The sequence below is a fragment of the Gorilla gorilla genome, chromosome 8 (genome assembly GCF_029281585.2).
Source record: "Gorilla gorilla gorilla isolate KB3781 chromosome 8, NHGRI_mGorGor1-v2.1_pri, whole genome shotgun sequence".
In the NCBI taxonomy this organism is placed as follows: Eukaryota; Metazoa; Chordata; class Mammalia; order Primates; family Hominidae; genus Gorilla; species Gorilla gorilla.
Window position 1 is genome coordinate 56879491 of NC_073232.2, and position 576716 is coordinate 57456206.

At 38.3% G+C, this 576716-nt stretch overlaps 3 protein-coding genes and 1 pseudogene across 11 annotated transcripts; all 4 read right to left on the reverse strand.

Annotated features, from left to right (window-relative positions):
* Positions 1-42563: 42563 nt before the first annotated feature.
* BICC1 (BicC family RNA binding protein 1) lies at positions 42564-360925 on the reverse strand. 8 transcript variants are annotated; one of them, XM_004049442.5, is made up of 21 exons: positions 360463-360925; positions 253097-253143; positions 171885-171954; positions 88898-88977; positions 86894-87052; positions 85553-85606; positions 84520-84714; positions 84043-84294; positions 80358-80489; positions 77460-77646; positions 75429-75590; positions 74737-74933; positions 73665-73797; positions 72945-73101; positions 70748-70913; positions 67376-67415; positions 66841-66995; positions 60008-60164; positions 56260-56420; positions 53512-53611; positions 42564-45225 (listed from the first exon to the last, which is right to left on the reverse strand). In XM_004049442.5, exons 1-21 carry the CDS (start codon positions 360650-360652, stop codon positions 45095-45097), a joined length of 2925 nt encoding a protein of 974 aa, XP_004049490.2. In that variant the 5' UTR covers positions 360653-360925; the 3' UTR covers positions 42564-45094. The 8 variants fall into 8 exon arrangements, with proteins under 8 accessions (XP_004049490.2, XP_055210079.2, XP_063566147.1 ...); XM_055354104.2 differs by having other exon boundaries at positions 70748-70910; positions 360463-360919; XM_063710076.1 differs by lacking the exon at positions 42564-45225 and adding an exon at positions 50683-50760 and having other exon boundaries at positions 70748-70910; positions 360463-360919.
* On the reverse strand, positions 157069-158735 carry LOC129525188 (protein FAM133B-like; annotated as a pseudogene).
* Positions 360926-474313: 113388 nt separating the features above from the next.
* Positions 474314-488483, reverse strand: TFAM (transcription factor A, mitochondrial). 2 transcript variants are annotated; one of them, XM_004049438.5, is made up of 7 exons: positions 487904-488483; positions 487213-487331; positions 485283-485353; positions 484724-484873; positions 482682-482777; positions 479117-479173; positions 477391-478603 (listed from the first exon to the last, which is right to left on the reverse strand). In XM_004049438.5, exons 1-7 carry the CDS (start codon positions 488002-488004, stop codon positions 478457-478459), a joined length of 741 nt encoding a protein of 246 aa, XP_004049486.1. In that variant the 5' UTR covers positions 488005-488483; the 3' UTR covers positions 477391-478456. The 2 variants fall into 2 exon arrangements, with proteins under 2 accessions (XP_055210083.1, XP_004049486.1); XM_055354108.2 differs by lacking the exon at positions 482682-482777 and having other exon boundaries at positions 474314-478603; positions 487904-488146.
* Positions 488484-502897: 14414 nt separating this feature from the next.
* Positions 502898-538701, reverse strand: UBE2D1 (ubiquitin conjugating enzyme E2 D1). The gene is made up of 7 exons (XM_019035324.4): positions 538414-538701; positions 512222-512285; positions 512097-512128; positions 509938-510015; positions 508770-508875; positions 505626-505719; positions 502898-504923 (listed from the first exon to the last, which is right to left on the reverse strand). The coding sequence occupies exons 1-7, from the start codon at positions 538435-538437 to the stop codon at positions 504878-504880; spliced, it is 444 nt and encodes a 147-aa protein (XP_018890869.1). The 5' UTR covers positions 538438-538701; the 3' UTR covers positions 502898-504877.
* Positions 538702-576716: the final 38015 nt, after the last annotated feature.

Genomic DNA, 576716 nt, shown 5'->3' on the forward strand with positions numbered 1-576716 from the left:
TTTTTCTATTACTCTCTTTTTCCATTCAAAGATGCAGTCCGGAGTACCACACTGCATTTAGATGTCTCTCAGTCTCCGCTTGTCTGTAACATGTTATCAGTCTTTCCTTGCTTTCCTTGACAGCTTTAAGGAGTACAGTTAAGTATTTTACAGAATGTTCTTCAACTCGGATTTGTCTGTTTTTCTCATAATTAGAATGGGATTGTGGGTTTACGGGAATAGTACCACGAAGGTGAAGTGCCTTTTTCATCACATAACACCAGGGGATCCATGACGACCACATGGCATCACAGGTAATGTTAACCTTCAACCTTCATCACTTTGTTAAAGTCATGTTTTCCAGATTTCTCCACCATAAGTTACTATTACATTTTTCCCTTTTCCTACTTTTTTCTTTGGAATGAAGTTAAAAAGTCTAGCCTACCCTAAGGAAGATGAGGGAAGAATTAAGCTCCATCTCCTGGAAAGGGAAATATGTACATAAATTGAGATTATTCTGTAAGAAATGTTTGTCTCTTTATCCCTATTAATTCAGTTATTTATAACAGTATGGACTTAAGTGTATTCATATTATACTTTGAGTTGTAATACAGTACCATATTTTTTAATTTTATTGCTCAAATCTTTCCAGCTTTGGCCATTAGGAGTTCTTTCGGGTTGGTTCCTGTGTCCCTTTGACATATACCATCCTTTTATTTTTTTCTACACTGCCTTAGTTTCTGGTAGCACAAGATGCTTCCAGTTCATCTTGTATTTTTCATGCCCTGGAAGTAGAATCAGCCATTTCTCCAAATAAACCTGGTTCTTTTTATTGGAAAATGATAAGTAGTCACCAAGATCTGGGAACTGGGAATGCTAATTGCTGTTGAAGTGTCATTGCTCTTAGCACAGAGCTAGGTAATACATATTTGTATATTAGCCTGTATACACACACATATCTGTAATTGTTTCTGTATGTATTTGGGTTTGTGTGTGTATAGTTAAACATGAGTTCTTACTGATGTCTCAAACTCTAATCCAGCCTACACGGTTCATTCTAGCCTTCCCTTCTTGCTAATCTGTAACTTCCCCTTCCCCAACAATGAGAAACCTGACTCCCACCATTCATTGCCCATTTACTGATCTTTTTACTCCAGTATACAGAAAATGTCATTTCAGAATTGTTAGTCCATATCCCACCTGGGGAAATTTTAAAATGCTCATAGTCCAAGATGTGCCTGAGAGCAATTAAATCAATTTCTGGGGATGCAGCCCAGGTCTTAGAAATCTTCAAGTTGCCCAGGTGATTTCAATGTATAAGCAGGCTGAGAACCTTTGGGTCAAAAGGTCAGTACATGTGGATAGCATTTTTCTTGCTCATCTCTCCCTGTTTACTTCCATGTGACTAAAACGGGGAGAGCTCAGGGCTGCTTCAACATGGAAGGAACAGGTAGTTCAGTGTCCCTGGATTATATTCCCTTCTCTGCATCAATTTGGCAGGAGAAAAAAATTCTCTCTTGGGCTCTGTCTCTGAGGCCTCAAATTCTCTGACTGGACTTCTTTTCCCTTAGGGTGCATGATCTGATTCTGGCATAAATGGGGAAAACAGACCGAGCCTGCTTCACGGCCTGCTTGACTGGCTCCCAGGTTAAGGAATAAAGTCCCTGTCAGTTGTGTCACAGCCCAGATAACTAGTTCACAGTGTTGAGCACTGGGTTGTCAAATACGACACAGCTAGGACTAAAGTGTTCCTTTACCTTCTGTTTATCTTGCTTTTCCTCCTGTGTACACACTTCATGTTGTGGACCCTTGGGGGAGAGCCGTTGGTCAAGAATGAGATTTGGAGGGTCCTAAATACCCCAGCCTAAAGGATATAGTTTCTTATTTAAAAATTAAACATAAGCAAGTGTTAACTAATAATATGCATCATTTGTATAATACAAATTATTTTGTATTTAAAGTAGGATTAATTTTAATCAAAGTAATACCCAGATGAAGTTTAAAAACCTCAAACCATGCAGAAGAATCTAAAATTCAAAATCTCTCTCTTTTTTAATTTTCAAATCCTGAAGTAGTTGCTTTAAGTGCATCCTAATTTTTCTCTTTCTTTCTTTTTCTTCTTTCTTCCTTTCTTCTTTTTCTTCTTTCTTTCTTCTTTTTTTTGATGTTGACTATTACAAGTTTGAATAATATGTTTGCACCACTCTGGCTTGAATTATTAAGGAGTTTGTTGACTTCTCACTGTGAAAGATGAGAAATTGAACACATTCATTCTACTGTTTTCATCTCTCTACCCTCAGTTTTATAAATTAGATATATTTTTTCTTGGTCAAGGTTTATAATCTTTATTTAGGTTTCATAATCATAACTTTGTCCTTTATGCTTCTGTTAACTCAGAGGTCAGTTTTTCTATTTGTTCATCTTGGTTATTATCTTTTCTGCTGGTTTCTCCAAATATTATGTGATCTTTGGTTGTCAGTTCCTTTTATGATTGAAGAGCTAGGTTGATTACTGTGGGTGCCTGCACTGGTTTTCTGTCAAGTTAGCATAATTTGGTTGTGAAGAACAGAAATCAACACTGTATAACCTGAGCTGATAAGGGGAAGGAATTCACTGGAACGATTTTGAGTGACATACAGAATTGAAAACAGAGAATTGCCTCTGAAAGAAAAGTACCAGGCAGCTGGGGGCAGGTGAGTGGAGAAGACAGAGAACAGAAAGCAATGTGCAGTCTGTTTAGGGAGCTTCCTTCAAAATGACACAACTCCCAACACTTTTCTCATTAAGTCACTCCACTTAAGATTCAAAGTCCTAGAGAAAGCATTCATTTGGGCCTTATATTCACTTCTTCACAGGGGCAGAAGACATTGTGGTCAACAATTCTACCATGAACCAATGAGCGGGAGAGTGAGAGTTCCCCAAAGGGAAAAGCAAAAGGGGGCAGAAAGAAAAGCTGGCAAACAAACAGAAGTCCACTAGAAACCTTTTCCCTTCCACTCATCTAGGTCTGTTTCTTTTTCTTTTCGTTTTTGTAATTTTGTGGCAAAAACATGCACATACACAAAACTACATAAATGCTTACTTATATATCAGTGCAAAGTTCTGCAATCAATTATCAGCAACCCTAAAAACAGGAGTGCTGGTTAGCTGTGTTCTCTCCCACTGTGCAGGATGCTCTGTCACCCTGCTTTTCTCATAAGTGATTTCTTTTCCTGCTGCAGATCTTAGTTCAGAAAGGCCTGTTCTGATGTGCAATTTGAAGTAGCCCCCTACTACCTCACACATTTTCCTGATTATTTTCGTCTTAGCAGTTCTCAGAATTTGAATTTCTATGTTATATACTGGCTTGGTTGATTATTGTGTGTCTTTCACCTCTGAAGTATTAGCACAATGGGGGCAGGGACATGTTCATCTCATTTCCTGCTCTGTCCCTGACAATTACTCAAGTCATGTTTGTTGAATGAATGGTTGGATCATTGTGAACTGTGAGTGGCAGGGCATATCAACAAGCATGGAGAAAACAGACAGACTGGATCCCAAAACTGCCAATGCAAGGAGCATTTTACTCTGTAGTAGAAAAATTTAAAGTGAAACTTTTGAAAAAAAAATTGGCTTTTAAAAAAATTTAATTTCTGATACGTAGCTCTTAAATTTCCTCAAGTGTTTTTTGTTTGTTTGTTTTTCTCTCAGGCCATAATATCCACTCTAGAAATACTCCTCAGGCTGACTAACCAGTTTTTTAGAGAATAAGCCTGGAGCTTAACTTTTTGCCTAGTTAAGGTAATAATAAGGCCTTGTCCTAGAGGCCTCTGCTAGGAGGTAGGAGGTAGAGGGTAGGTGAAAGGCCTTACTGGTCTGGCCCTTCACACTGTGGGTCTCTAAATAATTACCAGCACTTTTCTGACTTCAAGTTTGGAGCTTTATTTATGGGTGCTTCTCAGGGAAGGAGTGTCTAAGCCTCTGTTTAAGGGAAAGTAGGCATCGTCTGATCTTTTTTAATCCCATTAATCTGATTACAACTATTTCATATATTTCCATGATTTTCTCAAAATTTTCTGGCTGCTAGTTGTCCTTTTGTATTCCAGACTCTCATTATCAAATAGTTAATTCTTCTTTTTTTTTTTTTTTTGAGACAAGGTCTTACTCTGTCACCTGCCAAGTTGAAGTACAGTGGCACAATCATGGCTCACTGCAGCCTCCACCTCCTGGGCTTGAGCAATCCTCCCACCCCAGCCTCCCAAGTAGCTGGCACCACAGGTGTTCACCACCATGCCCAGCTAATTTTTGTATTTTTTTGTAGAAACAGGGTTTCGCCATGTTGCCCAGGCTGGTCTTGTACTGATGAACTCAAGCAATCCTCCTCCCTTGGCCTCCCAAAGTGCTGGGCTTACAGGCACGAGCCACCACACTCAACCCATATTTTCAATTAATTAATTTCTCTTGTTTCAGAAGAAATTTGGGGATATTTGAGGTAGATATATGTACTCAGGCCACCTTTTGAACAAGATTTCAAAAATATTATCTTAATATTACTTTCCATCTCTTAAAAGCACCCTCTTGCCATTACTTCTAACAGAAATAACAGGTTGGTTATTAGCCAAATGGCTAAACTTGAACATGTTTTAAATTAATGTTCTTACAAGAATACATGGTAATAGTGTTACACTAAGAAATATTTTTTCATTATTAATACTAATTAGACTAGTGTTTTTACTTTCTTTGCCCTTTGTGCAATACTCTATTTTAATCAAAGATTGCCAAAGCTGAAATCTCCTTTCTTTCAAAATTCTCTGTATTGGCACTTTCAAATATCTACTGTCTAACAATTCATTCATGTTGGCCCTAAGAAAAATGTAATTTATTTAAATGAATTTTAAATCCAAGATATACTAACTTATACACAGTGTAATTTAGTATAATTTTATAGGCATTTTGTATATTGTTATGCTTGGAGGAAAAAATTCAAATTCCAAATATATTAAGTATAAAAAATAAAACTACAAAATTGCTAGAAGTAAAGAACATATATTAATGAACTTTTGATAGAAAAAGTCAGAAACAATACAAAGCACAAATTAATAAAAAAATTAAAATTTTTACTACATAAAAATTTTCAAATCTCATATGGCAAAAAAACAACATACACAGGGTGAAAAAAATAAGCCACAGACTAGGAAAAGGTATTTGCAGCATATATTAGACATAAGATTGTATCCAGAATATATAAAGAATTCTGGCCAATTAATAAGAAAAAGAAAAACAATACAATAGAAAATGGGTAAAGATCACTAAAAATTTAAAAAGGGATATTGAAATGACAAATATATGAAAATATATTCATCTTCTTGGAAATGAGATAAATATCACTAATAATACAACGAAAAATATTTCATGTTTTACTAATTAAGTTAGCAAATTTTGAAAAGTTTAACAATATCAAGTATTTGGTGAGATTGAGGAGGACATTATTTTTTTTCTATACATATGTTTTTCTATACAGCAGGTTGTAGATTAAATTGACATGGTCACAACGCAAAATAATTTAGCTTTAAAATCAATAACTCACACACACTATGATCAAGCAATTTCACTTCTAGCCATTTACCCTTGAACAGTGTTTCTCAAGCTTGGTAAACATCATTTGGTTTACCGTTAAAAGTACAAACTCCTAGGTTCCATCCCAGCCATTCCTGTCTCAGAATCTCCAATGGATGCCTCTTAGATACCTTCTGTTCATTCCTCCAAGCCTACTCTCCGCCTTGCCCCCCTACTCTGTTCCCACCAGCCAAAGTGTAAAACAATATAATTCAGAGGAAATTTGGTAGTCAGAAGGCACATACCTCAGCAATGAATTTAATTATCCCTACAATAAATGTAGTTATGGCCGACCTGAATACAATAAAAGTATTGCCCCAAGCAATCAAACTATTTCCAACAAGAATACAAAAGTATTCAATGCCTAACAAGGTAAAATTTGCAATGTCTGCCATTCCTATCAAAGCTTATCAGGAAAATATAGTAGTCCTCAACAAGAATAAAAATTAACAATTGAAACTGACTCAGATGTATAAATGTTTCAATTATCAGACAAGCACTTAAAAATTATTATAACTATATTCCATATGTTCAAAAAGCTAGAGGAAAGATCGAACATTATAAATACGGAAGATATAAAAATATCCTTATTGAAATTCTAGAGGTGAAAATTACAATACATGAGATGAAAAATATACTTGTTTTGCAAATATTTTCCCTAGGTTTATGGCTGCTTTTACTTTGTCCCCAGTGTCTTTTTATGCATAGATTTTAATTATATTTTAATGTAGTCATATTTATCAGTTTTCTTGCATAGTTTGTGCTTTTCATCTTGTGTAAGAAATGTTTCTTCATCATTACCAAGGTCATAATTTTTTTTTACATTTTCTTCTAAAAGTATGCCCACTACCCTTATAATAATCCTCATTTTCTGCTTAAATTTGCCAGTAATAGTTTAACTGGTACAAAGGTTCTTGCAGGGGAGTTCTGTGACAGCTTACTTTTGATTGAAGAACAGTTCTTCTCTACTAGGGAACATCATTCTCTGACCAGGCATGGAATTTCAGGAGGATTCCTCACTATGTGATGAGTGAGGAAGAGGACATCAAGCCAGCCATATTAGTCACATGGACTCTGGCAACCGGTGAGTTGACAGATACCCCAGCTCCATCATCCTCAAGTCCTCATAATTGCCTGAGGTCACCAGCCAAGAAGGAAAGTAGTTTATGCCCAAGAGAATTCTGGATCCATAACAAGGAAAGAAATAACTTCCGCTAAGAGTTCTGCTCTCCCAGATCCATCAAACTGTATTTGAGAAACCGTGGCACCAACCGTAAAAGATAAGGGCTTGGTGTTTTCAATGTCTGAGCAAGAGCAGCTTAAATTTCCCTAGTCAACATATTTCTGCCATGATTCATGGTGCTCCCCAGTTTATTTCCTGACTCATCTTTTTAGGAGGTCACAGTCAGCTTTTAATGCTCGGCTAGCCTCCTGACTCCTCTTTAAATAAATGAATAGATAATTAGAGGAGGAGATGAAATCTTAATTCAATCTCAATGACAGACTCTGTTTTGACAGAAGCAAAAACAAAGCAGAATAGGTTCTGGAGGCATGACATGTCGGTTATCACTACCCTCTTACATTGAAGATTATAATTCTGCCTTTGAAACATCCTTTGAAAATTTCTTACAGAAAGATGCAACTTCTTTAACTGTCTTATTTTTTTCTTGCATAATCATACCACATTACATTTACAGCATTTTGCATTTATTATTCCAAGTGATTTCAGTGTTATCAATGCAACATTCTTTTGATTGGACTGTTCTTCAAAAGGGAAAATTTTAAATCCACTATTTCTTCCCTATATTGCTTGAAAGAATGAGAATGCTATCAGTTACATAGATCAAAGTACATATAGGGAAAAAAGGTGACTTTGACCAGAAGAAAACATTTTCTTTAAATTATCTTGTCCCCTACAAAATTCTGATAAAATTACAACATGCTTTACCTTATTTCTCAGTGTATGGAATAAATTGCATTTTGTTTTGCCTTGGAGTAGACCATGTACCAAAACAATATTAAATAATCACAGTCTATGGTTTTCCTTTTGGACTTTATTGAAGCATGAACTGTGAGGGGCAATGCAACATTTTTTCTAATTGGCCCTTGTATTAAATTCTAATGCTAGACTCAAAATTCTATCCCAGTTATGAATTACTAGCAAGGTTATGTGAGGTTCTCAAAGCCAGAAAATAGTTGGTTATAATCACAGACAGCCAGTAAAGCCTTGGCCAGAAACTGGTGTTAAAGGGCTTTGAGCAAAATTAAATCCCACGGGATAGGGGTGTCCCACACCTCAGGTTCTAGGCACGGCCCATAGCATCATGACCTGCAGCACTGAAACTGCAGACCCAATCAGGACCAGGCCTAGAAGATATATCTGGAGAATAAGGTGCTTCCCTAGGAAAGAGGAAGTGATTGAGATGGGTGTCCATATGCAAATGCAGATGTTTTGCTAATGCCTTCTTATCTCTCAGAAGACACTATACCCTCATTCTTTGTTGGCCAGAACAACTTAGAAAGCAACATAATCAGAACTCCATGAAAATACCCTGAGGAAGGCCAAGTTTATGTTTGTGCCTGTCTTATTTGCTTTATAATCTCCCCTTCTTTTCCTCTTTATTCTCCTGGCATGCAGAAGCTTCAATACCATTCCCTGACTGCCCAACCATTCCCCTGGGCACTTATACAGGCCTGAGCTCTCTAAGCAGAAAACTCTTCCCTCCTGAAATTCATTTGCCCTTTTCCCATGATTACAGACTCCTTGAGAAGGGCCAAAGGTGAGGACGTGGGGCAGTGTAAAAATTGTATGTCTTCTAACTCAGAGATCCAGGGTAACCTACTCAGTCTGCAAGCTGGTATTATGAGGGGCTAGTGGGGAACAAACCAAAAGCTAAAATTATAGGTCATGCCTGAATATAGGGTAGAGAAACTTACCCCAAACAGCAAGTCACTACTTTCTAAATGGGGAGTGTCAGGCCTCTGAGCCCAAGCCAAGCCATCGCATCCCCTGTGACTTGCACGAATATGCCCAGATGGCCTGAAGTAACTGAAGAATCACAAAAGAAGTGAATATGCCCTGTCCCACCTTAACTGATGATATTCCACCACAAAAGAAGTGAAAATGGCCAGTCTTTGCCTTAAGTGATGACATTACCTTGTGAAAGTCCTTTTCCTGGCTTATCCTGGCTCAAAAAGCACCCCCACTGAGCACCTTGCGACCCCCCACTCCTGCCCGCCAGAGAATAAACCACCTTTGACTGTAATTTTCCTTTACCTACCCAAATCCTATAAAATGGCCCCACCCTTATCTCCCTTTGCTGACTCTCTTTTCGGACTCAGCCCGCCTGCCCCCAGGTGAAATAAACAGCCATGTTGCTCACACAAAGCTCCCAATTATTCCTCAGCCTCGGCTCCTCCACCCTATAATCTTTTTATCGCCTCGCCTCCTCACACCTGGTCGGGCTTACAGTTTCGTTCCGTGACTAGCCCTCCCCCACCTGCCCAGCAATTTACTCTTAAAAAGGTGGCTGGAGCCAAAGGCATAGTCAAGGTTAATGCTCCTTTTTCTTTATCCCAAATCAGATAGCGTTTGGGCTCTTTTTCATCAAATATAAAAATCCAGCCCAGTTCATGACTTGTTTGGCAGCAACCCTGAGACACTTTACAGCCCTAGACCCTAAAAAGTCAAAAGGCCGTCTTATTCTCAAAATACATTTTATTACCCAATCTGCTCCCGACATTAAATAAAACTCCAAAAATTAAATTCCAGCCCTCAAACCCCACAACAGGATTTAATTAACCTCGCCTTCAAAGTGTACAATAATAGAAAAAAGTTGCAATACCTTGCCTCCACTGTGAGACAAACCCCAGCCACATCTCCAGCACACAAGAACTTCCAAACGCCTGAACCGCAGTAGCCAGCCATTCCTCCAGAACCTCCTCCCCCAGGAGCTTGCTACACGTGCCAGAAATCTGGCCACTGGGCCAAGGAAGGCCTGCAGCCTGGGATTCCTCCTAAGCCGCGTCCCATCTGTGTGGGACTCCACTGAAAATCGGACTGTTCAACTCACCTGGCAGCCACTCTCAGAGCCCATGGAACTCTGGCCCAAGGCTCTCTGACTGACTCCTTCCCAGATCTTCTCGGCTTAGCGGCTGAAGACTGACACTGCCCGATCGCCTCGGAAGCCCCCTAGACCATCACGGACGCCGAGCTTCCAGTAACTCTCACAGTGGAAGGTAAGCCTGTCCCCTTCTTAATCAATACGGAGGCTACCCACTCCACATTACCTTCTTTTCAGGGACCTGTTTCCCTTGCCTCCATAACTGTTGTAGGTATTGACGGCCAGGCTTCTAAACCTCTTAAAACTCCCCAACTCTGGTGCCAAATTAGACGATACTCTTTTAAGCACTCTTTTTTAGTTATCCCCACCTGCCCAGTTCCCTTATTAGGCTGAGACACTTTAACTAAATTATCTGCTTCCCTGACTATTCCTGGACTACAGCTATATCTCATTGCCGCCCTTCTTCCCAATCCAAAGCCTCCTTTGCGTCCTCCTCTTGTATCCCCCAACCTTAACCCACAAGTATAAGATACCTCTACTCCCTCCTTGGCGACCGATCACGCACCCCTTACCATCTCATTAAAACCTAATCACCCTTACCCCACTCAACGCCAATATCCCATCCCGCAGCAAGCTTTAAACAGATTAAAGCCTGTTATCACTCGCCTGCTACAGCATGGCCTTTTAAAGCCTATAAACTCTCCTTACAATTCCCCCATTTTACCTGTCCTAAAACCAGACAAGCCTTACAAGTTAGTTCAGGATCTGCGCCTTACCAACCAAATTGTTTTGCCTATCCACCCCATGGTGCCAAACCCATATACTCTCCTATCCTCAATACCTGCCTCTATAACCCATTATTCTGTTCTAGATCTCAAACATGCTTTCTTTACTATTCCTTTGCACCCTTAATCCCAGCCTCTCTTCACTTTCACTTGGACTGACCCTGACACCCATCAAGCTCAGCAAATTACCTAGGCTTTACTGCTGCAAAGCTTCACAGACAGCCCCCATTAATTCAATCAAGCCCAAATTTCTTCCTCATCTGTTACCTATCTCGGCATAATTCTCATAAAAACACACGTGCTCTCCCTGCCAATCGTGTCTGACTGATCTCTCAAACCCCAGCACCTTCTACAAAACAACAACTCCTTTCCTTCCTAGGCATGATTAGCATGGTCAGAATTCTTACACAAGAGCCAGGACCACGCCCTGTAGCCTTTCTGTCCAAACAACTTGACCTTACTGTTTTAGCCTAGCCCTCATGTCTGCGTGCAGTGGCTGCCGCTGCATTAATAATTTAGAGGCCCTCAAAATCACAAACGATGCTCAACTCACTCTCTACAGTTCTCATAACTTCCAAAATCTATTTTCTTCCTCATACCTGATGCATATACTTTCTGCTCCCCGGCTCCTTCAGCTATACTCACTCTTTGTTGAGTCTCCCACAATTACCGTTGTTCCTGGCCCAGACTTCAATCCGGCCTCCCACATTATTCCTGATACCACACCTGACCCCCATGACTGTATCTCTCTGATCCACCTGACATTCACCCCATTTCCCCAAATTTCCTTCTTTCCTGTTCCTCACCCTGATCACGCTTGATTTATTGATGGCGGTTCCACCAGGCCTAATCACCACACACCAGCAAAGGCAGGTTATGCTATAGTACAAGCCACTAGCCCGCCTCTTAGAACCTCTCATTTCCTTTCCATCGTGGAAATCTATCCTCAAGGAAATAACTTCTCGGTGTTCCATCTGCTATTCTACTACTCCTCAGGGATTACTCAGGCCCCCTCCCTTCCCTACACATCAAGCTTGAGGATTTGCCCCACCCAGGACCGGCAAATTAGCTTTACTCAACATGCCCTGAGTCAGATAACTAAAATACCTCTTAGTCTAGGTAGATACTTTCACTGCATAGGTAGAGGCCTTTCCTACAGGGTCTGAGAAGGCCACCACAGCCATTTCTTCCCTTCTGTCAGACATAATTCCTCAGTTTAGCCTTCCCACCTCAATACAGTCTGATAACAGACGAGCCTTTATTAGTCAAATCAGCCAAGCAGTTTTTCAGGCTCTTAGTATTCAGTGAAACCTTTATATCCCTTACCGTCCTCTGTCTTCAAGAAAAGTGGAATGGACTAAAGGTCTTTTAAAAACACACCTCACCAAGTTCAGCCACCAACTAAAAAAGGACTGGACAATACTTTTACCACTTTCCCTTCTCAGAATTCAGGCCTGTCCTCGGAATGCTACAGGGTACAGCCCATTTGAGCTCCTGTATAGACGCTCCTTTTTATTAGGCCCCAGTCTCATTCCAGACACCAGACCAACTTACACTATGCCCCAAAAAACTTGTCATCCCTACTATCTTCTGTCTAGTCATACTCCTATTCACCATTCTCAACTACTCATACATGCCCTGCTCTTGTTTACATGCCGGTTTACACTGTTTTTCCAAGCCATCACAGCTGATATCTCCTGGTGCTATCCCCAAACTGCCACTCTTAACTCTTGAAGTAAATAAATAATCTATGCTGGCAGGACTATGCTGAATCTCCTTAGGCACTCTCTAATCAGATATCCTGAGTCGTCCCAATTCTTAGACCTTTTATACCTGTTTTTCTCCTTCTGTTATTCCATTTAGTTTCTCAATTCATCCAAAACCGTATCCAGGCCATCACCAATCATTCTATACGACAAATGTTTCTTCTAACATCCCCACAATATCACCCCTTACCACAAGACCTCCCTTCAGCTTAATCTCGCCCACTCTAGGTTCCCACACCGCCCCTAATCCCGCTTGAAGCAGCCCTGAGAAACATCACCCATTCTCTCTCCATACCACCCCCCAAACATTTTCGCTGCCCTAACACTTCAACACTATTTTGTTTTATTTTTCTTATTAATATAAGAAGGCAGGAATGTCAGGTCTCTGAGCCCAAGCCAAGCCATCACATCCCCTGTGACTTGCACGAATACACCCAGATGGCCTGAAGTAACTGAAGAATCACAAAAGAAGTGAATATGCCCTGCCCCACCTTAACTGATGACATTCCACCACAAAAGAAGTGAAAATGGCCGATGCTTGCCTTAAGTGATGACATTACCTTGTGAAAGTCCTTTTCCTGGCTCATCCTGGCTCAAAAAACACCCCCACTGAGCACCTTGCGACCCCCACTCCTGCCCGCCAGAGAACAAACCACCTTTGACTGTAATGTTCCTTTACCTACCCAAATCCTATAAAACGGCCCCACCCTTATCTCCCTTTGCTGACTCTCTTTTCGGACTCAGCCCGCCTGCACCCAGGTGAAATAAACAGCCATGCTGCTCACACAAAGCCTGTTTGGTGGTCTCTTCACACGGACGCGCATGAAAGGGAGATTATATATTTTTAATTGCACTATAAAAAACTGAGGGATTTCTGTTCCTTATATGAAAGTTCCAGAGTCCCTAATGCAGAGAGAGAGAGAGAGCAGGGGTAAAGTACTGTCTACAGTGACAAAATCAGCAGGCACTGAGGGCTGAAGGAGACACAGGTCTCCCTCCAATCTGACTTCATTTATCTGGTTTCTACCCATTGTTCCAGCAGTGAGCTTAGTGTGATTGTCTTCCAAACGCTCCTCCGTGTTCTATCCCTACCCCACCATCCCAGTAGGATTTGATGCTTTCCTTACCCATGCTTGTGTCATAGTTTTCTTAGGTTGGTGCAAAAGTAATCGTGGTTTTTGCCATTGAAAGTAATGGTAAAAACTGCGACTACTTTTGCACCAGTCTAATACTATGCAGTCCTGTCATCACTGATGTATTTCTCTGTCGCTCATCATAATGTAAGTGTCATGCAAATATGTTGTGTCTTATTTGACCTGTTATCATGGGGCTTGGCACAGGCGTGGCATATTGTAGGTATTCCAACAGTGAGGTTAGGAATGAATAACCTCATATTCACAAAGCAACCACATTGTTCATTCAGCTTTATGTTCATATCAAATATCAGATAACCAGAAGTATGAACAGTTAAAGGTAACAAAAAGATGCAGATGGCACCACCTATACATTATCTACCCTATTAAATATTCAAGAATGGCTTAGAACAATTATCTAGAATGTATTATCAGTCTGCCTGGATTCTGGTAAAAATGGAAGGTAGTGAAAAGAATGTGAGTGTATATGTCAGGTAAAGATATTTTGCTGTTGGCCTTTCCCATGCAGCGGCTGGCATGGGGCTCACTCATCTTTCAGGGTTGCCATGGATAACACTGGCTTTTCCTTGGAGCCATGAACTTTGCTTGTGAGTCAGGAAGAATCTCATTGTTTGGCCACTCAGGGAGTGAGATATCGAGCCCAAAGGCTAGGTGCTTCCAAGGATTCTGGCAAGAAGAGCAAATAGACAATGTAATGTTGTATGGAAGCATGCCTTGTGTGGGAAAGAGAGGGAGGGAAGACTGTAGAAAGGCCTTTGCAAGCCAGAGAAGGTATCAGATGAAAAAAGAAGGATAGTGAATGCTATCCAAGCAGGGGATAGAAGGGACAAAAGACAGAGGACAAATCTTTTGGGACCAGGCAAGCAGTGATGAGCAGCATCTGAAGAAAGAATTCCATGACCTGTTGGCTCTTCTCCAGATACTTCATGGTGCTGAGCTGGCTCCAGACAGGCAAAAGCCTTCATTTACAGCTGGTAAGCAATATTGTGAGTGTAACCAAATCCTCTGGGAGTTGGTAAACCATTTCCATGAGTCTCATGAAAAATATGCTTTGTTATAAAGTGAGACAGTATCTGCTCAGCTACCGGGTTCATAGAAATTTGCTACAGCATCCCTTGCCGTTGAAATACCAAAGAACCCAAATGTCTATTTTAAAGTTAACATCTGCTGCACCTTAACCAAGAACAATGACAGTCCAAGGATCAAGTTCAATAATCACCAGTAGTGCCTCATATATGATTATTTGGTGAACATGACTAAATTGTTTTGGCACCAAATCTATGTTAACTTATCGTGTATAGGAAAGTATAAATATGTATTGAGCAAGCAGGGTGCCAGGCAATATGCTGGAAATTTTACCTAGTCATCTCATTTAATTCTCATAAGTAATCTATGAGATAAGACTTTACAGATGAGGGAATTGAGGCTCGAAGAGGTGAATTAAATTGCCCATGACTACACAGCTAGGAAGTAATAGAGGTATATTTTGTAGCTGTGTCTATTAAACTCTTTCCATTTGCACTATTCTGTCCTCAAAACACTTAATATATGTTAACTTAAATATAAGACCTCAAACCATGAAACTACACCAAGAAAACATTGGGGAAAATCTCTAGGACATTAATCTGGGCAAAAATTTTTCGAGCAATACCCAACAAGCACAGGTAACCAAAGCAAAAGTGGACAAATGAGATCACATCAAGTTAAAAAGCTTCTGCACAACAAAGGATACAATTCACAGTGAAGACACAACTCACAGAATGGGAAAAAATATTTGCAAACTACCCATCTGACAAGGGATTAGTAACCAGAATACATAAAGAACTCAAACAACTCCATAGGAGAATATCTAATAATCCAGTCAAAAGATGGCCAAAAGATTTGAATAGACATCTCTCAAAAGAAGACATAGAAATGGCAAGCAGGTATATGACAAGGTGCTAAACAGCATTGATCATCAGAGAAATGCAAATCAAAATCACAATGAGACATCATCTCACTCCAATTAAAATGGCTTGTATCCAAAAGACAGGCAATGAAAAATTCTGGCAAGGACGTGGAGAAAAGGGAACAAACACTTGTACGCTGTCGGTGGGAATGTAAATTAGCACAACCACTATGGAAAATTGTTTGGAGATTCCTCAAAACACTAAAAATTGAGCTACTATTTGATCCAGCAATCCCACTGCTGGGTATATACCGAAAAGAAAGGCAATCAGTATATCGACAAGATATCTGCACTTTCATGTTTGTTGCAGCACTGTTTACAATAGCTAACATTTGGAAGCAACATTAGTGTCCATCAACAGGTGGATGGATTAAAAAAAAATGTGGCATATATACACAATGGAGTACTACTCAGCCAGTAAAAAGAAGGAGATCCAGTCATTTGCTACAACATGGATGGAACTGGAGATCATTATGTTAGGTGAAATAAACCAGGAAGAAAAAGACAAACATCACATGTTCTCACTTTTTTGTGGGATCTAAAAATCAAAACAATTGAACTCATGGACATAGAGAGTAGAAGGATGGTTACCAGAGGCTGGGAAGGGTAATAGGGGGTTGAGGGAGGTGAGGATAGTTAATGGAAACAAAAAAAGTAGAAAGAATGAATAAGACCTACTATTTGATAGCACAACAGGGTGACTATAGTTGATAATAACAGTACATCTTTTAAAAACTTAGAGTGTAATTGGACTGTTTGCAACTTGGAATAAGCGCTTGAGGGGATGGATACCCATTCTTCAAAGTGTGTGTGTGTGTATATATATGTGTGTGTGTGTGTGTATATATATATGTGTGTATACATATGTGTGTGTGTATATATATATGTGTGTATATATATATGTGTGTGTATATATATATATACACATACAGGTAACGAAACTGAGGTTAGAGAATTGAAGTAACATGCCCAGGGTCATAGATATTAAAGGGAAGATCTGGGATTAAATACAGGAAGTCTGATTCCAGAAATCACACTCTCAACACACTCTTTTGCCTCTGTTTTCAAATATTTGAGAACTAAGTGCTTTTCAGAACTTTAAACATTCTAGACATTCTAGGGAATGCCACAAAATCCAAAATGGCATCAATAAGCGTCTAAAGGGAAATGTGCCTGGCCAGTCTTAGGGATGAGGGATGTGACAAACTGACTAACTGAATGGGAAAGCCCCTGAAACCTCTGTAATATTATGCTTCTGCAACGTACTCCCACTGACCTTAGCCCAACACCTCCTGCTGGAACTTTGGAAGTTCAGGACAGAAGCCTCAAAGGATTCTGCAGAAGCCTGGCCTCAGTGCTGAGGCAGGATCTACCTCCAACATCAGCAGCTGCCCCACTTTAGGACTCCCATACCACCTGCTTGCCAGCTCTAGATCTGAAAGATGGGAAAACATATAAAATCTATAAAAACCGAACATGCACTTCATAGGCAGAAAATAGTTCAGATCTGAAAGGTTAATGGGGCGCCCTTATTTTCCAGGGCTGCTTGCAATGTGTCTCATGAAGAACTCAGCCACCTCTGAAGGACAGGCTGCCGTGGGAACAGAGTGAGCTGAAACATCTGAAAGCCACACAGGGTGAGTGAGCAACCATCTTGGTTCGCCAAGGACTGAGGGGGCTTCCCAGGACAGGCGCCTGTAATCCCAGCTACTCAGGAGGCTGAGGCAGGAGAATGACATGAAGCCGGGAGGCAGAGGTTGTAGTGAGCCAAGACAGTGCCATTGCACTCCAGCCTGGGCGACAGAGTGAGACTCTGTCTCAAAAAATAAAAATAAAAATAATGAAATGCATCATCATTCATATCTGACCCCTCTATCCCAGAAAGTTCTATTTAGAACTTTCAGTGCTAAAAACCAGTTGGTCACCCTCCACCCATGTAATGGTCAACAAGAACCCCAGGGAGTCCTCTGCATTCCAGCACATTCCATTCATGCCATGCTATACCATTCACAGCTAACAGAGCTGCCCAGTCATGCACACATGTTCTGACTGTCAGCATTTGGACACCCACTTCAGCGCTTACTGTTATAACTGCAGCACCCACTTCCTTAGGACAGCTGCTTTATTTGCAGCCCTGGTCTGCTTAAATCAGATGAAATTATTTTCACAAGTTGCTGTCTCACAGCCAGAGAAGAGGCAGAGTTTGATGGCTTGTTTAGAATTTAACTCTATCACCTTGAGTTGCTGAACCTCTGAACTGGTCACAGAATAAACTGCTATCAATCTGGGATAGAGGGATCAGATATGAATGATGATGCATTTCATCATTTTTATTTTTATTTATTGAGACGGAGTCTCACTCTGTCACCCAGGCTGGAGTGCAATGGCACTGTCTCGGCTCACTGCAACCTCTGCCTCCCAGGTTCACGCCATTCTCCTGCCTCAGCCTCCCAAGTAGCTGGGATTACAGGCACCTGCCACCAAGCCCAGCTAATTTTTTGTATTTTTAGTAGAGACAGGGTTTCGCCATGTTGGCCAGTCTGGTCTCAAACTCCTGACCTCGTGATCCGCCCGCCTCAGCTTCCGAAAGCGCTGGGATTACAGGCATGAGCCACTGCGCCCAGCCACATTTCACCAGTTTTAAAATTCTCAGTTACAAAGCAGTACCTGGAACTGGTTCCAAAGAAGAGTTTTGACTAATTGTTTCACATTAAGTTTTTCAACCCCTGTATATAATTAGCTTCTTGGGAGTATGTATCTGTCTGTGGGCAGGGCCTGGTGTTCCTTGGGAATCCTGAAGATTAAGCAATTTAGCGTATGAGCATTTAAAGTGCAGTCAGCCCCATTTAAAAATGACCATTATAAGCCAAGCTGAGCCCCTGCCTTTAAGAGAGGCCTCAGTCGAGGGTCAGGTGTGGTGGCTCCTGCCCATGTTTCCAGCACTTTGGGAGGCTGAGGCTGGCGAGAAGATTGCTTGAACTCACTAGTTCAAGAACACCCTGGGCAACATGGCAAAATCCTGTCTCTACAAAAAATACAAAAATTAGCCGGGTATGATGTAGTCCCAGCTACTTAGGAGGCTGAGATGGGAGGATGGCTTGAGCCCACGGAGGAGGCTGAGATGGGAGGTTGCAGTGAGCCATGATTACACCACCGCACTCCAGCCTGGGTGACAGAGTGAGACCACTCTGTCTCAACAACAACAACAAAAAGGTCTCAGTCTAATTAGAGAACTGCAAACACAGAATCCTGTAAGCCCCAGGGATTACAGATATCAGGAGCTGTTATTATGGATTCATTTCTGACCTACAGGGGATGAGGGGAACCAGGTGTGAGTTCAAGCACAAAAGTCCCTGCTGACTGCAGTGTGGCATCCTTCCAAAGTAATCCCCTGACTTTGTGTCTCTTCTCCTTTGGGAAGGCCGATGGGTGCCCTGAGACTGTCACATCTAGAAGAAAGGCTCTTGGAAGTTGTGTGCCCTCCCACCTCCTCCTCTATCCAGCACATGACCAACCCTGTGGTTCAGCCCCAGAGACTGCGCTGCTGTCTCTGGTGGAAGTGCCTACTGGAGCCACGTAGTCTCTGATTATACCAAAAGGATCCAGCCCTGAACAGATGGCCACCTTGCTCACATTGGACTTCATATCTGGCCAAGATAACCCCATTATCTATCTAATGAGCAATCTAGCAAATGAGGTTGAACATGCAAGTATCATTCCGCATTTAAACGTCCCAGCTGTTGGCTCCCAGGCTGTGGGCCATGGAGCAGGCTGAGATGGGCCTGAGCATAAAGTATAGGCATGAGATGGGCCTCTCAAACCAACCAGGGCACCAGATGGAGTTAGAAAGCATTACTTGCATTTAGGTTGAGTCTCATAACCTCTTATGAACCAAGGGCAGGCTGGCCAACTCCCACCAGGGAAATGACATTAGAGTGTTTAGGGAACAGCTATTTTCCTGCTGATAAAAGCAGCATGTGTTGATTTACTTTATTATCTATTGTAGTGGTTCTTAAACTTTAGCTTTTAGAAGATCACCTGGAGGACTTTTAAAACACAGGGTAGGTCCTTGTGGGGCTTGAGAATTGGCATTTCTAGCACATTTCCAAGTGATGCAGATGCTACTAGTTCCGGGATCATGCTTGAGAAGCACTTATTTACAGGGAATAATCCCATATCACAAACATCTTCTCCAGACTCAGCCCTTATAAAAATTATTGTGAAGTGCCATATACCAACATGCCCACATATTTAGTAGAAAAAAAAGGGGAGGGATACTCACAGCTAACATTCAATCACCTAAATAGCAATATTTATTGAGCACCTACCATGTGCAAAACCAGACTGAACTCTGTAAAGATGAAAAGGAAGTGTCAAATTTGGTAGGAATCAGAATTAAATACTTTTTTGGAGGCCACTGGTCAATATATATAAAAAACCTTGAAGTGTGCCACTCTTTCACCAAGCAACTCCGTGTCTAGGAATCTAAACCAAGAAAATAAAGATGTGACAAAATTAAGCTAGAAAAAGTTCACTGAAGCTTTTTAAAAGTGAAAAGGTAGAAATCTAAATGGCTGGTATATGTATCCTTATACACACACACCTCCCACGATTCTCTAGATCAGTGGTTCTCAAATGTCTCGAGACAGTTTTGATTGTTACAGGTCGGGAGTAGTTTGCTCCTAGCATCTAGTGGGTAGAAGCCAAGGATGCTGCTAAATATTCATCCTATCATGCACAGGACAGTCCTCACAACAAAGAGTCATCTGGCCCAAAGTGTCAGTCAAGAGTGCCAAGATTGAGAAATCTTGACCCAGACTCATGTGCCAGGGATTCCAACAGAGTCACACTCACTAAAATAGCTGCCATTTCCTAGAATCAGGCTGCCACCTGAATAATGAAAGGCTTTGTTCCCCTCAAAATTTCATACTGTTGAGGTAGGGAATAGAATGGTGGTTACCAGAGGCTGGGAGGGTAGTGTGGTGGAGAGATATAAACAGGAATTGGCTAATGAGTAAAAAAAAAAAAAAAAATACAGTTAGAAGGAATAAAATATAATGCTTGGTAGCACAATAGGGTGACTATAGTTAACAATAATTTATTGTATCTTTCAAAATAATTAGAAGAGTAGATTTGGAATGTTCCTAACACAAAGGAATGATAAATGCTTGAGGTGATGAATATCCCAATTACCCAGATTTGATCATTGCACATTGTGTGCTTGTTTCAAAACATTACATGTACCCCATCAGTGTGTACATTATGTATTCATAAAATTTTTTTAGGTCTCATGCTGTTATTTCTGTGTCCTGGAGCTGTCTCAAGTGAATTCACACCGTTCATGTAGTCTTTCTCTCTCCGCTCCTGCCCTTGTGGTGGCACGTGCAAGAGAAGCCCCTTAGGAGCAGCAACTCACCCTGCATAGATGCCTGCACCCTCCACGGAAACACTGATGGGGCCAAGTGTGCTGTCCCTGGTGTGCCCAGAGCTAGCTAACACAGTTCTCAGGGCATCCCACCATGGCTCTGCAGGCTTAGAGAGAACCCCCTGCCCACCTCTGTCTCATTTAGTTACCTGGAAACCAAAGAGGTACTATTGGGCAGTCTCATGGAGTACGCTGTGAGAGCAGTTATTCCAGCTTCTGCCTACAGCTGCTATCTATAATGCTCCAATACAAGCGTGAGGGGCCCAGCCAGGAGACCACAGAGCTAGGAAAAGACTGTTCTGTCCTTTGGTATCTAAAGCACTTGAGCCAACCACTTTTCTCCTCCTATAGAAAACAATCTGCATGCAAATAAATATTTTAAAATGTATACACAAATACAGGTGGACTAAGTACTATAAGTTCAGAGAAAGGCCCAATTATTCCAGTTGACATTTTCCACAGCAGGCTGGAGGTCCCTCACCAGCAGCCACATTAGCCAGGCTCACTCCCATTCCTTTGCCTTCACTTATTTTCCAATAGAAGGTCTACTGCCTCCTTTCTGCCTACCCAAATCCTATTATCTTTCGAGGCCTAGTTCTCATCTCCTCCGGGAAGGTTTTGAAATCAGCTAGAATGCTTTTAGCTATTAGTGAGGGAATTTTTTAAAATTTAGTTTTATTATTTAGTGTAAAAAAAAAGTCTGAAGGTAGAGAGTTCCAAAATTAAGCGATTCAGTAGCTCAGGGACTTTTCCTTAATTCTCTTGATTTTTGTCTCAGAGTCACAAGATGGTTGCCACAGCACCTCATCATCATGAAAACACCCAAAGGCCCAGGGAGTAAGGAGGAGATGTTCTGCCTCTCTCTTGCTGGAGGCACAAGAAGAAATTTAATTACAAGCCTCTATATTTTTCTTTGTTAAATACATTATTTATCAGGCAGTTTTAGGTTTACAACAAAATGAAGAGAAAGGTACAGAGATTTCCAATATACTCCCTGACCCTACACATGCGTAGCCTCCCCCATGATCAATATCCCTCACCAGAGTGGTACATTTCTTACAACTGATGAACCTACATTGACACTTCATTATCACCCAAAGTTCATAGTTCACAATAGCGTTAACTCTATGTTTTATAAATTCTATGGGTTTAGACAAATGCATAATAAAATGTGTTCATCATTATAGTATCATACACAATAGTTTCACTGCCCTGAAAACCTTCTGTGCTCTGCCTATTTTTCGTTTGTTTGTTTTGAGACAGAGTCTCACTCTCTTGCCCTAGCTGGAGTGCAGTGGCACGATCTCGGTTCACTGCAACCTCCGCCTCCTGGGTTCAAGTGATTCTCCTGCCTCACCAGTCTGAGTAGCTGGAATTGCAGGCACATGCCATCACGCCTGGCTAAATTTTGTATTTTTCATAGAGAGGGGATTTCACTATGTTGGACAGGCTGGTCTTGAACTCCTGACCTCAGGTGACTCATTGTGCTCTGCCTATTCATCCTTCCCCTCACCCCCTCTAATCCCTGGCAACCAGTGATTTTTATAGTGTCTCCATAGTTTCGCCTTTTCCAGAATGTTATAGAGTTGGATTCATACAATGTCCAGCCTTTTCAGATTGGCTTCTTTCATTTCGTAATATGCATTTTAGTTTCCTTTTTTTCTTGTCATGGCTTGACAGCTCATTTATTTTTAGTTCTGAATAATATTCCATCATCTGGATATACCACAGTTTATCCATTCACCAACTGAAGGACATCTTAGTTGCTTCCAAGTTTTGGCAATTATTATAAAGCTGCTGTAAGCATCCATGTGCAGGTTTTCATGTGGACATACGTTTTTAATTATTTTGGGTAAATACCAAGGAGCGTGATTGCTGGATTGTATGGTAAGATAATGTTTAGTTTTTTAAAAGCCACTAAACTGTCTTCCAGTCACTGTACCATTTTGCACTCCCCAAGGAGTGAACAAGAGTTCCTTTTGCTCCACAGCCTTACCTGCATTTGGTGTTGTCAATTATCTTACTCTGTTTGTACCGCTATCACAGAATGCCACAGATTGAGTAGTTGTGGTAATTTATAAAGAACAGAAATTCATTTTCTTGCAGTTTTGGGTGCTGAAGTCCAAGATCAAGCCACCAGAAGGTTGAGCTGTCTGATGGGGGCTTCTCTCTGCTTCCAAGATAGTGCCTTGTTGCTCCCTCCCTCTGGGAGGGAGGAATGCTGCAAGCTCACATGGTGGAAGGCAGAAGGGCAAACAAGCTGAATGCTGTGTGAAGCTTCTTTTATAGAGATCTTAATCCCATTCATGAAAGAGGAGGCCTCCTTCATGGCATAATTACCTCTTAGGCACCACCTCTTCATACCATCACACTGGCCATTAAGTTTCAACACCTGAATTTTGGAGGAGACACATTTAAACCGTAACATCAATGTTCCAGATTTTGGCCATTCTAACAAGTGTGTAGTAGTATCTCATTGTTGTTTTAATCTGCGTTTCTCTGATGACATATCATGTGGAACATTTTTCATATACTTATTTGCCACCTGTATAAAATGGGAAAAGACCTTGATAGATATCTTAGCGACATTTTGGTGAGGTATCTATCAAGGTCTTTGCCCATTTTAAAATCAGATTGTTTTTCTTATTATTGAGTTTTAAGAGTTCTTTGTCTATTTTGGGTAACAGTCCTTTATCATAGCATTCTCCAGCCTTTTTGGTACCAGGGACCTGTGTCATGGAAGGTAATTTTTTCATGGACTGGGGTGGAGTGGGGGGATGTTTTGGGGATGATTCAAGCACGTTACATTTACTAGATTCTCATAAGAAGCGTGCAACCTAGACCTCTTGCATGCACAGTTCACAATAGGGTTCACACTCCTATGAGAATCTAATGCCTCTGCTGAGCTGACAGGAGGAAGAGCTCAGCTTTGCTGGCTTGCCCGCAGCTCACCTCCAGCTGTTATGGCCCAGTTCCTAACAGGCCATGGGTAGGTACTGAGGGTTGGAGACCCCTGCTTTATCAGATGTGTTTTTTCAAATATTTTATACAATCTGTGGCTTATCTTCTCACACTCTTGGCATTGTCTTTTGCAGAGCAGAAATTTTAAATTTTAATGAAATCCATTTGATCCGATTTTTTCTTTCATGGGTCATGCCTTTAGTATTGTACCTTAAAATTTATCACTTGGGCTTAATACCTGGATGATGGATTGATCTGGGCAGCAAACCGCCATGGCACATGTTTACCCTTGTAACAAACCTGCACATCCAGCACATGTATCCCGGAACTTAAAATAAAAGTTGATTAAAGAAGTAAGAAATAAGCATTGAAAAGTTATCACCATACACAATGTCTTCTAGGTTTTCCTTTTATGTCATCTTCTAGGAGCTTTATAGTTTTTCATTTTACATTTAGGTCTATAATCCATTTTGGATTAATTTTATGAAAAATGTATGGTAAGTTCTATGTCTAGATCTTTTTGTTTTTGTTTTTGTTTTTGTTTTTTGCATGTGGATATCCAGTTGCTCTAGCACCATTTATTGAAAAGACGATCTTTGCTCTATTGTATCGACTCTGTTCCTTTGTCAAAGATCAGTTGGCTATATTTATGTGGGTCCAAATCTGGCACTGTATTCAGTTCCATTATTTATTTGTCTATTCTTTTGCCTGTACCACACTGTCTTGATTACTGTAGCTTTATAGTATTGTAAAGCCCCTCTCCTTGTCAGAGAGGAAATTACTTCCCAAGGAGAATACATCCTTCCCTAATAGATGTATCTTTATTAATTCATTTATTTTTGAGACAGATTCTCATTCTGTCACCCAGGCTGGAGTGCAGTGGCTCACCGCAACCTCTGCCTCCTGGCTTCAAGAGATTTTCCTGCCTCAGCCTCCCAAGTAGCTGGGATTACAAGTGTGCACCACCACACCCAGCTGATTTTTGTATTTTTAGTAGAGTTGGGGTTTCACCATGTTGGCCAGATTGGTCTTGAACTCCTGACCTCAGTGATCCATCCGCCTCGGCCTCCCAACGTGCTGGGATTACAGGCATGAGCCACCGCATCTGGCCATAATAGATATATCTTTATGTGTTATTGGTCAGAATTAGCCAATCTTCGGGATTATTGGGATTGGCTTTAGATGTATCATGGGTCATTCCTTGGGCCTGGAGGAGGATCTCACTTTATCTTAGCACATTGCTGCCCCATAAAAAGAAAAGCACAGGTGCTTTGGGAGTACAGAGAAGGAGGCTGGGGCTGATCCTCTAGCATACAGAGCAGAAAAAGATAATCTTGGATGCTATGCAAAGTTCACCTCAGAAGTTGTTTGAACTCATTGATGAAAAGAACATATCAAGAAGGATATGGATTCAAGGCCACCAAACTCTCCTTGCTCTTTTCCCATCATTCAGTATGCAAAGCTCAGTGAAAAATGCCACAATGGAGAGAGCATTGTAGTGAGAGTTGGCAAGCTAGGGCTGGAGTTCCAATCCTAACACCAAGGAAGGGCCTTGGCCAAGTGACTTACTCTCTCAGAACCTCAGTTTTTGTCACTCCTGGGAATCTACTCTTCTCCAATACAGAAAATGGCACTTTGGGGAAGCTGGAAACCAAAAACAAATGTATTTCTCATGCGCTGGCCTAGGCCTCCTCTTCACCCTTCCCATGATATGGGAAGGTGCCATGAGTCATAGCCACATCTATTCAGAACTCCTGAGTCCCAAAAGCAGAAGCTGGAGGCTCAGCACTAAAGCACTGAGGCCTGAACTCAGGAATACTGAACAGAGAATCTGCAAGGGACAGAACAGAAATGTTTGGAACTTCTAAGCTACCAAACCCAAGAAAATGATTCTACTCAAGACACTGGGTATTTTTAATTGTATTAGCTGTCATGTGATTGGCTCCCACTCCCAACTGGTCTACTACTCTGAGGCAGTCAAATCATTATCATTATCATGGTCATCACTGCTCACATTTGTTGAAAGTCTCCCATTTGCCAGACATTCTGCTAAGAGCTTTGCACATTTTTACCTTATATGATCTTCACGACAATCCTTTGAGTTGGATTCTATTGTCATCTCATTTTTAGAGATGAAGAAACAGGCTTAGAGATGGAAAGACAGCTGCACAAGGTCACACACCTAACATGGACTTGGCTAGAACCATGCTGAATGCTATTTCACCACAGAAGGTATATTAGTCCATTTTGCATTGCTGTACAAAATACCTGAGACTGGGTAATTTATAAAGAAATGAGGTTTATTTGCCTCATGCTTCTGCAAGCTGCAAAGCATGGTACCAGCATCTGCTCAGCTTCTGGTGAGGCCTCAGGAAGTTTTTACTCATAGAGGGAGGTGCAAGAAGAGCAGGCATGTCACATAAGTTAGAAAGGGAAGAAGGAGGAGAGAAGGTCCCAGACTTTTGCAAAAATCAGATCTCATGTGAACTCATTACTGTAGGCAGAGCACCAAGCCATTCATGAGGGATCTGCCTCATGAACCAAACACTTCCCATCAAACCCCATCTCCAACACTGGGAATCACATTTCAACATGACATTTGAAGGGGACAAATATCTAAACTACATTATAAGTTATCTTTAATGTTCATTTTTCCATTCCCAGAACATATTATAGAGCCTGGCACACAGGAGATGCCTATTAAATGATCTGGGGATGGATGGACACAAATTGTGTCATCTGGGATGAGCTAATCCTCTTATAGAATTAAAGGCCACGAGTTATCAGCACATGAATTGGAAGAGAAGTATCTTTCTTTCTTATGCTCCATACTTTCTAGGACATGGCTGGTGAGGTATCTCAGAACCATTTCATACATGCAAAATTTGTGGCCATTTGGAGCTAATTGTTAGAAGAGATAGAACTATGAAAACAACTTAGATTTCCTGGTTTCCAGTTCTAATCTCTTCTCAGGCCAATGAGAATGAACAATGAACATTGTTAAGTGTGTTATTTAGCAATCTGACTTCCAAGATAATCTAGAATGATCTTTAACTGCTAGCTAGTCTCTCAGTTGCTCCCACTTACATTTCATTTCTGTTCTCAGTGCCATTTTCCCCTTTCAGTTGGAGGCTATTTTCACTAATTCTCATTGGCTTCATCACTCAGTCTTTGACACACAAATCAGACCAGATATCAGAACAAATGTGCACAGAGCAATTATAGCAGATGGGTCACGCTGTGAAATGACACTGTGCTGCAGCATAGCATGCTTTTTGCCCATTTCAAGAACAACATATTTCGCATTTGGAAAAAAAATTGGATTCATGTCTCCCATCCTTCCACTTCCTGACTCTCAGTTCAGTCACCTCCAGGATATCCACCATCACTGGGTATGAAATGACAGTTATTAAGCTGCAAGCAGAGAAGAAAGAAATGTTGGTCACCTCCACTTCTGGAGCTGTCTCCTTATTTTCCATCAAGAACCCTTAAACTCAATTCAGGCTGGCAAATATTTGCTGAACTCACTGTTTCCTAGTCATTATCTTGGACACCATCCTAGGCCTAGGCACCAATGAGAGGATAGAAAGAAGGATGGATGAAAGCTAGTTTCTGTCCTCAATATCTCTGTTACAAGGTAGCATTTGATCAATCACATGAGAGAGCTACGCAGGGATACAGGAGTTCAGAGGAGGAATAAGATGCTTCCACCCAGGTAATCAAGAAAAGTCCATGGTAGAGCTGCTACTTGAATTGAGCTGGGAAAGATGGAAAGGATTTCTGCAACCAGTGAGTTTCAGGACGAGCATTCCAGGCTGAGGGAGCAGCACAAGCAAATGCATGGAGACAGGGACACACGGAACATGCTCAAGGAAGGCCCCACGGTTTGATTAGGCTGGACAGGGTGTGTGTGTCATGAATCTTGCAAGGTGAGGCTAGAAATGGAGTGTGGAAGGTCTTGAAAGCTGTAGTAAGGGACTTGGACCTTGATCTGAGAGGGCCAGGAATATTGAGGTGGGGACAACTTTCCTCACCTCATATTTCTAGGCAGGTTCATATCTAGGGGAGAAGTGTTATTAGATGCTCCTTCCTGTATGTCCGTCCATCTCTAAACCTTCTCCTGACGAAAAGAAAAGTTGCAAATCTAATTGGCAGAGCCCACAACATTCATTAGGTCTGTTTTTTTTTCTAGTGGGCAGGTGCTGAGCTTCACAGACAGAATCCAGGCCTCAGCCTGCACCCTGTCATTTCTGGTCCCTGCCCAGTGGGCCCTCTTTCTGCTTCTTGTTTCCATGTGATCAGTACCCAGGGTCTGGGCTCCAGGAATGAAATCAGACTTTGCTCCATCATCTCAGCCCTCCAGTGTTAAGAAGAAGGGAATAAGATGCAACTGCATATTTTTAATACCTACTCTGACTTCTGTGAAAGTGGCAAAAACCAGGCTATGAGATGTACCGAGGAACCCTATTGATGGCACAGGCTCCAATTCCCGGGCTCGAATTCCTAGGCTGAAGCCATTCTCTCGCCATGCAGAAGTCATATTCCTCCCCTTAACCTCATTCTTCGTATCTAGGGCATAAACAGTTCTCAGGTCTGTTACTAGATATCCCCACCTATGGTGACACCTCTAATGATTACTTATTCTTACTCATTTGGACGTGGGTATTTTTCTCATGAGAATGTCCACACTGTGCAGAGGAGCCCTGCTGTAAGATGCGTAGGAGGTGTTCTTGGACCTTAATTTGTGATAAAAGGATTTGAACATTTGCAGATCCCTCTCCTTATTTTGTTTCTCCACAAGGTCTTTCATAATCCATACACAGTACTCTGAATCCACTGACTTCACCTATTGCATTTCTTCTTGCTAACCCTGATACATTTCCCCCTCCAAGTCAGGGAGTAACCTGTCTAATCAATACTGCCATCTTAATTGTCCCCACCTGTCTTCCCAAACATCTTGGCTTCTAAAAAGGTGCCTATGATAATCTTTCCTATCAATTCTTTTTGTCTTTCTTGTCTGATATTACATTGTAAAATTATACTGTAAAAAGAATATAATACTAATTACATTGTAAAAAGAATATATAACTAATAGGAGAATTATAAAGATCCCGTTATAATTCCCCCCATAAACGATTTACAATATTAACTTTCCCAATCCCTTCTTCCAAATGGTGACATCTTTTGTGGACCCTTTTGTTGCATTGAAAGTGATGTCTTTTGGCTTCCACAGTGTTATTCTATTTCTTTATTACATTGTTCTAAACAGTGAAAATACTGCCACCACCCAGAATATTTTTAGTTGTTGGGCCACTTCTTCTGAACTGAAGCTGTCTTGACCCTTGGCTTCCCCAGGTGCTGAAAGCAAACTTTCTTGTTTTCCTTTTGTTTTATTGCCCTACTGAGTGTCATGAGATAACAGGAAATTTACTGCCCTAAATCCATGCCCTTGCCTTGCTCTCTGACTTGAGCAGCCCTTCCAGTAGCCTGCATTGTCCCATTGTCAAGCAGCCAGGTGTCTGCTGCTACCACCTCTTCTGCTAGACTGCTCATCTTGCAGGGCCAGCTGGTCTGTCGGTCTCTCTTGAGTATGTCATGACAGTGTCTTGCCTCATGCCCATGCTGTACACCATCTGCCTGAGGGCTGCTTATTGCCCTTGAGGAGTGAGACACCAAGGGACCCACCTAGCATCCACATGTGTGCAACCCAGAAGTATGTGGAAGTTGATGCACAGGAGTGTATAAATTTGGCCAGCTGGACACAGATGGGGATGCACTCTTCTGTTTCTCAGCCCGTTATCTTCAAAGGATAGCTCAGGCAAGAGATATATATGGCCTTTCAGAAGACTTCCTGCAAGACCCCATGGTCATCTTGCCACAAAGCAGTGGTCAGCTTGAGAATTCACCACCTGTTCTTTGCTGTTCTGCCTTCTCTGACTTACCTTCCCCCACCCCACCTTATTTTTTGAAACAGGATCTTGCTCCAAGCTGGAATGCACTGGTGCCATCATAGCTCACAACAGCCTTGAATTCCTGGGTTCAACCAACCTCTCAACCAATTCTCTCACCTCATCCTCCCAAGTAGCTGGGACTACAGGTGTGCACCACTATGCCTAGCTAATTTTTTTTTTAATTTTTGGTAGAGACAAGGTCTTAATGTATTGCACAGGCTGACTTCAAACTCAGGCTCAAGTGATCCTCACACCTTAGCCTCCCAAAGTACTGGGAATACAGACTTGAACCACTGTGCCCAGCCTTACTTCTCTTTTATCTTCACTCCTCTTTGCCTGTGAATGCACTCCTGATAAAATGTTAATTCGAAAGGTTTGCATCTAATTGGTTTCCAGGGAACCCAAGCTAAGAAAGGAGCCACAACAACCGGTTTAAACACTGGGGATTTAGCGCCTCTGCTGCTTGTAATGTTATATCGCTCTTACTGTGGTCACCAATATATTGTGTAAATGCTTTATTGCCATATCCCTAAACATCTTTCCTCTAGGACCACTCAAATTTGTCCTCAAATGCGAACTTATGTAAGGAGCATAATCACCCCCAAAGGAGCCTGTTCCATACATCATCAGGTTTAACTCAGGGGCTTCCACGTTGCAATCTGCAGTTAAATCCACCTTGTCCTTCTAGAGTGACCTGAGGGTCTTGCTCAGGGTCACTGTTACAACACCCAGGAGAGCTGTAAGTGGGGCTTCACTTCCCCCAAAGCCATCTACTGACAACCTCACATCTGTGAAAACGGTGTCCAGAATTGGGTCATGACTTGGTCCAAATCCACAGAGCTCTGTATAAAATGTCTGGTTCTGGACATCTTTGGTATATGTCCAGTGTGAGTTCCCTGAGGCTCTGCTCAACTTCTGTCCTAGATGGTGTTCACAAAACATTTTAGCCCAGATTGTCAAAGTGGAAGTTGCCAGGGTCACATATTAATAAAAAGCAAATTGGATTTCCACGGTTGGTTACAGAAGGCATAGCAAAACCCAAACATATACCCCATTGTCCTGTGAGGACCGAATACTCCAAAATGGGGGAGAGATAAATGGCACTTCTGGGTACTAAACCCAGCCTGAATCTTTTCCGGTGCAAAATCGTGATCTCAAGTTGTATATTCAACTGGCTGAGATCACCCTACCCACATTAGTAATAGCCAAAGTATGTAAAAAACAATTCAGTAGATTATAATAATTACAACTACCTGTCAGTAAGCATTATGATGTGACAAATTGAAAAGTCCCATATATTTCATTATTTAACTTAAAGAGGATCATCAATCATCTACAGAGAATGCCCCTTAAGGGGACAGAACAGGCACCTGATTACCTGGTATCATACAAAGGCTTTTAAAAATCAGACTTAAAAACTTTTCTAGAAAGGAGAACAGTTGATGCCTGATATTCCACCATTTGTTCTTCATTCCTTTGGATTAAATCATTATTTCTGGATAAGATACCAATAGCCACTTTGAGAATTAAAAGCATTTCTTGCTGTTCAAACCTAAGCAGGATTTTTTTCCTTTCCCAAGTAACCTTATTTGACTTGAAAGAAAAACTAATTTGTTGAGAAAGAGGACACGGGTTGGGGAGCCTATGGAAGTAGATCTAGGAGGGGAAACTTGAGGCTCCGAGAAGGCCGAGGAGATCTGGGTGCAGAGCCTGTCAGGAATTCGGTATTTATTCCACAACTTTTCCTACAGATAGCCTTGCTCCTCTCCAATAACTCAGCATGCATAGAGAAGGTTGATTAGCTATAGCATGGGAGACTTAAGGATAAAAGAATTCTCTGCTAGTAGTTGCTACTAGATGGGCTTCTGGAGGGAGAGTAAGCTTTCTGTTCACTGATATTTGACCCCTGGAAGCAGTCATCACAAGTCTCTACCAGCCTTGAGCTTATCTTCTCCATTTTCACATGCATTTCTTATTTTCTTTTGGGTACTTGCCTGCATTTTTGTTTTAGAGAAATGCTAGAAACAACAGAGATTATTGGTGGTCTTAGACCATAACTTCAGGAGGAGTCTCAATTATAACTCCTTCGGAGGATGCACTGCCAAGAGAAATCGCAAACAAATGCCACTGCTTCCATAAACTAGCCATGCAGGAAGCCTTTTCTGACTCTTTCCACTATCTTGGATGCCAACATCAAGACAGTAGTGAGAGTTCATCAGCCATGCCCAATTTGATCAGTCTATCTTCCACTTTACTGCTCTGATTGAGCAACCTCTGGAGTTGGAACAGAGCTCTCTGAGATGTGATCACCTCATCTCATTTGTTCCAGTGTTGGCAATGCAGGCATCCAAGCCACTGTAAAACCTGTCTGCTTAATCTCTCCCCCAAAACACCAGCCTGAATCCTACAGGTCCTTTCTGACACCCCACTTACTGAGACATTCCACTATCTCCCATGGTGTATGTTCTACCTGCAATGGGTATCCCCAAGGTGTCCACTCAAGGTGTGTTCTTGGTGAACTCTGACTGGAGGGCATCACCAACCACTTTATGTGGAAAATTCCTTTCGGGAGAGGCAAGGAATTCTGTATATAAGATTATGAAATATAACAGTCATATGCAAATAACTTTAGTAATTGTTTTTCTCAACAGTTTTTGAAGTGTTGTCCTAGAGACAGCACTGATCTGAGACATGAGAGAAGAAGAAATGAGTATTTATTGAGCATGTCCTAATTAAAAGGCACTGGGTGAGATTCTTAATCCAAATTATTTTACTTAATCATCAGGATAACCCTGGGAGGTAGAAATTTGTTAACTGCATTTTGCAAATGAGAAGACAGAATGTCAGAAAAGCCAAATAACTTGCCCAAAGTAATGAAGAGCTGGTAAGTGGGCTAAATACAATAGTCAATATTTAGTCAGCAGCAAATACCATTAGACCACTAGGAGAAGCACAGCAGAATATTTGCAATCAAACACTTTTATAGCAATGTCACTGGAGAAATTCAAACATTAATCAAGCATGTTCTTTACCCTGGAAAGGAGGTGGGAATGGTGGGTGGGAGTAGAAATGAAACAGGGAAGACCTGGCTCATTCCCTGCCATCAGCTCCCTTCCTGTGATAATGACAATATTTTCATGACAGGTTGAAAACAGTTCATGTAGGAGTCACAGCCCTTACATTGTTTTTCGCAGCAAGGTTTAAGTTCCATGGAAATTGGAAAAATCAGAGCATGTGAATCCCCCAAGAGAGATGAAGTGCCAGGAGAGTACATTGCCAGATTTACACCCCATGTGACTCTTCCAGGTCAAGTGTTTCCTACACACAGCCCAGAGGAGGTGCTGCCACTTATAAACTGTGTACTCTCAGCTCTGAACCTTGCCTGCCTGAGATGCTCTCAACCTGTCTCTGCATTGCTTGAGGTGGGCAGCCTGCATGGAATTCCACCTTCCTGCTTGCTAGCATATGCAGAAAGGTACTCTCTTTTCAAGTCAATTTCCCATTTCTGATCACAGTCCTCCTCAAAACACAAATAGGCAATGTATGACCAGCCAATCTGCCCATGTTGCCCCAGATTCTTTGCAGCTCAGCATAGTGGTGAAGAAAGTTACCTTTCTAAAGTCAAAGAGCTTATGTCTAAACCTCAGCTGACCTCCTATGGGCTATATGATGTTTAGCAAATTAGATATCATGTGTTTGTATTTGTTTTATCATCTGTAAGAGGGGATGGCAATAGTGCCTCCCTGTAATGAGTATTTTTTTTTTTGTTTTCCCTGCTAGCATCTATTCCAGCTTCTTCCACTAACAGCCCCTATTTTTCCTTTGGGAAGGTACTCCTCTTCCATTCAGTCTGTGTGGCTCTTTGAGCTGCACCCACACCAGGCTTCATGGGTGGGCATGTAATCCAAGCCTGGCTAATCAAAGATTAAGTCAGCGATGAGCATGTGATTCAGTTTAAGCCAGTGAGAGTCTTCTTCAGGATTTTTGTTAGAATATTGTGAAAGATGCACTCTTTCCATCAGTGTAAGCTTGGAGCTACTAGTAGCCATCTTACAGAGAGCCAAATGGCGAATAGAGGCAACAGAGAAAGCAAAACAGGGTTGGAGAAAAATAGATTCCTAAGAATACTGAATACAAGGATCTATCATGCCTGAAGTATCCCGTTTTTCTTTTCAGGTACATGAGCCAATGCATTCCCCATTTTGTTTAAATACATTTGAAGTGAGTTTCTGTTGCTTGCAACCTAAGGTGTGCTGACTAATGCAGTTATCTGTTAAAGCTATTGTGAGAAGTAAATGAGAAAATCTATGTGAAGCTCTTAGTACAGTGCATGGTACAAGGCAAGGGCTCAATACTTATTTGAAAGCCAGCCAGCCCATTTCCACATCCTGGTGAATGCAGAGCCCTTTGTAAGAGACTGGCTCCCATCTGTAGGCCATTTGTGCCATAAAACCCTCTGCCCTTGGTAAGTACCAAAACACCTATGCCATCCTTTTCTCTTTTGAATCTTTGCAACTTTCAGAATTTAGCTGGGTATTATTTCTCCAGGTGCCCTGCCTACATGTCATGTTGATGATTTCATCTGACCTCTTTCCTCCCTGTCACAAGTCATGCCAAATCCAGGATATCTTGGAACATAAATTGTGGGCCAGTTATCTAGTTACAGGGTTCAGGAAGCATTGAGGATTTTTTTTTTTTTTTTTTTTGAGACAGGGTCTCACTCTGTTGCCCAGGCTAGAGTGCAGTGGCACATACAGTGCTCACTGCAGCCTCAACCTCCTGGGCTCAAGTGATCCTCCCACCTCAGCTTCTTGAGTAGCTGAGACTACGGGCATGTGCCACTACACCTGGCTACTTAAAAAAGAAGAGAAAAGAAAAAAAATGTTGTAGAGACAGAATCTTGCTATTTTGCCCGGGCTGGTCCAAACTCCTGGGCTCAAGTGATCCTCCCACCTCAGCCTCCCAAAGTGTTGAGATTATAGGTGTGAGCCACTACCACCCGGCAACGCTGAAGGTTTTAATCTTCATCTTGCTTAGCAAAGCACTACCTCCTTCCTCTTCAACGCCCTGGAGAAACAACTTGCCTTCTCCCTGACCTGCTCTGTCCTAGTCCATCAGGTCTTTTCCCCTTGTCCACCCACCTCTAATTTTATTGCTGAGGTCCCATTTGATGGGAGTATGAGGCTGGTTAGGGAAAAAAAGAAAAGCCCTAAGTAATAAATTAAATACCACAAGTGAGGCAGAGGATCCAAGGAGGAAGAAGAGTAGACCTCCAGGTTCCTTAGCAAACAGCACTGCGCTTATAGAGAGGGAAGTTGAATGGCAGCTGCTGGCCAGACCACACATCCGTTAAGTCAGCCATTTACTTCACACATATATACAAGGCCCAGCCCTAGCAGAAGGCAAGGGAGAAAGGATTCTTTTGAGTCTGGCTTCCCTATGATGCTCCACAAAAGTAACAGTGATAGTAATATGCTGAATTCCCTGTTCATTGAATGAAGCCCAGTCTGTCTTGCTAGGAAGGGGCAATGGGCCAAACACAGGCAGTATTTTTCCCATCACTGTTCCAGGGAGAAGATCTATGTCCAATCTCCCAAAACAAGCCACCTCTCCCCATTCATCTTGATACACAGTTTAATATGACAGCCATAAACATGGAAAGGAAGTTGGATTGGCTGAGGGTTTCTGATTATTAGTAGGGAGTTGGAATCACCTTCCAGGCAGGACAAGCTACAGAATTTGTGGGCCCTTGTGCAAAATGAAAATGTAAGCTCTCTTTTTAGAAGATCAAGAGTTTCAAGGTGAAAAACAAAACAAAACAAAACAAAACAAAACCCAGTGCATTAAACCAAGTACGAGGCCCGTCTAAGCATGGAGCCCTGGGCGACTGCATTGGTCACATGCCCACGAAGCCAGCCCTGCCCCAAAGCAAGAGATTCAGTAAGGTAGGAAGCATAAAGGAGGCAGAGTAGTATGGATTTCCATCTCCGAAAGGCAGAATTCTAGCAATGTAATTTTATTCCTTCTACGTACAAGGTCCAACATGCTAATCTATTCTTTAAACCACTGCATTATACAAATCTTTAGGAAATTTGTGACTAATTTCGAATTAGCATGCAACTGATCTACAGGTAGCAGATATTCTCAAAGCCTGGCAGAGGTTAAAGTGTGTTTTACTCAGGATTGCCTTATTAAGAGCTCTTTATGTCCTTTTAAATTTATACTTTGAAGAATGGATTTGCCAGACAAAAGCAAATTACAACTCATCTCCTGCCTAAGTCTTTAAATAGTATCTAAAAGATGGGGTTAGACTCAAACTTAGAATCACGGAAAAATATTAAATTGGAAATGAACATTGAACAATGGTCCTGCTCAGGTGTTCCAGCCATGATGTGGCAGAACCATCTGGAAAGATTTTAGAAAAAGAAAGATTCTCTGAAACTTTCCCAAGAAACTTGTTTTCATTTAGAGTGGAGATGGGGAGACTCTTTCTATGAAATTTATTGGTTGTAATTTAAAAAGCATTAAAAATAATGTGAACTACAGCATCACAAAAGACCAAGCAGAAAACAGTAATTAATCTTTGTAACTCTTATACGGCCCTGGGCTAAGAGCAGGGAGTGAGAATGTCGTTGTTCAAGTCCTTCCAAGCTGGCACAGGCTTCTTATGCACAGTGGCCCATGCACTCAGGCAGGGCTGCAGGCATGCAGCTGTGGGCTGCATATTCATTTATAAAGCAAGATTCTGTGTTCAGCTCTGGTCACAGCTCACCTTCACACTTGCTGTGGAGTCCCCTCCATTCCTTCCATCGTGGGGAGGGTGGTCCTGCTCTCTGCCCCTCCCCCTGCCCCGCACCTCCCAATTAACTAGTAGAAATCCTAGAAGCCCTGAGCAGGTTTTGGAAAGGAAGCCACTTTATGGAGCCTTGCGGTTTCAGGAGTCCCTTTTTGGCTGAAGCAGTTCCCACTACATGGCTGGAGGGACTGAATCCAGAACACGTTCAAGTTCTGCAGACATAAACCCAGGGATGTCAGTCTTCTGTGCCGTGGCCTGCAGGCCTTGCTGCAGTGTGTTCCACCAACCTCTCCCTTTCCCTTCCTGCTGTTTTATGTTGTTTCCATCCCTTATGTGTGGACAGCTGGTCTTCATAATCCTCAACCAGCGGATAGTTGGTCTGTTACTGTCACTCCACGTGGGTGCTTCGTTCAATTCTAGCAGGCACACTGGTTTGGACATCCTCTTCACAGAGCTGTCAACTCATTTCTCTAGGCTGTGGGCTGGAGTGACAGTTGTCTGGAATTTGGTTTTCCTTTTTGCGGTTAAAAATGTATCTTTACCACTGCCTGCTGTGGATGGTAAGAGGATTCCTCTACTTTAGCAGAATGCTAAAATCAATTTTTTTTTTTTCTTTTTGAGACGGAGTCTCATTCTGTTACCCAGGCTGGAGTGCAGTGGCGTGATCTCCGCTCACTGCAAGCTCCGCCTCCCGGGTTCACACCATTCTCCTGCCTCAGCCTCCCGAGTAGCTGGGACTACAGGGGGCCACCACCACGCCTGGCTTTTTTTTTTTGTATTTTTAGTAGAGAGGGGTTTCACCGTGTTAGCCAGGATGGTCTCGATCTCCTGACCTTGTGATCCACCCACCTCAGCCTCCCAAAGTGCTGGGATTACGGAGGTGAGCCACTGTGCCCGCATTAAAATAAATTTCTAAGAGCATCTTAAGGAGGTAATGTTTTAACATCTACTAATAAAGAGTGGCTTCAAAGTGGCCTGTATTAGCCTTCCAAGGGTGAAAATGGCAATGGGCCTGCCTCCAAAATGCTGTACTGTTACATGTGTGCCCTGCTGGCCTCTCCTTGGAACTCAGCAAACTACCATCTTGAGAACATCAAAGAAAATTTTTTCCACTTCCAAAGCATGCCAGAATCTAGAGGTCCTGCCACACAAAATCAATCCTCCTCCAAGTGACTGAAAATGTTATTTTCCCTCAATTGTGGGAAAGCATAAATAAATGGGACAAAGTGAGATGGAGAAACCAGCCCAGGGGGAATCTGATACATTAAACAACACACGGGGAGCTGCAGTAGCAGCCACAGGGCTGGCCCAAAAACAAAAATCAAAAGAAAAGCACGTTTAGATTGAGCACACATGGGAGGCACATTTTGATTTGTCTCCAAGAGATTTATACAACTCACTGTGTCTTAAAGATACTTGAAAGCACAACTAAGTTCTCTCTACGCTGGCACAGCTGATAAAACATGCAATGGCACTTGATAATTCCATATATTGTTGAATACATTCTTAAAGTTTCTCTTATGAAAAATTAATAATTCAGTACTGCTCAAGGAGTGGTCTGTGGACATGTATGTGTATATATATATATATGTCTACAAGAAGCATTTATTCCTGGTTCACGGTAACTACAGAAAGTCAGAGTAAGCATTTAAAAACTTCATAGCAATTTTATATGATCACAACATTTTTACTATATTTTACAAATATATTAGTCTGCAATAAGTTGAAAAACAAACAAACTGGCTTTTCAGCGCATATGGTTTGAGAAATGCTTGTATAACGAACACCTGTATTTGCACCACCTAAATTTAATTGTTAACAAACTGGCAGAAATACAGAATCCTTCATACAGAAATACTGTATGTAGAGGACGTAAAGTTAGGCAATTAAAGATGTGAACGTTTTAATTAAAATTTAAAAAATTAAAAGGCTCAAAATCAAAACGTTTTCATTTTGAATTATTTTTTTAACTGGCTTCTCCTTAACTGGTTGAAAAATATTGTGACTAGAAAGTAATGAGTCCACTTTTCATATTTACATTTCCTATCACATGGATATTCCAAAAAGTTTGCATTTATACTATGCTTATGATGACACATGGGAGGCAAATATTATCATCATCATTCCCAAGATACTCTTTTCTAACTCAATTTTATGTTCTTTGCTATTTTTTATGCAAGTCAGTTCTTTAAAGACATCCTCATTATACTAGGAGTGCCTGGTATAAAATTTATTATATGACAGGCAAAGCTGTAACTTTCCTTAAAGCCTTCCCATCTTCACATTTTCACCATGACAATATTTAAGGTAGTTTTATGTGTTTTTTAAAAGCTTTTAAATGTATAAAGAAAGGAACAAGATGGAATTTCCCCTCCTCGTTTAGGAATTTAACTCAGATTCATGAAACAGAAGGTAGCAAAACTTTTCTTTGTGGACATTTTTCAATCCATAGGAAAAATTTACCTACAGCAACTTCATTTGGCTGTTTTCTGAGATAGGGTCTTGCTCTGTCACCCAAGTAGGAGTGCAGTGGCATAAACACAGCTCACTGCAGCCTTGGCCTTCTGGGCATCAGTGATCCTCCCACCTCAGCCTCCACAGTAGCTGGGCCTATAGGCATGCGCCACAAACCTGGCTAATTTTTCTTTTTCTTTTTTTTTTTTTTTAATAGCGATGAGGTCTCCCTACATTGCCCAGGCTGGCCTTGAACTCCTGGGCTCAAGCGATCCTCCTGCCTTAGCCTCCCAAAGTGCCAAGATTAGAGGCATGAGCCACCACTCCAAGCCTGGCTGTTATTAGTATCAGTCTATGATTCTGTTAAAGAGGGGAAAAAATAAGGAAATGTCACCCACCCACATCCCCAAACTTAGAAAACTGGAAAATTTTATCCATAGCCACTTTGAATCAAATTGTATCAGCAATTTGGACAAAGAGTCAATTCTGCCTGGGTGAAAATTTTGTTTGAACATAAATCGTTTTCTGGATGTTTTGCTGATGTCTTTTAATGTCTAATTCCCACAGCCTCTCTATGCGGGATTAAGCAGCACTGAAGACAGTGAGTTCAGAGTCGTTTGTTTTCTCTGGCCTGGAAAAAAAAGGCCACACACACCCAGTTATTGAGCTACTCTTTTTTCCCTCCTGTAACTCATCCAAACATTCTATTATGAAGTTGAAACATTTTGGTTACTGTAATTTTTTCCTAAAGGTTCTGGTTCCCACACTGAAATTCTGCCTCCTAAATCAGATTCAGACTCCAGTTCCCAAAATCTGTTCCAAACACATTCATGGCCTAACCCTTGAGAAAGAGAACTTCAAGCTCCACTTGCCTCCTTTCAGAGTGAGTCAAAGTATTTTAAAAAGCAACAAAAATGTGAAATCCCTTGATGAAGTGTTTTTGAAGTGTCTTGGCCATGTCTGTAGGAATGGTCAAATATTATCTAACTCTGTTCACTTTTTAAAGTGGAAAACAACTAAACAGCACAAATACAGGCAAATGGCTCCTTTCAAAAGAAAAGCTAAGCTCATTATACACACACAAAGGGAGTTTGTATTGGATCCTGTGGTAGTGGTGGGCAGAGAGAAATAAAAGTGGGAGAAACTGAGCAACCAGGGCTAGGATGGAGGTGACCTTGTGGGTGACAGGGAGTGAATACCATTTAGAGTAATGAGAACTCTCGGGGAATAGGGCCATTAGGCACAAAATATATGACTATTAGAATTGGCTACTAACCTTCTCCACCCATATGGAGAGCCCAGTTTTCAATACTCTGGTGAATCAGAGACTTAAAAGAATAAAATAAAAAGCAACCAAATAAGGTATGGAAATCTGACCCTGACTTTCAGGACCGTGTTCTGACTTCAACCTTATTAACCAGGAGGTAGGTCCCTGAGACTGGAGTTTACAGTTCTGACATTCACGCACAGGAAATGGGCTTCCTCCTTCTGACATAGAAGAATGATGAACACAGTGAAGATCCCTGATGGGCAAAGATACGCCCATGCAGTGAAAGGAAAATCCTGTTATTCATAATAGTAGCTGCTATTAATTCACTGTTCACTCTGTGCCCTGTACTGTGCAGAAAAATTTACACACAGCTTCTCTTTATCCTTTCAACTATTCTCAGAGGTAAGTATTATTTCCATTTCACAGATGAGGACTCCTAGACACAGAGAAATTTTCCCGAGGTCTACGGACAAGATCTAAATGCATGTTTGTAAAATGACAAAGTCCAACCTCTACTTCTCAGCCAGATGACCTGTAAGTTATCCAAAAGGCTGTTTGAGGAGAAGAAAGGAAGCTGACTTACCTGGAGTGGGACTGTAGGAGAATCATGGCCTCTGGTGATGACCGGAATATTTAATACATTCACTAAACATCAGATTATCAAAATTAGGTTAAATGCACTTCAATTCATTTGAATTCACAAAATTACTAAGTATCTAAGCCAGGATAAATTCTGAGCTAATTTAACAGTATATACCAGGATTTATATAGCCAAGGGAGTGAAGTTCCCTTGGAAACAGTCATCTAAGGAGACTCTATTTATTGCACTATTGTCTTGTGGGAGGTCTACATTTGAAATTAACTTCCAAGTATTAATACATTCTTTGGAGTATTCTTGGTAACAAAAATCACGTTAAGGCAAACTTGATTTCTAAAAACTGTGAAGTCACCTGGAGTCAAGTCTAAGAAGTGATGAGTCCTCAGCCATTATCATCCTAGGGTATAGCTATAAAACAGTGGAACATAGCACTTTGGGGCACACACTCCTTTTCAGAATGTGATTAAACCTGTGGAACCTACAGATAGGGAGGGAGGGGGAATGAAAGGAAGGAATATTTTGCATTTGAAAGCACAGGCTTGTTTCAACATGGTGGGTACTCTTTACAGGATTTTTTTTTTTTTTTTTTTTCAGATGGAATCTCACTCTTTGCCCAGGCTAGAGTGCAATTATTGTGATCTCAGTTCACTGCAACCTCTGCCTTCTGGGTTCAAGCAATTCTCCTACCTCAGCCTCCCGAGTAGCTGGGACTACAGGTGTGCACCATCACGCCAGGCTAATTTTTATATTTTTAGTAAAGGTGGGATTTCACCATGTTGGCCAGGCTGGTCTCGAACCCCTGACCTCATGTGATCCGCCTGCCTCAGCCTCCCAGAGTGCTGAATTACAGGCATGAGCCACTATGCCCAGCCACTTTTAACAGTTTTGTTAAAAACAGGTTTCTAGAGAGCTCTCTCGAGTTCCCTTGGAGTGTGGTAAACATATGGAGGCCCACATGAAGGGTGGGGATATTCCATCCTCCAACCTCTCCCTCTTTAGCGCCACCTTTCTCTGTTTAGAATTCAAGTTCAAGGAGGGCAAGGGGTTTTGTTTTATTCACTACTGTTCCTAGACCAGAGCCTGACACTATTTATGTGTCATTAATATGTATATAATGAACCAAATAAATAATAAATGAATAATTTAATATTGGGTCACAGGTAAGATTCCAATTATCAAAAGAATTTTTGTTTTAGAAACAATGTTTAAGAACCACTGGCATGGATAATTCAAGTGGAAATATTCCTGGGGGGCATAGTATGTGGAGGGCTAGGTTTTCTTTAAGATTTAGCAAAATCTCAGAATAAGTAAGAGAGCGTCAATTCTGTTTAGCATGAGTCCAGTGAGCATCTCAGTGCATGGCATGGTAAACACACAGTGTGAGAGATAACACAATGGCAGTCTCTGAAAGGGGAACCTGGATCAAAAAGCCCAGCATCACGTCAGCCTTTGCTGATAAATGAGGTTGTCAAAGCGGCCATACACTTGAGTCTTTATAAAAGAAAGAAATAACAAGAATAAAACCTGTTCTATAATGGTACTCTTTTGTATGTACCTATGGGTGGCCAAAGAAACAATGATTGATGACTGGTCCTGCATTCACTGACTAAAATAAAGTGCTTTAGTTTCTGGTCGAAAATGAGGAATGTCAATGCAAAACAAGAGAACACAGAATGCATATTCAATTCTACTGAAGAAACATCTTTCAACTTTGCCAAAAACGGCAAAAAAAAAAAAAAAAAAAAAATTTCTTAGAAAACAGACAGGCATAGAGTTTATGCATAAAGATTTTCTTTTAAAAAAAGACACACTTCATATAGCAAGAGCAATACAAAGGGGTTATATAAATTTATTTTTCATGTAACAATTGATTCAGTTAGAAAAAATTCCCATTTTCAATGTTAATTCCATCTCTCGTTTTTGGAAAAAAATCACTAAAAGGACAAAAACCCACAGAAAAATACAATCTGTATCTGTTCTATATTTACAGATAACCAGTCATTATTAAGGCGCAGATTAAAAGTTAACATTTATTCAAATCATCAAAATATTTTGTGCATCATATAACAACAACTCTGTATACTGTAGTGTCATATTCCCTTCATTGCATCAAGAGAAAGTGAGAGAAAGAATTTCCAGTGTTTTTATTTATTTTTAGCCACCCTACTTAATCTAATTTAAGTGGGACAGTTTTCCCTTTGGCATATCAAAGCACTGTTCATAAATCAACTTAATACTGCATATTCATTACATCTTCCTCCTGTTGCAAATGCATGGTAGACAGCTGGGAAAAGAGCTCCAAGATTATTATCTGGGAAGGTCTTATTAAAAACATAACAACATTTAGAGTACTGAGTTGTTGAACAGGACATAAATCTGGTATTGTTAACCTGTACTACATGTTTAGCATGATGCATTAATACAATCAAATAAGATGGATGATCATCACATGATCCACATGACCATTTGTACACATATGCACAGGATGAGTAAAGGGAGTGATTCAGTTCAACATCCTTAAGCAGATAAGGCTTAGTTTAGCTTAAAAAGGGCAGTCCCTCGGTGCCAGTTATAATTGATAATTTTATGACAGGCCCATTATCTATGCCTTCAAGGTAACCAATACCATTTTTTAAAGTGAGAATGTTTCTGTATGCAAAATGCCTCTTCAATTCTTGTTCTTACTGTAATGGTCAGACTCAGCCATGGAAAAGTGTCAGGCAAGTATTTCTTATCCCATATTTGTATAAAAGTACCCAACTCTTGTATATGCTTATCTAATGCCTTCTGCTGAGAGCACGTGAGAGTGGTTTATGTCCATGTAGAAAATCTTGACTACTGAACATAAATAACTCTTTACAGTACAGGTAACTGACAACATTTCCTATGGGAAAGTTTTCTAACAAATTAATATACTTGGAAATAATATTGCTTTGACGAAAGAAAGGCACTTTAGTGTTTCTTCATGGATTAAAAACACTTCATGAATCTATAAGATCTCTGAAAAGACCCAGGAAACAATGTTGCCTGATTTCTTGGACTTTCACAGTATAAGATTGTAATAATGACTCTAGCCACTTAAAAAGATATCTTTTTTTTTTTCCCTTCAGAACTTAGCTGTCTTTATGAACTGCCACCCTGGAGGCTCAAATAAGCCTGTTCATTCTCAACAAACATAAGTCTACTTCAAGCAGACAGATACGGTTTCAGGAAAGTCATGTGGCCATACGGAACATAGCTAACGTGTACATGATAAGGATTGTAATCTATTTCTCCTTATAATGGCAACAGTGCTGTCTTGTCAGATGATTATTTGTCTTTTTAAATAAAGTGACAATCTCGGGCTCCAGTTATTGAATGTCGTCCATTCTCTACCATAAATCTCTAGTAAATATCAATTTCATCAATTATGTACTGTATGCTTATAATATCTAAAAATAAAAGTTTGATATAAATAAATGTCCTTTAGTGGCAATATACTAAAAAACAGCCCTTTGCCTCCAGACAACCATTAAAATCATTTTAGCATTACAGGCAGCAGCTAAGTATGACGACTGCAAAGGGTTAATACTGCAAAATCCATTTGGTCTTTCTTTGCACCTATTACTGTGAACTAGGTCCATTGCTAGGTGTTTCTAGGATGCTAACATACATGAAACAGAATTGGTCCAGAAGCAAGTGGACTCACTTACATTTCCCAAAATCACAGAATATTCTGCACAGAAACTAAGATCCAGTACCATTTCAAATAAAAGTTTGATGCAGTCAGAAAAATGTGACTAACTCTGATCTGTACGAACATATTAGATGACACAAAAATGAGAGAGATGGAGACAGTGAGAACTTCCACAGGACAAGAAATTAGAACGTGTAAAGTGCTGAAAGACCGCAATAATTATTTTAAAGCAGTACCAGAAAATTCCACTTTGATTATTTTTTAAAAATCCCCAAATACCCAAACAAAACAAGCAAACAAAATAACTTCTAAGTCTTCTGGCATCCCAGATGTCAATTCATCCTTCATTTTAAGTAAAAAAAAAAAAAAAAATCATCAGTGCATATGTTATATAGGTAAATAAAAACAGGAAATAAAGCCCTATCCTCATATTGCAAATTCTGTCCAACTGCCATTTTTAAAAAGTAATCCATATTTGGTGTTCTGTATGACATCATAAGAACATCTTCTCTCTCTTCTTCCTTTTTGCCATAAAGTACAGGTGCGAATAAAATGCTTTGGTCCTGATACCAGACACCCAGAGTGCTAAGGATGGTGTGCTGTGAAGGCTGTTCATACATCTCCTGTGTCCACTTTACAGTTAGTCAGCGGGCATGTGCCAAGAGGGTGCTGCTACCAGCGGCCACTGACACTAGCAATGTCTGAGTGATACTGACGGGGTAGCCTTCCACTCGCTCCACCTTCCAGGAAAGAGGTGCGTGCATTTGGCGATTCAAAAAGCTTTCTTCGGTTTTTATTTAGTTCTAGAGAGAGAAAGAGAGAATTGTTAGGAGCTCAAGAGAAGTTCTGTGTATACTACAGGACATGGCACTAGAGCTCAGAAAATGGTGACGTGGTAGGTTTTTTGAGGAAAGTCAAGTCTGGTATCAAAAGGAAAACTTTTAGTTGATGGTCAAGGCATTTCTGAAATACTAGAAAGTATGGTATTAAAGATAGCATATTGATAGTCCAGAGAACAAAGGACAGCAAATAGTTTTTGTTGCAATTCATAAACTCCTGACAGCAAACAGTTTCTATTATAGTTTGTAAACTGTACTGGAGGATATACCATTCTCAGAACGCTCTAACCAAATTAAATAGTTTGACCTACTCCCAAGGTCATTTCAGAGGCAAGGAGAACAAGCTAAGCTCGTGAAAGGACGTATGACTGATGGCACAGAAAATTATTACAGCTACTGAACTCATTCATGTCAAACATGGCAATCATTAAGTTTTATTAAAGTCAGATATGAAAAAGAAGACCCCATACCTAAGCACAGGGATATTGGAGGAGCACCCCTGAAGAACAGCTGACCCTTGAATAATGCAGAGGTTGAGGTACCAAACCCCTCCTGCTCCCATGTAGTCAAAAATCCATGTATAACTTTTGACTCCCCCAAAACTTTACTAATGGCCTACTGTTGCCCAGCAGCCTTACCAGTAAGTTGATTAACACATGTTCTGTATGTTATATGTATTTTATATTACATGTTTACAATAAACTCAGCCAGAGAAAATACTAAGATAATCATTAGGAAGAGAAAATATATTTACTTATTCATTAAGTGCAAGTGAATCATCAGAAAGTCTTCATCCCTGTTGTCTTCACGTTGAGTAGGTTGAGAAGGAGGAGGAGAAGGGGTTGCTCTTGCTGTTTCAGGCATAGTAGAGGCTCAAGAGGTAGTGGTGGTGCAAGGAGAGGCAGGCACACTTGGTGTAACTTTACAAAAATACATCATAATTTCTGTCTGCCATTTTTGCTTTTTTCATTTCTTTAAAAATGTTTCTATATGGTACTAGTCGTTCTTCCACTGTTTTATCATAGAAGAATCCATGTCATTAAAAAAATCAGAAGTAGTCTTGAATAATCCGAACTCTTCTGCCAGACTGTCTAACGTCAGTTGCTTTCTGGCACTGCTTCTTCTATGTCTTCCTCATCGTCTGGTGCTGGTTCAGAAACATGCATCGCCATCAAGTCATCTCTATTAATTCCTCTGGTGTGGTATCTGTTAGCTCCTGAATTTCTCCAAGATCTGATATTGAAATCCCTTACTCACCCTTTACCTTTATTTATTATTTTTTTTGCCATATCCACAATTTCTTTCATGATTTTCTTGACTGGCTCTATGGTAAATTCTGTGAAGTCATGCACAACATCTGGACACAGTTTTTTCCAGCAGGAATTCATTGTTTCGGGCCTGATGGCTTCACAGCTTTTTCTGTATCAACAATGACATCCCCAATGGTGTAAACCTTCCAGCTTTTCATGTTTTCTCTATCTGGGTTCTCTTCTATAACCTTGACAATCCTTTCCATAAAGTACCATGTGTAACAATCCTTAAAGGTCCTTATGACCACCTGATCTAGAAGCTGAATTAGAGACTTTGTGTTTGGAGACAAGTTAACTAGTTTGACGACTCTGATGTTAAACACATGGGGTTTTCAGTGGCCAGGGGCATTATCCAACCTCAAAAGAACTTTCAAAGTCAGTCTTTTACTGGCAAGTTACTTCCTGACTTCAGGGAAAAAGTATCAATGGAAACAGTCTAGAGAAAACATTCTTGTTATCCATGCCTTCTTGTGCTACAACCAAAAGACTGGCGGCTGGTGTTAATCTTTTCCCTCCAAGGCTCAAGGGTGGGCAGCTTTATAGATAAGGGCAGTCCTGATCATAAACGTGACTGCATTCACACAAAACAGCAGTCAGCCTATCCCTTCCTGTCTGAAATTCGGGTGTTTGTTTCTCTTTCTTCTTTTTTCTTTTTGAGACAGAGTCTCGCTCTATAGCCCAGGCTGGAGTGCAGTGGTGCGATCTCCACTCACTGCAAGCTCCGCTTCCCGGGTTCACATCATTCTCCTGCCTCAGCCTCCCGAGTAGCTGGGACTACAGGTGCCCACCACCACACCTGGCTAATTTTTTTTTGTTTTGTATTTTTAGTAGAGAGAAGGTTTCACCGTGTTAGCCAGGATGGTCTCGATCTCCTGATCTTGTGATCCACCTGCCTTGGCCTCCCAAAGTGCTGGGATTACAGGCATGAGCCACCGCGCCTGGCCTCCTATCTTTCTTCCTAATAAAAATCCTTTGTGGCATTTTTTTTCCAGAATAGGACACTTTCATCTGCATTAAAAACCTGTTCAGGTGTATAGTCTTTCTCCTCAATGATTTTCTTAACCGTGTCTGGGAACTCATGTGGTATCTAGTGGTTGACAAAAGCTCCTTCTCCTGTTATCTTCACATTTGTTAAGCCAAGCCTCTTTCTACAATTAACATACCATCTTTTGTTGTCATTAATTTCTCCAACTTTAGATCCTTCACCTTCATTTTGCTTTAAGTTGTCATATAATGACTTTGCTTTTTCTTGAATCATGGAGTCAATAAGTATGCTTTTTTATAACAATCCTGCACCCACTCTAAAAGCTGCATTTTCAATGCAAGATAAAAAAGGTATTTTGCAAAAAGTGCAAGGCTTTTGCATCTGCAGGTCTAGCTGCAGCAATGGCTTCTCAAATTTCCTTTTCTTTTCCTTTGTTTTTTTTTAAACAATAGTCGTTATGCTGGATTCACTTATCTTGACGTGGTGGGCAAATGCAGCTACACACCTCAATCTGTGGTACATATCAAGCAATTCAACTTTTTCCCATGATGTCATGACTTTGCTTTTGAGAGCATTAGTGGCACTTTATGTGGGTCCTATGGCGTTATTCAAGGTCTATGGTATTGTACTAAACACAAGGAAAAATAAGAACTGTGAGAGATCACTTGTAACTGTTATATGCAACTTACTGGAGAGGTTAATTGCTCAGGTGGAAATTAGTGTCATATAGTGCTTTAAGTGGATACTTGTAACATCGAGCTCACTGCAATAGCAACAGAAGGTGGCTATGAAATTATTACAGCAGTACTGTATATAACACAGTTAATTTTATACAGTTATGATTTAAAATGTCTTTGTTTGTTTACATTTCTCTCTGCTGCCAGTGGTGCCATATATGGTCTGTGAGGTTTTGATAAATTTTAACATGTTATAATAGATGTGTATATTGTATGGTAGTAAATGATAAAATAGACTAGTATCTGTATATATTTCATACATATGCGTTCTTGACATATCTAACTTTTTCTTAAATTTTTTCAATATTCCCAGGCTATGCAGTTTGGAAGTTTCTTCAAGTTGTCACAAATCTCCAAAAATATTTTCAATATATTTATTGAAAAACCTCTGTGTATAAGTGAACCTGTGCAGTTCAAATCCATGTTGTTCAAGGGTCAACTGTATTAAGCCACAGCCCCCATGGCTCTGCCAACTCATGAACCCTATACTTCTTGAGTCAGAAATAGTTTTAGAAAGAGGCATATGAGTAGGTTTCTTTGAATAAAAAATTAATCTAGTAAAAAAATCATATCAGCTTAGAAAATTAATACTCACAAACAACAAATACTTGAATCTAAAATTTCAGGGAAAACCTGAGGTGCCCTATTTGAATGGTAAAGAAATTAGAGTACTCTGAAAACACTGTTTAGTTTGTCTTTTGCCAACTAAAATTATTAACGGGAAAGGTAAAAAGTTAATTGAAACAGATTACGTTGTTTTATGAGTATGCATCAACCTCCGCCCCCACCTCAAAATCACTGATGTAACTCATTCTGACAAACTCATGCAAGTACACAGAATCATCAGACTATGGAAATTAGGGTTTGATACCAAACAAATGCAAATACCCTCAAATTTATTCAGTTTAAAATAGATTAGAGGGATTATGTAACTGATTTGCTTAAAGTTGTCTCTTTGAGGGGCTAGAGCAGGTGATTCACCTTATATTTGCATGGTACTCAGTACTTTTTAAACCACACACACACAATCAATCCCCTTTTGAATTGTGAAGTTACAATGTAAGATATGGCCATCTACAGTAATGCTGACGACACAGACTCAGGTTGTAACAGACTGCATGGTGTTAAGGATGACCATATGACCAGACACACTACTATGGCCAAGTTCTGGAAGATGACCAATACCCTTCACATTTTACCCCACTGCCTTCCAAAATGTAAACGCCTGCCCCTATATGGTCAAAGCAACACTGGAGACATCTCTCTTTTGTTCATATATAGGTCTTAGGAGAGAAGAAAAATAACAATGATTCATTAGCCTTATTGTATGACAAGCACTTTACATTTATTTTGCCCTATTCAAGTCTTCTTTAAGGGATAGATAATATTACCATTCTCCATTTTATAGGTGAAAAAACTGATTTAAAAAATAGACTAAGTCACTTGCCCACACAGGTACTAAGTGACAGAGGTGAAACCTCACATGCTTGATGGAAAGGTCAGTGCCCTGAGCACTGGCCTTCAGTGACCCACTGGACAGAGAAGACCAACCAAGGCATCAGGAATACAAATCTGAGAAATCGATAGTTCCAAGTATGCCAGATAACAGAGCTTTATTTGCTATTTTAACATGCCAAATTTAATTTTTAAATAGAAAAACCCAGCTTCACTCTGAAGAAGCAAGGAAGGTATCTTTACAAGCAAAAGACACATGCAGGCATGCATACAGATGGCTGTTGTTTCAAGTTCCTCCAGAAACACAGTTATTAAAAGCTGAATACATGTATCTTGTTAAAAACAAACACAGCACTTCAAAATTCAGAAATCAAGACAGAATTGAATATATTTAAAGGCAAACTTATAGAAGCGTTAAGAATAAATGAATCCCCTTAAGTACACAGCCTGGAAAAGTTTTATCATCTTCAAGCTAGGGACTATCTTCGGCCTCCATTTTCTCACGGGGGAATAACATACAATTCAGGAAGACATTCCCACTTTACAGCAAAGAAAAAAAAGGAATGAGGCCAAACAACATTCTCCTTTAGCATATATAACATGTATAACTGAGCACATCACAACAACTGGGCCATGAAGACAAAGTTTTTCAAAATAAATATTAAAAACTTTATTCTGAAAAGACACATCAGCTAGATCTTTGAAACAGTAAAATGATCACAAGGGAATCCAACTCTAACCGATACAGTTTCTAAGAGAGTACATACATATGTTTTTAAATGTGATGCACAGAGATAAATCTTCCAGAGAGGTTATCAAGGTCAAGTCCTACTGAAGAGACTTTAGAATTGCTGTTGTTGTTGTTTAAATGATAAGGCAAACTCCTCTAATATTTTTCAGTAAGCCTACGGGATGGTTTGGGAAAATACCAACCTTTTTCTTTGAAATTCCAAGGTTCACACAATCCTGGCAGCTCTCAGGATCTTGTTGCGGATCTGAACAGAGTCACAAACTAAAAGAATAGGTCGGGAAATGTTAGATCTACCTGAGGCCGTGGTGGGAAGCCTGTCAACAGGATGCTAAGCGTCCTTTCACTGAGTCCCTGTACATTTAACCAATCATGAAAATCTTCTGAGAAAAATCTGTGAATTTTCCAAAAAAAAAGTGGATTTGGGGAAAAAGAGATCAAATTTATACTTTGATCCATCTCCATTGGAGATAAATTTCATCTACTGCTATAACATTAAATGTATTTTGGCCTGAGATTAAAAATAAAACAAAACCTTATACTGAAAGAATCACTCAGATTATAAGTTTAAAATCTACAAAATTTAAAAAGGAATTTTAAGCAAACTCTGGACCTAACCAATCTATAACCATAAGACAAATGTGAGTTCAGACTGCCCAGCTATACTGCATCTGTAGGGAGACAGAATGTTCTGGGACTATAAATGGATGTCTTTGTTATGAGATAAGTTGAACTGGAGAAAGAAGCTTTTTGATGAAGAATTTTCTCAATAAAAATGTATTGCTTTCAGAGAAAATAATTTACCAGGTTCAAACAAATGCACTCAACAAAGTAAGACAAAATTATTCTTAAAATAATCAAGTCCTTTATGCTGCGCAGAGCAGCCATAAAGTATTTTAGTCAGTCTCAAACTCCCTTTAAAAGCAAGAGGACCTGGTGAACCCCACTGAGAGAGGAAGTCTGCAAAAGTACTATATAACCTCAACAGAATGACAAAGAAGATGATTAGAAAAAATATTATTTTTTTAAAATAGAGAACTTGAAACCTTTCTGATTCCCATCTTACCTCCCCCAAAAGATACTGATATATTCCAGAGGAAAGGTATTGATGATCTATCTACAACCTGCGAATGTATTTACAGCTATCTGCTTGTTGCTAAAATCTTTACAGAATTCAGAACTGGGTTGGGACACCAAAAAATGAACTTAAGTTTTCACTATATCCTCACTGCCATTCCATGAATCTCTAGTGAAAGATTATGGAGCTCTGGACTACGCACTTCACTGATAGAAAATTGCTGGCCTGCAGGCATATTTCAACAGTACAGGTATGGTGAATGCATAAGTTAATCACATTTCAAACGGTAAATAAATTTCATTTGCAAATTAATAAAATAATATGAAAACTTTTAAAGTTAGCTTGAGTCTAGGGATAGCCCCCTGAGGATGAGCTTTACAGAAAACAAATTTTTAAAATTACTCTATTATCATAGATGGTAAAAAAGAACAAGTAATAAAACTATAGTTTTGTCCATTTTCACTAAGCCTGATGATATCACATGAAAGGACAGATCTTAGAAATGGAAGGTGACCTTTGTACAATCACAAATTCCAATCTACCTTCATGATTAATAAACCAAAGCCAAAAGAGGTTTGGAAACTCACTCAAGGACTCATGACTTAGTATAAGTAAAGCCCAGATCTCCTAATTGAATTCAGTGTTCTTTCCACTATACCAAGATGATCTTATGAGCAGGAATTATGCATTTTCCCTGTGGAGTTCCATTAATAGAGCCTCTTGGGTACACACAGTATATCCGAGAAGAAATTTTAGAAGAAGTTCTGGGAAAACTGATGAGTGTAGAACTCTATCCACAGAAGAACCTAATAGGCTGCCACCAGAAAGCTCAATGGCTGGATTTCCACTCCTATTTCAAAGCTGCTTTGCCTGTATCTGCTTCAGATAAAGATTTCCTATGGGAAGATGGGTGGGGCATTCAACATGCCGCTAAAATAAAATGGAAAACCACTGAGGTTTTAAATTTTATCTGCTGATCTGATTAGTGAATGTTGTCTGGAATGGACTTTCACCAGTTGGATGTAACTGCTGGCTTCACTGAGGCATAGCCTGCAAATTCAGTGTTCTGAAAAAGCATTCATTTTTCCGCAGCACATGACACTTGGCTTCTGCCCCTGGTGTGTCTGTCTTTCTGAGACTGGGACACATATGAACTTGACATTCAAGAACTTTATTGGCAAGTCTTCAAAAACTAATCCCATTCCCTCCTTCAAATTTCCGCATATTTTTCTAAACGCTTTTTTGAGGTTCATTACTATGTATTTGCCAACTCCTGACTCATCATCTGGCTCAATTCCTTTCAAATGAGTGGCACCCAATAAATACGTATAGAGCATTTTCTAAAATATATATGCAACAGATGCACAAAGAAAGTGGCCTAGGGAGACAGACATTATTTTCCTTCATTCTGTGATAATCTTCAGGATACTATGTCCTGTGACTCATAAATTCTATTAAAACAGTGGGAAGACTAAGAAGAATTAAGACAAGTAACACTGCCAGATTCAACCAGCATTCTTTTCTTAGTGCAATGAACTCAGTCGGTGTGCAAGGACACACACATTTGAAACATAACTGCCAATCAAGAATAATTATTCACTAATGTAATGATTACTGTTTAACACAACTGCAAAGAGGAGAATTAAACTTTCTCCCCAACTTCTCATGTTCTGCATAGGGCGATTTTGGTTAGATCTTTCTGAAGAGATCTATTTTCATATATGACCCTTGTTAAGGCAGGTTTTCAGGCAATGCCTTGATGAAAAAGTAATACAGTCTCAGGATCTGTCACACTGTTGACAGGAAAACCCTCTGAAACCACAACCAAGGTGTTAGGTTAGTAAGCCAGCAGTTAATGGGTAGAAACAACCCAATGGCTGAGACCACTGGCAGAGGTTATTCAGATTTTAACGTATGAGTTGAATATTTATATTCACCTGAAATTGCAAGCAGCATTTTCCTCCTGGCACCAAAAGTAGTTATTCCCAGCTCCTTCAGATCCTGATCTGTGAGAGTGAGGAATGTCTGAAGATCAATCTGTGGGTAGAAAGGTCAATCTATAACCAATATATTAATTACTTATTTTCTTTCCCACTGTAGGATCAACTTGTTGTCACACTTATTTATTAATTATGCTCTGCCTACTTCCAGAAAAGAAAGGTGGTAGCACAAACCTAAGAAACAAGAATTAAGAAAGGTGGTGAAATGGAAATGATGATTCTAGCAGAAGACTTAGCTCTGAGCAACCTGGCAACTATAGCAAAAAAGGAAACACAAAGATTGTACCATTTTTGTGAACTGATAAAAGGAAGAGCATTATCTATTCAGAGAAGAGAAAAATATCTCTTAGGTTGGGATTTTGAATTGGTTAAGTGTACCTTTATCTTTATAAGAAGAAACTAAATAATAAAACAGATGGCATCTTCCTTTGTGTTCAACACAGGATTGAAAGGATTGAAAGAAGAATTCCCAGACACAATCAGATCTACCGTTCACTTGGCTCAACCCAGCAAACTATTACTGAAAGGGACACAAAAGAAGTATTTGCAGGAACTATAAAACTGCACTGTCTGGCATCAGGAACAAAGTATGAAGGGAAACTGCCCAAGGATCCCCCACCTTCCTTTAAAGATAGTGTGTAAGAAGAGAAAGACAACAGATTCTGAAGCCAAAGAGACTTGGGTTCGATCCTGACTCTGCCATTACTAGCTGTGGGCACAGAGGGTTGACAATACTGTATCTTGCAGAACTGTTGTAAGCATTCACTATAACTATAGATATAAAGTACTGGGCTTACCAAAGAAGACAATTGGCAGGTATGGTTAGTAATAATGCATGTTGATATATCACCTGTGAAAGTTGCTAAATGAATCTTCAACATGCTTACAATAAATTAAATCTCATGAAGTTACTTACGGGGGATTCTTGTTAAATCACATCTGAGTATTAGAAAATATCCTACACTGAAAAAAGCAGGTGACCAAATTTCAACATGCCATAAACAGGTAAAACTTTTCATTAAATGATATTGAAGATAATTTAAATTGTCCTGTTTTGATTTGGAAGGTACATCCAGGTCTTAGAAAACCTTAGGCCATCATTTATCACAGTTCTAAAGATATGTTTTCAGAAATTCTATAATAGAGATTCTTCAGCTCAAGTGTTCCCCAACTTTCTCTTAAAGGATCAGATGGTAAATATTTTAGGCTTTGTGGGCCACAATGTCAGTGTTGCAGTTACTTAACTATGCTGTTATAGCTGGAAGGAACCCATAGACAATATGTAAACAAATGAATGTGGCTGTGTTCCAATAAAACTTTACAAAATCAGGCAGTTGGCCTACAGACCACAGTTTGCTGACCCCTGCTGTAGTTAAATAAATATTAAATTAAGTCCCTCTGGCTTTATACTTTCATGTTTTTTTCCTTCTTGGAGTAATTGGAATAAGAAATACCTACAATTTCTATGCTTCTTCAAATAGGAAACATAGATGAAAACAAACCCAGAATATCATTGAATTAACATTCAATCTCTTGCTTTTTGACCTTCTGTGCCTCGACACATTAAAATACTTCTGCTTCCAGCTACCATCATCTAACCAGCAAGACAAAATAAAGAGATATATTCTTTAATGCACTGATTATGAAAGGTTTATTCAGCTGAGAAAATTCTTGGTCAAATGAACACTAACTCAAGATGTAGGGGAAACAGAAAAAAAAAAATCAATACCCTGAAATTTAATACACACAACAATTGCCCTTTCAGCGTAAAAAACAAAAATGCTCAGCATTTAAACTTAATAATTTATTGGACCATGGGCAGTACATTGAATTTATGATACAAAGTGCCTAGTAAAAACCACAGATTCTTTATTAACTGACACGTGCCTAGAAATTACTGACTAAATCAGATGTTCTCTAACATAAAATTAAGCCAACTAGCATCAAACATGGACCATGTCTTGATTTGAAAAAGACACAAATGTATAGAAACATTTTAATTTTCTGACACTTTGAGTTAGCTGTGCCCCAGTAATATGAGAGCACTGTTAGGAAGAATCATGCCTGGGGCCTCTTTTCTTTATGCCAGTACATAATAGGATATGGCTAATCAGTTTGACCAAAATCCATGGTCATGATTGTTCAGTAGACATCTCAGTTCTGTCTCAGTTCAGGTAAAACCCAAACAATAAGTTAATGAATAAATTAACATGTTGAAAAAAACATATATTCTGTAAGAACAGACTTCAGCATGACCAGGATGAGTCAAAAACAGCCAGAGATATTTCAGATGCTGTTATTTACTTTTAAGTGCCACAAATAAAGATAACAACAGATTCAAAATGAAATCATGTTAAATACAGACTTGTTGCTGACCTTAAGGGAGCTGTGACTACAAAAATTCCTAAGAATCTATATATCGATTGGGTTTTATTGCTAAAACTGTTAGACAGCTATTGTACATTTTTCTGCAAGTATGATTTTCTCTATTTCTGCTATCCCGTGTTTACTAGCTGCACTAAATAAGAAATGAGATGACATTTTTCTTAGTAGCAAGGACAAGCTATGAGACTTGAATAAATGCTCAGTGAAAGCATACTCATAGGTCAATAAGTGATTTCATTCTAGAAGTCATCATACACACAATCAAAACAAAGATACTTGGGAAAATAAATAATGACTGACCTCTTGTTGCTGGAAAACATCTGTGTATTTGCCCAGGCCCAGTTTGCTGAAGAGCTCAGGGAGGTCAGAACCTTTGAAAGAGCTATTTAGGTTACAGCCATTGCTTCCTGTCAGCGAGGAAATGCAGTCCATGTAATTGCTACTGCTGAGATAGTGTTCCGCTGAAAGGCAAAGGAGAGACAGGCTTGAAGTGTAAATGCCCAGAGAGAACATGGTTTAATTAAAAGTTTTAATCACCTAAATATTTCAACTTTCATTGTTCAGCTGAATAGGGCAGTAGCTGTAGAAATACAGCAATCCTTTACTGAAATATTGGCTTTCCATTAAGGAAATGCTGGTTATTGCTTTCAGGGAGGCTCTTGCCATTTAAAAGGTTACACTTGGGAGGCAGAAATTCAGCAACAGTGCCTCTGTAGTTAATAATCATTCATCATATACTCCCTGAGTAGTCAGAAGCATTTGTTGTTTAAAATTGATTGGATGTGAATTAAATGAGGAGCTGTAAAAAGGATCCCTGGGACAAAATAAAGGTATGGAAAGTTATTACAAGTCCAGGCTCCGTTGGATGGCAGGGTGGCTCTCTGTATCTACACCTGTGCTTTCCTTTGGTCAAAGGAATTGTATGGTATTGCAACACATAAATCCTGCTCCCTAAAAAATATAATTGGGTAGCAAGGTCACAAAACAGCACACTTCCAAGATTAATAGTAATGTATAAAGTGATAAGAATGATGCTGGGGTTCCTGGATTTAATTTAGGACAAAAATAAATTTGTCTCTGGGGAAAACTTTTAAGACAGCAATGCCGAACTTTTCCTTGGTTCTGCAACTGATTTGGTGGGCAAAGGTTTCAACAAACTGTCTGTGGCTCTCAGACCCAGTGACAAGCAAGCACTGGTGATGGACTATTGAACCAAGCCAAGTAAGTCTCACACACACACACACACACACACACACACACACACACACACACACACACACACAAACAGCCTTGGAGATTTCAGCAGAGTGCAGGCATTCCACCTCCCAGACCAATAATCAGCTCTTGCCTGTGTGGGAAATCTGTCTTCTTACACCAAGGATGTGGCTTCAGGAGAGATCCTCAAAGAGGTGAGGGAGGACAACACTGACCAAAGCCAAACAGATCCATCTAGTCTACTCTGGGGATCCATGTCTGCCAAATCTAGGAATCTGGTTCTGCACTGTTTTGGGTGTCATTGATCACTTTCTCCAGTTGCTTTCATCTCCCAATTGAGATGTCCTCTATGATTCTCAAACGGAAGGCATTTCCTGAAAAGGTTTTTCTCTTAAGGATAGCTGCTGTTTATCTCTTGGGGTGAATGTGTAGAGAAAGGACCCAAAACCAAACCCCAAGATTCTGAGTCCTGGGACACTCCACCATTTAAAGGTGAAGCAGAGGCCCCAAAGTCATAAAAACAGTTTGAGGAGGAGTGACTATTGAGGTACCGGGTCAAAGGTGACACAAAGCCACAAAGTGGACTGCGATAAGCAAACTGGGGTGAGTGACCACCAGATGTGGGATGTGACTACATCAAAGTGGCTGAAAGGCTGCCCATATAATTTATGGTCCAAATGATAGATTTACTTTTTTTTTCGAGAGTAAAAGAGTTACTGAGAATTATGCTGCAGCAACTGGTATAAATAGGGATGCCCAGGAAAATGGAAACGTTGGTGACCTTGACAAGGGTGTTAAGAGAAATTATCTAAAACTGTGCTGTTCAATACAGTAGCCATTGGCCACACATGGCTATTGAGCACCTGAAATGAGCCTAGTGGGAATGAAAATGCTCTGTCAGTACACAATACACTGCAGATTTTAAAGCCTTTGTACAACCTAAGAAAGAATGTAAGCTATCTCAAATAATTTTTATATTGATTACATATTTAAAAGGAATCTTACATATGTTAAATTATTAACAATTTTAAAAACAAATGTTTGAAAATAAAATGTTCATAGTGATAAATGTTCAAAGTAGCCTATAACGTACTTTTACTTAATTTTTTTTTTTTTGGTCTTAACTACTTGTAGTTTCTATAGTCTCTCTTAAACTCCCTATACCCTAAAAAAAGTGACAAAACCCAAATAACTGTGCTTCGTTAATCATTCCTTTTTATTAATGTATCCTCCATCTTAATCCTGAACTTCTATTCAACTGAGTAGTACAGTCAATTTAATTATCCAATGTTAAATGAAGGGAAAGGAGATAAAGATAGAAAAAGAGAAGCACCAAATGAATGTATCTTGGGCTAGAGACTGGACATAATTTACACCCCTCCATCTGTGCCTGGCATCAGCCTGACTCTCATCTTGATCATACTGTCAGTGGTGGAGCGTCCAGCCAGTAACTAATGGGAAGTCTCCAGGCTACTATTGACAGTGTACTTAGGAATGAAATAGTTGACCGTGCTTTCTTATTTAGACTTGGCCAACAACCTGATTACTCCTTTCAAATCTGAGACTCCTGACAATACAGCTGACATGACTGATAGTAACGTAACAACTGACTGTTACTGAGTGTCTACCATGCTCATCTAGATTGCCTAGCTTCAAGGAGTCTTCAAATATTCTACATGTTTCAGGATTCCAAATTTGTCAAAAACCCTGAAAAAAGGCATTGGGGCGTATCTTGTGATGACAATGTCAGCTCTCATCTGTTTATACAGCCCAGGAGTATGGGTGCTGTTGTAGATAAAACAATGGGCTTACGCTGAGTCTCAGCCAGATTTGCTAAAAGCCAGGACCCCCATGCTGTAATAAGTTAATTTTTTCCTGTTTATGCGAATTCAGCAACGTCTTGTCTATTTACAAAATCAAACCCTGCTATTCACCTTTAGTAGCCACCCGCTGGACAGTCTTTCTTCAACGGTCTAAGATGCTAATTCAATCACATTTTTCTCAACCACTTTTTTTTTTTTGAGACAGGGTCTCGCTCTGTCACCCAGGCTGTAGTGCAGTGGTTCAATTACAGCTCACTGCAGCCTCAAACTCCTGGGCTCAAGCGATCCTCCCACCTCAGTTTCCCACGTAGGCTAAGACTATTGGCGCATGCATACCACCACACCCAGCCTCTTTTTTTTTTTTTTTTTTTTTTTTTAGTAGAGATGAAATCTCACTATGTTGCCCAGACTGGTCTCAAACCCCTGGGCTCAAGCTATCATCTCACCTTCACCTCCCAAATTGCTGGGATTACAGGTGAGAGCTGCCATGCCTGGCCTCAACCACTTTCTTATGTCCTTGTCTTTTTGTCACCAGCTGGATGCATGTGTGTACATTACCCATTCATGCATTCATTTCACAAACTTTTACTGAGCACCTACCTACTAGGTGTCAGACAGTCCACTAGGCGTTTGGGAAGAAATATCCAATAAGGCAGAGCATAACAGAATACTTGACACGTGGACACTTCATAAATGTTTATAAAATGAACAAATACAGTCTTTGGTTTGTGGAGCACAAATTTCACAAGGAGATACAGATAGGTAGATAAATAATTGCCCTTTGGTATGGCAAGTGCTAGAGTGAAAGCATGCACAAAATGGAGTGAGAGGAAAGAGAACCAGGTGGCCTGCTTCACTGGGAGAAACAAGGACAGCTTCACAGAGGAGATGGCATGTGAATTACACCAAGCGCTTGAAGTCAGAGAGGCCACAGTCAGTGATACTCCAACCCAAATAAACACATTCTAATCTGGGGATACCTAAAAGTGTGCATAAAACACAAAGCTCACTTGATTTGTTTTGTTTACGCTTAGGGCTGCCAATAGAAGCTGCAAATTCACTATGACTTCCAGGTCCAATTCCATTTCGGTCTCTCCAGTTATCAGATTCGCTTCCACTTCCCAAGTGCTCGCGACTGTTGGACCGTGAAAGGGACATAGATGAGCCCTGTAAACAGACAAAGCCAGATAAGGAAATATTTAATCAGGTGGGTTTTTCAGGGTGGGAGGAGAAAAGAATCCACATTACACCACTGCCGTTTACTTCTCTTGCCAACCACCGCAGTTACTCATGAGTGTTGACTCTCGAGAAGGCTGTGGAACCTGCCTACAGCCTTTGCCCTGCAGCACCAAGGACACTTGGTAATTTGCACAGTGAAGTCTTTTTCTTCCATTATGGGGAGTAGATTCTGAGGGAGAGTTCTGAGAGCCTCCGGGATAAATAATCCCTTCTATAAAATTTGGAAGAGTGGATGCTGAGACTTCTTCCAATTTTGGAGACCACAAAGCAAATCTTCCACCTGGTAGAGCAAAGATTCTCTGCCTTGTATTACACAAGTAAGAGAAATGGTGATGTGGCAAAGCTGGCTTCTCAAAATGCTAATAGAGCCTGAGGTTGGAAGGGGAGCTGTTATTTCCCCTGTGTTACCCTCCCCTAAACAAACGAGGATACAATCTCTCTAACAAATTACATACCTGGAGTAATTTATCTTTTTAAATTCTCCACAATAAAAACAAAAATAATTTAAAATTTGCACTGAACTTGCATTTATCCATCTTTGTATTTATTTAACCACTATATTATAGACACCCTACTTAGTATTACCTAGAGTATTAAAGTCAAGATTCTCTGACTTTCAAAATATTATGTTCATTAGGTAATTCCAAGAGAATCCTTTACTGTTCACTTCAATAAACTTACTTAATTCAATCTTGCAATGGCATAAAGACAGCTCACTATGCCCTCCTTTAAAAATTTCTTTCTTTAGGGCATCCTGACACCCCAGGCCCCAGGTTTTCCACCTACCTCACTGTGTCCTTTGGAGGATCTTCCTATTTTGCATTCTAAAATGTCAGATTACCCTGTACCTGGTCCTAGGATCTCTTCCCTTCCCTCTGTCTACTTTCTTAAGTAATCTCAAGTCCTTTCAAAAAGTAACGACAGTAGTGATTCCTAAACTTCTAACTCCAGATTTGATTTCTCTGTTGAAATTTAAGAATCATAGGCCGGGTGCAGTGGCTCACACCTGTAATTCCAGCACTTTGGGAGGCCGAGGTGGGTGAATCACCTGAGGTCAGGAGTTTAAGAACAGCCTGGCCAACATGGTGAAACCCCATATCTACTAAAAATACAAAAATTAGCTGGGTGTGGTGGTGCGTACCTGTAATCCCAACTACTTAGGAGGCTGAGGCAGGAGAATTGCTTGAACCCAGGAGGCGGAGGTTGCAATGAGCAAGATCATGCCACTGCACTTCAGCCTGGGCAACAGAGTGAGACTCTGTCTCAAAAAAAAAGAAAAGAAAAGAAAAGAAATTTAGAATCACAGAGGTGCCAGTCTGACACTGCCATTTTCCTGTCTGATAGGCATCTTAAACTCAGTGTGCTTGAAACCAAGTTGTTGTTACCCATCCCCATCAGCTATCCTCAAACTTATTCTTTCAGAATTCCTATATCCCAGCTAGTGACTCTACTACTCACCCAGCTGCTCCAGCCAAAAGTCCAAGGGTCATCCTTGGTTCCTCCTTCCAGCAACACAGCCAATCCCTCAGCAAGTTCATCAGTGTCATCTCTAAACACACCCCAAGTCTGCTCACTTCTATGCACCTCCACAATGTCCCAACTGCCTCCCTAAGGGCCATTTTAATTCTACTCTTGTTGTTTATCTCCCTACAATCCATTTTCCATGAAGCAACAAGACTGACTTCTTAAAATGCAAATTAAAACAAATATGCCTCTGTGTAAAGTCCTGTGATGTATTTCCACTGTGCCTTACCATAAACTGACAGGCTCCATAATCCAGCCTCTGCCTCTCTCCAGTCTCTTCTCTGATGCTGATCGTCCCCCACCCTACCCACCTCGGCCTCAGGAACTCACCGACTGGTTCTGACTCTGGGATGATCGTGCCAGTTGTTCCCTTGGCCTACTACTCTTTCCCCAGATCTTCATGGCCTTTTCTTGGCATCTAGGTTTTAGCTTGAATGTCATTTGCTCATAGGGTCTGCTTTATGACTACCCAATCTAAAGTGGTTCTGTTTCATATATAACAGAGACTCTTGTTACTAATGACTTCTTGTTTGTTTTATGTTTCCTTCTACCCACAAGAAAGCTCCATCTGAGAAAGTAAGAACCTTGTATTCAAACACTGTATTACCAGTGTATAAAATTGTGTCTGGAACACATAAGGTGCTTAGTATTTGTGGAATTATTGAATTAATCTCAAGGACTCCTTTCCCTACAACTATGGGACGCCTTCAGTAACTTCTGGCAATGGGTATAGGGAAATGAAGTTTTCTGAGACCAAAAACTGGCATTTCCAATCAAAGTATCTTTATTATTTGTATATCTTTGATAAAATATCTTTAATATTTCTACTCCTAGATTTGTAAGATTTAAAATAATCAGACAACCTCGTTACTATCAGTGCTAGGGAAGTTGAAAACCACCTTTGATTCTCAGTGCAGATTTTTATTTGCTCCGAGAATATGTGACCATTACTCATGCTTTTAAGAGATGGGTGGCAAAAAGGAAAAGAAAATCCCAAACCTCTTTGTAGCTTTATTGATGTGACACAGTTACTGCAGGTCAAAGCAGCCTTTTGTTTGACTTTTGGTATCCCAATATAATATAAGGGGACAGGGTCATAATTTAGAATCTTGGAGAAAACAAAAAAAGCTTCAAAGTGCCTGCTTCTTATCTAAGGGATCTCTTTGAAGTAGATTAATTTCTCAAAGCTGCCCTGAAACTGGAAAAAACTGCTCAAGCTGAGCTTCTCAATAATATTGAATACAGAGTTTGAAGTATCAGATTCTTGCCTCAAGCAAAGTTGCTACAGCAGGAAACATTTGGTCCCTGGCACACCGAGTGAGCAGCCCTCACCTGTCAGGACCTATTGGTCAAACATGCTTGCTCTTTTTACAGATCGGCATTCTCCTTGTTCATTTGGCTTTATTTTTCTTTTGAAAAAGGAAAAAGTAAGAAAAAGGAAGGTGTTTTTAGCTACTCTCCAACTTAAAAATATTAGTGCCATAAGCATAGATGTGGTCTCTATTTTAATAAAAATCTCCCTCTCTACTTTTCCCCAGGCCCTTCCCCTCTTCCTAATCTATAGAGGCAATACTCACTGGATGCCCTATTTCTGATCCTTCTGAGCTATAGAAAAATAAAGGAAAAGACATACACAGCCACTGCTGCAGAAAATCAGACCATGCTATGTGAGGGGCCCTTTCTTACATTTCAAAGAATTTGGGATACATGAGGAAAAGCTCAAGTCTAACTCATATACCAGGGAGAATCTAGAACACCATTCACAAAAAAGAAAAAAAAAAGATCATATCTTTCCATTAGTAGCACTTAAAGAGGCAGTGAAGAAAAGCAGATTACATGGTTAATGTCCATGCTGGAATCTAGCAGGTCTCACCCACCCTTCCTCCCAAATTTCAATGTGAATGGGCTGCTAAACACCAGCCAGGATGATGGGGCAGGCTAGCCCAAGATAGCCAAAGCAAGAAAAGCCATAGGAAGAAGTTCAACCATGGTGTCAGGGGCCCTGCACATTTCTGCCCACAGAAAGTGATCTGTGATCTACCTGTCCTTGGGCAAGTGCTGGAGCAGAAGAGCCTTTTGGGCTCCTATGCCTATTCCTGCCCTTATCCCCATAGGGTTACATCCCTTTACAGCAGAGTTTCCTGTGGGACACATGCATCACAATTATACTAGGTTCTTGCTGAAAACAAATAGATACCTGGTTCTCACTCCCTACCTTTTGAGTGAGATCCTAGGAGAAGAGTCTGGATTATTAAGCTTTCCGAGTGATTCTTATGTTCATAAAACCATGGCAACATGACTCTAGATCAGTTACATACCACCCTTTGCTATGGACTCTCTTGGGTTAAATCATTAGGAAGAGGAGTATAAGTAACCTTGAGTAAGACACTTAGCCATTCTGGGCCCCTCTTTCCTTACTAGGAGTTTGTGGGGATTGAATAAAATTGTGGGTGAACTAAATGAATATGATTTAAGATAATTACTACCATTACCTTAAATTCTTATGTGTTCACATAATACCCTAAGATATTCCTTTGAATATAAAAAAGCATAACTAGCTTGAGTGTGCAGAAATATTTCCACCAATGAGCATTCATAAACATAATCTCATCTTTCAGCAAGCCCTTGGTTTTCTTCAGGATAAAGTAAGTCCTCCACTGGAAATAATAATAGCCATTCAATATCAGTAAGAACTGGCCAGGCGTGGTAGCTCACTCCTGTAATCCCAGCACTTTGGGAGGCTGAGGCAGGTGGATTGCTTGAGCCCAGCAGTTTGAGACCAGCCTTGGCGACATGGTGAAACCGCGACTCTACCAAAAATACAAAGACTAGCCAGTCTCATAACCTGGTCTCAAAATAAATAAGTATATAGATTAAAATTTAAAAATGAAAAAAATGTAAAAAACTTAAAAGAACCTCACACCTGTAATCCCAGGACTTTGGGACACCGAGGCGGGCAGATCACTTGAGGTCAGGAGTTTGAGACCAGCCTGGCCAACATGGTGAAACCCTGTGTCTACTAAAAAAGAAAAAAAAAATACAAAACTTAGCTGAGCGTTGTGGTGCATGCCTGTAATCCCATCTACTTGGGAGGCTGAGGCAAGAGAAATGCTTGAACCTGGGAGGCACAGGTTGCAGTGAGGCGAGATCCTGCCATTGCACTCCAGCCTGTGTGACAGAGTGAGACTCTTAATAATAATAAAGTAAAATTTTTTAAAATATCACTAGGCCAGGCACGGTGGCTCACACCTGTAATCCTAGCACTTTGGGAGGTCGAGGTGGGCGGATCACCTGAGGTCAGGAGTTCAAGACCAGCCTGGTCAACATGGTGAAACTCTGTCTCTACTCAAATACAAAAATTAGCTGGGCATGATGGTGGGTGTCTGTAATCCCAGCTACTCGGGAGGCTGAGATGGGAGAATTGCCTGAACCCGGGAGATGGTGGTTGCCGTGAGCCGAGATCGTGCCACTGCACTGCAGCTTAGGGTGGCTGAGTGAGACTCCACGTCAAAAAAAAAAAAAAAGTTTTTTTAAATATCACTAAGAACTGACAACACATCATGCTAATCACTGGATGCCCTCTCCAATGCCCTTCTCAGCACAACCTGAATGAGACACAGCTCAGATGACTGAAGTCCCTCACCAAAGCTATACATCTGGTCAGAGGTGGTTATCAGAACCCTGCACTTGACCACTCCATTACCGAAATGAACATCATTTTCAACTTGTCCTACTGTTGGTCTTAGAAAGCAGAACTGAATGAGCATTTCTAAAGCAAATACTTCATCTTTGAAACTATAGGAACACAGTCAACAATGTGGCACATTTCACTCCGTCAAAAGCAAGGATGGGCTGAAAGGAATAGCCATACTGTGTACATCAGGTGAAACTCTAAGAATGAGCACAGCAGTTTTATGGTCTCTGTTAACAAAAGGAGATGTTTATTTTCTCTCTGTGTTATAATGGAAGAAAGAAGAGTGTACCTCCTAGAGCCTCAACATTTTTCATAATGGTTCCTACATTCTGCTGCTGAAGGTAACTTCAATCTTTAAAACACAGCCTGCCAGGTTGCTACTATAACTCTGACAATGAAATTCACAGGAGACTCTTTCTTTTAGTATTTCAATAGTATTTTCTTTTTCACTTACTCAAAAGAGACAAAAAAAAAGCAGCATGTTTGCTTTTGTGTTTCATTAATAGCCTAATTTATTACAAAGAAAATGGGTGGAGAAAAGGTCAACCTACAAATGCTAGTTATTAGACTAACAATTATGAAACCCTTAACCAGTGTTTGTTTTTTGGCCTACAGTGCTCTCTCTGGTTGAACACTGTGACTCCTGGATTATCATTTTCATCCATGTTTGGGTTTGTACAGTCTCCCAGCATTGTGTACGTGTGCACGCTCTCTCTAGACCCACCCCCACTCCCAAAGGCTTAGAGCCAAAATCTGATACTTTGAAATGGAAAAGGCCTGCTTGGTGAATCGCGTGTAGCCTGGCTGTGGAGTATGGAACTCTCCATCCCTTCCATATGGTAGGAATGCCAGCTTCCCAGTCTCCGAGCAGGGCAGCCAACATCTGGGAAACATAAAAATTTTGGAGCACTTGTTTCAGATACTTCTTGCTGTGTTCTTGGCATATCTGAGCACACTGAATTTTTAACTCATATCTGAAAACCTATTTTTGTTGAATATTTGCCTTTTCCCCCATCGTGACCTTGCTAGTGAAACCCTTGGATAATAGGACTCTTTATACATTTTTATGAAATATTACATCTCCCTTTTGCTTAATCTCAGCCCTACGCTTATCATTTATGACACATCCCACCCTCAACAAAAACTCACATCCAAATTTACATCTCTTTAAGAGCTGACCAACAACTTTGAGAGAATACAGATAAAAGATCATAATACACAAGAGTGCATCAGTTTTATAACAGTGTGTTTACAAGAATAGAAATAAAAACAAGTCACCACTAATCATTTTCCCTTAGGTACATAAAGAATGAGGGTGGGGGAAAGACTGTCCTCTTTTGCTGAGAGAACAGACAGGAAGAATGAGTAGGACATGACTCTACAAACCTCATAAGTGGTTGTCATTGTGGGCTTATAGGACACATGATTGGCCCTTCTCAACTCCTTGATAGTTTCAGCTGGCATGGATTTAGAAAAACCCAGGCCACTCCAGGTATTTGTGGGCATTCTGACCTCCGTCACCACTGGTTTCTTTAACATAGCTTTGGAAACAAAATAAAACCAATGCTTGGTATGTTTAATGCATTTCTTAAATAAAATACTGATGATAAGTGTCGTTTCTTTGATATATGTGAAGAAATTATCACTGAATGTTATTTCTTAACACAAAATGTCTAAAAATATCTTAATGAAATATTTTATCCAAGTAATGATAAATGAAAAAATGCTAAATGATTTCTTAATTGGTCTAATGCTAAACCATTCAACAAAATATATTCAACAGAATTTATGCAACTTGAACCCAAATATTCTAGGTTTCTTTTTCTGAGTTTTCAAGTTTTCGATTCACCATGAGTACTCAAAAAACATTTATGAGTGTACTAAAATATAGTCAAGTGTAAGTTATTAGTGTATTACATACCTTTGGTGGCTAATAGCTTCTTCTGTTCATAGTCAAATGCCTGAAAATGAAACAGAAAATACCTTTATTGACAGTCTCTCCAAATGTCATGCCAATACTCCATGGTTAGAGAACAAAGGTTTTGACTGTGTTCCATGACTCTGCCTGAGACATACACCAAGCTTTGCACAATAATGCCACAGAAATCCAAGGTATGTCTGTAAGTTTAAACATGCTTCCAACACTAATTAATTAGTAATAATAAATTACCACTTCTGACTTTAAGGTTGACTTTAAGAGTTAGAATTTTTCCTTAAAAAAAGAAAAAAAAATCTTATTTACCAAAAATACCTAGCACACCAGAGCCAATGTCTGCTAGAATATAGTGAACAGCCTAATAATAATAATGTGGGTTTTGAAAGTATACATTTCCAAAATGCTGTCATGTATCTATTGGCCCCCTTAGGGTCTCAAAAATCCCCTCTTCATTTAGGTAAGCATGGCCTGAAGTGGTATGATGTCAAGATACCTTAAGAAATTATTTAACCTAACTGGCATAGTCTTTGCTTTTGAAGTGAGATGTGAGATAAATGGCAGATGTCTAACTTTAATTTATAATGACATTAAGCAATGCCATAAAATTAAACCTAGTTACTGTTTATTGCACAGGGCTAGGATAGCACCATTGATTCATTCCATTAAAACTGAATGAGTAACTACGATGTAGTCAAGTCTATGTGAGGACCAAGATAGATCATTTTGAAGAAAGTTGTGCAGATACAGCTACATTTCAAATCTTTTCTGAGTGTTATCAACTCCCCAATTTAGGAAATAGCTAAGACTTGATCTAAGCATGTCTCAAAGGCCTACCACAAGGACCAATGGCCAATTGGATTGGCAAGAGCTCTTTAACCAGAAAGACTATACCATCATATATAAGGTACCTATATAATCTGTGGTCTGAAACAGGACATTTCTGAAGGTGAAATGTGCTGTGAATAACAATTAGGCCAGGATAATAAAAGTAAATAGAGGCTTTCCCAGACAAACAAGGGCATGTGATAACTAAAAACATAGCCATGTATCAGGAAAGCCAGATTTTTAGATAATATTTTTGATGAAGATTTTAAATCCTAGGACTAAAATGGCATTGGGAGTTAAAATCAATTTTTAATTATTAATGCCTAAAGGCAAGGTATATGGAGAACCTAAATTTACTTGTTCAACAAATATTCATTGAGGGCCTACTGGTTAAAGAGACTATGCTCAGCTTTGTGGAAGAATACAACAACTAATCAAAAATAAGCTACAGCCTCGATGACTTGCAGTTTTTTTTTTTTTTTTTTAGACAGAGTCTCGCTCTGTTGCCCAGGCTGGAGTGCAGTGGTGCAATCTCAGGTCACTGCAACCTCCACCTCTTGGGTTCAAGTTATTCTTCTATCTCGGCCTCCCAAGTAGCTGAGACTACAGGCGCCCACCACCACGCCGGGCTAATTTTTGTATTTTTAGTAGTGACAGGGTTTCGCCATGTTGGCCAGGCTGGTCTCGAACTCCTGACCTCACGTGATCTGCCCACCCTGGCTTCCCAAAGTTCTGGGATTACAGGTGTGAGCCACCATGCCTGGCTGACTTGCAGTCTTACGAGGGTTGGGAAAAAGAAATAACTACAAAATAAATTAGAAACTGAGATAAGCATAAAAAGAGAGCTGGGGATATAGCACTCCAAGAGCAATCAGGAGATACAGATCATTTTCAGCCAAGGAAATCAGGCCAAGTTTTCAACCTTTCTCCCTGTCAATGCTCAGTGAATATTATCATTGATTTCTTAGTGATTTTAAGAGTCAACTGTTCACTAACAACATAAATACATCTAGTTAGGCTGAAACTCAAACATTAAGAACATGCTCATCCATCCTAAAAGAAAGAAACAAGAAACTGGTTCACTGCAGGTATAAATCTGACGGAAAAGGTGACAAGAACCATAAGACAAAAACCATCAAAAGATTATAAAGGGGATTTGATATTTGTTAAATAAATTGTAATTCATATTAACTGAAAATACATCCACCAGAGAAAATGTAATAAATGTCTTTTTTATTTTATTTATTTTTAATTTTTGAGATAGGGTCTTGCTCTGTCTCCCAGGCTAGAGTGCAGTGGTGCAATCTTGGCTCACAGCAGCCTCTGCCTCCCAGGCTCAGGTGATTCTCCCACCTCAGCCTCCAAGTAGCTGGGACTACAGGTGCATGCCACCACACCCTGCTAATTTTTTAGAATTATTCTGTAGAGATGGGGTTTTGCCACGTTGTCCAGGCTGGTCTCAAACTCCAGGACTCAAGCAATCCACCTGCCTCGGCCTCTGAAAGTGCTGAGAATGTAGGTGTGAGCCACCGTGCCCGGCCTTAAATGTCTTTTTTAAACACTGACACATTATAAAGGCCATGGCTTTTATTTAAAAAAAAATTCATCAAAAAACTTAGGAAAATGTTCCAATGCAAAGGATTAAAAAAATAGAGAAGGAGGACTAAACTGCAGATTGCACTGGAATTAAAGTAATATAGTTTAGCTCCATGAATTAACTTCTTTGACACATCTATGACAGCTTTTCTGTTTCTAGGATTTTGTGGAACGTTCTTCCTCTTTTTTGGTGGTGAAAGATAAAACAGGTAAGTCTACTCAGCAATTCTGGTCTGACATCAAATGCTTGCAGGCATCTCTAAAAGCACAAAGCACAAATCCTTATCTTTCATATTGTCATCTATAATTTCTGCATTTTCAAGGTTAATAGTCTATTCTGAGTAATTAGACTAATAGTTTGAAAATGGATACACAGAAAGTTCCTATTGAGGATGTTGTTTAATCATAAAAATTATTTAAAGGAAGTTGTTTTTATAATCATAAAAAATCTGTGAACCAACACAATCATCAATAATATTCATCATCTACTTTCAAAGAACACTCCACATTCGTTATTCTCATAACTATCTTTAAATGGTACCAAACACATTCATCATCTTCATTACATAGAAAATAGTATATCTATTTATCCAAGACTATGTCATGAAGCAATAATACTTAGAAATGCAGTCCCGCAAACTCATCTAAAAATTTTTTAAGTAACACATGAATAATGTTATTTGCATAAGACAGTGACACAGACCATTCTGCACCATTTTTAATATATTTTAAAGAATTCTCACTTAAGCTAAATACTGCTTTTCATTTTTAATGTTTATAGCAAACTAACTGCTACATATATATTTAAATTTCATTTTGAATGTAGCACAGAAGGAAAACCTAATTTCTGCACTACTGCTGAACACTCACTGAATTCTCCATACCAGAACCCAAACATATGACATTTGAGTGGCTTTCCTATTTTATTACCATTACCTGCATGTTGACATATGATGACCGTGGAGCAAGGTGGGCCCTTTCGGAGTTTTGCTGGGCAGCTGCTGCCCTCTCTGCAGCGCGCTCACTCCCTGGAGCCTTCTTGTCAGCCAAAGGGCTTTCGGTAGCACTCAGTTCAGGGTCTGAGAGCAACCTGTCAGTGCTGCTGTGAAATAAGAGTGTGGAATTTAACATTCCACTATATATACAAATGTACTGAATGTTTCCTACATGCCACATTTACTATGCATGTTTATCATCATCAGCTATTTACACGTAGTCTCTCATTTAATCCTCACAACAATGCTATGACACAGGTACTACTGTTATCCCCACTTTGTGGATGAGGGAAATACACTGTCCAAGGTCATACCTCTAATGTGAATGGTAGAGATGGAATTTGAAATTGGGCACTCTGACTGTAGGGCTAAAGCTTGACACTATTTCATGATGCACATTCAAACACAGTATATATAGTATATATGGTATACTGCATATGATATAGGTGGAATAGATGTACAGATGAGATTTCTAATTTTTATACATCAAGGAGATATCAATGATTCATCCATGCAAAGTCTAAACAGAGATCCAGTCGATTTGAAGGCATGTAGATGATCCAATTCGTGTGTATGAAATATGTATATGATGGTAACAAATAAATGTAGCAGATAAATAAGAAATATTCTTCAAAGTCTGTTGAGGGGGACAGGCAGAGCGTAAAAGTGCTTCTTACAATGAGCAGCAAATATGTGAATTACAACACATGATATGTACAGAATGCACGCACCACAAGTTCAAATCTAACTGCACCTTAGGCTCAAAATAGGGATTGCAATATCAATCAAGAACTGGTTTGTTTATTCATTCATGATTTTATTTGTTCAACTACTCAGCTGCTGTGCCAAGGGAATTTAGAGGAATTTAGAAAAGTACTTTGGGAATACAAAAAGAGGGACAATGAACTTTGCTTGACAAAAGTTGACAGAGGCTACACAAAGGACATTTGACCTGGGAACTTAAGAGCATCTGCAAGTCGTCTGGTGCCAAAGGTCAGGAGAACAGCAACTAAGAGGGAAGAGCATAAGTAAAGGAAAGGAACCAGGCAACACAGACCATTGGTGATTTGAAGCCAGAGTGTGACAAGATTAGACCTGTTTTCGAAAGTAAATTGCTGAAGCAAAATAAAGGATAGATCAAGCTAATAAAAGACTGGAGGCAGGGAGATCTTTCTGGAGGCTGCAGCTTAAGCCAGAAGATGATGATAAGAAGGTTTGGGACATACTCAGTGATGACAAGAATAGGTATCTATTTTAAATGCTTCAATAGTTTCAAGAAAGTAAAACTGTTTCTCTAGCCTATAATGAGAACATTAATTTTGGGTATTAGCGCCATGTAAAGAAAAACACAGATAAAGGAGAACTGGACAACGGTGGGTAATAATGATTGACCAAAGAGTTTATAAAGGAAAATGGATTTTAGTAAGAATGGGAGGAAATAAAACCATGTACGCTAATCTTTGCATAAAGACACTCTAGAAGGGTATACCAGGAACTAATAAGACAGCAGAGGAAATCAGGTGGACGGAATAGGTGGGAAAAAACCTTACATTGTAGAGACTGTCCAAAATACATGGAGGAAAAAAAAAAGAGTAAGGATGACACACTTTAACTGTGCTATGGTAAGGAAGAGTTATATTTAATATTTAATACAACTTATGTATTTATAACCAAAGTGATTTGGAATAAACAAAGTCATGATAATGTCAAGCATTTATTTAAAAGTTTGCAATTAACTACCTTGGGAAAAAAGAGAGCCACAGTAAGAAAGAAATTCAAAGCCAAATGAAGGAGAATTCACAGTGGGACGATTTCTAACAGCAAAAATCAGAGAATAAAAATGGCCCTGCTGATTACTGAAGAGCAGAGAGAATGCTACAGTTTCAGAGTAATACAGACGGTTTAGAGGACACAGATATAAATCAATTCATTAAATGGGGAAGGGACTATAGAGAAGACAGAGAAGGGTGAAAATTAACAGATATTATTCCTTAATATTTTTTTTAAAAAAGTTAAAATGAAAACACCCATGGATGAGATCAAACATGACTTGAATCAAAGAGTACTAACTATAGAGTTGAGAACAAATATATATCATTTCAAAATATCAAGGGCTCTTTAAAGATTAAAATACATACTGTAAGTGTGAGTTTTTCGTGCCTTGCAATAGTTCCACTGTCTGCCTTTTGGCACAGGAAACCTTGGAGGGACACATCATCTGTTTCAAGTCACCAGCATTCCCAGAATGGGAAGGACTTCGAGGCATGCCTACTTCAACAAAAGCATCATTACAACCTGCAGAGGAAAAGGAAAAAAAAGTGAAACACCTAAACAACATCACCTTCCAGTTGACAATTATCTGCAATGGAAACAAATCAGAACCCTACTCTATGGAGACATGATTAACCTGACAGAGACCTCTTCCATCTGCAAAGAAACACCTTAACAAGTTCAGGTTGTCACAAAAACTCAATTTGAAGAGAAGACCTGCATATATTTTAAAGATTTGGTGGGGCAGGGGGTGGGTAAAAAGGTTATAAAAAGATACTCTACTTGGGGGAACTATATATATAACATTTAGTAAGTTGATGCTTTTCTGCTACACAATTACCTTCACTTCAATTCAGGAACTTACAATGTAATGGGGAAATGATTCTTTCTGTGGAAAGTGCTTTTCAGTTAATCTTTCACCATGCTCTTTGAAATTTTATTCAGGATGTTGTCTTTCCACATAATTGAGGTAGGATGAATCATAGCTGTTTAGCAAAACCAACTCAAAAATCACTGCATAGACTCTCTACAACCTCCTTTTTCCAAATAACAACCAAAATGAATTTCAGAAGGGTACAGTTCCCGACCTTCAGTGGGGCTTGATTTGGGAGATGTCTGCTCAGACCCACTTGTCTGGATGGATGGATCCCCGTGATTTGCACTCAGCACTTTTTCTCCAAGTGATGAAGTGGATATTGCACCATATTTTATATTTGGAGACTAAAATAATAATAGAAAATAATGTATAAATATGGTCACAATTTTACAGAGTCAAATGAAGAACACAATCCCATTTATAACAGCCACGAAAAAGAAAACCACCCTGGAATACTTTTAACTAAGGAGATGAAATATATCTACAAGGAGAACTACAAAACACTGCTGAAAGAAATTGTAGGTGATACAAACAAATGGAAAAACATCCCATTCTCAGGGATCAGGAGAATCAATATCATTAAACTGGCCATATTGCCCAAAGTAATATACAGATTCAATGCTATTCCTATCACACTACAAACATAATTTTTCCCAGAAATAGAAAAAACTATTCTAAAACTCATGTGGAACCAAACAAGAGCCCAAATAGCCAAAGCAATCTTAAGCAAAAAGAATAAAGCTAGAGGCATCATACTACCTGACTTCAAACTATACTACGAGGCTACAGAAACCAAACAGCATGGTATTGGCATAAAAAAAAAATAGAAATATAGACCAAGGGAACGGAATAGAGAATCCAGAAATAAAGCTGCACACCTACAACCATCTGATCTTCAATAGAGTCGACAATAACAAGCAATACGGAAAGGAATCCATGTTCAATAACTGGCGCTGGGAAAACTGGCTAGTCATATACAGAAGAATGAAACCAGACCCCTACCTTTCATCATATATAAAAATTAACTCAAGATCGGTTAAATATGCAATTTCCCCATGTAACAAACCTGCATATGTGCCCCCTAAACCTAAAATAAAAGTTGAAAAAAATAAATAAAATTCATTTTAGGTGAAAGTTTAAACATGTTTTAACTTTACCAGGGGTTTATCTCTTACAAACAGCAGAGATCACACACACACATTCTAGCATGTTTTAACTTTACCAGGGGTTTGTCTCTTACAAACAGTAGAGATCACAGACACATTCTGGCAGAAAGCCATTACCTGTGCATGTCCATTTAGAGCAGCAGAGATTTTTTTGCCTTCGGTCTGCATACTGTTGATATGGACATCAACAGGAGTCAAGCCAGGAGGGGGAGATGGAGCTGTGTGCCCATAGGTGGGTACTCCAGACAACAAAATATTAGTTAATGTGGCTTGGGCAGTAGATGGAATCATAAGGTGTGGTATAGCAGAAAAACCTACAACAACATTTTATGATGACAGATATTAGGAAGAAACTCAGATTCAACTATTATTTTTACTAACAATAAAAATATCATTTTTGTTGCTGCAAGTTCAGAAAAGAATTCAATTTTGACACCTCTGTAAACAGAGGTACTATTTACTATAAAAACACAAAAGAGTGTTAAAATCGGACAATATCATAGAGAATATTTAATCCAACCCTCTCATTGTACAGATGTAAATGACTACCAGCAAGTTACTCCAACTAGAACCTAACTACCAGGTCTGTTTATCACATTTGAAGATGGTATTTCACTTGTATGAAAAACTCAAACTGCTTTGCTGTGCTTCATTTTAACTAATTTACATATCAGGGAATTTCTGTTTCGATGGAGTATGCTTTGAACCCTAATTTTGCCCTAAGAAAACTGAGCCATTCATAAATTTTATTTAAAAAACTGGTAACACCTAAGAATACACATCTTGGAATATACTTAAATGATACTGACCTGTGGCACTTGAAGTATTAGCAAGTGGGGGTGCCCATAATGTGGGGCTGGGTGTACCAGAACTTGGACTTTGCAAAGGACTGACTGAGCTATTAAGAGCATTCAAGAGTGAGTTTGGGGTTGTTGAAGTGTTCAGAGATAAGGTGGTGGGTCCCAAAAGACCTGTAATAAATGAATATATAAAGTCAATTCACATAAATTTAAGATTTTAAAATAGAGATGGCACCAATATTGCCATTGGGAATGCACAATGATATAATCTGATATTTTCTAAATATAAAATATGGATGACAGATTTTCTTTCAAATACTCACATGAGTTTTGCATCATACAGCTCCAACAGAGGAAGCAGCTTATCCACAAAGAGCTGCTATCAGAAAATGGAAGATAGGTGTGCCCAGACCAGGATGGCAGTTAGGGTCACTGAACATCACCAGGTGCTTGCATTCATGTCAGCTACCCAGGATGAACAAAATTCTGCTCAAGTGGAAACTCATTTTTATTCTTCTGCATAACTCATTTGTCATCTGCTTACAAACAAACCCTTTTCAAACTACTCACTTGTAGCAGCGACTAGGGAATGCTTTCCTGTGGTAGGATAGATCTATTTGTCCCTGCTGCAGATAGGGCAGGCTACCAGAACAGTTCCTAAATGTATCTCAAAACATATACATGACTTCCCTGGGCTCCATCTCAATGATGAAAATTTCCTCAGAAAAAAATACTGTTTTTTTTTTGTTGTTGTTGTTGTTCTAAGGAGTCAATGCTTGATTTAAATAATGAAATTTTCCTTTGGGCATTTAAAATATGTTCTAGAATGAAATGTGGATTTGTATACAAGTTTCCAGGAATACATATAAAGCATAAAGTATATAACAGGATAGGTATAGCAACGAAAACATTTTAAAAATTCAGTTAGTGAATCTTTGCTCACTTGTTTTCTCTCTAGTGCAGGATGAACTCGGTTCCTGCTAAGTTACCTAATTGGCATTTCCTGACTCACAGTCATTGCTATGTTGTTATGACTCTGTTCAGGTCCCAGTGGAAGGAACAACTTTGATAGATTAGGGGCCAAGATACAAAAAAAATCTTTCTTTAATGATGTCTAGGCAGGGCTACTTGGAAAATCAATCATATAAGAGCATTAAATTTCTTAAAAGTTAAAAGCAAGAATAGCTATTGGAAAAAAAATTTTAAAGACTGCAAGAATAGCTATTGGAAAAAAAATTTTAAAGACTGCTGAGAGTATTCTTTTTTGTCTCAAATCAACACTGAATGACCCAGGATGATTTTCTAGGAGTACCGATTAAGGAAAATAAATGCAACTGAGAAATGTGCAGGAAAGAAATAAATCTAGCAAAACTGTAATACAGCAATTAACTTCAGCCTATAAAATAGCAATCCATAGATGAGGACATAAATATCACCATGACTATTAAACAGCCCATTCTACTTTCTTGACTAAAGCTCTGAGATTATGACGTTTGTTCATTCTTCTATTTTCTATTCCTCACGTTAGATAGAAATACAGGTCTGGCCTCTGACTAGATTTCCTTTGTGTCTGGGTAAGGCAGGCCTAACCACTGGAGATGCGGGTTCTGCTTATTTTCACCCCCCTCCCCACCCCTCATACAGATTTGCAATTACTTTTCAAAAAGCAAACTGGATAATCTTTATCTCTAGGGACTGATGACAATATTGCAAATGCAGGAGAGAACAAACATAAATTACAGTCAGCATGCTTACTTCAATCTCAATGGCATTCTTAATTTAGAACAAACACAGCCACTGAAAATAAAATAGTCAGACCTTGATTATTTATGCAAACATGGGAAGAATCTGGGTAACAAATCCACAGAGACTAAGAAACCCCAAAATGGATTGATTCAGGTTGTATGGCTTTTCATCTGATCTTAGAGCCCAAAGGAAAAAAAAATAGCCTTTAAATGTAGGCCCGAATGGTAGAAAGAAAGGGAACCAGACAAGCATTTCCCCAGTGACTGAGACGCGCTGTAATAATAAATTGTATACCTAGTCCAGTGAGTCCAAGGCCTGCTGAAGCTAAGATATCCAGGCTGGGACATGCCAGGCCGGCAGGGCAGGATGCTGGGGATGGACTGGTTGCTATGGTAACCCCACTGCTTTCAAGTCCGAGGAGACATTTCCTTGCTTCATACATATTTAAGGCATTTCGCTCAACACTTTTCACAATCACAGACTATGAAAACACATAATGGGGGAAAAAAGTGACATGCAAATAGTCTACAATGAATGGGGGAGGGGAGGGAGGTGGAAAATGAATACGCTAATAAGAATTCCACTCAGGGGACATATCAATGCTGCTTTTAAATCATCTGCAAATTCTAACCACTTAGTGCTTAAGATTACTCCTTCTGGTAAAACCCTAAATTATTGGTTACCATTTATTGGGCATGTTCTGGGTTCCAGGAGCTGTGATAGTAGCTGCATATATGTTCCTATTCTCAGCAAAACCTTATAGGGTGGGAATCATTACTCATATTCAGTGAAGTTAAGGGACTTAGCCCAGGTCATGGCACAGCTGTGAAGAGACAGCAAGAGGATGGGAACTTGGGTTCCCTTTTTACAGCCCCTCATCTTTACACTAAAGCTTCCCCCTTGCATCTTGTCACTACATACCAAATCAAACTTGTGACCACATATAAACTGCATCATCATCATCACTTACGTTTGACATTTATGGTTTACTAGTTAGCTAATAGACCTTGAGGTATGACTATCCCTCATTGGTGACATATCTATGGCAAAGCTTATGGTAAAAAAAATTCTAAATAATAAATCATTTTTCTTCCTCAATGGACTCATCAAGAAAATTTGAAATGTGAACTCAAAGGGGAAAGCCCTCAATGGACCAAAAAAAAAAAAAAATTGTGGCTGAGAAAGCAGTTAAAGCAGTAGTTAGAATGTGGGCCAGCTGGGCATAATTAAATGGCCCTGGGATGCTGCAAGGCTCTGGAGTTCTCATTTACAATCTATTTTTCCCTGACTTCTGCTCATTTCTTACTGAACTCCTGGAATTCTTCTGACTGTCCATCTTAATATGCACAAGCCCTCTAATGTCTCTCCTGTCTTTATCTTTTAGTCCTGGTATCTACAGTGACTCTGGTCAACTCAAATTAGTCACACATGAAGCTTCACGATACATAAAATTAATATCCTGTTCCCTAACTTTAAACTAATTATATCAAGGGTCACTTAGAATCAATGTTATCTTTTCCTTTAAAGTTTTCTTTCGGAGAAGGCAAGATCATTTTTCTTCAGTTGGACAGCGATTACCACATTATTTACATATACCAAATTATATAAAATACATATTATATATACACCATTCTATGCATATAAGATTTATAGTTTCAAAATTTTAAAATGGTGTTATTTTCTTATTTCTGATTTTTGCTAAATAAATAGAACATCTCCCTTGTTTACTTTGTTCCATTTTCCTTTCTATTGCCCCAAAGGCAACTCATCATGATTTTTGTGTGCATCCTTCTAAACAATGCTTTATACTTAAAAATGTACAGACATATATATACACAAAAATGCTGCCATTGAATACATACTATGATGCAATATACTTTTTTTACTCAACACCATTCTCGTGTTGACTCTTGGTGCAAAGGTGTTTTCAGAGTGTATAATCAGAAGTAGAACTACTGCAGGTAGGGTAATCAATATCTTAGAATAATGCGATCATCAGAAATCGCTCTTCAAAGTGGCTGTGCTAGTTTAAACAACAATACTAATGTAGAAACATTCCTCTTTCCTCATTCTTACTAGCACTTAATAAAAGATTTATTCTGAGCCAGAGACAGTGACTCACACCTGTAATCCCAGCACTTTGGGAGGCTGTGGTGGGTGGATTGCTTGAGCGCAGGAGTTCAAGACCAGCCTGGGCAACATGGCCAAACCCCATTTCTACAAAAAGTACAAAACATTAGCCAGGTGTGGTGGCACATGCCTGTGGTCCCAGCTACTTGGGAGGCTGAGGTGAGAGAACCACCTGAGCTCAGGAAGTCGAGGCTGCAGTAAGCCACGATCACACCACTGTACTCCAGCCTTGGTGATAAAGTGAGACCCTGTCTCAAAAAAAAAAAAAAAACAAACATTTATTCCATTAAATTTTTATTCTACATGTAGTTACTGAAATTTTACAACACTCTGAGGAGAGGTTCCAAGAACGCTGAACTTGAGACAGTTCAGTCCTTAAAGTATTTACAAAAAAGCACAGGCACCTCTTCTTTAACTCTCCAGCTTGCGCAGGAGATGGCATATAGTAAGTAGTCTAAACAATTTCTGAATTACACTGGGCATGTGCGCGCACACACACACACACACACACACAACATGTAAGTAGCCTTACCAACTCTTGGGTAACTTAGAAAAGCTTCAAGTTACCAGATTCTAAATTAAGAACAAATGTTCTTTCCTTCTCATTTAACTATGGAAAAATAATGGTTACTCTAAATGGACTGCAAAAACCAACACATATATAAAGAAAATGATGATCTATAATGAATACTGTTACAAATTTATATTAGATAACTAAATACTTAATGACATATATATTATACAAGTTGAGTTTCCCTTATCTGAAATGCTTGGGACCAGAAGTGTTTTAGATTTGGGGTTTTGGGGGATTTGGGAATATCTGCACTGGTTGGGCATCCCTAATATGAAAATCCAAAATCTAAAATGCTCCAATGAGCATTTCCTTTGACTGTCATGTCAGTGCTAAAAAAGATTCAGCTTTTGGAGCATTCCGGATTGGGGATATTCAACCTGTATAGAGTAACAGTTTCATGTATATGCAAATACATACTTCTATGCAAAATAAAACTATACAGTATATGATATGATATATAATTCTCTGGATTCAGACTCTGAACCAACCTTGCTTGGCTGTTTGGGCTTTGGTTTAATACTGATGAAGACATCAAGCTGTTCCATCAACTGCGCAATGAATTGTGGATCTACTTCAATTTCTTCCTTCATATCAAACATCAACACAAGAGGAAGACAACCCTAGAAAATGTCACAATAGAATGTGTAGGAGGTAAAAATTTAATCATTTAAACACCTGATAATTTAACGTGCCTGCAAATAATGCACTATTTTACAGATTTAAAGAATAAACTGAAGTATTAAAGCTGAATTATATAAGTTCACATAGCTTAGAGGACAGGTGTGGCATTAACGTTAAGGGGGAGAAAACCATTTTTGGATGATGAAATTATATGTCTTAAGTTTCTGTTTTTGGCCCTGGACTTTTTTTATCCACTGTGCACCTTGGAAAATTCCTTTATTCTCTAACTTCAGTTTTGTTAAGTTATGCTAGAAACTAGATTCTCGACTATATCAAGGGTACTAATCTTTGCCTTTGCTCAATGACTTCCAGTGGCAGCTTTTGATTGTATTTTGAATGAAAACTAAACATGATCGAGCATTTAAAGAGTTCCACATTTTAGCCCAGACTTGCTTGTTCAACCACAGATTTATATCTGTATGTGTTCCCCTTCCTCCAGGTTAGGCCAGCCTCCCAATGATCCTTTAAGAGGATCTTGTACTTTGGTATCTTAACTCAGGGGTCCCCAACCTTTTTGGTACCACAGACCAGTTTCACAGAAGACAATTTTTTCATGGACCAGGGGAGGGGGAGGGAAGGGGGATGGTTTCAGATGATTCAAGCACATTACATTTATTCGGCACTTTATTTCTATTATTATTACATTGTAATATATAATTAAATAATTATACAACTCACCATAATGTAAAATCAGTGGGAGCCCTGAGCTTGTTTTCCTGCAACTAGACGGTCCCATCCGGAGGTGATGGGAGACAGTGACAGATCATCAGGCATTAGATTCTCCTAAGGAGCATGCAACGTAAATCTCTTGCATGCACGGTTCACAATAGGGTTCATGCCCCTATGAGAATCTTATGCCACTGCTAATCTCACAGGAGGTGGAGCTCAGGCAGTCATGTGAGTGATGGGAAGCCTCTGTTAATACAGATGAAGCTTCCCTTGCTTCCTCCTGCTGTGTGGCCTAGTTCCTAACAGACCACTGACCAGTATTGGTCCGGTCCTTGTCCCGGGGATTGAGGACCCCTGTCTTAACTCATCAAAAGCTTCTTCACCAATATAAATCCTACTTAACCTAATGCAGCTTAAACCTTTCCTCCTTCCTGGAGTAAATTGTTACTATTGTCCCTTCTTTTAACTACCTCATTTTTTAGATTTTTTTTTTTTCTCTAATGCTCTATTCACAGCCTCTGATCTACTAAGTCTAGGAACAATGTAATATACTTTCTCTGATGCACAGAATTTCCAGTGTTAGCCCACTGGGTGCTGGAATTTGTAAATGGATATCAGGAGAGGTTACCATTAAGCACACTAGGATTAAAATGAATTACTAAGCCGGGAACCATGGCTCATGCCTGTAATCCCAGCACTTTGGGAGGCTTAGGTGGGTGGATCACTTGAGGCCAGGAGTGCAAGATCAGCCTGGCCAACATAGTGAAACCCCATCTCTACTAAAACTAAAAAAATTAGCCAGGCATGGTGGCATATGACTGTAATCTCAGCTACTCAGGAGGCTGAGGCATGAGAATCACTTCAACCCAGGAGGCAGAGATTGCAGTGAGCTGAGAACACACTACTACACTCCAGCCTGAGCAACAGAGTGAGACCTCACCTAAACTAAACAAAGAAAAAGAAATAAAATACTATGCTCCATTTCTCCTGTGGAATAAATTGATTTTTTTTTTTTTAAACGGAGTCTTGCTCTGTCACCCAGGCTGGAGTGCAGTGGCGCGATCTCGGCTCACCGCAACCTCCACCTCCGCAGTTTGAGCAATTCTCCTGTCTCAGCCTCTTGAGTAGCTGGGATTACAGACCTTCACCACTATGCCCGGCTAACTTTTCTGTGTATCTTTAGTAGAGATGGGGTTTCACCATATTGGCCAGGCTGGTCTTGAACTCCTGACCTTGTGATATGCCTGCCTCGGCCTCCCAAAGTGTTGGGATTACAGGTGTAAGCCACCGCGCCCAGCCAGAAAGTGATTTTTATAAGAATAGTGCTATACAAAATGGTGATGGTATTTAAAATACGGGTTAAAGCCTTTTAATTTCTCCTTCAGTTATTTCAATGTTGTGCAATAATATGAGCCATTATTTTTGGCAGGTATGGTCAAAGTATAAATGTGCATTAATAACTGTAGAGAATATTTGAAAAATTTCACTAAACTAAAAAATAACATCTAAAGAACTTGTAAAGCAGAAAAAAAATGAAGATTACAACAATTCTTGGATATAAATATAAATCTGACTTGTAGTACAGTATATTAAAAATAACCTGATAAAATAAGCTTGGCTAAAAAAATCATTCACGACAAATTTCTTAAAATCATGGATTACAATCTTATTGATTCCAACAAGTTCTTGTCTGTCAGAGGAATGGAATCAACAATAAAAACTTAGATTTTCTGAAAGTTTCTCAAAAATAAACTCTGCAAGTTAATAATAGTAAATGTCACACCTGAGGCTTACTGATTCAAATGCCACTAAAGGTCAAGCACTGAATGAGAGAATACAATGGTGTTTTTAATACAAATATTTGTAAGCCCAGCATCATGTCCATCCATTTTGTTACTACATTATCAACCCATACACTGGGATATTTTATTTCATTTCATTTCATTTATTTCATTTTGAAATGCAGTGCAGTGGTGCCATCTGGGCTTACTGCAACCTCTGCTTTCTGGGTTCAAGCAATTCTCCTCCCTCAGCCTCCTGAGTAATTGGGATTACAGGCACCTGCCACCACATCGGCTAATTTTTATATTTTTAGTAGAAACGGGGTTTCACTATGTTGGCCAGGCTGGTCTTGATTTTGACCTCAAGTGATCTGCCCACCTTGGCCTCCCAAAGTGCTGGGATTACAGGCATGAGGTACCGCGCCTGGCCGAGGGGTTTTAAACAAATATGGGAAGGATAGAAATATTGCAATTATAAATTAGAAGTAGTAAAGTAGTATTGAATTATAACATATAACTTTGCTTTTCTTCCTTCAATAAGTGACGCTCAAATTTGTGACTTAAATAGTATTTTTTAATTGGATCAAAGAGTTATGAAATGTACAAATGTTTTGGGCTGACAAAATTTGTCTTTGATGGTGAAATTTAAATAGTATTTTCACTTTTCTGTTTAAACAGAGGACTTTTTTTTTTTTTGCCAAATACAAACTGCACACTAATATTACAGGTCAGATGAAAACAGTCACCTTCCATCCTTGCCACAAAATGCAGTCAATTATTTCACTATAATTCTCTTCTGTGTTTAGTCTAAGTTAAAAAGAAAACACTGAAATAAAATTACATATGCAATGAAATTAAACCTGTTGAGGCACTATGAACCTTATTACTCTTCTAGTTTATTTCCTTTTAGCAAGAAACTTCCTTATTTGACGAGGCTTCCGAAGTGCTTTCCTAAATATCACATTAGTACAGTGGATGGAAAAACATGCACTGCATCCAAAGAGGTTTAAAAAAATTGTAACACTTATTTCAGTAACCTTACCATGAGATATTGCCTTGCAAGACAGACAGACTCAATGGTGCCCTGGAGGTAGACGGTGGATTTCTTTTGTGGATTACTGGGATCAGGAAAGTGGATCTGAGCACCTGTTCTCTGCATGATATGTTTGATGTTGCTCCCATTTCGACCCATCATAAAGAGATGATGTTGAGCTGCAATATCTAGTTGTGTGCTCACAGGAATAGCTGATGCTAAGCTCCCAGCAAGATGTTCTAACAGCATGGCAGTTCCTTCCTAAGAGAAAAGGGTGGGAAAGAAATAATCCTATACATTAACTGTTCATATACGGGGAAAGATTCTATTGCATTTCTAACAGCTATGGAAAAATACAGCATATTCTGCAAACCAAAATGTAGAACGAAGGAAAATTCTAGAAATCAAATTAGTCTAATATTCTTTAAAAATGAAACTCATGTAACTTGTACATATAGGATGTGCGGAATTATCTGAATAATTTACCTTCACAGCACTAGTGTTATTCTGAGACCCTCGTACTATGACAGTAGCACCATACATTCGGGAACGCTGTTTAAATGATACTGAAATATTGTACGTTTGTGATATATGCTGAATAGAGGGGGAATTAGGATCAGGAACCGGTTGAAGAATTCCAGCAATTGGTAGCTCAAACATCAGCACCAAAGGAAGCAGCTCCTAAAATGAAATGATGAGAATCCAAAGCAGAGAGTTAAAGCATTAGACATTCAGACATGTGTATCAATCATTGGTTCCTTTCTGAAGATAGATTTTAAAACATAAACTGCCCTTATAGATATTAAGTTTAGCTACATTATATAAAGTGTTTTTTTTTCCTTTCTGTTTTTTGAGTCAGAGTCTTACTCTGTCACCCAGGCTGGCATGCAGTGGTATCATCCCAGCTCACTACAGCCTCCACCTCCTGGGCTCAAGGATCCTCTCACCTTGGCTTCCTGAATTAGTGACACTACAGGCATGTGCCACCATACCTGGCTAATTTTTAAAAATGTTTTGTAGAGACAGATGGGGTCTTGCTATGTTGTCCAGGCTGGTCACGAACTCCTGGCCTCAAGTGATCCTCCTGCCCTGGCCTCCCAAAGTGCTGGGATTACAGGTGTGAGCCACCACAACTGGCCTACAAGTGTTTTTAAATGATGGGAGCCTTTTGTGAAACCTGAGAGTTTCTAACTCACATTGCCTGTGGCATTTTTCCTTAGGCCTCTTTATGATCACTGAATAAAAACTAGAAAAACTGAGTCAGATAAAATCCAGAACATCTCTGAGAAACATTTTCAGTGAAAAAATTTTATAAATAACATAGAAACTCACTTTTTGAACATATACAATAAATATTTAGATAATGAATGCTAAGATAGACACTAAAATAACTTTTGCCACTATTTCCTACTGATTGAACATGATTTGGTTATAAAATGATAAATTATTATATTTTTAGTGCCTTATAATGCAAATGTTGCTGACATCAATTTACAACATTAAAGTAATAAATAGTTACCCGAATTCTAACTCGGGCAGATTCTACTCCTGCTGGTTGTCCCGCTATAGATACCTATAAGAGGAGGAAAATCAAAGTTAGATTTATTTTAATCAAACTCACATCTCTTTTCCAGTTCATCTATATGCTTGCTACTAAAAGTGTCATCCAGGGACAAATACAGAGTTATTAACCAGAAGCTTGTTAAAAATAAAGGATCTCAGGCCCCCATCCAGACCTGCTTAATCAGAATTTGCATTTTAACGAGATCCTCAGGTAATTTGTGTCAACTGATCTGTTTCACCCACTGGACTTACTGAAAGCCCCACAGCCCCCAGGAGATCATCCTGCCCTCTTTATAATTACTCTTGTTCACTGCATTTTCTCCGTTTTGTTTCAGCTCTTCGCATACCAGATACTTATCAATATTCAATGACAGAGCTACACTAGGTTCTGAAAATAGTGAACATTTTCCATACCAGATGGTACACAATCATTGCTCCAACATCTACCTAGAGCTTACTTCTGAAATCTCCTGGGCATTCCCATGACCCACTGACTCAAGGTGTTAGTCTTGGCATTGTGGTGGGGGGTACAGGGGCTCCAGGACACTGTTCTTAGGGCCAATGGTCATGCCATACCAGTTTTTAAATATTCTGAATATTGTCTTTGCTTTTTACTATAGCTTTCTGTCTAGTCCCTTATGTGCACATCCCACTGTCACCATTAGTCCCTGTAGAGAAAAGACTATTTATCTTTGTGGCTGACAGTTTCTAGTATTGTAACTAGTTTAGAAGAGAGAATACTTTCAAATATCACAAATAATACTATCTGTTCTTCAAGTACTGAAACCGCTTGCATGAGGACAGGTGAGTTCCATTTGCTGCCAAACAGAAGAACAAGCACAAATGTGTATAAACTAGAGAGAGACATAATTAAGGCAATGTAAGAAGTCAGGCACTAACGCACTGCTCCTCAGAAGGTGATCTGGTGTGCCACAGAGGTATTTACTTCCAGGTCTCTACCAGGCAATGGATAGGTTCCTGGACTAGGCAAGCTTCCAGGTCCTAAACGATATGCTCTCTCAGCCTTTCTTTAAGGTTTTGTTTTGTGGCCATTACATCTTCTGCTATTTTTTATCAATGATTTCAAGATCAAGAGTTTAGGGCCCATCTACAACTCATCTCCTCAAAAAAGCAAAGCACCTTCAATTTCCTTGCAGAAAGTTGTACAATCTACACTGTATGTCATCTATGTGATTTTTTTTTTGTCTCACCTCTCAGAAAAAAAAGATAGGCAAACTGAAAATTAAATTAAGGCTGTAATTCATTCCATAAAAGTTCATGTGAAAAGACAAACCACCTGGTTGCTTTTTTCTGCTTGGTTATTCCTGTTGGAATCTGGAAAGTGGATATGGCATCCGGTTTCTTCCATCACTTTTTTAATATTGTTGCCACCTTTGCCGATTACATGTGAATGTTCTGTATGTGAAACATCCATCTTCAATGTGACTCGATTGCTCTACGTGAAAATAATGTATTATTACTTGACGTATGCAAAAGGAAAGAATGACATCCTAAATGCCTTTCCCTCAAGGGAATGGTATTAACAAAAAGCAAGTCAGTGGGAAATCTTATTTCTTAATAAGATCATCTTAATCTATAAGTGTTCTCCTGCTATTAATTTCTCTGATTATAAAAAAAGAAATTCTCATTTTAAGACAGATTTGTCAGAAGAAATAGAAAAATTTATTCTTTACCAAGATAATTTTTTTGGAAAGAAGTCTTTAAACAAAGTCAGCTACAGTTAAATAAATTACTCAGTTTGTCTTTAAAGACATTATTCACGAAACATTTAATTCAAATAACTAAAAACAGATGAAAACACAATTACAAGATTGAAGATATGCATGCTAGTGGGACTGCATAACTAAGATGATACAAAATTAGAAATAATAAAGCTCAAAACTGTGAATAAGGAAGTTTTTACAATCACTGCTTTCCAACTCCTATATTACTATATATTGAACTTTACAAAGTAGATCTATTACTCTGGCTGGTAGAAAGAAGGGAGAAAGAGATCACAAAGTGCAGATAACTGGTCACAAAATGGCTTAAATAAAGAAATTCAAAGTACATTGGTTATATTAAAGCAAAATGTAAAATTCTAAGACATAATAAATAAAAATGCTGTGGTCATATTGGACTATATTTGAGGAATTTAGTGCTGTACAATCATAAAGACTGACATAAAATCCCTTCTCATTTAGAAGACTGTTACTGAAATTATTCAGTCTTTAAAAAGTAAAATCAAAACATCAAAATATGTTAAAAATATTTTTATACCTTGTGAATTCTTGTTTTAAATTTATGCCCATTAAATATATTTTGATTTTTAAGTTTAGTTCTTTCAGTTTAACCTTTAAAACACAAAAAAATCCCCCTTTCCTGAAGAAAATTCTAAACTATTTAATAATTATCAGAGGAGTAATTTTTTTAAAAACGAAGAAAACCAACAAAGAACAGAAAGGAAGAATGAAAACAAGAAAGCGATCAGAGGGAGATCATTCTAATGAAATGCCAGATGGCAAGACAAAGTGGTTAAGAATGAGACAGCCTGGATTTGAATCCCATCTCTCCACTTAACCGGCTCTAGGATCCTGAACAAATTACTTAATACCTTTGTGCTGAGTCAGTTACGAGGATCAAACAAATTAATAAGTGTAAAATGTAGAGTACTTAGCGAAGTGCCTGGTATACAATAAGTGATTTAGATGTGTTTGTTAAAGAAAATAAATTCTCACAAATGAGTATAAATTTTTACATATTGAAATTTCCCTGTTATCTCTCTATACATATACTTACAGAGAGAGAGAGAGAGAGAGAGAGACATCACGTGATCACACAAAAGCAAGCATCAAATTTCATGCCATTACACACACCCAACACAGAGCTATATAGAAGATCATTCTGGTATTCTACTGACATCATAAAAGCAAATAATCTAATTCCTACAATTCTTATTACTTACTCTATATTAATCAGGGCCAATTTCTATTTCTGAAGATGGTATATATGTACATGTATACATATATACACATACATACACGAAACATATATATGTATGTAGATGTAGGTATATATAGTTGTGTGTGTGTGTATGTATAGTTCAATTACTCAGCATGAAAGAACCTATTCAAATATTAAACAGAACTTTACATCCACTGTAGAATCACAAGTGCTTATTTTAAAACCCACCATTACTTTCTCCTGGTTTTTCTTCTCCAAATGGTTCTTTCATAACGGCATGAAGTAGCCCTTGCAGAGACAAGGTTCTGACATCTGAGTGTCCTTAACATTCACTTACTTTTGTGTCTAAGACAGACATGATCATTTCCTTGGCTTCTTTAACATCTTCTTTCTTTCCAGAAACCTTAATATGGGGATCTATAAGAAAGAAATAAAAGGCTTGTGTGAAACTCCCAAACTCTGTTTAAAATTGTTTTAAAAACTCTGTTTTAAAATTGACTCTAGAACACAAGAGGTTCCATAATAAACTCAACATTTGGAGTTTATTATTATAATAAAATTCTAGGTGTGTTATTGTAACAACAACAGGAATATGGAAAATGCCCACGTTTTCATTTATCTGTGACTTTCTTCCTTAAAATTGGCTAAACCATTTAAATTTACATTTCTTTTTACAAAATAAGTATATCACGTAACTGCAAAATAAAAATATCATATAATTTTTTTTATAAATCGGATTTATTGAGCTCCTGCTACAAGTCTCCGCCCTGTTCTAAGGGTTGAAGTGCATCAATTCACTTAATCCACAGCACAGATTCATGACGTTGTTTACAGAGGAAACTAAAGCACAGAGTGGTTTCGTAACTTCTCCCAGAAAACCACTCAGAAGCTTGGACATTATAATCCAATGTCTTCCAACTCTGGATCCACACTTTATGCAATAACTTCATTTAAAAGACATCACCACAGTGAAGGCTAATAGAAAAAAAAACTTAACTTTCATTCAGGAATATTTAATTCAATATTTATCCAGAATTAGTATTGAGTGACTAATATTGTTTATTACTGCCATTAAACTTTCTACAGGAAAGCATTCATTCATTCACCAAATCTTTTCTGTACTTCTACTATGTACCAGGCAATGTTCCAGGGACTAGAGAGAAGAGATAAGTGAAGAAGCAAGAGTCCTGTCCACAAAGAACTTGGCTCTTCTGCAGAGACAAAATATAATTTAATCAAATAAATTATCTAATTAATAATTAATCAGAACATACATGTTATGAAAAAAGAAAAAGAAGAGTAAGACAAAAAGATGAGGAAGTACCAGCTATGAGAGAGTCTTGAGGAGTATCAGACTTCATAGAGAAAAGGAGATATGAGTAAAGGCTTAAAGGAGGTAAGACACTGGAACCTTCCAGGTAGAGGGAGATATCAGAGCCAAAGCCTCAGGGTGGGGACTAGCCTCCTTAATTCTCTCTTCAATCAGGTTTTCAAGTTGCCCAGCAATCCAGGTATTCTCTTATTTTACAGGTCAGCCTTTGACACAGACCAAGATCATTCTAGGATAAGTCAAAAGTTCTATACCCATCAGCTTTATGATAAAACTGAATAACATAGAGATAATTCATTATGATTATCACAACCATTGATCATGTCTCAACCTTACTGAGTGCCTACAACTTACTGACTTCTTGGCTAAGTCTTTTATATCCTGTACTTTGCATCCCAGCAGTAAAGAGTCAGTAAATGTTTACTGAGCACCTTTCACAACTTTCACAATTTACCACCAGTTCCGCCTGAATCCTTTAACTCCTAAAGCATCTATTCTCTAGGATAAGGAATGAGAATCACTGGGTGGGGATTTTATCTAAACCACACATACTCCCCTGACACTGTGATCTCCCACCCCCATCCCACAGCCTAGGTGAAAACGCCACAGAGAGCATATCATATTCTTATGTTGCAATTGGGCAGTTGCCACCCCCCTCACCAAAAAAGAGGGAGGAAGGAAGGAAAGAAGGGAGGAAACCATTTTTCTTAAAGCTACCCACTGCTAGGACCAGGATGGTGAAATCACAGTTAATAACAGTGCACCAAGCTTCAGAGTTCAGGAATGCCTCTGGCCTCCTGGGGAGATGTCCAGCAGCTGTGCCTAATTTGAGTGTCTGTCACCACCTCCAGCCCCCACCCTCTCCTGGTGGCTGCTCTTGGTCTCAAGCACTCTTCCTTATCCTATTTTGTAATCCCTCCCCTGACACTTAACCTGTCACAGGGACACTGTGAAGGTCAAAGGTCTTAAGAGTGGTTAAAACTTTCCAAAATGTTAAGCATCAGTTATTATGAAATGAGGGGCCTAACAGCAAGGCACAAGGGGCATCTGACCAACCCAAGTTGGGAGAGAGCCCAACAGCATCTCATTCCCATTGCTTGCTCTCTAATGCATCCTAACAAGAACCAGGACTGCCCTTTCTCTGTTATACTCTAGCCAACTTTTACCACACTTATGTAAACAGACAGATCATTTTATTCAATAATTCTTATTTCATCCATAATAGCTCGGCTAGGCAACAGGCTTAAAGGAGGTAGGATACTTGGCTGAGCTGGAACCTTCCAGGTAGAGGGAGATACCAGAGCCAAAGCCTCAGGGTGGGGACTAGCCTCCTTAATTCCCTCTTCAATCAGGTTTTCAAGTTGCTGTCTACCTTCAATCAGGTTTTAAAGAGCTGTCTACCTTCAAAATTTCACTCTCAACTATCCTTAACTTTGGTTTTAGTTACTGTTGGTTGACAATGAAGTTAACCTCTACTGAAAATGTTCGCTACTACTGTGGGTGATTAGAAGCCAATGTGTCTCGAAACATGCCTGTTAAAATACAGGTTTCTGGGCCTTCAGGACTCAGTAACTGGCATTTCATTGGCTTTCCAAGTGATGGTTAACTCAAGTACAGAAACAGCAGATTGAACCACATAGATATTTCAATTGTAGCCATTTATGTATTGGTCCTATATATATACAAAATGCTTCTATAGGATAAATTTGTATTTTTCCCACAAAACAAATTAACAGTAAGTTTTGAGTGGTATGATAATCTACAAATGTGTGACTTTACAGGTTGGATAATCACATTAAAATTCCTATGCATACATAGAGGGACAGGGAGCCTCGTATCCGATTTAAGAGAGAATGTGATTTTCTTAAATCAAGAAATAAGATGATTTTCCACCATCTTTGCATCAACAGAACAAAAAGCAAAATAAAAAGCAAACGCCTCAATAGAAAATACACTTTCATTCAAAGTGAAAGGGCACCATCTAGTGACCAAAAATATAAATTATCAGTGGGCACAAAGACACATGAGCATGCATGCAGAGACAGTCACCAACATGTAACACGTTTACCTCCAGGGTCTGAATCAGTGCTTTTTTGGAAAGTGGTTCTTCAAATAGTCAAGCTTAATAAGGACAGAGAAAAACAAACATGACAAAATTCTGGTTTAGATTGCTAAAGTGGCTTAGCAGCATTGTGTTTTTCATTCCCTTTTTGGCTCTCGCTTAAAAGATGCATACAAGATGTGTTCTTTTTTCCAGGTTGATCTTAATTTATTCATTTCAATTCCTGAAATACAGGTCTCTGTTTTTCAATGACTGTTAACAGTCTACAATTCAAACATTTCTGTGTAATACCACAAGGGATTAAGATTTCCTTTAGACTCACTCTGCAAATACTTGACAGAGAAAAGTCAAAGTATTAACCACATTAATAAACATAAATTGAGGAAAAAGTCAGCTATAAAGAGGGTTAGAAGATGGCATAACAGAAAAATAGGAAATAAGCGTAGAGCTTCTCCCTCCCAAAATTAATTGCTTTGAAGAACTCAATTTAGGCATAAAGGTTTTGAGACATTTACTCTTAAAAAAAAAATTACTACTTTAAAACCAATCCTCAAGTTCCCTGAACACAGGGGTCATGTTTAACTTGGTTTTGTAACTACCACAGTGCCAAACAAGTGGTAGATACTCAATAAGCTGTTGCTGAATGAACAGATGGCACCTATAATTTAGGAAATGGCTAAATACAGAGAGAGGAGATGGAAGTCTATAGAAAGAGTCTAAAGCTCATATACTAGGTGACTGTGTGTGTGGTACTTTCCAAAAAAGTTCTGAGTTCAAATATTCTGATCTTAGCACCTCTTTAAAAATACAAAAAAACTGTCAGATATTCATCTCAATTTTTGGTTTTTAGATTCCTGTCCTACCCGTCTGCTCACATCTCTCTGGTGTCATCCTAATGAAGAGAAAGTGACCAGATGGTAATCCAACCTTCTCTAAGTAATAGGAAGCTGTAATGGAAATGCATATGAAATGGGTATTTTATATGTGAATAATGCCAAAGAGAAAAAAATGCCCCTTTTTAAAAATGTTAAACCTTTGAACATAAAGGTTCTTGTGACTTTCATATGGATATCTGTAAGGACTTAACAAGGCAACAACTGTCATAAGGACACCCGCTAAAAACCATATTTTCAATAAAAATAAAGTATTTCAATATTTAAAATTAAAATTTTATTTTCTCTACCTTACTCTATTGTAAGAATACTGAATGTTTTTATGACTTAATGTGAAGTTTAGTTATGCTTTTAAAAGATTATCTCTTGGTACTCTGGTTTCTACTCTGTGGTTTTCCATCCTTGGAAACATTCCCACCCCTGGAAACATTAGTGAATATTTTACTGCCTCTTCCTTCTTTCTTCAGGCCCCTAAACCTCCTTCCCACTTCATTCCTATTCCACAGCAAAATCTGCAGAAAATACTCATGTCAGCCATTTGCATTTATTATGCTACAGAGAGTAATGTGCTATAGACACATGGTGAATTTAGGCCAATCTTTCATCAACAATCTGTAGCCACTTTCCTGTCTCCATGATTAAGTGCTGCTGAGAAAAGGATTCAACCCCCCAAATTCACAGTATGTCTTCCACCCTCAGCATGTACATTTAGACACAGAAAACAACAGAAAAATCCCTCGTTTGACTACCTCCCCGCCTCCCACTCACAATAAAAACAAAACAAAAGTTATTGTATCAGAGTTGTACTTCTGTTTACGGGGAAAAGTTCCATATATTATAAATGGCTTCAAATCTGGATGGCTGTGGTACATTTTATGTACATAAACAAAACTGTCAAACAGATGAGTGGACAGAATTTACTTTCCCCTGGCGTGGAGCTCTTTCACGTTTGTTTCAAGTTAATTTCTTCCAAAAGCGCTTTACTTCTGAAACAATATAATCAAGACGGGCATTACCTGGGGCCCGGATCTGTCAAGAGTGGCCAGTGTTGACAAACACTGAGGCGCAGCTCCAACTTCTTCTGAGATTCTTTGCAACCATTGGGAATATGTCAACAGTCGGCAAGTAGTTCCAAAGTAATAATAGCCAAAATTTTTATGTAAGAAAGAATGTAGCCCTAGGCTTACAATTTTGTGAAAAAAATCTCAGAAAGAAAAAAAAGTGTCAGAAAAAGCCCCAGGCTTCTCAAGGGCGTTAGTTCACTTGGAATCATATAGGGAAAAGCTAGGAAAAGCCAGAATGTATTACACAGAATGTATTACTTTTTAATGCCTTTGACGTGGCAATCGACTACAGATTTCCTTTATGATGTGGTAAAAATATGTGGTGTCTACAGTTAATCGCAATTTAGCCATAAACAAACTCTGTCACCTTGGAAAAGTCACTGAATCACTCAAGTATAGTTTCCTCAAAAAATAAATGAGGAAATTCAGTTAGATCACTGCTGTATTTCCATATAAATGCAAATTTCTTTGGTATAAAATAGTACTATAAGGTTCTTAAACTAATAAGCAACTTTATTTTACAATTTTTGATAATTCATGGTAGGTAGCTCACTTAAAATCTAAAATGTTTCCAAGAAGCTTAAACTAGCCTAAATCTGGTGACACATCTACAACTGGCTTTCCTCTTATTTTGCACATTTTAAGAATCTGTGATTTTTGTATCAAAGTGGATGAAAGGCAGTGTTCACCCCAGTGGCATTTCCTGAATAATGTGCTTTTAGGCACAAAACAAATGCATTGACAACCCCATACAAAGACGAGAGTCTACTTCAAACCCTATCTGAGCCATCTAATATGGCTTCTATTTTGATGACTATTAGGTTAGCAAGTCACTTTAGTAATCAGCAAAAGTGAATTCTACTCATAGTCAACTGGCCACTGCCCATATTTTATGGTGAAACATGTTTCCCCCTGGCTTCTTAAGAAATTGACTTTCTTTTTTAAACAAAAACTGTACATGGGCCAAATAACATACCGATATCACATTTTTTTTTACGGTGAAAATACATTACCAAGAGATGGAGAACACCTGAACTGACTTATTAAGCCTGACTAGAAATGATTTTGAAAGAGCAAACAGGACGACTAGAAGCCTGTGCACTTTACATTTATTTTGTGGCCAGTGAGATGGATTCCAGATTATTTCAAGGAATGTTCTTTGACAGTAAGAATTCTAATAAAAGAGCAAAGTGTATTTCAAGAGGGGAGTAAAAGAGCCCAAGCCACACATAGTTAAAGCAAAACATTAGTGGGCAGCCATAACATGTCAGGTGATATAACCAGGATAAAGAACAAACCCATCTGCTCTAGGCCTTCCCTATACTAAATACAGTTGACCCTTGAACAACACGGATTTGAACTGTGTAGGTCCACTTATAGTCAGAATTTATCTGCTGCCCCTAAGGCAGCAAGATGAACTCCCCCTCATTCTTCTTCCTCAGGCTACTCAATGTGAAGACGATGTGGATGAAGACTTTTGATGACCCACTTCCACTTAATAGCAAATCTATTTTCTCCCCCTTATAATTTTCTTAATAAAACTTCTTTTCTCTAGCTTACTTTATTGTTAAGACTACTGTATATAATACATATAACACACAAAATATATGCTAATCAACCTTTTATGTTACTGGTAGGCATCTGGTCAATAGCAGGCTATTAATAAAGTTTTGGGGGAGTCAAAAATTATGTGTGTATTTTTGTGTGGTGGGTCAACATCCCTGACCCCACTTGTTCAAGGCTTACCTGAACATTGCTTTAGGATAAAGCATAAAATCATCTTTATGTATCTTATTTAATTAAATTAATTAATTAATTACTTTTTTGAGACAGAGGCTTGTTCTGTCACCCAGGCTGGTGTGCAGTGGTGTGATCTCGGCTCACTGCAACTGCCGCCTCCCAAGCTCAAGCGATCCTCCCACCTCAGCCTCCTGAGTAGCTGGGACTACAGGCACGGGCCACCATGCCTGGCTAATTTTTTGTAGAGATGGGGTGCCTCACCACATTGTCCAGGCTGGTTTCAAACTCCTGGACTCAAGAAATCCATTGACTCGGCCTCCCAAAGTGCTAAGATTATAGGCATGAGCTACCACACCCAGCCAATATCTTATTTTAAAACTGAAAAAATAATCTCCTTACTAGTCAACTAAAAGAGAAGAGGAACAGACAGCAAGCAGTGCAAAAACATATGTATTTTAAATTCAAAAACCTAATTTTCATGAGATTAATGTTACCATTAGTATCCATATCAACCTATACACAGTGAGGTCCCATGGCAACTTCCTATCAACATTCTTTTTTTTTTCCAAATGAAACTTAATATTTAACAGAGAAAGAGTATTTTTGACATGATAATGGCAGGAGTGACGTGAGCGAATTGTAAGAAAGCAAGTATGGCAAATTCCTTAGGCATTTTCAGCTCTCTTTGGCAATGATTGGGGAGCAGGTGCCCTCATCGCTACAGTAATGAATACTTCAGGCAGGTTCTTGCTGAATGCAAGGAAAGGGTGGGAGGTCCATTCACATACCAAGGTGGAGCCTGTGAATGGTTTACCAATTGGATAAAAGAGAGCTACCAACCTGAGAAAATTCAAAACTAGCTGGAAGATAAGTAAGAGCTTTTGGTGATGGAATACCAGTATTTCCAATATAATCAGCAATGGAAGAGTTTAAAATACAAGGATGCTGGGCTATTAGAACTATTCTCCACCGACTTTTCAACTTCAGGAGGAAATGCAGCTTAATGGAGAGAAGAGGTAAATTGTGCATATGCCAGTTTGTGTTAAGATTCCACTGTGACTTATCAAAGCTGTTTACTTAATCAGAAACAGAGTTATGGGGGCTCAGCAAAAAAGTCTAGAAATAATCTCAGAGAAGAACAATGAAATGCAAACAAAGTAGAAAGCAAAAATCAAGGCATACCAGATGAAATAATCAACAACAGATGTATTTAAGGAGTGTGAGAATTGGAAAAGGATAAACTACCTTATCTTATAAACCACTTTCTCTTATATAGTGTAAACTACACCCAAGACATAATCTGAAAGTTGCTGTTCAGATAGGAGGAGGGCAGGGAAAAATCCAAAGCATAAGAGAAATCCAGCTTTGGAACACGGAGGGTGGAAAAAGAAAGAAACACAAAGCCTAACTCAATTAGTTTCCCGCAGCCTCTTGGCATCTGAGCTCTATATTCCAGAGATAAGGAAGAGGATTCTGGGAAGGGGAGGAAAGAAAATGAAGTGCCAGGACGAAATCTGGAATCATTAGAATGGTTTGTATATAACAGTTCTACAGAAAGCATGGGTAGTGCTAGGTTACTGCAACGGAGGTCGTTGACATAAGTATGAGAGGGAGATGGGCAACTCTTGTGATGGTAGAGATGAAGCCAAGATACCCCACATGGCAAAAACAATAATGCGAGGATCCAGGATGAAGAGGAGGAAACAACACCAGCCCTCTGCAATGGCAATGGCATCCCAGTCCAATACTCAATGGTCCTTTTGATAAAGGAGGGGGCACATGCCAGGATAAAGCATCCCCAGGAAATTATACTGAGATAACAGCAAGTTATGCAAGAACTTCTAAGAGCCAGAAGTGACTAATCTGCCTTCTCTCTCCCAGGAATACTGATGTTCACAGTGTGCATGACAGGTCCCAGAGGCATTGCCTGCAGTCTAAACCCAAAGCACTGTAATCTGTGGCCAGGGCAGATTGTTCCTTTTTACAACAGCTGGGACTCTTTGTGAAAAATCTTAACACACAACTGCTGGTTGCTGTTACAGAGTAAGACACTATGCATTTAAGAGTTCACACACATTAGACTAAGAAAGTCCCGTAAATAAAAAGGTGACCACATCATACCATATACATGATCTCTTTATGTCTGACCTACTCAGACTAGAATTTAGAAACTGGAAAATCTGTCTCTTGAAGAGATTCAAGGAACAATTACAGGTACATGCAGGAAACAGCAAAACTTTTAGGAATTCGATTCTAAAAATAACTTAGCAACTTGAGACTGGCATTAAAATTCTTTACATTTCTCATCTTTGTTTTGTATGTTACACTTGTTACATATAACTTTTATATGTTACACTAAAGAGCAGCTAATTATAGGTTCAACTGACTCTGTGTGCTAAAGACTGTGTTTCAAGCTTGTTCGTGATCTCAAACTTGGTAATATTCACAAAAATTAAAAAGGCCTAATATTAGGTAAGTGGTCCTTAAAGAAAATTATCACTTGGAAAATGCCTATCTGCCTTCTTCTCACTCCCACTTTCTACAGACTAGCTTAACAACAGCTGTTGATAGTTTTTTCATGAAGCCACATATACTGGCACAATATGCCTATTCTTCTCCCCAACTGTGCATTATTCCTCACCCCAACTGTGTATTATTTGTTTTTCTCATAAAGTAGAAATGAAGGATCCTAATCTCTCAGTCCTAAGAGATTTATATCTTTGGGCGAGGAGATGGGAATAAAGTTTTAATTGTCAAATAACTTCAAAACAATCCTTTATTTTTCTTAAGAATAATATCTTAAAAGTTACCTAAGAGCTAACAATTTCTAAGTCAGAATTCATCAAGCACTTATTCAAAGGCAAAGTTCCTGCTTAAATGTTTTTTTTGTTTGGTTTTTTTGTTTGTTTTTTTTTTGTTTTGTTTTGTTTTTTTTTGAGACAGAGTCTCGCTCTGTCACCCAGGCTGGAGTGCAGTGGCACGATCTCAGCTCACTGCAACTTCCACCTCCCAGATTCAAGTGAATCTCCTGCCTCAGCCTCCCATGTTGCTGGGTCTACAGGTGCACGCTGCCATGCCCAGCTAATATTTGTATTTTTTAGTAGAGATGCAGTTTCTCCATGTTGGCCAGGCTGGTCTCGAACTCCTGGCCTTAAGTGATCCTCCCACCTTGGCTTCCCAAAGTGCTCGGATTACAGGCATGAGCCAACGCACCCAGCCCTTAAGTATCTTAAATAACAAAAATTTTGAGCTTAGTCCTTTAAAACTGGTTTTTCTAAAAGCAAGAAGGCATCAAAAATTGCATCAAATAATCACCTGATAAGGGTGACCAATTAGTCCTATCGTTTCTAACAAGAAAGATGATCTGAAATTTCTTCCCATACAAAGAGCTCCCAAAAATAATTTAAAAAAATACTAATTGTCCCTTAAGGAAATGGGCAAAAGACATGGATAAATAATTCAATACAAAATGATAAATAAATATATAACTATGAATAAAGTTCAACCTTACTAATCACTTTTTAAAATAAAATCGGCAAAGGTCTTTAAAATTTCAAGCCCAAGAAGGATACAGTTAAATTCCCATACTTTTGGTAGAAATAAAAACCAGTGGAAAAAAATCTGGAAAGTAATTTGGAAATATCAATGAAGGATCACAATATCATAATTTTAAGAATACACATAAGAAGAGAAGAAAACCAAATTAACAGTGATTACTTCTAAGCAAGAGAGTCACAGGTAATTTCTATTTTATTTTATGCTCTAAGCGCTTCTGTATTTTCCATTATGAACAACTATACTTTTATAATGCACAAAAAATACTCATATCTTAAAAGATCATCTGTAAAGTCTGAGATCAATTCACTCAAATTACATCCTTTACTTTAAAAAATGTATTCAAGTCAGAACTTCCTGTTTTCCCCAGTACAATGTTTCAAGAATTCCCTTAAAAATTGAGACCTTTAAATGTTAGCAATAATGACAACAATGCTTTCTCAATTAGCTAAAAAAAAGTTCCTTCTTTCTTCTCCACAACTCTGTGACAGGCTTTTTGCCATGCAGTTTCTCAACTTTATCTCTTTTTATTTGTTGTGCTGTTACTTTTAATATTTTACTGACATACTTTGGCTCTGAATACAGAATTCCCCAGTGAAACTGGAGAAGGAATACATAATGATGGGGTTAACTGTCATGGAAAGACAAGGTTGGAACAGAGGGCAAATAGTTAGTGAAGGCCATATGTTTATGGCCACCACTAACTACACAAGGAATTCTTTCAAACATTTATGGCAACATCTCTCTTTTCCTGCAGTAATGGTTTCTGGAATAAATGGAAAAAAAGGACAATCCGGGTAGTGGGGGTATACTGCTCTTTCTTTAAAGAATTTTCCAATGTCTCCCAAACAAGGACATTTAGAAAAGCAATATTTGGGTATTATTCTCAGGGTGTGATTAATCCGCCTATTAACGTTAAGCAATAAAAACCTCACAGAACAGTACCCTCGTAACAAATAGTTTCACCAGCATGGCAACTTAAAAGATGTTTTGTCTTCTCAGCAGAGAAGTCAAAGAGTTGAGAACGGTACCTGGTTATGCGCCATTTGCCCTTGCCCTGGGGCTATTCTGTCTTTGGCTCTGCCCTGCTTCGTGCCCAGCAAGCTGGACCAGCACCCCTGGCAGTGGCTGCATGGCTCCATGACTACAATTCCACTGAGTAGTCTCTTGGCAGTTTCCTTTTTCACTGGGCTCCCACAATACCTTGTCCTCCCCTTGCCCCATCAGCCCTCGGGTGATGATAATGGCTTCCAGCTGTTGCCAGTTTTTGTGCCTCATCATCTATTAATATCCATTGCTTGCTCACTTAACCCTGTCTACGGTAAACAGCCCCCTTGTTAGAGTTTCTTAAACCATTTGGAGTTAACTCTGTTTTCTGCCAGAGTGAGACTGACACAACACCCATTCCACCAATTCCTTTCTTCTTTTAACGAGAAAGTGTGTGGGCAGGGGTTGGGGTGGTGAAGATTTGTGTTGGTCTCCTTTCTCCACAGAAGCACTAACTTTTAGGGGGTCAACTCTATACTTTAGATAGGTTAAAAATAATATTCCTTAGGTCTTAGCATACACTTTTTTAGAAAAATTGGTGTTTTTCTACAAGTCAACTTCACAACAACGGCAGAGAATCACTAATGCAGTTTCCTCTTTATTTTCTCTCTCCTTGTCTCCCTCCTCCATTTCCCCAAAGGCTATGCAAATGCATTTTAATCATATAATCACGCTTATTACTGGAAGTATCTTGGCACCTTCAAATGTTCTTTGATAAATGTGTTGTAATGTTTATAGGACCTTTGAGAAATATGTGTGGATCAGCAGCATTTTTGAATTTCTTTAATATTTTCTTGGCTTCCATACAACTTTTACCTCTAAAGGCATTTATTTGTATGTTCCATCTCAAAAAACATTGTTTTAAAGATATATGCAGTACACATCTTTTTTTGCGACAACCTCAAATATATTGAAGTGAGATTTCTGTAACCACTGAATTTGCTTCCAACTGAGGGGTGGGGATGTCTATTGATTATCTTCATGGGGCCTGTAAACAAACCGGCCTATAACTGCATCCAAAGACTATGTACACGTGCATTGGTAAACTTTTCTGAGTGCATCTACTGATTTTCAGAAAGGCTAAGAAAGCTAAGTCCTGCTGTAAGTAGTGTGGAATTTTGCAGACATTCAGGGAACAGATTTTGAAACCTTCAAAGGATTCAATTTTGGTTTGGCATTACTACAAGCTGGTATTTATCTTTGGTTCAGAAATTTTCAACAATTATATTTTTTAATATAATGTCAGCAATTATATTTAAAACGTGAATGCTAATCAATAGGACAACACCAAATTTGAGATAATCATTACTTCCTTTCAGTTACTATTATAAGAGACACAGGAGAAAACAGTAACAATAGAGGCATGTGAGAGAAGCCACAACTGAATCTAATTGTTGTTTAACTCTTGCTCTTTTTTAAAAAAAAAATCTTGTGTATTTTAGTGGAGTTTAAATCCTACAACTGTTATGCTTTGGCTACAGAATTAGATCTTTGTATGAAATCTTGTTTTAGAAGCTATGTTAACTTCTGGAATTATATCAAAGAACTTCAGACCTGGAATGGAACTTGAAGTTCTATCTGTCTTTTACATCCTTCCCCAAGGCTCACTGAATGCCTACCATGGGCCAGACACTGCTAGAAACTGGAGTCACAGTGAAGATGACACCATGATCCAAGCCAGTAAATGAGCACAGATGTAAAAACTTCCCACTCCTGGCATGCTTTCTTCTATGTAACATTCCTCCTAAACTGTCATCTAAACTGACACATTTTTAGTGACAGAGAGAAAACTATTTTATCAAAAAGCAAAGGTGAGCTGTTAAAAAATCATTTCCTTAAAACCATCTTTCTCCCCAAAAGCCTTCAATGATTTCCCAATTACACAGAATTAAGATTGCAAACTGTCTGCTGTGGTTTTCAAAGACCTCATGATCAGGACTGTGCCCAGCTGTTTAGCTTTCTCTTCCATTATTTCCCTTCATAAAATTCACACTACAACCAAACCAAAATACTCACCATTGCACCAAAATGTCCTATAATTTCCTATCTTGATGCTTCTGTTCCTGAAACCACTGGATACTGTACTATTATTTTGGCTCCATCAGTCCAATCCTCACCACATTAAGGTTAACACAAATGTCATGTTTTGTCAGGTCCCTCCAGTGCAAAGTAAATCTCTACCTCCGCTGGTTTCCCGTGACACTGCTTGTTCCCTTAAAAGGCCTATTACATGCTACCCCATTATCCATATACCTGCTTTCATCAGTCTGTAGGCCCTGTGATCTAATGGGAGACACTGTGCCCAGTTTTTATACCCCTCACAAAACAGACTATGTACCAAGTTTTAGAACACAAGCATTAGATAACTATCTGGATTTCACTAGAGTGACTGATATCTGTTTCCTCATAATTTTTGTGCCTTTATTCCCCCTTCCTCTACATTAAAAATGTCATCCCCTTAGCATATCCATGACAGCCCTTCAGACTCTGGCACAGCCACCAACTGTTACATTCTCAATCACTTTTTCTTTGGGCAATCACCCTACTTCTCTCAGTGGGTCCTTCTGTGAACTGACTCTAAGTCAGGCAACTTTAATTTTTTGAATCCTCAATCTCTAGCATGGGCTATGGAATAAAGTAAGTGTCCATAGAAATAGATTGTTGTAAGGATTAAATTATAGTAAGTAAGATAACATAATGGGCTTAGCAGTGTCTTTGACACAGTAAATACCCCATAAATGTTAGTTATTAGTAACTAAATGAAGGATTACGACAATAGTTACCATTTCAGCTCTTATTTCTTCTTATATCTTTTTAGAGATGTTTTCTGATTAGCAGAGCCCAACAGGTCTACATAACCTCCGAATCCCTCTGTCAAATCTGCCTAAGATGGAATTTATAACAGCATTGCAGACACATCACATGCTGGTGCAGAGTGACTTTTAACAACCAAAATCTCAGAGCCTTCTCATATCAACTGGTGTTCAGCCCTGTATTCCTCCCCTCCCTGGATTGTCCCATTAAGTATAAACAACCTTTTTATTATGGTTTTAGTATAAATTATAATAAAATGTCTTATATTAGTTGTATTACATCAGTGTTTGTGTTTTTTTTATGGTAAAATCCTATTGGGTTGTTGGTACCATCCTCATAAAGAGATATATGATCAAGGGAATCCAAACATATAATTCTTATTCTCAGATTAGTAGAGAAATTTTTTTATACTATTTGACATTTGATATGTTTATTTTCCCTCACTTTTAAGGAGTATTAAGAATGTACAACATATCAGCATAATTGCTTGGTGGAGAAAGGTTCACTCTGCAGTTTATGAGAAAGTAACATTTGATGAAAAGCAATAAAAAATGGGACATATTCGCTTTGCCATCATCTCATTGTTTCTCAAAAAAAGAAAAAATGTCAGACTAGAATATTATGACTGCAATAGAAATTCTAAAACCTGAAAAATCAATGAAGACTAATTTACCACAAATTCCTAACATTTCCACAATATATATTTTTTCACAGCAGAGCCTCTCAATGATACCTACATATTAGAAAATATAGCAAAGGAGTTTTATGCAACACTTCTAAATAAATTAAATGAACTTATATCTGCTAAAGATTATAAAAGATTACTCTGAAATTTATAAAATTTTTATTTTGCAATTATAATTAAAACTGTAAGAACCGATTTTGATAGCTTTGACTGAACATATAATAAAGATACGTAAACCTGAAATATTTTGTAGCACTACTTTTACGCTTTTCAAACGTTCATGCTAATCAGTACAAAAGTCCACAACCCACACTCCTTTAATACTTCCTATTTTAATGACCATTTTTAGAAATTTAGGCCCAAAGTCTTGGATATTTTGAGTTCCCCTCAGCTCCCTAGCTGGTAAAATATAAATAAGGTACAGGTAGTAAAGTACACTATATGAATACAGTAGAATCTCAAAAGAAAAAGCCATCAATATTCATAAAAATATTTTCTAAACAAAAATAACAATAATTGATCCCTAGGTTTAGAACTGTTTATGTAAATATAGTTGTGCCAATAGTAGTTCAGACTGCACAATGAAAACATGGGAGAAACAGAAATCTTTAAATCAAACAATATATGGGAAATGGTACTTATATTAATAATGGGACAAAATCATTCCCTGATGAAATGTGGACATGAAAGGAGTGACTGCTTTGAAAATGGTAAGTTTTCAAGCTTAGGAGTGATTGACAAATAAAAAGTATATCTATTAAAGATATATACTGTGATTTGATATACATATATATACACACACACACACACACACACACATTATAAAACCATTACCACAATCAAGTTAACATATCTATCACTTCACATACTGACCTCTGTGCGTGTGTGTGTGTGTTGAGAACATTTAAAATCTACCCTGTTAGGAAATTTCAAGGGTATATTATGAACTATAGTCACCACACTGTACACTAGGTCTCCAAAATTTATTCATCTTATAAATGAAAGTTTGTATCCTTTGACCAACATCTCCCCATTGTCCTCACACTCAATCCCTGTTAGTACAATTCTACTCTCTGTTTCTATGAGTTCAACTTTCTTAGATTTGACATATAAGTTATATTATGCAGTATTTGTCTGTGTCTGGTTTATTTCGCTTAACATAATGTCCTCCAGGTTCATCCATGTTGTCACAAATAGCAGTATGTCCTTTTTTCTAAGGCTGAATAACATTCCATTGTGGACTTACTATTGCCATTTTGTTGTTTTCTGATTGTTTTGTAGTTGTTTTGTTTCTTTATACCTCTCTTGGTATCTTCCTTTGTAATTTCATGATTTTCAATAGTGGTATGGTTTGATTCTTTATCTTTTGTGTATCTACTATAGATTTCTGTTTTGATGTTACAATGGAGTTACACAAAACATCTTATAGTTATGAGTCTATTTGAAGCTGGTAACTCTACACTTTTACTCCCCATTTTTTTTGATGTTATGATTTACTTTTTTTATATTGTGTCTCCATTAACATTGGTGTAGCTATAGTTATTTTTAATACTTTTGTCTTTTAACATTTATACTAGAGTTAAAATGAATTTAAACACCATCATTAGGATATTGGAGTATTCTGAATTTGCCTACATATTTATTTTTACCAGGGAGTAAAAATACTATATTTTCATGCTACTAATTGGTGTCTTTTCATTTCAGCTTGAACAATTTCGTTTAGCATTTCTTGTAAGGCAGTCTTAGTGGTGATGAACTCTCTTAGCCTTTGTTTGTCTGGGATAATCTTTATCTCTCCTTCCTTTACAAAGGACAGCTTTGCTGAGTAAAGTACCATTGAAAGACAGTTTTTTCCTTTCAGCACTTTGAGTATATCATCCCACTCCTTCGTGACCCGTGGGATTTCTGCTGAGAAGTCAACTGATAGTCTTATTGACAGTCTAACTGACAGTCTTCTTTTATGTGTGACGAGTCTCTTTTCTCTTGCTGTTTTCAAAATTCTCTGTCATTGATTACTGACAATAAGATTATGTGTCTTGGTGAAGTTTTATTTTGGTTGAACCTGCCTGAGGACCTTTGAGCCTCATAACCTGGATGTCCATATCTTTCCCATGATATGGGAAGTTTTCAGCCATTATTTATTTAAGTAAGATTTCTACCCTTTTCTTTCTTTTCTCCTTTGAAGACTCATATTGCATATATTATTTCTCCTGATGGTATCGCATAAATCCCATAGGCTTTCTTTTTTCTTCTCTGACTAGATAATTTCAAATGCTTTGTATTTGAGTTCACAGATCCTTTCTTCTGCTTGATCGAATCTGCTGTTGACTCTCTCTGATGCATTTTTCATTTCATTCATTGCAGTCTTCAGCTTCAGAAGTTGTTTGTTTCTATTTTACGATGTATATCTATTTGTTGAGCTTTTAGTTTTGTTCATGTATTGTTTTCCTGATTACACCGAGTTTTATTTAGATTTACACTGATTTTATTTTATTTAGATTTATACTAAGTTTTATTGTAGCCTGCTAAGTGTCCTTAAAAAGCAATTGTTTTTAAATTCCTTGTCGGGCAATTTGTAGACCTCTACTTCTTTGGGGATGGTTACTGAGAAATTATTGTGTGCTTTCGCTGGTGTCGGGTTTCTGCGTGTGTGTGTTCTGTGAAGTCCTGTGTTGCTGTTTTCACATCTGAAGTAGTAGTCATCTCCTCCAGTCTTTACTGACTAGCTTTGGGGAGAGGAACTCCTTCACCAGTCAGCCTGGCTAGAATTCTGAGGCTCTCTCAGATATTTTCTATGAATGCACTCCCTCCACTCTTTTTACTTTCTTTTGGGAGGTAATTCTTAAGATTGTGTACCTTCTCTCAATCTCACAAAGCCAGGCTTTGTGCTGAGAGCCTTTCATTTGTTTTCCCTAGGGCAGTGCCCTGAAATGCTCAGTTTATGTACCTTCTTCCAATCCCAGAGTCAAGCCAACTGACTACAAACCACCTGTAAAGGCTTGTACTCATGACCTAAGGAATGTGCATCAGAATTGGCCACAGGAGGGGTAGGGGAGGAAGCATGTGGGGCATGGGGGCACCCATGGAATTCGTTGGGTTTATAGGTCAGGCATCCCAACTAGCTCATGGGCAGGCCTCCTAATGGAGTCTGAGATGCAATCAGTCAGATACAAACAGCTGTTGAATTCTAAGACCTATCTGCTGTGATTTCCGCCACCCCCAACCCCACCTTTCCCTACTTTCAGCCACTCAGACATGCTAATCTCCTCCAGTGTTCTCGGTGGGTCAAAAAAGAGGTGAGCTTCTGGGACAGCATTTTACACAGCTGGTAAAGCTGGGTATTCACAACACTAACTTTCCCCCTGTGAGAAGAATCATGGGCAAAGAGGGTCTCTCCTGGCACTGAACTGCTGCTTTACAGGAGAGGTGACGTGGGTAAAATGAAACTATTCTTCTTAACCTCTTCAATGCATCTCTCCTTAAATTTTTTGCTCCAGCAGTGAGCTGGAACTTCTCTGCTAGACTCTCAGACTCCCACAAAGGTACTCTTGTCCATGAGTGATTGTCAAAATTGGTGCTTCTACAAGGAGACAATGATAGAAAACTTCTATTCTGCTATCTTGCTGAAATCATTCCTCATAAGCATTTGTTTTTGAAGAGAACTAGATCCTTCAGTTCAGGAGATTATCCAAATTTTACTATTATTTATATCACTAAATAAAAAAGTGTATGCTTTTCTCTCGTGCCCACCCCCTAATTACTCTCCCTTCCCACATACTTCTAGGGAAATAACAAAATAAAAATACACACATGGGGGTCATTCTTCCAATATGTTATTCCATCAAGTTCCAGTTTTTTTGCCAGTCAGTATCCCTGCCATCCCCTTTTCATCCCCACCCCATGGCACTATATCCAAGACTAGATTTGGCCTTAATGTGGTTCACAGATTGGGTTTTTTTTGGAACATAATGCAGTATAAACCTCCTCTGCAACTACCAGATGCTAAGCAGCAATATAATTGGAGAGTGATACCACTGTCCTGCCAGAAACTATCAAGACCTTCGAATCAGCAGGAGGCAGCTTCAGGGGGTGACGAAGAACTGAAGTGAGCCAAAAGGGAATATTTCTGTGCTGCTTCCAGTAACACAATGCATATTCTAATATGATTGTGGGCTGGAAAGATTTCATGTGCCCTTGTGGACTAACTTTATTCTGTGCCTGGAAAAGAGAGAGTATCTGGATTCACTGGCAGCTTTCAACGAATCTACCCCTCCCTGTAACACCTGCTTTTGTTGATTAAATTTTAACAGAACCTTTTTTCCTTTAATAGAGTGACTTTAAGAGGAAAAATGAAATTGGCATCAGCTTTTTTGACATGATTATTAGTAAGTGCAGAGCACTAGAGGTATCTGTTCAGAACAAGAGAAAAGGCCTTTTTGCCCTGTGAGTCCTCATCTTAGAATACAAAATTTTAGTTGGTAAAATGTTAGACTACTTCATTTATGATTTGGCCTGTCCAAAATTGTTGCTAAGTTTTGAAATCTTAGATATTAATGGGATTCTCCCGTCTTGACAGGGCACATGTTTCAGGATTCACAGTGGAGTTTATCATGTACAACCTTATTAATGTGAACTTCACTAATTTATAATAATATAAAAATTTTGTGTGAGTCTGGAGTTCACTGTTACTTTAAAGAACATGTTTGATAGATGAATGAATGTAAATAAAAATGTTTAGGCAAGAGAGGTCCTATTCAAACAACATAGGTCCTGTGGAAGCCCACTTTGCACACGTTTAAAAATACATACTACCAGGCCAGGCATGGTGGCTCACACCTGTAATGCCAGCACTTTGGGAGGCTGAGGTGGGTGGATGGCCTGAGGTCAGGAGTTCGAGACCAGCCTGGCCAACATGTTGAAACCCCATCTCTACCAAAAATACAAAAAAAAATTAGCCAGGCATGGTGGCGCACGTCTGTAATCTCAGCTACTCGTGAGGCCGAAGCACAAAAATTGCTTGAACGGAGAGGCAGAGGTTGCAGTGAGCAGAGATCGCACCACTGCACTCCAGCCTGGGCAACAGAGCAAGACTGTCTCAAAAACAAAACAAAACAAAACAAAAAAACAAACAAAAAACCCATACTACCTACAAAACTGCAGCAACTAATTATTACACTAGTTTCCCTAGGAATATTAGACCATAATTTGGTTATGTAACCCAAAAGAGGAAAAGAAAACTTTCTTTTAATACAAGCTCTTAGATTCAAACTTTCTCCTAATTTACAGTTATCACCTTGATTATTCCAGATTAGTGACTTAACTAAAACCTCTGTTTCTCATATAACCTGTTGATTATTCCCAGACACGCTGATGAACTTACCCAGGTTTAGTTTTCTATTTTCATTCCCTCAGTGTCCCTGAATTTCAGCCCACTGGTCTTATGTTTTTATCACTGTTAGGCAAGAATTAAAGAAAATTAAAGACATAAAATCTACAACCTGTCCCCTTTCTTGTTTTAGGAGAAAGAAAGTGGAAAATGTCAAGCCTAGAACAAAAAAAAAAAAAAAAGAAGGAAATTAGTGATCAATTTCCAGGCTCTATGTTTCTCTTCCTGACTCTGGCATCAGTTTTATGCTTACTCAGGTCATTTTCTTTCTGTTATGTCAGCACATACATGAGTATCACCTTCACTTTCTATATACTTTTACTGCCTTACACATTTATTTCTTTTGCTTTTTCATCCACAAGTGAATTTCAGGTCCTTTCCTTGATACGTATCTTTCTGCCAATAATGTGTCGAGAACAGGGTACAGCATTCCAAGTACAGGATTTTCTCCACAGTCATATAAATCAGATTTTTTTCCACTTCTATGGCTCAGTCTAGGGTCTCTAGGTATGTAAGCTGATTATGGGCCTCTGAAGAAACAGTGTTTCTGCCAATTCACTGTCATGTCTAGTTCTCTGTTTCATCATTTGTCTAATTAAGCTTTCAAAAGCCTAATGTAGGCAACTGGCTATTCTCAGAGTAATACAGGTATGAGTCCTGGGTCTACTGAAGTGAACTCAGTTTCCTCACTCATTAAATGGTTTTGACAATAGTGCCTATTTCATTTTAAGTGTAAGTAAACATCAGTATGTGTTACTGTACCTGTACCTGTACCTTCTGAGGGCCCCCAAACACCACTAAATGTATAGCAATTCCATGCCTGTGAGTATTCATTTGATATTCCTTCTTAGTTTCCTGTCTTCTCTGCCTCTGCTCTTAGAAGTGATCCCTTTGGCATTACTCTCTTCCAGGCCTTTTGCCTAGGGCGTCTACTCGTGTAACTTTACTATCTAGTATTGTGATTCTTTCCAATTCCAGTTTCCTAGTTTAGGCCTCTCTTCCAAGCCTCCCAGCTAGTCTCAAACGCCTAGTAAACAACTTCTCACTTTCTTCATGCTCTTTAATTTCAACGTGCCAGGTCCAAAATTCATTACTCTTCTCTCTTTTCTGGGTGGAGCAATGGGGATCTCCACAGTTTAAGAAAGAACACTGTAGAAAAAGCAATCCAAAGGTTAACAGATCACCAGTATGTGATCTTGTCCTTTAATATAAACACTAGTCTGTACTCAGAACTTAACTCCTCAAGGATCTCTCCTCCTGTGTATGTAATTCTAATGGTCAGTGAGGCACAATCCATTAGTAGGAACCACTATGCTTTCTTTTTTCCTTCAAATATAGTAATTCCTAAACTTATTGAGTCCACTTGTACCTCAAAATATTTTCTTCTTCCATTTAAATCACATTTAACTTGTTCTTTGGGATGCTGTCTTGGGAAAAGCTCAGGGCTATGGCTATACTCTCACAGTTTTAAAATCACTTGTGAAGGTTGACTAACCCATGCTATCAGCTACAGTGACTAGTGTCTTAACAGCATTTAAAAGAAAAAATATATATTAATAATTTTTCCCAATATCTCCAATATTTTTAAAGTAACTACCATATATTTTTAGAGGGTATTCATTATTGGAAGCATATTATTTTTCTTCCTGGAAGGGATGGTCAATCTTGTGCACATTTTGAGGATCTGACAGAACTACATCTGAGAATTATGAGGCAAATCATAGTATGTTAATAATTCAAAACTCAGTGGTTTTTTTCCAATATTTCCCCCATTCACAAAAACAATATATCACAGGGCCTTAAAACAACAAACATAATAGGGCTGGCTCCATTTTACATTTAGAACCTATAAACTTTCTATTTCATTGAGTCTAACCAACACAGGTGGATTGGCTCTGGCACTGAAGAATGTACTGGGCCTCCTTTGTGTTAAGATGAAATTGCTTAAATCCTGTGATGTACTTGTAAGGTTGATCTGGAGAGAGAGAACTCTTTGTTTTTTAAAGTTTTTAAGTACATTTTCAAGTTTTGTCAATGCCTATTAACTTCCATCTCATAATAAAAACTGATGTTAATTTTCATGTAAAGAAAATTTTGAAAAGAGTGTGTACAGAAGCTTAATGTCATGTACACCATCTGGCACTGAAATGGTCCATCATGAAAACCAGTCCACATGTGTAAGCATACAGGCTGGATATTCCCTGCAGCAGGACTGACCACAGACACCACAGATTATAAAGATGAATGCTGGCCACTTAATAACCTGTTCTTCTTCCTTTTACCACATAGTGTGGAAACAAACAAACTAACAAACAAAAAAACAACGCTGACCACATTTTTGGCCAGATACTACATCATGTAAAACCTTATGAATCTTGATTTTGGTACTACCACTATATGCTTTAGATATTTTTTGTTGCTGTACTCAGCAAATCTGACACCTACACTCTCCAATATTTCACAGACATTCCCATAAAGCTTATCTGCAAATCAGTTCTCAATGTTTGACCATATTTTCTCATTTTAGTGGCATTTCTTACATTCTCGTTTTGTCTCTTCAAGTTTCCATGGCTTTCGATTTTCTGTTTGTACATTCTCCAGCTTTCACTTACTTGGCCTTAAAATTGATCAGATTTGTGAGTCTCCTGGACACACAAACTTGCATTAAGGCCCATACCAGCCTGGGTGGGGAGTCTGTGCAGACTCTCTCAAACAGGAATTAGCAACAAAGATGAGTGGAGGAGCTAGCACTGAGAGCAAGGACGGTGCAAAGTTAAAAACATGTGCAAAGGGGTTTGACTTCAAACTGATCCTGGACTCATACCTACAAAGCTGATTTCTACAGTCTGACGTTCTTTCATCTGACTTTAGACTCCTGGTTCTTTCCTGATGAAAATGTTTTATAAGAATTTTTTTCTAGAAAAGCCACATGCAAGTGGTTGCTTTTATTCATGATGGATAGGAACTTCTCAGCTCCTGAAATGTGTTCATAGAAAGGATGACGTAGGCACTTTTTCTAGACCTCTAAAGATAATGATATACTGCCAAAAATCAAAGATTTCCATGCCAGTCCTTACTTTTCAGTCTCCAGGAGAGGAGCCCAATTACATCCTTCATTTATTTATTTTTATTTTTTCCTCACACTTACTCAAGGTTGACCTGAACTGTTTGTTTGTCATCCATTCTCAACAACACATCTTCACGGACGCAACTCCTTGTCACATTGAACTATATCATTTAACACATATAACTACGTCTACATTTTTCTAAGTGATTTTATCAAAAGAAACGAAAGGGGACAGATAAAGCTAATTAACATAAATGGGAAATCACAATAAACCATCTCTAAAAATCTACATTGATGGGCATCTCTGCCATTTCCTTTAAAAAGAAACTGAGTTGGGTGTGATGGAGTTTAAAATCTTTCACTGACTCATTCCTTAGTGTTTCTCTCACATCGATTTTAAACCTTGTCACTGCCCCCTGCTCTAGGATTTGTATACCTCCTCTTTGAATTGGAAAGGAAGCAACTTTCTTTCCAGCGGCACTTGGCTCCTTTTGTAGACAGCTAGCACAGAGGTGGGGTAGCCTTCATCTGTATCTTAGCATCATGTACTTTCACACAAACTCGTCATTCTGTTCATAAATTCTTGGTCTCTTAGGCTGGGTGCAGTGGCTCACGCCTGTAATCCCAGCACTTTGGGAGGCTGAGGCAGGCAGATCACTTGAGTCCAGGAGTTCAAGACCAGCCTGGCCAACATGGTGAAACCCTGTCTCTATTAAAATAAAAATACAAAAATTTTGCCGGGCAGGGTGATAAACAAAAAGGATTACTAGGTGTTTCCAATGGAAAATAATGCATTGTCTAGAGAACACCCTTTGGGGTCCTCTGATTCTGGCATTTTACTGCCTCTGAAATGTTTCATAGCTCTGTTTTAGATAAATGACACCAAAGCAAAGTAAGTCTTTTCTATAGACAATACAAATAAATTCTGTCCCTTGGAGGTTCAATTTACATTCCTCCTCCCATTAGAAAAACCCAGCTTCAGATCCATTTGTAAATTCATCTCACATTTCTTTATTCCATATAAATCTATCATTCTCTTTTGAATGGTTATGACATCTTCCTAGTTCTCCATTAATAAGATTCATAAAATCTTTAACACGTGTTCAATTTATGTCTGTATGAGTCTCATCATTTTTTATTTTCCCAGAAAATTATTCTTTAATGGTAAAAAAAATAATTCTTAAAGCCATTAACAAGGACAATTTAAGTCTGCTTACAGTAGATTACAAAAAACATTTTTTGGCAAACAGAAATTTCTCTGTATTAAATACCAACTAAATAAATGATTTAGAAAACCTACTCTATGGTGTTTGGTTGTGATGTATATATTACGGTGGGATTCCACCTGGAATGTACATGTGAGCTTCTCTGTGGAAGAGGCGTAATATATGAATGCTGCGGTTTAACAAGATGCAAAACTGTTAGGTATAGATAGATACACTAAGGAGCTGCAAATAGTGGAAAACGTCATTTGGGGACCACCAATCTCCTGCATGATTGTAATTTATAGTAATTTAACACTCTTGATGGAATAACAGTTGCCTGAGAAAATCATTCCCATTCTTAGATCTGGCAACAACCAGGCACCTTTTAACACTATTCTCTCATTCCACAACATACAAATTCACAGTGGAATTACTATTAAAACCAAAAACAGAGCTAAGAACACATTTGCTTAAAACGTGCTTATGAAAAGCAGCTAACATCGTGTCACGTTGCAAATGATCACAACTCCTTCCAAAACTCCTTTCTCACTTCTTTGCTGTCTTCTTTTTTTTTTTTTTTTTTTTTTCTTTTGAGACGAGTCTCACTCTGCTGCCCAGGCTGGAGTGTGGTAGCGCGATCTTGGCTCACTGCAAGCTCCGCCTCCCAGGTCCACGCCATTCCCCTGCCTCAGCCTCCTGAGTAGCTGGGACTACAGGCGCCCACCACCAAGCCCGGCTAATTTTTTGTGTTTTTAGTAGAGACGGGGTTTCACCGTGTTAGCCAGGATGGTCTCGATCTCCTGACCTCGTGATCCACCCGCCTCGGCCTCCCAAAGTGCTGGGATTACAGGTGTGAGCCACCGCACCGGGCCTGCTCTCTTCTTCTTAATTATATTTTTAGGTTTTACAAAACAGAAAGTCAACATTCAGTTTCTTTTACACCATAGAAAAAGAGTAAACAGGAAATATTGTATTAACAAATGAACAATTTAGTCATTTTCATTCCTTTACTGTTTTGACTTGTAACTTAGTAAAGAATGTTTTATGCCACTATACAAATACATACAATAAATACCCAGAGCTGTTTGTATCAAGGAATTAACCCATTTCATATGCCAGCACAAGGACTTAAATGCCTGCTTCCTAGATATTTAGACTAGTGTTCTCTCTCTAGAAAAGTTTCAAATATTTTAGGTTTTATAAATCTTTTTGTTTATATTGAAATTTGTATTTGTTTATATTGAATCATTTTTGCTTATATTGCTACTCTCTTAAATATTTTAATGATCAGGCCAGGTGTGGTTGCTTACTCCTGTAATTGCAGCACTTTGGGAGGCCAAGGTGGTCAGATCATCTGAGGTCAGGAGTTCGAGACCAGCCTGGCCAACATGACAAAACCCCGTCCCCACTAAAAATACAAAAATTAGCTGGGTGTGGTGGCACACACCTGTAATCCCAGCTACTCAGGAGGCTGAGGCAGAAGAATCACTTGAACCCAGGAGACAGACATTGCAATGAGCCGAGATTGTGCCACTGCACTCCAGCCTGAGTGACAAAGCAAGACTCCATCTCAAAATAAATAAATAAATAAATAAATAAATAAATAAATAAATAAATATTTTAATGATCAAAGATACTGTCCTTGGGAAGCTAAATTGGACTTAAGCAAGTGGCCAGCTTAAAAAAAATCTTATTAGAACAAAAGCTCAGTTTTTATTAATTTTAATTCCATTTTCTGATCAGACTTTACAGAACTTAACAGAGCTTTAAAAATCTCTTGCTCTTTTATTCCCCAAAACAGAAATGTTTCACAAGTAAAAAATAAAAAAAGTTAGTGCTATTTGTTTCATTATCTTAGACTTACCGATGATGAGAAGAAATGGCTGATAAAACATTTCTTAAGCTTGGCAGCTTTGGGTAATTATTTACAGGGTTGAAATAGAATTACTATCTAGACCCACAGTTTGGTTATTAGAACTAACCTTGTAACCAGGCAGGGACAAGAAGAACAGTGAACTGACTTTTTGTCACAGACCTTATAGGGAAGAGGAGAAAAACTAGATGAACTATGTGCCAGGAATTCCTTTCTTAGTGAATGTCATACTCATGGCAGTGATTTAATAGCCTGTTCTAGGATACACCACAAGTTCCATTTTTTATTCAGTAGCAGAGAATTGTCAATTTGGTAGGGGAAGAATACATTAGTAATCATCTAGCAACCTTTAGGCACTTATAGTGAGGGGCTGATATATAATGTCAAATCTATAAGTATATATGGCACATGCTAAACACACACTTGGGAACCGCAAACTTATGAATGGATTATATTCGGTAAGTGTTTATATGAACTGGTTATGTGAAATATACAACATATTTTTCCAACCAAAAAAAATTTTTAATGACGGCTACTGACCTGGGTTTGGCTCACAGAAGCCTAATCATTCATAGGATGACTTTAAAACTACATATATATTTTTTTAAGATAGTAGAAGGAAAAATACTGCAAATGCTTTAAGTGTCAGTATGTTATGTCTTATGCAGAATGGCTTAGGAAACCAAGCACCACTGCTAAGGTTGCTTCCTATGGGTTGTTTCTGAGACAGGGAATGCATCTTCCCCTTGTGTTCTTCACAGTGTTGCTGACTGCCAAGAACTTCAAACCTTTTGCTGTGGCAGCAAAAAGAGAAGCCTTTGATGTAAAGGTCAGCTGTACACAGCTGATCTGAGTTGGCAGCCACAGGCTTAAGGACACACTGCATTGATATTTATGGCATCTCTGGTTCTAACACAGTTTACCCAAGAACAACCTAAACATACAAATAATCACTGAAGGAAGTTATGTCTTGAATATCTTGAGAGTGGCTGACCTGGATGGGGGGTCCTGGCTCTTGTGAAATTGCATAGGTGTACAGCATTAAAAGACCTGTGCCCTTCCTGTCCCTTTTTACGGACTCAATCTCTTAAAGGAACTGAAACCTTAGTCAGAGACTCTGAATATATACTCTCCATAACATCACTTACTGATAAGCTCCACTCTGGCATGGACTCACTGATATTTACTTTCGCATTCTTAAATGCTGGTCTCACAGAGGCTTTAGTTCTCACCTCTGACATCTCAATTAGGAGTGCATTTTCCAGTAGAAACATAGAAACATGATAACAGTTAGGTAGATAAATTGGTACTATATTTAACCATAACGTCAAATACTCGTCCTATAGAAAATGTGTTACGATTTCATAGAACTCACTGATAGCTTTATTTCATAGAGGAGAAATGTTCACATACTCATGAACAAATACAAATCCACAGAACATTATATAAAAGTAGTTTAACATTCAACAAGGTGGCTGATTTCATGCCTGAGCCACAGAGTTGGTCTCATTATTTTATATACAGTCCTTGTATATTCTAAAGTCTTGTAGCGGGTTATACAATAAGTCCTGTTCAGCATCCCGTATTATAAATTACATATGGTTACTTCTCTGCACAATAAAAGGGCTTCCTTATTAGAGTAATTAAGAAATTAAAGCAGTGAGACAATAATTGAATTTTTAAAAATGTTAGCACCAATGAAAATTATTTGAAAATAGCATACAAGCATGCTTCACTATCAAAGTCTATGATATTGCTGAAATCCAACTACCAAGGAAATCATGTTATCTAAATCTACGAAGTCCCTGAGTTTTGGACAGCATAAGAGACTAGAAAGTTATCGCTTTTCTTTGTAAGACAGATCCATTATAAAAGGCATCTTAATGTTGCTAAAGTGTTCAATCATCAATATTTGCTCAAACATGCCTTTGTTCGATATTAAACTGCTGCTCTTCCTCACAAAGGAATTAACTGGTAACTTAATATGCCATTACAGTTGCTAAGGAGAAGACTCTGACAAAAAACAAAACAAAACAAAAAAAAACAAAAAAAAACAAGGCTAGTAGTTGCTAAAGGGTCCTGGATCCCAAGAACTCCTTGAGAAGTGCGAACCCATGGAAAACCTTTAGGGTGGGACCAGGACAAGAGGAAATGAGCAAACAGGACTCTCGGGTGTCCTGCTAGAAAGGGAATGGGAGGTAAACTCAGTAAACTGGTCCTAAATATAGGAACAAGCTTAAAAATCAACAAAATGTTAATGACAAACCTTTGGGAGGCAAAGGCCAGGGACTCTAAATATTATCATGCCCCCCTCCACCCCCACACACAAAATCACAAAACAGCGAGTTTCATTTCACACAGGAATGCTTGTGGTTTCTCTAGTAAGGAGCAATGCAGTCTACGTGGAAATGCAAAAAACGGAAAAGCAAAAAAAAGCCTTTCCAGCTGGTTGGCTGGAAAAGAAGATCTACTGCCTTCTAAGATATGAAAGGGAGTATTTTTTAAAAGTCTCTATTTTGATGATGCTGGGACAGGTCATGTTACAAAAGAACAACGTTTTTCAAAGGAAAAGATACAACACATCCAGAAACAAGTGAAAATGGAACAAGCAGAGGTGTGAGGTTCCCAGGGTAAGAAGAGGCAAATGTATAAAGAAATGTAAGGGACAGAATAAATAAATCCAGAGGAAAATGGGAAAAGCAAAGATGGGTGAAAACAGACATAGAACACGCAGGAGCAGAAGGAGAAAGTGAAATTATCTCACGGCAAAAACAGCAGAACTGTGAGGTGACTAATGACTAAGTAGTGGAAAATGTCCACAGGCAGTGTCTCTCAGGTTGCTCAAGAAAGCAGGTGTGGCCAATGCAGAGAAGCCTCGGCTGTAACTCTGTGGAATCAAATCCAGACTCAACCGCTGCTGGAAATAGTTTCCCAAAACCCAACTGAAATTCACCTTCCAGAATGTCATTGAAACTTAGGCCAAAAAGAAAAAAAAAATAAAAAGGAGAAAAAAAAAATACAAGACATGAATGTAATTTTAAAACACCCTTTCAAACCTAAGGTGTTTCTTCATGTGTCCATTTAGAACTGAGGGTTTTCATGAACTCTACTGCAACTTTTCCTGAAGATTTCAGACAGAAAATCCCTAAAGCAGAGGAAGCAGTACAGAGTTGCCAGAGCCCAGTGATTTCTCAGTCTCATTCAGGAAATAATTCACCAAATGTACTGTAATGTGAAATCCAACTAAATGTAAACTAAAATCAAATGAAGAACTCTGGTTGTCCACCAAGGAACCAGCTCTTCTCAGTTTATAATCTGACAGCGCCACTGACTTTGGGACCATGGAAGCTGTAGCCTTTCCCCTAAGGTGACCAAAAGCAAAACAATAGCGCAGGAAATAGAAAGCAGGCTAGACACTAAACAGTGGGCCCTGGCAGTTAAAATTCCAAATCAAACCAAGTTCTTAAGACTAAATAGGAGTGTCTGTTTACCTCTGTGCATTTATACTTGATTTAAATGAAACAGTCACCAAGCCCAAAACAACTCTATGAAAACAAAAAACAAAGAAAAATCCTGTGATCTGACAGTTGCTTTTCAAAATTTTCAGCATCAGGCTTCCACTCACCAACAGTTTTGGTTTACTAAGGAACTTTAAGAGAAACCAGATGTAACTTAAAATACAAGGACTGCAATACATACTGTAACTCATCTGGTATTAGCAACAATAAACCCCAGACCTATAAGGGGCTCACTCGCAATCTTGATCTATAAAGCTAAGGACCAATGGCATTAAGGATGCTACAAGAATAGCATTTTCACATTCAAAGTCCTTTCTCAGCCTTCCTCTGTCTTCTCAAACCATTTCTTCTTGCAGTCAGAGCTCAAGAAGAGTGTTTTACACACACACACACATACACACCCCCCCTCACAAGTTTGTCCCTAAAGCCCATACAGTACAGAGGGCCACAGAAAGAAAATTTCTCAGCCATGCATAAGGCATCCTTGGGCTCCCCCAAGGAGACCACCCACCCCAGAAATGATGAGACACTCCTGCTCCCTGCCGTGTGAGGCATGTACTGAGCAGAGGTTGCCAACCTTTGGCAAGCTACGAAGGAATCAAAATGTAACTGCAAGAGACTTTAGACTTTTCTCCATGAGGAAACGCCCACTTTAAAACAGCTGTGGATTTTCTTAACAATGTGCTACCAAAGGTACTTTAATCTTCTGTAACTGATTTTTGCAGACCCCCACATTTTCAACTTTTGGATTATCCAGTTTGCTGACAGAATTTGCTACATTCGTTCAGTCTTTCAAGTACTATTCAACTGAATCAAAAAACATCTTTTACTTGCAATAAAAGAAAATAAGTGCTTCCTCTCAAAGTTATTCACTCTAAATTTCCAACACACTAATTACTTTTAGTCAGATAATGACTGTAAGGAGACAAGAGTAAAAAAAGGCAACATTATACAGAGCTATGTTTGAGCTGTACATGAACACTTTGCTCCATCTGGCAGTAAAAACCAAAGCAAAACAAAACAAACCCAAAATTTCTATAGTGGCCAAAAACATACAGTTTTTAGAAACACACAGTATGCTGTTTTTAGGCTGTTATTGCTGAATGTAGACTTTTTATACACCTAATACCTCAAAATTTGCTTTACAGTTGGTGGTCAATGAAAGAGAAACACAAAAATTAAGTCCTATCATATGGTGAGTATGCAGAGATATCATCTACTGTCAATTTTAAGAAGAAAAAGAGAAGAAAAGTAAAGAGGGGGAAGAAAAATGAAACAGGACAAATGATATAGTGCGGAATAAGGAAAAATGGCAAGGCAAGGCAAAAAGGGCCTTTGTCTAGCATATATCAAGGTATATTACAAAGTGTAAGAGAAAAATGGAAAAGAATAGAAATTCCAGAAAAATATAAAGGAGGGATGAAGAAAAAGAGAGAAAGACAGAGAAAAGAGACTGTGTGTGTGTGTGTGTGTGTGTGTGTGTGTGTTTGTGTGTGTTTCCCAACTTAGCTAACAAGTGGCATCATAAAGAAGGCAGGTGTGGCCGATGCAGAGAAGTGGCATCATAAGCCTGTGAGAAAGGACAGATTATCTAGAAACTGATGCTGGGAAAACTGACTCATCTTGTGGAAAAAAATTGGATCCCTCTCATCATATACAAAAACATATTCCAGATGGATCAAAGATCTACATAAGAAAGGTAAACTGACCAGGCATGGTGGCTTATACCTGTAATCCCAGCACTTTGGGAGACCAAGGCAGGAGGATCACTTGAGCCCTGGAGGTTTGAGACAAGCCTGGACAACATAGCGAGACTCTGTCTCTAACAAAAATAAAAAATCAGCCAGGCCTGATGGTGTGTGCCTGGGGTCCCAATTACTCAGGAGGCTGAGGTGGGGGAACCGCTTAAGCCAGGTAAATTGGGTCTGCAGAAAGCTATGATCATGATCATGCCACTGCACTCCAGCCTGGGTGACAAAGGGATGCCCTATCTCAACAACAACAACAACAACAACAACAACAACAACAACAACAACAACGTAAAATCAAATAGAAAAAAATTAAGTTGACTTTGAGACACTAGGCTTTGGGGAGCCCAGCAGAGGCAGTGTAAATACCCATTTGCAGAGGAAGGAAGAGTGGAACACCCTGCAGCCCTTCAATCGCCCCACTTTTTCCTGATTACTCAGACGCAGCTACAAACTTGTGACCACATTTTCTTTATGGGAAGCATAAAGAAAGCCAGCACAGCTCTCTAGAGAGCAGGCACCTGGGTCCCTGGTCACCTGCATCATTAGTCAATGGAACCAGCCTGCACTGCTGACCTCCAGACCTTTTGTGCTAAGTGGGAAAATTCACCTTTGCTTTTGGAAGCTACTACTGGTTGGGTTTTCTGTTCTTTGCAGCCACGAATGAAAGTACATGGTAAAGTAAATGCTGTATACCCAAAGTAACAAAACATTGCCCACCACTATGGTTTTGAAATGTCCTTTAGCATTCAGAGCAGATGTGCTCTTGAAAATAATCAAAACTATTTCTAGAATCAACGGTGCCTCTAAGATACTCAACTAAGGAGATGGGATCAGAAGAAGATTCAGGAAGAAGAGAAATGAGAAGAAAGACAGCAGCCTAGCAGCCAAGTAGGATAATGATGGTAAGAGAAAATTGTTCTTCCTCTCTTCACCCATTATTGAGCCCTGGTTCAACTGCTGCTAACCCAGGTTCTGATGGCATTCAGAAGAATCAGCCCCAGACAGACAGTAGGATTGTTCAGGAAGGCCCAAATCTTGCAATTGTGCCAGAGAATTAGATCCTTCTACTGAGACGTTTTGCAAGCAGATACTCAAACTCTATCCCTGGGCATGCCTAATATCAGAGAACTGCATGCCAATATATTTAAAATGCCATCAATACGCGCTGATGACAAAAACCTAGATTTATATACTTAGGTCAACTCCACAACAGCACAAATGTCACACTGTGAGGCTCTTTTACACTTTGCGGTGCCAGTGAAAAATCCTTTAGATTCAGCAATATAATTATAGCAAAGTGGGTTTGCTCTTTGTTTTTTCCACATTCTCTCCTTAGCTGAAGAGATATTTTAAAAATGCATACAACATCCAATTCTATGTCTAAAAATAAGAAAAACTGTAGAAGTTCAATAGCTCATGTGAAATTATAGTGAGGTATACTGTAGAGAAGGTTATAACAGAAAGGGAGGCTTGTTTTCATCTTAACACATTATTAAACTTGGTTTTCTGGAAAAAAATAAATGCACCCTATAGGTATGTTATATGTACAGTCTCAATTTCCAAATGCATTAGATTCCCTAAAAATATTGAGCCTGTGGTTTTTGGTTCCAAACCTACATGTGAATGGATATATGCTTCAGGCACTTTAAAAATACAAAGAAGTTAAATTAAAGTTGTCTCTCCTAAACAAAATTTGAAGTTTTTAATGGTTCAATAAAGAAAAAATTAAAATATAAAAGCAGAATATGTATTTTGACTAGCAGTAAGAAACAGTTATATTTTGGGCTATAAAATTTCCTGGATGTTAAATTATTCTTCTCCAGTAATATTATCTGCTTGCTTAAACAGTGAAATATTTTGCATCTCAACAGATAAAGTTAGACATCCCTAACACACAGAGAGAAACAGATGAAATAGTTCCCACTGGGCACGTTACTTCCTAAATACAAAACATATCCCAGGTATTATTAATAAAGGACTTCATTAGGTTTTAAGGAAATTAACAGCTGATAGTTTTTAACATTTATATTTTATTACAAATATTTATTAGTAACATCTCAAAAAGGATAGCATGGTAGGCTGACACCAGTCAGAAACACCACATCAAAACCTTAAGAAATGGCAGTGATCAGTGTTTCAACAACTGTACCATTTATATTAGAATCACTTTAGTAGTATAGAAATAAAAAAGAACGTTTCAGTTAAGTTACAGGCATGGGTGATTTAAAAACAAAACACTAAAGGAGCAAGAAAAACAACCTTATTTATTTGGAGCCTGTGACCTTTCCTGGCTTTTCTGAATTAAGAATAGTTCCTGGAGACTTGCAGAACTGCTATCCTTCTATGGCTATTGATTTGGGTGTGTGCATCTTCTGTTTCAAACCCATTCAATCAGCTCTGTGATTAAGAGTTTATTCCCTAGGGCTGTTCTTCCGTTTCATAAAATCTTAACATTTTTTTAACAGAGAAAGAGAAAAAGAAAAACAAAGCTTGGGATGCAAAAGACTTTCCCAAGGAAGAACACAAAAGCGAAATAGGAATCAGCTGTCTTCAATGAGCACCCTTCATGTAAGAAAATATTCGTGGCTTCAAGAGAGTAAAGACTGATTCCAATTAAAAAGCAGGTTTCCGATTTCTGGAACATTAAGTCATAATTAACAAGCTTTTCACTTGAAAATGGTAATAGCTGGATTATAATGGTAATTATGACCTAGATGGGAGGCATTTTGTTTAAAAAATCTTCCACTCAATCCATTATGTATAATATCCAACATGTAGACTTTTTCACCTATCACATTTTATTGACTGTAGGATGCACCTTTCAACTTCTATGAAGTGGTGATGCATCTTCAAACTGATAGCTGCAATAGCTAGTGGTCTGGTAGCGGTCATAACATAGATCTATACGCAAGCACAAACTGGGACACAAAGGTTCGTTATTTCTTGTGTCAAAACAAATCTTAGAGTTCTTATGAACTTAAAATAATTCCAAATGACAACACAGCATTGTGTCATAGTTTAACAGTGGCATTTTTTTTCTTCCTTAGTGGTTATATGTTTCTAACAATCAATGGCATTTTAGATTTGATGAAATAGGGTATAAATATAATCCAGATTAATAATGCTTGTCTATGGCTGGTGATTCAAGTTGCCTAACACACTGAGTATAAAACTTTCAACTGGCCATCATGGGCCCACACAGTAGAATCCCAACTACACTTAACAGTCTTCTCTCTCACTCACTACCATTTTTGTACTCCTGCTGTTAGCAATAAACTATTCACAATGCCCTGAACATTGACTCCATCTACTTGCCTTAGAAGTTTCTCATGGTCTGTTTCTGCTAGGACTCATTATCCTCACATTGCTCTAGATTTTGCTCTAGAGTCTTTATTTATCCTTCAAAGTCCATGTCAAACACCAGATCCTCTAAGCAACTGTTTCTAATCTCTGCACTTAGATTTGTTCTCACTCCAGATCATATGAAACATCCCCAAATATTATGTCTGTGCATCCATGTTTCAAAACTTATAAACGAACGGCTTGATGTTAGAATTCAGCAGGTAACTAACTCTAGGTTTTGTTGATCCACACTGTTTTCATTCTTTATTATTTTTAACTTGAGCCAACATTTTAAAAAGTCATAAAAATCCCAACTTTGAAGCACTGGGTGCCTGGCTCCTTGGACATTTCTTCAATCCTTGATTTATTCAACTAAGGGTCTGGAGGGCACTTAATGGCAGAAATTTTATCTTATGCATCTTTGTAGATCCACAGTGGGCATTTGAGAAACAGGTTGAAATGAGTGTCTACTTTTTAAACCTATTTTAATAACATTACAGTTTTAAGAGATGCTCTGTAAAAGTCACATTTGAACAAAAACATCTGAATTACACTAAATTAAGTGGATACATTATATGTAACAGAAAATGTGGATAGCTTTTATTTATTATACTGTTTGTCTTGTTTCTGCTTATTTTGCTGTATATTCAGACTCAAAGGAGGAGACAGACTGAATATCAATATGAAGTTCTTACTGGAATTTCTATAGAAATAATACCAATACACATTGCAAAAATACAATAATGCGCATAGTTTTGACAGCCAGTAGAGTTCCTGATTCTTAATTCTAAATAGAGCATAACAGAAACCCGACAGGAACTCAGGAAGATGACCTTCAGAAGTATTCTGTGCTTCTCTAAGTTTAGATCAATTAAACAGATCAGTATTGAGCATCTAATGCATACCATGGACTCAGGATACAAAGAAGAAATCATGAACAACAGTTTCTGCCCTTAGAATTAGCACACATTAATTTTCCCAAAGAAACCACATAATATCAATTAAATGAATATCAATCCATGTGACCATAAGCAAGTGTTTAAAAACTCTTATTTCTTTGAGATCTCTTCCTCAGCAAATAGCCCTGAGTATTAAGTAGACAACTTAACCAAACCATTATTTAGTGGGATCTTCCTAGGCAAGCTCAAAGAGCTGTAAAGCTTCTCCAGGGAGTTTAAAAATAATGGAGAAACTGGAAGGACCTCCACAATGATGGAGTGCAATCCTTCTCTAAGCAGGTTCCCAAAACAGCAGCAGCAGCTGCCTCACCTGGGAACTCACTGGAAATGAAATTTCTCAGGCTCCACTTAGAGTCTCAGGGGGTAGGGCTCAAAAATGTGAAACTCTCCAAGTGATTCTGACGAACATTCGAGTTTGAGAAATACTGACAGAGTACAATACCCTACATGCTCCAGAGAAGTTAAGAATCTTTACAAGCCCACTCAGCCCAAAGAGACTAAACTAGGGCTAAGATACAGGTTTCCTGTTTCCCAATCAAATATTCTTCTACTATACCAGAACAGGTTTATAATATTTTCCACCCTACATCAAGATAAAAATCGAATTCTGAACCATGTGTACAAACTTAGAGAAAAAATGACTGGTTTGAGGTATTTTCATTCTCCCCACCCCCCACCACTTTGTCATATGAATCTTACTGGAGAAAAAGATATTTAGGAAAAGTAACCAATTTATTGCTAAAGGCAGACAAGACCATTAATGTGACCTGGGCTAAATCTCAATGTATCAAGAATGTATAGTACAGCATTATACTATATATTCTTTCTTTATTATCTGCCTGATCCACTAGGTTATAAGCTCCATGAAGGCAAAAATTCTGTGTTCTTTACATCTACATCCCAGTCCCTAGAACACTGCTTGGCACATAGGACACTCTCAAAAGTCACTCGATTTGAGACAATGAAAACATAAATTTAAAACTGACTTGTATTATCACTTAAACTTTGGTATGTCTTTTATCCAGCTACATTATAAACTATTAAAGACTAAGTCTTAAATAATTTTTGAACCCACATCACCTAGTATGATATAATGTAACTTACCTGTCTAGCAGCTGTCAAAGTTTTTTCTGCAAGGGCCAGATAGTAAATATGTTAGGCTTTGTAGGCCATTTTGACTCGGCTTTAGCTAGTCAACTCTGCCTCCATAACACGAAAGCATAAGAAGACCATATGTAAATGATGGATGAGGCTGTATTCCAATAAAACTTTTTATTTACAAAGACAGGCAGCTGGCCAGATTTGGCCTGTGAAATGTGGTTTGCCAATCCCTGATGAAAGCAAGAGAGCTAACAACTATTATTGGTTTTATATTTAAAAACTAAGTTGACAGATACAGACAAAAGGCTATACACAGGGTTTCAAATAGCCGTTTTTAGAAAGAGCATATAAAGGTTTATGTTATCTAAGGTATATACTCCATAATGTATATTTTAAAATAACTAAAAGAGTAAATTTCAAAAGTCTCACCATAAAAAATGATAGGTAAATGAAGTGATAGACATGTTAGTTTGATTTAATCATTCCACATCATATACATATATCAAAACATCATCACATTGTACCCCATAAATGTATATGATAATTTTTCAATCAAAAATAACATTAATAGGTATAAATAAAATATATAAACCCCTAAGAAATGAATAACTATTTCTGCATACTTACCTCTTACATCATTTATTTGCTTATTTATTTAAGTTGGTCTTAAAGTTCATTTCTGTATTTTTTTAAATACAAAGATATAATCAAAATGGACAATTAAGGAAAGGCTGTCTTCTTCACATCTTTTACCTTGTAAGATTTGGGTGCAATAAAGACAGCAGTAGAAATGACCATGGCTTTATCAAATGCAAGTTTACTCTGGCACCCTGGAGCTGAAGCTAATCTTCTCTAAGGCATCCAAAAAGGCTTTAATAACAAACAAATATATCACTTTATATTTCTCTTTTTATAAAAGAATACTTCCTTTGTAATAACAGCCATGGAAAGACAGACCTGGCTGACCAACCACTCTGTGTGGTCCCGTGAACCTCAGCAGCTGACATGAGCCATGATAAATCACTTGGTTTCTGTTGCTGGGGAGAATGTCCTTTGGAAATGGAGGGAAAGGAGAAAGCCAAGAGCTGAAAGTGACCCTCTGAAGTACTACTCTGTTGCCAGAATCATGGCTATTGTTATTGGCATTCGCTTTTCTAAGAGACAATGAATTATTTCCCTGCTGTTGACATATCAGCTGACTTTACATTTTTTCTTCAGTGAGTTTTGTGAACTCAGAACAGATTTTTCTCTCCATTCCCTTTTTGTTATATGCAATCATTGACAGTGCCAGTAGATGCACACCCAGCTAGGAAACAATGGCTTAATGAATACCTATATTCATGCTCTGCTTTAGGAAAAGGAAAGAACGCCTCTCCCAGCCTACTCCTGCAAACTGATTCACACCAAGGACAAAGGTAACCAGTCTGGGATAGAAACTCAGCCATAACAGTGAGCAGCCTTAGTGTTTCTCACCTTAGTTTGCTCAGCTATGAAACTGAGAACTCACCTCCTCATTCATTTTCCCCCTTCTTACCAATCATACCACTGCCAAATTTTAATTAAGGAAGAAGGTAGGTGTTTTTCTTACCCCTGTCCTCTTTGGCAGAAGCAATAAGGGAGCAAATATTCAGAGACACCTTGTTGTCTGAAAGAGCTGAGCTGCTTTAGTTCTCCTAATGCTGACAGGCTCCATAAAATAATTTTTATGAAAACATTTGTAAATGCTGAGGCACTTCACAAATATTAATACATTGTTTTAAGTCTTTGCTCACCCTAAATTGTAATATTTGATGTAGTTAGGCCATACTTTATAGATGTAAGCAAAATAAAGTTTCAGTAGGAAAAAGATGTCTCAAAGCTAAGTAGATTAAATTCTGTCCACATCGTTATAACTGCTTTTAGCAAACTTCAGAGGCACTAACCAAATGGGAAGGCCAATTTGGATTGCTATAAAAATATGACAAATAAATTACTCCTTTGTGGCTGCAAAAAATAATACCAGGACATAATTCTTCCTACTTCTCCCTTCCTTCAACCTCTCTCATCTGCCTGTGGTAATATATATGCTCCAAAATAGATAGAATATTAGAATTGCAGAAATATACAAATATCTACCCTATAATAGGATAGCATGAGGTAAAAACACAAATCAGACAGAACAATGATACCCCAAAGATCTCCACATCCTAACCCTTAAATCCTGTGTTAGGCTACATGGCAAAAGGTAATTAAGGTTGCTAATCAGCTGATCTCAAAATAAAAAGTTAGCTGATCTCAAAATAAAAAGTTATCTAATTGTTATCTGTGGCCCTAACGTAATCATAAGGCTCCTTAAAGGTGGAAGAGGGAGGCAGAAGAAGCAGAGAGAGATGTGACTACAGAAGAAAAGGCTTTGAAAACAGAGGAATGGAGCCATCAGCAAAAAATGTGTGTGTTGGGGGGGGCGGCGGTGGGGGGCTCTTAGAGCTGGAAAGGCAAGGAAACAAATTCTCAGTCTCCAGAAGGGAACATGGTTCTGCTTTCACCTTGACTTTAGCCCAGTGATACGACTGCTGGAATTCTGACCTACAAAAATATAAGATAATAAATTTGTGTCTGTATTAAGCCAGCTAAGTTTGTGGTCAGTTGTTAGAGCAATAGAAAACTAACACTAGATATTTCTGATATATTAATTCCTGCATAATCCTGTGAGGGATTATTATTATCATTCCCATCTCACAGTTGAAGATACTGTGACAAGTTATTAACTTGCCCAATGTCACAGAGCCAATAAGTGGCAGAACCAGCATTCAACCCAGTTAGTCAAGTTCCAGAGCCCAATCCCCTAAGCCAGGACTTTATGATGTGAAAGACTGAAAATTACTGAAAAATACTTTATGGACAGCCATAACCTGTGGTTAAAAGTTGAAGTTTTGTGATGGAAAGTCTTTAGAAGATAAGAGTCATCATGTGGTTAAAGGAAATAAAGTTATTTACTATAACATTTAATCAAGAATATGAATGTAGCAGAACAGGGTCATGACAGGAAATAGAAAATCTAATTTAAGGCCTGACTGAATCTGCAGAAGTAGCCCAAATAAAAACACCCTTATAAGAACTCTCAACATGGGTCAATCTTTCTCATTTCTTCTGGACCATCAATTTCATCCATTTGCTGTAATGAACTTCCTTTCTATGGTTCAGTTCCTATAAGGCTATCTCTGATCACCTCCAGATGTTCTCTATTACTCAGTATCTTCACAATGACCTCCTGTATCCATCCTATCCATCCTTTTCCTTGAACCCTGGTCCAGAGGCAGATATTGTACTGAATATCAGAGAGAGACATCTGAATTTGATAAAGGGGGTCTCATCAGCAAATCTCAAGATAAGGATAAAGATGTCAAATCATAAAAGTTTCATCATGGAATGTAAGATTTTATGCTTCCTCTTCAATGGCTAATAAAATAAAATATTAAACAACAAATAAAGAATAATTGTCACTTTTGAAAAAATTATTCTTTTTAAAATTAAAAAATATTAATGAATTTATATTAATGAATTAGAAGCTTATTCTTTAAATGGCACCTCATTCTAATTTTTTAACAAAGTTTTAAAATGCATGCATGAAAGCTATTTTTTTAAAAAAAATCATATCTTTTAACAAATGAATGGCTTTATCAAGTATTAGCTTAACAATAAAATTTTTCTTTGGAAGAAAAATTGAGTGGGGAAAGATATATGCCAAAACACTGAGAGAGCTTTTTAACTACACTACAAAATAGGCATTATTAAAAGAGCAATCTTCTGCTACAACTAAGAAATTCAAATTTTTCTATCATAAAACAATACTATTTTTTCCAGGTAGCAATTGAAATAATACTTGTTTCAAGGGAACAAAACATCAATTTAAGAATATAATAAAGTATGATATCATCATTCAATTTTTTAAAAGCTCACTTAGAATTGCAATTTTATTAAGCTCAACAATGATTTTGAAATATTTGTCCATTTGTCCTTGAATAAGCTAAAGTCTTCTGCCTTAGTTCATTAGCGTGGAATTAAAAATGAAAGGAATTTTTGTGGCATGAATATTTCACAGCAAAGATGATACTCGATACCTGCTTAAGTTTTGTTGTCACGGGAACCATCTAGGAGAAACCATTTGAAAACTAGAATTTCCAAACCATTAAAACACTGCCTTAAAGTCTGGCTTCACTTACAGTTTGGAAATCAAACCTGCAGTAACCATTCTTATTTTTAAAACATGTATAACCCATCTGCTTTAAAAAAAAAAAAAAAGAAAAGAAAACTATTAACTTCACTCTTTGAAAAGACTTGAATTTCCTTTCCATGAAAAATCCTGACTCTATAGCATACCAACCTGGGGGATTCTGCTGCCTAGCAGGTAACCATGGAAACAGAAGCACACACTGTGAGCCTGCACTGAAGCTAGCATGATAAGACCATAACTGAGATGTTTGGCGTATGTTTTCACAGCTGCTGTCTCCTTGCTTTATTTCTGCTGGTATTTTAAGGGAAATTCAACTAACTTCATCTTTTCCTTTAAACTTACCTAAAGCTCACTATCAAAATATCCAAAAAAAAAAAAAAAAATTCCCAGCAAATGGTGGTAGAGAAATAAAAATTTAGAGAGAGGGGAAGAGGCCCTGGTCCCATTTTGTTGGATGCATGTGTGTGCCATTCTATAGCTCAAGTTTCATTGGCCTACAAGATAAACTAGTCCACAGAAAAGTGACAGCCAGACTGGTATTGATGAGAGACCTGGAGATAGTATTTTCTTAAGAAATCAGATATCACAAAGTCCTCCACAATTTGGCCCCAAGCCACTTAATTTTAAGCCAACGTCCAAATATACAATTCCATGAATTCTGCATTCTAGCCAAATATGTCTGCTTGTCATTCTGTAAATAAGCTAAATATCTGACTTTCCCGAACAACCACCACCACCGAATGCCTTTTGAGCCATTATCCTACAAGGAGTAAATAATCTATAAAACCAGGTTCAATTGCCACCTGGCAAAAATGACTTATGAATTTACATTAACTATTTTATTCACATTGCTTGACATTTACTTTATGCCTACCAAAGTATTCAGGTGTCTGCATCACTTCTCCAGGATACTATTGATCATTTAAGGTGTGGGCAATGGCTCTTAATCTAATAGCTAGTTCTCTAGTAACCTGAATGACAACGACGATAATGGAATGGTAGGAAATTAAGGAATATCAGCTTCAATCAATCAATATTTAAGAATATTAAAGCAGAAACCTTTAAGCACATCAAGCCAAAGCTGTTGACACACAGTTAGACCAGAGAATTTTGGCCGGGAACGGTGGCTCACTCCTGTAATCCCAGCACTTTGGGAGGCTAAGGTGGGCAGATCACTTGAGGTCAGGAGTTCAAGACCAGAGTGGCCAACATGGTGAAACGCCATCTCTACTAAAAATACAAAAATTACCCAGGCATGGTGATGGGCACCTGTAATCCCAGCTACTTGGGAGGCTGGGGCAGGAGAATTGCTTGACCCCAAGAGGCAGAGGTTACAGTGAGCTGAGATTGTGCCACTGCACTCCAGCCTGGGCAACAGAGTGAGATTCCATCTCAAAAAAAAAAAAAAAAATTAAAGCATACGCACGACCTCATGGCAGAAGTGACTAACTCTTGAGAATACCACTGAGATATAAATATTCATTCACATGGACAGTTGTTAATGTCAAGAAATCCTTAAAATATGCCGTAAGAGCTAGACAGTATGCTTCTCTGAAAAGAAAATGAGTAGAAATATTTTCCCTTTAAAGGCTTCTTCAGACAGCTTTCTGACAAAACATACACAAGTAAAATGAAACATGACACTTGGGTGTGAAGTAATACTTGCACTTAGGAAAAAAACAAAAGTTTTCAAACTGACTACTTTGGCAGTTTTAGACATCAACTTATAAATGAAGTCATAATAAAATTGAACATCCAAACTTTAATGGCCAATTTTATAACAGAAAAAGTTATAGTTGTGTCAAGTCCAAAAGTATACCTTTCATTTTTTGATATTCCAACTGCCTACAAGGCATCTCCACTAAGTACCTTAAATCCAACAAGTCCAAGGCTTAAATGATTATCCATTCCATTCCTACATGTACAAAACAAAACCAAAACTGCTTCGGTATTCAAGTTTCCTATTGCTGGTTCAAAGTGCCAGCAGCCATGGTCACTCAAACTAAAGCCTCTAAGTCAGTCTTGACTCATCTCATCTCCTAGGCTCAAACCCTAAATCCAACAATTTCAACAGAACTACAATATCATGAAAAATAAAAGGCATGGGTTTAAATATAAAGGGATTCTTACTAGGTACACAATCCTTGGACAAGATACTCAATCTTATTCTCAGTTTCCCGTTTGTAATGCAAAGATATAAGACCTCTCTCAACATGAGTCTTATAAGAAATTTTTTAAAATAAAAAAGTAAGCTTCAACTAACAAATAGTTTTTGAGATGTATTTCTGTCATTCTATATTGCTCTCTTGGGAATTCGCCAAACATATTGCCAAATTAAAGGTTATGAGAAATAATATAAATAGAGCAAAAATGATCTCACTCTGTTTAATCTACTGTTTCCCAAACTTCTTTGACTACAGTATCCCTATTTGAGAAACGTATTAATATTTCTTCCCCCGAAAAAATCAGTCACAAAATACTAACTTCTTTCATGGGGCTGTTACAAGGTTAAAGCTCACATTGATCATATATAATCCATAAAAATTAATTCAAATCCCTTCTCCTTCTGCAAATCAATTCTATTGCCTAAATATCTCGCTCCTAATCTCCTTGGGTTGCCATTTCCATTACAACAGTTCATCTCTCATCTGTATTATGGTCAACACCTTCCAACAACTCATCTGCCCTCTTCAGGTGATTCTCCACCCAGAAATCTAAAATACAAATGTGAGCACTGCCTTCTATGTAAAGAACAAATTCCTTAGGACACAAGCCCGTCTCAATTTGGCCCCAAATCCATTTCCAGTCTCTTGACCATGCTCCTCACCATTTGAAACCACTCTTTCCCGGTTCCAGGGACAGCATTCACATTGTAATCTCTCACAGTCCGGGCACCTAATTTCCCACGGTTAATGAAATATGTGGGCTTTCAGAGCTCTGCCTTTTCACGTGTCACCCCTTTGGTCTGCCAAAGCCACACCATTCACGTGTCACGCCTTTGGTCTGCCAAAGCCACCCCACACTCATCCCTTTCTCCATCTGGCGAACAATTCATCCTTCAAGGCCAACTCAAATGTCACTTCTTCTAGGAGGTCTTCCAGAATGAGTTAGTCACTCCTCATGTGGACTCCCATGACACTTTGTTTTAAACTCTGTCCTAAGGAGCTGTTAAAACTTGGGAATAAGAGTTAAAAGATTTAAACAGTGATGTAGAAATTATTAATTTCCAAAGAGGTTTTTTTTCTTTTCATCCAAATCCAAGTCACTCCATAATGACTCTTGACTAAACACACACACATATATACACCCATCAAATAAGATCCAGGGAAATATGGAAACAAAAGCCCCAACACAATCAAATAAACTTTATTAATCATTTGATTTATCCAAATGAATCAGAGCTGATCTCATTTTGAAATACCTGATGGTGTCTTGACAACTTTTAAATGTCAAAGGAGTTTCAGGGAACAGCACAAAACCTTAAGACTCTCATAAGTTTCCAAAATATAATTTCTAAATTATAATCGTCTTTTCTTTATACATGTGCAAATCTTTTAGAATTCAACAGGGAAATAAACCTTCATTTCAAAAATTAACTTTGAATTTGGGAAATAAAAACACACGTTATTTCCATGCACTGGTCATAGTAATAGCTACCATTCCCTGGGAGCCTAGTGCCAGGACTACTCCAGGCACTTCCTGCAGGTTCCTGCATTTAAATCCCACAGCCATCCTATGAAGTAGGAACCATTATTCTTGTTTTACATATAAGGAAACTGATCAAAAAGATTAAGTAAACCCAGCTAGACATCATCAAGCAAGGACTCAAATACAGACAATCTGACCCACAAGGTCATGTATATATTCTATAAGCTAAAGTCTACTACCAAAAAGCTAAACAGAATAGATGACTTCTCTATAGAGTAAATAAAGACTTGTTCCAACGGTCAAATTCAAAGGGGCAACCTTCTTTGATCAGTGGAGATATAAGCCATTCATCTAAGATTTATATACTAATTTCCCAAAGTGATAAGTGACATTATTACAATATTTTTTATTTCCTAACAAAGGGAAAAACTACCAATTTTCTAGAGGAAGGGATATGTGTACATATATATATATCTATATATAGATTTTGATTTTTAATTTGACAAAACAGTAAACCCAAGTTAGATCGGTTCTAACAACAAAAGTGTTCAGTTAAAATTTATCTATAATAGCTCAAGAACAAATGAGGAGAAAAATCTTATACTTCCATGTAAGAATTGTTGGAGAGAAATTAGATCTGGAAGGAAAGTAAAAAAAAAATTAAACCAAAGTTTTATAAAATCAGTTCTATCGATGCAAAAATCCTCAATAAAATACTGGCAAACCGAATCCAGCAGCACATCAAAAAGCTTATCCACCATGATCAAGTTGGCTTCATCCCTGGGATGCAAGGCTGGTTCAACATACACAAATCAATAAACGTAATCCAGCATATAAACAGAACCAAAGACAAAAACCATATGATTATCTCAATAGACGCAGAAAAGGCCTTTGACAAAATTCAACAGCCCTTCATGATTAAAAACTCTCAATAAATTAGGTATTGATGGGACGTATCTCAAAATAATAAGAGCTATCTATGACAAACCCACAGCCAATATCATATTGAATGGAAAACTGGAAGCATTCCCTTTGAAATCTGGCACAAGACAAGGATGCCCTCTCTCACCACTCCTATTCAACATAGTGTTGGAAGTTCTGGCCAGGGCAATTAGGCAAGAGAAGGAAATAAAGGGTATTCAATTAGGAAAAGAGGAAGTCAAATTGTCCCTGTTTGCAGATGACATGATTGTATATCTAGAAAACCCCATCGTCTCAGCCCAAAATCTCCTTAAGCTGATAGACAACTTCAGCAAAGTCTCGGGATACAAAATCAATGTGCAAAAATCACAAGCATTCTTATACACCAATAACAGACAGAGAGCCAAATCATGAGTGAACTCCCATTCACAACTGCTTCAAAGAGAATAAAATACCTAGGAATCCAACTTACAAGAGATGTGAAGGACCTCTTCAAGGAGAACTACAAACCACTGCTCAAGGAAATAAAAGAGGATACAAACAAATGGAAGAACATTCCATGCTCATGGGTAGGAAGAATCAATATCGTGAAAATGGCCATACTGCCCAAGGTAATTTATAGATTCAATGCCATCCCCATCAAGCTACCAATGACTTTCTTCACAGAATTTGAAAAAACTACTTTAAAGTTCATATGGAACCAAAAAAGAGCCTGCATTGCCAAGTCAATCCTAAGCCAAAAGAACAAAGCTGGAGGCATCATGCTACCTGGCTTCAAACTATACTACAAGGCTACAGTAACCAAAACAGCATGGTACTGGTACCAAAACAGAGATATAGACCAATGGAACAGAACAGAGCCCTCAGAAACAATGCCGCATATCTACAACTATCTGATCTTTGACAAATCTGACAAAAACAAGAAATGGGGAAAGGTTCCCTATTTAATAAATAGTGCTGGGAAAACTGGCTAGCCTTATGGAGAAAGCTGAAACTGGATCCCTTCCTTACACCTTATACAAAAATTAATTCAAGATGGATTAAAGACTTAAATGTTAGACCTAAAACCATAAAAACCCTAGAAGAAAACCTAGCCAATACCATTCAGGACATAGGCATGGTCAAGGACTTCATGTCTAAAACACCAAAAGCAATGGCAACGAAAGCCAAAATTGACAAATGGGATCTAATTAAACTAAAGAGCTTCTGCACAGCAAAAGAAACTACCATCAGAGTGAACAGGCAACCTACTGAATGGGAGAACATTTTCGCAACCTACTCATTTGACAAAGGGCTAATGTCCAGAATCTACAATGAACTCAAACAAATTTACAAGAAAAAATCAAACAACCCCATCAACAAGTGGGCGAAGGATATGAACAGACACTTCTCAAAAGAAGACATTTATGCAGCCAAAAGACACGTGAAAAAATGCTCATCATCACTGGCCATCAGAGAAATGCAAATCAAAACCACAATGAGATACCATCTCACACCAGTTAGAATGGTGATCATTAAAAAGTCAGGAAACAACAGGTGCTGGGGAGGATGTGGAGAAATAGCACCGTTGGTGGGACTGTAAACTAGTTCGACCATTGTGGAAGACAGTGTGGCGATTCCTCAGGGATCTAGAACTAGAAATACCATTTGACCCAGCCATCCCATTACTGGGTATATACCCAAAGGAATATAAATCATGCTGCTATAAAGACACATGCACACATATGTTTATTGTGGCACTATTCACAATAGCAAAGACTTGGAACCAACCCAAATGTCCATCAATGATAGACTGAATTAAGAAAATGTGGCACATATACACCATGGAATACTATGCAGCCATAAAGAAGGATGAGTTCATGTGCTTTGCAGGGACATGGATGAAGCTGGAAACCATCATTCTCAGCAAACTATTGCAAGGACAAAAAACCAAACACCGCATGTTCTCACTCATAGGTGGGGACTGAACAATGAGAACACATGGACACAGGAAGGGGAATATCACACACCAGGGACTGTTGTGCGGTGGGGGGACGGGAGAGGGATAGCACTGGGAGATATACCTAATGTTAAATGACGAGTTAATGGGTGCAGCACACCAACATGGCACATGTGTATATATATGTAACAAACCTGCATGTTGTACACATGTACCCTAAAACTTAAAGTATAATTTAAAAAAATCACAGAAACTACAAAATAAAGGTGATATTAAATGACTGTCTCAAAAAATAATAATTTTTTTAAATGTTGACATATATAGTATTTCATTTTTAAATATTCTAGTGTAATAAAGCATACTTTTGTGAAAATAAAATTTCTATGCCCCAGACAAAAAAAAATAAAATAAAATAAAATAAAATTAGTTCTATTTTCTTTATTTGTTCAATCAAATCAACGTTTCTCATCCTGGCTGAATACGACAAATAATTTAGATTTAGATTCCCCTAGCACTACTCAGCTCACCTCTCCATCCAGTATTAGGTAATCACAAAGAGTACTGTTCTTTAGTAAGTCTTCTGGTAATACAAGAATTTGATAACACACAATGACTTTAACTACTTTTAAATACATATGTATTTTTATACACAGACTTTCTTCAATAAGAGTGGGGATAACTTTACAATTTGTTTACTTGTTTACATTTTCTAAAAACATATCAATAAATCATGGAGATATCCAATGGAAAGATGGCATTACAGTGTTTCTTAAATCTCATGAAATGAGTCAGTCACAAGTACTCCAGAAGGACCAATCTTTTTACCTCTGATGACTCACCTTAGATATTTGGTACTTGATTTTTCACAAAAAGACGAAGTGCAAGAAAAAACAGCACACTATATTAAATGTGGTAGTAATTAAAACAAGCATCAAATTTAATCACAAAATTCTACATATTATGTTGTTTTTTCTGAGAGAAGAAACATTTGATAAACAAAATAAAATTTCTACTGCTCATTTTAGTGAGTCATCAGCTATTTGTTGGGTGTCCCTTATTATCATTACATAAGGTGGTGTATCCCACTGCATCTCCAGTGGCTAGTGTATTATAATATAATGGTAATATGCAGATTTACTTATTGACCACATAGAACTGATCTGCATCACAGTCTGAAGCTCTACTGTCCCCATCTTGCTCCATTTCATCCCCTGCCCCAATACACACATCTCCTTCCACAGGTGTCAGGTCTGAATTGTGGGGCTCCACTGGGCTCTGTCCTGCTGCTCTCTCAGGCACCCCTGCAATTGGCAGTGATGCTTCGTAGGTAATCGTGATACTTTTGTGCCTGATAAAACATGGAAAGAGAAAGGAAAATGGGGCTCAAGGGAAACTCCCGGAATTCTGGCTGGAGCATGTGAGATGGGAACACTGAAGTGGGGACAATTTTAGGAGGAGATCCCAAGTTTATTTGGGGTCAAGCTAAGAATGAGGTACCTATGGAAAGTCCATTTTAATCCAGTTACCTTGTAGTATAAAGAACATAGTTTGGGAAACTGATTACAATTTAGTAAATATCTTTCACATTCAACAATATTCACTGAGGATCTTAAATATTTCACATTTCACTGTGAAACGCAGGGAGGCAGCTGATGTTGCACATGGGCCTCAGTTTCACACGATCGAATAATCAGTTGAAGAGTTTCCCAAAAGTGCCTCAAGTTTCAGTTCCCAATCATAAATGGGGATGGTAACTTCTGCCTGGCAAGGTGGCTGTGAACTTAGCCCAGTGACTACGATAGGGAAGGCACTTAAAAATGTTTATTTTGTATTCTTTTTCCTTTCTCAATTAACACATTTGTTAAGCACAAGTAATATTAATCCCCTCATCAGATGGTTATAAATGCATATATAAGGGTTTAATTAAAGATATCCTGGAAGGCACGGTGTAACATTTGGCTGGCATCGAAGGGCTTTAACAGCATGCAGCATGTTGCAGTGGAAGGTGTCCTTTACTTATGATGGCTATGAGACAGGGGGAATATTTCCAGCAGCACAGACTGCAAGAAGAAAAACAGCCCGAGTATGGTGTCCAAACAGAAGACTACATGTTCCAAATAATACCCTGTTGCAGTCACCAAAACAGAAAAGGGCTATGAAAAGAACAGTCTATCACATCATAGATAACACATGTGTGGAAGAAACTGTTTTTGTAAATTGTTTTCTCTTTTTGTAGTATAAAAAGGGAAAACACAATTTGCTTCTGGTTAAGGGTGGATGTACTATATCCTTGTACTATTTTTCACTGTCTACCTCTGTCAGAAGGGTCACTGTGATTTATTTCTTGGAGAACTATTAATAGAATTTGCATGGCAACTAGTGAGGGGATGAAAATTCATTCTGTAAGATCTGCTTGATGGACAGTACAGAAACCAAATCTGCTTGCAGATGTGGAAATGCACAAGGCTGACTTTCTGCTGCTCTTGCACTATATACCATAGAGTACCCAGCCTTCCTAAAATAGGTATTTAATATTTAGACCAAAAAACCACAATTTCTTGATATGCCAAAAGGTCAAGTAATGTCTGAAGCCACTGCAAACAGCTTGGCAGCAAATTCCCTTGAAAAAAGCAGCTTCTTCTATGAAAAATAAATCATTTGCTTCTTCACTGAGAATTTTAAAATTCACTTTTTTTCAGCTAATACAAGATTACCACCAATTTCCTGAAAACCCAAACACAATTTCAAAACCCCAAAATTATGTTGACAAAGAAGTATTTCCAATTCACTTCCGCATCAAGCTAAACGAAGAAAAATGTTCAAGATTCCCCACATCATGATGGTTCCTCTTCACTCGGTTCACATATGCGGTAAGCAGAGGCAAAGTATTTATCGAGCCCATATGGACACTTGGAAATGTTAACAATTTTGTTTAAAGCAAAAATAAATTCAACTATGTCAGCATTTCAGGAATTTATAGCCAAAGACCACAATTAAAACATGCCAAAAATCTCATTCTAACCAGAAAGCATTTTCAAACTTTTCCAGAATGAACATTTTTATCATAATGATCACAGACTCTCAAGAGTTTAATTGGATACTGGCATCTGGGTAGAAACAGTGACCTAAAATCCTTGCCAAGTCGGCAAGTCACAGAGAGGGGGTGCTCACCCTCCACTAGGTGAAGATAATCAGAGGCAGGGTGGCAGATGAATACTTAAACACAGTCCCAGCTTTGTGTTAAAGTCTTCCTCATTTTTGCCCAGATCCCTGTGCAGGTTAGTGACAACAGTCACAGACTTTTCCCACAGATGGAAGTGTATGTTACACTACCTAGGGCAGAGATCAATACAAATCCCTTAAGAGGTGGCTACTACTTGTCTTTCCATTTAACAGATTAGAAATCTGAGATGTTTACAGTGAGGTATAATAACTTGCCCATAATTTCAAATTACAACTAGTAACTGGCTGACCCAGGACAACATTCATAGTTCTGCATCAAGACACCATGCTCCTAACTACTATCCTATACTAGAGTGAAAGAGACTTATATCAGAAAGAAAACCACTTCCAAGATTATCAATGCCAACTAGCAATGCATTTATGATGCTAGGCCAACTGGCCCTGATCAACAGCAGCAGCCAATTAGCCATGTGATTGATTTTTAGAGGAATCTCAGAAGCCGGGTAAGCAAGTGACCAAGAGAGTAGCTCCAACAGCTGCATCAACAGCAAACCATAGAAACAGGCTTGAGCAGATGGCACTGGTGAAGGAGAGTATCTGAGGTGCTGTAGCTACCCTAGATGAGACTTGGTTACTACCAACGCAACCCAGATTACAAAAATTTCCACAGAAATGTATTGGGGACATTGTACCTGTGATTATTCCTCTAGTTTTAAGCAAGTGTGTTCTCTGAGCATAAAGCTAAGTATACCCAAGTAAGTCAACAGGGAATAGTAAGAGAGGAATACTTTTTTTACAGATTAGAATCACAAGAAATTGCACTGGCAGTGAAAGGACATGTTAAAGCTCACATAATCACAAACACTTCCATTTATTATTCATTCACTCACTCACAAAAAGTTTTGAACACCTACTATGCACTAGGTATTGCCTCAAGGGCTAGTGATTGTTTCACAAAGTTCTATTTTTAGAGATTCATGGAAATTAGAGTTACAGGTGTTTACAAAATCATGTTTTATTAGCTACAATCATGCTTAATCTCCCTACACAGTAACAGTGTTAAATATTACAAGCATACCTCATTTTATTGTGCTTTGCTTTATTATGCTTTATAGATACCGTATTTTTTGTCTGGGGGCTTTTTTTTTTTTAAACAAATTTAAGGTTTGTGGAAATCGTGCATCAAGCAAGTCTGTCAGTGCCATTTTTCCAAAAGCAATGTGCTCACTTTGTGTTTCTGTGTCATGTTTTGGTAATTCCTGCAATATTTCAAACTTTTCCATTATTATTATATTTGTTATGGTGATCTGTGATCAGGAGATGTTACTATTGTAAATTGTTTCGGAGCATCACAAACCAAACCACATAAGACAGCAATTGTGTGTGTGTGTGTGAGGCAAGGTCTCACTCTGTTGCACAGGCTGGAATGCAGTGGTGCAAAATACAGCTCACTGCAGCCTCGACCTCCTGGGCTCAAGCAATCCTCCCACCTCAGGCTCCCAAGTAGTTGCGACTACAGATGTGCATCACTACACACGGCTCATTTTCGTATTTTTTGTAGAGACAGGGTTTCACCATGTTGCCCAGGCTGGTCTCAAACTCCTGGGCTCAAAGAATCCTCCTGCCTCAGCCTCCCAGAGTTCTGGGATTACAGGTGTGAGCCAATGTGCCTGGCTGAGAAGGCAAATTTAACTGACAAATGATGTGTGTGTTCTGACTGCTCCACTGACCAGTATATACATATACATATATATACACACACACACTCCTCTTCCTCTTCTTTCTCTCTCTCTCTCCTCTTCTCCTCTCTCTCTTTCCTCTCTTCTCCTTCTTTCTGCCTTTCTTTCTTTCTTTCTCTCTCTCTCTCTCTCCCCATCCCCACTCGCCGCCTTGGGCCTCCTTATTCCCTAAGAAAGAACAATACTAAAATTAGGACAATTAATAACCTTACAATGGCTTCTAAATGTTCAAGCAGAAGGAAGATTCACACACCTCTCACATTAAATGAAAAGCTAGAAATGATTAAGCTTAGTAAACAAGGCATGTTGAAAGCCAAAACAGGCCAAAAGCTAAGCCTCTTAAACCAAACAGTTGGCCAAGTTATGAATGCAAATGAAAAGTTCTTGAAGGAAATGAAAAGTGCCACTCCAGTGAACACACAAATGATAAGAAAGAGAAATAGCCTTGATATGATTTGGATCTGTGTTCCCACAAAATCTCATTTTGAATTGTAATCTCCAATGTTGGAGGTAAGGCCTGGTGGGAGGTGATTGGATCATTCAGGTGGATCCTTCATGAATGGTTTAACACCATCCCTCTTGGTACTGTCATGACAACGATGAGTGAGTTTTTGAGAGATCTGGTTGTTTAAAAGTGTGTAGCATCTCTCCCCCCCTCCCTCCCTCCCTCTCTCTCTCTCTCTCCCCTTGTCCTGCTCCTCCCATGTAAGACACCTGCTCCCACTTTGCCTTCCGCCATGAGTACAAGCTTCCTGAGGCCTCCCCAGAGGCAGATGCTGCCAAGCTTCCTACACAGCCTGTCAACCACAAGACAATTAAGCCTCTTTTCTTTAATAATTACTCAGTTTCATGTATTTTTTTATTATAACAGTGCAAGAACAGACTAATACAGAAAACTGCTACCAGGAGTGGGGTATTAATACAAAGATACCTGAAAATGTGGAAGCAACGTTGGAACTGGATAATAGGAAGAGGTTCAAAGAGTATGGGGGGCTCAGACGAAGACAGGAAGATGAGGGGGAAGATGAAGGGAAGTTTGGAACTTCCTAGAGACTTATTGAGTGGTTGTAACTAAAACGCTGGTAGTGACATAGACAGTGAAGTCCGGGCTGAGGAGGTCTCAGACGGAGATGAGGAACTTTTTGGGAACTCCAGTAGTCACTTTTGTTATGCTTTAGCAAAAAGCTTGCCTGGTTGTTCTCCTGCTCTAGGGATCTGTGGAACTTTGAACTTGTGAGAGATGATTTAGAGTATCTGGTAAAAAAAACTTCTAAGCAGCAAAACATTCAAGTATATAGCCTGACTGCTTCTAATAACATATGCTCATATGCGTGAGCAAAGAGGTTATCTGAAACTGGTACTCTTATTTAAAAGGGAAGCACAACATAAAAGTTTGGAAAAATTTGCAGCCTGCTTATGTGTTAGAAAAGAAAAGCCCATTTTCAAAGGAGGAATTCAAGCAGGCTGCAGGAATTTGCATAATTTCCCATCATAGGCAGGGAGGCCTAGGAGGGCTGAATGGTTTCCTGGGCCAGGCCAAGGGCCCTGCAACCCTGCACAGCCTTAGAACACTGCTCCCAGTATCCCTGTTGCCCCAGCTGCAGCCCTGACTCAAAAGAGCAAAGGTACCACTCAGGACTCTGCTTCAGAAGGTGCAGGCTAGAAGCATTGGTGGTTTCCACACTGTGTTAAGATCACAGGGACACAGAAAGAAAGACTGAGGCTTGGGAGCCTCTGCCTAGATTTTAGAGGATATATGAAAAAGCCTAGATGTCCAAGCAGAAGCCTGCTACAGGGGCAGAGCCCTCACTGAGAACCTCTAATAGGGTAGTGTGGAGGAGAAATGTGGGGTTGGGGCTCCCACACAGAGTCCCAACTGGGGCACTGCCTAGTGGAGCTGTGAGTAGGAGGCCACTGTCCTCCAAACCTTGGAAGGGTAAACCACTGGCAACTTGCACCCTGCACTGGAAAAGCCACAGGCACTCAATGCCAGCCCATGACAGTAGCCACAGGGGCTAAACCCCACAAGGCCACAGGAGTAGAGCTCCCCAAGACCTTGGGAGCCCACCTCTCATGCCAGTGTGCCCTGGATGTGGGACATGAAGTCAAAGGAGATTATTTTGTTTGGAGCTTTAAGATTTAATGACTGTCTTGCTGGGTTTCTGACTTGCATAGTGCCTGTAACCCCCCTTTTTGCTGTTTTCTACCTTTTGGAACTGGAGTATTTTACCTGATGCCTATACCTTCATTGTATCTTGGAAGTAACTAACTTGTTTTTGATTTTACAGGCTCATGGGCAGAAGGGACTTGCCTTGTCTCAAATGAGACCTGAGACTTTGGACATCTGAGTTAACGCTGAATGAGTTAAGACTTGGGGGACTGTTGGGAAGGCATGATTGTATTTTGCAATGTGAGAAGGATATGAGATCTGTGGGGTCGGGGAGAAAGATATGGTTTAAATCTGTGTCCTCACAAAACCTCATGTTGAATTGTAATCTCCAATGTTGGAGGTGGGGCCTGGTGGGAGGCAACTGGACCATTGGGTGGATTCTTCATGGATGATTTAACAGTGTCCCCCTTGGTACTGTCGTCACAATAGTGAGTGAGTTCTTGTGAGATGTGGTTGTTTAAAAGTGTGTAGCACCTCTGTCTCTTTCACTCTCTTCATCCTGCTTCTGTCATGTAAGATGGCTGCTACCACTTGGCCTTCACCATGAGTAAAAGCTCCCTGAGGCCTCCCCAGAAGGAGCTGCCACCATACTTTCTGTAAAACCTGTGGAATCATGAGCCAATTAAACCTCTTTTCTTTATAAATTACCCAGTCTCAGGTATTTCTTTAAAGCTGTGTGAGAACAAACACAAGCCTTATTGCTGATATGAAGAAAGTTTTAGTGATCTGAATAGAAAATGTAAGAAGCCACAACAAAGCCTAATCTAGAGCAAAGCCCTAACTCTCTTCAATTTTCTAAAGGCTGAGAGAGGTAAGGAAGCTAAAGAAGAAAAGTTGGAGGCTAAGACTGACAGGTTCATAAAGTTTAAGAAAAGATGCCATCTCCATAATTTTAAAATGCAAGGTGAAGCAGCAAGTGCTGATGTAGAAGCTGTAGCAAGTTATCCAGAAGATCTAGCTATGAAAATTGATGAAGGTGACTACACTGAACAACAAATTTTTCAATGTTGACAAAACAGCCTTCTGTTGGAAAAAAAGGTGTCATCTAGAACTTTCCTAGCTAGAAAGGAGAAGTCAGTGTCTGCCTTCAAAGCTTTCAAAGACAGACTGATGCTCTTGACAGGGGATAATGCAGCTGGTGACTACAAGTCGAAGCCAATGATCATTTACCATTCCCAAAATCTCAGAATCCTCAAGAATTATGCTAAATCTACGCTGCCTGTTCTCTATAAATGTAACAAAGTCTGGATGACAGCACATGTGTTTGCAGTATGATTTGCTGAATATTTTAAGCCCACCGTTGAGACTTACTGCTCAGAAAAAAAAGATTCCTTTTTTTAATATTAAAATAAAAAACAAAATATTACTGCTCATTGACAATGCACCTGGTCACAAAAGAGGTCTGATGAAGATGTACAAAAAGATTAATGTTTTTATGCCTGCTAACACAATATTCATTCTGTACCCCATGGATAGAGGAGTAATTATGACTTTCAAGTATTATTATTATTATTATTATTTAAGAAATACATTTTGTAAGGCTATAGCTGACACAGTTATTCCTCTGATGGATTGTGGCAAAGTAAATTGAAAACCTCTGGAAAGGATGTATTATTCTACGTATCATTCATGATTCATAGGAGGTCGTCAAAATAGCAATTATAACGGGAGTTAGGAAGAAGTTGATTTCAACTCTCATGGATGACTTTGAGGGGGTTCAAGACTTCAGTAAAGAGAGTAGCTGCAGTGGTGGTGAAAACAGCAAGAGAACTGTAATTAGAAGTTAAGCCTAAAGATATAAATGAATTTCTGCAATCTCAGGATAAAACTTGAGTGGATGAGACATTGCTTCTAATGGATAAGCAAAGAACATGGGTTCTTTGTCTTCTGATAAAGATGCTACGAAGATTGTTGAAATGAAAACCAAAAATGTATAATACTATATAAACTTAGTTGATAAAGCAGTGGCAGAGTTTCAGAGGATTGATGACAATTGTAAAAGAAATTCTACTCTGAATAAAATGCTATTAGACAGCATCACATGCTACAGAGAAATCTTTCATGGAAGGAAGAGTCCATTGATGGGGCAAACTTCATTGTTGACTTTCGTAAGAAATTGCCACAGCCATCCTAACCTTCAGCAACCATCATTCTGATCAATCAGTAGCCATCAACACTGAGGTAAGACCCTCCACCAGCAAAAAGATTAAGACTCACTGAAAGCTCAGACGATCACTAGCATTTTTTAGCAAAAAAGTTTTTTTAAATTAAAGTATGTACATTTTTAAAGACACAATGCTATTGCACACTTAATCAACTACCATGTAATGTAAACACATCTTTTATATGCACTGGTAAACTAAAAATGTGTGTGACTCACTTTAATGAGGTATTTGCTTTATTGAGGTAGTCTGGAACCAAACCTGCAGCGTCTCCAAGGTATGTCTGTACTTGATTAAGAAGAAGCTATTAACTGACATTAATCAGGTTTGCTGCTAAAGGAATATAAATCCAGTTTCTAAATATTATATTTTCAATACAAAAAGAAATCTACTTTTTAGTACAACTTTGCCAGGAATCCTTTTGTAATTCTTAAGTATGAACCACCCCCACCCCACCCCACCTTTTTTTTGTTGTTGAGACAGCATCTTGCTCTGTTACCCAGGCTGGAGAACAGTGGCATGATCTTGGCTCACTGTAGCCTCAGCCTCCCGAGCTTAAGTGATTCCCCTGCCTCAGCCTCCCAAGTAGCTGGGACTGCAGGCACACACTACCACACTCTGCTAATTTCTATATTTTTAGTAGAAATGGGGTTGCACCATGGTACACAGGCTGGTCTCGAACTCCTGGGCTCAAGTGATCTGCCCACCTCAGCTCCCAAAGTACTGGGACTATAGGCATGAGCCATTGTGCGCAGCCTGAAAACCATTTTTTAACTTAACAATCTGGTTAGAGACTTTGGATACATATGCACTAAGTTTTCTCAAAGAGAATTAAATGAATAAAATAAAGAATTTAAATCATATATATATTATTTTCTTACTGTCCCCTAGAAAATTCCATTTTCTATGGTATAGTTTTCTTTGTAAAGAAAAGAGCAACACTAAATTCTATTATTTTTTAAAGGCCAATGTTAACATTAGTGAGACAAAGTCATAAAGCTCTGTAAAATAAGCATCTATGCTTACTTTTTAATCAACTCCTTACATTTCTAAAGCAACTTCATGTTTCCTCAATCTTCCATCCACCTATATACCCCTCCTCCTCCTGGACTCAAAAGTCTACCAAATTCTAGGAGGAAAAAGTTCCATTTTGCATAACAACACTCTATACGTCTGAATTTCACTGTGGTAAACTTCCTCCTTTGTACGTAGATTAAAAGATATTTCCCATCAACTGTGTATTCAACCTTAAGAAGCGACTGCAGAACATTCCATAGTAACAGATATATTTTTAAGATGATCACACACAAAAATGGGCAGAGATCAATTCCAGTCACTCCCAAATAAAACACAACCAGCTGATTTCTTTTCAGTATGTAAGTAACAGACACAGGATGGATGCAGGCCTAACAGCTGTCTCCTATTTGTGCATGACATATAATAGCAACATTACCTGTTGAAATCAGAAAGACTTAACAATTAAAGGGCTCAAAAATATACATGTGATACTTGAGTATACAACGGCAGTGCCAGGGTCCTATTCTAGAAGCTCTAAGCACTGTGAAGATGATGGGTTGCCCAGATGGATGAACTGTAGGTGCAAATCCCAGCCAAAGAACCTACAAGTTAATGGAAACATACGAAGTTCCTTTAACTTCTCTAAGCCTGTTCTCGACTTTGAGATGCGATGCTCATCTCATTGAATTGCTATTCAGAAGAATGAGATAAATTATAAGACATGTAAAATCCAACAGCTGACTAGGTGAGTGTTCAATAAATTATGTAATTTTCACTATTATTATTATTATTAAAACTGGTTAAATGATTAAATCCATTGTGGGTAGTCTTATCTGAATGAAAATGCACATGCTTATCTGGTCTCATTTTTAACTTTTCCCATTCAAGCTTGCAAACAATTTTAAATGACAAGGGAAGAGTTAGTCAGATGATTGAATTTGCAGTCTAATTAAAATTACATTGCAAAAGCAATAGATTCTAATCCCTTGTGGATATAAGAAATACAGCAGAGAAATTTTTTAATAGCTAGCTAAATTTTATAAGTGAAATAGCCTTAACAATCAACATTAAAGTTGGTCTCCAAGTTCCCCAATTGTAAAGGAAACTTTATAAAGCGTGCAACCATTCCCCACAAAGCTGTTAAGAAACATTAACCAAAAGAATAAGGCAATTTTTTAAGAACTTACTTCATCATAAAAAAATTATTCCCTTTTCCCTGAAAACATGATTCTAGAAAACCATCAGCCTATGGGATGTCTCCCTCAGACACTGCTGGTAGTAATACTAGCATTCCAGGTTGTTTAACATGGCCTGAGGTGGCCAGGAAGTCATCTTGGATGAGATGAGGATCCACAGGCTCACCATCTGAAAAATTCAAGAAGACTAGCAAGTAAACCATGTGGATTTGTTTGCAAAATAAGCAAACCCACAGACAAAAACACATGCTGTGTAATTACAAAAATACACATTTCTGCCTTCTGATATGGTATGTTCACTCTAGCGGTGAAAAACAGTTCCGCGTTGCTCCTCTCCCCTCTTAAAAATATGTGAAGGAGAGGACAACTTCACAAACAAGGATGGAGACTAGATGATCCATACTTGAAAGAAGCACAATGAGGACCACAGTCAAGACAGAGGTAGAGAGAAAATTTGATATTTTAAAATGTTTGCTGAATTACATCTGGGCAGAGTCTGCAGTTGGGGATTGTAGTAGGGCAGGGACGGCAAGGAAGTGGAAGTCACAGATGGAACGATCAGGCTAAGCAAAACCTCACTGCATCCTTACACATTTAAGAGTCTGCCACAAATGTACATGTCTTGCATGATCGATATTTGCGACAACGTGCTCCAAAAGGAAATAACATGCATTCTGCCCATGTTATTATGCCAGTAATACATAATAACATGCACAGAACAGGAAAGTAAGCCACACGTTAAACAAGGCAGAAATGTCTAGATAAAAGTCTCCCAAAATCAACCCCCACAAAATTGCCATAGGAGACTCCAGATTCCTGCTGCAAATGGGGAGGTAGGTATATCAGTTTACATCTGCACCAGACAGGTGTCTAACCTCAAATGAGACACTGGGCTGCCAACGGAGGGAATAGACAGCCACGACTGGCAATGAGATCCTCAGGAACTCTATCTGCTTTCATCTCTTCAACTTCCTTCTTACCCAGACTCCACCATGATGAGTAATCAGAGGTGCAAGGAAAATAGAGACCTGAAGGTGCAGCGCCTGTTTCAACAGGACCGGGGCAACCAGGGCTCTGGACAGATGTGTTCTGGTGACTGCCAGTCTGTAAGCCAGTGTCCCATCTTGAAGTCACCAACTGAACCTGCAACTGGTTCAGGGGCTGCTGACAGGGCAAGTAGGGCTAAGCATAACTACTGGGGCAGAGCCAAAAGCCAGGAACACAGTGAAATGGCTGGAAGAATGAAGAACATTCCTTATGACTCCAAGGAATCCTGTACATAGTCCTGGGATGGCACAGGTCACAACTTTTAATGTTCTGGAGCTGAAAGATGACCCAGTTGTTCATTGGAGTGGGCTGGGAAAAGCAGTCAGGGAGAGGGTCAGATCAATTCTAACCAGCACTTAAGTATTTGTATATGTGCAAAATTACACACACACACACATACACATATACACACACACACAGACACAGAGTTCTTTCATCCAATCATCCAACTGAATTTCTCTGAGAATAGCTTGATTTCCCCCTTTGTAAAGAGCCATGAGATTATATAATAACTACAGATTATGTAACTAGGAAGTTATTAAGTGCTTAGATTATGTAACATCTAAGAATCATGGATGCATTTATTTTCTTTCAACCTATGATGTAATTCTCACTGGAGAACATGCATAAGTTATGAGGTGTTTGGACATGTAACATTTCAAAACTGGCTAGCAAAAGCACTGATCGGCTGTTTCATAAGGCATTCTTCCATACATGAAATTCAATTACTTTGAACTGAACATTAGCTTGGCTGCTCAAAGTCTTAAAGTCACACAGAATCTCACAAACTCGTCATGTTGACACTAACTGTTTCCATCTTACTTGGCTGTAATTCATTAACAAGTTTCTTTTTGCTTGTTTAAAGAATCTAATTTAATTTTGCTAGACAACACTCCTAAAGATGCTGAGAATTGCCAAATTGTGAGAGTAATTACACATTAGCAACCCATAAGCCCAGCTGTAAATTGCACTTTATCACAATCCAGACCACTCAACCTCTTAAGATTTTTAAGCTATCATTCCTTCTGTGGCTACAACCTCCTACCAACACAATCTTGAATGTCCTCAACCCCACAGGCAACAAGCTAGAGAACACATAATAAGTTTTCTAGCTTATTATGACTCCAGCCCCTGCCCTCTCTAGCTTTCCTGCTGGCTTGAAATTCTCTCTGTGCCATCACAACCTTCAGCTGAACATTTCATCTTTTTATCAAACACTCCAAAATCCCCAGTCCTCAGGCTTTCTGCCATACCCGTCTCACCAAAGATAACCCCTCTCTGCTTTCTCCACTTTTGAGTGACCAAAGAACTAGAAAGAGGCATAGAACTATCCTAGGAAACTCAACAAGTTCATACCATGCAGCCTCAGCTGGATATTCAGTTCATCTTGGCAAGTTTTTAATTTTTTTCTATGCATTTTCCATAAGCAGCTGTTCTGAACACTCCCCAGTGTCTTCGAGTCTCTAATCCATCCCCTTATTCTCCCAGGAGATGACTTTATCTCCAAACAGACTGAGGGAAGTAGAGGGAATTTACACTGAATTTTCTCCAGTTTACATCAAATATATTATAATTTTTATTTGTCTCACCCCCTTCTTCCCAAACTCAGGAAAATATGTTCAAATTAGTTTTAATAAATATTTATTGAGGACCTGCTAAAAGCTAAGCATTTTATTGGGCATGTGTCTGGCAGAATCAACAGTTTTCATCATTAAGTCTGAGACCATACCTAGCAGAACTGAATGAAGACTAGAAACCAGAAATTGAAATCAGTTATTTCAATAAAATGAGCAAAGTGTCAGTGGAAGAATTCACAAAGTGAGATGAACAAGCCCAAAACTAGTTAACCACAGCCTTAACACCTGTTACCTTAAATCCACCCCTGCAAGGGGTCGCTCCAGGTTAAACACCACCCTCTAATTTCCTCTATTGTCAATCTACACTTCCTCAGTCTAGAAGCTCACTCAAATAAGCTTCCTTTATTCTTAAAGGAAACAAAAACAAAACTATAAAATAAACTTATTTCACCTCAACCCACTGATGCACCAAGAAACTACCCTATCTATTACCATCTTCTTTCATAGGTAGGTACCCTTAAGTATTAGTTGCTACTTCTTCCTTTTCTGATCATTGTCCTCTAGATTATTATTTCTAAAACTGCTCTCTCAGAGATAACTAACGTGATCATGGCCTAATTTTATTTTCCTGTATATGAGGTTTTCTAACCACGGAGGTGAATATTTTCTGATTAAAAAATACATGTTCCTAAGAATTCAAATGTTTTATTATTTTATTACTTAATTCATGTGATTGATGAGAATACTGTAAAGTGATTATATGGATTCTCCAAAATTTATTAAATAGTAAACAAACAATATGTGTTCTCCCAACTTATTTTAGTAGAATTAAGAATCTCTAAATAATAGACAACAGGAGAAAAAAAAATCAGTAAACACTATTCCTTCTCCGCTAGAATAAGGTTCAAAATAGATCACAGGGCTAAGGAAAGCCAGGGCTTCATTTCCTAAGAGAATGTAATGGATAGGACCACCCCAGTGCAGGCATCTTTTCAGTGACGCATCTGTTCCAATTGCTGAAGAACTCAGGTATGACTGCTCATGGAAACCGGATGGATTCACTGCTTCCTTTACTTATGAGCAATTTTCTTGCCATTAGTCTATTAAACTCCATCAAGTGCTGAGTGTTCAAAGATCTGGATGCAAATGTGATCATGAAGAATCATAGGAAAAGAATGAAATTCTAAAGCTAATTACTGTCAAGTAAATATTTCAGAATCCCCATGGAGCATACTTAACAACTATATTGTTAGTAACGGAAATATTTTTCCTAACTTGGCTCAAGTCATTAACCATGACTTTCAGGAGAGTACAAGCTGACAGAAACAATCATATGGCTGGGTCCTTTCCCTTGTGATCAATCATCAATGCTCCTTAACCTGGCAGGAGCCACATCATAGTTGCCAATAGCCTGAGAATCTTAAACCACCTGGATGACTTCCAGGTGAAGGAGCTCAGGGATCCTGCCCTGCTTACGTGCTGAAAATTATTTTTCCTGACTTGCTAAAATCATGGATTTCTAGACCCTCTCTTTCTTCTTGCTCCTCCCCATGGCGTATATTTTTCTTCTTGTTGACAACAATCTAATGTGCCTGGAAACTGCTTCAAGTGCCTATGTTCCACTTGGGATCACTGTAATACTTTTGCAGATGGTTTGGAGCATATTTTTTTTCCTCAAAACAAGCCACGAATTCTAAAGCATTTTGCCATATTCCTGCACTGATATATAAAATACATTTGAGATGACTGTAGTCATTTTTTCACTAGACAGCAGTCATTAATTAACCTGGGAAAGAATCCCAATTCCATTTTTCCACAGCATAATAATTAACCCAATTATCCAAGATACCCATCTTAGTTTGGGTTCCCCCAAAAGTCACCTTGAGATAAGAACTTGGGTTAGTCTGGCATAGTGAATTGGGGAGGTGATCCCAGGGAGCATAAGTTAGGAAGTGAGGAAAGCCTGACTGGGGAGAGAGAAAAACCATGGAAGGGGGTGGTATGCCACATTCCTGCTGGGGGTCAATGTCCCTAGGATGTTCTGAAAAGACAAGTAATGTGCTTCAGAATTGTCCCACAAAGAGAAGGGGAAAATGGGCATTTGTTTTCTGACTCCAGCCCTTCACTGAGTAAAGGTTATACTTCGAGGCTGCTCTGCAGCAAATTTCCACAGGGCTGACAAAGTGCTCCAGTAGAGAAGCACAGATCAGGCCCTTGAGATGGAAAGCTGTTGGCATGCATGGGAGATGTCCACTGTGGGTGAACTCACAGGTGGGCCAAGACCATATCAAAAGTATCTGCTACAGCAGCCCACCACCCAATTCCTTGCTCTTACCAAGTTACCATGTCCTGCTGACTCATCTTTCAAAAAAGACTCTCTGATCCTCCTGTCATCAAATACGACCTACTATACTCATCTTTCAGTATTTTAACCCCTTCCTACTAATTATCTTCTGTGTCCACCCCAAACCCCGGGATTTTCACTGTCTGTAGATGAGTTCTCACAAGGTCACCGGCTGTCACTGATCTCCTCTACCTGTCCAACCTTATTGGCCACCAAGTCTTCAAATACTTTCCCTTTCAAAAAATAGTCTCCTCTCTTCCTGTAACACATAATGATTCTCCCCAGCTCTCAGCCTTTCCCACACAGAATGCCCCAGCCCTTTGAGATCCACACTAGAAATTATCAATACTTAAGGAATATTTTCCTTAGCTGTGACTTGCACTCTTCTCCTCTACTCTAGTCTTGACAGCAAACAATGCCACTTTAAAGGTTTATTTAAAGCAAGTAGGGCCAGAATCCCCAGGCAAACTCTAAGTATCCAAAGGGCAGAGACTGAGATAAACGTTTCTTTCTTAAATTACTCCAACACTCACCACTAATCAAAGACCACCAGGAACACTCTTGTAGTAAATAAATTGAGCTTTCATTCACTTACCACAGCAAGAAAGAGTACACCAAAGTAACTGGAGAATTTTAAGAAACTGGTGGATACTTAGGATACTATTTCAGTTTGTTTTGGGTGATTCCAAGAAAGGTTTAAGAAACTAGAGGCCAGGTTTGGACTGGGAGCTGTCAGGAGGTAGGGACAATTCACTGATTATCTTGGCAAATTTAATCTAGAAAGCAGAGGATTAAAGCTGAGTTGGAGTCATCATCGGTAAAGCAGCAGCAATCATTCATGTCAGTCATAAGAGAGGGATGTTTAATTACTTTTGTAGTTGGAGAGGGTCCTTTCTGAGTCTTGTTTCAGACATACTCAAGAAGTAGGCTTGTCTGATTATTTATATTCTGCAAGAGGTATTTATGTTCAGTTGGGAACATTGTGGCCTGTCAGCTGCCAGGGCCATTTTTTACTTTCTCAAAAGTTATTCAAAAGATAACAGAATAACTTAAATAACTGTTGAATTAACTTCAAATTTATCCTAAATCTAATGATAATGTAAACTTTAACTCATAATTTATCACTCCAACTTTCTGGCAGGCACTGCGCACATGGAAGGGAATAAGACATACTGGTCTTTGACATAGGTCCATGAGCTCAAAGTCCAAAGAAAAGGCAAATGTCTAGGCTGATGCAATACAAGCATGAAAAGTGCCCAAATGTAAGCATGAATAAGGTGCTGAGCTGGTGCAAGAAAGAGAGTGTTAGGCTCCATCTGGAGGCGTGTGTGAAGCTTTCCAGGAAGACATGCCACCTGGGATGGATGTGTGAGGATGAGTAGGAGTTGACCAGTTGGAAAAAGGAGGATGGAGGATGCCCTTCCATAGCAGGCACAACCCAGGTGTAAAGTAGCATAATGAGTTGAGGAACAAAATATAAATCAATGTTGCTGGAGAAACTTTATTCAAAGCACTCAAAAATATTTCCAAGATATTTTTTAATATAAGGTGCTATTTTGGCACCTCTGAAGTTGCACAGCACAGAAGGTGAATTTTGTTCTCAGTTAATTAAACTGAGTGTTAAAGAGAAAGTAAACCATACCAAAAATTAAATACTTTTACATATGGATCCCATTCTAGAAATGGAGACAAAGTAGAAATGGAATATGAGCCAATTCAAAATAACATACTGAAGTTTATATGTCCTCCTTCCCTTGAATATAATGGATTAGAAAAAATTCACAAATTTTACCCTAAAATTAGAATTCAAATCCCAACACATAGAAATAAAACCAAACAACTTATTGTATCATCTTTCTGTTACACCAAGAAAACTCAGAAATTCAATGACTATTGTATAATACAGTAAGTAATTCTCATATCAGGGCAAACATGCACGCACACACACATACCCATAAGCACGCGGGCGTGCACACGCACACACACACACACATTTCCATGCTATTAATATTGAGGACCTAGTCTTTAGATAATTTATTTTGGAAATCCAATGGCCTTAATGTTAATACATACTTTCCTATAGTCCTTCAAAAATTAACACATTATTAGTATTTAAGGTCAATTCACTTCATTCTAGTTTGATATAGAAATTATCCATCAATTACTTGTAAATAAGCATTGGTGGCGAGGAAGGAACAGTTTGGGCAAGACAATTAAACAATAGAAAAAACAATTTAAAAGTCTAATTTTACCATGAAAAAAAAAGATGAACAAGTGCAACAGTCTGAACGTTTATATTCCCACAAAATTCCTATGTTGAAACCTACCCCCAATGCTGACAGTATTAAGAGGTGGGGACTTTGGAAGGTGATTAAGTCATAAGGGCTGCATCCTCCTAAATAGCATTAGTGCCCTTATAAAAGTGATGTGAGGGAGGTTTTTTCCCCTTCTACCATGTGAAGACATAGAAGGTGCCACCTATGAGGAACAGGCCCTGACACCAAATCTGCCAGCACCTTGATCTTGCATTTCCCAGTCTCCAGAACTGGAAGCAATAAATTTCTATTGTTTACAAATTACTCAGGCTAAGGTATTTTGGTATAGTAGCCAAAATGAACTAAGACAACAACTCACTAACATAGGGAAAGAATATGAATAAACCAACAAAAGGGAAGGGCAAACAATTCACAGAGTGATGTAAATAAGTGTTCCACAAACAGATTAAACAATGCTCAACTTTTCTATTAAGAAAGTGCATATGACAACATGAGGTTTTTTTTGTTTTTTTGTTGTTGTTTTTTTTTTTCACTATTTAGATTGGCCAAGGACAGGAAAGCACAGTATTGGCAAAGAGGAGCAAGAACAATTGTTTCTCTTTCCAGAATCCAGCCCCTGCCTAGTAGGAGTTCAAGAGTCATTTGGAAGGACAAGGTGACAATCCTAAAAAATATTAAAGTTACTCATATCCTGTGACCTAAAAATTCCACTTTTAAGAATTTACGCAACATAAAAAATGTGTAAAAGTAGGCAACTAAATTTGAAATTCATTGTAGACAAAAGAGAAAACAACCCAATGTCATCAAATCTGTTGAAATGTATATTATAGCCATATCCTACATATACATGCAATGGTATTTCATGCAGCTACAAAAATAATGGTATTACTGTTTACGTGCTTATATAGAAGTTCTCTGGTTATTTTTTTTAACTCTTATTTAAACTTAACTTGTCATAATTTGTTATTAATATACAAAGACAATAAACTTTTAAAACATTACATTTACTAAGATTCTGGCAATAAGACACAGCATACCAGGCTTGCCACTCAACTTGTTATTGTAAGTCTCAGCTTCAATATGAAGCTGTTTTTTTTTTTTTTTTAAATCAAAACCCTGCTTTTTACATGCTAAATATCTTGGCAAGTAGGCCATTAAACATAGTAATGAACTTAAGACAGCAAGAGTGAGGAGTTAACAAAAGCTAAACATTGTAGCCTAAACAAAATTCATACAAAAAAATAAACTATCACTGGTTACATAAAATTTTCCTGACTGGTTAAAACTTAGTATAAAACATGCATTTTAGAATCTTTAGCTATCAAGTTCAAAAAGTACCAGTGTCTATTTAAAATAATTCCTCTCCCAAGCCAGTGTAGTAAAAATTAATTCAAATGACATAACACATTCTAATGCTAAAAAATATTCATTATTACTGAAGTGGAGGTAAATCCCAGAGCTTTTGGGGCTTTCTCATGCTGCAAATGGCTGTTTCTCTGGTTCACTCAAAGCAGCATATGACAGCATCCAAGGATGACACTAAGCTCAGTAAAGGGCAAGACTGCTGGTAGCCAGCTCTGACCTCCCTGTGAAGTATGGCTACTGTGTCCATAATACAGGACGTGTGAGGATCAAAGGCACACTATTCTGCTAGCTAAAGAGATAGCAAACCACCCCCCCCAACACTAAAAGCTCCTTCCCCAGGTAAATAAAAGTATACGAGGGGAAAAAATTAAACTACACTTATCTTACAGAGTAAGGGTTTTGAAATATTAATGTAATCCCTCCTTCAAAAATTTTAACTAGAGTCATCTGGTCATTTCTGATTACATCTTAAAGATCTATCCAGATACAATTTCTGTTGGTTTATCCTTAGACATTTCTAGTCAAAAGTATTAATTTTATTCCCAAATATCTTAACCACTAGTATGACTGCAGTGTATTATCTCCCAGAGTTATCAAGCACTGGAAGAGAAAAAAATAGATGTTCAAGCAGCAGGCAACATTTATGGCCCTTTCACACAGTAGCATCTGAGTGGCTACTGAATAGTCCAGGAATAATTCTAAAAACAAGAAAATTCATGCATTTTAGTAAATATGTTGTAGTTTTCACAGTTGAAATTTCCTCAGACATTGCACTTTCTTTATAAGGGAATCCTGATTTTTCTTAATGTTATGGTGAGTCAGGACTTGAACTAACAGCCTTTTCTTCTTACTGTGTTTCTTATGCTTCTTATTCTTTTTTGTTTTTTCTGTTGCTTTTTCTCGTCCTTCACTGCTTTTCTTCTTTTTTGCTTGCACCTCCTCAATATACTCTGATTCTTACAAGTACTCAGATGATAAAAGGTTTATCTTCAGAATACATCTTTCTCTTTTTGCTGAGTCCTTTAATATCCTTTTCTTTCTCAGTTCCATCTTTTGACTTCTTTTTCTTTTTTAAACTATCCTTACTGTCTGATTCAGTTTCTGACATGGAGCTTTCAGAAGATTTATGTGAACGGTTCTTCTTTTTCTTTCTTCATTTTCCTTGTTTCTTATCCTCATCTTCAGAATCAGAAGAACTGCTGGAAGAATCAGAGCTTGATGAAGAAGATGAATACCTATCAGATTTCTTCTTTTCTTTTTTCTTTCTCTGTCTTTTTTTGGATGAGCTCTCACTTCCAGTTAACAATTTCTCCCTGTGTTTTTCCAGTTCTTTCTTCCAGTTCTCATTCATTTTTTCTTCAAATTCAGCCAAAGCCTTGGAACCTTTCTTTTTCTTTTCTAGTTGCTCTTTTACTTCTTCCCAGGTAGGCCTTGGTCGATTCAGATAATCCTGTATTGTTGGCCCTGAAGACTGGATTGGACCCCTTGATCACGCCATTGCTATTGGGTGCATATAGGCCACGCGACTGTCCCGCTTCCCCATGGTGCTGGACTGAGCGCACAGTGGCACGCCGAGGGAAACCGGGCCGGAGAGATGGCCGAAGAGGGCCTGCCGCAGGTCCTCTTGCCGCCTCCCCACTCTGCTCTGCTTATTTTTTAAGAAGAAAAATCCAATGGTAGAAATGTGTGTGTAGAATAAGCCCATTTTAATAAATGAGTTAATACATAACTATTTGCATAGATCACAGAGCCAAAAACACGCATATGCTGTGTTCTCATTTTATTTTTATTTCAGGCAGAATTTATTTTGCTTAAGAGTAATTTCTGGCAACAAGATATAAAGGGAATGTAACTCCTCATTCCTGAAATCTCTCCAATATCTTTTGATAAAAATGTCAGTACCAAGGTTGCATAAAAATGTAATAATAAACCACAAGCCACACTTTAATGGCATAAAAAGGACTTTTAAAAAACCAAGATGTCGTTTATTCTCCCTCCTAATTATTATTTTTAATCTTTTTTTTTTTTTGAGACAGAGTCTTGCTCTGTTGCCCAGGCTGCAGTGCAATGGTTAGATCTCGGCTCACTGCAACCTCCACCTCCCTGGTTCAAGCATTTCTCCTGCCTCAGCCTCCTGAGTAGCTGGGATTACAGGCGTGTGCCACCATGCCTGGCTAATTATCAAGTCAGATAATCCTGTATTGTTGCCACTATCTTTTTTTTTTTTAGCTAATGAGAAATGCCACACAGTGTCTTCAATATTGTTTACAACTGCAAAATGCCTTCATGAAAATAATTTAATTGCTCCTGAGAGGCCTGATAGATGTCCCTGAATTCTGTCCAGCCATGCCATGACTGACAGAACAGAGGAAACCAGGAAAAGGTCACACATTGTTTGAGAAACCATCAAAATGTGGTGTCCATCTCCTGGCCAAGACAGGAATTTACAGCACCATTGTGGTGTTCAAAAACTGTCAGAAACCTTAGGAATTGTCACAGTTACCACAACTACACATTCCAGCAAAGAGGAATGGAAGACAGAGGCAACATGAATCAGGAGGGTAGAAGGTCTGTCCCCCAGCACTGAAGCAGGCACAAAGGCATAACGTGAAACACTCATGGAGAATAAACAAACAGTTGAAGTTGCACAATTAAACTATAAAATTCAACACTGATTGCAAACTGGCTTTTAAAATGTGTAGACCTATCACCCTACTATGTTTTATCTCTTTTACCAAAATTCTGTCAGTTCACCTATTTTGTTACATAGGTATTTTCTTCCTTCTGTAGTCAGACTAAACTATATTCTAATGCCAATGCTACAAAAAAGGAAGCCAGGTAATTGAAGCACCAGGCTGCATGAAATGTTCTAACGGGAATCCAGTGCTATGAAGACACTATGGATTCTAATGGGAATCCAGTGCTATGCTATCCTGATAATAAGCCCACACCTCTAGTTCAGCATTTCTCAACCTTGAGCTACTGGCATTTTGTGCTAGATAATTTTGTGTTGAGGCGGCTGTCTTCTGCAGGGTAGGATGTTTAGCAGCAGCCCTCGGCTCTACCCTCTAGATGCCAGTAGCACCCTCTCCCAGCTATAACAATGAAAAATGTCTCCAGATATTGCCAAATGATCCCTGTGGAATAAAATCACCTCAGGTGGAGAACCACCATTCCAGAAGAAAGTTTATAAATCACAGTAAAATCCTTAATGGATCTCAAAAAAGGAGAATAGGAAAGAAAGATACCATGAAGAACAAGAATAATAAAAATAAATGTAGGCTGAACATTTTTAAAAGACAGAGGTCCAGCACACTTCTAAAAGTCAGGTAAGGAATTACCCGAGATTGCCTTTCTTTTTGAAGAAGACACTTAAGAACCAAATGTAGCTTAAGTCTGAGTTTTCTTAAATAAATGTGTTAGTAAATCTTTATTTTTTGTGTGTGACCAAACACTCATCATTAGCACTTATGTGCTTGCTTCTTACAGAATGGACAGATTACCGTGTCTTGAATTTTGAAACCAAGGTTTATATCCAAACTACATCACTTACAATTCACTGGCCTTCAACAAATTATATCATCTTTCACATTAGTTATTAATATATATAATGGGGAGAATAACACTCCTTCATGTGGGTTATTGTAAGGATTAAAAGAGATTACAACAGGCATCTATTATAATGCCTATTACAAAACAGGTAAATAATCAATATTTTCTCCTTTCCTCCTCATAAAGTTTAACAGGTAAGAAAAAACTGCAGATGGAAGGGATCCTGGGATGTCACCACAGGCAAGAGGACATAAAAAGCATCTGTTCTGGAAACAGGAAGATTGAGGGAGAAGGAACCCAAGAAAGCAGAGAGCAGCAGTCACAGAGTCAGGCAAGCTAAGAAAAACCCAGACCCAGTCCAGTCGTCACCTAGTGTTGAATAACTGGGTGTGTTTTACTGTTTAATTTAGGCATTTTCCTCACTTTCCTTTTTTAAAATTTTATAAAACTTCTGATTGTTTCTTAAGAGATTTCATGGTGCTTTTAAATTTATACATTAAGGAGTTATTCTTGATCATATAATATTATCTTTGCATATAGTATATTTTAAAATGCTGATAAAAATGCTGTGTCTAGTATCTACGACTATTTTTTTAAATATAGACTTTATTTTTCAGGGCAGTTTCTGGCTCAGAGCAAAATCAAGTGGAAAGTACAGAGAATTCCCATACGCCACTTTCTATACGTGGGCACAGCCTCCCCGGGCACTGTCAACATCACATCAACTTCAAAACCTGTTCTATGGGCCTTGACAAATGTACAATGACATATATTCACCATTGTAAATCATACAGAATAATTTCACTGCCCTAAGAATGCTCTGTGCTCTGCCTATTTTTCCCTCCCACGAAGTCCCTGATAACCACTGATCTTTTTACTGTCTCCAAAGTTTTGCTTTTTCTACAATGACATAGAGTTGAAATCATAAAGTATGTAGCCTTTCCAGACTGGCTTCTTTCACTTAGTATAATGCATTTAAGATTGAATCCTCCATGCCCTTTCATAGTTTGATAGCTCATATCTTTTTAGCACTGAATAATATTTCATTGTGTCAACGTACCACATTTATCCATTCACCTACTGAAGGACATCTTGGTTGTTTCCGAGTTTTGATGATTACGAATAAAGCTGCTATAAGCATCTGTTCCATGTGCAGGTTTTTGTGCAGACATAAGTTTTCAACTCCCCTGGATAAATGCCAAGGAGTGAGACAGCTGCATCATATGGTAACAGCATGTTTAATTCTACAAGAAACTGCAAAACCATCTTCCAAAGTAGCTGTACCATTTTGCATTCCCACCAAGAATGAATGAGAGTTCCTACGGCTCCACATTCTCACCAGCATTTGGTGTTGTCAGTGTTTGGGATTTCAACCATTCTAACAGGTAGGTAGTGATATCTTAATGGTTCTAATTTGCAACTCTAATGGTACATGATGTTGAGGATCTCTTCACATGCTTATTTGCCATCTGTATATCTTCTTTGGTGAGGTGTCTGTTAAGATCTTTGACCCACTTTTAAAATCAGGTTGTTTTCTTATTGTTAGGTTTTAAAAAGTTCTTTGTATATTTTGAGTAACAGTTCTTCATCAGATGTGTCTTTTGCAAATATTTTCTCCCCGTCTCTGGCTTGTCTTTCTGTTGATGTTTTCACTTTTTTACTTACTTTCTCACCTCTCTATTCCACTGAAAATTTGTTTCCTTTCTAAGTTAAGGGAAAATATCTTTTCAAAAAAAAAAACAACAAAAAAAAACTACCAGATATATTTGCTTATTTAGGCTTGAGAAGATAACTGAAAAGCTGAGACCATTTTCCTCTCTGACCCTGGTACAGGAGAGAGAGAAAAAAGATTGGAAAGAACAGCTAGTTTGCAGCAGTTATAAGATAAGCAAACAAGCCAATACCTGGGACCTTCAGAAGAGAAGAAGGCGGAACTAGCTGGAGATCAAGAAATGAACCCAAGCTCAGGTCCTCAGTCTTGCTAATAGGTCACCGAACATGAGCTGTCTCACCTGTAAAATGATGTGTGTGCTGTGTGTCTGTGAGTGTGAGAAAATACATATTCGAAAAGGATCTCAAATGTGCATGTTTGGCACTATCTACAAATACAGTTATTCATGTAGAAAGAGATGCACTGAAAAACTGAATATTTAAAAGTAGTCTTTTTATAAAATTTTTATTGTTGAAGTATACTGGGATCTTCAAGAACTGGAATGGCCCAGGTCTCTGTTCTCCTCTGAGTGGTCCTATTTATACCATGCTCTCTCTAGCCACAGTGACTATTGGTACATTGCATACAACTTATTCAACTCTTTGGGTGAATTTCTACTCTTGGCCCTCGATTAGCATTCACCAAGTGATGATCTTAATAATATATACAAAAGTTTTAAGTACAAAATATTCTGTAGGCACAGAGGCTCATGCCTGTAATCCTAATACTTTGGGAGGCTGAGGTGGGAGGATAGCTTGAGCCCAGGAGTTTGAGATCAGCCTGGGTAATGCAGCGAGACCCCAACTCCACAAAAATTTAAATATTAGCCAGGTATGGTGGCTTGCACCTGTAGTCCCAGCTACTTGGGAGGCTGAGGTGAGATGATCACTTGAGCCATGGAGGCCAAGGCTGCACCGAGCTATGATCATGCCACTGCACTTCAGCCTGGGCAAAGGAGCAAGTTCCTATCTCAAAAACAAGAACAACAACAACAAAACCACACATTTTTCTACTCAGAAGAAATACACAGGTCCTCAGGTATGTGACAAACAGTACTTTCGAAGATTTCAACCACACATACAGAAAAAAACCACACACACACATACATGTAAAAGAAAACCAACACAACAAGCAATTTATAACATATTCTGGGTTTATTTTCCTTCCAAATTCATTTTTTCAAAGTTGTTTAATGACATATCAAAAAGTCTCTGCCTAAGGAAATAACACATGGCATGAAATATCAAGGTAAAATTCAGAGGCAAGCACTTTTCAAAAATGTACACACCTTTGAGTGGTTTCGTCTTTTTAAATGGTAAAATCTAATTTCCCCTGAAAAAAGAGGTGTTGTCTACAAGAAATGCTAACCTTAGCCTACCTTCAAATCTCTGTAATCTCTGTAATCTCCAAGGACTGAGACATTATGAAACTGGACTGAGCATCATCAGCTAATCTTGGCAATGGTTGCTGAAGAGATATTATTATACATTATGGAACTTCCTGGAATAGGGAAAAGCACCATGGAAGGTATGGGTGTGAAAGGGCATTTGAGTACAGTGATTTGGAGTTCTGGAAACAAACAGACCTGAATTTGGGTTTGAGGTCTGCTACTTACCAACTGGAAAACCATGGGCAAGCTAACCTACCTTTACTGGCTTTAGTTTCTTCATCTGAAAATGAAAATACTACCACCTCACTCATAGAGTTGCTCTGATAATTTGAAAAGATTATGTACATAAAATATTTAGCACAGTGCCTGACCCCAGGAGGTTTCAACAAATGGTAGGACCCACTTACATAATCGCTAATTATGTAAATAAATACTAATTAAAATAACCACAACCAAAACAACTATAGTCTGGATGTCTACCAGGAGGCTGTGTCTTGTTAAGTCTCATTTAAAAGCTTACTGAGAATGGCACTGGAGTTTCACTCATTCAGGTGTCCTGTGAATGACAATGATCAGGTCACTGTCCCTAAGTTTCCTTCCACTTCCCTCATGAGTGCAGGCAGTCATCATTAGGACTATTCAGAACCACTAAAGAAGGTTTAGTCACAATCATGTCCCACATTTTTTTACTTAAGGGTCTATAGGGAAGATATCAGTAGTGGATAATTTTCATAACAGTGATTATCACTCATCTGGGAAGGCAATAATTCTAAATCTTTTTCCTACATGACACACCTTAGGGATATACATTCCCATCTGTATTAGTGGTTCCACTGTTTCCATGATTGAGTTGAGGGCTCAATCTACAAACACTTACTGAGTGCCAACTATGAACTGGTTACAGTGTTAGGGATGCAGTGATTCACAAAATCCACGTGCTCCTTACCCTTTGGAGAGCTGACCACCTAGCACAGTGTTCTACAACCTTTGTCATCCATTTTATATCATGACCTACTAATATATTTGTGCACAGGTGTATGTTTGCACATAAACAGACGCATATGAAAGTTTTACTAAACAATACCCTTACTGAAATAAGCCAGGTTCAGAAAGATAAATACTGCATGTTCTCACTCATATGTGGAAGAGAGAAAAGTTGATCTCACAGAAGTAGAGAACAGAACAATGAGTACTAGAGGCTGGGAAAGGTGTGGTGTGGGACGGTGGTATAGAGAAAGGTTGGTTAACAGTTACAAAGGTAAGATCTAGATTGGAAGAATAAATCCTAGTGTTCTGTAGCACTGTAGGGTGACTACAGATAAATATAATTTATTATATATTTTCAAATAGCTACAAGAGAGGATTTTTAATATTCCCAACACAAAGAATAATAAATGCTGGAGGTGATGGATATGCTAATTACCCTGCTTGTGATATAGGAGTTAAGACAATACTATTTAGGCAGATAGTAAGGGTAAGGAAGTCCTCAGTAAGGTTTTCCTTTTAATGAAAAGTAGCCCCCAAATCATTTTCTTGTCTAACAAAGAGCAGCCAGTAAAATCGAGCTGCAAACATAGATAAGCAAGCTGGAAGCTTGCATGGGTGAATGCCAGCAGCCGTGCCACTAGGAAAAGACCACCTGGGGGCTAGGTAGGTCCAACACGGCAGCTCCATCTTCCCCTTTCTTTGTCAACCACGTGCACAGTAAGGAGCAGGCAACATGGCACAGGCCAAGTAGAGACCCCATTTGCATAGTAAAAGATTAGGGTGGAGCGGCCAGCTTCTTCACGTGCTATGTAAACATCACACCTGGTCCAACCAATCTTCGGGCCCTATGTATATCAGACACCATTTCTTCAAGCCTGTCTATAAAACCCTGTGCACTCTACTGCAGGCTGGAAGTCCCACTTAGGCACCCCTCTCTCTTGCAGGAGAGGGAGCTGTTCTCCTTTCTCTTTCTTTTGCCTATTAAACCTCTGCTCTTAACCTCACTCCATGTGTGTCCGTGTCCTTGATTTCCTTGGCATGAGACAACGAACCTCAGGAATTTACCCCAGACAATGATGCCACTTCACTTGGAGCATTACATCTGGTATACATGTATTGAAATATCATACTGTACTCTATAAATATGTAAAGTATTCTATCAATTAAATATTGGCCAGGCATGGTGGCACACACCTGTAATCCCAGCACTTTGGGAGGCCATGGCAGGCAGATCACTTGAGGTCAGGAGTTCAAGACCAGCCTGGCCAACATGGTAAAACCCTGTCTCTACTAAAAATACAAAAAAAAAAAAAAAAATTGGCTGGCTAGGCGCGGTGGCTCACACCTGTAATCCCAGCACTTTGGGAGGCCATGGCAGGCAGATCACTTGAGGTCAGGAGTTCAAGACCAGCCTGGCCAACATGGTAAAACCCTGTCTCTACTAAAAATACAAAAAAAAAAAAAAATTAGCTGGCTAGGCACGGTGGCTCACACCTGTAATCCCAGCACTTTGGGAGGCCGAAGTGGGTGAAATACCTGAGGTCGGGAGCTTGAGATCAGCCTGACCAACATGGAGAAACACTGTCTCTACTAAAAATACAAAAAAAAAAAAAAAACAAAAAAAAAAATTAGCTGGCTAGGCGCGGTGGCTCACACCTGTAATCCCAGCACTTTGGGAGGCCGAAGTGGGTGAAATACCTGAGGTTGGGAGCTCGAGACCAGCCTGACCAACATGGAGAAACACTGTCTCTACTAAAAATACAAAATTAGCTGGGCGTGGTGGCGGGTGCCTTGTAATCCCAGCTACTCGGGAGGCTGAGCCAGGACAATCGCTTAACCCAGGAGGTGGAGGTTGCGGTGAGCCGAGATTGCACCATTGCACTCCAGCCTGGGCAATAAGAGCAAAACTCCATCTCAAATAATAATAATAATAATAAGCTGGGCGTGGTGGTGTGTGCCTGTAGTCCAGCTACTCAGGAGGCTGAGGCAGGAGAATCGCTTGAACCCGGGAGGCGGAGGTCGCAGTGAGGTGAAATTGCACTACTTCACTCCAGCTTGGGTGACAGAGTGAGACTCTGTCTCAAAAAATATAAAATAAAAATTTAATAACAAACAATGCCCTTACACTCTATTTTTTTTTTAACCTAGTTGGGTTATTTTACTATTGGCTGCGACGCACTAACCTAACACCTGACACACGAACAGGTTGCAACCCACCATTAGCAACACGTTGGTCCAGCATGCCATGCCCTGCCATGCCTCTTCCGTGCCCTCAGCCATTTAAGTGCAACTATGTTAAAGCCCTCAACTAACTAGTTCACTATGAACACCCAATAAAAGTGTAAGCATACTCAACAAAACATTTTCTTCTGGAAAAAAAAAAATGAACTGTCTACTATTTTTCTCATGCTAACATTTTCTATTAGATACCTACTTGTTCTGATAAAATGTAACCAAAAACAATAAAACCTCATGGAATTATGAAGATTCTTTTGTTGATTCCGGGAGGAAGAGAATGGCTAAACTTGGTGCCAAATTGCCTCCAAACCAGGAAACATCAAGTAACCCAGTCAATGCCTCTCATTCCTGCTAGTCCTGGGGTTTCCTAAGTCATCATGCAAGGACCACTTGCAGGGATTAGTTCCTATCACTTGGTTTAACTCTGCGATAAAGCTTCATTCATGCTGACCTCAGTTATTTGAAATTTGGCTTAAAAACTTTAAACTTTTTTTTACTCACTGTATTAGTCTGTTTTCATAGTGCAATAAAGAAATACCTGAGATTGGGTAATTTATAAAGGAAAGAGCTTTAATTGACCCACAGTTCTGCATTCCTGGGGAGGCCTCAGGAAACTTACAATCATGGCAGAAGGGAAAGCAGGCACATCTTACATGGCAGCAGGGGAGAGAGGGCGTGGGAAGGAAGAACTGTCAAACAGTTTTAAACTCATCAGATCTTGTGAGAACTCATTCACTATCATGAGAACAGCGTGGAAGGAAACCACCCCCATGATCCAATCACCTCCCACCAGATCTCTCCTTTGACATGTGGGGATAAAGGGGATTACAATTCAAGATGAGATTTGGGTGGGGACACAGCCAAACCATATCATTTACCGTTCACCTTCGCCAGTCTAAGAAGAGACTGATGAGCAGATTAAGAGCAAAAGAAGACTGTGAGAAAAATGTTTACCTTGTTTAAGAAAACAAACTTATCTAGCATCATGAAGCTCACAGAACAATATACCAGTGTGATAAATGCTCATTGCAAATCAATTTTATGTATTTCTTAAAGCAGGTCTGGCAGGACTTCTATTTGGCAAAACAATCAAATTTGTTAAGAATGCAATTTGTACTTTAATGAAGCTGCATTTATTTTAAAATATTAAGGCTATGATTCAGAATAGCATGTTCAAAATTTTAATGAGTCCTTGAAGTTATTCTGTTGGTAAGGGTGTATGGTATTAAACACCTTAATCCCTAAACACTGGTTTCACAGGCACAAACCTCAAATTTTTCAATGTAAAGGAGACTGTTCTAGTATACTCAATCTAAGAGTTAGAAGGAGTTAGATTTTTATCCACTCAAAATAAATTTACGTGATACAGAAGAAATATCAAATATTGCTTTGTTGTTCTTAATTGTGACCCTCTTTAAGACAATTCTACAGTCACCCATTTAAATGTCCATTATACTGAACCTTAAATTCTCAGTTCTCTCCAGCTCTAATGATGACTCAACCTTCCAATAATTTCAAATACTCTAGAGATGTTTTAAAAAATTCTAGGGCAAGGCCTTGAAAAATTACTAATTGGGTACCATGTTCACTATCTGTGTAACAGTAACACTAAAAGCCCAATCTCCACCAGTATGCAATAAACCCATGTAAAAAATATGCACATGTACCCCTGAATCTAAAATTAAAAAAAGTTTAAATAATTCTATAGTTCCTTAGTTTATATCACAAAACATGCACTTCCCTAAAATGCCCTGTGCACATGAAAATATTTCTATTACTTTTTCCCCCACTGTATTCCATCTAGAATACGGTCACAGAAGAATGAAAGTGGAGTGAAAGGTAAGAAAGAAAAGTGAGATGACAAGAAAGGGAGGAGGAAAGGGAATGGACAAAAATTAGATGGTCTTTTATCCAACATTTAGCACACGCACAGAACAATGAGGTTTTCATCACTCTAAACTAATCCACGTTAACTGACTACAAAGATGATAGAAAAATGAAATTAATGCATCCATAAAAATGTAGTTCTATAGATGCCAAGATGGGCATTATCCAGAAGTGACTGTAGAAGGACTCTGCTGTTTCTCAGTAGTGGTCACCCATTGGCTTCAGAACACATGGTGTTCTTAGTGATATTTCCATATCAGATGGTGAGATTTGTGTTTCCCAAACTCAGTCTGACCATAAGAACAAGTAGTGAAACTTGTTAAATATAGCAGCTCCCAGTACCAGCCTCAGAACTACCAAGCCAACATCTTTAGAGGAGAAGAATCTGAACTCTCTAACTGATGGCAAATTCAGGCTGTTGGCTGCTTGCCTTCTTGCCAGGCAGCTTCCTTCCAGCTCTTCAAGCAAGTGAGCCATACAGCCACTCACACAGCTGCTCTCGATAAAGGATTAATGGCTTAAAAAGTAAAGTTTAGACAGAGCTATGGAAGCTAATTTAGGAAACACAGGACTAAATTCCAGTAAGGTAAAGAAAGGGGCAAACTGTGGTAACAGTGACCATGAAAAATGTTTGTCTAGGCTCAAATATTTAGCCAACATGCATTTTAGAAACTCCAAAGTGAAATGCAACACAAACCTATGGCTGTACTGTCTCTCTAGCTCAGCCTGGGAATTATGTGTATATTCCAAAGTTTCACATCACCATGGGATTTAGAATGTAATAATCATCCAAAACACGGCATGAGTCCCTAAATACATTTATATTCTTGGGTCTCTTGAATAATAATAGTCTGGAATGAAAAAGCTCTAAAGACCAACAATTCCTTCCTCTACAACACTCAGGGGTGAGAAGGAACAGCCACATCAGATGAAAGAGCAAATAATTACCTTCTAACATTCTTCCTGCTATTTTCATTTCACTTTTATTAAATACAAATTATGGTCCAAAAATTGCATCTCTGAAGTGAATCATTTAAAAAATAATATAGGTATACACATACCAGGGATGTTAGCCAAGAACTGATTCAGCAGCTGTGTGCTTAAATGATAAGAGCAACTCAAGTAAATTCTCAACAGTAAATTCCTCTGAGGCAAACTTCTGATTCTCTCCCTTCCATGTTCTCTTTAAGTGCATTCTGCACACCACATAGTACTATATACATCCATAACACTTCATAAATAATACAAAATAAATGATGTCTATAGATCCAGGCCTGAAGGGATCAATTCTTAGGCATAGTTCCAAAGGTTAATTTTAACCATGTGGAAATTATGCCAAACACCCTCGAATGTACTGCTGAAATATTCTTAATTCCAAAGCAAAATATATAATCAAAATGTGCAATATAGTTGGCCATTTTGAATGGGTTAAGTGTCAATGACAAGAAACCAATGAATAAAATCTATTCAGCTCCACATTTTCTGAAATGTCTAATGTCGTCACCACATTTTGAACAAAAACTAATCAGTTCTCAGTTTCTCAGGATAATGGCATAGGGGAGAGGAAAACAATAGCATGGATACTGCAAGAGAATAAGATATAAAAAGTTACCTGGCATTGTTTAAATGTTCATGTTTCCTAGGGGATTTTCTTTGGAGACTGATTAAGTTGCATTTTTATTAGGCTAGTAATAAAGCTAATTTTATTCTTTAAGTAAAAATGCCTGACAATAGGGAAAGAAGATTTAGTCTATGTTCAAGTTCCAATTTATTCAAGTAGTAGGACAGAAATTTTTAAATGCTGCAAATAGCTAGATAATCCATGAACGGCAGTTTCTTCTTCTGCATAACGAGTACAAAACATTCCAACATACCACAAAAATTACTGAAGATTAATTAAGAATATATTCTACACCACTTGAGAAATACAGGTTTATACAAAGATACAGAATTGCACTTGCAAATTCACCATGTCTTCTTATGATTATTTAGCATATAAGTTCCCAATTCCTTGCCGCCCATGATAACAATTAAGAAGGTAACAAGGCTGGGTGCAGTGGCTCACACCTGTAATCCCAACACTTTGGAAGATCAAGGCAGGAGAACTGCTTGAACTCAGGAGTTCAAGACCAGCCTGAGCAACATATAGTGAAACTCCATCTCTACAAAAAATGCAAACATTACCCAAGCATGGTGGTGTGCGCCTATAGTCCCAGCTACTTGAGTCTGTGGTGGGAGGATGGCTTGAGCCTGGGAGGGTAAGGCTGCAGTGAGCCATGATCGTGCCACTGCACTCCAGCCTGGGTGACAGAGTGAGACCCTGTCTCCAAAAAAAAAAAAAAAAAAAAAGTAACAAGATAGGAGTTTCTACAGGAATTCCAGTCAATTCAAGTCCAGCTAACAACACTCACTAAATAACTAAAATAATTTTTATTCCATGTGATGAGTAACTCTAACGAAATGCAATTAAAAGAAGGCAAACTGGACTGAAGTAAGAAAGGAAACTGAGAAATCTTGCAGTGTTATCATTTAGTAGTAAGTCATGGGGAGAAGGGGCAGCAAATACGAAACTAAACAGCAGCAATAACAATGCCAGACCATGATGGATAATTGCAGCTCAGACTGCAATTATTTTTTAATTGTTTGATGGTATTTGTCATTACATCCTGACAACTACATGCATCTGCATTCTTCTAATGAAATATACTCAACAAAGCTTGTTGAGACTAAGGTCATACTTTAAAAACTATCCATAAAAATATATATTGGCAGGTCACATTTGAAAATACTATGTAATCCAGGGAGAAAACTAGGGAGGCCTTTATTTTCATTTCTGAACATCTATGCACTGGGTAGTGTCCCATAGGGTAAAACCAGGCAAGGGAAACACTCAACCTAAAAGAGAAATCTAGTGGGTTCTTTGCTGTCTGATAGATGAAGACAAGCAGCACTGGAGACCTGAAATCTAAGGTTCATATCATACTGGAGGGAAAAAAAAAACCAGCTATTAAATCTGTGTAGTACATAAAAAAGAACCCTGAAATATAAACAATAGAAATTTATGTGTTAAAAACATGTGAAGAGTTACCATGACTCATGGATATCAATCGAATAAGCATCCTTGAAATCACAGGTTGCTATATCTTTCATAATTACATTTCTATCATAATGTTAATAGTTAATATTTTTCTGCTGTTGGATAAAAACTATAATTTTTAATTATGAAAATCCTCCTGAAAGACTGCTACTTAACAAACATTTTGGGACAAAAGTGTTAAGAATAAAGGTTAGTTTTCTCCCCAGCAAACCTGCAGTAATTCCATCATCTCAGTTATCAAAACCACCTATTTCTTGCCCTCTCACAATTTACCTTTCTTGGATTTGGCTCCAATCTTCAGTTTTGATGGCCAAGCAATCTGCGTATTTGTTTCCTCCATGATCTGTAACAAAAATTGAGGGAAATGTTGACTCAATTAAAAACTTGTATTTACAGATAAGATTTTTCACACACACAAAAGTTTATTTTCAAGTTCCTAAGTTCATGTTCATACAAAATGATCTCATTTGAAAACAATGCAAAGAAAAAAAAACCCTGGGGGGAAAAGAGATGTTTTCATAAGCCTTTAATCTTATTAGAAATATTCAAATATATTTTGTTACTCCCAGTGTTCGTCTCCACAATGCTTCAGAATTTTAACACAGACACAAGACCAAAAAGTACATGAACAAGTAATTAACCCAACTTGATGCCAGAACCATCAGAGATGCTTGTGCTGAATAAAATTCCCCAAGACAATTGCCAAGGGATTGCAACACACCAAACATGATTCCTGTAATACAAAACTGCATGAGTTAGACCATACTAAATGAAGATTTTTTTCCCTGGGGGAAAAAATAACTTGCTTTGGGCGCATTTGTATTTCATTAAAACTGATGAAAACCCTCTAAACGCGACATCACGTCGTAAGACTGCATTCCCCATCATCCTTTGCCTGGTTCAGAATGGCATTTTTGCCAAAGGTCCTTCCCACTTGCACATGCAGCTAACACTGTCTAGGAGGTCTCAAGACCTAAATGAGTGGAAGCACCAGGACAAGTGAGGGAAGCAACGACTGCCCAGCAACAGAAATGGACAGTAAATAAGAAAAGAACAGGATTTAAAATGTGTGTCCTCTGTTCCTCACTAATTTTACATGAATTACACTAGATTAATGTTTGCTCATGTAACATGAACATAGAATTAACCAAACTAATAGAGCAAACTACTAACCAATATGCAAACAGCAAAAAAAATCATGTATTAATTTAATCACTTGAATTAGACTGGGATAATATTTATCTTTAATATGGATTGAGAGTTCGTTAAATATATTAATGGTGAAAACAACCTAAACACATCAAGGGTGCAATCAATAATAAGTACCTTTTTCTCCTCAGTACTGGCTACGCACCGGGCACAAGGAAATGGTTCACATACATCATACTTCATGAACCCCCTTTATCATAATATAAAAGGGCTTTCAGCAGATGTTTCAGACTGTAAGCCCACAGATGCATTTTGTCTATTCATTGTAAGGTTTTTTAAAGTTTGAGCCAACATTTTTAAATCTGGGAATTTTATAGAACAATTCAGATTTCTGGTTCTCTGGAAAACTTGGCAGATTTAGCACAGACCACTCACATTCCCACATGGCAATGCTTGGCTGGCACTGAGAAACAGCTGCCTCCTTGAGTCAGGGCCAGCAGGCTCTGAGCTGCTCCCAGTCCCTACTACGTCTCTGACTCCAAGGTCAAAGGCCACTTGCCATCATCATCATGGCATTGTACTGCTCACTTGCCATTTATCATGGTGTTTGCTGTTTTTCTCAGAGCAATATTTCTCTACACTTATGTCTCTATTAAAAATTGAACAAAAGTTAAGCCCACACTGTCTTCACTAAGTCAAGGTACTGGTCTGGCCCTGAAGGCAGGTGAGCTCGTTACCTTAATCCTACAGCACCTGGCCCCGGCTGCTGCTTCTCTCATTCATGCCTGTCTCTGCTAATGTGTTTATTGTTTGCACCATTAACTTGGTTAGTTAAGTCTAAACCACTAGTAAAAAAGAAAAAATGTTATCTTTCTCAACTCCCTCTGCATCAGCCATGATGCCACCCCAAAAACATGCCCAGCAAGCTCCCCTCCCAAGTCCCTGCATTCACTGTTATCTCTTCCTCAGAATTTCCTGTCCCAGCCCCTTCTCATGCTCAGACTTCAGTTGCCATCTTGTCCAACTCCCCAGCCTTTTCTACTCTCACACCAACCCAACCACAATTATTTTTCCCACCTCACTGTGTTTATTTCCCTCCTAACCCTTACTGCAAGTGGAAATCCTCTTATTTTCTGAACTTACTTATTTACAACCTGTTTCTGCAAAACAGAAACTAAGTTCTCTGCCCTGTACACAGCAGGCCCCGGATTTAACTAGTTTCAGAATTTTCCTCTAAGTTACTTAAGACTCTCAAAGAGATAAGATAGAAAAATAAGGCTGCATGCAGTAGCTCATGCCTATAATCCCAGCACTTTGGGAGACTGAGGCAGGAGGATTGCTTGAGGCCAGGAGTTTGAGACCAGCCTGGACAATATAGTGAGACTCTGTCTCTACAAAAAATACAAAAATTAGCTGGGTGTGGTGGCACATGCCTGTAGTCCCATCTCAGGAGGCTGGAGCAGGAGGATCACTTGAGCCCAGGAGTTCAAGGATGCAGTGAGCAATGATCATGCGACCACATTCCAGCCTGGGCTACAGATTGAGACACTGTTTCAAAAAAAAAAAAAAAAAGAAAAGAAAGAAGAAAGAAAGAAAGAAAGAAAGAAAGAAAGAAAGAAAGAAAGAAAGAAAGAGAGAAAGAAAGAAAGAAAGAAAAAGAAAGAGAAAAATAAGATCTTACTATAATGCTGCTGTTGGTGGGGAGGCAGTAAGAAAACAATCTACATGCTTTTCTTTTTCTGAATTAAATAATGCAGTTGCTTAATCCAGTAAATGAAGTCAAGGGCCATATTATGATACTGTAATAGATAAGTTTCCCTTTTGACATATGTGTAGAAGACCTAACTTTCTGAAATCTTAAATCATTAGTAGAAGTGCCCAGAAATAACCCTGCATGTACACTTATTTTATTAAGCACCAATAGATGCCCCATGACAGAAAATAATATGCCAGAGAAAATATCCTAAGAGCAGCAGGTAACTGCCATCAAGTTGGGAAGACAGCTTTATACACACTCCCTCTAAGCCCCACTACAACTCCCTGTCTATACCGTGCAGAGAAGTGGGTTCACAAAGACCACTCTCAACCTACTCACATCAACACTGTGTTTAAGGGAAAGTGGGGTAAGCCCAAGCCTCCAATCCTTAATTCTAAAACTAGAGTTCTGTATACTGTACTATATGACCTCTAAAGTTCTATGAGCCACAGTAAATGCCAAACCTCTTAGAGAAAACAAATTGCCAGTAATTAGAACTTGACATCTGGAGCTGACCTCTCCTATATGACTTGAAAAAAAGTGACTCTCTGGAACACCATTTGTGGCCAGCTAATGCCAACTCTTTGGATCATTCATGAAGCTGCTGGCCCCACACAGAGCTCTGGCCAGATGCCTTTGCAGACATCCTTTATTTGTTCATCATTGTGTGTAATCTAGCCATTATGAGCAGGGACTCCGGAGACAAATACCAGCTCTGCTGCTTTCTAGGGGTGCTGTGTTGAGCGAATTACTTAACTTCTATCAGTCTCAATTTCCTCCTCTGTAAAATTCTTTATCGTATCTATTTCTAAAGTTGTCATGAGAACTTAAGAAAACCCAAAGCACATAGCATGGCACGTACTGAGTGTTTGATATTAGCCCTTGTATTTATGATATTAATAACTTTTGGTCAGACAGGCACTGTCCTAGATACTAGGGATACAACAGCAAACAAGATGATTCCTACCTTGCAGGAGCTCAGAATCTAACAAGGGAGAAGACAAGCCAACCGCCATCATGGTACTGTGTGCCATGTTTCAGGATGGGGCAGTGCAATATGAGCATGTACAGAGGGGATCCTAACCTGGTCGTGGGTAGTCAAGGAAAGCTACCTCAAGAAAATGCTTACTAATGCTGTGTCCTAAAGGAGGAGAAAAAGTTGGCTCACTGGAGAAAAGGTGAAGAACGTGTCCCAGGCAGAGGAGGAGGGCATGTGGAAAGGTCTGGAAAAAGAAGAGAGGGCTGGTACCTGCAAGGCCCTGAGGGTGATTCAGTGCAGCTGAAGGGCTTCAAGGCTCACCCCACACATCCAGGACAGGTAATGTGTCTCTTGTCATCCCCACTGTCCTACGGCTGTGCACACTAATACCCTTCAAACTGACTTGAATTCATGACAGAAAGAGAAGCCACCAAGTACCTGTGCTTGACTGACACTCCCTACAAATAAATTCTGGCCAGTGCAGCGATTACACATAGGAAGGGGCCACACTTACTCACTTTTGGGAAGTCAAAATTTTCCTTAGGATGTGATCAATGAAGCTTTTAAAACCATCATCTACAATGACTCCAGGTCTATTCTTACAGCTTTGATATGGCACACTATTAATTTGTGACAGCCTCAGCCAGTGATGGGAGTAGTGGAGTGTGAAGCATTCTGTCATGGGGGTGGGAGGTGGGGAAGGAAGCACAAGGTCTCTACAGGGGGTGTGGGTGGAGTTTGGTCTAGGAACTGCAGTACTGGAGCTAGATTATTGCATCCGGGGGCTGACAAGCACATCTCCTGCAGGGGGTGTGGGTGGAGGTTGGTCCAGGAACCCCAGTACTGGAGCTAGGTTACTGGATCTGGGGGCCGACAAGCACATCTCCTGCAAGTGGCATGGGGTGGAAAAAAGGGCACAAAGGCAGGAGGTAGGGCAGTAAGCAAGTCAGAGGTTCTGTACTCACAAGCTATGCAAAAATATGTCCTAAATGTTCATCAAGGCAGGTAAATTAGGGAACTGGAAAAGGTAAGGCTAGGAAGATGTGGCTGAAATCAAAGAAGCTACAAAACCGCTGAGAAGAAAATGACTATTTGTTTCAGGGGAAATAAAAAACTCCACAGTGAGTTTCAACTAGTTGGTTTTTGGTCTCTAAAAAAATTTCATTATTGTCCCTATTTGCACCTTCACAAAACCAAAACTGAAAGAATAAACTACTGATTTTGAATTATTTTCTATAAACATTAAAGTAACATTTTCAAAAACATCATGGAAATAAAGAGATCATTTTATGAATGCTACAATGGACAGAGACACTGACACTTTTTCAAGAGGATATTGTACATTTCTCACAATCCAATTAATTCCCAAAAAATCTGACAAGAAAATCACTTCCAAGAAACATGTGATACGCTTAAGTGAGTCAATATGTTGTCCAAAATGTTTAGTTTGCTTTCAAGGAATAATTCAATTAAGCGGATCATTCTGGTCATTCCCCACCCAAAATATGACGCTGATGCCTCCCAGTTGTGTGAAATGTTACCTGAAAGTTGGGAAACATGTTTAAAATAATTAGTACTTCCTTATGGTAGCAAAACTATAAATATCATGCTGTCAGTTAAATTAGAGAATGCCAAGTTATGCAAAGCCACAAAATCTCCACGAAGAAAATGATGTCATCTCAGTGGGGGGGTGGGGGAAGCCCTAGAGTGAATTCCAGCCAGTTTCTTAAAATCTTACTATTGTCCCTGTTTTCACCACCACAAAACCAAAAGAAAGCTCAAAGAACAAACATCTGAGGTTGAATCATTTTCTATGAACATTAAAACACACATTAAGTATTTTAAAACTCTTGTTCTAACTCATAATTCTGGATGCTGTATGATTTTGCTATTTCAGGTAAGTCAGTTTCAACTTCTGGACATCCTCATTGACAAAAGAAATCTCTTCTCAATTTTACCAATCTCTGCTAGGGTTCCTTAGCTGCTCTCTTATACTAGCAATCCTATATGTCATAAGAAAAGAAGAGGTTTTGGAAGAGTCCATCTAAAAATGTAATTATTTGAATATATAATTGTTTTAAATTTCTGTTGTTAGATTTACTGTGCTCATTTCCTATAGGGAACTAATAATTGAAGTGTAATTTCATTATTATGGTAATATCAGATTTGATGAATAGCAAATATTCATAGTAAAAAAAGGGCTTGCCCAAAGAATATCAATTTTAAAATATATGAAACAATTAAAATTAAGATTGTTGATGTAAGAAAATTTTTTTTTATATTTCATCTGCAAAAGTTTTTTTTTCATCATGAAAAATCTGATGAAGACAGCATGCTATAGATATGTAACAGCTTTGGAAGTTAAATAGTTATCTTAACTTTCCACTTTATATTTAAATTTTATAAATAGGAAGTAATGTTCCCTGATCCAAGACTTAAGTACTTCTTTTCCACATTAAAAAGGTACCAAATAAATATAAAATTGCATGTACCTGTTTTCTTTTCAGTTTCTGTGGGGCTTTGGTGGGTAGAGATAGGAAGGGAAGGTAATGTTTACAAAAGCTAGAATTACAAATTTTTTGTAATTAGAAGAAAGTCTGTAAGCTATTGAAAAAATTTCAGAGATTTACACTGAATCATTTAAGTAATTTCACTTTCTTGAAATAAACTGTTAAAGTTAGAATAAAATAAACAAGTAAAATCAAATCAAATTCTACAAGTAGTTTCATCCATGATAAAAATAATTTCCATTCATATTCTTCAATCCTCAAGTCATAATAGATTTATCTCATCTCCAACAAATTCCAGATTAGTATACCATGTGGAAAGAGAACATATCTACCAATGTTCACTAAACCATATATGTTGCAGGTTTGCAGCAATTACAGGATAATATCTTACAGATGAAGGAAACCTTTGCCAAGCCAGCAATATTCTACTAACATGCTTATTTCACCAAATTATTCACTCCCGACGTTAAGTTAAAAATCCACAGGTAAGTAATCAGCATCTCAGATCACCCCAAGACAGGTCTATTTATACTAACTTTACTAAAAATATTTATTCTTGGACCAGGAAAAGAACACTGAACTCTCTAACTCGACATTTATACTCTATTCAAAATTCATCATTCAAAATGGCTACCAGCTGGGAGCCATCTGCAGCCTGTTTCTCTAAAAGACCAACTAATTTGTGCTCTATTTTCCTTATATTAATAGAGAAATAAGGTCTGTCCCTCATGGAGGAGGCTGTTTAAAGTTATTTCATGGACTAATAATGGACTGGTAGTCTATTTGCTGCATTTTGCCATGAAGGGAGCTAAGTGAGAAAAGAGCCAACTAAGCGGAGATGGGAAAGTTGTGAACTTCTCACTCGAGGAGGCGTCTAAAAGCTGAGGATGTTTATTTTGCTGAGACATTAGAGGGTTCTGCTATATTTCATTATAGTCCAAGAAAGGCCTACCAATGATTCAGTTATTCATCATCATCAGAACAATTCCTCATGTGCACCCGGTATTTACATACATTTTCCATTTATTCCTCACAATAATTTGTAAATCAGATAAACTTACTGTATAGCTGTGAAAATTAGGATTCAAAACGGTTATATGGCAGACAGATATGTGGCAAAATCCAGCTAGAATCCAGGTCATGTGACTCCTTGTGGAGGAGGCTCTTTCTGCCTCCCTTGGCCTATGAAGGAAGTAGAAGGCACCACATACTTAAGGGGAGGTCACTCTGAAAGCTCCACCTCTCAGAATTCAGCCATAAATGATGAAGTAACTGAGCAGCAGCAGACTGGCTATTTCCAAACACTCTCTGCCTTATTAATGATGAAATGACCCAGAGATAGCCCCCAAATGGTTCCCAAACTAGGTTAGTGTCCCCACCACCACCCCCAAACACATATGGGAAATATGGGAAGCATTTTGGTTGTTAACAGCGATTAGGAGGTTTTAATGGAATGCCGTCAAGTGGCCAGGGCTATACTTGCTAAACTCTGAACAGAGGACAGGACAAATCCACTCAAAATGTCAATACAGATAGTCCACGCTTTACAAAGTTCCACTATGCATGAACTTCAGTTACCATAGCTTGGTTGAAAACCCACCAATCCCTCAACAACACAAGTTTACATTTCCATTACCATGATACACAAACTGTGAGTTGTTGCATCAAATACAAATTTCACTGCCAGCTCTTCAGTCCATAAATAACAGGTCTCATCTGGATCAGTGACCAATCACATTTCTCTTCTGAAGTTTGTTGGTGACTGCTCACGACATGTCTGTTATCAGTTCTGCACAGATGGCAAAGCAAGTAGTCATGATGACTCCTTGTCTCCCAGTCATAAAACCACGTGGCATTTTACAAAAATGGGTAAATCAAAAGGGGAAACTGACCAACAAAGGTGAAAGTGCAGCAAGGAAACAAAAAATGACAATGCTGGAAATGAAATCTGAATCAGAAGTCAATGAGAACAGGAGAAGGAGATGATTGTGGGAATGCTGACATTGCTGATTATTTGAGTGACTCCAGATGCTCAGCCAGAGGAACTTAGTGAAGATACATTTATTGATATGAGCAAGGAAGGGGCTGTGACAAAAAAGATGGAGATATGACCTAAAACCATAAAAACCCTAGAAGAAAACCTAGCCAATACCATTCAGGACATAGGCATGGGCAAGGACTTCATGTCTAAAACACCAAAAGCAATGGCAACAGAAGCCAAAATTGACAAATGAGATCTAATTAAACTAAAGAGCTTCTGCACAGCAAAAGAAACTACCATCAGAGTGAACAGGCAACCTACAGAATGGGAGAAAATTTTTGCAACCTACTCATCTGACAAATGGCTGATATCTAGAATCTACAGTGAACTCAAACAAATTTACAAGAAACAAACAAACAACCCCATCAAAAAGTGGGCGAAGGATATGAACAGACACTTCTCAAAAGAAGAGATTTATGCAGCCAACAGACACATGAAAAAATGCTCATCATCACTGGCCATCAGAGAAATGCAAATTAAAACCACAATGAGATACCATCTCACATCAGTTAGAATGGCGATCATTAAGAAGTCAGGAAACAACAGGTGCTGGAGAGGATGTGGAGAAATAGGAACACTTTTACACTGTTGGTGGGACTGTAAACTAGTTCAACCATTGTGGAAATCAGTGTGGCGATTCCTCAAGGATCTAGAACTAGAAATACCATTTGACCCAGCCATCCCATTACTGGGTATATACCCAAAGGATTATAAATCATGCTGCTATAAAGACACATGCACATGTATGTTTATAGCGGCATTATTCACAATAGCAAAGACTTGGAACCAACCTAAATGTCCAACAACGATAGACTGGATTAAGAAAATGTGGCACATATACACCATGGAATACTATGCAGCCATAAAAAATGATAAGTTCACGTCCTTTGTAGGGACATGGATGAAACTGGAAACCATCATTCTCAGCAAACTATCACAAGGACAAAAAACCAAACACTGCATGTTCTCACTCATAGGTGGGAACTGAACAATGAGAACACATGGATACAGGAAGGGGAACATCACACTTCGGGAATGTTGTGGGATGAGGGGAGGGGAGAGGGATAGCATTAGGAGATATACCTAATGCTAAATGACGAGTTAATGGGTGCAGCACACCAATAGGGCACATGTATACATATGTAACAAACCTGCACGTTGTGCACATGTACCCTAAAACTTAAAGTATAATAATAATAAAATTTTTAAAAAAAATAAAAAAAAAAGATGGAGATATCCCTGAGGAAGTGATGCCGCAAAAAACTTCACATTAAAGAAATTCTAGAAGATATTTCACAACTTTGAAAGCACACAGGATGAAACACTGGAAGCTGATCCAGACTCCTGCATATGACAATTCCCTAAGGCTTACAAAAGATGCTCTCGCCTTATTGTAAATTATACAACAAAAAGAAAGCACTATTCGAACTTAACAAGTTTTTACAAAGAAATAATACGTGTTAATTTTCAGTGTTTCCAACATTTAAATAGAGTGTACTGAATAAATATTAGTTTTACTTTTTTCATTTTCCTATACATTTATGACTGACAATAAAAGAGACTAAATATTTTGACAAAAAATTTTAAAGGCTGTAGATCAATAAATGTTCCCATTGATTGATGAAAGTGTTTTGCAGAGTTTCAACTTGCGTAGTCATTTTGATGTCCCCCATAGGCCATGCAAAGTGAAGACTACCTTTCATGCTTCACTAAGAATTAGTAAAAGTTTCAAACTGGTCCACACTATAGGCAGGCTTAGCTAATTTATCTCAAAAGTTTAGATATCTCAAAACTCCTACTTATCAATGAAAACCTAGTTCAAATGTGCCTTCCACTAAGAAAACTCCTCCAAAACTCCCCCAATCAGAGGTCACCTGTCTCTCTCTCTTTCTCTCTCTCATACTCAGTATATTGTGGCAACATTATAGTGCTCATTTCTTTAACAATATCACCAACAAGCTGGGCTCCTGGTGGCCAACAACTGTATCTTGTTCATTTTTAAACCCTTAGAATCTAGCACATAGGATCTCAATAAGTATCATTAGAGTAAATTTAATGCTATAGTGATAGAGGAGATAACATGAAGAGAACAGAAGAGGCAACAATTATGTAAGGCTTTCCAATTATATGTCATGTGGACTGCTTACCAGAGTAAGTGAAACTAAGTGAATACTAAGTGAATATTTATTAGATGAAAGTAAGTCCTAAATCACTGGCAGGATTCTCCCAGGAAATATGTGCATGATAATAGAGAAAAAAACCCTCCAACCAAAATGCCTGCAGTAGTGGGGTGAGTGCAGTGAGTGAGAGGCAAACCGAGCCAAGCGTGGGCTGTGGAAAATGGGATGCCTCAGTTCTGTTGTTTCCATTCCAACCTTCTGCTAACACAGGCTCAGAGTGGCCACATCCACCCATTTTAAAAGAGCAGCCAGAAATCTAGAGTTTTGTGTTAAATTTCCTGATTTCTAAATGTTGGCGCCTATTTTCCTTATGCAAAAACCACTTTGTGGGCCAAAGCAAGCATGGGTCCCACTTTTTGACCTCTGCTCCAAACCAAAGACAATTTTTGTGGTGTGTGGGTGGGTTATTTATGACGGCCTATAATGTTAGTGAAGAACAGGTCTTGGGGTTCCTCTGGGACATAAAAATATGTTTCTAAAAGCTACTTCATTCTCCAAGGAATAATTTCTTCAGAAATATTAGCCAGATCTTCTATCAGATCTCATGGGTAACTACAAAGAGATTTATTAAACTTGAACTATCAAGGTACAACTTGTATATAACTTGAATACAACAGTGTATAATTTGGACAACACAAATAATTCCTAGAGATCTACTGTAAAGCACACTGCCTGGAGATAACAACACTGTACTGTATACTTAATTTGCTAAGAGGGTAGATATTATATGAAGTGTTTTTCTCAGAAAAAAACAATAATGAAGAGGACAGGAGGAAACTTTCAGAGAGGGTGGATAGCTTGTGGTGATGGTCTCTTGGATATATAGTTATTTCCAAACTCATCAAGTTGTATACATTAAATATGTACACCTTCTTATGTCGATTATCCTCAATAAAGTCTTTTTAAAAAATGAAACTAAACAAACTTGGGGGAGAAACGGAAATAGTACCGATTTAACAAAATATCAAGCTACCAAACCTTGAATGCAATTTTCTAGTCTCCAATTTTTCATAAGACTAGTTACTCCAGTTACTATAGATTCATACACGCTTTTTTAGGGAATACATTTTACTACTCAACTCAGTTCATCTTCTTAAAGCAAATGACCCTACTTAGCTTAGTAGGTCCTGATGGCATCTATGCTGATGAGTAATAAGAGATCAGCACAATAACTGAGATCTATAATGGTAACACTGAGATATCAAAAAGAGAGAAACTTTTATGTAGGCTCTACTGGGTGAGCAGGCAAGGAGGTAAGGATTAGGTTTGAGAAAGGTGCTTCCAGACAAAGAGTAAATATTGAAAGGAGGTATGTATTCATTGTGCTCCTGTAACAATTCCAAATGCCAGCAGATGAACAGAACAAAAGTTCATTTCTCCCCCATGTTAAATGGCCTACAAGGGTCACCAAGAGGCTCAGCTCCACACAGGCTCCACACAGTCACTCAGGGACTCAAACTAACAGAGATCCTTCCATTTTATAGCTGCCCATCTGGAATCCATGGTCCCTTCAGTCTCCTCATGGGAGAAAAACAGGAAGAATTCTGCATGGATCTTTTACTACCATGGCCTGTTAAGAAAAATGTATCTCTTTCACAGCCCATTGTCCATCACGAGACACATGCCCACGCAACTGAAAGGTGGCTGGGAAATGCGGAAAGCAATTAGAATATTTGGTGGGCACGACTGCCTCTGCCAGAAAAGTGTAGGCGTGTGGGGAGGGATTAAGGAAGGGGGTGTGTGTATGTATGTATTTTATTCATATTCCACTGTATGATAGCCCAGAGTTTACTTAACTCTCATCTTTTAATGCTGTATATATTCCTTAAAGAAGAGACAAAAGTAAACAATATGTTTATGGTGAAACATACACACTACATAAAAAGGTCAGAATAATTTTGATTACTTCTTATCCCATACAGGTCCTTTCCCTGAATTATATCAAATTTGTAATGCATCAAGTTGAAATACTGGTAAAAAACACCTAATGAGCTCTAAAACTGAAAAGTGTCATATGCTTCAGCCACCCAAACCTTATCCATCTGACCAATTTTGGCGAAGTCAAATCAAATGGTAAAAGAGAGAATTAGCTGGTAAATGAGGAAAGTGTCAGTACTCAGCTTACACCACCATGGACTGTTCCACTAACTTCTGTCCTCAGCACCTTGGGAATCAGTGGACTGAATGTTTGCTCTGCTTTGCTTGTACAAAACTGGCCAGGTCTGTACTACTACAAACTTTCAGAGTAACATATTCACAGAAAGAGTTTGAAAACACTGAAGAATTCAAGAACACTGTCTCTTGCTTTTTTCCTTTAAAACACATACTGCTCCTTTCAGAATCCAGACTCATAAATGTAACCTCTGAAGCAAGTTGCAACCTTGTTATGCCACCAGCTCCTTGACATGTTTAAACTGCACTCAATCTTCTGTGCACAAGTGAACATTTAAGTTGTCTACCCAGAATCCTGGAATCAACCTGATTATCTAAAAGGGATGCCACTCCCATTCCCACAGGTTGGTTTAACAATAGGCACATGATCCAATCTGGGCCACAGACAAGGGAGAAGAGGTCTCATGGAAGCTTTTGAGAATGAAGCTTTCTTGCTTTGTAAGAGAATTACTAAGTTCTCTCTTTCTCTTACTACATGTGAACAAAGGCACAGGTAGCCCTGATGCCACAGGCTCCACCCATGAGCCATAAGGAGTACCAACCATCAGTGTCAAAGATAAGAGTCAGAAAACACCTGGATCCTGGATCCTAGATCCTAGATGATATCACAGAAAGGTTCTTGATCATTAGCATCAAAAACCTTTCTTTCTTTCTTAATACATGTTTTCTTGTTTTTTGTTGTTGTTGTTGTTATTATACTTTAAGTTCTGGGATACATGTGCAGAATGTGCAGGTTTGTTACTCAGGTATACATGTGCCATGGTAGTTTGCTGCACCCATCAACCCGACATCTACGTTAGGTATTTCTCCTAACGCTATCCCTCCCCTAGCCCCCCACTCCCCAACAGGCCCCAGTGTGTGATGTTCTCCTCCCTGTGCCCATATGTTCTCATTGTTCAGCTCCCACTTATGAGTGAGAACGTGTGGTGGTTGGTTTTATGTTCCTGTGTAGTTTCCCAGGAATGATGGTTTCCAGCTTCATCCATATCCCTGCAAAGGACATGAACTCATTATTTTTTATGGCTGCATAGTATTACATGGTGTATAAATGCCATATTTTCTTTATCCAGTCAATCATTGATGGGCATTTCGAGTGGTTACAAGTCTTTGCTATTGTAAATAGTGCTGCAATAAACATACATGTGCATGTGTCTTTATAGCAAAATGATTTATAATCCTTTGGGTATATACCCAGTAATGAGACTGCCAGTGAGAGGTGAAGCCGGCTGGGCTTCCGGGTCAGGTGGGGACTTGGAGAAATTTTCTGTCTAGCTGAAAGATTGTAAACGCACCAATCAGCGCTGTTTGTCTAGCTAAAGGTTTGTAAACGCACCAATCAGCACTCTATAAAAACGCACCAATCAGTGCTCTGTGTCTAGCTAAAGGTTTGTAAATGCACCAATCAGCACTCTGTAAAACAGACCAATGAGCGCTCTGTGAAATGGACCAATCAGCAGGACGTGGCGGCACCAATAAGGGAATTAAAGCTGGCCACCCAAGCCAGCAGCGGCAACCCACTTGGGTCCCCTTCCACACTGTGGAAGCTTTGTTCCTTCACTCTTCATAATAAATCTTGCTGCTGCTCACTCTTTGGGTCCGCGCTAACTTTAAGAGCTGTAACACTCATTGTAAAGGTCTGCAGCTTCACTCGTGAAGTCAGCAAGACCATGAACCCACTGGGAGGAACAAACAACTACGTATGTGCCACCTTTAAGAGCTGTAACACTCGGGGGAGGTTCCAAGATGCCCAAATAGGAACAACTCCAGTCCACAGCTCCCAGCATGAGCGACAGAAGATGGGTAATTTCTGCATTTCCAACTGAGGTACTGGGTTCATCTCACTGGGGCTTGTCGGACAGTGGGTGCAGCCCATGGACCAGAGTGGGGCATCGCCTCACCCAGGAAGCACAAAGGATCAGGGAATTCCCTTTCCTAGCAAAGGGAAGCCGTGACAGATAGTACCTGGATAATCAGGACACTCCCACCCTAATACTGCGCTTTTCCAACAGTCTTAGCAAATGGCACACCAAGAGATTATATCCCGTGCAAGGCTTGGAAGGTCCCACGCCCACGGAGCCTCACTCACTGCTAGCACAGCAGTCTGAGCTCGAACTGCAAGGTGGCAGCGAGGCTGGGGAAGGGGTGTCTACCATTGCTGAGGCTTGAGTACATAAACAAAGTGGCCAGGAAGCTCAAACTGGGTGGAGCCCACCTCAGCTCAAGGAGGCCTGCCTCCCTCTGTAGACTCCACCTCTGGGGGTAGGGCATAGCTGAATAAAAGGCAGCAGAAACTTCTGCAGACTTAAACGTCCCTGTCTGACAGCTTTGAAGACAGTAGTGGTTCTCCCAGCATGGAGTTTCAGATCTGAGAACAGACAGACTGCCTCAAGTGAGTCCCTGATCCCTGAGTAGCCTAACTGGGAGACACCTCCCAGTAGAGGCCAACTGACATGTCATACAGCCGGGTGCCCCTCTGAGACAAAACTTCCAGAAGAAGGATCAGGCAGCAACATTTGCTGTTCAGCAATATTTGCTGTTCTGCAGCCTCCGCTGGTGATACCCAGGCAAACAGGGTCTGGAGTGGATCTCCAGCAAAATCCAACAGACCTGCAGCTGAGGGTCCTGACTGTAAGAAAGAAAACTAACAAACAGAAAGGACATCCATACCAAAACCCCATCTGTACATCACCATCATCAAAGACCAGAGGTAGATAAAACCACAAAGATGGGGAGAAACCCGAGCAGAAAAGCTGAAAATTCTAAAAATCAGAGTGCCTCTTCTCCAAAAAGAATGCGCCTCCTCACCAGCAATGGAACAAAGCTAGATGGACAATGATTTTGACAAGTTGAAAGAAGAAGGCTTCAGACGATCGGTAATAACAAACTTCTCCAAGCTAAAGAAGGATGTTCGAACCCATCGCAAAGAAGCTGAAAACCTTGAAAAAAGATTAGACGAATGGCTAACTAGAATAAACAGTGTAGAGAAGACCTTAAATAACCTTATGAAACTGAAAACCATGGCACAAGAACTACATGACGCATGCACAAGCTTCAGCAGCCGATTTGATCAAGTGTAAGAAAGGGTATAAGTGATTGAAGATCAAATGAATGAAATGAAGTGAGAAGAGAAGTTTAGAGAAAAAAGAGTAAAAAGACATGATGAACAAAGCCTCCAAGAAATACGGGACTATGTGAAAAGACCAAATCTATGTTTGATTGGTGTACCTGAAAGTGATGGGGAGAATGGAACCAAATTGGAAAACATTCTTCAGGATATTATCCAGGGAAAAGAAACTTCCCCAAACTAGCAAGGCAAGCCAACATTCAAATTCAGGAAATACAGAGAATGTCACAAAGATACTCCTTGAGAAGAGCAACTCCAAGACACATAATTGTCAGATTCACCAAAGTTGAAATGAAGGAAAAAATGTTAAGGGCAGCCAGAGAGAAAGGTCGGGTTACCCACAAAGGGAATCCCATCAGACTAACAGCAGATCTCTCGGCAGAAACTCTACAAGCCAGAATAGAGTGGGGTCCAATATTCAACATTCTTAAAGAAAAGAATTTTCAACCCAGAATTTCATATCCAGCCAAAATAAGCTTCATAAGGGAAGGAGAAATAAAATCCTTTACAGACAAACAAATGCTGAGAGATTTTGTCACCACCAGGCCTGCCTTACAAGAGCTCCTGAAGGAAGCACTAACCAAGGAAAGGAACAACTGGTACCAGCCACTGCAAAAACGTGCCAAATTGTAAAGACCATTGATGCTAGGAAGAAACTGCATCAACTAATGAACAAAAGTACCAGCTAACATCATAATGACAGGATCAAAATCACACATAACAATACTAACCTTAAATGTAAATGTGCTAAATGCTCCAATTAAAAGACACAGACTGGCAAATTGGATACAGTCAAGAGCCATTAGTGTGCTGTATTCAGGAGACCCATCTCATGTGCAGAGACACACATAGGCTCAAAATAAAGGGATGGAGGGAGATCTACCAAGCAAATGGAAAACAAAAAAAGCAGGGGTTGCAATCTTAGTCTATGATAAAACAGACTTCAAGCCAACAGAGATCAAAAGAGACAAAGAAGGCCATAACATAATGGAAAAGGGATCAATTCAACAAGAAGAGCTAACTCTCCTAAATATATATGCACCGAATACAGGAGCACCCAGATTCATAAAGCAAGCCCATAGAGACATACAAAGAGACTTAGACTCCCACAAAATAATAATGGAAGATTTTAACACCCCACTGTCAACATTAGACACAACAACGAGACAAAAAGTTAACAAGGATATTCAGGAATTGAACTCAACTCTGCACTAAGCGGACCTAATAGACATCTACAGAGCTGTCCACCCCCAAACAACAGAATATACATTCTTCTCAGCACATCACACTTATTCCAAAACTGACCACACAGTTGGAAGTAAAGCACTCCTCAGCAAATGTAAAAGAACAGAAATTATAACAAACTGTCTCTCAGACCACAGTGCAATCAAACTAGAACTCAGGATTAAGAAACTCACTCAAAACCCCTCAACTACACAGAAACTGAACAACCTGCTCCTGAATGAATACTGGGTACATAACAAAATGAAGGCAGAAATAAAGATGTTCTTTGAAACCAATGAGAACAAAGACACAACATACCAGAGTCTCTGGGACACATTTAAAGCAGTGTGTAGAGGGAAATTTATAGCACTAAATGCCCACAAGAGAAAGCAGGAAAGATCTGAAATGGACACCCTAACATCACAATTAAAAGAACTAGAGAAGCAAGAGCAAACACATTCAAAAGCTAGCAGAAGGCAAGAAATAACTAAGATCAGAGCAGAACTGAAGGAGATAAGAGACAAAAAAAACCCTTCAAAAAGTCAATGAATTCAGGAGCTGGTTTTTTGAAAATATCAACAAAACGGATAGACCACTAGGCAAGACTAATAAAGAAGAGAGAAGAATCAAATAGATGCAATAAAAAATGATAAAGGGGATATCACCACCGATCCCACAGAAATACAAACTACCATCAGAGAATACTATAAACACTTCTATGCAAATAAACTAGAAAATCTAGAAGAAATGGATAAATTCCTTGACACATACACCCTCCCAAGACTAAACCAGGAAGAAGTTGAATCTCTGAATAGACCAATAACAGGCTCTGAAATTGAGACAATAATTAATAGCCTACCAACCAAAAAAAGTCCAAGACTAGATGGATTCACAGCCGATTTCTACCAGAGGTACGAAAAGGAGCTGGTACCATTCCTTCTAAAACTATTCCAATCAAAAGAAAAAGAGGGAATCCTCCCTAACTCATTTTATGAGGCCAGCATCATCCTGATACCAAAGCCTGGCAGAGACACAACAAAAAAAAAGAGAATTTTAGACCAATATCCCTGATGACATCGATGCAAAAATCCTCAATAAAATACTGGCAAACCGAATCCAGCAGCACATCAAAAAGATTATCCACCATGATCAAATTGGCTTCATCCCTGGGATGCAAGGCTGGTTCAACATACGCAAACCAATAAACATAATCCATCATATAAACAAAACCAAAGAGAAAAACCATACGATTATCTCAACAGATGCAGAAAAGGCCTTCGACGAAATTCAACAGCGCTTCATGCTAAAAACTCTCAATAAACTAGGTATTGATGGAACGTATCTCAAAATAATAAGACCTATTTATGACAAATCCACAGCCAATTTTATACTGAATGGGCAAAAACTGGAAGTATTCCCTTTGAAAACTAGCACAAGACAGGGATTCCCTCTCTCACCACTCCTATTCAACAAAGTGTTGGAAGTTCTGGCGAGGGCAATCAGGCAGGAGAAAGAAATAAAGGGTATTCAGTTAGGAAAAGAGGAAATCAAATTGTCCCTGTTTGCAGACGACATGACTGTATATTTAGAAAACCATATCGTCTCATCCCAAAAGCTCCTTAAGCTGATAAGCAACTTCAGCAAATCTCAGGATACAAAATCTGTGTGCAAAATCACAAGCATTCCTATACACCAATAACAGACAGACAGACAGACAGCCAAATCATGAGTGAACTCCTATTCACAATTGCTTCAAAGAGAATAAAATACCTAGGAATCCAACTTAAAAGTTTGTGAAGGACCTCTTCAAGGAGAATTACAAACCACTGCTCAACGAAATAAGAGAGGACACAAACAAATGGAAGAACATTCCATGCTCATGGATAGGAAGAATCAATATCGTGAAAATGGCCATACTGCCCAAGATAATTTATAGATTCAATGCCATCCCCATCAAGCTACCAATGACTTTCTTCACAGAATTGCAAAACTACTTTAAAGTTCATATGGATCCAAAAAAGAGCCCGCATTGTCAAGACAATCCTAAGCAAAAAGAACAAAGCTGGACACATCACACTACCTGACTTCAAACTATATTACAAGGCTATGGTAACCAAAACAGCATGGTACTGGTACCAAAACAGAGATATAGACCAATGGAACAGAACAGAACCCTTAGAAATAATACCACACATCTACAACCATCTGATCTTTGACAAAGCTGACAAATACAAGAAATGGGGAAAGGATTCCCTATTTAATAAATGGTGCTGGGAAAACTGTCTAGCCATATGTAGAAAGCTGAAACTGGATCCCTTCCTTACACCTTACACAAAAATTAATTCAAGATGGATTAAAGACTTAATTGTTAGACCTAAAACCATAAAAACCCTAGAAGAAAACCTAGGCAATACCATTCAGGACATAGGCATGGGCAAGGACTTCATGACTAAAACACCAAAGCAATGGCAACAAAAGCCAATATTGACAAATGGGATCTAATTAAACTAAATAACTTCTGCACACAGCAAAAGAAACTACCATCAGAGTGAACAGGCAACCTACAGAATGGGAGAAAATTTTTACAATCTACCTATCTGACAAAGGGCTAATATCCAGAATCTACAAAGAACTTCAACAAATTTACAAGAAAAAATCAAACAACCCCATCAAAAAGTGGGCAAAGGATATGAACAGACACTTCTCAAAAGAAGACATTTATGCAGACACATGAAACAGACACATGATACATGAAAAAATGCTCATCATCACTGGCCATCAGAGAAATGCAAATCAAAACCACAATGAGATACCATCTCACACCAGTTAGGATGGTGATCATTAAAAAGTCAGGAAACAACAGGTGCTGGAGAGGATGTGGAGAAACAGGAACACTTTTACACTGTTGGTGGGAATGTAAACTACTTCAACCATTGTGGAAGACAGTGTGGCGATTCCTCAAGGATCTAGAACTAGAAATACCATTTGACCCAGCCATCCCATTACTAGGTATATACCCAAAGGAATATAAATCATGCTGCTATCAAGATACATGCACATGTATGTCTATTGTGGCACTATTCACAATAGCAAAGACTTGGAACCAACCCAAATGTTCATCAATTATAGACTGGATTAAGAAAATGTGGCACATATACACCATGGAATACTATGCAGCCATAAAAAAGAATGAGTTCATGTCCTTTGTAGGGACATGGATGAAGCTGGAAACCATCATTCTGAGCAAACTATCGCCAGGACAGAAAACCAACCATTGCATGTTCTCACTCACAGGTGGGAACTGAACAATGAGACCACTTGGACACAGGGTGAGGAACATCACATACCAGGGCCTGTCATGGGGTGGGGGGAGGGAAGGAGGGATAGCATTAGGAGAAATACCTAATATAAATGATGAGTTAACGGGTGCAGCACACCAATATGCCACATGTATACATATGTGACAAACCTGCACGTTGTGCACATGTACCCTAGAACTTAAAGTATAATTTAAAAAAAAAAAAGAGAGAGAGAGAGCTGTAACACTCACTGTGAAGGTCTGCAGCTTCACTCCTGAAGTCAGCAAGACCACGAAACCACCGGAAGGAAGAAATTCTGGACACCTCTGAACATCTGAAGGAACAAACTCTGGATACACCATCTTTAAGAACTGAAACACTCACCGCGAGGGTCCACGGCTTCGTTCTTGAAGTCAGCAAGACCAAGAACCCACCAGAAGGAACCAATTCCAGGCACACTGAGTCAAATGGTATTTCTAGTTCTAGATCCTTGAGGAATCCCCACAGTGTCTTCCACAATGACTGAACTAATTTACACTCCCACCAACAGTATAGAACCATTCCTATTTCTCCACATCCTCTCCAGCATCTGCTGTTTCCTGACTTTTTAATGATCACCATTCTAACTGGAGATGGTATCTCATTGTGGTTTTTATTTGCATTTCTTTAATGACCAGTGATGATGAGCTTTTTTTCATATGTCTGTTGGCCATATAAATGTCTTCTTTTGAAAGTGTCTGTTCATATCCTTCACCCACTTTTTGATGGAGTTATTTTCTTGTTAGTCTAAGTTCCTTGTAGATTCTGTATATTAGGCCTTTGTCAGATGGATAGATTGCAAAAATTTTCTCCCATTCTGTAGGTTGCCTGTTCACTCTGACGACAGTAGCTTTTGCTAGGCAGAAGCTCTTTAATTAGATCCCACTTGTCAATTTTGGCTTTTGTTGCCATCGCTTTTGGTGTTTTAGTCATGAAGTCTTTGCCCATACCACTGTCCTGAATGGTATTGCCTAGGTTTTCTTCTAGGCTTTCTATGGCTTTAGGTCTTACATTTAAATCCTTAATCCATCTTGAGTTAATTTTTGCATAAGGTGTAAGGAAGGGGTCCAGTTTCAATTTTCTGCATATGGCTAGCCAGTTTTCCCAACACCATTTATTAAATAGGGAATCATTTCACCATTGCTTGTTTTTGTCAGGTTTGTCAAAGATCAGATGGTTGTAGACATGTGGACCTATTTCTGAGGCCTCTGTTCCATTCCATTGGTCTATATATCTGTTTTGGTATGAGTACTATGCTGTTTTGGTTACTGTAGCCTTGTAGTATAGTTTGAAGTCAGGTAGCATGATGCTCCAGCTTTGTTCTTTTTGCTTAGAATTGTCTTGGCTATACAGGCTCTTTTTGGTTCCACATGAAATTTAAAGTAGATTTTTCTAATTCTGTGAAGAAAGTCAATGGTAGCTTGATGGGAATATCATTGAATCTATAAATTACTTTGGACAGTATGGCCATTTTCATGATATTGATTCTTCCTATCCACGAGCATGGAATGTTTTTCCATTTGTTTGTGTCCTCTCCTATTTCCTTATGCAGTGGTTTGTAGTTATCCTTGAAGAGGTCCTTCACATTCCTTGTAAGTTGTATTCCTAGGTATTTTATTCTTTTTGTAGGAATTGTGAATGGGAGTTCACTTATGATTTGGCTGTCTGTTATTGGCGTATAGGAATGCTTGTGATTTTTGCACATTTTGTATCCTGAGACCTTGCTGAAGCTGCTTATCAGCTTAAAGAGTTTTTGGGCTGAGATGATGGGGTTTTCCAAATATACAAACATATACAGGCATGTCATCTGCAAACAGAAATAATTTGACTTCCTCTCTTCCTATTTGAATGCCTGTTATTTCTTTCTCTTGCCTGATTGCCCTGGCCAGAACTTCCAATACACAGGAATGGGGATGAAGGGCATCCTTGTCTTGTGTTGGTTTTCAAAGGGAATACTTTGAAATGCCCATTCAGTATGATATTGGCTGTGGGTTTGTCATAAATAGCTCATTATTTTGAGATACGTTCCATCTACACCTAGTTTATTGAGTGTTTTTAGCATGAAGGGGTGTTGAATTTTATCGAAGGCCTTTTCTACATCTATTGAGGTAATCATGTGGTTTTTGTCATTGGTTCTGTTTATATGATGAATTATGTTTATTGATTTGCATATGTTGAACCTGCCTTGCGCATCCCAGGGATAAAGCCAACATGATCATGTTGCATAAGCTTTTTAATGTGCTGCTGGATCTGGTTTGCCAGTATTTTATTGAGGATTTTTGCATTGATGTTCATCAGGGGTACCGGCCTGAAATTTTCTTTATTTATTGTCTCTCTGCCAGGTTTTGGCATCAGGATGATGCTGACCTCATAAAATGAGTTAGAGAGGAGTCTCTCTTTTCCCATTGTTTGGAATAGTTTCAGAAGGAATGGTACCAGCTCCTCTTTGTACCTCTGGTACAATTCGGCTGTGAATCCATCTGGTCCTGGGCTTTTTTTGGTTGGTAAGCTATTAATTACTGCCTCAATTTCAGAACTCGTTATTGGTCTATTTAGGGATTTGATTTCTTCCTGGTTTAGTCTTTGGAGGGTGTATGTGTCCAGGAATTTATCCATTTCTTCTAGATAACCTAGTTTATTTGCATAGAGGTGCTTATAGTATTTTCTGATGGTAGTTTGTATTTCTGTGCAATCAGTAGTGAGATCCCCTTTATCTTTTTTAATTTTATCTATTTGATTCTTCTCTCTTGCCTTATTTATTAGTCTGGCTAGCAGTCTATCTATTTTGTTGATCTTTTCAAAAAACCAGCTCCTGGATTCATTGATTTTTTTGAAGGGTTTTTAGTGTCTCTATCTCCTTCAGTTCTGCTCTGATCTTAGCTATTTCTTGTCTTCTGCTAGATTTTGAATTTGTTTATTCTTGCTTCTCTAGTTCTTTTAATTGTGATGTTAGGGTGTCGATTTTAGATCTTTCCTGCTTCCTCCTGTGAGAATTTAGTGCCATAAATTTCACTCTAAACACTGCTCTAGCTGTGTCCCAGAGATTCTGGTACATTGTGTCTTCGTTCACATTGGTTCAAAGAACTTGTTTATTTCTGCCTAATTTTGTTATTTACCCAGTAGTCATTCAGGAACAGGTTGCTCAGTTTCCATGTATTTGTGCAGTTTTGAGTGAGTTTCTTAATCCTAAGTTCTAGTTTGATTGCACTGTGGTCTGAGAGACTGATTGTTATGATTTCCATTCTTTTACATTTGCTGAGGAGTGTTTTACTTCCAATTATGTGGTCAGTTTTAGAATAAGTGTGATGTGCTGCTGAGAAGAATGCATATTCTGTTGATTTGCAGTGGAGAGTTCTGTAGATGTCTATTAGGTCTCCCTGGTCCAGAGCTGAGTTCAAGTCCTGAATATTCTTGTTAATTTTCTATCTCGTTGATCTGTCTAATACTGACAGTGGGGTGTTAAAATCCCCACTATTATTGTGTGGGAATCTAAGTTCTTTGTAGGTCTTGAAGAACTTGCTTTATGAATCTGGGTGCTCCTGTATTGGGTGCATATATATTTAGGACAGTTTGCTCCTCTTTTTGCACTCTTTGTCATTTTGTAATGTCCTTGTCTTTTTTGATCTTTGTTGGTTTAAAGTCTGTTTTATCAGAGACTAGGATTGCAACCCCTGCTTTTTTTTGCTTTCCATTTGCTTGATAAAACTTCCTCCATCCCTTTATTTTGAGCCTATGTGTGTCTTTGCACGTGAGACAGGTCTCCTGAATACAGCACACTGATCGGTCTTGAGTCTTTATCAAATTTGCCAGTCTGTGCCTTTTAATTGGGGCATTTAGCCCATTTACATTTAAGGTTAATATTGTTATGTGTGAATTTGACCCTGTCATTATGACGCTATTTTGCCCGTTATTTTGCCTGTTAGTTGATGCAGTTTCTTCCTAGCATCGATGGTGTTTATAATTTGGTATGTTTTTGCAGTGGCTGGTCCCATTTTTTCCTTTCCATATTTAGTGCTTCCTTCAGGAGCTCTTGTAAGACAGGCCTGGTGGTGACAATATCCCTCAGCAGTTGCTTGTCTGTAAAGGATTTTATTTCTCCTTCACTTATGAAGCTTAGTTTGGCTGGATACGAAATTCTAGGTTGAAAATTCTTTTAAGAATGTTGAATATTGGCCTCCACTCTTTCTGGTTTGTAGGATTTCAGCAGAGATATTCGCTGTTAGCCTGATGGGCTTCTCTTTGTGGGTAACCCAACCTTTTTCTGGCTGCCCTTAAGATTTTTTTCCTTCATTTCAACCTTGGTGAATATGACAATTATGTGTCTTGGGGTTGCTCTTCTCTAGGAGTAACTTTGTGGTGTTCTCTGTATTTCCTGAATTTGAAAGTTGGCCTATCTTGCTAGGTTGGGAAAGTTCTCCTGGAGAACAGCCTGAATTGTGTTTTCCAACTTGGTTCCATTCTCCCCATCAATTTCAGGTACACCAATCAAACGTAGGTTTGGTCTTTTCACATAGTCCCATATATCGTGGAGGCTTTCTTCATTCCTTTTTATTCTTTTTTCTCTAATCTTATCTTCACACTTTATTAAGCTGATCTTCCATCTCCGATATCCTTTCTTCCAACTGATCAATTCGGTTCTTGATACTTGTATATGCTTCACGAAGTTCTTGTGCTGTGTTCTTCAGCTGCATCAGGTGATTTATGTTCTTCTCTAAACTGATTATTTTAGTTAGCAGTTCCTGTAACCTTTAACAAGGTTCTTAGCTTCCTTTGCATTGGGTTAGAACATGCTCCTTTAGCTTGGAGGAGTCTGTTATTACCTACCTTCTGAAGCCTACTTCTGTCAATTCATCAAACTCATTCTCTGTTCAGTTTTGTTCCCTTGCTGGCGAGGAGTTGTGCTCCTTTGGAGGAGAAGAGGCATTCTGGTTTTTGGAATTTTCAGCCTTTTTGCGCTGCTTTTTCCTCATCTTCAGGGATTTATCTACCTTTGGTCTTTGATGCTGGTGACCTTCAGATGGGGTTTTTGTGTGGTTGTCCTTTTTGTTGACGTTGAGGCTACTGCTTTCTATTTGTTAGTTTTCCTTCTAATAGGCCCCTCTTCTGCAGGCCTGCTGGTGTTTGCTGGAGGTCCACTGCAGACCCTGTTTGCCTCGATATCACCAGCGGAGGCTGCAAAACAGCAAAAATTACTGCCTGCTCCTTCCTCTGGAAGCTTTTTCCCAGAGGGACACCCTCCAGATGCCAGCCAGAGCTCTCCTGTATGAGTTTTCTGTCGACCCCTGTAGGGAGGTGTCTCCCAGTCAGGAGGCACGGAGGCGGTCAGAGACCCACTTGAGGAGGCAGTCTGCCCCTTAGCAGAGCTTGAACGCTGTGCTGGGAGATCCGCTGCTCTCTTCAGAGCCAGCAGGCAGGAACGTTTAAGCCTGCTGATGCTGTACCCACAGCCACCCCTTTCCCCAGGTGCTCTGTCCCAGGGAGATGAGAGTTTTAGCTATAAGCCCCTGACTGGGGCTGTTGCCTTTCAGAGATTCCCTGCCCAGAGAGGAGGAATCTAGAGAGGAATCTGGCTACAGAAGCTTTGCGTAAGCCTCAGTAATGGCGGATGCCCTTCCCCCTACCAAGCTCAAGCATCCCAGATTGACTTGAGAATGCTGTGCTGCCAGCAAGAATTTCAAGCCAGTAGATCTTAGCTTGTTGGGCTCCATCGGGGTGGGATCTGCTGAGCAAGACCACTTGGCATCCTGGCTTCAGCCCCCCTTCCAGGGTAGTGAACAGTTCTGTCTCACTGGAGTTCCAAGTGCCACTAGGGTATGAAAAAACACTCCTGCAGCTAGTTCGGTGTCTGCCCAAACTGCCACCCAGTTTTGTGCTTGAAACCCAGGGCCCTGGTGGTGTAGGCACCCTAGGGAATCTCCTGGTCTTCGGGTTGTGAAGACAGTGGGAAAAATGTAGTATCTGGGCCAGATAGCACCATCCCTCACTCATAGCTTCCCTTGGCTAGGGGAGGGAGTTCCCCAACCCCTTGCACTTCCCAGGTGAGGCAACTCCCCACCCTCATTCTGCTCACCCTCCGTGGGCTGCACCCACTGTCTAACCAGTCCCAATGAGATGAACCGGGTACCTCAGTTGGAAATGCAGAAATCACCCGCCTTCTGCGTTAGTCTCTCTGGGAGCTGCAGACCAGAACTATTCTAATTCAGCCATCTTGCCCAGGAATCCCTCATGTCTTTTTAAATTTTAAAATGTTTAATTATCAAGTAAAGATGGGATATATTCAAGGTGTACAAAATAATGATCTGGTATATGTTTACATTCTGTAATGATTATCACAAACTAATTAATTAACACATCCATCACCACTCATGCTGTACACCAGAACTGGGTTCCTCTTATAATTCAAAGTTTGTACCCTTTGACCCAAATTTCACCGTTTCCTCCACCCCACTGGCAGCCATGGTTCTACCCTCTTCTGTAAGTTTGATTTTTTTTTATTTTCCACATATAATTCATAACAGATGGTATCTGCCTTTGCATGTCTGGTTTATTCCACTTAGCATAATGTCCTAGAGGTTCACCCTTGTTGTTGCAAATTGCAGGATTTCCTTCTCTTTTATGGCTAAATATTATTTTATTATATATATATACACCACTATTTCTTTATCCACTCATCTTCCACAACTTCTTGATTAACTATTCCAAAACCCACTGTACTTCTGCACTTTTCAGTAATATGAGCCAATACACATGCATATTGTTGATGCCAGCCTGTTAGTTGAGGCTAAATGCATCCTATTGGATACTCCTTCCAAACCAGGTCTTCCTTTTGATTTCCATGCTCTTCTCAGATATCTGTGTTCAAATCCTTGTTCTCTCCTCTCTCCCAGCTTCTCCTCCAACTGTCCTCAACCCCCACCACAACCATATCTAATAAGTTGCACAGACCTAGCAATTCCCTCTCCAAAACCATGTCCATAATCCAAGACAATCTTCTATCCAGATAATTACCATCCGTGAGTACTTACACAGAGGATTTCATGCTTGATGGTGGCACATCCAGCCTTTTGTCATACAAGTCTTTAATTTGATATTTCCCTCCCCTAATTACAACATCTCTCAGAGGTTAACTGTTATCTGTCTCTCAGCCTAACATTTAAGACTATCCATAACCAGGCCACAACCAGCCTCTTAAGTTTTACTTCTCTCAGGGCCCCCTACTTATAACTAGCCACTGTCCTATCCTCACCCAATCCTCCTTTTTTCTTTTTTTGCTTTATTCAAACTGTCCTTTTGTCCCACTGTCTCCTGCTGCTGAATTTCTACATGTTGTTCAACAGCAACTATAAAAGCAACATCAAGATTCCCATAATCTCTCCTTCCTCTGAGCTGCTATATCACCTCTTATGATAGTTATGATGTATTACTACTCTATTTGAACTGGTCCTTCAAGCGGCCCTCAGGTAGAATCACTTCCCTTTTGTACAATCATGCATCTAATCAAGAGTGCCTGACTCAGATGTCTAGAAAAGCCAGAGAAAGAACAGTGAGGAATGAATGGGCAGAAGTGCATGGTTTTAACATAAATATATATTCCACAAAAGAAAAACACAGACACAGGAAAATTACTCATTTGCCCAAAGAAATATATTGTCTCATTTTCTTGGCATTCACTAACACACCTTCACTAATATTTCCCCTTGACCTGCAGACATGGTACAAAAATTATTTCACTCTACCACGAAAAAAAAAAAAAACAATAGCACAATGACAAGGATAAATGGTAACTGACACTTGATCTGAGTTTCAGGGAAATAATAAAGAGTGGTCAGAGGTGCAGCAAATAGGATAGGGACTGTCCCTGCCTAAGCTTGCAAACACCAGCTCCAGCTATCACGTGCAAATGCTGGCACACAATAGCCAGACATTCAGATTTTCCAAGAGAAGCTACAAAACCAAATTGGTATGTAAATCTCCTTAATTCTAAAATGTTGGTAGCTAAATGATTTATTTCAAAATCATTATTCAGACAAACACAATATGGCCTACAGTGAACATAACTTGTATGACAAATACAACCAGCAAGCTATTAGCTTGAGTGTTTACCTGAGATAGATTAAAAGAAAAATAGGCTGGGCACGGTGGCTCATACCTGTAATCCCAGCACTTTGGGAAGTCCAGGCAGACGGATCACCTGAGGTCAAGAGTTCGAGACCAGCCTAGCTCAACATGGTGCAACCTCGTCTCTACTAAAAATACAAAAAAAAAAAAGCTGGGCGTGGTAGTACACACCTGTAGTCCCAGCTACTCGGGGAAGCTGAGGCAGGAGAATCGCTTGAACCCAGGGAGTGGAGGTTGCAGTGAGCTAAGATCGTGCCACTGCACTCCAGCCTGTGTGACACAGGGAGACTCAATCACAAAAAATAAAAATAAAAAAAATAACAAGAATGTGGCAATACTCAAAGTGACTAGATGGTGCTACTACCAGAATCATAAAAGCTTGTGCTCCATGGCATTTTATAACTAGCTGGATTTTGATCTTAGGAAGAACGAACAGACAGCTTTATAGTCCAGCACCTGTCTTACAGGCTAAAGCATTTGGTGGGGAGGCACAGGGCTAAAGGCTGCTAGAAAACTGAGTCCAATTAAGCCTAAGGCAAGGGTTATATGCAAATCCCCTTGCACATGGTAGGAATTCAATAATACTTCCTGAATAAATACTGGAACTGATTCCTTCCCGGAGGATGCCAGAAAAATTGTTACCCTATTGAATTTGGTACAGCATGGTAGAAAATACCTACTGCACTCTACATGTATGTTTCTGCAAAAGTAATTTTAAATCTTCCTGATATAGGAAAAAAATGTGGAGCCTATAAAAAGTTATTAGTAATATTCAAAGAATTTATACATTTCAAAAATGAGTTTAATTGGTAATGAAAATTTCCAAAGAAGCTACTCTGGAGGCTTAAGTGCACTAATGATGTCACAAGGGAGAGCTAGAAAGACAAACACACAGATGTCCTAAGATTGCATTCATCTGCAACAGTGCAGAATTAGAGTTGGCAATATATCAGACCTCTTCATGTGATTCTTATAGTAAAAGTTTCAAAATGGCTTTTCCCTGGTGAATCTTTAGCTTCTTAACATTTAAAGAGGATCCAATTAAAAACCACTAAACTTTCCAAACTCTGGTTTCAAGAAACTGAAATTCCCTCAATATAACCTCAACTTCCAACACCTAGTCACAAAGAATAAAATGGCATACAGTTTTCAGGTATTAGGAAATGTAACCAGTTAAAGAGGTTTATTTTTATCACTGAGCATTCATTTATAAAACAAGGTGAGTGTGAGACTATATTTCCCACCGGGGAAAGGATGGTGGCCAAGACAGCCTTGGTCCCTGCTCTTGTGAGGCTTGTAGTACATACAGGGAAACAAACTGTCAAACACCACTTGCCAATATATAATTACAAAGTTAAGTGTCATGAAAAATTTACAAAGTGCAATGATATCATCTGACATACAGACCCCAACTAGTCTAATAATCAGAAAAGGCTACCTTTCTAAGCTGCAATATGAAGCATGGTTCCATCAAATGGGGTAACACAAAACATGCCAGGGAGATTAGCATTCACTCAATTCACAAACATCTACTGCATACTAAATAAGTGCCCGTCCTTATGTTAAGCATTAGGTATATAATAATGAATAGAATTTAAAAAGTAAATCTACTGAGAGACTTACTCCAGTAAGTCTGAATGAGAGAGAAGAAAGTAGAATGGTGGTTGCTAGGGACTGGGAGGAGGGAGAAATGGGTGATTATTGTTAAATGGGTATGGAATTTCAGTTGTGGATAATGAAAAAGTTCTGGAGATGGATGGTGATGATGGTTGCACAACAATGTGAATATACTCAATGCCACTGAAATGTACACTTTAAAATGGTTAAAATGGTAAATTTCATGTTATGTATATGCTACCACAATAAAAACTAAACCTTAAAAAATTCCAACATTTAGACACTGCACAGAACAGGAGATGCTAGAAAAATGACAGGGAACGAGCTTCCAGAATGGTGGTAGATAATAACAAAGTCATAGATGACAAATGAAAAACTCAAGGCTGTTCCTTTTACAGGGAATCTCAAGAAAAGGAAAAGAATTGAATGCTGATGAGAAACCAAATAAGATGAGAACTTTAAAGTATCTCTTACATTTTGAAACAGATCATGGGTACCCTTGATAGCCATTTACATGGAAGAGTGAGTGCAGAAGTTGGAGTGAGTTGAAAAAACAAGGCAATTTGGGAAGTATGATAGAATGTTACGAGTAGATAACTCTTTCAAGAAGTATCAATTCTAACAAGCAGCAGAGAAACAGGACAATGGCTGGAGGATAATGTGAAATCAAGGGAAGCATGGAAGTAGTTAAGCAGCCCACCCTAATTTCCAATTTGTCCCAATTGGAACCCCATTTTTAGCTGGACACATGGACACTTAAGTACCCTGCCTTCCTTGAAGACAGGTAACACCCAAGGCACATAACTAAGTTCTGTCCAGGGAAATTTTAGCAGATTCTAAGAAATCTCATCATTCAGCTTGTCAATGTCTTTTGTGTCTCTCTCCAGCCTGCCAACTGGACTGTGATATCCACAGTTCCAACTTGGATTATGAAGATAAGGGCCATACCCTCCAGATGGGAACTGTAAAGGTGGAAGAATCTTGGGTCACTGAGGTCTCTGGAAAACAGCCACCACACCAGACCTGGACTACCTTGCTACAGAGTTTTTTCATAACAAATACCCTTCCAACTTATTTAAACAATGGTTATTTTGTTTTGCTTTGGTTTTCTATGTCTGCAGACAATTCTAATCCCAACTAATATAAGAAGGTTTTCTTGGAGTCACTAGAATATGACTCTGTAGAAATGGGAATGATCTCATTAAAGAGACAAGGCAGAGGGAAACCGCCTTACATGGGAAGGACGAGGGTCATGCAAAACCATGTGGTTAGAAAGACAAGAAAAAGGGAAGACGAGAGAGAAGGCAAACCACGTAGAGCCATGTTTTGCTTGTTCTAGAATATCATATAAATGGAAACATACAGTGCCTGCCCTATGGGGTGAGGCTTCTTTCACCCAGCATAACGCTTTTTCAGGTTTCATCCATATTGTTGCATGTGTCAGTAGTTCCTTCCTTTTTATTAATGAGTACGGTTACATTGTATGAAACCCACCAGTTTGTTTATCCACTCTATGGACACCTGGATGCTTTCAGTTTTTGGCTTTCATGAATAAAGATGCTGAAAACAAGTCTTTTACTTGCTGGGTATTTCCATTTGATGATCTCACAGGAACTTAAAAATCAGAATATTCAAAATTGAGCTCATCTAAATGTATATCTTTTCCACAAGTCTTTATTTCAGTAAATGGCACTGCCATTCCCTCTACTGTTCAAGTCACAGTCTTCAGTGTCATCCTTGACCACTGCCTGTCCCTGACTCCTCCCATGTGATCAGACCCAAAGTCCTGCCAGTATTCTCTTCTTCACATTTACTCACTTTGCCCTAGTGCCATAGGGGTATTTTTGTTGCCATGGCAGATGGGGACTGGATATTCAGTGGAGTTTTTTGGAAGGCATAGGATGATAATGTGATAATAATGGTCTATATCGTCATAGGAGTTTGGGTGAAATAGATATATACATTTGTAGAAACACATTGAATGCTACATTTACTTTATGAATGTTTAACAACAACCACCCCCAAAAAAGCTATGTAAGAAATATTGACACTAGTAATTGGTATGCATGCTGATGAGGTGAAGTGTAGGGATATTTCTGCGCATTAGTTTGAAATGCATCAAAAAATAAGATGGATTGATGAACAGATAGAAGATTGGATATGTGATAAAGCAAATATTTTTAAAAATAATTTTAGAATTTAGGTAGTGGATATCTGGTATTCCATGCAAAATTATCTCAACTTTTGTGTATTTTCCCATTAGAATGTTAAAAAAACTTTAACCAAGCTGCATTTCTTTAAAAGCACGATCTAAAACTTTACAATAACATAAACAGAGCACATTCTTCTTCCTTTCCTTCACATCTTCACTTTTATTAAGAATTCATGAATGTTTACTACTAATGGATTTGTGAGCTATGCAATGACAAAGAATTTTAATGCCATTTGAAATCATTATCAAAAGCCCAAAACATTTACTTTGCAGCAAAAGAGTGAAACAGAAATATTTTAACACCATGTTAATTCAGAAAAAAATATATGGGTAAAGTTCTAGCTCATTAGGGAAAATAACAGTTATTCTGAATTATGTAACGTTTTAAGGGATTCTGTTTTGTTATTTTTATACTCTGGCAGCTATGTGGGACCTATTTTATAGTAGATAACTATCACTGGCATCTCAAATGTCATATTATGTTACTCAACGTATTTTTGCATGTTTCCCTAGGAATATTGTTTCTAGCCTTAATTTCCACTATCAAATACAATAGTTTGTACATAAAAACACCCCAAGTCTTTCTTTGCAAAAATTAGCAACTACAAATTTATTAAAAGCTTAGTTAAATTTTACTAAAAATTCACCTTCAAAATATAAGGGTCAAATTGTCCTTTTAATTAAAACTCATAATTTGAATTTTCAAAACCAACTACAAATTAAAATGCTCCAAATAGACTCTCATCATTTTCAATCAATACACAGAGTTTATTAAATGGCAAGCATTCCTGTATACATATCAGGTTAAGTGTCCAAAATCCAAAATCCAAAATCCTTTGGAACCCAAAACTTTTTGTGTGCTGACATAAGGCTCAAAGGAAATGCTCATTGGAGCATTCTGGATTGAGGTTTGAGATGCTCAACTGGGTATATTTAAAAAAAAAAGAACTGTCATTTAGTAGCACAAGTATTTTAATTGCCTATTCATATACACTACCTAAGAAACTATATTTTATTGCTTATTTTCAGTAGATAAGGTTTTATTCTTAACAAATAATCTGGGAAATATTCTTAGATATTAGTTTCTCTTACTATACAAACTACAGTAAAAACATGGGCTTTAACTGCTCAAAAACTTTTTACAATCCTTTTAGATTTCAAAATAAATGTTTATTAATCCTTCAAATAAACATCCCTCAAATAGGCACTATTTCTTGTTAGATTCCCACTGTTAAAGACAGAGTGGGGCTGGATGGTAGGGAGAAAAAGCTAAGTGAGCTCAAGGCTGGTCCCAACTCCTGAGTTTCTAAGTTTTTCTTTAATCTGATCAGGAAAAATACTGAACTAGATGCACCATTAGTAGAAGAGAAGGAAAAATAATCTGGCTTTGCAAGTTCCTAGGTTCTGGTTTACTGTAACTGGCCCAAAATGAAGTAACGATCATCAACAAATGAGTAAACCAACACCAGAACTCTCTGTTATCAATAAAACACTTTTCCCAAATAAGATAATTTCTAGTCACATACTATGTCCATTTAAATTGATGCAATCCTTGCAATGTGTGTTCTTTAAAAGGGCAAATAAAGTAAAAGTGCAGCTCAAATATGATTACTGGGATACAGGTTGTTGTGCAAAAGTAAAATTTTGAGATGTTTTTCAGTCAGGGTCAAACCTAAAGGTGAGATTCAGAGCACTGTGAATTCATCTGGAAAAAAAAATTGAGTGAAAAGTATAAGTTTCAAGCTTTATTGATTTTTCCCTTTATTTTATAAGGTCATTCAGTGAGGATCAAAAGCTCACACAAGATGAATTCATAAAAGAAATGGAGAGGAAAAGTTTTTAAAACTACTTTTTGTATAAATTGGTGCACCTGGCCCAAGGCAATAACGCACCAACTGAAATCAGAGCATCTACAGATGACGTAAAACTTCCTTTTCTTTCCAAATTCAAATGACTCAAGGACTCTTCCCAAAGAACTGCAAGCTTCCAGTTTGCATGCTATGCATTTTCTTAAAAGCCGGATGACCGTGAAATATTTCATTCTGTGTAAACTGTTTACTACCAATTTTTAATTTATTATGTTTTTTAAAAAATTTACAGTAAGCCAAGATGAGACAAAGGAAAAAAACTTTTATTGAACATCTGGTATCCATGAACACTTCATAAATATGTGCTTTACCTCTGCTTAATCTACTTAACCTTATTAAGCAGGCACGCTCCCCATTTAACATTTGAAAAGGAAGTTTAGAGAGATTTAAGATCACCTAGCTATGAGTTAGGAGCATCCTCCAGTCCTGGCTTCTCCAAGGAGTAGCTATTAGTTCATATAGATATGTCATCTCTCTGACACTCTATTTCCTCATAGACAAAATAAATAGACTCAAGTGAACACTGTAATTACTTTAAAAGGTAAACTTGATCTTTCAGAGACTGGTAATAGATGTTCAGGCTTACTTCCTCCCCTCTACCCTACTGTCTTTGCCTTTATCCAATTTCACTGTTCTTTACTAATTCCACAGAATGGTTTAAGAAAAAAGGAGCTGACAAAAAAAAAGAGTACTTAAAAGTGTGTTTTGGTATTGGTAACACATCAGACTTTGAAAGGAAAATAAAAATCTTGAACTGAGAATAAGTTAAAACTACTTTCTAAAATTAGATTATAAGAGTATCCAGAGACTTCTACTTTTGCTATATTTTTTTTCATAATTCCAGTGAACAAATGGGACCAGACTTCATAAAATTCCCTCAAATACCTCATACCTTCACTTTAAAAAATCATTACTGTGTTCTCATAGAGTTTGGTAAAGAAATATCATTAATAGCTATGAGAAACTGTATATCTAAACTTACATGTCATTCTTTACAAATTAGCTTTTAAAAGGAATAAAAGGCCAAGAAGAATAAGCAAGTAGTTTCTTCTGTATCCTACTTATATAATCTACAGAGGTACAAACACACAGTAATTAGTTTGAAAATAAAATGAAATCCTAGTTTGGTAAGTAATTTGCCTTCCTTAAAACTGTCAGTGGCACTAAATTGAAATTTTTTCCATCTAGCTGACCAAATTGTAAGCCTCTTTCATCTAGATCATTATTGAAAAGTGAGAATAACCCATCATGTCTAATATAGTTATCAAAGGAATTTAAATATTAAGTAGACAAGTTAAATAGGAGCAAATAGCTGAAATTTCTTAGTATCTTATTTAAAGTTCTTTCCAGGGAGGAACTCAAGGAAAAAACAAGTATATACTAAATAATTCAATTAAGAAAGAGAAAAAGAGTGCCATATCAGCAACTGAATGGCTACTATGCATGGTGGGAGGGGTCATGCAAGGTAGGAGGTTTTAGGTAGATTGGTTTTCTGTCTTTAGTCCCATAAAAGGCAGGCCTCACTATTCCATTTAACAGGTGAAGAAAGAGATTCAAACACTAAGTAACTTGCCCAAGAGCATACAGCTAATAAATGCTGATTTTGTATTTCCAGCATATATACACTTGAATGAAAAATCCAAGCACTTTTATACTACATCACACTTCTTCCCACCTTCTGTGTGCTTGGATAAGGATTCAAAAATTAAAAGTCACATTCAGCAACCTATTAGAATTAAAATGCTGGCTGAAGGAAAAGAACATAATTAGGATATTGTTAAAGCAAACTAAATATGGCCTGAGAAGGACTCAGTACTTCTATATTTGAGTCCTTATAGATTAACTATAACCTAGCTTAACAGTGAGACAAAACTGAAAACCTAACTTAGTAATATGCACCTGAAACAATAGCTGAGTGTTGGCCAATCTCAGTGGCCTACTTCAACCACTCACAGACTGCTGAATGTTCAACCTGTGTTCAAACAAGGCAAATGCCAAGCTGTAACCAATCTCACTCTTTCTGCACCTCACTTCTGAAAGTGAAAGTAGGTCATTTTACGTTTTTTTGTCTATAAATTTGTTCTGACCACAAGGCACCCCTGGAGTCTCTGTGAATCTGCTGTGATTCTGGGGGACTGCCCGATTTGCAAATCATTCATTGCTCAATTAAGCTCCTTTAAATTTAATTTGGCTGAAGTTTTTATTTTACCAATATAACATATCAACTGCTTGGCCAGAAGTATGAGAACATAAGGAACTTGTACATCTAGCAAGAGGGTAAACTGGATGTTCAGATGAAACCGACTATACATGTTTAAACAGAAAATATCTCAAAATGCTGAGTAAAATATAAAACCATACTTTTGCAAGGTTATAAAATTCATTAGAGATCAGAAATGATAACAAAGAAATAGAAGGGTAAATTAGGGCTAGAGCCAGCATTTGCCAGCAAAATGTCCACTAATACCTGGTGGTCTACAGCGTGGGTTTTAAAAAATGTTTAAAGAATAGAAAATAAATTTCAGATCAAAACACATAAAGTCTCAGAAGATGAAATAAAATAAAACTTTCCCTTAGTGATTCACAGTGTAGATGAGTGCCTGGTTTTGCCTTGGTGAAGCAAGGGGAATGAAAAACCTCTCTCCTCTGAATTCCTAAACACAAGATTGTATTTATGCACTATTGGTGATAGAATTCATGAACAAAGCAAAACAGATTCATTTAGTTATGGCTGTATTCCCAGGCAGATGAAGACAAAAATACTCTCTGAGGCCAAGGAGTTTAAATACGGGCTTCAACAAGTACAATCAAACCACCAAAGATATGAGAGGAAAAGCCATGATTAGTGAGAGTCAACAGAAAAAGACCACTAAAATAATGCAGGCACTATAATAATATTATACAGAATACTTATGCTTAAAGACATAAGAGAAGTTATCAAAAGTATGTTAAGGGAACAAGATACTATTAAAATTGATCTTGCAGATTTCAAAAATGGTTGTTTTTGAGAGAGGTGGGAACACTGAGAATGCCCCTTTCCTGAGGCTTCGGCACACAAGACCTGACTAAAACTGAGGCTGGGAAGAGACAGACTACCAAACCACCCACTCACCCTTCCATGAACTTTTTACCAAGTAATAACAAGCAGTAGTCTACTACTGGGGAAGTGGCAATAACACAGACCCCTGTGGCACAGCTGTACAGAGCTGGCAGAAAGCCAAAGGTAGATCAGGAACACAGAAAACTGTACCACACTCCGGGACTCATATTAAGCTCAATGTAGCAGCAGCAATCCATCCACCACTGGAGAAATCTGAAGTCTGTTTGCACTCAAGGTAACTACAGCAACAGCAAAATTCAAACCCAGCTCAACTGCTGACGATACTGACTACTGACACGCTCCCCAATATTAACGAACTGAAGAAACAAAAAAAGTAACCATTGTGGGTATTAATTTTATTTACCACAGACTATTGCTCTTTAACACACAATACCAATATTCAATAAAAAATTACAAGACACAAAAGTGGAGGGAAAAAAAAAAAACCCACAAGCCTATCATCAACAGATAGCATAGTCAAATGAAATAGACCTCAAGATGGCCCAGACTTGTAAATATCAGATAGAACTTTTAAAATAACTACAATTAATATAAGGATCTAATGAAAACTATCATCAATGTGTCTGTATAGAAAGGGAAATTTTACCAGAGACATAAAAACTATAAAATAATCCAATGAAAAATGTCTGAAATGCAGAACAAAGCCACAGACTGAGGAAAAAGCTATTTACAAAACCTATATCTTATGAAGAACCTATATCCAGAACTCTTAATGCTTTTTAATCCAATAAAAAATTAGCAAAATCTCAAACATATACTTCACCAAAGGAAACAATGATTAAGCACATTAAAAAATGCTCGATATTGGTTCTCAGAGAAATGCAAATAAGTCCACAATCAGAAACTACTAAGTATCCACCAGAATGACTAACATTCAAAAGATAGATAATAACAGGTGCTGACAAGGATGTGAAACAACTAAAACTCTCATATATTGCTGGTGGGAATTTGAAATGGCATAGCTACTTTAGAAAATAATCTGGCACTTTCTTAGAAAGTGAAACACACACTTACATGAGCCAACAATTACACTCCAAGGCACTCATCCAAAAGAAGTGAAAATATATGTTTACACAAAGACCTCCATGTGCATTTTACAGCACCTTCACTCATAAAAGCCTTAAATTAAAAATGACTCAAATTCCATCAACTAGTGAATGAATGTTTTTAATGTGATATAGCCATACAATAGACCACTACTCAGAACCAAAGCAATGAACTACTGACACATCCAACAACCTCAAATGAGATGAATCTCAAAGGATTTAATAAATAAAAGAAGACAAAAGACTATAGCATATGATTCTATTTAAACCAACCATCTCCAACATTTTTGGCATCAGGGACCAGTTTCATGGAAGACAATTTTTTCACAGAATGCAGGGGCAGGGAGATGGTTTCGGGATGAAACTGTCCCACCTCAGATCATCAGGCATTAGATTCTCATAAGGAGTGCATAACCTAGATCCCTTGTATGCACAGTTCACAATAGGGTTCATGCTCCTATGAGAATCTAATGCTGCCGCTGATCTGACAGGAAGGGGAGCTCAGGCAGTAATGCTCACTTGGCTACCGCTCACCTCCTGCTGTGTGACCCAATTCCTAACAGGCCGATACCAGTGCACAGCCTGGGGGCTGGGGACCCCTGATTTAAATGACATGTTGGAAAAGAAAGAGAAAACACATCAGAGGTTGTCCAGTGCTAGAAGTTGGGAGGAAGAAAATGTCTGTTAAATAAAACCTAAAAATTGGGCCGGATGTGGTGATTCACACCTGTAACCCCAGCACTTTGGGAGGCCGAGGTGGGTGGATCACCTGAGGACAGGAGTTTGAGACCAGCCTGGTCAACATGGTGAAACCCTGTCTCTACTAAAAATAAAAAAATTAGCCAGGTATGGTGGCATGAACGTGAAGTCCCAGCTACTCAGGAGGCTGAGGCAGGAGAATTGCGTCAACCCAGGAAGCGAAGGTTGCAGTGAGCCGAGATAGTGCCACTGCACTGCAGCCTGGGCAACAGAGTAAGACTCCGTCTCAAAAAAAAAAAGAAAAAGAAAAAGAAAAAGAAAAAAATTGGATGTTCAAAGCCAACTACAAATAAAAATGACATCTTTCATTTATTTATTCAACAAAACATTATTGAGTGCCTACAGTGTGGCAGGTACTATTCTAGACACTGGATAAAAAAGAATTTTATTTTAGTTGCAAGAGTTCTCTTTTTCAGAAAAGTGATGACAACAAATGCAATAAATTCACTTTATACAAGTTTTCCACATGTAACTGAATGTTCAGAACTCGCAATACTTTTCCTTTCTTACCAGATTGTTATAAAATCTCCTATATTATCTCATGATAGTTTTGTTATACATTTATTAGGATGAACTATATGAAACTGCAATGTTGTCAACAAAATAGTTCTTTCCTATGTTTCAAAAACAAGGATTCAGAAGCAAGAAAGGTGTAAAAGTAATCAGGGGTCATGTCATGCCCTTCTCATTGTAATACGAGATAATCAGTGACAGAGTTTCTAGTCAAAACGTCTGATATTCTGAACTTTTTTCACCTTTCGAGAGCTTTCGCAACATTCAGACTTGTGTTATTCATCTTGTAAATACAGATGCTTGCTATGGAGACTTAGCTGACTTCTGGTTTCACATTCCTAATGCAAGAACTAAAGAACAACACAATTGTTCTCATTTTAGTTAAAGTTTTTAATTTAACCTCCTTCATCATGGGTGGAAAACCCTTGTTTAAAAGGATTATTTCATTCGGGCATTTAAAAATGGAATATCCTTCCAATTCCTTCAGATAATTTTAGAAACGAAATTATAAATTGTGTTTTTTAACATTATTCTAATTTTTTAAAGGCCATTGGGATTTTTATATTCTTCTAGTAGAAGATGTCCAAGATATGTGTCATTTGTATTTTGGCCTGGAGGGACTACTAATTCTATAGCCACTTAAGTTTTCTTCAAGTACACCAGAGGCAGGTGCTACTCAATACACAGGCACACACTAAGAGAATGGAACTGCACACCCATATGTGCCTCTCAAAGGACCTCACTGCAGAGAAAACAAGATACATGGAAATTTAGAACATAAGAGATGGAACATTTTATTCTTCATAACAATTTTTAAATTCCAAAATGTGACAGTTCTAAGGTTAAAAAGCATAGTTTTCTATATTTTTCCAATTTTTTCTCAACCTACACTCGAATTTTTCTGATTTTACTTTCTTGATTTCATCTTTTAAAACTATACCAAATTTCAATGCCTCATATGTTAAAAGCCAAATTATACCAGATTTGAAGTATAAATTCAATAATACTTAATCAAATTTTTAAGTAAAAATTTACTTAAAGCACTGTTATCCTCCAATGACTTCAGCTATTTCCACTATGCAAGAGATGACCTAAATTAAACTTTTGCCACATAACCTTTGCAGAATCAACTTGTGCCAACAAATGAGCACAACCCGAACACAGCATACGTAGGTAACTCTATACCTTAATTCTAATTGTTTAAACCTAAACATTGTCGATAATAGCAACCAACTTAACAATCTTCAGAAAATGAAAAACAGATGAAAGGTCTTAGATCATCATGAATCACACAGCCATGGAATTTAGCTTCAGATCACTCTTAGGATTCTTTTGACTATAATCAGGTTTGGTGCTTTGATTTTTATAATCTAGGCCAGTGACCCTCTACCTTTTCTCCTTCCAGTTTTCCTAAAGGAGGTGGGGTTAGGCTAGGGGATGCCTGATGCCTTTAAAATGCCATTTCTAAACTCCAGAGAGAAATGACGTGGAACTAACTGAATACTGGTGTTCTGAATTGAGCAAAGAAGCAGAAACAAGGATTGGCACGAGAGAACTTCAGGGACAAAAAAAAAAATTCAAGCTCGATATGCGAGCCCTTTAAAAAATTACAAATTTGAAAATAAGAATCTCCCCCTTAAAAAACCTGACAGCATCAGGTTGCTACCAATGCACTAGATCAGACCATTTGGAAAACCACTGCCCTAAAACCACAGAGGAAATGAAAACATTCGAATAAAATCCAGCCATCAACACCCCACTACAGCCTCACAATTAATGAGAACTTACCTCTCTATTCCACTTGTGGGAGAAATGGACAAATTATAAAAAGAGAAGCTGATAAAAATATACTTTTCTTAAATCTCTACTACTCCATGTGGAAAGCATCTAGGCTTTGAAATATTTAAAGAGACATAATGTGTGTACATGTTAAATACAGTGGCTTTCAACCTTGGCAGCACATGAAGTCGCCTGGGGTGACTTTCTCTTTCCCTTTTCTCCCCTCTCCTCCTGAGGAGGTGCAATGGGATGGGGTGGAGTTGCCAGGCAGAGGCATCAGTCCTATGAGACTGGTAGCCAAGGAAGGGAGGTAATGGGAGGGTACAAAGGTGTCAGAAGGAGTCCTGAGTAGTTGGAATATTGGTTATGTTCAGCACAATTAACTAATTAATTAGGCATAAAGTTAATACACTGAGGATCCTGGAAACCAGCTTTCTCACCTTCTGAGAAGAGACGGGCTAAAAGTACACTAAAGTATTTGGTTAGAATGTGAACTATCAGAATGAACTCTTTTTTTTTTTTAATGGGTTAAGGAATGAACTTTTTTCAGGAAATTTATAAAACAAGAGTCAGCAAGAAAAGAAGATACACAATCCTGAAATCTCTCATTATTCCTGAGGAGAGGTGATCCAGGGCCAGGGTATGCTGCTGGAGAAATGATTTTAGGGCAGGAAATGTGTCCCCTATTACTATACTCTCCTTATTTGACAAACAAGGGAAAGTGGCCTTGTTAATTGCCTGTGTTGTTTGGGGAGAAGACAAATACACTACTTGAGCACCAAGTACTCCAGGTTTGGGTGCTGCTGTTTATAAGGGCTGTCTAGGAATATTAGCTGCTCAGCACCTGGTGATTTGGAGTCCTGTGGCTCACTGCAGCACCTTCTGCTGGAGCAAAGGGCCCCTAGACCCACAGGCAGCTGACAATGAGGAGCTCTTCTCGCTAGGAGAAGGGGTAAGCCCCAGTGCTAACTAGCTTATTGTTTAGGCAATTCAGAGAGAACTCTCAGAGTCCTTTTTAGACAATCCTCCTTATAAGAACCACACAGAACTACCTCCATGCCAGCACAGTATAATACTACATGTCAGCACAGTATAATAATAGTAACAGTGTTAGTACTGTTACTTTGCTGCTATAATAATATATTTTTACCTTCTTCTCAAGTGCTTCTGTTTCTCAGATTTTTATTTTACTCTCTGAAATTTTCACCAATAACTACTATTTTCTGGGCTTCTACTTTTATCAGTCACTTGACATAAAATTTTCCCAGAAATTCTGAAAGACAGTCTTTTTTTTAACTTTTGGTTTCAGGGGTACATGTGCAGGTTTGTTATACAGGTAAACTGTGTGTCATCGGCGTTCCGTGTACCAGTAAGTTCACCACCCAGGTAATAAGCATAGAACCCAACTAGGTAGTTTTTGGATCCTCACCCTCCTCCCTCCCTCCACCCTCAGTTAGGCCGCATCCATGTGTACTCGAAGTTTAGCTCCCACTTATAAGTGAGAATACATGGTGTTTGGTTTTCTGCTCCTGTGTTAGTTCACTTAGGATAATGACCTCCAGCTCCATCCATGTTGCTGCAAAGAATATAATCTTGTTCTTTTTTTATGGGTGTGTAGTATTCCATGGTGTATATGTACCACATTTTCTTTATCCAGTCTACCATTGATGGACATTTAGGTTGATTCCATGTCTTTGTTATTGTGAATAGTGCTACAATGAACATACATATGCATCTTTATGGTAGAAAGATTTCTATTCCTTTGGGTACATACCCAATTATGGGATTGCTGGGTTGAATGGTATTGAGCTCTTTGAAAAATCACCAAACTGCTTTCCATAATGGCTGAACTAATTTACATTCCCACCAGCAGTGTATAAGCGTTCCCTTTTTTCAACAACCTTACCAGATCTGTTATTTTTTGACTTTTTAATAGCCCAGAATGAACTCTTTTAAAAAAATTATATAGACACATATAGAATTAGTCATAGATATACGTATTTGTATACATACACACACATTCATACACATGCAGATACATGTCCTAGTTCTATCTGCTGGGAGGGTGCAGAACCAATTACACTCTAGTGCCAATGAACCCACTGAGGCCCAGATCATGACTTCTTGTTGCCATCCTCCACTCCACAAAAAGGATCAGAGCTGGGGCACAGAAAATACAAGAAAAAACCTGGAACATCTGCTTGTGCCAGAAACCAGGAAAATGCCCCAGGAATGATGGAAGCATGTCAAAAGGACACAGAAGCCAACCTGAAAGGGCTCCTACTGGCCAAATTTGGAACAATTTGGGCATCAAATACTGATATTATTTATCCATTATCCAGTATTTATCCACTGAATAAAATGGAAGTCCATAAACCCATTAAACGAATAAACAATTTGATAAACAGGGAATAAAAGAGCGCTCTTTATTATACAATGCTAAGTAACAAACACAGATGGCATAATAAAATTAATCACCATTTGGCAACTACCATAGTGGTAATCTACATTTAAAAATTAGAGAGGCTGGGTGCAGTGGCTCAAACCCGTAATCCCAGCACTTTGGGAAGCCAAGCAGGTGGATCACTGAGATCAGGAGTTCGAGACCAGCCTGGCCAACATGGTGAAACCCCGTCTCTACTAAAAGTTAGCTGGACGTGGTGGTGTGCACCTACAATCCCATCTACTCAGGAGGCTAAGGCAGGAGAATCGCTTAAACTCAGATGGCAGAGGTTGCAGTGAAAAGAGATCACACCAATGCACTCCAGCCTGGGTGACAGAGTGAGACTCTGTCTCAAAAAAAAAGCAGAGAGCTGTTAATGAAAGCTCCGGCTTGTAGGTGAAGACTTGATGAACAGAAATTGGCATAATATGAGAACATCTCTGCACAAGGTGCTAATTAATTACAAAGGGGATAATGGTGGTGTTGTAGTGAAAAAACTCATCATTCACCAACTTGGTTAGGTAATCACAGTTAACACCACTAGTGGAAGGACAGATTGACACAATTTTTCCTAAGGTGACACACTGAGAAGAGTAGAGAATCCTCCTCCAGTTTTGCAAATGATTGAAAATTCACTCCTGTAACAATAAATAGTTGTACAACTGAAGACATATCAACTGGGGACTGGTTGAATTCTTTACGCTATATCCACACATTGTAGTAATATGTAATATGCAGCAAGAAGAAAAAAATATGAGTGATCTTTATATACTCAATTGGAATAAGTTTCTAGATTTATGGTTAAAGTTAACAAAAATTCAAAAAGTTAAAAGCAAATTCAAAAGTGGAAATGTTAAGTACATGCCAGGCAAAGAAAGGAGACTGAAGCTCTATTAACATTATATATACCCCTTTGTACATTTTGAATCATGAATCTTGAAAATACATTAACTAAGCAAGAATTTAAATTAACATGTAAACAAAACAATTTCACTTTCAGAAAAATCTTCCTACCCTAAGGTAACTTGTGTGGCTCCAGACCACTCCTACTACTCTCAATCACAGTGTACCTGCAGGTGGTGCCAGTTCAATCAAGGGAATGTTCAGTCACTCAATGATACTGAGCTCCTACTGAGATACACAAAAACTACTAGTGCACGTTCCTCAGGAACATACAAAAAAGCAAAAACAGCAATCCTTACCTTTACCTGACTATAGCACACCTATTATAATGCAGAGCAGTGATGCATGCAGACAAAAACGCCAATGAGTGACAAGATGGTGCACTACAACACAGAACATTTCAATAGACAGTAATCATTTCCAGCTCCCTGTGATGAAGAAAGACTTCATGGAAAAAAATGGCATTTGAGTTGGCCTTTCAAGAATAATGCATCTCGCCCAGGCAAGAGTAGGGATAGTAGGAGAGCATTCAGGTAGATGGAATGGCGCACGTGAGGAGAAGCTAGCAGCTCATTTTGACAACAGCACCTACTTAAGATAGAGGAATGGAGAAAGATGGGGCTGGAGGGAGGCTAGTGCAGAAGGTAGAAGTGCCTCAATAATCAAGCAAATCCCAGACTGGGTCACTGTCAGTCTCCTAATAGATGTCCAACCACTGTGTGACCTTCTAAGTCATGGAGACATTGTCAAGATTATAAACTGTTATGCCGAGATAAAATTAACCATCTGTGATTTACTGAAGGTCGGAAGTTCCGCTGGTAGAGTATGGAGTTGTCATTTAAATTCTTTCAGCTGGCTGTAAAAACATGAAGTAATTGAGTTGTATTCTCAGATCAAGGAACTTAGGGAATAAAATTTTAGAACTGAACTTATTAGAGCCTCTATGATTAAAGGATGATATTTTTTACTGAGGTCAAGTTGGGACAAAGAAAGAACAATACATGAAGGGTTGATGAATTTTGTCAAAGGCTTTTTCTGCATCTATTGAGATAATCAAGTGGTTTTTGTCTTTGGCTCTGTTTATATGCTGGATTACATTTATTGATTTGCGTATATTGAACCAGCCTTGCATCCCAGGGATGAAGCCCACTTGATCATGGTGGATAAGCTTTTTGATGTGCTGCTGGATTCGGTTTGCCAGTATTTTATTGAGGATTTTTACATCAATGTTCATCAAGGATATTGGTCTAAAAATCTCTTTTTTGGTTGTGTCTCTGCCTGGCTTTGGTATCAGAATGATGCTGCCCTCATAAAATGAGTTAGGGAGGATTCCCTCTTTTTCTATTGATTGGAATAGTTTCAGAAGGAATGGTACCAGTTCCTCCTTGTACCTCTGATAGAATTCGGCTGTGAATCCATCTGGTCCTGGACTCTTTTTGGTTGGTAAACTATTGATTATTGGCACAATTTCAGCTCCTGTTATTGGTGTATTCAGAGATTCAACTTCTTCCAGGTTTAGTCTTGGGAGAGTGTATGTGTCAAGGAATTTATCCATTTCTTCTAGATTTTCTAGTTTATTTGCGTAGAGGTGTTTGTAGTATTCTCTGATGGTAGTTTGTATTTCTGTGGGATCGGTGGCGATATCCCCTTTATCATTTTTTATTGCGTCTATTTGATTCTTCTCTCTTTTTTTCTTTATTAGTCTTGCTAGCGGTCTATCAATTTTGTTGATCCTTTCAAAAAACCAGCTCCTTTCAACAACCCTTCATGCTAAAAACTCTCAATAAATTAGGTGTTGATGGGACGTATTTCAAAACAATAAGAGCTATCTATGACAAACCCACAGCCAATATCATACTGAATGGGCAAAAACTGGAAGCATTCCCTTTGAAAACCGGCACAAGACAGGGATGCCCTCTCTCACCACTCCTATTCAACATAGTGTTGGAAGTTCTGGCCAGGGCAATTAGGCAGGAGAAAGAAATAAAGGGTATTCAATTAGGAAAAGAGGAAGTCAAATTGTCCCTGTTTGCAGACGACATGATTGTATATCTAGAAAACCCCATTGTCTCAGCCCAAAATCTCCTTAAGCTGATAAGCAACTTCAGCAAAGTCTCAGGATACAAAATCAATGTACAAAAATCACAAGCATTCTTATACACCAACAACAGACAAACAGAGAGCCAAATCATGAGTGAACTCCCATTCACAATTGCTTCAAAGAGAATAAAATACCTAGGAATCCAACTTACAAGGGATGTGAAGGACCTCTTCAAGGAGAACTACAAACCACTGCTCAAGGAAATAAAAGAGGATACAAACAAATGGAAGAACATTCCATGCTCATGGGTAGGAAGAATCAATATTGTGAAAATGGCCATACTGCCCAACGTAATTTACAGATTCAATGCCATCCCCACAAAGCTACCAATGACTTTCTTCACAGAATTGGAAAAAACTACTTTAAAGTTCATATGGAACCAAAAAAGAGCCCTCATCGTGAAGGCAATCCTAAGCCAAAAGAACAAAGCTGGAGGCATCACACTACCTGACTTCAAACTATACTACAAGGCTACAGTAACCAAAACAGCATGGTACTGGTACCAAAACAGAGATATAGATCAATGGAACAGAACAGAGCCCTCAGAAATAATGCCGCATATCTACAACTATCTGATCTTTGACAAACCTGAGAAACAAGCAATGGGGAAAGGATTCCCTATTTAATAAATGGTGCTGGGAAAACTGGCTAGCCATACGGAGAAAGCTGAAACTGGATCTCTTCCTTACACCTTATACAAAAATTAATTCAAGATGGATTAAAGACTTAAACATTAGACCTAAAACCATAAAAACCCTAGAAGAAAACCAAGGCATTACCATTCAGGACATAGGCATGGGCAAGGACTTCATGTCTAAAACACCAAAAGCAATGGCAACAAAAGACAAAATTGACAAATGGGATCTAATTAAACTAAAGAGCTTCTGCACAGCAAAAGAAACTACCATCAGAGTGAACAGGCAACCTACAAAATGGGAGAAAATTGTCACAACCTACTCATCTGACAAAGGGCTAATATCCAGAATCTACAATGAATTCAAACAAATTTACAAGAAAAAAACAACCCCATCAAAAAGTGGGCGAAGGACATGAACAGACACTTCTCAAAAGAAGACATTTATGTAGCCAAAAAACACATGAAAAAATGCTCATCATCACTGGCCATCAGAGAAATGCAAATCAAAACCACAATGAGATAGCATCTCACACCAGTTAGAATGGCAATCATTAAAAAGTCAGGAAACAACAGGTGCTGGAGAGGATGTGGAGAAATAGGAACACTTTTACACTGTTGGTGGGACTGTAAACTAGTTCAACCATTGTGGAAGTCAGTGTGGCGATTCCTCAGGGATCTACAACTAGAAATACCACTTGACCCAGCCATCCCATTACTGGGTATATACCCAAAGGACTATAAATCATGCTGCTATAAAGACACATGCACACGTATGTTTATTGCGGCATTATTCACAATAGCAAAGACTTGGAACCAACCCAAATGTCCAATGATGATAGACTGGATTAAGAAAATGTGGCACATATACATCATGGAATACTATGCAGCCATAAAAAATGATGAGTTCATGTCCTTTGTAGGGACATGGATGAAATTGGAAATCATCATTCTCAGTAAACTATCGCAAGAACAAAAAACCAAACGCTGCATATTCTCACTCATAGGTGGGAATTGAACAATGAGATCACATGGACACAGGAAGGGGAATATCACACTCTGGGGACTGTGGTGGGGTGGGGGGAGGGGGGAGGGATAGCATTGGGAGATATACCTAATGCCAGATGACGAGTTAGTGGGTGCAGCGCATCAGCATGGCACATGTATACATATGTAACTAACCTGCACAATGTGCACATGTACCCTATAACTTAAAGTATAATAAAAAAAAAAAAAGAACAATACTTGTAAAAGGATGTGCACTGCCCTGGTTCAAACAAGACGTGTGGATTGAACAGATGGCAAATGAAGACAACACTTCAGCAGTTTTCCATGTTGAACTATTTTGAGTCCAAACTTCACATATTTTGAAGAAATGCTGAACCACATTTTCATTGAAATAAAGCCACTCTTCAGAAGTGGGGTGCACAGTTTGATGCTTATGAAATGGGCTTTAAATTTCTGTGACTGTCTTCGGTGTCCACAGTCTTGGTGTGAATGTGATTTATACAGCATTTGTCCCATCAGCAGGGCTCAGTTTCTAAAAGAACTGAAAACAAACCAGACCCACCAAGATGATGCAATATCTCTGGAATTTTGGAGACAGCTCCATGAATCCCAAAACTATTTCTGGTTACTTGGCCAAAATCAGGGCAGTGTTTGCTTCTGCCCATCTCAGTGAAAAAGCATTCTCTTTTGTGAAATATGGCAGCTACCATCAGCAGCATAAACCATCAAAATCAATTCAACCTAGCTAAATATACTTCATATTTCAGAGTAACTTAACTTTTAAATACTACACTCTTATTTACTTTATAAAAAAATCAATGATTAGCTCTAAGGTAATAACTTTGTACTAATTTGTTTTCTGTATGTCTCTTACGTTGGTGATTAAACCCCTCACCTGCATGGCCAAAATGTTCCAGTGTATATAACATGGTATCAAGGAAACCTCTGCTCAGCCTCCATGTGTACAGATTTCTAGCTGTGAAGCCTTCTACTAACAGCAAACACTGATTCAAAGAAAGGAGGAAAAGAACATTTACTGAACTCCAATTACGTGCTAGGTGCAGTGCTTACCTTCCTCTATTACACGTGTAAGATAAGTTTAAGAGTTCTAAAATAAGTAAAAAGAAGCCACATTCCACTAGACAGTAATAATATTAAACAATCTCCTCCCCCAAAATCATGAAACAGAAATGTTTAACGAGGTAAACAATATTAAAATTTTATCATCCTTAAAAAATTAAAAGAAAATTAATTCCAAGGTAAGGCGACAAGACATTATATAATTGACCGTGTTACGTGGATAATGATGTATAATTTCAAATCAAAACAATAAACATTTATTGAATGCTAATGATGGGTATTTTAAAACTTACCAAGAAGAGAACTATGAGCAGGTAATCTTTCTGGTAACTACTGTAATCACACATGCATGCAAGTGTGTGTATACAGAACCTCTTCAATTTGCTTTATTATAAATTACTATTATATGTTCAGATTTACGAGCAAAAGACTGTGTCTAGAGCCCCAGACACTGTGCCAAGAGACAGCAATGAAGGTCTGTGAATTAACATATTAATTTGGCTACCGCTAAGGACCTCAAAACTCAGGATTCCCAAATTTTTACTTATCCAAGTAATAATAGTAAATTTTCTTTTTGAGGGTCTATTTCAGCTGCATTTGAAAAATAAATCACAAAACTCTAGAGATGATAGATTGGTTATGTTCATCTAGTTTCTTCATGTTATAGATGAGATGACCAATTTAAAAAAAGGTAAAATGACTGAAGTAACACAGCTAATGGGTCTCTTGCTTCTCAGTATCAACGCCTCCAACTCCATTTTTGTCTTCTGAACTATTCAATATGAACTTTAAATATGCTTTCTATCTCAGTTCATTACCGAATTTGGAATGGCCTTCTGGGTGGTTCCACAAATTTTAACACCAACAAGGTCTATTGAGCAATTAACATGACTTTTCAACCATCTTAATCCTGTTATCTCAAGAAAAGGATGCACTTTTACTTAATCATGTCTACCTTTGCCAAGCTTACAACAAGATCTCAAGATTTCTAGAAAAGTTATGATTTCAGTCATCCACTATAAATTTGGGGAAATAACTTATTTTCAAATAGAATCATTATTTTATGTAGCAGGTTAAAAAAGACTAAAGCTTTAAAAACACACTGTATTTACTTGGCAACAGCACTCTAGATGTATGTATGTCACCAAGAGGACTGGAGGTGTCTAAAAAAGCACAAAAGAAACAAAAACATAAAATAAAGAACCGAGAGAATCTCATAAGGAAAATCAGGATAGGGAAATAATAAAACAAAGGTTAGGATTGGAACACTGAATTTCACTACACAGGGCTTGAATGGCCACTATTTTGGGCTGCAAATTTTACTCCCATGTCCCTCAAGCAAAGAGAGAAACAACATCTGAACAGGATTCACATTGTCCATAGCTAAAAAGCAAACCACTCTTTCAGGATGGAAGCACAGATATCTGCAGGCAGTTTCCCTGGTGGTTTTTCACAGAGTCCAGTCTGTGATGTGGTGGGTGATGTCCTCCACAATAGTGGCGTGTGCTGGGTCTTTTCTGCTCACTGTCTCTCAACACAGGCAGATGGCCTCATGCCAAATAAAACCAAGACAGACAACCCATCTCACTGTGCAGAGGAAGTATTTGTGAACAAGGCCAAAATCTCCCTTAGAGAAGAGTCTGGCTTTACTCCAACTTCCAGACAAATGGGCAATTAAGGTCACAAAGCTTAGAGCGTGGTAGCAATCATTTTAGCCTGGAAAGTGCTCAGGGCAGGCATTCCTCATCGTCTACAAAAGTAATTTGTAAGCTGGGAGTGGGGTGAGGAGGGAGCCCAGTAATTTTTTGGTCTTTAAAAAGCATGATTCAACAAACTCTAACAGAAGTGTTACCATTAACATTTGTATGTCTTGTAAATTTTCAAAGACTGACTGCAGTTGGTTTCATCTTCTCCCACCAAGACATCTTTTCATTTTGACTTATTTATTTATTTTTAACAAGGGGAGCTCCAGGTTAACTTGAAAAGCTTATAAAAAGGATATGAGGAGCCTGAGTTTTATTGAAAAGAAATTATAAGCCAAGGAGGAATGAATGAATATGAGTGTGCTGCACGTAATAAATGCAGTAATAAACAAGTCTGACTTAGCAAAATAAGCTATTTCAGTAAAGCCTACTCTAGGCTAGTAACACAAAGTAGCTTGACGTCTGGAATTAGAATCCTGACAGCCCCATTTGAGCCATGAATAAGAATAGTGTAGCCAATGTTCCATGGATGATAGGCACAACCCCTTGAAGACACGGTCATCCTGACTGGACTGCAAGCCCCTCACATAGTCCAAACAGTTGAAGGCTGATACAACCAGCTCACTAAAATAATCATCATCTGGTGGGGATAGGACACCATCACTGTTTTTAACTGTGCTCTCTGGAATCCCTCTTTCTCATGTATTAACATTAAGGTAAGATTCCATAAAGTTCTGGTCACTTGTAGTATCAGAAACTCAGTCCAGTGAAATGTAACACTCCACTCTCACAACCAGTTAATTCAAAGTTAACCTACTCCACATGACCAGCTAGAGTTAACAGCTCAGGAAACTCAGGTTTGCAAGGGAGGCAGTGGAGTAAAGGAAGAAGACAGGGAGAAAGAGACAGAGAGAGGAAATGTACATTAGGAATGGCACTGTTCTTCTCTCCTTTCAAACTTCTTCAGGGCTGCAGATCATCTCTTCAGTAGATAGTGACTAGCATCGTTAATGTAACAGAAAACAAGACAAAATGATAAGGTTATATTACATATAAGTATTGTTTCATGAAATGTTTTTTCATTATTTTTATGTAGCTACATAGTGATTCAAGTAGTGGGTCAATATATTTCTTACGGTTATATTCAAAAAAATATTTGAAAGTGATTTATCTCAATATTGGGTGGTAGGGCAGTACAAGTACAATACGGTAGTGATAGCATGGTCTTGGAAGCCAGACCCCCTGAATCCAAATCCTAGGTAACAAACCTTTCTGTGCCTTAGTTCCTATACATGCAAAAGAACAACAGTAGAACCTATGTAATCCCATGTTGCTAGAAGGATTAGATGAGCCAATATCTGGAAAGCCCATGGAATAGTACCAATAGAGATTAGCTATTCAGAGGAAAAAGGGATCAAAGAAAAAGCAAATATCTCCTTACTTACCTGGATGCAGTCACAATTCTCTTTCCACTGCTTCCCAGTGCTTCTCTAATATTAACTGGCTGCTGACAGCCTCCACAGGTGCAGCTCTCTCGTGGGAGTCGAAGAGTTTTTTTGAAAGACACCCATGAGGGTTCCCATTGCATACTTCACTAACATGAGAAAATCAGTATCTCCCATGTCTCCTTACCCTCTCACACCAGCAGAATATCTGATGGTCTCTAGTTGCTGGGCTTTACTAACCTAGCAGGCAGGCTTCGTGGGTGGGTTATCAGAGAGAGAGCACAAGCCCAGCTTCATTCAGTGATACCTACTTGACTTATGCTACACTGTGGGAGAGTTTCTCCCCAATTCTCTCTTCAAGTCTCTTTTCATAGGCATTGGGGCACATCAACAAGTCTGTCACTTAAGCAGTTGTGCAACCAGGGAAAGAAACTCTGGCCTCCTCCTCTTGTAGACATGCCCAATATTTAAGAGAGATTTCCTTGGAAAGTTCTTTCTCCCAAGAGATCATCTACTTGCCTTTATGGGGCCTACCCATTTCCCACCACTTTTATCACCAATGACTTTGCACTTCTTTCTTCTCTCTTTAATCTTCTTATTGGGGAGGTGTTCAGGGTAGTAGGGTGGTTTGTAATAGTGGCTGTTGTTATTAGAGAAGTTTCTGCCACCTCTCATTAAGTGTGAAGGAGAAGTGTATGCCTTCAAGTGTTGGCAGATCTTTCAAAGCACTCTTCAGAATGCCAGGGCCACATGGCTCTCCATTCTGAATCTTAGTTGCCAATTATGGGATAACAAGCAAGGTCCTACTCAAATCATGTGATACTAACATGCATAGTGCAACTATCAAGAGAAAATGAAAAAGCAGAAAGGAAAGAGAAAAGCAGAGTGATCAGGAGTCATCATGATTAAGATAAGAGACAGGAGTAGCAAGTAGCATTATGGTCAAACAACGGAGAGGATTTCCAACAATGTAGAGGCATTCTGTACCTTAGCGTTCTGATGCCTAAAGATACGAGATCCTCTGTGTGTGTCTCTGTAAAAGAGAGAGAGAGAAAGAGAGAGAGAGAGAGAGGCACTAAACGTACCATTGTTCCCTCCATATCATAGCCTTTGAAAGCAACAGACATATTTATAGGAATACACTAAGTCCGAGTGGAGTGGCCAGCATACAAGAGTATTCTACATGCCAGAGAACATAACTCTGTGTATAATAAATGCCTTTTTTGGCTTAGATTCAAAAGCCTCTCTGGCAAAGGACAGAGAGAAATGACACTTAACATAGGTGAACACAAAAAACACTGAAGGATCAGTACAAGGCTGAAGCACTGAGTTGTGTACAATGTGTTACATATGAGAACACAGTTCAAAGAGGGCAGTTGTTAAAATATTTTTATATATAACAGCATCTACAGCTGCAAAACACTACACCCTCCTAAAGCAGATGGCTTCAGCCATGCTCTACCGGAGGAGACGGTCTTGGTCAAAAGAGCAGACACTGCCCTTACTTATGCCTAATGGCCTGCTAGAAAAGCAAAGCATTTTTTTTTAAATGCAGTTGATTGTGTCGTGTATTTCCGAAAATCTTTTCTAATTAAACTAAGGCAAGAAACCACCAGATCAAGTTAAGACAATAACTTAGCATGTCATAAAGGTAGAAAAAAATATGTGGTTTCTGGAAAATGCATTACTAATGCAGTGTATTCTCCAACAGTTTACAACACTTACAAAATCAGTAGATCATGGACCATGCTTATCAACTTTCTCTGTAATTCTGGTCAAAGCTAAACACTGAAGGAAGCTGGAGAAAACTTCAGCTAGTCTCATGTTTGCAGAGCCACGCTTCCTTTACGTGATTATACACATTTTTTTTTTTTTTTTTTTTTCCTGAGAAAGCCCTCTTCAAATCCCTTAAGCACACATTCTTGCAATGGTGCAGGGTAGCTCTTTAAACCCCATCAAAAAGATTGAAAAGTAGCTATGAGCAGCCAAAGAGGGTTCTGGGATTTGGAAAAGTGTTATGTTTCAATGTGCTGACAAGTGAAAAGACACAGGTTATCGTGAAGATGATGGCTTTTAGGAGTGTGGAAAAATCACCTTGGGGAAAAAAATCACTCACTCTTTGATACTGTAACCACTATGATTCATTTCTCTGGATTCCAGATAAGTAGCATTTTATGTTATTAAAATGCTTCCGAAACTCATGAATTATCTTTAAGTTCTTCCAAATTTCTGAAATAAGCTAAAGGCCAAAGATTTTTGGTTCTCCAAAGCAGCAAAGTTATTTTGACATTCATGCTCTTTCCTAAAATAATACACTTTCAATGTTTTATGAACTGAATTTCTTACAGTAGAAATTTGGAATATTCTCTTTTCAATAGTTACTATAGGCAAATAGTGAATGTTTAATGCTACTTTTCTTACTAAACAAAACAATGATATTTTTTGATGTGACACTATAACTAAAAAGGATTTTGTAACTCTGTATTTACGAACAAGAAAAGTTGATGGTTAGAAAAAAACAGAATACAGACTAGTTTACAGAGTAAATGACAATTAAATTAAAGTGGTATATGCAGGTATATCTACCATAGGAAGATGATTAGAAAGATGCTTCCAAAATGTATAACAGTATCTTTGGAGAGAGAATTTGGCTGTTCTTTACTTCCTGCTGTGGATTTTTCTGTAATTTTTTTCTTTCTATAAGTATATACCATTTTTACTTAAAAACAGAAAGGAAAGAAAGAGAGAAAGAAGGAAAGAGGCTATGTTTCCAAATAGAATATTAACCTATGAAAAGAAATATCTTCTGTTGTATTTAAAACTAGCATGTCAACCCCCTAAAATTGACTGTAGTAATTAATTAAAAAAAAAATCAGGAACAGGCAAGAAAGAAAGAACATATATCTCCCAACTACAGCACTACCTACTTGTTAACATTTTTCACAAGAATCTCCATGGCCTAAAATAAAATTGTTTCTCCCATCATTTCGGCTATGAGTTTCCTAAGAAGTTCTATACAGGAGGCACAGAGATATCATGCTAGTCTCAATCAAAATGTTCCAGACACATGAGACTAAATATAAAGGGTTAATAGTAATAAGAGGTTATACATGCAGAAGGAAATCCATACCCTCATTTTTAGGTAATGAATATCCAAATACAATGCAGACAGCCTGCAAGACCCTAAAACCGTTTTTAAAGAATATATGATAGTCATAACTTACTAGAAAATATGGTAAAACTGTTACTATATTATGGAGACTTTTAGCCCAAACAAATAGGTCATTTACTACCATTACAAGTCAGGATAAATATTTTGCAATCTTATCCCAGCTGTGCATGCTTACTCTATGTGAAAGGAAAATTATATTTATTAGCACTTTGCCCCAATATGATCAACACATTTAAAAGATGCCGACTTTTAAACTTTTAGCCTTCAAAATTAGTCTGCATTTCCCATCTATTAGTAAATGGCATAATACTATTCTTAGGAAAAGCTGGCCTGGACAAGTAGTGGAAAACAAAAACGAATGAACAAACAAAAAATAAGGAAATGGACAGATCTATGGTTAAACAGTTCCTCAGGAAAAAAAAAAAAAAAAAAAAAAGCTTTGCAAATCTAATTGCTATTCCAGAAAAACAAGTGTTTCTTCAGTTTCTCTGGCATTGTTCCAAATTCATCCAGCAAAGTTATTTAAGTAAAGGACTGACCATAACTGCGTATGTGAGGGTTCTGTTCATTTGCCAGAGGAAAGAGAAAGATACAATAAGCATAAACTCAGCAGGAAAATTCAGTGATCAGAAAGGAGAACACCAAATAAAAAGGCAACTGCTTCTGGCAAGATGGAGTTGTTTTCTTTATATAGTTTCTATTCAACTTCAAGGCAGTTCAAATGATCTGCCCACAATCTTGGACAATGTGCCTTCGTTTAAAGTTAGTCAACTGGCCTCCTGGGGAAGAAAATTTAACTTCATGACTGCCGCAAAATGCCAATGGGACTGCTGGCAGAAGTATTCTGTATTTCGAGTTCAAATAGTAATAGGGTTTACTACACTGCGAGCCAGGATCACAAAATTTAAATGGAGAAACCAGCCAGGTTAGATGCTTGGGAAATGTCCTTTTTGTTTGTTGAAGTCTGCCTAGCAACTACTGGCAATTTTTGAAAGCACGTTCATCCTGGAAAAATAAATACCTGCCAAAATGCCAATCTGGTTCTAATTGCATACCTTTTCCCTCTTTTTTTTTTTTTTTTTGAGATGGAGTCTCGCTCTGTCGCCCAGGCTGGAGTGCAGTGGCGCGATCTCGGCTCACTGCAAGCTCCGCCTCCCGGGTTCACCATTCTCCTGCCTCAGCCTCCCGAGTAGCTGGGACTACAGGCGCCCACCACCACACCCAGCTAATTTTTTGTATTTTTAATAGAGATAAAGTTTCACCGAGTTAGCCAGGATGGTCTTGATCTCCTGACCTCGTGATCCACCCGCCTCGGTCTCCCAAAGTGCTGGGATTACAGGCGTGAGCCACCGCGCCTGGCCACCTTTTCCCTCTTTAAAACATATCATGAGCTTCCCTACTTTGACCTAGGGTACTACAAAGTGTAAGAAAGAGGGTGTGTATTGGTGGGTGGGAAGTTCTTTCTGTCCATATAAAGAAAATTTTTTTTGTTTAGACACAGACTAAACCTTTTAGAATGTGAACATAATACTATTTGATGACCTTTTATTGTTATTAAGAACCGGTATTTAAAAGTAACCTGGGCTCTGACTTAAAATATATATAGGCATACTTTTGAACATAAACTTAAAAAATCAAAATGATGGGCAAAATCTATCACTGCTTTTAACTTAAATTTTTAATCAAAAAGGCACAGTAGAAATATTATGAGATTTCAAATAACTTTACATAAAAGGTTATTTTTTTCTTTTTATAAGCTTGCCCTTCCTGACAACGTTGGCCAAATTAAATTCAATTCTATTTTCGAAGCTTAAGAACATTTAAAAAGTTAAAACAAGAAAATACTTATCCTTATCTAGTTTTTTCGATCACTCTAACGTGGCCCTAGATGTACAATTCCATGGAGCCTAAAGGGAGCCAGCTGTGGAATTGCCACAAGGCACGTATAGGATACACATGCCTTAAACAAAAATCAGAGACTTCCCAGGCACGGGGGCAGGTGGGGTTCTGTTTCTGTGCTGCACAGACTAACAGGAGAAAAGGATTGATTGTTTTAGGGAGTTGACTCAAAAGAGCTAAACTGTCTTCCTTACACAACTTCTGGGTCTCAGGTAGAAGAATCGGGGCCAGGCACATGGAGTGGTAGCCATGCAAACCTGGCCAAGTCAGTCAAAGTCTTTGAGCCAATTTTCTTTCTCTAAAATAAGAATAAAGCCACGCGGTTTCCTTGAGAATTGAGAGATCTCTTCTGTAGCAAGTGCCCTAGTACGATGCTTAAAACATTATAGGTACTTGGGAAAGAGTAGCTATGTGTTGTAACTGGTGCTACTGTAATAATTATTAGCAATAATAATATTCTAAAGGCCAGATAACCACCTTATCTAACTCAGCTGGGAGAAATTCATGGAGGACTGACAGGTATATATCTCATCGTAGATATTCCAAAAAAATTTCTAACTTTTTTGGAACTGATTTAAGTCATATTAGCACACAATAGAAAGCAAACTATATTATTTCCTATACTGACACATAACAGGAAACAACCATATTTCAGCAGGGTAGGTGCTGTTGAGGACATATTCTGCCAGACACACACTGCAGTGTCTCAGGTAATTAACAGAAGCTCCTCCAAGGTTCCTGTAGCAATAAAGCCTGTGATCTTCCAGAGCCACTAATTTATTTTTAATCTCATGGACCTTGTGGTTCTCCTAAATGGTCAGGCTTCCTTTTCTGCTGTGGCCATGGAGGAAGCTCAGATCCTGTTGGTGTGTGTTGTGTACAAATCTTATTGTTCCTCCTCTCAAATTATTTTCCAACACTTATTTTCCCTTCACAACAATTGCCTCTTCTATTTATTTTTCAGTCTGTATTACTAAATGTAAATTGTTAAGCCACTTCAAACCCCTTTTTGGAACAAAGGATAAAATAATGTACTGTAAGTCCTGACCATTCTGCTATTCAGAATTCACTCTAAAAATACAAGAATTCTGTCATTCAACCTAGCCCAGCCAAGCTCACATTTAGAGGTAGCTAAAAGATTTCTCTGATGGACAGGTGGTGATCGACAACTAAAGAGGAACTTTCTTCAGAGAATACCTGGGAAATTTGACAAAATTCAACACAAAGGAAGAAGATAGCAAAGAGCTCTGTAATCAGAACAAGGCCTTCAAATCACTGAATGTAGCCAAATGCTCTTGGACACATACAGCTGTCACATAAGCAAGAGTATTATCCCTCTCTCGAATGCTTCTGTCCTGATCTGAGAGTGACATCATCACAAAGCCTTCAGAGGACTAGCCAGCCACAGGGATTTCAATTCCCCAGTTTTTAAGCTGAAGGTTTAAGTAATGATTAGCTGAGAAAGCCAAAAAATACAAGATTTTATTCATTAGTGTTCAAGAGAAGAGACATCTGGTTTACAAACCTCTTTGGTAAATAACACCTTGCAGACATTAAGTTTACAAGAATAATAAAGACAGGGCCAGACGCAGTGGCTCATGCCTGTAATCCTAGCACTTTGGGAGGCCGAGGCAGGAGGATTGCTTGAGCCAAGGAGTTTGCGACTGGCCTGGGCAACAAAGACCCCATCTCTACAAAAATAGTAAAAAAAATTAGCCGAGCATGGTTGCACACACATGTAGTCCCAGCTACTCAGGAGGCTGAGTGGGGAGAATTGCCTAAGCCCAGGAGGTCAAGACTGCAGTAAGCCGTGATCACATCACTGCACTCCAACCTGGGTGGCAGAGCAAGATCCTGCCTCAATAATAATAATAATAATAATAATAATAATAATAATAATAATAATAATAATAATAATAAATGGTTCATATTGTCAGGAGCATATGTGTTTTTGGTGACTGGTGCAATAGAATGATGGGTTGTACAGTCAACCACACTTTCCCGGGAGACCACTGGCTGAGTGGAACAGAAAGGATGACTGCACAGCTAGATGTTGAGGGCATGGTTTTGCAAATGTTCTCAAGTCACCAGGAACTCATTATAGGAAAAGTTCCATGACATTCCAGGAATAATGCCAACGTAGAACTCATCATTCTGACCTCTTCCTCTAACCAACCAAAGTCACTCTTCCACATCCTGGAACACAACACATAGAGATTTAATAAACATTTCAGGGAAGACAAGCTAAGATCTACATAATGACAGTACTCAGTACATGAAAACACCCCCAGCCTCTTTTGAAACTCAGGAATAAGAAGCCACCATGAGTAGCTGCTGTTCATTTTCATTCACCCCGAAAGTGCAGAGCCTAACTCACACCTCACAAAACGCAGATACTTCCCTGGGCTATTTTCCAGGTATTCAGCACCTACCAATTAATTAATAATTCTAAATGCCAGCTTTAGAGTAACTATTTACTATTCACTTAAATGTGCAAAGCTGGCCTTGAAGAGACCTGGCTATTCCAGTTTTACTATAAACTTGCAACACTGCTATTACAATTTCAAATTGTGTCTTCCCTGCAAGATATTTTGTAACTATGTTTCAATGTTAAATTATTTTCTCTGAAAACATGTGGCCATTTAGACGTCAAAATAGCAATGTTAGGTACATTCATACTGCTGTGATTCACATTCCAACACAATGTGAATCACAATGTGAATTCCTAACACAATGTGAATCCCAACAATGCTAACACCACTAGACTGTATACTTAAAAATGGTTAAAATGGTAACTTTTATGTGTGTTTTATCACAATTTCTTGAAAAAAGAATCTCTCAAAAGAGGTTTTATCTATATAACCACATTGTTAACCCCACAGCCAACTCATTCTCCATTACAAAGTACAGAGGCTATAAAGTTTCCTAAAATACAAATGATAACCTTCGCTGTATTATTAGAACTTAAAATTACAAATGATTAATCTCTCTAAGACTAGTCAATACTCAAATAGCCAAGGGTATGAAGGCACCACCATACCATTTCTACTGAGCTATTTTCGTTGCTTGAAATGTATTTGGTAACACTGTTTGTTCCAGGAAAGCAAAAAAAAAAAAAGGAAAGAAAAAAAAAAAGTCAACCTAGATGGCGCCAAATCATCTCCTAACCTCAGGAAGACAAACATCTGCCTCTGAATCTGCAACAAGTCCTAGAAAAATTCCAACATGAAGCAAGGGCACGACGGCAAAACCACAATGCAAGTGTTGCCCTGATTTAAAAGGCAAACAAAACCCCGAGCCTGTCCAACACAGAGTAGATAATGAATAGCAGCCATCACATGACAGAGCTTCCCAAAATCATTTCCTGGGGATCGCACTGTTAGCAACCCCTGTGGTTGCTCTATAAAAAGAAATTATTTACCAACTGCCTTGACATCATAGGTAATGGAATAATACATCAAATGAGATGCTTCATTTTTCCTGCTGAGGCTCAGCTCTAAGGAATGTATTATTGTTTTGGAAGAATTGTAAAAGAATTCCAATAAAGACAATTGAAAGAAAATACAATTATATCCTCAATGGGCAAGAATTTTTAAATGTGTTTTTCTAAGTGGAAAAGCAAAGAACTGCTTTTGAAAGTTGAAATAGATACTTAAGAAAGCTTTTTATCTATCCAAAGCACGTGATGAAAATTTAGCTGTCCCTCAAAATTATTTTGTTTAAAAATTGAGGAGATTTTTACTTGATGTGTTCACCACGTAATAGGTCCCTTCCAAGTTGTTTCTTTCGTAGATACATTATAATCAGTAATTATTCTATCTACTCATTTCTCTATACTTTGTCTGCATTCTTCAGTGAAATTTATGTTTGCTCCATAATGGCAGAATCCATGTCATAACTGCTCACCACTGTATTCCAAAGGCCCAACTCAGTACCTGCCACACACTAGTGGGCTCAAAAAAATTTTTTGGTGAGTAAATGCACAGTTAATTGAGTATCCCATGGCTGCAATAACCATCTTAGGGTTTAACAAATGTCTATAAGCTGCATATGTAAATATTTTTGGTCTCAGAGATTTAAGAGGTCACAAAGAGAAGAAGGGCAGTCCATAATTTATTTAAAATCTAACTTAAGTTATAACACCTTAAGATTTTGCATGTAAAAAGACCACAATGCAGCTTTCTTCAGTATGGATAAGGATTAGTTATTGCATTTCATGAGAACCCTACCTGTTTATAGGTAAACATTTTGGTACAAACACTCTATTATAACTTTGGTTTCTTCCTATACAACTGACACCTTTTTATATCCAAATAGCAAATAAAATGCTCAAGGAATGTTGTCAGTAAACACAGGCAGGGCATATAATGTAAATCCAGAACAAAACTACAGTGTGGATTCAATTCTTTTTCCAACCCAATCTTTTCTAAGAAGCTTATATTGCTTAATTTACTGATCAGTACTCCCATCAGAAAAAAAAAGAATAAAAAGTAATGTTATCTTATGCTTACTGAAAAATTACCATTTCTGTCCAAAATTTGGTTAACAAGATCTTAGGCATGAGGCTCAGGGAAAATCATAAACTCCTTGTTGCACTAGACCCCGTTTCTCAATACTACACTGCATTTGAGAAGATTACACTGGATTAATTTCAATGGCAGCCAGTCTGGGCAACATGGCGAAACCCTGTCTCTACAAAAAATACAAAAATTAGCCAGGCATGGTGGCACATGCCTTTAGTCCCAGCTACTCGGGAGGCTGAGGTAGGAGGATCACTTGAGCCTGGGAGGTTGAGGCTTCATTGAGCCGAGATGCACCCCAGCCTGGGAGACGAAGGACCCTGTCACAAAAAAAAAAAAAAAAAAAATTTGGCCGGGCACAGTGGCTCATGCCTGTAATTCCAGAACTTTGGGAGGTCAAGGCAGGTGGATCACCTGAGGTCAGGAGTTCGAGACCAGGCTGGCCAACATGGTGAAACCCCATCGCTACTAAATACAAAAAAAAAAAAAAAAAACAATTAGCTGGGCGCGGTGGTGGGCACCTGTACTCCCAGCTACTACTTGGGAGGCTGAGGCAGGAGAATTGCTTGAACCCAGGAGACAGAGGTTGCAGTGAGCCGAGATTGCACCACTGCACTCCAGCCTGGGCGACAGAGTGAGACTCTGTCTCAAAAAAAAAAAAAAAAAAAAAAATTAAATGGCAGGCTCACCACTGATGATCTTCTTGTTGCCCTACTTCACTGGGGAATTTAGGAAAATAAAAGCTTTGGCAAATATAAAAGTGCTACATAAATCTCACATTGAAAACAAATATGCTCTGTGAGCTGCTTCTTGGACACTATTTTGATTTATTGGGAACACTTAGGGTATAGATATGGATCTTCTGCACACTAAAAGAAATTTTATTTCAGTTAGGAGGAATAATTCAGAGATCTATTATACAACATGGTGACTAATAACAATGTATTTTATACTTGAAAATTGCTGAGTAGATTTTAGGTGTTCTTACCACAAAAAAGATAATTATATGAAGTACTGCATACGTTAATTAGCTTGATTTAGCTATTCCACAATGTACATATATACAACGAAATATGTACACCATAAATATATACAATTTTTATTTGTCAACTGCAAGAAAGAAAAAGATGAAAGCAAACGAGGGAGGGAGGGAGGGAAGAAAAAGGAAAAGAAAAGAAAAAAGAGAAGAGAAAAAAGAAAAGAAAAAAGAATTTCAAAGCTTTAGAGACCATATGCTTAGTTCTACCCCTCCTTTGACGAATAACGGAACCAGAGGCCTTGAAGAGATACCCAGTACTAGGACTATCTCTGCCTGCTTTCTCCTCATTGGTGCTCTTTTCACAACAAGCGGTGGCTCTTATTGGTACAAGTAGCCTCTGGGCATCCTTTCTCATCACCCCCTGCCACAAAACCCAGAGAAGGCTGATGAGGCACACGCAGCTCTTGGGAATAAGAGGACTTTCAAGTCTGTGAACTCTGGGTGACCCATGTGTAGACCAGTGTCTACATTTCAGAAGCACTGAGACCAAAAAGGGGAGAGGCGTTGGGGGAAGGAGCCTGAGACAGGGAGAAAGCAAAGAAGGCAAGAGTCAAATAAATGAGCCTTTTTTCCTTTAACTGCAGCTTGAGTTAGCCCAATTCAGAACCACATTTTGAAAAGAATACACTTATCCCCACATTTCCTATTTGACATTTTTAAGCTGTTTTTTTCAAATGGCCTTTTTTTTAACTCTGTAATTACTTACCATAAAGTACAGATGTTATTTTCTATAACATTAAAGAGATGAATAAGAAAACTCCTGGCTTACAGGCAATTCTACATGAACCCTCAATTTCTGGAATGCAAGTTAATTCCTAATAAGTCACTATTTCCAGCCCTGCTCTGTTACTCTAAACCTTACCACCTAGACTTAAAAGTCATCGTATTAGTTAAAATTACATTCTTTTTTTCCTCCAAAACAGCCCTCCTGCTAGATGTTACTATGTCTGTCATTTAGTATTAGAAACCTTAAAATCCACTTCATTCCACTACATCCTACATCCAAGATTCTTCCCTCTAATTTCCTGATATCAGTCCCTTTATCTTCCTGTTCGCATACCTCCCCCAAATTCCCAGGCCTTCTGTACCTTACTGGTCCTGTTTAAGCGATTCCCCTGGCTATCACAGTGCTTAGTTACTAGATCCCCTCTGGTCCACCATGCCTGTCCCAATTTATAAGTTATGCCACTGGTACCTATACCGATCCTCAACAAACTACCTCTACTCACAGCCAATAACTGACAGAATCTACTATGTTATCATGTTTTACAGAGCTCTAACACAGTGCCCTGCATTCAATATTCTATAAAAGCTTTCATAACAATAAAGATGAAAGGCTCCCACTATTCATACCAGTAAGATGTAGAAGGGAAAGTTAATGAGTAGCCCTGGAAGGACTTTCATCATCTCATAGCAAAGGGTTGTAAAGCCAAAAGCTGAAAGCAAAGCGTGCGTGAGGAGGGAAGACAATGAACATCAGAACCAGCGGCAAATTCTTGTGGCTGAGACACGAAACGTTCTTTGAGCCACAGAGAGAACTGGCAGCTCCTGAAACAAGAAGTTTCTTGGATTTTCTTTTTATCCCATGCTGCCAAGCAAAACAAATATTTTTGCATCCTAAATGAAAGTTCAGTTTTCCCTGATAATTCTTTATTGGTAGCAAACCTCATCTAACCACAGCCTATCAGTTTCTGACAATTTTCCATTTCATAACAAAGGAAAAAACATATTTCTAAAAGCAACCAACTATCCCATTACATGAGAACTTAACCATCACCTCAAAAGAAAAGAAAAAAAATCTTCACTCGAGAAGGAAATGTTTTTATTCTAAAATGCAAAATACATAAACATATTTAAATAAAAAGAAACCGACAAATGGAATTTTTCCCCATATAAGAATCAAGAAAGTAGTATCCCCAAATAAAAGTTACGATCACAGCTTTAAACTGAGACAAACTGCCAAAAATATTATAGAACTGTGTGTGGTTTTTTTCAAGCAACTAAAGACATGGAAGGTGCCTCATCCTACATCAGCCACACAGCCTTCCCCCCAGCCAGAGGATGCAAACACTAGAATGAAACGGTCTTCTCTAAAGAATCAAATCATCTCTCGCATTTGCTCAATGCTTTACTGTTTACAAAGCACTTTTGAGTGCATATTTCAACCAGTTTTAACATCAATTCTATGAGGAATTATCCCCATTTTCTAAGCAGGAGAACTGAAGCTCAGTTGTCAAACGACTTGCCCAAGATTTCACAGCTGGTGACTGTACTGGGATTCGAAGCCAGAACTCATGGCTCCTAGCTCAGTATTCTTCATAGTATTAACATCTCTTATTTGTTACATTCACTTATTGATTCAAAATGACAGCCTGGCATGAATTGGGGAAGGGAAAAAAGGGAGAAGGAGGAGGAGGAGACAATGATGTGTATGGAAGAATGCACATCATCATCGACTCTGGATCACCCAAGTTTTAAAAACCTACTTCCTAGGCCCTATCTCAGACAACAGCTCCTTAAGAACACCCATAGGATCTTTTTGTGTGTTGGGGAGGAGGTGGGGAGGCAGGAGGATGGGACAAGATAGCACTACCTCTTATTGCTTTAATAATATTTAATTTACTGCGTTTTCCCATTAAGAAAGACAAATATGAAATTTAATTTCTCTTGAAAGAGCACAGATTTTTTAAAGTTATGAATTGTCAGTGTAATAAACAGTGTTGAATTGGGTTTTCTCCCCAGATTCAACAAATGGCTAATCATATGACTCAGATAAATCACTTAAAAATGCTAGGTCTTATCCTCCTTTGTACACTTGCTAAACTAGGAAATCTTTAAGGTCCCATACAGTCCCACAACATCACAATTCTACAGAGTTACTTCACCCCACCAAATACACAGAACAATATGTTAGGTCCCAAAACATCTGAGTGTCTCAATTCAAGATTCAGAAACTAGTTGGACTATTAGTGTATCAACTCATAACGAGAACAAAACAAGAAAATTGACTTTCTAAGAAAATCCAAACAAAGTGACCACAGATATGTAAGTTTAACATATAAAGAAGTGGGAACTGTCATCACAGGCTGGGCTAGTGCAGAAAATGCCAAATGACGGACTTTTAAATATATAACTAATGGAGAGGGCCAGAGACAAAGAGGAAAAAAAGACGTTCTAGTTGGGGATATATTTTTATGTATCGCTGTTAGAGTCAAGAATGATCAGGGCTTGGGGATACCACTGGTTGACAAGCGAAAGGCTTGAGTTGAGGGGCAATGGGAAACAAAGTTATATCAGTAGGAAGGGATCAGACTATAATAAACATTTGATGTCAAAGGTGGATATTTATTTAATTTTACCTGGAAGGCAATGGTGAGTTGTCAGAGAAATTCTCAGCATGGATATAAAAAGGTAACAGTTGTCTTTTAGAAAAGAATTGTGTACCTTGGAATAATTTACACTCTCACCCTTCTGATAAGGCTCACTGAGGAACTTTTCAAGAGAGCCTCTGTTGTATAGCCACATCACATCCATTCCTAACACAGATCTCAGTAAACGAAAAAAATGAATTTCCAACTGATTCACTGTTTAATTTTGTAGAATGTAGTTTCTAGCAAGAAAAAGAAATCATTTCATCAAACAATACTGGGAAGTGCCACAAATTACATATTTCTGTAACAAATGCATAAAATGCAAATAACCAGCACATTTAAGTTTGCAACCAGTTTTATAGGAAAGAACTATTTTTTAACTGTAAATGCCTGTATTTCTCAAACTTACCTTACCATGGAACTTTTTTCATATGATATTTATTAAGATAATGCAGAACTAGTATCTCACAGTATACCCTCTAAGAGAATGAAACTGAACAGAAAGTTAAATCCATCAGTAATTGACACACATACACAAAATACATATACAGTTGACTCTTGAACAACAGGAGTTTAAACTGTGACGGGTCTACCACAGATTTTCTTTTGCCTCTGCCACCCCTGAGACAAGACCAACCCCTCCTCTTTTTCCACCTTCTCAGCCTACTCAACATGAATATGATGAGGATAAAGACCTTTATGATGATCCACTTCCACTTAATGAATAATAAATGTATTTTCTCTTCCTTACGATTTTCTTAAAAATATTTTCTTTTCTCTAGATTATTGTAAGAATACATTATATCATATATATAACATACAAAATGCATGTTAATTGACGATGTTATCAGTAAGGCTTCTGGTCAACACTAGGCTATCAATAGTTCAGCTTTTGGGGAGAGAAAATTATACACAAATTTTTGACTGCACAGTGGGGTGGGGGCTGGCAACCCTCACCACTGTGTTGTTCAAGCGTAAAATGTAATTCCTTTCCTTTTATCAGAGGTAGAGACCAACAAGAATTTACAACTTTTCTTTGAATTTACCCACACTGCACATCAGTAGTTCCCAACCTTAGCTACAGAGTAATGTCACCTGAGGAGCTTTTCCAAAAAATACTAATGCTAAGGCCTTACTTTCAGAACAAATAAATCAGAATCTCTAGTTAAAGCATCAATAATTTTTAAAAGTTCCTCAGACAAACCTGTACCTGGGGTTAAGAATGGTGCTCTAGATTAAGAGTTTACTATCACTAAAATGGTTGATGGTAGAACTGGAGAAATGGGAACAGGAACATGAATTCCAGTTAATAATTCAACTGAAAATCTGCCCCTAGGCCAGGCGTGGTGGCTCACGCCTGTAATCCCAGTACTTTGGGAGGCCGAGGCGGTGGATCACCTGAGGTCAGAAGTTTGAGACCAGTCTGGCTAACATAGTGAAATGCCATTTCTACTAAAAATACAAAAAATTAGCCAGTCGTGGTGGCGTGCACCTGTAATCCCAGCTACTCAGGAGGCTGAGGCAGAATTGCTTGAACCTGGGAGGTGGAGGTTGCAGTGAGCTGACATTGCGCCATTGCACTCCAGCTTGGGCAATGAGAGCAAAACTCCATCTAAAAAAAAAAAAAAAAAGAAAAAGAAAAGAAATTCCGCCCCTAAAAGTTATTACATTTATTCTGCGTATGATACTGGATCTCAAATATCCTTGGCTTTCTCCTCTGTACTTGTTCATCAGTATACTGGTGGTTAAATGCTAATACCAGAGTATGCTAAACTGATAGTGAATGATTTCAGGGAATCTTTTATACAAATGGAACCCAATTTTCTATTACTTGCAAAATTTGAATCATTTGTCTCTTTTTCTCAGAAGTTTTCATGTGATTTCCATAAAACACAGCCAAAAGTAAACCACAAAGTCGAAACTTCCAACTGTTTTCCTGGAAAATACATTTTTTTTAAACTGCATATCATCAAAAGTTCAGAACTTAATTAAATGATGCCATTTATTTTACAGCTGTCATTCTGAACTTGGCAATTTTATCATTCAGAATGTAATGAAGGCATCACGATAGCTGAAAACTCATGTTTCAAAGCATAGTTAAAAGTTAATCTCTCTAGGAATGCATTTATCATTTAAGAAGGCAGTGGAAAAAATAATTTGTCCCTTACCTGGCACTAATGAAGTCAGATGCTGCAAAGCAACTATACTGCAAAATGTTTGGTCACCCTGGCTATCATTTTCAATTCTCATCCTCTTTGAGTAGACAATTGTATTAGTTTGTTCTCATGCTGCTAATAAACACATACCCAAGACCGGGTAATTTATCAAAGAAAGAGGTTTAATTGGCTCACAGTTGCACATGGCTGGGGAGGCCTCACAATCGTGGTGGAAGGCAAATGGGGAGCAAAGTCATGTCTTACAGGGCTTGTGCAGGGGAACTCCCATTTAAAAAACCATCAGATCTCCCGGACTTATTCACTAGCACAAGAAAAGTACGGGGGAAGCGTCCCCCATGATTCAGTTATCTCCACCTGGCCCCACCCTTGACACGTGGGGATTATTACAATCCAAGGTGAGATTTGGGTGGGAACACAGCCAAACCATATCAATAATGAATAGAAACAATATGATCTCCTAACTTTTAGATTTCAAATCCTTCTAAATATCCTCTAAACCTTTGACTTAAAGAATTTTTAAATAACTAGCTCAGATGAAGTGATATCTATCTATCTATCCATCTATCTATCTATCTATGTAAAACCTTTAATCTGTTTTCTGGGCTATATGAGAAAAAAACAGTCTCCTCTGTCCTTTATTCTGCCTTTGCAAAAGCAATCAGTTGGTTCTTTCTGCTGGAAATGCCTTTCTATTTTGTCTCCATTAGGACATTCAGATCATGGAGTCACAGGTCTGGAAGGCATCTTAATCTAATCTAAACTGCCCCCTGCTCAGAAACTGTGCCACAAAGCCTTTCCTCACTTCACCCAACTACTAGTTAAATTCCTTTTACCTAGTCCTCAAAACGCACCTCAAACACTTTCTCTCAAGAAATCCATCTTCCCTGAGTCCTCAGAATAGGGAAAAAAAAAAAATCACTCCCTCCGTTTCCTCCATGGTAAAGCTCTCGCCACACTGGGTGGCACTTCTGTGCCACTTCTCCTCTGGAGTATGCCCCTCTTGAGGAGAGAAGCCATAGGGCCACCCTTCCCCCTCTGTAGAACTGTACATGGTATAGTGTCTGGCTCAGAGGCAGGGCAATAATGTCTCATGAATGGCGTCCTTGGCAGCTCTGTAAAGCCTGCACACATGCATGCTAACACCATCTTACAAGCATCTTTTCCCTTCAGAATAAAAGCTCTTTGAAAGTTAAAATTACTTCTTCTTTAGTATTCTCATGGAATTTAGAAGAAGGCAGGATAATTTTTGGATTCACAGATTATGAGGTAGCCCATCATATTAACGTATGAAAAGGACAACAAAGTGATATTCAAATGAGAAGACACACATACCCACTTTCCAACTACATACCGAAAACTATCACTTCCTTAATCTTGTTAATACCTTCCCCTCTCAACATATTGACTGAAGCCAAGAAAAGCTTAGGCTCTGGAACCTACCAACCTAGGAAGCTTCTCAAACAGCACCTCCTACTGATTTACACATGAATCATTGTTTTACAAATGCCAATAGGAAAACATAACAGGAAGAAGTTCTATTTAAGAAAACAACTCCAAACTAATTGGGTTTAAAGTGTTCTTATTCACTGGAGATTAAGGTTTCCTGGTAACTCCAGAATAAACAGGCACATGGAAATTGAAGCTGGTTATTTTTCTGTTTTGTTTTCTTCTTTCATAAAATTAGTGATGAACTCAAGAAAGAGAACCAAGCAGGAAACACAGAGGCCTCTATATTTTGCTTATTGTCAGTTACAACTTTGGCTAAATTCCCTCCTTCCCTACTTATCAGTACTTTGCCCATTGAGAAGCAGAAAATTTGAATAACTGGATAATCCAGGGTGACAAAAGTAACAAAAGTAGCAAATGCTAAGAAGAAAAGCCATATGTACACATTTCTTGATAATTTTGATTTCACAAAAAAAAAAGAAAGAAGAAAGATAATGAAATTTATTTTTCCACTACTTAAAATGCCAAAAGACAACTCCTTTTAGGAAGAAATTTACATCCAATGAATTTAAAAAAAAAGAAAGAAAAAAACCTGCCAAAGAGCCAGTTTGGGACAAGCCGCAACTGTTAAACATATAAAATGAGAGAGTAACATTAGGATATTTAATACATCTATTCAAGGATCATGTTACTTAGAGAGGCATAGAGTAACAAAGCATTCTCCGTAACTATCGATAAGAAAAATAGAAAATATTTATATGCCATGCTAACCTTTCTGCATGTTGGCTGTCTACAAACTTCCCACAGAAGTGTAAGAGTGATGAAAACAATATTAATGCCAATGACAAAGAGAAAGGAAATTCTGATATGCAGGATAAAAGCTCAGTAACATAAAAGGACAGCACTCACTTTTTTCACCTAACATATTAACGTCAATAACCCCATTATTTCTTGAATAATGCTGGCAACTGACTAGCAAAAAGAAACATATATACTTTATAGTATATATGTAATATATGGAGAGAGTTCACCATACACTGGTATAGTATGGTCTAATATTTTACCGTAGTATTGCTGCAGTATACATATTTTAAATGACAGATTTGACAGAAATACCTTTTATATAAAGAGCACTGCTCCTTTAAAGATATAACTTAATTTGGGGCACTCACTGAGGAGCTAAACTACTCTACAAACACCAAATTTTGTTAACATGTGAATGCATAAACCCTTTGAAGAAAAGGGGATTATGCAATTATCCCAGTTAACTGAATGTCTTTTATGCATCACAGTTGAATTCATGATTTAGGCCTTGTAGAGTTTCCCAACTACATCAGGAGAAGGGAAGACTCTAGGGACACCTATAGATCAGAACCTGAAAGCTAGGCATGGTGCCGCATGTCAATAGTCTCAGCTACTCAGGAGGCTAAGGTGGGAGGATGGCTGGAGCCCAGGAGTTCTAGGCTGTAGTGAGCTATGATCAGGCCACCACACTCCAGCCTGGGCAACAGAGCAAAACCCATCTCTTTAAACAAAACAAAACAAAAACAGGAAAAGAACCTGAGATGCATCCCAAACTGTGCCAACTCCAAGCAGGAGCATCGCTCACTCTGGAACATCTGTTTCCCCCTCTGTCTTCTGCTTCATGCTTCCCTCCGTGGATGGGTCTTCACCACTTACTCACAGCTTCTCCCTCTCCTAACCCCAGCTTTCCCATGATGAACAGCACCACTCCTGGCCTCTCCCTCACTCCATGCTACCTCATGACCCTGCCCATTCTGTTCTCATTCCCACTCTCGATCTTAGCTTCCTAACTCAATAGAGATGAGTCTGGCTCAGCCGAGTTCACAGAGCACGCCACATAGGTCACGTACACTGTATAGAGAAGGTTTGTTGCTGCATGTGGCACCCACATCCTGGCCCAAGCAGCTGTGGCTGGAAGAGCAGGGAAGCAGAGTCGAGTGGTGCAAAATAAGGCCTTCTCCTCTCCTTTTTCATGCAGCAAGGTAGGAGCTATAATCACATAAACTACAAAGCCTAGAAATTTAAAAGTACTATTTAGAAACGAAAGCAAGTTGAATTGAATAACAGTGCCTAAAGGTTAAAGAATTGAATTGGCCAAAAAACAAATTTTAACGCAACATACTTTGTCCAGATAAAATGCAAAAACATCAAATACATCAAGCCAAAGATCATTGTTAAGAAACCAGAAAGATTCCCAAACTCAAATTTAGAAACGATTCATGAGATGACAACAAATCATTACTATAAATCTCCTAGATGAAATTTAAAAAGTAAGGTACCAAAGGTACAAACTTCAAAATGATAAACCTTAGTGTGATTCTGAATCTATTTAAACAAAATACAAAGTACTACAAAATCCATACATTTATTTAGTGTATTAATTTGCCCCCAGCCTTTTGGTTGTCCCTCTAATATGCCACAATGACCCTAATTCAGAACCCTACTTAGCAAAACTTGCAGTTTTAGGCAGAACTTCTCTCACTATAGAAGCATAGCCCATTAATGTGGGCATGATAATTGCCGATTTAAATAAAAACATTTATCTTGTATTAACAGTAGCCAAGCATAAAGTCAGAATATCGCTAAGTTCTGGCTGCCACCAACAACCTGTATAAACTTGAAAAAAAAATCAATCTAAGACTATTTAGACCACGATATCCCCGACTAGAAGAAAAACACAATACCACATCCAGCTTTAAACTGTATTGATTCTTCTGTGAAGTCATTTTAAATCAGTAAAGCTTAAAGTTCTTTACTAAATGTTACATTAGCCAGATTAAAAGGCACTACACCCAGCCCATCATCTTAGACTGTCACCCTGTGGCTGAGTCCTTTCCCCCAGCTAACTCAAGGAGTCCAGAGAGAAGAAAAAAGCATGGAGGAGTTCTCACTATCAATTCAATGTCCAAACCATGTGAAATCTCCCAGAGTGAGGCTTTCCACACTTTCACAGTCTAGCCACCACATCTGCCACATTGTCTCCAAGCTACATGTCAGGTCAAGAGCTTAGAGTGACAGGCACAACATATAAGTTACATCTATGGAGGCCTTTACCAGCCAGTCAACAGTCTAGAAGTATCCTCACTTTATGTTATGTACCTAGCAATGACATTGGAGCCAACCTTTTCTCTTCAGTTGGGTGAAGAATGACAAGTAATGTCAATTCTTCATGTCAGTGACCAATGTAACAGTGCCTAAAGGTTATATAATATTTAGGTACTTCTGGATCACCTTAATATTATGAATATTATGGCCTCATTATAATTGCACTGGCCAGGCTCTATCCAAAACACTATACCCAGATATTGTTGCCACTTTTAAAATGGGACACCGATCTTGCTACTGAAAGTGAAAAGAATGATAAGGGTCTGCAAACTAAGTCATATGATAAATAAGAAACTAAGTATCTTTGGTCTGAAGAAAAGAAGGCACAGAGATGTAAAAAACATCTTAAAAAAATTTTACACCTCTGAATGTCAAAACAAGGGCAAATGGATGAAAGGGGGGACATTTTTCTAAAAATTAACACTACCTAGAAATGATCCACCTTGATGATCTGAAACTTGTTCTGTCTTTATAACTGTTATATAAAAGACACAGAAGTAACCTCAGTATGATGGGAAGTCTGACTTCTTAAATGTTTTTCAGCAAAAAAACTGCATGTTCTTAAACTGCAATAATTAATCCATTAACAACTTCAATCTATCTTAGTTATTGTTATCTGTTTTTCTTCATAAGATGGTAGTTGTTTTTAATCCTGATAAAGTAATGGACGTCCATTGTAGGAAAGTACAGAAAGAAAATAAAAACCAATCATAATCTCACCACTGAGAGTCACGGTTAACATTTTGGCATAATTCTTGCCCAGTCATTTTTTAGGCATAAACATATATAACAAAATTTGAGTCAAGCTATTTATATGCCTTTTGTCCTAATTTTTGTACCTATCTAGTAACCAATTTCACGTCATTAAATATTTACAAAAAAGTATGATTTTTAATGCCTACATAATAATCCAATGTCTGATATACCACATTTCAAATATTACATGGCTGAGTACTTAGGTTATTTTTAATTTTATTTTAATTATTACAATAGTGTGACAATGAATATCTTTATATACGGATTTTCAGACACATCTCTGATAATGTTCTATGTAATATATTAAGACCAAGTTTGTCCTATGCCCCCGCTAAGATATAAAAACAATTTGAATCACATGACATTGAAAAGACAATTAAATAGACACACAATGCAAAGGCAAGGCTAAAATTGGAACTAAGCAAATGTACTCCTTCCTCACAAACAGCTAATGCCACCCTCTTCAAAAGTTGCTTCTGACCCACACAAAAATGTTTACATTTGCATATTATCAGTTAGGGTAATTTTTATCTACATAATGTCGAAATAGTTCCAAAATCTTAATATCAACCATAAATGAGGAAGTCTGTATCTCAAGATCTTTCAATTAAGGGAAATGCCGACAAGTACAGGAATTAACATAGGCATTTAATTCATAAAGGGAGAACACTTTACAAAATAATATACAAACCTTTTTAAACTAATGCCAGTAAGTCTCTTAACTAGACTTGCACTACAAGTGTGTAATCCAGAGTCCTGTCTTGTGACCCTTCTTAAAAGACCTATTTTCATGAATTCAATTTCATTTTCTACATGATCCAATGCATTGAGTTTGGTTTCAAGAAACCATTTTAATCAATAATAACTAAACTTTCATCACATGTTGATTAAAGATTATTCAATTGAACAAACTGCAGTAGTAATTAAGTTACGTTCACTATCATTGAACATACTTTTTTTTTTTTTTCAGATGGAGTTTTGCTCTTGTTGCCCAGGCTGGAGTGCAATGGCACAATCTTGGCTCACTGTAACCTCTGCCTCCCAAGTTCAAGCAATTCGCCTGCCTCAGCCTCCCGAGTAGATGGGATTATAGGCATGCACCATCGCCCAGCTAATTTTGTATTTTTAGCAGAGATGGGGTTTCTCCATGTTGGTCAGGCTGGTCTCGAACTCCCGACCTCAGGTGATCTGCCCACCTCAACCTCCCAAAGTGCTGGGATTACAGGCATGAGCCGCCGTGCCTGGCCATTAAACATACATTTTTAAACAATCTCAATGACATTCCTTGCTTCCATGGTTTTAGAAAGAGGAATAATACAGGAAATGTGGTTTTCATAAAGAGGTTGTGTGAAATGACTGATGAAATAAAAGAATATACCATTACAATGCAACTCGACTTGTAGCAGGTGACTCTACATCATGCTAAGAGAATACAGACTCAAAACTCAGTCTTCCTGTGTTCAAATGAACACAAGAACAAAACTTGAAAGACTAGAAGAATGATGAGCAAATTACTTGATCTTTTTCTTAATCTCTTCTCACTAACCCTGATTTACTAGATTCTTGATAGAAGGTGAGTAAATCATAAGGTATAAAAATAAGCTCCATTCTCATCTTTAGTAACTTTCTAGATGATGACTAAACAACCTTTATGGGGTGGAAAGTTACTCTTCTTTTCTAAGTCTTACAAGCAGCCAGTTATCCCTATCTAGACAGTAGTATAAAGAAAACATGATCACGGATTCTGTCACTGGAACATTCTCAGGGCAATAGTATAGTGATCGGTAATAAGAACTCACGGAATGTTAGCTTTAGGCCCTAAGTTTTCATTAGTAATGACGCACATCGATGATCATCTTTACCCAAGCTTGGGACCAGCGATGTAATGCTGCACAGCTTTCTCAGTGAACCTTCAGAAACCATCAAGATATCAAATACTCTTCACTGCATACCCTTTTATAAATTTGAATTGTGAGCCATGTACGTGTATTACCTATTGAAATAAATACTAAAATTAAAGCTTTAAAATATCTGGATCTTATTTAAATTAAATTTGATTTGTGTTTAAGCACAGACTCACTATTAGAAAAAGCACATTCATGAGCCAGAGTTAACTGAATTCACTTTTAAATAATTAAACCAAAACTTATATCCATTACTAGAGGAAATAACCCACTCGAAATATAAAAATAATCGCTAGTGGAGAAAGCCAGAGTAACTTTATTATCTCTGCTGCCCCTCAATAAAAGGACTCACCTAGTCCCCATCTAAGACCGTCTAATGCACCCATTTTTAGGTACAGAGGGAACCAAATTATTTACCCCAGGAATTTCCCCCAGAAGACAACACTTGCTATTTTGGTCTGAAAACACCAAAAATAATGTTTGTCTAAAAACAATGAGTTTGAAAGTTTTAAAAATAAACCACATAAGCCATCAATATCTCATTTTTTTAGTCTTACTGTTAGCCTTTGTGACAAGCCATGGTTTATAGGTCAGTTTTCCAAATAAATATCCAATATATTCAAAGAATATAACATAGTCCTACATTAAAATAAATGATGTATACTTTGAGGAAAAATACTGTACATAACCCAATGCAACAAAAAAAAACCTGGCTTTCATCAATTACAATGCTGACTGTATTTTGTCTTCTTCAACCATTGGGATTACAGATTCCTAATGCAGTTTGCTTTGATGAGTCACATGTGTAATACAATCACTGACCCTATCCCCACCTAAAATACTGTAACCCATTTTCCCCTCCAAGATCTGACCATAGTCATTTCACAAGAGAAAGAAAAAAAGAACTGATTAAAAGGAAATAGGACAGACAGTGAGTAAGCCATGAACAACTGCCCAAAGAACTGTAAAAAACTGGAAGATTGTTTCCATGTGTTTCCATTAGATAGAGCTGCCATTAGGAGTGGACGGAGAATACTGATAAAGTTATATCCATTCCCGCCTTTTATAAGTGTAGTCAGAGCCTAAGAATAAAAAGTACTATTACAGGATAACTTTGCAAAGTTTTAACACAGAATGGATCCAATGCAAATACATAGTTTAATCTGTAATCCCATCAAACAGGGAATATTAAAAATCACTTTATATATATTTTTAATATACACAGAAGAAAGACCAAGGGTGTACAAATAGTTCTCTTTCAAAGGCAAGATTACAGTTCAGGCACTGTGGCTCATGTCTGTAATCCCAGCACTTTGGGAGGCTGAGGTGGGTGTATCACTGGAGGTCAGAAGTTCAAGACCAGCCTGGTCAACATGGTGAAAGCCCATCTCTACTAAAAACACAAAAATTAACTGGGCATGGTGGCACATGCCTGTAATCCCAGCTACCAGGGAGGCTGAGGCAGGAGAATCACTTGTACCCGGGAGGCAGGGGTTACAGTGAGCCGAGATCACGCCACTGTACTCCAGCCTGGGCAACACAGCAAGACTCTGTCTCAAAAAAACACAAAAAACAAAAACAAAAAGGCAAGATTACAGATTACTTTTTTCTCTTTTTGCATGTCAATTATATACTCATTGTAGACAATTTAGAAATGACTTGTGATTAAAAAAATAGATTTAGTATAAATGACTAGGCAGTTAAATATCTATAGATCAGACTGAGTATCAAAATGTGACAAATAACATCTACAGTCTTAGTAAATTTTTCTACAGAATTATTTTCTCCATTAAAAGGTATTATAGTTTGAACTGTCCTCCAAAAAGTCTTATGTTGAAGTACTAATGCCTGGGACCTCAGAATGTGATATTTGGAAATAGGGTCACTGCAGATGTATAATAATAAGATGAACCCACACCAGAGTAGGGTGGGCTGCTAATCCAATATAATTGGTGTCTTTATTTGGACATAGAGACAGGCAACAGAGAAAATGCCATATGAAGATCAAGGCAGAGATCGAAGTGTTGCTTCCACAAGCCAAGGAACACCAAAGATCACCAGCAAACCATGGGAAGCTAAAGAAAGGCATGGAACAGATTCTCCCTCCCACAGTTAAGCCACCCAGTTTGTGGTATGGGAGCCCTAACAAATACAAAAAGTTTCAAAGTACACCACACAAAGAAATTACACTTTGATCACAGACTTTTTTTTTCCCTAACAATCTCATTTGTGGTGAATAGTGCCTGCAAAATCAATTGTTTTCTCCAAATGTCCCAGCCCCTCCCTCCCCTCTATTGTTGCTATTAGGTAAGACTACATAACTAAGTTTTCTCCCATAGAGTGTGAGAGGAAGTGACAGGTGCCACATTCAGGCCTGGGCATTACAACCATGGCGTGCCTCTCTTCAATATTCTATCTCCCTCACCAACACACAACTGGACATGGTTGTGACCAAGCTTCAACAACGGAGATGAAGGTCATGCTTAGGGACAATCCAGATATGTCTTAGAAGGAGCCTGGGTCACTGAATGACAGCATGGGACACAGCTACCAACCCAGCTGGAAGACTCTCCTTAGAACGTTACATAAGAGAACAAGGAATGACTCTGCTCTTTAAGACACTATATTGTTGGGGTTTTGGGGATTTTTTGCTATAACATCTTAGGCTTTTACATTTTATCCTTTATTGTGTTTGGGAAATAAATCATTTCAAACCCATGCAGCAAAGCAGTGTATAGAAAACTGGGTAGATCTCTGGAAAAAACAGTAACGTTGACTCAATGGAAGAAGTGTATAATAAGCTTAACAACTACTATTACAGCTTCAAATTTGAGATAATATGTTTCACAATCTTATTATCTGTTAAACTGAAATGCAAGCTCTTTATGGAAATATACCAATTCTTATTTTGGAAGATTTTTAAAATTAATTTTATTATTTTCTAATTCGAAAACTTTAATGAGAGCAATTAATTAAATTGAGCAAAATTTAGTATAGTCATTATGATTTTACATATATTTTTATGGTACAAAAAAACATAAAGTTACATATGAAAAGTCTCACACTCCTTCTCAAATCTCTACGTAGGGAGAGGCACTATGAAGCTAGGTAGATATCCTTCCAGGCTTAGAAAAGTTGAGTAGCTGAAGTTTAAACTCAGCTAAAGAGAGGTTTTAACTTTTGTCATGCACACCTCAAAGTAAAAACTAAGAAACATTCCAATCACAAGCCTAGATCCTTCATATTTGCATTATTTTAGAGAGAGAAAAATACGAAGATGCTAGTGAACAGCTATGCAGCCTATTTCTTAAATGCTTCCCCAAATGTCATGTAAAACTAGAATACATGTGACTGCATGCAAGTTCCTGGAGGACAATTCAGTATTTCTCCATTACTTCATTCTACTGTAGATGAACCATAATGTCTACTTCTGTCTAGTCAAAATAGCAAAAAAATGACTCTCTGGAATTTGGGCTGTTTCTAAGTTAGAGATTTTTTGCTGGATGAGTATGCAAATCCTATACGGACACCTATCTATGGAAAAGACACTTCCCATTGAACTAAAGAAACAAATGAGAAGATAAAATGTACTCCCATCTAGTTATTCAGAGACCTCATTAATCTGTGACCAAGAATAGAATCTAGGACTCTAACTCATAGTCTGTGGGACGCACACATGTTCCTGGATTCAAACATGTGTTTCCATTTAAACTGCTGGAATGTATATATGTCTCTGCAAACAGTGAGAAATATTAGCAAATCTAAGAATGAAAGTCCTTTATGATCATATACACCATATTTTGACTCAGCTTTTAAAATGTCTGAAATCACAAAGGTGAAGCATCTGTTTTTTACATCTGTGAGTTAAAGAAGAACAATGAAGAAGACTCCTTCCACTGACAGCATCTATTTTTACCATCAGAGCCAACCCAAGGGAGATCTATGATTTCTGCTATTTGTTTTCTTTTCATTTTTTTTTTCTTTGAGACAGGGTCTTACTCTGTCACCCAGGCTGGAGTGCAGTGGCATGATCATGGCTCACTGCAGTCTCAACTTCCTGGGCTCAGGTGATCCTCTCACCTCAGCCTTCAGAGGAGCTGGAACTACAGGTGCACATCATCACACCTGGCTAATTTGGGTTTTTTGTTTGTTTTTGTAGTAGAGGAGAGATTTCTCCATGTTGCCCAGGCTGAACTATTCTATTCTCTCCTATTCTATTCTATTCTCTTCTCTTCTCTTCTATTCTATTCTAATTTTAGAGACAAAGTCTCACTCTGTTGCCCAGGCTGGAGTGCAGTGGCTCAATCTCAGCTCACTGCAACCTCTGTCTTCCGGGTTCAAGTGATTCTCATGCCTCAGCCTTCCAAGTAACTGGGATTACAGGCATCTGCGACCACACCGGGCTAACTTTTGTATTTTTAGTAGAGACAGGCTTTTGGCCAGGCTGGTCTCAAACTCCTAACCTCAAGTGATCCACCTACCTCAGCCTCCCAAAGCACTAGGATTATAGGCGCACACCACAATGCCCTGCCCCAGGCTGGTCTTCGATTCCTGGACTCCAGTAATCCGATAGCCTCGGCCTCTCAAAGTGGTGGGATTACAGGCATGAGCCACTGCACCCAGCCTATTTGTCTTCTCTTGTCTTATCCTTGTTGCTAAGCCTGCCCCAGCTAAGGCCAGGGCACTTAGAAATGCTCGGGTATTGAGTATAAGTTGGAGATTAACCAATGTCAGATAACACCAAGTCAGGGGGTACAGTACCTAAACTGCATCAGCCTGAGCCTATAAATTTAGCAAAGGATGGAAAACTAGCAGTCTGGCACATTCTATTTGGCCAGTAGAACATTTTAAAATTTGTTTTAATTTAAATATCTTTAGAAAAGCTCCCCCACCATATTCATCATATAGGATAGTGTACCTTACCTTGCACAATAACCCCTTCCTATGTCACATGCCAGCCAAATGAAGTGTGAATGCCACATGAATTGATCCACCTCTGAGCCCTCTTACATTTTGCTTATTTGCCTTTAAGCAAAAATTTCATTAGATTTTCCCTGGAAGGAGCCTTCTTGGAATGGTTAAGTTTCATACAGCATCCCCTCTTTTCCTGGCTAGCTCTGAGTGTTTCCAGCTCCCGTATAGAAACCTGTTCTCCTCCACATGAAGGGGAGTGTTCGGCGGCTTCTAGGGTAGCTGTTAAGTATATTTCCTCTTACTTATCACCATGACAAGAGTAAAAGACAACTTACCTTTTGAAAAAAGTCTTCCCCACTTCTGCCTTTCCCTTCAGCAGCAGCTGTAAATAAAAATGTGCACATTTAAAATACTTTTTCAATGTATGCATTCAAAAAACTTTCGAGCATCAGATATGAGAATGCAAAAGCAAACAAGATGCCAGCCTTGCTCTCCCACAGCTCAGTGCCTGCTAATATGCCTCACTGGGATGCAAAACTGGTAAAGACTAGCACTCCAATCCATCAATTACATGTCTCTAGATCATTTAACACTCTTTTGCTTTGTCTGAAAGACTCACAAACCCCTACACACTTAGATGATGAAAGTGATCTCATCCTTTCATAGTTAAAGAACTATATGAATAAATGCAACTCTCTAAGTAATCAACTGTAGCATTCCAAGCACTTCCTATCTGTGATCAATCCCAGGCACAAGAGGCTGCCTTGTCAGCAGATGGCTCATGTATATGGCCTACTTCTGAGCTGTTTCCATTTTATGCTTTATAAAGTCTATATAATCTACTTGAATTTCAGCTGGCATCATATACTTTTAATTCACTCCTTCATTTGTATATACAAAGAGAGAAAAAAACACACGAGAATTAAACAGTAATGGTGACGGTCACAGCCAACAATAAAATTGCATGTAACATTAATTAAAATATCACTGTATTTTAACATCATTTTTATAGATAAATGGTAGCCTATAAATACAAGACAAACCCATTTCTCAGTCTGTGTTCATAAGTCTTGTGACTATGAACATTTTGTATTCATTTGTTTTGAGGGGTGGGGAATTTGACTAAAAGGAGAGAAGTGATAAAGAGCCAATAGCATCTTGCTTGCAACAGACTCAGACTGCATCTTTCTAAGGCCAAACAGGACTCTGATTCAGGTGTAGGTGGAATAGTGGTTAATGAGAGAAGCCTGGCCAGGACAAAGAAAGGTACTGAAGTGAGAACTACTGGAAATTAAAGTCTGGAAGACCACAGTAAACCAAACACCTGCTAGGTAATACCTCAGCACAGCCATGTTTGTGTGCAGAAGTGCATGTGTGTGTGTGTCCAGAACACTTGTTAAAATGACTAAAGACCCAAGAAATGTGGCAGAGCAATCACTTAAGAATCACATTTGTCACTTAGCAAGTTTTGACAAGCATCTACCATAACTTTGACATTGTTAAGTGAAAGATTCAAAACTTGGGAGGCCGAGGCAGACGGATCACAAGGTCAAGAGATCAAGACCATCCTGGCAAACATAGTGAAACCCTGTCTCTACTAAAAATACAAAAATCAGCTGGTTGTGGTGGTGTGCGCCTGTAGTTCCAGCTACTTGAGAGGCTGAGGCAGGAGAATTGCTTGAACCCGGGAGGCAGAGGTTGCAGTGAGCCGAAATTGCACCACTGCACTCCAGCCTGGCGACAGAGCCAGACTCTCTCAAAAAAAAAGATTCAAAACTTGAGAAATTCTCTCTGCCCTCAAAGAAATAATAAGTATTTACATTCTTTTTTCACCAACTTAAATTTTACAGTTAAATATAAGACATCTTCTCTATTTTTGTAGAAATGTGTATTTTTTACCAACACATTTTTATCCAAACAACAGATTGCTAGAGTACATGTTTCTGGAAATTCCAAGGGCAATCTGAAAAACCATAAAAACAAAGGCTAAAAAGGAATTTAAAAATTGTATTCTAATATGTGGTAGGGCTGAATAATGACTCCCAGCAAAGGTGTTCATGTACTAATCCCTGGAATCTTACACGGCAGAAGAGATTTTGTAGATGTGATTAAGTAAAAAGATAGGAAGATTATATTGAATTAGCCAGATGGGCCCAATGTAATCGTGTCCTTAATGAAAGAAGGAGGGGGCTCAGAGTACAAGAAAGTGATGTAACAATGGAAGCACAAGGAGAGACGGATGCATGACAACAAAGGACAGATCAGAGACGACAAAGATTTGAAGACAGGGGAACAGGCCATGAGCCAAGGAATGTAGGTGACCTCTAAGAGCTGGAAAAGTCAAAGAAATTATCTTTCCCTATGGCCTCTGTAGAGAATACAGCTCTGCTAACACCTTGCTTTCAGCCCAGTGAAAACCACTTCAAATTTCAGACCCAAAAAGTAAGATTTCTGTTGTTTTAAGTTACTACACTGTGGCAACTTGTTACAGCAGCAAAAGCAAACTAACCTATAATGCTAATGTCTTTTTAACTTTTATTTTTGCACAAATTCCACATCATCAATAGGATGAACTGCACCCAGACACTGTGTCACGCCAAGTGTCAGGTTCCAGACCAAGCGGGAGACCAAGGGGAGGGGGTGGATGAATGACGAGCAGCTGAAAGAACACTCGAGGAATCATGGGGAGTTGTGACATGGCTTTATTCTCTCTCTTGGTGTGAGTGAGCCTGGGCGCGAACCGTGGGTGCAAACCTGGGCGCAAGCCATATGTACAGCGTCAGCAGGATAATTATACCTTTTACAGACAATAGTGGCTCCAAGCCAAGCACGAGCTCACATGGGTGATCACCTAATGCACCTCACGTGACGTGGTTATGTAAGGAGTGGAATTGTGTACATGCGCTCCAAACTCCAGACTCACATGCTAGACCGGATGTCTGCCTTGGCCTATTCTTGACCACAGCAGATCCATTTTCCTTACACTCCACCCCCTAGGCCAAGGGAGACATAGGCCTTGGACACACAGGTCCAACACACATGCCTCATACATAGGCTCTGGGCATGCAAGCCAGGCCCCAGACACACAGGTCCGACACAAGACCTTACACATAGGCTCTGGGTACACAGGCCCCAGACACTCAGGCCCAACACATAGGTCTTACATTCCACCCCCTAGGCAGAGGGAGTTTTTCTAGTGGGGACACATGCCCACAGGGTGAAATCCTGGACCCAGAGGCCACAGCAGTAATACAGGGAAAAACAACTCCAGGTTATGATGGGCAACCACCTCATGGTGACATTACACCAACGTTGCTTTGTACATTTAGCCAAGCTTTTATTTCCCTGCCTTTAGGAGCACTGGGGCAGGCAACAACAGGTTACCATTCATCTCTGTACCTGGTCAGAGGAGGTCATCCTTCCTCCCATAGGTTTTGCCACATGGCTTGGCCCTATATGGGCCAGTGACCAACTGGCCACTTCTGTTACTTTTAGGTAGTTAACCACAAGGCTAAGCCTCAATAAACTGCCAAGCTATCGCTGCAGATTACCGTAGGTGTCACCACCTCGGTGATCACCATTCACGCTGCCCTGATTTCAGCCCATTGGCTACTTTGTCCACACCTGGCAACAAACCATATGGCGTCAGTACTAGGGTGAACTGTGACAGCAGTCCAGGCAATAGCAGCACCCCAGCTAGACCCATTCGTATACCATGCTCTATCAGGAATGGAGGGGTGCCTCAGGCCCCATGACCTTATCTTCCACTAGGACTACAAGTCCCAAGACCTCTTGTAACTCTGCTGCTAAGAGACTTGTGTTCAGTGCACTCTGCTGCTCCAAGTAGGCACCACACTTTGCTAAAGTGGATGTCTGTGCTAGCCCATTTCGGGGAGTCATTATCCATGAGTGCATCCATCCCGCTATCAGCTAAGTCATCCGCACGACGACTGTAGCCCATCCTGCCGTACTCTCATGAGCCTGAAGGGCAGCATATGCAGTTACTAACTGCTTCTCTAACAATTAATACTGGAGTGCAGCTCCTTTCCACAGTTGGGACCAAAAGCCTACTGGCATTCTCAAGCGCTCCATGCGCTGCTAAAGGCCCCAGCCAAAACTATCTGTGGTCACATGCACATCCAGCTCAAACAGGTACCCCTGGTCAACTACCCGTAGGGCTTGTGCCTGCTGAATAGCCCACCTGGCTGCCAGGAAGGTGGTCTCAGCCGCACTATCTTAAATCTAGGCAAGGGGAGCATTGTCACTTCTAAATCTGCAAGAGAATCAGAAGTTAGCATAATATCATTAACAAGACCACGACATATGGTTGGGCTATGCATATAGCCCTGCAGCAACACTGTGAAAGTCCACTGTTGCCCTCCCATGAAGGCAAACTGCTCCTGGCTCTCTGGAAAAGAATGCATTGGCCAAGTCCACCACAAAGTGGTACTGTCTCAGTTTTGTCAAGCCCACTGATAGACGGCATGGCTGCCAAGCCATGTGAAATATCCATGCCCAAAACGTTATCTGTGCTGGTGTCTACCAGCACCAGCACTTGCTGTATGTTGGTGGGGTAACAATGGACTGTCAACTCCACATGTGGCCTCCAGTCATCTGGTGTTCCCCTAAGTCGAACCTCAGCCAGTTCCCTCATCATACAGAAAAGGCTTTACACCCCCACCTGGCTGTAGCACATACGGAGTCTTTGAGCTGACGCGCCCAGGTGGGACCAGGTTGTGCAGCAATGTCCTTCTCCCATTGGGACATTTTCTGGAATTGCACCAAGTTAACAGTACTTCATTTGGCTGTTTATCAATTTTCTCTCAGTCAATCCTGGCCAAAACCAAATCAATCCACATCTGTGAGCATGTTACTTGTTGGGGCCCCCTGTTCTCCAGTGGGGGGACCCCTGCAGGCAGGGCATCTTCCCCTTCTTTATGGAGCAGACCCCTCGGTCTCACTAACAGCCTCCTCGGTATCAGAGTGGGGGTCTCCAGCTGAGACGACAGCCCCAGGCCTGCATTGACAGCAGCCTCTAATTCCTTTTCCGAGCTCCGTAGCCTGGCCTCCAGGCACCCTGCCTGCACCTGATGGTCCCCATTTACGGCAGCTTCTAAATCTTTTGCTGAGCTGTGTAGCCAGGCCTCCAGGCACCCAGCCTGCACCTGGAGGGCCCTTACTTCTGCTGCATCCCTCAGGGATTGGGTGTGTACTTTTCATAGTGCATTCAAAAACGCCTATCCAACTCTGCCAGCAAAAGCTCACTCCTTCTCAGGGCTTTGCACTTGCAGCTGCTTCAGCACCTTTTCCATGCTCGTGGGGGACCGATCTACTGCCACCACCTAGGTTTCCACCAGAGCCCATTAAGCAGTACAGTTGCCACTGGGCACCACAACTCATGTTGCAGTCACATGCCCAACCTGGAATCAGTGGGGACCGAAGGCTCACTCTCCTCCGTATCCTGCTGACTATGCCAAGTGTCATGCCAAGTGTTAGGTTCCAGCCCAAGCTGAGGACTGAGGAGTGGGTGGATGAGTGGCGGACAGCTGAAAGAACACTCAAGGAATTGTAGGGGGTTTCAACGTGGCTTTATTCTGTCTCTTGGCACGAACAAGCCGACTGGGGCACAAGCTGCATGTAGTGTCAGCAGGGTAATTATACCTTTTACAGACAATAGTGGCTCTGAGCAAAGCACGAGCTCATGTGGGTGGACACCTAATGTGCCTCATGTGGCGTGGTTACATAATGAGTGGAGTTGTGAGCCTGCACCCCAAACTCGCTGAGTCATGCTGAACTGGATGTCTGCCTCGACTTATTCTTGACTGCGGCACATCCATTTTCCTTACACACTGATGTAGGCCATTTGAATCACACATTTCTACAAATAAATTATCTGTAGTTTGCTCTGCAAACAATGATTTTCATTCTGTAACTTGAAAATATACCAATATTAAAGCTCAATAAAAACATAAAAAGTAAAGTTGAACAAACTTCTAAGCAAACTGGCAAGTATGGGTGGCCCTAGCTAAAGCGAACACCCAGGCAAGATAAAAGGTCAGTGCTCAAACCTAATGAAAAGTGTCTCGGGGGGCACTTAGCCAATTCTTGGCTGTCTTTGTCTAAGGCTAAAAATAGTTTTAAAAGAGCCACCCTCAATGATACCCACTTTCACATGGCAATGAAAGTAGCAGATAAGGACATGGAGATTCAAAAAAATATCTAGTGGCATTGAGGAAACTCTTCTGTGAAAAGAAATTTTTAGAATCAAATATATTTTCAAAGGTCTATCAAGCAAAGTAGATAATTGCCCTTTTTACCACAGGAAATTCCTTCACAACTTAGAATTCATCTGTTGAAATTTCATTATACAACTATATTTATTACAGAAACTTCCTTGAGGAGACTTATTTTGCTCAAGACAAACTCATTCCATCACACTTTGTCATGCCCCTTCATTCCAAGTCCATCAAAACACTAAACACCCTTCACAGAATGGCCCTTCAACCTCCAGATGAATAAAAAGGGAAAGATTTCCTAAGTTAGACCTAAACTGTTATTACCTCTGTTCCAAGGTGAAAAAAATCACTAAAATTTAACCACAAACCTGCACCTTTAGCAAGTTTATTATTTGAGGGAAAACAGCAGGCAAGAAGCCAGAAATGGCAAATTACATTCACTGGCAGCAAAAATCTTTGGACTTTTTTATTCCAAGTGTTTGTGTGCAAGAAATTCTAAATCTGAGCCTGATTTTACCTCAATTCTGATGTATCCATTTCCCAAGCCCATAAATACCTTGGTAAAAGACCCTGATGAGTTGTTGGTTAGATCATGGTCTCAGGTGCAAACGGTGTTGAGTCCCAATCATTAGCCCTTCCTAGGGAGAAGCATACTCATTTCACTCCCAGGATGCCAGGTCACCTGAAGGACTTTCACTGACCCCAAGCAGACAAAGCTACCAAAGGCCATGAGAGCCTATTAAGAGAGTGACATTTCACTAAAAGTCTTCTCCTCTTCCCCCAAACACGGATTCTTCTGAGCCCAAATTTGAGAGTCTACTTCTCCCACTTAGTCTGCATTCATTAGTATCAAAATATAAAGTCTTTCCAAGAAGTGAGAGACTGGGGAAAAGGGTACCACTGAAGAACATTTTTCTCAATATAAAATTAGGCATTTAAAATGCTCATTTAAAAAAAATAAATAAAATAAAATGCTCATTTTACAGACCCAGAAAAGCTGACACTTTCATTCTGCAAATACTTAGGACTTAGGTTCGATGCTAATGAATCAAAATAGGCAAGGCCCTACCTTCATTCAAATTACAACCCCGACCTGTAAAATATTCAAAGCAACCTAACTGGTGAGATTAAGCCAAAGTTAAAATTCAGTTCTCCTAGCAACTTTCCCAGAGTTTTTCACAGTCACAATTCTACCCAAATTAAACTTATTATAAATTTAATTTAGCAATTCTCATTCTAGACAATGCACTAAAAACTTAATCATTTCACTCCTAACCCAACACTGGAGCTGGACTGCTACCGTTAGATCTGAAGAACAAAGGGCACTTATATGGAGACCATTAGAGAGCTGGATTGGAAGAAAAAAAAATATATGAGATATGATAATATATTGACTCAAATCATTTCCTTTTCATTATATTTGGAGGGCAAAATGGAGCCTGTGAAATGAGCCAAACCATACTTTATGTCATGGTATTGCTTGACCTTTAAAGTTTGATTACACTCTGTGGTAAAATACTTCTATTGAGTCTTTGCAATCTTAGACACTGATACTCCTTCATCTTTTTTATTCCACAGTGACATGAGCACAGATATAATGATTTAGCAGGTTTTCCTTAAACTGTCTTTACAATATAACGTCTGCCTGATGTTCCAAAGTTTATTCGCTTGGATGTAAAAACCCTGGATTATTCCTGCCAATGAAAGCAATTGTCTTTATTTTCATGACACAGAACTCCGGGAATAAATTACTTCAATACTACTGAAACGTGGCTGGCTGAATGTGCAGGTAAAGCATTTCATATTTTAAGCTGAACAATTCATTTTTTATGTTTATTATAATTTCTCCAATGCTTTGCCATATTTTATTTCATATTTTTGCTTCACAAGAAATATGGGATGGCAAAAGCCACTGCCAATAAAAACAGCAAAAGTTGAAACAGGTGTAAACTATTACAATCCCCCCAAACTACAGAGCAAGTCCAGTTAATGACTGAATTAAATGGGAGGGGGGGAGCTTGACTTTAAATTCTTCCTGGGGCACATGGAAACTTCTGTTTAAATATCCTTTTCATTTTGAAATGCTTTTCTATTATAACATCTGATGCTTTATGGAGCCAACTCTAAAAACACAAGGACTATGTTCTTCATATTTATAACATAGTATGAAACATCTTTAAACATTACCTTGATAGACAATGGGGTTTCTTCCCCTTTGGAATTTGAGCAAGAAAATACCAAGTTCAAATTATAAAATTAATTGAGATATAATTCTTCAAATCTGTAAAGAATCAGGGCATTCCTCTCCATCTTTTTTTTTTTTTAACACAACTCAACACATTTGCAACTAAGAGGGCTGCTGTGCTTTTCGGTCACCTGAAAGATAAACAATTATTCAGGTAGCCTGATTCTTGTGCAAAAATATTTTACACAAAATTTAAAACATTCCCTTATTGTATCAATTTAATCCATATGCTAAAAGAGCTATGCCATATATTTTAATCTGTATATTAACTGCTTCCAGAAAACTGTATGTTAACTGTTTCCCTGACAACCCAGCCAATCCAAGTGAAAGAGGGATCAGCACAAAAGATGTAGAAGATGCAGTTTCTATATATTCCCAGAGAAACTTTTTATGTTCATGAATTATACCTTGTACTTTGGAATGGCATGCAAAGCTCTGAGAGCCAACTGAGAAAAGAGTAGTCATTAGGTTCATTCTTAAAGTTTCTTCCACTTCTGAATTAAAATCATAGTCATCATTAAAATACTCTAACCAACTGAAGAACACTTCTAACTTTAAATTTCAACAGTGAAAAGTATCATCTGAATGCTGTATCTCATAAGTGTGAGAATTTTCAGACCCTATCTTTTCCCTCTCTAATTACCAGTCTTCACTGTGAACAATTCAAATTCACCTGCCTGTAAAAAATTAAATAAATAGGGCTGTTGAGAAAAATTAAGAATAGACAAAAATAAATATAATTTTTCTCTTAACAGTGGCTGGATTAAGGATGGCTTTCTTCTTCACTTTAATATTTTTTCTTAAATATTGTTTTATTTTTGCAGTTAAATTCCCATGGTCAAAAATGCAATCTTAACTTGGTTTTTTAAAGTATAAAACAGAATGTACAGGCTGGGCACAGTGGCTCACACCTGCAATCCCAGCACTTTGGGAGGCCGAGGTGGGAGGATCACCTGAGGTCAGGAGTTTGAGACCAGCCTACGCAACATGGTGAAACCCCGTCTCCACTAAAAATACAAAATAATAATAATAATAATAATAATAATCTGGGAGTGGTAGTGCATGCCTGTAATCCCAGCTACTTGGGAGGCTGAGACAGGAGAATCTCTTGAACCTGGGAGGCGGAGGTTGCAGTGAGCCAAAATCATGACACTGTACTCCAGCCCGGGCAACAGTGCGAGATTCTGTCTCAAAAAAAAAAAAAGAATGTACAGAATGACTTAAATTCTGTATAAAAGTCTGTACGTGTACATATACAGACACAAATATAAACATACATGTATTTAGATATATGGATACACAGTGAATGTGTTAGAAAAAAGACTGAAAGGATAAATACCAAAATATTAATAACACTTGTTATTTGAGTGGTAGAATTCTTGGGTCTGTTTATCATTTTTTCTTTGTATTTTTCAGCATACCTTTAAATAGCTTGAATTGCTTTTTAATTAGAAAACATTCAGGTAAAAATTATTTTTAAATCTTCCTTCCTATTTGAGAATGAACCAAGGTTTCACCATTACTGGTCTGTCACAGCATTATTTTCAGCCCACAGTGTATAAGGCAATCATTGGCAAAAGTACGAAAATCAAATGTAGATATAAGCTGCCTAAGGAGACACAATGACTAATGCAATATCAGAGATGGATAATGGGCAATCAATAACATCATGCCAGGTATACATCTTAGGCTTTAACCAACCTAGTACTTTCTAGAATGAAACACTGATTTTGTGCAGCTCTCAGTGGAGAAGCTTTAATCATTTAGGCCTATAGTAGAATCTTCACAGCTGAAAACAGTAAACAATCTAGTATTTGGAAAACCTCTGTGAGTTATACCCAAACTTAATAGCTAGCCAAAGAAGACAGAAATAGACACCCTCCAAAATGTGTGAACCGCAAAAAGAAAAATGTATATGCATACATTTCCAATTCTAGGCTGTTTAAAAACAAAACCCACTTTCACTGAAAGGTCACATCAAATGAAACATGAAATAAAACAGAAATTTATCCCATTATAAAAGGGCTCTATGGCTCAGAATAAAAAAAAAAGAGAGAGATAGATTATCCATGGCAATTTGGGACAAGAGGATGGGCCAATAATTGAACCATCCAAGACATCCTTTGAGACTGTGTTTTAAAATTTCATTTCCCACAAAATATTTTAACAGAATAAGAATTAGAAAGATTATGATGGAGGTTAGGGGGAGGATTCCTAATCTGTCTAACAGTGGGGACCACTGCTGCTCCATAAGACTCTGCAGATTACACACACTTCTCAAAATGTGGATTGCAAGGGATTTTTTCACATGTAAAATCTTTTTCCTGCCAATATTCCAATGCCAGGAACAATCTAAGACAGTGCTGACCCTGCCACACTCAGGGCACAACAGAAAGCAAGCAAAGGCCAGCATTCTCTCATCTAGGGGATTTTAGTTTCAGAAAGCATCTGTTGCTATCAAATGTAGGGAAATACATATTCCCAAAAATTTGAGAACATCTACATTACTCACTGCTTTAAGCAACTTTTAACTTGAACTCTTTCAGTAACTCTTGCTAAGGGTTTATTTGAACTTCAAATTTATTGGCCTGACGATGAAGACTTCCTGGTGGACTGATGACCCTAACATATGTCAATGGAATTTCAGTCCAACTGATTAACAGAAACGTTGGTCATGTCCAACGCCTTGCTTTCAGACGCTATTTCTTCTTATATAAGCAATCCCTGAAGCATCGTTTAGTCTGGCCTGAGGTCATAACACTATTTGAAGACTTTGGGTATTTACACAATTTCAATGTTTTTTAGAAAAACAACCCTAACCCTTTACCAAAATCTAAACAATGTTCATAGTTTAATGGAATTAGGAATACCTAATACACCACAGTGAGCTTAGGCTGATCTTCCTATAGAGCTACGCCATCCAATATGACAGCCACTGGCCACATGTGCCTCGTGAACACTGAAAGTGTGACTAGTCTGAATTCACATATGCTGTGGTATAAAATGCAAACAGGATTTTGAAAACGTAGTAAAAAAAGAATGTAAAAAATCTTAATAATGTTTTGATTACATGTTGAAATGATGTTACTTTTATATATTGGGTTAAACAAAGAAATATTATAAGACTAATCTTACCTGTTTTGTTTCACTCTTCTTAATGTGGCAATAAAACATAAAACTACATTTGTGGTTCACATATTTCCATTGTACAGCACCGCTATAGGGAATAATAACTAACTTTGCTGTTATCCAAGGAGGATTGAAAAGTTTCAAGTAGAGCACACAGCTACAGGCTATGAGGAACTGAAAACAAAGAGTATTTCCAAATAGTAAGAGTCAGTAGCTTGAAATCAAAGTTCTATCTGTTTTAACCTCCTGGGAACATTTTGCAGGAGGAAGGAAAAGGTTGACTGGTACTTTTAGGGATGGAGGGAAGGTTAAAAGAATTAGAGCAGTTTGAATAAAATATGTAACATTAATAATCATTTCCTTAATATCCAGCTTTGGCCCAGCCCAAAGCCATGAAAGTATTTAAGAGTTTATGTGGATGGTTATTTAATGGAATGAAGTTTATATTTCTTTTGTATTTGTAATAACATGGCAATGGTGCAAGCCAACTTGTTTTAAATCAGAACCAAATGTGTTCCAGGCATGTTTAAAGTTCAGGTTATATGCAGAAATCCATGACCAGGCAGTCTGTTTTGCTATTTTCTCCACCAAAACTGGAAGTTGACGGAGGGCAAAGAAGAGACATGCCTGCTTTCATCAGGGCTGCTTATTCATCTTTATGCTAAAATACTCACGTATTTATTTATTTATTTATACAAATTTATTTAGCAACAAGGCACAGAGAGAGGAGATAAAAGTTATGGAACCAGAAAAGTCTAGGTTCAAATCTAGGTTTGCCATTTACCAGCGGCATAACTCTGGGCAAATTCTTCAATCTCCTTCAAGCTCTGTTTTACCCCTGAAATATGCAAAGCAGCACCCTGTAAGCATTTAATAAATGGAAGCCTTCTACTTTGACCTCTAAGGACATATAGTTGTGTAATAAAAACGACAAGACTAAAACATTACAGAAGAGTCACAGATGATTAAGCACAGGAATTCAAAGAATAACTACTGTAGAGACCTTTGAACTGATTATTTAATGTAGAATTTAGACATGACGACATGGGGAAAGGGAATTCTGGGCAGAGACAATGCTGTGAATACTCATGAATGTCTGATTCCAAAACTCGTTTTCTTTTTTCAATGCCTCAGAGCACTTGAAATAGCACCTGTGCCTAGAAGGAGCCAGATGGTACAGGCCAGGGGAGGAAGGGGAGCTCTCCAGTGATGGTGAAAGGGAAAGGGAATCCCGTAAGCTGGCGAACACTTTCTTCACCAGGGGAGGTCCCACTCTTCAGACAGGTGTTCCAAAATAGGTGGTTTTGGGGCAGTGGAGGCAGGAGAGGTAGGGAGTAGTTTTATGGTTGTTATAGAATGGGGGAGGAAGAGGGGGTAGTGATACAGACATTTAGTGTCCAGGGCCCAGAACACCTACAAAGGGGTTGTATAATACTAGGAGTATAATACCAGTGATACCCATATATTGTTTCTTTTAGGAAATGTCCTTTCTTCAGTAAATGATCTTCTAAATAGTACATATCTACGCTACTGCTTCAGTGTCAGTGACTTAGATTTGCTCAAGTCCCATACATTACCATGAAAACCAGGAAGGACAGCTATTTCCTCAGAGTTCAAGATTGCTCTTAGGTTCTCCACATGTCCAGTTCTAGGGCATCATATTCCAATTCAGGTGCACAGCTGATGCAATGCTCTACCTGTTATGGACTGTACTATCATAAGACAGTCATGTAGCAGTTATTCACTATGAAATGTATCAGCATACGAGGTCATTCCCTTGCTGGTGAGGACCAGTCAACAAATCACACCAAAGCAGAAAGAGTTTTACTGCCTTAATCCAAAATATAAGCAAAAGCAAAACAAAATAACAGAAGGAAGAGATTGAGAAGGAGATGAGGAAATGACAAAGAGAAGAAAGTGAGGGAGGCCGATGGGGAAGAGTAAGGGAGGAGTGGGAAAGAGAATGGGGAGGAGGAGAAGGGGAAGGGGGACGAAAAGGACAGGAGGGAGAGAGCAAGGGAAAGAGAAGAGAGGAGAAGGAGGATAAAGGAGGTGGAGAAGATGAGGAAGGATAGGCTGGGAAATGGGGAAAGAGAATGGAGGATGGGATAATTTTTTAACTTACAATTGATATTAGAAAGATAAGAAAAAGTAATGCACCCATCCCAAAAGAAAAAACAGTAGCATGACAGTTTTATTTATTTATTTATTTATTTTGAGACAGAGTTTCGCTCTTGTTGCCCAGGCTGGAGTGCAATGGCGCAATCTCGGCTCACTGCAACCTCCGCCTCCTGGGTTCAAGGGATTGTCCTGCCTCAGCCTCCCGAGTAGCTGGGATTACAGGCATGCACCACCACACTCGGCTAATTTTGTATTTTTAATAGAGACAGGGTTTCTCCATGTTGGTCAGGCTGGTCGCAAACTCCCAACCGCAGCTGATCCACCCACCTTGGCCTCCCAAAGTGCTGGGATTACAGGCGTGAGCCACCGCGCCAGGCCGACAGTTTTAAAAGAGAAACATTTAGAGAACAAAAATATCACAATCTTATCCAAGATTTGAAACATTTTAAAAATTCTCCCAGAAAGAACAAGACATACATAAAATATAGGAGGAAATAGCTTTTTAAAAAATCCAAGACCAACTAACCGAATTTCCAGAAAAAGAAAACAGACTATAAAATGTATTTTTAATCAAAGAAATATACTAGAAAATGTCCAGAACCAAAAAACATAAGGTTCCATATTAGTAGAGCTAATTCAGTTTGTAACTGAATGAAAGAAAAAATACTCAAAGCATATGCTTCTGAAATTTCACATTTGAAATAAAAATATCTTAAAACCTTCCAGAGAGACAAAAACAAGTCACAGGCGATTAGAATAGTGTCAGAATTCTCATTCAAGCCATGAGATGGTATATGACAAGACAGTAAAGCTTTAAATTCTAGGGAAAATTTATTTTATTTATTTATTTATTATTATACTTTAAGTTTTAGGGTACATGTGCACAATGTGCAGGTTAGTTACATATGTATACATGTGCCATGCTGGTGCGCTGCACCCACTAACTCGTCATCTAGCACTAGGTATATCTCCCAATGCTATCCCTCCCCCCTTCCCCCACCCCAGGGAAAAATTATTTTCAACCCAAAATTCTTTACCTGGCTAAACCCTCAATTAAGTAGAAGGATATGGTGTAATTTTCAGGCACGCTAAGTTGCAAGGGGAAAAAAATAACCTCCCTACTACTTGGATTCCATATATTAGTAGGGGTTGTATGTATCAAATTGAATAAATTAGCCAAGAAACTGAGACTTTCCCTTATATAATTAACTGGGGATTGAATATAGAAAAGAGGAGAAATTCCCAGGATGGGAGCAAATTCCATGATGACAGCTGTGAAGCCAGGCCAGAAGGCAAATAGTAAAGGATGAAGCAGGCCAACAGCCTTCAAAGAGGAAAGTTGTCAGGGAAAAAAAAAACTGATTAATTATCTGAAATCTTAACCATGTGGAAAATTGTTCTGAGAGGATTAGACAGTGTAGAAAGAATTTGTGATAGGTATAAAAAATATTAAACCCAAGGGGGAAGAAAAGAACAAGGCAATTACCAACTCCAGGAAAAACAAAATTCTGAAAAAAAAGGAAAAGAAATGTTTGTATATTAGTTGGCTTGTGAGGAAACAACAACACAGATGATAGAGAGTCAGCGCTCCACATTCCCTGGGTTCCATGTCTGTGAATTCAACCAATTGTAGATCAAAAATATTCAACAGAAAATTGTGTCTATACTAAACAAATACAGCCTTTTTTGACATTATTCTCTAAACAATACAGTATAACAACTATTTGCATATCATTTACATTGTATCAGGTATTGTAAGTAGAGATTAAAGTGTACAGAGGATATGCATAGGTTATATCCAAATATTATCCCATTTTATGTCAGGGCCTTGAGCATCAGGTTTTGGTATCCACAGGAGGTCCTGGAACAAATCCCCCATAGATACCAAAGGACAAATAAAATATACACACTGAATATTGATTAAGCTAAAACTTGTCATTAAACTTTATTGGGAAAAACAGAGGAGGAAAAAAGTAGAGAACTAAATCCTTTCTACCACAAAAGAATACAACAGCCAATGGCTAAAGGTAATGAATTGGGAGAATGCAATAAATAGATTTCGAAAATGAAGAATCAGCAAGAAACAGCTCAAGGAATAAAAAGCAGCTACATCTAGGGAACAGAGTATGTTTTGTGGGGAAGGATATTGTGTTTTCATCATAAGTCTCTTTATACTATTTCATTTTTAAACTATGCGTATATATTACGTGACGATTTTTAATATTCTAGGCTATTTTAGCTTAGTACTCACACCACAAAGAGAATACAAAGGACAAGTGTGATAATGTAGCCTAGACCATTTGCTCTGGTCTAAATGTTTTGCCTTCAAAGTCATACGCTGAAATGCTAACCCCCAAGGTGATGCTATTAGGAGGTGGGGCCCTTGGGAAGTCATTAGGTCATGAGGGCGGTACCCTCAAAATGGGATTAGCACCCTTATAAGAGAGAACATAGATAGGTGCCTCTTGCCTTCCACCACGTGAGGACACAAATAGAAGGCACTGTCTCTGAATCAGAAAGTCGGGCCTCAAAGGACACCAAATCTGCCAGCACCTTGATCATGAACTTCCCAGTCTCCAGAAATGTGAGAAATAAATTTCTGTTTATAAGCTATCCAGTATATGGTATTCTGCTATAGCAGCCCAAACAGACTAAGACACCATTCCAACTATGTTTTCTAAATACATAAAAGCATGAACTAATATTCATTCAGGATTTGTAAAGATGGAAATTATGCTTTTGCTTAATTTTATTTTATTTTTTCCCCCGCTCTGTTACCCAGGCTGGAGTGCAGCGGCGTGATCTCAGCTCACTGCAAGCTCTGCCTCCCGGGTTCACGCCATTCTCCTGCCTCAGCCTCCCGAGTAGCTGGGACTACAGGCGCCCGCCACCACTCCTGGCTAATTTTTTTGTATTTTTAGTAGAGATGGGGTTGGATCAGGATGGTCTTGATCTCCTGACCTCGTGATCCACTCGCCTCGGCCTCCCAAAGTGCTGGGATTACAGGCATGAGCCACCATGCCCAGCCGCTTAATTTTTTTTGCTCATGACCTAATAGTATTTATATTTACATTTTATTTTTTAAACATTATGGTTAAATTTGAGTTGTCTAAATATCAAACACACTATAAGACAACAATGTGTTTATCACTGTGGCCCTCAATACAGCAGTAGCAAGTCTCAGGAGCTCTACTGCCCCACCTCTCCCCAGTGGGACCGGGCACACAATACTAGGACTATCAGAGGATAATTAAGTGAACCATCCATGTGGCAAAAATCTGGAGGGCTCTATTGCTTTGAAGTCTTCTTGGAAGTGCAGAATTAGTCAGAAAGCAGAAGCAAAGAAAGGCCAAACAACTGGAAAGGCAGTGAGTAGATGAAGCATTCAAAAAAGAAGAGGGACCCCCTTGCACATAACAGAAATATAGATCTGAACTTATTTGAAGACCGTTATGAAAAACTCCACAGGCCTAACTAATATTGGCAATACTTATTATGTACTTAATTACCTATTAAGTATTAAATTACTCATTAATCACTTAAGTACCAAATGAGTAACTAGTTGCCCACTTTTCTATTGACTTCCTTTATGATTTTAGAAATTGAACGAACAGAATGTTATTGGCCTCCCACTCCTGATAATAACTATTATGGAAGATTGGCATTTTCACTGCAAGTAGAATTCCACCTCCATCAATGTATATTCTATATAATTTCACCCTTCCCACAAAATTGACCTGTGAACTACCAAATGGATAATTAATCTGCATGATCCTTCCATCTTTTAACTTGCTAATACATTTAACTATACCACAAAATGTATATTTTTTCATTGGACACACTGACTAACTCAGTGTATCAACTATTATACTCTACAGTGGACTGATGGCATACCAACTTACTTGAAGATACATAGAGGTAGTGGGGTGCTCACGAGAAAAATCAAGTTCTTATGCCCCATCCACAGATCCCACTGAATTTTAATCTTTCTGGGATCCCAGGAATCTGCACTTTTGCAAGCATGCAGGTAAATTTTACACACAGGTAAGTCTCAAGCATTGTGACACCACTGGAATCACATGGTGAAATCAATACTACTTATTTCCAAACCATCAGTCAAGTTGGCCTCCTATAATCCTAACTAGTTGTACTCATTACCATCTATCCCATATTTAACTTAACCCCAGGATTACAGAGAAATGTGAGGAAACAATTCTCTCTTTTAATTATTCTAAGGCAAGTAAGAGGTTCAAATTTGCTCTCAGTGTTTAGCACAACTCATTATGACCTAAAAGAGCTGTTTTTCAAGGTGAAATGAAGGATGGTAGAAGCAGTCACTGATAGACATTTTAACATTAAAATATTCTAAACTTGATCTATTAAATGCCTTTTGAGCCCTAAGACTGTCTCATACTGCACCTCATTAAAAGAGGCCTGAAGTGCTAAAGTAAATCAGCAGGTGTCCAGTGGAACTGGAGGATTTTCTTTACTCAAGAAGACCAAGTCTATAATCTAGAGGTTTATGGAGTAAGTGTGGACATGCAAACAAAGGCAGCAAGGGTCATCATTCAGAAGGGATCTGGTCTATGATCCCAATGGGTCCTGTTTTAACCTTCTGTAAAATATAGCTTTGCATAATCAAGTTACTACAAATCAAAGTATTCTCATTTAGAAGGCCTAGGGAAACATTTAGGGGAGTTAGGGAAGTTCTTATTTCTTAAACTCAGCAATTAGCTGCTGATAAATCACACACCTACTTTTATGAAATTAAGCAGATCCCCTTCTCTCAAGACATTTAGTTTGAAAAAAGATAGATGCTTTGAGGGCTAAGCCATCAGTTTTCATCTCTGAAAAGAATCATTTGTTTTTGTTAAAGCTGGTCTAAATCTAACATCTGATTATAATTTATTCCATTTAAAGTCCTTGGTTTCTTAACATGAATTCATTTTTCATCAGTAGGCAGCAAACCACCTTTAAATATGGTTTTCATTTCAAACAATGCTTGAAGAGTAATTTTTAGGTAATAGTCTTTGGCCTAGCATAAAAGTTATAACATAATGTTACCTCGATTTCCTTTCAAAAAATATCTGCGTACATTTATGATGCAAACACAGTGGTCATACTCTAAGCCATAACTTTATTCTTATTCCCAGAATTGTAACTTTGGTTAAGGAGTCAAATTCTATCTTAATTAAAATGAATCTGCTACAATTGCATAGTGGTCCTATAAGTATTTATTATCTTGAACAGTTCTATCTTCTCAGCTGCTTTTCCTACTTTGTTTACTTTGGAAAGCTTAAACTCATTTTTCTTCTTAAATTCAAGAAACTTAAATGTTTCAGGCCTCATTTACTCACCAGTCTCAAAATATTCAACTCCTTCTAAAAAGGTAATAAAAGTTTATTCTCTTTAACAGTTGGCAATGCTCTATCAAGTTCTGGATCTTCATGGCTGAGACACCTATCCTGAAATATACAATGTAAACATTCTCTAGAATATCTAATTTTGCTAAATCTGCTTAGATTAATTCGAGAAAGATTTGAAAATAAATTTTTGATCTTCAATTCAAGATACAACCCTTGAATCCCTCCTTTTTTAAATGGTGTATTTTCCCAGGTAACTTAAAGATTTTACCTCAGTTGAAGATTGTATAATTTATATAATTATAACCCTGAGATTCAGTAATATCATAAGCACTAGTAATGATGTAGTGTTTCTACAATGGCAGAAGTGTAAATTCACACAACCATTTTGAAGAATAATTTGGTTTATATAAAGAATAACTATAGTTTCCATGTACTTGATCCAGTAATTCTATTTTTCTAGGAGTCTAGGTCTTAAAAATATAATCCAACTAAGAAGAGAAAGAAGAAAAACTATTGCCACAAACATGTCATCTTAGTAATACATATAATAAGCAAAAACAAGGAAAAACCAATATGGGAATTAAGCAAATTTAGATATAGACACTTTTTCAAACATTTTAAGGTCATTTGAACAGATGATTTGGATTTGCAAAACTCTTTGAAGCAATAAGGAAAAATGATTATGATAAACTGCATAAAAAAGAAAATAAGGCATGATTTTTAAGTGGATTATAAAATTACATGTGAAACATGATTGTAACTATTGTTCTTTAAATAAACACATAAAAACTAGGAACATTCATCACAAGATCAAAATGTGTATGCCAGGGAAGAATATGATTATATTAAATTTTCTTTATTTTCCAAATTTTATTGGGTTTTATATATATATATATATATAATTTTTAAAATGACTGCCTAAAAAGTATGTATACACATAAATACCCAAGTAAAAACTAGTGAAGTGTTCTTATCAAGTCTAATTCTATTTTAAATTATCCATTTGTGAGAAAAAAAGGATTCTAGTTGACCCTTAAACAACACAGGGGTTGGGTCAGCAACCACCTTTGGAAGTAGAAAATCCACGTACAACTTTTCACTCCCCTAAAACTTAGCTACTAGTACCCTACTACTGACTGGAAGCCTTACAGATAGCATAAACAGCTGATTAAAACATATTTTGTATGTTACATGTATTATATATTGTATTATTAAAATACAGTAAGCTAGAGAAAATATTATTAGAAAATCATATTTACTATTCATTAAGTGGAAGTGGATCATCATAAAGTTCTTCATCCTCATTACCTGCGCACTGAGTAGGCTGAGAAGGAGACAGAAGAAGAGAGTTGGTCTTGAGGTCTCAGGGGTGGCAGAGGTGCAAGAAAATCCACATGTAAGTGGACCCATACAGTTCAAACTCATAGTATTCAAGAGTCAACTATATTATATGAATTTGTATTCACTCATATATCAAACTAAATCTAGTAAAGAAAAAGTTTCATTTCCAAAGGATATTTTAAGTTTAACAAAGTCAAAATGAATGTACAAAACAGCACATCTTGACCAAGTTCTTCAACTGTCTAAGCCTGAATGCTTACCTTCTAGTAAGTCGTGTACAGCTTCTCCCCATAGTTCTGTCTTAGAGACAGCCTGAATCTCTCCATTCCCGGGCCGTGGCTCACAACACGTAAAATGCAGTCAGCTTAACTGTACCTACTCAGTGGCTATAAACAGAAAGCTACAGCTGTGAGGCTTCCAATTAAGCACCTTTTATGAGGATAATCACAAGCCAACAAAAATGATTTTGAAAAACGGGGTGCTATGTGACATGCATGTTGTAACAGTAAGGGCTGGGAGCTGATGTCTCAAAACAGTGCTGCTGTATGAATTGTGAGGAGCCCCCCTGACACACATGGGCAGAAGCAGTGACTACAACAGAAGGAGCAAAAGCTTCCCCATCAGCAATTAGGAAACAAGAACGTGAGCATCAGTGGGATGCATTTTGAAGCAATTCTTGACAATCTTTGTCCAAATAACTTCCAAAAAGTAATGAATCACAGAACACAAAAAAACACAAGATGTTCCCACTGACACACACACACACACACACACACACACCCTCTTTAGTTAGATTTTGTGAAAGACAATTAAAATCATGTTAGTCAGAGCAGGAGTGCCGTTTGGGGGACAATCAGAGCCCGTAAGAAAAAAGTCTCTCTCTTACATCACCCTCCCACTCTTGAAAAGGACAAAAACTGGTCTCAGAATTTTTTCATAGAGATGTGCCTTGAACAGGTAACCCACACTGATCTGGTACTGTCCCCAACCCCTTTCTGGGTAGGATTAAGGAGAGAGAAAGAGGACAAGTAAAAGAAAATTCAGAGGACTTTTTTAATTAATATACTTTAAGTTCTGGGGTACATGTGCAGAGCGTGCAGTTTTGTTACATAGGTATACACATGCCATGGTGGTTTGCTGCACCCAACAACCCGTCACCTACATTAGGTACTTCTCCTAATGTTATCCCTCCCCTAGCCCTTCACCCACTGACAAGCCGCAGTGTGTGATGTTCCCCTCCCTATGTCCATGTGTTCTCACCGTCCAACTCCCACTTATGAGTGAGAACATGCAGTGTTTAGTTTTCTGTTCTTGTGATAGTTTGTTGAGAATGATGGTTTCCAGCTTCATCCATGTCCTGGCAAAGGAAATGAACTCGCCCCTATTTAGGGCTGCCTAGTATTCCATGGTGTATATGTACCACATTTTCTTTATCCAGTCTATTATTGAGGTACATTTGGGTTGGTTCCAAGTTTTTGCTATTGTGAACAGTGCCACAATAAACATATGTGTGCATGTGTCTTTATAGTAGAATGATTTATAATCCTTTGGGTATATACCCAGTAATGGGATTGTTGGGCCAGATGGTATTTCTGGTTCTATATCCTTGAGGAATTGCTACACTGTCTTCCACAATGGTTGAACTAATTTACACGCCCACCAACAGTGTAAAAGCGTTATTTCTCCACATCCTCTCCAGCATCTGTTGTTGCCTGACTTTTTAATGATCGCCATTCTAACTGGTGTGAGATGGTAACTCATTATGGTTTTGATTTGCATTTCTCTAACGACCAGTAATAATGAGCATTTTTTCATATGTCTGTTGGCCGCATAAATGTCTTATTTTGAGAAGTGTCTGTTCATATTTTTTGCCCATTTTTTTACGGGGTTGTTTTTTTCTTGTAAATTTGTTTAAGCTCTTTGTAGATTCTGAGTATTAGCCCTTTGTCAATGGATAGAGTGTAAAAATTTTCTCCCATTCTGTAGGTTGCCTGTTCACTCTGATGATAGTTTCTTTTGCTGTGTAGAAGCTCTTTAATTTAATTAGATCCCATTTGTAAATTCTGGCTTTTGTTGCCATCGCTTTTGGTGTTTTAGTCATGAAGTCTTTGCCCATGCCTACGTCCTGAATGGTATTGCCCAGGTTTTCTTCTAGGATTTTTATGGTCCTAGGTCTTACAGTTAAGTCTCTGACCCATCTTGAGTTGATTTTTGTATAGGTGTAAAGAAGGGGTCCAGTTTCAGTTTTCTGCATATGGCTAGCCAGTTTTCCCAACAACATTTATTAAATAGGGAATCTTTTCCCCATTGCTTGTTTGTGTCAGGTTTGTCAAAGATCAGATGGTTGCAGATGTGCAGTATTATTTCTGAGGCCTCTGTTCTGTTCCATTGGTCCATATCTCTGTTTTGGTACCAGTAACATGCTGTTTCAGTTACTGTAGTCTTGTGGTATAGTTTGAAATCAGGTAGCGTGATGCCTCCAGATTTGTTCTTCTTGCCCAGGACTGTCTTGGCTATGCAGGCTCTTTTTTGGTTACATATGAAGTTTTATGTTGTGAGAAGTCAGGGACCCTGAATAGAGGGACTGGCTGGAGCCGCAGCAGAGGAACATAAATTGTGAAGATTTCATGGACATTTATCAGTTCCCAAATAAGACTTTTGTAATTCTTATGGCTGTCTTTAATCTCTTAATCCTGTTATCTTCATATGCTGAGGATGTATGTCACCTCAGGACCACTGTGATAATTGTGTTACCTGTACAAATTGATTGTAAAACATGTGTGTTGGGAAACTCTGCCCTGGTAAATTTCTGGTCACACTGGTTCTCTGCTCTCAAACTCTGTTTTCTGCTGTTTAAGATGTTTATCGAGACAATACATGCACCACTGAACATAGACCCTTATCAGTAGTTCTGCTTTTGCTCTTTGCCTTGTGATCTTTGTTGGACCCTTATCAGTAGTTCTGCTTTTGCCCTTTGTCCTGTTCCCTCAGAAGCATGTGATCTGTGTTAGACCCTTACTAGTAGTTGTGCTTTTTGCCTTTTGAAGCATGTGATCTTTGTACCTACTCCCTGTTCTTACACCCCCTCCCCTTTTGAAACCCTTAATAAAAACTTGCTGGTCTGAGACTCAGGCAGGAATCATGGTGATTCCTACCTGATATGTGATGTCCTACTGATATGTGATGTCACCCCCGGCGGCCCAGCTGTAAAATTCCTCTCTTTGTACTGTCTTTATTTCTCAGCCAGCTGACACTTATAGAAAATAGAAAGAACTTATGTTGAAATATTGGGGGCGGGTTCCCCCAATAGTTTTATGTAGATTTTTCCAATTTTGTATGGAAAGTCAGTGGCAGCTTGATGGGAATAGCATTGAATGTATAAATTACTTTGGGCAGTATGGCCATTTTCACAATATTGATTCTTCCTATCCATGAGCATGGAATGTTTTTCCGTTTGTTTGTGTCCTCTCCTATTTCCTTGAGCAGTGGTTTATAGTTCTCCTTGAAGAGGTCCTTCACATTCTCTGTAAGTCGTATTCCTAGGTATTTTACTCTCTTAGTAGCAATTGTGAATGGGAGTTCAATCATGATTTGGCTCTCTGTCTGTTACTGGTATACAGGAATGCTTGTGATTTTTGCACATTGATTTTGTATCCTGGGACTTTGCTGAAGTTGTTTATCGTCTTAAGGAGATTTGAGGCTGAGATGATGAGGTTTTCTAAATACACAATCATGTCATCTGCAAACAGAGACAATTTGACTTCCTCTCTTCCTATTTGAATACCCTTTATTTCTCTTGCCTGATTGCCCTGGCCAGAACTTCCAATACTATGTTGAATAGGAGTGGTGAGAGAGGGCATCCTTATCTTGTGCTGGTTTTCAAAGGGAATGCTTCCAGTTTTGCCCATTTACTATGATATTGGCTGTGGGTTTGTCATAAATAGCTCTTATTATTTTGAGATACGTTCCATGGGTACTCAGTTTATTCAGAGTTTTTAGCATGAAGGGGTGCTGAATTTGTCAAAGGCCTTTTCTGCATCTATTGAGGTAATCACATGGTTTTTGTGATTGGTTTTGCTTATGTGATGGATTACATTTATTGATTTGTGTATGTTGAACCAGCCTTGCATCCCAGGGACAAAGCCAACTTGATCCCTCAAACAGGTTGAGCAGAACTTATTATTGGTTTATTCAGGGATTCAACTTCTTCCTGGTTTAGCCTTGGGAGGGTGTATGTGTCCAGGAATTTGTCCATTTCTTCTAGATTTTCTAGTTTATTTCCATAGAGGTGTTTATACTATTCTCTGATAGTAGTTTGTATTTCTGTGGGATCAGGGGTGATATCCCCTATATCATTTTTAATTGTGTCTAATTGAGTCTTCTCTCCTTTCTTATTAGTCTGGCTAGCAGTCTATCTATTTTGTTGATCTTTTCAAAAAATCAGCTCCTGGATTCACTGATTTTTTTAAGAGTTTTTCATGTCTCTATATCCTTCGGTTTTGCTCTGATCTTAGTTATTTCTTGTCTTCTGCTAAATTTTGAATTTGTTTGCTGTTGCTTCTCTAGTTCTTTTAATTTTGACATTAGCGTGTCAATTTTAGCTCTTTCCTGCTTTCTCTTGTGGCCATAGTGCTATAAAATTTCCCTCTACACACTGCTTTAAATGTGTCCCAGAGATTCTGGTATGTTGCGTCTTCATTCTCATTGGTTTCAAAGAACATCTTTATTTCTGCCTAATTTCGTTATTTACCCAGCAGTCATTTAGGAGCAAGTTGTTCAGTTTCCATGTAGTTGTGTGGTTTTGAGTGAGTTTTTTAATCTTGAGTTCTAATTTGATTGCACTGTGGTCTGAGAGACTGTTTGTTATGATTTCCATTCTTTTGCATTTGCTGAGGAGTGTTTTACTTCCAATTACATGGTCAATTTTAGAATAAGTGTGATGTGGTGCTGAGAAGAATGTATATTCTGTCGATTTGCAGTGGAGAGTTCTGTAGATGTCTATTAGGTCCACTTGGTCCAGAGCTAAGTTCAAGTCCTGAATATCCTTGTTAATTTTCTGTCTCGTTGATCTGTCTAATATTGACAGTAGGGTGTTAAAGTCTCCCACTATTATTGTGTGGGAGTCTAAGTCTCTTTGCAGGTCTCTAAGAACTTGCTTTATGAATCTGGGTGTTCCTGTGCTGGATGCACATATATTTAGGATAGTTAGCTCTTCTTGCTGCATTGATCTCTATACCATTATGTAATGGCCTTGTCTGTTTTGATCTTTGTTGGTTTAAAGTCTGTTTTATCAGAGACTACGATTGCAACTCCTGCTTTTTCTGCTTTCCATTTGCTTGGTAAATATTCCCCCATCCCTTTGTTTTGAGCCTATGTGTGTCTTTGTACCTGAGGTGGGTCTCCTGAATACAGCACACTGATGGGTCTGACTCTTTATCCAATTTGCCAGTCTGCATCTTTTTATTGGGGCATTTAGCCTATATTTAGGTTAATATTGTTATGTGTGAATTTGATCCTGTCATTATGATGCTAGCTGGTTGTTTTGCTCATTAGTTGATGCAGTTTCTTTATGGTGTCGATGGTCTTTACAATTTCATATGTTTTTGCAGTGGCTGGTACCAGTTGTTCCTTTCCATTTTTAGTGCTTCCTTCAGGAGTTCTTGTAAGGCAGGCCTAGTGGTGACAAAATCTCTCAGCATTTGCTTGTTTATAAAGGATTTTATTTCTCCTTCACTTATGAGGCTTAGTTTGGCTGGATATGAAATTTTGGGTTGAAAATTCTTTTCTTTAAGAATGTTGAATATTGGCCCCTACCCTCTTCTGGCTTGTAGGGTTTCTACAGAGAGATCCGCTGTTAGTCTGATGGGCTTCCCTTTGTTGGTAGCCTGGCCTTTCTCTCTGGCTGCCCTTAATATTTTTTCCCTCATTTCAACTTGGAGAATCTCACGATTATGTGTCTTAGGGTTGCTCTTCTCAAGGAGTATCTTTATGGTGTTCTCTGTATTTCCTGAATTTGAATGTCGACCTGTCTTACTAGGTTGGGGAAGTTCTCCTGGATAATATCCTGAAAAGTGTTTTCCAACTTGGTTCCATTCTCCTCGTCACTTTCAGGTACACCAATCAAATGTAGATTTAGTCTTTTCACACAGTCCTGTATTTCCTGGAGGATTTGTTCATTCCTTTTTATCCTTTTTTCTCTAATCTTGTCTCCTCTTTTTATTTCATTAAGTTGATCTCCAATCACTGATATCCTTTCTTCTGCTTGATGGATTCGGCTATTGATACTTGTGTATGCTTCATGAAGTTCTTGTGCTGTGTTTTTCAGCTCCAGCAGGTCATTTATGTTCTTCTCTACCCTGGTTATTCTAGTTAGCAATTCGTCTCACCTTTTTTAAAGGTTCTTAGCTTCCCTGCATTGGGTTAGAATATGCTCCTTTAGCTTGGAGGAGTCTGTTACTACCCACCTTCTGAAGCCTACGTCTGTCAACTTGTCAAACTCATTCTCCATCCAGTTTTGTTCCCTTGCTGGCAAGGAGTTGTGATCCTTTGGAGGAGAAGAGGCATTCTGGTTTTTGGAATTTTTAGCATTTTTGCGCTGGTTTCTCCCCATCTTTGTGGATTTATCTACCTTTGGTGTTTGGTGTTGGTGACCTTCGGATGGGGTCTTTGAGTGGATGCGCTATTTCTTTCCGTTTGTTAGTTTTCCTTCTGACAGTCAGGCCCCTCTGCTGCCAGTCTGCTGGAGTTTTCTGGAGGTCCACTCCCGACCGTTTGCCTGGGTATCACCAGGGGAGGCTGCAGAACAGCAAAGACTGCTGCTTGATCTTTCCTCTAGAAGCTTCGTCCCAGAGGGGCACCTGCCAGATGCCAACCAGAGCTCTCCTATATGAGGTGTCTGTCGGCCCCTACTGGGAGATGTCTCCCAGTCAGGATACAAGGGCGTCAGGGACCCACTTGAGGAAACAGTCTGACCCTTAGCAGAGCTTGAACACTGTGCTGGGAGGTCCACTGCTCTCTTCAGAACTGTCAGGCAGGGACATTGAAGTCTGCTGAAGCTGTGCCCACAGCCACCCACTTCCCCAGGTGCTCTGTCCCAGGGAGATGGGGGTTTTATCTGTAAGTTCCTGACCTGGGATGCTTCCTTTTTTTCAGAGATGCCCTGCCCAGAGAAAGGAAATCTGGCAGTCTGGCCACAGCAGCCTTGCTGAGCTGCAGTGGGCTCCACCCAGTTCGAACTTCCCAGTGGCTTTTTTTACACTGTGAGTGTAAAACAGTCTACTCAAGCATAGGCAATGGTGGACCGTTGCTGAGGACGCCCCTCCCCACACCAAGCTCGAACGTCCCAGTCAATCTCAGACTGCTGTTGTGCTGGCGGCGAGAATTTCAAGCCAGTGGATCTTAGTGTGCTGGGCTCTGTCAGGGTGAGACCCACTGAGCCCGACCACTTGGCTCTCAATGCAGAGGAATTTTTTTTTTTTTTTTTTTTGAGACGGAGTCTTGCTCTGTGGCCAGGCTTGAGTGCAGTGGTGCAATCTCGGCTCACTGCAACCTCCACCTCCCGGGTTCAAGCAATTCTTCTGCTTCAGCCTCCTGAGTAGCTGGGACTACAGGTGCACACCAACACGCCCAGCTATTTTTTTTTTTTTTTTTAGACGGAGTCTCACTCTGTCGCCCAGGCTGGAGTGCAGTGGCGTGATCTTGGCCCACTGCTACCTCCGCCTCCTGGGTTTACGCCATTCTCCTGCCTCAGCCTCCCAAGAAGCTGGGACTACAGGCACCCGCCACCAACCACGCCCGTTTAATTTTTTGTATTTTTAGTAGAGACGGGGTTTCACCGTGTTAGCCAGGATGGTCTCGATCTCCTGACCTCGTGATCCGCCTGCCTTGGCCTCCCAAAGTGCTGGGTATACAGGTCTGAGCCATTGCGCCTGGCCCAGAGGAATTTCTTAAAAATTATTTGAAGGGTTTACAGAGGGAAACAAAAACAATGTCATAGCAGACTATTCTCTAAAGATATTAACTCAGTTCTAGCTGTTGCCAGTTGTCTCCACCACCACCTCTGCCTCCCTAAGAAGAAGAAAAAATGGGCAGTGACAAAATAGGGCAAATAACATTATCCTAACTTTAGCCAAAAGTAATACTCGGCTATACAGGGAATATTGCTTGTTATTTCTCATCACAACACATAATAAAAAACCGTCTTCAAATAAGGGTAATTAATACAGTAAGTAAAATGTATGTTTTTCCTCTAATAAACTTTGTTGTGGAAATTTTCATTGCAGCAAGGATAAGTTAAAAACATTATAAAATCACATTTATAAAATTATAAAAGGTATGGAGAGAATACAAAGATGTGTCATATTCTGGAAAGTATATTCTATATTACTCTATATAATCTAGAAAAACAATAAACATCACCACTTGAGAAACATTGCTAAGCACAACTTTATATGTGGTTAGCAAACATTAAACTCAATTGCACAGGCCAGAAATAGAAATAGGTACAAGAATTCAGAGCAATTCATTCATTCAACCATCCGTAGAGGAAGGATATAAATTACAAAAAGCTGAGTGCTTGCAGCACATACCTAAACTCTTGAGAAGACAATGGCCTTCCTAAAATCATAATATTGAGAGCACAGAGCACATGGCACAACAAAGCTCTCTCACTGCATCTCCTAAATCTCCCCATCAGTTAAGCTTAATTTTCCACTGTGGTCTGAATGCCTGTATCTCCCAAAATTCATATGTTGAAAACCTAACTCCCAAGGTAATGATACTTATCAATAGGTGGGGTCTTCAGGAGGTGGTTAGGTCATGTGAGGAAGCATTCAAGAGTGGGATTAGTGCCCTTATAAAAGAGAACCTAGAGAGGTCCTTTGCCCCTTCCATCATGTGAGGTTACAGAGAAGGCACATCTGTGAACCAGCAATCAAGCCCTTGATCTTGATTGCTGGTTCACAGATGTGCCTTCTCTGTCTCATCTTTGAAGGCCAGACGCTTGATCTTTGACTTCCCAGCCTCCAGAAGTGGGAATTTTTGTTCATTATAGACCACCCAGTTGATGGTATTTTGTTATAGCAGCCGGAATGGACTAAGACATTTCCCATAGTTTTTACTATGCTAATGACAGGTAACATGAATCTGTTTTTCCGTCTTGACCAAAGAAAGTGTCCCCCATTCCCTACCCAAGTCACACTTGTGGAGAAGAATATCAAGCTGGACTGAATCCTCCCTAGCACTGCTTATTTTCTTATGACTCAACAGCATCTAAAGCAACGTTAGCAAACATGTATGTGGCACCTTCAAATACATGATGCTAAGCAGATGTGCAGAAAAGAAAAAAACATGCTGAGCCAGGTGTAACTAATGAAGGTCTATTTCCCAAACTGGGAAGTGTCTATTCAGGCCTTTGAGGGAAGGGAGGGGTGAACTAGTAGAAAAGATCATTGAACTAGAAAAGGCAAAGCCTGAGAGAACCGGTGGTCAAAGATCAGTTTTGTAAAAGCAAAACCCTACATTTTTAAAGTAAAACATTTCCCACTGTTTCCTAAGGATTGGCATGTGGTTATATTCCACACTTCTGCACAATCTTATTTTATTTATGTGGATCATTTGACAGACAACTGCCTTTTTAAATAGATAATCTAAAATACCTATAAAACTACAACAATGGGAAAGGATCTTAAATGCTGAGGTAAGTGAAGCCACTTTCACTAGAGAAACTTGGAGCACTTTCCATTAGGCTGTGGATTTGCAGTGAAAGAAAAATTTTTTTTTAAGTCTGGTAGAATTTCCAAACTTCTGTCTTTCAAATAAAAGGGAAATACACTCACTTCCCAAAGCATCTATCTTTACAAGAAATCCAAGTACTGTAATTATCATAGCCTTCTTCAATACACACTTTAAATTTCTTGGCACTAACTGGAACTGAAAGCACCAAAATTCTCTTATTAAGAAGAAATTTTAAGAGATACTCTAAAATGGGGAGATATTTGTTTTTAATAGACTTCCTTATAATGAGTCATTTCATAGAGAACTCTAGGATGGGAGCCAAGAACCAGCAGACACAACTCCTTAGCACAAGCAGGCAGTTTACATCCAATCTGGTCAGAGATGTCACGATTCCTGCTTCCAGCCAAGGCCAGACTGCGCATAGCTAGGCAAGGGATAGGCACTTAGTCCTTAGTCAGCAACAGCACTGGTTTTGGCAACTTATGTATAAAAGACAAATTTCTCCTTCATAAAAACAGTCCCATCAAACTCCCCTAAGTCCACTAAAATCAAGACTTCTGCTCCATGCTCAATAAATTTAGTAGAGATAGAATAATAACATACCATTCATAACCCCACCGGACTGATGATAGCTTATTGTTAATCCCATATGAATAAATGAAATTGTAGATTTCCTGGAAATAAATACACATGGGTGAGGATAGGAACAAAAGCTGTATAACTTAAGCCAGGCAAAGGGGTGTGCATCTATAGTCCTAGCTACTCGGGAGGCTGAGGCAGGAAGATCGCTTGAGGCCAGGAGTTCAAGGCTGCAGTGCACTATGACCATGCCTATGAATAGCCACTGCACTCCAACCTGGGCTACATGAGACCCCATCACTAAAAAAAATAATAATAATAATTTAAAAAATTTGTAATGGCTGGGCACAGTGGCTCATGCCTGTAATCCTATTGTTTTGGGAGCCAAGGCATGAAGATCACTTGAGACCAGGAGTTCAAGACTGGTCTGGACAACATAGCGAGACCTTGTCTCTACCAAAAATTAAAGAACAAAATCAGCAGGCATGGTGGCATGCATGTCTAGTCCCTGCTACTTGGGAGGCTGGGGCAGGAGGATAGCTTGACCCCAGGCATTCAAGGTTGCAGTAAGCCATGATTGCACCACTGCACTCCAGCTTGAGTGACGAAGTGAGATCTTGTCTCAAAAAATTAAAAACTAAAAAAAAACAGTAAAGCTGTATAACTTAATAACTAAGAATTATTCACTCTGTGTGCCAGCTGTACAATTTTGAGCAAAATTATTTAACCTCCCCACACCTCAGTTTCCTCTTATGTGAAATGGTAGTAAAGCAGTTCTACCCATGTGTTTTAGACTGGATCCCCCCAGAAGCTGACCCTGTGACAAGTACCTGAGTGAAAGTCATTTATGCAGAAGGTGATCCCGGGAGGCGCTGGTAGGGAGGTGAGAAAGTGAAATGCAAAAGAGCAAAGAGGGAATCCTACACGGATGAGTGTGTGAGTGGGTTCTCTCTGTGGGCCACAGGACGAATTCTGCAGGGGAACTCTCAGAGACTGCAGAGATAGTATTCACCCACCAATCACCGTCACCGGTGTCACCGGTAGAGGGCAGCATCCACTGTGAGAGAGCTTCCTTGGCTGCCGGTGTCCTTGGACAGCAGTCACAGGGACTAGGGTGACCAACTCACCCTCCTTTTAGCACTAGAAGTTCAGGCTCTCTGGACAACCCTGAGATCAGGGCAAAGGGAGACAGCTGGTCACTCTAACTGGTGCTTGCAGTAGCCATCCTGACACAGGATGGTGAGTCGCAAGAGGTGTGGCCAAGTCTGCTATGCCATCCAATGCTATGAAAATCAAATGTGCTCCTTCATGCAGTGTGCTTAGCCTGGGGCCTGGCACTCGATATTGGATGTTAACTATTTTTGTATACTCAAAGCAACACAGGGATGTGTTTTTACTACCTTAAAGCCACATGGTGCCTGTGACATCGTGTGCACAGCGCCCTCTGGAGCTGGATCCACTAGAGAGCAATCCTCAGGCTGCCAGCCCCTGCCTGTTTAAATGGCTCCAGAATGCCACAAACAAGAGCCTCCAATACAAGAAATGCCTTTCTTCCCTTTCCATCACTGGCATGCAGTAGAGATCTAAGCCGGAATTCAAGGTAGACAAAAAAGAATGAAAGTATGAAATGCAGAAGCAGCTCTAACACAATTTCAACCTTCACATCACTGCCACTCTCCCTTCCTGTAAAACAAAGTGACTGATGCATATGAGGACCCCAAATACTCGGGTTAACAAGATACACCCATGCACCCGCCAGCACCTCTGCTCCCACCATCAGATGTATCATCTACTTACCAAGGGTCAACTGTGTTTGTCCCCAAATGTGTTTGTCAAATAAATAATCACAAAATACATATTTCTAGTCAGCCTCTCATATTCAGAAAAGGCCTTGTCCCTGTAAATAAAAGGGGCAGGGGTCATGAATAAATACATACTAATATTTGAAGGGAATAAGATACGCAGAGCATATATTTTTTATGATTCTTCAATTTCAGCAAGTTTATTTTGGTGTCAATCACAATGGAAAAGCATTTCTGTACATGAACCACTTTGTGTACCACTTCTCTAAATATATGCAGGATGGCTGACGTGTCTGTTCAAAGATATCTTCTTCAACAATCTAAATGAGATCCTCTTCAATGGTGGAAGATGAAACACCAAATCCTAGAAGTCCCTTCCTGACCATTAATCATGAAATGGAATGAACTTCCTCCCACAATACACAGAAAATACAAACAACCCTGTCAATTACTACTAACCTTAAACACACCCCTAGGTTACTCGAAACCCATAAGCTTAATGGGTAACTGACTCAAAGTCAGAATAAATGGAGCTTTTTAGCCAGCCAAACCCTATTTATATTACTCCGCCACTTTATCCTACAATAGAACATTTCCATATGCCATAACTTTGAATTGTAACTACATCAAAAATGTTTACAACATAGAGGGCTAAAGCTGGCCAGTTAAAGTTCAAAACCCCCAGCCAGTAAGGAATATTACCTTCTCCTTCCTTACCATCTCCATCCACAAGCTTTAAGCAAGACCATAAACTAGCATGAATGAATTCCTCAAGAATACTTTTTCTAGATTGTTAAATCAATTTTGAGCTTTATTATGCTAAAGATTTTGTGAAAAGTCCTACACTGGAAAATATCTGTAAGTGTATGTACTGACTTGAAATTCTGAATATTAAAAATAGCTTTCTTTTCCATAAAGCATCTGGGCCATAGGCTTTCCAAATGGACAGATGTAATGTAAATTTGCTATAGTGCTGGAGAAAATTCAATTCTGCTTAATAGGACAAGAAACTATGCTCAATAAGACAGGAAAATACATGGGATAGATGAAGCTCATAAAATGTGTTAAGCATAGATAAGTAATGAAACCTATTAGATAAAGCAAGCGGAACACGTATGCATGAACACAGAAAAAGATGGAAGGACCAAGAAGCTTCTAAAATTCATGAGGCACTAAATATGCATGAGGCACCTGAGGCACTAAATATTCATGCTGCACAAATTATATATGAGACATACGTGGCACTCAATATTCATGAGGCTTTAATTAGGCCACCCACAGTAAAGAACATTCTTATCCTCAGCACAGGACACACAAAACCCATAGCTGTCAGCAGGCTAACTAATCCCTGTGTCTCTCCCATAGAGAACAAATGGGCAAACGAGGCCAGAGAAGAACCTGGCTACAAGTTCATAATATTGGTTGATGCCTGATTCCTGAAATCACCCTCAGTTCAATGAGCTCATTGATTTACACGCACTTGCAGACACATAAACATACATATTTCCAGATGATATCCATATGTTTATGGGAATGTAACTGCATGCTTTCTGCCTATGTATACATGTATTTATTTGCATGTATATGCATGTAGTCTGTAGTATGCATGTCTGTGTATATAGTGTGTGTGGGTATGTATATGTGAACATAGGAACTCTGTATGAGGTTGAGTTTTTTTTGTTTTTTGTTTTTTTTTTGAGAGAGAGTGAGTCTCTCTCTGTTGCCCAGGCTGGAGGGCAGTGGCACAATCTCCGCTCACTGCAACCTCCGCACCCCCCCGCCCCCCACCCCGGTTCAAGTGATTCTCGTGCCTCAGCCACCCGAGTAGCTGGTATTACAGGAAGTACTCTGCATGAATCTTATTCACTTTGTATTCCACTGTTAACAGCAGTGCCTGACACGGAGAAAGTACTCAGCAAATATTTAGAAAGTCAATTGGTAGTCAGTAAGAGATTACCAAGAACATGCAACTTGTAGAGCTTGACTTCATATAAAACAGGGATTGGGTCTTAATCACCTCATTTCTTTGACCCACCAATCCCCCAATCTTTGACAATATCTGAAATGTAGCAGACATATAATAATACTGGATGGATGGATGGATGAATAAATGGGTTAAGAAACAAAAGAATCAAAGAAGGAAGTCACATTTTTAGGATTCTGCTTAGAATGGATTTAGTCCTCATGAAGGAAACTACAAATGCTTACATTTTTTTCTACTACTGGCATGTATAAACTATCACTTTCCAGTGTAGAAAACTGTAAATAATAAGGTGAGAGTGTCTCTTAATTGATAAAGTTTAGCTGGAGGAAAACACTTAAAATGAGTATTAGCTACTCATGTGGCTACTAAAATACTGTGTATTTTATGTGTAGAATACCAGCCCCTACCTTTCAGAATAAAAGTGCTACTTCTGCTAACATACAACCACAATCTACCTTGGCCACCTCTCTGAAGGTACATCATCATCTGTCACACATGGGGAGAATAATACCTACACTACAATATATGAAGTTGTTACAATTAAATGAACTTAATAATTATTAAGAAATTATACCAAATTCACAAGTCCATATCTGAGATAATCCATTTTCTGATTACTCCACTAAAAAACATAAAGCACACTTCACCACAGTGCTTTCTTATTAAAGAAAACGGGAAGTATAAGGTTTTTCTGGGGGAGGAGGGAGAATGCACAATGAGATCCACTTGTCCCCTGTGAGGTGTATGACACACATATGCCGAAGACTGCAATCACGGAAAAAGAAAAATAGGAGGGGAAACTAGAAAGAAAATAGTTCTCAATTTATCAAAATATAAGCATTGATCTTTTTTACCCTAATTTGTATTACTATATTCAGAAAATAGTATAAATCACTTCCTTAAGTATAAACTTACTGTGAGTTGAGGCCCATTGATCACTGGATCTTCTAATGATAGCACCCATCCTTAGGAACTGTTCAAAAGTGACCAGCACCAACCAACTGAATCATACCTGATTTTTAAAAGTGACTTGACAATGGCCACACAAAGATTTGTGTCACAGTTGGACAGGAACAGACCACACAGACTACCTAAGCCTTGCCTGCCTAAGTAAACATCTTTTCAAAATAAAAGGGAAAAAAATAGCAATACTGAAATGCTACCTAAATACGTTAGTCTTATTCAACACTACAAATAAATTATTGATCCGGTTCACAAAGCATTAAGTCAACTGAATTCTACTTTTCATACTCTACCTGTACAACTCCCTACCACTTGCCAGGTATAATTGTAAATTAGAAACCTAAAGTGAAGGAAATTAATCACTAAACAGCTGAGGCTGCACAATGACTAATTTTATTTATGCTAAATTTTTATTAATGAAGTAAAACAAAAATACACAATCATTAATATTGGTTATAATCATTTATAACTTGACTGGTTAGTCTTTGTAAAACTCTTCCGCACTCACGTTTTTTCAAAAAATGTTGTATAACCATTTTGTCAGTCACTGTCATTGTGCTAAGAAAAAAAAAAAAAGGCACTGCAATACACTAATGAACTCATCCCAATTTACCCAGGTGTTTCCTAGTTTCAGCACTAAAAGTCCCATGTCTTTGGAAACCCCTTCAGTGTTGGACAAACTGGAACAGCTAGTCACACTCCACTGAGAAACAAATGAAGGGAAAAGATAGATATACATTGTTGTACTCACGAACCTTTCTGTGTAATGAGGAAAAGGAAAATTCTCTGACAATCACAAAAACAAATTATGTAATAGCATCCCAGCCATGATCCTCATATCCTGAAATTATAGCAAAGGCCCAGACCTAAGCACATCACAATATACATTCACAGAGCAGTCAGAGGAGCACACCAGATATTGCCGAAGTCACCTCCTCCCAGAGTTTAGTAGGAGGCACCAGAACCGGCCCTAATTCCACCAACCATCATTTCACCCACACTTCAGTCAGTCCAAAAAGGGGGCTCAGAACACAGGGTATGGTTACCTTTGGAGGACAACAGAATTCATGGGAGAGGTCATTTCTTCCCTTCCCCAATTTGAAGACAGAAGGTGTAAAATAAAGAGGATTGAGTCTTAAATGCTGAAACGATAAAGGAAAGCTATAAAATCTGGTTGAGATATCATTAAGAAATATGCTCCATTCTACCTCTCAGAAATGGGAATGTCAACATAGCACAAGTGAGAAAAAATACTGAAAAACTGTGTGTGTGTGTGTGTGTGTGTGTGTTTCATGTTTACATTCAGAGGAGAGATACTTAACTACTCAACAAAACAGTTACAATTACAAACCATAACAATAGCTATGAAGAAAAAGTGGCCAGGTGCAGTGGCTCACGCCTATAATTCCAGAGCTTTGGGAGGCCAAGGCAGGAGGATGACTTAAGGCCATCCTGTTGGTGGGAATGTAAACTAGTACTACCACTGTGGAAAACAGTGTGGAGATTCCTTAAGATCTAAAAGTAGATCTACAATTTGATCCAGCAATCCTACTACTGGGCATCTACCCAGAGGAAAGGATGTCATTATATAATACGAAAAAGACCTTTCACACACATGTTTATAACAGCACAATTTGCAACTATAAAAATATGGGATCAGCTCAAATGCTCATCAATCAATGAGTGGATAAACAAAATGTGGTATGTGTGTGTATGTACACACACACACACACACACACACAGAGAATACTACTCAGCCATAAAAAAGGAAGAAAGAATGGCATTAGCAGCAACCTAGATGGAATTAGAGACCACAGTTCTAAGTAAAGTAACTCAGGAATGGAAAAAAACAAACATCGTATGTTCTCACTTATAAGTGGGAGCTAAGCTATGAGGACGCAAAGGCACAAGAGTGTTATAACGGACTTTGGGGACTCGAGGGGAAGGGTGGGAGGGGGATGAGGGATAAAAGACTGCACACTGCTTGGGTGATGGGTACACCAAGATCTCAGAAATCACCACTGAAGAATTTATCCATATAACCAAATGCCACCAAGGTTCCCCAAAAACCTATTGAAGTAAAAAAAAATTTTAAGAAATGTATCTTGGTAGCAGAATCCATAAAAGTTCATGATAGATTATATCTAGAAAGCGAGGAAGACAAAGACAGAATCAACAATAACAACTCGGAGACATCTATTTCTTCAACTGATAGAGGAACCATTTATTAAGACACAGAACACTAGAGGAAGACTAAGTTTAGGGTGGGGTGATGGAATTCTGTGTTGGATATGTGGAGTTTAAGCCATGTGGTAGGCAGAATAACGGCCCCTCCATCATAATCCCTGGAGTCTATGAATATGTTAGGTTACATGTTGAGGGAGAATAAAGGTTGCAGATGGAAGTAAGATTGCTAAGCAGCTGGCCTAAAAATAAGATTATCCTGTGTTCTCTGAGTAGGCTCAATGCAATCACAAGAGTTCTTAAAAAGATGGAAGAGGAAGGCAGAAGAATCAGGTGCTTTGCTGCTGGCTTTAAAAATGGAGGAAGGAGCCACAAGCCAAGGGATGCAGGTGGCCTCCAAAAGCTGGAGAAAGACAAGAAAATGAACCTCCCCTAGGGCTTCTAGAAGGAACGCAGCTCTGTCAACTTTCTAATTTTAGCCCAGTGAGATCTGTTTTGGACTTCTGACCTCTATAATTCTAAGATAATCACCTTGTATTGGTTTAAGCCACTAAGGTTGTGGTAATTTATTACAGCAACAATAGGAAATTTATTACAGCAACAATAGGAAAGTGGCCCTTGAGACATCTAAGTGGATAGTAACTGAAGCTAATAAGAATTTATAACACCATCAATACAGAGAATATAAACTGGAAAGAAAAGGACCTGAGTGATTGGTGATCAAGTCTAATACCCTGATAGTTAAAGGTATTCATTTATGCTCAGCCTCCCTCAAAGGAAATACTTAAACTACATTAAAATACAATTTTTCATTTATTAGATTAACGAAGGTCAGAAAGACCATATCATGCTAGTAAGAATGTAGAAAACTAGGCAATATGACTCATTATTGCTGTAAATATAAAGTGGAGAGTTTACAGAGAGCAATTCTGTAATATCATTTGAAATTCAATATACACATAACCTAACATCCACTAAAAACAACGGAAATGTCCACTAAGAGAATACTAGCTAAATAATATTAGCACATCCAGCTGGATATTGGAAAGAATGAGTACTAAGAAGGAGCAATCTTCAAAAATTGAAAGCTAAGGAGCTAGGGAAAGAGTGCAGAGAATGCTACAATTTTGCTTTAAAAACAAAACAGGTTATACACACATATGCATGTATATGCACAGATGACCTTGGGGTGGTGGGAGAGAGGACAAAATAACCTGAAAAAATCCGTTATCATAACATGGGGGAGGAGAGATAGAGAGGAATTTGATGATTAAAGGAATGGAGAAAAAATATACTAATATACTTTTAAGTATTTTTTTAATCTTCTGAAACTTGCCATGTGCATATTTCATCCATTGAAAACAAACAGATGTGCTTTTCTCAATCTTCCCAAATTGGAGGGAGGGGGTCCCCTTAGCACTTTTCTCCCTCTTATTTATAATACAGTATGATTGCGTCTAGGAAAAACCCATCCCCAGCAGGCAAGGCACCAGGATCTCACCACAGACACGCGGATCGTTAATGTTGTTAACTAAGACTACAGTATGATAAATAACCAACATCTATCAATTGATGTCAACACCTAAATATTTCTAACATCTCATATCAGTCTATTTGCTCCTCTCCACCAATATAGAACAAAATTCCTGCTTTTTAAGTTTGTTGCGTCTTGATTTTTTCTTTTCTTTTCAAGGATCATAAAACAGGCATGTGAAAAGTCAAAATCCTATGGATCAAAAACACTACAACATTTAAAAATAATATTAAGCATGTATATAGATGAATAAACTGACCACTGAATAACTTAATATCATCATAAACTGACATATTTTAAATATAAATATTACTATTACCACTTAATTTTTGTGGCTCTGTTTTAAGTACCAAAATTTAGCAAAGCACTACTATTCAAAATAGTTAACACTTTTAAAAAGAGGCCTCAACATATAATTCCTTCAGGATTAGTAGGCACAATTATCTGAGACTTTATGTTATCCTTATAAAAGCAGAGCTACAAAGAGATTCTTATTATTTCCTTTGCTTTATAAGTATGGAAAACTGAAACACCAGGAAATAAAGCCATCATTTAATTTTTAAAAGGAAAATAAAATTCTTAGACATATCTAGTAAGTTTTCACACATAAATAACTTCAAAACCTGAATACCAACCCCTCTTCCCTGATTAAAACCTTTTCTAAATAAAATACAAAGGTTGTCACATAATTTTTTCTGTTCTTACTCCCATCATTAAGACATCCTAAGGAGACTTTAAAATTTACTAAACATAAAATTCCTCTGATATGGTTTGAGCTTTAAAAACCACTAGCTCCTTCATACACTGAGTTTGTTTGCAGTCCATTGGTAACTGAGGTTTTCAAATTTAATAAAAATATTGCTTGATACTGGGAAGGGAAAGCTGGTAGCAGGTAGAGCCAAAAATTCCATAGCATAATATCCAGGGAAATGGAAGTTATTAATCAACAAGCATGAAGTTTCAGTTAAGAGCTTCTAATAAGCTCTAGAGATCTGTAGAACACTGTGCCAATAGTCAACAATAATGTATTATATACAGGTTGAATATCCCTTATCCAAAATGCTTGAGACCAGAAGTGTTTCAGATTTTGGATTTTTTCAGATTTTTGGAATATCTGCATTATTTACTTACCAGTTAAGCATCCCAAGTCCAAAAATTTGAAATCTGAAATGCTCCAATGAACATTTCCTTTGAGCATCATGTCAGCAATCAGAAAGTTTTGAATTTTAGAGAACTTCAAATTTGGGATTTTGGGATTTGGGATGCTCAACCTGTACTTAAAATTTGCTAAGAGAGGCCAGGCACAGTGGCTCACACCTGTAATCCCAGCAGTGTGGGAGGCAGAGGCGGGCAGATCACTTGAGGACAGGAGTTCGAGACCAACCTAGCCAACATGGTGAAACCCTGTCTCTACTAAAAATACAAAAATTAGCCGGGTGTGATGGTGGGTGCCTGTAATCCCAGCTACTGGGAAGCTGAGGCAGGAGAATCACTTGAAGCCAGGAGGTGAAGGTTGCAGTGAGCTGAGATCACACCACTGCATTCCAGCCTGGATGACAGGCAAGATTCTGTCTGGAAAAAAAAAAAAAAAAAATTGCTAAGAGGACAGCTTTCTTGTTAAGTGTTCTTAAACACAATAAAAAAAATTTAGGGCAAAATGTAATATAATTATTTCTCACATAGCCATGAAACTAAACTGGAGTGACTGAGAGTAAGCTAGAGTATATACATTCTATTATGGAAAAAATGAATAATCCAAAAAAAGCTGTTCTTTTCTACTTTGGAAGACTTCCAGTGCTTTCTTTGCCCTGTAAACTTACCTTTCTAATCATACTCCCTTTATGCTAAATTAGCCTGCATCCTCTCTGAGAACAGATTAACTCAGCCAACTGAGTAGGGGAAGTACTTCACAGGCTCAGCAGTAGGAGAGAAAAAAGAAAACTCCCATTACTTCAAAAATTAGGAACAATTAGGGATGAACACTTCCCACCTGGTAGTTACAAGCCAGCAGTGATTTGCTGACATCCAGGGAGAGCCCCAAATTTCTCTGCCAGGGGATGGATTGTAAAATCAGAGCTAGTGAGGCTAGGAAAAACCGATGCCCCAGTAGGCGTGGCTCCGGGATCTGATCATGGTGACACGTGGATTGTTAACGCTGTGGTGTTCACCATGAATAATGCCTGCATGCACACAAGCCATTCCTTTGGTGAAGACAATTCTAGTTTTACTGTGGGTGTGACACGTCAGCACCAGCAGGAAAAAATAATTACTTATTTATAATTTTACTTACGTAAGCAGCATAACCCAAAAATAAAGTGTCTTCTCTCCAGCAAGGAGTGGACTATTGCCCTTGTGGACACCCACTGAGCTTCAGTTTCAAGCCAGTTCTAAGGAATGTCGCAAGGAAGCCAGAGGCACAACTGACCCAAGGTGACAGCGTTGCAGCTGTGAGCTCAACAGGGACATGGCCTTAGGTCCCAGTGGGGCTTCAGTGGGGCTTCAGTGGGGCTGACCACCAGTGGTATTATATATGAAGGGGGCCTTTAGATTCCTCATCAGTTCTCAACAGGGCACAAGTCTGAAACATTATGAACCAGAACTTTCATGAGAAATCAACTCATAAGAAATCTAGATATCATGAGGATTTGTTTCATATAGCCACTTCCTGGCCATTCACTATCTTAAAAGGCACTGCCAAGGTATGCCTTCCCCCTTTATGTGTACGAGAGGTGAGGGCACAGAGGGCTAGCTTTCAAGGAGTAGCAGCAAAGGAAGAGAATTCTGCACACTTCCAAGTGAAGGGAGGTTGAACTCCTGCACACACAGGTGGGAGAGGGGGCATGGCTCTTATAGGGGTTATGGTGTTTCTCTCTGATGAGGGGCGAGGGGATAGGGTAACGAGATCCTGTGTCTCTCTCGCAATTATGTCAGAAGCTGTTTACCTCCACCTCTTTCAAATTTCAATTTACCATACATTTGGGAAGAAGTGATATCTGCAGGAGTTGCTCTCAAACACTACAAGGTTTTCGGCCATCAGGAGTCAATCATATCCACTGTGCTTACTAAGGCAGGAATGTGGGTTATTGTTTTAGGAACATTTTCAACAGTCAGAGTCAAAAGAGAAAATAAAGTTTCTTCATGACTCTTTATTAAGAGGAAAAATAGATTAGCCAGAACAATACATCCCCCCAAGTTTTCTATCAATTAGGGTGATGTATTCAAATACAATGTGGGCCCTACATTGGAAAAGACAAAGGTAGATCACACAATATACTGGTAGAAAAATAAAAAGAACAAGTAGAAGAGATTCTTTGACTAAAGTCTCAGGAACAAAAAATAACAACTCGGAAATACTCTCAAGTGAAGAGGAAAAACTGATCAGAAGTCAAGATACTAAAGTTGAAATGTTGCTGAAAATGACACACAGGAAATGAAGGATAAATAGAGAAATTATATCACAAATCAGCCCTTTTCATAAGGGAAAATGTTAATTGTCTTTACCCCCACCCACCTCTTCACACACTTTACAGGTTCATAAGTATTTTCTGCCTTATAACTAAATTTAAAAGCTTTTGTCATCACTTAGAGAGAAAAGTCAATGAGGGCTATAATACAATGAAATTTCCTTTCAGCCTTCCATTGAGGAGTAATAATTAAAAATTTAAGTAAGAAACTCTATTTGCACATAGAAAGAGAGGGCTAAATGCAATTTTTAAAGCAAAAACACAGCTTGCTCTAGCTGAAACAGTTACCAAATCAGAAATACTTCTTTGACTTAGAATAAAATAGTATTTCAAATAATCGTTGAGAATGATTCCTCTTGTGCTTCCACCATTGTTATTACAAAGAGTTTAGGATTTTAAGGACATATTTTAGATTAAATAACCATGGTTTCAAATTCAGGTATGTATATTTTCAAAACTCAAAGCAGCTTCAGAAAGATTGCAGAGAACTAGCAGAGATCCAGAAAGTATTGCAATATAGCCAAAAACCTTTGGATAAATAACATCTGGCATTAGTGGTTTGCTATACTTGAGTTTCTCAACTTCCTCTCTGAAGAAACTTAAGTCCCTTTTGGCCTTTCTCTGACTTCCTCAAAAATGTTTCTGGAAACAGATACTTCACTGTCTTCCATATTCTTTATCTGGAGAAGTACTGTAGGAATTGTTAGGAAGCTACAGGGGCTAGTGTACCAGGCATATTACTGCTCCTTCATGGGCCCTCCTCAGTCTCAACTCCCTATCTTTTAAATTTGTAGCAAATCTGGAAAAAGCAAGAGGCTTTGGCATCAGAATGATGTTGGTTCCCATCCCAGTCTCATTACTTACTAGTTGGTGCCCTTAAACAAATACTTTACCCCTGTGAGCCTCATTGTTCTCTCATTCCACTTCTTGGGTCTGTTGTGAGGGTTAAGTGCAGGTGTGTGAAAAGGAACCTCCCCTGTCTAGCACATGGTAGGCACCCACTAAATGGTTAAGTGCTCAGGGAAACCCAGCACTGACTGTGAGGATCACAGGCCCAGCAGATAGCTGGACATTGTGGAAACCAACCTCATCTGATCAAAGTTGCTTTCTCCGTCTCTGAGAGCCCCCTCTGCCTCTGGCCCGACAGTTTGTTTCTGTTTTCCCTCATTTTCTCAGCTGCTCCCACTTCTGACCAGCTATTGCTCTGTTCCTCCCCTCATCCACAAGTCTTTGTTAAAACAACTATGTAAGAATCCCGTAAAGAAAAAAATAAGCAATCACTCATCCTTTCCCTTAACTCAAGACATCTGGGATAACTTTCTTTCTCTCTCATTATTTTGTCCCCCTCAAGCAAGTGAGCCAGAAGTGATACCTTATTAAGTGAGGAAAATAAGATTCAGAACAATGTCATCTGAACTTACATTTGAGTGCGGTTTTTTTGTAACAGTATTGATCCTTTTAAACAGTATATTTTGCATATACATACCTCCCTCACTTTTGTTACCATGTATAACACCATTTAAGTATTTTGGGAGGGGAGGCAGAGAAGAACAAATAATGCTCTAGTTTAAACTGAAGTTGAGGATGGGAGGCACGAAGTAAGACAGCTAAAATTCCATATCTGAATTATGCAGGAATGCACAGTGGCAATAATGGGCATCAGTGCTATTCAAAGTGTGATCCTTGCTTGTACATGAACCGTGTGTTCCCAGAGAGCAAGCAGATAATACAGAATGATACAGAAATTAAGAGTATTTAGAAATTCTTGTAGTAAATTGAAAAGGTAGTTGTATGCATGTGGAATGAAATAAAAATCCAGGCTTTTATTTTGTATGCCTGCTGCTGTTCTAGCAATTATCATTTTTCTCACTATTCACTTGTATTAACTATTACACGATCAGTACGCCGTACAAAAAGTATCATTCCACTGGAATTTTGAAATTTTAAAACTCAGATTCTATATAACAGAGTTGTTCCTGAAAGGTTTAGAAGGCAAATTTGCTTTGACCTCCATGGAGGGCACAAGTTTGTGGACTGTGTAAACACAGTTAATTAGGGGCTAGGTGACACTCTGCCAAATCCACTCGGCTCTTCAAAGATGTGACATTTAATCCACATAAAGTGAGAAAATAAAACAACTGTCCTCAAATAACCTATTTAAAGCACACACCAAAAAATTGTAAAATATTATCACTTATTCTTACCATAAATGCTCAAATATTAAAATATTACAGATTAAAACCTGATATGAAAATGTCTGAAAAATCATCCAAAGCTATAACGCTCTGCAAACTTCTATTGTGAACTTGCATAAATAAAAGATAAAAGCTTCCCTCTCCCTGAATTCTAAGTAGAAGGTAAATACAATTTATGGTAATACATTGAAAAGGAACAATCACAGAAACAAAGCCATCAGAAGACTCTCATTTAAAAACTGGCTGCAGCCTGGAGCAGTGGCACACACTTACAGACTCAGCTGCCTAGGAGGCTGAAGCAGGAAAATCGCGTTAAGTCCAGGAGTCCAAGGAGAGCCTAAGCAACATAGCGAGACCCTATTTCTTAACAAAAAAAAAAAAACCACCACCACCAACAACAAAAAACTACTTCATAAATCTCCAAGGCAATAAGACTGTAACCTTTAAACACTAAATAAATAAAAATAAAAACTGGCTGCACCAGTAGTAGTGGAACTTTCATAATACTCAAAGGCAAGCCTTCTGGAATCCCAGTTTGCCTCGACTATAAAATGGAGATAGTAATGAATTCTCAGGGCTGGCAACTAGGACCAAATAACACAATGGGTGGTAGAACACTGAAACCACGGAGCAGTGCGCGGAGTGTCATCCAGGGACCGTGGGGATCTTTGATACTCTTTAAAAGGTTTGCAAGGTCATGTTCTCACTCATAAGTGGGAGTTGAACAGTGAGAACCCATGGACACAGAGAGGGGGACATCATACACCGGGGCCTGTTGGGGAGTGGGGGACAACGGGAGGGAAGAGCATTAGGACAAATACCTAATGCATGTGGGGCTTAAAACCTAGACGACGAGTTGATAGGTGCAGCAAACCACCATGGCACATGTATACCTAAGTAACAAACCTGCACGTTCTGCACATGTATCCCAGAATTTAAAGTAAAATTAAAAAAAAAAAAAAGGTTTGAGGAGTCAAAATAATTTCTAAAATTATACTGAGTCATTTTTTGCTCACTCGTTTTCACACAAATGTACACAGTTTTTCAGAGGCTACCTGATGAGTGAGAGGGACAGATTGAATGCAGAAGAAGACATGAGAATGCAGCTGTCTTCTCGTACACCAGACACACAAGAAGTTTGCAGAAACGTAAAACAACGTCATTCATCTCACTGAATTTTTTGTCTTAGAAAATAGGGAATTTTTCGTGAAACAATTTTTTATTAACATGCAGTAAGTTTTATGTTATTTTTAAAAATATTAATAAATCTATTAAAATTGTCTCAATTTAACTGAAAATATAGTCAACATCAATAGCTATAAACCAAACATATAAAATCTCTTTTGGGATCCTCAACAATTTTTAAAATGTAAAAGGGGCTTGAAATCAAAATGCTTGAAAACTGTTCCTGAAGGTGAAAGAGCTGTATACACTTTAATACTTATGCATATGTATAAAATTAAGCTTGTATTTGTGAACATATAGTACTTTAACATATCAATACATGTATATTTTATGGGAAGGAAAAGTTTATCACACTGCATTTGGTATTTTTATCTCACTTCCCAGAAAAAAGCAAACTGAAAGAGCCTGTTCTCTGGTAGCCACGTGTCCTGGGTTTTCCAGGACAGTCTTAACATCAAATGTGTTTCCAATTTTTCCCATCAACCACAAAAATGTTCCTTATATTTCAACATTTTTGTGTCCAAATCCATCTCCCAATCTGATTCTCACAGAGAAGAAGAATCACAAAACATCCTTCTGTTGTACTGTCTGTAATGATCTTTAAAACACTTCAGCACAGTGCATGTAACAAATGCCTGTAGGATGGTTCTGACCCTCCTCCCAAGAGTGGTGGGTTATTCCAGCTGAGAACATACCCCAGAGGTGCTTCATGGGTATGTAAAAGCCTTCCTACGGAGGCTCACACTCCAGAGTCAACGGACTCCAAATTTTATTTGTCATAAACAACGGAGACTTTGTTAGTTAGCAAAATGGATGCTAAAAATTATTTCTCATGGGTAAATGTGAATTTTGACAGATGTAGAGTGGTCAGAAATACTATAGGGTACTCCTGCCTCTAACTAAACAGGGTCTACAAACCAATATTGTCCAATGCCTCAACCCCTTAGGATTAGTACCTTAAGCTTAGGACTTTGATGCTGAAGAATAACCAGAAGTCAATCACGCTGCTTGAACAACTTCCCTTTCTGCTTCAAATAAACATCTCATGCACAGATCTGTTAGAGTACCCTAAGGACAGAGAGCAGGCACCTCACTGACATTACAGAACAGTCATACAACTGGGCCCTGCTCATTAATAAGGATTTGCATGTGAGGCAGAATTCATTGCGAGATTTGCTTTGGTTATTACACACCGCCTAATAAAGTCTTTGAAGAGAAACCCTACAGCCCTTACCTTGCCATCTATTACACTCTTCATGCTTACCCAAAAGAAACAAAGAATTATAATCCATCAAATTGGTTTAGGAGCATTAGCAAAACCTCTTTCAGACCATCTGGGCCTGAGAAATACCTATTCCTTCTTATCCAGCACTGTCATCTAACCGCAAAGAACTGCCTAGAAAGGGCTCAAAAGCTTCAGGAATTCTGCCTTGCAAAATCAGTATCTTCAGTAATGACAAAAGCCAGATTGGAGTTTGTGTCGGATGAAAATCTAACTACCTCTTCTTGTAAGAAAAGTATTTAGAGGAAGAAACATTCATTGACCACTTACACACGCTATAAACTGAACCCAATGCCACAAAAGTTGGCAGTGCATAACCACTAAGATAGTCCTATTTACAACTGGAGAAAGCAGAGAGGGAAGAGAAAGTAGAGGCAGAATGGGAGAGAGCCAAGCAGGAAGAACATGCAGCTTCCAAAATTCAGGCCACATCAAGGTGTTGTGTCATCATTTTGTTTGAGGTAAAAACTTAGAAAACACAGGATCCAAAGTCAAATATGAATTATCTACTTTGGCTTTCTTAAGCACCAAGATAACCAAAATACCTATATGACAGAATATCACATAACAACATAATAACATAACAACATAAAAGAATAAATAATAACAGAAAACCATGCCATCGAAGACTACCTAATGACAATGGAAAATGCTCACCACATTTCATTCCATGTTGAGGGATCAAAGGCGTAGTATTGTTTACCTCCAGCTATCTGGTGTTCTCACATTTCCCATCTCCCAGATATAATCCCTGTTGCTATTTTATCATTCTAGCATTGTTCTCTATATATTCACATATAGATATGTGCTATATATCTACAGGTAGACATAGATATAGATGACAGAGATAAACATTGAAGACTTTTGTGCTTTTCAATTTCATGCATATTTTATTTGAGGAATTACAACACTGAATAAAGTTTGCTCATATCAACACTATTTTCACACTAGATTAAAAATGAAATCCCCACGAAAATAATGTATTTTTAGTCTCCAGGCAATCTCCTTAAATCTGGCTTCCGACAAGATCATCTATAAAAATAGTGTACTGCTTGTCCATATCAGTTCGATTAAACAAGTCTTTAATTAAGGCAATACCATTCAGGACATAGAAAGGGGCAAATATTTAATGATGAAGACGTGTCACGACAAAAGCAAAAATTGACAAATGGGATCTAATTAAACTAAAGAGCCTCTGCACAGCAAAAGAAACTATCAACAGAGTAAACATACAACCTACAAAGTGGGAGAAAATTTTTGCAATCCATTCATCTGACAAAGATCTAATATCCAGCATCTATAAGGAACTTAGACAAATTTACGAGAAAAAAAAATCCCACTTAAAAGTGGGCAAAGGACATGAACAGACACTTCTTAAGACATACATGCGGCCAACAAACATGAAAAACAGCTCAACATCACTGATCATTAGAGAAATGCAAATCAAAACTACGATGAGATATCATCTCACACTAGTCAAAACAGCTATTATTAAAAAGTCAAAAAGCAACAAGATGCTTGCAAGATTGTGGAGAAAAAGGAACACTTTTACACTGTTGGTGGTAGTACAAATTAGTTCAACCATTGTGGAAGACAATGTGGTGATTCCTCAAAGACCTAGAGGCAGAAATACCATTCGACCCAATAATCCCATTTCTTTATACCCAAAGGAATATAAATCGTTCTGTTATAAAAACACATGCACACATATGTTCACTGTGGCATTATTCACAATAGCAAAGACATGGAATCAACCTAAATGCCCGTCAATGATAAACTGAATAAAGAAAAGGTGGCACATATACATGATGAAATACTATGCAGCCATAAAAAGGAATGAGATCATGTCTTTTGCAAGGACATGGATGGAACTCAAGGCCATTATCCTTAGCAAACTAACACAGGAACAGAAAACCAACTACCACATGTTCTCACTTACAAGTGGAAGCTAAATGATGAGAACACATGGACATATGGGTGGAACAACACACATCGGGGCCTGTCAGAGGGCGGGGGTGGGAGGAGGGAGAAAATCAAGAAGAATAAGTAGTGGATGCTGGGATTAATACCTGGGTGATGGGACAATGTGGGCAGCAAACCACCATGGCACATGTTTACCTATGTAACAAACCTGTGCATCCTGCACATGTATCCCTGAACTTACAACAAAAGTTGGAAAAAAAATTATATAAATAAAAATATAAAACCTGATTATCTAACTGCAATGAAAAAGTATTTAAGCCTCTTCCATGAGCTGGGTATTTGGATAGGCCCAGGGGAAACAAAGTTTTCTTCCAATAAAATTATGCAAGTCCCTGAATTCTTAGGACACCATTCAGAACTGGTCAGCACGCCTTTCTAAAATCTTGCGGTCTACGAAACAAAAATAAGAAAACTGGGAAGCCAGATTCTCAAATCAAATTGTTTGATCTAGAGCTGCAACCAAGTCTAGAATGCACTGGATACACAGCAATGGTAAAGAAATGAGCAACTGGTGAAGTGGATACCTTTGCTGGGTACTAAAAATGACCAGAATCAAGCAAACATTTCTACCCAAAAAGAGCAAAACAAGATCAGCAGCATTTTATTTTTACAAACCCCAAACAGAAATGATTTCAAAACATTCACCCTAAACTACACTTGCTACCCATTTGTTTCTGTTTAGGCTGTGTCAATGCTAAATTAGCAGTTGGCTTAGTGATTCCAGGTTATACGCGTTCAGGTCTCGGAAATACACAGTTCTGGTTTAAGTTAAATTTCCTATTTGCACATAACTTCCCTGACCTTTAAGTTTCCAAACTGTATTTGTGCAAATTAGGCACAAATTGTAAGCTCTGCTGACTCAAATATATTATGACTAGAAAGTTAAGGGAAAGATAAACATACAAAGCCAAAGTAAGAAGCAGTTCTAAAGCTGAAAAGAAGCCTACAAAGATGGGATCAATTGAAGTAAGTAACTCTGCATCTGTTACGAATAGTTTCACTTCACCCTCTTTCAACACCAGAATCCAGTCATCTTGGCTGCTCCTGCCACCGCCTCCAGCCTATCATGCTCAAAGAGTTCATCACGAGGGTTGGCCAACTTGGAGAACCTTTCAATCTGCCAGGGCCAAACCTGAGAGGGCAGCAAGCCAGGAAAAGCACATGCTGGCATCACATAACAGCATGCATTTCAACGTTACAGGGCAAAATAAGAGATAACCTTAGCCAAAGATAATTTCTCTAACCCTGACATCAGAACTGGATACTACATCTATTGTCTTTAAATAAATTTCCCAACGAAGGCTCTTCATCAGAACCAATAAATTCATTGACTTTCATGCTCTCTCACTAGGCAGTCATGTTTGCTTATGTACTGCTTACTGCAACTGACAACTTATAGTTCCCAAAGTTTTATCTGAGGGATACTCTCAGAAATATTTTCCCCCAAAACATTCCTGATGTCAGGAAACAACAGATGATGGAGAGAATGTGGAAAAATAGAAATGTTTTTACACTGTTGTTGGGAGTGTAAATTAGTTCAACCATTGTGGAAGACAGTGTGGCAATTCCTCAAGGATCTAGAACCGGAAATACCATTTGACCCAGCAATTCCATTACTGGGTATATATTCAAAGGATTATAAATCATTCTACTATAAAGACACATGCAAACATATGTTTACTGCAACACTATTCACAATAGCAAAGACTTGGAACTAACCCAAATGTCCACCAATGACAGACTGGATGAAGAAAATGTGGCACATATACACCATGGAATACTATGCAGCCATATAAAAGGATGAGTTCATGTCCTTTGCAGGGACATGGAAGAAGCTGGAAACGATCATTCTCAGCAAACTAACACAGGAACAGAAAACCGAACACCACATGTTCTCACTCATAAGTGGGAGGTGAACAACAAGAACACATGGATACAGGGAGGGGAACATCACACACTGGGACCTGCCAGGGGGTGGGAGCCTAGGGGAGGGATAGCATTAAGAGAAATACCTAATGTAGATGATGGGCTGATGGGTGCAGCAAACCACCATAGCATGTGTATACCTAAGTAACAAACCTGCACATTCTGCACATGTATCCCAGAACTTAAAGTATACTTTTTAAAAAGACATTCCATTTTAATTGCATGTTTAAGTATTGTGGCATGTACATATATTCCTCGTGATGAGGTGAACTGCAACAAGAAGAAAAATGCAACACTGTATAATTTAAAGAGGTTTGAGATTGAAGAACTTCCAGGAAACTGTAGACGAACATTGAGTCATACCATCTCCAAACGAATATTATTAGATGTAAAGACTGCATTCTACATGTAACTTACTTAACTTGAAGTGCTGTTTTCTCCCTTTCAATGTAACTTTTAAACATACACGAACAGCATTTCTAGTGTACTTTTATCAAACCTGTCCAGGTTCATTTCCCTACCTTTGTTATTTAGAGAAGGGAAAAATTAAAAGGGCCCAAGCTGAAAATTCTTAGGGATAACCCCAAGAAGTAGAATGTCTTGATTTGTCTTTTTACAAAAATCTTTCCTTAGGAACACAAAAGGTAAAGTAGGGAAAGCCTGAGCAGTAGCTGCTTCCAAACCCAATCCATGGCGAGCCAAGAGGCCAGTTGGCTTTGGGGCCGAATTCCCCTTCCTTAAAGAGGCCTTGGTAATACCATGTCGTTCTTACAAAAGGTGTTCAGATGCGATTCTTGCCTTCTTTCTTCCAATAATCCACTGAGTTGAGGGAAGGCAAGGGGGAGAAGGGAGTGGAGCACAGGAGTAGGAAAAAATGTGAAGATGTCCAAGACAAACACTGAACACAAAGACCAATCCTTACCTAAAAACCCTGGCTGGATGTTTGGGGTTGAAAAGCCTCCTTGGAGTGGATGTGGTCTGCTGATGTGGGCGTTCCGGGCACTAGTTTCTCTTCTATTCTGTTTTTGCTGGCCAACAACCCCTCTTCCTTTCCTTTCATTCTTGCCAGAAGGAGTTCTCAGTTTAATCTTTGAGGTGAACAGATAACCCACTGGAACATTAAAATAAGTGCTACATAATACAGAATTAGCTTTAGAAGGCCTTGGAACAAATGTGACCCAGGTTTAGAGTGTGGTGATCTCAAGGAGAACTCTCTGAAGGAGCAAACCAAATGTTGCTTACTTAAAGGCATTCCCAAGCCAGCCCTTTCGTATCAAATCCTAGGGCTCCACTCGGCATCTGTCAGTCAGGATGAAAGTAATAAGGATGTCACCAGGGGTCCTGAGCAGAACGAGAAAAAGGAGAGAATAACCTGTAGAGAGCACTTAATTCCAGGCAGTGTGCTCAAGACCTCTGTATCTCCTCATCTAGTCCTTAGAAAAGCTCTCCTAGAGACTGGAGTCTCACTGTTAGCACCACTGACTGTACAGATGAGGAAATCAAGGTAAACTACCTAAACTCAGATAGCCAGAAAGTTGTTGGGAGTAGAATGCCACTGACTGCAAACTGATCACTCCAGGAGAGAAGATTTTAACTGTTTTTTCTTTCTGATTCCCTCCCCATTCTCCCCTGAGCATTTTGATCACATAAACCTCCAAGTCTTCTCCAAATATACCATGCCCTTTCCAACATTGAAGCCTCTGCACTTACAGGTCCCTAGGTAAGTAAGTCCCTTAAGACACTTACTTTAGAATCAGATGACGTCACTGCCTTCCCTGGGTATTCACACTTCCAAGCACAATTGATCAGGGAGTCTCTAGATAGCAGGAACTTTATAAATGCTATATTATAAGTAATCTATTAACTATAAGTATTTAAGTATTGACTTTAAACTGACAGTGGCTGTCTAAGGTCTTAGCTATGCAATTACAGGCACAGCATTCAGCAGAGGCTCAAAAAAGTATGCTGAAACATTAAAGTCAAATAAGCCAATTGGGGGATTGGAAATTATATATTTTATATATAAATATAAATATATATATTTATATATATTTTATATATAAATATATATATTTTATATATATTTATATATTATATATATTTATATATATTTTATATATAAATATATATTTATATATATTTATATATTTTTATATATATATTATATAATATATATATTATATATATAATATATATATAATATAATATAAATATATATATAATATATATATAATATAATATAAATATATATATAATATATATAATATATATATACACCCTAAAAGATACATATACACACACCCCAAAAGACATACATATATTTATCTCCTAGAACACATATACATATCCCCTAAAAGACATATATATATCCCCTAAAAGACACACACACACATATATATATATATCTCCCCTAAAAGATGACAAATCACTGTCTTTTCTTTCTCCTCATAACTTTCCTAAAGGGAGAAAAAAACGTCCAAATAATTTTTGAGAGCCTATGGGAGAGGCTGATTAATGACATGTGCACTAAAACCTCAGGTCTGGGAATAGTCCACCATAAAAAACTAAAGTTTACACCCTTAAGCAAAACAACAACAAAATGTAAGTAAACCATTAAGCATAGAAAACTTTCTGTGGCATTTTAAAACGCTTTTTCCCCATCTTTCCTAAGGCACAAGAGACATGGTCTAACCCACCACTATGCACGTGAATTATGATTCTGCAGGCCTCCAAAGATGTGCACAGCTGCCGCCGCCTCTCTACCTCCTAGTACCAGAGTACAATCAGTTTTCAGGTTTTTACACCTTTTTATTATTCTCCCATCGGGTTTCAACTGTGCTGTATACTTATAATGTCAGAGAGTAAGTGGCCTAAATCTCCCTTCTCCAAGCCTCTACTGTGTCACTTCTGGTTAGCTGTGGACTTAAACACCAGGTAAGCAAGCTTGCTGAAATCGTGAATAACAGAAGAATGCACACACATTCCAAGTAAGGGCCTTTCTCACAAACACATCAGAAGATAAGGGGTACAAACATATGAAAAAATGCTCAACATTGCTGATGATCAGGGAAATGCAAATCAAAACCATGATGCGATACAACCTTACTCCCGCAAAAATGGCCATAGTCAAAAAAATCAAAAAATAATAGATGATGATGGGGATATGGTGAAAAGAGAACACTTTTACACTGCTGATGGGAATTTAAGCTAGCACAACCACTGTGGAAAACAGTGTGGTTTCCTTAAAGACCTAAAAGTAGAACTACCATTTGATCCAGCAATCCTACTATTGGGTATGTACCCAGAGGAAAAAGAAGTCATTATACAAAAAGGATACTTGCACACGCATGTTTATAGTAGCACAATTCACAATTGCAAAAATATGAAACTAGCCTAAATGCCCATCAATCAATGACTGGATAAAGAAATCGTGGTGTACATATATGTGTGTGTATATATATATATGTGTATGTATATATATAATTGACTATATATATACACACCATGTGGTGTGTGTGTACATATATGTATCTATACATATATACATATGCACATATGTATATGCACGTGTGTACATGTATACACACATATGCACGTGTGTACATGTATAGATACACACATATACATACGTGTATATGTATATACACACATATACACACGTGTGTATATGCATACACACACACACACACATCATTGAATACTACTCAGCCATAAAAAGGAATGAAAAAATGGCATTTGCAGCAACCTGAATAAAATTGGAAATCATTATTCTAAGTGAAGTAACTCAGGAATGGAAAACCAAACATCGTATGAGGATGCAAAGGCGTAAGAATGATACAATGGACTATGGGGACTCAGGGGAAAAGGTGGGATGGGGCTGAGGGATAAAAGACTAGAAATTGGGTACAGTGTACAGTGCTTGGGTAAGGTGTACCAACATTTCAGAAATCACCACTAAAGAATTTATGCATGTAACCAAATACCACCTGTTCCCCAAAAACCTATGGAAATAAAGGATTTTTTAAAAATATATTGACCTTTCAAAAAAAACAAAAAAGATTTTCCCTAGACTGGGCTAGCCTTACCCTGCAACCAGTCTTCTACCCCTTCCTTCATAGATGAGTCAAAGAAGATAGCAAAGTCTTCTCAGGGACTTTGAGAACACTAATCAGTTTTACAGCCTGAAGCAAAGAGAGATCTAATTAATATGACAAAGGTTTCCAGTTAAGTATTTTGGCTTTCCATTATATTTAGTACTGTCCGCCCAGGGCATACATGGGGGGGGGGGCAAGGGGAGACAGTAGCATCCAGCTGCTGTGAAGGATGAGAGATGGTCTGCTCTCTGACTCAGAGGATTATTGCCCTCTTTCCTAAACCCCCAAGGAATAGGCTACACAGAGGCAGAGAATTTTGGCAGATTTGACTGACCAGCTCCTCTGAGAACAGGATGAAATGAGGCTCTGCTCAGCATCTGTTCAACATTCCAAAAGCTCCTGCAATTCCTTGACTGCAAGTCTTTAGAGATGAGGGTCTAGGCCTGGCTTATTCACACTGTGTTCCTAGGCACATGGACATAAAAGATGCAAAATAATTATGTAATGGCTAATTGATATCAGTTTTTCACATGTGCCTACCTGCTTAAATAGCATAGATGAAGCATAAAAGCTAATAAAATCCTAAATATGAAATGCATCTCTTTCTATCAATTTGCAAACATACAAATTTTTTCACTGATATAAATGGTCAGAATATTCACATGATACCCAGGAGATGAATCAGTGAGTGTGAAGTGTTGGAAGATTTGGCTTACAATAAAAGTTTCTCTGATGGCTAGGTAAGTTGACGCAAAAAATGTAAATAGGTAAATCAAATAATTTTTAAAAAAGGGACATCATATTCTTGAGTAATTCCTTCTTTCCTATTCCTCTTTAATACCAATATTATATAAAATGAAAAGGACAAAATTATGCCTAAAAGTATATTATTTCATATTTTTAACTTATTGCCAAAATAAATTAATAAAAAATGTATTATTCCTAAAAGTGTCCCATTTTGTAGATTTTTCTCAAATAAATAGCCAGAACCATTTATAACCATATTTACCAAATTCATATCAAATGGGTTTCATAGCCTCTTTTTATAAAGCAGTGGGACATCCCAACAGACTAGTTTGGGACTGTAATTGAAAGGCCAGTGATTCCTCTGGATGATGGTTACACTGACCTCCATAACAATGAACAAGGGGCAATTGAACAGGTAATAGTTGTCTCTACCCATGTCCAAGGGGAAAAGGTAGAAAACAGCATAATGTCATAGTCGTCATGAAGTTCAAAAAATCAACCTCTTGCTCACTGAGTGACAAGGAGCAGCTTACAGTGATCTCACTGAATATTAGGTTCTTCATCCATAAAATAGGTTCTTCATCCATAAAATGCCAGATACACTGCTGATATTTGGGATGATCAATAATAACTGCCTGCCACCTGTAAAGCCAAGGACAGCCCCACTGGTTCAGACACCATGATCAGCAAGCACTTCAAGCCTCACTGAAAAAGCCAAAACCATTTTCTCATTTATGGACTTGATTTACAGCCATGGAAAATAAACAATAAATGACAGCAAAGCATTGTGTGACTTTCCTTCAAAACCATTTAATTTTTTAAACAGTCAAGAAAGAGAAAAGGAAAAAGAAGAGTGACCAAAAAAATACTCAAAATTACTATGTTGTATGTAAATTTATAACAAAAATATAAAGTTAAAACAAAAAATATTTTAAATTAAGATTAGCTTAAAATATAGTGTTCAGCTTTCACTCTCCTTCAACTTTGGTCACATATTTATCACAAAATATCACAAGACTTTTATTTTTCTACTTGAAAGACAAAAGAGAGCCGTACAAAATAAAATGTGGCATAGGATACTATCAGCAATTAAATATATGTGTTTGACTACTCAAATATGCAATCTACTTTTCACGGCAAACATTAGAAAAACTGGCAACTTTTATCAAGAAATTTCAATCACCCCATCATATTGCTAAAAATTTTTATCACTTATAAAATTGCAATCCAAAGAAAATTTATTTGCTGTTGCTAAGAGACATGAAAGGAAAACTTTAAAACACCCCTTTGTCTCTGATTTTCAAAGTACATGTAGTCAAAAGCAGAGAACATGTCATCATCAATGGCTGAGTGGAGGTGTCCAGTGCTAGCCTCTTCCACAAAGAACCAAAACAACAAAGAGATAACTGCACTTTGAGTAGAATGTCTAAGAGAGAACACTGCAAGTTAGCAAGGAAGTGGCAAAAAGCCTCTGGACACAAAAACTCAGGATAGTATCACAGAGAAGGAAGTAAAGCATCCAGCAAGGATTGGCTTGAACCAAGAGGAACTCTCCATTGTGGAGAAAAGGTAAGAGGTAGCCTCCGTTGCCACCATGGATGCCTGCAATGCTTGCTATAGGAAAGCCCCACAGTCCTCACAGAGGACTAAGTGGAGTACACTTTAGTCAGGGTACAGAGAGCTGCCTAAAGTTAACATGGCTGCACTGCTCCCCAGAGAAAACTCATGCTGGGTCTCCCCCGCAACCCCCAGGACCCAGGCTGCTGTGGCACGGAGCCATATTAAGAGAGGAGCTACTACCAGAGTGCATCTTACCCTGGGGCCTAATATCCCTGCAATTCCATATCCCTGTGGCCCCTCCACTATCTCACCATGCCTACAGAGAAGGCTGCAGCACAATGATGCCACCCTGAACCCAGTGGTACAGCAATGACTCAGGCATGCAAGCCCATACAGCAACCTGTATACCAAGAAGCAGTGGCCCAGCATAGAGAGGAGACTACCCTCAAGACCAAGGGAGCCCCTATATGCTCCCAAGGACCTGAGAGTCAGCCTGCCTGGCAGGCCCCACACCAAAAAAGCTGTGCCACTGCCTACAGAAACACCCACAGCCCAGGCCACTGAGGCACTTGCAGACACAGCTGACACTGAATACGCCAAAGAAAGCACAAGAAGACAATATTGTTCCAATCCAGAACTAAAATGAAAACACTACCAAACCAGCACTACAAGACACATAAACAGAAAAAAAAAAAATTATCCTTACAAAAACTACATAAAATCAGAAGCAGTGAGCACAGACATCAATGTAAGACCACAAGAGAAGTGAAAAGCAAGGAATATGACACCTCCAAAGGAAAACTATTATCCAGTAACTGACACCAAAAAAGGAAATTTATAAAATGCCTGAAAAGGAATTCAAAATGATGATCCTAAGAAAACTCAGCAAGATACAAGAGAATAGACTGAGAATTCAACGAAAACAAAAACAATTCATGATCTAAATGAGAAATTCAACACAAATAGATATAAAAAAGAACAAAACAAATACTGAGCTAAAGAATTCAATGAATGAAATAAGAAAACAAAATTAAGAGCTTCAACAATAGACTAGATCAAGCAGAAGAGATTGATTTTTCTAGGAAGAATTTCTAAAGATAAAAATGGGTCTTTTGAAATAGTCAAGTCAAACAAAATAAAAAGAAAAAACAATAAAAATGAATGGAGAAAGCCAATAAGACAATGGAACACAAATAAGTGAACATATTTTCGCATTATAGGAATTCAACAAAGAGATGGAAGAAGGTATTGAAAATATATTTAATGAAATACTAGCTGAAAACATCCCAAGTCATGGAAAAGATATGATAGCTCAAAAATCCTTAAGTAAATTTAATTCAAAAAAGTTCTCTCCAAGGCACATTACTGAAAACTGTCAAAAGTCAAAAACAAAGAGAGAATTTTCAAAACAGCAAGAGAAAAGCATGAAGTAAAAAGGGACTCCCCATCATACTAACAGCAAATTTATCAGCAGAAATGCTACCAGCAAAAAGAAAATGGTATTATATATTCAAAACGCTGAAAGAAAACTGCCAGCAAAGAATACTGTACCCAGCAAAAATATTCTTCAGAAATGAAGAAATGAAGTCTTTTCTAGACAAGTAAAAACTGAAGAAATCCATCACCACTAGAGCAACCTTATAAGAAAGGCTTATGGGAGTCTTACATCTAGAAGTAAAAGGACAAAATTTAACATCATGAAAGCATATGAAAGGATAAAATTAACTGACAGAGCAGATACACAAGGATAAGAAAGGAATCAAACCCTATCACTACAGAAAACCACCAAAGATAAACAAAAAGAGAGGAAGAAAAGAACAAATGATACACAAAACCACCAGAAAACAACAAAATAACAGGAGTGAGCTCTCACCTATCAATAATAATCCTGAATATAAATGGTTGGTTTCAATTCTCCAATAAAAGATATAGAGTTGCTGAATAGATTTTTTTAAAAAAAGAAACAAGACCCAGTTATATGCATATAAGAAACTCATTTCACCTATAAAGAACACATAGACTGAACATGAAGGGATGAACAAGAATATTCTACACAAAGAGAAACCAAAACTAAATGGGAGTAGCTATATTTATATTAGATAAAATGAATTTTTAAGTCAAAAACTATAAAAAGAGAAAAAAAAGTCATTATATAATGATGAAGAGATCAATTCAGCCAGAAAATATAATTATTGTAAATATATGCACCCAGCACTGGAAAACCCAGATACATAAGCATGAATTAATAGATCTAAATATTATTAGATTAAAAGGGAGAGACAGGCCCCAATACAATAATAGTTGAGGACTTCAACACTCTACTCTCAATATTGAACAGGTCATCTAGATAGAAAAATCAACAGCAACAAAAATCAGTCTCAAATTGCATCACAGACCAAATGGACCTAACAGACATTTACAGAACATTTCATCCAACAGCTACTGTATACACATTCTTATAAGCACATGGAGAATTCTCCAGGATAGACCAGATAATAACCCAAAAACAAGCCTCAACCTATTTTTAAAAATTGAAATCATATCACAATAGAATAAAACTAGGAATAAATAAGAACTTTGGAAACTGCACAAATAAATGGAAATGAAAATATGTTCCTGAACACCAGTAGAGTCCAGTAGAGTGATGAAGAAAAATTAAGAAGGAAACAAAAAAAATTATTAAACTAAAATACAAACACAACATACCAAAATCTATGGGATACAGCAAAAGCTGAACTAAGAAAACAGTTTACAGCAATAAACACCTACATCAAAATAGTGGCAAGATCTGAAATGAACAACCTCAAGGAATTTAAAAAGCAAAAGCAAATCTTCCCTTCTACCAAAGTCGGTAAAAGAAAAACAAATTTAAAGATCACAGCATAAATAAACAAAATAGAGACTAAAAAACTACAAAAGGTCAATGAAATCAAAATACAGTTGTTTGAAGAGATAAACAGAATCAATAAACCACTAGATAGACTAACCAGGAGAAAGAGAGAATACCCGAATAAACAAAATCAGAAATAAAAGAGGAAGACATTACAATTGATACCACAGAAATACAAAAGATCAGCGCTTGTTATGAACAACTTTATGTTAACAAACTAGAAAACCTAGAGGAAATGAATAAATTCCTTGACACATACAACCTACCAAGATTGAACCAGGAAGAAATAGAAAACTTAAACAAACTAATAATGAGTAAGGAGATTGAGTCAGTAATAAAAAGTCTCCTAACAAAGAAAAGCTCAAGAATGGATGACTTTCCTGCTAAATTCTACCAAACTTATCAAAAAACTCACATTTATTCTTCTCAAATCACTCCAAAAAATTGAAGAGGAGGTAATTCTTCCTAAGTCATTCTATGAGGCCAGCATTACCCTAATACCAAAGCGAGACAAAGACACTGCAAAAAAAAAAGAATACTACAAGCCAAAACCCCTGATAAACCTAGATGCAAAAATCCTCAACAAAACACTAGCAAACCAAATCCAACAACACATCAAAAAATTACACAACATGATCAGGTGGGCTTTATCCCAGGGATACATGCAAATCAATAAACATGATATATCACAAAATGAAGAACAAAACCTAAATGATTATTTCTATAAACACAGAAAAAGCATTTGATAAAATTCGACATCCCTTCATAAAAATTCTCAACAAATTACACATAGAAAGAATGTACCTCAACACAATAAAGGCCATACATGACAACCCCATAGCTAACGCCATACCGAACAAGGGAAATGTGAAAGGCTTTCCTCTAAGAATTGGAACAAGAAAAGGATATCCACTTTTACCACTCACATTCAACATAGTACTGGAAGGCTTAGCCAGAACAATTAAGGAACAGAAAGAGCATCCAAACTGGAAACAAGGTAATCAAACTGTTTCTGTTTGCAGACAATATAATCTTATATACAGAAAAACCTAAAGTCTCCACCAATTCTTAGAACTGATAAATGAATTTAATAAAGGTGTAGGACACAAAATCAAAATACAAAATTTGGTAGCATTTCTATAAAGCAATAATGAAAGAGCTGAAAAGCAATTCAAGAAAGCAATCTCATTTACAATATCTACTTACCAAAAAAAAAAACCAAATGCCTAGAAATAAATTTAGCATGCAAAAAGTGAGTAAGCATGCTACCATTTTTCAGTTCTGTAAATCCTTTACAACTTTAATTTTAGTATTTCTCAGCATTGTGACTGAACACTGAGATTTCTGCTATATTTTACAGACTCTCAGATAAGTCATTATAAATCTCCTAAATATATATAAATACATTATTTTTCGGGGCCCAATTATGAAAGTAAAAGTCCTGGGGGGGGTGGTTATTAATTAAAACACATCATGAAGTTAGCAACAGCAACAAGTACCACAAAAGGCAATCCTAAGTGCTATGGTTTGAATATTTGTATGGTTTGAATATTTGCATCATCTCAAAATTCATTTTTGAAACATATTCTCAAGGTGATTGTATTAGGAGGTGGAACTTTGGGAGGTGATTAAAGTGTAAGGAAAGAGCCCTCATAAATGTGATCAGTGACCTTATAAAAGAGAACCCAGGTAAATGCCTTGCCCTTTCCATTATGTGAGGATGCAGCTAGAAGGCATCATCTATGAGGAACAGGTCCTCATTAGACACCTATACTGTTAGCACCTTGATCTTGGACTTCCCAGGCTCCAGAACTGTGAGAAATAATTTTCTGTTGTTTATAAACTGCCCAATCTAGGGAATTTTTGTTACAGCAGCACCTGTGAACTAAGACACTAAGAATGTTGCTTAGAGTTAAGATTAAGATCTCATAGGCAAGAGACATGCTCTCCCAGCCAAGATAGAGAAAATGGGACCTGATTTACCCTCACATTTGAAAACAACTCAAAAAATGGAAAACATAAATTTAAGAGTGGTTTTACACTGAACAAGCAACAAAGCATGCCGATTCCTGGGGAGAAACAAATAAAATAATCATACAATTGAACCAGCTTATTGCCAGGAGAGCTTCCAGATTGTGACGCGAAAAGCATGAAGCAAGGTGGAACCTAGAAGTCTCTCTAAGTAGAGGAACTGGGCCTGGAAACCAAAGAGACCAAGACGCCTAGAGTTTGCAGGGCAGAATAGCAAAGAGGTGAAAGCTGCAAGGACAAAGAACTCTGGAGATGTTCAGGCTTACTCCTTGAGTGTGCAGCTGAGTACCGATCAACCCATGCATATGAGTAAACTACTAGAGAACCAACTGAAAGGATTATAGGAAATAATCCTAACTCTCACATAGTTTTAGAACAGCTCCTCCTGTTCACAATGGTCAGAGTAGAAAGCCTTATAATTAACAGGATATCAGGTAGAAAACTTAGAAGGCTTTTGCCTCAGTAGGAGGTAAAACTAGCCCTGAACTAAATGCTGCTCTGGTCCTACCTGAGAAAGCAGAAAGACAGACATAAAAGGGTCAAACTCTTTCCAAGTGATTTAACTGTATCCCTTAACAAGCTCAAGAGTACGAAAATATCAGGACCAAAAAGGGTAATATTACAATGTCTGGCCTCTAACCAATAATTACTAGACATGTAAAGAAACAGGAAAATACAGGCCATGAGAAGAAAAATCAATTAACTGAAACCAACATAGAATTGTTACATGTTAGAATAACAGAAAAGAACATTAAAAAAAGGTTACTGTGTATTTGAAAAGCTAAAGAAAAAATTTGAAAAGTGTTAAGATATTCAAAAGATCCCAACTAAACTTCTCAAGATGAAAACTACATCTTTGGGGTAAAAAAGCACTGAAAGTATTAATAGCACATTAGTCTATGTGAGAAAAAAATGTGAGACTGGATTTACAGTCATAGCAACAGAAATTATCTAAAGTTAAATGGTGATTTTTAAAATACTGGAAAAAATTGAATAGAACATCAATAAGCTGTGGAACAACATCAAGCAGTCGAATATATGTGTAATTGGAGTTCCCAATGAAGGAGAAACAGAAAGGATATTTGAATAAATAATGGTTAAAATTATTCCAAATCTAATGAAAACAATAAAGCTATAAATCCAAGAAGCTCAATGAACTCCACTGAACACATGAAAAAAAAAAACGCTGTCATATATCATTAAATTGCTTAAAACCAATGTTAAAGACAATCTTTAAAACAGCTAGAGAAAAAAAATACATATTATCTACAAGGCAACAAAGACAATGTTGATGGCCAATTTCTCATCAGAAACAATGCAAGCCAGAAAAGAGTAGAACATCTTAAAAGCAATTTTAAAAAACCATCAACCTAGAATTATTTACTCAACGAAAACATCTTTCAAAAATAAAGGCAAAATGAGAATATTAAAGGATAAGAAATGTTAAAGGAAATCCTTCAGACAGAGAAAAAATAACTATCAAGGACAATCCTGCATCTCAAGATCCTTAATCACATCTGCAAAGTCCCTTTTACAACGCGAGGTAACATTCGTGAATTCCTGGAATGAGAATGTAGACATCCTTTAGGGGCCATCATTCTACTAACCACACACCTCATATGAAGAAACCACTCAAAAAGATGTTACACTAGAATAAAAAATAGTAATGCAAGAAAAACATATGAGAATTCTTTTTAAATGGAAGCCTCATATGACTGAGAAGAAACAGACAAAAGGACAAAACTGACACTCTTTCGGACTTTGATGCCTAGGCCATTATCTTTTGAACTGCATACTTAGTAATTTAAGATTGTTTTCTTCTTAATCACTCCAAGTATACTACTTGATTCCACAGAAAATATTTACATAATGATAATATTGTAAGCGATGTTAAGAAAAAAACACTCATGAGCAATCTGAACAGTGATTTAAAAAAAAAAAAGGTTTCTGCCTGCCTGCATCAACTGTTCCATCAATCAAATTGCTTTTCACTTTCAAGGGCAAAATCTGGCATAAGAGGAATTGAAATTATGGTAATTTAACTCCATACAAATATTTTCTAAGTAACATTTCTTGGTCAAGTTTCTTTTCTCCTTCATACTCTTAACCAAGCTGCAAACTTTGATGCTAAGGGGATTTACGGCCCATCAAGAAATTCAATAACTTTTAATATACATTTTCCTTACATAAAATGCTTCAATGCAAGACCAAATTGACCTATTATGTTTATTTTAGAGCTAGTAACGCAATTTCAGAATATCTGAGAAGCTGCAAATGAGTAGAATTTACCCTTCTCTATTTGTATGCATACACCCATGCCAATAAAAATTAGACATATTCAAGGTTTCACATTCAACAGTAAGAGACTAGCATTTTAAACACAACCTAGGAGGTATAACTTTCGCAATCACCCTAAGTTAATAATTTGTCATAATATTAACTATCCCCCAACACTCTAAAACTAGAAATTCCACAATCTTACAAATAGGCTTCTCATTCTATAATTGATGGATTATTTAAATAACCATAATTAAGGAAATAAAAAAAAATTTTAAGAATAAACAATTCAACATTACTTCCCATTCAAACACTATCTAACTGGGAATGACAGTTCGGGTCCTTAGTGTAGAACATAATGTTTAGAGAACCAATACCACGCACAGAACTGATTCTCTTTAGTGATAACACAGCGGTGAAATATTTCACTTGATTCTCCAGTAATCCAAGTTAAAGGCTTTGAAGTCACTATATTTGTTCACCAACTTCATCCATTTCCATTTAATCATTAAAACCCTGTTTCACTGAAGTCAAGCCTGCTTGGCCATCATTTGAGTTCCAGAGATGCCAGGCCAACACTTAGTTTCACATGACAGACCTCAGTGACCCATATTTTTCAAGCACTCACTGAAACTTCCTTTGCAAAGAACTGCTAATCATTATTGTGAGAAGAGATAAGAACACTGATCTGCTCATTGAAAATTAACTGACTTCACATAGAGAACCTCATCACCTAGACCTTAGCTTCCCTTTTTTGATCTTGATAATCAGAAAAGAAATTTTGCCTATTTATATTGATGTTTTTAAGATTCCCACCAGTACTACTAATTACTCTACTTCCAACAGGTTACAATATATAGGACCACAAGTTGCAACATTTAGTATTGCTGCTTACGTCCTAGGGTCAGCCACCTAAAAAAAAAAAAAAAAAAAAAAAAATATGTCCAACAGCCTCTATTCTCTTCAGCTGTAAAATAAAAACCTGACATCTATGAGGTTGTTACAACAGGAATAAAGAGTACATTACATCAAATTTCAGAAGTTTGCACTGAAAGTAAAGGTAATTCAAGCAAAAATATGAAAAAATCTCAAAAATGTATTTTCCCCCAAATAATTATCCTAGATCTAAACCATTTCAGCTAAAATGGTTTTACTCTCCCCACTAGGTGAGTTACTTATTACTTGTTCTTTTACTTTTTAAAGAAAGACACTAAGGTATTTATAACAAAACCTGGACATTACAAATTTAAAATAACGAGCTCAGACTTTATACATTTAGTATGTTCTTTATCAGCCACAGAGCCAAAAGAGAAACAAACAGAATTAAGCTTACAAGAAAATAAAATAGTAAAATATTAATATATAAAATAGAAAAGGAGGTATATATAACAGAATTTATTATACCAAAATTAAATGTAATTCTAACAAGGCTAGAGAGGCAAAAAAAAAAATCAAATGTAAGTCATATAAGACTTTAAAAATCAGGATATTAAACCAACATTGATATCACATTGTTTAAATTAGGTCCTTCCTTTTAGCCATAATGAATGTGTATATTTCATGGGTCAAAAACACAAAGTAATTCTTATTATACAAATGCTGTTCTAGTAAACACACAAGCATTTTTTTTCTGATGTTTGCACCTTCTTTATACTTTCTTCCAAAACCACTGCTCCTGACTTACATCACAGGAAGAACAAAAAAGAGTAGGAACTTCAGAAACTGAACCATAAAATAAGAATGCCTGTTTGCCTAAGGCGTTTATAATGGCTAACATGTTTAATAAGAGAATCTATATATTGTAGGCTCTTTATAAAAAGTACATAACTACAGCATTGACTAAAGTTCAATTTTAAAAGCCTGAAATTCTCCCATTTTTGTCTTACAAGACAGGAAAAGAAGACCAGATTTAAAGTTCAGAGACTAAGTTCTGCTCAGGGTTCGACAATAAAACAGATAAGCTAATAGAGCTCATCACTTAAAATTGTCCTCTCTGATTCTCAGCTCTCCTTAACTGTAGAATTAGTACAACCACCACAGATCTTCCTAACTCCTTAAGAATTTAATATGGGATTAACAGGTATGAATTCAATCAATTCCTGCCTTCCACCTATCACCCAATAAAGAATCAGTTCATTTTAAATGACCTTGAGAAAATGTAATTCATTTTTAATATCATTTAAAATAAACATAATAAAAGCATTATTTTAAATAAAATTCTTGTTCTACAGAATCCAAATAGTATAAATTGAAACATAAGTTATTCAATGTTTTTAGTTCTACAAGTCACCATTCCCCTCAAACACTGTAGGTAACCAAGAAGTTAAGACTCTTAACACATGAAGAGTGAACTCTTTCCCATCCAGACCGAGTAGACTGGTTTTTTTTTTAATTTTTGTACTCTATTGACAAAAGTTCCAAAAAGCTACCCTTGAAAATGACAAAGAAGTGTTAGCACACAAAATGAGCATTAAAATCTGCTTGATGTTCATTAAAGAAAAAGCTAAAAAAAGAAGGGGGAGCCTAGCCCCCCCCCAAAAAAACTTGTCTTTATATATTTTATAAACATTTCAGAAGACTAATTTCTAAAATTAACTTGCATGGTGTTCCTTGCACTAAACATCTGTATTACTTTCCTAATGCTGCTGTAAAAAAATAATACAAACTTAGCAACTTAAAACAGCACAAATTTATTGTCTTACAGTTTTAGAGGTCAGAAGTCCAAAATGGATTTCACTGGGTTAAAATCCAGGTGTTGATGGACTGCAATCCTATTGGAAACTCTAGAGGATAATCTGTCTCCTTGACTTTTGGAGCTTCTAGAGGCTGCCGACATTCCTTGCAGCTTCCTTCCATCTTGAAGTCCAACAATTCCAATCAAGTTGCTCTCACATTGAATTCCTCTGACTCTAACTCCTTTGCCTCCCTCTTTCACTTACTGCCAATGTGATTGCATTAGGCCCACCTGGATAACCCAGGCTAACCTCTTTAAGGACAGCTGATTGGTAACCTTAAAGCCATCTGCAACCTAATTCCCCTTGCCATGGTAACATAGTCACAAGTTCCAGGGATTTGAATATGGACATCTTTGGGAGGTCTATCTTCTCTCCACCACTACATCTGTCATACATTTATTGAGAGAGTCTATTAACAGATTACAGGGATGAACAAGCCCTATGGGGGTCAATTTAAAGGGAAAGACAAAAGAACAAAACTACAATTCAGTAGGAAAAAATATATATAAACACAAGAACACTTAGCAACAAAGGCAGATGAATAAAAATTTCTTTAAAATAATAACTAAAATATTATATATCTGTCTGAAAGCCCATGCCTACGTGGAATGTTCTACATACTTTAATATCATTGTGAGGAAAGCCCTGTTTAAAAAACGTCACAAGGAATACGGTCAATATCAATCAGAATTTTAGAGACTGTTGAGATCTGAAGATATCTCGCGACTAATCTAGTGTTCAACTGAGACCTAGAGAAATTATAACTTTCCTAAGATCACTTGGCTAGATAGTTTCAGAAACAGGACTTTAACTCAATTTCCTTATTTCTGGTCAAAATACTATATGACATAGCACAAACAAAAAAGTTCACTACGGTGTGTTTAAGAAATAAGAATAACCTGTAATCCCAGAACTTTGGGACGCTGAGGTGGGTGGATCACGAGGTCAGGAGATCGAGACCATCCTGGCTAACACGGTGAAACCCCATCTCTTCTAAAAATACAAAAAATTAGCTGGGCGTGGTGGCGGGCACCTGTAGTCCCAGCTACTCAGGAGGCTGAGGCAGGAGAATGGCATGAACCTGGGAGGCGGAGCTTGCAGTGAGCCAAGATCACACCACTGCACTCCAGCCTGGGTGACAGTGCAAGACTCCATCTCAAAAATAAATAAATAAATAAAATAAAAAAATAAAAAAAGAAATAAGAATAAAATGTAATTACAGTTTGAAAATATCAACTACAGATTTGTGCAACTATAAATCTGTATAGTAAAACATAAGTTATTCAATGTTTTTAGTTCTATAAGTCACCATTCCCCTCAAACACTGTAGGTAACCAAGAAGGTAAGACTCTTAACACATGAAGAGCGAACTCTTTCCCATCCAGACCCAGTAGACTGGTTTTTTTTACATTTTTGTACTCTATTGACAAAGCTCCAAAAAGATACCCTTGAAAATGACAAAGAAGTGTTAGCACACAAAATGAGCATTAAAATCTGCTTGATGTTCATTAAAGAAAAAGCTAAAAAAAGAAGGGGGAGTCTAGCCCCCCCAAAAAAAACTTGTCTTTATATAAACATTTCAGAAGACTAATTTCTAAAATTAACTTGCATGGTGTTCCTTGCACTAAACATCTGTATTACCTTCCTAATGCTGCTGTAACAAAATAATACAAACTTAGCAACTTAAAACAGCACAAATTTATTGTCTTACAGTTTTAGAGGTCAGAAGTCATAAAAGTCCTAAGGTCAGAGAAAGAGAAATTATGTATGATCTCACTTATATGCAAAATCTAAAAAAGTCAAACTCACAGAAACAAATAGTAGAATGATGGTTACCAGGGGCTGGGTGGGAAGGAGAGGTGTGGAATTAGGAAGATATTGGTCAAAGGATACAAAATTTCACACAGACAAGAAAAGTAAGTTCAAGAGATCTGTACACTTTGTGACTACAGTTAATAACAATGCAGTGTATACTTGAAAACTACTGAGAAGAAAACAGATTTTAAATGTGTTCACCACACACACAAAAATTAAGTATGTAAGCTAATGGATATGTTGATTAGCTCATTTGAGCTATTCCACAATATGTACATATATCAAAACATCATGTTGTATATACCATGAACATATTAAATTTTTATGTCAATTTAAAAGTAAATAAATAATAAAAGTTTTGCAGCTTAAAGGTATAAAGTTCAGCCATTTAGCAAATTCACCTTTGTATAATAACCTCTTGTTCAAAGATGTTATAAATGTGAGACCTCATATTTCATTAATCTAGTTCACATTACTTCATTGAGATCTTACCAGATGCCAGGCAAGTCCTAGGTGAAGGGGATACAGTAGTGAACAACAAATTTTAAAAGCCCTGCTTTTGTGAACTTTTATGAAATAGTGAAGGATCAGGGGAACAGATAAAAAGGAAACAAGTATATCATATGTCAGAAAGAGGTTGTATTTACTAGTACTGAGATGTGAAGGAAGACCAGAGACGTGCATTCTCAATGTCACTTAAAAACAAACAGGATGTGGAATGTTAAAAGCTGATGACAAGATGAAGGAGATAAAATGTCTAATATCTTAAAAACACCCAAACACACAAGCACTGTCATAAAATTGAATGAGAACCTCTTTCTCAAACCCCAAATAAAAATTAATACCAATTAAAATCAAACTCCATCCAAACTGTAGAATTGGCAGAAAGAATAGATGCATTGGTCAATGGAACAAGACACAGACCCCAGAAATCAACCCATACAATGTAGTCAACTGATTTATGAAAAACACACAAAGGCAATTCAATGAAAAAAGCATAGTCTTTTCAACAAATGATGCTAGAATAATTGGATATTCATACACCAAGAAGAAAATTAAATGAACCTGGACTTGGACCTTATATTTTACAAACAATGCAAAATGAATCATAAACCTAGGCATAAAATGCAAAACAGTAAAATTTCTAGATGAACACATAGGAGAAAATCTACATGACCTTGGGTTTAGTGATGAGTTTTTAGATACAATACAAAAAACATTATTTATGAAAGAAGATAGACAAATTGGACTTAATAAAATTCAAACTCTACTCTGTGAAAGACACTATTAAGAGAATGAAAAGACAAACCAAAGATTCGGAGAAAATATTTAGAAAACATGTCTGATAAAGAAGTTGTATATAAAATATACAGCGGGGCAGGGAGACTCATGCCTGTAGCCCTAGCACTTTAGGAGACTGAGGTGGGAGGACTGCTTGAGGTCAGAAGTTTGAGACCAGCCTGGTCAACATAGCAAAACCCCGTCTCTACAAAAATATTTGAAAATAAAATATTAGTAGAGTATGGTGGCACTGCCTGTAGTCCCAGCTACTCAGAAGGCTGAGGTGGAGGATTACCTGAGCCCAGGATTTTGAGGCTGCTTTGAGCCATGATCATGCTACTGCACCCCAGTCAAGGTGATGGAGCAAGACCCTGTCTCCAAACTAAATAAATAATTAAAATATACAAAGAATTCTTAAAACTAAGCTGCGCACAGTGGCTCACACTTGTAATCCCAGCACTTTGGGAGGCTGAGGCAGGTGGATCACCTGAGGTAAAGGTGTTCAAGACCAGCCTGGGCAACATGGTAAAAACCCGTCTCTACTAAAAATACAAAAAAATTAGCCGGGCGCAATGCTGCACATCTGTAATCCCAGCTACTCAGGAGGCTGAGACAGGAGAATCGCTTGAACTCAGAAGGCGGAGGTTGCAGTGAGCTGAGATCACACCATTGCACTCCAGCCTGGACAACAGAGTGAGACTTCATCTCAAAAAAAAAAGAAAAAAATAAACAAACAATTCTTGAAACTCAACAATAACAACAACAAAAAAAAAGGGCCAAAAAAAAAAATCTGAACAGACTCCTCACCAAAGAAGATATATAGATGACAAATAAGCATATGAAAAGATGCTCAACATCATTATGTCATTAGGGAAATACAAATTAAAATGATGAGATACTACTAGACATCTATTAAAATGGCTAAAATTTTAAAAACTGACAATACCAAATGTTGACTAGGATGCAGAGAAACGGGAGCTCTCAATTCATTGTTGGAGTGAATGCAAAAGCTGTATACCATTCCAAATTTTGGAATACAGTTTGGCAGTGTCTTAAAAAGCTAAACACAGTCTCTATCATATAATATAGCAATTGTGCTCCTTTGAAATTTTATGTCAACATAAACACCTGCATGAGAACGTTTATAGAAGTCTTATTTATACTGGTCAAGAGCTGGAAACAATCTCAACAGGTGAGTGTATAAACGAACTGTTGTCATCCGTATAATAGAATACTATTCATAGGAGAAAAAAAAAAATTGGCTGAGGGAGGTGGCTCATGCCTGTAATCCCGGCACTTTGGGAGGCCAAGATGGGTAGATTGCTTGAGCCTAGGAGTTTGAGACCAGCCTGAGCAACATGGCAAAACCCTGTCTCCACAAAAAATATAAACGTTGGCCAGGTGTGTGGTCCCAGCTACTCAGGAGGCTGAGGTGGAAAAATCACCTGAGCCCAGGAAGTTGAGGCTGCAGTGAGCCATGATCGCACCACTGCACTCCAGCCTGGGTGACAGAGGGAAACCCTGACACACACACACCCCAAAGTAAACTAAAACAAAAACAAGGGCCTATGTGACAGAGCACGACCCTGTCCCCTCCCCTCCCCAAAAACACAACAACATAGATAACTCTTACATGCATATACATAAATATGATGTTGAGCCAAGGAAAAGGTTATGTACTATGACATTTGTGTGACATTCTGAAAAAGGCAAAACTACAGTGACAGTAAATAGGTCAATCATTGCCAGGGGTTTCGGAAGGGGTGAGGGTTGAATAAATACAGCGCATTGGATTTTTAGGATATGAAAGTATTCTCTTTGATATTCTAATGGGGGATACATGACATTGTAAATTTCAAAACCCACAAAATACAGAGCTAACCTTAATGTATGCAAATTGTAAAAAATCATTTGGGAGGTTGGAGAATCCCAGATGGAATGCAGGCTGTGGTGAAAGAATCTAGCAAAGGTATAAAATACACTCAGTGATGGAATGGGAAAGATGCTGACCTGAGTATCCTTACAAATAAGTGGAGTAGGTAAGACTAAAGGCAAAAGGCACTGCGCATAAGCTCTGTGGATAAAACTGTTTCTCACAGGGTATTTAGTTAGGAATTCTAAAATCACTATTATACTGTATACTGGAGTTGAACAATGCAAATGGATCGTGGCTCTTGGGAGCCAGATCTCTCAGTGTTTGAATGACAGTTTACAGAGAAGCAATGAGAGAAAACTCCAATGAGCCATGTGGTAACAGATTAAGAGTTGGAGTCATCAGTATAAACACATATTTGGCTTAATATAGACAGACACAAATACAAATATTTATAAATATGTGAACATACACAGATTATTATACACAACATATTTCCTTGCTCTGTCAGCTGAAAGAGCCTAGAAGCAACACATCCCAGTAGCAATGAGCATAGCAGATCTTGGTTTCTAGTAATAGTCTCCAATAAAAGAAACCAGGAATCCTTGGAAAAATCATTGATTCTAGCACTGGAGCAGGGAATAAACAAGATGTGCATGAGCATCTTGTAGTGCCAGAAATTAAGAAAGTACTCAAAAACAACAACAATGCAACAGTGGGGGTATATCAAAGGGACACAGTAGCCAACTGAAAGAGCTTCCATGGCCAAAGCTACAACAGTCTGATCAATGAAATAAACAAGTATTAGATTATAATCCAAAGTATAAAATAAATATCCATACTGACATACATACATGCATGCATGCATACACAGAGAAGAGACCAATCTCTTATGCAGAAGAATTCCGAATAGTTGATGTAGATACTCTCCTCTCACAGAAGTGCAGCATGACTCCTACTCACACATGGGCTGCATGCAGTGCCTTCAGTACCATTACAATGGAGGAACCTGATGACTACCACCTCAGCCAGGTGATCAAGATTCACATCAACAGTAAAACATGATGCTGACACAATAGTGTACACCCTTAATATGAGGAGAATGGTACTTTACCTCTTTAGACTCCCTCCACAAAAATACATAATCATGAGAAAAAAACATCAGACAGATCCCAACTAAGGGATGTTTTATGGAATACTCCTCAAAACTGTCAAAATCATCAAAAGCAAGAGGAGTCTGAGAAACTGTCGCAGCCAAGAGGAGCCAAGGGAGACATGACAATGAATGCAATGTGATATTCTGGATAGAGTCCCGGAATAGAAAAAGAACAGCAGGTAAACACTAAGGAAATCTGAATAAAGTATGGACTGTAGTTCATAACAATGCATCATTACTGGCTCATTAATTAATATAAGATGGTAATAATAAGGGGAAACTGGGTTTGGCATATAGGGGGACTCACTGTACTATATTCATAACTTTATCTCTAAAGCTGCTCTAAAATAAAAAGGTTGCTTAAAAATATCTACTGGAATGAATGACAAATTCTTACCAGTGAAGAAAATAAGAAACCTCCATTAGGTCTCTAGGTACCAATTTAAGCACATCTGAAAGTCTGATTCATCCCTTAAATATTTCAAAGGCAGGAGGCCAATATGTTATCTTTTTTCTAATTTTTAAACTTTTTTGAAAAAGTACAAATATCCTCTGGATTGCAAAACTGATACTTTAATATTGATTTTTTTCTTAAGTATTTGAAAGTACTGGTAACAGGATAACAAAATAAATTATTTTTTAAAAAAAAGTTTTTTACTTAATTAGGTAAAACTGTGGTCAACTGTGGGTGTCATTTGGACCTGGGTTTTTCCTGCAACTATGAGAGCCATTCACTACAGGGGGTCCCAGAGCTGAGTCTTAGAGGACTTCACCAACGATGCCTCAGTAGAGATGACCTGTAAGCACCACCTGCTACCTGAAGAACAAGCTGGCTTCATATATCCTACACTAGAGGCTGAAAACAGGTGGTATTTTACTTGGCCCATAAATATTTTTCGTAATCTGAACTAGTTGTCACAATAAAAATTGGGAGGCTGCTTGTAAAAATTCAAATTTCTACCACTTGGTTTGAAAAACAGGAAGATTTGGCCACATCTGGTCTGCATTTTCACAGGACAACAACCAGATGTAATAGAACAGAGGCAGCCCCTTTAAACAAGGCATAGCTATCTGTCTAGTTTGCCTCAATCCCCACCACTCCCTATGTTCAGTATCCCAGGCCACTTTACTTATTACTTAGAGCTCTGCAACCTTCCATCCTGTTACTCCTGGAATTTGAAAAACAACAACATTGGAGACAGACCAACAATATCTGTAAGCTAATACAAATAACAGCATTTTTATGTCATGACCTAGAAGTACTCTGAATTATCCAGATAATAATGAACAGCCACACTAAAAATGCCAAAACAGCATTCATTGCTTAATTCGGGTTCAGGAAAGAAGTCAATAGGATGGAGATGTAATAGATAAAACAAGATATAAATAGATATATTCTGCTAAATCCTATCTCCTGACAAAGACTAATCCCTCCCAACCTCCAGAGCAACAACAAAAATACCCAACACTGTAAAATAGTGTTCTTCTCTGTCACTAACTCCAATTAGCCCCAGTCAGGAGTTTGGTTGTTCAGGTATGTTCTTGCATTGGTTGGAGATAGTAAACACAGACATCCCTGGCATACCATGAAACGTAAAGGGACAGGGCCCAAGGAATAGTGCACCCTTCCACTCTTCCAAGTACTGAACTCAAGCGTCCTTCTACTGATGACAAAATGAGCACAATAAAAAGGCACTTATACGTTGGGGCAATGGAAAAATCAGTTATTTGAAGGCATCTGTTTCTAATGTGGAGAAATTTAACTCCCATGTGTGCAATTTTGAGAACTTTTTATTCTGGTGCTGGATGAGGGTAGATTTGCTTGTTCTGATTCTGAGTTTCCAATCCATTAGGCCTCTGGTAAACTCTGATACTATCACTACAAATTGCACAAACTCACAGACTCCTGAATAAAAGAAAAAGTCTGATTATTATTTATGTAAAGTAGGATCCACTTTCCAAATCTAACTGCTTCATCATCACAGTCAACATTAATTTCTCAATTTGCAAAACTGAGAAACTAATATTTAATTTTGCAAACTTGAGAAACTAATTTCTTTTCTTCCTTTTTTCTTTATTTTCAGGGAAACTAGTTTCTTAGAGTGCTTAGGAGATACTATGAAAAGTTAACACATGTAAAGACTAATCGTGTATCCTATCTAAATGAGTATATCCTGAATTCTAGCATAATAGAGAAATACCTTGTATTAGTTGCTAGTGCTGCTGTAATGAAGTACCACCAACTAGGTGGCTTAAACAATAGAAATTTATTGTCTCACAATTTCTGGAAGCAGTAAATACAAAAGCAAGGTGTTGACAGGGTTGGTTCCTTTTGGGGGGTATGAGAGAAAGATGAGTTCCATGTCTCTCTCATTGGCTTGTAGATAGCTGTCTTTTCTCTGTGTCTCTTCACACTGTCTTCCCTCTATGCATATCTCTGTATCCAAAGTTCCCCTTGTTAATAAGAATACCAGTCATATTAGATTAGAACCCAACCTAATGATCTTGCTTTAACTTGATTACCGCCGCAAAAGCCCTATCTCCAAATGAGCTCCCAGGGGTGAAAATGTCAACATCTGATTTTGGGGGAAAGGGAGACACAATTCAACCTGTAATAACATATTAATGGATAGACATGTATGTATGTATGCATGTCTATTAATTCAGTATAGTTATATTATCTTGATCCTTGATAAGCATGGTTCTAGTTGCATATATGTATGTATATATGTATTCCTGTTAGTGTGTATTTGTAACACACAATGTAAAACTTTTTTCTATTTCTTTCCTTTCTACATACGTAACACAGATCACACATATATATCCATACTTCACTGCTAAACAGAGGTGTTTCAAGCCAAGTCTGAAATAAACACTCAAAATCGGACATATTTTCCAAGGGAGGTAAAGATTACAGTGTAACCAACAGGAATGTTCAAGCCAGCAATAATTTAATTTAGTAGCTGAGCCAAACCATGACAGTCTACTTTAAAATAAGGAAACTTGAGAATGTGATATTGTTACAATTCTTAACTATGGCATGCAAGAACATTTCTTTTAAACTTCAAGTCACACAAATCCATTTTGTATATTTATTTTTTAAAGGAAATGTCTATCCAGCACATTTGGGATTTGGAAGCTTGAAAATAACTGAATCCTTTTTCTGGTTGTGTACATTTTAACACCAAATGTAAATGCTATTATGAGGTTCCAGTTACCACAGGACTCGGCCTTCATGCAGACTTAGTTTGATGAAAGTCTCAGGAGGAAATACTCATGGTTCAGGTTCCAACGGATGAAGGCATTCACCCTATGAAACACAGAAAGTGCTACCTTTTTAAAACTGTAACAAAGATAACCAGTTATGACTCTTCAAGTGTCTTTGCTCTTGCTCTTCCTTTTAAAACGTTTGAGCAGTTTTTAAAAGATCATGCCTGTTTATAAAGGTTTACCTAAGGCAAATTTGTCCTATCAGGTAAAATATCAGAATGCAGACAGGTGGTTTCTTTTTTTCTTTTTTTAATTATGGTAAAAAAAAAAAAAATAGGCCAGGCATAGTGGTTCACACCCTGTAATCCCAGTGCTTTGAGAGGCCGAGACAGGAGGATCACTTGAGGCCAGAAGTTCAACACTAGCCTGGGCAACATGGCAAGACTGTCTCTACAAAACCTAAAGAAATTAGCTGAGCCTAGTGGCACATAACCATAGTTCTAGCTATTGGGGAGGCTTAGGCAGGAGTACTGCTTGAGCCCAGGAGTTCAAGGTTGCAGTGAGCTACGATCACACCGCTGCACTCTAGCCTAGGTGACAGGAGCCAGACCCTGTCTAAAAAAGTGGTATGGGAGGAGTAACAAAATTTACCATTTTAACCATTTTTCAGTGTACATTAGAATAGTGTTGACTACATGCACATTGTTGTAAAAAAGAAACACAGAACTTCCTTACCTTGCAAAACCAAAACTCTATAACCACTAAGCAACTCTCCCTTTCTTCATCCCTATCCCTTGGTAACTACCCATTCTACTTTCTGTTTCTAAGAGTATGGCTATTTTAGATACCTCATGTAAGTGGAATCATGTGGTATGTGTCTGTGACTGGTTTATTTAAGTTAGCATGATGACCTCCAGGTTTATCTATGTTGTAGCATATGACAGGATTTCCTTTTTTTAATCCTGAGCAATATTCCATTGTATGTATATATCACATTTTTTTATCCCTGTCTCTGCTGATTAACATTTAGGTTGTTTCCACCTCTTAGCTACTGGAAATAATGCTGCAATGCAAATGGGTGTGCAAATATCTCCATGGGGTCCTGTTTTCAATTCCTTTGTATATAAACCCACAAGTGAGATTGCTGAATTATACGGTAATTTTGGTTTTAATTTTTTGAGGAGCCTCTATATCATTTTCCCTAGTGGCATCACTTTACATTCCCACCAACAGTGCAAAAGGATTGCAATTTCTCCAGATCCTAACCAACACTTGTTTTTTTCAGTTTGTTTTTTTTAATAATGGCCATCCTAATGAGTGCAAGGTGATACCTCTTGTGGTTTTGAGTTACATTTCCTTAACAATTACTTGATGTTGATCTTTTCATGCCGATGTTTATCTTTTCATGCCGATGTTTATCTTTTCATGTTTGTTGGCTAACTGTATATCTTCTTTGATATATTCGAGTCCTTTGCCCATTTTTAAATTTTGATGTTTGTTACTGAGTTACAGAAGTTCTTTACATATATTGGTTATGTACCCGTTATGAGATATATGGTTTGCAATTATTTTCTCCCATTATGTAGACTGCCTTTTCACTCTGTTGATTTTCCTTTGCTGCACAAAAGTTTTTGGGTCTGATGTCCTATTTGTCTATTTTTGCTTCTGGTGCCTGTGCTTTTTGTGTTAAATCCACAAAATCATTGCCAAACCCAATGTCATGAAGCTTTTCCCCTGTTTTCTTCTAGGAGCTTAATAATTTCAGTATTACATTTAGGTCTTAATCCATTTAATTTTTTTTAATCTGGTATAAGGTTATACCATTCTTCTGCATGCCAATATCCAGTTTTTCCAACATCATCTGTTGAAGAGATTGTCCTTTCCCTACTAGTAGCCTTGGCATCTTTGTCAAAAATCATTTGACTATATAGGCGAGGATTTATTTCTCGATTCTCTATTCTGTTCCACTAGTCTGTATGTCTGGGTTTTTTTTTTTTTTTTTTTTTTTTTGAGACAGGGTCTTGCTCTGTCACCTGGGCTGGAGTGCAGTGGCGTGATCACAGCTCTCTGCTGCCTCAACTTCCCGGACTCAAGCAATTCTCCCACCTTAGCCTCCAGATTAGCTAGGACCAAAGGCACACATCACTACACCTGGATAACTTTTGTTATTTTTTGTAGAGACAGGGTTTTGCCATGTTGCCCAGGCTGGTCTCAAACTCCTGATCTCAAACGATCTGCCCACCTCTGCCTTCCAAAGTGCTGCGATTACAGGTGTGAGCCACCACACTGGGCTTATATGTCTGTCTTTATTCCACTACCATAATATTTTGATTGCTATGGATTTGTAGTATGTTTTTAAGTCAGGACATACGAGGTTTCGAGCTTTGTTTTTCTTTTCTCAAGACTTTTTTGGTTTTTCTGGGTCCTCGGAGATTCCATAAGAATTTTAGAATTTTTTTTTCTATTTCTGCAAAAATTAACACTGCTATTTCAATAGGGCTTATATTGAATCTGTAGATTGGTTTGGGTAATAGAGATACTTTAACAAAATATTAAGGATTCCAAACCATGAACACAGAAGGTCTTTCCATTTAGTTGTGTTTTCTGCAATTTTTTCTGCAGTATTTTGTAGTTTTCAGTGTAGAAGTGTTTCGCCTCATTGGTAAAGTTTATTCCTAAGTATTTTATTCTTTTTGATGCTACTGTAAATGTGATTGTTTCCTCAACTGCCTTTTCAGATTGGTCATTGCTGAGTATAGAAATGTAACTGACTTTTGTGTGTTGATTTTGTGTCCTGCAACTTTGCTAAATTTGTTTATTAGTTCTAGCAGTTTTATGTGTGTGTGTGGAATCAATAGGGTTTTCTATGTACAAGATCATGTCACCTATGAAAAGATCATTATATTTATTCCTTTCCTATTTGGATGCTTTTTTTTCTTGCCTGCTTGGTCTGGGTAAAATTTTTAGTACAATGTTGAATAGAAGTGGTGAGAAAAGGAATCCTTCCCTTGTGCATCATCTTAAAGAGAAAGGACTCAGTTTTCACCACTGAGTATGATGTCAGTTGTGGGCTTTTCACATATGGCCCTTTATTTCGTTGAGGTAATTTCCTTCTATTCCTTGTTTGGTTAGTGTTTTGTCATGAAAGGGTGTATGACTTTCTCAAATGCTTCTTCTGCATCAATTGAGATGATCATGTGTTACATTTCCTTCATTCTGTTAACATATCAGTATTACCTTGATTTTTATATGCTGGACCATACTTGCATTTCAGTAATAAATCCCACTTGGTTATAATGCACCACTCTTTCAATGTGGTGTTGAATTCAGTTTGCTAAAATTTTGTTGAGGATTTTTGCATATCCTGGTTTTGGTATCAGAGTAATGTTGACCTCGTAGAATGAGTTTGCAAGCGTTTCCTCCTCTACAGTTTTCTGGAAGAGTTTGAGAAGGACTGGTGTTAATTCATATTTAATTGTTTAGAAGCATTCTCCAGTGAAGCCATCTGGTCCTGGGCTTTTGTCAGGAGGCTTCTGATTGCTGATTCAATCTCCTTACCAGTATATGTCCACTCAGATATTTCTTCATAATTTGGTCTTGATAGAGTGTACATTTCTGGAAATGTATGCATTTCTTCAAGGTTATACAATTTGTTGGTGTATAATTGTTCATAGTACTCTATTACGATACTTTACATTTCTGTGGCATCAGTTGTAATGTCTCCTTTCTTCTCTGATTTTTGTTATTTGAGTCTTTGTTTTCTTCTTAGTCTAGCTAAGTATGGAACTGTTGATTTTGTTGATCTTTTTAAGAAACCAACTCTTAGTTTCATAGCCTTTTTTTTTTTTTACTGTTTTTCTATTATCTATTTCATTTATTTGGACTCTAATTTTTATTCCTCCCTTCCTTCTGCTAACTTTGGGTTTAGCTTGTTCTTCCTTTTCTAGTCCCCTTAAGTATAAAGTTAGGTTGTTGATTGGAGATTTTCTTAATATGGATGTTTACTGCTATAAACTTCCCTCTTACTACTGCTTTTGCTGCATCCTATGTGTTGTGCTATGTTGTGTTTTCATATTCATTTTTCAATATATTTTCTAATTTCCCATGATTTCATCTTTGATCCACTGATTATTCAAGAGTGTGTTGTTTAATTTCCACATATTTGTGAATTTTCTAGTTTTTCTTGTGCTACTGATTTCTAGTTTTATTACAATATGGTCTAAAAAGATACTTGATATGACTTCAATCTTCTCTTAATACTAGCTTTGTGGCCTACCATGTGATATATCCTGAAGAATGCTCCTAGTGCACTTGAAAAGACTATCTATTCTGCTGTTTTGGTGTGCAGTGTTCTGTATGTATCTGTTAGGTCCAATTGGTCTATAGCATTATTCAAGTGCTCTGTTTCTCTACTAATATTCTGTCTGGTTATTAAAAGTGGGGCACTGAAATATTCTATTATTATTACGTTACTATTTCTCCCTTCAATTTTGTCCACGTTTGCCTTATATATTTTTTGTGTTCTGCTGTAAGGTACATGTACATTTATCATTGTCATGCCTTCCTGGTGAATTGGCCCTTTCATCATTACATAATGTACTTTAAAAATTTTTTTTATTTCAGTAGCTTTAGGGGTATGAGTGATTTTTTGGTTACATGGATGAACCGTACCATGGAGAAGTCTAGAATTTTAGTGCACCCACCACCTGAATACTATATCCAATAGGTACTTTTTCATCTCTCACCTCTCTCCTGCTTGCCCTCCTTCTGAGTCTCCAATGTACATTACACCACTCTGTATGCCCTTGCATATCCATAAGCATAGAAACCACCTGTAAATGAGAACGTGTTGGATTTAGATTTTGATTCCAGAATTACTTCACTTAGAGTAATAGCCTCCAGTTCCATCCCAGTTGCTGCAAAAGACATTATTTCATTCTTTTTTATGGCTGAGTAGTATTCTACAATATATATATGCCACATTTTCTTTATCTACTCTTTGGTTGATGGGTATTTAGGTTGATTCCGTATCATTACAATTGTGAACTGTGCCGTGATAAATATGTCTTTTTTATATATTGATTTCCTTTCCATTGGGTAGATACTCAATAGTGGAATTCATGGATCATATCTCCATACTGTATTCTATAGAAGTTATACTAATTTACATTCCAACCAGTAGTGTATAAGTGTTCCTTTTTCACCCTGTCCATGCCAACATCTATTGTTTTTTGAATTTTTAATAATGGTCATTCTGGCTGGGGTACAGTAGTATCTTGTTGCGTTTTAACTTGCATTTCCCTGATGATTAGTGATGTTGAGCATTTTTGCATGTTTGTCGGCCATTTGCATATCATCCTTTGAAAACTGTCTATTCATGTCCTTTGCCCACTCTTTAATGGGATTATTTGTTCTTAGTGATTTGAGTTCCTTGTATGTTGTCAGATGCAAAATTTGCAGATTTTTTCTCTCATTCTGTAGGTTGTCTATTTAATGATTATTTCTTTTGCTGTGCAGAAGCTTTTGTTTAATTAGGTCCCATTTATTTATTTTTGCTTTTGCTGCATTTGCTTTTGATGTCTTAATCATAAATTCTTTGCTTAAGCCAATGTCCAGAAAAGTTTTTCTTCTAGAATTTTCATGGTTTCAGGTCTTAGATTTAAGTCTTTAATCTATCTTAATTTTTGTATATGATGAGAGATAGGAATCCAGTTTCATTCTTCTACATGTGGCTATTCAATTTTCCCATCACCATTTATTTAATGGGATGTCCTTTCCCCAATTTATGTTTTTGTATGCTTTGCCAAAGATCAGTTGGTTGTAAGTATTCGGCTTTATTTCTTGGTTCTCTATTTTGTTCCACGGTCTATGTAACTACTTTTTTACCAGTACCATGCTGTTTTGGTAACTATAGCCCTGTAGTATATTTTGAAGTCAGGTAATGTGATGTCACCTTCGGATTTGTTCTTTTTGCTTAGGATTGCTTTCGCTATTTGGGCTCTATTTTGGTTCCATGTGAATTTTATGATTTTTTTTCTAATTATCTGAAAAAACGATGTTGGTTATTTTGATAGGAATTACATTGAATCTGTAGATTGCTTTGGGCAGTATGGTCATTTTCACGATATTGATTCTTCCAATCCATGAGCATAAGGTGTATTTCCATTTGTTTGTGTCACCTGTGATTTATTTAGCAGTATTTTGTAGTTCTCCTTGTACAGATGTTTCATGTTTCACTTCCTTGGTTATATATATTCCTAAGTATTTTTGTATAACTACTATAAAAGGAATTGAGTTCTCAATTTCATACTCAGCTTGGTTCTCAGTGCATATAGCATTGCTACTGATTTATGTATATTAATTTTGTAACCTGAGACTTTACTGGATTCATTTATCAGATCTAGGATTCTTTGGAGGAGTCAGGGTTTTCTAGGTATACGATCACATCATCAGCAAATAGACATAAGTTTGACTTCCTCTTTTCCAGTTTGGATGCCCTTTATTTCTCTTGCCTGATTGCTCTGGCTAGGACTTCTGGTATTACACTGAATAGAAGTGGTGAAAGTGGCCATCCTTGTCTTGTTCCCATTCTTAGGGGGAATTCTTTCAAGTTCTCCCCTTTCAGTATTATGTTAGCTGTGAATCTGTCATAGATGGCTTTTATTATTTTGAGGTATGTTTCATCTATAACTAGTTTGTTGAGAATTTTTATCATAAAGGGATACCAGATTTTATCAAATGCTTTTTCTGCACCTATTGAGAAAGAAAAAGTGGGAATAAAACCCACTTTATCATGGTGAATTATTTTTTTTTGTTCTAGTTCATTCCGTTTCTAGTATTTTGTTGAGGATTTTTGCATCTATATACAACAGGGATATTGGTCTGTAGTTTTCTTATTTTGCTAGGTTCTTTCTTGGCTTTGGTATCAGGATGATACTGACTGGGTCAAATGAGGTAGGGAGGTTTCCCTCCTTCTCAATCTTGTGGAATAGTTCAGTAGAATTGATTCCAGTTCTGCTTTTAATGTCTAGTAGAATTTGGCCTGAATCCATCTGCCCTGGGCTTTTTTTGTTGACAGGTTTGTTTTTTTGGTTTGTTTGTTTACCTGATTCAATCTGACAGCTTGTTATTGGTCTGTTCAGGATTTCTATTTCTTCCTGACTCAAGCTAGGGTGTCGTATGTTTCCGGGAATTTATCCATTTCCACTAGATTTTCTAGCTTGTGTGCATAGAGGTGCTTATAGTAATCTCAAATAGTCTTTTATATTTCTGAGGTGTCAGTTGTAATGTCTCCATTTTCACTTCTAATTGAGCCTATCTGAATCTTTTCTCTTCTTTTCTTGGTTAATCTAGCTAGTAGTGTATCAGTTTTGTTTATCTTTCCAAATAACTAGCTTTTTGTTTCATTGATTTTTGTACTGTCTTTTCAATTTCATTTCATTCTGCCCTGATCTTTGTTATTTTTCTTCTGCTAGCTTTGAGTTTGGTTTGTTCTTTTTCCAGTTCCCTGAGGCATGACATTAGCTTGTCAATTTGTAACCTTGCAGATTTTTTGATGTAGGTATTTAGTGCTATAAATGCCTCTTAACACTGCTTTTGCTGTATCCTAGAGGTTCTGATAACTTGTGTCATTGTTATCAATCATTTCAGAAATTTTTCATTTTCATCTTGATTTCATTGTTAACCCAAAAATCACTCAGAAACAGATTAACTTCCACGTATTTATACAGTTTTGAGGATTACTCTTGGAATTGATTTTATTCTGCTGTGGTCTGAGAATATGGTTGATGTGATTTCAATTTTTAAAAAATTTATTGTGATTTGTTTTGCGGCTTACATATGATCTATTTTGGAGAATGTTCCATGTGCTGATAAGAAGAAGGTATATTCTGCAGTTCTTGGGCAGTTCTTGAGTAGAATGTTCTGTAAATATCTCTTAGGTCAGTTTGTTCTAGAGTCCAGTATTTCTTTGTTGACTTTCTGCCTCAATGCTCTGTCTAGTGCTGCCAGTGGAGTGAAAGCCCTCTACTATTATTGTGTTTCTGTCTATCTCTGTTCTTAGGTCTAGTGGTAGTTGCTTTATGAATCTGGGAGCTCTGCAGTTAGGTGCATATATATCTAGAATTATTTTATCTTCTTCATGAATGGATCCTTTTATCATTGTATAATGACCTTGTCTTTTTTTTTTTAACTATTGTTGCCTTAATGTCTGTTTTATCTGATATAAGAATAGTTCCTCCTGCTTGCTTTTGGTTTCCGTTTGCATGAAATATCTTTTCCCTTGGGTCTATAAGAATCCTTGTGTTAGATGTGTCTCCTGAAGACAGCAGATATTTGGTTTGTGACGATTTTATTCATTTTGCCAATCTGTATCTTTTAATGGAGCACTTAGACCATCTCCATTCAATGTTAGTATTGAGATGTGAGATACTATTCCAGTCATAATGTTGATTGTTACCTAGATACTTTCTTTTCTTCACTGTGTTATTGTTTTATAAGCCTTGTGAATTTTATGTTTTCAGAGGTTTCTATCCTGGTGTGTATCAATCTTTTCTTTCAAGATTTAGAACTCCTTTTAGCATTTCTTGTAACATTGGTCTAGTATTGACAAATTCCCTCAGCATCTGCTTGTCTGAGAAAGACGTTATTTCTCCTTCATTTATGAAACTTAGTTTTGCTGGATACAAAATTCTTGCCTGACAGTTATTCTGTTTAAGAAGACTAAAAAATGACCCCAATCTCTTCTGGTTTGTAAGGTTTCTGCTGAGAAGTCTGCTGTTAGTCTGATAGGTTTTCCTTAATAGGTTACCTGATGCTTTTGTCTCGCTGTTCTTAGAATTATTTCCTTCACATTGACTTTAGATAATCTGATGACTATGTTCTTTGGTGACGTCCTTTTTGTAATGAGTCTTCCAGGACTTCTTTGAGCTTCTTTTATTTGGATGTCTAAATTTTTAGCAAGGACAGGGAAGTTTTCCTCAATTATTCCCTCAAATAGGTTTTCCAAATTTTTTATTTTTTCCTCTCCCTCAGGAAAACCTATAATTCTTTGTCTGTTTTGCATAATCCCATATTTCTTGGAGACTTTGTTTCTTCTAAATCTTTTTTCTTTATTTTTGTCTGATTGGGTTAATTTGAAAGCCTTGTCTTCAAGCTCTGAAATTGTTTCTTCTACTTAATCTAGTGTATTATTAACACTTTCCAGTGCATTTTGTAGTACCCTAAGTGTGTCTTTCATTTCTGGAAGTTCTGACTGGTTTTCTTTTAAAAATCTGTCTCTTTAAAAAAAATTTTCATTGATATCCTAATTTTTAATTTGTGTTGGTTTTTACCTTTATCTTGTATCTCCTTGAGTAAATTAATAATCAACCTTTTGAATTTTTATCTGGTGTTTCAAAGATTTAATCTTGGTTTGAATCCACTGCTGCAGAGTTAGTGTGTTTTTTGGGAGGTGTTACAGAACCCTGTTTTTTCATATTGCCAGAATTATTTTTCTGGTTCCTTCTCATTTGTGTAGACTATTTCTTCTCGTTATTTTTGAATTTATTTTTCATTTAACTGGGGTTTTTATTTCTTTTATTCCCCTTGAGGGTATGACTTTCATGTTTATAATTCACCTAGCTTTGGCTCTAGGTGCTTTCAGTGGTGAAGACTCTGTGTAAGTTTCTTGGTTATAGAGAATCTTTGTGTGATGTTTTTCTCAGATGCTCATTGTAGTAGTGATATGCTTGGTGTGTGAGCAGGTTCAGTGTTTCCTGTGGGGGTTTTCAGTCTGGTTCACAGTATAGGCTGCTGCCCACTGCTTCTTTCAAAGGGTCTGTAGTTCCTTTCAGTTTTTCTGTTAAGTTCCTATGTTGCTTCTTGAAAAAAAAGTTCAGAGCATTAATTTCTACACACTACTTTGTCTAAGTGGGAGAGGCATGCTAGCAACACCTCCAATCTGCTATCTTGGGTAAGGGGAGACTTAATGCCCTCCTTTACCTATTTTCTATAAAGTCTATTTTTGTCTGATATAAACATGAACACCTCTGATCTCTTTCGGTTACCATTTGCATGGAATATCTTTTTTCCCTCCTTTTACTTTCAGCCCGAGTATGTCCTTATATCTAAAGTGTCTTGTAGACAGCATATAGTTGGATCTTGTTCTTTTTTAATCCATTCAGCCACTGTATGTCTTTCGACTGGGGAATTTAATCAATTTACATTTAAAGTAACTACTGATAGGTAAGAACTTACTATTATCATTTAATTGTGTTCTGTATGGCTAGTAGTAGTTTTGTCCCCCTTTGCGGCTCTTGCTGCCTTCCTATTTCATTGATTCTTCTGTAGTGACATGCTTTTCTTTCTTTCTCATTTTTTCTGGTGCATCTACCATGGGTATTTCACCAGAGAGCTTTATATTTCCATATCCTTTCATGTTACTGTCTAGTATCCCTTTGTTTCAACCTGAAAAACTCCCTTTAACAATTCTTATAAGGCAGGCATAATGGTAATTAATTCCTCGCCTTTTGTTTATCCAGAAAGGTCTTTATTTATCCTTCACTTTTAAAAGTCTTGTCATATATACTATTCTTGGTTGTCAGGTTTTTTTTTTTTCCTTCAGCACTCTGTATAGATGAGGGGACATCAAAACTTTCATGGAAAATTGAATTAAAAGATAAAAATTAAAAATATGAACTTTATTTCTTGTCATAAGCTCCAAAAAGTTCCAGTACTCTTGTAAGTGATTGTATCAACCATTTAGTACATCACTAAAAAAGTGGGGGTCCTAGGAACTCAGCCACATCAATGCAGTCTTTTTTACATTATTAAGTGAAGAAAAATGGATACCCTTTAAAGATGTTTTTAAATTAGAAGACAAAAAGAAGTCAAAAGGAATAAATCACAATTGTAAGGTGGATGCCTAATGATTCCCCATGGAAATTATTTAAAATTTGTCCTTGTTTGATGAGAGGAACAAGCAGAAGCACTTCCATGGCAGAGAACAACTCGCTGATGAAGCTTTCCCAGACGTTTTTCTTCTAAAGCTTTGGGTTTCTCAAAACACTCTCATAATAAGCAGATGTTATTTTCTTTTTTATTTTTCTTTTTGGGATGGAGGCGATGTTATTTTCTTTTGACCCTCCAGAAAGTCAACAAGCAAAATGCCTTGAATATCTCATAAAACTATTGCCATGACTTTTGCTCTTCACCATGTGCCCCTCTTGGTAGCCATTGCTTTGATTGTGCTTTGTCTTCAGGATTGTACTGGCAAAACCATGTTTCATCTGCTGTTACAATTCTTTCGAGAAATGCTTTAGGATCTCAATGCCAATTGTTTGAATTTTTCACTGAAAGCTCTCGTGTGCAGCTAATCTTAACACAGCAGTTTTGGCACCCATTGAGTGGAAAGTTTGTTAAACTTTGATTTTTTAGTCAGAATTGTGTAAGCTAAACCAACTGAGATGCCTATGGTGTTTGGCTATTGCTTCTGCTGTGAATTGTTGGCCCTCTTCAGTTAGGCATAAATAAGATGAATTTTTTCCTCATAAATTGATGTGGATGGTCTGCTGCCATGGGCCTCTTCATCATCATCTCGTCCCTTCTTAAAATGAATTATCCATTTGAAAGCAGCTGATTTCTTTGGTGTACTATTCCCATAAATTTTTTGTAAAGTATCAATAATTTCACCATTCTTCCACCATGCTTCACCATAAATTTTGTATTTGTTCTTGCCTCAGTAATAGTAGAATACACGTTGCTCTGGATAGGGACTCTTTTCAAATTGATGCCTTATCCAAATCAGCAGGAGTTTATTCTAGTGCCAAAAAAATGTTTGAAATCCATGCATAGTTTTTTTTTCATAATACATACCGTCCACGAACTTTTTGAAGATCACTCATATAATCGCATTCCACTCTGTCCTGCAATGCTTCCACTGAGAAATGTGTGATATTCTTATGGAAGGTCTCTGTATATACCACATTGCCTTTCTCCTGTTGCCCTTAAGATTTTTGTTTTTGGAAAGTTGATTATAATGTGTCTTAGTGTGAATTTCTTTAGTTTTATCATGACTGTAGTCCTTTGAGCTTCTTATATTTGGATATCTATTTCCTTTTTCACATTTGGAAGGTTTTGGCTATTGTAGTTTGAAAAATATTCTGTCCCTCATTTCCTCTATATTCCTCTTCTGAAATTCATGTAATGCATATATTGTTTCACTTGACGGTGCCCCATAAGTCCCTTAGGCTTTCTTCATTTTTCCTTTTTCTTTTTGTTCCTCTGACTCAATAATTTCAAATGACCTGTCTTTGAGTTTGCTGATTCTTTCTCTTGCTTAATAAAGTCTGCTGTTGATCCCCTGTAATTTTTTTTTTCAAATCAGTTACTGTATTCTTCAGCTTCAGAATTCCTGTTTAGTTATTTAGAATTCCTGTTTGGATCTTTACAGTTTCCATCTCTTAATTGATATTCTCATTTTACTCACAGTTTCATTGTATATGTTTTCTTGTAGTGCACTAATTTAAAATGTTCCTTTTAAACCATTTGTCAGGTAATTCATAGATCTCCATTTCTTTTGGGTACGTTTACGGACAGTTATTTTGTTCTTCTGATTGGACCATATTTTCCCTGTTTGTGTGCCTTATATTTTGTTGTAATTTTTGTATTTGAATAAACGGTCACCTCTTCCAGTCTTTATAACAGACTGGTTTTGGATGGAAAAAGATCTTCACCAATCAGCCCAGCTAGAGATTCTGGCGGTCTCTCAAACCTTTTACAGAGATGAATTTTTTCTGAGCCTATGTGTGTAATTTCACAACCAGAAAAAGTTTGCTGGTTTCTTTTTCAGGAGTCTATAGTCTCTTGCACCCTCTGGTGTCTGTTTGCAGTACTACGGGTATTTTGGTGCTGCCACCAACCGCTGAGCTCTCTTGTTCTCAGCAGCCCTCAGGCAACCAAAGTATGCCTATTCCTCATCAGCACTCCAAGTCAAGCAAGGCAGAAACCAGTCACTTGAGTAGTCTCAAAAAGCCAGCACATTGGACATAATTCCATTTTACTCTTTTTCTCTCAAGGGAGAAACCAGTCACTGGACTTTTTTTCCTCATGATTAGCTGTGGTGGCTTGGGGAAGGGGCCGACTCAAATGAAATGAAACAGCTTTTCTTACCTGTTTCAAAACCATGGTTCTTGGTTTTCAACCGGAGTTCTGTGACTTCATAAGTGATTTCTGGCCTTCTCATAAAGGCTTTATTGGACCATATATTGTTAAGTCAGTATTTCTGTAGGGGTAGAAGTCTGGTGCTTCCTATTCCTCCATCTTGCTGACTGCAGACAGGCTTATTTTTGTAATCTCATAAAGCATTCTCTACATGAAGAATTTACAGTAAGGAAGTTTCTTTGATTTAGAACAAAGGTATGAAATATCTTAAACATCCATTTCCGCCTCTCCCTTTCTGATTTTTTTTTTTCATTTAAAGTATATAAAGACATTGTACTGGACACACAATCTTATATACCATCTCACCTTCATCTCTGATTCCAGCGAGGCTGCAGTAAACAGTTCTGCATAGGTATCAACCCACTTTGGGGTAACAATGTCTCATCTCAATCTTACACTAAACATACTTCTTTATTACTTCCCTAGGAGCTTGTTAGATGTCTATACGTCTAAGTCTTAAGTGTATTAACACAGAATCGCAGGAAAGGCAGGCCCCAGAAGGCAACCCTTGACTCTCCTCAAGGAGGGAACAGAAGCTGACAGACCAGTGCCTCGCTTTTTAATTCCTTAGGTGGACAATTTAGGGATATAGCTTCAGGGCCTCATCAGAAGTAGTAGTCATCCTCAGAAGTAACAAACTAGATAGTGCATCATTGTATTGGCTTTGCCTTTTTCTATTTGATTCTTCAATTCCCTCATTTCACTTCTTGGTCTTGTGGGGTGGAGGTACGTGACCCAGGCTATGATGTACATTAATCAGGGCCTTACTCTACGTGATCTCCTTTTGTTTTCTGTTAAAAAATACAGATAGGTTTCCTCTCTTCCACTAGATTATATTCCTTTTAAAGGTAAAGGGCCTCATTTAATTCTGCAGCCCCATAATATGCACTCACGATTTTTGTCCAATACATGCAACAATTTCCCATTGTAGATGGCCTCACTAGTCCCAAATGATTTAAAATGAAAAAAAAAAACTTTCACAAGCTTGAAAGCTAATCATTTATGCAAAACTTTTAAAATCCAGATCCATTTTTATAATGTTTTGTTGCTAAAGCCCAGTTTTTTGACTTGGTCAAATATGCTTTACTTAGATAATGCATCTCAGATATCCATTTACTGATAGTAAATATATTTTTGAAAGTAATCTTTCTGTGTAGGTAATAAGTGCCAACAATGTTTTAGTAAATTATAGATCCCTGAAGAAAAACGCTATAGATCTATGACAATCTCAGGTTTTCTTTTCCCATATAAAATGTTTTAATTAAAAAAAATTCACCCCAGATTAAAATAAACATTTCTTTACATGATTCCTCCTGCAACACTCAAGCCAAACACACATTTCTCTGGCATGAAGTTAAATCATTATATGAAATAACTAAAAAAGATAAAATCTTACCAAAACATTGCCTTTGCTTTAAGTGATGCTTGTAACAAACAAAAGAAAAAGCTCATGATAAAGGGATCAACTCAGAACATAGATAATACAAGATTTAGTGGTCTTCTGTGCAGAATAAGAGAAATACTGTGTTAGTTCTCAATAATCAACAAGCAATTAAAACAATTCTGAAAATACTTGAAATCTGGACAGATACAGATGTATTTTTTATTGAAATTTTACCCTAAGGCACAACATTACATTTTCCTGCCCTGCAACTCTAGTGGCTTAGATGCTAGATATCAATACTGGCACATGAAGCTTGATAACTGGACATATTAGCAGAGGAAAAGGAAAATGTGACAAAAAGATCCTACTTGAAGACGCATAAAATCTGTTGTTCACCTAGACAAGTATGTTAAAACCAACAAGTCTCAACTATGATTTACACTGTAATCTCTGCTCAATTACAATAGAAAATCTTAAATTAGCTAAGCTCTAGCCCACAGAATTCAGGGTGTTGCAAATTTGACTGCCAAGATGTTAGAAAACAAAGCTTGTGGTTAGCTCTCTGATGAGTACTTGCTTCTCCAAAGCCGAGACACTTTATCCTCTCTTTCTACCATATTTCCCATTTGCTGTGAATGCTCAGGTGTGGTAAAGACCAAGGCAAATCCCTAGCAAAGCTACTCATGTATGGAGAACCAACTCAGCTTCTAATACCACGTTCAAAGTAGCATTGGGTTTGTATTGTTTACTGTGCAGAAGACCTGGAATACTGGAGCTGAAAGAGATTTTAAGGGGCATCTAATCCAAAACCCTGAGAGGCTGTCCAAGGTGGCGAAGTCAGTGGCAAGACTGGGTCATGAACTCAGGGCACCTGATTCCTAATCAACATTTTGTGGGGAGAAGTGGTTTATTTCCCTCTAACTCAAAATAACTCAATGATCATTTTAGTGCAGTGAGCAAGCTAACATAAAAGGCTATTCTTATTTTTGAGAATGGATTATCTCTTATCTGAGAAGATTTGAAATCACATTTAAACAAGTATCTAGAGATATATTATTCTAAGAACAAGATAATTCAGTGTCGGCAACAAAATAAACTGAAATTATATTAACCTTGACAAATTTTGATTTAAAAAACTAATCCAGATTAGATACAGATATAATTAACATTAACCTTGCTTGAATTAAGTTTTGCATATCCTCATTCAAAACTCCATACTAATGTACTATCACTAACAGTAAAACATTCTACATACTGCCTAGATTGAGGGTGAAGACAGATCACCTTGCATATGGAGAACTGCTCTGCCTTACTTGGGTAAGGCAGAACTGTTTGGCACTTCCTAAGGCCAAGCACGTGACTTTGCTTTAAAGCTCCATTCCATGAGGTCAATGCCAGGTCCGCTAGCACAAAATGAACAAACTTTTTAATCCAGATCCATCATGGGTCATTTATCCTATAAACACAGTCCAGATATTTTCACAGCTCTGGGCCAGATGCCACAGAGGAACAGAATATAAATTTGAAAAATACCAACTATTTACAGGGCACCAATTGTGTGCCAGCCTTACAAATGTTATCATAACCCTACATGAGACATATTATTATTCTGTTTTGTAAAGGGAGAAACTGAGAAAACATAACCAAAGCTAGTAGAAGGCAGAGCTTTGGAACATCTGCATTCTCACTGAGAATTCTAACCCACCCAAGCCTGACACCAAGCTCCTCTGCATTTCAGCAGGGCACTCAAGAAGCAATGTAGATGTGCAGTATTATTTCTGAGGGCTCTGTTCTGTTCCATTGGTCTATATCTACAACCATCTGGTCTTTGACAAACCTGGCAAAAACAAGAAATGGGGAAAGGATTCCCTATTTAATAAATGGTGCTGGGAAAACTGGCTAGCCGTATGTAGAAAGCTGAAACTGGATCCCTTCCTTACACCTTATACAAAAACTAACTCAAGATGGATTAAAGACTTAAATGTTAGACCTAAAACCATAAAAACCCTAGAAGAAAACCTAGGCAATACCATTCAGGACACAGGCATGGGCAAGGACTTCACGACTAAAACACAAAAAGCAATGGCAACAAAAGCCAAAATTGACAAATGGGATCTAATTAAACTAAAGAGCTTCTGCACAGCAAAAGAAACTACCATCAGAGTGAACAGGCAACCTACAGAATAGGAGAAAATTTTTACAATCTACCCATCTGACAAAGGGCTAATATCCAGAATCTACAAAGAACTTAAACAAATTTACAGGAAAAAATCAACCCCATCAAAAAGTGGGCCAAGCATATGAACAGACACTTCTCAAAAGACATTTATGCAGCCGACAGACACATGAAAAAATGCTCATCATCACTGGCCATCAGAGAAATGCAAATCAAAACCACAATGAGATACCATCTCACACCAGTTAGAATGGCGATCATTAAAAAGTCAGGAAGCAACAGGTGCTGGAGAGGATGTGGAGAAATAGGAACACTTTTAAACCGTTGGTGGTACTGTAAACTAGTTCAACCATTGTGGAAGACAGTGTGGTGATTCCTCAAGGATCTAGAACTAGAAATACCATTTGACCCAGCAATCCCATTACTGGGTATATACCCAAAGGATTATAAATCATGCTGCTATAAAGATACATGCACATGTATGTTTATTGTGGCACTATTCACAATAGCAAAGACTTGGAACCAACCCAAATGTCCATCAATGATAGACTGAATTAAGAAAATGTGGCACATATACACCATGGAATACTATGCAGCCATAAAAAAGGATGAGTTCATGTCCTTTGTAGGGCATGGATGAAGCGGAAAACCATCATTCTCAGCAAACTATCGCAAGGACAGAAAACCAAACACCGCATGTTCTCACTCTTAGGTGGGAATTGAACAATGAGAACACTTGGACACAGGGTGGGGAACATCACACACCGGGTCCTGTCGTTGGGTTGGGGGGAGCAGGGAGGGATAGCATTAGGAGATACACCTAATGTAAATGACGAGTTAATGGGTGCAGCACACCAACATGACACATGTGATGAGTTAATGGGTGCAGCACACCAACATGACACATGTATACATATGTAACAAACCCGCAGGTTGTTCACATGTACCCTAGAAGTTAAAGTATAATTAAAAAAAAAAAAAAGAAAGAAAGAATGTAACCTATTCCGGAGGGTGGTTTGTCATCCTAAACTCAGCTATGATACATCTCCACAACATACAAAAGTCTAGACCTTACAACAACCCTAACTGGAAAACTAGTGTCTAGATCTACTTGGAATTCCAAAAAGAAATCAGGGCTCCAAATTTAAAGTGTTTACAGCTTTTTTCTTCTCTGTAAAGTACAGAATCCCAATGGGCATCTGTATGTCATGAGTTGTTGCTGAGAAGCTGAGATGACCGCACAGGCATAAATCACCAAAGACAATGCCCCACACAAAGTAAGAGATAATACAAATTGGCTGCTGCTTTTGCAATTACCATCATTCTTCAGTACTCAGATTCCTCAAATTTCTTCCTCAGAATACAGTCACGAAGAAAAAAAAGCCATGTAATCACATTGGTTATTAGGTAGTTCGTAACTATAAAAAATTTTTTTCAACCGAATGTACTATTATTCAACCACAGAATTCTGAAAACTGCTTAGAAATACAGAAAACATTTAATAGATTAAAATACTGAATACAAAGCAGTAAATACTATACCGGCAACTACATAAACTCTAATTCAAGGCAGAAAAATGAAAATGGTTGTTAGGATGGTGAGATTACTGACGATTATTTTTCTTTTTAAAAAGCTTCCTCGTATTGCTTTAAAAAATATTTTTTATTATTATACTTTAAGTTTTAGGGTACATGTGCACAACGTGCAGGTTAGTTACATATGTATACATGTGCCATGTTGGGGTGCTGCACCCATTAACTCATTATTTAACATTAGGTATATGTCCTAATGCTATCTCTCCCCCCTCCCCCCACCCCACAACAGGCCCCAGTGTGTGATATTCCCCTTCCTGTGTCCATGTGTTCTCATTGTTCAATTCCCACCTATGAGTGAGAACATGCGGTGTTTGGTTTTTTGTCCTTGCAATAGTTTGCTGAGAATGATGGTTTTCCGCTTCATCCATGTCCCTACAAAGGATATGAACTGACCATTTTTTATGGCTGCATAGTATTCCATGGTGTATATGTGCCACATTTTCTTAATTCAGTCTATCATTGTTGGACATTTAGGTTGGTTCCAAGTCTTTGCTATTGTGAATAGTGCCACAATAAACATACATGTGCATGTATCTTTATAGCAGCATGATTTACAATCCTTTGGGTATATACCCAGTAATGGGATTGCTGGGTCAAATGGTATTTCTAGTTCTAGATCCCTGAGGAATCGCCACACTGACTTCCACAATGGTTGATCTAGCTTACAGTCCCACCAACAGTGTAAAAGTGTTCCTATTTCTCCACATCCTCTCCAGCACCTGTTGTTTCCTGACTTTTTAATGACTGCCATTCTAACTGGTGTGAAATGGTATCTCATTGTGGTTTTGATTTGCATTTCTCTGATTGTCAGTGATGATGAGCATTTTTTCATGTGTCTGTTGGCTGCAAAAATGTCTTCTTTTGAGAAGTGTCTGTTCATATCCTTTGCCCACTTGTTGATGGGGTTGTTTGATTTTTTCTTGTAAATTTGTTGGAGTTCATTGTAGGTTCTGGATATTAGCCCTTTGGGAGATGAGTAGATTGCAAAAATTTTTTCCCATTCTGTAGGTTGCCTGTTCACTCTGATGGTAGTTTCTTTTGCTGTGCAGAAGCTCTTTAGTTTAATTAGATCCCATTTGTCAATTTTGGCTTTTGTTGCCATTGCTTTTGGTGTTTCAGACATGAAGTCCTTGCCCATGCCTATGTCCTGAATGGTAATGCCTAGGTTTTCTTCTAGGGTTTTTATGGTTTTAGGTCCAATATTTAAGTCTTTAATCAATCTTGAATTAATTTTTGATCAATCTTGAATTAAGGTGTAAGGAAGGGATCCAGTTTCAGCTTTCTACATATGGCTAGCCAGTTTTCCCAGCACCATTTATTAAATAGGGAATCCTTTCCCCATTGCTTGTTTTTCTCAGGTTTGTCAAAGATAAGATGGTTGTAGATATGCGGCATTATTTCTGAGGGCTCTGTTCTGTTCCATTGATCTATATCTCTGTTTTGGTATCAGTACCATGCTGTTTTGGTTACTGTAGCCTTGTAGTATAGTTTGAAGTCAGGTAGCGTGGTGCCTCCAGCTTTGTTCTTTTGGCTTAGGATTGACTTGGCAATGTGGGCTTTTTTTGGTTCCATATGAACTTTAGATTTTTCCAATTCTGTGAAGAAAGTCATTGGTAGCTTGATGGGGATAGCATTGAATCTATAAATTACCTTGGGCAGTATGGCCATTTTCACAATATTGAGTCTTCCTACCCATGAGCATGGAATGTTCTTCCATTTGTTTGTATCCTCTTTGATTTCATTGAGCAGTGGTTTGTAGTTCTCCTTGAAGAGGTCCTTCACATCCCTTGTAAGTTGGATTCCTAGGTATTTCATTCTCTTTGAAGCAATTGTGAATGGGAGTTCACTCACGATGTGGCTGTTTGTCTGTTATTGGTGTATAAGAATGCTTGTGATTTTTGCACATTCATTTTGTATCCTAAGACTTTGCTGAAGTTGTCTATCAGCTTAAGGAGATTTGGGGCTGAGACGATGGGGTTTTCTAGATATACAATCACGTCATTTGCAAACAGGGTCAATTTGACTTCCTCTTTTCCTAATTGAATACCCTTTATTTCTTTCTCCTGCCTGATTGCCCTGGCCAGAACTTCCAACACTATGTTGAATAGGAGTGGTGAGAGAGGGCATCCCTGTCTTGTGCCAGTTTTGAAAGGGAATGCTTCCAGTTTTTGCCCATTCAGTATGATACTGGCTGTGGGTTTGTCATAGATAGCTCTTATTATTTTGAGATACGTCCCATCAATACCTAATTTATTGAGAGTTTTTAGCATGAAGCTTTGTTGAATTTTGTCAAAGGCCTTTTCTGCATCCATTGAGATAATCATATGGTTTTTGTCGTTGGTTCTGTTTATATGTTGGATTACGTTTATTGATTTGCCTATGTTAAACCAGCCTTGAATCCCAGGGATGAAGCCAACTTGATCGTGGTGGATAAGCTTTTTGATGTGCTGCTGGATTCGGTTTGTCAGTATTTTATTGAGGATTTTTGCATCGATGTTCATCAGGGATATTGGTCTAAAATTCCCTTTTTTTGTTGTGCTCTGCCAGGCTTTGGTATCAGGATGATGCTGGCCTCATAAAATGAGTTAGGGAGGATTCCCTCTTTTTCTATTGATTGGAATAGTTTCAGAAGGAATGGTACCAGCTCCTCCTTGTACCTCTGGTAGAATTCGGCTGTGAATCTATCTGGTTCTGGACTTTTTTTGGTTGGTAAGCTATTAATTATTGCCTCAATTTCAGAGCCTGTTATTGGTCTATTCAGAGATTCAACTTCTTCCTGGTTTAGTCTTGGGAGGGTGTATGTGTCGAGGAATTAATCCTTTTCTTCTAGATTTTCTAGTTTATTTGATAGAGGTGTTTATAGTATTCTCTGATGGTAGTTTGTAGTTCTGTGGGATCGGTGGTGATATCCCCTTTATCATTTTTTATTGCATCTATTTGATTCTTCTCTTTTCTTCTTTATTAGTCTTGCTAGCGGTCTATCCATTTTGTTGATCTTTTCAAAAAACCAGCTCCTGGATTCACTGATTTTTTGAAGGGTTTTTTGTGTCTCTATTTCCTTCAGTTCTCCTCTGATCTTAGCTATTTCTTGCCTTCTGGTAGCTTTTGAATGTTTGCTCGTTTCTCTAGTTCTTTTAATTGTGATGTTAGGGTATCAATTTTAGATCTTTCCCGCTTTCTCTTGTGGGCATTTAGTGCTATAAATTTCCCTCTACACACTGCTTTGAATGTATCCCAGAGATTCTGGTACGTTGTGTCTTTGTTGTCGTTGGTTTCAAAGAACATGTTTATTTCTGCCTTCATTTCATTATGTACCCAGTAGTCATTCAGGAGCAGGTTGTTCAGTTTCCAAGTAGTTGAGCGGTTTTGAGGGAGTTTCTTAATCCTGAGTTCTAGTTTGATTGCACTGTGGTCTGAGAGACAGTTTGTTATAATTTCTGTTCTTTTACATTTGCTGAGGAGTGTATTGCTTTAAAAATTTCTACAATTAAAAGTGTGTTTTTAAATTATTTCATAATATATTACATAGGTATCTATTATGCCTAACTTAATGGGAGTCTGCAGGAAAACCAAATGCATTTTGAGCCTACTGTGCAATATGACAATATTGCCCTCCACAAGAATATATAGATTTGTGCTCCTCCCCCAAGTCCCTTACAACAAGCCACTATAAACAACATACCAGTTATAAATTATGTTCCCAGACTAAAATGCTTCAAGATGGTTTAATAATGTGGAAAAAGTACTAGCTTCAAGGGTAAAGGAAATCAAAGAAAGAAAAGAGTCTGATTCTTAACTTCAACGATTTCACCATCCTCTAACCACCTTGCAATGTTTCTCAAAGTGTGATCCTGGGACCATCTCCATTAGACTCACAAAAGATTCTTTCCAAAATGCCAATCCTGCCAACACCACTCTCAAACCTACAAAGTTGGAATCTGAGAGGGAAGCCCAAAGTGTACTCCCTCAAAAAAAAAAAAAAAAAAAAAAAAAAAAAACCACATTCCCCAGCTGATTTTCATGCCCACAACTTTTAAAAAATATTGATCCACAAACATGCTAAGCAGGTAACATAAAATTCACTTCAATTTTTCAGCAAAAAAGGCAAAACGGAGATCTAACTCTATATTGGTAATTCAATTGCTTTCTAATAATGGACTGTGGGAACCGCAGGTATAAGGAGCAGATTACCCTGCAGATTTGTTGTCTCTTCTGCCTAACCTGCAAAACTTCCCAGAAAATAATTTTGCAAAATTGATCAGGAACCTTAAAATTTCCATGTCCTTTGCTCCCCAAAATTTCACTAATAAGGTTTTTCCTATGAGAATAATAAAAATTGCATAAAAGGCTTTTAGGCAGAAGTGGTTGGGACAGCGGGCTAAATATTTATCATCTGCCATATCTTGAGTACCTGCTCCGCACCTGGCACTTGTGGATACAGTATTTCTAATCCTCACAACCTAGAAGATAGATACTTTTTATCTCCATTTTAGAGATGAGAAGCCAAATGAGTTATTAATTTGTCCCAGGCCACATGGCTAATAATCAGGATCTGAATCCTGGGCAGTTTGAGTAGAAACACTGGACTCATTCCACTGTCTAGCCACCTAAAAATATTCTAAAATGTTGTAGTGTTTAAACAAAGTATACTACAACAAAAGAATTATACAGACACCGGAAACCATGTTCTTCAAGGACCTTTAATGTAACAGAAAATACTTATGATTCAACGCTAAGTGAAAAAGATAGGAGGTATGATCCCAGTGTAGAATTTAAGTCACAGAAGGGTAGGGCCAGTAACTCTTTTGGTTTCATCTGCATCCCCAAAGCTCAACACTGCACCTGACATATGGTACAAACTCAAAATGCATGGCAAAAACAAATTATGTGTGGGCATATTTTCAGAAGACCAGGAAAAAAATTCCTAAAATATCATCAGTGGTTATTGCTGGATTCTGGAGTTAGGGATGACTTGGTTTTTCTTTTTTACTTACTTATGTTTATACTTTCAAGTATTCTATATAGGTTTGTACTACTTTTAAAATCGAGGGGGAAAAAACAGCAATGGCTAATTTTCAAATCCTATGTTTAAACACCTTCCTATATAAGAGATACAGTTAAGCTCCAGATCAACTCAATATGCAGACTAATATGTGGTTTATCATTCTCACTATAACAGGGAAACCACCTGATACCTAGAAAGTGTTATCTTTCTATATGCCAGCATCATAAATGGGAACAAGATTTAATACTTGTTACAAATACAAACGTTTTCATCATCCACAGCTATTAGTAGCCTGATAGGTAGGAAAAGGATTTACAAATGTATAGCACCCACAATGCTTCTATGATGGTTTTGTGCTCTTTGGAGACTTCCCTAGATGGTAGTACGATAAGGATTAGACATTGAATTTGGTGGCTTTTGCAGCATAACAAGATTTTCTTGCCAAGATCATCCCCACACACCAAAACCACTATAAATTAGCATTAAAATTGCGCCTCATTCCTGGTAGTTTATTAAATATTTCATATAAAGGAATATATGTGGTCACTATTACCCTATGTATTTTTTAAGTAGGAACAGTATCTTAAAATGAACTAAGAATGAGTCAACTGGTTTATTTTATTAGCTCACTATTTTGGACAATTTCAGATGACAAAACATGGGATGATAGTTCTATCAAACTGTCTCCAAAACGGTTCTGAACAAATTCTGGCTTTGTTGGCCAGATTATATCTAAGTGACCAATCTATGAAAAGCCAAAAGGGTGAGGCATGAACTACATTGAACCTGTCAATTCTAAACCAAATCTGACATGTGTGGAAGGTGGGAGGAGGGAGGACAGAAAAGATATCTTAAGATAATAAAAAGTGAAATAAGCATTTTTATTGTACCATGTAATTTTCTATGGAAAAAAAAACATTTGACATGGAGAAAACAATGGAGAATTTTTAGAGATAGTTCCAGTACTCAGTGGTCCTAGATTCTGTTCATAAAAGGAGTAACAAGATGAGAAGAGCTTTAGATGATCAGAGTTTGTTTCCTCTTCGGTATTTAGGTTTACTTCTGGACTATGCCAAGAAAGAAATTCTAGGGAGCCTCTCAGAACCTATTCTGGTTCAGGGGCTACCTGATGAAAAAAAATTATAATTTAAAAAAAGGAAAGAAAGAAATTCTACTGATATATAATGTTACTGAATAATATAAGTTCCTACAGATTATCAGCACAGTCCAAAGTCTCCAATACAGGTACGCTTTGACTTCAGTCACAATTTGCAATTTTGAGTCCTAATGCTCCTCCACTTTGCCCACTGTGAGGAAAATATGGGGTAAAACATTCAGCATCCATTCTGACCCCCTTCTTCTTTGCCTACGTCCACTAGTGAGGCTGGAAAAAGAAGATACATTCCCAGAGTCTTTTGCAGCAAAAGGTGGCCAAAGAAGTACAGACAGAAGTTCCAGGAGAGAGAATTCTTTGTCACATAAAAATGCAAAATCTCTAAGAGAAAATAATTTTTATTCTTCCGCCTTTTTCCTGCATAAACCAGACACACCTCAAGACACAGCCACAGCCACAGTGCTAAAATAAGGCAAAAAGCCACAGGCTGAAGATGGTGGAGGCAGGGAAGAGGGAAGACACGGGGCTCCTGATGCCCTTGAGCAGCTCTTGGAGCCTGGACTGCTTAGCCCCAGACTTCTCATTAGGTGAGAAGGACAAACCCCTGGCTTGTTTAAGCCACTCTGTGTCAGGTTTCCTGTTAGTCGCAGCCAAATACATTCTTGCCTGTAAAAGTCATTGGTATAACAAACCTCTCTAGCTATGTATTTATCAATGATCAACTTCACCAAAACCCTCCAAGTCTTCATAGAGATAAGTGACTGAGAGTGCTTGCTCCATGCCCGTGAGCGTGAGGTTTTACTGCCCCTCTCAGTGCATCCTCACGCAACTCTACAAGAAGCAAAGTGAGGACCTCCTCAATCCAAGTCAGTCTGAAAGCAGCTCCTGGGCTCTTTACTGCCAAGCTATACAACCTCTGATGTGTTTCTTCACTTAATCTATAAAGCAATTTTAATTGCAACTATGCTCTCTGGATCAAATAAATTGTCATAACAAACTTCTAATTTTTTGAGGAAGACTTTCACTAAAACACATCAAACACACCCCCCCCCCCCACACACACACACGCAAAGGATTCACATGCAATTAGAAGAAAAAAGAAAAAAAGACTTGGCAAGTATTTGCTTTCTAGTGTTTTGAAATCTTTATCCATCATGTGAGACAGCACTGCTGCATCTGAACTGATGTTTATTAAGCACCATCAACCTGGCACTGAACTAAGCATTTTACATACATTCTCACACTCAGCATTCACAATATCACCATAAAGTAGGACTATTATTATCCCCATTTTACAGGTGAGCAAATGAAACATGTTAACCCAGGCAGAGTATTTTCTTCAAAAAACCTTCTTTCTACACACCAATGAATGACTCAAATTCAGAGCAACTTACAACCAGAAGAGAGATTAACTGATTTCACTGCTAGTCTTTAGTAAACCATACTAGAAATGAATGGCTCAGGACCAGTCAAATAATGAAAAATACTCAAAGCAAGAACAATTTACAACTAAAAAGGGTGAAAAGCCCTCTCGTCCTGAGCAAAATCTAGAATTCCACACTCATGTCTAATGGAGCTTTACTTAGTATTTACCCACCCACCTTTACAAGTATACTCAACACATGGCAAGCTACCAGGAAGGCCAATAATATTTAGATAGCTGTGCATGTTCATTAATCGTCAGATAATTTAAGACCAAACTAAAGTTTCCAATATACTTGATTTTCATGATCAATATAAGAAAATGCATTTTATACATAATGATTTACTGTGAATATTGTTATTAGCTTATTCAGCACTTCCTATGTTGCCAGCACTGGGATGACTTACATACACCTTTTTCCTCTTCATTGTCAAAACTACCTCAGGAGGTAAGTACTACCATTAACTGCCCCATTTGAGAAATGAGGTCGCCAAGTGATGGATTCTCCCAAGCTCCCTATTAAAATGTAGCATCAAGATTCAAATCTAGATTTGGCCCACAGCCCTGTGCTATTAATCTCTAAGCTCATAGACGTATTTGATTTGTTTTTGCTGTTTATTAGCCTTGATCAAGCATTAGCTAGCAAACTCTGTTTATTTAAGCTTTACTCTTTATCTTCACTTTCAGTACTCCCCCATTTTCACACATTTTTGGCTTCATATTTCTTCCCGCTCTCATGAAAAAAGTCTAAATTATTATCTGTTCATCAAATCATTTTAAAAATCCACTAAAGTTTGCTGAATTAAAGAGATAACATAGTTGCTGCTCCTACTGTTAATCAATGATGTACAACAACCTCTGTTTCAGTGGCTAACTCTGCTACTCAACCAAGCAGTAGCAAATGACCCCAGTTCTGCCTATCATTGCAAAAATGCAACATGGTTCTTAAAGTCTTTGGCAGCAGTATCATAAAATCCCACCAGATGTCAATCTCCTTTCATGAAAATAGGCCATTCCTCCCCACCACAGGTCCCACTTTTTAACACTTACTACTTTCTCTACTGAAAGAAGGGATTCCCAAACTTTGAAAATACCTATGCTTCTGAATTTTATATGGGAAAATTTTTTTAAATAATAATTTGAAGTGCTGTGTTATATATGGGAATTTTTAATTTTCTAGTACACATATGTGTTTTTACAAAGAAAAATACTTTAAAAAAGAAAAGTATTAATATAGGAATCCTGTGATTGCCTCAGTACTCTGGCAAACACCAAGACTGTATCTCTGATTCTCTTGACTCAATTATTTCTTACTTTCTCCCAGACTTCCTGCTATAACACTCTCCTCCTTTTCCTCCCTGATAACTCAGTTGAGTTAATGTGAGTTATGATATGTAACTTATAACTTTGAGTTAATTTAACTAAAATTTAATTGGCTTACATAAATCAATACTATTATTTCACATGATGCATGAAATTTACATTTGAAGATCAGTATTAAATAAAGAAATTATATAAGGATTTTCTTTATCATTAAAAATGCTGTCTATGGTATTCATTCCAAGACTTACCACACCCATCAAAAACCTAAACTTGAAAATAAATTTCCATTTATAAAACTGTAAACTAATAAAACTGATAATCTTCACTTACAGCAAAAACATCAGATACTCTGCATGGTTGTTTCGAAGTAGTAATTAGACCCCAACCTGCCAGTAAAAAACCATGAAAAAGGAGTGATATTTCCCTACATTGTTGGCCTGGTGGTTTTTACATGCAAGAATTCTTTTAAGTTTCAATGATCATCTAAGAATGGTATTTCATTTATTTGACTACTACCCTATTGCCCATATATTAACCTCACTGAATTTTTGGTCCATTGCGTAGAAGAATTTCTCTACTAATAAAAATACAACTCATTAAAGATTAACTTGCCCCCAGGACAGTCTCTCTGGAAACAAATTCCAAGCATTATAATCACCAATTTGCACTCTGAATACTTAAAGGCAGATAATCTTATTTATCCTGATTTAAATTGGAAACCTGTACCTATTTTAAGTCAATTGTAAATAGAAAAATAGCACACCCAAATTCACAATAATTGAAAACTCAAATATAGACTTTACTTACTTGGCACTTTTCAAATAAAAAGCTTTCCACCCAAGAATATCTAACAATATTAGAATGCTTATTGACTTGATAGACTTACTTCTTTAGTTTCTATTTTACTTCTGCAATTATGAACCTGCAAAATTATTTTGTTCCCCAACTATTTATTAAGTATATACTATATTTCATACATTGTGGTAGGCACTGGAAATCCTTTTAATCCATGATGCAATATTTATTATTAATAATAACAACAGATATTCATTAAGTTCTTATCATTGACCAAACACTGTGGGCAAATGTTAGCTTGTTAGGCATTATCTCTTTCGATTCTCCCAAAACCTAAAAGGTCCTAGTATCAGCTCCATTTTACAGATGGGCAAACTGAAGGCAAAGAGAGGCCTAGCAACTTTCCTGAGATCCTACAGAGTTTTGAACCCAGGTATTAGTGATCCCAGTGCTCACACTTGTGTTTTGGTCAACAACTAACCACATATACTACAATGGTCCCGTAAGATTATAAAGAAGCTGAAAAATTCCTATCGCCTAGTGATGTCATAGCCATAGTAACATAACACATTACCTTTCCAATGTTTAGATATATTTAGATACACAAATACCACTGTGCCACAACTGTCTACAGTATTGGGTATAGTAACACGCCTTGTAGCCTAGTAACATTATTTGTAGCCTAGGAGCAATAGACTACCATATAGCCTAGGTAGTAGGTGTAGCAGGCTACACAATCCAGGTTTGTGTAACTACACTCCATGATGTTTGCACAATGAAAATGCCTAAGGACACATTTCTAACAATGTATCTCAGTCGTAGTCCTTAAGCATTGACTGCATGACTGTATATCGGTTGTTCAAGAGATGTTAAGACTTTCTGTAAAAGAAACTTTATTACTGCAAAGCAATTTCAAACCATCTCAGATCGTAATATCACATCTATTAATACAAAAGAGCCTTCAAATTTTCAAAAAGTCTCCTCAAAATTTCTTTTTATTCGAAGTGAAAATGAATTAAATCAAAAAAGGAAATTCACTTCTAAAGCTCAGGTTATACACTTGAACTTCCCAGAAGCTAACATCACTGTCCTTACTTGTTTGTGCGCAGGTGAAACAGATCATTCTTTCATATCACTCCAAACTAACGTAGAAAACTGAAAGCTGGTTGAAAAGGATGAGTATGTGCTACTATCAGTTCATTCCAAACGATCTCACAATATATGCCTGACATAAATTTAATATTTTGTTTTATAATCATAAACTAGACAAAAAGAACCACAGAACAGACGAAATAACTGAAATGAGTTACTGAAATGCAACTGGGGCTTTAATTTCCAAATCTATCTTATAACAGTCTTACTTGAAGAGTTTATCACAGAAGTAACTGTCCTCAAAAGTTACATAATTTGAGAAAAAAAGAGAGGGAAGGGGAGAGACAGACAAAGACATGACACACATTAGGGATGTTTGTCAATAAAAATAAGCAACAAGGGAGGAAAGCCTGTAGCACATCCAAAAAATGTCTGCCAAACACTCTTGCTATTTGTTTCCACCAAGTTATTGTTTTGGAAAACATGTTGTTCTCTCTTAAAATAACCTGCTTAATTGTTCTAAAAAGCCACTGCATTTCCACAGAGGGCTAAATCGTTCCCATACTGCGATGCATTGACTGATAAAGTCAAAGTAAGTTATGCATAAAGCCACAAATAACGTTTGAAAAGCTCCAAACTCCTCCACGATAAAAGAACACTAGCTACTGAATGAATCTTCACCAGCGCCCTAAGTGAGACTAATGCCTGGTCCCGTACAAGTATTTTAAGAATAACAGTCATTCAAACTAACTCATTTCTCTCTTTGGATGTGGGAAATGAGCCACATCGGTGGCTACAGGTAGGCTAGTAATTATCTGTTTTAAGAAAGGTCAAAATGACCTTGGACGTTTTGACGTTCACTCCAACACTCGTATTATAAATCAGAATCCGTTTTCGGTCCAGTATGGTTGAAGATTTTCTACCTGGGAAAGTCCCAAAGAAATTAAAGAGTTAAAAATAATTCTAAGTTGTGAAAGACAAAGTCAGACACCCATAGCATAGGAAGATTTTTATGGACTGAATGTAACTCAAGATGTGTTTTATAAGCCTGTCAAGAGATGAACACTGTCCTTAAACACAGCAGCACTGCCTCCACACTCCCCTCTCGCTTTGGCTGCTCACCCCCATCCTGGCCCTCCTTGACCACAGGGGTGGGGGCGGGAGCTCCTGTCTTAAGCCTTGACATCTGCAGAGCGTTTCCCAATAGTGAGACAAGGCCCCTCAGCTGGAGGAAGTGGATACTGACAAGGGTAGAGAGTGAAACAGACGGAGAGAGACAGAACTCGACGCTGCCAGGGCATGGGGAGGGTCACGCATACTCTGTGCGGCCCGAGTGGTCCGGATGGCACAGCCCAGGTGTCCGGGCTAAAGTTGGCATCTCCAAAGTCCAGAACGCAACTTGGGCGCGCCAGTACAAACTCGGCCTTCGGCTTTTCTGAAGCCAGTCAAGTTCGCACAGGGCCCCCAGCGCCTGGAAACCTGAGAGGCGTGGAAGGGTGGGGAGTCCCGCGAAGTCTCCAGTCCCTGGGTGTCCTCCGGCTCCGCGGGGGAGCGGGCCTGGAGCTAAACCGGCCGTAGGCTGGAGTAGCGGGCGCCGGAGCGCGCGGTGGGGATGTCCGAAAAGGAGTTAGAGGCTCAGTCGGCGAGTCCGAGAACACGGGGGATGCCTACCTTGTAACATGGCCTCAAGTTTCTTCCTGTCCACGCGGAAGCGCTCCTCGCTCCACTCCGGGCTGTGCAGGGTCGCCCCGGCGACCAAGTCGTCCTCGGAGCCGGGCACTGGGGAGTCGGTGCTGCGCTCGCTGTTGGAGCCGGGGTCCGACTGCGCCGCCAGGTAGCCGGGCTCTCCCTGGGCGGCCATGGTGGGCGCGCAGCGCTCGGGCTCCCGCTGCCGCCGCCGCTCTGCCTGCGCTGCCGCCTCCGCTCGCCGGCCGGGCTCAACTGGCTCCCAGCGCCGCGGCGCTAGCTCGTCCCCCTGCAGCCGCCGACGCCACCGCCAACGCCGCCGCCGCCACTGAGCCCCCGGCGCATCCCAGCCCCGGGCGCCGCCCACGCCGCCCGCCACCCCGGGTCGCGGCCCCGGTCCGGGTCCAGTGGCTGCGCCGCCCCCCGCCAGCAACGCCCGCGCGGAATGAGCGCGCCGCGCTGCCCGCGCCTCCATCCGCAGGGCTCGGCGCCCCCTCCCCGCCCGCCGCCCCTACAGCCGCGCGCTCATTGGCCCGGCCAGCCCACGGGGAGCCGCGGCGGGTGGGCGGCCCCTGGCGCTCACACACTCGCGCGCGCACACACACACCACGTACACACTGCCACTTTCTGCACTTACACGTATAAATCCTTTCCATACATGCACTTTCATAGCTCCTCAAACACACACACTCCTGAACGCACATGGAGTGTCCACGTAACTCCTGTCTACACACATACATCACACACACTACTACTTTTCTGCACTTACACATACAAATCTCTTCCCCCTACATGCTCTCATAATCCTCCAAACACACAAACACAAACGCGCCAAGTTCAAGCACGGCAGAGTCCTGAACGCACACTAAGTGCATACACAATTCCGCTGTTTACATACATACCCTACACCCTGAAACTCACAGCCCCAGTTGGTTCCACAAGCTCGAACGTGAGGAAGAGCAAAAAGAAGGCTTGGAGAAGAAATCATGCTCGTCTTTCGCAGGCATCGCCATGGACGTGGCTCGCATGTAGTTCATACCTCCAGGAAGGGCTCAAACCCAGACACCTCCTCTCCTCCCAGCAAAGTGGCCCGCTGCACGAGAGGTGGACAAGAGGCTTACTCTTTTTATTCTGAGAAGGGGAATTTTTTTTTTCTTGAATGGAGTAAGGAAGGAATTGTTTTCTCTGTGATTCTCAAGGAATGGACTCAGCAGACTTTTTTTTTTTTTTTTTTTTTTTTTTTTTTTAGGTAGAAAAGGGGCTCGGAGATTGCCGTGTTGGCGAGCTGGATCCAGCTGGCACGTGGGCAGGGCTGTCTTGTCAGGGACTGAGGGCTTTTCTCTGTTTTCAAGGTCAGTCTCTGACAGACTACGGCCAGTAACCTCTGAGCCTCACTGCCGAGGGCCGGCCCACCCACGGCCTCTGTCAAGCTTGGATATGAAGCGCGGGGGAAGAGGAGACTCGCTCATACTGGGTGTGCCCTTGGAACTCTGTTTTCCCAGTTCACACAGATTCATAGCCTATTATTTTATGACCCAAAGTACAAAGACTTGCGGGGAGGAACGATGGGGATAGCAGTTTGTCACTGCGCCACAGAAGGAGGCTTCCTGGCTCACATGTAGGAAGAGCCATATCACTGGCACAGGCCTCTGGATAATCATGGAATATGCTGAAGGTAAATCAAAATTATTTCAGGTTCAGCTGCCTAGTTAACAGGAATTGACCCTGTGATGGGTACAGATGAGGAAACTGAGACCGTGGGAAATAAAGTAACTTGACTAAGGTTGTCCAGCAGCAGATAATACAGCCAATTAATCAGACCCAGGTCTGTGGGTCTTTATATAAAGTCTTACCTTTTTGAGCGGAGACCCCTCCTGCCCAGAGTCACCTCCTGAAGAACTGAGAGCATCTGCACACTTAACTGCTCTGATTCACCACCATGTGTTCCTTTTATAAACTTGTTAATTACCGTTAATTTCTATCCAAGGCACTAGTTTCAGCACCCAAAGGGTTTATGTAGGAGCATTCCCACTGTTTTCCATCAGGGACATTTACTGTGTTTTTCTATCAACAAATATTTATTGGGACCCTACTATGTACTTGGCACTGTTAAGCCCAAGGAATAGTGAGCAAAGACAGACATATCCCTGTACTCCCTCCTGGAGCTGAAATTCTAATGAGAAGGAATATTGACCAAAAAATAAATCACAAATATAAAATCATGCCCGCAGTAAGCATTACAAACAAGAGACTCAAGATATGAGAAAACCTATAATAGAGTAATTGGATTCAGTCAGAGAGGTCAGTGAAGGCTTCTCAGAAACAGTGACTCTAACTCAGAACAGACGTTGGAAGAGAAGTTAACTAGGCAAGGGAAGGAAGAGCCATCCCTGCAAATGATCATCTGATCATAGTAACATCCCTGAAGGTAGATACTACAATTATCCTCATTTTAGAGTTGAGGAAACTGAGGCACAAAAGGTAAAATGACTTGCTCAAGGTTGCACGACTAAGTTGAAGAATAAGAATTTGAACCCAGTCAGTCTCTTGAAAATTAGGCTTCAGGTGCTTTATGCTTAGCCAACAAGTTATATTGGCTCTCAATAAGATTAGCACGAGTAAAGACACTGTAGCAGAAGGGGGCAGTATGCATTCCCCCGTTGGATGAACTAAAAGAAGGCCAGCGTAGCTGGTACAAGGAAACAAGGAATTAGGACTCACTGGGGCAGGAGTTATAAGTAAGAGGGGGCATATGTAAGCAGCATAGGTCAAATTAAGGAGTTTTTGTCTTTATCCTTAGAATAAAAGGAAATCACATAGAGGCTGTAAGTAAAGAAAGATGTGCGAGTTAGTGGGTGCAGCGCACCAGCATGGCACATGTATACATATATAACTAACCTGCACAATGTGCACATGTACCCTAAAACTTAAAGTATAATTTAAAAAAAATAAAATTAAATTAAATTAAAAAAAAAAGTTGACTATGGCTCTAGTGTGGAGAACAGACTGAGGGACAAGGATAGATAGAAGCAGTTGGACCAATTAAGAGACTATATTGGAAGTTTAGATAATAAATGCTGCTAGCTTACATAGGTGGTGAAGATGAGAGACATGAGAGGATTTGAGAAATATTTTAACAGTAAGTATCACCAAGTAGATTGGTGATGAATTAGAAATAGTGTGATAGGAAGAGAAATGTTGAGAATATCTCCAGGATTCTGGCTAACATAATAAGAGAGAGATAGGTGTCATTAACTGAAACTGGGAATACTGAAAAAAAATCACAATGGAGGAAAGTTCACGAAGTTGAATTCGGCATTTTGAGTTTGAAATGATGTTGAGATCTCCAAGAAGAGATGTTGTGTTAGCAATTGAATAGGTCTGGAATTCAGTAAAGGAATCTTGGCTAGAGATTAAAATGTGCTATTTGTTTATAGGTAACAATTCTAGCCATCTACCTGGGTCAGACTGTCTAGGGAAAAAGAAGAGACTTAGAAGAAAAGGGAACCAAGGAACGTGACTTTTTAAAATTCTGACAGTGGTCAAGTAGAGGACAGTGTAATGTGAAAGTATATAGAAGCAGCAGTGAAAGAAGAAGGAAGAAACAAAGCTGTGTCATGTAAACTCAGAAAAAGACTATTACAAAAAGGAAAGTGTGACCATCTTTGTTTACTAAGGGAACTCAACTTTTTTTTTATGAGATTGCTGAGACCTTGGCAAGAAAGCCATAATGGAGTGGTTGAGGACTGGGTATAGCTAATGAAATGAGAAGTAACAACAACTCTTTGGAAAAGGTTTGGCTGAGAAAGGGAGGAAGGAGCAATAGCTGAAGGATAAAGTGGGCAAAGGGAGCCTGTTTATTGCTCATTGGTTGTTTGGTAGTTTGGTTGGTTAGATGGTTGATTTAATGGTTTGCCAGGTTTGAGCATGTTTAAAAGTGACTGGAAAAATTCAGGTGGCAGAAATTGAGTATTCAACAAAAAGGAGAAGAATTAATATTATCAGGTTTTGAGAGCATGAACAGAATAGATTACAAGAGATAATAAGAGGACAAATAGCTCATCAGAAAGTAAACAAGATAGGTACAAATATAGGTCAGTTTGTAGGTTGCATTTTTACAACAGGAAGGAATTCCCATATGATGGATTGTATTTTCCCAAAAGAGTAAAAGTCAAGGTTATCTATGAAGAGTAGGAGGGAAAGAGAGCAGTCATAGGTTTGAAGAGAGTAGGGTTTGCTTTTGGTAGTTGAGAGGTTTTTATATAGCCTTTGCATCTGTAAAAGGATGAGTTGGCACTGTTGAGAGGCCGGTTGATGTTGGTAATCATAACTTTATAAAATTATAATGATAATCATAAATTTATAATTTGTCCTATGACTTTCTCCAACAGTACTCAGCTTCTTGAATGCAGGCACAGAGGAATACACAGGACTCCTGCCAAATGGATGCAGCATCAAGAGCCAAATGGCAATGCAGCAATGCCCAATGGAAAATAATTTCCATGGTAGAAGTTTATACCCCGCAAAACTATCAACCAAACATAAGGCTAAAATCCATTCTCAAAAAAAAAAAAACTTTTTATTTATTTATGCCCTGTCTGAGGTAGCTACTGAAGATTGCTTGCCACCAAAACAAGATGAAATCAAGACAAAGAGAAAATGTAGAATATAGAAAACAAGCAAGCTAGCACATGATAGAAGCAAAAGAGTTCCTCAAGATGATAATGAAAAGAGAACTCAAATTGGAGTAGGTCAGAAAACTCAGGGTTGAGATTTCGTCTAGATTAAATGGAATTCTTGGAATGCAAGAACATAGAGGATATTGAGACAGCTCATGAAGACTCTGTGGTTAAATTAGTAATCAGTTCATAGAAAACTGTGGTACCAAAAAGAAGACAATTATTAACTCCAAGTATAACAAAACATGCAGAAAAATTCAGAATAATCAGAGTATGCAACGTGGCTGAGTCGTAACTAGCATTTGTTTAGTTGTAATAATGTAAACCATGCATATTGATCTAACCTAAATTATGACATATCTGGAATAGGAATTTGAGGGATTGGGAAATGTGCCTGTGTATAGTGGAGGCTTTGTGTAAGGGGAGGAAGTGGTGAAAACAAATGAACCTCATCTGCTTTAAGGAAACATCAATAGATAATAGCTAAAATGTTTCAAAAATCAGGAGGAAGAACTGTAAGCATATTATTTGGAGACACAGTGGCAAAAGTAATATCAAGCTAAACGTTTTGGAAGTCATTGCTGTAGGAAATGGGAAATGGGGGGAAGGCATACAGTACTTCTGGTTTTTATACAAGTCTTCTAGAACAATTTGATGGGTGTATAACTTTAATTTTGGAAATGCAAATGAAGTAACACATGCTTATTACACCATTATTGATAATGATAAATATCATTATCATTAATGAATAATAAATAAATAGCAGAACCTTTAATTCATGACTTCTGAGTCAGGTGCTCTTTCTACAAAAATCAAACCAGAATTAGAATATTTACCAATCTTTTTGTTTTTATAGAGCATATATATATATATATATATATATATCTGTTTGTCTTTATCTTCCCACTTCATTCAAGAAAAGAATACTTTTCAATCCATTCGAAGTCTAGGAACAGATCAGATGCCAAGTAATCAATTGTATAGATTTTCTTTAATGGAGTAAGGCTCTCAAACAAAAAAATCACTGAGAAAATTTAAATAACTAAGATCATAGCAAATCTTCAAGTTCACAAAACATGAAAACCCAAAAGAGATTTTTAGCAAAACAAGATTAGTTATCTGACATCTACCTTAGATGTCTAACCTTAATCAGTGGTCATCTGACAGAAAAACTCCTCAGGATACACTTCAAAGCAAGATGGTTTGGTGTTCTTCCCCAAGCACTCTTCATTTCCCTGAATTTGTTTCTTCTAAGGCCACCTACAAAAATATTGATCTTGAATTTTTGTATTTTTGTAATAGTTTCAGAAGCTTATATTAAAACTGCTTTTCTATTTGAATGTAAAACCTTAACATTACAATTATGTTTGAAAAATCTCAACATATGTCCAGATATTAATCAATTAAATGGCTTACAAAGCTCTTAGGCCCATTTGTCTCTCCCACCTCCTCTTTTTGCATTTCATATTTCAACAGTTCCAAACTATTTGTAATTTCTGGTCTAGTCCTGTCTTTTCATCTTGAGCTCTTTGCACACAGTATTCCTCCAGCTTGGAATATTCTCTCTCATTTTTTCCCCTAGCCTTCACAAACACCCAGCCACCAGGCTGATTTAGGTTCTCTAGATCTTTTGTCTCCAGTGAATATTGTACTTATTCCTATTAAAGCAATTATCTTTACATTTATTATCTCTGTCATTATCATCATCCTCATCCTTATCATCATCATCATTCTATGTCTGATGTCCCAGTTCCTGAAGGCAGGAAGCATGGCTTTTCATTACTGTGTCTCTGGCACCCAGCAGTTGCCTAGTATATGTTGACAAGCTTTTAACTGTGCACCTGGAAACATTAGAAATTAATTTGTGATACGTTATAATTGGGATGATTAGATAACCATATACTAACTTAGTTGAGGAAGAGCAGGAAAAGAAGAGTTAAAACTCCAATATTATAATTAAAAGCAGCTGATAGGTAAGAACATTTTCTCCTCAGTTTGCAGCTAAGGAAACAGGTCCAGAGAAATGAGACAAATTGATTAGAGTGCCACAGTACTTGAAATAAACTTTGAATTATCAACGTTGAATCTGCAGTTATTGGTCCAGTTCCTTGACTTACACAGATCGGGAAACTGAGACCCAAAGACCGAAATAAAAAATAAAATCTTGCAAATATAAGCTTAAAATTTATGAAAAAGCTGATATTCAGCACAGTATCACCCACAGAAACAATTCATTTCATCTCAACTTTATTTTTTTCATTTTAACTTTTAACTGAAGGTTTCTGGGAAGAAATCTACATAGCCATGATATGATGCAGTATGTTTTGGATATCACTTTACTCTTAAGTGAATACTCTAAAATCATATAAATAAATTTTCCCTGCAATGTCAAGTTAAAACAGAAGCAAAGTATAAGATATTCTATTTTAATGACCTTGGAGTTTGTTCTAGAAGAAGGCTTATTTGAAATAAGCATAAGTCAAATTAATAAAGGAAGGTGAACCTACCATGTGTAATTCAAGCATTTCTTCAGACTAATAATAAGGACTAACACTTACTGAGCATTTATAATTTGCTGGACACTATGAGTTGTCTCATTTGGTTGTCACCACAATCTTTTGAAGTTGGTACAACTCTTGTCTCCATTTTAGAGAAGAGAAGAGCTAAGGCCTTGAGAGGATAACTTGCCTGAAGACCTGCAGTATGGTAATGGTTCTAAGTCAAACACAGAGACATCTGAAAGAGACAACATTCTTTTTTTTTATATTATACTTTAAGTTTTAGGGTACATGTGCACAACGTGAAGGTTTGTTACATATGTATACATGTGCCTTGTTGGTGTGCTGCACCCATTAGCTCGTCATTTAGCATTAGGTATATCTCCTAATGCTATCCCTCCCCACTCCGAAGCTGGAAACCATCATTCTCAGCAAACTATCACAAGGACAAAAAACCAAACACCACTTGTTCTCACTCATAGGTGGGAACTGAACAATGAGAACACAGGCACACAGGAAGAGACAACATTCGTAAACCTGGAACCATCTGATTACATGTAGGTAGTGTAAAATGTTAGAGGTAGAAGGAACCTAAGGCTCATGGATTCACGTAGTTTTCACATTTAAAAAATAGAAACTGTCTTTCAAATTAACTCTAATGCAGAAAGCCATTACACAAAACTAGTAACAGTGGCTCTGGTTGAAGAAGGATGGGGAATTCTCACTAGCTCATCTTCTCCTTCCCATAATCTCAGGGTTTCAAAGCGGCTCAAACTGCTGATCTCATTCCACTCTCTTTCTCTTTCTCTTTCTCTCTCTCTCTCTCTGTCTGTCACACACACACACACACACAGACACATATTTATCCCTGGGTACAAATGAGGCATATAGAGACAGTGACTTATTCAAATTACACAGCTCAAAGCATCAAGTCATGTTCAGGTTTGTGTTGCTTTCCCATTAAAAGAGGAGGGGTTTTGTGTTTTCCAGAAGGCAAGGGCAAGAATATTTAGATAACAGAGGGGGTTCTTGAATTCTCTTACTATTTCAATAAAATAAGCTTCTGATTAAAAATATTGTGAAAAGTAAAACATTTTCATTGAGGTCTTCAGCACTTCAATGCGGAAAAGTAATAATAGAGGAATATTTGGGTCATCTAAAAGAAAATAAAATGGATGAATATGGAAGAAGAAAGTTGAAAAGCAGGCAGAAGAATAAAAGAAGGAAATGAACACTTTCCAGTCACTTATTTGAATTCTAACATTGCCTAACATAGAACTCTGCCAAAAAGAGGGTAAAAAGACAACAATACTACAATGTTGAGATTACCACCCATGGAGATATTTAAGCCCCACACCCCCCCATAGCTCTTTCAGTTGTCCAGATTTCAAGGTACATGTTAATTGTGCTTTTGATCTACAGCATCAGTATTTTACCCTGTCTTTTACTTCTGGACTAACACTCACATGTAAATTTATTCTCATGACCCCCTGGGACTGAGAAAGATGGAATGTTTTTGTAAAAGACAACAGAGTAAGCATGTGCAAAGTTGTACTTTCCTGCATTATTTATTTATTTATTTATTTATCTGATGTACTGACAGTCTGCTGGCAATGTGATTTTTGGGTCTAGCCAGAAACAAAGACTACAAAGCCATACAAGCATCCAACCCACAAGGATTTGAGAACTGGCTCTGTTTCTAACACCACACTCAGTTACAAGGTAAATTCCACCAATGCCACTTGTGTGCTAAATCTCACATCAAATGAGAAAAAGATTCCAGAAATTAGGGCCAAGGGAGCCTTGAGAGTGAGCCTTCCTGGGCAACTTGTGTGGGAAGAATGGGTCATAACAGGAAGAGAGTGGGTCATCAAAGGAAGGAGTCGGACCAAAATCCACAGAAATCCCAGTGGGCAAATATATGGCATGCACTCCACCACACCCCCAACCTCCTCTTATGGCTGACATTACTAGCTGATCACAGCTCTCTTCCACTCCAGCTCAGGAAATGCTTCTCAATAAGCAGTCCAAACAGCCAAGACAAATCATTTGGAGTTGGCTCTCAATATGAAACTTCATTGCCATGTTGGATCCTGAGCTGTGGTTAAGGGACTGGAAGATGAACAGTCATTCAACTGGACACAGGCTGTTGACCCCTCTTTCAGGGCAGGTAAGCCTCAAAGCAAAGGAAATAAATATCCTGGTCAGCTGTTCCCTTCAAGATTCTTATGTTTTTGTACAGCTAAAATGAATAGGAATCAAATTGAAGCTACTCCAGGTCCACAATGTGGTAGTGAGCTAGGACCATGTAGAGCTGTCAATCAGTTCTAAACTGGATATTAGGAGACCTGAATTTTAATCTTCATTTTTTCACTAATTGTGTAACTTTAGACAAGGCTCTTAATTTTGTTGGGTCTAATTTCCCATCTGTAAAAATTGGGAAAAGGTTGATTTGGACTATGTGAATTTTTAAATTCCTTCTAACCCTAAATTTCCATGACTCAAAGAAATTGCCTACTTGGAAAATACTACCTCATTTCAGCAACAGGTTGTTTCTGGTTAGAAAAGGTTCTTTCAAAGAAGAACAAATAGAATCAAAGAAGAACTGAAAGACTATCAAATTCAACATGGTGGAAATAGTAGCTTACAAAAGTGCAGGCTAATCAAAGTCTTCATTGCACAGAGATAAAGAATACAGACCCTGGAATCAGATCCCCTGAGTTCCAGGCCAACTGAGCCACTTTATTTATATGATCTGTGTATTTGTTATCTCTTTCCCCATAACAAATTACCTGCAAGAATTCACAGTTTAAAATGACAAACATTTATTATCTGTGGGGTTTTATGGGTCAGGAATACAGGTACAGCTTAGCTGGGTGCCACTGGCTCAAGATCTCTAACAAGACTACAATCAAGGTGTCATATTGAATAAGAGCTGAGATCTTATTCAAAGACTCAGCTGAGAGAGGGTCCACTTTCAAGCCACTTGCTTGGTTGCTGGTAGGATTCAGTTCCTTATAGGCTCTTGGACTGAAAGCCTCAATACCTTGCTGACTGTTGGCCGAAAGCCTCCTTCAATTCCTTCTACCTGAGCCTCTCCATAGAGCAACACACAACATAGCAGCTGGCTTCCATCAGAGTGAGCTGGCAAGAAAGCAAGAGAGAGTGAGTGCCCAACTTGCATTCTTTTTGTGAACTAATCTCAGAAGTGACATAACATACACTTTCCATACTCTACTCATTAGAAGTAAGTAACTGGGTACAGCCCACACTGGAGGGGAAGGGATTACACAAGGCTGTGAATAACTAGGAGGCAAGAATTATTGGTACCATTTTAGAATCTGCTTACTCCAAACTGGAACCAATTATTTTACTTCTCTAAACCTCAGTTTATTTTTAAATGGGTATAAAATAGCTATATCCAAAAGTTCATGTAAAGATTAATGAACACTTTATGAAACATTTAATCCATTCAGCACTCAACAATGGTTATTGAAGCAAGCACTCAATAATGGTTATTATTTTTAATAACTGTTTTGTGCTTAACTAGAAAAATTAAGAAATCTGCTCAAGGAAAGAAGACATATTCATATACCCAAAAAGAAAAATAATGGAAGGTGGCAGTAGGTTTGGCAGTGTATTTTATGAAAATCCCTGAATCCTGGCCCATTCTCTCAAAAAAACAGACAGAACGATTATTAGGTTGATGTAAAAATAATTGCAGTTTTTGACACTTACTTTTAATGGCAAAAACAGCAATTACTTTTGTACCAACCTAATAGATTGCAAAACCAAAAACACATAGGCAATATACATAAGAAAATTAGACAACTAGGTATCCGTACAAATCCCGGAATAGAAGCTAGTGGTGACAGCATCCAAGAGAATCCCAAATTTGCCATCAGATATTCATTGGAAAGCACAAAAAACTAATCTGACAACAGCAGCTGAAAATAGGTGGGAGTCCTGCAGGACCCAATTTGTAGGTAAGTGCAACGGATGACAATAAGTTCTGACTGTTGTTGCTGAAACAATCTGGACCCTGTGAACACTCAAAACTAAAAAGCCAAAGCTGTCTTCTGGGTCAAATCTTTATTGAGGAGAAACTTCTGGCAATAGGATAAAATCAAGGAGGATAAAGAAATAGGGGCAAAAGTAGGAGAAGGCCAAGACACAAGAGGAAGAAGGGGAGAAGCAAATCTTAGAAGCATAGGCCCATCTTGTTTTATTTCTTTGGTAAAGAAATCTACTTTTACTTAAAAACGAGCAACAGAAATGGATTGAGGTTGAATTATGAAAAAAAGGGAACAAGAAATTAAATAATGGAGGAGATATCCCTAGAGATAATAAAAACATGACAGAAAGGCATGCCCTCCAAACAGATTAAAATTGTACCTTAAATTTCCAAACAAATAAAAAGACATTTCTTAATGATAGAAGCTATAAAAGAATAAATAAGTCAGGATTGGATAGTCTGATCTGAGTGGAAAGTATGAAGATTTCAAAGAAACGATAAAGAATTCTTTCTCAGGAAAGAATTAAACTAGTTTAAATTAATAAATTAACACTAAATTGGAAGAAACAAAAGAGCAAATAAACACAATGGATACTGTCTTAAGTAAAAGATGGAAAGAGGAAACATATTTTCAATGAAAAGGAAATTAAAGATTTTTTAAAAAGATTTGAGAGAAAATAGTAGATACAGAACATGGGAGTGGGGATGCTTCTGTATAATAGTAGTCCCTGACAAAGAAAATCAAAGCAATGGGACACAGCAAACACTAAAAACTGTAACTTAAGAAAAATTTATATTCAGGAGGCTGAGGTGTGATGATCACTTAAGCCCAGGAGGCTGAGACTGCAGTGAGCTCTGATCGTGCCGTTGCACTCCAGCCTGGGTGACAGAGTGAGACCCTGTCTTACCAAAAAAAAAGAACAAAACTTTAATGAAATAAAAGATGACATAAATCTATATACTAGGAAAATCAACCCAGAATAACCAACCCTGAAACATGTTCCAGTCAAAAGTATTGTATTTTAAATAAAAAGAGGACTTATTTGGGCTACCAGGCAAAAAGATCAACTCACTTATAAGGAAAAATAATAAGCCTGTCATTAGCTTTTCAGCAGCAAAACTTATGCCAGAAGACACAGAAATAATACACTTAAGTTATTTGAGAGGAAGAAAACTAAGATGTGCAAGAAAGAAAATAGGAAAACAAAATTTACAAAAATTAGCTGGGCATAGTGGTGCATGCCTGTAACCCCAGCTACTCAGGAGGCTGAGACACAAGAATCACTTGAACCTGGAAGGTGGAGGTTGCAGTGAGCCAAGATTGCACCACTGCACTTCAGCCTGGGTGACAGAGCGAGACCCTGTCTCCATAAAAAAAAAGAAAAGAAAAGAAAAAAGTTTTAATTTTGATGATATCCAGTTTATCTGTTTTGTTTTGTTGCTTGTCCTTTTGGTGTCATATCTGAGCCCATTGTAAAACCTAAGCTTATGAAGATTTACCTCCTGTGTTTTCTTCTAAGTATAGTTTTAGCTCTTTGATGGATGTCTGTAATGCATTTCAAGTTAATGTTTGTGTATGGTGTGAGATAGGTGTCCAGCTTCATTCTTTCATTTGTGGATATCCATTGTCCTAGCACCATTTGTTGAAAAGATTATTCTTTACTGAATTATCCTGACACCCTTGTGAAAAATCAACTGACCACAGATATATGCGTTTACATCTGAAGTCTCAATTCCATTACATTGATTTATATGTCATCTTTGTGCCAGCATCACACTGTCTCAATTCCTGTAGTTTATAGTAAGTTTTGTAATTGGAAATATGAGATTTCCAACTTTTTTTGAAGTTATTTTGGCAATTCTGGATCTCTTTTATTTTCATATGAATTTTAGGATCAGCTTATCAATGTCTTTAAAGAACCCAGCTGGGTTTTGATAGGGATTATGTTGGGTCTGTAGTTAAAGTTGGTACTTTTGTATACTAGCTTCTAGTATTCTGTGTCATCAATGGCATCTTCATATTAACTTGCATATGGCAGATTATAAATTTGCTCTGTACAAAATATTGAAGCATAATTGTGGGCTAACCTACCAGTGAGAGAGGCTATTATGCAACTAATAGTATTTCATATTTGTTGAAAGGCAGGAGAAACAGCACATTCAATTGCCTCATGTTGGGATGGAGAGAATTAGGTTGATTCAAGAGATATTTAAGAGGTTGACTCCACGGGACTTGATAATTGATAGAGTGTGAGAGACAAGGCAGAAAAAGATAGAAAAGATTATGTTTACATTTCTTTGAGCAGCCAAGATGGGGAATGTTGAAGAAGGAGCTGAATTCCTTCAAGTTGATCATTTCTCTGCCTATACCTGTAGATTTCTGGTCCCTCTAGGCTATTGTATCCAGGGCTCAAGAGGTAGGACAAGGCCAGGATTTAGGATGCAGGCATGTACACAAAAATATATTAAAGCTGGAAGAGTTGATAGGGTTACTACATTAGGAATAGCCAAGGTTTCATTTGTGTAGAGACAAACATAAGAGCTCTGAATGCATCCACAGAAATCAGAGCTTACATCCAAGGACATCAATGCTACTGGGGAGAGAAGGATGAAACATCAGTACTGTGAGGATAGACAACCTGAGATATCAATGAGGGCAGAAGTTAGGCTGGGGTCTCCAGAATCAGATGTTCAACTGACAGCAAGTGTGAAGGAGGACTTTGTCAGGGAGAACTGGGATCAGTTTTCAGAACCACGAGAGTAGAATACATAACGTCATCTACCTGGCATCTGAAGTTAATCAAAACTAGTGTTTATCAAAGAAAGTTAAAAAAAGAATCATCTGCAAAACATGTAAAATGGAAATTCCTGGATATCTCTTTCAGCAGGTCAACAAGAAGCTCAAGTGATTCTGCCACAAATGGAATATTGATCGTAATTTAAGAAACACTGATGAAACTATCAAAAAGACCAATTTCATGATGAATCAGCAGGCTACTAGGAAATATGTCCTCTGTTGACATATAGGACAACAGAGGACATTCTTAATGAATGAATGGAGACTGGGGTTATCTACCAGGAGGAGAGCTGTTACCGGAAAGAGGGGTCTTGATCCAGACCCCCAGAGAGGCTTGAATCTTGCACAGGAAAGAATTCAAGGCAAATGGCAAAGTGCAGTGAGAAAGGATATTTATTGAAAGCTACTTAATTACAGAGTAGGGCGTCCTCAGAAAGCAAGAGGAAGAATGGACTGTCTTTCTTATATAACTTATATATATAAGTTTTTCTTATATAGGGATCTCGTCTATGTAAAGACTAAACTAAGCTGTGCCTGCAGGTGGATGGACAGATAGCATGACAAAATTTAGTACTTTATCAATTTAAAGAAATCTATCCTTGACATCTTAGTGTGTAAGTACATCAAAGCATAACTATAATTATCTTGAAAGCATATATTATTATGGGTGTTGGGACACCTGGACTTTCTGTTGTAGAAATTTCTCCTTGCCGGTGTCTTTCAACTCTCTCCTTAGCTGTAAACATAGTCATGACCTAGTCAGGACTATTGATCAAGACCAGGAAGGAATATGCCTTGTCAGTTTTAAGATGAAGTTGATTTTAAAATGGTGTCACTCTGGATCTCCTAGACTCCTGCTTCCCTAACACAGTCACACGAGATAGATCTTTGGCCAGTCACGTCCTGTCATCCTCTAAATCAGGGATTCTTGAACTGGTTAGAAGGGGGAAGGGCAGACAAGTTTGCTTCTCAGAAAAATTGGCATTATTCTGATAAATATATGATTGTCATGACTGGGGAGGGTACTACTGGCATCTAGTGGGTAGAGGACAAGGATGCTGCTACACATACAATGTGCAGAGTCACCCCCATAGCAAAGAATTGTCCAGTCTCAAACATCAGTCTTGCTGCTGTTGAGAATACCTGCTCTATATCCTGAACTAACATAGGATCTTGTAATAAAGAGAAGAGTAATTCCTTGCCAGATTGAAGAGACTGGCTAAGGTAGTTCTAACTCATTTTCTTTGGGGTTGCTACAGTCAGCAATATCCACACCACTACTGAAAATGTTTTGGAAAGAGAAGGATTAGTGAGAAGGGTATGCAATCAGACAGGAAAGCTCCAGGAACTCCCCTGAAGTCTTTTCCATGAAGACTGATCCATGACAACAGCTGTGTGCATGGTATTAGAAATCCCTGTGAAAAGTGACCAATAAAGAGATGTCGTATTTGTATAACAGTTTAGTTCACAAAGCACTTGTACATTGTTTAGCTTTTTCTTTGCCTTGGGAGGTAACCAGGTAGTATTAGTTTCCTGTGGCTGCTGTAACAAATAACCAGAAATTTGGTGACTTCAAACAACAGAAATTTATTTTTTAGCAGTTCTAAAGGTCAGAAGTCAGCTTGGTGCAGTGGCTCATGCCTATAATCCTAACACTTCGGGAGGCTGAAGCAGGAGGATCATTTGAGCCCAGGAAATTGACAACAGCCTAGGCAACATGGCAAGACTTTGTCTGTACTAAAAAATTAGCCAGGTATGGTGGTGCGTGCCTGTAGTCCCAGCTACTTGGCAGACAGAGGCAGCCAGATCACTTGAGCCCAGGAGTTTGAGGCTACTATGATCATGCCACTGCACTCCAGGCTGGATGACAGAGCAAGACCCTGTCTAGCAAATATCGTTTTAATTTTTTAAAAAAGCACATTTCCAGGACTCTTTTCAAACCAGTTGAATCTGAGTCTTATGGTGGGAGATGGAAAGAAACTGTTGAGAATCTGTATATTATCATGTTTTCCAGAAGGCCCAGCATTATTCAAAAATCACTATTCTAAATTCTTAGTCCAACATAACATATCTCAACATCTAGATATAATCCCTTTCTCTAAAGCCAGGTCTTGCTAGTTGGAGCTCAAGTTGTAATGGAATATAATTAGTACCTGTAATATGTCTTTCATTAAAGTAATAAGGTATCAAATTACATACTTCTTTTTTATTAAAAAGGAAAATTAAATCCTTTGATATTTTCTTTTTGAAAATCAATAGGAAAACTCCAAGACCCATCTTTCAATCCATGTTCAAGTAAATCGTTCAAAAATCCACACTACCCAAATCCAACATATTTGTGATTGAATTTCTTCTTTAAATATCTTTCAGTTACTGCCACATTTTAATTCCTAGCTAAAATTCTACCAACAGTCACACAGTTCAATATTATCTGGTTACAGCAGGTACTTGGTGAAAACAAATGGAATCTGGATTTAAGTCCTATATCAAAATTGCTTTTGCATAGTATAATTTGCATTTTATAAGGCCAAAGGCAAAATGGCTAAAATAACATTCAACAGGAGCCTGTGATTGGCTAAACTGAAGAGGAAATGATACATTACAAAATCTCAAAGCCAGACATAAGCTTAGCCTGTCTTTGACTGTTTTTTTTTCAATGCCAAGAAATTGAGTACAGTAAATTGCTCAAACCAACAATATAAAAATCTGTCTTCTTGGCAAAGATCTTCATATTTCTGAATGTTTTCTTCTTTCTTTTGGCTTTGATATCCAGTAGTTTTGTTCTTACTCTTAAATGGAGGCAATATCTATGACATTTCCACATACAATATCTGAACCGCAAAAAAAGGGAGGGTGTATTAGTCTGTTTTCACACTGCCGATTAAGACATACCCAAGACTGGGCACAAAAGAAAGAGGTTTAATTGGCATTACAGTTCCACATGGCTGGGGAGGCCTCACAATCATGGCAGAAGGCAAGGAGAAGCAGGTCACATCTTATGTGGATGGCAGCAGGCAAAGAGAGAGCTTGTGCAGGGCAACTCCCATTTTTATAACCATCAGATCTCATGAGACCCATTCACCATCACAAGAAAAGCATGGGAAAGACTCGCCCTCAAAATTCAATCATCTCCCACTGGGTTCCTCCTACAATATGTGGGAATTATGGGAGCTACAAGGTGAGATTTGGGTGGGGACACAGAACCAAACCATATCAGAGGTAGTGGAAAGAAGAATCATCAGTGGAGGCTATTTATGTATGCATACTCCCTACTTGATAGAAATTTTCTCGTTTTTAAGACTCAACAAGATGCACTTCCTCAGTGGAGACTTTCCTACCCATTCCTATCTCAAAGGCATAATTAACCACTTCCCTAATGTATTAACGATATGTCTACCTGATTGTATCATGGCCCCTCTGACAATTTAGTTATTGTATACATACCCATCTTCATCTATCAGATCACACATCCCTATAGAGCAAGGTCTATCCCATTTATCTTTATCTTTATATCCCCAGCACTTAACAAAGTTGGCACACTGAAGGCACTAAATAAAGTGAATGAATTAATGTTCTCCTTGCCAACAAAGCTCAATAAAATGTGAAAATAAAAAACAATCAAGAATTCTGCTCAAGTACAAAATATAGGGATAGCTTGGAGATATTGGGGGTTTGGTTCCAGAGCACCTCAATAAAGCGAATATCACAATAAAGTGAGTCACACACATTTTTTGGTTTCCCAGTGCATACAGAAGTTGTGCCTACACTATACTGTAGTACATTAAGTGTGAAGTGGCATTCAGTTTTGTAAAATTTACATACCCTAGTTAAAAAATCCTTTATTGCCAAAAAATGCTAATGATCATCTGAGCCTTTAGTGAGTCCCAATCTCTTTGCAGGTGGAGGGTCTTACCTCGGTGTTAATGGCTGCTGACTGATCAGGGTGGTGGTTGCTACAAGTTGGGGTGGCTGTGGGAATTTCTGAAAATAAGACAACAATGAAGTTTACTGCATTGACTGACTCTTCCTTTCGGGAAATATTTTTATGTGGCATGTGATATTGTTTGATAGCATTTTACCGATAGAACTTCTTTAAAAATTGGACTCAGTCTTCTCAAATCCTACTGCTACTTTATCAAGTAAGTTTATGTAATATTCTTAATTTTTGTTATTTCAACAATGTTCACAGAATCTTCAACAGGAATAAATTTCATCTCATGAAACCACTTCATTTGCTCATCCATAAGAAGCATCTCCTCATTTGTTCAAGTTTTATCACGAGACTGCAACAATTCAGTCACATCTTTAGGCTCCACTTCTAATTCTAGTTCTCTTGCTGTTTCCACCATATCTGCTCCTCTGCTAAAGTCTTGAACTTCTCAAAGTCATCCATAAGGGTTGGAATCAATTTCTTCCAAATTCCTGTTAGTGTTGATATTTTTACCTTCTCTCATGAATCACGAATATTCCTAATAGCATCTAGAATGGCAAATCCTTTCCAGAAGGCTTTCAATTTCCTCTGCCCAGCTTCATCAGAGGAATTACAATCTATGGCAACTAGCCCTACAAAATGTATTTCTTAAATGTTAAAACTTGAAAGTCAAAATTACTCATTGATCCATGGACTACAGAATGAATGTTGTTTGCAGTCATGAAAACATTATTAATCTCCTTGTATATCTCCATCAGTACTCTTGAGTGACCAGGTGCCATCTTCAATGTACAACAATATTTTGAAAGGAATCTTTTTTTCTGAGTAGTAGGTCTGATATGGTTTGGATTTGTGTCCTTACCTAATGTCATGTCGAATTGTAATCCCCAGTGTTAGAAGAGGGGCCTGGTGGGAGGTGATTGGATCATGGGGGCAGATTTCCCTCTTGCTCTCCTTGTAATAGGAGTGAGTTCTCACGAGATCTAATTGTTTAAAAGTGTGTAGCATCTCCCCCTTCTCTCTCTTCTTCCTGCTCCTGCCACGTAAGACATGCCTGCTTCCCCTTCTACCAGGATTGAAAGTTTCCTGAGGCCTCCCCTGCCATGTTTCGTGTATAGCCTGTGGAACCGTGAACCCATTAAACCTCTTTTCTTTATAAATTACCCAGTTTCAGGCATTTCTTTATATCAGTATGAGAAGGGACTAGTGCAAGGTCTCAACTGTGGGCTTAAAATATTCAGTAAACCATACTAGAGACAGATGTGCTGTCATGCAGGCTTTATTGTTCCATTTATACAGCACAGGCAGAGTAGATTCTGCATAATTCTTAAGGGCCCTGGGATTAGTAAATGAGCATTGGCTTCAGCTTTAAGTCGTCAGCTGCATTAGCCTCCAACAAGAGAGACTGCCTATCCTTTGAAACTTTGAAGCCAGGCACCAACTTCTCTTCTCTAGCTAGGAAAGTCATAGATGGCATATACTTCCAATAGAAGACTGTTTTATCTACATTGAAAATCTCTTTAGTATAGTCACATTCACCAATGATTTTAGCTGGATCTTCTGGATCACTAGCTGCAGCTTCTACATCAGCACTTGCTGTTTCATCTTGCATTTTTATGTTACAGAGACAGCTTCTTTCCTTAAACCTCATCAACCAACCTCTGCTAGCTTCAAACTTTCTTCTGCAGCTTCCTCACCTCTCCCAGCCTTTACAGATTTGAAGAGAGTTAGGGCCTTAACTCTGTATTAGGCTTTGGCTTAAGAGAATGTTGTGGCTGGTGTGGTCTTATATCCAGACCACTGATACTTTCTCCCTATCAGCAATTAGGCTATCTTGCTTCCTTATCATTTGTACTTTCACTAGAGTAGCACTTTTAATTTCCTTCAAGAACGTTTTCTTTGCATTCACAACTTGGCTAACTGTTTGGTGTAGGAGGCCTCGCTTTAGGCCTATCCTGGCTGTTGACATGAAATAGCTAAGCTTAGCTATTTCTAGCTTTTGATTTAAAGTGAGAGACATACGACTCTTCCTTCAACTTCAACATTTAGAGGCCATTGAGGGGTTACTAATTAGCCTAATTTCAATATTGTTGTATTGCAGAAAACAGGGACACCCAAGGAGAAGGAGAGAAAAGGAACAATCAGTAAGCAGAGCAGTGAAAACACACACACAACATTCACTGATTAAGCTCTCTGTCTTATATGGCTGCAGTTTGTGGTGCTCCATAACAATCACAATAGTCACATCAAACATTACTGTTCACAGATCATCACAATGGATGTAACAATAATGAAATATTATGAGAGTTCCCAAAACGTGACACAGAGACAAGAAGTGAGCACATGCTGGGGGAAAAATGGTGCCGACAGACTAGCTCAACACAGGGTTGCCACAAATCTTCAATTTTTAAAAAATGTGTTATCTGTGATGTGCAAAAAATAAAGAACAATAAAACAAAGTATGCCTGTAACCAATAGAATTTTTATCTTATTTTTTCTTTTCTCTTATTTTTTCAAAACCATATTATTTTTTTCAGGGTTTTAATATCATTATTTTGACAGTCTTTAAAAGCAGAGGCACTTCAAGAAAGGAATCAAATAACAGAAGCAGAAAAAGAGAAATAGGCCTCGTTGTATGGTGCCTGTTCACATTTTGCAGCCATTTACTATCATCTTATTGCTGGTTCTAAATATGTCCGGTGGAATGCAGAGTTAGAGTAAGTGTTCAAATTATTAAATCAAATAATATGACCTTTTCCCAATTGCTCTAGAAATATTGGATTTACATATTAAGTCCTTCAATTTTAAGTTATTTTTCAAAAAGATTTTAAAAATAACTTTGGAAATAACTTCTCTTTGTCTATGACAAATCACCTGAATTTACTTATTAAGTATAGATCAGTGGATAATTCAGTTACCATTTGGAAAGGAATCTTTTATTTTGAGCAGCAGATCTCAACAGTGAGCTTAAAACCACGCTGTAAACGAATGTGCTGTTGTCCAGGCTTTGATGTTCCATTTACATAGCATATCATAAACTTATGCTTACTTAGACAACTTGTCTTTTTCATAGGCTTCTTTGCTTGTGGTTTTGAATAACTTATAACCAGAGAAACAAAAACGTCCAGGTCTCTCTTAGCATCCTGTGAGTACAAAATGGGAATTGCATTTATATCCAAGCTGACTAGTGCTGGATTAAGCTCTCGACTCTCAGCTACAAGCCACCCTTTTATATACTACTCTATGATACTGGGACTGGGGCTTTGCAAATGCCATTTCTCTTTTGTGAGAGCAGCTTCTGTTAGGTTCTATAAATTGATTCAATAGAGAGAGACAGGAAGATTAGAGGAGGAAGAAGGGACTTGCTCTTTTCCTTGTGCTTCCCATTCTTGTCATTGCTGCCCAGCAATGTCCTTTCAACCCAGTGACAAAGTCTACTTCTGGTTTCCCACTTATTCCATCACTACCAGAACCAGCCTCATCACATGCCCTCAGAGGAACCAGCAGAAGATGGTACCACCACCGCTGGGAGGTTTTATTCCCAGCTTCACAGGACCCCCCCAAAGCTTGCAGGTTTTAATAATCTACCTCTTTCCTTTGTTCCCCCAATCATGGGTGGCATAGTTGCTCCCTGAATGTATCTATATGTATTACCATAATGTTCCCTTTTTGTCATACTGTTTGATCAATTTCATTTATTAAATTCTTTCTTTCAAAAATAACTAGTGTGGTTTTTGTTCTCATAACTGGACCCTGGTGCCTTGTTTGATTTGTCAATGTATAAATCATACATAGGGATAGAAGAATGCTGGTCCAGCTTTAGCAAACTATAATAGCAAATGGGGACCATATTTATAGTTGGGAGAATTGAGGGGTTTTATCTGTAAAAAAAAATACTGTGTGTGTGTGATAACATGAGATCTACCACCTTAAAATTTCTCGTGACAATACAGTATTGTCATTGATGGGTACAAAGTTGTACAGCAGATCTCCAGAACTTATTCATCTTGACTTAACTGAAACCTGATGCCCATTGATTAGTAACTTCCCATTTCCCCCTCCTGCCAGCCCCTGGCAACCACCATCCCACTCTGATTCTACAAATTTGACCATTTTATGTACCTCATATAAGTAGAAACATGCAGTAATTATATTTCTGTGACTTATTTTACTTAGCTTAATGTCTCCTGGGTTCATCCACGTAGTCATATATTGTAGAATTTCCTTTATTACTTTGTCTGAATCATACTTTATTCTATCTATATACCATATTTTCTTTAAACATTTATCTGACAATGAATATTTAGGTTGCTTCCACATCTATTATAAATAGTCCTGAAATGAACATGGGAGTGCTAATATCTCTTCAAGATCCCAATTTTAATTATTTTGGATGACTATTCAGAAGTGGGATTGCTGGATCATATGCTAGCTCCATTTTTACTTTTTTGAAGAATTTCCACACTGTTTTCCATAGCAACTGTACCATTTGCATACCCACAAACAGCATACAAGGGTTTTAATTTCTCCACATCCTCACAAACATTAGTTGTCTTTTTTATATATGTAATAGCCATCCTGACTGGTGTAAAGCGATATCTCATTCTGGTTTTGATTTGAATTCCTCTAATGATTAGTGACAGTGAGCATTTTTTCCATATAACTGTTGGCTATTTGCATGTCTTCTTCGGAGAAATGTCTATTCAAGTCCTTAGTCTATTTTTTAATCGGGTAATTCGATTTTTTTGCTATTAACTTATAGGAGTTCCTTATTTTTTTAGAGTAACCCCTTATCAGATATGTGTTATGTAAATATTTTCTCCCATTCTATAGTTTGTCTTTTCACTGTATTGATTGTTCCCTTTACTGTCCAGAAGCGTTTTAGTTTGATGTAGTACCACTGTTTATTTTTGCTTTTGTTGCCTGTCCTGTGCTTTTGGGTATTTTGTCCTATCCAAAAAATAATTGCCAAGGCCAATGCCATGAGGCTTTCCTCATGTGCTAGGAATCTTACAGCTTCAAGTCTAATATTTAAGTCTTTAAGTATTTTAAATTTATTTTCGAGCAATGATATAATGAGTATAATTTTCTTCTTTTCTTTTGCATGTGGATAGTCTGTTTCCCCAACATTGAATAAATTATCTTTTCCCCATTATGTACTCTTGGCACCCTTACTGAAGATTAGGTGATCATATATGCATAGATTTATTTCTGGGCTCTCTCTTCCATTCCATTGGTCTATATATCTGTCTTTATGCTAGTACCATAGCGTTTTCATTACTGTAGCTTTGTAATGTACTTTGAAATCAGGAAGGGCAACATGTTCAGCTTTGTTTTTCTTTCTGAAAATTGAATTGGCTATAAGATTATCAGTGATTTTTTAGCACAGAACTTGCCAGCCAGAAGGCAATGAGATATTAATATTCAAAATAATGAGAGAAAAAACTGCCAAGAGTGCTATGCTTGGCAAACCGGACCTTCAAAAAGGAAGGAAAAATAAAGACATTCCCAGACAAACAAGAACTGAGGGAGTTAATTACCACTAGAGCTGCTTTATGAGAAATGCTAAAAGTTCTTCAAGTTGAAATGAAAAAATGCTGAACAGCAACACAATAGTAAGAAAATATGAAATTCGATGATAAAGATAAATACATAAATACAGAATATTATAATACCATAATGGTGGTAGGTAAATGACTTTTAATTTTAGTATAAAAGTTAAAAAAGTATTAAAAATGACAATAAAAATGCATTAAAAGGTACATAATACAAATAAATGTAACCTGTAACAACAATAATGTTATATTGTAAAATGTGTAGGGGGAAGAGAAGTCAGTTTTTGTTTATAATTGAATTTAAGTTGTTATCAGTTTAACATAGACTGTTGTGACTGTATTTTATATAGACTCCAAGATAACCACATACAAAAAATACCTGTAGAAATTGCACAAAAGGAAGCAAATCTAGAAAACTCAAAGAAAGACACAAAGAGAGGAAAAGACTAACAGAAGAACTACAAGACTAACAGAAAACAACAAAATGGCAATAGTAAATTTTTCCCTATTCATAATTACTTTAAAGGTAAATGGATTAATCTCTCCAATCAAGAGACGTACAGTGGCTGAATGAATTTAAAAAATAAGACCCAAACTACATACTATCTACAGGAAATTCACATTTATATTTAACCGAACACATCCTCACCTGCTAAAGCAAGAATTTAGTCCCATCTCAAAAGGTCCATTGAAAGACAAAATTATATCTTCTCATACATTAGTCTATAAGCACAATTCATTATGAGACTTCCACAATGTACTATTCCAGCTCCCATTTATCCATATCCACTTCTTACAAAACTGCTTTGAAAACATCTCAATTCTAATGTCTACGTCAGGAGTACAGTAATTGGATGCCTCCAAAGCTGCCAATTTTCTGTGACTCACTGGGTCCTACCATAAAAGGAAATGGCAAAGCTTCCATAAAGTGATGTGGGAAAATATCCATACCATATACTGGTAGGTTGGAGAAGCAGCTATCAGAAATATATTTATGTTATTATGTCATAAATACATGCCATTTTTAAAAATCTTGATTGCAAAAATATGAGGAAGCAAGAGGTTGGATGTATATGTATTAAAATTAACAGTGATTATCTCTGAGTGGATTAGATTATAAATTTAAAAAAATTTTGGCTTCTCTGTATTTTCTATTTTATCTTTTAAGAAAATGTAAATTATCTTAAATTTAAAATTTTAAACACACACACACACACATATATATAATCCCAAATGATCAGACAGACATTTTTAAAAATTATAACTATTATGCATCTTTCTACCAAAGAAAATTACATTTTTCTCCTTCCCGAGAAGTTAAAAAAAGAAAACTAAAGATATCAATTACATAATTCATGATGAGTCATCCAACCAGCCCCTAACACCTATTTACAAAAAGTATGAAGGTTAGCTTTAAGTTGCTTGGTAAAGTCCAGAAAGTAGTATCCCAAAGTACGTCTATTTATTCTGTCAAGCATGCAACTACAGTATTTCATGGAATTAAATATGTAATATTGAACCATGTACTTCAATTAAAAATATATGTATATAGAGTTCAGATCTATCCATAAAGATCATAAAACTGAAAATTTAAAACAAAACAAAACGCTTTTTAAAAATCAGCTAAATTCATTTGTCTGGGAAGCTGTTTACCCAATACATGATTTCTGGTCGGGTTCACTCATTTTTCTGTTTTTGGCATCAATGGAACCCTTTATTGTATACCACATAATTACATCCCTTCTTAGCTAGCCAACACATTATTTGTGCTAAGGGAAAATGGATACCTTGGTTTTTGTGTCATAAATATAACAAGGTTTCTTGTTACATTTAAGAGATTTAACCCAAATTTTTCTCTTAGGATTGATATTGTTGTAAATCACTAAGTCTGGGGTTATAACATTTGGGATATTACTTATCTTTAAAATTTATTTTCTATCTTTCTATGTATATTTTGGTGTTGAAATAAATGTATTTATAAGTACATTCCTACTTAAAGACAATCTGTCACATGGAAATTAAAATGTGCAAGAGGCCCCTGTAATTCTAGGACTTTGGGAGGCCAAAGCAAGCAGATAAAGACCAGCCTGGGTAACACGGTGAAACTCCGTCTCTACAAAAAAAATAAAAAATTATCTGGGTGTGGTGGTGCACATCTGTGGTCCCAGTTTCATGGGAGACTGAAGTGGGAGGATCACTTGAGCCTGGGAGGTGGAGGTTGCAGTGAGCTAAGATGGCACCACTGCACTCCAGCCTGCGTGACACAGTGAGACCCTGTCTCAAAAAATTTTTTTTCTCAATTAAAAAAAATGCAAAGGGTAAATTGTGAGTAAGGGCTGATTATTGTAATTCAAAAGGGATGTCTCCATATCATAAACTACTTGACAGAGACTTGGGGGAGGAAGTAGGTATTGGCAGGTGGTGAAATAGGAAGATGGAAGAAACACCTAAACCTTAAGTGTTAAATGTCTGTAGACAAGTAAAAGAGTATCAGAAATACTAATGTAAGTCTATGAAAAGCCAATATAACACATATTTTATTTATAAAAAATTAGTCTACAGTATGATTTTTAGGAACACATATAATATGGAAATCAATATTCGTTCATAGTATAAATTTGCCCTTCATTTTTATTAAGACACTGAACAAATTGAATGTTTACCATGTTTCAAGGCACTTTGCAAAATTGTCACTTATGATAAACATGGAGCTATGGCCTAGTCAGTCTTAAAATGAAAACCCCAGAATGTATTATTAGCATCATACAAAATAAATGTATAAAGGTATTTAAAATTGCTTGTAGCATCAAGGATACCCATGTTTTATGGTTCTTAGGCAAGGCTAACAGTGGGGGTGGTGGGGTATGGATGGGCCCAGTTGGGGCTGCTTGGAGCCAACAGAGTCTACAGTTTTTACATGAGTCATCTTTTATTTAGTCATTGCAAGTGTCAGGAGAATATCTCCAAATGTGTGATCTAATAAGTAGCATGGAATTTTTACTACGCACTTTGAATAGCTCATACTCAGAAACTATCCCATTTCCAAATGGTCCAGTCTGTCCAATTTGACAGGGAGAATGTGCACCAGCTGCAAAGAAAGACTTGATGTATTACTTGAAATCACTAAAATCAGAAAACCAGTTCCACTGTGTTTGAAAATAATGAGTTTAAAAATGGAGTGATCATTAAAATGGCAATGTTTATTTCTAAATTAAATGATATTTGTCTTTATTGAAAGGTGGTTTTCAATGTAATTAGTGGAAAACATTCATTGATAGCTTACAGTGTGCCATTCATGGTTCTAAGTGTCTTATTTGTATTCCTGAGTTGATGCTCACCCCGACTTTGGAAGCAGGTTCTTCTATCCTGACCACCTTATAAATAAAATCTGAGACACAGAAAGGGGAAGCAACATAACCAAGGACATACTGGTCCTTGATACAAGTGTCAAAGCTCAACCAATACATTATGCAGCCTCAATTATTAGTTTAAATGTTCTATTTTTCCAATCCACTGATACTTTAAAGGTTAACTATTTCCTTAAACTTGATTCAAGTTTTCTCTGGAACTTTAACAGACTCTATCTGCCAGTTTTCCAACTGATGAGTTTCTATATATAGGCCTTATCTTATGTGTACCTCTCACATAGTTTGAAAAGTTTACTCTTCTAAGCAAGTATAAAAGTAGCTATTTTCAGAACTAATTTGACATGAATTTTTTTCCATCAGCTAGTTTTCTGCGCAGATCATTGGACTCTCAAAATTGAATAAAAATAGTAAAGCTCAAATCCATTTGGGTAATGTGAAGCTAGAAGTATGCATAATAGAGAATGGTTTAGTTTTTCCTCTTTGTGCACCTCAAAAACATCTGAAAAGATTTAACCTTCTCAAAAAAATGCTCACCTTTGGGCTGAAACCAAGTAGAAAGAACTTCAGTTTCAAAGGAAGCATTCTTTTTAAAAAATTCTGAGTGAATTAGACGAGGCAATTGCCTGGAATTTGGTTGCATATGAAGCTACATTTTGTGCCCACACATGCTCTGGTGTTGACTTCCTGCTCAGTCAGCACTGATAGTTATTATTCTATAAAATAAATATTTGCTTCTCAGGGCTATAAATCCTGAGACCACCTTACAATCTTTAATGGACTTCATCTTTTAAAGCGAAGAGGAATGTAGCCTCCTTTTTCTTTTGGTTCACGATTTAAGGGGTGGTAGGAAAAAGATGTTGGAACATTTCCCTGTCTTTCAACCAACCCCCATATCTAGTGGCTCCTTAATTATATCCTCCATGGAAAGCAACTGATGCCTGTTGATAATACATACCATATTTCCTCTGTCTTAAAACCTCACCAGTTTAATAATAGTTTTTGGCTGTAGGGGAAGGAGGGAAGAAGAAATACTACCACATTAAATCATTAAATGAACACATTGATTATGAGGCAGAACTAGATATCAGACACATTAAATTATGAAAAAGTATGTCTTAGAATTGAAGAGATTTGAGTTTTGTTGAATTGAATTAAACTGAAATAAGGGCCCCCAAAGAAGGATTAGAACTGAGAGATATGAAGTTTCTTTTTTTCTCTTAAATTGTATTAATTTTAAATATCATCGTCATTACTGCCACTGCTTTTTCTTTTTCTTCTTTTTTTTTTTTTTTTTTTTTGAGACAGAGTGTCACTCTGTCGCCCAGGCTGGAGTGCAGTAGTGCAATCTTGGCTCACTGCAACCTCCACCTCCTGGGTTCACGCCATTCTCCTGCCTCAGTCTCCCGAGTAACTGGGACCACAGGCACCTGCCACCACGCCCGGCTAATTTTGTATATTATTAGTAGAGACGGGGTTTCACCGTGTTAGCCAGGACGGTCTCAATCTCCTGACCTTGTGATTCACCTGCCTCAACCTCCCAGAGTGCTGTGATTACAGATGTGAGCCACCGCGCCCTGCCCATTACTGCCACTGCTTTTTCTAGGAGAATCTACTCCCACCTACAGTCTCTTCTGCATCCCTAATCACAGTTGATTGGACAACAGGTAGATATTTGACACCATCTGGGCCAATCAGATTTTTTTCATCCTGAGAATTTGAAATTCTGGCTCAATTTGCTGGGGAAGCTGAATATCAGAGACATTAAAGTCAGGATCAGTGTAAAGCTCCTGGCCAAAATCATCATATGTCAGTCAAAGTTATGAACCCCAGGGATAGCCAACTTGCAGAGAATGCAGATGCAGGCTGTGTGGTTCTTTGAAAGAACCACAAGGTGGAAGAGTCTCAGGTCCCAGTTTTTCAGTTTCACTGCCTTTTCAACTCAGCTATACTTAATGTGCCTCCTTTTGCCAGTTTTAGCCCTAAAATCAACTTTTTGTTTTAATAACTTGAGTGGATTTTTAAAAACAATAGACCCATTTTCCATTCTCAAGTCATTACTTTTTATGTTCATTTTTAGCTACAATGTAATGTTCATGCATAGAGATGATATCTGCTATATTATTACATAGGAAGCTCCAGGCAACCAAATGAAGTTCAATGATTTACTGAAAGTTTTAACCAACTGAGGTAGCGCTGGGTCCTCAACCAGGTTTTCTTTACCGCCTAAGAAAGTGAAATCTGCTCTAAATCCACATGAAAGCTGCATTCACTTGAAAGTAAGTATTGGCTGTTTCCAAGTTCCGTTGCTGGACTTTGTCAGTATGTATTTCCTTACAGAAATAATGTTTTTAATGGTAGTTGAATTTCAAGATTAGGCCACAAATACCTGCTTGACTTATCAAGAATCTGAAGCCCACATTATTTATTAAGAAAATAGTGTGATACAATACTGTAGCAATGGTAGTTATTAAACAAAACAGTGCATTGAATTAAGAACTCGTTTCATGTATTGTGAATGTTTGGCTTGAGGAAGAACGCATTTTATTGGAAGTATTATGCTGATTCCTAGAAGCAGATCTGGTTATTTTCAAAGAATTTTTAAGAGTTTCGGGAAACCAACTCTTCTCCGTTATGCCTAATTATACCTCAACATTTAACACCATTAGGAAATAAAAGTTTGGGCCAATGTGTCCCAAACTATTATTAGTGGTTGCCTCTTGCAAGTGAAATTGCATGAGACTCTCTTTCTCATTTGTATATTTTTATACTGTTCAAACTTTTTAAGATAGTATGTATTACTTTTATAATCAGAATAAAAGCAATAAAAATACAAAAAACTCTACGGCTTCCTTCTCCTGGATACTGTTGTCTTGCCACAGTCTCCTGTATAATGAAAGTCATTTTTGAATTCACAAGTAGAAGGAAGAGTGTACTTTCATGTGCAGAGCTGAATGGACGGAGAACTAAAGAGGATTTGAGGCATGTGAGAGAGTTGTCTGCTGTGGAAATAGCTGAGTGGCAGCTTGGCTAGGGTGTTATCACCAGGGAAAGGAAGAAGGTAATAATAGAAAAAGGCCAAGAATGGAACAGAGAAGTTAAATGGGAGCAGCGTTTGGAAAAACAAGGGGTAGAATCAGTGTGTACAAGACTGGGATTATCACAAGAGTAGCACTTAGAACCAGGAAAAATCCCTGTGTAGCCAATAGGATTAACCTTAAATAAAGATGGAAGTAGGAAAGAAAGTGGATAAAAAGACCCTCCTTCCTACCCCCCACCAATTTGCCCAAAAAAATGACTTCATTAAACTTCCTTCAATATGAGAAGTGGCTTTACACTTTGCAAAAATAAATGGAGGAATGCAAACAATATTGAGAGAATATCAGTTAACATAAATTCACACAAATACCAGTAATTAACTAATATTAAAGTATTTCTAAGAATAAATTTTGTTATCAAGGTGAAAGAATTGTAATTCAATGCTTGCTAAAGGGGAAGAGGTGCTACTCCAAGAAAATAATAAAAATAGCTGACATTTTTTATATCTGTTTTTTGTCTGACAGTAAGAAATGGAAAGACTTTGCATGAATTATCATATTTAATTTTCTCAATGTGCCTATGTGTGATGAGCAAACTGTATTTTGAGATTCCCAAGGTCACACAGCTAAAATGGTCACTCTAACATTCAAAAAAGAGAGTCACTGGAGAAGAGATTGCGAGGACATTTTTAGCTGCATTTCAGTCTGACCTTAGGATCAATCATCAGGCTATCATTTAATAGAAGAAAACTGTAGAGAAGGGATGTTAGAAGGGAGCAAAAAAAATGAGGCAGGACAATTTCTGGACTTTCAGGAGGGAAAAGTGTAACCACTGTGCCTCATCCAGGCCCACTAGAACCCAATTCTACACTTAAATACTGTCTTAGTCTGTTTAGTGCTGCTATAACACAATACCACAGACTATGTAATTTATAAAGAAAATAAATTTATTTCTCATAGTTCTGGAGGCTGGGAAGTCCAATACCAACATGCCAGCATCTGGCGAGGGCCTTCTTGCTATACCATCCCACGGCAGAAGGCAAGAGGAAGAGAGAAGGCAGAATTCACTTTTATAACAAACCCACCCTCCAAATAACTAAGCCACCCCTGTGATAACGACATTAATCCATTCATGAAGGCAGAACCCTTATGTCTTAATCACTTCTTATTAGGCCCTGCCTCCCAAAACTGTTGCCTTGGGGATTAAGTTTTCAACACATAAACTTTGGAGGAGGAGTTCAAACCATAGCAAATAATAATGCAGCTCTGACTCATTTCCATATGTGTAGGGGGAGAACAGAGGGCAACAGGTGTCGTTTTTGTTGCCAAGAAGGCCAGGGCACCCTCCTCACTCAATAGGATAATTAAATTCACTCTCTTATCATGCCTCACAAACATTTAAAGTTGAAAGGTGGAAAGAAGGAGGGAGGAAGGGAAGGAAGGAAGAAAGTGTGGAAGTAAGGAAAGGAAAGAGAAGAAGGCAGAGGAGGGAAGGAGAGGGGAGAGGTAGCGAGGGAGGGTGAGGGAAGGGAAAGGGAGGGGAGGGGAGGGGAGGAGAGGAGAGAATAGTAGAGGGTAGAGAAGGGGAGGGAGAAGAGGGAAAGGAAGGCAAGGGGAAGGGGGAAGGGAGGGGATGAGGAGGGGAGGAAGAAAGGGAGGGAAAGGAAGGTGAGAGAGGGAAGGGAAGTGAAGGTGAGGAAGGGGAGGGAAAGGAAGAGAAGAAAAGGGAAGGGGAGGGAAGGGAAGAGAAGGAAAGGGAAGGGGAGGGGAGGGAAAGGGAGGGAAGGAGGAAGTCTAGTCAGGAAAACTAAACCACACTAATACTGACTGGCTGTCCCAGGCCAGGATCAGTTCCCTCATCCTCCCTTTCTGGGGTTGGTGTTATCAAGGAGCACATTTCAAAGGGCAGTACTCTGTCCTCATCACTCTTGGTCCTTCTAGTTCCAAACAGATCCTGTCACTTGGGGCTCCCAACCCTCTGTAATTTGTAAATCATTTCTGGGAAAGAATGAACATATAGATATGCTCTGAATATACTCACAGGCCCACCACACCCCAAACACCTGTGATGGGGACCAGTCACCTACCACCTCAGGCCCATCTTCTCATTAGTAGAATGAAGACTTTGAGTTCAGTCATCTCTAAGGTCCTTTTTCAAATTAAGAAAAAGAATAAATGAGAAGACAATAGAAACTAGGAAGGTAAATAGTATAAGTAATCAATATTTACTTCCAGACATTTCCTATGACAAGACAGTATTTCCCCCTTCTCTCTCATACACACTTCAAACTGAAGACACCATAGATTTTAATATGCACCATTTCTTTATGTATCACTAGTAAAGAAAAAAAATGCTGCCAACTAACCATGACACACCATTGATTATCAAACGCATTCCAGTTTCAGAGATGTTAAACTGAAAAACGTGGGTCCTAGAATTAATGAAATACAATGTGTGTGTGTGTGTGTGTGTGTGTGTGTGTGTGTGTGTGTGTGTGCATGAGGGTTTGGTTGGTGGGGAACTCTCGCTTCTTACTTTAAACACTATTATTGGCTTTGTTATAACATATCTTTAGTACTTATCATTTAGTGCGAAGTTCATTTTCATTTCTTGCTATTACATATCTCACTTTCAATAGCTCTTTATAAGCTCACTCCAGGCCATCTGAAGCCTCAAGCTCTCATTTGGTGCTCAAAAGTCTCCAAAACTTCCTAGAAGTATCCCTTACCCCATTCACAATCATTGTGAATTTTCTAGTTCACTTTTCCCTTTGAAAATAATCCAGTCCTGTATTTCCTCCTCTTAGGTTTTGTTAAATGATTGGAATAAAATTTATGAACCAATTTCAGTTAGAGTTTTTATGGTGGGAAATAGCTTATTGTATAACTTTTTCAGATGTCAAATTGCATCTTAATGTAGCCTTCTTACAAAGGAAACCAATGTGCATTTATTGAGAAATAAAGAGGGAGGTATATGGTGTGGAAGAGTTTTGTTCCCCTGAAATCATACTGCTTTGATCACTGTTTATTGCCTCAAATATGTAAGTCTGGGTGGCCCAGCTGCCTTCTTACCACAAGGCTACCGAAAGTCTGAGGAGAAACTTCCCTTTCTTTTGTCTCCTGCAGGAATGCCAAGACAAAGTCTCAAAAACATAGTAAATCTAACTGGCTAACACGACCACCACAGATGCCCTATGGGATTCTCCTCCTTCTCTTCCCCCTGTCTCCTCTCCATCATCATCATCATCTTCATCATCATCATCATCATCACTACCACCACCACCACCATCATCATCTCTAGCTTCCCTCTTTGACTTGGCTGCTAAAAAAACCCTTGGAATCCAAGTAATTCCCTTTTTTTTTTAGACAGAGCTTCGCTCTTGTTGCCCAGGATGCAGTGCAATGGCGCGATCTCGGCTCACTGCAACCTCCGCCTCCTGGGTTCAAGTGATTCTCCTGCCTCAGCCTCCTGAGTAGCTGGGATTACAGGCATGCACCACCATGCCCGGCTAATTTTGCACTTTTAGTAGAAATGGGGTTTCCTCCATATTGGCCAGGCTGGTCTCAAACTCCCAACCTCAGGTGATCCACCCGTCTCGGCCTCCCAAAGTGCTGGGATTACAGGCATGAGCCACTACACCTGGCCCAAAGTAATTCCCTTTCTTTAGGAAGTGTATAGGAACCCAATACCTATAAATTTGAATACTAATCTTACTGCAAATTGTATCTTAATTTTGAATATTTTTATTGATACATAATATTTGTATCTATTGATGGGATACATGTGATATTTTATTACATGCATAGAATGTGTGATGATAAAGTCAGGGTATTTGGGGTATCCATCACCTTGAGTATTTATCATTTCTATGTATTCGGAACATTTCAATTCCTCTCTTCTAGCTATTTTGAAATGTACAGTACATTGTTGTTAACTATAGTCACCCTACTCTGCTAAATGAACATTAGAACTCGTTCCTTCTATCTAACTGTATGTCTGCAACCATTATCCAAACTCTGTTCATCACCCCTCCTCCCTCACACCTTTTTCAGCCTCTAATATCTATCATTCAATTATACTCTCTACCTCCATGAGATCAACTTTTTTAGCTTGCATATATGAGGGAGAGTAGGTGATATTTGTCTTTCTGTGCCTGGCATAGTTCACTTAACATAATGACCTCCAGTTCCATCCATGTTGCTGCAAATTACATGATTTATTTTCTCTTTTGTTTCTTTGTTTTTCTGTTTTGTTTTGTTTTGAGGCAGGGTCTTGTTCTGTTGCCTAGGCTGGAGTGCACTGGTGCAGTCATGATTCACTAACTTCAACCTCCTATGCTCCAGCTGTCCTCCGCCTCAGCGTCCCAAGTTGCTGGAACACAGGTGCATGCCATTGTGACTGCCTTTTTTTTTTTTTTTTTTTTTTTTTTACAGATAGGATCTTGCTATGTTGCTCAGACTGGTCTTGAACTCCTGCTTTCTAAAGATCCTCTTGGCTTGGCTTCCCAAATTGCAGTGACTACATGTGTGAGCCCCCATGCCTGGCCAATTTTATTCTTTTTTATGGCCAAATATATTATTTTATTGTAATAGATGTAATTTGGAAAGACATTTTGCCTTTTCTATAAATAAGAATGTCTTCAATTAATTAGCCCTTTACAGGTTTTTAGCATTTTTCTTCATTTAGAAAGTGCTTACATTGGTATCCACACTACTAATGGGAACAAAATTGGTAAGATTTATCTGGCAGGCAATTTGTCAATTACATTAGAAACCTTAACATTATGCATGAGCTTTAAACCTAGAAATTTCACTTCCAATAACTTATTTTCAGAAGAAAGTTTGAGATAGGTACAAAATGTAATGTTCAAGGGTATTCATTACAGTGCATTTCATAATGCCTATCAATATGAATTTGATTAGGTAAATGGTAGCGAATCCAAACAATGGACTATTAGACTGCCATTATATATCATGTTGTTCAAGAATATTATTGACATGAGGATGTTCATAATAAATTACTAATCCCAAAACACAGGCTGCAAAATAAAATGCCCACTATTATATCATTTTAGCATGGCATAAAGATTAAAATGTTTGGAATCAAAGACATCTTGGTTCAAACCTTGGTTCCAACACTCAGTTCTATCATTTGCTCCTCATACAAATGTGGGAAAGTTATTGAGCCTCACAGATCCCCAGTTTCCTCATTTGTAATTTAGAAATAATTACAGCCACCTCTTAGGGTTTTCGTAAAGATTAATTTAAATAATGTATGAAAAGTATCTGCTTCTCCACACACAAAATAAGTGCTCTATAAATGGTTCTCTACATCAGGCTTGTGTGTCAGTTGGGATTTTTTGATTACAAGCAACAAAAAAAATTTGCCAACTTAAACAAAGGGGAATTTATTAAAAACATTGCACAAAAGTTGGAGAACTAGGCTTGGAAATAGGCAGACACCAATTCAGCTTCAGGGGCGGGAAAGCAGGAATGATAGGACTAGTCTTGCAGTGGAACAGTCTGGCAGGGATATTCCTGCCAAGATAAAAGAATGCCAACCTCTTCACTCACCCAATTTCATATGCTCAAAAGTCAAAATCTCAGCAGCGAGCTTTCATGGGTTGAGCTGAAGAGACTGCCTACCTTTGGCTACAGGAGGCACAGGCAGCTGGATTTTCCATCTCAGTAAAATATAGGCAGTGGTGTGGTAAGTTAACTCCCCAAAGGAAATTGGGGTTCTGTTGTGAAGGATGGTAGATGCTACTGACAAAAGTTCCTCTGTCACATAAGCACGAGGTAATTTTGAAATGGCAAAAATATAAATCAAATATTTATTTAAAAAATAAATCACATACATGATCACAAATGTATGATCATCACGAAAGCCCTACAGGAAAATCAGGACAGAAATTATTTTCTTGATTTTACAAAGAGAAACTGAGGCTCAGAGATGATGAATGACTAGCCCAAGGACTCTGCACTTAATCTGGGGCAGAGCTGGAAAAGACAGTCCTGACCCCCAGTCTCAGGCTCTTTCCCAGGTACCACCTGGGAAATTGTCAAACATCTCTCAGTTTCCCTGCTTCCCAACCCTCAACTTCAAAGGATGCAGATCACTGTTGGTATTTCCCTTTCTTATAACTCGTTGGTCCCTCCTGCTGCTTGGAGTTCAGGCCCTGCCAGAGGGCCCTGAGCTGGAGGTTCTGCTGGAAACATTACAGTCAGCTAGGCTGACAGTGGCTGGGAGACTTGGCAGACTTTCTCCTTCACATTTGGCTGGGGGGAGGACGGAGAGCTAAGAAACCACTGGAGAAAGGAGGGAGGCTGGAGGAAGGCAAGAAGGCAGGGGCCAACCTGGAGAGGAAGTGGTATGAAGAGCAGGTAGTGGGGAGACAAAGAGAATGATTTTTTTTGAAAGACAAAAAAAAAAAAAAAAGAATTAGAAATATTGTTAAATCAGCCAGGAAGTGGCCCAGTGACCAAGATCTCCTGAACCTGGCTTCAGAGAAAAACATTAAAGCTTCACATATTTGGCATTCAAGTCACTAAAGGTTGCTTTCTGCTTTTTCTTTCTCATTAAAGCATTTGGAAGAACCCACCAGAAAGCCCAAATGTATTAAAAATTCCTGGGCTCCATGCGTAAAAATGATAGACGAACAATTCTAGATGGATCCTATTTAGGAGCCATCTAATATATGCCTAATATATGCCTTTTTCAGTTAGAGAAACTGAGGCACAGAATTACAATATGTCCATGACTTCTTTTTTAATTGAAAAATTTAAAAGTATGATTTTCCAAACAAGGAGTTGGTAAACTTTTCTATAAAGAGCCATCTAGTCCATATTTTTGGCCTTCAGGGCCATATGGTCTATTAACAACTACTCAACACTGACGTTGTAGAGCAAAAGCAGCCATAGATAATATATAGACAAATGGGTGTGGCTGTCTGCCCATAAAACTTTATTTACAAAAACAGGGCATGGGCCAGATTTGTAGTTTGTCAAGACCTGATCTAGACTTAGTCATTTATTACCACATGAACATCCCAGAAAAACATAAAAGCAAATGGTAGGCATCAATTTAAATTCCCATAGGAATGATAATAGTAATAACTACAATCTATTAAGCACTTCCTATGTGGATTTCCTCATATAATTGTTCTACCGGTCCTATGAGGAGGATGCTATTGTGCTTGCCCATATTGTTAGATAAGAAGACAAAAATACCTGCCCGTCAAATAACTGCCAGTGGGTGGTCACACAGCTAGAAGGTGGTAGCGGCAGGATTTCGACCCTTGATCCATCTGACATCAGGAGTCAAGTGCTTAACAACTATACCAGCTGAAAAAATGCAACTAGTAAGGAAGAAAAATAAAGTTACATGAAGTTTATCACAAAGCATTGACTTTTTCATGTTATTACAAAGGAAGCTCTTGGTAGTGTAGTACTTTGGTAATGCATTCATTATCAGCAACTTGAATGAAGCACGAATCTGCACCTTCCCCTGCATCCTCCCAGTTTCCTTGGAACGTTCATTTTGTTACCTCTTTCTCGTGATCTGTTAGGCTTTCTCCAGCATACACGCTAAGATTTAAGAAAGGATCTTAACTCAAGCCCACCCACCTCAGACGATGTGAAAGGCCTTTAACACTAAGAGGAATTCAAGCCTGAAGGGGAGAAGAGGACAGCTCTTGATGATTATCCTAAATTTTTGAAGCCAAACCAGGGAGGACTTGAGGAAATGACTCACTGAACCCAGGAGAAAGAAAAACAGCCGAGAGATGGCAGGAGAAAATGAGGATAATATAGCCTTACTGTTAAAGTGAGGGTTAGAAATCCACAGGGACCCAGAAAGGAAACACTGAAATGGCTGAGTTACATTCCTGAAACTAGCATGCAATATTGTTTTATCAGGCTTACGGCTGTTTTGACCAAGAATGAAGCAGGAACAGATTTCTTCTTAACAGAAACATCATCTCATGTTCTTTACTGTCCCCAAAGTGCCTCCTCTGCTAGAGCCCTAAGGGAAAACCACAGCCATCTCTGTCTCTTCTATTCTTGAATCACAAAACTGGCTGTTCCTGACACAGATGCTGAGCTTGGTGTGACAAACAGATGTACTACACTGCAGCCACTAAAATCTGCTAACATCTGTACTGAACCTGTGGAAGAACTTTGAGCCATCAACTTTCCGGCTAAAAAGAGACCTGATTAGAAAATTCGGGAAATGTTTTCAAGCACGAATACAGTTGCTTTCACTTTTTAGGTCACTAGAAACAGAGACAAAACTATGAGGTAAGTGACTTTTGTCCTTGGTCTTTTTTAATCCACCTAACATATTATGACTACATTAACCTTCTTAATGCAAAGTTCTGATAATGTTACTCCTGAACTCACAAACATTCAAAAGTTAACACACAGTATTTGTAAAGCTGCTGTTAAAATTGGCATTTTTATATATTCCTGGTGGAAACATACATTGCTATAATCTCTAAGGAGAGAGTTTTGGTGACATCTACTGTATTAGTCACGGTCTCCAGAGGGACAGAACTAATAGGATATATATATAAGAGCAAACAGTAGGCATATATATATATATATATATATATATATATATATATATAGGAGTTTATTAAGTATTAACTTACACAATCACAAGGTCCCACTATATATATATATATAAAAAGCAAATGGTAGGCATATATAAATATGGGAGTTTATTAAGTATTAACTTATACAATCACGTCACACAATAGGCTGTTGGCAAGTTTACAGAGCAAGGAGAGCCAGTCCTAGTCTCAAACTAAAGAACTTGGAGTCCAGTGTTGCAGGGAAGGAAGCATCCATCACGGGAGAAAGATGTAGGCTGGGAGGCTAGACCAGTCTCACCTCTTCACGTTTTTCTTCCTGCTTTATATTCGCTGGCAGCTGGTTAGATGGTGCCCACCAGATTAAGGGTGGGTCTCCCTTTCCCAGCCCACTGATTCAAATATTAAATCTCCTTTGGCAACACCCTCACAGACACACCCAGGATCAATACTTTGTATCCTTCAATCCAATCAAGTTGACCCTCAGTATTAACTATCATACCCGCCAAAATTACAAATGCATATACTTTTTGATCTAGGAATTTCTTCTACAGCCTTACTTGCATTTGTATGAAATAAAGCATATTTAAGACTATTTGTTGCCATATTATTAGTAAGAATAACAGATTATATATACTTCTGCTCCTAGGTAGAATGTAGTCGGTCAAAGCAGGTCAAAGGTCTTGCTGCAGCAACTAGTAACAAATTAATACATTGAAAGAAACATGTTAAAGTTATAAAAGAGCTATAGAGGACCACATGATGTCTAAGTACAGAAGGACGCTGGGCACAGTGGCTCATGCCTGTAATCCCAGCACTTGCAGAGGCCAAAGTGGGTGTATCACTAGAGCCCAGGAGTTAAAGACCAGTCATGGCAAAACCCCATCTCTACTAAAAATACAAAGATTAGCCGCCTGTAATCCCAGTCACTCAGGTGGCTGAGGGATGAGAATCACTTGAACTCAGGAGGCGGAGGTTACAGTGAGCCAAGATCGCACCTCTGCACTCCAGCCTGGGCGACAGAGTAAGGCTCTGTCTCAAAAAGACTAAAAAAGGAAAATATTTTCTTAAAGCTGAGAAGAAATAGACACTCCAGGCTCTCAATCAAAAGCTTGGAAAGACTATATCTAAAAAGCAGGGATAAACCAGGGGTGGACAGAATCTTGCTAAAATTGTAAATGCAGCCCTACTTCAACTCAGTTCCCATTGAAACGAGGTAATTAGCTCCTGGTCCTAACAAAAAAGAAAAAAAAAAAGATACCTCTCTGGTGGAAGATATCATCAGAAGTCTACAGTTATTTTATACCAATGCCCAGCATGCAGTCAAAATTTACTGCACATTAAAACAATCAGGATAGGTAATAATAATCAAAAAATAAAATAAATACAAGCCCAAAGAGAACTGAGATGAGGAAAAGCACAATAAAATAACCATGGCATGTTAAAAAAAAGTTTCAAAAAGCATGTTAAAAAAAAGTGAAAATTATATTTTAACAGATAATCGGGCTCTATCAAATTTTTAAATGGGTATTTTAGAACTGAAAAGTATAATGTCTGGATTTAAGAACTAATTAGGTAGGTTTAAAAGCAAACTGAATATAGATGATAGGATTAGTTAATTTAAAGACGGATCAATAGAAACTATTCAAATTGGATCACAGAGAAAAACCAAACTGGAAAGAAAGAGTATGTCCAAATGTGGAACATACTCCAACAGTTTAATAAAACGTAATAGAGTCTCAAAGGAGAGAAAGGAGAGAGAATGGAGCAGAGGCAATATTTGAAAACATACAACTGAGAAATTTCTAATAGTAATGGAAGATATAAACCCACCAATTCCAGAAGTTCAAGAGTCCCTAAGCAGAATAAGTACAATACCAACAGTAACACCAACAAACCCACCATACCTGGACACATTGTAGAAATTGTTGAAAAAGAATGACAAGTTCTAACGCAACCAGAGCCGGGGAAAGCCCATGTCTTCAGGGGAACTACAATAAGACTGACAGCTAACTTAGAAAAAAAAAAAAAAAAAAAAAAACCACTGTGTGGCAGCCACGGAATTGCACCCCTCAGATCTCCCTTCAAGAGATCATGCTGTGGGGCACCCACCTTATTGACAGCTGCTGCACTGTTAGATCCACTAAAACTTTCATATCAAATCATACTTCTCCTGGGCTGCTTCCAGTCAATGAATTAGCTCAATGGAGGTATGAAAATCAGGCTATACTGGTAGATGCAGAATTTCTTTAACAGGCAATTTGGCTCAGGAGATCTCTACTGACCTGGCCATGAATTTAACAGACCCATCGATAGTCTGAGGCTCTTCTGGCCTAATCCTTCCTCACCTGTCTTCTTTCACAGGTGCTGGACCTGTCTCGGTGTCTGACGGTTCTCCGTGCCTACTCCTCTCCTTTTTTTATCCTTTACAGGCATTTCCCCCGAACGAATTTCTTATATTTTTAATCCTATCTTGGTGTCTGCTTCTCATGGAACCCAAAATGACACACTGTGGAAATCAGGAGACGATGTCATGATATTTTTAAAATGAAAAAACAAAAAGACAAACAAGACCTCTCAACCTAGAATTATACACCAGTAAGAATATTTCCTTCAAATTAAAATAGAATTTGTTGCTAGCTGCACAGCATTGAAGTAAGTACTAAAGGGAGTTCTACCAGCAGAAGGGAAATTTTCTGAGCTAGAAACACAGAAAATTAGAAGGAAATGAAAAACACCGAAAAGACTATAAATCGGTGAATAAATATAAAAGAATACTAACTATTTAAAGCAACAAGGCACAGTGGCTCATGACTGTAATCCCAGAACTTTGGGAGGCTGAGAAGGTAGGTTTGTTTGAGCCCAGAGTTTGATTGCAGCCTAAGCAACATGATGAATCCCTGTCTCTAGGAAAGACACTAAAAAATTAGCCAGGCATGGTGGAGTGTACCTGTAGTCCCAGATACTTGAGAGGCTGAGGAGGCTGAGGAGGCAGGAGGTCAAGGCTGCAATGAGCTGTGATTGAGCCACTGTACTCCAGCCTGGGCAACACAGCAAGACTCTGTCTCAGAACTACAAATAAACAAATAAAGCAACAACAGTAGCATCTTTTGGAGCTTAGAACATGTAACATAGTGTAAAATATGTGACAATAGCACAAAAGGTAGGAGAAAGGGGCAAATGGAGTCAAGTTATAAGATTCTTACATTCTTATGTAGAATTAGATTACTAGTTAAGGTAGACTGTAACTAGTTAAGGATGCATGTTGAAATCGCTAGGGCAATGGTTCTCAACCTGGAGCAATTTCACTCAAGAGGCATTTGACAAAAGAAATTTCACTAAAGAGGCATTTGATAAAAGAGAGAAGGAAAGGAAGAAAAGAGAAAGAAAGATGAAGAGAGGGAAGAAGGAAGGAAAGAGGGACATATATTTGGCAATATCTGAAGACATTTTTGGTTGTCACAATTATGGGTTGGAGGAGATGTCAAAATTATTCTGCATTGAAACACTAACTAAAAGATGGATAGTCTCAGAGTGGATTGAAAAACATGGCCCAACTATATGCTGTCTCTAAGAAACTTACTTCAAGCATAATGATATAGGTAGGTTAAAAATAAAGGATACGAAAACATATTCTATGTAAATCTTTAACAAAAGAAAGCTAGAGCGGCTGTATTAATATCAGAGAAAGAAGAATGAAGAGCAAAATAATTTACCAAGGATAAAGAGGGACATTATATGATGATAAAAGGGTTATTTCACCAAGAAGATACAACAAATCCAAAATATGTTTGTTCCTTACAATAGAACTTCAAGTTGCATGAAACTAAAAGTAGGAGCAGACAAATCCCTCATTATAATTAAAGGCTTCAACTCTCCTTTCTCAGTAATTGATAGAACTAATAAAAAATCCGCAAGGATATTAACAAACTGTAAAACACTATCAACTGACTGGATCTAATTGAAATTTTTAGAACATTCCAGGACCAATAGCAGAATATATATTTTTTTCAAGTGCACATGGAACACTCACCAAGATAGAGAGTATCCTGAGTTATAAAATAAAGTTTAACACATTTAAAAGAATTGAAATGATACAAGGTATATTCTCTGACTATACTAGAATTAAACTAGAAACTGATGATAGAAAGATAACAGGAAATCTGAAATACTTGACAACACACTTCTAAATAATCCATGCATTAAAGAAGTCTCAAGGGAAACTAGAAAATATTTTGAACTAAATGAAAGTAAAACATACCAAAATTTGTCAGATGACAAAGCAGTGCTTAGCGGGGAATTTATAGCATCAAGTGCTAACAGAAAGCACCTTGAGAAATCCAAAAAGAAGAGCAAAATAAACCCAATGCGAGCAGAAGGGAAAACATAATAATGCAGAAATCAATAAAATTGAAAACAGAAAAAGAGAAAGTCAATACAACCAAAATCTTGTTCTGTTAAAAAATTAATAAAATTAAAATTGTATCAAAATTGACAAAGAAAGAAGACATACACTACTGATATCAGGAATTAAAAAGAAAATACCACCTAGACCCCAGCATACATTAAAAAAATAAAGAACTTATACGAGCAACTCCACACACAAAAATTTGACAACCTAGAAAGAAAAAATGGACAAATGCCTTGAAAACCAAAAATGCCAAAACTCACCCATAATGAAACAGATTATCTGAATAACAGAATAATACAAAAAATTAAATAAATTGAATTCATAGTTTAAAATCTTCTGGAAATAATTCATCCAGCATTTCTATTTGTTTATATTGTTAAGATTTCAGGTTATCTTAGCTCATATATTACCAGCAGTGAAACTCTAAGTTGTTCTGTTTAGTTTTTTAAGCCAATTTGAGTTGAGTTTTCTGTTATGTGAAGAAACAGAAAATAGTGTTATCTCCCAAAACACATAAGAATTTCTAATATTAACCAACCTGTACCCTTCAGAGGACATTTTGATGTTTCAGAATTCTAAAAACACTGTTAAGTTTGTGGAGCTCAAAATAGTATTATAGTTGTTGAGTGTCCAAATACAATACTGAAGTGACTCCGAGAAGTAATTGTAGGAAGCCTGGAAGCAGTGGTAGCCCTAGTAGTAGTAGAGTAACAGTACTTGTGGGTAAGAGATATTAAGTACTTATCTGTGGCACTCCACAAGGAACTGAATATATGAAATACCATTGTACAGTTTTATACATGAGTAAATGGAAATATAGACAATAAGACAAATAATAAAAACGCAGATAAAGTACCAAGTAGAATTTTCTGGAGAATAGTTTTCTTCCCAGCCTACAGCCTGGTTGTGCTCCTCCTGCTCTGGAGAAGAATGGATTTAAAAGAATTGTCATTTTTCCCCACCCATAGGGAAATAGCTGAAACAACACATATTTAGTTTCCCAGGGAGTGCTTCCAGCATGAGAAAAACCAAGTTATGGCAGAATCAAGATCCTGCCAATACCAAAAGTGAGCTTTGTTCTCCAGCCTGGACCTGCCTTTTTCGTAAATTAGCCCATAGATTCACCATCTGTATTTGCACGCACACACACACACACCACTAGCCAGGAATGGATGCACAGTGTCTATGGCAGAGAGCTCCCAGCTTAACAGGAGGGCTGTATCAATGAGATGGTCAGTCTTTGAGCTGATACAACAATAGTCTTCAAAAAGAACATGCACATTCCCCTTGTTCACTTATTGAAACAGAACCTTGAAAGCACTGCTATGCAGTGTTTCACAGTATGCCCATAAACTTTTGCTAATTTCAAGAAACTACTGCCATTAATCTCCTCAAAATTGATAGGAAAAAAATTATATACAAGTGGGCCGGGGGTGGTGGCCCATGCCTGTAGTCCCAGCTCTTTGGGAGGCCGAGGCGGGCGGATCATGAGGTCAAGAGATTGAGACCATCCTGACCAACATGGTGAAACCTCGTCTCTACTAAAAAAAAAAAAAAAAAAAAATTATATGCAAGTGAACTGAAAAAACAAACAGATGAGCACCATTTATTTCTACACTTTCTCCATTCTAATGAGGCAATGGTCCAAGAAACCACATTCCTGCCCTTGTAAATCAACTGCCAACATGAATGTGATTCTTCAGCTATGAGAAAATGTCTTCTAAAGGGTACAGGTTGGTTAATATTGGAAATTCTTGTGTACTTTGGGAGATAACACTATTTGCTCTGATAAGAACTAGTACTTTTTTCTTCCTTTTTATCTGGACATGTCAAGAATCAGTCATGTCATTTTGCATTTTTCCTTTTTCTTCCTCTCACCCTTGCCCCCTTTGGGATTAATGCCAGTAACATGTTTTCCTGATACAGCAGTGAATGTAATCCAGTATTGACATTTCCTGTGTTAAATAAAAGTTTGAGACTTAGGAAAAGTACACATTTAGGAATAATAAATAAAAGTTTCAATGTGGAGCAGCTACAAAGCAAGAGTATACTAACCGTACCAATCCAAGTGTATAGCTTTATGACTTTTAAATCTCTTCTTGTAAATAAATTCCCTAGTGTTAGGGTTTACACTTCAAATGAAAAGAAGATGGGTGGATAGAAAGAAAGAAGACAGTGAGAGGGAAAAAAGGAAGGAAAGAAGGAAGTTAGGAAGGAAGGAAGGGAGGGAGAGAAGGAGGGAGGGAGGGAAGGGAGGGAGGGAGGGAGGGAAAGGAAGAATGCAGGCAAGTGAGGGAGGAAGAGAGAACTCCAAGTGCGGATTCAAGGCACTTGAGGGAGTAAGCCAACTCTGAATGGCAAAAAAATAAACTACAGCTAACTCTGGAATTTCCAGCTACCTATTGGTTACTGTTTGGAGAGAATTATTGACAGATGGATGTTTACTCTCAGCAAAAAAGCTCCTGTTTTATGAGATTGGTGAGCTTTATGCCTGGAATACAGATGGTTATCGGTAAATTTTTAGTAAATGAATGAGTGAGTAAATGTACAAATTTCTTTTTTTATGTTCATAAAACTGAAGCCTACAGATGTTTAGTGAGTTGCCCAAAGTCATACAGAAATTCCCAGGTGCTTGAAGTATTCTAGATGGAAAATTTAAGAAAGATCACCAATTCAGACCTAAGAGATCTAGATTCTTGTTGTGAGTTTGTTTTGTCATTTCACCTCTCAGGACCTCTACATTGCAGAAGGCAGAGACTTATCTATGTTGTTGTCTCTTGTACCTTCAATGCTTAACACGGTGTTTGGCATATACTAGATGCTTAATAAATATTTAAATACTTACCATTTTCCCATCTGTAATATTTAGTTTGCCTGTATGAAAACTGAGGAGGTTGGCCATAAGGCTTTCTGAGTGCGTCTTCCAATTCTACCCCTGTGTGGGAGTGGATCTCTGCTTCCAGTCGTTTTTCACACCCTACTTTCTAACCTCCACTGCTCCAGTTGCATGGGAAGGCAAACACAGGTGGGTGAGGTTCCAACATCCTTTCTCCAATGTTATATCATCATCCCTCTGAGCTCTTATTTCCACAAGAAAAACCACAAAAACACAATCTTAATGGAAAACAGTGAATCAATCAATTACTTCATTGTCTATTTTGTAAAATTAGTTCCAGAATCACCACAGACCTCCCAATCTCTGAACCTCAGCAGCCAAAGATTCCCCAAACTTTCACATTAGGTGTTCCAGCCACTCTTTCCTAGAGAGATACTCAAGCCCCTGTGACATTCCTTCTCCTTGTCTTCTGTGGGAGCAGAGGCAAACTCAACAGCAATAAGCAGCCTGGGAAAAAAATAGCAGCCACAATGCTCCATTTATTATAGTATGGTGTCTTGAGGGAAACTTAACTCTCCCATACTCCTAAGGTAAGTCCTTCTCCCTCCTTTCATGACAATTTCCTAGCCAGAAAAATAGTAGCAAAACCTGTACCACAAGCAGGAGAATCTGTCCAAGTGTCAGCATAGCCTTCCTATGGTTCGAAGAGGCAAATGGCTCACCCACCCAGAAGATGCATGTTTCTCCTCTTTTGACAACTCCCTTCCTGAGGAGGAACAGCCCTGGCAGGGGCTATTCCTCTGTGACTGTGAAGTAATGTGGAGTATTCTGAGGAGGGCCCTGGTCAGGAGTTCAAGAATCCAGTTTACCTCTGACAGACTATGTGACCTTGGAAAATTCATTTTTCTCCAAGCTTCGGAGTCCTCCATTTTTAAAATGGATTTTCCCTTTTAAATGATTATAAGATTCCTTTTTAAAAGCATTTTTTTTATTTCGTAAATAATACACAATCACTGTTGACATTTTTAAAAGTATGGATAAATTAAAAGAAAAAATAACAATAATTCACAATCTTACCACCTAATGATTGACACTGTTAGCATTTTTATGTATTCCTTTTGGTGAGACTGCTTGGGATTTTAGCATCACTGAATATATATCTCCCAGCGAGAGTTGCCTCTTCAAAGCCTTTCCAAGCCTTGCACATGTACCAACAATGCTGCCCATAAATTAGGAAGTTGGGGAACTGCTCTTCAGTAACTCACTCCCTGTAGACTGTGACTCTGTCTTTGGAATGTCCTTGGTAATAATAAGTCATCTGAGGGTCGTAGTGATTATTGGAAGAGTCATTTGAAGACAAATTTACATGATTGGAAGAATGATCAAGCTGAGTACCTCCATTTGTTTTTCTTTATTTTAAAGCCATTCCTATAAAGTTTAAAGACTTTTTCATGTTTCTCTGGTGTTTTCAAAATTTTTGATGTGTAAGTTTACAGAAGGAGAGGAATAAATTTCATTATTTTGGAGCAACATTTCTCAAAGTGCGTTCTATAGCACAGCAGATACTGGAAATGCCCTCCAGAAAGAGAGTTCTGTGATCAAAGGAGTTTGGAATAAACTACACACTCCATCTAGTTCCTTAAAGACTCACAAAGAACACTGAATATATTAAAAGCTCTGAGATTTCTCCACAAATAAAGCCCTTTAACTTTAATTAACTGTAGTTTCTAAACTTATTTCAGTTTAAGACACTTACTTGTGAGGTCTCATGAGACTTATTCACTATCACAATAACAGCACAGGAAAGACCTGCCCCTATGATTCAATTACCTCTCACTGGGTCCCTCCCACAACATGTGGAAACTATGGGAGCTACAATTCAAGATGCGATTCGCATGAGGACACAGCAAACCCATATCACATGTGAAATATAAAAGTGGAAGCAGCAGTGGGAAGAGCCTTATAGGAACTTCCAGTCTCCAGCTCCAGTACAGAGAAGCCATCCCTGACTATGTCTCCCAGGAGCCCTTGGGAAGGCAGCCTGCAGAATTAGGGAGGAGTCACAGGGTGAAAGAATCTTCCAGCTGAAATTTGTAACAATTTTGACTGGGCATGAATTTTCTTGAGCAGAATTCAGGGTGTCGGCAAATGGGAATTGCTGCAGATATGAGTGCAGGAGCTGCTGCTGACATTGTGGGCAGAAAGGGAGGGGCAAGGCCTGAAAGCCATTCTTGCCTTCTTAGTGTGGAAACTATGGCCTGGAGAAGCTCTGAGTTCCACATGCAGGCTGCCTGGATCTAAACTCAGTGCTGTTGGCAGGGCACTGTGGGAGTAAGACTGGCCTCACTAACTACATGGGAGCTGGATGAGGCCTTTCACTACCAGCTATCCCCCACTTCTGTGGCAAACTATATGACACAACAGAGGCAGGCATAATGCCCTCTGGAACATAACCCCATTGGCCTGAGAACTATCCCCCAACCCTTCACAGTGGCCATGGCAACCCACACCCAAGGAGAGTCTGAGCCTAGACCCGCCTAACCCTACCCCCACCTAATGGTAGTTCTCTACCTGCCCTGGTAGCTGAAGACAAACACATAAACTCTTAGGAGCTTTATGGCCCCACCCATTGCTTGAGAAACCAGAATACTTCCCCTGGCCAATTTAGGGCAAACCAAATCCCACTGCTAATACCACAGCTGGTGCTCTCTTGAAAGCACCACCTCCTGGTTGAAGGCCAACCAACTCAGGCCATTACAGCAACTCATGACAGAATAACCTTCCTCCCAGGAAGGAGAAAACTATAGCTAAAACAACTGCCTGAAACATCCTGGCTAACTAGAGATCCTGAGGGTGTTCGCATGACAACTTTACTGCTAGCAAAATCAGCATTTGAGAAAACCAGCACACTAAACATATCTACAATCAAGGACTCTCACAGAGTCTCCTTCACTCCCCTGCCACCTCCACCAGATCAGGTGCTAGTATCCATGGCTGGGAGACCTGAAGATGGATCACATCACAGGACTCTTTGCAGATATTCCCCAGCACAAGCCCAGAGCCTGGTAGCCCTGCTGGATGGCTAGACCCAGAAGAGTAACAACAATCACTGCAGTCTGTCTCTCAGGAAGCCCCATACCTAGAGAAAGGGTATGGAGATTCCCTAAAGAACTAAAAGTAAAACTACAATTAGATCCAGCAATCCCACTGCTAGGTATCTAGTCAGAAAAAAAGAACTCATTACATGAAAAAGACCCTTGCACACACATGTTTATAGCAGCACAATTCACAGTTGCAGAAACACAGAAGTGGCCTAAATTCCCATCAATCAATAAGTGGATAAAGAAAATGTGGTATGTATATACCATGGAATACTACTCAGCCATAAAAGGGAATGAAATGATGGCATTGACAGCAACCTGAATGGAGCTGGAGACCATTATTCTAAGTCAAGTAACTCGGGAATGGTAAAACAAATATTGTATGTTCTCACTTATAAGTGGGAGCTAAGATATGAGGACACAAAGGCATAAGAATGATATAATAGATTTGGCGGACACAGGGATAAGGGCGAGAGGAGGGTGAGGGATAAATAACTACCCATCAGGTACAGTGTACACTGCTCGGGTGATGGGTGCACCAAAATCTCAGAAATCACCACTAAAGAACTCGTCCGTGTAGCCAAAAAACCACCTGTTCCCCAAAAGCTATTACAATAAAGTAAAAATTTTATAAAATATAAAATCAATATTTTTAAGTGTGTGTCTATACTAGTGGGGAAAAAAAAAGAAATAACAAGAAAGAGTACATTCAAAGCAGAAAGCAACCCAAAAGCCATTGTTTATTAGGGGTCATCTACAAGTCTCTAGTAGCAGACGGCTTGGGATTAATGGCCCATGCTCAAGTGACAAAATGCAAACTCTGAAACCAGTGCATTATGGAAGGTTGATCCATAGACCACTGAATACATTCAGGAGCTCCAAGAGACAATTAGGCCAATGGATGAAACAGGGGAAAGATCAACCACACAGAAGTGGGTGGTGAAAAAACTACTACCACTACTACAGTGAGATATCTCATCCTAGTTAAAGTAGCTTATATCCAAAAGACAGGCAATAACGAATACTGGCGACCATGTGGAGAAAAGGAAACCTTGTACACTGTTGGTGAGAATGTAAGTTAATACAGACACTATGGAGAATAGTTTGGAGGTTCCTCAAAAAAAAAAACAAAAACTAAAAATTGAGCTACATATGATCCAGCAATCCCATTGCTGGGTATATACCCAAAAGAGAGGAAATCAGTATATCAAAGAGATCTCTGCATTCCTGTTTGTTGCAGCACTGTTTACAATAAGATTTGGAAGCAACCTAAACGCCCATTAACAGATGAATGGATACAGAAAATGTGGTACATATACACAATGGAGTACTATTCAGCCATAAAGAAGAATGAGATTCAGTCATTTGCAACAACATAGATGGAACTGGACATCATTATGTTAAGTGAAATAAACCAGGCGCAGAAAGACAAATATCACATGTTCTTACTCATTTAAATGAGATTCAGTCATTTGCAACAACATAGTTGGAACTGGACATCATTGTGTTAAGTGAAATAAACCAGGCGCAGAAAGACAAATATCACACGTACTTACTCACTTACTGATTTGATTTCTAAAATCAAATCAATTGAACTCACGGACATAGAGAATAAACAGATGGTTACCAGAGGCTGGGAAGGGTAGCATGGGGTTGTAGGGGGAGGTAGGGATGGTTAATGGGTACCAAAAATAGTTAGAAACAATGAATAAGACCTATTATTGGCTGGGCATGGTGGCTCACGCCTGTAATCCCAACATTTTGGGAGGCCGAGGTGGGTGGATCATGAGGTCAGGAGATCGAGACCATCCTGGCTAACACGGTGAAACCCCATCTCTACTAAAACTATAAAAAATTAGCTGGGCATGGTGGCGCGCACCTGTAGTCCCAGCTATTCGGGAGGCTGAGACAGGAGAATTGCTTGAACCCGGGAGGCGGAGGTCGTGGTGAGTTGAGATCGCACCACTGCACTCCAACCTGGGCAACAGAGTGAGACTCCATCTAAAAAAAAAAAAAAAAAAAGACCTATTGTTTGATAGTACAATAAGGTGACTATAGTCAATCATAACTTAATCATACATTTTAAAATAAAAAAGTATTGTCCAGGCGTGGTGGCTCACGCCTGTATTCTCAGCACTTTGGGAGGCCAAAGTGGGCAGATCACAAGGTCAGGAGTTTGAGACCAGCCTGATCAACATGGTGAAACCTTGTCCCTACTAAAGATACAAAAATTAGCCGGGCATGGCGTGCACACCTGTAATCCCAGCTATTCAGGAGGCTGAGGCAGGGGAATCGCTTGAACCCGGGAGGCAGAGGTTGCAGTGAGCCGAGATCATGCCATTGCACTCTAGCCTGGGTGACAGAGTGAGACTCCATCTCAAAAAAAATAAATAAATAAAAGAGTATAATTGGATTGTTTGTAAGTCAAAGGATAAATGCTTGAGGGGATGGATACCCCATTCTCCATGATGTGCTTAGTTCACATTACATGCCTGTATCAAAACATCTCATGTACCCCATAGATATATACACCTGCTATATACCCACAAAAAAATTTTTTTAAACCTTACAAATTAAAAAAAAAAAGAAGAAGTAGATGGTGGAAACACTTGGCTATCTCAGCCTTAGGTGTACATGCTACAGAATAAAAGAAAAAAAATCCCCTGATAATTTCGAACTCACACAGGTCCGGAGCTAGAACTCATACTGCCAAAGCAGCCCAAAAAAACAACAAAAAAAAAACCTAGCTGAAAAAATTAGGCTAAAAAGACTTCAGGTTGATGGTGCCATAAACACCCGATAGAAGCAAAAGCCAATTATCTATTGGATAATAAACTTAAAGACAGGCCTCAAAGATGTTCCAGGGGGATATGAATACACAACTAAAAAAGTCACTAAGCGCACTAGAAAACAAGTCATCACAAGCTACAAAATCAGCCTGAGACAACAGATGCTGAAATGATCAGATACCAAATATAAAATAAGTTTTAGAAACCATAAAAAGTAGTTGAAGTATCAACATTGATGAGACAAAGAGAAAAAATACAAATAAAGTGTCTAAAAATAAAATTTAATCATTAAAATTTGAACCTCAAAGGAAGGTTTAAATATTGGTTTAGACACAGCTGAAGGGAAAATCAGTGACTTTGAAAATACACCTGAAAAGTTACACAAAATGAAGCACTTTACGTGAAGAGACTGACTAATACACCACAACAGTGGGAAATTTTAATGTACTTTTCTCAGTAATTGATAAACAAAGCATATGAAAAATTAGTAAAGATATGGAAGATTTGTACTACATAATTCACTAGTTTAGATTTTTGTGAACTGACTGCCTCCTGAAAGAAATGACAGTATCGGCTGCCAGGCATCCCTTAGTGTGAATTATTTTACCTGGTCCTTTTCCTATGACAGGTAGCTTAAAATGATTCTGAGCAAAGAGGATTTTAAACATATCACCAGCCTCATTTCCTTCAAGAAACACTCCCAGAAGACTACACAGCAATTAGCTTTGGTGAGGCTTATATTTATGTACCTTCTGGAAACTTAATATTGGTTACTTTATGTAATTCTAGTTATTTTTTATTTTTTGTTCAGCTTCCAACATAATATTAATACATGCCCATCATTAAACACTTGAAAACTACAGATAAGCCCTCACCAAAAAGAAAGGAAGAAAAGTGAGCCATAATCCTATCAGTCCTGTATAGATAAGCACTGCTAACATTTTATTATATATAGTCTTTTCATTTTTTAATGCATAATTTCATTCATTGACTGTTTAGCACTCATTATATGCATCACACCATCCTAGCACTCGGCAAAGGTAATAAAAAGTCAAAGTTCCTGTCCTCATGGCACTTACATCTTCTACATTTTTATATGGGTAAATATTCATACTTTGAATTTCAAAACAAATAAGAGGGAAAAACTAAATGGGATAATCAATAATTATTCATGTTATTTGTGTATCTGTTATTTTCCCACTGAGAAACCAGTTCCTAAGAACCAGATGGCATTAACCATGGTATTCTTCATATCACCTGGCAAAGCAACTGCTTATAGAAGACACTTAACAAAGTTTTGTGAATCCAGAAGTTGAGGTCAAAGGGAGCAGGGAAAAGGCAGGAGGCTTTTGGAATCATGGGTCCCTCTCCTCTTTGGGCAGGTACTAGTTTAATGATAAACCAGTTCTTTGGACGGGAGAGAGGGAAGCCCTGATTTGTAGTGTTTACTGATTTCCATGGTGTAAATACTCACACATGGGCAATTTCAAGCTTCCAATGTTACATCATTGAATATAGAGTTTAGAAAAAGTGCTTGTAATTGACTCTCATGAGCTGGTACAAATTGGCTCCAGCATATCATGGCTTGGCCCTCATTGAACCCTTGCATCCTCTGCCTCTTAGAGTTCTAGCAGTGAGTGCCTTGGGAAATGGGAGTTCTCTCTGGAGGAAAATGAGAGCACAGAGACAGAAGGCTGGGATGCCAGAGACCAACCTCACCAACTCCTCTTTTTGGTGGAATCTGTTTTTCTTTTCAGAATCCTTCTGATATTTAGGTTATCAGAATTTCCTAGAACAAATGGAAAACTTACTATGCACAATACTGTGGTGTTGCATGGGATACAAAAACACAGAGACGTGATTTCCGTTCTCCACAAGTTCACTATGTAATGGGAAGAGGATCAGACAGGTTGCTAAGATATCATTTTAAAAACTGGTAGAGAAAATTAACTTTCTCAAAGATATAATTTCTCGTGGGGTTTCGAACTCATTATAATAAGGGCTTTTGTCTCAGAAACATATAAAATCAAAACTCTTAATCTGCCACTTACTAGTACTATGATCTTAAGCAATTGATTAATAACTCTATGTCCTTGCCTCATAGGTTGTTGTGAGAATTAAATGAGACAATGTGTGGAAATTCAATGCATGGTGCCTTGCACATAGTAAGATTCAATAAATACCAATAACAGTATTACTAGCAATAGTGTTTGTAATACCATATAAACAAAGACAACAAAACATAAAAGCCTGGGGCTATGTTTTAGCCAGTTCTCCAGGGAAACAAAACCATTAGGATATGTATATACATAGAAAGAAATGTATTTTAAGGAATTGGTACACATGATTACAGAGGCTAGCAAGTCCAAAATCTGCAGGGAAGACCACTGGACTGGAGACCCAGGAAGAGACAATGTTGCAGTTCAAGTCTGAAGGCCATTTGTTGGCAGAATTTCCCTCCAGAAGAAAGTCAGTCTTTTGTCCTAATCAGGCCTTCAACTGATTGGATGAGACCCACCCACGTTATGTGGTGAGCAGTCTACTTTACTCAAAGTCCACAAATTTAAATGTTAATCTCATTCAAAAATACTGTCACAAAAAATATCCAGAATAATGTTGAACACATATTTCAAAATTATTAAAATATGCATCAACATGGCCCAGCCAAGTTGACACATAAAATTAACCATCATGGGCTGATTATTTCAGGGATTACCTGGCAATAAGGTTTTATTAAATTAATGGAAGATAATATTAGAGAATTATTTACTTTTGGAGGGCATTGAGAGCAAGGCTATGGGGTTTGCACTTGATTTTATGAATGATAAAAATCAGTAAAGATTTAGTGACATGATCTGAGCTGCACTTAAAGAAGATCAAACCTGAATTATTGCCACTTGCACCTACAGGCTTGGTAGCTTCTGCTGATATTTGGATAAATAAAAGTAATAGTGTGTGTGGCCACAGGACCTGGATGGTCAAGAATTTGCCTTCAGGGATCTCCCTTTGGCCTTATCCCCAGGGACGATTTTCCTCTAAAACAGGCAGTGTATGTTTTCCTGAAGCTATACAAGTCTTTTCCCTTTCTTACTTTGCTATTCCTTGGCTAGCAGAATTACTCTAAAAATAACCTTTAAAAAGATCCCAAACCAATGAGTATAAGAGTTATCTAGGAATCAAGGAGGCATACTAAGGCTCAGCAAGATAAGCCTGCTTCTCTGGCACAGCCTGTAATTTGTTTTTCCAAGTTTGGTGGTAACCACGTCATTAACAATAGCTTTATACATTTCTGACTAACTTGTGTAAGAGGCACTGTTTTTCAACTTTGTTGACACATGAAGCAAATAAGCTGTTGGAGAAGTCTGTTGCACAACTGGAAACAAAATGGATCTCAAACAGTTTACAACGGCTGGGAATCAGGGTTTGGGAGGTGGTCCAAAAATCCCTGCTTCCTGTCGAAAGCACATTCAGCTCAGTGGGATACGTTTGTCTGGTTGTGATATGTAAGTGGTCTCTGTGGTGTATTTACACTTGAAATTTTCACTGATTCCTGTTATTTCAGACCACATACACCCACACAACTATGGTTATTTAGAATCCCTAACTGGAATACATCAGGAGTAATTGCGTTGGTATGCCATCTTTTGTTGATAATTGGAAACTTTTGGATACAACACAAGAAGTTAACAAATTCCCTTGAACTTAGCCATATGTCTGAAGAGTTGTAGCAACAATAATTTTCTGCATATCACTAGCTGGAACTCAAGAAGGACTTTTGACTACAGCACAGGTCTAGCCTTAATGGTCTTTAGAATATTATTTCATAAACAGAAACAAGATTCTTGCCTGATGAATTATTCATAGACCTGGATGAGAACTCATATTGCACAAGATCTATTCAAAGGGCCTTTCTTTTATTAAACTACAGTCAGGCCACCAGGCAAAGATAAAGGTTTCTGTTGCAAGACAAATGAAACACCCCCATGCAATTTATCACATGTACTGATTTAAACTGGAGGACTCAATGTGATGTTAAATATTTTCCACATCTGATTATAAAAGTGACAGAGGAAACACAGATGGAGATGATTGTGCTTTGGATGTATTTGGGAAAACTAGGAGAGTTTATTATTTAGTATATCACATTTCCCTCCCTTAAATACTAGTGAAGGAGACATTCTCTAGAAAAATCTATTGATCAGAGATTAGTCAGCCAAGATGAGGTGGCAAATTTGATTTACAGCATATAAAAACAAAAATCTAAACAGTAAAGATAAATACAGCAAAAGGTTTTTTAAAAATACTCCCGATACTGGGTATATATCAACGGCAAATTTATGTAAGGAAAAATGGTATATGAGTTATTCAGATAATATGAAGTACCAACATGATCAATATCAGATGAGCTCAGGAAAAGCCAGGATGGTAGAAACTTCAGTAGGGCTTTGAGTAGGTACATAATTTAGTGGAAGGGAGGGACCATGGTTAGCCTGAAGAGCTTGGGACTATGAACCAAGAGAAAAAAAACTCCCAGTCTTATTTTGCCCCTAACAAGCTGTGTGACATTGGGTAAGTCATTCATCCTATCTAAACCTCAGTTTCCTTATCTGTAAAAAGAGTTGGCCAGGGTAAATTATTTAATCTCCCTATGATGCTAAAATTTAACTTTCTGCTCTTTCCCGTTTTTCTCATATTTCTGGTCCTATATCAGAAGAAATCAATGTTTTTAAGAAAATCAACAGTATATCATAACAAGATTTTATACTGAAAGCTACTTGCAAAGAAATGGCTTTATTCATTCAGCCATTTATTCATTCTTTTATTAATTCAACAAAAACTGATTTTGAAACCCAACGCCTATTGTAAACTAGATACTGTAGTATCCCACAAAGTTCTTCCATATAAGGATAAAGTGGACACATGGCCTACCTTAAAGGAGTTTATAGTCTTATGGTAGAGACAGACATATAAACAGATAATTTTAATCAAAGGTAGATTTCAATAATAGAGATAAGCACAGAAGGCTTTAGGAGGGAAGAGGAAGTACTGTATATCCCCTATTTGGGACGGCGGAAGGCTTCGTGGAGGAGGAGACACCTGAGCTACAGGATGAGTAGAGGTTAGTTAGTTTATGTAGAGAAGAAAGATGGTCAAAATATGAAAGAATGGAAGTAGAAAGTGTTAAAAAGCTATTAGGAGTTGCTAGAATGTAAAGCACAAAACAAGGAATGGCAGCATAAGATATAAGTAAGGACTATATAGTGGGGATTCTTGTGTTCCTTGTAAAGGAACTTCATTTTACCCCCATAGATCAATGCTTCTCAAAGAATTCTATGACCCTCATGCACCTGAGTCACTTAGGAATCTTATTTTTTAAATAACAATTTTTGGTTCTAACCTAGACCTGCTGATTCAGCATTTTTAGGGATAAGGGCTGAAGTTTTGCGTTTTAAAACAAGTATCCTAGTATTTCAGATGCAACCTAAAGTTTGAGAAAAAGGAACACTTTTACACTGTTGGTGGGGCTGTAAACTGGTTCAACCATTGTGGAAGACAGTGTGGCGATTCCTCAAGGATCTAGAACCAGAAATACCATTTGACCCAGCCATCCCATTACTGGGTATATACCCAAAGGATTATAAAACATGCTGCTATAAAGACACATGCACACATATGTTTATTGCAGCACTATTCACAATAGCAAAGACTTGGAACCAACCCAAATGTCCATCAATGATAGACTGGATTAAGAAAATGTGGCACATATACACCATGGAATACTATGCAACCATAAAAAGGATGAGTTCATGTCCTTTGTAGGGACATGGATGAAGCTGGAAACCATCATTCTCAGCAAACTATCACGGGGACAAAAAAACAAACACCGTATGTTCTCCCTCATAAGTGAGAATTGAACAATGAGAACACTTGGACACAGGAAGGGGAACATCACATACCGGGGCCTGTTGTGGGGTGGAGGGAGGGAGGAGGGATAGCATTAGGAGATATACCTAATGTAAATGACGAGTTAATGGGTGCAGCACACCAACATGGCACACGTATACATATGTAACAAACCTGCACGTTGTGCACATGCACCCTAGAACTTAAAGTATAATAAATAAATAAATAAATAAAAAATAAACTGCTTACCATCAAAAAAAAAAAGTCTGGAACAAAGAAGAGCGAATGCCTCACTCACAAGATGTGCGGAAATGCAAGAGAACCATAGAGAGTTGTCTCCCATAATGTATAACTCACAGAGTGATATAATTACATGGAGTAAAGAATATAAATTATTTATTATTTAATTAATTATTTTATTTAATAGAAAAGTGTTTAGTACATAGACATAGCTCAGGAAAAGTAACTACCATTTTTACTGTTATAGTAATTGTTATTTTTGGTTTTGTTGTTGCTGTTAAATATTACTCAACCTATAGCTGGCCTGTGATTTACCTATTAGCCTGCAACTTACCTTGACCAGGAAGAGAATTGATCCAAAACCTTGGAGTAGGGTGGATCTTGCAAGTGGGGTAAATGGCCATGGCTAGGTGAAAGGAGAGTAAAATGGACATGTGGTCATTAGAGACATGTCCCTTGGGAATTTCAGTGAGGGCCAGCGTGGTCAGTTATCTGCAATCTGAGGTAACAGGGTAAGTAATAAAACAGGTAGCTGCTGTCATCATGTACCATGGTGATAGAAATTTTAGAGACTGTCATCTCTGCTATTTAGTTCCCTTCTCTACCCAAGCTGAATCTGAAGTTTTCTAACATGACATCCCCTACTTGGAATGCCTTTCCCTCCCCTCTCTACCATCTGTTTTCTGCAAGGTAGCATAAAATGGAAGTCCTGGATTTAAATTCAAGCTGCGTAACTTTCCAAAACTCTTTTTCAAAATATAAAACAGAATAACTGACATTTAAATATTTTGTATTTCTGCTACCTAGAATGAGCTGTATGCGAAGTGATAGGTTTTGACATCCAGGCTTCAGGCTCTGAGGTCCAGCTTCCAGTGGTCACTGCCCAGGAATGGTTGGCTTAGAATTTAGAATATAGGTTTTACTACTTCTTTATCTGCCCAAACCGTATGGAATTTATGGTCTTTGTTTAGCATCTTCACAGATTCTATTCTTCTCATCGAAATACCCAAATGGTATTTTCTAATAGTTCAATACCCTGTTGTGGCCAAAATTTTCAATCTATCCCAGAAGCACATGCCAACTCCTTGGTGATGGGTTTGTCTACCTACAATTTAAGGACAATTACAGTGTATTCTTTTCAGAAGTTATCATTGGTTATTAAGTCATTTCCTAGTGGAAGTGGTTTTTTTCTTCTAGGTCCTCTGGATTCATCATGAGGTATTTGCTAGCTATCTCTTTGCACACAGCAAAATTTGTGCCTGTGATAGAGTATGACTTTTTAGAATGTTCACTAGGCTGGAGTTCAAGACTCAACTTTGTCACTTCCTAGTTCTCTGGGAGGCAGTATCTATGAACGAGGAAATTAGCCAGCTAGCATTTGAATCCTAGCTATTCGTGAACTGGATGACCTCTAGCTTATCTCAAACCCTTGCTGAGTCTCATTTTTCCCATTTGTAAAGTGAGAATGATAATGTCTGCCTGGTAGGGTTTTCCGTGAGTAGTAAATGAGGCACATGTCTAGTACAGTGCTTATTATATTATAATGGGCATTCAACAAAGGTGACATCCGTACCAGCCCTTAAGGCACTAATGACCCCAAAAGGGTTGAAATACTCACATGCCCATGGGGTCCAGCACAAAACTGAAGTTAATGAGAATAAGTAAAACAACACTGCAACTGTGAAGGTACAAGGCAACTAAGAGTTGGCCTCAACATTGGGAAGAAAATAGGGAGTACTTATGGCAAACTGAGGAGGGTGTGTTTTATCTAACACACCCACCATACCAGCCCACTGGTGCCCCAGTAAGGACAAACACGTATTGACAGATCTTCTGGTATTTCAAACGAAGCCAGAAATCAGACTTTTAGGTAAAGTCTCTCAATTTTTAAATATTGGCTCACTGAAAAACAAACACATACACAAACAAACTTGGATCCCAAACAAAATATTCCTATAGGCTTAATCCAGCCTACTGATGGGGAGGCTCTGCTCAATCACATTCACTTGACATCACTTAAATCTCGAGCTCATATTGCTCCCTAGCTCTTTTATATTATTATGTAATTTTCAGCGCTCAAGCTCTGTCTCCAATTACATCTGTTAAGCCACTTGAATAAGATATTTGAGAGCAGGAATAGTGTCTTGCTCAGGAAATATCCACAGTTGGTAAACTCTCCTTTGGGTGATATCCTTTAAGATCTTAAAATGGGTTGCTTCCCTCCAGAAGAACATGTTGACTTCTTTTTGCCTTGAAATGGGAATACAACAGCTGGCTGCCTCTGGGAGGTTGAAAATAAACAGGTTCAGAAGCTCTGAGAACAGCAAACGGGCGTTGTAGGTGGAGAAACAGCCCAAAATAAATACAGCTGTTGAGGTGGAAAATTCTATTTACTTTGGCTGTTTTGAGGTCTACACTGAGGAAGGGAGAGTTGCTATTCCTGAGACTCTCCATATACTGACAATGGGGGACCCACTCGGGGCTGGTCCCCAGTGCAGGACACATTCATACTCATCATTTCAGTGCATACTTGATGATGAGCACATCAACTGGGTATCTCAAATGAGGGAGGACATTTGTTAAAAATGAAAATGATGAGTGAAGGGCTCTGTTCTGGATGGCCTATATTAATGTCTTTCCTGGCTTGGATTGTAACTCACATTGAACATTCCTTAACAATCAGGTTTTGTTTGCTACATAGACATAACAGAAAAGACACTAGCTTGGGAGGCAAAAAATCCAGGCTCTAGCATCAGTTTGCTAACTAGTTGTATGACCTTGATGAATCATTGCAATATTCTGGGCTTCCATTTGCTCAAACATAAAGTGAGAGATTGAGAGAGAAAATCTCTAGGGAGTCCGTGAGAAGAGTGGAAAGGGTACGGGATGAAGACCAGAAGGTTTTCATTTATGCCCTGACTCTGATAACTCTCTCCAGTGTGACCTTGGATGGCAAAACACATAATCTGTAAATCTCTGTCTTTACCTATGCCAGGCAGGGCTAAGCACAGCCCTCTTTCCAGTATTGCAACTGTGAATGAGAAAATAAAATTTATGTGAAAGTGCTTTTCAAATGGATGTGTGAGTGGCTCATGCCTGTAATCCGAGCACTTTGCAAGGCTGAGGTGAGCGGATCACCTGAGGTCTGGAGTTCAAGACCAGCCTGGCCAACATGGTTAAACCCCATCTCTACCAAAAAAAAAAAAAAAAAAAGTTAGCCTAGCATAGTGAGTGGCATGCACCTGTAATCCCAGCTACTTGGAAGGCAGAGGTGGGAGAATTGCTTGAACCTGGGAGGCGGAAGTTGCTGTGAGCCTTCAGTGAGCCAAGATTGTACCACTGCGTTCCAGCCTGGGTGACAGAGTGAGACCCTGTCTCAAAATAAATAAATAAACAAAAATCAAATGGATGTGTGAGCATAGACATTGATATCAGACAGACCTAGTTTTCAATTCTGACTGTTACCACTTCTGTGTGCTTATGGGCAGGTGACTTAAGTTCTGTAAGCATCATTTTCCCGATAATTACAAAATGAAAGTAATACCTACTTCATAGGATTGCTGAGATGACTAAAGTAAGTTAAATAATGTAAAAAAATATATACTAGAGCAGGGACAGGCACAGAGTGCTATAAATAGTAATTACTAGTGCTAGTAAAAACACAAATGATATTGATATAAAATCTCCATCTCAAAAGCCTTATTCTGATCAGCTAAATCTTAAACTTTTTTTTACAATTTGATCTGAACCAAAATTATTTTTCTCCCTTTACAAGAAAAATCATTACAAAACAAAAACAGTGATCCAGTTTAAGTAGAGAATGAACTTAGTTGTTTTCTGAAGTCCACAAGAGAACAGAGCCAAAACATTCAAACATTCTGACCCAAGCTTAGCATGCTTGCTACACTGAGGTAAAACATTAATGGGAAAGTCTCCTTCAGCCAGGAAATATCACCTTCCCTTTTTCAGAAGGGAGCCCATGGAAATGCTTGGGTTTATAGTGGTGGAGGAAACAAAACCAAAAATCTCAGACAGATACTGTTGCAGATTGTGTTCTCAGGGCAGCATTCCAGACTTCTGTAGAACCCAGCTCACAGGAGTCAACTCTTTGTCTTAATGGCTCTCCAGACCTTGCCAGTATCAGAGGGGACACTTGAAATCATACTGCATCCAGATGGCAAGAAACATCTTGAAACTCTCATCACAAGACAAGTGAATTAATCATTCATTTAATCATGGATTTACATATTCAAAACACAGCTATTACTGGTCTAATATGCCTAGCCACAGTACTAGCTCCTGGAGCTACAAAGCAAAGTCCTTTCTCTCAGTAATGATCTGAAATTCGAAGATTCTCACACATATCACTCTGGGGCTTTACAATGTCAGAGCTCTTGTGACTAAATATCAATATACACAAAACAATATTAAATGTTTCTACTTTTCACCATGGATATCTTACAGCTAAAGAGATACCCCCCATAGAAGAGAAAGACTATATACATAAACATGTTTGTGGTGCATTATTTATAGTTGTAATACTATAAATGTACAACAAGTTGAATAATAGTTTAAAAGTTTGGGGTGTATGAAATGATGGGATACTATGTAAGACATTTAAAAGGACGTAATTACAGATATCAGCATGATGAAAATTGCTCATTCATGCGAGATGATAGAAATAATGCAAAATTATGATGTATCGAAGACCTTCAAACTTGTGTGTGGTTGTAGCTATAAAACATATACATTTGTTTCTAAATAAGGCCTGGAAGATAATATAAAACATTTTTAGTTATATAAAGATAGTGGAATTTTTGATAATTTTTTTCTATTTTCTAGACTTTCTATATTATTACATGTGTCAGCGAAGTAAGATGTTGACACCTGCTGTGATTTGAGAGATGGGAGAAAATGTTTCTTATCTTTATAAGTATCTCTTTCAATCTGTACACAGGGGTTATCAAGTTTTTCTTGTTTTTTCATTTTGTTTTGTTTTTTGAGACAAGGTCTCTCTCTGTTACCCTGGCTGAAGTGCAGTGGCGCAGTCACAGCTCACTGAAGACTCGAACTCCCGGGCTCAAGTGATTCTCCTGCCTTGGCCTTCCAAGTAGCTCGGACTACAGGCATGTGCCACTACACCCAACTAATTTTTTTATTTTTTGTAGAATAGGGTTTCATTATGTTGCCCAGGCTAGTCTCAAACTCCTGGGCTCAAGTGATCTTCTCACCTCAGCCTCCCAAAGTGCTGGGATTATAGGCATGAGCCACCCACACCTGGCCGGTTTATCAATTTTTAATTCTCTTTCCAATCTGGTCCTTTTCTACATTCTCATTAATGTTGCTTTAGCTCAGCTTCTCATCTCACCTGATTCCTGCAGTAGCCTGCTAACTCACCTCTGTCTTCATTTTCACACTTTCCAGTTGCTTCTCCCAACCACAAGCTTCTTATCCTCAAATGTTCAGTCCTGGTTTAAACAGCCTTCTCCAAACACACCAGACATGCATATGTATATTATGGTGGTACCTCAAATTGTTATGATCCCTGGCGGTAGGGATTTATGGACAGCACAGAAAGGAAGCTGTTTAGCTTCCTTTCCTCTCTTCCACATATCCTGTCTTTGGTATGGCTAATTTGCAGGTCCTTCCATTTAGAAGGACCTGAGAGGTAGAAAAGTATACTGGATAAGACTTCGGCTTCTACACAAGAATAGCTAAGACACTGAAGAATTAAAATAAGGTAAGCATTTGTCATGCAAGATCTAAGACTGATCAGAAGCTAAATAAATACAATAATCAGGTTATTTGCTCCCAGTAATGATTCAGTAGCTCCCATCAAACTAACTCTCCACATATAACCACAAAAAATCTAGGCAAAATATAAAAAACCAATTCCCTGGAACAACTGGAAAGCAACTAAAAGCAGGCAGAAGCTGGAGTGGGGGACCTGTACTTAGATGAAGGAAATGGAACTGGGTGAGTTATCTATTCTTTAATGGGTCTTTATTTGAGGGTAGGCATTAGTTGGCTAAATCTCAAATAGAAATCTATAATCTTAGTGGCTTGAAATATCAAATAACAGAGTTTGGGAACCACCACAGCAGCTAAAAGTGAGGGGAGAAGTCCAGGAAAGGAGACAACCAGAAAGGCGAGTCACAAATTCTGCATATAAACTCTGCCCAAATCTCTGGCTGACCCCTAAGCTATGCGTGTGTAGTGCAAATGCTAAACAGCCTGCTAAGGATAAAGGAGTTAAACAAGATTTCACCTTCAAGGTAGACTGAGTTAGAAGTTAGAGTCCAGCAAAGTTAATTGTAAGCAAATTCAGCACTGTTCAGAAGAATATAACAGAATTCAGAATCCAAAATATCATTTAGAATGTCTAGGATAAACCAAAATTATAAAGAAAAAATAGAATAATTAGAATAATGTGAAGAAATAGGATAATGTGATGCATATTCCAGAGACAATCAATCAGTGGAAACTGGACAGATGTTGGAATTAGCAGAAAAGGATTTTATTAAAACTATCCTCAGAAGCACAGAAGAAAATATGTTCATAATGAATTTTAATTCTGCTTTTTAAAGAAGAAAATCCTCCAGCAGAGAAAAAGTTACTGTTGTTTAAAATGGAAATTCTAGAACTAAAAAATATGTCTGACATTTTTCAAAAGAAGACATATATGCAACCAACAAGCATATGAAAAAATGTTCAACATCTGTATTTTCATGCTGCTGACAAAGACATACCAGAGACTGGGCAATTTACAAAAGAAAGAGGTTTAATGGACTTACAGTTCCATGTCGCTGAGGAAGCCTCACAATTGAGAGATGACAGCGTGCTGACAGCCCTCGCAGCCCTGGCTCGCTCTTGGCACCTCCTCGGCCTCAGCCTCCACTCTGGCCCTTCAGCCCGCCACTGCACTGTGGGAGCCCCTCTCTGGGCTGGCCGAGGCCGGAGCTGACTCCCTCTTCTTGCGGGGAGGTATGGAGGGAGAGGCGCGGGCGGGAACCGGGGCTGCGTGGGGTGCTTGTGGGCCAGCAGGAGTTCCCGGTGGGCTGGGCTCAGCAGGCCCCACACTCAGAGCAGCAGGCCAGCGCCGCAGGTCCTGGGCAGTGAGGGGCTTAGCACCTGGGCCAGCAGCTGCGGAGGGTGTGCCGGGTCCCCCAGCAGTGCTGGCACTGCTCTCAAATTCTCACCAGGCCTCAGCTGCCTCCCCGCGGGGCAGGGCTTGGGACCTGCAGCCGGCCATGCCTGAGCCCCGCACCCCGCTGTGGGCTCCTGCACAGCAGAAGCCTCCCCAAGGAGTGCCGCCCCCTGCTCCGCAGCACCGGGTCCCATCGACCGCCCAAGGACTGAGGAGTGCTGGCACACAGGGTGAGACTGGTGGGCAGCTCTGCCAGCCAGCAGCTCGGCCCCTGCGGAGGATCCACTAGGTGAAGCCAGCTGGGCTCCTGAGTTTAGTGGGGACCTGGAGAACTTTTACGTCTAGCTAGAGGATTGTAAATACACCAATCAGCACTCTGTGTCTAGCTCAAGGTTTGTAAATGCACCAATCAGCACTGTATCTAGCTAATCTGGTGGGGACTTGGAGAACCTTTATGTCTAGCTAAGGGATTGTAAATACACCAATCAGTACTATGTGTCTAGCTCAAGGTTTGTAAATGCACCAATCAGCACTCTGTATCTAGCTAATCTGGTGGGGACTTGGAGAATGGTTGTGTCTAGCTAAGGGATCGTAAATACACCAATCAGCACTCTGTGTCTAGCTCAAAGTTTGTAAACACACCAGTCAGCTCTCTATGAAACAGACCAATCAGCTCTCTGTAAAATGGACCAATCAGCAGGATGCGGGTGGGGCCAGATAAGGAAATAAAAGCAGGCTGCCCCAGCCAGCAGTGGCAAGCTGCTGGGGTGTCTTCCCGTGCTGGGGAAGCTTTGTTTTTTCACTCTTTGCAGTAAATCTTTGGGTCCACACTGCCTTTATGAGCTGTAGCACTCACCGTGAAGGTCTGCAGCTTCACTCCTGAGATCAGCAAGACCACGAGCCCACCGGGAGGAATGAACAACTCCAGACCGGAGGAACAAACAACCTCAGATACGCAGCCTTAAGAGCTGTAACACTCACCACAAAGGTTTGCAGCTTCACTCTTGAAGCCAGCGAGACCATGAGCCTGCCAGAAGGAAGAAACTCTGAACACGTCCGAACATCAGAAGGAACAAACTCTGGACACACCATCTTTAAGAACTGTAACACTCACTGCGAGGATCCTCAGATTCATTCTGGAAGTCAGTGAGACCAAGAACCCACCAATTCCGGACACACAATCATGGCAGAAGGTGAAAGGTACATCTCACATGGGGTCAGACAAGAGAAGAGAGCTTGTGCAGGGAGACTCATCTTTATAAGACCATCAGATCTCGTGAAACTTACCCACTACCGCAAGAACAGTAAGGGAAAGACCTGCCCCCATGATTCAATTACCGCCCATCTGTCACTCCCGCAACACCTTAGACTTCAAGACAAGATTAGGTAGGGACAGAGCCAAACCATATCAACATCATTAATTATATAGAGAAATGTAAATCAAACCACAATGAGATATCATCTCAAACCAGTCAGAATGGCTATTACTAAAAAGTAAAAAAAAGAAAAAAAACAGTTGCTGACAGCTGACAAGGTTATGGAGAAAAGGGAGAATTTATACACTGCTGGTGGGAATGTAAATTACTTCAGCCATTGTGGAAAGCAGTTGGGCGATTTCTGAAAGAAGGTAAAACAGAATTACCATTCCACCCAGCAATCCTATTATTGGGTGTATACCCCAAGGAATATAAATCATTCTACCATAAAGACATATGCATGTGTATGTTTATGACAGCACTATACACAATAGCAAAGACATGGAATCAACCTAAATGCCCATCAATGATAGACTGGATAAAGAAACTGTAGGACATATATATTGTGGACTACTACACAGCCATAAAAAATAATGAGATGGTGTCTTTTGCAGCAACATAGATGGAGCTGGAGGCCATCATCCTAAGTGAACAAACACAGGAACAGAAAATCAAATATTGCATGTTCTCACTTAAAAGTGGGAGCTAAACATTAAGTACATATGGACACAAGGGAACAACAAACACTGGAGCCTATTGCGGGGTGGAGGGTGGAGTGTGGGAGGAGGGGGAAGATCAAAAAACTACCTATCAGACACTATGCTTATTACCTGGGTGATGAACTAATCTGTACACCAACCTCCATGGCACACAATTTATATAACAAACCTGCACGCATACCCCGAACCTAAAATGAAAGTTAATAAAATAAAAATATGTCTGAAAGTTTTAGACAGAAGATTTTCTCAGGAATAGATGGAGTAACAAATAAAACAGAATAGAAAGTCCAGAAGCAGATCCATGAATGTGTGGAAACTTGATGTAGAGCTGAACCGACACCAAATATCACTGGGTAAAGAATAGACTGTTTGACAAAGTGTATGAGATAAATGGAAACTCATTTTAAAAATGGAATGGGTACCCCCCTCATATCATACACAAAATTGACTCTAGAGAGATTAAAAGCTGAACTGTAAGAGGCAAAATTTTTAAAAATTTTAGAGGACAATATAGTGGAAAATTTTTGTGATCTTTGGGCAGGTAAAGAATTCTTAAACAAAAAATAAGAGAATACTAAACATAAAATTGTAAATTGATAAATTTAAATATATTTTTAAGAGTTAAAGCAAAATATAGAGTGTGCATACAATATGCTATCTCTTTAATAATAAAGAAGAGAAAATAAAAGTGTATATGCATTTATTGTCAAAAAAGAAGTGAAAAAAGGTAACCAACAACAGATTAAAATGATTATATAGAGTAGTTGAGATCAAAGTCGAGACTGAATAAACAGGAATTAAGGCTTTTCTCAGTACACTCATACACATGCATATATATACACACATACACAAACACAAACATATATGCATATATACACATACATTCACCAATAAAGCATATAAAATTATAAATATTTTTGAAGAATTACGAGAAATGCAAAGAAATTTGACTGTGTTTACTAGTTTTGTTTTTAACAGGTGTATGGTGGTGTAGCTCAAAAACTGTTTTGTGTGCATTGCAGAATAGAAGTGAACAAATATTGTTTGTGGTGGTGTTTGAGAAGCAGGGTTTTCACTATGGAAGAAGAAGATACAAAAATGGAATGGGAGAAGGTAAGAAATAATCATGTGGTAATGTATGTGAATTACAAGTATTACTAGAAACTCAGGCTTTTCTTTTATCTTTTTTCTTTTTTTTATATTTTTTATTTTAGAAAAGCAGTTTCCTATCACTGTCTCCTGTAAAGAGCTAGAAGCAATGAGGCACCAGTAGCGACGAGCCCACCTAGAGCCCAGATACTGGATTCTAAATCTCATTTCCACCAAAAGAAACCAGAACTCCTTGGAGAAATGGCTGAAACCAATTCCAGGACACGGAATGTACAAAGTAAGCCCGAAACATCACATGGTGCCAGAAAGCAAGTATGTGCTTAAAGACTAGTGGCTGCGTGTTGTTATCAGCAAGAGAGCTATTTTCCAAATAATAAATTCTATGGAACACTTACACGTAGAAGAGACAAAAGCAGAATTGTAACGTGAGTAGGGGGCCCAGATTCCTGATCTTTCACCCTCTATCTTCTCTCCCATCCCTGTTCAATAGCAGTCCCTAAGTAATCCATAGTTTGAGAACCACTGGTCTATTAAAAAGATCCTGGGTTTAAACATCTGGAAACCTGAATTCTAGACCAAATTTGGCCCCAAACTAGCATATAGTCTTAGGTAAATATTTAGTTTCTCTGGGCCTTGTTTACTTATGTGTAAAGCTGGGATAAAGCTACTAATTTACATATTTCTCAGTTGTGAGGGTCAAATAGGATAATTATAAAAATGCTTTAAAAGTTTAAAAAGAATGATTTATACTAGTGTAATTTATCACACCCCATGGGGCCTTTCGACACATTCTTCTACACCATTTGGCAGCTGTCATTCTTAGCAGCTGCCAAATAGTGATGTTGCAATAAGGGATTTTTAATATATATCCCGGGAAAATGGAGGTTCCTTTCCAGCCTTCCTTTCATTAGAAATTTACTGGTCATGTACTGTGGCAGGCATCTAACAGCACAAAGACATAAGATTATAATCCCAAGGAGCTCACTGTCTAATAAAGGAAAATTAGCATAAATAAAATACTTGCAATGTAGTATAAGTACAGCGCTTGGAATATTCATGTTACATTTTCAACCAGAAGACAATGCAATTAGCAGTACCAGGATTTAGGAGAGAGAAGGGTGGCGAGGAATACTAGAATGGAGTGAAGGTGCCAATATAGTAAATCAGCTGGCAAAAAAATTATTTAGTACTAACTTGGAAGTAAAGATGGCAGATTGAAAATATGAACCTACTTTCACTCACTCTTAAAATCCCACTAAAGCGACAACCTGAATCAACCAATATAGCAAAATAGTAATGTAATTTTTTTTTTGAGACAGTCTCACTGTGTCACCCAGGCTGGAGTGCAATGGCATGATCTCGGCTCACTGCAACCTCTGCCTTACGGTTCAAGCGATTCTCCTGCCTCAGCCTCCCTGAGTACCTGGGATTACAGGCACCCACCACCACACCTGGCTAATTTTTGTATTTTTGTTAGAGACATGGTTTCACCATGTTGGCCAGGCTGGTCTCGAACCCCTGACCTCAAGTGATCCACCCGCCTCGGCCTCCCAAAGTGCTGGAATTAGAGGCATGAGCCACCATTTCCTGCCAGGTATGTAATTTAATCATTAGGGTCTGTGCCAGCAAGTCAAGGTTGATTTAATACTTAAAATTAATCAATGTAATTTACCATATTAAGAGGTTAAAGAAAAATCATGTAATCAATTCAATAGATGCAGAAAAAAAGCCATTAGATAAAATTTGAATTCTTTTGTGATTAAAAAGGAAAAGCTTAGCAAAGTAGGAACTGAGAGGATCTTTTTTTGTCTAAAAATTAATAAAAATAAAAATTTAAACTTCACAAGCAAACAGTTCTTAATGAGGAGACATAAAAGTTTTCTCTATGATATAAGGAACAAAAAAAAGTGTTACTATCCCACTTCTAGTCAACATTGCCTTAGGGAACCTAGACAAAACAGTAAAACAAGGTAAAAAAAAGATATATAAAGATTAAATGCAAAATATAAATAGCATCATTTGCAGGTGATATGATTATGTTTATAAAAGGTACAAAATAATTCAGAGATAAATTATTAATTCAGTTTAGAAGTCTACTAAATAAATCAATTTCTAATTTATTTCTATATATAAGCAACATTTAGAAAACAAAATTGAAAAGATTATGCCATTTATTGTAATATCAAACATATTACATAACTAGAATTAACTGTAATTTAAGAGTTGTATTGCAAGAGTTGTAATACAAGAGTTGTATGGCAAGAACTATAAAATTATAACAAGGAAAATTAAAGGAGACCTAAACAAATATAGAGACTTACTGTACATTGATTGAAAGACTCAATATTATAAATACTGCAATTCCCCACAAATTAATCTAGTGTCAATGTAGTTCAATTAAAATCTTAGGATTTTTGGGAGGGATATTGACAAGCCAATTCTAACATATATAAAAATACAAAGAGCCAAGCATAGCCAAGACACAATTATAATTGGAAGATTGGCTCTACTGCATACTAAGGCTTATTAAAGGCTATAGAACTTAAAAGAATGAGGTACTCATACAAGGATAGGCAAATAGACCAATAGAATAAAATATGTATACTCCAGAAACCAACCTACACACATAAAGATATTTGATTTACTACAGGGATAGTACTGCAGAGAAGTCAGAAATAGGTGAACCTTTCAATAAATAATTATAGAAAAGTTGAGCATTATTTTGAGGGAAAATGATACTGGAACCCTAACCATATAACAAAATCAATTCCAGTTAGTTCACAGCCCTAAATAGGAAAGGCAAAATATTCAACCCTTTCAGAGCATCATATGTGAGACTATTTTTGTAACTTCCAAGTAAGGAAATATCCTAAAATAAGGCACAAAAAAGGATTAATCATTAATAAAAACATTGCTAAACTTGACAGAATTAAAACTAAGTTCTGATTATGAACATACATTCCACTAAAAGAAACAATCAGAGTGCAGGAGTCATTAGTGTCCCTAGCATCTAGACTGTGATCACTTCATATCATTTCTCCAGGAAGGGAGCCAGAGCATCTTATAGAAATAGCCATTTGATACCCAGAATAGGAAATGTACAGGATGAATCTGGGACATCTTGTCTTTCCTGAAAGCAAGAAAGTTATGAATGGCTACTAGAGTCATACTGAAAAAAGACCAATAAGAAAGAGCTCATACTAGCCAAAGATGGACAATTCAAGCATCCAAAAAATAAGGGCTCCAATGAATTGAAATACATCAACTAAATATAAATGCATGTGTTCATTAAGATATTCCAAAAATAAAACATTATTGACGACTTTTAGTAGTTTCTAGAGTATTAAATATGTATTATAAAAATAATAAAGTAAAAAAGAGAATCAATTATTTATACTTCTTTTTCCACATTCTATATTTTAGGCTAATAAAATAGGGGACCAGGAAAATTTCTTCATAAATGAATCACAGCTAGTAAATGCAAGAAGAATAACGGAATCAAAAAATCAACAGCTTGGAACCTCTAATGAAATAATTTATGTAGGCAATTTGAATCGTCCAAAAATATTAAGTGAAAGGTTGATGGAGAACCTTTTTAATGAATAGATCATGTTGACACTATCTAAACTCATTGGTTAATCTTAACATCACTAAGAGTGGGATAGCCAGGCATTGTGTGCCTCTGGACATGATGGAGAGGAATTTAATAGCATGGCGTCTATATACTAGCAACAAAGTGTCAGAAGTTGAAATTTAGAAGTGTTAACATTTATAAGATTAATGAAGATATGAAATACTTATGATGATGATCTTGGTAAGGCAAAGATTTCTTAGGTATGACACCAAAAAGACAGTTCATAAAAGAACACACTGGTAAATTGGACTTCATCAAAATGAAAACATTTTGCTCTTTGAATAACACTGTTTTATAAATGAAAGAATGAAAATGAAATGAAAGAACAAAAATTAAAAGGAAAGCCACAGACTAGGAGAAAACCTTTGCAAAGCCTATATCTAATAACGAACTTGTATCTGGAATATATAAAGAACTGTCAAAACTCAACAATAAGAGAACAAACATTCCAATTAAAAATTAGGCAAAATATTTAATCGGACACTTCACCAGAGAAGATATACAAATGGCACATGAAAAGCTCAACAGCATTAACCACTAGAGAAATGCATATTAAAACCACAATGAGGCATCACTGTATACATACCCATCAGAATAGTTAAAATTAAAAAGACTGACCTTATCAAGTATTGGTGAGGATGTAGAAAAACTGGAATTTGTATTCACTGGTAGGTAGAATGTAAAATGGTACAACCACTTTGCAAAATATTTTGACAGTTTCTTAAGAAGTTAAACATATACATATCATATATCCAGCTATTTAATTCCTAGGTATTTACTCAAGAGAAATGGAAATTTATGTCCTTTCAAAGACTTATTCCTGAGTTTTTATAGCAGCTTTATATTTAATAGCCAAAATGTAAAACAACTCAAATGTTCATCAAAAGGTGAATATATAAACAATTGTGGTATATCCATACAATGGAATATGGATTCACAATACTGATCCAAAATGAATGAACTATTGAATACACATGGGTGAATCATGAACTACTTATACTGAATGAAAGAAGTTTGGGTGAGAGTACACACTGTGTGATTCCACTAACATTAAACTCTGGGAATTCCAAACTAATCTATAGTGACAAAAAGATCATTAGTTGCTCAAGGAGGGGAGTGGGGTGGGCAAGGTGTAGAGATCACAGAGAGTCATAAGGAAGTGGTTGCCAGGATGTGAAAAAGGATTCTGAAGGCTCATTTGGGTTCAGATAGAAGAGAACCATGCTTGACTCATGATATGTAAACACGGACAGGAGAATAAGTAGGGACAGGTCCTACATATTTCCTTTTAACACCTTCTGTTTGGGTTCAGTTATTAGGTTCACTTTTTAGCTAATGAGGAGTCATTGAAGAACATACAAGTAAATTTTGATTGATAGTAGAATTGAAGGTGGGTGCAGTAGGCAGAATAACAGTCACCCCCAAAGATGACCACATTCTAATCCCCAGAAACTGTGAGAATTAAGGTTGCAGATGGAATTGAGGTTATTAATGAGCTGACTGTAAAAGAGAGAGAGAGAGAGTATCCGGGATTATCCAGCTGGGCCCAATGTCATCGCAGGGTGCTTGGTGAAAGAGGAAGTGGGAGTGTAAGAGTCAGGGTAAAATGTGATGGCAAAAGCAAAGCTAGGGGGACACAATGTGAGAAGGACTTGACTGGCTATCGCTGGCTTTGAAGATGGGAGGGGGCCACAAGCCAAAGAATGTGGGCAGCCTCTAGGAGCTAGAAAAGACAAGAAAATAGATTCCCCTTGAGTTTCCAGAAAGGAATGCAGCTGTGCCGACACCGTGGTTTTTATCCCAATGATATAATTTCAGACTTCTGACCTTCAAAACAATGAGATAAAAAAATTGTGCTGTTTTAAGCCCTACATTAATGGTAATTGTTACCACAACAAAAGGAAACTAATACAGTGAGTCAGCGTAAAATCTGGGAGAAAGATCAGAACAGGTGACAATACTGGGCCGAGTAAGGGCAGATCAAGGTAGATAGGAGTCCAGAGTGGTGAACTCTGGGCCTCTAGAGGGCAACAGGAAAGTATTGAGCACTGGAAGATAGGCATGATAGACCTATGAAGGGGAAAAGGGTCCTGAAAGAAGATAGGCTGTGACCACCTTGACTAATTTCATTGTATTCCTAAATACAAACCCTGGGGAAGGGTTTCCTTCCCTTCCCCACTTTGTTGTTCACTTCTATGCGGTATTCTTTGCCACACTTCTCTCTCCTGAATCCTGATACTGCTAATTGCATTGTCTCCTGGTTGAAAATATAACATGAATGTTCCTAGCATTGTACTTATACTGCATTGCAAGTATTTTACTTATGCTAATTTTCCTTTATTAGACAGTGAGCTCCTTGGGATTATAATCTTATGTCTTTGTGCTGTTAGATGTCTGCCACAGTATATGACTAGTAAATTTGTGATGAAAGGAAGGCTGGAAAGGAACCTCCATCTTCCCTGGATATCCCAGAGAAAGAGAGTTTTTCCTTCTGGAATTTGGCAGAAAGATTCATGAGGGACAGGTAGAGACTTGCTGGGCAGCCAAGAGAATCAGTAACTTTATTGTTCCCATCAGGTATTCTCATTTCCTGGCACGAGCCCTGCCTGTATCTTACCTGAACCATAAGGTATGGCCTTCCCAACCAGTGCATGGGCTGCAAATCTGGAACATTTCTGAGGTTTGACTACAACCTATTCCTACAGTCCTTGAACAAGCACCATCCACACTGAAACCAATGCAAGTTTTATTTGTGTAAAAACTCTTAGCCAGAGTTCTTTAACTCTCAGTTAAATGATTGATTACCTTAAACCACACTAGCAATTAGATAAGGCATCAAAAACAGAAAAATCTGCTTACGCAGTTTTTGGATCTGAAAACCAAATGGAAACATTAATTTCTTAAAGCTGAAAGCAGTTACTGGATAAAACTCCTAAGGAATCTTGAACAACCTATTGAACCAAAACAACATCCTGTCCCACAAACGCTTTCAATTCATGTTGTGAAATAAAACAGACATCGTGTTTTTACCCTCAGAACATTAAACATAGTATTGAGCTTCCAGTGCTATGAAATAGATATACAATTTCAGAAAGTAGATGAATAAGTCTCCAGTTCTGTTGAAAAATAATTATGGCTTAATGTTTATTTTTTTCATGTTGAACCTATTGCCAGCTAATTATTTCAAAATGAATCTCTTTCCCAATCCTTTGGAAAAGAATGCTTGGTATGTTTTGATTGGTTAGTGTGCCATCATGCATTTTATGAGCTCTTTGCTTAATCTGATGTTAATGTATTCTTTCCAAGCAAGAGAGAAAGCCCATGCCCAGAGGTGGAAGCAGTGGCACCTGAATTGCTCAGCTGATATTCACTGATAAGAAAGCGATCCTGTCCTCTTTTTTGGTCATATTCTTCCATAATGCCTTCAATAGCACCATGCATTTCTCCATCATCACTGTCTTTGCACACATTCATTGTCTGAATGAGTAATAACCTTTCCAAGGTCTATCTTCCCTGTTATATTGTAAGCTCCAAGAGGATAAGCAACATGTTGGTCATATTCCATACCCTATTTCTAGTGCCTAATCCTGTGCTTAGTATATAGTAAGTACAATTTTAATATATTATGAGTTAATGAATGAATGAACAGGCCCTTGTCTCCTTCCCTAAGGGCTAGGCAGTTTAATCCTAAGACAACCAGGTGCTTTCAAAAATAACTCTTTCTGAACCAATACAGGTGACATGGACATTTTCTTAATATATTATTCTCTAAGGAAACATTTCTTCACTTGTTCCACTATACTATGTAAACACTCTTATCTGGCAATCCCTTCAGCATGTATACATTTAACGTGTATTTAGTATTTTTCTTTTCTAACTTTTTATTGTGCTTGTATCTTATCAAATCATATTATTTATACGTTTTTACTGTGTATGCTCCTAGACTTCCTCTCTGCCTGCTCTGATCTTTGGATGCTGCAGGCAAAGCACCTTACCTGTCCCAGCTTTAGATTCCAGCATTAAATGCTGGCATTAAGCCCATACCAGCCCTTGGATAGGCAGAGATCAGATACTGTTTGACATTAACAGAGAAATGAGATCCTAATGAGGACACTCTCAGGCACCAATATGAATTAGCATGGAAATGGCCAAATTCAACCTTGAAGTTCTGCTCTCTTTTCGATTTCTTCTTCATATCAAATAACCATCAAAAAGTAAGTAAACTTTCAAGGGAATGATTTGTTGGGTTATGGTCTCAGATTTCAAGAAATAGGGCTTCTAGGGAAAAGCATCGGCACGTGTGATGTCATGAGAGGAGGGAAGAGGAGGGTCTAAGGCAGAATGCCGCCTCTGCTCAAAGATGTTATTCATTTTATACCACATTTCACCTTTGCCTTTCTCCAGTCTTCAAAAATGTGAATTTTGGTCACTGTTGGCCTTGCCTCTTATTGCAAAGAAAGTTTTGTCATTTAGTGACTGGGAAACAGCTTGTTGTATGAATTGTATTTAAAATTATTGTGCAACTGGGACCATAAGCATGAATGTATAAGGGTTCACAATCTTCCCTCTCTGTGACTGCTAGCTTGTCTCCAGGACTCTGTGAAGCTAATCAGGCCAATGGGTAGAAAGATCTGAGAACTGGAAGATAAGATACAGACTGGGATTTTTTTTTCAATCTTATAAAGAGACAAATTTATTTATTTTTGTGTTTTGTTGGGAGAGAGGGAGGAAAAAGACCAGAACCCTGAGTGCAATGCAGGGATGAGAAAGAGATTTTGTGAGTTGAGCAAGTCTTTGAAAAAAAACTTCAGAGTGATGGGAAATAGAAAGAAAGATGCAGAAATAATTGTTAGGATGTCTGCTAGATATTCTTTTGACATTCTTCAAGAGTCCCTGGTAAATATTTGAATTATTTTCCAGTTAGTCTTGGTGTTCAAAGTTGTGTTTATTTGAATGTCATATAAACTGGACCACATGGGTCAACATATTTAAATTGACTTCTTTTATCCATATATATAGAGAAATCAATATTGCAGGTAGGTGGAACCCAACTAATCAGAATTTTCTTAACTAATTTAACTTGTATTTTCCTTGAGAACTCTTAAGAGAAACAAATAAATGAAAGGCAATTATTTCATACAAGAAATTCTATTAGAATACACACATATGCAACTGTTACAGAAAAGAAACACACTTCAATCTTTAATACTTTTTACAGACACAACTCTAATCAGTAACATGAACATTCGACTGAAATTTAAAATGGTGGCCCTGAAATACTTTTTAAGTCTCAATTTTCGTACGTACTAAAGAAAGATAATCAAAAGATATTTTTGGCATAAGACCCAATCCCTTCTGGCCTGAGGCATTGTTATGAAAGGTAGTTTGTTGCATACCTGTCTGGCTACCTAAAGCCACTTCCCGTTTGCCCCAAGAACACTGTGCTGGCAGTGAGCCACATTTTTTTCCAAACAGGAAATGGGTTAAAGACACAGCATGCAATTCTGAAGGGACCCCAGATCAGCAACTTACGGACGCATGTTTGGAAAAGGAAACTTCACTTTGATGCATCAATCATTTTTCACTCTGTTCCTTTTCTTTAAAAGACGGGACTTTATGAGCAGTACCTTAAGGAGAAGCAAACTAAGATTTCTCTGTGCTCTGAGGAAACTCTAAAACATTGAAGGGCAAAACAACTAGATTTTTATCTTTCCCATTGGAAACTTTTTCTCAAAATGACCCATTCCTATCAGGCCTTTGGGGCTCCTCCTCAGGTATGTTTATATTCTCTATTAAGACAAAGGGGCAGGCTCTCACACCCACACAACACTGATAGACATCACTTGTGGCCAGATTTTTTGTTTGGGTTTTTTTTTTTTTTTTTTTTTTTTTGCCTTCTTTAACTTCTGTTGAGAAGAAAGCCCTGAATTCCAGCTTCCATCAATTGGCTGTCATCCCAGGCCACACAATTGGCAAAGCCCTGCATCCTAAGACCTCCCCAAAACAGAGAAGCCTGGGGATCTGAAACAGGTACCACTGATTATTTTAGCTGTAGAGGCCTTTTGTTGTCATTTGCCACTGTTACTTACACAATTCTTTAGTCGTGACTTTTAAGTCTCTCACTTGGTCTTTTTTCCACTGAAGTTTTATCCTGATTCATTCTTCCTCTTCCCAGACCTTGGCTTGTGACATCTCTGCTAGGATTGATATCAACACCATGGTTGTGTTTATGTCTCCCCCTGCATGCCAGGCTCACTGATGTGGTGAGTGGAGCTCTGGGAAGCCGAGCTGAGGAGGCTGAGTCATCAGTCATCATCTCTTGACTCCCTGGGTCTGACCAAAATGACAGAGGCTCCTCGCACTAAAGTGTACTGGGAGACCACAGCAAAAAAGAGGCAAAGGACTTCTCCCATTTGACTCTAACCACTTTATAAAAGGTCACATTTTTGTCATAGCAGTAGGGAGATGTTAGTGTGGCAATCTCAATGCAGCTTCCATTCCATTTCGTTTTTTAGGCCACAGCTTAAATGACCCTTTCTAAATGGTAAACCACATTGAAAAGCTATTAAAGCTTAATATAGGCATACTCTGTGACCCAGCATTTTTAATTCTGAATATATATATATATGCATATATACATTTATATGATATATTCATATAGCATATACATAATATATATAATAGAAATCCATTCACATGTTTACCAAAAGGCATGTACAGGAATGTTCATAGCAGTACTATTTATTTATTTATTTATAGAGACAGAGTCTTTCTCTGTTGCCCAGGCTGGAGCGCAGTGGCACAATCATAGCTTGCTGCAGTCTCAAACTCCTGGGCTCAAGCAATCCTCCTGCTTCAGTCTCCCAAGTAGTTAGGACTGCACAGCAAGTAGCTGTGCACCACCACAACTGGCTAATATTTTTTTTTTTTTTGAGATGGAGTCTCACTCTGTTGCCAGGCTGGAGTGCAGTGGCACAATCTTGGCTCAGTGCAACCTCCTCCTCCAGGGTTCAAGAGATTCTCCTGCCTCAGCCTCCCTAGTAGCTGGGACTACAGGCGCCCACCACCACACCCAGCTAATTTTTGTATTTTCAGTAGAGACAGGGTTTCACCATGTTGGCCAGGATGGTCTTGATCTCTTGACCTTGTGATCCACCCACCTCAGCCTCCTAAAGTGCTGGGATTACAGGTGTGAGCCACCATGCCTGGCCCACCTGGCCAATTTTTTAATTTTTTGTAGATACAGGGTCTCCCTATGTTGCCCAGGCTGGTCTCAAACTCCTGGCCTCAAGTGAACCACCCACCTCTGCCTCCCAAAGTGCTGAGATTACAAGTGTGAGCCACCATGCCTAGCCATAGCAAGACTATTTATATTAACAAAAAACCAGAAACTACCTGAGTCTCCATCAACAATATAATGATATATAAATTGTGGCATATTTACATGATAACGTACTGTATAGCAATGAGAATGAAAGAAATATAACTACACACAACAATATGGATGAATACCACAAACATTATATTGAGCAAAAGAAAGCAAATAGAAAAAAAATACTGTATGCTTTAATTTACGTAAAGTTAAAAACTAGGCAAAATTATGCTGTTAGAAGTCAGGATAGAGATTATTCTCGGGGGTTAGGAGTGGAGTATGGGGAGGTCTTCTGCCCTTCTAGTAACTTTCCATTTCTTATGTAGACACTACTTACCCTGATGTGTTCAGGTTGTGAGCAAGTTATGCACTTTTCACTTTTTATGTTATGTTTTAATTAAAAACTTTTTAAAAAGTCATCTTCTCGTATGTGCTACAAGATGGACGAACTTTTGAAGACATTATCCTGAGTAAAATAAGCCAGAAACAAAAGGATAAATATTGCATGAATTCACGTATGAGGTTCTTAGAGTAGTCAAATTCATAGATACAGAAAATAGAACAGTGGTTGCCACAGGATGGGGGGATGGAATAGTGGATGATTTGGGTTTAATGAGTTGAGAGTTTCAGTTTATGATTGTGAATAAGTTCTGGAGATGGATGCGGACGATGGTTGCACAACAGTGAGATTGTACTTAATGCCACTGAACTGTACCTTTCAAATGGTTAAACTGGTCAATTTTATGTTATTTCACCATAACTTAAAAAGTCATATCATTGCAGACTTTCCTGATCACCTCACATAAATAGTACTTAACATAATAGGTTCTCAGTAAATGTCTGATGAACCAACACATTTTCCAGGAGATCTGAGGCAAGTTATGAAACACTTCTGTAAATCTTTCCTTTAGTTATTTATTTATTCATTCATTATAAAAATCTTTATTAAGCATTTATGCATATATTTTGGGGGAATTCAAAAGTGAAATGAGACAGCATGTTTTTCCAGAGATAAAACTAGCTCTTGCAAGTAGAAATGCATTCCCAGCCTTTGGCTAGCTCTCGGCTAGAGGCTGGGTCAGAACAGCACATAGATTTCAACTCAATGTGACAGATCAAATTGTTTAGTATTAGCTGCTTCCAGAGTTTGTTGAAAAGGATTCTGAGGCCCATCAGGGCTCAGCAGTAAAATAAATATCATTAAAGAAGAGTTAGCTTTGTGAACTTGGACAAGTTAAAAAAATTAATAATGTTTACATGAGACGTTGAAAGAGGCGTGATGGCATGGGTATTGTGGGTTCTGCTATCCATCCTTAGGCTTGCTTGTGTCTCGCCAAGAGTGTTGCAGATGTGAATCAGAAATCAGACTCAACCTGAACTAACAGATGATTTCCAGGGCTTTTTCACCTGGGAGTCTTTGAGAATTAAAATGAGTCCCAGTGCTTAATGGTCCTCATGGAGCTAAATAATAAGCTGCTCTAGTTTCTTTTCTACAAAATGAGAGGAATTATTACTGTTATTCTGTTCCTTGGTTCACAGACATATTAGGGAGGTGGAATCCCTAAGATAAACTCTAAACGAACACACATTTGGATGTCCTTTTGAACCTTGATGAGAGCAAAAGGAATGAATATAAGATAGTAAAATTATTATTACAACTGACATTTTTGAGAATCTATTGTGTGCTATGTAATACTTTAAGTATCTAAGGTAGCTTGTAGCATCATTTTTTTTTTTTGAGATGGAGTCTCACTGTGTTGCCCAGGCTGGAGTGCAGTGGCATGATCTCGGCTCACTGCAACTTCCGCTTCCTGGGTTCAAGAGATTCTCCTGCCTCAGCCTCCCAAGTAGCTGGAATTATAGGCACCCACCACCACGCCAGGCTAATTTTTGCATTTTTAGTAGAGACGGGGTTTCACCATATTGTCCAGGCTGCTCTGGAATTCCTGACCTTGTGATCACCCTGCCTCAGCCTCCCAAAGTGCTGGGATTACAGACATGAGCCACCACGCCCGGCCATAGCATCGTATTTTAACAACAAACTGATAAGGTAGGAATTCTTATTCACAGTTTACAGAAAAGAACACTAACTCACAGAAAAACTTACAAACTTGCCCTAAGTCACATTGTTAATAAATACTTGATCTGGGATTGAACCCACATCTTTCCACACATCACAGAGACACTGTAGGAACTTGGTACTGCTTCTCAGACATTGCAATCCCACAAAAGGGCAAGGTCAGACTTGCTGTTAAAGGCAAATGTCCAAAGCACCTGTTCCCTTGCCAGATGTTGATGTTCTTGTCCTCTCTGCCAGCTCCTATCCCACAGGCAATCAGGGCCGTCACACTGTCCACCACCCTTGTCCACACACTCGCCCTGACTGAGGCCCTGAGGGTTCCCAGATCTCGCACCTGCCTTCCCACCCAGGGCTTTGTGCCTAGAGAGCTGCTCTTAAGCCCTTCTCTGAGGTCTTCTGAATACCCCTAACTCCATCATCAGTCAAAACAGCTGTGCTTTTTTTTTTTTTTTGCTATACCTGTTAGGCTTCTGTTAAGTTGAACCATAGGAAACTGCTGATATTCAACCATATTACCTGCAAAAATGTCAATTTCATATAATTCAATATAATACATAAACTTCCTTGTAAACAGAAAGTCTGTGACTAAATAATCTGAAAGTTATTGCCCTAGGCCTTTAATGAGCTTGATGTTTTGCTTGGCCCAGTAAAATTAAACTCTGTTCCTTCTCAGACATAACTTGTTAGAGAATAAATGGGTACAAGCCCTCTCCAGGGCAATTTGTCAAAACATATTTCTTAAAGCTTTCCAGTTTTGACATCCAATGAAGCAGCAAATTCACTTCCAGGAATTTATTATAAGGAAATGATTAAAGAAACAAAAAATATTTAGCCACTAGGATGTAAACATCTTTGTATTAATAGTGGAAAAATGTAAAACATACCCACCTCCCACACACATAAAACTAAATGTTCAATATCAAGAGTTTGGTTAATTAACTTACAGTATTTTTATATAATGCAATACTATACATTCATGAAAAATTATATATAACCAATAAAAAAGAATTCAGTAAAACAAAAAAGTAAATTTAATATTGAATGAAATAATCAATAGTTTTCCTATCCACAAATGTAAGCCAGTTAGAATGTATCATGAAAGAAAAGATACCATTTAAAAAACAACAGGCCAGATGCAGTAGCTCACACCTGTAATATCAGCACTTTGGGAAGACGAGGCAGAAGGATCACTTAAGGCCAGGAGTTCAAGACCACCCTGCACAACAGAGAAAGACCCTATCTCTATGAAAAAAAAAAATTAGCCAAGTGTGGCACACACCTGTAGTCGCAGCTACCCAGAAGTCTGAGGCAGAAGGATTGTTTGAGCCCAAGAGATCAAGGCTGCAGTGAGCCATGTTCATGCCACTGCACTCCAGCCTAGGCAACTGAGCAAGACCCTGTTTCAAAACAAAAAACCAACAACCAAAAAACCATAAAATACCTAGGAAGAAAATGGAACATGAAACATACAAAACATATATGAGGAAAAATTCAAAACATTTAAAAAGACACAAAGTTAAACTTGAATAATTGGGACACATACTAAATTCTTGGATAAGGAAATTCATTATCATAAAGATGTTAGTTCTCCAGAAGTTAACCTATTTATTTATTTATTGTGATTCCAACAAAAATGCTAATAAGATTTTTCATAAAGAAGACAAAATTATTCTAAAGTCGCATGGATATACCAAAATCAACTGAAGATGGATTAAAGACTTAAACAAAAGACCCAAATCTATAAAAATACTAGAAGAAAACCTAGGGAAAATTCTTCTAGATATAGGTCTAGGCAAGAATTTATGACTAAGACCTCGAAAGCACAGGCAATAAAAACAGGTAAATGGGACTTAACTAAATGAAAACACTTCTGAACAGCAAAAGAAAGAATCAACAGAGTGAACAAATAATCTTCAGAACGAGAGAAATATTTGGAAACTATCCTACATGCAACTAATATCCAGAATATACAAGGAACTCAAAAAACTCAACGGGGAAAAAAAAAAACAAATACTGTCATTAAAAAGTGGGCAAAGGACATAAATAGACATTTTTTCAAAAGAAGACATACAAGTGGCCAACAGGTATATGACAAAATGCTTGACATCACTAATCATCAGAGAAATGCAAATTAAAGCCACAATGAGATATCATCTTACCCCAATCAGAAGCTATTATTCAAAAGATAAAAGATTTGGGGGAGGGTGTGGAGAAAAGGGAATGCTTATACACTGTTGATGGGAATGTAAATTAGTACAATCTCTATAGAAAACAGTAGGGAGATTTCTCAAAGAACTAAAAATAGAACTACCATTTGATCCAGCAATCTCATTACTGAGTATCTGGCCAAAGAAAGAGAAATCAATATATCAAAAAGATACCTGCACTTGTATGTTTATCAACTACTCACAATAGCAAAGATATGGAAGCAACCTAGTTTCCATCAGCAGGTGATTGGATAAAGAAAATGTGGTATATATACAGAATAAAGTACTATTCAGCCATAAAAACATGAAATCATGTCTTTTGCAGGAACTTGGATGGAACAGGAGGACATTGTCCTAAATGAAACAAGCCAGACACAGAAATATAAATATCGCATGTTCTCACTTATAAATGAGTGCCAGAAAAGGTGTATATGTAAGTAGAGAGGGTAATGATAGACAATGGAGACTCAGAAGAGTGAAGGAATGGAAGGGGATGGATAATTGGAAATCACTTAATGGGTACAAGGTACGTTATTTGGGTGATGGATATCCTAAAAGCACTGACATCACCACTATGCATGTAATAAAATTGTACTTATATCCCATAAATTTATACAATTAAAAAAATAAAGTCACATAGAAAAAAGGACAGGCAAGAACAGCCAACAAGCAAGAAAGACAAGAGCAATGGTGGGGAGGGGAGCACAGCCATATCAGATATGAAAACATATTATAAAGCTTCTATAATTAAATTAGCATAATAATAGTTCACGACTGGACAGACAGACCAATAGAACAGAATTTTCTGAACAGAATAGAACCACCATCAGAGTGAACAGGCAATCTACAGAATGGGAGAAAATTTTTACAATCTACCCATCTGACAAAGGGCTTATATCCAGAATCTACAAAGAACTTAAATTTACAAGAAAAAATCAAACAACCCCATCAAAAAGTGGGCAAAGGACATGAACAGATACTTCTCAAAAGAAGACATTTATGCAGCCAACAGACACATGAAAAAATGCTCATCAACACTGGCCATCAGAGAAATGCAAATCAAAACTACAATGAGATACCATCTCACACCAGTTAGAATGACAATCATTAAAAAGTCAGGAAACAACAGGTGCTGGAGAGGATGTGGAGAAATAGGAACACTTTTACACTGTTGGTGGGACTGTAAACTAGTTCAACCATTGTGGAAGACAGTGTGGCAATTCCTCAAGGATCTAGAACTAGAAATACCATTTGACCCAGCAATCCCATTACTGGGTATATACCCAAACGATTATAAATCATGCTGCTATAAAGACACATGCACACATATGTTTATTGCAGCATTATTCACAATAGCAAAGACCTGGAACCAACCCAAATGTCCATCAATGATAGACTGGATTAAGAAAATGTGGCACATATATACCATGGAATACTATGGAGCCATGAAAAAGGATGAGTTCATGTCCTTTGTAGGGACATGGATGAAGCTGGAAACCATCATTCTGAACAAACTGTTGCAAGGACAGAAAACCAAACACCGCATGTTCTCACTTATAGGTGGGAATTGAACAATGAGAACACTTGGACACAGGGTGGGGAACATCACACACCGGGGCCTGTTGTGGGGAGGGGGAAGGGATAGCATTAGGAGATATACCTAATGTAAATGACAGATAATGGGTGCAGCACATCAACATGGCACATGTATACATATGTAACAAACCTGCATGTTGTGCACATGTACCCTAGAATTTAAAGGATAATAATAAAAAAAAGAAAAAAAAATGATCAATGTCACTAGTCAGGGAAATGCAAATTAAACCACAATGAGCTATCACTTTACAACTGTTAGAATAGCTGCTATCAAAAAGACGAAAGATAACAAGTACTGGCAAGAATGTAGAGAAAAGGGAACTCTTGTACATTGTTGGTGAGAATATAAATTAATATAGCCATTACAGAAAACAGTATGGATGGTCTTTAAAAAAATTAAAAATAAAACTACCATATGATCCAGCAATCCCACTACTGGGCATATATTCCAAAGAAATGAAATCAGTATGTCAAAGAAAAAAAAATTTAAATAGGCTCAAACACATATATACATTTAATATGTACTACAGGTGACATCTCAAATCACTAAGTTTGTAATGTGAGGGTGGGAAAAATTGACTTTTTCATACATGATGTTGGGACAAATGGATAACCATTTGAAGAAAAGATAAAACTGGATTCATACTTCATACCATGTATCAGTATAAACTCCAATTCATATAACTACATGCCAAAAAAAGAAACCATACAAGCACTAGAAGAAAATATAGGTAAATTCTTTTATAACCTAGGAATAGGGAAGGCCTTTCAATTCATTACTCAAAATCTGGAAACAATAAAAACTTGAAGATATGGTTTGGCTGTGTTCCCACCCAAATCTCAACTTGAATTGTATCTCCCAGAATTCCTACGTGTTGTGGGAGGGACCTAGGGGGAGGTAATTGAATCATGGAGGCCTGCCTTTCCCATGCTATTATCATGATAGTGAATAAGTCTCACGAGATCTGATGGGTTTATCAGGGGTTTCCACTTTTGCTTCTTCCTCATTTTCTCTTGCCACTGCCATGTAAGAAGTGCCTTTTGCCTCCTGTCATGATTCTGAGGCCTCCCCAGCCATGTGGAATCGTAAGTCCAATTAAATATCTTTTTTGTCCCAGTCTTGGGAACGTCTTTATCAGCAGTGAGAGAATGAACTGATACAGTAAATTCATACCAGTAGAGTCGGGTGCTGCTGAAAAGGTACCTGAAAATGTGGAAGCAACTTTGGAACTGGATAGTTCCAAAGGTTGGATCAGTTTGGAGGGCTCAGAAGAAAACAGGTAAATGTGGGAAAGTTTGGAACTCCCTAGAGACTTGTTGAATGGCTTTAACCAAAATGCCAATAATGATATGAACAATAAGGTAAAGGCTGAGGTGGTCTCAGAGGGACATGAGGAACTTATTGGGAACTGGAGCAAAGGTGACTCTTGTTATGTATTAGCAAAGAGACTGGTGGTATTTTGCCCCTCCCCAAGAGATTTGTGGAACTTTGAACTTGAGAGAGATGATTTAGGGTACCTGGCAGAAGAAATTTCTAAGCAGCAAAGCATTCAAGATGTGACTTGGGTACTGTTAAAGGCATTCAGCATAAAAGGTCAGAAAATTTGCAGCCTGACTATGCGATAGAAAAAAAAACCCATTTTCTGGTGAGAAATTCAAGCCAGGTGTAGACATTTGCATAAGGAGCAAGGAGCCTAGTGTTAATCCCCAAGACCATGGGGAAAATGTCTCCAGGCAATGTCAGAGACTTTCACGGCAGCCCCTCCCATCACAGGCCCAGAGGCCCAGGAGGAAAAAGTGGTTTTGTGGGCCAGGCCCAGGGTCCCCGTGCTGTGTGCAGTCTAGGGACTTGGTGCCTTGTGTCCCAGCTGCTCCACCCATGGCTGAAAGGGGCCAATGTACAGCTCAGGCTGTGGCTTCAGAAGGTGGAAGCCCCAAGTCTTGGCAGCTTCCACGTGGTGTTGAGCCTATGGGTGCACAGAAGTCAAGAATTGAAGTTTGGGAACCTTTGCCTAGATTTCAGAAGACTTATGGAAACACCTGGATGCCCAGGTAAAAGTTTGCTGCAGAGGTGGGGCCCTCAAGGAGAACCTCTGCTAGGGCAGTGTGACAAGGAAATGTGGGATCAGAGCCCCCACACAGAGTCCCTACTGGGGCACTGCCTAGTGGAGCTTGAGAAAAGGGCCACTGTCCTCCAGACCCCAGTATGGTCTTGCACCATGCACCTGGAAAAACCATGGACACTCAACACCAGCCTGGGAAGCTGCCAGGAGGGAGGCTGTATCCTGTAAAGCCATAGAGGCAGAGCTGCCCAAGACCATGGGAACCTATCTCTTGCATCAGCATGATCTGTATGTGAGACCTGGAGTCAAAGGAGATCATTTTGGAGCTTTAAAATTTGACTGCCCTGCTGGATTTCGGACTTGCCTGGGTCCTGTAATGTCTTTGTTTTGGCCAATTACTCTCATTTGGAATGGCTGTATTTACTAAATACCTGTACCCCCATTGTATCTAGGAAGTAACTAGATTGCTTTTGATTTTACAGGCTGATAGGCAGAAGTGACTTGCCTTGTCTCAGGTGAGACTTTGGACTGTGGACTTTGGGCTGATGCTGAAATGAGTTAAGACTTTGGGGACTGTTGGGAAGGCATGATTGGTTTTGAAATGTGAGGACATGATATTTGGAGGGGCCAGGGGCAGAATGATATGGTTTGGCTGTTTCCCCACCCAAATCTCAACTTGAATTTTATTTCCCAGAATTCCCATGTGTTGTGCGAGAGATCCGGGAGGAGGTAATTGAATCAGGGGGGCCAGTCTTTCCCATGCTATTCTAATGATAGTGAATAAGTCTTACAAGGTCTGATGGGTTTATCAGGGGTTTCCACTTTTGCTTCTTCCTCATTTTCTCTTGCTCCCATCATGTAAGAAGTGTCTTTCACCCCCAGTCATTATTCTGAGGCCTCCCCAGCCATGTGGAACTGTAAGTCCAATTAAACCTCTTTTTTGTCCCAGTCTCGGGTATGTCCTTATCAGCAATGTGAAAAGAGACTAATACACTTGAGAAATTCTTTTACATTAAAAAATTTTTTTTTTCAGACAAAGTTTTTCTCTGTCACCCAGACTAGAGTGCAGTGGTGCAATAATGGCTCACTCCAGTCTCAGACTTTTGGACTCAAGCAATCCTCCCACTTTGCCTCTTGAGTAGTTTGAACTACAGGTGCATACCACCACACCTGGCTAATTTTTTCCTTCCTTCCTTCCTTCCTTCCTGCTTCCTTCCTTCCTTCTTTCCTCCCTCCCTCCCACCTTTCTTTCTTTCTTTCTTTCTTTCTTTCTCTCTTTCTCTATTATTACTTTTTTTTTTTTTTTTTTTTTTTTTTTTTTGGTAAAAACGAATCCTCACAATGTTGCCCAGGCTGGTTGTGAACTCCTGGCCTCCAGTGATTCTCCTACCTCAGCCTCCCAAAAGAGGTTATATTTTTTAAAAAATTACATTTGTATCACAACAATCTCCTAAGTAAAGTGAAAATACAAATGCTTAATTAGCAGAAAAATATTGGCAACCTAGAGTACAGAGGGCTTACCTCCCTAACATATAAAGAGTTCTTAAAAGGAGAGGAAAAAAAAACTCTAATAGAAAAATGAGCGAAATACAAGAATAGGCAGTTTATAGAAAAAGATATTAAGTGACCCTTAAACATATGAACAGATGGTTAATCTTTCTTGTAACAAGAGAAAAGCAAATAAAATCACAGTGCAATTACCATTCCTCACCTATCAGACTAGCAAAAATCTAAGTTTGAGAATAAACTCTGTTAGTGGAGCTGTGGAGAAACAGGCACTTTTGTACACTACTGAAGAGAGTACAAAATAGTGCTTGGTTCCTGTGAAGAGTAACCTAGCAATATCTAAACAATTGCATTTACTCTTCGATCCAGGAACTCCACTGCTAAGAAAGTATTTAGACAATATATCCCCACCAACATAAAACAACATACATCCCAGGGTTTTCACTGTGGCCTTACAGTCACAAAATATTGGAAACAGTCCAAATATGCATCAATAGGGGTCTTGGTGAATAAACTGCAATACAACCACACAATGGAATGTGAAGTGGTTTTTGAAAGAATGAGGAAGATATCTATGTACTAATATGATGCAATCTCCATGATACCTTAAATGAAAAAAAGCAGTGTACCAAACAGCATGTATAATGTGCTGCTATGTTTTGTGTCAGAAAGTAGGATAATAAAAATATGTATGTATATTTGCTTAGTTTTGCACACAATGGAATGTAAAGTGGTTTTTGAAAGAATGAGGAAGATATCTATGTACTAATATGACATAATCTCCACAACACCTTAAACGAAAAAAAGCAGTGTACCAAAAAGTGTATATAATGTGCTGCTATGTTTTGTGTCAGAAAGTAGGAGAATAAAAATATGTACATATATTTGCTTCATTTTGCAAAAAAAAAAAGGTTTTTTGCTGTGACTATAAATTTTGAATTTCAAATATGTTAATGTTTTAGTTATTTAAAAAATAAATACAAAAAGAAAACAAGCTAAACTCAAATTTGAAAATAAACAGAAGGGAGGTTCCAAGATGGCTGAATAGGAACAGCTCCAGTCTGCAGCTCCCAGCGTGAGCGACACAGAAGACGGGTGATTTCTGCATTTCCAACTGAGGTACTGGGTTCATCTCCCTGGGCTTGTCAGAGAGTGGGTGCAGCCCATGGAGCAGGGTGGGGCATGGTCTCACCCAGAAAGCATAAGAGGTCAGGGAATTCCCTTTCCTAGCAAAGGGAAACTGTGACAGATGGTACCTGGAAAATCGGGACACTCCTACCCTAATACTGCGCTTTTCCAATGGCCTTAGCAAATGGTACACCAGGAGATTATATCCCGTGCCTGGCTCAGAGGGTCCCATGCCTACGGAGCCTCATTAACTGCTAGCACAGCAGTCTGAGATCAAACTACAAGGCAGTAGCGAGGCTGGGGGAGGGGTGTCCACCATTGCTGAGGATTGCATAGGTAAACAAAGCTGCCTGGAAGCTCGAACTGGGTGGAGCCCACTGCAGCTCAAGGAGGCCTGCCTGCTTCTGTAGACTCCACCTCTGGAGTCAGGGCATAGCTGAACAAAAGAAACTTCTGCAGACTTAAACGTCCCTGTCTGACAGCTTTGAAGAGAGTAGTGGTTCTCCCAGCACAGAGTTTGAGATCTGAGAATGGACAGACTGCCTCCTCAAGTGGGTCCCTGACACTCAAGTAGCCTAACTGGGAGACATCTCCCAGTAGGGGCTGACTGACATCTCATATAGCCAGATGCCCCTCTGAGATGAAGCTTCCAGAAGAAGGATCAGGCATCAACATCTGCCATTCTGCAATATTTGCTGTTCTGCAGCCTCCGCTGGTGATACCCAGGAAAAACAGGGTCTGGAATGGACCTCCAGCAAACTCCAACAGACCTGCAGCTGAGGGTCCTGACTGTTAGAAGGAAAACTAACAAACAGAAAGGATATCCACGCCAAAACCCCATCTGTACAACACCAACATCAAAGACTAAAGGTAGATAAAACCACAAAGATGGGGAGAAACCAGAGCAGAAAAGCTGAAAATTCTAAAAATCAGAGCGCCTCTTCTCCTCCAAAGGAACACAGCTCCTTGCCAGCAATGGAACAAAGCTGGACGGAGAATGACTTTGATGAGTTGAGAGAAGAAGGCTTCAGACGATCAGTAATAACAAACTTCTCCAAGCTAAAGGAGAATGTTCGAACCCATCACAAAGGAGATAAAAACCTTGAAAAAAGATTAGATGAATGGCTAACTAGAATAAACAGTGTAGAGAAGTCCTTAAATGACCTGACGGAGCTGAAAACCATGGCACGAGAACTACATGATGCATGCACAAGCTTCAGTAGCCAATTTGATCAAGTGGAAGAAAGGGTATCAGTGATTGAAGATCAAATGAATGAAATGAAGCAAGAAGAGAAGTTTAGAGAAAAAAGAGTAAAAAGAAACAAAGCCGCCAAGAAATATGGGACTATGTGAAAAGACCAAATCTATGTCTAATTGGTGTATCTGAAAGTGACAGGGAGAATGGAACCAAGTTGGAAAACACTCTTCAGGATATTATCCAGGAGAACTTCCCCAACTTAGGCAGGCCAACACTGAAATTCAGGAAATACAGAGAATGCCGCAAAGATACTCCTCGAGAAGAGCAACTCCAAGACACATAATTGTCAGATGCACCAAGGTTAAAATGAAGGAAAAAATGTTAAGGGCAACCAGAGAAAAAGATTGGGTTACCCACAAAGGGAAGCCCATCAGACTAACAGCAGATCTCTCAGCAGAAACTCTACAAGCCAGAAGAAGTGGGGACCAATATTCAACAATCTTAAAGAATTTTCAACCCAGAATTTCATATCCAGCCAAACTAAGCTTCATAAGTGAAGGAGAAATAAAATCCTTTACAGACAAACAAATACTGAGAGATTTTGTCACCACCAGGCCTGCCTGACAAGAGCTCCTGAAGGAAGCACTAAACATGGAAAGGAACAACTGGTACCAGCCACTGCAAAAACATGCCAAAGTGTAAAGACCCTCAGTGCTAGGAAGAAACTGCATCAACTAACAAGCAAAAATAACCAGCTAACATCATAATGACAGGAATGACAGGATCAAATTCACACATAACAATATTAACCTTAAAGGTAAATGGGCTAAATTCTCCAATTAAAAGACACAGACTGGCAAACTGGATAAAGAGTCAAGACCCATCAGTGTGCTGTATTCAGGAGACCCATCTCACACGCAGAGACACACATAGGCTCAAAATAAAGGGATGGAGGAAGATGTACCAAACAAATGGAAAACAAAAAAAAGCAGGGGTTGCAATCCTAGTCTCGGATAAAACACACTTTAAACCAGCAAAGATCAAAAGAGACAAAGAAGGCCATTACATAATGGTAAAGGGATCAATTCAACAAGAAAAGCTAACTATCCTAAATATATATGCACCCAACACAGGAGCACCCAGATTCATAAAGCAAGTCCGTAGAGACCTACAAATAGACTAAGACTCCCACACAATAATAATGGGAGACTTTAACACCCCACTGTCAACATTAGACAGATCAATGAGACAGAAACCAGCAAGCAGACCTAATAGACATCTACAGAACTCTCCACCCCAAATCAACAGAATATACATTCGTCACAGCACCACATTACACTTATTCCAAAATTGACCATATTGTTGGAAGTAAAGCACTCCTCAGCAAATGTAAAAGAACAGAAATTATAACAAACTGTCTCTCAGACCACAGTGCAATCAAACTAGAACTCAGGATTAAGAAACTCACTCTAAACTGCTCAAGTACATGGAAACTGAACAACCTACTCCTGAATGACTATTGGGTACATAATGAAATGAAGGCAGAAATAAACATGTTCTTTGAAACCAATGAGAACAAAGACACAACATACCAGAATCTCTGGGACACATTTAAAGCAGTGTGTAGAGGGAAATTTATAGCACTAAATGACCACAAGAGAAAGCAGGAAAGATCTAAAATGGACACCCTAACATCACAATTAAAAGAACTAGAGAAACAAGAGCAAACACATTCAAAAGCTAGTAGAAGGCAAGAAATAACTAAGATCAGAGCAGAACTGATGGAGATAGAGACACAAAAAACCCTTCAAAAAATTAATGAATCCAGGAGCTGGTTTTTTGAAAAGATCAACAAAATGGATAGACCGCTAGCAAGACTAATAAAGAAGAAAAGAGAGAAGAATCCAACAGATGCAATAAAAAATGATAAAGGGGATATCACCACTGATCCCACAGAACTACAAACTACCATCAGAGAATACTATAAACAACTCTATGCAAATAAACTAGAAAATCTAGAAGAAATGGTAAATTCCTCAACACATACACCCTCCCAAGACTAAACCAGGAAGAAGTTGAATCCCTGAATAGACCAATAGCAGGTTCTGAAATTGAGGCAATAATGAATAGCCTACCAACCAAAAAAAGTCCAAGACCAGACAGATTCACAGCCGAATTCTACCAGAGGTACAAAGAGAAGCTGGTACCATTCCTTCTGAAACTATTCCAATCAATAGAAAAAGAGGGAATCCTCCCTAACTCATTTTATGAGGCCAGCATCATCCTGATACCAAAGCCTGGCAGAGCACAACCAAAAAAGAGAATTTTAGACCGATATCCCTGATGAACATCGATGCAAAAATCCTCAATAAAGTACTGGCAAACCAAATCGAGCAGCACATCAAAAAGCTTATCCACCACGATCAAGTTGGCTTCATTCCAAGGATGCAACGCTGGTTCAACATACGCAAATCAATAAACATAATTCATCATATAAACAGAACCAAAGACAAAAACCACATGATTATCTCAATAGATGCAGAAAAAGCCTTTGACAAAATTCAACAGCCTTCATGCTAAAAACTCTCAATAAACTAGGTATTGATGGGACGTATCTCAAAATAATAAGAGCTATTTATGACAAACCCACGGCCAATATCATACTGAATGGGCAAAAACTGGAAGCATTCCCTTTGAAAACTGGCACAAGACAGGGATGCCCTCTCCCTTCTCTCCTATTCAACATAGTGTTGGAAATTCTGGCCAGGGCAATCAGGCAGGAGAAAGAGAGGGTATTCAATTAGGAAAACAGGAAGTCAAATTGTCCCTTTTTGCAGATGACATGATTGTATATTTAGAAAACCCCATCGTCTCAGCCCAAAATCTCCTTAAGCTGAGAAGCAACTTCAGCAAAGTCTCAGATACAAAATCAATGTGCAAAAATCACAAGCATTCCTATACAACAATAACAGACAAAGAGACAACCAAATCATGAGTGAACTCCCATTCACAATTGCTTCAAAGAGAATAAAATACCTAGGAATTCAACTTACAAGGGATGTGAAGGACCTCTTCAAGGAGAACTACAAACCACTGCTCAATGAAATAAAAGAGGACACAAACAAATGGAAGAACATTCCATGCTCATGGGTAGGAAGAATCAATATCATGAAAATGGCCATACTGCCCAAGGTAATTTATAGATTCAATGCCATCCCCATCAAGCTACCAATGACTTTCTTCACAGAATTGGAAAAAAACTACTTTAAAGCTCATATGGAAGCAAAAAAGAGCTCGCATAGCCAAGACAGTCCTAAGCCAAAAGAACAAAGCTGGAGGCATCAGGCTATCTGACTTCAAACTATACTACAAGGCTACAGTAACCAAAACAGCATGGTACTGGTACCAAAACAGAGATATAGACCAATGGAACAGAATAGAGCCCTTGGAAATAATACCACACATCTACAACCATCTGATCTTTGACAAACCTGACACAAACAAGCAATGGGGAAAGGATTCCCTATTTATTAAATGGTGCTGGGAAAACTGGCTAGCCTTATGGAGAAAGCTGAAACTGGATCTCTTCCTTACACTTTGTACAAAAATTAATTCAAGATGGATTAAAGACTTAAATGTTAGACCTAAAACCATAAAAACCCTAGAAGAAAACCTAGGCAGTACCATTCAGGACATAGGCATGGGCAAGGACTTCATGACTAAAACACAAAAAGCAATGGCAACAAAAGCCAAAATTGACAAATGGGATCTAATTAAACTAAAGAGCTTCTGCACAGCCAAAGAAACAATCATCAGAGTGAACAGGCAACCTACAGAATGGGAGAAAATTTTTACAATGTACCCATCTGACGAAGGGCTAATATCCAGAATCTACAAAGAACTTAAACAAATTTACAAGAAAAAAATCAAACAACCCCATCAAAAAGTGGGCCAAGGTTATGAACAGACACTTCTCAAAAGAAGACATTTATGCAGCCAACAGACACATGAAAAAATGCTCATCATCACTGGCCATCAGAGAAATGCAAATCAAAACCACGAGATACCATCTCACACCAGTTAGAATGACAATCATTAAAAAGTCAGGAAACAACAGGTGCTGGAGAGGATATAGAGAAATAGGACCGCTTTCACACTGTTGATGGCACTATAAACTAGTTCAACCATTGTGGAAGACAGTGTGGCAATTCCTCAAAGATCTAGAACTAGAAATACCATTTGACCCAGCAATCCCATTACTGGGTATATACCCAAAGGATTATAACTCATGCTGCTATAAAGACACTTGCACATGTATGTTTATTGTGGCACTGTTCACAACAGCAAAGACTTGCAACCAACCCAAATGTCCATCAGTGATAGACTGGATTAAGAAAGTGTGGCACATATACACCATGGAATACTATGCAGCCATAAAAAAGGATGAGTTTATATCCTTTGTAGGGACATGGATGAAGCTGGAAACCATCATTCTGAGCAAACTATCGCAAGAACAGAAAACCAAACACCACATGTTCTCACTCATAGGTGGGAGTTGAACAATGAGAACACTTGGACACAGGGTGGGGAACATCGTACACCAGGGCCTGTCGTGGAGTGGGGGGAGCAGGGAGGGATAGCATTAGGAGAAATACCTAATGTAAATGACGAGTTAACGGGTGCAGCACACCAATATGGCACATGTATACATATGTGACTAACCTGCACGCTGTGCACATGTACCCTAGAACTTAAAGTATAATTTAAAAAAAAAAGTACCTAATGTAAATGACGAGTTAACAGGTACAGTAACACCAACATGGCACATGTATACATATGTGACAAACCTGCATGTTGTGCACATGTTCCCTAGAACTTAAAGTATAATAAAAAATAAAAAATAAAAAGTAAATAAATAAATAAAAGAAAAAAAAGAAAGAAAATAAACAGAAACAAATGAATTAAATGAATGATATCCTCTTTGGTAAAGCACCTGTTAAAGTCTTGCCCGTTGCTCTTTTTGTTGGGTTGTCTCTTTTTCTTATTTGTAAGAAAATAAGAGAATTTTATATAAATGGGTAGGAGTCCTTTGTTAAGCAGGTGCCATTGCAAATATTTTCTCCTAGACCTGGCTTGCCTTTTCACATTCCATGTGGTTTGTTTGTCTGATAAACATAAGTTCTCAATTTTATTAAACTCCAATTCATAAGTATATTCCTTTTTGGTAAGTACTTTGTTGTCTTTTTAAGAAATCTTTGCGTACTCCAAGGTATCAGAAATTTTCTGTTTTCTCCTAAAGCTTTATTGTCTTACCATTCACATTTAGATCAACAATCCAGCTGGATTTATTTTTTTAGTGTAGTGTAAGGAAGGCTCAAGATCAAGATACATTTTTTTCCATGTGGATATCCAGTTGCCCAGCATCTTTTTTTTTTTTTTTTTTTTTTTTTGAGATAGAGTCTCACTCTATTGCCCAGGCTCTGGAGTGCAATGGTGCGATCTTGGCTCACTGCAACCTCTGCCAGGTTCAAGCAATTCTCCTGCCTCAGCCTCCCAAGTATCTGGGAGTACAGGTGCCCACCACCGCGCCCGGCTAATTTTTGTATTTTCAGTAGAGACGGGGTTTCGCCATGTTGGTCAGGCTGGTCTTGAACTCCTGACCTCAGGGGATCCACCTGCCTCGGCCTCCCAAAGTGCTGGGATTACAGGCATGAGCCACTGCTCCCAGCCCAGCATCATTTATTTTTATGTATGTATGTATGTATGTATGTATGTATGTATGTATGCATTTATTTTTTAGAGACAAGGTTTCACTGTGTTTCCCAGGATGGAGTGCAGTGGCATGATCATAGCTCACTGCAGCCTCAAGTAGCTGGTACTACAAGTGTGTGCCACCGTGTCCATCTAATTTTTAAACATTTTTTGGTAGACATAGGGTCTCACTTTGTTCCCTGGGCTGATCTCAAACTCCTGGCCTCAAGTGATACTCCCACCTTGGCCTCCCACAGTGCTGGGATTACAGGTGTGGGCCATATCACCTGCCCAACCAGCACCATTTATTAACATGATCATCTATTACCACTCAGTGGACAGCAGTGTCATTTTTGTCATAAGTTAGGTGACTAGTATGTGTAGATTTGTTTCTATCTTTGTACCAATTGCACTCTTAAGTTGTATTTTTACAGGATCTACATCAATAAAATTAATTAATTGGGTCTCTCTGTTACTGCATCACAGTAGAAGATAGCTGCATGAGATTTTGATCAGATTCGGAGGGTCTGGCTATGGAATGCCTGATCCATAGTCATAGAATCCTAGACAATACAGCATCTGATCAGAGAACCCACTGAAGGTATGGGAGAGAAGGAGGTATGAGAGTGAGAGCCATAACCAGGAGACCCAATGGTCATATCACATACTGCCCCATCCAGACGCTACCAGCCTATTAGAGTAATGAAATGATTTGCTGAAAAGAAACAACTGAAACACTAACTCACAGACAACACTCTGAAAAAGGCACAGCTGAAACACTAACTCATAGGCATCCAATAGGATGAAGTATACATACTGAATCAGACACCTCCATATGCTGCTGGGTCTCCAGTAGGAACCAAGGTATAGAAGCACAAGTGGCCCTACCTAACATCATTTGCAATGACCCACTAGGGGACTTTTCTTTTTGTCCCTTTAACTCTGGGCTCTGCAGGATTAGAGGTCCCGATTCCAAAAGGGGACACACCCTTGCCAAGGGACACAGCAAGATTTCCATTAAACTACCAGCCTCAGCTGCCCTCTGGGCACTTTGGCTCTTTATATTCAGGACCAGCAGGCAAGAACAGGAGTCATTGTCCTGAAAGGTGTCATTGGCCCTGACCAGCAGAAAAAGGTGAGGCTTACACCTCTTTCTTATACAATTGAGAGGAACATTTACAGAACTCAGGTGATCTGCAGGGGCACTTCCTGTTACTCCTTTATCCAGATGTGACTGTGAATGGGCAAGTGCAGCCATCCTGATCTGAGAAAAGTGTGATTATCAGGGGTCCAGACCCCTCAGGAATGGGAGTTAGAGTCAACTCAGAAGGTAAGCCACGGAGGTGGTAGCTGAGGAAGCAGGGAATTTAGAATGGACATTGGGTGGGGAAGGTGGGGATAGTGAATACCAATTGGAGCCCCTAAGCTCCCTCTTCTCAGTTTCCCCTTAAGAAGAGAGGCTCACTGGGACCCCAAAGAAGCTGCTCTGCAAGTGTATATGGTGATACGAAGACACACAGCACAAGGGTGGATTGTGGCAACCATGGAGGTTTACTGCTCATAACACCCTTGAAGGAAGAACTTGCTGGCAGCCTCAGCTGTTAATGAATTCATGATCTGCCTTCACTTTCAAGCTGAATCTGCATTCTTCCAAGGTAACCCCCAGCCAGTGACTGAGCACAGTAAGGACACTAGGGCCTGGCCATTTCTGTGGGTTTCTTTAATGAGCAATCTTTGCTCTGGAGCTCCCCGTAGGGTTGGCTGAGATTTTGTCAGATCTTCATCATGGACTGAGGTTCCCACATCTGGAAGCTTCACTATAAGAAAATCCGGACATGGAATTTTTGGCTTTCCAGCCTGTGTAGTACAAGAAAGCATCCAAGAAGGAGGGAGAAGGGAGGCTGAGCACTAATCTACCATGTACCTCAGCCAGTTCACCGTGTCCCATGAGGAAGAAGGGAGCAGTGGTTTCTGGAAAGCCACAGGTGAAGGCATTTCCTGGCTTGAAAACAGAAATGGAACCAGGAAAGAGGAGAGAGAAAAGCATAGCCCAGTGGAGCATGCAAGCAGATCCGACGTGGACAAGCTTTTCTGTCTTTTTGGAATCCCTATCAAATGCTGCCCTCTGATGTTTGTGGAATAAACTACTTTTGAGAAATGTGAAAACAGCCTCATAAGAGAATGAATCTAGCTGTAGTTTCCCGGGATAAATAGCTCTAGATGTCTGAACCTCATGGAAACCAGGAAAAATCCACCAAACTGGGCACCAAAACTACTTCCAAATGATTGGGTCAACTGCCATACAGATCAAGTTTTACCGAGGTGCTATTAACTTAGACCTCTAGGTATAGCTTATCTTTTCTTCCACAATCAGAGTGGGGGCAGTCTTAAGCATTCCTCGTGGTTCATGGAATGATCAGAAAGCACATGGTAAATTATGAATCATTTGTACAAACTGTGAATCCAAATGAAGTCTTCCAATAAAAGCGTTTAATTTATTGCCAGTATTATTCATATCACTTCTCTTTATAATCTGTCCTTACAAGGTCCCCCCAACCATACCATCATAAATGTTGATTAGGAAAAGAGTGACATCACTGATTTTCAGAATGTTACGTGCCAGTAGGGAATAACTTTATGTCAACAAACAAAGTTTCTGTTTCTGAATATAATATTGCCCAGTACAGCCAAGGAATGAAAGTCACAATGTTTAAAAGTATCACATCTCTAGCTGTCAGTTGAGATACAAAACACTTGTCAGAGTTACAGATTAAACAGTAAATAAAAGCCAAGAATCAGGAGATGACCCTTGGGCATGCCAAGCATGCTCCTGCCTCAGTGCACTTACGTTTTCCTCTGCTTGCAACACACTTTCCCTCAATATCACATCCACAGGAGTGTTCTTTCATCTTCCTTCCAAGCTGCTAAAGTGGTAAGGTCCAGGGTCTATGTTCACAGAAGTTTAAGTCACAGTCACATCTTTCTATTCCCCCTTTATCCTCCATGGTCATTTTGTGGCCAGTTGGAACTGTGGCTTGGGATCTTTGGATGGAGGAAGGTGGGTTAGAAGAGGCTTCACTGTAGACAAATTTATGTGAGCTGTCTCTATTGGGGTTGGAAGTCAAAAGCACATTTATTGTGTTAGTTTGTTTCCCTTTGCTAACCTTCCTTCAGTATATGCCTTCCTTTTCTATTTATTCTTTGGCAGGATTTAAATATTCATGGGTCTCTGGGCCTAGTAATTTCTTTTTTTTTTCAGACGGAGTTTCACTCTTGTTGCCGAGGCTGGAGTGCAACGGCGCGATCTCCAGCTCACCGCAAACTCCGCCTACTGGGTTCAAAAAATTCTCCTGCCTTAGCCTCCTGAACAGCTGGGATTACAGGCATGTGCCACCACACTCGGCTAATTTTGCATTTTTAGTAGAGACGGGGTTTCTCCATGTTGGTCAGGGTGGTCTTGAACTCCCAACCTCAGGTGATCCACCCGCCTCGGCCTCCCAAAGTGCTGGGATTACAGGCGTGAGCCACCGTGCCCGGCTTAATTTCCGATAGCCCCTCAGTCTCACTCTGATTCCTAATAGGATTCATGCTAGAGAAGCCAAGTAGATTAATGAGCAAAGGCCATCATGTCCGGAATTGCAGCACTCTTTTCTGAGAATTGTCTCCATCCCAAGACCACCATCTCTGAGAACCTCTAAATATTTGCAAACTCTTTGGCAAACAGTATCAAACCATTCAAGTTTGAGGCTAGAGTAGTAACTAAAATATGACAAGCTGGAGATGCTCAGCAAAAACTACTTATATTGTGCTTGTACAGATCAACCTGCAGTTTCCAGGTGCCAGAGCTGTTACCATTCCCACCTTTCTCTTCAATCTTCTAGTACTAGGGAAAGGTATTTGCAAACAAGGCAAGGCAGAGATCAGAGCATGCTGACCTCTGCATGGCCTGGGGGAAGTGCATCACACTCTCCCTCTCCACTGTTTGCTTTCTCACTGGGGAAGAGATGGACTCATCTTCAAAATGCAGGGATAAAAGGCTGCAGAAAACAACAAGCTCGGGGCTAAGTGTGGGGTCAGAGTTGTGTGTAATCAGTCATTAGGGGGCCCTGATCTGCTGATCTGCTTTAAGGCTTTGGAATTTGACTTGAGGGATGTCATCCTGCTGCGTTCACAGAAGAAATTCCCAGGGGCTAGAGGTGAGGTCTAGCCACAAAAGTGAGATCATAGATGGAGAAACACTTAGAAAAAGAGTTTGTAGTGCTGTTGTTGTGGTAATGAAAAGAATAATAAGCTGACCACAAAGATCCTCCCAAATCTCTCATGTTGAGTAGTTTAGTCATTGTACAATAAAATAGCATAGCTTTGAGAGCTAAATAAATGTGGGATAGAGAAATGATTACAGTGTTCACAAATGAGAGATAAATTAAACAAATTACAGCAATCCCTACCATAGAATAATATGTAGTCATTTAAAAATTATGTACTACACACATATTGTGGAGGGCAACGTGGCACAATGGATAAAAAAATACAGATCCATATACCTCTAATCTAGCATTCCACTTTAAGAAATTTATCTTACAGGTGTGTTCATACAGGTGCAAAATGACATGTATACGATTATTTGCCTTAGAAGAAAACCTAGGCAATACCACTCAGGACATAGGCACAGGCAAAGACTTCATGACTAAAACACCAAAAGCAATGGCAACAAAAGCCAAAATTGACAAATGGGATCTAATTAAACTAAAGAGCTTCTGCACAGCAAAAGAAACTAGCATCAGAGTGAACAGGCAATCTACGGAATAGGAGAAAATTGTTGCAATCTACTCACCTGACAAAGGGCTAATATCCAGAATCTACAAAGAACTTAAACAAATTTACAGGAAAAAAACAAACAACCCCATCAAAAAGTGGGCAAAGGATACGAGCAGACACTTCTCAAAACAAGACATTTATGCGACCAACAGACACAAGAAAAAATGCTCATCATCACTGCTGATTAGAGAAATGCAAATCAAAACCACAATGAGATACCATCTCACACCAGTTAAAATGGAGATCATTAAAAAGTCAAGAAACAACAGATGCTGGAGAGGATGTGGAGAAATAGGAACACTTTTACACTGTTGGTGGGAGTGTAAATTAGTTCAACAATTGTGGAAGACAGTGTGGCAATTCCTCAAGGATCTAGAACCAGAAATACACTTTGACCCAGCAATCCCATTACTGGGTATATACCCAAAGGATTATAAATCATTCTACCATAGGACACATGCAGACGTATGTTTGTTGTGGAACTCTTCACAATAGCAAAGACTTGGAACCAACCCAAATGCCCATCAATGATAGACTGGATAAAGAAAATGTGGCACATATACTCCATGGAATACTGTGCAGCCACAAAAAAGAATGAGTTCATGTCCTTTGCAGGGACATGGATGAAGCTGGAAACCATCATTCTCAGCAAACTAGTACAGGAACAGAAAACCAAACACCACATGTTCTCACTCATAAATGGGAGTTGAACAATGAGAACACATGGGCACAAGGAGGGGAACATCACAAACTGGGGCCTGTCGGTGGGGTAGGGGTCAACGGAAGGGAGAGCATTAGGGCAAATACCTAAGCATGCGGGGCTTAAAACCTAGATGATGGGTTGATGGGTGCAGCAAACCACCATGGCACATGTATACCTGTATAACAAACCTGCACGTTCTGCACGTATATCCTAGAACTTAAAGTATAATAAAAATTAAAAATTAAAAAAGAAAAAAAGAAATTAAAAAAAGATTATTTGTTGCACCATTATCTATAATACCAAAAGTTTGGAAACCTGTTTTTAAAAAGTTATGGTATAGTCATACAATGGAATACAATGCAGCCTTTAAAAAATACAAGCTCCCTATGTCCCGATATGTAAAACAACAATAACACCCACCAAAAAACAAAACAAAACAAAAAAACAAAAAAACCCAGTATATTTTTATATTACCATTGGAGGTTAATAATGTAAGAAGAGGACCTAGAAAGAATATTTGCTGGATGAAAGGTGAGCAGTTTAATCCAGCTTGCCATCAGCCTCTCATACCTTCAGCCTGAGTCTACTGGATACCAAGCTGTACCTGAACTGGGCAGCCTCAGTTGAGGAAGAAGCATATATACGTACTCTAGTGCAGTAGATTTTAAATTTTAGTGAACATGAGAATCATCTGGAATGGTTGCTGAAAATGAAGATTTAAGGCATCTGTCTTTAGAGATTGTGACTCAGTACGTCTGGGGTTGGGCTCTGGAACTGGTGTTTTTTTTTTTTTTAACAAGCACACCAGGTGATTCTGATGCAGCAGATCCAATCTCTGAGAAACCATGATATAATGACCACAGAACGAGCACCTGAGGTGAACTAAAGCCTCCTCCTCACTGAGTCTGCTCCAGGATCTGTGAGAGGAAAATCCAGGTGGGTGATTTGGCTTCAACATCAAGCTCAAAGGGCCCTGAAACGTGGCTACTGCCAAATTTGCTTATGGAAGCAAGAGCCCCTTCCACAGATACTTATATTTTGCTTCCTTTGAGCATGATGCTATCAATATCATTTTCTAATCCTTATAATAAAACCACAACAGAGGTAATTTCTGGTCATCCAGATTTATTCAGATAGAAAGATGAATTTATGAGCACAAAACAATTTGTTGCCCAGTTTATGGCTTAAGGGTGTTTTATCTACTTCTACTTAAATAATGACACCTTTCTTCTCAGAGAGCAACTTGACATAGCTATACCCTTAAATGATCATGCATATAATTTCATACAATTCTATGTATTGTATATACCATCGTTCATGTGCATGTGCACAGTGTGTGAGTATTACAACTTCATTGTTTTGTCAATTATTTTTTCATATAGTCTTTTTCAGCATTAATTGTCTTTTGCTAGTTCTATATTCTCTGTGTTTACTTTTTATTTTTAAATTATTAATATTTATTATTATTAATAGGTGACTAGGTCTCTGTCACCCAGGTTGGAGTGCATAGATGTGAGCATAGCTCATTGCAGCCTCACCCTCCCAGGCTCAAGAGATCCTCCCACTTCACCCTCCTGAGTAGCTGGGACTAGAGGCATGTGATGCCACACCCGGCTATTTTTTTTCCTAATTTTTTTGTAAAGCCTGTGTCTCACTATATTGCCCAGGCTGGTCTCAAACTCCTGGCCTCAAGCAGTCCTCCTGCCTTGGCCTCCCAAAGTGCTGGGATTACGGGTGTGACCGACGTTGCTCAGTCTACTTTTTTATTTTTAGATGTTATTTTTGTTATTTTTAGATTCAGATAAAATAGAAATGCAAATACACATGCAACATTTATAATTTTTTCTATGTCGATATTTATCATTTTTCATCAGTTCTGTCATATTTTTCAAATCTAACAATATTTGTAGTTTTGTTTACAATTGAAAAAGTTCTGATTACTCACTGAATTTCCTAGATTTATATTCTATTCAGGAAAGTACACTGTAACCTTTGTTTCATACTGGATAAGCATTTAGGACAGCAATTTCACAAAATTTTGTTCTAAGACACAGGTTTCCTGATATTTAGTGCTTACTGTGTGTAGTATTGTTCTACATGCTTGATAAATATTAGCTAATTTGATCTTCAAAACAGGACTGTAAGGCAGGTACTACTATTACTATGCCATGTTGACTGTCAATATTGTTTTCAAACTTGGACTTCTGACCCTAATTGAAATCCATCCTGAATTGAAATCTCTCCATACTCCCCTAAATCGAAGAGTAAGAAATCTCAAAATCCAAATGCTCCATGGCTTTCCTAGGGCTCTCAGAAGAGTTTATGCAACATATCTTACTGCTCAGGTTGGTCCCAGCAACTGCATATTGTCCAGACGGCCCTGCTGGAACTGGGGCCCTTTCTTGACATCTTGCCATGCCTTTGGCTTGGAAACCCTCTCTTGGGTGTTTGTCTACCCTAGCCATTGCCTGGCTTAGTGAGGCAGTACTGTTGCTACAACTTGTCTCTGAGTATTGCCTGTTGCCTGCATTCTCTCTGAAACCTGCCCATTTCACCTCCACCTCATCCCTAATTGGGCCATTGGATTGGACCATCTAGAAACTGTTATCTACTTGATCTAGCCCAGAGTTCAGTAGTCCCTTTGAATGCTGACCATAAATCCACAACTGGACAGTTTCTTCTAACCCAGTTCTGACTTCCTACTGCCATTTTGGTTGCTAAATCCAAACTCAACAAATCTACCTAAGCTATGACACTTTTGTGTCAGAGGTGAACATTCCTCTGATTTGGAAGTGATAAGGGCACTGACAAGCTAGGTTTCAGTGATGTGACTGAAAGCATAAAGATCTCGTGCTGTCCAAGGAAGGAGGCAAAATGTGATAGAAGCCCTGTGGCAAAAGGAAGGTTAACAGACTGCCCTTGACCCCTCCTGCTACAGTTTCCTATGTTGCTCCACATTTGGTCTACTCTTTCACTTCATTTGAAGAACCATCTATTTAGAAGCTATAAGCAGTGTTTTCCCCCAGGCAGTGGTACTATATTTCCAGCTGGGCAACTCAACACATCTGTACAATCATCCTAAATTTAATTTTCATCAAATTTACTTCTCCTCCTGAGGAGGGTGTTCTCATTGGAAGGAAGAGCAAGTGCTCAGCCTTACAAAACCCTGTTTCACATCCAAGGCTCTGTGTTAACACTGGAGTTAGTTCATCAAATGACAATTATGAGTGCTCTGGAATCCTATAGTGTTTATAACTTGCTGGTTTTGTCTCAAAAACATTGAATCAGGCTCTTTGAAGTCAAGGTTTTTTGTTTTTGTTTTAGACAGCCCTCATAGAAGTCCCTAGAAGGGCTGAAAATGTATAACAAGGGATCTTATTGATCCACATATATACTAACATGAAAAGCCTTCAGTTTCAAGTCTACTTTCATTCATTTTTTAATTCAGTGTTTACTGAGTGTTGAGTATGTGCCAGGCAGGATTCTAGGTACAGGAGTACAACAGAGAACAAAGCAAAGATTTCTGCCCTCCCGGAATATACAATTCCTAATAGCAATACATAATAAACATAATGAGCAAATTATATAATATTTAAAAGTGTTAAGGTCTACAGAATAAAGAAAGAGCCAGGCGGAAGAGATGGGAGTGTGGACATGGAGATACATGTTGCCGTGTCAAAAGATGTTTAGAGTGATCCTCTTTGAAAAGATGACATTTGAGAAAAGACTTAAAAGAAAAATAAGGGAGAGACACTTATGGGTCTCTGGGGAAAGAGAATTACAGGAAGAGAGAAAAGCCAGAGTAAAGACTCAGAAGTGGGTACATGGTCTGGTGTGTGTGAGAAATAGCAGAGGTGAGGAAGGAAGTTAGGGGTAGAATACTAGAAACTAAGATCAGGCTCGAGGATAGGGAGTGAAATCTATTAGCAGCGCTAATAGCCTTGGTTCAAGAATGAATGACAGACTTTTACTGCTTTGAGTAAAGATTTATTCGTCTGTATATTTTCAATACAATTTCACTTTCTATTTAATATTTATAAAAACATATAACCTTATTGAAATGTAATTTATGTACAATAGGCCATATTCATTCAAACTGTACAAGTCGATGAATTTTGATAAATGATTATACTGTGAACTCACCACTACACTCAAGTTACAGAACATCTCCATCATCTCTAAGAGTTTCCTCACAACGCTTTGTAGTCTGTCACTCCATCTATACCAGTCCCAGGGAACTAACAGTCTGCTTTTTGCCACTAATGATTGGTTTGCATTTTCTAATATTTTAACATAAATGGAATCCTATAGTACATACTTTTTTTATGTCTGGCTTCTTTTAGCACAACAGTTTTGAAATTTATTCATGCTAATGTATATATAAGTAGTTCCTGACTTTTTATTGCTGAGCATTCCATCATATAAATACACCTTATTTAGTTTATTCTTTCACTGGTAGAAATTTGGTTTTTATACCCCCCCACCAAATTATATTAATGTTGCTTTTATCAAGTGCATTAAATAGCAATTACAATGAGCACACTTTCCAGAAATTTTAAGGACTTAGAGCCTAAGGAAACAGGAAATCTTAAAAGTTAAATCCAAATTTATATAGGTATTCTTGCTCCAGAAGACTTACATGATAGGGTGATAAATAAAAGACATCCAAGCATGAAAATATATTAGTAGGATAAAATTCTATGGAAAGTGTGGAATAGAAAGGTGGGAAAATTCCCAATGATAAGAAGTGTGTTAACTATGGTATTTAGAACCTATTATACACATTTCAAACGTGATGTGACTTTTATCTTTTTAGGTCAGTATTTACAATATGCTAGAAATTTAATCCTTTATCTCTTTAAACACAAAATTGTATATGCCTATTTTAAAATGTGAATTTGAAAATAAAAAAATAGAAGTAAAAACATTTGAGGACCCCTTTTCTCAGGCCCCACTCTCTGGCTCTTTAATTATCTGAGGTGGGCAAGAATATTGTGTTTTTTTAAAGTTCCTTTGGTGAGGGCAGGCGCAGTGGTTCATGCCTGTAATCCCAGCACTTTGGGAGGCCAAAGTGGGAGGACTGCTTGAGCCCAGAAGTTTGAGACCGGCCAGGGCAACACAGCAAGACCCCATCTCTACAAAAAATTTAAAAAATTAGCTAGGCGTGATGGCACGCACCTGTGGTCCCACCCAGCTACATGGGAGGCTGCGGTGGGAGGATCCCTTGAGCCCAGTAAGTTGAGGCTTCAGTGAGCCTTCTTCGTGCCACTGCACTCCAGCCTGAGCAACAGAGCAAGACCCTGTCTCAAAATAAATTAAGAAATAAACAAACTCCCCCAGGCGACTCTAATGTGCTGCAAGGTTGTGAGGAGCTGGCCTAAAGTTAGTGGTCTCTCTCAATAGGACAATGTCGGACAAGGAGTAGAAAAAATGAGAGCCACATTGTTTACCATTTACCTGGGAGTGTTAGTCATCTGGCAAGGTTTAACTATTTGCAAGGTTTATAAAAATACCAAATCAACAAGGCCTTATAGAACTTAAGCTTCAAAAAATGTTAGAGGGCCGAGTAACTATGGTGCCTTCCAATGATGAAACGTTATTTGCAAGGCACTGTACCAATTATTGTAAGTGGAATTATTTCAACTGTAGACAGTTCCAGGCCTAGAGCACTAAGCCACTTGGAGATATGGTGACAAAGAAAAATTAATTGGTAATTGTCCCTGGGCTCACCTGTTGACCTTTTCCACAGCAATATTTTTTTCTGTTTACTGTCCAAAATCTCAAGTCTGCAACTTAGTTTTGTTTTCCACATCCCTATTTCTCCTCTATTCTCTTTTTGTGCCTTACCTGTTTTTTTTCTCATCTTTGTTTCTTATTATGATACACCCTATAGTGATGAAAGATGAAACCAGGATGTGAGCTCAATGCTGAATTCCACAATTAATTAGCCGTGTGACCTACTAAATAATCTATAAGATGGGTGTCGTTGTTTTGTATAGTGGGGTGAATGGTAGGCCAAAGAAGGAAATGCCTGCGCCCTAATTCCTGCAGCCCATGAGTATTATTGTATGGCAAAGGATGTGATTAAGTTTCTTGAGATGAAGGGTTTTTCCTGATTATCTGGGAGGACCGTAAATGAAATCACATGTATCCTTGGGAAAGAAAGGCAGGAGGAGTCTGGGGACACATAGAGAAGAGGAGATATGAAAACGGAGCAGAGGGAGCTGCAGCCACCACAAGCCAAAGAATGCTGACAGCACCAGAAACTGGAAGAAACAAAGAACAGCTTCTCCCCTAGAGCTTCCACAAGGATTATGGTTCTGTTGACACCTTGATTTTTGATGCCTAGCCTTTTAAAATTACTGTTTTTTATTTTTTTAAAACAAGGTCTAGCTCTGTTGTCTAGGCTGGAGTGCAGTGGTGCAGTCTCGGCTTACTGCTGCCTCAAACTCCCTGACACAAGCGAGCCTCCCACCTCAGCCTCCCAAGTAGCTGGGAATACAGGTGTGCACCACCACCATGACTAGCTAATTTTTTACTAGAGATGAGGTCTCACTATGTGGCTCAGGCTGGTCTCGAACCCCTGGCTCAAGTGATCCTCTTGCCTCAGCCCCCCAGAGTGCTAGAATTACAGGCATGAGCCAGGATTACTTCCGCCCTTTAGAACTGTGAGAGAATAAATTTCTCTTGTTTGAAGTTACCAAATTTCTGGTTGTTACAGCAGCCACAGGAAACCAATAATCCTGGTTACTTCCCAAGGCAAAGAAGAAGCTAAGCAATACACAAGTGCTTTGTAAACTAAACTGTTACACAAGTACAAGCTCTCTTTACTGGTCACTTTCCACAGGGATTTCTAATACCACGCACACAGCTGTTGTCATGGATCAGTCTTCATGGAAAAGACTTCAGGGGAGTTCCTGGGGCTTTCCTGTCTCATTGCACACACTTCTCCCCAATCCTTCTCTTTCCAAAAAGTTTAGTATTTCTTTCGGTAGTGGTGTGGATATTGTTAATTGTAGCAGCCCCCCAAAAAAAGAGTTAGAACTACCTTAGCCATGTCTCTTGAACCTAGGAAGCAATTACTCTTCTCTTTATCACAAGATCCTTCAGGATATAGAGCAGGCTTTCTCAACAGCAGCAAGACTGATGTTTGGGACTGGACAATTCTTTGCTATGGGGATGACTCTGCAGCATCCTTGTCCTCTACCCACTAGATGCCAGTAGTACCCTCCCCAGTCATGACAATCATGTATTTCTCAGAATAATGCCAAATGTTCTGAGGCAAACTGCTCTGCCCTCCCTCCCCACCAATCAGGTCAAGAAACCCTGATTTAGAGGATGACAGGACATGACTGGTCAAAGATCTATCTAGTGTGACCGTATTAGGGAAGCAGAAGCCTAGAAGAGCCAGAGTGACACCATTTTAAAATCAACTCCATCTTAAACTTCCCAGTCATGACCCATGGTCCTAAGAAGTTCACAGCTAAGAAAACAGCTTAAAGACACCTGTAAGAACAAACTCCTACAGCAGAAAGTCCAGATGTCCCAATACTCATAACAATATATGCTTCCAAGAATTATAGTTATGCTTTGATGCACTTACACACTAAGAAGTCAAACACAGAGTTATTTATTTATTTATCTGAGATGGAGTTTGGCTCTGTCACCCAGGCTGGAGTGCAGTGGCATGATCTTGGTTCACTGCAACCTCCGCTTCCCGGGTTCAAATGATTCTCCTGCCTCAACCTCTTGAATAGCTGGGATTACAGGTGTGTGCCACCATGCCTGGCTAATTTTTGTATTTCGTAGTAGAGATGGGGTTTCGCCATGTTGGCCAGGCTGGTCTTGAACTTCTGGCCTCAAATGATCCACCCATCTAGGCCTCCCAAAGTGCTGGGATTACAGGCGTGAGCCACTGCACCTGGCCAAGGATGGATTTCCTTAAATCAATAAACTACTAAATTTTGTCATGCTATCTGTCTATCCACCTGTACACACACCTTAGTCTTTACATAGAGAAGACCCCTATATAAGAAAAACTTAAAGACAGTGCATTCCTCTGCTTGTTTTCTGAGGACGCCCTACTCTGAAATGGAGTAGCTTTCAATAAACTATCTCTTCTCACTGCACTTTGCAACTCATCTTGAATTCTTTCCTGTGCAAGATCCAAGCCTCTACTGGGGTCTGAATCAAGATCCCCTTTCTGGTAACAGCTCCATTCCTTGTAGATAACCCCAATCTCCACTCATACATTAAGATTTGTCCTAGATGTCAACAGAGGACGTATGTCCTAGTAGCTTGCTGATTCATCATGAAATTGGTCTTTTTGATAGTTTCATCAGTGTTTCTTAAATTACGATCAATATTCCATCTGTGGCAGGATCACTTGAGCCTCTTGTTGACCTGCTGAGAGATCCAGGAATTTCCATTTTACGTGTTTTACAGATGATTCTTAAAATTCCTTTGATAAATACTAGTTTGGATGAACTTCAGACTCCAGGTAGATGATGTTATTTATTCTACTCTCCTGGTTCTGGAAACTGATCCCAGTTCTCCCTGACAAAGTCCTCTTTCACACTTGCTGTCAGTTGAACATCTGATTCTGGAGACCCCAGCCTAACTTCTGCCTACACTGACATCTCAGGCTGTCTGTTGTCACTTACAGTACTGATGTCTCACCTTTCTGTTCCCAATAGCATTGATGTCCTTGGATACAAGCTCTGATTTCTTTGGATGCATTCAGAGCTCTTATGTTTGTCTCTATATAAATAAAGCCTTGGCTATGCCTAATGTAGTAACTCTATCAACCCTTCCAGCTTTAACATATTTTTGCATGCATGCCTGCATCCTAAATCCTAGCCTTGTTCTGCCTTTAGAGCCCTGGATACAATAACCTAGAGGGACCAGAAATCTATAGGTCTAGGTAGAGAAATGATCAAGTTGAAGGAATTCAGCTCCTTCTTCAACATTCCCCATCTTGGCTGCCCAAAGAAACTTAAGCATAACCTTTTCTATCTTTCTCTACCTTATCTCTCACATTCCATCAATTATCAAGTCCTGTGGATTCAACTTCTTAAGTATCTCTTGAATTAACCGAATTCTGTCCATCCTAACACGAGGCAATTGAACGCGCTGTTTCTCCTGCCTTTCCACAAATATAGAAGACTGTCAGCTGCACAGCAGCCACTCTCACTGGCAGGTTAGCCCACAATCATGCTCCAAAATTATGTAGAGAACAAATTTATAATCTGCCATAAGCAAGTTAATATGAAGATGCCACTGATGACACAGAATACTAGAAACTAATATACAAAAGCACCAACTTTAATTACAGATCCAATATATCCCTATCAAAACCCAGCTGGTTTCTTTACAGAAATTGACAAGCTGATCCTAAAATTCAGATGAATATGAAAGAGATCCAGAGTAGTTAAAACAATCTTCAAAAAAATCAAAGTTGGAGATCTCAGATTTCCTATTATAAAATTTATAACAAATTACAGTAGTCAAGACAGTGTGGTACTGGCATAAAAATGACATATAAATCAATGTAATAGAATTGAGACTTCAGATATAAACCCATAGATCTGTGGTCAATTGGTTTTTCACCAGGGTGTCAAGACAATTCAACAGAGAAAAAATAATCTTTTCAACAAATCGTGCTAGGAAAACAGATATCCACAGGTGAAAGAATGAAGCTAGACACCCATCTCACATCATACACAAAAATTAACTCAAAATGGATAGACCTACATGCAAGAGCTAAAACTATAAAACAGAAGAAAATACTGGGGGTAAATCTTCATAATCTTCGATTTTGCAATGGTCTCTTGGATATGACACCAAAAGCACAAGCAACAAAATGAAATAGATAAACTGGACCCCATCAAAATTAAAATTATTGTGCTGCAACTGATACCATCAATAAAGTGAAAAAACAATTCCTGGAATGGGAGAAAATATTTGTAATTAATTTATTTTATAGTGGCTTTATGTCTATTATATATACAGAACTCCTGAAACCGTAATAAATGAGATAACCCATTTCAAAATGGGCAAAGAACTGGAATAGATAATTTTCCAAAGATATACAAGTGGCCAAGAAGCACATAAAAAAATGCTCAACATCATTAGTCAGAATGTAAACACATCAAAATCATGAGATACTTCAAACCCACTAGGATGGCTATAACAAAGACATACAATAACAAGTGTAAGATTGCCATATACATGATTCACTCATTATCAGCCACTACTGAACTGCCAGCTTAGGAAGTTAGGAAGCTCTGAGTTATAACACTACTCCCACCAATGATAGCTCCACATTATTTAATCTAAAGAACTTTTTTAAATGGCCAGTTCCACCTTCCAGATTCTGGTCCAGCTATCTGCATACACTGACGGTTGATTCTACTCAGCCATAGTTGAGAATCACAGCACCCAGCTTGAAAAAACAACAACAATAACAAAAAAACCTATTCTGCAGTAGTGTATCACTCTACTTTCCTCAGTTTTGAGTAAAATATTCACCGGGGAGAAAAAAGCAAACCTTATGTCTACTCATACCTACCCCTCTCCTGCCCCATGCACCCTGTAATTTCTCTCCAACCACCTTAAGGGCCTTTTTTTTTTTTTTTTTCAAAGATAGGGTCCTGCCATGTTGCCCAGGCTTGACTTGAACTCCTAGGTCAAGTGATCCTCCCATCTCAGTCTCCTGAGTAGCTGCGACTACAGGAACCAGCCACCACACACCCATCTCCACCCACCTTAGGGTTAATCTTTATTACTAGCCCTCACTACTCAGAATTGGTGAGACCTCTCCATTTCTGCTTCACTCATCTTATGTGGTTTGCTCACATTGACACCAACAAACACCTGTTAATCCCTATGTCCCTCCTGTCTTCCAAAAATACCTAGAAATTGCTGCTGTACTGACGGTAGTATTTCTTGTTTCCTAGTGTTGCTATTATTTGTCTACTGTACTTGGTTTTGCATTTTAGTCACCTGAATGATATCTGGAAGAAAGCGGTTTCACCATTTCAAATCTTTTTTTCACCACTTTATTGTCATTCAGGTTACTACAAATGGTAAGTAGAAGCTCTGCAAAAGTAAAAACTGAGTGGGAGGAAACCATTTTGGGAAAATATTCTGAACTATTTCAGTCCAATTAATATTTGATACTAAGCTTCTACAGCATCAGATGTTACTTATGTCAGCATAAGGAGAAAATTCCTATACTTTAAAAAAGTTTCCATTACCCCCATCTAAATATTGCCTGATAGTCACAGTATAAATTCAAGCTTGGAAAAACTACTGGCATCACTAAGTATCCTCTGACACCAAAGTTCCTGTTCATCTTAGTTACACAACTACTGATGACCTGTTCTGACTGGTGACTGAGGGGAAAAAATACAGAAACGAGTAAGATGGTCGGTAATACTTCAACACTTCCCAGTGATTAATAAATTTGGACCCGTCGTCTCATCACTTAATCCTACCCAACATTTAACGCATGAAATTTCCAGTAAAAAAAAAACAAAACAGAACCTCATAGATGGGTCTAATCAAAACTGCCCTTTCTAAAAATATGAAGGCTAGCAGTTGGTAACCTATATAATAAAAGGTCACTGTGTCAAAACTATGTACTCCTTTCCCTCTTCCCCCATTGTATACCTGATTTGTGGGAAGGGGGAGACGAAATGGGATAAATTTTAAATTAATACAGGCAAAAAAGAATAAAGTCAGAGATTTTCTTAGACATCACATATGTAAATCAGAAACCAATATATAAATGATGCTCGGTGATGAAAAATGTTTAGTTTATTTAAAATTCCTGTTTAGAGTCAACTTTATTTACTGGCTCCTGTAACCAGTGAAACATTCTGAAATGTATTAGATAATGGTTGTATGTTTTATATATTTCATATCGAATATAGTAAGTGATTTAATCAATTAACAAAAGTCCTTTATTTGTGAACGATGAGAGAGACTGACACTAGCTTTGTATGGTTTTACTCTGGAAAGTTTTACAAATTTAAAGTAATAAATGTATTCATTTTCTTACTCTGCAGAAGTTCAATTTTAAAAAGAACATTACTGTTCTAAAATTTCAAAACATACAACATAGTCTGTGCTTGTAACATTTTCAGATTTGTCTGTGATAGCTTGATGTTATGAAGAGAAGGAGGGAGAGTGGCTGTGAGTGGAGAAAAGAGGGAGAGAATATTCTTATAGTAAATGTTAGTAAAATTAAGAGAAATAATGGGTACTGTCACTCGCAATATAAAAACTTCCTGCTGTTTTAGCACAACCTGGTGGTGATAAATTTTAGGTACAGAAAACATCAGAAAAATCAATAAAGTGTTCTAATTACTTTAAATCTACTTATTGTATGCTATTTTTTTCAATTCAGAAATCTAAATATACACATTCAGAGCAATTAGTAAAAACTAACACATGCCTTGTACAAAAAAAAAAGACGTTTCCAAAAAGGAGTTAGCCAAACGCAATAGCGTAATTACAGAATTACAACAAGCTGAATACGTACACAGTATTATTTAAGCAAACATCAGAAAGTAAAATAAATACACAACCCTCCTTCCCCTCATCAAATTACTTTTGTAAAACCTAACATTGGTACTCCAAAGAACAAAAGTATAAAAACTACTGTATGCCTATTCATGACAGTATACACCCTGCTTGATTTCATTTCTTCAGCATCTTTCCTTCTAACACTCAGCTCCTACAGCAACTACTTTGTTGGATGAAATTAAGAAAAGTCTAAAAAATAATAGCAAGGCGTGATGGTCTGCACCTATAATCCCAGCTACTCAAGAGGCTGAGATGGGAGGATCTCTTGAGCCTGGGAGTTCAAGGCTGCAGTGAGCCATGATCACATCACTGCATTCCAGCTTGGACAGAGCAAGACTGTGTCTCCAAAAGAAATAGTAAGGCTTTATGGTCAAGCATGGTGGCTCACACCTATAATCCCAGCACTTAAGGACGCCAAGGAAGGAGGAACGCTTGATGCCAGGAGTTTGAGACCAGCCTGGGCAACATAGCAAGATCCCATCTTGATTAAAAAAAAATACAAAAATTAGCCAGGCATGGTGGTGTGCACCTACTGTAGTCCCAACGACTCGGAAGGATCACTTGAGCCCAGGAGGTCAAGGCTGCAGTAAGCCAAGATCACACCATGCCCTCCAGCCTGAGCAACATAATGAGACTCTAACACACACACACACACACACACACACACACACACAAATAAGACTTTATATGAGTGGTCATTGGTTATGATGTTCTTATTCTTTATAAGAGAAAATCTGTGTATACTGTTACAGCTGAATGGCATTTGGTATATGGCATGCCAGTCTTCCACATGTACTGATGTTTAAGAAAGGCTTGGATCCAGTGTGTATTCTGGATGTCGGGGAAATAAAAGGCTTGGAAACCAGGTTATCCTATTATTTAAAATATTAAAAATTACATTATTTTAGAAACAGAGAACCAAATACAAGCTGATACTACCATAAAATTACCATAAAATAGTTTTGCTCTAACTTTTTTCACTGTTTACACCTTTCCTCCCTATATTAAGTTGTTAAGTACTTGAGAAACATACTTAACACTGAACTTCCCAATATATTTGGGAAGGTATGATATGAATGTTAAGTATAAAATAATACAGGTAGTTAATGTTAAAAGAACTCAGAGGAAATTTCCCCGCAGGGTAACTACAAAGATGTTTTCTATGCTGCATTTGTCCCGAGATGTTTATGTAACTCATTCCTCTATCTCAATCATTACATACCCCTCATTACAAACACTCCTATGTGCTCTCTGAGCTCATCTGAAGAGAACAGAATTGAGTCGATGATTTATGATTTTCTCCATTCTCCTAGGGACTGTACATAATTAGTACCATTCTAGATGACACAGGGACTTAGGGCTTTTTCTCCTGCAAACCTAATTGAGAAAGCCTGTGAAAGACACTAGCACACCTCCTTCTCTTTCCCCCTACTCCCAGACTGCTCTGGCCTCAAACCCATCCTATCTATTTCACCAATGGCCAACACTGTCCTGTCTGCACCCAGAGTGAGAAGCTCCCACAGGGAAAAGTTATTTTAAAATATCCAACTTTATATATTTAAAGCCTCATATTTCCTCATAAGCTACTATTTTTCTCTTCCATTCCTACCTTTGTCAAGCTCAGCATATAACAAGTCATCTTTTTGTGACATCAAAGTCTTCAAAGTCTTTCTGGAGATCTAGAATCTACAATTTCTAAATATTTTGCATAACGCATAAAGTGCATATAAATTGAGTTATCCTATATCTGTGAACTGATGAGAATTATTCTGCTCAAACAGGTGGTGAAAACCTTTGCTTGACTCTCCTAAAAGGATAAACAAATACTAAAGAAAGATGGCTTTCAACTACAGTGAGGTTTTTGTGATATGTGCTACTGGAAAAAGTACATTTTTACTAAGCCATAGCAAATAATTTTAAAAGAATATCATTCCACAGTATATGGATCTTTTTCATTATACTGCAATGTAATTTGAAACTAGATTATTTTCCTTGCTAACACTGAGAAGCAACAATTTGTTTAGATTATCTAGTGATGACCTTTTTCCTCTTAAAGGTGACAATGATTCTAAAACAAGAACATCTGAAAACATTTGAAAAAACTATCCCAACACTTCAATACATTGGAACAGTAGTCATATCACACTATACTATAGACCATGGGTTGATAAATTCTTTCCGTAAACAGACAGACAGTAAATATCAGGCTTTGTGGGCTATAGTTTCTGTGGCAGCCACTCTGCCACAGAAAAGCAGCCACAGACAAGTAAAAGAATGATCTTGGTTGTGTTTCAACAAACTTTATTTATGAACACTAAATATTCATGTTAATTTTCAAGTATCATAAAAGTCTTAAAAAAAAAACATTTAAAATTATAAACACAATTCCTAGCTCACAGGCCATAAAAAGCAGGCAGCAGGCTGGATTTGATCCACAGGCCATAGTTGGCTGTCTCTTAAACAGGCTTTTATACGTTATGCAAAGTGTTTCAAATTCCAGAGACTTTGGAGACTTTTCGTTTTTTAGATTTCTCATTTTAAAACACACATAATACAAGTTTTCTTTCTGGATCAATATACTCACATGAGACAAAATAATTCAGAAAAAAATAAAATTCCTTACTTAAAAAAAGGGAAAAGCTATAAAACAAATGTTTTGTCTTAAAATATATTTAGGAAATGTAAAATTAAAGATTAAAAATTTTATTCTATGCAACATAAAATAATATGCATAAATCTGGCACATAATTTCTTAGTTTTTACTTTAGAAAAAAGACAGTAAGAAAAAAGTTTATAAATTTCTCAGTCCCTTTTATACAAAGTTGCAACTAAAACCAGCAATCACTTATATGTACAACCATCAACTCTGAATACAATGTGAATTATACCTAGGAACTGTAATTTACCTAGATGAGTTCTGCCTGCTTTATGAAAAACACACACTTATATCACAGAACACCGTGGCTTCTACAATTTGTAACAATTTTGAAAACGAAACCCTTGCCTCCATAATATAAGGAAACAAGAGTACTCTTTCCATAGTCATCATCCTGTATAAAAAAAACTTCATAGTCTGATTTACCTTTGTCAAAGGTAAAATGATTCACATTTGCTTGGATTACTCTGATCCTCAGTAGTTCCTAAACACAAAATAAATTTTGCATGAACCTTTATCTGGGTTTTCCAAAGCAAGTATTACGCTGGCAGAAGTCCACGAGCTGAATAAAAAGATACTAAATATAAAAGGTTTACCAACTTTATCCTTTCTTAATTTTACGATAGCTTCAGGTATTGAGACCTAACTGGTTTCCTGTGCCTATCCATTGTGAACACATCTCAATCTTCTACTTTTAACACTCCTCAGCACCATATTTTCGTTGTTTCTTTATTGTGCGACGTAGAAGATCCTTTCGTCCAACTTCAATCATTTGTTCTTCCCAAGACTTCATTTCATTATGATAACGAGTTTCGTCCTCTTTAGCATGCTGAATATATAACTGAGAAAAAGCGTAACTGTTAAAATGATTTACTTATTTTTTGAGATAAAATGATTATTTAAAATAGCAATTAATTTCTGGAATGCTTCTGTATATACTTTAGAAATTACATTACCATTCTACATGTATAAAGGCAGACTGGAGAAGAAATATTTTCATGAGATAAAAGTTAGATGAGGAAAATGTAAGAGATAGACTGTTATCTCTTTGAATGAAATTGTAATAAGTTCAGATCTTGAGATGCAGGAAGGGGGCAGCAGCAGGGTATCACTGCCACTAAATAAGTGGACACTCAGGCTTATGAGTGCTGTGGTTTCAAATACCAATTTTATTTGCAGACAAAAACTACCAAGAGAAAAATGTCAAACTGGTTCTGAGAATATGAAAATAATTTTAGAATACTTGTATTATTAGTAATACAAGGTTGTCTTCACATGAATCAAGCCTTGCCCTAATACATTCTCTCACAGATATCTTAAGTAGACACTTGAGACTAACAACCATAATACTCACTTCCTTTTCAGAGTCAGACAGATTTTTCCAGTTTTCCTTTACAGTCTTCAGCTTTTCCTGTAAAACAATATATGTTTAAGTTAAGGTAGATATGGGGACTTCAGTGACCTTTATTATTCATTCCAACAAAAATTCAAGATACCAAGAATTACAGGCAAAGCCTCACCAATTCTTAACATCTTTTATCTCTAAACAAAAACTAGCAAACTGTTACAATTTACAAAAATGAACTGAATGAAGGCACATATTTTTGATTCGGAAATATTAATATTCAGGTATAATCTATGTGTTGTCATAAACTAACTTCAAAGTCTGTTTTTATTCCTTCCCTGTAGCTTTAGGTTTTATTTGAAAATCTGTGCTTCAGTGTTTAGATACAGTAATAAGAACAACACAGCACAAGTGCAGTAAGTCTACTTAGTTGAACTTAATTATATGACCTGGAAAAGGTCACTTTACCTCCCTTGGGCTTGGTTCTTCATTTATAAAATTAAAGGGATAGAATTTTTTTTTTTTTGAGACAAGGTCTCACTCTGTCACTCAGGTGGGAAAGCAGTGGTATGATCACAGCTCACTGCAGCACTGACCTCCTGGGCTCAAGTGATCCTCCTGTCTCAACTTCTGGAGTAGCTGGGACCACAGACATGCACCACCATGCCTGATTAATTTTTTTTAAAAACTTTTTTTGTAAAGATGGGGTCTTACCACGTTGCCCAGGGCTGGTCTTGAACTCCTGGAATCAAGCAACCCTTCCACCCCGCTTCCCAAATTGTTAGGATTACAGGCATGAGCCACTGTGCCCAGCCAAAGATGTTTACTTTTGCTTTCCCTAAAATCCCATTGAACAAAGAAATCTTTTTAAAGGATAATCCCACATGAATAAAGACAACAGAAGAGGGCACTATCAACACAAAATTCTGGAAGCTGAAAAGCAGATGCATTAGTGGTAACTGACTTAACTGACAAAAGAAGGCTAATTGTTAAACTGACAGTGGAGAAAACCTAAAAGCAACTTAATTTACCATACAGAATTCCCAAATATCTCAGGAATTGGCAGCACCAGACAGGTGTAAAACAGGTGAAGCTAAGGTTAAACACAAGATTGGCTGAAAGACTGTTTAAAAAGAGATTAGGGCCAGGTGCGGTGGCTCACGCCTGTAATCCCAGTACTTTGGGAGGCCGAGGCAGGCAGATCATGAGGTCAGGAGTTCGAGACCAGCCTGGCCAATATGGTGAAACCCCCATCTCTACTAAAAATATAAAAAATTAGCCAGGTGTGATGGCACGTGCCTGTGGTCCCAGCTACTAGGCAGGCTGAGGCAGGAGGATCGCTTGAACCCGGGGGGCGCAGGTTGCAGTGAGCCGAAATCACGCCACTGAACTCCAGCCTGGGCCACAGAGTGAGACTCCGACTCAAAAAAAATAAAGAGAGGTTGGGTCAGGCACAGTGGCTCACACCTGTAATCCCAGCACTTTGAGAGGCTGAGGTGGGTAGATCACCTGAGCTCAGGAGTTCAAGACCAGCCTGGGGTAATATGGTGAGACCCCGTCTCTACAAAATACCCAAAAAATTAGCCAGGCTTGGTGGCACATGACTGTAGACCTGGCTACTCAAGAGGCTGAGGTGGGAAAATTGCTTGAGCCCGGAAGGCAGAGGCTGCAGTGAGCTGAGATAGTGCCATTGCACTCCAGCCTGTATAACAGGCTGCCTGTCTCAAAAAAAAAAAAAAGAGGTTAAATTTCTACCATGGCAAATTTTAGGATATTTATCCTCTCTAGAGAGTAAAATAGTGTCACTCTGTGAAAACCAGGTACAGGTACAGTTGAGGGAAATGGTACCATACTAAAAGCAGAGAGATTAAGTTAAAATGTATCCAGCAGTTCAGGAAAAACAAAACAAAACAAAAAAAAAAAAAAGGAAAGAAGACTAAAGGAAAACAGTACGGAAAAAAATAAGAAAATTAGAGGACCAGCTCAGAAGATGCATATACATGTAGCAGGAGTTCTAAAGGGGAGGAAAAAAAAAGCACCAGATCACATTTAAAGGACCAATAATCAAAACAGTTTTAGATTTCTCAAAAGCAGTACAATAAGGTAGAAGAAAAGGAATTTTTACATTTTGAAGAAATACGTTTTCCAAACTAGAATTCTATGCCCAGTCTAACAAGTGAACGTGAGGATACAGACATTTTCAGACATGCAAAACTCAAAAATTTAATCTCCCATGCACCTTTACTGGGAAAGATGCTACACAAGAATGAGAGTAAACCAAAAAAGTAAACAACAGAAGCAAAAGCAGCACCACAAGGATAATGAAGGCGATCTCAAGATGTTAGCTGTATACTAGGATTAGAAGGCAACAGTCACACTGGAACAAACCCCAGTTTTCAGAGTTAAACTGAAAGAAAAACACATCCTATTTTACTAAAAGCTGGTGAATACCAAGGAGTTTGAGGGTGAATTATTGGTAAGTACAAAAAAAAAAAAAAAAAAAAAAACCTAAGTGAACAAACAGACATAAGCAACTTCAGGGAAAATAAGTTTCGTAAGAAAGAAAAAATAATCATAGCATATGTCAGCTGTGAATACAGCTTACATAATCATAATACTATTAGGTTGGTGCAAAAGTAACTGCTGTGTTTGCCATTACTTTTAATGGCAAAGACCACAATTACTTTTGCACCAACCTAATATAGACACACAATACCGAGCTAACCAAAATTTTAACTATATTGGGAGGTAGGGGAATCGAAACATGACAACAGTGGGATGACAGTTAAATGTCTAGCTTAAACGGTGGTAGGTAATGCTTAAAGCATAAGATAAACAATGATTAAAGTTGAAAAAAAATCAAGAAGCAACAATATAAAAATGTTATTTAGGGATATGGAAACAGAATTTGTAAAGTGAACTACAGATATAATAATCCCGTAGGCAGAGTGCCAAAAACTTCATCTTAGATTAACACTGGTTACGGATCTAAACATCCATTTCTCTTACTATGTCATATGATACAGGAAAAAAAGCAATTGCCCATTTGGAGCTTCTAAGCAGCAAAAAAATAGGAAAGACTAAGCCACAGCAGGGATTGACAAGCTTTCTTTTTTCGTTGACACACTAATATGATGACATTCACATGTATAACACATCCCTATGGGCATAACCAAAATGTTATTAAAAGATATAAATGAAGCAATAGGTTACAATCAATTCCCCATAGAAAATATTGCAGCTCTACTCTCATTCTTTCTAGTGATCGTAAAACAGTTAAGAACTGCTGGAACAGAAAAGCCTCCAGAAGAACTTTAACATCCCTACATATTAAAAAAAATGTTAAGTATTTAAATTTAAAAAGTTGGCAATGTATGTATGTATGTGTTGGCAACTACATACCCAAACTGACTGTATATGGTAAGAAAAAAGATTTTTCTTTAAAGAGGGCCTTATCAAAAGAGTTTACTGTCTGTATATTCACTAACTTTTCTTCACTACCTGACACATGGCACTCTAGACTTTTCCTGTCTAAATATTTTAAAAATTAAACAAAAATATATTTCAGCTTTACCTGCGGTGAATCACCCTTAGCTTCTTGGAATCTTTCAGCTACATAAACGTTATAAGCTGAACGAGGTCTTTTTGGTTTTCCAAGCAGTGTTAACTCCTGAATTAAAAAAATTGGAGGGTCAAAAATAGTGTTAACCTCCATGAGACTTAATTTTACCTACAGAAACTTTATTCACTACTACGCATTACAGATTATTCCTTAAAGTGAATGTTATGATTCTTATACAGTGTGATTATTACATCTTGTGGTCAGAATTTTTTTGACAGCACTGTTTTGAAAATTATATTAGATTTCACCAGTTATTTTCCATACAAAACCATTTCCTTTACCTATTATTCTCATAGTCTCCATGAACTAAATAACTGAATATATATGTACACAACCTTTTTAAAAGATAAAACAATCTTAGGTTCATCCTTGTAAGATACTACTGTCCCCTTGACCAAATCACTGCATGCTTCCACCACAACCCAAGAACAATGGACTATTTGTTTAATAATCTTTCATCTCACTCCATTCCCTGAATGTCTCCACCTTTAAAGCTCCATAGTTGTGTTAAATTCATTTTACTAGTTACCAAAAGGGAAGAAACTATGGAAAAGAATACAAGTATCCCTTACTATCAGTTTAATTTCTGAGTTCAGGGAGTGATATTGCATTATTATACTTAAGTTTCTGAATTTGGATAGTAAGTAGTACCTGTAATTTACAAAATTCTGTGGCTCTGAATAGCAATTTGGCTATAATCAGTAACAAATTCAACTTTTATTCATAACTATAAGCAGGGCTCCTCTGATTTAGTTTCTTCTTCCTGAATCTCTCAGTCACTGAGTATTGAAACTACTATAGACTCCAAGCACTTTACAACTTAACTATTTCCCTCTTTGTTTCTAGAGCTATCACTAGGGATTTCTCTCCTGAGGGTTTTACTTGTAACTTCCTAGTCCTCACACTTCTCACTTGATCTCTGAACTAGTTGGTACTGGGAGTCAAGAACAATTACAAAAGAAAGAGAGAATGACAAGGGAAACTTTATAAATGTCCAATTCTTGTTTCTGGTCCTCTCTACTCTTAGCACAGTGGGCTGGGTGCATTAAGGAGGAAGGGAGAATGAAAGAGGGAGGATATACTTTAGTAATCACTCTTCCAAACACCATCCTTATGTAGACATTCTATTTTTCACTCTTAGTATCTTTCTGGCTCCCTTTTACTGATTAGATCAGCCACCCTAAAGTAGCAGCATCATGGTCTCGAAACTGGGCGGGTCCTCAACCCTAGTGCTAGGACAGCTTAAAACATTAGGGTCAGGGAAAGACGTATTGGCATCCCACATTCAAGGCTGTAATCTAGTCTTTCAAAGAAATAGTTTTAACTCTGATGATCATTTTGTAATAGTGTAGGTACACGACTAGCAAACTGACCACCTCAAAACTAATACTGGCTCTATGAAAAAAATGTGTAACTTTCAAATGATGACATTTATGTGAATTAATACATTAAGGTGGAAACTACAAATTTTGAACCATGTGAGGTTTTTAATAGTTATTTCTTTGAAGAAAAAAAAAGAATTCCATCCTAAAGGCACTTAATTGATTAGATAAATTGGCATTTTTCTGATGTGTTAATGAATTAATGCAGTCTACTCAGCAATATTCCACATCAAACTCACCATAATCTATAGAATAATTCAAATTAATACGTTATTCTAAAGAAGACTCAGAAGCAAAGATTCTTGCTACTCCTGGTTTGACTGTTTCAGAACTCTGTTCCTGTAGTTTCCATCACTATTCTACTAACTGTATACCTTAAATGTGGATACATCTGCAAGTAGCAACAAGGATTTCCAAACAGACTCAATGGCAAGTGGTCCTAGTGGCTATCTCACTTTTCAGAAGAGAACTATCCCACTTCTGCCGAACTGAAGAATACCTGATGACATTCTACCACATTTTATTTGACAATTAAAAGAAAACTACCTATATTCATAGTTATATAAATCTCAATTCTTTATCATAAGAAAAAAGTATTTCAATGATACTCACTTTTTTTTTTGTCATAGCTTTCCTTTTTAAATGTTTGTCCATGATTTCTTTTTCCAAAGACATAATCTGACTTGGAGTTAGCTGTTCTTTAAATCTGCTTATCTCTTCTTTATATACCTGCCACTCCGCCCTATAAGCATCTTGATATATCTATAAATAAAAAACCCAAGTAAGTCAACAAACCATTGCTGGCAAATTCAACATAGCACATGCCACGGAAAGGCAACTGCATGACTTCAGACAGACAGATTTTATCACCAGGTGGAAAATGTGCTCTGGGATGAGATGTATATGGATTAAAACATACATTTTCCTTATATATACTAATCAAGGTGAGAGTTTAGTAATCAGCTTCCATTTTCAAACTGCTGCCACTTCTTCACCTCCACCCCATACATCCATATTCTCATTATTTATGCAGATGAGAAGACATAAAGTTTCTTTGTAGATAACAGATTATTTTTTAAAATGTCTGATCCATCTGGTCCTTTAAAGGACATGACAATTGCTCCTAACTGCAGAATAACTGGTCAGCAATGTTGAAAACTTATGTGCTTACTTTTTTCTTTGAATCAGGAAGTTCCCTCCAACGCTGGGCAATTCTTCTAATTAGTTCTGTAGTTTTTGCATCTATGGAATGAAATAAAAAGAAAAAAGATGCCACAATTTTACCTCTCAGGATTAATTTCTAAAGATATCCAGGAAAGCACAATCCATACCACACATAACTTAATATAATGATTTAATTTTCCTTTATCCAACTAATTTAAACGTAAGTAATTTATCCAACATTATTAAAAGTCTATTATCTAACAACTAAGGAGTATACCATATACCACCAGAAACAGTCAACAGTTTGATTACTAGGATTTTTTTTTTTTTTTGAGACAGGGTCCGTCAGCCAGGCCGTCAGCCAGGCCATCACCCAGGCTGCAGTGCAGTGGCACAATCTCGGCCTAATGCAACCTCCACCTCCTGTACTCAGGTGATTCTCCTGCCTCAGCCTCCCGAGTAGCTGGGACTACAGGTAGGCGCCATCATGTCCAACTAATTTTAGTATTTTTTGTAGAGACGGGGTTTCGCTATGTTGCCCAGGCTGGCCTCAAACTCCTGAGTTCAAGCAATCCACCTGCCTCAGTCTCCCAAAGTGCTGGGATTACAGGCGTGAGCCACAGCACCAGGCTGATTACTAGTTTAAGAAGCTGGATGATCAATTGCTTCAAGTTTTTTACTTCCCTTCCATATTTCAAGCAAAACACTTTTTCAAGTCTTTGAGGAATTACTAAATTTATAAAAGCTAACAACAAAATACATTCTCGATTCATATAACACAGCCTCGTATTTCAATAACAGAAATATCATTTGGAAACAAGCTATTCAAAATTCAATCTGTTATTCTCCACTTCCTTCTTCATCTTAACCGGAATGATGGCGTGCAATTAATTGATTTTTTTAAAATACCTGTTAGTACTAACTCTTACATTTAAAAGATGTGGGTACTTAAGCATGTCTCTGAAACTAACTCCTTACCTATAATGTGAGCTTTTTTTAAAAATTATTATTGTTTTTTGAGACAGGGTCTCGCTCTGTCACCCAGGCTGGAGTGCAGTGGAACAGTCATGGCTCACTGCAGCCTCAACTTCCTGGGATCCAGTGATCCTCTCACCACAGCCTCCCAAGTAGCTGGGACTACAGGCACTGCACCCCCATGCCCACCTCATTTTTGCATTTTTGGTAGAGACAGGATTTCCATGTTTCCCAGGCTGTTCTCGAACTCCTGGGCTCAAGCAATCCACCCATCTCGACCTCCCAAAGTGCTGGGATTACAGGTGTGAACCACCTCACCCAGCCTAATGTGAGCATTTTTTATTCTCGCCGAGAGTCTTTCTAGAGAGTCAACAAACATCCTACCTGGAAATGTTTTTTTTCAGGAACCCAAGACAAGAAAGGTTCCTTTACAACCCACCATCCCCTTGGCAAGGTCGAGGTCTGAATCAAAGAACCAGAGTGGCTCTGAACTCCTATGACGAAAAGGTTTATCCTTTCTTATCTTGAAAGCTCTTGAAATTAGCAGTAAATTGCATAGAACTTTACAGTTCTACAGAACTTACAGTTTATGGATGCTTCCACAGAAGTTGCAACTTTATTAACAATTCCCTGAGCCAGAAAAAGGAGGAGCTAGGCAAGAGAAAATAATTCATCAGTGGTCCTCTAGACCAAACGCAACAAGGCCCCAAATTCAGCTTTTTTATCCTCTTCCTAGGGTGCTTTCTACACTATACGTTATTTTTAAAATACCGTTTATTAGTTCTCATTTATATTTAAAGCATTTCCATTTGGTATAAAATAGAACTTCCTATTTTACAGACATCAAATGATTGTTCCTGCAGTCACTGAATGCTTTAGTACTGCAATTCAACATTGGTATTTAACTGCTTAATGGCATTTTTATTACATGAGAAAAAGGTATATGCCCCAAAACTCCTTACCTGGGTTCTGAGCTTTAAATATGGGTAGTTGTTCTTTAGAAAATCGAAGGTAAGAACTTACAGGTTTCTTTGGACAACTTGCCAAGACAGATGAAAACCACCTCGGTAAATACACAAAACTACATATAAATAAAAAGAAAATAACCAGTGTCAGATGTTTAACTGTCAATATTCACATGTATGTGAACACAGATCCCAAATAAGAGATGTCATCAAGATACTATGTATCCAACGCCTTCAACAAGAATGCTAGAGACTTATTAAAACCCTGTCCCAAACGGAGGGGAGCGTCTGCAGGACTGAAGTCTCAAAGCCCTTACCTCCTAGGAAGGGCAGGGAGTGAAGGAAAGCGTCTATACTCCCGCTCCCGGGCCCCGCCTCCTCAATGCCTAGATGATGGCCGGAGACTTCGGCGCGAATTCGCAGAGGAGGCGGAAAGGATCCAAAGCCGGACAGTGAGGAGGGATGGGAGAAGCCAGTGGAGGGTAGCAAGAAGGTACGGGGTACTAAGAGAGTAAATAAAGGCCTGGTCTCAAAGCCACCGTCCCCTTGGCAAGGTCGCGGTCTGAATCAAAGAACCAGGGTGACTCTGAACTCCTAGGAGGGGCAGAAAGTGAAGGATAGGATCTACATTCCAACCCAGGGACGTCCTGGGCCCTGCTGCCCCTAGGGCACAGGCAAGCGGGCCTACCTGAAGGGGGAGCGCAGTCGACTTCCACAGCCGGTGCACAGCTCTGCTCCAGACCTTCCCAGGGCACTCAGCACGCCCCACATGCTTCGGAGAAACGCCATCGCTCCGGCGGATGAGGCAGTGACCCGACCCCAATCTCGGAGAGCCTCCTGGCAATACACAACTCCAGCAATCACAACTGGAACCCGCGTGCGACCCTCCGGCGTGTGTTATCATGCCCGCCACTAGCGAGGCACTATGGGAAATCTGCTAACATCCGGTCGGTAGATGAGGGCGGGGCAGGGCGGAATTGGCGCAGGCGCGGGAGAGCGTCCCCCGGTGGGCGGCTTTGCGGGGGAGGAATAGGAGCCGCGGAGATGAAGGGAAACCGCAATCCTCTAGCCTGCGGAGGGCTCTGGCTTCGAGGCGGCGCTGCTGAGCCGCCTCTGGCCCCGGCCGCCCGGAGCAGTGGGTTCCTCTGCCGGGCCAGGAGGGTGATGGAGGGACCGCGGCGGCGGCCTCACCCCAACCCGGCGTTGGCCGGTGTCCGCCCGTGACGGTCACAAGGGCTGTACGTAACAGACAGTCCTGCATCCAGGACCCCGAGGTCCGATCGACGGCTGCTGCGCGCCCAGCGGAGCGTCTCAGTTCAAGCCAGGGCTGGAGCTCGGAGTTCAGAAATAGTAGCGGGAGAGGCGGGGATTCGCAAACCTAAAAATGCAGATTCCAAGGCCTTACCGCAGAGCTTAATTCCGTGTGTCTATGTGGGGCCCATTAATCTTCATTTTAGCGAGTTCCCCAGAATTTAACAAGTTCTAATGTCGGTGGTCTTGAGACCACATTTAAAGCAATATAGCTTTAGACTGTTAATTCTAACATCTACTGCAGTCTTTCAGTCTGGCCTCCAGCTTGCTTAATTTGAGCAGAGGAAACTGGCTAGTTGTCCACAGTCGCTAGTCTCAGTTCTTCTAGTTCCAGTATTAACATAAACGTCTTGACTTGGGAATACTGCATTCCCTCGTTAAGATTCAGTTTCCCCCTCTGCAAACGAGGATGTTAGACTAAATCAGTTTTCCCAACCAAAGCCCTGAGAACGTGTGACAAGTATGCCTTGAGACATTGATGTGTCAAAAGTTGCTGTATAATTTTTTTATTTGTGTTATAGAAATACCATTTTCTGTATAGGCAATGGCATGAAAAAGATTAGGAAGACCCAAAGATATCTAAGGGTCCTTCCAGCCCTTAAATACCAGTTGTTTCAGAGCTAACCACCTTCTGAGACAGCCTTTCTTCTGTTGGATAGCCGTAATTGTTAGAAAATTCTTACCAGTGTCATACTGAGCTGACAGTCTTCTTACCAGTATCATATAGAGCTGACAGTCTATTACCTTTCTGTAACTATGAAAACATTGGCTCTCTGGAAGTAGGACTAAGCCTACTTCTTCTTTTAAGCAGTAATAACCACTTCCCTTTTATAGACTCTCAGGGTTGAAACGGACCTTCCAGGTCATCTGTTCAAACCTCCCATTCTGGCATGGAATAAACAGGTTTTCTTCCTGAGTATATACTATGTACAACACCCTAAACATAGATAAAAGACACAGTGTTGTGCCCCAGCCCACCCCCGCCCCCAGCCCCAAAGGTGAGGCAAAGTAGCAAATAATTACAACATGGGGCTCAGACAGAAGTTACATTTAAGTTGATTTCTAAAATAATTTGTTTCCCTCTTTGTTCTAGAACGTTTTTGTTCTTTCAAATGTTTGACATAAACTTCTTTTGGATATTAAACTTTTTGTTGTTTTCAACTTTCATTTGTATAAATCTTGCTGTAAAGACCTTAAAAATCAAATCCATAACATTTTTCATCAGATACCGATCTTCCTTAAAACTCATTTACATTGCAGTGATAATTTTACTTCTAAAAGCAGAATTTACAAAGAAACATAACTTTATCCACTAAAACTGTCTTTTAACAAAAAGACATGGTTTATAATTACTTTATAAAACATGAAGACTTACTGCAGCCTTTCCCAGGGTCGCTTTGTTGTAAAGTTCATCTAGTCCCATGACTTCAGCTATTAGTTATAGCCTCATGACTGCCATATTGAATCCAGTCCTCTCCTTTGAGTTCCAAATCCACATAACCACTGTCTTCTGTACATTTTCACCATCATGTCCCACAAGTACTTCAATTTCAACATTCCCTGAACAAAATCCACTATCTTTCACCCATCTTGAAGTCCTTCTCTTGGTAAGACGCACAAGTTTTCCTCTTTAATCATCTGAGCCAATAACTTGATAAATCACTTTAGAATCTCCCCATTGACACTCCACGTGCCATTAACCAACTGATGATGAGTATTGCTGATTCTACCTCATTCATCCCTCTAGTATGTATTCCCTCCTCTCTAGTCCCATTGCTGTTGCTTTTGTTCAGGCCAGTAATATGCTGGTAAATAGCTCTCCAAAAAAGAAAGCCCCAGTTTGTGGTGTTTGCTGAGTTCTATGGTGTAAATACTCCCACCATTGGCAGATTTCATGCTACTGACAAATTTTTCTTTTCCTATTAACATGCAAACATACATATTACATAACCAGCATTGCTCCTCTCTTCCTATTGAACTTTTAATATTTCTTAAATTAGTAATATTTGAGCAGAAACATTGTGGTAGTTGATGAAAAATTAAAACAACACACCCTGAAGTTGGATTGCACTTTAATATTTTCAGAAATTTTTAAATAACTTTATTTGACTGTATGATTCAAATATCAAAGAAAAAGGTAGAGAAGGTATTGTCATGATCATTATTCCCAATTTCCAGATGAGAAAAATGAAGTTCAGAAAGCCCAACTCATAAGGTTCCAACAGTAAGTTGTGTAGGTAAAAATTGCAATTCATTGTCCTGTGCTTTTCGTTTGTATCAGATCACTCAGACTCAGTGAACATGCCACATCATTCCAGTCCAAAATATCTTTAGTGGATCACCTATAGTGTGTGAGCTCACATCACTTACTTGTGACATCATGTACCACTCTGGTTTCTGATCTTTTTCTCTATGTATACATATTTTTTTCCTCAATAGATGGTAAGTTATATTAGGAAAAGACTAAATCTTATGCGTTCTTTTATCCCCTATTGTACCTAGCACAGTACAATGAGCATGACAGATGGATGAAGAGACAAACGGATGGATAGGTGAACTGACAGATAGATAGATAGATAGATAGATAGATAGATAGATAGATAGATAGATAGACAGATAGATAGATAGATAATAGATAGATGACAGACAGACATATAGATACATAGAGATGAATAGTGTGAAAAGATTAGCATCTGCACAAATTGTTTATATATAAATTCAGCCCCATAGAGAACAACTACCTGTTAGAAGTGTCATTTGCCAATAGAAGGACACATTTGCCAGTGTGTGGAGATGGAAACCATGTAAAATTCTGAAATATATATATACATGAAAGTAATGATTATGGTTCATTGATACTTGCACATTGGTAAAGCAGAAGGTAGTGCCAATAAACAGCAGGAGCAGCCAGAAACCTGGATAATTCCCTGCTGAATAATGGAGTTAGATAAACAGATATCACTCAAATGAAGAAAAAATGTTGCTAAGAGAAAGCAGTCTTGGCTTTTGTAATTATAATAGATAAATAATTTAGCTACAACAGGAGCAATTACCTAATAGGTTTTAGCAGGATAAATAGATGTGATTCTGAACTTGTAAGTAAAATATCTCTGGAAATAAGATCATACTATGGACACCACATTTAAAGACAATTGCCTCATAAGCAATTACATAGCACTGTGATAAGCACTTGAAAGGGGCACAAAAAGCATAAGATATTGATCCTGCCCCAAAGAGCTTACACTGTGACTGGGGAAACAAAGCATAAAGACACAAAAGGAATAAAAGTATAACAGTGCATTGCAGCAATGAGAAAAAATTTTACACCTTGAATATCTCCTAGCTTATTTTTTCTGTGAGTCAAGATTTTAATAAATTATGTATGGAAAACTACTTGTATAATTTTTTCTTTCAAACCATTTTTATTGACATAGAGTCTGTTTTCATGCCACTGGAGTTTGCCTTTAAAATCAATATACAAAAAGAAGGAAGGGCAAGAGAAATAGAGAAATTAGAAGAAAGACCTGTTGCATGTTAATAGTTCCCAGCTACCCGAAATTATTATCTGTGAAATATTTCTCAATTAGAACAAAGTCTGCATGCAGCCTTAATTATTAAGGGCATATCAGAATTATTTTAAGCCATTGCTGTAACAGCATTACAAAAAATAAATGTAGCTTGTCTATTTTAAAGCTGATTCTATGAGTCAGCAGGAGGTAGGACAAGCAAAAAGAACAGCTATAATTTTATGCAAATGTATAATACCCCAATTCATATTACTGGATGTTACTGAAAGCTGACTTCATATTACTGAAAGCTAACTTAAAGATTGGAAGAAATCTAGAATGATTGTATTGAAGGAATAATGCTGCTAATAGGACAATATAATGTGTCTGCCCTCATATCACGGTAAAGTATCTGATCAATACAAATGGTAATAATTATAATTTATTGCTAAACTACATGCCAAGTATTTTACATACATTATCACTAATCCTTTCATAAATCCTCTAAGGTGCTATGATTTCTACTGTACAGCTATGAAAACTATAAATAATAGGAAGGATATCTTCCTTGTTAGCATGTTAATAACAAAAATTGCCACCTCTGAATCCACAGTTTGCAGCTTTGAAGTTATATATCACTCTATGTAGATACAGGATAGGTAAATCAGTCATGAAGCGGTAGTTTTCTTAAACACCTGCTCACATTCTATTATTTCCAGTCCCCATAAATGCTTTCTTATTTAACTGAGTGGCTTACTAAAATAATATCTTAAGCCAGGGCAATGGCACATGCCTGTAGTCCCAGTTACTTGGGAGGCTGAAGCAGGAGGATTGCTTGAGCGCAGAAGTTTGAATCTAGCTTGGGCAACATAGCAAGACCCTTTCTCTTAAAAAGTATTCAGTCACCCAAAAATATGGGTTTGAATTTAAAGAACTACACATACACATATGCATGAGTGTGCATGCATAAGAGTGCAGAATAGTACACAAAATTTGGTTTAATAGTGATTGTATCTGAGTATTGCAGGAGTGCATGGGTGGTACTCATTTTTTAATTTATATATTATCTTAGTCTTCTCGTAAAACACAATGGTAATATTCATCTTTTAGTGATAATTTTTTAAAGACTCAGTTCCTAGGAGAGGCCAATACTGTGCCAGACACTGCTAAGTTCTAAAAACACATATGGTTGGGTGCAGTGGCTCACGGGGGAGGATCACTTGAGCCCAGGAATTTGAGACCAGCCTAAGCAACACAGTGAGACCCCCGTCTCCATAAAATAAATAAATAATACATACAAATACGATTAAGGCCCGATCATCCATTTAAATTTACCTGGGAAAGCAGGGGATGGCTTCATAGAGTAGGTGACATTTGAACTGTTTTTTCAAGTGGGGAAAGGTTGAGATGCCTTCCAGAAAAGGAAAACAGTATGTGCAAGTCACAGATATTTATGAGGGCATGGTATACATATGAAAACAAAATATATGTGAAAAGGAGTGGTATGAAACAAACCTCTTTAAATTTGAGTGGGGTTGGGTTGTAAAGGACTATGTATAATTTGTTAAGTTTGTTAGGAAAATATAGCCAAACAACTTTTTAGGCAGGTTACAGGCACAATTAAGTTGTTTTTATAAAAATCCCTTTAGTAGGAGCACAGAGAATGATGGGTGTGAGAAGACTGTTGCTGTAATCCAGGAAAGAGGGTCTGAGATTCTGAAGTAACATGGTGCCATGGCTCATACTCCAAAGGCAAGATTATATAATGGGCAAGATTCCATTGACTGGTTAAGTACATAGAACACAAGAATGACTTTAAGGATTCTACCTTGATAGACTATTCCAATTCCAATTGCATACTCTGCTAAGTGAATATCCCCAAGCAAATGCTTTCATTATATCATCTGGCTGGTTAAAAACTTACACACTTCTTACTTGCTATCGAACCAAGATTTCATATCCAGCAGATCTATGTTCTCCACTTAATCTTTTCTCTCATTCATTGCACATGGACTGCCAGTGCCATTCTCACTTATTTCTACTTTATTACCTTTGTTTGGCTTTTCCTGTTTTCATTAATGCCTTCCCTACTTAAATATGCCAATTAGAACCCTAAGTATCTTCCAAAGCCTAGTTCATTCATTTGTTTAGTGAACAACTATTTAAGTACTTGTGTGCCAGACACTGTAGATCCCAGCAAGCATAAAGATGCACACTGGGAATCATGGTAACATTGATGAGAACTATTATTACCTCAACAGCTAAGAAAAGGAGTGACATAAAAATTAGAGATTTAAAGGATAGGGAAAGAGGGCATTTTGAGCAGAATGAACAATTTGACCAAAATCTGAGAATGAGAAGCACCATTCTATACTGGAAGTGGGGAGAGGTTGGGATCCAGTGAGAACTGCAGGCAGTTTGGTGGGAGTCGGGAATGGCAGATGAGACTGGAGATGCAAGCTAAAATTTACCACAAGAGTCTTAAGGACTTGATACTTTATTCTGTTGGTTCATGATTTAAACAAGGGGAAAGAACCTGAGAACCCAAAGGGTCCTGATATACGTATCAGATAAAAATGAGCTTCACTGTTTGAAGTTATAAGTGGGTCCAAGTTAAAGTCAGGGTCCAAAGGCTAAACCATTAGCATCTCCCTTCTTTTTTCTGTAGGTCCCTCTGCAAAACCACTGCTGAGTCTGTGGGGAACTATTTAAAAATTTTAAAGCTGATAACCCACAAGATCAGATTTGGGGTTAGAATACTTTCACACTTCTGTGGATGATGGACTTGAGGGTAGGGAAAAGATAGGATGTTGTGGTAGTACCATCAAAAAATGAAGAGGTAGAGATTTCTGCTTCAAGAAATTCCACTGAGAATCAGAAGAGCTGCATAAAATAAAACCTTATAATTGAGAAAGTGTGAGAGAGCTGCAGAAGTCATGAGACTTTCAGAGGTGAGCTGAGTATCTGTGGTCATCTTTCTCCTGGAGTACAGGTTAGAGGCTGAGAATTTGGGCTTTATGCAGGCAGAGGAGCACTGCTGAAGGACAGAGTTTTTTGTGGTTGCACAGAGCTGGAGTGACAAAACTAGAGACTTAAGGAACCTCAACATACAACTAGTTTCCCCCTCAAGTAAGAGCCAAAGTTTTAATTCTGTTGGGCAGGAGGCTAAAGAGCTAAATTTCTGAAAAAAATATAGTGTAATTTTCTTCTCTTAGTATTGAGAAGACAACAGCCTGACAGAGGAAGGAGACCCCAAAGAACAGCCTACAAGCAAAAAGACTGAAGTTGTGAACTAAAATAACACCAATGATTTACATCCTCTCTTCTCCCTGCAGCACTTGTTGATTTGGATGTGGCTAAAGGCTCAGGATTCGAGCTTGATCCCTTATGACTGTTCATGACAGAAGAACCAGTAGTAGTTTGGTGGCTGCATGCAGCAAATGTAACATAATTACAGATTTGAAGGGCTTTAGAGACAGCGGGTTGCTTGCTCAAGATGTTTGCCAAAGTCTGAATCTCCCAGGAGCAATAGGCTAAAACTGTGAATCAAAAATACTGAAAAGCAAGGTGGAATTTCCTATAGCCTGTCTGTGCTGAGAAACAAAGACAGTTGAAGAGGGTTATGCACTATGAACAAAGATAAACTAGACACAGTTTGGGTCTAATAAAACTGCAAGCCAGCCTCAACTAAGCACAGGTCCTGACTGCATTAAAGTGGTCATCTTCACACTCTATTTGACTAGCCGAGCACACGATGTAACCTCTCTGGTGGAAGAAAACATCGTGAGTTTTCACAGTTTTTTTTTGCACAATGTCTGGCATTCAATAAAAACAGACCCACAGGTTAACTCAGATACTAGAGTTAGCAAAGACTTAAATAACTGTGATTAAGAACTTCAAAAACTAGAGAAAAATATGGAAAAAAATAAAACAATTTAGGAACTCATCAAAAAACTAAAATATGTTTAAAAAATCAAATGGTAACTTAGAACTGAAAAATAAACCTGGAATTAACCATAATGTCTGAAATGGAGTTGATGGGTTTAAAAGCATATTGAAAAAGCAGGAGATAGGATTAATGAACTGGAAAAAAGGTCAATACAAAACTGATGCACAGAAGGACAAAGAGGGGAAAAAAGGAAAACACGGAAAATAGGTTTGAAAACATGTTGGATACAGTTAAAAGATCAAATATATATTTTTTATACTGGGGCCCTAAAGGGGAGAAATAGAATGGGGAAGAAGCAATATTCCATAAAATAATGGCTGAGATTTTCTAGAACTGATGAAAATATATCAACCCACAGATTCAAGAAGCTCTGTGAACCTCAAGCTGGATAAAGACAAAGAAAACTACACCTCGTAACACCATCGTAAAACTGCTATAAATAAAAAAGATAATCTTAAAAGCAGTCAGAGAAAATAGGCATATTACTTTTAAAAAGGCAATAAGACTAATAAGGCCAGGCGCGGTGGCTCACACCTGTAATCCCAGCACTTTGGGAGGCCAAGGCAGGTGGATCACGAGGTCAGGAGTTTGAGAACAGCCTGGCCAATATGGTGAAACCCCTTCTCTATTAAAAATACGAAAATTAGCCAGGTGTAGTGGCAGGCACCTGTAATCCCCAGCTACTCAGGAGGCTGAGGCAGGAGAATTGCTTGAACCCGGGAGGCAGAGGTTGCAGTGAGCAGATATCACACTACTACACTCCAGCCTGGGTAACAGACAAGACTCCGTCTCAAAAAAAAAAAAAAAAAAAAAAAAGACTAATAATAGCTGACCTTTCAATAAATTATGGAATCCAGAACACAATGGAATGACATCTTTAAATTGCTGAAAAGAAAATACCCATCCAGAATTCTATTCCCAGTAAAAATATCCTGTAAAAATGAAGGCAAAATAAAAACATTTCAGAAAAGCAAAACCAAGCGAGTATTTGTCACCAGAAGATGTACACTAAACAAAATTCTAAACGGAGTTGTTTAGTTAAAAGGTAAATGATCCCATATGGAAACAGGAAAGCAATGAATACTGGAAAAAGTAAAATCGGAGGTAGGTATAATGATACTGACATACAAAACATCAGTGTCTTGTGGAATTTCACATATATGTCAAATTAAAATACATGACAATAATAATATAGCAAAGGTGGGAAAGAGACAATGGAATCCAGGTGGTCTAAAGTTTTCACATTATAGGGAAAAATGGTACAAGCAATAATTTATATTAAACTATAATCAGAGATAGATCTTTTAATTTAGAGTAATCACATGCACAAAGAATGTTTAACAAGTTATCAGAGGGAAAGAAAATGATACTGTTATAAAAACTGAAAAACCCAAAAGAAGGAAAAAAGAAAGGTGAAAAAAATAAAACATGGTTAAGAAGAAAAAAAAAACAAAAATGGGAACACAGTTGGTATAAACCCAACTATATCAGTAATTCCTTTAAATGCAAAAGAATGAAATTCTCCAATTGAAATACTAACATGGTCAGATTAGATAAAAACCAAATTAAATAGAACCCAACTTTGAAATGAGTACTGGAGACACACATTTAAAAAGGGACACAGAAAGATCAAAAATTAAAGAATAGAAAAAGATACACACTGCAAATACTAGCCAAAAGAAACCATACTAATATTAGATAAAGTGGAGTTTAAGGCAAAAGCATTAATACAGATAGAGACATTTCTTAATGTGATATCACAATTGTATGTGTGTGTGTAAGAGAGAGTATCCAAGAATATGATTTCAAAATATATAAGGCAAAAATAAAACAGACAATTTCACAATCATAATGGGAAACTTTTTAACATATCTCCCTTAATGGCTGTGAGAACAAGCAAATAAAAATTATAAACACAATTAACAAACTTGATCTAATTAGCACATATAAACACTGAATCTAATAATAACAATCCATATTATTTTCAAATGTATATGATACATTTATCATAATTTCCATATGCTGGGCCATGAAGCAAGCTTCAGCAAATTTCAAAGAATTGAAACTATTCATATTATGTTTTCTGGCCATGGAGAAATTAAGCTAGAAATCAACAGCAAAAATTTAACTTAAAAAAAAAAGCCCAATTGCCTGGAAATAAAACAATATATCCTTATATATAACTCATAAGTGAATAAAAAAATCCAAACAAGAATTAGAAAATATTTTTAACTGAATGACAATGTAGATACGATATTTCGAAACTTGTAGGATGCAGCTAAAGTGGTACTTAGGGGTAAACATATAGTTTTAAATACATATATTAGAAAAGAAGGAAGGTTTTTAAAAATTATGTTTCAACCTCAAGAAGCTACAAAAAATGAATCAAAATCAAAAACTAAAGAAAACATAAATAATATAAATCAATGAAACAGAAAACAAATGTACAAAAGAAATTTTAAAAAATAAAATACTGATTCTCCGAAAGATTAATAAAGTTGATAGTCTTCTAGCAAGACTCACCAAGGAAAAAAATTGTGAGGAGATATGTATGACTGCAGATACATATTACCTTCAAAAAGACGAGGATATCATGAACAACTCTATGCCAAAGAGATCAACGATTTAGATAAAATGCAGAAATTCCTTGAAAAACACAAAACTGAGTAATAAACATATATCTAGTCCATATATAAGATATAATTTATTATTAAAATCTTCCCATAACCACCACCACAACAAAAAAACTCTAGACATGATGCCTTCAGAATATTCTTCAAAATATTTAAGGAAAAAATAGCACAAATCTTCTACAAACTCTTCCAGAGAACAAAGGAAATGTTTCTTCACTCTTTTTATGAGCCCAGCATAACCTGAGGTATGAAACTGACAAAGATATTCAATAAAGGAAATTATGGACCAACTCGTCCCATGAACACAGTTGCAAAAATCCTCAAAAAAATTTGCAGATAGAATCTAGTGGTTTGTAAGGAAGCTAAATACATCTCAAAGTGGGTTTCTATCCAGAAATGTAAGGATAATTTAACAGGTGAACATCAGTTAGTGTAATTCATCACACTACATTAATCAAAGAAAAGGATAAAAATCACAATAATCTTGATAAATGAAGAAAAAGCATTAAATTCAACTTGTAACTCAATAGTAATAAAAATGCTTTAAGAACTAGGAATAGAAAACTTCCTTGATATGAAAGGAACACCATTGTTAATACTGACATGTACGAGCTTTCCCTTGGAAATCAAGAAAGGATGTTTGCTATTACTATTTCTATTCAGCATGATATTGGAGCTCAGGCTAATGCAACAAAGGGAAAAAAAAGAAATGTGGCATATAGATTTGAATAAAATCATCTCTATCTGCAGCTGACATGATTATAAGTAAGTATAGAAAACTAAAACTTTAGAATTGTACAAACTTTTAAAAAGTAAATTTAGCAAGGTTGCAGGATATAAGATGAATATAAATTGCTTTTCTATAAATAATATATAAATATGAAATGAAATGAAAAATAATTTTATAATAGGTTTTAAAAACTTGATACATAGGAATGAATCCAATGAAAAACGTGCAAGACCTCTACAGAGAATTACAAAACAATTAAAACAATTACCCTATAAAACAATGACAATTAGAAATTAAAGACCACTTAAGTACATTGAGTGATTCATGTACATTGGAATGACTAGTCAGTAAGACATATTAGTGACCCCAAATTGTTTCCCAAGGAAAAGTAAGGGTCTATGTCCACTTTCCTTGAATTTGAGTGAGCTTGTGACTGTTTCATCCAATGAACTACACAATCTCTGACTTCAAAAGCTAGATCACTTAAAAAGGCAGCTTACTCCTCATTCTCTTGGAACACTTATCTCCAACTGCTCCCTCTTGGAAGTGGGCAGCCATCTTGTGCAAAGATCAAACCACATAGAAAGGCCATTAATAAGTGACCTAGAATATAATACCTGTCCTGGTGCCAATGTATGAATGGAGAAACCTCCAAATGCTTCCAGCCTCAAGCCATCTGAGTCATCCTGAGCTAAGAACCTAAGTACCGGGGAGTAGACAAGCTATCCCTCCCGTGCCTCATCCCAATTCCTGACCCAACAGAATCCATGTGCATAAAGAAATGGTTGTTCTCTGACACTACTTAGCTTGGGGTGGTTTGTGTTCAGCAGTAGATAACCAGAACAAAAAATGTCAACTTTACCAAAATTGCTCTACAGATTCAATAAATCCCAATTAAATCTCAGGACAAATGGCAAATCTTACCCTAAAATACATACGGAATTACAAGGGGCCTGAATAGTCAAAACAGTACCGTGAAAGAACAAAGTTGGAGGGCACACACTTCCCCATTTCAAAAGCTACTACAAAGTTACAGTAATCAAAACAGTGTCATACTGGGATAAGGCATATTGATTGATGGAATGGAACTGAGAGACCAGAAATAAACCTCTATGGTCAGTTGGTTTTCAACAAGGGTACTAAGGCCATTCAAAGGGAAAGAATAGTTTTTTTCAACAAATTATACAGGCCTGATCTTTAGAATGGCCTGTTTACAAGGTTTGCCCTTGGCTGACATCTAGAAACCTGGCTTCTGAAACCATCCCTGAGTGATAAGACGTGCTTGCTGTGCTAGCCTGACTAGACTTCTTAAATAAACAATGTGATTTATGGTGAACACCTGCTTTCCTTCTAGAAGACTAGAATTTCGGAAAACAAAGGATGCTTATGTGATTAGACCGCAGTAAAAACCCTGGACTTTGCGTTTCACACTAGCATCCTAGGGCAGAAACACTATGCCCATGCTACTACTAGAGGAAGGCTTTACTCTTGTGGCCCCTTCAGGGAGAGCACAGGGAGCCTGCACGTGGATTCCTCCAGACTGCCTGGTCTGTCTTTCCCCCTTACTGCCCCCACTGTGTATCCTTGCCAGGTGGCTGTAATAAATCTTAACTGTTGAGTATGATGGTATGTTGAGTCCTGTGCGTTCTTCTACCGACACGTTGAATGTGTGAGACTGCCAAAACAAGTGTACCAAAAGTGCTAACACAAGTGGTATCACAACTGTTCCCACAATATGTATATTAAGAGTTTATACGGAAATATTTCATATGCAATTCATGGTGATCTTTTGCATTCAAGAGATCTTAACAGTTTTTCCTGCCAAGTAAATTATATGAGGAAAGCAGAGTTCAGACCTTCAGCATATGCCAGTATAATAAAAGCAACCTCCTCATGAGAGAAGAAAGGCACATCTCTCCCTCAACAACAGTAGGACCTAAGAGAGTGCTAACCAAGTTTTTAGAGAAATGTTTCTTATTACATAAAATGCCCCCCAATACTAATACTCTCAGGTGAATTTTCTCTCTTCCTATTAGTTCAGTTCATTTACAATTTAAAGCCACATTCTTATATAACAGGATAATGGGAGCAGAATTGTAAATGTAACAAAATACAAATAAGGATATAACATCTATTAGGCTGTCACCAGGACACTATCAGCTGTCTACAAATTTTCAGTTATCACCACTACTGAAAAAAACTAGGGAAAACATATTAATTACACAGTTTAAGAAGAGCTTACAGACACATTACTCAGTTCAAAAACAGAGAGAGTAGAAATGACTAGTTATCTACCTATAAGAACTTTTATAAGTGAAATTAGATGAGACTCTACCTGCTGCCCTATTTGTGCAACACAACCATCAGAACAATAAAAGAGAAGCATTATAAGACCTTTCATAAATAATCTGCATTACATTTTACAGCTATTAAATTGTGATTAAGCCTCTGCTTTAAAGAAAAAAAAAATTGTGAAAGTCCTACTTTACAGCTGAAAAGTGATAAAACTAATTTTTTAAAAATCAGATTTTTTATTGTAGTAATAATCACTTAAAAGACTGAAACAAACAAAGATAAACAGTTCTTTCAACAATCTGAATACAATGAAGCTCTGTTTTTATGGCCATGGCTAAAGCACTGATCACATTTTTCATGGCTGGTCCTAAGAAGATAGAATAACAGGACTGATGATTCTACTGCAGAGCTCAAATTTTAAAGCATTATCAACTGGGCTGGGCTTTTGTACAGTTCAAAATGACTACCAATAAACAGACATGATATAGTTTTGTGACAAATAATTTAATTTGGGAGGAAAATTAATTTCCTTAATCTCTCCATTTAAAAAATACAGAACTGTGGGAGAGCAGGATCTTGACAAACATCAATGACTGAATCATTAGATAGATCACTGTGATAAATAAGAAAAATTTAAAACTGCAATGTATTATTTTTTTCTTATGAAAAGTAACTTTTGAACATTAACTCTTAGAGTTGTACTTGATATGTAGTTCATTTATAATTTTTAATTTTCCCTATCAGAGTTTAAGAGGGGTGAAACAGGGAAATAATGCAAAAATTAATAAATAAGGTTGACGGAGGCATATATGTAAAGCTTGTACTTCAGGAATTGTACGCTTTTGAGATAGTTGGAGGATGGTGGTGAGGCTGCCCCTTACAACCCATGTCACTGATGTGGGTAACTGCTGTATATGGCAGTTATAAGCGTTCAGAATCCAATATGAACATGGTTTTCAACTATGCAACTTCAAGAGGTGGGATCCTAAATCCCCAAAAGACTACCTATTTCTCTCACTCCAAGGAAGTCCTTAAATTAATGCTTAATCCACAAAAGGCCCTGACTTTTAATCTATAGTTTTAAAAGGTAACCGATGTTCTCCTTGTTAGAGTTAAGCAAAAATAATATACCCAAAATGATGTTCTGACCGATCATGACGCCACTATGGAACTCAAGGTTTTTAGCTAATTATGAGAACTTCTGCTTACTCCTCAAGTCTAGTACAATCCAGATGTAAGCAAAGGCAAACAAGTTAGGCAAGTTTCAAAAACTTTAATAAAGGAAAAAAAGAAGACACTTCCAAAAATAAATGCCACACAAATGAAAGTTGGTTTTTTTTTGTTTAAAGTGAAGATATTCAAGAAACAAAACCCTTTACTATCAAAATATACTAAATATTTAAATCTAGTGATGTTGAGTGTTCAAATTCAGGGCAAATGTAGCTTATAATAATATAGCTAAGTAGAATTTTTCATGATATGGCTGTTTTAAGACATCATTTTATAGATTTACTTTTTAAGCCTATATTTTCTTAAACATCCATTTCACAATTCATTTAATTATTTTACATTCATTTATAAAAACACATATTTTCTAACAATAGGTTATTTTGTGCTTTAATAATAATGAACCATGACAAAATACTCAAGTGATTTAAATGCTTTGCTAATGACTACACCCATCACATATTCTTACATACTTCTACAGCTACTGCAATAATCAGAAGGGCTACAACTGTTCTTAAAAATGACACTCACTCAAGGTTGACAAGCATGCTAAACATTAAAGAGATGTATTTTTTCCCCAAGTTAAAACATTAAAACTTTCTAGTTTTCTTTAAAATCTATAGATAACCTGCTTATTTAAATCACTTTTCGATGGCAACTTATAAAAACAGAGGGAGGCATAATTTTAGAACTTCCTTTGTAACTTCTATAGTAAAAAAAAAAAAAAAGTTTTTCAAATTGTGATGGCATTAAATTCCATTTTAGAAATTCTAGATTTTAAAATGTTAAGAAATGTAATGTCAATTACATCAGGGTGGGGGCATTTTAATGAATTAATCTAGTGACTGTGCAGGTCTATAAAGACCTTTCTTTTGGATGGGTGATACTGCCTTATACTCATTTCAGTACTTTTAACAAATAATCCATTTAGATATAATCCAAGACAAACCCCAAATTACTCTAAATTCTCCTCTAGAGCAAGGGATCAACATATATTATCTTATAGACTGACAATTTAGTAAAGAGATACTAACCTAAAACAATAAAATTTATATAACTAATGGTGACTAATGGCAAACAAAATAGATCTGATTTTCACAATTTGGATGTAATTTTCATGCAAAATTTTAGAGTTTTGATCCTTACTTATATTTTTATTTTTTTAAGTAATCAAGACAAATAGTAGAAAAAGCATTTTATTTATATGGAAAAAGCTACAGTAAGATCTGTAAAAGGTGTCAATATAATATTGCCTATACAGGAAAAAATTCAAATGTGAATAGCAACAAATAAAAGTTACACATCTTCCTACTTAGCAGTGCAATTAATTCACATTGCAATAAAGTTAAGTCAAGTATAACAAAATCAAAACAAGTGTTTCTCCATAATCAGTATGCTGAGAATTACAGTGTAAAGATCATTTCAGATTTAAGAAATCTGCAATCAATCTACAGAATATCCTAAGACAAGGGAGACACAGTTAATTCACTTAATTATCAGCCGTTGGGGTTTTTCAATACTGTTCACAGGAAAAAAGTAATGAGTTGATGTACATGTAAATAGAATATATTTAGTCTATACAGTAAAAAAATACAAATTATAAAGTGAGCTAACAAAGAATGAAATCTGAATACAGATTTATAAAACTGACATCTTAGACAACACATACAGTATTTCTCATGTAAAAACATCTAGTTTCAGCAAAAAATAATTTGGTTGCTTTTCAGCTGCATTGTAGATCTTGTAAGCTGAAGATGCAGATGTCCAAGTATCTTAAAAACCATAATAAATGTCTTTCTCAATGCATACAAAATGATAAATGCTCTCATCACAGTCTTAAGGGTATTTTTGGAAGTTTGTTTTGTCTTGCTTCAGAAACACATTTAAAATGGGTAAGAATCAAATGGTTTCATGGTACAATGAAACAGTAAACAGTGCTCAATTTACTGCTAATGTTGAAAAAAACCTAGATTTTACAGTACTCTGGTATATATGAAAATGTTTTTGATTTTTACATTGCATATTTCTGAGTCCATTCTCTTGCATGTCTGTTGTATCTGTAGATACACAAAAAGGATATAGTAAAAACATACAAAATTAATATTTCAGAAGCATCTGTCTACATAAAACTATATATTCTACCTTATACTTAATTGCAATAATCACACATATATCAATTACTGGGTCAATATGACTTAGGTTCATGCAGAAATAAAACAGGAAAAATAATTTTTTAACTCATGGATTTCTCTGCAACCTATATGAAAATGTATCCAAATATACAAAAATCAAAATGCAGAAACCAGCTTCTAACAGAAATTTACAAAAGCCAATCCTGAAGGAGCATTATCTACAAATTGCAAATGAACCTACAGTACTAGCAAGATGAAGCAGCTTGAGAATTAGGTCAGTTTGGATGGGCACAGAGAGAACTCCTCTTCCTTGGAAAGGATAAGCAATACATATTTAATACTTTCCAATGATTAAATTCTTTCATTTTTAATTTATCACCTAGAATATATACACCTATTTTTCAAATACAGAGTATATACTATTGAACAGTAAGTGGGAAGGAACAAGATTTATCATAAAAGGTCTAACAGAGTTCTAAAAGAAAGGTTTACTTCATTGGAAAAAGATAAACAATATACATATAACAACCATAATTAAATTGACTTAAAACATATTGATAATATTCGTGTTTTGGCATACTATATAGGAATGTATCCATACAGAATCTAAAATAAGTAAACACTTACTTTTCTTTGTCTGATTTATAGATTTGTGCAATATCTGGTACTAAGGGGTCATCTGGATTAGGATCACAAAGTAGAGAACATATGGACAATAAAACTAGATTTAAGAGAGAACATCATATTAGACAATAACCCTTCTACTTCATACAAATTACATATGTGAAAATAATTTTAGTGAATATAGATACTGTACTTATAAAAAAACATAAAATGAACACATCAAATTATATTTTATTCTACTTTGGTTGATAGCAAATTGATCTTTTATTTTTAAAGTTATAAAATTACCATAGGATGCATAAAATATAAAATTATTTTAGCTTTTGAAGTTTTAAATTCTGAGTTCCCATTTATTTAAAAAAAAGTGAGCCTCCAAAGTAGCTATTAACAACCTTTAAACTTGAGAGTTCTCTACAGAACAATCAAATTACAGTTAACAGTCCAAACCATTTTGGATACTGTGCTCATACACTCTTTTACTTTGGCTTAGAGCTATAGTCTGTCTACAAAGAAGAAAAATTTGTAAAATTTTTTTCAATGAATCTTTACTTAATGTAGTTTATTTGTATTGCATGCATTTAAAAATAATGTGAACAGCTATCTTTATATAGCTTGCATATTTTAAAAAAGAAATGAAAATTGAAAAAGTAGTTGTTACTCCAGTATGTCAAAATTCTAATGCAAATAGCTACACTAACACACACACACACACACACACACACACACACAAACGATCTAAGTATCTGAAATAAGAGGGAACAAGGACTCTGGTTCCTCATTTGTCTGCTTCAATTGCATGCCACCACTTCTGAGGCGGTTCATGGAACCTCTGGACCAACCTCCCATTTCCACTTGCACCCACCCCACTGCGTTTCCTTTCTATTTTCGTACTCTTTCAAGTCCAAAGGTGGATTTATAGAGCAGAGTTGACTCTTACAATGACAGGCAAAGGGGGGGTGGTGTTATGAACTAAAGAAAAAAATTAGTATTTTATTCTTCTTTCTTATCTTCTATCTGCCCAATGAAACTTAAAAGCCTTGTATATTAAACCAACAGGGCAGATTTTCAGGGCTAACTTACAGCCTCAGAATGCTTCCAGACTAACCTCATGATAAAAAGCAAAAGAAGACATTTAAAATATGGAAAAGCTCCAGGCAATGGTGGTATGTGCCTATAATGCCAGCTACTTGGGAGGCTGAGGTGGAAGGATCCTTGAGCTTAGGAGTTCGAGACCAGCCTGGGCAACACAGCAACTCCATCTCAAAAAATAAAAACAATAAGCTGGGCAAGGTTGTTCACACCTATAATCCCAGCACTTTGGGAGACCAAGGCAGGAGGATCACTTGAGGCCAGGAGTTTGAGACCAGCCTGGGCAACACAGCAAGACTCTGTCTATATTTAATTAAAAAAAAAATCTTTTAAGATAAACAAATTAAAAATTTAAAAAAATATAGCAAAGTAAAAAATATACAAACAAATGAGCAAGGTATGATCTATCTTATAAAAAAGTAAGCAAGAAGGAAGTTCCTCCTCTGCTCACCCCTACTGCCAGGAGCCATTTGCTCCAATTTCACTATCATGCACATAAACCATGTCTATCCTTTAAGGTAAGGAAAAGGGTAACAGTTAACATTCATGTAAGTGCCCACTATGTGCTAGGTACATAGCAACCCTGTATGGTAACACTATAAGAATCCCCATTTTACTTATAAGGAAACTGAGGCTGTTTCATTTCTCACAGGATGGTTTCCAGAATCTAACACTACTGATTCTTTATAAAAGGCTACCAATGTCAGAATGTAAGTACTCAATATCTGGCAGTTTGCCATTTCTTTTATATGTATAAGGACTTCGCAGTTTATATGCCAAGTGAGATCCATTTTGTGACACCATTCCAGGAAACAGCATATGAACTTGAATTACCCTTCAACACAGAATCTTTCATATATCTAATGCATGACAGTTACACTGTGTGAAAGAGTCTTAAAAGAATATGAGAATCTATATGAATACTGCAGATGAGCATCTTAGGTCAGAAAAACTAATTCGTTCATAAATAATTGAACTGAAAGAGCTATTATTTATCTAATATTTGAAAGAGCTACGGCTGTGGACCCTGCTTCCTATAAACCTTATTACTTTTAAAAACATGCTGTATATTCAAGTAGCAATTATTAAAAATAAAAAATGAGTACAGATTGCTTCCATAAATCCCTTCAAGAGAAACATTTTCTTCAATTTTATAAAAACGGAAAACTTGATGGTTACTTCAGTGCAGCTACTTCTAACCTCAACAGTATTTTCCAACTGTCAGGTTCTCTTCTTTCAGAGAAACAAGACATAAATTAAGAGTGCTAGCACAGTAAGTAGCAGTGGCTAATGAAATAAAATGGCTTCAGATGCCTATGTATACACCTGATAATCCAGCAAAGAACAGCTATACACCTGTAAAAGTTGAGAATCAGCACAGATCTTGTGTCAGTCACTATAATGATGCTACTGATTATTCGAAGTTTAGACTAACATGCTATATGTACTGCATTATCCTACAGTGTGAAATGTCTTTCATTTTAAATCATTTATCAATCAAATCTGGTATTTTATTCTTGGATGAAGTAAAACAGCTGTAAAGTTTTATTATTGTCAACATTTCCATTTAATGAATGGGACAACCAGTCCCAAAATCTTCCTTTTACTATCTCTTATTCTCTCTCTTCTTTTGCAGAGATGGGGTCTCCTATGTTGCCCAGGCCGGTCTCGAACTCGGGCTCAAGCAATCCTCCCACTTCAGCCTTCCAAAGTGTTAGAACAACAGGCATGAGCCACAGTGCCCGGGCACTCTCTCTTTTTTAAAAGACAACACCCAAGCTAAAAGGATAAAATGTCAATAGGTTTATCCCAATTTCTAGCTATGATATTTTAAGGTTTTTTCTCATTTCATCATTAAGATTTGTCCATCCACACTCCCCTCAACCAAAGCTAACTGCCAAAAGCCATAGTAACATAAGAGCAAAGAGGGCAAAACCAAATCAAAACAGGAGAAAGCACAGTTGATTGTTGTTTTAAAACTTTAGTCCACAGGTAATTCTGCTGTATTTTTCCTGTCTCACTGTTATCAACTGTTTCAAATCTGATCAATGAAATTACCTTTTGATACAGTCAGAGCTGGTGACCATTGTGACCTCAGAATATCGAGACAAATACTTCCATTACTGTTTATGTTTGGATGGTAAATTTTTGTTGTGAAAGCAATCTAAACATAAAACAAAACAAAATATGACAATCACCTTTGAATCAACTATGAATAAAACAGAACCAATTTGCTCTAGGGTAAAATATCCTCAACTTTACGTAACTTTAGAGGAGAAAAGTCATCAACACAAATCAAATAATTATCTACTTTGTGCTACACACAGTTCTAGCTAGTGAGAATGTGAACACAAACAAGTCAGCTTCCTTCTTTTGCCCTCAAAGGAACTGAAGAGTATTTTGGACAGTGTAATAAATAAGTCTCTAGTAGCCGGTATGACTGGTTGAGTAGCATCTAAAGTAATTAACCATGGCTTCCATCATACGTAGAAGTAATCCTTTTCTTAATTTGATTATTGGTGATACCTGGAAGTAACATTTGGATCTAAAACCAGGGTGCTGACGCTGTTTCAGGGCAAAGTTGAGGCGTCTTAGCTAAGAAATCCATTAAGAATCCTAATTTTCCACAAGAGTTGTCATATCATTTCATAAATACAATGTTAATCTGTTTTTAACTATTTAAAATAATTATTTCCTGAGTGACAAAATCTGCCCATTTTTCCCCTCCCTGATATCCCCATCATTTGTTTCCTCTTTAGAGCAAATCTAAATTTAACATGTGTTTCTCTCTCCTCCCATACTAAATTAAGGGACTGCTTCATATTTACTTTTGGATTCCCCAGTGTAGAAGAACACAGTAGGTACTCGCTGAATGTTTATTGAATACTTAAAAAAAAAAAACAGAGAAAGAATGATCAACTTTGGAAGGATAATCCCATGAATAGAAAAGTCTGACTCTTAATCATAAAAACGTCCCAAACTACACATATCCAATAAGAAGGGAAAGAAAAGCAAGGAATTTAATTTATAGCATGACACGTACTGACTTTTGTTTTATAGACTTAATACAGTATTTCAATAAGAAATCAGATTTTAGATTCAGTAGTTTTTACAAAACAGTTTGAAAATGCTAACCTCCCCACAGTCCTTGACATATCAAATGAGCTCTAGATAAAGAGTAAAATCCCTTACATGGGAGTCACATCAATCATAAAAATAAAAATACCTTTGGTGGTTTAAAAGGATAATCTGTCGGAAAATGTACAGTGAGAAAGAAGACTCCACCTTGATATGCGCTATCAGGCTGAAATTACAAAAGATTTGCATCAGCATTTGATTACTATATTTATTTATAACAACAAAATTATTTCCCCCAAATATTATCAGTTTGAAAAAAATGCCATCATGTTTAAAATAATTTCATTAAATATCACCAATATGAAAAAAATGCAACCATTTTGTCATAAGTTCAAATCATTTACCTTGAGAACAGGTTTCTCTGCAGGTACGAAGGAGGATTTTCCAACAACTATGCCGACATCATAAAATTTAAAACAAAACAAAAACAGGACACACACAGTGCTGTGACTTGTCCAAACAAATCTGGTTATGAGTACAAATTGTTAAAGATCAGTATACACACAAGACTGCTGTGGGAAAAGATCATTTTCTGCAGCCGTAATCAGTATTTTTTTTGAAAAAGGGTTGAGGATAGTAAAACTTAAGTTCTGATGTTCACTTGATGACCAAGAATGGAGATGAACTGAAGAGGCTGTCATGAAAAGAAAATGCTAAGGACCCTGCTACACAATTTATGTGCCAAATCTTCGTTTAGTATTTATAAAATAATGTAGAGAACCCAAAAAAGTCCAAAACAAAATTATATATTCATGCTACTATCAAATTGGTAATCAACTTTACTAGAGAAATTTAAATTTGACCATGTTTCTTTATGGCCATTAGAAAATATAACATTACAAGCAAAAAAATTTAAAAAAAAGAAAAATGCTAGCAAACTATACCTATAATTCTATTTTAATTCTTTCATATTTAATTAAATATATCATGTTACATTAGCATTCTGGTAATAACACCAAGACTCATTACTTTCTCGTTAAGTTTCCACATATATGCTAGAGGATTTTCCTGTATAATAATTCTTACTATATATATTGTTTAAACAATTCTAGTTTATCAAAAATTGTAAGAAATATAGAAAATGAAGATAAATTACAATGACAGATATGGTCCAGAGTACTGTAAATATTTACATTACTAAAGTAAGGGAGTTATGAATAACATGATTATAACCATTTATTACATGTGATTCACCTAAAAAATATTTGTGAAAGGCCATAATTCAAAAGGTAAGGGTGGGCCTTTAAATGAGAGTATTTTGAAGGTTCTTAGTAACTAATTAAAAACAAACAGAAATAAATGGATTCTTATTGAAAGTTGTTATATAAATACATTGTATTTTGCCTTTTTAGAAAAACAAACTTAATAAAACAATAATTTGAGACAACTGCCCAGAGTACTGCTTTGAAATTCAGTAGTTTTGGTGTTTTTTAAAGTTAAACACAAGGTCGTATGATTAAAAACTCTATAACTCACTAGATAAAGCTCTTTCAGGGGAGGGAGAAGAGAATGGTGTTCATGGAAACATGTTACTTATGTACTCTCACCCAGAAAGTAGATTTGAGCTGTCAGTGCTCATTCTTATGCAATCAGATTTTTTTGCTCATAGAAAGAAAAAGCCTGTTTCAAGTGTTGTAACTGCCTCTAAAGTATTGAAAGAAATAATTTTAACAAAAGCAATAAGTATTGAGAGTAGCCAATTATCAAACAGTAGATAATTTTGTATTTAGGACAATGCAACAAAATTAAAAGCAGCAAATTTATAAGGAGGTAAAGATAGACCCATTGTAATATTTTATTGATTCTCTTTCACAAAAAAGAACAGTGATGAAACTTATGGCAAACTGACACTTGTTACTTGTAGGAATTCAATTATTGGCTTCATTAGACTAATTTCTAACCTACCAAAACTGTGGATGTGAGAATGATTATGGTTAATTACAACTGACTCTCTGTGACTTAAAAAAAAAAAAAAAAAGATAAACACACAGCCTGGTTGCGAGCTGTGGCACTCCATTATGTGTAATGATCTAGGATTCAGCAAAGGAAAACATAATAGTAATCCTAGGAAATATTTGCCACCAATGCTTTAGAAAATCACTGTAAATCCTTAATAATATTTTGCTTCCTAGGTGATTCAAAGTACAAGAATATTCAACCTTCATCACAAACATCTGATCAAAGGTGAAATGGCAAGAATGAAGTATGGCCGAGGGGGTTAATTTCATAGATATGAATCATACTTACAGGCCCCATAATAGTGGCTTGCCAGTGGAACACTGAAACAAACAAAGGAGTTTTGGAGTCATTAACAAATGTTCAAACCTATATTTTTAAAGGTAGCATAATCCCAGAAATAGAGCAAAGCTTACAGTCATCTCCCACAGGTCCAGCTGAACAGTGAGCAGGTGGATCGCGCTGTAGATCACTCAATTCCTGAAGGAAATCAAAAATATGTACGGTTAATTCCTTCTTTTCCCAATGAAACAAGGGTAATGATCCATTAAGATGCAAACTATTAGCTTTAAAAACATTTAAAGCAGTTCTATTCAAAATATAAAAACATAAATTGTACTCTGTCATTGACTGGTAGAAAGAATAAGGTACTCAATTCCTCCATGAGACAGCTTCAGACCTTGAAAAGATTAAATGGAAAAAAATACTGTTTTTCTTTAACATCCCTAAGAGAAAAACTATTTAATGAGTACCTACTATATGTAAGATAATTTATGTAAATGCTAGCTTGATAATATATCAGAAAACAGGTACTATTTTAACAGGTTACAATCTATTGAGGGAGCATGAAGGCTCAGAAAGAATAATACTTAAGGATAACTTTTTTTTTTTTTGAGACAGGATCTCACTTTGTTGCCCAGGATGGAGTGCAATGGCACGAAAGCTCACTGCAGCCTCAACCTCCTGGGCCTAAGCGATCCTCCCACCTCAGGCCCCCACCCCTACCCCGAGTAGCTGGCACTACAGGCATGTGCCAGCACACCCGGCTAATTTTATTTGTAGAGATGGGGTCTCGCCATGTTGAACAGGTTGTTCTCCAACTCCTGTGCTCAAGTGATCCACCTGCCTCGGCCTCCCAAAGTATTGAATTACAGGCATGAGCCACCGCACCCAGCTCATTTAAGGACAACTTGAAATGGGAAATAAACGAGCAGCAGTCAGGCCATGTTTTGAAACTTAGAACATTGATTCATACCCTCTTTCCTGCCCTCAAGGCAGCAAAGATCACAGAAAGGACACAGCTTTAGAGTTCACCCCGCCCCTGGGTTGTAATTCCAGTTCTTTCAATTTTTCTTCTTTTCTCTTTTTTGGATTTTTTTTTTTTCTCTAACAGAGAGAATTCCAGTTCTAATAGATCTCACTCTTTGGCCTTGTGGAAGTTACTTCACTTCTTTAGCCACAGTTTGGGAGAAACTGATCATCCCAAAGAAGAAAGGCATACATTCAATATAAAGGACTATAACTGAAGAACTTAATTTAGTTTGGAAGATCAATAATCATCTCTGAGGAAGTGACATTTAAGCTGAAATCTAAAGGATGAATAGGAGTTACTTTTGGAGGAAAAGAGTGATACTGGGAGGCAGAGTGGCAGAGGATGAGGCTGGAAAGGTAGGCAGAAGCCAGGCAGGAAACAGACAACCATACAGACCACATTAATGATGTGGTGTTTTATACCAAATGCATTGGGTAGGGGGTGAGGGAGGTCTTAAGAAGTGGCATGTTCTGATTTAATGGATGGTTGTGACTGGATTAGACATGGGAAAGAGGAGAAGCTACAATATTAGTTGCTGCATAGGCAAGAAAAATGGGGGCTTAGATTGGAGAAGTGGCAACAAGATAGAAGTGTTAGATCTGAGATACTCTGAAGGGCCTATCTATCACAGGAGTTGATGAATTACATGTGCAGAGGAAGGAGAGAAGTCATAGATATGTATGATATGTATGATATGTATGATATCATATGATATCATATGATATGTATGATAGATATGTATGATAGACATGTATGATAGATATGTATGATGAAGATTACATCATACATTGTTAGAATGTCTTAGTCATTCTAACAATCCTCAGAGATAGGTGTTATTATGTTCCCCATTTTACAAGTGAATAGTTAAGGTGACATACTTCACTGCATGCTTAAGTAACTACTATAGGGTGGAACTGGGATTCAAACCCAGGTGGGCGATCATCTCATGTTTTAGTTCCACAAATGTACGAATGTGGATGCCATTCACTGAGATGGAGAACAGTAGAAGACAAACGGATTTGGAGAGTAGATATGTTGAATCTGTAATCCTTGTGATATGAAGAAACAATGTGGTTCAACATACAGGGGTGGACCTTAAAAAAGGCTAGAAATTGGAAAATCATTGCATATATCTGATATTTAAAACCATGAGAATGACGTAAACATTTTTGTGGGAACACACAAAAATAAATATGCACTTAATCAAATCTAAGATGTCATCAACTGTACAGCACATCCTTATTTTAAGTACCAATAATTAAGAAAAAATGCTGCCAATTTATTTTAAAACACCATCAATTGTAAAATGCATCCACACTTTAGAGAAGTTAAAATGTGAAAGATGTGCACCTTAGAATCACTGCAATAGGGTAATTATGGCAATGAGTTCAGTGCTCTAATAGAGACAAACAAGAAGGAGGGTGTGACAGGGAAAGGCCTTCTTAAGAAAGTGATACACGAGCTGGGTAACTAAGCCAGGTACAAACTCAGGTCTCCTTCCAAGCTCAATGTTATTTTCCAGTGTACCTTGGTACTTTCATTTTTGTTTTGCTTTTTTTTTTTTTTTAAATAGCTGGTGCGGTTTCTCTTCCTAGTAAGAATTAACTAACAGGGTTAGCTGCTTCTTTGGTCCATGTTACAGTTAAGCAATAACGGACCGAGCAGGCTGATTCATGCCTGTAATTCCAGTTACTTGGGAAGCTGAGGCAGGAGGGTCGCCTGAACCCAGGAGTTCGAGGCTGCAGTAAACTATGATTGGGCCTCTGCACTCCAGCCTGGGTGACAGAGCAAGACCGCATTTAAAAAAAAAAAGAAAAAGAAAAAGCAATAAGGAAACAGATTTCAGACTTTGACTTAACTATGCTGGGTAAAAGCAGCAAGGCTTTGAAGTTCAAGTCTGGGTGCCACCACTCACTTCCCACATGATCTTGGGAAAAATCTTTTTTTCTCTCTCCAAAGCTCAGTTTTCAAGTGGCACTACCTCCATCCACAGTTTCTACGACAACCAAGTGAAATGATACATGTCAAGTGTACAGCACAGTCTCTGGCACATAGTAAGCATTCAAATAAAGGGAACTGACAGCCTTCCAATTCTCTAGCAGCAGAATACAATTATTAAAATAGTTTAAATGACTGAGGGAGGAACAGTTCCCAAATCACAGCCCCATTTTAGAAGGGCTGTGCCTTATAACAGTTTTCTAATTTGGGCTTTTAGGAGATTGCCTCTGTAATTATTCATCATGTTGAATTTTCTAAACATTAGTGTAAATGGGACTTCTTTGCCCTCATTTTAACTAGCAAACTAGTTAATCAGAAAATGACAGTCTCTGTAGTTTTAAAAAACTGTTAATGACTTGCACGTACATATTTTACAGAGATAATGTGTATGTGAATAAATCATACATATGCACAAATACATATTGATTTTCTTTATTAACAAGAAAAATCAAAACCTTATTTTAGTTGGAACAGCCTTGAACCATATTCAAATTTCACGTCAGGCTGTTCTTCAAAACCCTTTAAAATATTATATTATATATAAAAACAAAGATTATCTTGTTATTATTATTATTTTTGATGTACTAATTCTACCTCCTCTGTTAGAAGTTAGGGCTAAGGAAGAGAGAGAAAATCTAACACACACCTGAAAAGGCTGAGTTCTTAAGCTGTCACTTTATTACAGCTCATCCACATAGGAAAGAGGCAGCTGATAGTATATCAAACATCCTTAATATTCACATGGATCATTATTTGTCACAAATAATTACAGTAATGCTTTGGGGAGGAGACTTACATAACCTAGACTTTTTAGGAGGGTCTAGATTCCTAATGTTCTATCCCTTTGTCAATCCATGTGTCTGGAAATACGTCCTGTTATTTTTTCAGAAATACATAACTGAAACTAGGATGCATATGTGCAGATAGAATGGCCTACAGAAAACAAAAGGTACAACACATTCCCACTCTGGCCCACAAAAATACAGACTTTAAATTTGAAAAAAGAAAAATGAAGATATTTTGGAAAATTTTGAGATGTGTTAATGAGGTGAAAATATAAAACAAACAGAAAATACAACTAGACAAACGAAAACCCCACTTTTTTTGCTTAGTCTATGCAGCAGCCAGTGTACTTTTAGATGACAGACAAAATCAAGGATCACTTGTATTTGTTGAATTCTTTCTTTTGATTTAGATTACTCTAAGTTTTTCTGGAACTGCCTTACTACCTGATCTATGCTTTCTCTGCTATAACTGCCATTCTTAGTTATCTGCTTTTAGCACCACTGCTACATATGGGGTATTAAAGATAATTTAAGGATTTTTATGTTATTCCAAACGGATATGTTAGGATTAGTACTCTCTTCCCTTGCCCTTCTCCCCTACTCACCAAGTAAGAATTAACACTGAATTAGACAACTTGCTCAAGACCATAGGAACCTCTCAAGAGCCAGGACTTAACTCCACATTCCTCACTCTAATAGAAGTCCCTCTTGAGAACAATTTATATACCCCAGATTTCCACTTCTTGAACATTTCTTCCTATTCCACCACTACCTAGAAATCTAAGATGCACCCTATAAATAGCCTCCCAATAACGATTTCATAAGCCCCCCAGGCTTCCTGCCAAGAACTCTTCATGGCCATGCTTTTGTCTTTATCACATGCTGCATTAAAAGATCTCAAAGACAAAGGATTTAAAAGCATTCAATATTTTCATTAAGTATTTTATCTGCATATGTGTGTTACAAAAGCAAAGCAATGATTTGTAGGAAAAAAGAGAGAGAGCAATGTATAGTTAAGCACCCACAAGACCATACCTGGACCAAACCATTGTCAATTACAATACTTCCATCCACAGCTTTGTTGGGAAATAAGCATGTCACTCACTGTTGGAGGGAGGATTAGTTGATACAGTCTTTTGGAGGGAAATTTGGTAATAACTGCAAAAGTAGAAAATGGATATGGTCTCTGACCCAGCAATTTCACCTCATAGAAATTACTGCCCTGGTAGCTAAAGATACATATATAAGGATATTTACTGCAGCATCTTGTATAAGTATGAAAAACTGAAATAACCTAAAGGTCCATCAATAAGAGAATGGCTTCATGAAATGATACAGGCATATTATGAAATACTGAGTAGCTATTTAAAAGAGTGAAACAGATCTATATATATTGACATTGAAAAATGTTAAGTGAACGTAATATACAATTGAATGAAAAACACAAGTTACAGGACAGTATGCCCATTATGATCTCATAATATATATATAAATTCTAGGCAAAAATAAATAAATAAAAGGATACACAACAAATTGTTAATGGTAGTTATCTCTGGGAGTTACTACTGGGTTGCTACTTCTTTATGTTTTCTACACCATTTAATTTTTTATAATACTTTTGTAACTTTTTAAAGAAAAATAAAGATTTTTATTCAGGTTCTTAAGCATTTTAAAAGATAAAATATCCCACTCTGAGAGAAGGGAGGTAATAAATAAATACATAAATATAAAAAAAGAGATAAAATGGCATTTTTTTCCTCTACATATATATTAAGCATCTTCTCTTTTCATTAAAAATGTTTTATAAGACAATGAAAGAAAGACTGAGGTACTGTCACAGATTGGAGGATAGCTACTAAGAAGACCCAACAATTAAATCCAATGTGGGATCCCAGATTGGATCTTGTAACAGGAAGAAGGCATTAGTGAAAAAAAACTGGTGAGATTTGAATTATGTGTGTAGTTAATAGCATGACACCAAGGTTGCTTTCCTTGTTTAACTGCACAGTGGTTATATAAGTTGCATTAGGGGAAGTTAGGTTAAGGATATATATGAACCTTATTATTTTAACAACTTTTTTTAAGGCAAAATTATTTCAAAATGTTAGAGGTAAAACTTTTTATATACAATCTAAAACTTAATTCCCTACTTTCTTTCCCAAGCTTAATTATTTTCCTGTACTCCCCATGCCTGTTAATGGGACATAAGCCAACCAGTCATAAGGCTCAAAATCTTAGCACTGTTTTGACTTTCCTCTTTGTCTGTCCTTTGTATTTAATCAGATGTACTATATTTATATTCTTCCTCAAAACCCATTACGTTGCTTACCACAGTTACCTCAAACATCAATTACAGTTCAATTGTAACTGCTTCCGATACTCTAGGCATTACTTGCAATAAAAAAAATCTTCTAAAAGCACAGCTCCTTTTATTTCATTCTTCTACTTTATTTCAGTGGCTCCCCATTGCTTAGTAAAGACCAAATTCCCCCAGTGAACATCTTTTCATTATCTAGTCCCAAACCTACACTCTTATTTGGGTTCCCCTTCACAAACTTGCCCAGTGATTCTCCAAAGAACCCCCTTGGGTTTTCTAAAACGCTTTCAGGAAGTCTATGAGATCAAAATTAATTTCATAATAAAACTCAGAAGTTATCTGTCTTTTCATTCTCAATATCTCATGAGTATATAGTAGAGTTTTCCAGAGGCTTAATGACATGTGGTATTTTAACAGATTAATGCATAAGCATATGTGAGAATCCAGCTGTCATCTGTAAGCTTGACTATAACGAGATTTGAAAACATAAAACAATGCCACTCTACTTTTTTGTTTGGAAAATATAGTTATTTTTCATAAAAAATGTTATTTATGTTAATGCAGTGGATTTGTTATTCTTAAATTATTTACTATTTAAGATGTTTTATTTTCTATTATTTATTTACTTATTTATTTGAGAGACGGAGTCTTGCTCTGTCGCCCAGGCTGTAGTACAGTGGTACTATCTCGGCTCACTGCAACCTCCACCACCCAGGTTCAAGTGATTCTCCTGCCTCAGCTTCTCAAGTAGCTGGGACTACAGGCATGTACCACCACGCCCAGCTAGTTTTTGTATTTTTTAGTAGAAATGGGGTTTCACTATATATTGGCCAGGCTGGTCTTGAACTCCTGCCTCAGCTTCCCAAAGTGCTGGGATTACAGGTGTAAGCTACTGCGCCCGGCCAAATATTTAAATTGTTCTAATCTCTCATATGGTAAATGATAATACAAATAACCCACAGAAACAAAAAATTCTTTGGATTCTACAATACTTAATAATATTAAAGGTTAATTTGTTCAGTGGCAACCAAAAAAAAAAAAATTAAAGGGGTACTGAGACCAAAAAGTTTAAGAACTGCAGGTATAACCTGACTACTTGGATGTTTCCTAGACACAGTTAAGTTTTCTGGCCCTTATAATTTTCTTTCTTCTAAAATAACCTTCCTTTCATCTCCCATGCTCAAATTTTACCTGCTTTCCTTAGTGCTATCTTTTCAAAGTCCAATTACTAGCTGTGTGACCTTGGGCAATTTACTTAACCTCTTTGAGTCTCAAGTGTGCCGTATGTAATATGTGGACATCTCTGGTTACCTTTAAGAACTGTACTGAGAATTAAAATTTCATACCCATGTATAAAAATACATAGGTAAAGCACCTAGCTTAATACCCGACATGTATAATAGATGCTTAATAAATGCTAACTTTCCCCCATCTGTTCCTCTTCTACCGGAATGTTTTTTAAAACTAAGAATTTTATGCACTTTATTTATGGATCCCGCCATAATACTTAGCACAATGCCTTTCACATAAGGTGTTTGGTATTATTTGAATCAGCAATAAAATTTAAAGAAAAATGTCATCAGTAGAAGATAAATATCTCAAATTTCAATATTTTACAAATGCAAGTGATTAGATTTGAGAATCGAATGAAAATAAATTATTCTTTTATATAGATATGCAGATTGCATATGGTAAAAAGTATAACAGGTGTTAGAATAGTGCAGGTCACTTGAAAACACTACGGTGAGCTTTTAAACAACATGTGAAACACAAAAATGAATATCAAAAGAATATTAATTACTAAGATATTATGCCATTGTCACAATTATTTTCAATTTACAGAATGTATTATATATTCTAGCAAAGTATCCAAAGCCACACAAAATTCCTGTTAAATTTTTGTTTCCATTTCTCTAGTTCAGAAGATCTCAAAGCTCTAAACATTCCTTATTGTTTATTTAGGATGGTATTGACCTACTTTGAGGACACAGCTATGGGTTGCTTTCCAAGGGGAGTTAGGGGTTTGTGCTGAGCTGACCTCATCTCAACGTACGTCGTCTTCTAACCACTGGCAATCCTTAGTGACAGAGCTGCCCACAGACAGGGCTGCAGTCTGTGGCGTGGACAGAGATTTTGTTTGTTTGTTTATTCCATGGTTAACTTAACCAGATGGGCTAAATGTAGAAATTTATTAAGTACTTCTACATCCTTTCTAACAGGCATTATTCAGATTTTATACTTTCATCCCAACTATACCCCTCCAAGGCATTAAAGATTTAATGCAATAGTATCAGATTATGATGCTAATAAAAATCCTCATAAATCACTGGTCAGGCACATTGTTGATGATTAAACTGGGGCATGAAATTAAAGGAGAACTTACTCATTTGTGGAAAAAATATTTTTACAAGATGTAGCTTAAAAGGTATAGCAAAGAGGTCCTCTAGGTTCTTAGAAGCTTAAAAGTAGCTACAGAAGTTGTACCTCCAAGGAAATACAAGAGTAGCTATAAGTCTCAAGGGTCCCCTTCTGAATGTGTCACTGAAGTTTAGAATACTGCAGGGAACCCTGGAAAGAAAGTTTATCCTAGGACAGAAGAGTGATCTAGTAAGGAGCTAGTAAAAATAACTGATGTAAACTACCTTCTAAATCAAAAATAGAAACTGATATATGAAATATTAAAAAGTAAGGTGATAAGATCTGGTAAATTCTGAAAAGTCACAAGGATTGCCTCAGAGTTTACTTCCTATCCATCTCTTTAAACTTGGGGCACACTTTAGTACCCCTATTTGTGAAACGGTAGATTGCTGGGGGCACAGAAATAGTAATTTTTTTTTTTCGATTTAGGAGATGGGGGTCTCCTTATGTTGCCCAGGCTGGACTCAAACTCCTGCGCTCAAGCAATCCTCCCGCCCTACCCTCCCCAAGTGGTTGGGATTCCAGGCGCATATCGCCACACCCATGATTTTTTTTTTAATTTGCCAGTTATTACAAGTAGGACTCAGGGCTGCTGCCATCTTGCCACACAGACCGTGTGCCGCTGACAACAAAGGACACCATTCACACAGCCCCCAAAGTGAGTGTTGCTCCCTGGGAGCTCTGCAAAGCCTCAATACAGAAAGTTGCACATAGGAAATGAACATATCCTTTAAACCTAACTTAGCATATCATCACTGTCTCAGGCAAACAAATAGTACTTTTGATGTGGAAGCAAAAGTGATGGTGTTTGGCATCTGAATGGGACCAAGAGTACTTATTTCACCTTTAGCTACTGTGACAATGTGTTGAAAATGGAAAGAAAAAAAATGTGAAACCCAGAACTCAAAAATTAAAAAGTGAAAACAATGACATTTCTAGTAGAGGGAAAGTTTTTTTTCAATAGATGGTGCTGGGTCAATTAGGTATCCATATGAGGAAAAAACAACCTTGATCCCCCTACCTCAAATAATATACAGTTACGTGCCACATAATGTCTCAATCAACTGATTGCATATATAGTGGTCACATAAAGTTATAACGGAGATGAAAAATTCCTATCACCTAATGACCTTATAGCCATCCTAACATCACACTGCAATGTCTTACTCATATGCTTTAATGATGCTGGTGTAAACAAATCTACTGTGTTACCAGTCCTATAAAAGTATAGCACATACAACTGTGTATGGTGCATAATAAATGATAGTGATAATCCACAACTATGTTACTGGTTCATGTATTTACTACATTGTACTTTTAATCATTATGTCAGCATGTACTCTTTCTACTTATAAAATAAAAAAAGAACTGTAAAACAGACTCAGGCAGGTTCTTCAGTAGATATTCCAGAAGAAGGGAGTGTTATCAGAGGAGACGACAACTCCATGCTGTCCCTGAAGACCTTCCAGTGGGACAAAATGTGGAGGTGTAGAGGTGGAAGACAGTGATACTGAGTATCCTGACCCTGTGTAAGCCTAGGCTAATGTGTGGGTTTGTGTCTTTAACAAAAAAGCTTAAAAAGTGAAAAAAATGTGAAAAAAATTAAAATAGAAGCTTATAGAACAAGGATATTAAAAAGGAAATATTTTTATATAGCCATATAATGTGTTTTGTGTTTTAAGCTAAGTGCTATTACAAAAGAGTCAAAAAGTTAAAAAAATAAAGTTTATAAACAAAGAGTTACAGTAAGCTAAGTTTAATTTATTATTGAAGAAAGAAAAATATTTTTCATATAAATGTGTATATACTAAGTGTATGTACAGTGTTTATAAAGTCTACGGCAGTGTACAGTAATGCCCAAGGCCTTCACATTCACTCACCACTTACTCGCTGACTTACCCAGAACAACTTCCAGTCCTGCAAACTTCATTCATGGTAAGTGCCCTATACAGGCATACCATTTTTTCCTCTTTTATACTATATTTTTACTGTACCTTTTTAATGAGTAGCTATATTTAAATGCACAAATATTTCCCACTGTGTTACAATTGCCTACAGTATCAGCATGGTAACATGCTGTATAGGTTTCTAGCCTAGGAGCAACAGACTACACTATATAGCCTAGATGTATAGTAGGCTGTACCATCTAGGTTTGTGTAAGTACACTTGATGATGTTTGCACAATGACAAAATTGCCTAACGATGCATTTCTCAGAAATTATCCCTGTCATTACACAATGCATGACTATACAAAAATCAATCCTAAATAGACTATAGGTTTAAGTGTGAAAGCTAAAATAATAAAGCTTTTTAAAACCCCATAAAGGCAGAGATTTAACAGGACACAAAGAGTACTAACAATAAAAGAAAAAATGAAAAATTTGGACTTGATTAAAATTAAGAACATCTGTTCACCAAAAGGCACATTAAAAGTGTGAAGGGACAAGCCACAAAGTGGGAGAAAATATTTGCAATATTACATATATCTCACAAAAGGCTCATTCAGAATATGTAAAAGATATTCCTACAGATCAACTTTTTAAAAAGCAGCTTAAACATAAACAGGCACTTTGCAAAAGAAGCTACCCAAATGGCCAATACATATATATATCAGAAGGGGCTCAGTTTCATTAGTCATCAAGGATATGCAAATTTAAACCAAAATGCTATGCCACTACATATCCAACACAGTGATTTAAACGAAATAGAAGAGAGTACAAGTGTTGGCAAAGATTTGAAGCAAATGGAACTCTGGAACTCCTGGTGGAAGAGGAAAACTGATAGTAACCACTAATGGCAAACACAGAAATATTCTATGACCTAGCATTTCTACTGCTAAGTATATACCCAACAGAAAAGTGAATATGCATGCCAAAGTGCCATTATTTGTAATAGCCCCAAACCAGAAGCAACTCAATGTCCACCAACAGTAGAACGAACCAGAAGCAACCCAAAGTCCACCAACAGTAGAACGAACAACTCGAAGCATATTCATGCAGTAAGAATGAATGAACTTACAGCTCCAGGCAACAATATAGATGAATCTTACAAATATGGTGAGCAAAAGCAGCCAGAGACAAAAGATACATACTGTATGATTCCCCTTAAATAACGTTCAAAAACAGGCTACAGTAATGTACGGTCATAGAGATTAGAATAGTGATTTACCTTGACGACAGAGGTAAAGCTAAGAAGGGAGAAGAAAGGGTTTCTAGGGTCCTTGTAATACTATTTCTTGAGCTGGGTGCTGGTTTCACAGGTTTGTTCACTTTGTAAAAATTGGTCAAGCTGTATACTTTATGTCTGTATAACTGAAACAAAAAGTTTACATTGTAACTTTTAAAATGTATTTTGCCACAACAAATAACATAATGATAACATAAAAAAAGGGCAAGGATCTATAGAATTCATATAATGGAAAAGATGGCTATCAAATAATAAGACTAGTAATAAATCTGTATGTGAAAAGAATTCATTATAGAAGCACACTGTGTGAGTATACATATATTTTGTGTATTTTGGTTTCATTTCCAGTGACTTTTAATCTAAAATTGAAATGCATTGTTGATTCTATTTCCTTCTTCCCCTTTGAGACAAAAATAAGCTTAGAACAAGTCAACCCTACACCTAAACAGATGAAGCAATAAATATCATCAAACTGGTGAAAGTATGTTCCAGAAAAAAGTAGTCCGTGCCAATGAAGCAATTTTCTATTCAATGTGATTAATATTCCAATAAAAAAACTAGCTAGAAGTATCTAAATTTTAAAATAAAAATATAAGATATTAATGATCAGTAAATTAAAGGATAGTGTCTTTATATCATGACTAGAACTATAAAAGCACTTACAGTAAAGCCACAAAAATGTGTATTTAATGGATTTATATAGCCTTACATTGCTAAGCACCTCTATTCTAGTTCAGATTTCTATAAACAACTAGACACAAAGAAAAGTACTGAAAGGTCTGAAACTGAATTTTAAATTGCCACAGATGGCATGTTTATAACACCCCCACAATATGCTGAGTGTTCTCCATAAAACCAACCTAGACACAATCCCTGCCTCTAGGGGACTTAAAATCTAAAAGTAGATGAGGCAGCCTAATTCAAACAAAGTAAACAAATAAAAGGAAACAAAGAAGGGAATGTAAGAGAAGGGGCCTGCATTAATCTCCTGGCTCCCAGAAGGGTAACAGGCCAATCTGAAGAGAGGAGAATAAAAGCAAACAAGTGACAACTGCCTTATTTACCATAAAACTTAATATGACACAATGCAGTAAATATTCCCTAAAAAATTATGCTGACCAGACTAAAAATGCTTTGTTGTTTTCTAGCTTCAACAGTCAGAAGATCTAAATCTCCATAATAGATATAATACATACCCCACTGGGTGTGTGTAAAGGACATTAAACAGTCCATGCAAGGGGCTGACTTACAGCCCAAAATTTAAATTATTGAGTCCAAAGCCTATGAAAGCATTATTTCAAAACTCCTGGCTCAACTGGCAATTAATTAACATGACACAACAATCTTTACCTCAAAATTCCTAAAACAAGACAGTGATTCTTACTGGATTGCATTTTTCATGTTGCCTCTAAAAGGATATATGAGCTGTATTTGGTTTGTCTGTAAATAAACATTTCATGGGCTTACAGTTCAGGCCCTGATCTCCTTATCCAGTTGACTAGAGCTATTTCAATAGAAAGATGTCAAACGATCATCAGAAATGTCTCCAAATACAGAACCTCTTTAAGCCTGTGAATTAAAGTACATTTGCATTTTAAACCATGTAGATTCTTCCTGGAAGACTTCAAAATGCTGACAACATCCAATTAATTAAGTTATAGGAACCAAACTCACTTCAACAAACTGGTCCTATCTGCTTTGCTGTTTCCTTGGATCAAGTCTCTCTGGCAAAAGCTGTTTATTTAAAAAATAATAATGCAGCCAACTGCCACAAAAAAGGAAGATGAAGAAAGCAATAATATGTGACTTTGCCACATCAGTCATATATATTGAATGTGAACTATGAAGAGTGTAATTTAGGGCTGGGAACGGTGGTTCATGCCTATAATCCCAGCACTTTGGGAGGCCAAGGCGGGGAGATCACCCGAGGTCAGGAGTTCGAGACCAGCCTGGCCAACATGGTGAAACCTCATCTCTACTAAAAATATAAAAAATTAGCCAGGCTTGGTGGCACATGTCTGTAATCCCAGCTACTTGAGAGGCTGAGGCAGGAGAATCGCTTGAACCCAGGAGGCGGAGGTTGCAGCAAGCCGAGATTGTGCCACTGCACTCCAGCCTGGGCAAAAAGAGCAAAATTCCATCTCGGGGCAAAAAAAAAAAAAAAAAAAAGAGTGTAATTTAGAATAAAAGCTTGAGGTCAGAATTACAGACATTATTTACTCAGTGCCTCACATCTCAACCACTTTCCCCCAGTTTTCTCTGCACCAGGCATAATGATTCAATTTCCCAAAATGCTATCTTGCCTCTACTTTCAAACACGGCTTCCTGTTTAGATGGCGGACTCTTGATCACACTCTCTACATATAATATTTCCATCAGAGGAATTACATAAATAAAAATCTATTTTAGACAAATCCAAAGTAGCCAAGTAAAAACTGTATTTGAATCTGTTTTATGAAGGCTTACAGTAAAAATGCATTTATTCGTTCTAGTAATTCAAACTCTAAACCTTGGAGTTACCATCTAATTCTTCTCTTCACATCCCACTCCTTCACAATTTGAAAAGTACCAAATTGTTCAGATTCTCCTTCTGTCTAGATCCCTCCCTCTGAAAGGGTCCCAGAAGGCCCATCAAATAGGACAGCTGAGGTCCAACGTGTAGAAGAGTCTGACATGAGCCAGAGGAGAGGTAGTTTAGAATAAGAACCCAAAGGTTCCAGCCAGGCAGACAATATTAATATCTGGGACCAGACTGGATAACAGAAGGAGGAATCTGAAGAGATTGCCTAGACCAGGGAGCCTGTGATACTTGACTTGAAAGGCCAAGAAGGTGTAGGCATAGATGGATCACACCAACTCAAAAGGGCCAGGTGGTACAAACACCCTGTAATTGTTGTCATATATCCCTCTCTTCAATGTCCTCTGCTAACACTGTAGCTTAGACCCTCTTTGGATCTCACTTAAGTGCAATATCTTAACTTACCTACTGTTCTCCTATTTTTCTACCTATACACTGCTGCCAAAATCATCTTCTTGAAGAGCCATGTCAAACCTCTTCGATATTTTCCATTGACCTTCATGTAAGACTTATAAGTCCTTAAAATGACTTACCAGACCTTCCAAGATGTGACTTCTTTCTAGCGTCATATCTGCAACACTTTTCCCCAGTGCTCTCTGCACCAGCCATGACTTTTAGTCTTGCTTTTAGTTGCAAACATGGCTTCCTTTTCGGCAGAAGATACTTAATCACCTCCCCTCCCCAAAACACACTCTCTCCCTCAGTCATTCATTTTATCTTCTTTACTTTTACTGTCTTGTCTCATCTTAAACATCATTGCCTTCAGGTTTTCCCTGAAACCTTCAATGGGTCCCTGCTATATTCCCAGAATACTCCGTGCATCCCTTTTCATGACATTAATCAAAATTATAATGACAAACAGTAAACAATCTTGAGTTTGATGAGGGCAAGGATGCCTATGATTAAGAGTGTTCATTCCGGCCGGGTATGGTGGCTCACGCCTGTAATCCCAGCACTTCGGGAGTCTGAGGCGGGCAGATCATTTGAGGTCAGGGGTTCGAGACCAGCCTGACCAACATGGTGAAACCCAGTCTCTACTAAAAAATACAAAAATTAGCCGGGCATGGTGGTGCACACCTGTAGTCCCAGCTACTTGGGAGGCTGAGGCAGGAAAATTGCTTGAACCTGGGAGGTGGAGGTTGCAGTGAGCAAAGATTGTACCACTGGACTCCAAACTGGGTGACAGAGTGAGACTCCGTCTTAAAAAAAAAAAAAAAGTATTAGTTCCTATTACTCAAAAACCTTCAATGGCTTCCCCAGTCTTCTGCATTAAGTACATATTTCTCAGCACAGGCCTTCAAGGTTGTCTACAATATGAAGCTTTATGGTCTACTGTTTCTGAACAATTCCCAAAAGCAGGATTATCTGCTCCTTCCCAAATAAGCCAAGCATATTCTAGTGTCTTCATTTCCGTAGCTTCCTCTACAAGCCTGGCTCCCCTAAGTCTTTCAAAATGCTATCCAGTCTTCCCAACCTATATCAAATTCCATCTTCTCCACAGTTTTTCCTGATTTTCCCAAATAAATTTGGCCTCTCCCATCTTTGACTCCCTTCCTGTTTAAATATATTGTATTTTCTGCTTGGTACTTTCCTAAATCCATCTAGTTGTTACAGGACTTTTCTTACACTTATTAATTTTAAATTTCTTAGATAATGGTGATACCTGTTTTTCTATATAACTAGCATCTCCTTACTGCATTTAGTATATGCCTTGTATCAGAAGGTGTTTGATAAATGCATTAACTTGAATCTTTTGAGACAGGGTCTTGCTGTCATACAAGCTGAAGTGCAGTGGCACAATCACAGCTCACTGTAATCTTGAATTCCTGAGCTCAAGTGATCCTCCCACCTCAGCCTCCCAAGTAGCTGAGACTACAGGCACGTGCCACCATGCTGAGCTATTTTTTAATTTTTTTTTAAAATAAATGGGATCTCACTATGTTGCCCAGGATGGTCTCAAACTCCTGGGCTCAAGTGTTTCTTCTGCCTAGGTCTCCCAAAGTGCTGGTTTTACAGGTGTGAGCCATGTGCCCAGCACTGAATCTTAAAAATCTATTACATAGGCTGGGCACCATGGCTCTCACCTGTAATCCCAGCACTTTGGGAGGCCAAGGCGGGTGGATCACTTGAGGTCAGGAGTTCGAGACCAGCCTGGACAACATGGCAAAACCCTGTCTCTATTAAAAATACAAAAATTAGCCAGGCATGGTAGTGCACACCTGTAGACCCAGCTACTCAGGGGGCTGAGACATGAGAATCCCCTAAACGCAGGAGGTGGAGGTTGCAGTGAGCTGAGATCATGCCACTGCAGTCCAGCCTTTGTCATTAAAAAAAACAAACAAAAAAAAAACTATTACCTGTAAGGCAGCTGTGCAGCTGTGTATGGCAGTTGTCTAAATATGTGGATAAAACAATCTTTTAAGTACAAAAGCTACCCGTCAAATAGAGAAAAGCTAAATGGAATTAGAGAACCACATTATGTTACCAGTGCAATAATAGAAATATATTTTATTTGCATCATAAATAATTGCTCTTTAGTTAGAGAATAAGATTTATTGACCTTATACATTAAGAGATGTCAACATTTATTTCAAATCTGATATTTCAAAGTAAATGGAATTTTAAGTCAAGTCTAATATAGCTCCAGAGCACAGTGCCAAAGCTCAGTGTTTGTTTTTGTGATCACTGTTGTTTGCTGCAAAAAAAACAAACAGCAAATACATTATTTAGGTTTGCCTAAAATTATGATTCAGAAGAGATGATAGAAAGTATCAAGTTCAATCCATTAAGTTTCCAAGTGAGGAGTATAAAGACTGAGTCTCCTGGCCAAGGTCACAAAGCCAAACTAGGACAAAGGGTCAGACCATCTGACTTCGACTCCAGCACTCTTCCCACCCCAATTCAATACTCACCTCAACACTGTAACAGCTAGAGCACATTATTTTCAACCAACACTGAAGCAAACAATGCTCCAGTACTGTATTAAGGCCATTTGCACATTTTTAGCTATGCTCCAGAGAAACAAAAGTGTGATGAGTGAAGGAATGAGAAGGAATTCTTATCTTTTCTCAGAGCTTATATCACATAAAAGGTTAGAAATGAATACTATTTCATAAGCTTTCAGGAGCGTTGTGTTTAAAGACACTCTGAGAGGCAAGAAAAACTTGATAGGAAATTATACACAACTTAAAAAAATAGAATTTTCACATAAAATATGCAAATGGAGCATTTTGAGTGCTCCATTATCAAAACTTACTATTTACTTTACAGTAACCAAAAAAAGATGGAAGAAAAAAGAGAGAAAACCTAGCTGCCTATTTATTAAAACGTGTGTAAAACATGAACATGCCTACCAATACCTACCAAATATTTGTTATTAAATATTGCTTCTTACAGCTCTATACCTAATAACTGGCATATAGTGGGCACTTCAGTGTTTCATAATAAATTCTCTACTCTCTGTTAGTATCATCCAGTATTATTCTTGAATATTATGGTTGTACATCAGTCACTAAAATGTTGCTACTTGTAGAAGAAAACAATGCATACAGTCTGTATCAAATGGAAACGTTTCCAAGGCTAGAACAGTTTACATTATGTGTATATGTGTATCAATATATTTGTGTGTCTCTGTGTATGTGTATATGTATTCATTTGTTCTCCCTATATATGTATACATGTATATGTATGGTTGTATGGCATGTATTTTTAACATTAATTTTACCTAAGGATCTTATGTTATGGAACAGTGATTTTCCAGCTTTCCTTACAGCAATTTATAATATGAAAAAGATTTTACACTACAACCTAGTACACACACACACACAGACACACATACGTAACTAAAACAAAAGTTTCATGAAACAACACCCTTACTTACTATATGCAAAGCACTAATATTTTCTATTCCATTTTAAAAAGTGGATGTTTATTATTCACTAAACTGTTTGGAAACTCATAAAAGAGAAAAAAAAAGATACTGGGAAGGTGTACACCTTAGTTTGGCATCTATTTCTTAGAAATAACCTACAGTCAATAGATACCAACCAGAAAATACCAAAATGAAGTCTACAAACTATTAACCATCATTCATTCAAAAGTGCTGTTGAGCACCTGAAAAGGCTGGGTCATAAAACAAGTCCCCACTTGGGAGGCTAAGGCAGGTGGATCACCTGAGGTCAGAAGTTTAAGACCAGCCTGACCAACATGGTGAAACCTTGTCTCTACTAAAAATACAAAAAATTAGCTGGGCATGGTGGTGGGCGCCTGTAATCCCAGCTACTTGGGAGACTGAGGCAGGAGAATTGCTTGAACCCAGGAAGCGGAGGTTGCAGTGAGCCGAGATCGCGCCACTGTACTCCAGCCTGGGCGACAAGAGCAAACTTCGTCTCAAAAAAAAAAAAAAAAAACAAAAAACAAAAAAAACAAGTCTCCACAATTTAAAAGCAGTCAAATAATAATGGAATTTGTTCTCTGACCATAATGGAATTAGAAATCAACAACAGAAAGCTATCTGTAAAATCTCCAAACATATGGCAAACAAATAATGTATTTCTAAATAATCCAAGGGTCAAAGAAGAGATAAAAAGGAAAATTAGAAAATATCTTTAAATTTAAGTGAAAACAAAATACAGCAAAATTTGGGAGAAGCAAAAACACAAGCCAGAGATTTTCTGGTTTAAGAGAAGAGAAGAAAAATGAGCCCAGACCATTCGTTAGGTCCACTTGGTTTTCTCTAGACAATCCAACCGTACTACTCCCAAACTCTGCTCGCATAAGGAGGGTGGCCACCTAGAATGAGAACAATCAGATTATTATCTGAGGAAGCTTAAGGTGAAGGAACCAACTCCTCAGCTCACCCCCACTGGAGAAGTTTCTTAAGTCTGAAAAAAAACCCAGGAATCTAAATAAGAACTGTGGTGTCACTAAAAGAGAAGAGCCATACAAATGGGACCATATGAATAGAGGACAGTGGGAAATACATCCAGAAAGAGGCAAGACAAGAGGATGCAGAGCATGATGGTGGAATGGACAGCACTAGACTGTATGCTTCTAGATAGCAGCTTCCTCCCCATACTAAGGACAATCCTGGAACACAACAGCCTGTTATTGTCTAATGTGTGAAACTGAACCTTCACAGATTCATCTCAGAACCAAATTAAGCACAGAAAAACCTTAGCTTCTCAGAGACCATCAAGACCAAGATGGGCCAGAAATAAAACCTGTACTGCCTTCAGACACATGTGCTAAGGTAGCCTGAGGACCCACCCCTCCAATTCCCAAACTCTGCAAATATGGTCATATTATATATTCTAGTATCATTTATTCCAGCATTTCACAGGAGAGGAGAGAGGATAAGTATCTGAATTCCTGTTGTTAATTCAATGTAATCAGTTTATTCACTATTAAAAAGGCAGGGACTATTACATTAGTAGATGACCATTAACTCAGTTTTATGGCTAAATATTAGGTTTATCATTTCTATTAGTAGCACTCATTAAATGAAAATAAAGGGCCCATATGTTTTCTATGCGTATTTCAGGGAACTAAAGCGAGTAAGGACGCTATTTTGCTTTCCTGGAGGCAATCCCACATCCTGCTAGGTTTGGTTTTCATATGTGCCTGGCTTCTTAAAATAGGCATAAACAGCTTTATTTAGTTCTAGGCTATTTATTTCCACAGAGAAGAAATCTCAGAACTTTTTAACTGTCATAGGTTACCTCATTTTTTTATACCTCTATTGCGATGAAGAAAGAAAAATACAGTATCAAGGACAAAAGAAAGACTGAGCTTAATTACAAAGATTAAAAAAAAATTTACATCGTGGCTTATTAGAGAAAGAACACTATCTCGCTCTCATCTCAAGGAAAACCATTTATCCCAAAATGCATAAATACCGTGCTTCTTTAAGTTATATCATTCTTTCTAGAAAGAACTGGAGTCTTGGATTTAATCTCGTAATATGAACAGTTTACTACTCAAAACCACTATAGGAACTAAATGACTCTGTCAATTCAAAAAGTTATCTCAAATAAAAACTTCACAATGCAATGATACTTTTGACAGAGCATTTATGAACTACAACCAATGTTTCAAAATCCTTTTGGAGGAGAGAAATTCAAAGTGATGAAACAAAGATGATCAAAGTTATATTACTGATTTACAATGTTAAACGATCTCAGCATGCGTTACTTTGGAGCAGAGATTTACGAAGCACAATCAACACATTTGAGCAATGTGTCAGTGAAAATGATCAAATATGCCAAGGTCTTAATTATAACACCACTTTACATTTGTATAGAACATTCCAGTTTGCAAAGCACTTATATCCCATAAACCCATTTGACTCTATGTCTTCCAGTTTAAGTACAATAGATACGAGTTCACGTGGATAAGAGAAGCTATGTACTGAAATGGTTAAGAATATGGAATTACATAAGACACATTAAATTTAATTTTGCTTGCTTCTACTTCCCGTTTTAAAAACGTGGCTACTAGGAAATTTAAAATTAAAATGTAGCTCACATTGTATTTCTATTGGATAGCATTGTTCAGTCAGTTTATTGACAGATTTTATTTGCTAGCCTAGGGGGCACAATCACTGGCATATAAAAAGATTAAGACAAGGAAATAACACTCTCTCCACTAAAGGATCTGACATTCTAAGTGAAGTGTCACAGGTTCAGTAATAATATTACAGCCAAGCTTAAAAGCAAAATAAAAAGTAAAGTCATACAAAACTTTGTCAGGGAATGTGGCTATTCTCTTCTATAAACAGATTACTGATATTAAATTATGGAAAGTGATTTAAGAAACAATGTTACCATCTTTAAAAGCCCACAAATTTGCTCTGCTGAACAAGGAGGAAAATGCTCTGCCCATGGTCTGGTTTCTAGAACCTGAATGTAAAGACAGAATAAGGCAAGTAGTACTCTGATATCATTTACTCCTTCATTTTACAGAGAAAGAAAATGAGACTTAGCCTGACTAGGTGGCTTATCCAAAATGTCATCATTTCAAAATTTAATCAATATAAAAATATGTTTATAAATATCTCATTAGTAACAATTATTTAGATTTGTATACTAGGTCTTCAAATTCCAGTACATATTTTACACTTCAGCATATCTCAATTTGGATACTAAATTTTCATCAGCAATATTTGATCTATATTTAGATTTCATAAAGCTCAAGGTTGAAAACTAAATTTTCATACCCAATTTGTTTCCATGTGGCTACTGGCTACATTAGACAGAAAGCTTTATAGTATATCTGGTGAGTTCAGTAATCTCAGTGAATGCTCTCTTCAATATCCAAAAACTATCATTCTCTCCTAAGGAAGAAGTGGAAGAGAAGGATCCTTGACTCTCTCTTCAGATAGGCAGTTTGGTAGCTTTCAGTAGCGATATGTAACTGCAACTATTTTTGTGTTAACTGGGCATGAGAAGGTATTAAATAAAAGATTCTAAGACTAAAAAAAAAAAAAAAAGAATGTGGAATTGAAGCCAACTGTTTGTTTTGGAATCGTAGCATTGTCACTTACTAGATAACGTGATCATGAGTAAACTACTCAATATTTCCCTGCCTTAGTGTCATCATCTGTAAAATGGAAATAACACTGTTTCTACCTCTTGGGTATACTAAGAATTAAGTCAATTAATATATGTGAAGTACTTAGAAGGCAGAGTAACGATTACATACACCCTGGTTTTTGAGATCAGCAGCCTCATATGTATGGATATCCATACATATCCATTGTATGGAAATGTATGGAAAATATGTACTAGCCTCATTGTACGAAGCTAGTAAGCCACACAGCCAGGAATAAAAACCAGACCTTTGGCTGTGTGAGGTGGTTCACGCCTGTAATCCCAGCACTTTGGGAGGCTGAGGCGGGTGGATCACCTGAGGTCAGGAGTTCGAGACTAGCCTGGCCAACATGGTGAAAACCCACCTCTACTGAAAATACAAAAATTAGCCAGGCGTGGTGATGCAGGCCTGTAGTCCCAGCTACTCAGGAGGCTGAGGTGGGAGGGTCACTTGAGCCTCAGAGGCAGAGGTCACAGAAAACCGAGATTGTGCCACCGCATTCCAGCCTGGGTGACAAAGTGAGACCCTGTCTAAAAACGAAAAAAACTCAGACCTCCTTCTTCCATTTGATGCTCCGTCCATAGAGGGCTGGGTTAAGTATCCTAAAGTTTTCTAGACTGACATAAACAGTTTAACATAAAATTCTACAAATCAAAAAAATTCAGCAGCTCAAACATTTATCAAATTTGATTTTAATCTATGTCTCTCTATATATGTTTCAGATTACACTGATTATTAAAAAACAAAAACAACTAATGTTCCATTTGGGGGCCAGAATTACACACTAAGGAATAGTTCTCTGAGTTGCTATATTTGTAAAACGGAACTCTATTGCCTCACTTTTCAAAAGACAAAAATGTAAATAAACTTATCATATCACATCACATAATGCTAGTATGATGTTCATTACCTCAAATTCTTTATCAAATAAAATCTATGATGATGATAATGACTGTTGTAGGATTTCCTTTTTTTTGCCCTTTAGTTTTCAAAACATTTGGTATTGGGATATTAACACCTGTAATTTAAAAAATAATCCTCCCCAAAAAAAGTGTTTCAAGGAATGAAAATAGTATTGATAGAAGAAACAACTTAGAAATTACTTCTAGAAAATAGATACCTAGGTGAAAAACTGTCCTCCTTTTTTCAGACATGTTTTAGGTATCTTTCCTTAGACTTTGTTCAAACTTTTTTCTTTTAATGATTTAGGTGACTGCGATAACATCTTTCACTGTTATTTAAAAATAGGGCATGGGAAATTTATGAGCTGGAATGCAAAACTGGCACACTAAATCAGAGCATTAAATCATTTAATATATTCTAGTATAGTTAGTATATTCTACTATAAAAATATATTTTAAGCATTGATATCTCCATGCTCTGTCTTTACATATAATTTTAATCCAATCATCTTTACTTTTTTTCATAGTGAAGAAATGTGAAATCATGAACTTTTTAACACTCTCAAATATGCCAAGCCAATTAAGAGATTGTTGGCCGGGTGTGGTGGCTCACACCTATAATCCTAGCACCTTGGGAGGCCGAGGTAGGTGGATTGCCTGAGCTCAGGAGTTCGAGACCAGCCTGGGCAACACGGTGAAACCGCATCTCTACTAAAATACAAAAAATCAGCGGGGCATGGCAGCATGCGCCTGTAGTCCCAGCTACTCAGGAGGCTGAGGCAGGAGAATTGCTTGAACCCAGGAGGCAGAGGTTGCAGTGAGCCGAGATCATGCCACTGCACTCCAGCCTGGGAAACATAGCAAGACTCCGTCTCAAAAAAAAAGAGAGAGATTATCTTTGGACAAAGCACTCCTCCACTCCAGGCCTCTGGATCCTTCCTTGAATAAGGACAGGCCAGAACATCAGTGGTCCTCAGTCTTCTTTCCACCCCAACCCATCTGAGGGATTCAACATCTCTCCATTTATAGAAGTGACGACAGTCTGAAAACGTCCCACAGGTGATTCTAAGACACTGCCTTAGAAGCTGTTCCCCTGCTTGTACCCTCTACTACACTACGGCAGACTTATCTGAGGTTCCACACAGCTCTATGGCCTGCCACCATCTATAGGTACAGGAAAATTATAGTAATACTTCAGTGAGCTTAAGAAGAAAGGCCAAAAGTTAGTATACATCTTCATTTGTTGGAACATGAAAGATTCAAATAAGAATTTCTATACTGATGACATCAAAGAAGATGGTGTAACTTCATACGGCAGGCGGCACATCTAACCTAGAATTGGCTTCTAATCAAGGAGGTAGGTAAAGGAGGAGGAAAAGTAGGGAATCAATCAAAATAATCACCCCTAAGGTTTGAGGGATTGGTCTGAATGTGTGATTAATGGAAAGAAAATTTGTGTAAGTCGATTTTCCTGATATCAGAAAGGGAAGCCAAAAATGAACACACAGAGATGCGATGGTGTGTCATCCCCAATTTCTTCTCCAAAATATCAATTTGTCACATGTTTGATATCAATTCTATGTAAGTAATTTTTTTTTTACTCAACAATTCTATAAACTAATAACCAATAAATACTAAAAAGATTTGGACACACGCCATATTATAAATATAAATCAAATACACTAGTTCAGCATGGTGATTGATGAGAACTGCCAAGAGTGGTATTTACAAATAATGTTCATATTTCTTTGAATATCCACTTACTGTGGACAAATTATACAGCATTTAAAAGCTATTGTTAGTTGGGTATGGTGACTTGTGCCTGTAATCCCAGACTTTCTGGAGGCCAGGAGTTCAAGATCAGCATGGGCAATATAGTGAGATCTCCCCACATCTCTTAAAAAAACACAATGAAATTTAAAAAGCTCTTGTATGTGCAAAATCATGTGAAAAATTCTCACAACTAGGAAAGAAGGAAATAGAATTTGAAAACTTCCTTGGAAGATGTGCATTTTCTGATCCAAATGTGAACCAATATTACTTCGTCATTAATAAGTATGCAAGGTATGGTAAAGATGCTAAGGCTTCAAAATTAGGGTATTTATATAAAACAATGTGTAATTGCGCTACCTTCAAACAAGAAAACATTATTACTTAATAAATGCTGATGCTGATTGTTAACTGTATGTTTTACAATGAGATGACCTTTAAATGGCACAAAAAATAACAGGTGATCCACAGATTCAGAATTTGAAAATAAAAAACTGGCAGGCTCTAAAAGTTGCTGTCCTCTGTACCTAAAGATGTCACCAGTGGCGAGTCAGAATGCAATGCGTACGTCACTATCACTGCTCTAACATATACTATTGCTATAATGGACTCCTGGTCAAAAAAGTGGATAAAAATGTGGGCATCAATTTCTTCTGAAACAACTACAAAATACACTGTCCATCGTTGCTTAACTTAGTGAAAAGCACTCCCTATTTAACAAACACATTCTCAATGTTCCCAGTGTGAACTGTAACTGTAAAACCTAAAACTTGGGTCAGTACACAGACCAACAAGAAATAAAAATGAATAGAAAGAAATGCCCGAATCTGAATTCTGAAGGATGTTCGCATCTGAAATGGTGGCAATAAATACTGTGAAAAAAAGACAATTCCATACACAGGGTTGAAATGGGTAAACAGTTGTTGGATGAAGATACACATTTCTTCCTCATTCTATACCCATGTGTCAAAGCATCAAAACAATTTATTTGCGACAGTTTATGTTGTGTCTCGAACTTTACATCTAAGTTTATCATGAGGGGGAAAAAAACCTGTTTGGCTTGACTCACCGTGAATCACAGCCAGGAGGTCATCTTGTTGTGTATCAGCAACTATGTTTTCGCTACAGCTATGTGACCTGAAGTGGCAGCAGCAGAGGCACCAAAATAGAAGGGGCAGGAGCCTTCTCCTGGCTTCTTGGCCGCAAATGGGCTTTCCAGCCCATTCGGGCAACTGAGCAAGAGCCAACCGCAGAGGAGAGAAAGAACCAACCCGACAGCTCCGCGGAGAAAGGCTGCAGGCCCACCCCACCTTCCGTGCCCTCCCGGGGAGGCCGGGTAAGCAAGAACATAAAAGAGGACAGGCTTAAGAAACAGCCTGGAGACAACACAGCATGACAGGGGTCAAAACTAGCCCCATGGAGGGCAAAGCCCGGCCGTGACCGTGAAGCACAGATTTCGGGACGGTCTGGACGCGCAGGAGGCTCTCTACCCTGGGGCTCCGGGAGCGGCTCCACCGCGAACGCGCGCGGGCCCCCAGCCTTCAAGCTCCTCCGGCCGCCTGGGACCTGACCCTGCTCCCACCTCACCTGTCCGGTGCCCGCTGGCCCGGCCCGAGCCTTCAGCTCCCTGCCCGCACCCCGGCCCACCCTTCCATCCCTTGCTCTCCCCGCATGTCTCTCGGGACCACTGGCCGAGTCAGCGTGGGCAGGGGGCCGCTGCCCCGCAGCCCCAGGCCCGGCCCCGGCACTCACTTTCTGAATCCGCTTCAGCGCCATGGGTCAGGGATGGCGGTGGGGACACCGGCCGGCAGGGGTCGGCTGCGGGGCTCAGGGGCGTGGGTCGTCGCGGGTTGGGCTCGCTGGCAGCTAGGCTGGCTCCGCGCGGTGGGTCCCCGGTTAGCCGCTCCCTGGCTCGCTCCGGGCGCCGGTCCCTGCTCCGTGTGCGCCCGAGCGCGAGTGTGCGCGAGTGTGCGGGCGGGGACGCCGGCGAGACTCTTTTGTTTCCGCTTTTGCTTCTGGGAAGGAGCCTGCGCCCTCCCCGCCGCGCCCCGCCCCGCCTGGCACACTGGGAAGTGTAGTTCCAGCCCTGTCCTCGGCTGCAGGCCCCCGGACGCTGCCAGCTTACTTACTGCTGACCTCAGCCAGGCAGCTTAAGGTGAGAGCTGCCGGGGGCTGGAATTAGCCTCTACAGTCTCATTTAGAGCAAGTTGCTGAACCTGGGGCTGCGCATCTGTAAAATGGGGTTAACAAATGAGCTCCTAACGCACATAAAGGAATTTCTAAATCATCAGTTAGTAATTCCTTATCCAATAGGTGCCACAGCTGGTTTTATTATTTTTACCTTTAAAGATTTCATTGTCTTTTCTCAAATATATGGATTGTCTCACTCACCCTGCACACATGCACAAACTCATATCAGACCCCTTACTTACCTCCTTGGTTCTTATTGCAGAGGAAAAAGGTGTCTCTTCTGTCCAATGTGCAAATCTTCCTTGTCTGAGTGCATTGTCTGCTCGTAGGTATGCCCCTCCCATAAATTACCCGCTTCGAACACCGAGTTCTGGGCTCTCACTCCCATCATTGGTTCCTTCCCTTCCGTTGACAGTCCCTGACCAATAGTCAACTCACGCTCCCCACTCTCCAATTCCTATGCACTTGTGTACCCATTAAAACTTGGCTTCTTGGCCGGGCGCGGTGGCTCACGCCTGTAATCCTAGGGCTTTGGGAGGCTGAGGCGGGCGAATCACCTGAGGTTGGGAGTTCAAGACCAGCCTGGCCAACATGGTGAAACGCTGTCTCTACTAAAAATACAAAAATTACCCAGGCATGGTGGCGGGCGCCTGTAATCCCAGCTACTTGGGAGGCTGAGGCAGGAGAATTGCTTAATCCCGGGAGGCGGAGGTTGCAGTGAGCTAAGATGGAGCCATTGCTCTCCAGCCTGGGCGACAGAGTGAGACTCCATCTCAAAAAAAAAAAGAAAAAGAAAAAAAAGTGAAAAAATAAACAGATGTTGGTGAGGCTGAGGAGAAAAGGTAACATTTATACACTGTTAATGGGAGTGTAAATTAGTTCAGCCACCGTGAAAAGCAGTTTGGAGATTTCTCGAAGAACTTAAAACAGAACAACCATTCGACCCAGCAATCCCATTACTGGGTATATATCCAACAGAAAACAAATTATTCCACCAAAAAGATACATGTTCTCACATGTTCATCAGTACTATTCACAATAGCAAAAACATGGAATCAACCTAGGTACTCATCAATGGTGGACTGGTTAAAGAAAACGGGGCATACACCACGGAATACTATGCAGCCATAAAAAAGAATGAAATAATATCCTTTGCAGCAACATAGATACAGCTGGAGGCCATTATCCTAGGCGAATTAATGCAGGAAGAGAAAATGAAATACCACATATTCTTACTTATAAGTGGGAGCTAAACATCAGATACTCATTGTATTAGTCCGTTTTCATGCTGCTGATAAAGACATACCCAAGACTGGGCAATTTACAAAAGAAAGAGGTTTAATTGGACAGTTCTATGTGGCTGGGGAAGCCTCACCATTATGGCAGGAGGCAAGGAGGAGCAAGTCACATCTTACATGGATGGCGGCAGGCAAAGAGACAAATGAGAACCAAACAAAAGGGGTTTCTCCTTATGAAATCATCAGATATTGTCTGGACATAGTGGCTTATGCCTGTAATCCCAGAACTTTGGGAGACCAAGGCAGGGGCATCACCTGAGGTCAGGAGTTTGACACCAGCCTGGCCAACGTGGTGAAACCCCGTCTCTACTAAAAATACAAAAATTAACCAGGGGTGGTGGTGCACGCACCAGTAGTCCCGGCTACTTGGGAGACTGAGGCAGGAGAATTGCTTGAACCCCAGAGGCAGAAGTTGCAGTGAGCTGAGATCACGCCACTGCACTCCAGCCTGGCAACAGAGTGAGACTCCATCTGAAAAGAAAAAAAAAAAAAAAAGAAAGAAAAAAAATCAGATCTCATGAAACTTATTCACTACCAGTAGAACAGTATAGGGAAAACCAGTGCCATGATTCAATTATCTCCCACCTGGTCCCTCCCACAACAAAGGGAACTATGGGAGATACAATTCAAGATGAGATTTGGGTGGGGACACAGCCAAACCATATCACTCAGGGACATAAAGATGGCAACAAATAGACACTGTGGACTACTAGAGAGGGGACCGAGGGAGCAAAGGTTGAAAAACTGTTGGGTACTATTGTCAGTACCTGGGTGATAAAATCATTCATACCACAAATGTCAGCATCACACAGCATACCCAGGTAGCAAACTTGCATATGTACCCTCTAAATCTAAAATAAAAGTTGAAAAACAAAAACAAACAAACAAAAACAGAATCTTTCTTGAGCCCCACTCCAGACATGCTACATCACACTTTGCAGTTTAATAAGACTCCTAGGTGATTCAGATGAACATTAGGGTTTGAGAAGCACTATGCTGGAAGGCATAAGAGGAGATCCTAAACATGCAGATTTCCTTTAAAGGATTTAATTTAGCAGTAAGTTTTGGGTGAAGCTCTGGAGTCTAAACTTTAGGACAAACTTCCCAGGAAGTTAGGATGCAGGTATCTGAGGACACTTTTGAGAATCTCCACCTTGAGCAAATCTTCAAATCCTTCTAAGCCTCAATTTCCTCACCCATAACTAATGCAATAAATGTTGTATTTGTTTAAAGGGAATAGAGCTGAAACTTTTGGTGCCCTTCTAACTCAAAGGTCTATGATTTGCACAAAAAATGGTGATTTTTTTCTCTTCTTTATAAATAGAAAGAAACCTAAAAAGTAAGCTTACAAGATTATTTTTGTCTTTCCTAGGGCAGTTTACCTCCCAACAAAAGAGAAATTAACACTTATTAAAAAAATCTACTTTGGCATCTTGCAATAATAGTTTGCACTTTAAGATTGCTTTAAGTGGGCTGGGCACAGTGGCTCACGCGTGTAATTCCAGCACTTTTGGAGGCCAAGGCAGGTGGATCACCTGAGGTCAGAAGTTCGAGACCAGCCTGGTCAATGTGGTGAAACTCCTTCTCTACCAAAAATTCAAAAATTAGCCAGGTGTGTTGGCACATGTCTGTAATCCTAGCTACTTGGGAGGCTGAGGCAGGAAAATCGCTAGAACCTGGGAGGCAGCGGTTTTACTGAGCTGAGATGGAGCCATTGCACTCCCACCTGGGTGACAGAGTGAGACTCCATCTCAAAAAAAAAAAAAATTGCTTTAAGCTTTTCAAAACATTTCACACACATTTTTGCAACATGCAAATACATGTGCAACATATAGTAGTTCAGTGTGTTATTTAATCTCCTACTCTTTCTCCCAGGGTGTAGTTTCAAAACATAGTTTGTGATCAACTGCATAACTAATTCAAAAATGTTACTTAATGCTTACTATATGCCAGGCACTGAAGACACATAATAAAGAAAATAGACAAGATCCCTACTCACAAGCAGAATATCAAAATCCTATGGGGTGGGGAGGAGGGTACAAGACTTGTTAAAAATGCAGATTTCTAGGCATCAGGCCACACTGTCAATAAATAATCCTTGCCCTCTGAATTATCTCTGTTTGGGATATTATACTGCACTAGGTGGTAAAATATATGCAAAAGAAAGATTATATTTGGTCTTACCTTCCATAAACTTAAAATCTTCATGGTAGGAAGATAAATGCATAAAACAAATAAGTAGCAATGCAAGATATTCATTCATTCAGTCAGTCAGTCATGCAGACAACAGCAACAACAAATTTCAGGAAAATTTCCTTAAAGCAAAACAAATGGTGCAGAGGATAAGGGCTAAAGATGTTCAAAAGGGCATTGCCATGGACGGAGAGTAAGGGAAACTTTGTAGAGACAATAGAACTTGAATGCAAGACGCATTTGGAAAAGCAAAAGAATAGGTGAAGAACTTCCAATCGTAAGGAAATGCATGTGGAATGGACATAAGTATGAAATGCTCAACATGGAGGCCAAGCAAGGAAATACAACTAAGTCCAATGGTTGAGATCAGATAGTGAAGGACATTGACTGTTAGTCTTAGAAACATGAAATTGAGCTTAAATGCAACAAGAGGTTGTGTATCAGGAGAGTATTACTGTGACAGTGATGCATTAAATAGACAATTAGTCTAGTGGAGGGACATAGAATGAGGACAGAATTGGGAAAGGGAAACAAGTTCAATTGCTACTGCAGTATTTAGGACCAAAATAATAAGGGCCTGCCTGTACAAGGTCGATAGCACTAGAAACCCAAAGAAGAACTTTTTGAGAAAAAAAAAAAAAAGCCATGGAACTTTGTTGCAATTACATACAGAAATAGAAAAATAGAAGAGTAAATATGAACTCTAAATTTATGAGTGGTGGATTGAGTTAAAGGTGTTAACATTGATAAGCTTTTGGAGGGGAGAATGGTAAACCGAGCTTAAGACATACACATATATGAAATGTATGTGGTATTCAAGTGGAACTTCCCTAGTGGTAGGTAGAGATATGGGGCTGAGAATATGGATATGAGAGCAATCATGTGAGACAATGATTTTGAAACCATAAGATACAAATTTCTTCCCAAAGAGGTAAGGGGAAGACAGAGAAAAGAGAAGGCACTAGAAAATGGGCTTTGGGGAGCAGCAACAGTGAAGACCTATGAGGAAAAAGATGGGTCATGGGTGGGAAAGTAAGTGGAATACCAAGAGTGTTTTGTGTAGTGGCAGCAAAGAAAAGTGAGAGCTTTAGGTAGGAAAATAGCTTCAAAAAGATGTATTTTGCAACAGGGATCTAAGGGAATAAGGAACAGGAAATGGATATCAGAATTAGTGAGGTGCTACCTGCAAGGATAGTGTTTAAGAAGGGTGATGGGTAAATAAGACATAGTGAAAGATACATGGGTAAATTAAATGGAGTCAAGCAGTGCTTATCACACTTTGGAAAATGCTGGGGAGGAAGGGGCATGAGATAGGAACTAAAAGAGGGCCTGTGATTTTTCCAAATGTGATCTCTGCATGCTTGAAGGTAGATGTGAAAGAGTTAGTGGGTCTATTATGTATTGCTTCAAAGCAAATTACCCTAACCCATAGCAGCTTAAATCAACAATCAACATTTATCATCTCACATAGTTTCTGTGGGTCCGGAATTTGTGAGCATCTTAGCCGGGTGGTTCTTCCTTGAGGTCTTTCATAAAGTTGCAGTCAAAATGTCGGCCAGGGTTGCAGTCATATGAAGTCTTGACTAGAGATAGAGGATCCACTTCTAAAACACTTCGCCTACATGGACAGCAGAATGGCCTTTGTTTCTGGCCATCTGGACTTTTTCAAAGGGCTGTTTGAGTGTCCCAACAACATGACAATTGGCTTCCCCCTTATTCCTTCTTCCAAGGAAAGAGCAAGATGGAAGTCACAATGTCTTGGAAGTCACACACTGTCAACTTTACCCAATGTGGAAGGAAACTACACAAAGATGTGGGCACCAGGATACGGGAATCCAAGATGAGGGGCCATCTTGGAGGCTCACCACCACAGAGGGAAAGGAAAAGTTAATGCAAGTGTTAAGGGAAAGGCAGAAGCCCTTGATACTCAAAGTATGGTTCACTGAGTGACATCATTTGTGAAATTGTTAGAATTGTAGAATCTCAGGCTCTACCTCAGAACTACCAAATCAGAATTTGCATTTTTAAAAGATCCCCAGGTGACTCATATGCATATTACATTTTGAGAATCATTGATCCAGGGTACAGAAAGGATTCTCTTTAGAGAAGGAAATTGTAGCCTACGCAGGAGGAAGGAAGCGTAGAAGTGAGTCTTGTGACAGAGGTGAAGCAGAATAAATAAGAGCGCCTACAAATTGACTGCTTACCACACAGAGTTAGCAGTTAAGGCAACATACAACAAAATTAGACAACTTAATGAAAATAATCCTGTTTTATAATAGCTAATTTAATGCAGTGGAAAGAGTATAACCTTGGAATAAAAACATAGATTTGTATCCTGTTTCTATTGCTAATTAGCTGTATGTCTTTGGGCAAGTTTCTTAACCACTCCAGTTCTTAGTTTTTTTCTTAAATAATATGATGGCAATAATACCAATTCTATAAAGTGGGGTAGAAGATGAAAACAACAGACTATATAAAGCACTGAGTTCAGAATAAGTACCCAATAATGTTATTTTTCTCCTTTCCTCCTTGTCTTCCAGTGCTTTAAACTCTCCATCTAGGTCCTATCTTTTACCCTTTTAATCATGGTTGCTACCTGTAGGAATATTTCTGTTTAATTTTCTAGATTTTCTGTCTCAATCTTAATGATTTTATTAGAGACAGCACATTACATTTGCAAGCGCATATCTGAGAAACCATAGATATTTGGGAAACCCCTAAATCTTCTCTCATTTCATCAGAGTTGATGGAATAAAAGGTGTTATACTGAGCATGTAGTACTGGCTAAAAAATACAGGCCAATTGCACAAGAGAGGTGGAGATTGTGACTAGTGTTAACCCTACCTAAGATTATGAATATCCCTTTCCCCATCCTAGTATTGGCTCTGCATCTCCATTGTCTGCTTCTCCCCCAACACCAAGCCCCCAGTTTCCCCCATTTTTATCCTGGACCCTCTTGGAAACCTATAACAGGTTTCCTATTTCTTCTTCTCACATCCTTTCTCTAAATTCACAGACACCTTTACTTTGAGACTCTTTAGAAGGCATTTAATATAAGTAACAACATGGAAACTGAGAACATCAACATACGTAATGAACTACAGTGGCATGACAAATTTATAAGAATTATTTAGAAAAAACATACTACAAAACTATTAAAGATTGGTTCTCATCGAGAAAGTGAAAAGGACCAAGTGTGGTGGCTTATACCTATAATCCCAACACTTTGGGAGGCCTAGGCAGGAGGATTGCTTGAGCTGAGGAGTTCAAGACCAGCCTGGGCAACATAGCAAGACCTTGTCTCTACTAAAAATTAAAAAATAGCCAGGCATGGCAGTATGTGCCTGTAGTCTCAGCTAGCCACTCAAGAGGCTGCGGCGGAAGGATTGCTTGAGCTTGGGAGATCAAGGATGCAGGGAGCCATGATTGTGCCACTGTACTCCAGCCTGGGTGACAGAGTGAGACCAAGAAAGAAAGGAAGGAATGCAAAGGAAGGGAAGGGAAGGGAAGAAAGAAGGGGAAGAAGGAAAAAGACAACCCACAAACTTGTAGAAAATATTTGCAAATCACACATCTGATAAGGGACTTGTATCTAGAATATGTAAACAACTCTTATAACTCAATAAAATAAAGATAAATAACCCAATTTAAAAATAGGCAATAGATTCAAATGAATATTTCTTCAAAGATATACAGATGGATGATAAGCACATGAAAACATGCTCATCATTAGTCAATGAAGAAATGCAAATCAACAAGATAAAACTTCATGCTGTACTCAAAAAGATAGACAATATCAAGTGTTGGAAAGGATGTGGAGGCATTGGATCCCTCATACATTGTTGGTGAGAATGCAAAATGGTGTAATAACTTTGGAAAACAGTTTGGCAGTTCCTCAATATGTTAAAAATGAAGTTTCCATATGACCCAGCAGTTCTACTTCTAGGTAGCCACCCAAGAGAAATGAGAACATATATCGATGCAAAAGCTTGCACATGAATATTCCTAGCAACATTATTCGTAATAACCAAAAAGTGGAAACAACCCAAATGTCCATCAACTGGTGAATGGAAAAACAAAACATGGTATATCTAAACTATTGAATATTATTCAGCAACAAAAAGGCACAAAGTACTGAAATATGCTATAACAGGGATCCCCAACCAGTCTGTGGCCTGTTAGGAACTGGGACACACAGCAGAAGATGAGTGGCAGGCAAGTGAGTGAATGTTCATCTGTATTCACAGCCACTCCCCATGGCTCTCATTACCACCTGAGCTCCGCCTCCTGTCAGATCAGTCACAGCAGTAGATTCTCATAAGAGCATGAACCCTATTGTGAACTGTACATCTGAAGGATCTTGATTGCATGCTCTTTATGAGAATCTAATGCCTGATGATCTGTCACTGTCTCCCATCACCCCCAGATGGGACCACCTAGTAGCAGGCAAATGAGCTCAAGGCTCCCACTGATTCTACATTGTGGTGAGTTGTATAATTATTTCATTATATATTACAATGTAATAATAATACAAATAAAGTGCAAAATAAATGTAATGCACTTGAATCATCCTGAAACCACCACCCCATCATCCGTGGAAAATTTGTCTTCCATGAAACTGGTCCCTGGTGCCGAAAAGGTTGGAGACTGCTGTGCTACAACATGGATGAACCTAAAAACCACAATGCTGCTGGGAGGAACGGCACATGCTCGTAGTCCCAGTTACTCCAGAGGCTGAGGCGGGAGGATTGCTGGGCAATATAGTCACCCCAACTCCAAAAACCCAAAAAAACAAAGCCCAAACCATTATGCTAAGTGAAAGCAGCCAGTCAAAAAAGATTACATATTGTATAACCTCACTTATATAAAACGTCCAGAACAGGCAAACCTATAGAGTTGAAAAGTAAATTTGTATTTGCTAAGGGCTGGGAGCAGGGAGGTTTGGGGGAGAATGAATGACTGCTCATGGGTACGGGGTTTCTTTGGGGGATGATAAAATTGTTCAAAAATTAGATTACGGTGACGATTGCAGAATTCCTTAAACACACTTAAAACCATTGAATTGTATACTTATTAAGCTTTAAGGTATGTAATTATATCTCAATGAAACTTTTGTTAAAGTCAATTCTGTCCTCATTGGGATTTGAACCCTCAGGCCTCATCACCGTCACTTTCTTTCTTGGGGATTCTTTTTGAGGACAGCCCTATCTGTATGTAGCTTCCATCTCAGGGATGCTGTTTCCGTCATTCCATCCCACCAAATAAAAAAGGAAAGAAGATCTCAAAATCTCCCAGCCCCAGCATCTGTAAAGTAGAAATTCTCCACCCTGGCTGTGCCTCAGGACAGCGTGAGTCACTTTTTAGAAACCCCGATTGGCTGGAGGCACAGGGAGCGCAGGCCCAAGCAGCTTATCCAACGGCCAGGCCAGGACCGCGTCCCGGGAGCCCCCACCCAGGCCTGTTCGACCCCTCCCAGCCTCGGTTCGCCGGGGCTGACTCGTCACCTGCCCCGCTCCGGGCGGCCAGGGAAGGAGCGAGGACGCCGCAGGAGCTGGGATCCATGTGACCGTCACCCACAGCAATGCGAAGCCTGGGCCTCCTGTCACCCCGCAGCAGGGCTGCAGCAACCCAGTTCTCCCACACCCGGCCCAGCTTACGGAAGAGGCCACAGGGATCCTGCAGCCTTCAGAAGCTCGGATTTAAGAAGTCTCTGCAGGATACGGAGCAGGCAGCAGGCGTTGTCAGCGCACGGAATACAGAGTGGTTCCCGGGTCACGATGGGGTGTGGAGGCCGGGGGTGGGGGGAGATGGTCCAGAGAAAGAGGGTGAATTAAGGAGAGGGGCAGATTTGGAGAAGTCTTTGGAGAGGATCACTGGCCAAGTGGAAGAGGCGGATGAAGAGCTCCCTGGGTGTGCTGCTGACCAAGGCAGATCTGGAGGAAGAGTCAAAGCAACAGTCGGCAATCGGGCAATTTATGAAGACGTTGAAGGAAGGAGTTGACACACGGATTCAGTCAGAAATTTCAAAGAGAGTAGAGTGAAAAGAAGGGTTTGGTGAAAAGATTCAGGCATTCCTGGTGGAGGTGACATAGTGGAGCAGGACATCTACCAGAAGTCCCGGGGCTATGGTCCATGAGCTTGGCCCTGGCGGAGTGAGGCCAGTGCAGCCCGGCTCCGCTGCAGGAGATGCCAAGACAAGTCTGCCCTCTCTGGAACAAAAGTGACCCCATTTCTCAGGTACTGCTGGGGACTGCCGGCCAATTGCCAATTTTGCCTCTCCTTCACTCAATGAAGAAGTGTTTGTCTTTGCAAATACAGGAAGCGCTCTTTTTTGTTTTCTCCTTGTGCCGTTGAGGCTTTGCTGTCCAGGAGTGGTTTCTGGGGAGGGCCACCCCATCCAATGTCCCCACCTTTTTTGACCTGTGGGTGCTTTATTTGGGCTGGTGAGAACTCTCATTTGTCCTGGGGGCAATTCTGAGCTTATAGGCCACTGAGGTCTTCATATACAACAGGGCCTATTCCTTTTGTGATTGGGCAGTCCCACCAACTGTAAAACCAGAATCATCAGGAGGTAGAGCCCAATCAGGAGAGCTGGGAATGAATGGCTCAGAACCGGTGTTTGGCACACATGTAGGACAAGCATTCTTCATGTGTCTTATTTTGAACAGCTGTCTGGATTGTTGTCTCACAGGTTTTGGCATTATGTGACCCCCACATCCTCAATTCTGTCCTGCTACAGGCCATAAGATTTCAGGGGGACCATTCCCAGGGTGGTACCTGTGGTTGATACATGAACTTCCTTGTCCCCCACAAATCTCCACAGGGTTCAAACCCAGTGTTGAATGAGTCTCTGTTTGAAATTAGATTAGAACCACCACTTGGGAAGGGCAAAGAGCAGACAGCCTCAACAGTGGTGGAGCCAACCATGAACTTCTCAGGAGTGACCTGTGCTTCCTTCAAGGCTGTTTCTGTTATGTGTATCCTTCTAAGACCTGCATTTCTTTCACGACTGATCCTGTCCATTTGGTAGCCCATTTTTCTTCATTAACAATAAAACCAATTTTGAGCACCAAAGAGCAAGCAGAAGAGTGTTTAAACATTTTTTCTTTCTTTGATTAATGAAGTACTAGAAAAAAAATCCCTCTGTGGTTCTATTTAGTCATAATTTATTTTCATAACGTTCTGAGGGGCCCTGGGAAGTTAGACCCCTTCTTAAACAGGGCAGCTGCATCCCCCATTCTTCAGCAAAGTACCCAGTGGACAGGCTCTTGATGGGCCACTGTGAGGCAGAGGGGGATTTCAACAAAGACCCCGGAAGTTAGGACGGGGTTGTGGGAGCTGGGACAAGGTTGTGGTGAGGGCAGAAATGTGGATGTGGCCCATTCCCTCTCATCCCCAGCTGTAACTGGAGCAGTTCAGTATGTGTCTGTTTTTCTAAAGTATCTGAATGGACTTGGATGAGCTTCCTCATATAAAAATTAGTTTAATAGCACCTACCATGTGTGATCAATGAAAACAGAAGGTAATGTGTAATGCTCTTAGCACAATATGGGGAACATGGAGCTTGTTCAGAAAAATGAGAGCTATTATTGTTCTTGAATTCCACATTAGAATTTATTAAAAGAATGGCTTCCAACACTTGAAAAAAAGTTTGGAAATCACTGATTTCACTCATGGCCTTTGTTAACACAAAGAAAAAAAACATGTTTTGATATATTATGTGGAAAGTCTGGCCTGTAATCCCAGCACTTTGGGAGGCTGAGGAGGGTAGATCCCTCGAAGCCAGGAGATCAAGACCAGCCTGGGCAACATGGTGAAACTCTATCTCTACACACACATATATATGTATATATATTAGCCAAGTGTGGTGGTGCATGCCTGTAATCCCAGCTACTCGGGAGGCTGAGGCATGAGAAATGCTTGAACCCAGGAGGTAGAGGTTGCAGTGAGCCTAAATCATGCCACTGCACTCTAACCTGGGTGACAGAGCAAGACTCTGTCAAAAAAAAAAAAAAAAGAAAGAAAGTAAAAGAAAGAAAAAAGAAAGAAAGAGAAACAAAGAAAGAGAGGGAGGGAGGGAGGAAGGAAGGAAGAAAGGAAGGTCTATTATTTAATTTATATAAAATTTTTTAAAATGTTGAAAATATAGCAGTTTTATCCCATGATTTATTATCTAAAATGAAAAATGTTTCATGGAAAAATATCCCTAATAAACTCATTTCAAAGTTTTGATATAAAAAAGATTAAGGCAGTGGTAATCCTAGAGGAGAAAGTTACATGTAGAGAGAATTTTATTCCCATGATAGATGTGTTTTACTCTTTTTCAGGGTTCCTTCTTCTCAGAAAATTTTTTTTTCTTTTTTACAATTCCATTTAACAGTTTTCTCCAGCCAGACGAGGTGGCACATGCCTGTAATCCCAGCACTTTGGGAGGCTGAGGTGGGCAGATCACTTGAGGTCAGGAGTTCAATATGGTCAATATGGTGAAACCCCGTCTTTATTAAAAATACAAAATATGAGCTGGGCATGGTGGTGTGTGCCTGTAGATTCAGCTACTCCAGAGGCTGGGGTGAGAGAATTGCTTGAACCCGGGAGACAGAGGTTACAGTGAACCGAGAGTGAGTGCATGCCATTGCACTCCAGCCTGGGTGACAGAGCGAGACTTCATCTCAAACAAAACAAAACAAAACAAACAAACAAACAACAGTAAAAAAAAAAAACAGTTTTCTCCTATCTTGTGACCCTTCACAAGCATTTTTAGAAATTTAGTTCCTTTCTTCTTTGATATGAATTGTCATTTTAGGCTATGATATAAATATTCTGGATGGGGTCTTTTGACTGTATTGCTCTAATCAATTTAGTTCTATATTATAACAATTGCACATTTTGCAGCTGATATTGCCATCTAAAAGTAAAGATTATTCTTTTTTTTTTTTTTTTTTTTTTGAGATGGAGTATCGCTCTGTAGCCCAGGCTGGAGTGAGTGGTGCGGTCTCGGCTGACTGCCACCTTGCCTACTGGGTTCAAGTGATTCTCTTGCCTCAGCCTCCCAAGTAGCTGGAACTACAGATGCATGCCACAATGCCTGGCTAATTTTTTGTATTTTTAGTAGAGACGAGGTTTCACTGTGTTAGCCAGGATGGTCTTGATCTCCTGACCTCGTGATCTGCCTGCCTCCGCCTCCCAAAGTGCTGGGATTACAGGCATGAGCCACCGCCCCCTGCAAGACTATACTTTAGAGCAATAAATGAGCACCTCACTCTCTTAACTTTTTAAGTAATCTAGAACAATATATTGTCATTTACTGAGATTGATGCTTGTAATTTTACTCCTGAGATTAAACAGTAATAAACATGTTAATGCTATAAACATTGTTAAACAAGTCTACATGACACAGCTCTTTAACAAACCTATTTCCAAGCGCTCTGAATCATGGTTGGTTGTACTTTTCTGCAATGCCTAACAGAATCTAATTACAGGCACTAAATGCAAAGCCAACTTTATAATCAATTAAGAGTGATGGGGACTCCAAAAGCCAGCTGGCTTAGGAAGACCTTTATATATACTGTATAATATAATCTTGTGAAAAGGCAGAAAGATATTTACACTTTACTGACACAGGAAGTTCGGTGGTTGGGCTCACCCTAGGGATACAATATGTGTTCCTAATTCCTTCCTGTATGCCTTTCTACTTTTTGGAATCTTTCTCCCAAATCCTTTTCCTTCCCTTCCCATTACTTTCCCATTCCCCTGCAGCCAGGAGTGAGAGACTTTGCTAAACCCTAAGGATGATAAATACAGCATTCCTTATCCTTTAAAAATCTGTGTCTTTAGCACTAAACAGGAAGGAAATTCTGACGTAGGATGCACCATGGATGAACTTTGAGGACATTATGCTAAATGAAATAAACTGGCCACAGAATGACTTGGTCTGTATTATTCCACTTATATGAGGTTTCTGGAGTAGTCAAATTCACAGAAACAGAAAGTACAATGGTGGTTTCCAGAGTCTAAGGGTCACGGCAGGGCATGGGGAGTTGTTTAATCGGTATAGAGTTTCAGTTTTGCAAGATGAAAAAGTTCTGGAGACTGGTTGCATAACAATGTGACTATACTTACCACGACTGAGCTGTACACTTAGAAATGGTCAAGGTGGTACATTTTGTTATGTGCTGTTTTGCTACAATTAAAAAAAAATGTCATTAAAAAGACAAACAAATGTTGGAGAGGATGTGGAAAAACTGGAACCCTTATCCACTGCTGGTGGGAATACAAAATGTAAGTACAACAACTTTGGAAAAACACTTTGGCAACTTCTTTAAAAGTTAAACATAAGCTGGGTGTGGTGTTGTGCACCTGTAATCCCAGCTACTTGGGAGGCTGAGGCAGAAGGATTGCTTGAGGCCAGGAATTTGAGACCAGCCTGAGCAACATATCAAGTACCTTGTCTCAAAAACAAACAAAACACACATATACAAAAGCTAAACCAAAATGTAACCATATGACTCAACAATTTCACACTTAGGAACCTATCAATGAGAAATAAAACATATTTCTACACAAATACTATGCACATGAATATTCATAGCTGATTATTTCATCAATAGATAAAAACTGAACATAACCCAAATGTCAATTAACTGGTGAATAGATAAATCGAATGTGGTATATCTACACAATGGGATATTATTAAGCAATAAAAAGGACAAATTACTGATACATGCTAAAACATGGATGAACATCAAAAACATTACACCAAGTGAAAGAAAAAAGCCAGATGCAAAAGACCTACATATTGTATGATTTCATTTATATGAAATGCCCAACAAAGGCAAATTTATAAAGACCCAAATAAAGCAGATCAGTGTTTGCCTAGGCTTGGGAATAAAAGTGGGGATTAACTACAAAAACGCACAAAATAACTTTTTGGGGTGGTGTAGATGTTTCAAAACTGGATGGATGGTGGTAATGGTTGTACTGGATAAATTTACTAAAAAATCATTGAAATGCACATTTTAAGTTGGTGGACTTATATATAAACTATACCTCAATAAAATAAATATTAAAATTTAAACATGTAGAAAACACCACACCCAACACATGGGTAAGCTTTCTTGGAAGCAGATCCTCCAGTCCTATTCAAGCTGCCCAGGCTGTTACCTCTTGGGGTAGAGGTCAGCTGAGACAGCTGACCTCTGCCCAAGTTGAAAATTTGTGGGCAAAAGAAATACACACACATACACAAACCAATGGCCTACTAATATAAATAAAATCTCATGTTCTCACAGATTCTAACATATTTCCCCTACTTTCTTGAAGAGAAAACATCTGTCACTGGAGAATCCCTAGCAGTGAAGTGCATTTTACAGTCACTATCACCTTGAAACCTCACAAAAACCCTAGCAGGTAGTTACTAGTAGTATTAGAGTTCTCCAGAAGGACAGAACTAACAGGATATATGTATATATAAAAGGGAGTTTATTAAGGAGAATTGACTCACACGATCACAAGGTGAAGTTCCATGATAAGCCATCTGCAAGCTGAGGCGCGAGGAAGCCAAGAGTGGCTCAGTTTGAGTTCCAAAGCCTCAAAAGTAGGGAAGCCAACAGCGCAGCCTTCAATCTGTGGCTGAAGACCAGAGAGCCCCTGGCAAACCAGTGGTGTAAGTACAAGAGTTCAAAGGCTGGAGAACCTGGAGTCTGATGTTCAAAGGCAGAAAGCATCCAGCATGGGAGAAAGATGAAAGCCGGAAGACTCAGCAAGACAGCGTATTCCACCTTCTTCCACCTGCTTTTTCTAGTCACACTGGCAGCAGATTGGAGGGCGCCCACCCACATTGAGGGTGGATCTTCCTCTCCCAGTCCATTGACTCAAATGTTAATCTCCTCTGGCAACACCCTCACAGACACACCCAGAAACAATACTTTGCATCCTTCAATCGAGTCAAGTTGACACTTAATATTAGCCATCACACTAGTATACAAATAATGTAAAACAGCTCAGATTGCAAGATAATTCCAATTTCATTGCTATGATTTGAATATTTGTCCTCTCCAAAACCCATGTTGAAATTTGATCCCCAGTGGGGCAGTATTGAGAAGCTGGGCTTTAAGAGATGATTGGATCATGAGGGCTTTTCCTTCATGAATGGATTGATTCATTCATGGATTAATGGGTTATCATGGGAGTGAGACTGGTGGCTTTATAAGAAGAGGGCGTGAGCATCTTAGCAGTCTCAGCCTTCTCACCATGTGATATACTACACTCTCTTGGGAGTTTTCAGAGTGTCCCCACCAGCAAGAAGGCTCTCACCAGATGTGGCCCCTCAACCTGGGACTTCCCAGGCTCCATAATTGTAAGAAATAAATTCCTTGTCTTTATAAATTACTTCATTTGAGGTTTTCTGTTAAAAGCAACAGAAAATGAAGTAAGACAATTCATAAACATCGAAATACCAGAAAAAAAGTCTACCTTCCAATGAAGGAGATATTTTATTAGCCTCATTTTACATATACAGAAACTGAAGTTTAAAGAGAAAAAATAATCTTATGAGATCCCATAGCCTGTCAGTGACCACACTAATGGCCATGCTATTAGCCAGGGCACTGTACTGCCCTCCACTGCACTATTATATGCTTTTTCAAAATATATATGTTACACACACACACACACACCCCCAAATCCTATTTTGAGGATAGTTGATCTCTCAGAGGGTGGGATTTGGCATTCACTGTCTACCCTGGTAAGCCCTGGAAAGTCAGGCCAAGAAATGTTGCTTATTCCTTTATTGTAGGGAGAACAGATGAGTGACCCTCAACTCGGTGAGCCTGTCCATGTTGTGTGTCTGTCTCTTGGGCTTTTATTTGTCCAAGGGCTCCATCCATTGGTGTCCTAGGGAAAAGGGACATACTCTATCAGGAGATCAGAAAATGGAAAAAGTGAGAAGAGATTGAAAATGAGAGGGTCGATAGGTGCAGTAAACTACCAGGGCACACATTTACCTATGTAACAAACCTGCACGTCTTGCACATGTATCTAGGAACTTAAAATTAAAAGAAAAGAAAAGAAAATTAGAGTGTCAGCACACTTTGTGAAACTTGAAAGTAAAAAGAATACAGCTTCTGGCCAAGCTTGGTGGCTCACGCCTGTAATCCCAGCACTTTGGGAGGCCAAGGCAGGTGGATCAGGAGTTCAAGACCAGCCTGGCCAATACAGTGAAACCCCATCTCTACTAAAAATACAAAAAATTAGCTAGGCATTGTGGCATGCGCCTGTAGTCCCAGCTACTCGGGAGGCTGAGGCAGGAGAATCACTTGAACCCAGGAGGAGGAGGCGGAGGTTGCAATGAGCCGAGATCACGCCACTGCACTCCTACCCGGGTGACAGTGTGAGACTCCATCTCAAAAAAAAAAAAAAAAAAAAGAATACAGCTTCCTGGGAAAAAGTGGACAGAAAGCATATTTGACCGGGAGAAAAGGCTTAAGACTTTGGGCGAGGCCCTTTTGCTTGCTACAGGAGACTGTGCTGTTTGGAATAGGGAGTGGGGAGAGGGCAATTGATTAGAAATGGAAAGGAGAGCCACAATTTCTGGGTTTTGACAGAAACATCCCATAAAGGATGTGCTTACATAAGTGATTGCTCTGTTGTTAATTTCTGAACTCTCCCCAGCCCACCACCTTGGCAGGGAATGGGAAACAACTAAGTCACATCTTAACATTAACATCCCGCCCACCTCAAAACAAAGCAAACTTTTGGTATCTGGATTAAAATTTCTCCTGCCTGTGTAGGAAAAGGAGGTGGAATTAGTATAAATGTAGGTGTTTTAACTACACAGCTGCTGTAGCCTTTGCACCTTAGCAAAGAAAGATCACCATATTCAGCTGGTGTTAAAAAGTCTCAGGCAACTGGCAGGTTTAAGAACATTAAGCCTCTCAGAATAATTTTCAGATATTTCTAACATAGAACGCTGGAGAGAGGAAAGGAAGAAGGAGAGAAAGAGTGAGGGGGAGAAAGACAGAAACAGATAAGAAACTGCAAGACAGAAAATTCAGTATTGGAAGCAGGGATACTGCCAGGTCATTCCTGAATACGTCATTTAGTGCTGGATTCCACAATCCCCTGGATTACTGTGGTTTAGCATTTGGGCAGTCATAATAGATATGGCATATATTTGGATCCTTGCTCTGAGTTTAAGCCTAATGGAGTAGAATTTAATAATAATTACATTACATAGAATTATGAATACACTAATTGATCCAGCAGTGTGCCAAGGTTGTAAGGATATAGGTGCTGTTTGCCCTGGTGCAGACCATAGTGGGCTTATTGTAGGGAATTTAAGAATAACATAAATCTTTCAGTAATTCTACAGAATGCCAGTGATGAGATACTCCTATCCCCCAAAATATATTACTGATTTAAGTTCTAAATAATCACTGCAGTTCCTCTTAAGGTTTTTTACCTTAATTCACATACCATAAAAGTGACCTATATAAAGTGTACAATAAAATGATTTGTAGTATATTCACAGAGTTGTGTAGCCATCATCATAATCTAAATTTAGAATATTTTCATCACCTATTGAGTTTTAATACACTTACATAAGCTTCTAATTAGTACATTTACATTACTAATCCTTTAATAGCTTTGCATACTACTACATGGAAGTTAATTTGGAGAATTTCCAGTTATACTGTTAGCCTCTGACCCATGGAATTAAACTATATGCATTTGTTTTGAAAGTAAGCTCATAACAGATGATAATTGTTTGAAGTTTCTGGGCAACCAACTCCATCACTTACACATTCCTGCATTTAAACAGTGGATTCAAGACAAACAATCATAGATGTAAGCAATATTTTTTGAATTTTTTTATGGCACAAAATTTTTAGATGAGGTTAATCAGATATAAAAGTGTTTGCAAATAGCCACAATCAGACTTGAATAATATACAATGAAACACAAAACTTTAAAATTATTCCTTGAAGATCTGTGCATAGATATTGTAGAGAAGGCTCTACAACAACAAAATGTAAGAAACTTGGATATTTACATTTAACAAAGGATAAAAGTTCAAAGAATGCCAAGACAAACAATGAAAAAATTGGTATTTCATTGCTAGAAGAAATCAAAAGTCAGTGTTTGAATACCAAGCACTGGATACCCATTTTAAAGCAATGGATTAAAAAAACCAAAAAGCCAATGTTTACTATTATTCGATCATTTTCCTCAGATTCTTGTATAAGATGAAAACCGGGAAATTTTTACTAAATTATAGAAAAGAAATTTCTGACAAATATTTCTGGTGAAGATAGCATTTTAATAGAAATTTTTTGGGAGACCTTTGAAAGCCCTTAGAATTATTCCTAAAGACAAAGATATAAGGATATTACAAATTCCAAAATTTCTTGTTAAATCCAATATTTATGACTCTGCCAAAATTATCTTCATGTTTAAATGTAAGTCTGTTGCCTCATGTGAAAGAAACTTCCAAATTAAAATTATTGTAACATATTGTTTTCTCTCAAGATAGATTGGTAGGTAACTCCTGCTAGACTATTCATTGAATGTGAAGATGCAAAGGTCAAATTTGATGAGGTCATTGATAAATTTGTCTAAGTTAACACTTAAAAAGAGAAAATGTAATGTTATTCATTACTGCTATAGACCAATATATAGGTATTTTCCTTTGTATCAAAACTGTTAATGTGGTTAAAAAAGATCAATGTTTTATTTTCCTTTATTTTACTGAAATGTTTAATTTTTTTATTCTTACTTTTACCAAAATGATTATGTATTTGATGTTAGATAAAAGAAAATTTCTCCATCTGCATTTCTTTTCTGGCCATTATTAGTCATTTCTTTTTATGGTATTACTGAAAATAATTTTGTCATATAGAATGGATGGAGGGGATAGTAACATAAAATTCTGCCCTGCACAATATTTGACTACTGCACTGTTTATATTTGAAAATTATGTTTATGTTTGCTTTCTTTTCTTTAAAAAAAATCCATGTTATAATGAATAAATATGCACCAATGACTTCCTTTCTACAAATTACTTTGTTAGAGCTTAGGGGGGCAACATGACTCACATCTGATACATGTATCAGATTCTGGGGCAGGCAGTGTTGCTTGATTCAATCATCACATCAAAACCCTAAAGTAGGTTTTATCATTTTTATTTTATAGATGAGGCTTAGAGAGCTTTAGTGCAAGGTTACATAGTAACATGTGGTTTCCAGCTAGTGGATTTGAATCCACATCTGTCTATCTCCAATGAGTGACATTGCTCTGCAGGTGTTCATGGTCTAATTAGGAATTCAGAACACGTACATGAAGATAATATAACTAATATGTCAAGTACCCGGAAAAGACCTGGACCAAAACCTCTATAGGGCCAGGAAAGGGTGCCATTACTGAGGGCTCTCATAGTTGAGATGTTTTGTGGGGGAAAGCTTGAGTAGGGCCTGAAAAAGAAGTATTTTGATTCAGAATTTTAAAAGAAAGAGGAATAAACATGAGGAAATCTGAAGGGCTGCTCCTGGCCTGTTAAGACTCTAAGTACTGAATTTAATTGATTTAGAGGGACCTGCTTAGAGAAGAAAGTTAATCTCCTCTTGGTCTACTGATGTAAGTGAGGCAAAACCCTACTGTTTTTGTTCCCACAGGTGCAGGCTAGCTATTTCATTGTATGCTTAGCTAACAGAGACTGGATTCTTTCCAGCCATCTTCAAGTTTAGGCTTGGATTTCAGAACTGTTGCCATTGCACTCAGTGTAACAAATATTTAGATAATGGCAGCTATGGATAAAGCTTTGCATTGATTTTTCTTGAAATTTTATGGTATTGTAATTACTTATATATGTATATATGCACAAATATACACCTGAATATATATTTTCATGCAAACGTTGTGAAATGGTAGCTACAAATGGAGCATATACATACTGTTCTGCACCTTACTTTTCTTAACATATATTGTATAGAGTTTCATATCAATATGAAAATATCTGCCTCGTTTCTCTTAAGGGCTGCCTTTTAATTCATTGTGACCATGTGCTGTGATATAGTTAATTTGAACCCTATTCTTTAAACCTCAGGTTGTTTCTTTTGGTTTGCTATCACAAATTTTTTCCATGCCATGTAGTAATCTTAAACCTATCTCATTTACTCATGCGTGAATAAATCTATAGGACAAATTCCTAGAAATAAAGCTTTTGGGCCAAATGTTAGGTGACTTTTTAATTTTTAAAGATAGTCCCAATATTCCTTTCATAGACATTGGCACTGATTTTGACTTACCTGGAACCTAATTATTTTCTTGTAGAAACAAAAGATTGATTCATTAATGCTTTGTAGTGTCTGCTGGGTTCACCAAAGTAGCTTGCTATGAAAGCACATTCAATTCATTTAATCCCATGGTACAGGAGCCTGTGCTATGTGCAAAGCATATTTTAAAACAGTGAGCAATAAAGTGAACTGTGGGAGGTGACATTGTAGAGATACACTACAAATACTACAGAATACAAAACTACCAACTCCATCAAACATCCACTTTCACACGGGTGGAAAGCACTAAGAACAGCGTGCAGAGAAATCTTGAAAGAAGACATCTTTTCTGTTCTTCCCTGGGCTGCTCTCAAAACCTTGAGACACTCGGGGCAGATGAGGTCAGTGGTGTCTTTGGTGCCCCAGTCTTCAGAATCCAGCAACAGAGATCAAACTTGGAATAAATACCCTGAGAAAATGAACACAATTTAGGTGATCAGTCAAGAAAAAGTTTGGGTGGCTGAAGAAGAAGAGGAAAATAGCTTTGGAGGGGAAACAGAGAGGAAGAGGGGTTTGGATTCCTTGGTGGGCAAAGAGAAAAGCTCATGGGGAGACAGGCAGCTTAGAGAGGTCATACAAGAAAAGAAGACGGTAGGGTTTGTTGAAAAAGGCTCATTGCTGTCTTTACTGTCATTATCTCTCAGGCTTTTTCCACCGAAAGACATTTAATGGGTTCTTACTACCTAGAATCAAATTATTTCCATTTTCTTTCCACTGAAAAGACTCTTTTTCTCTTTTTGGTCTTCTTCCACGTGACACAGGCCAAAACATTTGGTGTCTTGCCTTCCACTTCCTTGCTTCTTTCCTTCTCTGCACCAAATGGTTACTGCAAACCTAAGCACACAGTTACCCCATTTATGAACCAGAATTCTTATTCCTGTACCTCTTCTTCATCCCAATAGACAGGATGCATGATGCAGGGTAAATCCATCACCTGAATGCAGCCTAAGGTTTGGTTTGTTGAGAAAAGCTCTGAGCTCACTCTATTTCCAATTTCTTCATCATGTCCTCCAAGAAGAATTCCTCTTAAATATCAAACTCAAGAATAAAATACAGATGAGATGCCTAATGGAAGCAAACACTTAGTAACTTCATGAAATCATAGATTAGAAGTTAGGAAAAGATATTAGGGGTCCTTGGTCCCATACTTTAACAAATACAGGAATCACAGACCACTGGCCTGTAATAATAAGAAACTAGTGAGTTTGGGGAAACAGATCAGATCCTGGGGTAGTTTGATTATTCATACTCCTCCTTATAGTGAGCCTAAACTTGCTTTACTTGTAACATTTACCTATCAGTCCAATTGCTATCTCTATAGTCATATAAAATAAATGTAATTTCTCACTCCTCTGATTGCTTATAGTACTTACTATCTATGTCATTTTTCTGGGACTTATTATCCCTTATCTTGAGATATTTAATATAGTAGTTCATCAGTGAACACCTATGAACAATCCATAATATATGTCAGGCGTTTGCATACATTCTGTGAGTATTTCAATAAATAAGACAGTCTATGCCCTCAAAAGCTGATAGTACGAAAGGGGCATATAAACAAATAATAATACCAAGTGTTAAGTCCTATCTCTATTAGAAGTTTGAACAGAACACCACTGTACAACAGAGGAGGGAATAATGGAATGTGTAGATAAGAGACAAAAATTTGAAAACAATTTAATTATTAAACGAATAGTTGATCTGCATTTTGAAGGATGATTATGCATCTGGCAGGTGACAAAATGGGAACAAAATTTGAGAAGATGTTGGTTTTGGGGATTTCTTTTAGGCTTACAGAGAGGCAAGCTAGAGTATGGAGGCCTAACCTTCTCTGCTCCCTGTTGTGGACAGACTTTAAGATGGCCCCTGAAGATTCCCGTCTTCTGGTATCATGCCCTTGTGTAATCCCTTCCCTTTTATTGTGGATGGGATCTGTGACTTGTTTCTAACCAACAGAATACTACAAAGGTGATAGCATGTAGCATTTTACTTCTGCAATTACATTATTAAGGTACAATGCCCATCTTTTAGAAAAGGTTTTTGTGGATACATAGTAGTTGTATATGTTTATGGGGTACATGAGATATTTTGGTATAGGCGTGCAATGAGTAATAATCACATCATGGAGAATTGGGTATCTATCTGCCCAAGCATTTATCTTTTGTCTTACAAGCAACCCAATTATACCCTTTTAGTTATTTTAAAATGTACAATTAAATTATTACTGAGTATAGTCACCCTGTTGAGCTATTGAATATTGGGTCTTATTCATTCTTTCTATTTTTTTGTACTCATTAACCATCCCCATTTCTCCCCCCAACAAGCCCCCCACAATGCCCATCTTGCTGGCATTGATGAAGCAAAGGGTCATGTTGAGGAGGCCCATGTGGCAAGGAACTGAGGGTGGCCTTTGGCCAACAACCAGGCAGGAAATGAAGACGGCCTCCACTGACGGCAAGAAAAGGAGGCTCTCAGTCCAATAGGCCATGAGAAACTGACTTCTGCTACCAACCATCTGAGTTTGGAACAGATCTTTCCCAGTCAAACCCACCTGACCAACACCTTGATTTCAGCCTTGTGAGACCCTGACACTAAGCCATGCCTGGATTCCTGACCTACAGAAGTTGTGTCATACAACAGCAAAAACATGGAATCCATCCAGGTGCCCATCAAGGATGGATTGGATAAGGAAAATGTGGTGTATACACACCATGGAATACTACATATCTATAAAAAAAGAAAGAAACAATGAACTTCACAGCAACATGGTTGCAGCTGAAGGCCATTATCCTAAGCAAGTTAATGCAGGAACAGGAAACCAAATACTGCATGTTCTCACGTATAAGTGGGAGCTAAACATTGGGTACACATGGATGGCATGTTTACCATAAAGATGGCAACAACAGACACTGGGGACTACTAGAGGGAGGAGGCAGGGAAACAGGGAAGTGTTGAAAAACTATTGGGTAGTGTGCTCAGTACCTGGGTGATGGGTCCATTTGTACCCCAAACCTCAACATCACACCATATATCCATGTAACAGACTTGGACATGTGCCCCTGATCCTAAAATAAAAGTTGAAAAAAAAAAGAAAAAGAAAGTATGAGCTAATAAATGTGTTATTTTAAGCCACTAAATTTCTGGTAATACTGCTTTGCAATAATAAGTAACAAATATACTTCCCATCCATCTTGTCTCTTCTGATTCCTTTTTTTCCCTCTTCTTTAAATTCTTTCTATTGAGGTATCTCCAGCTTTTCTTTTATTTATTTATTTATCTATTTATATTTTTTGAGATGGAATTTCCACTCTGTCACCCAGGCTGGAGTGCAATGGTGCTATCTTGGCTCACTGCAACCTCTGCCTCCTGGGTCGAAGCAATTCTCCCACCTCAGCCTCCCAAGAAACTGGGATTACAGGTACCCGCCATCATGCCCAGCTAATTTTTGTATTTTTAATAGGGACAGGGTTTCACCATGTTGGCCATGCTGGTCTCAAACTCCTGACCTCGGGTGATCCGCCCGCTTCAGCCTCCCGAAGTGCTGAGATTACAGACGTGAGCCACTGCGTCCTGCCTAAGAGCTTGGATTTTTAGAGTCAGAGAAACTTAGATTTGAATCCTGACCTCTCTACTTAACAGCAATGTGAACTTGGGCAAGTTATTTAATGTCTCTGAATTTCACTTGCAATATAATGGCTATAAAAAATGGGCTCTCAATGCAGCTAATGAGTGGCTAATGGCTCTCAACAGCAATGCCAGCTAGTGTTAACTTGCAGCAGAGGACCTAAAAGAAAGCTAACTTTTCACACTGTTGAAATTAGCCTCCTGTCAGCATAGCTCCAGTATACAGAAAAGATGCCTGTCTCCTCCTTGGCATTGAATTGTACTGCTCTTCTGTGTTTTCACAGCCTTAGTGTGTACCAGGAATCAAAAAGGAAGTGCAAGAAAAAAATTTGCCCCACCATGACTTGCACCACTATGTCTTCTAGAATTTTAAGAATAGCATACTTGCAGTTCATAGTTACAGCATTTCCCTCCTTCTCCCTCTCTTAGCCTCCTGTCCGTCCCAGAAAACTCTGGGCAGGAGCCCATGTGATGGTGGAGACTTGGCTCAATGAAGAATCTGAGTAGAAATATTATGTGTTACTTAAAATCATTCCTTCTCAGTGATGACTAAGGCTTTGGTCCTAGATTAAGTTTGTCTGCTTCTCTTTCTCTCTTTAAATTGTGATCTATTTTAAGCATTTGGAAAATGCCAAAATTATGTGAAAAATCCCCACTCCCATGCCCACACCCTAGATTCAATGAATGTATATATTTACAATATTTAATGTTTCAGATAAAATTAAAGACATTTCATCTCCTATTTCTTTCTGAAGAGGTAGTTCCTATACTGAAGTTTTGTGTGATCCTTCCTGTGTATGCTATTATAAATTTATTACACATTCACAAACATATAGCTCTACATATTATATTATTAGCTATATATAATATTGCTTTGTGTCTTAAAATAGTACATTAATGGTATCACATTTTATCAAATTATAATCTCCTTTCTTTGCTCAACAAAAATATCTTTTAGTTTTATTCATTTTTATGCATATAGAACTTCTTAAGTAATTTTAGATTTTTTTATTTTTATTCTTTACTATTTGATTTTTAATTTTAATTTCTGTGGGTACATAGTAGTTGTATATATTTATGGGGTACATGAGTTTTTTTTAATACAGGCATGCAATGTATAATAATCACATCATGTAAAATGGAGTACCCATCCCCTGAAGCATTTATTCTTTGTGTTACCAACAATCCAATACATTATTTTAGTTATTTTTAAATGTACACTTAAATTATTATTGGCTACAGTCACCCTGTTGTGCTGTCAAATACTAGGTCTTATTCATTGTTTCTAACTCTTTTTTTTTTTTAACCCATTAACCATCCCCATTTCCCCCTCCCACTTCCCTTCCTAGCCTCTGGTAACCCCTCTTCTACTCTCTATCTCCATGTGTTCAATTGTTTTGATTTTTAGATACCACAAATAAGTGAAAGCATGCAATGTTCATCTTTATGTGGCTGGCTTATTTCACTTAGCATAATGACCTCCATAGAACTTATTAAGTAATTTTAATTGCTGTATATTATATAAGAATATATGACAGTTTGTCATTAGCTCATGTCAATGGACATTTAGATTGTTTCAGTTTTTTATTTTTACTAATAATACACCTCTGACGGCTTTTGCTTTTTTGATCTTAGAACTGAGCAAAAGTTTTTCTGAGTTAAATTCTAGACATGAAATTGCTGGGTCATAGAGTACATGCATTTTCAATTTCACTCAACTTCGCCAAATGGTTTTCCAAGCTTGTTGTACCAACTTACACTCCCTCATTCTCCTCAACATTTAGTATTATCAGACTTTTTTGATAATCAGATGTATGTCAAATGGTATTTGTGTTAGGCTGTTCTTGCATTGCTGAGAAGAAACACTTGAGACTGGGTAATTTATGAGAAAAGAGGTTTAATTGGCTCATGGTTCTACAGGCTGTACAGGAAGCATAGTGCTGGCATCGGCTTCTGAGGCAGGCTCAGGAAACTTACAATCATGGTGGAAGGCAAAGAGGGAGCAGACATCTCACACGACACAGCGGGAGTAAGAGAGAGAGGGGAAAGTTCCACCCTTTTAAACGACCAGACCTCACGAGAACTCACTCACTATTGTGAGGACAGCACTAAACCATGAGAGACAACTCCCATGATCCAGTCACCTCCCACCAGGTCCCACCTCCAACACTGGGGATTACAATTGAACATGAGATTTAAAGGGGATGCATATCCAAATTATATCAGTATTTTCTTGTTTATTTTTAATACTACGTTTTCCTGATTACTCAAGAGGCTGAGCACCTTCTCCCTGATTATTGATCATTTGGGTTTGGGGGTCCTTGCCTGTGAACTGCCTGTTCACATCTTTTGCCATTCTTAAAATCTTTTCTTTCTTTATGAATTTGTAGAAATTCTTTATACATTCCAGGTTCTAGATGGATTGTATTTTGTTAAGTAGAAGTTTTAAATATCCATGTAATCAATTATCTGTGTGATCTATATAATTAGGTCTTTTTCTTCAGAGTTTGTGCTCTTCGGATCTTGTTTAAGAAATCTCTCCCTATGTCAACTTCATTAAAATTTGTTTAGCTGTATGTTTCTTTTTTTTTTTTTCCCCCCAAGATGGAGTCTTACTCTGTCTCACAGGCTGGAGTGCAATGGCATGATCTTGGCTCACTACAACCTCCACCTCCTGGGTTCAAGTGATTCTCCGACCTCAGCCTCCCTAGTCGCTGAGATTACAGGTGCCTGCCACCATGCCAGGCTAATTTCTTGTATTTTTAATGGAGACGAGGTTTTGCCATGTTGGCCAGGCTGATCTTGAACTCCTGATCTCAAGTGATCTGCCTGCCTTGGCCTCCTAAAGTGTTGGAATTACAGGCGTGAGCCACCACGCCTGGCCGCTGTATGTTTTCTAAACATTTTAAAGTTTGCATTTTATATTTAGATCTTTAATTTACCTGAAATGTGTTTTTGTATGGAATGATAGAGTTATCTGATTTTATCTTTTTCCATATGGTTAGACAATTGTCTTGCTACTGTTCATATTTATGTGGAACTGTTATGAACTCGCTATTCTTTTTCACTGGTATTTTTGTGTCATATTGCAGTATGCTGTTTCAATTATTCTGGCTTTATAATGAGCTTTGCCTTCCTTGTAAGATAAGCGTCCCTTTCTTATTTGCCTTGAAAATTATGTTGCCTTTCTTTATTCTTTCATATGAATTTTAAGATCAGCCTGTAAATGTGTATGAAAAGGCTTGTAGAGATTTCAATTGTAATTACATTAAGTGTAAAGATTAATTTGGGGAGAAACTGACATCATTATGATGACAGTTCTTACAATTTTTGTATACACTGTGTTCTTCATTTACTTAGGTCTTCTTATGTATTCTTTACTAAAATTGTATACTTTTCTCCATAAAGATCTTCACATCTTTCATTAAATTTATTTCTTGGTATTTTGGTAATTATTGGTTGTATACGAATATAATGGATTTTGATATCATGAGCTTGTATTCAGCAACCTGTATGATTTTCTATGCTCTAATGATTCCAAGATGTTCATGTCAACAATCTTTAGGGTACCATGTATATCCCAAAATCAAGAGTAATTGTAAGGTGACAGCTAAGACTCTGGAAATCAGGAAGTGACAGACAAATAGACCACCTAGAATTGTATTCATCCTTATCAATTCTTTTGTCTCTTATTTAAGTTGCTTGGTCTCCCTCGCCCAACTTCCCCACTGACTGACTAAGACCTTCAGGGACTTGTCTGTATATAGTTTTTAAATTTTTCTTTTAAAGAGATGGGGTCTTGCTGTGTTGCCCAGTCTGGCCTCAAACTCCTGGACTCAAGCAATCCTCCAGCTTCAGCCTTTGGAGTGGCTGGGGCTATAGGTGTGCACCACAATGCCTGGCTTGTACAACATTTTCATAGTCAAATAATACTACAAGTTTCTGAAGAGAAAACAGCTGTCCTCTTAGTTACCCAGTTTGGGGAAAATCAAATTTAATATTTTAATTATTATAATCAGAAAAATAGTATTCACAGCAGAGCTACACACAACTTTTTATTGTCTTATATCACACTTACTTGTCTTGGAGTTTATAATGCATCTATTAACTTTAAAATTTTTTCGCTGTTGTTTTTTTTGCTTCAGTTTTTCACATTAAAGGTTTACCTCACAGGTCTGTCAATGATTGTCTATCGGTTCACATTTAGGAGTGATGATGGGTATTACTTTAGGGTTATTTATTTGTGTTACAAATGTTAGTATTTTCGCTTGGCTACTCTGTCAGGCTACAGTGGAGAGGGGACATGGGAAGGAGTTATAAGCAAGCTGTCAGTAAAAGGGTTATAAGGCTCACCATTTAATAGATATATCTTAACTTCGCCCTTTGGTTTTTAATTCAGCTCTTCACCATATCTAGGGTGCTGGAGTCCAGTGTCCCTCCATGACAACTTCTCCCCAGGGTAAACCTCAAATTGTCTTTCAGAAAATGTGCAGAGGGACAGCCATCTGCCCAAGTGAGTATGACAGGGTATTTGGTAAGAGGTGTCTACATCTCCTTGGTCAGATGGTTAAGCTATCCTGTTTGCAGTGCCAAGCTTCTCCCACCATGTTCAAAGTTAATGCTCAGTTCCTGACTCTCCATAGGGTTTATGTTCCTTCTTCATATTTTTATATGAGATTTTTGAATTAAATTTTTATTAATACAGAAAAATTGAAAAGTAACATTATATATGTTTGTAATACTTGCATATATAACCCTCTCCTCCTCCCAATTTCTTATTCATCTTTTGACTTTATTTCTTGGGTGTTTGTGATGCAGAAGTTTTTTTTGTTTTGTTTTTTAAAATGAACTCGAAAGTTATGGCTTCTGTATTTTGTGTTATAAAAGTCTTTACTACCTGAAGAGTTAAAGAATATTGTCCTATCTTTTCTTCTAGAGCTTTATAGTCCCTCTTTGTCTTCACAGTTTTGGGGAGGTACATGAATCTGAAATTTATCTTGTTGTAAGATATATCAGGTAGTGGTAGGTATCCAACACTATTTTTTTCCCAGCTATCTATCTAGTTGTTTCAGCACAATACTTTGGATTTCTTATCCTTTTTATGATGATTTGAAGTGTTACTTTTATATTGAATTAAGATCCTTTCTAAGTTTCTATTCTTTTTCACAGATTAAAAAAAAATGCTCCATTTATCACATCATTCCAATTATTATTGTAGTTTAAATATAGGTTTAACTATCTGGCTTGGTAATTTGGGGTTTAATAATAGGTTTTGCTATCCTCCTACAGAAATCTGGAGAACATCCCAGTAAATGCTCAGGTCAAAAGCCTTGCAGTAATCCTTTTCTCACACACTACATTTAATCCATCAGCAAATCTGGCCCATTCTACCTTCAAAATATATCCTGAATCTGACCAACTTTCTAGCACTCCATCCTAGACAAAGCCACCATCATTTCTGTCCTCTGGATTATTGCAATAGCCTCCCAAATGATTTCCTTGCTTCTGTGCTTTGTGTCTCTATTATTTAGTTTCCACACAGAAGCCTGGGTCAGAATAAAAGCCACCATGGCTAACACAGCTCTAATGACCTCTTGGACCTCATCCCCTCCCACTCCCTCTGTCATTCAGCTCCAGCCCCACGGGCATTTTAGCTATTTCTTAAGCAAATACATCAACAAACTAAGCATAATTTACCGCAGGATACCTTTACCCTTGTCATTCCCATTTCCTGGAACTTGCTTCCCTCAGCTATCCGTTTAGGATGGTGGCAGAGACGCAAGACAGGGAGAAAGAAGTGTAAATATGCTATGTCATAATTTCTTAATAGGTAGTAGCTAAATACCGTCTAAACAAATAGGGCCAGGTGCAGTGGCTCATGCCTATAATCCCAGCACAGCGGGAAGCTGAGCACAGGCGGATCACCTGAGGTCAGGAGTTCTAAACCAGCCTGGCCAACATGGTGAAACTCCATCTCTACTAAAAATACAAAAAATTAGTTGGGCGTGGTGATGGTGCTTGTAATCCCAGCTACTCAGGAGGCTGAGGCAGGAGAATTGTTTGAACCCAGGAGGCAAAGTTTGCAGTGAGCCGAGATCACCCACTGCATTCCAGCCTGGCTGCCAGAGACTCCATCTAAAAACAAACAAACAAACAAACAAACAAACAAAACAAATAGAAGAGTATGTATATTTCACAATAAAGATAAAACAAAAATACAAACTTTTCCAATTGTCAGAAAAAATGTAACAACACAAAACAAGCATAGAACACATAGTGAAATATCATTAAAAATAAGCTAAAAATAAGAAAGAAATCATCAAAAAATGATAGAACTAGCACTCATCTGTTATATCCATAAATGTAAATATGCTAAACCTATCTATTATAAAATAATCTGCTTGGATTATAAAGCAAAGAACATTTACATTGTATACTCTGTATATAGAGAGAGCACTAAATTAAAATTACTTAGAAAACTTTAAAAGAATGAACAAAGACATTCTAAGAAAATACAAATAACAGGAAAGTAGAAGTTGCAATATAAACATCAGATGAGACTAAATTTGGAAAATAATTACAAAGATGGAACTTTATAAAGGAAGCAATACACAACGATTTTACAGATATGTCCAACTTATGTATACATTTTGAGTAAAATGTTGGAAGTTGGAATTGGGATAGGGTGGGCAGTGGTAGACAAACTGGCGGCCCATGTGTTGCTCTCTATGGCCTTGAACCATCATTTAAGAGCCCCTTCACTTTTTAGGCCATGTCCAAGGACTGCCTGTCTAGTTATTTACCTTTATTTTTCTTTAAAGTAATTCATTTCTTAACTGAAATAGGTTTATTTAAAATAAAAAATGTGAGAGTTAATACCTTATCTTTAAAGGTCAGCTGTTTTTCCATTCTGAGACTACAGTCCCATGTTACCAGATCATTCAAAAGAAGTTGGAAATCCATCTTTTGGATAAAATCTTCTGATTTTTAAATGTTAGCTTAATGGGACAAACACAACTTGCCTATGATTCTTTTGAACATGAGTCCAACAGCTTTCAGTCTTTATGTTGGTAGGTGCTGGGAACACACAAAGGGAATCTGTCTCCTTGTCTCCTCTCTCTGGTCTTGGCCAATGGCTCCCACAACTCAATGCCTCCGTCTCTCTTCTCCCTTCATCCTCAGCCACTGATACACCCCTTATGACACATCTGAGCTTTAAACTCCTTAAGGGCAAGAATTATGTCTTACTGCACTTTCCCTCCTAGGGCCTACCAGAATTTCTGGCACATAACAGGTGCCCATTGACTCATTCATTCATTCAACATATGTTAGACAGCAGGGAAATATATAAGACTTTATAGCTTAAGTAAAAAGGTTTATAGTCATTGTAAAACTATTGACAAAAGCTATGCACAGTTCTAAGGGCCATAAGGAAGGGGCACCTAATTTACCTGACTGAAGGAGTAGGGATGGCTCTGCAGAGGAAGCAGTATGCAGAATTACCCAAGAAAAAAAAAAAAAAAAAAAGACCAGCCTGGGCAACATGGTGAAACGCTGTCTCTACAAAAAAAATACAAAAATTAGCTGGGTGTGATGGCACATGCCTGTAGTGCCAGCTCCTCATGAAGCTGAGGTGGGAGAACTGCTTGAACCCAAGAGGTTAAGGCTGCTGTGAACTCAAGATCACGCCACTGCACTCCAGCCTGAGTGACAGAGCAAGACTCTGTCAAGAAAGAAAAGAAAGAGAGAGAGAAAGAAAGAAAAGAAAGACAGACAAAAGAAAAGAAAGAAAGAAAGAGAAAGAAAGAGAGACGTGGGGAGTTGTTGCAAGAAATTAGAGCAGCTTGGTGTGGGATCTAGATTAGATTGGAATAGCTGATTTCTAGGGTATGGGTTGCAGATGAAGGATGACAGTGCCAGAGGGGTAATCAAGCTTGGTCTTGAAGAACTACACTGAATAACCTTGATCTACACTAGCATACTACGCAACCTAATGTCTCTTTTCCCCAGTGGCTCCCCGCCCCCCATCCCCTACCCCCACAGCCCCTCTTAACTTCCTCTTATTCTTGGACTGGGCACATCTCATCTATTCTTTGTGTACCAATTCAAGTGCCACTTCCTCTGGAAAGACAGTCAGTCTAACCACCCTGTAGCCCCCAAGAACAGAATTTGAATAGACTGAACAACTGTACTTTGCATATACTTTTATTTTAACACTAGTTATTCTGTTTTATAGGTACTATTATTAGTTTTCCTGCTAGGCTGCAATTGTTTTAAATTTTAAAAATTAATCTTTGTATCCAAAGCATCAGTATGATACCTTGTACTTGTTCCCTGAATGAATAGATACCTGCATACGAGTGTTTCGGAAATGCAAAAGGAGTAAGATTGTCAGTGATGTCAGAGGACAGAGAATTTGAAATGGACATTAAGAATAGGTAATGTTTAACATAAAAAAAGAATGAGAGAAGACATATGCAAATGGAATAGCATAAGCAAAGATACAGAGGCCAAAATGTGAAGGCAAATACTGCAGAATAATGAATAATGACAAGGGCTGAAACGTAAGGCAGGCATTAGGGAGTATTTAATGATAAGAAAGTTAAGTTAGGGCTATATTATGAAGGGCCTTGAATATCCAGTGAGGGGTTCAGATTTAATCCATTAGTTCATATGGACATTATTCATAAATGTTTATTTTCAGATTTTTAAAAAATTAAATAGAGTAATCAAAAGACAATGGGAAGACAAATGCAAATGTATCCTACTTTGGATATTTATTTGCGGATTGTCCAGGAATCGAAACGTGGGAGTTCTAGCTGTTTAAGAGCCCTTCTCTCTGAGGTCAGTTTACATCTCTGAGGTCATCATGTCTAATATAGGACTAGACATTACAGTGAATATTTAATCAGTATTATTGGCGTCCTGAATATTGATGGCTGCTTTGGTAGAAGGTTAGATAGTAGTCCACTTTGAGAGGGAATAGAGTCCTTGAAAAATAATCGATGGAGAGTAAAAAGATTATGCCATGAAGTAATTGGGAAGTAAGCACTGGGAAGAACTGAAATTGAGAAGAGGAAAAATAATAATAATAAATAATAACATGGTGTCTTGGCACTTATTATGAACCAGACATTGTGCTACGTGCTTTAGGTATATTATCTGCCTTGTTCCTGATAACAGCCTTTTGAAGTAGCTATCACCTTTTGTATGTTACATACACAGAGTCTGAGGTTCAGAGATTCAGAGGTTCATTTGCTGAGGGTCACACAGGTGATAAAGTGGGGTGGAGCCAAGATCTGCAGCCAGCTTTGTCTGATAATAGTCGTCTCAAAGAGTAAAAAGGTAGTAGAAAAAGAAGCAAGAGAAATGTTGTAATATCTCTCTCTCTTTTTAAATGTATAAAGGATGAAACAAAAAAAAGCAGAGAGATAAATTCTGCTGTACCTTGAGGAGGGGAAAAGGCAAAAGGAACTTCTGATAGGGTTGGGACATCTGCTTATTCCTCTAAGGTCACCGGAATTAAAAAGGACTGCCAGCAATGTCTCAGGGAAAAAAACACTTCATCAGAAATCTCTGCGAAGATTATCTGTTGCTAGGATTAGTTTCCAAGTCAGCTGGTCCTCAGGGATTATATAGGTGAAACTTTGATGTGAAATCCCATTTTGCCTAGTTTTAGACAGACTGTGATGGAGTGTGATGTAAAGCTTATGGTTTATGTGTGAAGAAACATCTGAAGAAATAAGATCTGAAGAACAGTTTTTAAAGGACACAGGATTAAGCAGCAAGCTAAATATTTGTCTACATACATTATTATTCAGGAATAAAATTGTTGGAGATCATATGATTAGGTGGAAGACATATTGTGGTAAAGCAGCATAATATTATAATCCAGGGCAGATTTTTGATATGTGGACCTGAGAATATAAAGGTTTGGCGGCACTGTGACCAGTAAGTCCCAAAAAAAAACCACTCTGAAATCTGATATCCAGTTAGAGACTATTTTAGATGTTGTGGAAGCTGAAGTCTGTGTAATGAATAGAAGTCCAGAGAGCATGTCAATTTGGGTCAACTCATGCTTAAATGCCTCAGATAAGAAGGAAAGGGACCAATTCACATATAAAATCTATGCCAAATAGCCTGTTGTCTCTAGAGTCAGAATAGAACAAACAGGAGGAGGACAAAAAAATCAAAGGAAAGTAGACATTACCCATATCCTTGCAAAAGGTGTGTAGCCTGAAGGATCAGAGCTACATAAATAATAAAGAGATAAATAAGTGGGAGAAATTTGTAGGCTTCAGGAAAAAAAAATTATGGGAAGATCTTCAAAAAAGAAGCATGGAGATAGAGGAAGGGACAGGAGAGAAAAAATGAATTAAAATGAGTTAAATTCACATTTGGTCATGATACAAGAGGTGATCTGTTGCTGCAGAAAGCATATAGGACTTCACGTCAACATTATATACCTTCTTTGTTAATGGCATGACCTTTGCAAGGCACCTAACTTTTCAGGCCATCTATAAAATAAGGACCAATAAACCCTACCAACTTTACTGATTTGCTGTGAAGATCAACTGAGATGATATATGAGAAGCATTTTAAAATCTCTATAAAACCCTATGCAGAAATAATAGTATTCATTAGCAGGCAGGTTCTTATAAAATCTAGTTTAAACTGATGGTGCAAGTGATTAAGTGGGGATGAAAATGTAATGGAATTTGCTTAGAAGGAAGGTTGTCATGGAATTCCATGTCACACTGAGCTCTGCTTCTATTGTTTGGGCTGTATTCAAACATTGAGAGTGAGCCTATTTGTTTATTTGTGTTAGTGCCATTGAACAGACAAGTACGACAGGTGTTTCCTTACAGGTCTCTTCCTTATGTATACTATTATAAAGACCCAGGTCATGCTGGATTTTTTCCATGCAGTGTTTTCCAACTATTAAAACCCAAAGAGCTCCCACCTCTTTTCTGGATCTCTCTGAATTTTCTGCTTATACAATAACTTCCAATATAAATTATAATCAGGCTGGGCACGGTGGCTCATGCCTGTAATCCCAGCACTTTGGGAGGCTGAGGCAGTGGATCACTTGAGGTCAGGAGTTCGAGACCAGCCTGGCCATCATGGTGAAACCCCGTCTCTACTAAAAATACAAAAATTAGCTGGACACGCCTGTAATCCCAGCTACGCAGGGGGCTGAGGCACGAGAATCACTTGAACCTGGGAGGCAGAGTTTGCAGTGAGCTGAAATTGCACTACTGCACTCCAGCCTGGGCGACCAAGCGAGACTCGGTCTCAAAAATAAATAAATAAATAAATAATAATCCCGAAAGGCATGTTTACTTCTTTTCTAATTGCATACTTTATACCTTGATTTCTATCTGTAAAGTGACTTTTTAGCTTGCAGTTGGTATTTGTAAGACATCATAAATACTACAAATATATAAATACACATAGAGAGATATACCATAGAGAGTTGACTCTTCATTTCATCCGAGTGAGGAATTATGAATATATGGAATCCTTCTTACCCAGCAGGAAAAAAAAACTCCATAAACTTAGAAGAGTAAGGGTAGAGAAATGTGCTTCACCCCAGAAGTGTATTAAACATTTCCTATAATTTAAGATGTATTTGAAGGCAATGTGAGATTAGAAATTTTATTTGATATTACATGTGGAATTTCTTAGAGCTCTCTGCCAGTGTGCATTTTTCTGTCTTACTGATAAAAGAACAGTCTAAGATCCCCTTACTTTGATCAGCTTACAGTCTGGTTTTTGATTCTGCCCTTAGGGTTTATATTCGCCCCTTTCTTAGCACACCAATAAAAAATTAGACGGTTGAAATCAACTTGCTTCTTTGAAATCAAGTGGCACATGTGCATTCGTCAACAGTATCACTGTTTTTCTAATCTTGATGAAGTGTTAATGAGAAACTTCTACAAAAAAGAGACTTTGACCCACTCCCACCTATTACCTTACCACAGAAATGTGTTGTCAGGCCTCCCCCTGGTGGACATGGTAACAAGTGCATAGAGGTCCCTAAAACTTGGATTTCTCGCTAGGCTTTCCCCCTATGGAGCAGATTAATAAAGGAGGCTAAAGGACAAAAGAGGAACTAGAAAAAAGTAGAAATGTTTGAGCTACTTCTCTCAGTTCAGATTTCTAACCTCCTCACCTTTGTGTGATGTGTTTATTGCTTCTGTCCTTCTCCAGTTTCTTCTTCTGGGTCTTTTAACATTATTAATCAAAGGGTATAACAAAGAAAGCAACCTTAGTCCCCAAAACAACTGTAGTTGGTTGACTATAGTTACCACTAAGCTATAGTTTCTAATAAAGAAAATGGCTTCTTTGAATGGAAACACTCATGACTATGCAGTAGTTATAATTCCTACTCATTTTGACATGCTGTTAAACTGCTGAACCAAAATGGACAGTAATGAATAATGGAACACACTTACCAGGTGTTGTGCACAGTGGAAAGTGCTTCCTGTGCATTCCACCTTCATGACAACTCTGTGAGATAGTTTTCTTATCCATGTTTTTTTTTTTTTTTTGAGACGGAGTCTCGCTCTGTCGCCCAGGCTGGAGTGCAGTGGCGCGATCTCGGCTCACTGCAAGCTCCAACTCCCGGGTTCACACCATTCTCCTGCCTCAGCCTCCTGAGTAGCTGGGACTACAGGCGCCCGCTGCCACGCCCGGCTAATTTTTATTTTTTTATTTATCTTTATTTTTTAAATTTTATTATTATTACACTTTAAGTTTTAGGGTACATGTGCACTATGTGCAGGTTAGTTACATATGTATACATGTGCCATGCTGGTGTGCTGCACCCATTAACTCGTCATTTAGAATTAGGTATATCTCCTAATGCTATCTCTCCCCCCCTCTCCCCACCCCACAACAGTCCCCAGAGTGTGATGTTCCCCACCCTGTGTCCATGTGTTTTCATTGTTCAATTCCCACCTATGAGTGAGAATATGCAGTGTTTGGTTTTTTGTTCTTGCGATAGTTTACTGAGAATGATGATTTCCAGTTTCATCCATGTCCCTACAAACGACATGAACTCATCATTTTTTATGGCTGCATAGTATTCCATGGTGTATATGTGCCACATTTTCTTAATCCAGTCTATCATTGTTGGACATGTGGGTTGGTTCCAAGTCTTTGCTATTGTGAATAGGGCTGCGATAAACACACGTGTGCATGTGTCTTTATAGCAGCATGATTTATAGTCCTTTGGGTATATACCCAGTAATGGGATGGCTGGGTCAAATGGTATTTCTAGTTCTAGATCCCTGAGGAATCACCACACTGACTTCCACAATGGTTGAACTAATTTACAGTCCCAGCAACAGTGTAAAAGTGTTCCTATTTCTCCACATCCTCTCTAGCACCTGTTGTTTCCTGACTTTTTAATGAT

Coding starts and splice junctions, on each gene's coding strand:
- BICC1 (XM_004049442.5), bottom strand. CDS start 360,652: ATGGCCGCCCAGGGAGAGCCCGGCTACCTGGCGGCGCAGTCGGACCCC. Junction 74,934..75,428: donor TAATACTTCAAGTGCCACAG/GTCAGTATCATT, acceptor ATGTTGTTGTAG/GTTTTTCTGCTATACCACAC. Junction 45,226..53,511: donor AATGCTGCTTGCAATTTCAG/GTGAATATAAAT, acceptor TTCTCTCTCTAG/AACTAAATAAAAACCGAAGA.
- TFAM (XM_004049438.5), bottom strand. CDS start 488,004: ATGGCGTTTCTCCGAAGCATGTGGGGCGTGCTGAGTGCCCTGGGAAGG. Junction 482,778..484,723: donor AAGCTATGACAAAAAAAAAA/GTGAGTATCATT, acceptor TTTTTAATTCAG/GAGTTAACACTGCTTGGAAA. Junction 479,174..482,681: donor CTAAGGGTGATTCACCGCAG/GTAAAGCTGAAA, acceptor ATTGTTTTACAG/GAAAAGCTGAAGACTGTAAA.
- UBE2D1 (XM_019035324.4), bottom strand. CDS start 538,437: ATGGCGCTGAAGCGGATTCAGAAA. Junction 505,720..508,769: donor AGCTCTGACTGTATCAAAAG/GTAATTTCATTG, acceptor TCTTAAATCTAG/TTTTATTGTCCATATGTTCT. Junction 504,924..505,625: donor TATAAATCAGACAAAGAAAA/GTAAGTGTTTAC, acceptor GTGTATCTACAG/ATACAACAGACATGCAAGAG.